Raw genomic sequence first — 576,716 nt, forward strand, 5'->3', positions numbered from 1 at the left:
ATTCAGCTTTATTTTTATCTCTGCTTTCACCTCTTTTAAAAAGAATAAAATGTGTTACGGGTAATGAGATCTTTAGTTTATGAATGAAATCAGTTAATGGATTACTTGTATGAAAAGCTTAGTTATATAATATACATGATATATAATGTTGAGAAACGTATTTATGCATTTACTCTACACACGTGTATTTGAATTAGTTTTATTTATCGATTAGTTTGAAGAAGTTTAACGTCTTTTAGTGTTTTCATAGACAGATTTGATCACTGTCGTGTGATAGCTTTCTGTAACTTCCTCTGACTTTCTACCAGTCTACATCCATTTTAATACTCCTTTCCACAAGAAAACCAATCAAATATTTCACAAAACAAGACATCTGTTTTGGAAAAAGCCAGGTGGAAAATGTGAGCTGAGGATGAGCTGAGCCCTGGAGCGCTGATCCAGGATCAGGAGGGACAGACTCTGTGTAATTATGTGGCTGTGTTAGTATTTAAGGCTCTGTGTGTTATACAGAGAAAACGGTTTGGTAATCCAATCAAATCAATGTGGAAAACTCTTCATTTGTATAGAACAATATATTAAATTGATTTAATATTTATTATAAAATATCATGTTACAATTATATTTTTCTCTGTAGATTTCTGTTGAAATGTAAAATGACGCATATACCATGATATTCAAATGATCATGAAATATGATATAATAACGAGATTATATCATGTTTCCATGAAAAGATCGACCGGAAAATCAACTCATACTCTGCGGCTGAACGTCCACTAAACGCGTTTGTTTTGCCGCTGACGGGTTTTCACTTAAACTCACTAATTTCTGTCATCCATCACTAGGCGTCGCTGTGGGTTTCTTTGCACGTTGTTGCCAGGAGCCAAATCTCGCACAAAACCGCGTGGTTTACAAATCCCGTTCCTCTTTCAACTAGCCTCCAAGATGGTAGGTGCTATCATGTATCCCTGTGCGTTGAAATTGGGTTAAATCTGTTCCCATCCTTGTTTAGTCGTACAGCAAAATATCATCCGATGGCAGTTTACAGTACACCCATCTCCTACAATCACTTACCGGACGTTTTTGTCGTGATACGTTTACATTATGGGCATTTGTGAGCGTTTCACTGTGTGGCTCTCCCGGGCCCACGGCTGTGGTAGTCAGCCAGCATATTCTGCCTGTAGTTACTCATGTGTTAACCGTGTACACAAAAACGTTGTCTTCATAAATGTGGCAGCGGTTACAATGCAAAAGTACCTGAACGTCCATTCTGCTGTGTGAGGTAAATGTTGAAAGTGTGCCGGTAAATGCAGTTTAATTAGCATTAGCTTCATGCGATGCTAGGCAGCATGAAGGCAGTGGGTTATTAAGCGGTGTCGTTAAACTTGTAGTGTTACTTCGTTTTACGACTAATCAGTCTGAGAATATCGGTTTTACTTTGCTTGCTGATGTGTTCAAAGTCGGTATGCTGCCACGGTTGTCCAAGTAACGTTAGCGGTAATTTAGCTAGCTAGCTAGCTAGCTCCATTGGAAATGATAGGACCATGATTGTTGAAGGTTGGTAGTTAATCTAACTAATATCAATCCTATCTTGACAGCCTACCAAGAAAACCAAGACCAGGAAGCTCCGAGGACACGTCAGCCACGGACATGGTCGCATTGGTAAGTTTTCAATGTTGTCTCAAAGGTGGTCTTTGCAGATGTGGACTATCCTGCCACTGTGTGTACGTGTTTAACGTTTAACTTGTCCACCCTACAGGCAAGCACAGAAAGCATCCTGGAGGCCGTGGTAATGCTGGTGGTATGCATCACCACAGGATCAACTTTGACAAATAGTAAGTGCTGCATAACATGATGAGATTCTGTTGATGTGTGGATGTTAAGGGGGTCCAGACAGCACGTCAAGGGGCTGGTATTTACCTGTTTTTAGACTTGTGTATGTGCGTAAAATGTGCATGCACATTCCTGTTTACAAATGTTCTGACAAGTGCAATGCCAGGTGTCAGTTTAGTTTGGGGGAAATGGGCCTAATAGCAGTATTTCAATTGTAAGTTTATCCGCAATATTTTCTGACATTGTACATGTGGAAGCTCATCTGTTGTCTTTTTGGATTTGTGTTATTGTATTTTATTGCTGTGTTTTTGAGTCAGTTAATGTTGTAGAGACTAGAGTCTCATCTTGACACATATCATTGTCTTGGTGTGCTAGAGTCCTCTTAGAGTGAAGACTGGTCCTATTCACCGACTGGCTCTTTGTAGGCCAGTCAGCCACATGGGCAGTTACAATCTATTCCTTGGTCTTCATCTGCTGTCATTAGACTGATGCTGCTGTCACGTCAAAGTAGTTTATAAATACGATGCACACTTTGGAAAGTAACATGGTTCTTTCTAAACTGGGCATGTGTTTAGTTTGTTTTGAACATTGTGCAACTATGCTCATCAGTTTGTACTATGTTTGTAATACCGGTGTAATATGGCAGTAAATGTCCAAAAGTGGGCATGCACTATTCAGGTTATCAGCAATTGACCTGTTGTCTGTCCTTCCTGTGTGTCTCCTCAGCCATCCTGGGTACTTTGGTAAGGTGGGTATGAGACACTACCACCTGAAGAGGAACACAACCCACTGCCCTACCATTAACCTGGACAAGCTGTGGACGCTGGTGAGCGAGCAGACCAGGCTCAACTATGGCAAGAAGCCTGAAGGACCTGCCCCCATCATCGATGCTGTGCGCGCTGTAAGTATTGGCCGACATTTTCATTACAGACTAAATGTTTTGTCCCCAGCCCTTCATAGCTATTAAAACATTAGCGGAGAGAGTTGGAGTCTGAAGAGACACCCCACAGTGGTAACTGAGCAAAGCCCCGTCAAAGCAGGGTCGTCTTTTGTGTATTTGACAAGCTTGGTAAATATGTTTAATAAAGCTGTTATCTTGTTGAAGTTGTGTTTTAATTTTTATGGATGATGCTCCTCTGGTCCTACTCTTTGAGCTAAGCTAGGCTTAACATATCAAATACCTTTCTCTCCTGGATGCACTGTCAGTGTTTGCAGCTCTGACGTGTGGCAAGTTTACTTAATTCAAGTGAATTCTTCAAGTTTTGATACACAAAGGCGTGCCTGACACAAAGTGAAGTTGTGCCAAAGTTTAATGCTGAAATTTAAAAAATCTGCACAAGTCCGAACCTTTGACTTGATATTTGATTAACTGGAATTTTCATCATTAATTCTGTTGTCGGTGTGTTGCAAGCTACAATGAATTGCTAACGAATGCTAACAGGAGAATAGGGTAATATCTCACCAACATATTCGGTGTCTGAAAAGGAATTGCTGAACTTTGTGTGGACGATTATAAAATAAAGTGTAATGTAAAATGTACTTAGGGCTGTGCTGAACAACCAGTGTTAATAGGAGAATCTCATAAGTGTATTTTGTATGTAGCAATGTACGTATATTGTTGCCTCTTAGTTTTATTAGCGCCGCTGTTAATGTGCTGATGGACATTTTATGCATTTTGTTGAAGACAGTAGACTTTCTTTTGAGCAGATTGGTTTTACAAAGAATGTTTTAATTCAAAGTAATGTTGTGAGCTTATAACTGCTCAGTCATTTCCTGTAGAGCATTACTGAATATTGCAGCTTGAGCAACTGTTGGAAATAGTTTGGCAGCGTTTTGTCAGATAAAATGGTCTTGCAGATGTGGTCAGTGGTTATCTGTGTGACTAATATTGTGCTCTTTATTTCTGCAGGGTTACTACAAAGTTCTGGGCAAAGGCAAGCTGCCCAAGCAGCCTGTGATCGTCAAGGCCAAGTTCTTTAGCCGGCGGGCTGAGGAGAAGATCAAGGCAGTGGGAGGAGCCTGTGTGCTGATGGCATAATGCTCCTGTCAGTGTGTTTTTGCAAAAATAAACTGTATAAATGGGAACTACATGTTTGTCATGTCTGATTGAAATGCCTCCATATACATTTTGAGCTTTTGCTCTGAAAATGTTTCAATTAAGTGCAAATTTGATGCCGAGTAAGGTTTAAATCACTATTACAATGTGGTTAAAATTCTTTGTGCAACTGCGAGAAGCATAACATGAAGTCATCCAACCACATGAGACGTAATGTCATGGGCAAACTTAAATCTCTGTGGGTACTGAGTTACCTCAGGGTTACTGCAGGCCTCTAAACATGAATTTGATAATGGCTGAACATTGAAACCTGCTAATAGAAGAACTGAGCAACCAGTTTTTATTAAGGGTTAGATTTTAATTTAAATCCTAAAGTTTAAAATGGAAAATGATAAACTGGCTGGTTTACTTTACAGATTTAGAGAGACTATTGTCATGACTGCAGTTCGGAGAAAAATTAAACATCTCCACGTGACTCTGGGTGTTTGGGGGGGGGGCGGGGTTTAACATGCGGGATTTCCTGTGCGGTCATTTGAAGCAGCTCGGCTCCGGCTGTGTAACAAGCTGCACGAGGGAAACGTGAGGACTACGTGCAAACCGAGAGGAGAAGCGCCGGTTTCCCCTGAAAACTCGTCTTTATGTGTTTGTTTACGTGCTGAGCCGCTCAGCTGTCCGCGCGTCGAGCAGGTAAACAAGTAAATAATCTCGACACTCCAGATTTGTTGACACAGCACGTAGAAAAGTGATCATGACGGCGTGACGTTTGACGTCCCGGTGTCCGTTCGGCCGAGCCGGTGGAGCCGACGGTTGACTTCCAGGTTTCAAAGACCGATAACGGACGAACCTCCCGTTCTGTAGTCTGGTTCAGTGTTGGGCGTTAATCCTCACGCATGCGCTGTTCGCCTCCATCCACTCGTACACTGTACGACGTGTGTACTTGTGAGCTTGTTGGTGTTTTAAAGCATTAGAGAAGCTCTCTGTAGACAGAGTTGTGAAGTAAACCATCATCTTTAGGAGGTATAGTTAATATTTCACTGACATTATACTGGATTGAAATTGTATTGGTATCGAATTAGACTTGCAACATTTTTATTTTCTAAATAAAATGATTTATGGGTTCTATAAAATGTCCATAAATAGTGAAAAATGTCCATCTAATTTCCCAGAGCCCAAGGCGATGCCTTCAAAATGCTTGTTTTGTCCTTCAGATACTCAGTTTGATGTTATATAAGAACAGCAAATAATCGTTCGGCAGTAATCGTTTCCGCTCTATATCAAATCAAGTGTAAAGACAAGTCAAAGACAAGTGTATTTGGATTAAAATTATTAAAAGACTGGCTCAGGGCTCTGTGCTTGTTCCTCCTCTCAGGTGAAGGACACCTGAGTTTAACTCCACTTGTTCATGGCAAGCCAAGCCTGGCTGGAGTCTTCTCTGCGGCGCTCTGCCAGTCTGGGCCTGGAGGTGCTAGAGCGGGCCTCCAGGCGGAGTGTAGACTGGACGAGCCCTGGAGCATCCCAGACCTCCACTACTACAGATGAAGACCCACAAATCCCTGTCAAGGTGCCTGCACGTTTTCTGTACTTCAACCCCTTCATCAATTACAGTTGGATCTTGTGTCTCACGTCTGCTCGTCTTCTCTCAGTTCTCATGCTCTTGTCATTTTCCAGAGAACTCGCACAGAGCTCGATGACGTCTTTGCAACCATCGCAGAGTTCATGGCACAGACGACCTATCAGTGCAAGGTCAGTGATTATTAACCTCCCCCCCAGTGCTTTCAGCTGCAGACCTGGAGACTAAACTGTGAATATTCTCTGTGCTGCAGAGGTTTTATGAGTCTGGCTGTTGCACTGAGCCCACTGACGCCGAGAGGAAGCATGTGTCCAGGTTCCACAAGCGGTCAGCTGTTGGGACGACAACACCTGCACTGTCAACCAGAAAACATGTAAGGGCTCCATACAACAGCTTTCATCTGTCAAAACAGATTTTTGATCATTGGGAAGCAGAAAAGCTCTTAGAAGCAAACTCAAAGGAGCAGATCCATGTCAATTTAAAAGGTTGCTATGGCGAATGTGTTAGCAAACAATTGCCCATAGCTGACACATCCTATTGCCTATGCCACTGTTTCTTTTAGACTTATTTTGGACCTCCAAGTCTTGAGAAAAATATCTGGATTTTAGCTTCTTTTTTACCACTTGCCACTTGTTTACTTCAGCTCTGCCACTGTTTTGCACCAGGGAGTTGGAAACACTTGGCTTGTGTGCATCAAATGACTGCATAAGGTCTGTGAGAAGTTAATCATACAGAGCAGCAAACAAACACCAGGAGCCGAAGGCTGCAAAAAGCTGACGAGGGTTGATTTTCAGTGGGAATGCCAAAACTAGCTGCACTTCTACATAAGCAAACCTCCTTTAATATTAACTATATACTATCAATAATGCATCCAACTAATTTTTTTAAGTAAAACGAGAATCAAAGTGGAACAGTGATTCTCACAATTACCCGGACATACTGAGTGAATTCAATTAGTCCACAACATCTTTGTGGTGCTTTTTGACTTGAATCTTATGGGATTGCAGATTTCTTGGAGCCGTCATCTGTGAAGTTCCTCTGTTGGCCATTAGGGGGACCGGCTTCACTCCTCAGCCGTGTGTGTGTGTTGCTGTTTGGAACAAAAAGATAAAATAATTCATCTTTTCAAATTCATTGTCCTCAGGGTCGTGTGTCAGCAGCAGGTGAAGATTTCTACGTCGAGGTTTCACCGGGGACGTACGCCATCAGCGCCAGCATGCCGGAGTCGCAGCAGCAGACTCAGCTGGTCAGCGTCAAAGCTGGAGAGAGCGTCAACCTCACCTTTGACCTCTGACACGTCACCTGACCGACCCAGTCACCTGTAACCTTCAGTATCAAAACTGACCAATGCTAATGCTGCTTATGTTGCATGTTTTTACACTTATTTCTGCATTTAGAGTTTACTTTTTTTTGGCTGCTATTGAAATGTTTTATTTGCTGCATATTGAGAAGCCATATTTTTATTGCATTTTACTTGAGTATTTTTATGATGTGGATTGTGTGTCCAAAGTCTGTCCTAGAACATCATGTAATTCATAATACTTTCACCTGCACTAATGCCACACCAGTGTATTCAAATTAAAAAGTATTTTTCTATCAGTGTCTGTTTCAAGGTATGTGCTGAGGTTTGATCTGTAGACTGACACGTTATGTGTAAACAGTAGCCGGTGGTCGAGGTTTAAAGTTGGTCGTTCCAAAAACATCTCTGATGTTCGCTCTTCTTCCTTTAGCACCAGGAAGTGACTGAAACAGCGAGCTGTGATTGGGCGAGTCACTGATCTGCGGGACAGGAAAGCTGAACCGTACGGGCTGTGATGTCCTCCTTGGCACTGCGCTCCCTGCAGATACATACAGAAATATATCAACATGACCAGATCTCATGGGGGGGCTGCTGCTCTGTCACTTAGCATGTGATAAGTTTAGCTATGATTTCGAACAGGCTCCAGACAAACCGGAACTGGACCTGATTGCTCTGTCTAAACGAGCACAGGTGCAGCTAAACCTCCCAGCACACTGGGACAAGATGTGTCTGATGACTTACCAGTATGCCCTGAGGCAGTGGAATCATCACTGTTAGCATTTTATCTGTGTTGCTGTTGATGATGATGTCTGCACGATTATTGAGATTCTCAGCCTGGACAGAAGTTTCAGGGCTTGGAGCAACATTGATAAAGACCAGCATTTAGTTCCAGCTCTAAATCCCATTAAGTGAGACACTGTTTACTTAACTTCATCTCGACAGGACAGCTCTACTTGCATTTCACTCTTCATTCAACATCTTACTATAAAAAAAAACTCCCCAAAAAGTTATGTCTGCTGTGGAAGAATGGCGCCCTCTTCCTGTTTTGTGGTGTAAAGCAATCAAGCAGATTTCCCACCAAACCAGTCATGATTGCTGAATGGTGAATGGACTGTACATCTATCATCCATCGTTTTTAGAAATTCATCAAATTAAGTTACATTTAATGTTTTCACTTTTATTTCAATCAAGTTTGGTTGTTTTGGGTTTAAGACCAGGACGCATCAGTTTAGTGGGTTTCCCACCTGGTTGTCTGTGCTGTGGCTCTGGCCCAGTTCGTCTCCAGTACCTCCAGGGAGGACGCTGTTGTTTACTCCCCAGCTTCACTGCAGGAAGAAACGTTGCTCTGGTCTCATCCTCAGAAAGAGATGAAGAGGAGGAGGAGGGCACCTCAAGGTCATTTATATCTTTGAGGTCCACCTGGTTATCTTGTTTTGCCCTCTCAAATGCATCTGTTCTTCCACAGCTGGTCCTACAACTGGGTGGAAATGAGCATGGTCGGCGGTTTGTGGCTGAACAGCAGGAAGAAGAAGAGGGACACCAGTCGCTGCAGAGCAGCTGGGGAGTGCAGGAGGAGCTGCGAGCACAAAGCCAGTCGCAGCAACGACTGGGGACCGATGTTGGGATTTGGAGCTCCCTGACTATTCTGTCGTGTTGAGAAGCTGAAATGGGCAAAACCAGGCTGCCAGGAACCAGAGACACACAGCTGTTCCACATCAGCACCCGGAGGCTCGTAACACCATCCACTGTAATGTCAAACAAGAGTGAGACAGAGCGATTCACTGGGAGGGGCAGACATTCAGTCACTGCTTATTTCTTTCTTTCTCACTGGAATTTGACATCAGAGGCTGAGGTGTCCTGGATTTTGGACTTTAATCCACACAACTGAACACTGCTGTAAAAACGTAAACTCAAACACTATAATACCTCCGGCCATCACTCTCCCCGGCCCGTATCTCCTCAGATCTGGTTCCCATGGCGACAGGACAGCATCACCAGGTACCAGACAACGCGCGCAAGCTCTGGTGTGGTTCACCACCATGTCGAGGGAGCAAACCAGCTGCCTGTGGGAGGAGACGACCCCCAAACTGCCGCTGCTTCCTGGATGGTCGAACTCGACAACCCAAACTCCTCGACGGCTCTGAGTTTTGACACGTGGGAAGAAGACAAGAAGATGTCAACAAACGCAGTGATGTGTCTCCTTTTACTGGTCAGAATGTGCAGCCGTCTGTAGTGATCTGGACACACTGAGTTGTTGAGTTGACTCCAGCACACTCCAGGATTTGAGACTATGAGATTGGACAAGTTGAATAATAAAGTCATTAAATAATTGGTCTCAAATCCTAAACAAAATACTCCTCGGTTGCTTTGGCTGTAGGTTTATCAGTGCTGTGTGGCATTCTCCTAAAATGATGTGACTATGTATAAAAAGGTGTATAATTTGTTCACTATTTGACCTCAAACACCCTTAAAGCTTAAAGTCAGCACTTACAATAAACCTCACGGTCATTGTTTCATTTCAAACCCACTGTGCTGGAGTAGAGCTAAAAGCTAATCATGTGTTGCTGTCCAAATACCTGCCTGTGGGTGATAACTTATGTATACGCAGTGTATTTTCACCTGTACTTGCTGTATTACAGTGCCCATGTAGTAGAGGCCATCCACCTCCCTCCTGGCCAGCACTCGGCATCCTGGGAAGAACTCTGGACTCTGGGTTGGACCAGACAACATGCAACCCTGACTGCACCTGGGGTGGCCACAGGAGTGTCATTTTATTCACAGCTCCCTGCAGTATCTTAGATTCACGAGCCTGTGTGTGTGTTTCTGTTTTAAAGGTCACGTGAATGCATGTCAGCTGTAACACTGTTTGTACTGCATTGTCGACAAACTGAGTGACCATGTAAACCAACCTGAGCTCAGGTGATGACGCGTTGTGTGGGATGAAGACCGTAGTGGACGGACAGCAACACTTAACTGGAGAGACTGTTGACGCTGATGATTGGTTCAGTGGAACCACCTGACAACACACAGTCACTGCCAAATGAAGCCATTTTGATTGTAGATGTGACGCGTTGGCGTTACGGTAATTTGTAATTCTACAAAAATGTCATGTTCTTCTCTAAGTAATAAAAATTTCAACAACATATAAGATAGTTCTGTTTTAGTTCAACTGTTAACTAAACATTTTTTTCTTTAATTGGCTTTAAATACCTAAACACCCCTTTAATGTACTGTGGGACCTGGCCAAGGTCTACTTGTACCCACTAAGTTCGGCCATACCGTCTCCAGAACTCCATCCATCCCAACTGGAATCACATAACAGCTCCCTCTAGTGGCGTGGGACAGACACTGCAGGTAGTCTTGAGCGTTGCTGTCCGGCTGAACACCTGAGTCCTGCAGGTAGAAGACGTTGACAGGCCTCCCAGCTGCCAGGGCGGGCAGGGCTGTCAGCACAGCCTCCGGCTGGTCGGGGAGCTCCGTGCAGAGCAGGTGGATGGCGTGACAGGCGGGGTCGGGGAGGGCCGTGCCCAGGGCGGCCAGGAGATCCCTGCCGGGGCCGCAGCTGATGGAGTGAATCCAGGACAGGGCCATGTACACTGTGTCAGCAGCACAGGGGAGCATGTGGTGGGACCAGCAGCTTAACTGCAAAGTACAACCAGAAAATCACATCAAGCAACAGTCCTGTTTTAAAATGTAATATTCTCCCAGTTAAATAAGACATTTGATATAATAATCATATTAAAAAACGATTATTTATTATTATTTAGACTAAATCATTCAGTCAGTCAGTCCAGAGCATCTTATCACAACATCAGAACTTTCCAGTGGTGGAAGTACATTTACTGCACTGTGCAATTCTGAGGTACTTGTACTTGTACTTTACTTGTACTTGGGAAATGTTGTACTGTTTAGTCCGCTACATTTGTCTGACAGCTTCAGTTACTAGTTGTTTTGCAGATTTAGATTATTAATACAAAACATTACATTAACAAATGAAATATACTATGTCATATAGATTAAGCTACTCAGCAGTCTATAAATTAATTCAAATAACCACCTTTACTAGCTGCAACATTAAAATGATGAATTAATCTAGCAATGATTATAATCCAATAATATATACATTATTCTGAAATGGGCCATTCTGCATAATGAGTACTTTTACTTTTTGTACTTTAAGTACTTTAACTCTACCTTTCATCAAGTTGTACTGTCAGACTGGTCCAGCTGTGTGGACTCGAGTCACATGACTTAGACCCGAGTCATTAATCTGACGACTTGACAAAATCCAGACTTAAATCTTGACTCTTACTTTAACATCAGTGACTTCAAATCGACTTTTTTACTTGAGTGAATTGATATCCTCCCACAAGGTATCTCAAAAACTAAAGGCTGGGTTTCCATGAGATTTACTGTATATGTTCATGTTCCTACAGAGAATTAATCCTATGTTTGACCTTTTCTAAGGCAACATTATTATTGCTCTAGAATCCTCTTAATGCTCCCCAGAGGGTGAACCCTTTTCTTTCTGGACGCTCCGTGACCTTTCTTCTTTGCCAACATAAGGCCAAAATGTCAACTTCTCACGGACTTTACATCCACACAAAACGATAAACACTTTAATGACCCCATAACCAGCCTGTAGTGTCACCCACAGGAAAAACAACGTGCTTTAAGGATCGATAAATTGCTCGTGAAGAACATTTCAACCTCTGGAGTGACTGTGGAGAGCTTTCTGAGGTGTGAGAGCCTTTCCGTGTGCGATGCCGGTGTTGTAATGACACGTCAGTATCACCTCACCTTGCCTGAGTAAGTCATGATGTTGAAGAGCGAGTCCCTGAGCGAAGCCTTTGTCAGCAGCGTCTGGATCAGCAGGCGTTTCACTGACCCCAGAGCAGCTCTCACGCTCTCTGAACTGTCCACGACAAAAGTGATGTTGCACCTCTGTTTGCCCAGAAACAGTGGAACCAGCGCAGCCTCAGAGGCCACCGTCTGCCTGGAAGTCATCCCTGAACCACAACAACGTCAAGAAATGACAAGTTTCTTTTATGCTCAGTGTTTTTTTGCATAATTTGATAGTTGAGAGTAATTCTACAAATATCAAACACAGCTTCTTTCTGCTGCTGTTTTATTACATTAATCTCACTTTCAAATTATTTTTCAACAGTCTGCTATCAAATGTTTATCCATGAATACGAAACACACGTTTAGAACTTATCCTCCTCCATCTGATCAAAACAGGAAACAATTACTGTGTTTATGTTCAGTACAGGAAGACTCTTAAAGTGAAAACACAGATAAAGTGAGTTGATACTTAACCTGCAGTTTCTCTGTTGATCACAGTCGGCTGCAGACGACAGCTTCGGCTTGGCCTCTCTGTTGATGTTGGTCTCCATGGAGAAATGTTCACGGCTGAGTCATTCTTCTTCATGGCCACTGGAGGGGCTGTTCACCTGCCAATCAGCTGACTGGGGAGCGTTACCAAACACTGCTGCCATGGCACAGTTGCTCTGGTTCAGTCATAGGTCAGCTGAGCAATTAAAGCTGCTCTCCATCCCATCCTGAACAGGCAGGAGTGAGAAGCGACGCTGTCCTCTGCTGGTGTGTCAGGGTTTACTTCTTATTAACAGTTTTAATTATGTCAGACTACCTTTGGCTGCCCTACTTTACATAAATGGCTCTCAGATAAAATAGCACACGGACTAGTTATACATTTCCTGTGAGAAAGGATGCAAAAAACACAGAAAAACTTTCACATCATTTGGGATTTTATTTGATATTCAGTGCTGCACAGTCCCGTGATAAAAGATATCACAAGTGTCACTATCATTTCGTAAACATTAAAAGGCAGTGACCTCAATGCAAACACATGTTTTGGACTAGAAAATACATTTACAACATTATAAAATACAGTAGATAAACAGTTGGTCTGTATGCAACAGACTGTGCTAAGCTTGTCGACTACACTCCATGTGAAATAAAATCCCTCCAAGCTTTGTTCTCCAAGCTTGATTTCCTGCTATAAATGTAGAATACTACTACTAATTTGTAGGATACAAGAGCTATAAATCACAATTCTATCAGAATCTTAAAGCACTACAAGTTCTGTTCATAATTTGTTGTCTAACTGCACAATACATACTACTGTAGTCACAGTTAAAACACACTCCAGGCTACAAGAAAGCTATTCACAGCCAGAGCTACATGAGGAACTGATTGTGGGAGCAGCTGCTGTGTAAACCGCTGCAGTCAGTGTGGATTATCTGACTCATGAATGCAGCCAACAAACAGGCAGAGAGAAAGTGAGAATTCATGGAGGTGAGACATGTGAAGTTCCCCCGATGAGGCATCTAGTTGTAAGAGTAAATAATTCTATTGCTTTTGGTCACTGTGTGCGTGTTGGGAGGTCAGTTTCACAGGAAGGCGGAGGAGCTGATGTGCAAAAAGAAGAGAAGAAGAAGAAGAAGCAGAAAGGACTTTGTGAGATTTGGTCAAATATTGATTCATTCACATACATGTGTTTGCTGGAACATTTCCAAATGAAAACAAATCTATCTTGATGTAATATTTCGCTCTATTCCTGCTTCACTTTGTGTTTTTCCTCTCAACAACTCTCACAGAACTGGGATGCGTTTAGTGTGATACGTTTTTGAACTGGTTTGCAGCATTTCTGTGGATGAACAGCACGGCGTGTTCACTCCCAACACGACATGAAATGCACAACTATCACAAAACATTTGTGCATGAAGCAAATTTGGCCACACAATAACATTTATCCCACTTGCTAACAATGACTGAGGGTCCGAGTATGAAATATAATTCAAGGTATATCTAAAAGAGGACATCACTGTCAACAAACGCTCTGTTGAAGGTAATAAAATCTTACCTTTCATTGAACGGCTTTTTGCTGAACTGAACCTGCTCCCTCACGTTCGTCCCAAACACCAACATCTGCTTTTCAGTGTCAATTACACACTGCAAAAAGAGAAAAAAGAAAAAAGATGGTACACCAACACATCACACATGTAGGTCACAACAGGGCCTTTCCTCTGGCAGCGTCCACAGACGGACGTCGGGACAGACATTTTGTCTATTAGTTACTCTATGAAACTGTGAGCCTTGTATCTTTATTATTAATGATTATATTTAAATGTTCCTCCTAAAGGAAGTAGACGACTTACCTTGAGTGACTTTAATGTCTTGTTGCCCAGGGACATCAGTGGTCTGTTACTTTCTGCAAATAAATGTAATTGGCAGACATTATAACATAATAACTTGTGTCTTACAGTCTGTGTAATCTTTAACCTCACTCTTCTTCTTACCTACTATGACGAAGGAGCACATTATTCTGAGTTGGCCGATGGTGAGACGGAGCTCTTTGATGTGTCCGTCGATACAAAGCTTCCTCTGAAATGGAAAGCCATCCGTCTCCATTTTGTTCTCCTCAACCAGTTCTTTCAAACTATGAGAGAGACAAAAATAATGTACTTATCGAATACTGAAGGTGACCTGATGTATTGTCTGTCAATTGGACAGATAATGAGTGTCTCACCCTGATCTCTCCACAGTCAGTGAGGACATCAGGTTCAGTTTGCAGCCGGTGTCAATCAGCACATTCACCTGCTGTCCTAAACACTGCAGACACACAGAGAAGGTGGCGTTTTATAAAAAAAACAAAAAAAACAAAATGCTTTATTCTGATATTCTGTATACTGATTACAATGTTTGATGAAGTCATCGTAATGGAATCTATTTTTAAAGGAATCTACATATGTTTAGGTACTTTGACCAACTTCCACTCACCGTGCAGGGCACATAGATGAAATCTTCCTCCTCTTCTTCCTCGTCCTCATGTGAATTTAAATGGCTACGACTCAGAAGGACGCCTCTGTTGTTTGGCGTCACTCCACACATGTTCATCCGTCCCTGGGACAACTTGGCCTCCAGCAGGCGCTTCTGGAGAATGTGATGCGGCTGCTGCAAAAACAACAACAACAACAAAAAAAACAAAATCAACACAGTTAGAAAACGTGGCCAAGTTCTCGTCTCGTTCCTGTGAAGCTGGAGCTCAAAAACAAATCAATAATCTGTAATACTAATAAAACTACAATGTAAGAACCTAAGTGACAGTCAGTAATGTAAACAGAAAGGATAAATATTCATTTCTAGAAACATTTAGCAAGCTGGCAATACTTACGGTCAATTTCTTAGAGTTTATTTTTGATATTTTTTATTTATAGGTGTAAAAACATTAAGTAAAGCAAGTAAGTATGTAAAGTTTAATCACGGAGCACATTTAAACACAGCTTAAGCTGGCCAAAGTGTTATACTAAAATGAATAAATACACTCACAGAGACACATCAGGCTATCCTTACAGCCTCCTTATCTATATATATAATACAGGCCACATCACTCCTTATATGGACTATAATTTAAAGTAAATTGTGAATATGTCTGTGACTGTAGCACTGTGTAATACGAGGCCTATCCTGAGAGGCACACCCCCTGTTTAGATGTCCCGAGCTTCTTCAGTCCATCCAAAGGCAGCAGATCAGCCGAGTCTTTATGGAGGAACTGGATCGCCTGTTTCAGCCTCCTCTGCTGCCTCAGAGCCGCAGCATCCAGGACCCCCGAGTCCCCCCGGTTCTCCGTCCGCATCCCTGTGAACATGACGGCGGGTGTCTGAGTCAAGCCGAGGCGGTGTGAGTCTGCCCACAGCGGAGGCTAATGAGGAATCCCCGATGATGAGTTCAGGCTAGGAGAGACGAGGAGACACCCCCATCACTTCAGGAGGTAGTCAAGTCCGGCAGGTGAACGACACGACTTCTGGTCAAAACCTTCAAAGTAAAACGATACAGCCAAAGTACAACAAACACGTTTTCCCAACTGAAAACTGAATTTCTGTCAAATGAAACCTTCACAGATTATCAGCCAAGAAAAACACCAAAATGTTATAAAGGAGATTCCTTTATTACAAAAAGACAAAACAGCTGAGTCATGGTGGCTTGGAAAGTTTCATATCTGCACAATTATTCCTCTGGTCCATATTAGGCAGCAGGTTTTCAATCTTTGCCTGACTAACTGACTTTGTACAGTCGCCCCCAGAAAACAGGAAGTGGCACAGTTGCTTTCTTTTTTTTTGGGGGGGGGGGGGGGGGGGGTAATTACACGCTCAAGTTGTTTTGCAGTTCCTTTTCATACAAATGCAGTTAAAAGTGCTTTACAGTGGAATAAAAAAGACTGTACTAAAACCAGCACTGAGACAAAAATAAAAACAATAGAACAATGATAATTAAGATGGAAATAAATTACTTAATAAGAAGCTTAAACCTAACAAAAACTTTGAAAATATAGGATATAATCCGCTCCATATTTTTAACTGAATGCAGTCCCACCAGTGATTTTACAGGTGGGCCTGAAAGACTTGTTATATTGCCTTGTTTTTGTGGGACTATATAATCTACACTGTAGCCGTATAAACAATAGTATTCAATGGGAGCTTTTACTTTGATGGTATCATCCTGTCCTTGTGTCTCTTGGCAGCTTCAACCTGGAAACTGGAACAAATACGTCACTTTATTGAATCGTGACTACTTCAGGAAAAAAAAAATGTTTTGAAAGTGAGACTCCTAAATCTTCCTGTATTTGAAATGTGATGCTTTAAGAACTGTATGTAAGTTGGACACTTTCAGAAAACAGACAGGACAAATGATTTGTGTAAATTAAGTCAGAGGCTAATTATGAATATAGTTTTTATTTGGGAATAACATAATGAAATCAGTCCGTGAAATCCGACAGCGAAGCGATCTCACATAGGCCGAAAAGGGGAAATTTATATTTCATATTTTTATAGCTACACAACACAAACACAGCACATAATCAATAAACAGAATACAAATGAATATAGGCCAACATGAAATATAATGGAAATATTCTACTAATGAGAAAGGATTGCTCCTCTAAATCCATATTCCTGCATTATTACACACCAGATTTAAAGGCCCTGCACTGGTTTCCAGTTAGTCAGTTACTTCAAGGATTAAAATAAAAGTCCTATAATTGTCTAAATGTATTCAAGGACTTTCCCATAATATTGGGCAAATATGTGTTAATAGAGTCTCTGATCTGTAGTCTCTGGACCCAAACTGTGAAGGTCTGAATCTGAGGACAGCTGCAACAAATGAGGCTTTTAAGATGCATCTTTTTAACCTGATTTTACTACACTACTGCCATGTTTTATTATGTACACTCCTACAATCATGTTATTATTATTATTATTTTGCTGTTGTATTCCCTCATGTTTCAGGATGTATTTTAAATCTTAACCCTTATTAACAATTGAACTCTTTTCTTTTCCATCATTTTTCTCTAGAAGCAATTTGAGCTGCATTTTTTTTTTTCATGAAAGGTGCTATATAGAAGAAGATTGTCATTATTTTTATTACATACTTACCAGTGTTTATTCACTGTATAGCCCAGTTATTCTCAATACCAATGTAGCCTACAGCATATCACCAGGATCTGGCCTAGTTTTACTTTATGTCACTGTGTAGTTCAATATTTTATGTTTTTCTTGGTATATTTCTTATCTACCTCTTTGGTGGTTCTTATGTTGTTTGTTTTGTGATCTGGCTGCTGCCTCTACTACTGCTGATAGATCTATCTATCATTCTATCTATCAGATCTATCTATCTATCTATCTACCCACGTTTTGCATCTATCCATGAGTTGAAATTCTGTGTTGAACGACTTCGACGATGCTGTGGGTTTGTTTTTTCAGATGTGTTACTCGGTGTAGTCTGTACTGTCAGATGTCAGCTGGACATTTCATCCCTCCGAGCCTCTTCTTCACTGCATTGCCCAGATTCCCCCTTTTTTTCCCACACGACCTTGTTTTCAACATGGATGCCGAAAAATATCCCCACACATCGCTGTTTATGTTGCTGAAGAACAAATCTAACCACATCCTGTGGCACAGCGTGGCTCGGAATCCACGGTCTCGGTTGACTGTCGTCTTATGTTGAAGTTTAAATATTTATTTTCTTCGACGACGCAGCGCATTTTCAGTGAAAAGCCCGAGACAATACGAAAATTGACGCGGAATGGCGTCTGCCAGGGGCCCGGGAAGCTGAATAACAGCAACGCAGGCTCGAATAGGAAATGGTGGGCACACAAGATGACGAATAGGAGTGGGAGCCGTGGTCTCTCTAACCAATCAGCGTGTCCGAATTGTGAATAGGCGGTGCCTCGCTTGGAGGATTATACTGTCTTACATGTTCACGGTGTGTGGACATCGCGAAGCGTTTCCTGCACTGGTGCATGGTGGTCGAACAGGAGGAATTGTTGGAAATTTTTCGGAGGTTAGTATATAAATTGGTTTTTACCCAGTATGCATTATTCCCACAGCCATCTCTGCGAGAAGGAGTGACAGGCTGCGGCAGGGAATCAAAAGAAGAATACTGAAAATACTGTTTTACCATAAAATAAAATTGACATCGACCGAGTCAAAATGCTTATGTTATCATTAATTAGCTCATGGATTCCCCGTTCTTGTTTCCTAACTGCGTTGCTAGTTAGACGAGCGAGGCTGGAAGCTCCGTGGAGACAGCTAGCTAGCCCACGAGCTGTCACAGAGTCAGCTTAGACTTCAGATACCAACTTCAGATAGCTGTACTCTCAAGATAATACTCCAAATCTCCAAGAAACAGTTTGCTAATAACCGCTGTAAAGTCGTGACAGCACCGGTTGGCGTAGTTAGCAGCGCTGTTAGCATGGTGGCTAAGCACACCACTCCGTTATGACACATCGCTTCGGCTGAGGTGTTGGTCCTTCTAAACATGCTGTCAGTGTGCTAACTGGGCAGCATTAGCCGTACAACAGAGCCGGTTCACCACAGTTGTTAGATAATGTTTCATTACATAGTGACAAATGTGGCAAGTCATAGTTGTGCTACATCGTAGTTGGCTAGCTAGCCCCAAATGCTATATTCAAATCAACAAGCGCCAAAAGCAGAACATCGGTGACAGTAGAAATATGAGCCCGTTCAAGAAGTGAGCACTCATTAGCTTAAAATGTAAATTATAGCTCACAGCTACTTAAATACCTCCTCAAATGTTCGAGTTTATAGTGGGAACGTAGTTTTGTAAGCAACACTGACAATTATTTCTGTAATAAATGCAGCTAACTCTTATGTGTCAAATGAGGTACACAAGGTTGGATTCCGTACTGGCAACAGTCCTGGGGTCCCCAGACCTCCAGGTGCCCCCAAACTAGGTTTAGTGTGTGAAGTGGTTTGTTATATATTATATAATAGAAAATGTGTCTGTGAATATGCACCACAAAAGCACAGTTTCTGACACGATGAGGCCTTTAAGTGGGTTATGTTTTATTACTTGAACTCGACTTGAAGTGGTTACCTAGTTTTAAGCCCTTTTGCTATTTAATTTCTGTGCTTATATGTTGCCTTTTCCATATTGAATGCGTTTACCTCAAAGCATTTCTTGGCTCTTTTATTTCAGCAGAGGAAAACTGTACACATTGCACATGTGGGAGGACCACGGGTTGATATATATGATATTGTATGTTGACTGGAACTTGGGAGTAATATTACGTATGTTGGCTTCACCCCTTCATCCTCAGTGCTTGTGTCAGTGTGTCTCTTTGTTGACTGACCTGTGGACACCAGTATGAAAAGTTTTTAACATGTCTTTTGCATGTGTCACTCCAGCAGCTGAAGCATGCTCTTGGCCCAGATAAACCGGGACTCCCAGGGAATGGCAGAGTTTCACGATGCAGACGGGCAGCCGGTCACTCTCTGTCTGACAGAGGCTGTGACTGTGGCAGGTGAGCTCCTAAACTTGAACGTTCATTGTTATAATTCAATTTGGAGTCAACATAAGACTAGAATACAGCTTGAAGTGGACTGCTGGCCACATTACTTTATTTCATTTTATGTTTTTTTATCATGTGTGATAATGTTGGCTGCTGAGTAAATAAGACGAAAGGTATTGATGCCATGCAGGAAAAATGAAGTGTCACACCACAAAAAGAAGTACAAGAACAGATAAATACTATAGATAACTAGAATACTGTATACAATATGAGCATCTAGTGTAAACCGTGGTGCATGAAAATAGATATAAAAGAATAGAGTTGAAGACACAATTAGCTTTAAATAAAAGAGTATATTCCAACGAGTGAGTGCTCCATCCAGAGAAAGTTGTGCTTACCAGTATCAGATCTTCATCCTCTCTTGTCCCCCAGCTGCCTCAACATGATCTTCTTACAGTCAGGGTATTTTCATTGTCAAATCATTTCCCAGATGGTGATCAAATGGAGAGCATGGACACAGTGAGCCTTCAGGCTGTTACTCTTGCAGATGGATCCACTGCATACATCCAGCACGACTCCAAAGCTTCCTTTTCAGATGGACAGATCATGGACGGCCAGGTGATCCAGCTGGAGGACGGCTCTGCTGCCTACGTTCAGCATGTGTCGATGCCTAAAGGAGGTAAATCCCTGCAGGACAGAGCGAACGGTATTTGTGTTATTCTCTGTTGTACTGCCACAGGGACATGTGGAACGATGGGAAGCAAGAATTTATTTGTATTTCATGTGGATGATATAATGTTGTTTTATAGAACAAGGAAACAGAGAGATATTCAGAAACTCAAACTAAGCAAAGGTTTCTGTTGTTGAGGTCGTTGTGGCTAATGTATTTTTTCCTCTGTTGTAGGAGGGGACAGTTTACAGCTTGAAGACGGACAGGCAGTTCAGCTAGAAGATGGAACAACAGCCTACATTCACACGCCCAAAGGTACAAAATGTTTAATACCGAAGAGCTTGATTTTTTTCTGAGAATTTCCTTTTCATCTCCTTCTTCAGTTGAGACGAGTATCTCAATTTCAAAGTGTCTCGTTTCAGTAATTTTATTTAATTACATATCCATTGTTATGTTTCATCAGTGTGTTTATATTCAGTTCATTCTACAAGTCCTTTGTGATGAAGGGTTCAGAGTTTTTATTCTTATTTACAGTTTAACACAAAAGACATTACTTAAAGTAACAACTCAACTCAAAACAAGGTGAAAGGGGGAAGAAGAGAAGTAAAAGTAACGAAAGAGGAAAAAAAGATGAAGAAGAGTTGTAATTTAATGTTTACTTACTTTGATTCAGTCTGCTTCTTTTCTCCCATAATGCCCCTTTGCAATCTCTTGAGAAGTAGAAGTAGTAGTAGTAGTAGTGTACCAGTAACGTGTTACTTTGAATCAAAGGTTATCTACTCAGTCAGTTTGTGGACATTGGAATGTGTTTATGAACATGTTACACACTTTCCTTTAAACGCAGACACTACAGTGTCTTGTGGCTTCATTCAGCTCAGATCTGTTTCTCCGAGTGTAGAAAGTCGTCTTTGGGTTTTGGTGTCAGTCCATGAGAAATGCCACAGTGTTTAGAAATATGCTCCATGTGTGTCTATTTATTCATGGGATTTAAAAAAAAGTCAAACTGATTTAACAAATAGACGTAGGAATGTAATAATTTGCAAGCCTCTTAATATTTGATAACTCTTATAGTTAAGAAACAGTAAGTTTGACTTCACTCATATAGGAAACCATCCGTCCTCCCTGAACCAGCAACCATCTCAGTTTTCATACTGGACCTGAGCCCAGTTTCTCTGGCGCTCCACATGAACATCCTTCTCCATGTTTCTGTACAGATGCATATGACCAGAGCGGCCTGCAGGAGGTGCAGCTGGAGGACGGCAGCACCGCCTACATCCAGCACACGGTGCACATGCCCCAGTCCAACACCATCCTGGCCATCCAGGCTGACGGCACCATCGCAGACCTGCAGGCTGAGGCCACAGCCATTGACCCGGAGACCATCAGCGTGCTGGAACAGTACACCACCAAGGTAAACATACTTCAACATTGTACTGGTGTGGCTCTAGTCTGGCAAACTTGACACAGAATCAGCGTTTATAATTTTGCTTATATCTCCCCATAATGTTTTGATTCACTTGTTTTCAGATTTTAATATTATTTGTTTTGTATAATCTATTGATGCTAAACTGCACTGCAAATAATACTGGAACCATTTTTAGTGCTTTTTTACTTGTCATATATATAGATCTGTTTAAATGTCAGCGGTGTTATATTTAATACCTCCAGATTTCTATATGTTTTACTATATTTTCTGCACTGACATTGTTTACTCTTTAATTTTGTCTTGTAATGTTGTGATGTTCCATTCACAGCTTTTGCATCACACAGTGTGTTTATTAATGCAGTCTGTCTAGACAGTATATTGGGAAGCATGTGCTAATATAGATCGTATTGACATTTACTTCAAGTGTAGATTAGATTTTGAAACATTCTCATGTTTTATCTTGTGTAGCATTTTTGCAGATGTGGATAACATACCAGTGTGTGTTTTTTTTTTCTTTACATTTCCTTGATTGTGAATGTTAATAGGAAGTGTCCTTTCTCCCTCCTGTCAGGTGGAGAATATAGAGAACCCCTTGGGGTCCTTCGGCAGAGTGGAAGCAGACAATGGCGTCCACATGCGGGTAGAGTATCGTCTCTGGAGTGTTTTTTTCCCACAACGTTTCATCCTTCGTCCAGGATTAACAGTTGACTCTACTTCATTTTCATTTTCGTTTTATTTCAGATTGTGTTACAGGGTCAAGACAACAGGCAAGGAAGGGGCTCAAATGTAGGCGAGAAGTCTTTCCGCTGTGAATACGAGGGCTGTGGAAAGCTCTACACCACTGCCCACCATCTCAAGGTAAGTGTGGGTGTTCTGTGGTTATGTGTGCACGTATATGTGTTCATGAAATAAAAGTTTTGCTTGTGCCTACTCAAGTGTGGGATTGTTTTAAAGAAAATATTTCCCTTTACAGCATCTTCCTGTGATGTTGTTAGCTACTTGTTTTGCTTTTTCACTGCTACACGGTTTTGTTTGTGTGTCCTGCAGGTACACGAGCGCTCCCACACAGGAGACAAACCGTACGTCTGCGACTATCCTGGCTGTGGGAAGAAGTTTGCAACAGGTAGCTGTGGAGAATTATTTCTCACAGAGCTGTCAGATAGGAGATATTTTTATTTATTTATGCGTAGTTCAGAGTAGAAAGAGATACAGCCTACATCAGAACATTTTGGTAGATTACTGTGGAATTCTATATTGATTGCTGTAATGCTTTAATGAATGCTTTTTATGCATCTACAGAAATGAAGGAATAAGGGCTTAACTGAATGTCACTGACTCTTCATTTCTGTCTTTATGGCGATTTAAGGGTATGGACTGAAGAGTCACTCACGCACACACACGGGGGAGAAGCCATATAGATGTCAAGAGTTGAACTGCTGCAAGTCCTTTAAAACCTCCGGAGACCTTCAAAAGCACACAAGGACTCATACAGGTACACAATCACTCTGTTGTGTCATATGCCCGAAGAGGTGTGTAAGTATCTTATATATGTGTAGCTGGTTTGTTACTGCTGGGAGATGAAATGATAGCTGCTACTTGTGTTTGCTACGGTTCGTACGTGAACCGTACGTGAACCGTACGTGATTGAGTCTTTGCAGCTCAAAATATATTATTTTGGCAGCACAGGTTTTTGAAACAACACAGCTTGGGGTGCAGTGCTTCCATCCTTAACTGGCTGAACAAATAGTAACATTTTGTCAGCAGACTCATGTGTGGAGCTGCATCTTTCCATAGAGTCACCAAAGTACTGGAGGGGTTTTCAGGCACGTTGTTATCATGAGAAACAAGACACAGAGGGGCTGCTGTTTGTTTTTGAAAAACATGATTTTTTGCTGTTTTTAATTTCATTGGTCATTTAAAGAGTGAAATGATCAAATAGAGAGACATACCGTATTTTACACGTTAGATTATTTTAAAATCAACTCACAAACAAATCCAAATTGATTCACTTTCCTTGTTTTTTACACATGGAACTGAATTGAGACTCAATGTTTAATCAAAATTCCCATCCATTTCAAACACCAAAAATATCAACAGACCCATACTGTAAGTTTTGGAAAAAAGTAAAGAGATTTAAAACATGAATGATGGGTGTAACCCCCTTTTTAACCCTGATATTCCATTTCCTGTCTGCAGGAGAGAAGCCTTTCAAATGCCCGGTCGAAGGCTGCGGCAGGTCGTTTACCACCTCCAACATCCGCAAAGTTCACATCCGAACACACACCGGGGAGCGGCCGTACTACTGCTCTGAGCCAAGCTGTGGACGGTCATTCGCTAGTGCCACCAACTACAAGAACCATATGAGGATACACACTGGTGAGTTCTGCCTCACAGCCTGGCAATTAATTTGGTTTGTACCCACTAAAGTAATGAGTCATGAAAGTGTAGTTTGGTGTGCTACTCACGCACAACTGACCACCTGTACTGAGCCTTAAGTCAAGCACGTAGTAATTCTTGAGTTCTTGTATAACTGTGTGAATAGTTTTCAGAAAGGAATACTGATTATACAATAAGATCATTATTAGGTATTTAAGTGTATGATTTCTTTACAAGAAGGAATTGCTCACGAGTACTTGAGCGTTTTCACAGCTTCAAATATTAAAGATGACATTAAAACCTTGTTTCTCCGTTGTCGTCTTGTCCAGGAGAGAAACCATATGTGTGTACAGTGCCTGGCTGTGAAAAGCGCTTCACAGAATACTCCAGCCTTTACAAACACCACGTGGTTCATACACCCTGCAAACCTTACAACTGCAACCATTGTGGGAAAACCTACAAGCAGATCTCAACACTCGCCATGCACAAACGCACAGCCCACAACGACACAGAGCCCATCGAGGAGGAGCAGGAGGCCTACTTTGAACCGCCAACAGGTCGGTGTGAATGTAATGCTGTAGAGAAATTCTAAGCAGTTTTTGATGAAGGTCTGTGAGCTGTAGATCAAACTTGAATACAAAGCTGCAACGATTAGTCGATGGACAGAAAATAAATCGGCAACAATTTTGATAATCGATTCAGTCATTTTTCAAACAAAAATGCAAAACATTCTGTGGTTGCAGCTTCTCTTTGTCATATATGATAGTAAACTGATTATATTATACACTGTTGGTCAACTAAAACAACCAATTTGAATACATGAACTTGGGCTGCATGAAATTCTAAGCAATTTTGATTGATAACTCACAAAAATTCAGTGGTTCCAGCTTTTCAAATGTGACTATGTGATGCTTTAGTTTGTCATATCTGATATAACATAACTGAATATCTTTGTGTTTTGGACTGATGGTCGAATAAAAATTTAGTTGAAAATGAGAAGGTATAAAAATATCCCAACAATTATAACACTAGAACATATTAATCAGAAATGGGTGTATATGAAAGAAAAATATGAAACTAAAGTAACAAGAAATTTACACAGAATGAAAGATAAATTAAATAGAAAATATAAAAACACAGAATAGCATTATCTCAAATACTGTCAAAACAAAAATCTTTGAATCTCCACTCAGATGCCATTGATGACCCCAACGTCAGCTACACGGCCGCGGTGGTTGAGGCAGATGACTCCGGCTCAGAGCAGATTCCTGTGGAGAGCTCGGACATGGTTGGTCAGCAGCACGTTGCCTTGGTAACGCAGGAGGACGGAACACAACAGCAGGTAATGGAATGCAATGACAGTTCCAAAGGCTAAATCGATTGGGGTCACCGCTGACGTGACCTTTGCCCCCTGCTGGCCAAGACCTCGAACAGGCTCCTTACTGCTGTGTGCTGTGCTGCTCCTCACAGACTGGAGGCTTTTAAACCTCTGCTTGTCCAGAAGTTCAATTAAGTCAGTGGAAGAAAAAACATAAAAGTGTGTGGACAAATTTGTAATAACAACTCTACCAATAACAATAAGGGCCAGATGTGAGGACACCTAAAAAGAAACAAAAAGTCATCATAAGGTTGTTTAAATATTTTCTCTTAAAGGCTGTATTGCTGTGATCCAGATTTCCAGAGCTACTTATCTACTTTAGTTCAGTGAAGTAATAATAATGCTAATTAACTTTTATCTTTAAACTTACAAAGTGCTTGACACGGTAAGAAATGGCAAACGATAAAAGCAGGATAATGCAAATAAAAACAATGAGATCATCAAAGATTGAAGTTAAAAGCCGTGTATGTCCCTCGAGCTGTTCAATCATATCCATGTTACAAATGACTGCTTCTCAAACATTTGTAGTGTGTAAACATCTTCTGAAAGCAGTTAGTCATCCCCAACGTGATATTTGATTTTGTCAATATCACTCACTATAGTGACGTTTCATCACAAGCCCACTAGCTCTACGCCGTCCCACGTTGGACAGTTTTCCAACACAGTGGTTTCTTGTGTCTTTTATTATGTATTTTGGTGGTCAAACAACAAGGGAATTAAGGCAGGGTGAATATGAAGCTATTACTAAAGATATTTAAAGAAAAAGTGTTGTTCCGCATTATATTGATGTCATATTGTGTCAATGATTTACTGTGAAACTGAATGGTCCTCACTCTGCATTGTGTCTCACATCAGGTCAGTATCTCTGAAGCAGACTTACAAGCTATGGGTGGCACAATCACCATGGTAACCCAAGAAGGCACAACCATAACCATCCCAGCCCACGAGCTGGCAACGCAAGGTGCTCACTCGGTTACCATGGTAACAACAGACGGCTCAGATGAACAGGTAAACAATGGCCTGAGTTCTGTGTCGACTGTACAACAGTGTTTTTTTGTATAGAGGGCTGTAAAACCAGTTCTCTTCTGGACCTCCATGATGGCACCAGATGTGGCCACACATTGATTTGTGTACAATGTCTCTGTCTCCCTCAGGTGGCCATCATGACACCCGACATGGCCTCGTTCCAAACCGTGGAGGAGGCAGCCTACGCCCAAGAACAGGATGACATTCATCCTGTCACATTACTGGCCACATCCAACGGCACTCACATTGCTGTGCAGGTTGGTAGACCAACACCATGGTAGTGAACAGACTGGTGGGGCGAGTTCCAATCTGTGAATTTGTCTACTTTACGAAGAAGATTGGATATATCTGCCACTCCATGTGAAATGGATAATTTGGGAATGCAAGTTCAGAAATAGAGGCAATACTAGACTTGGTATTGATCCTGGTATTGGTATTGATTGAGTCTGTTGCATTTCTGCATTGGTCACACTCATTACTCTGCTTATATGATACTGACAGAAGTTTCAGTCAGGAGGGTACTTCAGTTAGCCCTCCCCTGATCCCACCCTGTTCCCACCCTGTTAAGCTATTTGCTTAAACGCTTAACTAAAAATCATTGGTAGGTGGGGTTCAGCTCTCAGGGGGTGTAGGTGTGTTTACCATCCTCCTGCTGGTGCATTTGATTTGGGATTAAACTAAACAACAACAACAACAAGATGTGAGTTTACGTGTAATCCAATTTACAGCTCTGGTTTTGTGTCCTAAATGTTTTATTGTTGTTGTATTTGCCTTGACACCAGTATAAAAGATTATCACCAAAAACAGAACAGGAAATTAGTGGGATTTACCATAAGTAGAGTCGGTGTTGACCAGGTAATTATGTAATGACAAACATTGATTCACTACATCATAAAAAGGCGACAATCTTTCATCTATTCAAAAATGAATGTGTTTTAACTAACACAGTATACTATTAAATTCAATTTAAATACTATATTAATTATTCAGGCCTAAAACCCCTGAGGGGCTACGATCGCATCAAAGCTTGCAGGTCAGATGACCAACTTTAACTTATCCTGAAAAACACTGTTTTCATTCATCTCCCTCTGCTCTCTCTGTCATGTTAATTACAGAGCAAACACTCTTTTTCCACCTCTACCACCACGTGACAGTCATCAATGACTGCTTCAGCAGCCTTTAACACAGTCAGTCACAGTCAGAGGGGGTATTGTCTTTTGAAGAGGGTGGCAGAGTAAACAGCCTACATCAGTACTAGTGATCGATTCACAGTGGTTATCAGTGTGTCAATCAATGTATAAATTATGCACATTGTTTTCCTTTTCTCTGTAGCTCAGTGATCAGCCTTCGCTGGAGGAAGCCATCAGAATAGCATCAAGAATACAGCAAGGAGAGTCGCCGGGCCTTGATGATTGATGGCTTCATTATGGACTATGATTTAGGATCAAAACCATCGCAATTGGAATATATCCACGAGATCACGAGTCTTCCTCCATGTTTTTTTGTTTTTTTTTTCCACAAAAGAACTTAGCTTTTATGTGTACATAGGATTTTGATAACTGGAGTTCTGCTATGCTATTTTGTCCCTCAACCAAAAAGATGGGAGAGGGGAAAAGTGCTTTATAATGTTTATGGTGCACAGTGCAGTGTACAGCTAATGCTATTTTTAATAAAAGAAAGAAGAAAAAAAAAAAAGATTGCGTGTTTAATTGACTGTACTTGATTTTGAACTGTTAAACTTTGTTCAGCTTCACTTTTGCTCAGCTGTAAAGGTAAAAATACCTCCAGCACATACAGAAATGTGATTAGTTAGATAGATAGATTTGAGACAAAAACAAATAATTATACATACAAGTAATTATGCACAATAAGGAATGACAAACATGTCTAACAAACAACAAAAACACAAACAGAAAGTGTGTCAAGGCCTGTTCGGTAGATGATGAGCATTGTGAAAACACTACCTCACAGATGTAGATGTGCAGATTTAGATGTGTGTTATCAGCTGTCAGCCTTATCAAACATATCTGATAAGAGACAATATACAAGGCACTGTGCAACTTGTGAGTTTCTCACCATTGAAGCTAGTGAAGTGTGTTTATGCAACTACTGTGCTTAAGTACAGTTTTGGGGTACTTTGCACTTAAGTGTTTTCATATTATGCATCATAGATTCACTTTGGTAAATGTTGTACTTTTTTTACTCCACTATAGTTACTGGTTTGTTTGCAGACTAATATTTTACATACAAGATATGATCATCTTATGAAACAGGATGCAGTGTTATTGGTTAAAGTAACCAACAATAAGGGGCAACCAGCTGCATCATGCTGATGGATAAAACATACTATAACACAGCAAGTGACGCTCTTAAAGGGGGTTTTCTGCATTATGCGTCAATTTTGTCAAAAAACTACATTTTTCTAACGATACTTATTTACACTTTTTTTTAAAACTTGAGTTTGTTTATATGGTGGTATTGCTGCGTCATCCACCTGAAAATGGTTAAACAGAGTTGTTCAGAGGTTTTTATCTTGTTGAAATTAAAATTGATAGTAAGGTCCTGTTGTTTTCAAGGAGAAAAGGTAAGAAAAGTGCGGTTTCGATGGTTGATTTTGAGGTTTTTATTGCGGTAAGATAATAAGCTCGTTTTGTCTCGTATAAACTGAGCGGAACGCGGTTTATGCTCCGTCTTGACTTTGATCTGTTTATATCGCGGCTTCTTTGATCATGCCGTCTAAGTAATGGACGCATTGTCTCGAGGTTAATGTCATTGTGTGACTCCGGCCACTAGAAAGGCACGCGTTCGCGCCAGATTGTTGCTCCGCTATCGATGACGCAACGCCTCCCGAAACCTCTCTGGAACGCCCATCTTTCAAAAATTCGAGACGCGCTCTGATTGGCTACGCGGGGCCTCGTGACCAACGGTCGCGGGAAGTCCTTCGCCACGCGCGTGATAGGAAGAGGACTGCTCTTGACTCATTCAAACTTTTTTTTTTTTGTAAACATTGGTACGCTTTTATTGCGGAAAGACGTGTTTCTGTGTCGGTGAGCAGTCAGCGAGGTAGTGACGGATACCGATACTCGACTGGACCCGGTAGTTGTAGTGTTTGTTTTTACTTTGAGACCAACTTCGGACGCTGTTCTTACGGTGAACACTAGCTTACTAGTTCGGGGCCATTTCTCCGCGTTGGATGGGCGTGTTGGAGTTAGCAAACAAGCTCACTTTTTCTGGGATGTTAACGGACCTTTAAGCGTCTCAAGGTAGTTTTTGAACCAATACCTTTTATTTCAAGGTAGTTAAAAGTCGACTATCTTTGTGTTTTTGGGGTTTCTTTCGGCGAGAAACGCCACCTCAACAGTAGCGGGGGTCCAACCGCGTGATTTTCTCGTCGACGAAGCCGGGGTTTAAATCCTGAAAATGTCGAGCTACAGTCGCCATCGGCACGGATCCCCCTCCCCGAAATCTCGACCAATTCGTCAGAAATTACAGTTTACGTCCAGCGATGGGGAAGACGACCCCATTGAGGACGTTAACAACAGCACCGGAGGAGAGTCTGGCTTCACGGAGATGGACTCCCCGATGCCAGTGCGACGGGACGCCGTCGACAAACGGCTGGAAGGAAGCAGCAGCCCCCTGAACCAGTCCGGCGGGGACGACGACGTGGAGCTGTGGGACGAGGAGAGTTTTGGTTCCCCGTCTCACCTGCGGTCACCGAGCAGTGTTATCTTTGCCAACTGCTCGCCGTCACCGAGGAAAACTTCTCGGATGTACGGAGGGTCACCGGAGCGGTCCTACGTCCAGGACGACGGGGAAGGATCCAGCTCCCCGATCCCAGACTGCCCCGACACACCTCCACATAAAACCTTCAGAAAACTCAGACTTTTTGACACCCCGCACACGCCAAAGGTTAGTATTTGTTGATCAACGTTGATAAAAGTTTATTTGACATCAGTGGCAGAATTCACAGGTTTAAACTTCAGGTATCGGCTCACGTGATCTTGCAAAAACACCTCAGAGTATTCATTTTTATTAAATAAGTATCTTGAGCTGTTTGCACTTCTGAAACACTGTTTTTGCTGCTTGTTTGGTGTTGAACTGAAAAGAAAATCCGCAACACGGAGCTTATACAAACAAATCAGTTCATTTTCTTTGAGTTGCAGGAGATGGTTGTGCTGTGTCAGTTAACCACGGTGACCCACTTAATGTACAACTGTACTGTTGCATAATGGTCTCACTGTAGTCAGACAGACAGATGATTTGTTTTATGTCTGGGCATGTCTGTTATTAGTGATTACTACATTACACAGCATTGCCTTTCAAGCACCCACTTTTAAACTTGTATTTCACAAACTGTATTTCAGAATTAGTGAAATACAATTAGGCTTATTTGAAACTTGTCTCTTAATATCTAAATATTTACATGCTGCTGCTCTCAGGAGTTAACACTGAATTTGTCTTTTTCAGAGTTTGTTGTCCAGAGCCAGGAGCTCCGGCTCAGGATCCTCCAGCAGGAGAGTTGCCCTGTTCAAGAATGTGGAGCCTTCAGGAAAGTCAATCACAGACAGCAGCAGGAGACAGCAAACCCCTCTGGTCAACTTTAACCCCTTCACCCCCGACTCCCTCCTCATCCAGTCTGCCACACAGCAGAGAAACAACAGGAAGCGAGCACACTGGAATGAGTACGTTGCACATATGTTTTCTGTTTTCTCAGAGATGCCTTTGTCTTCAGAGAGGGATCAGTACCAAAACTCTGTTGTACCTAAAAGACCTGCGGATTGTAGTGCTTTTCCAAAGTGGCTGGGGGAGTTGGCAAGCTGTAGTCAATATTTTGGTTACATATTTCCCACCCTGGTCAGTTTGCATATAATAACCTTTCAACAGTTGTTAATCGCACTAAGCAGATTGGCGCTGAACAACTTCACCTGTTATCTTGAACACAGATCCAAACCCATTGTTAGAATAACCAGATACGTTAAAGCCGTTGACTAAGGCCATGGGGTTTGGCTGGAAACCAAGACCTCATGGTTACCAGTGAACTCTTGCCATGTGCTTGTGAAGCCCCCGGTGCTGCCCCCTGCTGTACAGAATGCTAACCTACATCCTCCATTGTCTTTCATCTTTCAGCTCTTGTGGAGAAGACATGGAGGCAAGTGACGGCGAGGGAGAGGAGGAGGTCTTGCCCCCATCCAAGGTAAATACATTTTCATGTGATTTGCATTATTTGCATATAGTGATACACATACATTTACAGTTAGGAAAATAGTTTTTCTCTCGTTATTAGACACTCGTTACCTTTTGCAGAAAGTTTAACCTCAAACTCTGTTTTAGGGCTGCAAATATTATATTATATAAATTAGTTAATCTGTGGATTGATCATATTGTCTATAAAATGTCAAGAAAATCTTGAATTTGGGTTTTGGATTGCTGGTTGGACAAAAACAACAAAGATATTCAGTTTACATCACTATAAAAGAGGGGAGAAGCAGTACATCTTGACAGGAAATATATAAATATTTGGTGTTTTGCTTAATGAATTTCATACAATGAATTTCCCTGTAAAGAGGTTTTAATGTTAAACACACCATCAAAGCACAAGCTGATTCTTTTAGTAAACGCCGTAACAAATTAGTTGCATACATGCATATTTTTAAAGAGTCAGTAGAGGTATTGCACATCAGTTAATTGTAAGTACAAAATGTATTATACCAAGTCACGACTCTACACCATGTTATATGCAGATTGATTAAAACCAGTTCTCTGAGGAAACCTCTTGGTTTCAGTGACTACTCTAAATGTCTGTTGTGAAACAACTTGAACGTAAATTTCAATGTTTATAATAAATGTGTTGTGAAACTCTTCTTCTGCCCTTCAGAGGATCACCATGATGGAAAGCAACATGATGTCCAGGTACACCTCAGAGTTCCTCGAGCTGGAGAAGATCGGCTGCGGGGAGTTTGGTGCCGTGTTCAAGTGTGTGAAGAGACTCGACGGCTGCATCTACGCCATCAAGAGATCGAAGAAACCTCTGGCAGGATCAGTAGACGAGTACGTTGAGTTCATAAGAATCTGAAAAACTCTTACAAAGGATCACGGTCTTATTTTGGGGACTCGTGCTTACTTTTTACTTTTTGTCAGACGTAATGCTTTAAACTTCCAGCATTTAAATGTTGTAGTGCCAGTCATTTATTTTGTAATAGAGGTCACAGTTGAGAGTTGAGAGTTGGAAAGTCTTGAGGCCCTTTTTTCTTTAATTTTAACTACAAACCTGCATGTCTTAATAAAACCGACCTGTTCCCCTCCTCCACAGACAGAACGCCTTACGGGAGGTGTATGCCCACGCTGTGCTCGGCCAGCATCCTCACGTGGTGCGTTATTACTCGGCCTGGGCCGAGGACGACCACATGCTCATCCAGAACGAGTACTGCAACGGCGGCACGCTGTCGGACGTCATCGCGGAGAACTACAGACGGCTCAGTTACCTGTCGGAGCTGGAGCTGAAAGATCTGCTGCTGCAAGTCACGCGAGGACTCAAGTACATCCACTCGACTTCTCTGGTGCACATGGACATCAAGCCTAGTGAGTACTTGGATGGTCAAACGATACTAATTGTCAGGAGGAGAAACTGGTGCAAAGTTTTGAAGATTACTTTATTGCCACTGACAGATGAAATTATACAGATAACGCGTTGGAAAGTAGATCTTTGAATATTTTCTACAGCAGGCGTTTGAGTGTTAAGAATGAATGTTTTCTGGTCAGAAACTAATGGAAATGTTAACGTCTTTGTCCCAGGCAACATCTTTATTTCACGGAAGTCTGTAGCCAGCTGTGATGAATGTGATGAGGATGACGGGCTGACCACCAGTGCCGTCTACAAAATAGGTAAGCTGCCTCCTCTGTTCTTGTGTAAGAACTGCCGGCATTTGAGCGTTTTGTTCCCTTTGTTTTTTCTTTTTGAAACTGTACTCGGCTTCATGGCTTAAATCTCTACTGTATGTGTTCCCTCTCCAGGCGATCTTGGTCATGTGACAAGAGTGAACAATCCACAAGTGGAGGAGGGTGACAGCAGATATCTGGCCAATGAAGTTTTACAAGAGGTTTGTCATCTTGCTGAAAAAACACGTCTGCTTTTGAGTAACTAGAGCTTCACATGGGGTTTTAATATTCCTCCCGTTTGTTCTGATTCTCTTTGTAGGACTACAGTAACTTGACGAAGGCGGACATCTTTGCTCTGGCTCTGACCGTCGTCAGCGCCTCGGGGGCGGAGCCTCTTCCCACCAACGGAGACAAATGGCACGAGATCCGACAGGGAAAACTCCCCGCCATCCCGCAAGTCCTGTCTCCAGAGTTTCTCAGTCTGCTCAAGGTAACAGTCAACAACGTGTCTTTCTGTGAGGACCAGAGTCTGTTCATAATTATGTCTGAATTCATTTGAATGTTTTAGATCAAGGCCCTAAAGAAAACGCTTGCAATGATTTCTATTTCACTCCTTGTCCTGCGGCTGTTTTGGTGGAGAGATCTAGAGCTCATTTTCGTTTATTTTTGCTGTAAAATTGTTATGTAATTTAATTTGAACAAAATTAGAGACATTATTAGTGCTAAGCCGATGAGTTGACCAACATGAAATGAATTTAGATAAAGATGGCTTTCTTTTGTACTTCTGATCACGTCCTTTTCCAGCAGCCTTTTCTTTTTTTTTTGGCCTAATCTCGTGTTTCCTCTTTCAGCTGATGATCCACCCCGATCAGAGTAGACGGCCATCAACTTCTGAGCTCATCAAACACCCGGTGCTCCTCACTGCTGCCAGAATGAGTGCAGACCAGCTCAGAGTGGAGCTCAACGCAGAGAAGTTCAAGAACGCACTGCTCCAGAAGTACGTTTACAACAGCTCAGGATAAAAAAACTATTGAAGCCGGCGTCCCTCGTTAGTGGTCAGGACGATGTGCAGTAGACTCTGAGAACACGTTAAAGTGTTTGGACAACATTGGTTTTGTGATGAAATGTGTCAGTTTTCAATTTAGAGCTGAAACAATTAATTTAGTCGACCGACAGAAATAATCTGCAATTGTTTTCGTTCAACAGATAATTAATCAGCAACTAGTTCAGTATTATTTGTATATATATATATATATATATATATATATTTTTTTTTTTTAAAACAAAAATGGGGAAGATTTTTTGTCTTAAAATGAACATGTTTGATTGACAAAACAAGACATTTATCTTCTGACGTTTTAGAGACCGAACGATTGATCAAGAAAATCATCAGAAGATTAATCGTTAATTAAAACAATTGTTAGTTGGTGCCCTCATTTTCTTAATTTTTTTTAATGCAATAATAATATAAATATCTTTTGGTTTTCTTGCATTTTATAGATCTAACATTTGATAGAAAAAATAATCTGGAGATTAGCACTGCAGCGTTTCAGTAGAAGGAAAATGAAATTGTGTTTGCAGCTTCTCCAGTGTGAATATTTGTTAATATATTTTAGTACTTCTATTAATTGAAGCCGACTGCAGATGAATCTGTAATGAATATTCAGTCAGAGAAACTGGCCCTGGCCTCCTGGTCTCGTTGATGCCTAACGGACTCTTCTGTATCTTCCTCAGGGAGCTGAAGAAGGCCCAGATGGCTCGAGCGGCAGCAGAGGAGAAGGTTTTGTCCACCGACAGGATCCTGACCCGCTCCACAGTCCAGTCGAACCCCAGAACCTCCAGACTCATCGGCAAGAAGATGAACCGGTCGGTCAGCCTCACAATCTACTGAGACTTTAATCCACCCTGACAGGAAGTGAAACACGAAGGCTCATGGACCTTTTTTTAAAGAGACCCGTTGAGACGAAGCGGTCTCTCGTTTGTTTTCGAGGAGAACCCTGTCGGTCGTGGCGTTGGGCTCCTCCGCCCAGTCAAAGGTGTAGACCGTTGCCACGCCGAACGTGAACTCATCTCGATAGACTCTCATTGCCAACATAGTTCAGCCATTTTTTTCCGATGGACTTTATTCTTTGGAGAAACCTCATTCCTCGAAGGTAGTTGTTGTACCTTTTACACTCTGTCATTCCTTAAGTTTGCATAGACGTCTGGCTCTCTCTCCGTTTCTGTCCTCGCACTTCCCTCGACAAAGCAGCGGATCGAAGCCGCAGTGAAGCTCTCTTCAGTGTGAATGTACTTGCCGTAGCCGTGCGCACCTTACTGCCTGTCAAATGCCTGATGCTGGGTACCAGAGGGTCCGAGAACCGGCGATTTCTGTGTTTGTAATAGAGCACTTTGGAGGCAACACGTGGAACTTGCCACACTTTTTTTTTTTTTTTTTTTTTTTAAAGAAAGAAGAAATAAAGAAACCTGCTGCTATTGATGTTTTGTGTGTATCATCAGGGTTTGGCCAGTTTCAGGTTGGATCGTTCTGGAGGTCATTGGCTCTTATTTTCAAGTAGCAGGAGTCCGTTTCCCCCCCTCCCTCCCCCGTTTAATGTCTGTTTCGTGTTTCTGGTCGGATGGAAAATGGATCATGCCATTTGAGGAAAGTCATCCAGTTGGTTTTAAGTACCAAAACCAGTGAAGTCATTATCTGAGGTTGGAACTGATCCATAGTTTTCCAGCTGTCCCTGTTGATCGGTGCTGCCAACCCTGCCTGTAGCATTAGAACAATCACTGTCCTGTTCTTTGGATTCTCATGTGTTCTGTTATTATAATTTTTCATCCCTGAGGCTCGTCTTCAATTACCGTTTAGAAAAGTATTCTTCATCTTCTTGTTCTTGTAACCTCTTAACACAAAAACCTTCTGTTGTTGTAACCTGTACATATGTTCTTTTAATAAATTCTCACCATCTACGCGTTGTGTTCTGTTTGGTGTGACCGAGCAGGAACTTCCCTTCACAAACACAGTAAATCTGCCACGTATGTGCCGTCAGCACACTCGATTTATTAATGAGCAGTCGTAATAATGATGGATGTAATTTATTAAGCAGAAGTGCCAAACAGACTCTGGTTCCAGCTTCTCAAATGAGGATTTTCCTCCTCAGATCACTTTTATAAGTTTTTTATTTTTAGTATTTGAGTATTTTTTTTTAAATCGCAATTTCCTCAATTACCTCTTTTATCGACTGGCAGATTAAGAGATTCCTAAAGAAAATAACTGATAGAATCGATCAATGATGATGATTTATTTTTATTAATACAAATAATACATGAATGACTTACTGAGAAACAGAGTTTATGTTTGTAGAACTTGAGATCATCAGTGAAACTGAATCAGTCCAATAAAACAAAAAAGGAGCTGATGCTGTTTTGAAAACTCAAGTTTCTTTTTTTGGCACAAAGAAGTAGAAAAACTCTTGAAAGGAAGTACTCTTTCAACGTGTATTTTGTTGTTTTCCTTCAGTACGGAGGGAGATCACAGTTCAGTGCTATCAGTATATATATATATATATAATATTTTGTATTAATAATCTGAATCTGAAAAGTAACTAAATTTATCAAATATATTGTAGTGGAGCAAAAACTACAATATTTCCCTCTGACATTACTCAAGTAAAATACAAGTACCTCAAAACTGTACTTAAGTACAGTACTTCAGTATGAATAAGTGAATCCAGCTTCTACCTGGAGCCACCTGGAGCCACCTGGAACCACCTGGAGCCACCTGAGAAGTATTTCTCCTCTCACGTCATGAGCCTGAAAATGGATCCCATGAAAATAAATCTGGAATAAAGAAATACTGTGTTTATCAGGTACCCTCAGTACTCTGATGTAGTCCGGCACGACACACCTGCAGTCCTCATTAAGGTGATGACGTTCAGGTTGTGTTGGGGGGGGGGCATTACAATGATACTTCACTTGTGTATTTGTACTTTTGAGCTCGGGGTGCAGTTAAACCTCAGCTTTGGTGTGTGTGTGTGTGTGTGTGTGTGTGTGTGTGTGTCTTCCTCTCGCTGAGCGGTGCTGCAGCTCTTCATAAGCTCTTCATAATCACGCAAAACACGCAGCGCAAAGTGTCTGTCAGCGCGTCATGTGACTGTTGCCCGTCGTGTCCGACAGAGACAGTTCAGACAGTCAGACAGAGACGGAGGACGGAGACAGACGCGCCGCCGGAGACCAGAGACACGTTGAAGTTGACCGTCATGGCCCTGCGGGACGAGCTCCTGAAGTCCATCTGGCACGCGTTCACGGCCCTGGATGTGGACAAAAGCGGGAAAGTCTCCAAATCTCAGCTGAAGGTAAGGACGCGCCTCGCCTCTCCGGGACCCGGAGCAGGAAGGTGTCCCGCTGCAGTCCCCGCGTGTCGTGTCCGTGGGCGACCTTTAGAAACGTTCAGGCGGTTTAAGGTGAACTTTTCCTTCGTGCGGTTCTGCGAGCGGCGGGGACGCACCTGCAGAGGCAAAACCAGGTTCAGGAGAGTCCGCAGGAGGGTTGAAGTCTCCGCCTGCATCATTAATGTGGCTCAAAGACTTTATCAACGTGTCGGAGGAGGAAGTATTCAGGTGCTTTACTACAGTACAAGTACTAATACCTCACCGTGCTGCATTGAAAATGTTACCTCAGTAAAAGTACAGGAAAATATGCTTAAAGTGTAAAAGTACTCAGTTGTATATTATATTATGAGATAATTATTAATTATAAAGCAGGATTTTACTGAAGAGGAGCGAAAGCTTTTATAACTGTTCTGCTTCGGACTGATGATTATTTTCATTAATCGATTGATTGTTTGGTTTGTAAAAAAAAACTCTTACGGTGCTTGTTCTGTCCAACCAACAGCCCAAAGCTCAAATATTAAGAGCTTAAACCATGAAGTGTTGCCAATTAATCAACTAATCAGTTTCAGTTGTACATTTTCACGTTTTGTGTGCAAAAATATGTTGTAAAGTAACTGTAAAAACTTTCCCTCTGAAGTATAAAGTGCCATGAGAAGAAAATACTCAAGTACCTCAAATTTGTACTTAAGTACAGTACTAGTAAATGTAGTTGAACACTGGGCTCATCAGAGATCATTATTATGCTAATAAAACAATATTCAGCCCTGCGACGTGCTGATTATTCAGTATTTCACCTTTTGTGGCCGTTAGAGGGGAAACTGCTGAAATCAGGATTGTTGACGCGTTGGGAAAATCACAGCCAGTAAAAGTCAAGTTAATTTTAGTTTTAGTTTCCTGCGGACTCAACATGTATACAACGTGAGGACACACCCACATGCTTCCAGCGCCGGTCCAACACTGTCCAGCAGGTTTTATACAACAACAACAGAGGTCACACGCTTTGAGGTCAGCGGCCTCCGAGTCTGGAGAGTTTTAGTGGTATTATTTCTGTTTCCTTCGTAGACCAGAATATAACGCAGGCGTGTAGTCAGGTTTAATGTCTTCTTCTGCCAACAGTCCGCTCTACGTCCACCCATGTCCACCCATGTCCACCCCAGTCGTTCCTGACGTTCACACAGAAATCCACCCAAATATCTGAGGGGTCGTGTTGTCTTTTAAACACCTGTCTGACGTAGTTACAGGAGTGGGTGGATATTTCATGTATTTATGTACTTGTTTTTACTGAGCAACATGCTGACATGCAGCAACGTCAACACCGGGATTTTAGTTTCTGTAAAACATCTGTCGTCTCGAGTAGTTTTCTCTTTACTTCTCCAGAGACATGATGATGATGATGATGATGATGATGGTGGAACTCCTCACTGCCTGTAAATGAACTTCGGTGATGACGTAAAACTTTACAGATGAGGTTCCAGCGTCTCAAATGTGAAATATTTCCAGCTTTTATTTGTCTCATATGACAGTGAACTTAAATCTTTGGCTTTTCGACTGTCGGACAAAACAAAGCATCGGTTTTTAGGACATTTTGAAAAGTACTCGGGCGACATCATGCAGGTGTGTCAGCTGTAACAGGAAACCTGCTTTACAAACTTCCTTGACGAGAGCATGAAATGGACATTTACCAAGCAGGGAGGTTCTGACATAAGTTGCCACTGAGTTGCATTATGGGAAGTGTAGGATCCAGTATTTTCACATACTCTTACAAAATCATTCGTTCCTCAAATATGACTCTTGTTATTGTTCTCAAGTACCTCGATGCTGCTTCACGTTATTTAAGTCTTTAAGCTAAAACTTTGCAGATGAGATCCTTTTGTTTCATATCCATTAATTGAACTCAGTTTGTCAGTCAGCCTTACAATCAATGATTAACAGCAGATTCTTCCCATCATTCCAGGTTCTGTCCCACAACTTATGTACCGTGATGAAGATCCCGCACGACCCCGTGGCGCTGGAGGAGCACTTTAAGGACGACGACGAGGGTCCCGTCTCCACCCAGGGATACATGCCGTACCTGAACAAGTTCATCCTGGACAAGGTCAGCCAACACTGAGTCTCGCTGGAATAACACTCGTGTGGTAGTGAAACCTTTTAAGATGAGGAGATGCTTCTCTGTGAGGAGTTAGCATGTCCCCCCCCCCCGGCGCTATCCTCAGGGATGGGTCAAACGCAGTGGACACATTTCCCCAATCCCCATAGAGTATTAATCAACGCCACCGAAACTGGAGGTACAAGGTCTGCGCTCCTCAGTGACGGTGTATTATAACAGACAGGAAACAATAACAGTTTTGACATCTGAGGTTTCTTTTAGGCCACCTGAGTCAGCAGTCTGCGCTGTAAGAGACTCATGACACATTATCAGCAGCACTTTCCTAATTTCCACTTTTCGAGCTTTTGTCCGTCCGCCCACGTTCTTTACAGTTTCAGTGTGAGTTGCTCACTAACGTCTTTCTGAAATGTGTTCTGCAGTGACTTCCAGGTGAGGACCGTGTGATTATAACGGTCTCCTAGTCTGACTCGCCAATGAATGAGTTGGATAAGACTGTTTCAGTCGCCATTCTCCTCCCCTTCAGCTATCTGCGCGTCGCTACGTGAAGTAACTACATCAACAACCTCGGAGCTAGCAGCCTACCTAAAGGACTGGCTTCACCTCCAAAACCACTTCATCATCTACTGAACCACATACATTACGCTTGAACAACTGGCTGTTTATTTGTCCTTTCATATTAATTCTATGTGTAATGTTGTTGTCTGGTGACTCAGGCGTCTTCGTGTGAGACGCTGGAGACGGACGATTCGAGTCCACATTGTTTATTGAGCTGCTGAGCCATCAGTCATCGCACTGTGCTGGGCTCAGGCAGCAACACAGAAGCAGTTATTGAACACTTGAGTCGCTTCATTCAGCTCCCTGTCCCGTCCCTCTGTGATGATGTCATAACGGGTCACAGGAGATCGTTCGGCCGGGCGTCGTGACAAGTGAAAAGGGCTTTCCCTCCCCAGGAGACGTCCCTCGGGCTGTTTGGAATTCTTCTCGCATGATGTCATAACGACGGCTGGCTGCTGAATGGCCGTTGCCATGGCAACTTGTTGGGAATTCTGCGGTGTCACGGGTAGACTCTCCCGAAGGCTCTGCAACTTTTGACCTCTGATTATATTTATGTCTTTCGTCCAGCCGTTTGGACAACGGTCTTTACATTTAAAATGGAATAGTGTACATAATGATTTAAAAAAACAAAAAAGGCTTTTAAATTTGACTTTTTGTTTTTCCGTTTACTTGTGTGCCTGCCTTTTCTGCTCGTCTCAAGCAGCGTGCCTCCTGAAAATTAAATAAAGTCAGAGCAGAAACAGGAGCTCTGATTGGCCACACTCTCTCCTACACGTATCCGGTGGCCAATCAGAGCTCCTCTTTCTACATGTCTTTAAATTAATCACAAAATGGAACTAAAATTTTAACGACATCGTGTTGCAGTCCTGTAGTCTTTGTGAGAAACCTGTTACTCAATAATCCTCGGAGATCCTGACAGTGGATTGTGTGAATTTGTGTTGAGAGGACGTTCTCGTGGTCAGCTGTGAAACTCTTCTCATCAAGACTGCAACACTCAGCAACTTCTGAGCAACTCTGGGGTTTCTTCCTTATCTTCAAAGTTGCCTCATGAGTTTCTTGTTCCGGCTGTTCAGACAGTAAATAGATTCAAAGAAAGTTGTACAACGTGTTTAACAGCCAACAGCGTTGCATCAGTTCAGTCTGCGTGACGCAGCCACACACACTTCAGCAGCCGGTGGCCTCGTTTTCCTTTTACGTCGCTTTAAGGTTGTTAAATCGTCTCGTTCCAGAAAAAAAAATCAGGAAGAGCGACATGACGTCATGTGCAGACATTAATAACCCCTCCAACACACACACACACACACACACACACACACTACCATCCCACCCACTGAAGTGGAGGTGACCAGGCCGCTGGAGAGCGAGGGCGTCGGTCAGTACATTCAACCTTGTTCACTCCTGAGGAAACTCCACCCGGTCACACAAGGAAACTGTGCATGTGTGTGTGTGTGTGTGTGTGTGTGTTGTGACCAGAAACCAGTGGTGGAAAGTACATTACTCAAGTACTGTACTTAAGTACAATTTTGAGGTACTTCAGTATTTCCAGTTTCTGTTACTTTATACTTTATTTAATTTTTAGATTCAGATTAATAATTCAAAACATAATCAACAAATAAATGATGATGTATTATACTTTATTATATAATTCACAAGCAACAGCATTATGTAAAGTCATTAAAATAAGATCCACCTTTACACATTAATGCAGTACAGAACAGGGATCCTATTTTACACATGAATGGAGCCGCAAGTCTAGAAAAACTGAAATCCTTAAAAAGAAAAAGAGAACAAAACAAAACCTGATTCACACTCAGACCGTCACAGATGTTGAGTTTAGAGACTCGACTGAAGACGGTTTCTGTTTGATTCGGCAGCAGAGACGCTGAAGCTCAGGACACGTTGCTGGAGTCGACTGGAACAAGAGATCCTCTGTGACCCTGAAACACTGTGTGTGTGTGTGTGTGTGTGTGTGTGTGTGTGTGTGTGTGTGTGTGTGTGTGTGTGTGTGTGTGTGTGTGTGTGTGTGTGTGTGTGTGTGTGTGTGTGTGTGTGTGTGTGTGTGTGTGTGTGTGTGTGTGTGTGTGTGTGTGTGTGTGTGTGTGTGTGTTCAGAGAGGCAGAAACCATCACAATGACCAGCTGCAGACCTGCTCTGCTCAAACATCACCTCTGTGTATTTCTGGCAGAGCTTCTGATATTTTTTGTCATTTTAGCTTCAACTCCAGTTTTAAAGCGTCTCTTCAGCAGAATTACAAAACAACAACACACACTGAGTCGCCAGTTTACTATCTACATCTAAAACTAATTCAGTCTTGAGGGCACATAAGCAAAGTCTGCCTTTCTAACAGGCGGTTAACGATGTGAAACGTTCAGTTTGGTTCAGTTTAGGCACCAAAAGTTTTCTAACCCTAACCACCACTGAAAACAATAAGCCTGAATGGTGATCTCCTGGATCTGCTGTGTTTGACCCGTCCACCTCACAGATTCACGTCACCTGACTTCATAAACTTCTCTCATGTGCCACATTTTGTCAGAGCAGTGTGGCCATGCGAGGCCTGTTTGCTGCTCTTTTAGTTGTATTTTATTTCAGCAGTCCTGCGTCCTGTTCTGTATCTTCAGTAAACTATTGCAGTCTAATACAACAGTCCTGCATGAAATCCTCCCTCCATGACGGTTTGTGTTACACTGACAGGTGTTTCTAATGATATATATGACGACATGTTAGTATTTTAATATTAAAATATCATCATGCATCTCGAACATGTCAACTTGAACAACATCTTCAGCTTTGTGAGAATGCGTTCATCAGATAATCAAATGTTTACGTAACATAAGGAGGAGGAGGATTTTCTCAGGTCACTGGACAGTGAAGTTTTTTGGTGAAACCTTCGTTGAAGTTGAACGAACTCCTCCAACACCTGCAGGTTGTTTTGGTAGTTTTGTGCTTTGGAGCATTACAAACTTCTCATTTCTGCTTTTTGAATGACTTTCATTTGAAATCATGTCGTAATCTTCTGAACACTCGACCGTCTCCGTCATCGCCGCTGAGCATTTCATTTGGTAACAAGCCGCTCGGTGGAGTTTCTGTGTTCTGAGTTTGTAAAAGATTGTTGGGATGCAGGAGATAAGACCGGAGTCTGGATCCTGAATCCTAATGAACATGTGGCAGCGGAGAAGGGGGGTGGGGGGTGGGGGGTGGGGGGGGGGGGGGCAGCAGCGCTGACAAGGTTCTCATTGTTCAAGTGTAGAGAGATGGAGAGAGAGACAGACAGACAGAGAGACAGACAGAGAGAGAGAGGGACAGAGAGAGAGACAGAGAGCGAGAGAGAGAGACAGAGAGCGAGAGAGAGACAGGGAGAGAGACAGAGAGGGACAGAGACAGAGAGACAGACAGAGAGAGAGACAGAGAGCGAGAGAGAGACGGAGAGAGAGAGAGACAGACAGACAGAGAGAGAGAGGGACAGAGAGAGAGAGAGAGAGAGAGGGACAGAGAGAGAGAGAGAGAGGGACAGGGAGAGGGACAGGGAGAGAGAGAGAGAGGGACAGGGAGAGGGACAGGGAGAGAGAGAGAGAGAGAGAGAGAGAGGGACAGACGGAGAGAGACGGAGACAGAGAGACGGAGACAGAGAGAGGGACAGGGACAGAGAGAGAGAGACAGACGGGGAGAGAGAGAGACAGAGAGCCACGATGACAAAGAAAAACAAGACGAGCGTGAAACAACAGGCGTTTCATAACAAACTTTCACAACTTCACGATGTCCCTCCCCGTCTGTCAGTCTGCGCTGACTCATGCAAAACCACAGGGTCCAGCCTTCGTCATCCTCATCCTCACATGAGAGACACACTCGTGCTGCTGAGGACCGTCAGGACAGACCAGACCGGGCCTCGAGAGGCGTCCACAGCCTGAGATGTGATGACAGAAGTTATGACGGGAGGAGCGCGCCTCCTTCTTAAAGAGACACTCCGCCCAGAATCTATTTTCAGAGTCAAACACCACCTGTAGGTCGGGCAGAGTCTCAAGAAACAAAACCAGCAGCTGTGGTCAGCTTGAATTAATGTCACTTCAAAGTTTGTCTTTCCAACTATGAGAAATACGGTTAGACTGAAATGTTGATCCTTCAGGACCAGAAGAGAAAGTTTGAGCGTCTTCAGAGATCCGTCCCGCACAATGACGAACTTCCTCCAAGAGTCCGAAGTCTGCTGAGCATCGAATGACGCTACTGGTGTTAATAATGTCTCTACACAGCTGCCACCGAGTCCTTCATAATGAGTACATACGCAGACTGTGTGGCCAGGTCAAACGCTTAGACCGCGAAGACTCGAGTCGAGTCTCGAATCATAACCCGAGTCCACGTCTCACGACTCCAGTACACAGTGCACACACAGTACACACACAGTACACACACAGTACACACACAGTACACACACAGTACACACACAGTGCACACACAGTGCACACACAGTGCACACACAGTACACGCGACCTGCTGTACTTGTGGAGTGATTTGAGAACCCGACACTGCTACTGAAATAAATTGTATGTCTTGAAGCCGAACTACAGAACAAAACAAACAACAACAAAAAAAAGATGAATAATTGAAACTACAAACTTTTTACAGCTAACCTTCTGTTTCTGTTTCAGAGAGTTTGGGTTGAGAATCACTTTAACATCCAGCACAGGTTTCCACTCAGCCTCAATCAGCACAATAGAGAGTTACATCAGATCCTGTTTAGCTTTAGAAAAGTTCATCCAACTGCAGTCATTCACTCGGGCTGAATGTCTCTCTCTCTCTCTCTCTCTCACAACACAGAAAATGAAAATAATTAAACAGCCGTGAGAGAATTCAGTATAATTTGTTTTCAAGCTTTGCGTTGACGTGACGTCGCAGGTCAGAGCCGCCGTGGTACGTTAGGAGACGTAGTGTAACGTGACACGTTGCAAACAGATATTAAGCCTGAGACGCTGTGAATCGTCGTGTAAATGTGAGACCTTTAGATTCAGACTCGTAGAATCAACATGAGGGCTTCGAGGTTTTGGAAAACGTCTGGATTTCCTTGAGTGTAGCATCCAAATTCATCAGCTGTCGTAATGATTTTTAGTAACAAAGTGAGACCATTTCTGTTTTTCTTATTTAAATTTCACTGAACAAGAGTTGGAAATTCATTGAAAAACCTCTTTTATTTGATGTTTAATGAAGTGTGAGAACCCCGAGGTTATAATAATAATAATAATAATAATAATAATAAGTGTCCCTGTTGTGAACTCCTGACACCTTAAATAAACAGGTAATTTATTAGTTGATTTCTCTGGTATTGGTGTTATTGCTGCTCACATACTGGACTCATCTGTAGCTGTTTGTCATTATCTTGAACGTGCAGAACATGTTGTGGTTCCACATCGCTGGCTGCTCAAACCACAGCTGCAACGACCGCACTGTATTTCTCACATAGTTCAGATTCTAATCAGCCAAACTTCGACTGCACGTGTGATGCTTCGTGTTCAGGTCAGGGTTCAGTCGGAGACGGCGCTGGACTTGTTTTGGGGGGGGGTTTGCTGGTGGCTTGTTTGACGGGAGATGTTCCTCTGATCCACGCGGCTGCGCGGCCGGTCGGCCTGCCAGGAGTCTCCATGGAGACGCCACGGTTCACCGGCTCGAGGAGAACGTTTCCCCTCCGCAGCACCGATTGTACCTTTTCAAGAGCTTTCCTCACACTTTGCTCTGGAATTTGAACCCTCGACATTCTCATTCTTTTCTGAAAGAGGCCGCTTTGCTTTCACGTTTGTTTTGACAGTTTAGCACCGAGAGTCGTCTCTCTGGGAGAAAAAATATACTGTCAACGTATATAAAGTGTGTGTGTGTGTGGTCTTTACTGGTGGCTCAGCATGTTAAGTTACACACTGTGTATTCAGGATATTGCGTGTTGGAGACTTGAGACTTTGTGTTCACCATCACCACCTTCCTCTCAACTAACATCCTAATTTGGCCTCACTTTCAAATACACCTCCCTTTACAAGAGCCAAGCCTTTCATTAGGAATAATGGGTTGCCAGGTTGTGAAGAATCCCTTTCTACTTGGTAATAATAGTTAGATCCTCTGCAGCCTTTTCCAGAAGTGTCAGTCTAATCAGTCAGAGGGATTTTTCACAACCTGGCAACCCAAAGGTTCTTGCTCAGAGGGTTTTATCTATATTAACAAACTGCACGGCCTCCTAGAAAAACAAGCTGTTTTTCTTCCTTGGTGTCGGACATGAACTCATGACTCAGCTGCCGTTCTGCTCTGCCACAGGTGACGGATAACTTCGACCGTCAGGACTTCAACAAAATGTGCTGGACGTTGTGCTTCAGGAAAAACCTGGATCAAACGCAGCTATTAATCTCCAACAACGACGCCTTCAAGATCTGGTGCATCTTCAACTTCCTGTCTGAGGACAGATACCCGCTGATCATGGTCACCGAGGAGGTGAGTGTTCACTACAGGACGGGGTTTGTTCTCATTACTTTGTGACTAAAACATAAACATATATCTGTGAACGACTGAGCACGTCGCTGGTGGCCCCCTCAACACACATGGCACCTGAAGACTTGATTCAGGCCCCGAAATCTCAGCTTCAAATCACATTCATACATGTGTCAAAACAATTGCATACTTTCAAATATTCCGTTTTTGATTTTAGAGCAGGAAAGCTGACAGCTGATCTTCAGAATCAGAATCAGGTTTTTTTTGGCAAGTAGGTTTTCACATACAAGGAATTTGCTTTGTTAAGTACTACAAAAGTTAATTATTCTAAATAGAAAATACAAAAAGGTTTTAGGTCCATAGTTGAGGGTCCTAACTGATCCACTATCAACTGGGTACTGCGTGCTGACTGATGTAGATTTAATACAGCAGTAACTGTCTACTAGATCTTCACTTCATCCAAAATGGTTGGTTAGTAAATAAAGGAAGTTATTGATGTAAATGTTCTTAATAGAATCAAATTAGCCAGCATTTAACTTCCCACTCCTGTAACGCTTCATTTAAATGGGCTCTTGTTCATTTCAGGCTCATACAGGTCAGACTTGAACTCTAAAACTGGCTCTCAGTTGTGACCTGCTTCACTGCTGCAGCCGGTTGAAAACGTCTGTTGCTCAACAGCAGAAAAGGAAGTTTCCAGCTTCCTGTTCGCTGGAAGATTTATTGTTGGGTACAACAAACATCGGAGCTGAATCACAGGAAGATTGTTTGCAAAAGAAATGTACACTTACAGTTGTGTTCAAAATAATAGCAGTCCCACATCACTAGCAAGATAAATCAGTTTTTGTTAAAATTTCAACTTCTACACTGCAAGTAAGTTTCTAGAAGGTTTAGTAAAGGTATAGAAAACCAACAGACCCAACAGGCATGGCATGCATGCTGCTGATTCTGTGAAACTGAATCATTAACTGAAAGGGGCGTGTTCAAAAAAATAGCAGTGATTGATAATGTGAAAAAAACAGGTGTTAAACAGGTGGCCCTCATTTAAGGATCAAGGCAACTGACGCTGCATATGCTGGCTGTGCATTTGTCCTTGAAAAACAGAGTAAAATGGGTCGTTCAAGACGCTGTTCAGAAGGAGAGCGTTCTTTGATTAAGGAATTAATCAAAGAAGGGAAAACCTATAAAGAAGTGCAGAAAATGATAGGCTGTTCAGCTAAAATGATATCAAGCGCTTTAAAATGGCAGCCAAAACCAGAAAGGCGAGGAAGAAAAAGAAAAACGACTGTTCAAATGGATCGGAGAATAACCAGAATGGCAAAGGCTCAGCCAATGATCAGCTCCAGGAGGATCAGAGAAGATCTAAGGTTGCCTGTGAGTACTGTAACAATCAGACGACGTCTATGTGAAGCCAAGCTACCAGCAAGAAGCCCCCACAAAGTCCCATTGTTAAAAAAAAGACGTGCTGAAGCGGTTACAATTTGCCAAAGAGCACATTGACTGGCCTAAAAAGAAATGGCGTAATATTTTGTGGACTGATGAGAGTAAGATTGTTCTTTTTGGGTCTAAGGGCCACAGACAGTTTGTCAGACGTCCTGCAAACACTGAATTCAAGCCACAGCACACAGTGAAGACGGTGAAGCATGGTGGTGCAAGCATCATGATATGGGGATGTTTCTCCTACTATGGTGTTGGTCCTATTTATCGCATACCAGGGATCATGGATCAGTCTGAGTACATCAGAATACTGGAAGAAGTCATGTTGCCGTATGCTGAAGAGGAAATGCCCTTGAAATGGGTGTTTCAACAAGACAATGACCCCAAACACACCAGCAAGCGAGCAAAATCATGGTTCCAGACAAACCGCATTCAAGTAATGGAGTGGCCAGCACAATCCCCGGACCTTAATCCCATAGAAGACTTGTGGGCTGACATGAAAAATGCTGTTCATGAGGCAAAACCAAGAAATTCAGAGGAATTGTGGAACGTAGTACAATCGTCCTGGGCTGCAATACCTGTTGACCGGTGCCAGAAGTCGGTCGACTCCATGCACCACAGATGTGAAGCAGTTATCAGAAACCGTGGTTATGCAACTAAATATTAGTTTATGATTCTCAGGAAAGTTGAATCTTCAAGCATTTCTTAGTTTATACAGTACATTTGAGTTTGTAAAGACAGATGTCAACACTGCTATTTTTTTGAACATTATATTTCTTGACTTTCTGTAAAATATTATCAAATTCAATTACTTTTTCCAATTTTCTTGCTTTGAAATAGAAAGTGCTGTGTCCCCAGTGCATTTGTGTTCATTAAAATACAATTTATTTGAGGGATTTTGACGTTTACTCACCTTTTTAATCACACTGCTATTATTTTGGACACAACTGTATGTGCTGCAGTCAAAACTACACGGTCACATGTTGAAATGAAAAAAGTAGGAACAAATCTGTGTGTGTTTTGTTTTTGTCACTAACATGTGCTCGTGTGTGTGTGTGTGTGTGTGTGTGTGTGTGTGTGTGTGTGTAACCTTGTATGTGCCTCCACACACAGATTGAGTACTTCCTGCATAAGCTGACGGAGGCGATGGGGGGCAGCTGGGTGGAGGAGCGTTTCGAGGACTACAAGCTGCAGCTGAACTCGAAGCAGCAGAGTCTGAACGCCTGGCAGCTCATCAGCCTGGTGGGCTCGGGTCACTTCAGTAAGGGCTTGGACCGCCAAGCGCTCTCCATGGGAATCACCGAGGTCTACCAGGAGCTCATCCTGGACGTGCTCAAACAGGTGGGCGGCACACCTGCACAGACAGAACCACGATGACACAGCTTCGTCCCTTTAGTTACTCCGCCAGTCGAGCTCTCCGTTCTCCGATAACGGGGGCAGAGTTGCTAAGAATCTGAACTAAGCAGTTTGTAATATAAACGAAATAAGGAAGCGAGAGCTGGTGGTCTTGTGGGGCAGGGCTGCATATTTTCATGTGAAAGCATGTGTGAATGTGCTCCTGAGGTCATGCAAAGTTCAGCATCACACAGAGAATCCAGTCTGTGAATTATCCTGTTATAATGAAAGTCCGTAATGTCAGAGTGGTTGTTGGTGCTTCTGTCTGTCTGCAGGGCTACATGATGAAGAAAGGTCACAAGAGGAAGAACTGGACGGAGCGCTGGTTCATGCTGAAGCCAAACTCCATCTCCTACTACGTCGGCGAGGACCTGGCCGAACAGAAAGGAGACATCTTACTGGATGGAGGCTGCACCGTGGAGGCAAGAACCTGCTGGTTTTTACTAAAACCTTCATACTGACCACTTTGATATCTGCATCTCATACACAGATCTCAGCTTGAAGTCCATGGCTGCTGCTCAAATCATCAAATCACGTGTGTTTACATCAGTACAGTGACGTTAGCTAACCAGATATAATGATTAGCTATTAATGATCAAGTTTTGTGCAATTGAATATTGTGTTAGCTCACATTAGTGTTTTCATCAGCTGGTTTAATCCGCGTCTGTTGTTTTCGCCGCAGCCTCTACAAGATAAAGAGGGAAAGAAGTGCCTCTTCCTCATCAAGTCGTCACAAAAAAGCTTTGAAATCAGCGCGTCGGACAAGAAGAAGAAGCAGGAGTGGATCCAGGGTGAGTCGTGACGTCACAGGCACTTTTAATATTTCATTAAACGATTTAATTCTGTAGCTGTAAGCCTCAACATGGCGACTCAGTGGGTTTGATCTCACTCATAATGTGTCTCACTTTTCGTAAAGAAAGATCATTCGGAGATTCAGAGAACGTTTTAATTTTCTCCGTAAATGTTGCTGACGAGAGTTTTTCATTTGAGTTGTGTCAAGTTAGGATAGACAGAGGACTTCATTCATCTTCATCTTCTCTTTCTTCATTACACGGTTCCTATTAGGACACACACTCACAATTGTTCTCTCGATGAGTCGTTTATTCTATAGAGAGTCAGAAAATAACAGAACACAAAGTGACGTCCGAAAACCCAAAGATATTCAGTTTACTCTCATAGATGACAAAGAAAGAAAGAACAGCAGCAAATATTCACATGTGAGAAGCTGGAAGCCGAAAAATGACCTGAAATCAACTAATTGATGATGAAAATAGTTCTTTTTCTGTTGGTTGACCAGCTTATCATTTCAGCTCTGATACGAAGGCTATTGATCAACAGATTTTTGCTTTTTTTTTCTCTGCTGCCTTTTCTTCCTTTTGTTGCTGTTTGGGTGAAATCCCAACATGGTTTTTCCATCTCCTCCACGTTTCCCTCGCAGCCATTCAGACCTGTGTGAGCCTGCTGCGTCAGGGCCGGCCGGCGCCGCACCGCGAGGCTCGGCAGAAGCGGCGGGAGCTGCGACTGAAGCAGCAGGCCGAACAGGAGGAGCTGGAGCTGAGGATGAGGGAGCTGCAGACGGCCAATGAGGCGAAACAGCTCGAACTGGAGAACATGAGGAAGGTGAGGAGAAAACGCAGACACATTAAATGTTCCCCTGTGAATCCAGTCTGGTCAGGAAACGTCTGGTGCATTACCAGTTCCTTTTTTAGTATCCTGAATTTAAAATAGCTCCGTGTGGAAGTGTGTCTTTGACATGAGGAGGAGTGATTCAACATGATGTGGGAGTGCAAGGTGTGAATATTAGACACATCATCCTCGTCTCACATCGCTCTACTTAAATCCTACTCGTTGATATAAGTTGCACTTTCTTTTTCTGTGGGCCAAAAAATGTGCATCAGTTGTGGAGGTCCTTTTTCTATTATTAAAATGTTAAATAACTTTTTATATAACAAAAAAAAACAGATTAACAGAAACACACACAAAGATAAAGTGCTCCTAAAATCTTTATCTGTTAACAAACATTATCTGTAGGCGTAACTGCACTGTCCACCTGAAACTGTTTAAATAAGTGTCCAGCAGAAGAAAAGAAAAAGGACAGAGCTGTCCGGGGAAGTCATTCACTGGAATTCGCCAGTGAATGAAACCGGAGGGATTTCCCCAGATTAAAGAAAGGCAATTATCCAAAGCACACAACTCCATTTTAAATAACGGGAAGGAGGGGAGGCCTTCCCTTTCCAGGGTCAAGCATGAAGTCCCCCGGAGGAGGAAGACGTGTTGTTTCCAAGCAGCACAGACAGTTTGTCTTTGTGGGTATCGAAGACATGTTGTCACTCTGATTGCTGACTCAGCTGTTTGGATACAAACTGTCTGTTCTTCATCAGGAAAGATTTCCTCAGCTGGAACGTGAACTCACAGGATCTCCAGTCATCCACTGTACTCAGGGGTTCTTATGTTCTCTACTCATCCATCACATCTTGACACAAGAACCTCAAACTGTGAAGAGGAGTTCTGTCTGCACTCTGAAGATCAATCGTCACAAAGACAGAAACCCCCCCCCTCCCATTCATTTGCATGAGGACTCAACTTTTCTCTGCAACACAATGCTGCCAAACCTCCCGGCTAGATTACTGGTTTACCTTGTGAAAAGATCAAACCATGATAAACCTTCCCTTCTTATAGTATCATAAAGTACTCTGATAAGCGTTAACAAACTCATGGAATCACGTCGTGTATGAAATCCTTTGCTTCCGCTGAGCTTGTTCATTCTGACATCAGAAGCAGGAACTATATTTCCTAGAAGTAAACTGTAAATAGATATTTTGCCGATCAGACGTATAATTACAGTCAGTCTCAACAACATTCCTCAGGGAAAACGTCACAGCTGAACACAACACAAACTGAGAGTAACACATATTATCTGTGGAGCTCTTATGAATGACAAAGTGTGATTTTTCTATGCCGGTTTCAGTCACACACACACACACACACACACTGCTGCTGCTGCATTTCACACAACAATTAAAGTAGGTCACCTAAAAGCTCTGGTGGGTCTCCTGTGAAACTCACTGCCGGCTCATGAATACCAATAATAGACAAGCTCCACCCTGCTGCCTGATGAATAGTCTGTCGCTCCCTGCAAACAGAGGAATGTGTATTGAACCAGAGGAGCGGCATTAAAGCCTCCATTAAACATGTTTTTCCAGTAAATCTCCCTAAACCTGACTCACACTGACTGACTGACGGGTCGTGTGAACGTTCAGTGATTATGTGGATTCCCTAAATGCTGATGACGACTGGCTGTTTCCTGTTAATACAGTAAATGATTGTGAGGTTAACAGGAAGTGTCAGCTTTTTCACAGTAAGTACACAGCTGATGTCATACAGTCAGTTGAAACTTTCTATAGCTGTTATGACATCAATCCCTTCAAAGTAAAACTATTTTAAACACAAAAGCATTGTTTATTTTCAGTACCTGTGCGATTTAATGCACAAATCCTACGTTTAGGAAGATAATAATGTTCGCGGTCAGAGGTGTTCATTCAAAATGTCTTTGTTGGATTGTATTATATTGAAATGCGTTTCTTCATAACATTAGAAGCACCTCAATATAATGCAGTTCAGTTCAATGCTGCTCTCACGGTGTCAATCGAAACGTAACATTATTATTATTTGTGAATGTAGAATTTACGGCGGAAGTGTTCCTAATAAAGTGGTCACTGAGAGTATTTACACTATATCAGAGTTTGTCAGGTAAAGAACGACGAAGCGTAAAACTGTGTAGACTAAAACTACAAAAGGAAAACCTCAAAGTTTCCATCTCCACTTTAATAATATCACTCACGTCTACCACATGTGGACCTGGTCTGAGGTTTGCCTCACGTGCACGTTCTCACCACATGTTCTTCTTTTATACACAACAGTTTGTGTGTGGGGAAATCGTGTATGCATTGTTTTTGTGTGTGTGTGTGTGTGTGTGTGTGTGCATTACACGTCTAATCTAAGAAATACTGTAACATAAACTAGTTTGATGGACTTGTTGTTACAGTAACTGTTGGGCAGAAGAATTAAACTTTATAGCAACTATGGACACTGAAAGAGAAATCTTTTCAGAGGATCTGAACTGAAAACACACTTAACATAATTCAGCTGACATGGTTTTCAGTACAGTGTAGCACAAGGTGTGTTGCAGCCATCAGCAGGGTTGTGACAATTAGTGAGATGCAGCAACAGTCAGTCAGACCAGGTCACATCGTGGTTGTGTAACGCAACGCGCAGTAGAGGACAACAGTTTGTCTTTGTCTGCTCTCCCATGAATGCACAACAATCTGCCATTGAGGTGAAAGTCCTGTCTCACATAGATGGTTGCATGAATGCACAATGAACACAAACACTTATATATATATGGCCACACACAGAGAGAGAGAGACTGCAGGGTCATCTGCAGTGATCACACACACACACACACACACACAGATACACAATAGGCACTCACACTATGCTGCTATAAGTCGTAGACTGTCGCAGTCTTGAGACAGTTCACAGCTGGGTGACACAAGTCAACATGAGGAGGTTACTGCTCAACCACCCGCACAACTTAATGAACTTAAAGATGAATTTCTCCTGTTGGATCTGCTTTAATGTAAAACAACAGAGACATGAAAAGCTTTTAACTTCTGGATAAAACCAGTTGTAAAAAAAAAAAAAGGAAAATGTGAAATAACTGAAAGCCACTCAGAGACCACAAACTTCTGCTAAAACAGAATTTCGTAACTCGCTGCTAAACCTCATTTCCGGCTCTCTCATTTTAAGGATTGTTTAATTGATGAAAGCAATCAACAACAACAAAAGAACACCACCACCATCACGGTACACAGGAAGACAGACTGAGTTCACACTTTACGATTTCAAATATAGCTTGGTGAGTGAGGTAGAGGCTGTGACACATTGTGTTTTCACTCTGAAGGTTGGTATAGAAACGTCACGCGAGATTTTTAGATTTCGCTTAGTCGAGTCAAAATCGCGTTGTATTTCCTCCTTTACATTTACACTCAATAAAGCCTGGCCTTCACTGTCGGCCCATTTGTTTGTGTTTTAGTCAATTATTTAAGGCTACCTTAACGAGCTGTTACTCAGGTTTTTAAAGATGCCGGTTTTAAGAACCCTACTCTGAAGTGCGATCGCTCCCAGTTCTTGCAGTGTGGAAACGCCTGTTCACTTCTGTTTATATGCTCCAGGCCTCTGCTTGCTTCGTGGCCTTCAAACTAAAAGGACCCCTGATAGGACCATGGCCTCCATTTAAACTCCCTGTAACAGCAGTTTAGATGTTATTCTCTTTCACCTGAATATTTGACCTCTTTGTTGTTCTTCTGGCCAGGCTCTGGATGAGGCGGCAGCTGATGCAACAGAAGAAGAACGAAGGCGTCTTCAGACACAAACTGAACTCCAGGACCGCTACAGGATGGACCTGGAGAGAGAGAAAAACGTACGTCACTCCTCCTCATCTTCCACTGAGCCGCTACGTCAGAACAAGTGGTGGAGCAACTTAAATACAACTTCCTCTTTTTGGTGTACTGTAGGCTGAAGTTTAATTTAACATTCATCTACAGGTGTGAAATGTAAGAAAGATACTCAGCTTGAGATACACTTAAAGTTAAGACACACTACGGCTCAGAGTGAAGCTGAAACACAATATGTGGTGAAGACGTTTCTATGCAGCTCAGTTCATATTGACATGGATGCTGTTTGACTGTCATTGTAACGCAGACTTGTTACTATAAGGTATATTTGGTAAAGTAGCCACAAAAAGGCATCTATAATGTGCTTCACTGCCTCTGGTGATTACATCTCCACATGCTCCAGTAGATCTTTACCAAAGAGACAACTTTTTTATTACTTTAATGAATTTAATGAATGAACAATTCAACCAATCCTCAACACACATTTATACATTAAATCTAAATGACAGAGCTTGTGTATAATCTCAGTGCAATACTCTCTAAAAACACATCATCCTTAAACCATTCATCATAGAGATGAAACAAGCAATTCTTTGGTTAATTATTTTTATGATTAAGGAATCACCAACAGTCCAAAACCCAAATATATTCAATTTACAGTGAAATAAAAGCAAAAAGGCAACAAATCCATTTTTGGCAGCTAGAATTAGCCAATGTTGGTCGTTTTTGCTTGATGAACTGAACTGAAATGATGAACTGATGAGTTTATGTTCATCGCCTAATGATCTCTGTGCTAATTCAAAAACACCTTAGCATGAAATCTAATTCTAGATTCAGGTGAGAAGCATTGTGTGTATTTAGAGCACCAGAACACATACACTACCTGACATAGTTTGGGCTGAAATAGTCACTTTGAGGGGAAGCTGGTGGACGAGGCGGTCTTTGAAACCTCCTTTAGGACCACTTCAACTGTTCAACAGGAGTGTTGATATGGACTTCCAGATAAAGCATTTCTCTGTGTTTCCTGGTTCAACAGGTACGGCAGCAGATGGAGAAGCAGGTGGCCCAGAAGTCCACTGAGCTGGAGCAGTACCTGCAGAGGGTTCGGGAGCTGGAGGACATGTACGGTCAACTGGAGGACGCCCTGGAGGACGAGAGGCGCGCCAGACAGGACGAGGAGGCCGTCCGCAAGCTGCAGGCACGGTCAGTCAACAAAGAAACGCTCTTTATCATCAAAGAGGTCTGTTGGAGAAGTGGCTGTGCACAAACATATTCAGCGAAGGAAAAAGTTAGGCTGGCGAAGTGAACTCAGTAATCTTAGAGCTGGAACTTTCTTAGTCTTAGTCTCTACAGAGAAAAGTCAAACATGTTAACCTGAGTACTAGTCTTCTGTCAGCGTAAGAAACCAGCAGGTTAATATAACAAAGCCACTAATATTAATGTGAATATTTTAATACAAGCAACAGAACAAACTAACTAAGGAGTCTAAACAAGAACCCAAACTAAATCACGGAGCGACGGGGACAGTGCTGGTGGTTTTCACTCCATTTCAACTCGGCACACAAACCTGCACATAACTCGTATACAGGAAGTAAATAAAATACCACGTGGCAACACAGCGAGGGAAATAATACAGACTAAGAAACGTCACATGTCAAGTTGAACACTTGTCAAAACCAGCACCAGAAGATGCATCACATCATCAGTGGTGGAAAGTTTATTTACATTTATTCAGGTACTGAAGCACAAAGGTATTTGTACTTCAAGTATTTCCATTTTCTGCCACTTTAATCTTCTACTCCACTATTAGCCACACATTTACCAGCTACAATATTAAAGTGATGAACACATCAATGCATCAATAATCATAATCCAATAACATAACAAAACATTTTTCTGAAATGGGCAATTCTGCAAAATGGGTACTTTTACTTGTGGTACTTCACATATCATTTGATGCTTTTGTACTTTGCACTTAATTTTAAACGCACTTACAAGTTTTACTTGTAATGATGTAATGTAACAGTATTTCTACACAGTGGTATTGCTACTTGTACTAATGTAAAAGGTCTGAGTATTTCTTCCACCACTGCATGTCCTCGGACGAGTTTAACAAAACCACACACACGTTTCAACTGGGATTAGATAAATATCACATTTTGCGGATGTATCGAGCTGCAAGAAGCCTTCTGTTATGAACTATTCGACGTCGTCCACCTCCGATATGAGACAGTTATCTACGCAGTGAATATGAGGCAAAATAAAATGTCTAATGGGAATCCTTTAACATAAAACCAGCTGCAGCCACATGGGCCGAGTCTGCTCCTCCACAGCCAGACAATCAGCTTCTACTTCCCTCTCTCCACCATGTTTCCTCCCTCGTCCTTCCTTCCTCTCTGCTGACATTTACTTTCCACCTCACGTTTGACTAACCAGTAGTGAGCATATCAGCACCATTGTATTGACCGCTGTGCTTAAATTAAACCACAGTGTCAAAAAGACAGCCATCAGTAATGTGGCTCCATTTACACTTATATATAACGTATATAGTGTGAAAAGCAGTTTACAGATTTCTGGGTTTGGTTAGGTTAGCAACATTTCCCCCCCTCTAATAGTTATTCATACTTGACAACCTAAAGGATGTGTTTAAAATGTGTAACAGTGGAAGTTTTACCAACTCACCGACTGCCTTTTGAAGTAGAAATCTTTGGCTGCTTTTTATACAAAGCATTTTTCCATAAAGAATATAAACAATACAAATAACAGTTATCCAGAAGTGCAATCTATAGTTACAATTACTTAAACCATAATCTTAAACAATCCATAACTGCTCAATAGCACCACCTGCTGACACGCCACAACCACCATCATTACTACACTTGATGGTGGGTGGGTGGGTGTACAGCAGCTAATGACAGAATTCTTATACTCACCCATGTTACTGTCTGCGTGGAGCAGGTTGCTGGAGGAGGAGGCCACAAAGAGGGCAGAGTTGGAGGAGTTCCACCTGCGGCAGCAACTTGCCATCTCGAAGACGGAGGCTGAGAAACAGGAGCTGGAGAGGGAACGTCTGGCCAAGGAGAGCGCCCTGCAGGCAGCCATGAAGCAACTGGACCAGCTGGAGCAAGAGAGGCAGGGGGCGCTGGAGCAGTACCAGGTCAGCTGAGGGCAGTCGTAGTGGTGGTGGTGGTAGTACACTGTCACAGTGTGGCTCAGTAGCAGCCTGCAGACGCCTCAGTGCAGCAGGGCTGGTTAATCCATCAGTTATTTGAACAAATAGTCGTGTAGAGTATAAAAGGCCCAACAGCATGAGAATTGTTGGTTAAAGGAACACGGCCTCATTATCACCACCAAAATCTCAGGAAGTTTCCTCTCAGCTCACTGTTGATGTTGGGAACTCGACAAAACCAGGGAGTGTATCCTCAACAGAGAACATGGTACAAATACCACATAAAGTGAAAAAATATATATTTATAAACACTATTTTCCACTAATGACAAACCCAAAATGCACCACACTCACAAGGCCCATCCTAAAATAGATTACAAGGCTTGTGACAAAAGATCAATGATTTCTTTAAACATTAAATTTTTATTTTTAAAAGAAAATGTTAAAATTTGTGCTTTTGTAGTTATATAAAGACTTATCTTACGGATAACATATTGCTATAAAGAATGTGACAGTGATAACAGGTATCCACAGAAACTCCCCATCACTGCTGTTATTAGGAATGTAAATAATTAAGAACTACTGAAGGTAAAGCAACATATTATGACATAACTTTGTGACTTTATATTCAGATCAATAAATCTGTGTACATTTACTAAAGACAATTTCAGTTCTCAGTAAAGTACGTATGTACGTATAAGTATGTGACTGCTGGATGGGAGGAGACTATTTAGACATGACAGAAAAGCATGCAAGGAAGTTAATACTAATTACATGTTGATACAGTTTTCCAAAAAGTGCTGTTCTTAACTGTTCTGTGTGTTTTGTCTCTTGTGTTTCCAGACGGTGATGAAGAAACTGGAAGATGCAACCAACAACACCAAGACCTGGAAGCACAAAGTGGCTGAACACGAGGGCATGTTAAGGCTCATTCAACCAGGTAACAACAGCACACTGACTAACTAACTAACACACTGTTCCATCTTTGAGTGCTGGAGTCTGTTCAAAGGACTGTTTGAGGGGTAAGACGTAGTTTTAGGATTGAGGTTAGAGTCAGGATTAAATTAAAATTATAATCCTTGAGCTTTTCATTGCATCAAACCCAGTTTTTGATGCCAGTATGTTTTTAGCCATTTAATATCTATAGCCCTTTTCAGACACACACTTTGGACAGATGAAGCCAGCCATATTATATACTCAATGTCTAAAAAGGCTTTAATAGTAGTTATTGTTACACATTGGGAGGGACTCAAATTGCAAGTAATGCAGAGGATAACAGCCAGTGCCAGATCAGGGCCCAGACAGGAGCTACAGCCACTTCCTGTGACCACAGCATAGTGGGTGTGCTCTTTGCTACACCTGGCTGTGGGTTGGACGCTGACACACTGATTGTGGTTAAAGCTATAACTGTGATTTCGACTTGCTCGCTAACGTACTCCTCAAGATAGTAACACTGGCTAAAAAGCGTTGTTAAAGCCAGACACTCCCACCAGGATTTGAACCTGATTCTTCTATCGGATAGATGTGTTACATACACCACAGGAGTTCAGATGTAGCTTTACACCACGCTCAGCCAGCTCGCCCCCTTTACATCCATTAAAAACTTGTGTCACAGCCACAGCGCTAATGAAAGCAGCAACGTCCAAAATAGATCTCAGAGTCTTGTCATGTCAGGTTAGAGAAGGACCAAAGAATTCAGCTGAGCTCAACTTTCAAATCCAAGCAGATACAGACCATCTAGTTTTGAGCAGTTTTTATACACTTTGTGCAGTTTTGGAAAAATCACCTATATTCAAGGCAGTGACAAACTGTTATTTTTATTATCGATTAATCTGCTGATTGGTCTATAAAATGTCTTCAAATGTCTTGTTTTGTTTTGTCCGAAGAATACTCAGAAATCTTATGATAATCAGTTTACAATTATATAAAAAAGGAAATCCAGTAAACCTTCATAAGTGAGAAGCTGGAACTAGAAAAAAAATGGTAGTTGCCAATTCAATTTCTGAGCTCCAGCTGTATTAGCAGCTCGTGTTTTATTTTTTCTAGCAGAGCGTTCAGACAGATTTCCATCCGGTCTGATTTAGGTCGGGCCAATCACAACGTTCATCTAATAAGGGGCAGGTTTACGCATCGTCGAGGCATTTTCGTAAACAACAAAGATGGCTGACGCTGCTGTGCTGGGTGTGTCGTTCAGAATCCGCTATCGTGTCAGTATCAAAAGAGCTGGACGGTAGTTCACGTTACGTACAAATGGTGTTATGTCGTGCCTATGTCGTGCCAAACTTCTGTGTATTATGTTGAACTAGAAGCCATATGAATTGGATGTTGGAACTAGCTACCTGGCCTAGCAGCATACCGCTACGTCACGTTTCGTTGCTTTGATTGGTTGTAGCGTCCAGAGGCAAAAGGAGAAACAAACAGCTCTAGTATGTCACAATAACATGCGAGACATCTTACCACTGCACTGCTTTAAATGAACAGGGGAAGAAAAACAAAGAATACTGTACTGACAGCACATGAACCAGTGAACTGTATTTGGCATCACTGCACTGTTACTGAGGGTTGACAGCTGCTTGCTAAGTGACTGAAAAGTCTAGCTGTGTACTAGCTCTCACTGAAAACAACAGACATGGAGGACCTTCGACCTCGAATTAAAGTGCTGCGTCAGTGAGACACAGTTTTAAAAGAAATGTCTGACTTTTACTACACTGTTAATTGTTAAAAACATTGCAAAAGAATACAATACTATATATAAAATACTGTAAATATCCATCATTAGGTACAGTACACCAGTGTAATGTTTGCTACATGCATACTATTAAAAGGTGACACACATTTAGTCTGAGAGTTTCAGAGCACCACATCGTATCTGCTTGAATTGTTTTCTCCCCTAAAGCTACAAGCTGACTCCTGCCATGGATAAATCTAATGGCGCCTTCGTCCTACTAATTTCCCAATAGAGTTCATTAGTGAAATTAGTGGAGAGGAGAAACGACTTGGCTCGTTGTAAACCTGAGACTCTCTTGTCATACTCTCTCAGCCAACTATGTCCAGTCTGCTCCCTCAAAGCAGATTACAGCCAAACAAAGACGTAAAAAAAAAAAGCTGGAGGGAGAAAACATAACAATGAGATATCTAAATTCCACAGATACTTTCGGCTGGAGGCTTCATATTAAGAATGTTGTTTACTACAAAGTAAGATGACAACTTTATTAGACATGTCTGTCTGTCCAAACTCTTTTGGCGAAAGAAGAATTTAAAATGGCTGCTTTTCATCTGATGAGTAAAATGATGCTTAGTTGAAACCTAAGAGGCTAAAGTGCAGTTATGAATTATCTTAAATGTACAGTAATTGCAGCATTAATGAATGACATGTCAATATAACACGCTATAATAGCGCTCACCTTTGTTCCTCAGCCACATGTGTATGTTTACATCTGGTTTAATGATTAAGAGTCTGACCTTTATTTAGCAACTACAGCATTTTGGATTAAAAAAATATTAAGCAAACTGGTATTCCATTGAAATCAAATGAGTGATATGTACCCCGAAAAGTATGTTTAGGTGTCTAACTTAAGTCTAACTTAAAGTTATATTTAAGGTGCAAATATTTGCTCATAAGGCGAATAACTGAAGGTTGTAGTCCACCTTGAATTAAATATTCGTACCTCTACGGTGAAAAGTCTCTTGGTTTTGTTTCCCTCCAGGTTCCAAGGGACATCAGCGGATCACCAACTGGGGCCCAGCAGCCTTTTCTGATGCAGAGCTCAGTCTGAGGGAGAAGAAATGGCAGGAGATGAAGAACAAGGCGACCTAGGCCCAGTAGAGAGCCCCTGTAAGCCCTGAACCTTAACCATGTCTACGAGTCAGAAGAGAAGACAGGAGAGGGCTGCTGGTAACTGGACTTTCAGTGGGATCCAAGTGCGAGAGAGATTTACCAGGATAATATGAGGCATTTTATATTAAGAGGGCATTAAGTAATCAATGACCCTTTTATGAATCGTTAGTGTTGCTCAGTGGGAACCAACACGGATATGGTTTACTTTTGAACAAGTCATTGTTAACCAAATTAGATTAAAGGAGACTCAAGTCACATTTTCACATTATGAGGATCAAGATTGATGGTGTGTTTTAAAGTCTAAGGAACAGGGAGCTTTCTTTCCAAAACGGTGTACAGGATGTAAAATTAGTTGTAAAAGCAAAAGAGCTCACTTGGCAAGGTTGGGTCATTAATATTCATCTTTAACCCTAACAACCACCACAGGTCAGTATATTACAGTCAGTGTAGGCTACAGAGCAGGAAAATAACTTTAAAAAGTGCCTTGGATATCTTAATTTTTCAATTCAACATTGATCCAACAGTGTTAGCTGAATTTTAAAGGAGGACTATCTACTTCAGACCATGGCTAAAATTCTACCAAGCTAACAATATACATAATTTAAACCTGCTGATTTTATGATTCTTAAGCTTCTTAAAAGTCGTGAGTGGAAAAGAGTCTGCCTTTTATCTTTATCTTCCATTTTGTCATGACTGTCAATTTTCATCTAATGAATGCACTACTTTTGACTTTTGAGTCTGACTTGTCCAACGCAAACTGCTTGAGTGTGTTTTAGGTTCAGGCTGTTGTAAAGTTTAGAGACGGTGAAACGCACCTATCAAGTTGTAAGATCTACTACTCTCTTTCCTGTGACCGTTTTCCTCTTAACTCTTTGGGACCATTTCAAAGTGAAAATATAAGGTTTTTGTACATATTTTAACAATGGGTTTTTGTTTTCTGTACTAAAGTTAAGCTGGCAGCATCAGTAGCACCTGAGGATGACGAGTTTAAAGTAAAGTCAATTATGTTTAACAAAGTTGTCTTCTAAAAAAAAAAAAAAAACGCTTGAATTGAGATACCATGTACGATTCACTAAATATTTTATCGTTCTCATCAAAGTGTTTTTTTTCCCCGTCCGGTTTGTCTGAGCTAGATTTATATCTAAAGAACTGGCACCTAAACATTTCCTGCTTGTAAACACTGTCAGAAGCAGGGCATCGTGCCACAGTCTTACTCCAAATGAGAATGCTAACTGCAGAAACATTTGTACTGTGTTGTTGTACTGTCACCATCAGTGCCTTTGATGCCGTCATGAATTTTATGTTTTTATATATATATATATGTAAAAAGCTGAAGACTGAACTATGTAATAAAACATATGTTGAATAACTGGCATACTGTATTGACTGTATGTTTGTTATCATTTAAATCAGACAAAACAGCAGAAATGTAAAAGTTACACAAACTACATACAGTCCTACACACAACCATACATGTCTACTCACAGTCAGCTGCACTTTTACCAACATGTTCAAACCTTTGGAGCCATTTGACTAAATGGCCGTAACCTCATATGTTCACCAGATGGTGCTAGAGGGCCACATAATCATATCACTACAGAAAGAGGTTACAGGAGTAGGCTGCAGTACTTCTGATGGCAGAAGACAAACAACAGAGACATGAGGAGCCACACTTCCTTTCAAACTGTAGTAAATGTGTTGACTGTAGATCATCTGGGGACAGAATAGTTATAGAAAAAATGGTGACTTCATTTCCATGACTTCACTGTCTAGACCTTCTGTTTTCCAAAAATAAAGCCCATCGCTGTCTTCTGTCTCCTGTCTGGCTACGCATGATACGGACAATATCATAATTGTAATAATGAGTAATTAAATCGTCATCCTCCTTTTGTAATGTCTGGTATTTAGCTAATTGATCTGGGGGCGAGCAGGAATTTGGGAGGGGTATTTGTATTGTATGAAGTGTATTTTATGCGCAGTGTTTTTAATGTTAGATTTATTCTTTTACTACTATGGACTAGGGCAATAATTCAATATCCTCATGTAATGTATCTACTATCAGTTTAATCATATTATGACGATTACCGCCAGGTATCATTTGAAAAGCTTTTACGAGTGCTGACGTGATACCAGAGTAGAAAAAAAATATTTTTTCCACACCTTATCTTATGAAAAATGTGTATTGTAAAAAAAAATATGTTTATATTAAGACGCCAAAATTCTCAAATGCTAAATTATGCCGAACATGAACTTCTCTTAAATAAATCGGTAAAGTTCTGATTTAAATCAGCGATTGTCTGATGAGCGATTACATAAACAAGATGCTGAAGTGGCAATGAATCAATTAGATGTTTATCGCCAACTATTTTTATAATCCATTAAATCATTTATCAAACAAAAAAACATTAAAACATTCTCTGGTTCCGGCTTCTCAAATGTGAGGATGTGAATATCTTCTGGACATCACCAGTGATATGAGAAATTGTGATGGCCGCTTTTCACCGTTTTATTGTGTAGACGTAATTATTGATACAAATAATAGTTAAGATTATTTAATAATGAAAATAACTATTAAACAAGATTAAAATTCTAACCACACTTTAGATGAAAGCTTTTGATACTTTGATCTAAAGCACCAAAACATTGAGGTTTGATACCTAATGACAATATAACATGTCAGTGTTTTAATGTTGATGTCAAGACCTACCTGATCAGGATCTAAATAACAAACATGTACTGGTTTGCTTACTGCTTAGAGGACCAACTGGGAGGTTAATTGCATCACATACAAACTGAGCAGGTACTTTATCAGATGACCCAACGAAGTTGCCCCATGCAGATGAACTCAAACTGAGAATTAACTGGAGGTTCTGTTTGACCAAAACCTGATTGTCACGCAGTGCTTCACTGTGGTCAATCTGCAGGTCAGGAACTTTTCATCCTTCAGCAACCTGACGATGAGCATTTAATCCTGACAAGATTCAATATGCGTCTTCTGACTGCCAGAAAAGAAAAACAGTATCTGAACGTTATGCAAAACAGACCACCTTGTAAAATCTGCACCCCCCGCCCCTCAAAAGATCCCCAACTAAGTTAATTCACTCCATCCTCCCTCCGTATCGTGCAACAGTCGTTAATTTGAGTGAGACGGGACAGACCAAACAAACACACACAAAATACGTTCCCAAAATCTGCGGCCCAGATGCGCTCGGCACATACCGCAGCTGCACTAACATTGCTTTATGCAACAAGATGGCCTGTCATTAACGCCAAGTGCCGCGCCGGATGCGCTCCGTCAACCCCCCCCCCGCCTCCCAGCTCCCCCCACAACCCCCAGCAGCGTCTGTATCCCATCATCCCTCTCTCTTTTAAACATCCTCACACTCATCAGCCTGAGGTTATGAGGCCTGTGGCACGCGTGCCGCATTCCTGGGAGGTGATGCGAAACAGAAATGCATTAAATTCCCGATCTGGAATCCATCGCAGGGGGTGTTTGTGTGTGTGAGTGAGTGAGAGAGAGAGAGAGAGAGGGCAAGTGGGGGGGGGGTCGGGCTGGAAAATAAAGACAAGACGGGGTTAAGGGGTCTCACTGCCCCCTCGAGTACCAGAGCATCTGAATTTACAAAGTGTCGGAGGCGTCTGAGGAACTCAAAATATATAGGGTTTGAAAGTTTTAGGATTTCTGGGTATTTACAGGGAATGAGGTTCTCGGGAGCCCCGGGGCCTGTGGAGGTTTACGGAGCAGAGGGCTACTCTTGGGACAGTAAAATAAAATGCCTGCAAAACATTTAACTTCCTTCGCAGTATCGCATATGACAATTAATGGACCCCAGGGGTGTGATACGGCCGTATTAAGAGTTCAGGGAAGCATCTGGAGAGAGTAGACAAAAATAGCATATCACTGCATCTTCACCTTACAGATCTCTATGGAAGATTAAAAGGTCCCCGGAGAATTCCTGTAAGGGTCAACGATGCAAACAGATGTCCTCCTCCGCCTCATAAAAATGAAAAACACAGAAAGTGTGTCCAGAAAGTGAGGGATTGACAGCTGCATTCCACTTCATACCAACTACAGTGACTATTACTGTAGAGAGTGTCTCTGACTCACTGATGGAATTTAATCTTCAACCTCATTTCACCTGCACGTCGTCCCACTTGTCCACCAGCACATGTTTCTCCGCATCGTCCCTCCGGACATTTCACAACATCACATTAGAGTTGGATTTGTGTAATGTGGGACTTTCACCAATGACTCAAGGTTTTAGTTTAGAGATTTCGTGAGGTTCAAGGGTGCAAGGAGACGGAATTTGGGACAAAGGATCTGGCTCCAATCAGCGCATCTGACTGAGGTTGACTCTGCACCCACAGGAAGGCCGAGCCCGAGGCCATAGCGGGGAAATCAAACCCATCTTTCTCAATTGTTCATTCCAGATATAAATATCTTTTGACAATACAAGAGCCAAGCTAAAGGTGAGCCGTGTGCCACTCTGACCTCTCATTGGTATTTTTACCCTCATAGGTCAGACGTCAATGCGGATACAAGTACATGCACGCACACACTAATACACACGCCTACATGCATGCATAATGTCCACACCTGGATGCACACAAATGCACAGACATCTCAGTGCACACATGCAGTCGCACTCACTACACACCTGAATGCAGACACACATAAATCACCCAAATGTATGAACGCTGCATGCACACATCCACGTACCCAAAAACTCATACACGCAGTAAAGCACATAACTTAACACCTATAAATGTGCTACAGTCACACACAGATGTGCAGAAACAGATGCATGCACGCACAGACAAATCTTTTTCTTTTTTTTTTAAATTCAGCCTGATATGAACTGTAATAAGGCGGCAGTGAGGTGACTGGATGTCTATGTGATCCGACTATCTGTGAGGAATGCTTTACGTGACAAGACAGAAAGACTTCAAAAGCCAATGTCTCATCCTCTTCCTCCCCCATGAACACAAAAGAATGTGTGGCAAGGCGCAAATATAAAACACAAGTGTTTCTGTGAAAAAAAAAAAAAACACAAAAAGAAAAAACCCTGCAACCCCCATGGACTGAGCAGCACTGCTGCCAGCACATGAAGTTACTCCTTTTTCAGTTGAAACCGTCTGACTCATCATGACTGAGCCAAGTTTTGAGCTGGCCTCCTACCAGAGCATTGTTTACCAGCATCCTACTTAACTGCACAGAGTAAATGAAATCAAGCTAAAAATACCCGAGCGCAGCAGGCTTAAAGGAAGCAAGTAAAGGAGTCAGCAGAGCTCTTCTTTACCGGGTGAAAGGCCAAGCGCTTGATGAGGCGATGCCAAGGGTAGAATTACCTGCACGCTCCTGTATCACCATCCCTTCCCTAAATACACACCCTTTTCTCTTCCTCCAGGATAAGTGTGTCATCAAGGTACAACTACAGCTGCTATTTATGACCGCAGAGCAACACAACCTGCTTTGTTCTCCTGTCAGAAGAAGACATATGGCTCAAAGGAGGGAAAGACACCTCATCTTAACTGTCATGATCCTCCTGAAATAAAGACCGGCCTGGAGTTTCTTCACTCCTCCACCTCCATACCACCCCCCTTACTGGCTTTTGCAAATTACCACAATTTATACTGAACATCCAGTCAATGAGACTTCCCAAAAAAATGATGTCATAATTCTTTAGAAAATGCCAGAATGTAATTTTGGTAAAGAGACTCACCAACTGGCAATGTTACCTCCTTTTTAGATGTCTGAATAAGATCTCAAATCACTTTTAGATAAAAGTCACAACAGCAGTTTTATTAGCTTGAGCCGAGTAACATTTCCATAACTTTTGAAGTATATTGACAACAGAATTCTGTCCTCCCTCGCGCACAAATCTAATTCTGCTCTTATAAATCTGCACCTGTGTTCTCCCAAAGGTTGACTTGCAGACTGAGTAGCATTCAAATTTGTTTTGTGGTCAATACACTTCCAACATGGCACAAGTCTGAGTCGGATGTCATCAGATTACCATAAAGGCTACAGCAGCACAAGGTTAAATTTGGGCAGAGAGAAATGGAACGACTCCTCGTTAGCCTTATAAAGAGCACTGTAACACATTTTTCATCTCGTATGTACAAATGAAAATAAGAGCAGTTTAATCAACCACAAAACCGACGGAGCCAATTTTAAGTTGTTTTTAAGATTCTTCTCATGTGGGATCAGTTTATAATGTTTTCCCCCCTCATGTTGCAACCAGAGATTAACAATAAATACATCAACCACAATAATAATTAGACCAGCACTGGACCGCATGGATGGATGAATATCACTTTCCTTACAGCATGTAAAACATTAGAAATTAAACCAGAGTCCCAGCTCAACGTCTCGTCTCTGAATGCTTGTGTACTTTCAGAGTAGAGCTGCAACAATTAGTCGACAAATCAATAAAACTAATCTGCAACTATTGTGATAATCAATTGTCATTTTTCAAGCAAAAATGCAAAGAAAATGATGGCTTGATTCTCAAATGCGAGAATTAGCTGCTTTTCTTGGTCTTACATTATTGTTGATTGAATGTTTTGGGGGTTTTGGACATCTGAAGAAGTCACCTTGGGCTCTACGATACTGTGATGGGCATTTTTCACTGTTTTTCCTGTGTTTTATAGACCAAATGATTAACAGAGAAAATAACTGGCAGATTAATTGATGACAATAATCATTAGTAGACATTATAAAATAGGCAGCAGAGTTCACTATCTAATGATGTTAAATGATGAGAAAATCTATATCTCTAATTAAGGCATCAATAACAAAATAAGTTAATATCATAACTTTATAAGTCACCAACGCCGCTCCCTCTCATATACCAGGTGCCAAACATCCTGCAAACATTGAGGCTCTTTCCTTAAACCTCACGTCATGTTTGTTTTTACGTAATTGACAAACATGTCTGAATGACAAAAATTCCTCACTTCAACAGATCGATGAAGCCAGCAATGCTACATATTCCATGTCTGAAAAGGGCTTAAACCCTCAGAACCTCTAAACCAAGAGGGGTGAGGTACGAGGTAGTCATAAATTCCCCAAATAGTCATAAATTCCCCAAGTTACTCAATCCATCCCTCCACTTAATTTGAAAGTGATGAAACATGTCTAAAACTATAAAGTGGTAATGAGGACAATGTGACAGTAATCCTTTGGCTTCAAAACTGCAGATAAACTCTTCAATTCTAATGAAGTGTTATACAATCATTTAGCTCACTAGAGTCCCAGGGTCACATTTCAAAGGGTCTGAACCACTCAGTGGGGAGACCGGGGTGAGTGATGGCCGGTGATACTCGCCAGATTTTGTTTTTTGATCCACAATCAACGCAAGCATTGGACAAAGACTGAGGCCCTTCAGCATGCGATGCCTCCGTGACAGCAGATGACTCATGGCAGCAGAATGTGATGGAGCAGGAAACATCACTCGCAATTACACTGTTAACTTCACAGGAATAACAATAGTAAACATGCTATTTTCGAAACACGTTTATGGGCCACTTGAGGGACATCCATCTGTTGGAACTGGAGAAGACAATGTGGAATAAAGCCCCAAAACATCTTTGAAATGTGATCTACGTTTGCTCTGCCTGTTGCCTTAGTACAAAAATAAAAAGGATTAACAACGACCAATATATCCTCGCAGTTATACTGTGCATGTAGTGTGTGTGTATCTGAAACGTTACATAACGTTAAAAAGGTTAAATTAAGAGTAGTTGCAATAACAAAATACAACAATATAATAAGTAAAACGGGTGAAAAACCACAAATCATAGAGGATAGAAAAGCAGTTCCGTCGCAGGAAGGTTGCCAGTTAAAATCCCGACACCAGCAGGAAGAAATGTACTCACACACCACCTGCTGTCAATGTGCCATCAAAGAAGATATGTGAAGCTGCTCAGTGGTCATCAGTGGAGTACTGGTTGTACTGGACAGCTCATCAGAATCAGCCAACGCACCCTGTTGCACTCGCTGTTGCTGCATAAAATATCAGATATCTGTTTTACCCCATAATTATACTTTTAAAGCCAATCTGTTGCATAAGCATCTTTTGCATGTAATTGTTTGCTAGCGTGACTCACTCAGAAGTGTTTTGAAACCAAATAAAAGCACAACACCCACAGTGAGAACAGACTGGAGAGGGAGATTTCTATTAATATTCAAAGGAGTACAAAGTCAAGTATTTACTGGCCAATAGTACAAAATGAACGATATATCTGTGGGTGGTTGACAGTGTTGTTGATCAATATCGATGACGTCTCTGCCAGGTGCTGAGACTTCTGGCTTTCAAAATCTATTTTCCATCCTGCACCCCACCCACTGGAATTTCAAGACTCTCCAAATCGATCCCTGACGTATTTGCACTTTCAACGCAACAATGAAAACACAAGTGAGAAACTAAACCCCACCAGGCACGACGGCTACAACACGCAAATATGTGTCAGTCGCAGGTCAAAAAGTCAACTTTGCATGCTCATATACTCCCCTCTTCTCCTCCTCAGTTGAAGTAATTGGCAATTTGATTTGAAAATGTGACTTAATGTGTCATTGGGTTGTGAAAGCTGTGTCTAATGACTATTCACAAATACAAAACTGTGCTGGACTCTTGATACACTTCATACTAATCACTAATAATAAAACCTAGAAGGAAACGACGCCGACTACATCGGCACTCACAGGAATGTGTGTGTTTGTGGACATTTTAAACTAAATTCTCTGCTTTAAATACGTCTCACTTCACTTCAATGACCACATGACCTGCAATTAATAAAAACTGGATGCAACTAAACAATAGTAACCCGTTGAGAAATCAACAAATGAATCCATAACAATTTTAAGTCTATTCTAAGTCAATTAACTCACAGTTTTTCAAGTTTCTTTATTATCCCCGAGCAACAATTTGTCGTACAGCTAACAGTTATCACATAACCATCAGACAAACAATAGACTATAAAATATACAATACAATATACAAATATACAATATAAAAATCCCATTGAGTTATACATTTAATTTATAATACAAATGCAAATGATAACTCAGATTTATTTAGCTATGCTAGCGGCATGGCGCAATAAATTGCAATATCGGTCCTCCACTTTGGTCCAAACTGATATATCTCAACACCTATTGGATGGATTGCCAAGAGTTTTTGTACAGACATTCATGGTCTCCAGAGGACGACTCCTGCTGACTTTGGTGATCCTCTAACTTTAAATTTTGCGCCACCATGAGGTTGACACTTTTGTTATTCATCATGTCATGTCAGTCATTTTGTTTGTAAAATTTGGTACAGACGTTCACGCTCCCCAGAGGATGAATTGCGATAACTTTAATCCCCTGACCTTTCACCTAGCGCTAATTGCTAATTGTTAGCATGCTAACATTTACCTCAAAGCACTACTGTGGTTAAGTATAGCCTCACAGAGTTGCTGGCATGTCTGTAGCCTCTTAGTCTTGTTAACACTTTTTTAATTAATTATTTAACTATAGTTATAGTTATATTAATTAGAGTAATTAAGTTAATTCTTGGGTAACTTCTTGAAAATTAAGACAAATGAAACATTTGATGATGAGCCTCGTTAAAAACAACATTTTACTACTTTGTGAAATTTCTTAAGTTATCTGAACATGTTAAACTGAAACTGTGGGCACAATAAACCTCCGAAATCATAATCATTTGTTATCTGTGTTTCTGTGTAATTCATGACACACGGAGGAGCAGCCACTCTTTTGGGAAATATTGACAGTGCTTTAAAGTGAGACATATAAAAGCCTGTTACAACATCAGATTAACCAACATCTGTGGCTTAACAGTGTGTTGAGATTTCTGGCCTTCAAAAGTCACTTTGTGGTTAGTTTAGGAAGAAATCTTGCCTCCACCCCCACCAATAATCAGACACTCACATTTTTAACTGCCTAATAATGGAAAACTGTGCTATGACAGAGCTACTGGCAAATCCTTTCAGCCTTGAATGATCATTGGCATCAATTTCAAAATGCACACTTTGTATGTCATCTTGTGGAGATTCACCTCTGAGAGGCTGCGAGAGAATATCTGACTGCCATAAGCGCACCAGATGGGTACCACAGGAAGCATACACTCAGCAGTACGAGGCCAAATGGCAGAGAGAAGTAACTAACAAATCAGAAATTCAATACCCAGAAACAATTTAGCAAGACATCTTTGGTACACCGCAGAGTTAAATGAGGCAAAAGACGTTAACTTCTGAGTCCAGCTTTCTCTGTAAAGAGCGGACACTCTGCTGTTTATGTGACAGTTTGGATTTAAAGTTTAAAGTTTGGCATTTGGACACTCGTCTCTACCACAGCTCAGTTTGTGGGGAAGGATAAGACAAGACAGATTTATCTTTAGATAAAAATCTAGAGCAGCTTTAAAGTATCAGAGTCAAATACCAATCTAATTCAGTAATTGCTCTCATGAAACAGTAAAAAAAAACTAAAAAAAAACTGCTGGTAGATTCTCCAAGTTTCTGAACTGGAGAGACGAACACCATTCTTCCAAACGACAGTCCCTCACTTTGTGGTTTGCGTAGATGGCCTGTAGTCGCCTGACAAATCAAGAGCTTCACCTTCGTCACAGTCGTGTACAATGTCCACATCACAGCTGACAGATCTGAACCTCACTAAAGAACAGCTCCCCAAAATACTCAAACTCCTTTACTTAAGTTTCAAAATGTCCCAAATCCATCACTTTAACAGTGGATGAAGCCAGCAATGTTTCAGATTCCATTATTCTCATTCAAGGCAATTTATCATAAACAACACGCTGTGGCCACACTGCAGGCTCAAGACCACCATCCGCCACATTACACACATGTTCTGCAGGGTCATGGATGGAAAGATGAACTCAGTCACAACAATACTGCCACATGGTGTAAATCTGAGATGCACAGTAATAAGCCAGCCTCTCACTAGGCAGGAACAGCAACATTCAGATGAGACTTTGAGAAAACGTGAGGATTGACTGTTGGGGGCAGAAATCTTTAGCAACTGATTCAAAACGGATTCTTGGTGTCACGTTTTGATTCAGAAATGATTCAAAACAATTCTTGATTCAGTAAAAAGAAAGGGGGGCACAGTACTCTGTGTGCCAAACCACTGACTCCGGTCCTTTGCCCACTGAGTTGCAGTTAAGCTAACTGGTCTTGAAGAGGGTCGGTGTCTGACTAACAGAAATGTGTGTGTATGCAGCTTTTCACTGAAGTTCTGTTTTCCAAGTTATTTATTTCAGTTAACTGCATTAACTTGGAAGAATCTTACAGTCTTATTCCTCTATGAAAATAATGAAAGTGTCATTTATTGACCCACTTTCCAAAGTTGTTGTTAACATTGTATGTCCAGCAGTAGAGAACAGCCTCACTGCTGCAACTGGGGTAATCATTAAAAAAGCCTATCACACAGATCTTTTTTTCAGATTTTTGATTGAATGAATGTGCGTACCAAATGTCATGGCAAAATATTAAACATGTACTGTAGATGAACTAACCCAGAGCTGCCATGTATGCTTGTTACACCTCCTCCTCACCTTTTGAGAAGATGATTATTTATTAAATTGGAGTCTGGAGTGCCTTGGAAGCCGAATGGTCACAGAGCATCCCCCATGGCCGTCGCAACATCGCCCGTTTGACCTGGCAATCTTTGTTGCACGTCATACCCACTCTCTCTGGAGTTTAATCCAACTGAGACTGCACTGTCATCTGCAGGCTCTATACTGTGGTCACTCTCCATTGCTCTCACCATGTCTTGTCTATTCATGTGCTACATGTGTATATAATAATAATAATGCTTTAGTTGTGTAGCACCTTTCATACATACAATGAAACAATATATGGTCTACATGTGTTGTACCGCTGCATACCTGCATCTTTCTGACAGAGTGACTGCTGAGCTGTGGCAGTGCACCGACACCACTGGTGACATCCGCCACAGCAAGATCATATTGTTTATTGGCAATTGAATACAATGACGGTGAGTCAATCTGCAAATGCAGACGACTGCCCGAGCCTAGTAAACAAACAGCTAGAGTTCAGATCGTTCTGTTATTTCTCTCTAACCACATCAGTCAGGAACACGAGGAACGTGGGCAAATTGATATTTTCCACCTGCAAATGTAAATATCTGATCCTGTATTTTTCCACACAAAACACATAGCCTACTGTGATTTTCCGTTGTTTGTAGAGGAGCTACGAGGAATGCTTGGGCCTCTCATTTAGACAAATGCATATCACTCAGTGTATTTCCAGGGAGTATTCTCTTTCAGACCCATGAAGAGCACCATGGTATTATATACCAGAAGAGCAGAGTGTTAATCAAATTCCTATAATTCCTGGCTTTCATAAAATACAAGTAATAAAAACACAGAATGAAATGTGGAACTATAAATAGACACTGAATATCTAATAATATCACATAATGGGTGTCTGCCAATGTTGAGCTCACACTGTGCTCTACCGACCCCTGACTGCGGAAATCAATCCCAGCTTCATCCCTCCCGTAACCAAACACCATATTGTCTTGATTTCTTGTATATGTCATGTAACGTAAAAGCTATTCTTACAGCAACAATTCAAGGGGGGAAAAAAAGGATCTTGGTCCACCGATATGGAGTCATCAAAGCCATAGGTGGCCAGATTGATTTTGATCATGAGTTCACTGTTTTGGAATAATGAGATTCTGCAGCACGAGGCGCACGATGCAAAACAGATACTGGGCAAGTCATTTAAGAACGGGAAAGGATCGTGTTAAAACAGATCACTGAATCACCTTTTTGGCCCAAGCAGTGTGCCGTGTTGTTGCCATGACGACACTGTGTTTATCTATTCAAGGTATCCAAATGCATTACTCATGTGCTTCTATAGACCCATCAAACCTTTACCTGCCACAGGCTTTTGTACAGTCAAATCAAAACAGCCCTGACAATTTATTACAGAAACCTACAGACATGATGAGGATGATGATCGCTGGGGTGGTAGTGGTGGTAATGCGGGCTGGGATTGCATAAGCTGTACGCAAGTCAACACAAGTTAGAGGCAAAAGAACAAACTGGGAAGGTCAACCATTACTTTTTAAGTGAGCCCCTTAAATAAATAAATGAATATAAATAGCAGGCGGTGTGTACATATCTATTAGTAAATGAACGATTAACATAGTGTAAAGCATCAGTCCACTCCTGACACTTACTAGCTTTCCCCAGAGTATTCAAACATATCTCAGTCTTTCTCAGCAAATGGAGTTTGGTGCTCAGTTGTCATGGAGACAGCTCAGTTGCTCTTCTCGCTCAACAGTGAGTCAACTGTTTAACCAGACTTAACTATGCCTAAGATGTCCCAATAAACCATATGAATACCAGGCAGCCAGTAAGAGGTACATGGTATTTAATGTAACCAATCCCAATCCAGTCACCACATCATACAGGGAACAAGCAGAACAGAGTGTAAAGAGGAAATAACACTACAAAAATGCACCACAACAGATCGGCCCAGTCCTCTACTGCTGCCAACTGAGTAACCGGCCGTTAAGAACTATAGCATTTATGAGAGAGATCATAGTGTTAATATTGATGGATTCAAAATGTGCACACTCGCCTGCGAGTTCACACCACATAGGCTTCCATTAACTGTTTAACATGTCTTATACTGAATCAAGATGCCATTCCAGTTCATTAAAATGCTAACATTATAAGCTCAACTTTTTTTTCATACTTTACCAGACTTTCTGAGCTGCTCTCAAGTTGATTATTCGACTGACAGTAAATTAATTGCTAACAATTTAGATAATTACCATTTAATCATTTTGCTGGTTTTAGGATTTGCAGCTTTTCTGTTTTATATAATTGTAAATTGATATCTTTGGGTCCAGATTTCTCACCATTTTCTGACATTGCATTGTAGCCCGACTCATAACTGTAAATATCTTGAATACAACACATCAATCTGACAGTTCAACCTGCAGGTCCAGGGGCTGGTTTCACAAAGATAGACTTTAACTTCAGCTTAGATCTAATTAATAGTCAGACCATGACTTGCCATGACTTCTGGGTAAATCAAACCAAAAGATATGGCTCACCCAGCATGTCAACCTGCTTTGTTTTGTTCACTCTAGCAGAAAATGTTTAGAAAAGTTACAAGGGCATTTTACTGGTAGACTATAACATTACAACTAACTTCCTGTAGGATAAAATCTGACTGCAGTACAGACCTGTGGCAGAGCTGAGAAGCTGTGGTTTCTTAAAGCTCAGTACTTCTGCTAACTCGTCGGTTGGTCTCCTCACTGCTGTATACTTCCAACAGGCTCCCTAAAAACGTTTTTCCTTCTCATTAATTGCCCCACCGCATTGTTAACAAACCACATAATGGAGTTTTCTTCTCTTTTGGCGTTGGGTGCCACTGGTCAGCAGGTGTCACTGGTTGTTACCATGGAAACAAGGCTCTACATTCTGATTTAGCCTGGGTTGGGCTGGCTACCGTTATTACCTTTGTCTTTGTTTTTTCCAACTTGCATTAGACTAATTCAAGAGCAAAATTATCTAAAATCTTTGTGGGCAGAGATGAGATCAACCTCAACTCCTGAGATGAACTTCGAGGCCAACTGGAGCATTGATTCTTAAATAAATGTATTTTTATTAAAATCATTAAAAGTTTGAGAGTACTTTGGACACGATGTTCTTCAGGTTCATACTCAAACTTTACATGAAATTTAATGTTCATTTTCAATACATTTCTAAAATATTGAGTTTTTTGCACTTTCGATGCCTTTCACTTTCTCTCTGTGAAAATTGCTCTGTAGCTAACAAGGAAGACCTTAATGCAAGTTCATCTTTACACATGCACACACCTCCCTTGTTTAAAATGTTTGGAAGTATCTACAGGTGGGTGCAAGTAGCACTCAGAGTGAGTAAACTGCACAAGTTCAGTAAAAAGCACATGTTCCTTCCTTAAATGTTCACAGTGCATGCAGTTGCCGTAACAACACAGTGCTAATTTAAATATACTTAGCCATCTGTGATCTTAAATCGCTCAGACTGAAACAGAGCCATCTAAAAAACATCTCCTTTAGAATTTATTAAGCTATAAACAACATTTACACCCAACTTAACTGCCTTAAAGCCTGAATGGCCAATGAACGCACACTTATAACCCCCAAAACAACCAGTTCCGAGACAAACATTAAAAGAAAAGACCCTTAAGAAAATATGTAAATGGCCTCGGTGCACATAAGTCTTCCATTTGCACAGTCAAAAATAACCCTTTCAAAGAGAAAAAAAAACATTTGGTCAATTTATAAAACCCTGAAATGCACAAAACCAATTCTTTCAACTCTTTTTTGAAGAGAGGGGGTGTATTAAATTAGAATTAAGATTTACACAAACTAGTCACTGCATTTTTGTGATTGCTGACTCAATTATAATCTCTATCTGCCTGTTTTTGGTTTGACGGTCTACATGTGGGGTGGACGGGGTTGACATGCACTGTCCCACAGTCCCTCCCACTGGGTCTGGCATTCAGGTACAGCTCCCTCCCTCCCTCTATAAAGCCTCTCATGTTAGCAGTGTAAACTTCAGACTTCAACTCATGTTAAACTCTTTACAGCCTTGGAGAAAAAAAAAACACCCAACTCTCTGTACTAAACAGTACACAACACACTTGGATGTGCATCATAAACTCTCTACATCACGTTACAAGCTAGAGCCTGAGGTAAGTGACTTTTTCCACAATTTATTAAAAGATTGCTTAAGAATTCTTCAGGAAGTTAAGAATGTAAATTGATGTCCTGCCAAATCTGGGGTAGGGTGTGCTGATGACTGGATGTTTCTTCAATGATCTTACAAATCCATTAATACTGATTTGTAATTGACAAACTAACAGACTGTGACTCTTAACCACCCTGTTGTTGTGCAGCTACCTTTTCAATGCTGTCTTACACTAATCAATCAGTTCAGAGCTAACCTCCTAAATGTCATTTATTCAGCTTTACCACTGAACAGCTCCCAGCCAAAATGAGATTAGCCCTGCACACCGTCATCTGCTGCTGTGTTTTCACCACTGTCCTGCCACTGGTAAAAGGTGCCACCGGGGAGCACAACACCATTCTGAAAAAAAGGTGAGCTGCCTGATCAACCATCACTGTGAGAACATGGTGTTCATTCTACAGTAAAAGCCTCATCTTTGTCCTTTTAACATTCAAATCAGGTGCCTGCCCTTAATGACACAAGAGACATTTATATGGAGTTAATGAGAACAAGTGAAGGAAATATCCCAGTTAAGTCAGAAAACTTCACTTTTAATATAGCCTGAGAGGGATTTTTGAGGCTGATACTGATATATATTTGAAAGTTTTAAAAATCTGATAACTATATCTGCGCCAATGCCTAAGCACATAGAAATAATTTTGATAAGGCTGCCCTAAGTTGGTACCTATGTAATAAAGACACTGTCTCTAAAATACCTCAAATATGTCTGGCATTTCTGTTCTTCAATTTGTTGTTATTCATTAGACATACATGTCGATACAGCTATATCTGTGATAACCTAATATCGGCCTAGAGATTTATTGGTCCGGCAATGTATTTCTCGTCAAAAATCTACATTGGCTTCAAATGAAATCATCTCATATTTTGGATGCGTTATGTGCCATCATCCCTTTATGTTTCTGTGATCACAACCTCTTCTGTCCTTTGCGGCAGGTTCAGAGTTTGGCTGCAGAGCCATATGAAGAGAGACCTGCGCAACAGCTTAGTGACAGGCAATGAGCGGTACTCTGACGTCCATGTTGGACCGCAGCATGACGGGAATGCAAAAATTGTCTCACCACCATCAAGGTAACAAGAAAAGCTGCATTTTGAGGGTATTTTTGGCCTCCTTTGATATGAGACAGTGTAGAGATAGATGGGAAACAAGGGGAGACAGAAAAAGTATGAAATGCAGCTACCAGGAGACCCCCAAAGCACTGCATTTATTAAGTGTTTGAAGGTGCAGCAGAAGCTGTTACATATTGCAGGAGTTAAAATTCCAAATGAAATATAAACCATGTGAGAAAAGATGTTATTATCTATATATCTACATATCAAAAAGGTGGGTAACTGAAGACTGGATGACCCTCTATTGCACTGATAAATGTACATGAATTTAGATAAATCTTGAAGACAATTTGGTTTAAACCCTGTCAGCATATCATGTGCTACAGGTCAGATGTAACAACCCTGGACAGCAGTCTGAAGAGCATAAATGTGTCTTTTCCTTTTCCAGCTTTGGGATACATCAGATATCAGCAAATATCAGACCCAGGAGGTCAACGTCATCCATCTGCTTCCTTGTGACGTGTGCAGTCCACGACCTGGTCGAAAAACTGATCAAGAATAACAAACACAGAGTGGCCACTGCTCCTGCGGACAAGATTGGCTCTAAAGGTTACGGACGCCGCCGCCGCTCACTGCAGGACGTCACTCAGCTTGCCCTCCGGACCAGAGGACAAAGACGGAGCACTGAAGCTGGTCAGCGAGTCCGCAGACACAAAAGCACAGACACAGTGGCCTAAGACAGGCATGGAAAGGCAAAGGAGAATCCTTGCTGGGGTTATTTGCTCACAACAGATGAAGATAAGTCCCCTCACAGGTTTTATTCCACAGATTTACAGCTAGATATGCAGAAAGAACGGCTGCTACATCTGTGCAGTTCATCAGAGGAAGATTTGCTCAGGTCACTAGATTCTGAATAGATACTGTTTGTGGAGGCTTTAGGTGCAGGTCTCACTGTGTGTGTCTGAAGTGTGTGATTTATGGATGAATTCAAGTCAGACCTGTGCGACTTGACAAGAATGTCTGTCTCTTCTTCAGCTTCCAAAGTGAGCTTGGCAGCTGAGATAGAAGACAATTCCTGAGGATCTTCTCTGACATACTGATGAACTGAGGAGGAACTGAGGCTGCGACGGGGGAGGATTTTATCTCAAGAAACGGACATTACTGGACCCCAAACTGCAACAAGCAGGATCCTTTCACTAGTGAACTGAAAGTGCTGAACTGCTTGCGAAGTGCAATTTATACAATATGTACTAGGCCTATACATAGTTAAAATTATGTAATTATCAGCTTGTATATTAGGATATATAAAGCTACCTTATATTTAAGCATTCAATACAACTATAATTTTATACAGCCAAAATAAACATGTCTCTTTTTGGATTTTAACTTCAATGAAGTATGTATCTTAAATGTAAATAATTATCTTCTCCTGTATTTTTCACGTGAATTAATCACGTCACTGAGTTATGTGTTATACCAATTGCCTTAACATCATTGTGATGATTATACCTTATTGGAAATGAATCATATTGGAGATGTCTTTAAGTTGCCATGTATGCCTTTGACCATCCAAACAACTGCGAAGAAGTCATCTGGATTTTGGCTGGACTTTGGATGCTGTGGAAAGTGACGGAGAGTCTCTTTTTGAAGGAGAAGGACTGATGAGTTAATAAAAGGGTTGTGCTGCCATCTAGCTTTACAGGAGGCAACATGTAACAAAAGCAGGCCAAGCTGTTCAAAATGAATGCAGCTTCAACAAAGCACTTACAGTGGTTATGCTAAATGTTTCATCTTAAAAGCCTGAGTTTTGAAATGGAATAAATCCTACTTAAATTACCTGACCTGGTATTAACATGATTAATGTCTGTTGTGGTGAACATGGCAGGAATTGTAAGAGTTTTCAACTGGCTGCGGCGTTTTGGTTTTTGAAATAAATGAATGAATGCAACAATGAAAAGAACTTGAAGCATCTTGGACGTTATTTGGTGACCTAATATCAAATATTCTACTTGTGCGCTAGTGTTAGTACGCTCAGGCAAGGCAACACAGTATATGCGCTTTAGCATTTTACGAGGGTATTTGTAGTAAAATATGATTCCATCCTGAGTTTTACAAAGTCCAAAATATGTGAACCAGTGGTGTACATTCCACTGTAACAATAACACATGGTTTATCAGCTGCACGGTCTCAAAGAAACACATGTGCTGAAATTAAATTTGTCTTGGGTTCCTAAAATTGTGTAATCACAGCATTTCAACAAAATGAATTATCTTTTGGCAAAGATAATCCAAGTTTTGATGAACAGAGAGAAAAAAGCGGTGTGTTCCACTACAAATGAAGACTAGATGGACATTAAAATCACTAAGCAAAGTGGTCACACTGTCCTGAAATTATCATAAATCTGGTTATTTTCATTAAAACATTAAACCCTCCCTATTGGAATAAGTAGAATATTATATAAAATGTATGGTTGAAGTCTCTATGACACTCCATGAAATTCAAAACTCTATTTAAATCAATAACTTTTTTTACAATTTCTTCAAATGAGAATCAATGTTTTCGTGAATTGCTTGTATTTATAATAAAATGTAATTTTCTGTGATAATTTTCTTGTCTTTGCATCCATAAAATGCAAATTTAATGTCACCTTTTTGATAACATTAAAATGAATGTAGCGCTCTTCAGAACTATTTGGGTCAACTGAACAATTCACCATACACCTATAATCTACAAAGCCCCATTTAATGCAACACATTCAATCAACATCAACACTTGCTTAGTTCTTTCTGCCAAGTGGGAGACATTATAGTCTTCGGAAATTCCTGATATCACCTGTTCATAATTAGGAGGTACACCGATAAACTGACCGTGGCGATACATCAGCTTGTATATCAGAGATATTAGCTTATTGCACATATATCGATTTCAGTGTTTACGTTGGCCAACAAGTAACAAAAAACTGCAGAACAGAAATGCCAAACTAGGTTTGAGGTAGTTTAGAAACTGTCTCCAGATATAGTTTGTCCACCAGAGAGCACTGACAGGGTGACTGTCTTGACAAATGTCAAATATCAGTGTTGGCCTCAAAAATCCAGTATCAGACGGGTTATACTCATAATTACAACTAAAATTGTGACTTAATGCTGTTGCTGCTCATATGTGAGGTCTGCATGACATGTACTGAACACCCACAGAAATCCCTGCTTTCTAGACCACAAGGCAAATGTAATAACTAGTCTCTTAAAATATTATAAAAACTACTATAATATTAAATATTCTGGAAAAGTAAAAGGCATAAGCAAACAGAATTCAAACTCTGATCCAGCCATCCAGGGGCCATGACAGGGACTCCAGTGAAGTCTTTTCCTCTACTGTCCAGATGGTGGTGTAGTAAGCCTCACTGCACCACTCTGGAACCACCTGAGCCCCAGCTTGCATAGGATACTGTAGGCAGCCCACCCACAAATTTGTTCCACTGATGCTCATTAGCACTTTTTTCTCTCTAAATGAAAAGCACTGTACGAGAATAGTAATTTGTGCTATAAGTAGATAAGAATTCAAAAGGTTATTGAGACTGAGGTGGGATTTACCTTGTCAACACTACTGTATAGTTCAGATAAAGAAAGGGGACTATACAATAAAGGTAACTTTATTAGTTACTTTAAGTTATTAATCACGAATTGTTTATCATCACTGATGTAACCGGCATCATTGGGTTTTTTGGGTCTTTCAACATCTAACACCCTCGCCCAGGCGACCCAGACGGGGTGACCCTGTGTCAGGGTCACTTGTCAGCAGCACAAAGGTCAAGGCAAACTGAATTAAACTTCCTCCCTCTTTAAATTGGTAGAGGAAGAAATGGCTAATGCACATTTCTTGTGCAATCATATCCTGTAAAAAGTGACACTGATATTTTGCCTCCACATTGAACTGCACATACGTCCTGGATAAACAAGGAGGGGCGTGGTCTAAAGATAGTTTCCATGCTCTTGAAAAAGTGGCAGAAGTACTTGTGCAAGCATATGCTTCCTCCAACACTTCCTTTACTCACTGAGCAACACTGATGCCGATCACTTCCTCAAACTCATTCTGAGCGCTGTTACTTGATGCATTTAAATTGTGCACCAGTTACAATTGTTCAGCCTGGCAGTGAAAGAGTAAATCGGCTGAGCCACTGCATGCTAGAAGAGGACAAGACTTGTGTTCTGTCCCTTGACATCTAATAAGGTCCAACATACGTGCACAACCCAGCAAACTGTAAGTACACTGCTGTCACAGCGATTCTTTGTACCAGACTTTTTAACTTTTGTTTAGCTCTTCTGTCATCACATCTTATCATTTTCATAACTCTCGCATTCTTTCCAGCACTTGATTTACTTTCTATGGTGGTATCTGGTGACTGAAATACCTGAACTGTATTTTGCCTCGGAGGTTAATACAGATAAAATATTATAATTATACGTAGAAATTTTCCAGATTGGAAAGCATCTAGGAGATATTAGAATAGGATAATTTTTCGGACTACTCAGTCTACAGAGTTAAAGTCTGCTGCCTCACGCTGCCACACACTTCCTGCATAATCCAAAAACAAGTCTGGTCAGTTAGAGTAGAGAATGTAAATTTCTCACAGGTATGAATGTGTCTATCGGCTGTGATGGGCAGGCGACTTAAATATTACAAGCAATATATGCTGAGAGAAGTGAGCAACAACTCTGAGATGCAGACTGTTTGTTGGCAGATAAGTTAAACAATTAGATTACAGTTTGGGAAACAGTTTAGGTATGGTAAAATGAGAGGAGAATAGATGAGAGCGCTCCATCTTGTCTCTAGAAATGAACGTTATATTAATTTGCGCTACGGACGCTTCATATCCAGGTCAATTCACACACCTGTGAGTAAAACATATAAACGAGAAACTTAGAACAATGAAGCAACAATGCTGATCACGGATTCAGGATTATCATTCGCCAAAGGGAAAACAGTCCCGAATTAATAATTATGTTTAACCAAAAGTCTTGCTTAAGAGAACTACAGCCTCTTCTGTTATCTTTGTGCATTTTAAGAATGTGAAAAAAGTGTCACAGTCATCCTTACTGTGCCAAATTTGAACAAAAAAAAACAAGGAAGCATCTTGCAACAACCATGTCACTGATCTGAGTGAAAACACACACAACAAATAGCCATACACTCATCTGAACAGTTCAACTGTGGTATAATACACAGTACGACGCAAGTACACTCGGCATGGCGAGCTAAGTTACGACCATTTGTCATATTTTACATTGTGTCTGTCTTAAGATGCCTTCTAGCTGCGTCCAACTGCATTCCATTATCAGGCCAGAACTTGCATTGCAGGTATTGCTCCAGAAATGCAACAAGCCTCAACACGGCAAAAAGTCCAGTTGTACACGTGAAGAGTGGGCTGAGACAGATATTTATTAGACTGAATGCTGCCCTACTGGATGGAGAAGTCATCACAGAAACTGGTCTACCTATCATGACTGCTTGTGTTGCCTGTGTCTTCAAGTATCTTCATGTTTACATTACATGTCTGTGACATGTTGTGACTCAGTTCAAGGCTGAAGACGTGCAGATCTCGAAGGGTGGCAGCAGTTCTGCTACACAAGTTAATCTTCTAAACCCTAATAATACCTCAGGTGCCACTGCTGCTTAGGAAGATTTGACTATCTAAATATACACCTGTTAGCATTGATGTTGTCAGTGCGGAGCCTTCACTCATTCAAAAGAGCAGCATTACCCAACGTTGCCATGTTTGGCGTTGTGTATTCTTCTGACAGAAAAAAACAACAGGAAATTCCAAAACCAACAGAGCGTTTGATGTGAAACTTTCTCAACTAACTGCCAGACTGGGTTTCTCTTTTCTACTTCTTTTACTCTCACAAGTGTCGGTCACCTCAGTTCAGTTGCACACTTTATTAATTGGGCAACGAACAACAGCCACTGTTTAGTCACAATCAAGTCGCACTAGTGGACCAGGGGTAAAAAGTTCTCCAACACAGTCTTGATGTCCACCCAAACCCAAACTGAGCCCTCAGACTGTGTAAAGTTAAATGCAAGGCTTCTAATTCATATGTAGGTCAACCATATTGCACGTTTGTTACTCACTTTCTGAATAACAGCTAAGGAAACAAACATTCCTGGGACGTACCTATAAACTTGTTCTTTCAAGGCCGGCTCCATAATGATAATATTTCAGATTTTTCCTGGGCATTTGAAAGCAAAGCCTGCAGCACGGATTGCAGTTTTGGTCCTATGTGTCCACCTTGTGTCTCATATAATAAACTTTTTTGTTATTTTAATGTGACCCAACACTGAGATTATATCTTGTTTCAAATAAATAAATAAATATTTCGTCAGTTTTAAAAATGCTAGAGGTGGCTACAAAATTCCTTAAAGATATTGCATTTAAAAAATAAACATACATTCTCTCATTACATAGGAATAATTCTAAAAACTAAAAGGTTCCCATATGAATCAAACTTTTGAAACTGAATATAAGAATAGATGACTTGGATAAACGAGCTTAAATGGACACTTTTCCTCTAATTGTCGATGCAGTGCAGAAAAAAAACTTCTGCTGCTGACCTACTGAGAGTGATGTGTGTGATGTATGTGTGTCGTGAGGAGACCTGAACTGCACTGTAATTTCTTCAACTCCACTGACCCTCCAGCAGGTCTATCATTACAAACACATCTTGCGTGGGAAAGTGCTGCGTAAAGCCTCAGAAACATGGCAGTTACGTTAGCATTTTGGCAACCTATCACCACTGCAACACCAAACATCTCTCTCTTTCACTTCCCACCTGCACAGAATAAATCTGTTATTTTAGAACACTTGGCTGCATTCTGCTCCTCCTTTGTAATCAAATGTTTTGCTCGATCTGAATCAACAACCGCAGCACCAGCCAAACTTGACCTAAATAAAGAGCTGAGAATTCACCACCTTTTTGAAGCTGATCTCTAGTCTGTTCCTCTACCCTCAGTGAGACAGTGTCTTGTTCTGTGACGGTTTCCCTTTTAGTGTACTTCCTGAGAAGCTAAACTGGTTTTTCTGTCTATCCAGTATCATGTTTTAGCTTTTCAGAAAAAGAAAAGAAAGGAATCCTCAAACAAAAGCTAGTGAAATGGAAGTTGAGCCAGATGTGGTGCAGGACCTGGTCAACACACTGTACCACTTTGGCACCACTTATTTACCACCTTACTTTGGTTCTGTAGACTTGAAACAGCTCACTCAGAATTCACCTCTGAGTTACTTCTCCACCACTGATCTGTGGATTGGTTCATTGTTAATTAAAGGTTTGTTTCTCTTGGGTTAATACAGATCAAAATGAGGAGAAGGGACACACCCCTTCATAAGCAGCAGTCTACACCCTGCTTTGGGAAAGGTGAGTAAATACTTCAGTGTAGTATGCACACAGTATACACTGGCAGATACACATTCACACAAAACAAACAACGGTCTCACGAAGGGAACACAAGCACAGTTCTCCCTTCCACTCATTAAAACATGCACTTATGCCACAGTTCACCAAGCATCTGTGAACAGTGTCGGTAAATCAATGTGACAAACAAATCCAAATCCAACTCTATCAAGGAAGAAGTAAACCATGTAGGACATTTCTACTAGGCTTCCAAACTAGTTGTGATGTCACAAATCATGCTTGTAGGCCCGCCCCTTAAAATCTGATTTTCAATGCACAAAGAAACTTCCCACTTTCAGCAGATGATGTGACAACAGCCTTCTGGTGCACATACATCATTCTGCACAGTGAAGCTCAAACAACCAACAGTCGGAACTAGAAGAATATATATAAGAACATATTTTTGAGTGCAGAGGGACTTAAACGTTGAACTAATTTGTTTACATGGCTTTCTGTTATCTTTCTGCAGTAAACACACCGCCTGTAGCAGCATAAACACTTGCATGCTAGCCTAACCATGGAGGATTGTTGGGATTATTTGCTTTTGGTAAATAATGGATTCTTAAAAAATTTGTATATCCAAATAATTCCCCCAGGACAAAACTGTTTACATTCAGTAAATGCATGGCCAGTGGCCAAAGATATACTTAACTCTGTCATCTGGGAAAAATCAAGAGTTCTTCAAATGTACTTTCCCAGGGCTTTAATCTTACCTTAGAGCCCCTAGTATCTCACTCCCTCCTTATTGCCCCCATCTCACAGATAGCCACTCACATGTTAGCAGCCAGTTGTGACATACCAGCTTGGATTAGAGCCCCTGTTGCCATGACGCTCTCAACCCCCTAAAATAGAGATAGAGAGGGACACTCAAGACAGCAACAACTAGCAGCTGCATTATACATACAGGCACCGCACCACATAAACTACAGAGCAAAGTCTGGTTGAGGCAGTCGGGAGTGGAAACCTAGAAGAGACACATCGTAGATACAGACACCAGAGCTGAGCAGACACAGCCCGACAGCGTGAAGAGGTTTCAGCAACACTTTAAAGTGTTCTCTGAGACCCGACAGCAAGTGGCAGACATTTGAAAACAGTGGAGCCACCAGCTAAGAGCTAGGGAGTCCAGAAGAGACAGAAGCAAACACATGAAAGCTGAAACACTTGACTCAACAGGCAGAGACTGAAAGAGCCAAACATGGCCAAAATCACAGCCGAAGGTAAGAGACAGACAGAGCTTCCTCTGCTGATTATGGAGCCGTGCAGTGACACTGAGATGCACTGTGATGACAATTACCAGTTATTAAGAGGTTCATTCAACGTCTAAGGCCTGAGATTTGATGGACGAATCACTTTCTAAATCAAAAAATTCTGATTCAAAAGGTGACAGCTGAAACAAAGGGGTGTATATACTATGAAAAGTGAGCGTTATGAATTACTGAAGCATTTTATTAATCTAAGACATTTTGTGATATGTTAGGACACATAAAAAAAAAGGTATTTTCTTCCAAAAAAACAGATCAGAATAGTCATTAAAATTGTATTACATATGTTAAAAGACCCTCCCAACATACCCAGACTGCTTTGTGTAGGTCAGGTTTCTATAATAGGGGGATGTAGGTCAAGGTCATCATAGAGGCTGCTCAGCTGTTCCAGAAGGGAGAGTGTACACATGCCAAGAGGCTCGTCAGGACGGCTTCCGAAATGTGCTAGCCAAGGAGCAGGCTGAAAACTGTGCCAATGTGAGGGCAAACGTTAATGGTGCCATCTGTGAAGGCGCCAAGATCACTCAAAGTTTTTTAGACGGATAGAATTGCATGTAAACTACTTAGGACGGCGAGTGCTGCAGCAGAGACGTTTGCTATTTGATACAACGGAACTGCATATGCTGTCTTCTGGTTGTTGACTCAAATACCTCCACAGAGATTGATGCTGGAACTGGCCAAGTGACCTACACTGACTGCAACATTAATATTATTAGTAACAGTGATGAAATGGTGATCAGAATAGCCAGGAACCACAACTACTGACGGGATGTTGGATAGCAACAGTAGTTTTCACACCGGGGGGGGATTAAGCAAGCAGGCAAAGCTCTGCTGTCCTTCATCTGATCTGACCAAAATATGAATTGACAGGTCACAGTTTAAAAATAGGACCCTACTTCATGTCATGGGGAAGTGAATCAGGTCAATAAAAGTCAACATTATTGTTTTCCTAACCAAAGGTCTAGGGAACCAAAACGATGGTATGCTAAAAATGCGGGCCAGACATTCCTTTTCCATTTACAGCAAAAACCAGGAAAATCTGAATCATGGGAGCCATCAGGATACTTATCTGCAGATTCTTTGGGAATGTTTACTTACTTTACTGCCTCTAAGTTGGTTTACAGTTTCGGCAAAAACGCTAACTCGTGAAGTGAGTTACAGTAGTCAGCAATGCAGATAAATTACAAACCTAAACTCCATGATAATGTCATGCTATTAAAACTAGACTGACTTAAAACATGTTTCACATCAAACTAAACAGCCGCAGCCAACAAACATCTTACTTGATCTGTTGTTTTCGGTTTCCTCAGTGTTGCATACCATTCCCAGTTCTGAGTATTCCCAGAGAGGGTGACCCTTAGTCCCCCGGGGGTTGAGAGGTCACACTGCCAGTCCAGGACACCCGGGACAGTGATTAACTGTGTTTACTGTAACTTGCCTGACACATTGGCAGAACACGTTGCCACCACTGAAACACAAGTCAGCCACTCAAGACATGTTTACTGGTGTGATTTAAGACGAGTCGCTGCAAAACGTGCCAAGTTCATCCCTTAACCCCATCCACCCCCTAACTCAATTTTACATTCGTAGGTCTCATGTTTATCTTGCTGGTATTTGTATTCACAGCCACCACTAAGATAATGTTATTTCTCCTCCTTGCTGCTGCCATACTTCATCACATTTATGACATGAAATATAACATGTTAGCAAGTTGTTCAGGTTCTAAAACCATGTCATTACATCGAGCCATAATCTCAGAGTCAAGTACACAAACCACAACATAAAACTACTCCAATAACTGCTGCTGATGACGTAGTAATAGTGACCACAATTATTCCACAATGGAACAAGTCATGTCTGTGATTTAATCTTTGCCCAGCACCAGTGAAAGAGTTTGTCCTTTCCATTGAATAACATAAAGTAGGTGAAGTGGATCAGCAGCAGAATTGACATGACAACTGTAAGGAGAAGATTCATAATCACAATTGTCATTTGACATAACCCAGCATTCACTGTAGGCTTATATGAAATGAAGCTCTGAGCCCAGAACCAATCATTTGTTATCCTTGTTAATATCATTGCAAATTATGAGTTATAATACACACTTTCTTCCGAGATACTTTTTCAAATCCGACCTTTCTTACAAAAACAGCATTCACTAAAACTCAAATCTTTCTCAACTCCCTCAGATATGCCACGGCTTTTCCCAAGAATATCATTGAGTGATGTGGATGAGAAGGTGCGTCTGCTAGCAGAGAAGGTGTACGCCTCTGCCCTGAAAGAGGAAGACAACAAGGATGCTCTAGCACTGTTTACCGTCCCAGAGGACTGTCCCATCGGTCTGCATGAGGACAGGGAGCGGGCGCTGCAGAAGGAGCTGGCCGAGCAGCATTCCCAAGAGTCTGCTAAGAGGTAGGAAATGGAAATATGTTTGATCAAATATTCCTTCTTCTGCACAGCTTTTGCATCTCCAGTTTGTCAGGAGGGTAATGCTTGTCCTCTCTTGTGTGTCACTAGGAAGAAGAATTTCAAGTTGAAGCGTTCACAGTCAGTAGCTTTGCAGATACCCAGTGGTGACTGGGCCACGTCTGTGGTTTCCCCAATGCTCTCCCCAACCACACCTGAACCTTGTCTTCCAGAGACCTTTCCTGACTTCCAGAGAGTAACCATCAGTGGGGATTACTGTGCAGGGGTAAACAAGATTAACACCACAGCATGTTGATTGCTTAACTACACATACAATTCTAAAAAGGGCATTTAAACTTTTCCGACCTTTCCAGATCACAGTTGAGGACTATGAGCAGGCAGCCAAAAGTCTCCTTAGGGCTCTGTTCATCAGAGAGAAATATTCCAGACTGGCCTACCATCACTTCCCCAGGACCACTGCCCGGTTCCTTCGCAACGCTGAAAATGAGAAGTGGCAGGAGGAGGATGAGGTCTTGCCAGGTAGGGGCATTTAGAGAACTTCCTCTTTTCCTAATTGGAAACTGTACGGGTTAATACTCCAATTAATACTCCTGTAATGTTTTATATAGTCTCAAACAACTACCATTACATCCTTCTTTGGGCAAGGAACAAAATGTGGAGGACTGGTGGTACAGGAGTTAACTGAGTGATGTGTGATGAAAAGGATGGAATATTGGCTTGGCTGTCAGCAAGCCACGGTTAGCCGACATAATGAAGAAGGTCTGTGTGTGGATGGCACTCTCACATCCAAGGTCAGCAAAACAATTCAGACTGAGAGCAGAAACCAGCAGAGAAAACTAAACAGACTGTGTGAACCAAGGTCAGTTGAACTATTGACTACAGATAGGGACATATAGTAGGTTTATTAGAGGGTTAGAAGAAATAGTTTACAAAGAACATTATTTTTAGAGTTGGGATTCATAGACAAAGTGCTGCAAGACACTCTGGAAAGCCAACTCCTTTTTTAACAGAGAATAAAGAGGAACTGCTTTACTCCTCAGCTCTAACACTAGCAAGAAGTGAAACCACAGCAAGTGTAGTTTGTTTAGTTTGTAATCTTCCCTCAGTGGCAAAGGCACCGACACAATTTAAAAGCGTATGTCTCACAGACAAGGAACCCCATTAAGAACATCACTCAGATAAACTTTAATGCTGCTTGAGGAGTTTAAGGTGGCAAAACTGGTTTCACGTAACATCGCAAACCTGACTGGAATAGTGAATTCTACAATTCAAAAAAAACAGTGACTTTTTGGCATTGATGTCCTAAAGTCACAGGCTGTTATCTATATATACACATCATTGCACAGTTGTGAATAATCAACAGTTGAGCCCTCATGACAAACATCTCAGTCATATGGATATAGTCAAATGTCACAAAACTTATGAAATGTGCAAAATATAATGACCTGTGAATATCAATGGCTTCCATTTTAATTGTGTTACTTGTATCTGTAATGACTGAATGGGCTACAATATTGTTTAAAATTGTCTTTTAACAATTTTATCATAGTCAAATACTTACGATACACAATTTATAATCATGATAATGTCTTTGAATATTTCGCATGATGTTATGATACTGTTTTTGTCCGTATGACTGTGATTATTCCTCATTTGCCGTTTTACTCCCATCATCTGTAGACATCTGGCCTTTCCCTCACGAAGGGGAAGACCCATACTCCATGGAGGGTATTCCTGAGGACCTGAACTACGAGCTGCAGATGAAGGATGGCATAGTTCACGTTTACGATAATGCAGAGGCCCTGAAACAACAGCTGCCTCGCCCGCTCCCTTACCCCGACCTTGAGACCTTTGCCATAGACCTGAGCCACGTCCTCGCAATGATAGCTGACGGCCCAACGTGAGTACCCAAACATTCTGAATATTCTTAACAACAAAAGGTCAAACAGTAGTTCTCCCTTCCTGAACTGTGGGGACTGTATACCAGGGGCAGAAGATTAGTGAGCAGAGTGGTGCTGAAAAGTCATTTTATAAATGACGTATCTTACATTTTCCTGCATGAAATGTTTGGCTGATCTTATATTGTGTTGCCTCACAGGAAAACCTACTGTCACAGACGGTTGAACTTCTTGGCCTCTAAATTCTACCTTCATGAAATGATGAATGAAATGGCAGAGCTAAAAGAGCTGAAATGTGTTCCACACAGAGACTTCTACAACGTCAGAAAGGTTGGCTGGTATTTTTCCATCTAGCTCAGTATATAAACAATTAATAACTTAGTAGAACTCTGTTTTAAACTTTATGTAATACAATTCATCTGGCCGACACTGCTTCAGCCTGAGCCCTTAGGCTGAAGGGCTGTACAGCAGAAGTTATTTCTAACTGAGTGCCCTCAGTCTAAATAAACTTAAGTTTATGGCTCTACTGTAACTCGTCCAATAAAATCATGCACATTGTCACTGTTTTCTTTGTGTCAAACACAGGTGGACACACATATACACGCTGCTGCTTGCATGAACCAGAAGCATCTGCTGAAATTTATAAAGACTACATACCAGACGGAGGAAGATCGCGTGGTCTTGGAGAAGGACAGTCAGAAGATCACACTGAAGGATGTCTTCAACAACCTTCACATGGACCCCTACGACCTCACCGTAGACTCTCTAGACGTGCACGCTGTAAGAACAAATTCACAACTGTCAAAGTTCTTTAAAAGGTGAAACTATTCCAGTACCATTATCAGGTTTACCTTGTATATTTTAGCCTTGAGGCAAATAAACAAGGTAATCACATAATAACTCCATGTGCCTGCCAAGAATTAATTTGTCAAATAGCTACAGATCATTTCACTAACCTGTGCTTATTGACACAAGGATGCAATCAAGGGTGTTCATGCATTTCATATGGTGTTACGCAATCATTTTCTACGTTCCACGCAAGGTCCTCTTAATGTTTAATCTGAAAATAATCGATGTAGTCACTTTGTTGGAATGAGACTGTGCTCATCAGTGCATGAGATTCACTCTCTCTCACGATTTACTCTCCTAGGGAAGACAAACATTTCATCGGTTTGACAAGTTCAACTCCAAATACAACCCTGTGGGAGCCAGCGAACTGCGAGAGATTTACTTGAAAACAGACAACTACATCAAAGGAGAATACTTTGCACGTCTCATCAAGGTGTAGTATGAGTTAAAGCACTAATATGACTTATAGAACCTGCACACCGGTGTTTTACTTCATCTGGTCTAATTAGATTTCTGCTCAGGTTCAAATTGGATGTTGAGACATCAACAAACTCCCTGAACCAGTGAGAATGATAATGAAGGTCAGATATCGATGAAGTACAGTCATCAAAAGAGGTCTAAAAGGCTTTTTTCCTCTGGAGACATTTTGATAAGTCACAGTACGAAAAGCCCACTTGTAAATAATGAAATGAATGATGGCTGAATTCCATTTAGCTGCTTCAGTTTCAGGGTCCTGGTATTGTGCATGCTGGCAAACTGTCATGCCTCACTGGGACACTTGAATGGAGTAATCATGATTTTCCTTTCAAAATGTCTGCTGTGAAAACGACCTGTAAGACAAAATATGTGAACATACTTCTATGGCTGTACCAAGTTGAAGTTGAAGTATAATTCAATTGTCATTTAACTATAACAAATTACAGCTGAGATACAGCTGCACAAAATAAATCATCAAGACATTGAAAATATCAATAGCACAGGGTGTACGTAAAAAACTGATTGCAAGAAACCATCTCGACACAGTGTGTAGGGCCTTTAAATAAAGTTAAATAGAATTTCTATTTCACCTACTAAACATGTGTATCTTTGTGTATAGAGGTTTATCTTCTGCGTATTGTGGAGATATACACTTGAATCATCTGTCATAATTGGTTTGGGGGAGGTTGTAGATGCCTTGCACCCACTGGTGGTGGACTACTGAACTGTGACAAGAGAACATCAAGTTTCTTTCATGTCCATAATGTTTCTTTGGAGCATAAAGTACACTTGCTTTGTTGGTATTTAGAAAAGGCGCGGATGTGACAGAATTATCTGTTATCTGTCCAGTGAGGAAATACAGTCACTTCTGCTTTATCAAGAAACATCACAAACTTCCTGTGGTTTGGCGTCTGTTTCAGGAAGTGGCCAAAGATCTGGAGGAGAGTAAGTACCAGCATGCTGAGCCCCGTCTGTCGATTTACGGCCGCTCTGCCAGCGAGTGGGAGAGCTTAGCAACCTGGTTCATCCAGCATAAGATCCACTCACCCAACATGAGATGGATGATCCAAGTTCCCAGGATCTAGTAAGTGCTCAGTGAGAGCAGGCACATTATCAACAAGATAAACGCGGCTCTATTAACACAAAAGGGCCTGGTCCACTTAAATGTGCTGGGACTTTAAAAAGCAACATGACACTGTTAAACTGTTAGTTATTGAAGCCATGACAGTAAGCCATATATAAAGTTACTAATAAACCAACGACTAATCTTCACAATTGTTATATTGCTTCCTCTTTTGAATAATGAGAAATTCAGGTGGTTTATTTACGATTAACATTTTTAAATTAAAGCCATCATATCCAATTTTGCATTTTTTCGACTCAGAAGATTCATTAAGAAATCAGTGAGTAGATCAATTCCAATGTCAGTGTTGCCAAAACTTTGGCTGTAAACGTGTAAATAAGCAAACAATTGCTTAAACATTTGTGTTGTTTGTATGGGAAGTTGCGCTCATTTGATTCATTTTGTCTTGCAGTGACATTTTCAAGTCCAAGAAATTAGTACCACACTACGCCAAGATGCTGGAGAACATTTTCCTCCCCCTCTTTGAGGCTACTGTCAATCCACAAAAGCACAAAGCAATACATGTATTCCTAAAATACGTAAGTACTTTTATGAAGGGTGGAATCTGTGACAAACTGGAAACTTTTAAAGTGAAAAGGCAGCCACATCTGTCAGTTTCGTCCAGATTATTCAGTGATTATTTAGTGACTCTTTGGGAACAGACCTGTGTTGTCTCGTAGGTGACAGGATTTGACAGCGTGGATGATGAGTCCAAACACAGCGACCACTTGTTCTCTTACAAAAGCCCAAAGCCAGAGGCGTGGACCACAGATGACAACCCTCCCTACACCTACTACCTGTTCTACATGTATGCCAACATCATGGTGCTCAACAACCTGCGCAAGTAAGTCCTGCATGTTTGTGATGCAACAATCCTGCAAAAGAAGAGGATTTATGACATCGAACGCCAATCCAATTAACACCTCAGAGTCATCTTACTCGCCAGGTGCAAGAAAGTCTTCATGGTAATGATTTCAGAGGCCAGAATCCTGTCCATCTTTGTGTTTTCCAGGCACACATGGGTGGGGAATGGGTGATGTTTTGACCTGGAATAAAAAGATGAAGCCATTGAAATGATCTTTTTAAATAAGCTGTGACATCTGCCTATGCTGTCTGCAGTGCAGACACAGCATCAGGCTATTACTGCTCCACCAGAGAGCCCAAACAATACAAATTGTTGTACACAAAAAGGTCACATCTACATGAAGAAATAACTGAATACCTCATGTTACACAAATCTCTCAGAGGTGGAAGTACCAACGATAATACATGATTTAGTCAGAGTTACATAAGCGTTAGGCCTACTGGTGCTCTACGCTTGATGGAAACACACAGTAATGCACATTTCATTTTGCCAACACTTTGGAAACAGTTGCGCATAATATCCTAATTTTCTCCCTCCATAGGGAGCGAGGACTGAACACCTTCCAGTTTCGTCCCCACTGTGGCGAGGCCGGCTCCATCACCCACCTGGTTTCCGCCTTCCTCACGGCTGACAACATCTCCCATGGACTCAACCTCAAGAAGGTGCAGTCCTGAATTCATACTAGGCTTTGATACTCAATGTGATAGCTCAAAGTGCCAATAGATATTTTGTACTAATAAGATGACCTATTGTTTTACTGCCAACAACACAGAAGATACTAAGTAGTAAAGTGCTAACAAGCAAGTTTTCATTTTTACACTTCAACTCAGAGGCAAGCACTGCTTTTGGCAAATTTCCCCAGTAGCCCCTCAAATTGATTTATAGCATTACTTTGGTGTCTAACCCTCCTCACCCCCAGAGTCCAGTGTTGCAGTACCTGTACTACCTGGCCCAGGTCCCGATCGCCATGTCCCCACTGAGCAACAACAGCCTGTTCCTGCAGTACTCCAAGAACCCTCTACGAGAGTTTCTACAGAAAGGCCTGTGTGTGTCACTGTCCACTGATGACCCCATGCAGTTCCACTACACCAAGGTCAGAACCACAGGAACGAGAATCATATGACAATTCATTTTCCAAACCATCACAATCTAATAATCACTAGTAATCACTAATTACAGCAGAAATAAGAATTTGTCGTGGTAACACAAGTCCAGGAGACATCTGGGCAAGTAATCGAGTAACAGGACTTTAGTTACTTTACGCTTAATTTTAATAAATTAATCTGCCGATTATTTCATCAATTCATCAATTTATCGTTTGGTCTATGAAATGTCAAAAAAAAGCGAAAACATGGCAATCACAATTTATCAGAGCCTAAAGTGACGTCTTCAAATGTCTTGTTTTATCTGGCCAAAGACATTCAGTTTACTAACAAAGAGAAGCAGCAAATCCTCCCATTTGAGCCGCTGGAACCTGAAAATATTTTTGCTTGATAAATGACAAATAATCGAACATCAAAATAGTTACAATGTACATTATACCTTTATATAGTTTCTTGGTACCAATTTATCCTAAATGCTCCTTTTAACCCCTTCAGGAGGCCTTGATGGAGGAGTATGCCATTGCAGCCCAGCTGTGGAAGCTGAGCACCTGTGATTTGTGTGAGATAGCCAGAAACAGTGTGTTGCAGAGCGGACTCTCACATCAGGTAAAGTCCAACTTCTTTTGCTCAATCAGACGAAGCCAAAGACATTGTTACACTCCTTTCTACATATTTTCCCATCACCATCCTTGTTATTTCCATTACAGTTGGCTGTTTTATGGGGCAGGCTGCCCCCTCCCCCCCCAAAAAACAGCCCAATTCTGCTGGGCTCGAATTTCATGTCGTCAGTTGAAGAACTTTTGGCAGCTGTAGAAAACTTTTCCCTGAATGAGCAAATTACTAGTCAAACTACACTGCATACATTAGATCAGCCGCACCTGTATTATAGTGAGAAGCACTTCCTCTTTATGGCGGTCCATTAAATCCATGTCGAGGTCACTGAACCCCTACCTGCTCTGTACAGAAAGAGCCTGCCTCATACTTAAAAGATATACTGCAATATATACATCTTTTTTTTTTTTTTTTTTTACTTTTCACCCACAGGAGAAGAAACATTTCATTGGTTGCAACTACCTCGAGGATGGACCAGAGGGCAACGACATTCGGCGGACAAATGTGGCACAAATCCGCATGGCCTACCGCCATGAGACACTGTGCAATGAGCTCAGTTTTCTAGTGGATGCAGTGAAGACGGAGGTTGGCACTAGCCAAGATGAGTGATTGACCATGGCAGCACAAACTGTGCCTGAACATGTCCTCAGGGGAGAAGGGGCATAGGTTAGGCAGCACATGCATTTTTTTCTTCTTTTTTTTTTTACATATTCTTACAAAACTTCTTGAACCAGATTTTTAAAAAAGGGGGTTCTTACTATTGTGTTGACCTTGGTGCAGAAATCTGGCACGGCCTACTTCACATAGGTAGAAAACTTTTTTAGGATTGAGGTTTATTTTCCTTTGATAGGTATGAAGTGTATGTAGATTTGGTTTTATGAAAGGGCATTAGAAAATTGTTTATATTACTTACTGCTTGGTGAATTATTTCTGTCATTACATATATGCATGGCACAAAGGCCTAGACGATAGGTGCAGGTAAAATGAAGTGTAGAAAAAGAAATGGTCTGAACTGCCATTTCGCACTGAATTCAGGCATCAGTCATGAAGTCAGTCAGAAGTGAATGAGAGGATAGGCAAATATTCACAAAGCCAGGTGCAAGTGTGACCGAGCACAGCGAAATCATTATCAAAAACCCTGTTAGACTCACAACAGAGAAAAGACTAACTAATAAGAATTATTTTCTTTTATATTTGTTATTCATATGTAAATAAAGACTTATAATGTTTTTGCATATCTTTTTTCCAACATGTGTATGTCCATGAGGTTACATTTCATATACATTTAGTCTGAAAGTTAGCAGAACTTCTCAAAAGCTAAAAAAAACAAAACAAGCCTTCGTACTTGGAGATGGCTAATACCTCATGTCCGTGTAGCTGGTGTTGACACACCTTTGCTGACTGTAGCTTCAGCTTTACTTTACATGGCCAACCTGACACCAGTTCAATGGGGGTTTTGAACTGACACTAACGGTACTACAGCAAACGGCTAGCATTGTTTAGCTAGCTACTCCTTGTTATCCCGTGCGATTCAAACGTTGACCTACTGAAAACACCACACGCTCGGCGGGCAGAAACATTTAACAGTAGCTAGGTGGTGATCTAACACCTGTTAACTGTTAGCTACCGATCAATTAGTTAACGACCCTGGCCGGGAAAAGCGACACAATCACAAGACACAATCCCGCCATGACGACGACAGCGGTCAGTTAGCAGTTAGCTTAGCCTTAAAGAGATGCATAAGTAAACTCACCCCATTTTACTTATTTAACGGCCATAAAGTTCGCTTATAGAAAAATACATACTCACCGGAGGGATGGTGGACTTCACAGCGTCCGATCAGGAGGTAAAAAGTCGACCGTGTTAGGTGGGGGTAACGGGCCCACGACACTGAAGAAGCGGATCAAGGGTGGCGCATTAATTCTTCCTCCACCGCCGACTACAGTGCTGCTCACTGCTGCCTCTGACGGCCGTAAGGTGTATTGCAACAACCTACGCTTAACGTATTATTATAATATAATTTTATATTTGGAAAATTATTGTTGTTTTTTTCAATAGCTTCCATGTAACGTGACCCAGTGACTCCAAATCCATAGAGTCACTGGGCTACGTTACATGGAAGCTCCTGAAAACACTATTATTTTCTTTTAAATAACTTTTGTTAAATAAATGACTTAATAATTACACATTAATCAAAATAAGTGTGCTAAGTGTGATCAATTTAGTATAATTGTTTAATCATAATTTTCACAAAATGGCCAAGTCAGCATGAATGTATTGATGGTCCCCCAAAAAGCTCCCTAACAGGCAGGATGAGAAACCATAAACAAAGGTGGAGGTCCACATTTTATTCAGTGATGTGCTTTACACAGTACTGGGCTCAAATGATGTATGAAATGAACACATAAAAATGAAAGAAAACAATATAGTACATAGCTTTAATGTTGCATCACTGATGACTGACAGCATTTAAATTTTTATTGCTTAATATTTTCTTTGCCTGTTTAAATGAGATGGATAAAAGGATTTTCATGAGCAGCAACACAACTTGTTTTTAAATAAATTCAAGAGACAAAAGACACTGTGAAGTGATTTCAACCTTCTTTCAATCCAACATAACATGAAGTCATAAAGTGCAAAAAGTGAGTATGTCTTTATTAAGGATAATACAGTATTTTTAATTTGCCTCCTTCCAGTCAGCAAATCTACATACATTGTGTTTCTGTAGGATCAGATGCTTTATAGTAATCTATAACCAAATTCAATTCATTTTCTCATTCTTTATATATTACAACTTTGTTTTATACATTTTGAATGGACCACGCAGCAAGGCGGTCAGTAGTTCACACTCCCGTTAAACTCCCGTTAAATTTAGAGACGAAAGGATTCCAGTGTCAGACAATATTTTCCTCCACAGAGATAAAATCACCTGTTGTTGTTGTTGTAGTGCACAAACACCAAGAAAACTACAGTGAGTTTTTAAAGTGCGATTTGTCAGCATCAACAACCAAAAATGATTTTTGGTCAAATTAAAATTCACGTCTATGACATGAACAGAAATCAAATATCAAACCAGGAAATGAAAAGGCCTCTATCAGGTTAGTCGTGAATGATTGTGGAGTTACTGTCTCATACTTGGAAAAAACTGTTAAACGTGCTTAACTTGCGGAGTGTCACATAACAAAATGCTAAATTAGCAATACCATATCACTACAACTTTAAACAACGCATTATATTTCAGTAAAATAGAAATGTATCACTGTAATGAGAATTAAGGTCGGTGCATTTTCACATTAAATTAAACACTTCAGCATGGATCCAGTCCTCATAAATCACAACCACATCCTCTTAAACTACAAAATGCTGAAAACGGGCCAGATATACTTATTCAAAATAAAACTATTTTGTGGTTTTAAATTAAACTCTAATTCTACAAGAGCTCTTTTAAAACGGAAAAGCTGCCTATTTCAATAAATCTTGAAAAAGCAGAGCAGAGCAAAGACAAGACTGGTCATTTGGAGAATGTAAACTACAGAACTTTTACAGCAATCAGATTAAAATAACCTTGATAAAATTATGGTAAATTAATATATATATATATATATATATATATATATATATATATATATATAAGTAAAAAGATGAGCACAGCATAGATGACAAATAGTGGTTATTTCCAACAGTGAAGAAGACACCACAGCAAGCCAAGTCATTAAGATCATATAAAACTAATTAGTCCTGTACACCCAAAAGACTGTCAGTCACTATGACAGGTTCTGAACTGGATCACAACCTCAGTTCATAACAGGTTCATATAACAGGGCTCATAAGGCATGTGGGATATAAACATGCAGGGTTACATTGCACAGACTACAGAACAGCTTTACAGGTGGAAAATAAATCTGGTTTCATAGTTTGACCAGAAACTCTGTGTCTTTGATTTGCACTTAAAGCAAACTTTCACTTTCACTGTCATGTCTGTTAAACATAAGGCTACAGCCAACAGGCTGTTAGCTCAGCTTAGCGCATAGCTAAAGTTAGTAGCTAAAGCTTGTTCGTACATTTTGGTTGCGGAGGGGTTAAACAAACAAGATCAAATGTGAGCTTTAGAGGTGCTGGTAGGATGATTCTGTTACCTTTGGACCAAGCCAGGCTAGCTGTTTCCTCCTGCTTCCAGTCTTTGTGCTAAGCTAACCGGCTGTTGGCTGTAGCCTTATAACTCACAGACAGACAGGAGTGGTATCGATCTTCTCGTCTAACTCTCTCCCAGAAAAGGAATAAGCATATATTCCAAAACTTTTTCAAACAATCAATCTAATCAACCCTCTCTGAATATGAGGCAGACCTTGTTTCGCCTCCTTTGTCTCATTCATATTAACATGAAAGACAACTTGAACTTGGATCAGGAGTCCTATTATAAAGTGCAGGGGTTCTTCTCCCATGTTGGTTAAATTAACCCAGAAATTAGTGTAAGACTTATGCTTTTGGTTATTCTGTGTGTTAAATTAATAGATTATAATTTATTATAACATATTACAAATACTGAATTTTCACTTCAGACAACGTATTATGACACACAGTTCCCATAAAGCACCACACCTACAATACTTGGGTTACAAAGAGTATCCTGGGATTTTTTTAGGACTTAAAGGAGACAAGGTTTCATTTTCCAAAGCTGTCACTAAGAACATCTGCATTGTTAGCTTTTTAGGAAAAAAGAAAACCTCCTCCTCAGTGAAAGTGACATTTTGTGTTGCAACATATAAAGTCTACTTGGTACGGGTGGATTTCATCTACAGTAGTTGGCTCAGTGTGCTGTGTATTAAGGCCTGTGTGGGTGGCCCGCCTCATCAGCCAAGTTGAGGATGTAGCCAGCTATGTCATCCTCTGTGGGGAAATCAGACATTACCCACAATTCATTGGCAGCAGTCACTTGCAGGCGGCATATCGGACAGTTTCGGCTCTGCCCGCTCCTGCGGAAACAGAAGACACCGTCAGTGTTTGTTCATCTCTAAAACCTTTCTGTGTCAATGATAAATGATTTTCAAAGCAGTCGAAGAATTATTGAAATCATCTTACCATTTATCAATGCACTTCTGACAGAAGCTGTGTGCGCAGGGCAGAATGAGGTCGGCCTTTCCGTCCATGCAGATACAGCACTCCTCTTCATCAGTCAGCTGCTTCACTCTGCAAACAGACAAGAGCTCAAGTTTTAACTGTTTTCTGAGGAGGAAGGTGATTCTAAAAATCTTATTTTGGAAAGAGATGCCTGCTGTTGGATGAATCAAAGAATACGCCTGAGAAAAATATCAGTGTTGTAAAATGTAATGTAAAAATGATTCCCTCAGCCTACCACAGCTCCTCCTATGGATGGGAATTCATCCAGGGGGGAAAAGCAGTCATTTTACAGCTAAATAAGTTGTAAAATCCATCCTTTAAGCAGCCTGTGGGACATTTAAGAACCCTTTTTGGCCACAAAACACCAATATTCATATATTATCACCCCTATAAAGTTGTTTCAGTAAATGTGTTTGCAAATAATTTCCTAGTTACAAATCCAGCAGACATAAAACATCATTAGCATTCATTTGGAGTCGTGTTTCTGCCACCTGATGAATGTAAGTCCAATATTCACTCTCCTATTAGCTCTGTTTTTTGTCTCTGAAAACTCCTGATGGAAATGTGGCGACCATTAATCACAGGTTCGATCCCCAGCTCCTCCTGTCCACAAGAGTCCTTGGGCAAGACACTGAACCCCAAATGACTCCCTATGGTCAGGCCACAAGTGCGTGTTTGAATGGGTGAATGAGAGGCAAACTGTAAAGTGTAAATGCAGCCTGTTACCATTTACCAAATATCTCTCTTCACACTATGTTCACCAGCTAGAGGCTAACTATGTCACATTAAGGTAAATACCGTATTAGTAACAGGGTCTTTGACTCTTTGACAGACCACTTCATGTGCACCTACCTGCCCATCCACATGCTGGCCTGGCAGGAGTCTGTGGAGGGGAGCTGGGCGGACGGGCCCTCGTTGGCGCCCTCTGCAGACAGCACCTCAGCCGCCTGGCTGGTGATGTCACGGTACAGCTGGATGAACTGGTACAGGTTCATGATGCGTGATGCTTCCACCATACCGTTCTCCTTGTTGATCTGGGAGGAGGCAAAGGCGGTCACATGACTCATAAGACACACTGGTGAAGTATGCTGAATGTTTGTTCGCATGCAGTCACAATCCTACACTGTTCTGAAATAGTTGGCTTTAGTTCGTGCTGCACAAACTCAACACTGTTCACATTAAAATTAAACTGCAGAATAACTCAACCACAATGGAGTACAGGTGGAATACTGAGGGACCAATATGCAATATTTCGGCCTGCAATAACTTCATACCCCCTTGTCCTCCATGAAGAAAAATACTGAATCACAACTCCCACGTACAGTAAAGTATTAGACAGGGCTGCTTATCTTTGGATTCAAGGTACCCTCAAGACTTTGGTTATATCTTTTAGCAGACATGTGCACTCACATTTTTACAGGCAAAGCCTACCAGGTTTATTGCTGTATTTCCCTGTATGCACTATTTATTTCATATATTCCTTTTTTTAACAGCATGTTTTGAGACTGAGCTACAACCTCTCAGATAATACACAACAGGCAAGAGAAGGCCCATGTAATATAAAAATGAAACTACACCCAAACGATGATGTCACTGAGACAAGATAAGATGAACAAAGTCCAAGTCGGCAGCCAAGCTCAAAACAAACAAAATACTGTATTGAAAAAGCTGCGTGTCTCGGTCAGAGTCTGTGTCTCCTTGCTGATAAAACTTTGGTCCCTGTTGTAAATGAATAAGTGGTGAAGATGAAGGAGCTACACAGAGAGGGACAGTTAAAGAAGAACAAGCACCAGTGAAACAATTAACACTCACAAATGTGTTAATTAGGCATGGAGACGGTTAATAAACTGCTGTAGGTGTCCTAGTGGGGATGCAGCTGACAGCGTGTCATGTCTGACGTGACGTGTACAGAAACTTGCAGCAGGTGACTGATGTGAGTTTAGGTGCGACTTACATAAGTCATCTAAATGGGTTTTTATTATTTTATGAATCTTCCTCAGCTGCCTGTACCACCACAGTGTCACTTCTGACCAAACAGTACAGATTTGGTTCGAAACCAATTTCCATTTACTGTTCGTCTCTAAAAAAGGCCAACATCTGCATGGCACATCTGTATCTCCAAACTGATAAACTGGAGTAACCATAATAAAGAGAAACATATAAACCCAATATTATCCCAGACCACACTTACACAAACACAAAAACACAACGTAAGGGCTACATTTTTTCCACCCGCAACTGTCTTTTCTCTCTCAAACACTAAATCAAAGGTGTGGGCAGATGCTCTTGTTGGCATGTGATGTGTGTGGTCTCACCTTGGTACAGAGGACCCTGACAGCCACCTTCCACAAGGCTGTGGCATCGGATCCTGGCTGCACTTCAAACAGCAGATGCTTCTGCTGTCCAGTAGCTAGCTTGGCCGTCCTGGGAGAGATCCAGCAGAAGAGAGAGGGTGCTTTCAATTCAATAAACCATTCTGCATCGTTTTACTGATGTCGTGCTACAGCAGTAAACAGTACAGCGTATGAACACAGCTACACATGCAAAAACACACAAAGTAATGTCCAATGTTTGCTACATTTGGCTGGGAGTTTCACCTAAATCTAAAGTGTATTCCTGGCCATGTTGAATGGTGGCCAAGACTGCTGTATGTTGTTTACTGTGTGCACTCTGCAGTTTAGGTGCTGTTCACTCCCTCAGAACGCTCTGCTGTGAACTGGTTCAGATCGGATATCCCTAAACGTAATAATATACTGCATAGCCACATTATGCGGCATAAATTACTTTTCTACTTATCAAATGATATCTAAATGTATAGATGAATAAAACTTCTACACAAATAGTCGTTTCATACAATTATTCTGAGTTTCTTTTTCTCACAACTGAGAATAACTCACTTCAGTCACGTTATGCTGCCTCTCAGTTACTGTCTCTGAGAGCGAGTAAGATAAAATTAAATTGGCAGCAGCAGGGTCTTATGCCTGGGGAGTAAGATGGGCCAAATCCTAGATGGCACAATAGTACTGAAGCTAGCTGTGGAGAGATTAGCTCTCAGTCCAAATAGTCGACCTTTGAAGCCAAAAATCCAAAGCAGGTATCAGGTGTTCAAGTCAAAATTCCTCCAAAGCAAACCTGTTCATTCCACTGCGCCCCCCCACCTCATTAAAGCTGGAAAACAGCTGTATGTTTGTACAACTGAACATCTACCATTCCCGTTATTTGTTCAATTGAGTTTGACTTACACGTCGTTAAGTTCAGCCACTCTTGCCAGAAACTCCTCGTAGGTTAGATAGCCGCTGTCACGTACCAGTCCAGCGTGTTTCACCAGCTTCTCAGGCAGACGGGTCATCACCGCCTGACCCGAGAGCTGCTGGCCCATCCTGGTAGCAGCAGCACTTATGAAACAGCACTGGCAGAAGGTTGCACCTCATTCAGTTCTGCAGAGCCTGGTGGCAAATGAACAGTTAAATGTCTTTTTTCATTTGTTCATTTACATGTGTCTATATTTCTTTCTCAGGGACAATTTAGAATTTACTCATTCCTTATTCTGTTTGAATCACTGGAAACTGGAGGTCGGGAACCAGGCTAGGAACAATCTCGTTTAGTTTAACACTGTTGTTGTGTCTTGTAGAAATGGCCTAAATGCCACTAGAGGTCATGAAGGCCACTCTCACATTTGCTTTAATTCACTTTTAAAGTCCTGACAGAAGAGGCTAATGAACAGCAAGCATGAGATACAGTATTCAAATTAGAAATATTTAAAGGGTCAATATGTAGTGATGGTTTGTGATTTTTGAGATTTGAAACTGAAAGTGTAAACATAATATTAACAGATTAGCTGACTTCAATTAGTATTTAATTAACATAGTAAACTGGAAACCAAAACCAATTCAGATGGAAATGAATAAACTGAAGTTACATTACATCACACAGAGCAATTATGTTGCCTAATACCTTGATAATACAATATATGACCAAAGGCATGGGGACACCCATATGTGATTGTTGAACATGTCCCATAACCATGGGCATTAACATGCTACTTTACCGGCCTCCGCTCTTCTGGGAAGGCCTTTTCTTTGAGATGTTGAAACATGGCTGCAGGGATTTTCTCCCATTCAGCCTGAGGAGCATTAGTGAGCGTTGGCCGCTGGTGTTGGGCAATAAGACCTGGTTGCAGTCTACGTTCCCAAAAGTGTTAGGTGGAGTTGAGATCAGGTCTCTGTGTGTCTTCCACACCGAACTGGGAAAACCAGTTCTTTATGGACCTGGTTTTGTGCACGGGCATTATCATGTCAATGGTCAGTATGCACTCTGACGAATATGATTCAGTCCATCTGAACCTGCTAGTTCTTAAAGTGCAATCACACTGAATTAAGGAATGGTTGCATTGAACCTGTGCTAAACTGAGGTAGCTAACTAAAGTGAAAGTCACATCAGCTAACAACAGAAATACATCCTGCAGCAGCGCAACGTTACAGTTGAGCCCACACAACATTTATATAGCAATGGAATATCAACTCGCATTAAAATAAACACCATGATTTCGAATTGAATCGTTGTTGGAAACTCAGACAAACGACCATATGAATAACGCACTGGCAGGAACTGCACCTTGACTGTATTAGCTAAATTAGCATTATGTGATAGCGTCCAACTGATCAGTAAGCTAACGGTGCGGACGTTACATATTTTACGTGTCACGGTGGTGAATGGCAGCAATATTCTCCTTTAAAAAACAATCATTTTAGATTTAATCCACAAATGATCCTCAATTCAAACACGACCTGCTAATCTTAAGTAACAGCGTCATACTTCTTAACGGCATTTTGCTAACGAGGAGCAGCATTACTTTGCACGTAACGAACCATTCAAGAAGCCATGGGTGAAAAAGCCAAACCCTCTCTAAAGATAAGAAACATAAATATGATCGTCTGTGGCGATACGACAAAAGAAAGATTATTTTCTCACCAAACACTCAACATCAGAGGAGTTGACGTCCAAACTTCAACACTAGCTTCGCCGTTAGTTTCTGTTTGTGTTGACACAACACGGGCGCCGTTTGATGACGTCACAGTGGGTCGCAGTTTCACTCAAACGTCATTTTACGACCGTTTCTGGAGGAAAATACAATCTGAATTCACTAAACTTAAGTTTTGTAAAAAGAAAAAAAAAAGATTTGATTATAATTAATTATTATTATTATAATTTCTTGTACATCATTGAAACTTGTCTGAAACACATCAAAAATGTTCTACTTAAGGAAACACAAAGTCTCAGCATTTGGAATTAGTATTTATTATTGTTTTTAAACTTTCTTTATTGTTATTATTGAATTTTTGTCAACAAAGATGTTCCAAGATGCCCCAAACTGAATGTGAAATTAACAACATTAAAAACAGATAATGAATCAATGTGAAAAAGACTCTTTTTTTCATTGAATTTACCACTATTTTGGATATGACTTGGCTATATGGCCAGCTTAATTGAGATTTTTTCAAAATGTCACCATAATTAGATGGAAAATGGTCCAGTTCAGCCAGATTTGATCTTTATCTTTATCTTTACATTGAACCTAAAACCTAAAATTGATAAGCAACTAGTCCAGATTTCATCTTTATCTATATCTGAATATAAACAGATGTTTGTTTGTTTTTTCAAATCCAATCAATCAATCCAACCAACTAATCTACAAGCCATCAATAGAAACAAGACACCAGAATATAGATAGTTTCATTTCAGTCCACAAAGTCTCAGCTCTGTTGCGATTGTTTAATCTCTGAGATAAAACTGCCATCATATCAAATAGAAACACACTAAAAGAATGAGAAGACAAATCACTATTTTCAAAAATAATTGTTTTGTGATGGTTGTTTTTCTTCTTGCCATGACACTCTCTGACTGGAGAGCACATAGTTCACCATCCTTTTCTTTTTAAACTGCAGAGGGAAGATGATGGGAGATTGATTCAGATTACATAAGGCTGCAGGAGGTCGAGGAGGCAGCAGGTGGTAAAAAAAACAAGAGGAGGTAGAGAATATAATGAGTAGAGAAATAGGAGGAGGGAAATTGGTTTGGACTGGAAGGCAGGGGGCCCACCTAGGGACAGATATAAAAAGGATAATATGAGATTCAGGAGGAAGACATCAGAGAGTAGAAAAGACAGAAACACAGAAATGTGTTTGGACTGAAATGTGAAGGAAAATCCGGGAAGACGGCCGCTGAAAACAAGGCTCAGGATGTAAAAGAAGAAAAGCACCAGATGAACTTCGTTAACCCAGTGAAGTCTCATTATAACAGAGTTAGAGAAGTTCACCCAACTTTCTTTCACCTGAAAACTAATTTTGGGTTTGGCTCCATCTGTTGCCAGGCCATCTGTTTTATTCTGGCAACACCTGAAGGGGACTCATACAGAGAAGAGGCTGCAGCATAAAGGACACCTGTAACTCTCTGACACCTGAGGAGAAGATGGACACAATCTTTCCAGATTCATATTCTTCATCTATGTTTGTTTAGTTACCTGACATTGTGTATTACTGTTTATCTGCATACACATCTGTTGCATCTTGGTTCATCCTGGAGGAAGATTCTGATCCTCTGTTGCTCTTCCTCAATTTTCTTTCTGTTTTTTCATTAAAGGTTTTGTTGGGGGGAGTTTTCCTTTTCCTAATCGAGGGTTGAAGATAGAGGGTGTTGTAGCTGTACAGATTGCAACACCCTTTGAGAAACATTTGTGATTTTGGGCTTCATAAAGAAAATTGACTTGACACATGTTTACTCTTATGAGTTTAGAGACAGACAGAGAGAAAGACTTTAAGTGAAAGTACTCATTTCATGTCATTTAAATTAAGTCATGCATCTATATGTAATTGCTGCCAAAAAAATTGTAATAACCCGTATAAATGTAATACTAAGTCTTATTATTTAAAAGAAATATAAACATTGTCCATATGTAAAATCATATTATTACATTAACTGCAATACAATATAATATGATGTAATAATAAAATGGACTTATGGTACATTATGTACCATAAATTACAAGTAAACTACAAGCCTTATAAAGTGAATATTAGCAGGTGTTTAATAATGTGATTTTATAATAAAATTTTCAGACAATTTTTAACAATTTATTTCAGGGTTTTTTTCACACTTTCAAACCAAAAATTGTGACATTTCATTACGTTTAGACAAGTTATTGTTACTCTTAGTTAAATTAATGATTAATAACTTTCTGTTGTTTTTATAATTAACCAGCAGATGGCAGCAAGGGACAGCAAACAAAATTATAGAATTATAATACATCCATGGTCCATACTAATTCTGTATATAAAAAATATCAGCAGATGTGGCCTGATACATACAAAGCAGAGCTTTCTGCAGTAAGTTCAAGTCAATAGGATCCAGAAGTCATTTCATGTAAAAAAAAATTCAGCATTTGTTGACGTGCCAAGCTGCAAACTCCAGGTCCGCTTTAGAAAATAATAAAGCCATTTCCAATTAAATGATCTCCACTCTTCCAGGAATCAAGTAATTATTACCAATATATTCTCAATTGTAGAAGAAACCAGTCATTTTACACATTTGGCTGATTTTGTTCTTTCTTGATTCAAGAAATTCACGACTCACACTGAAGAAGGACTTGACTTTTTTTTTTTTAGCATATTCTCACATTTTCAGCTGGGAGATGCAATTACCTACTTTTATATCATTATCAGCTCCTCAGGCTTGTTCTGATAGCTCTACCTCAGCCACTCTCAAGTCCTGACAGAATTACACACTAATGAGGCATTAAAACTTTCTCTCCTTGATTTCTTCCCTTCATATTCGTTTGATTCGTGTTTAATTTTAGATGTAAAGAGCTGATATTTAGTGCAGCACTGAACCCGTCCTCCATCCACTGAGTCTGGGTACACAACTTCCTATTACCATTTAGTTTCACTTCATTATTTCACTACTTTCACTACTTCGTCTGTAACCAGTCTATAAAAATGTCTGAAAACACACATTTACAAGAGACAAGTTCAACATTTTGAAGCTCAGATTCTGTGGGATGTCCCTTTAGGTGCTATGACAAAAGAAAACAGGAAAGCAGTCAAGTATGAACAATTTTATATACAGATTTTCAGTTTAGGAAAAGGAACATAAGTATAAAGGCTCTATACTGTACAGGTCGTTTTAATACATCACATTGAAAACATACAGTAGATCTCTGAACAACCCAAGAAAATATGGATTGCTTTGAATCCCAGACACACACATTTCCCAGAAGTAGTCCGAAATGGACTCATAGCAACTTCATTTGAAATTAAAACTGTACATACAGATGATCATTTAAAAACCTCCTCTGTTACTTGTTAAACTGACCTACAGGTTGTGTGGTCCATAAACTGATAGTTCTTATGATGAGCCATTCTTTCTGACTGGCAGTGACGACTATTCGTACACACTCGATGTCAAAGCCGATCTTGTGGTCCACATTGTCGACCTCAATGCTTCCGCCTTTGAACTCTCCTAATGTGATGTAGGACGTGCACTGCCTTCCCTGTTTAGTTTCCACAGACTTCTGTCCTACTTCCAGAGCTCCGTGATGAAGAATGTCATTTTGTCTGTCCTCTGTGCCCGTCACAATTTTAATTCTGCTGATTTTAGTTGATTTGTTAAAGATTATGACAAAGAAATCTCCAGTGCACGGAGGCTTCCCCCAGAAATACTCGTCAACGATACTGCTGTACGCCTTGGTGGCGTCGTAGTTCTCAAAGACGTTGATGTTTGTGTAAAGGTTGGCAGGAGGGTTGTCAGGAATGTCTATGGAGTCTTCCTCGAAGTCGTCGTCCTTCAGCTTGTTCTCTGCTCCTTTGTAAGAGGAGTAGTAGCCCATGTGCTGGAACAGCGAGGGCTTGAAGCGGATCACGTCCTTCTGGGCCAGCAGACCTCTGAAGTGGATGAGGAGCCAGTCGCAGGGCATTTCCTGGTAGAACATGAGGAGGAAATGAGCCAGACGGGGCAGGTCTTTGGAGTGGTACAGCTTCCCGATGTAGCCCAGCTTGGAGAACTCCAGCATCACCCAGTAGGAACCTTCTCTGGAGGTGATCACCTTCTTCAGCGCCGTCAGGAAGTTCCTGGAGCAGCGCACGTCGTCCTCTAACATCATGTAGAAGTGAGAGAGGTTTGTGCAGAAGTTGAGGAGGAAAGCGTAGTCCACGTTCTGCTTGGAACGGAACCGGACCCGGTCCTCCGGGTCGTTGTAGTTCCTTTTCAACCCATCTAAAGATGGATAGTACTCCTCAGGGGCCTGGATCACCAGGAGGCGTCCAGCTATGATGTGGTGAGCAAACTTCCTGGTGATTTCCTGCACCAGGTTCTCACACCAGACGAGGTCAAAGTCTGCCAGGTGGACCACAACCACAATCTCTTTCAGTTCCTCGTAACTGGACTGATCAAAGATGGATTTGATCGTCTCCAGAAGGTAGTTCCCCTTTTTCCTCTTGACAGATGACAAACCGATGGTAAGGTACTCTGTGAACAGAAATCACTTCAGTCACTTCATTATGGAACAAGATCCTGAAAAACTTCTTGTCGGTGATTAAATATGTTCGGACTTTAACATGAAAGTAGCATCATCTTGGTAGAAACACCTACTTTTGCGTGGCAAAGGGATTCCTGCAAGGTAGCGATACGTCACATTAATAGTTCCAGAGAAATTAGACAGATCTCTGAACGTGTGAACGTATCTCTCAGAGTTCGCAGGATGCATCAGCGTCTCTCCCAGCTGTGTTTTCTCAGCCTCCTAAAATGACGAATACAAGAACACATCGAGTAAAAGACACAAGTGGACAGAAGCATTCAAAGACCATCGTCACAATGTTTTGGAGACAGAGAAATCTTACCAGCACGTATCCATCATCCATGTAAAGATTGAAGAAGAGCAGAAAGGTGATGAGGAAGCCGAGGAAGGGGAACATGGATCGTTTCCTGAAACACCTCATCTTGTCCACGGACTTCCACATGAGCCTCGAGATCACGCTTCTCACTGCAGGAGATCACAGATAAAACAGAAAGTTGTGAACAAAGGCGCGTGAGAGCGTGTTCGCATGACGAGCTACATACTCTCTTATTTAATCCATGTGGACTTTTGGGTTGTGACATTGATATTAAAGATTAGTCGAAGGCTTCTGTGAACGGAATAACAAAGAGCTGCTTTCATCAAAAAGAATCAGGACTGCCTCATTTCACAGAGCAGAAGGGATATTTTACTGAAACAAAAAGTGCTAAAAGATGCCATTCAAGTATCATAGCGCTGGAACAATTAGTTGATGAATGAATTAGTCAGGAAACAAATTAACAACATATTAGGTTACAGATTCATGATTTATGTAATTTAACAAGGAAAAAAAAAGCCAAAAATTCACTGGTTTCAGCTCCTCAAATGTGAGAGTTTGCAGCTTTTCTCTTCTTTTATATTGATGCAACTGACTTTCTCAAGCTTGTTTTATGCTTTTATTAGACAGTTTTCAGTTGAGATGGAGACAAGAAACATGGGGAGAGAAAGAGGGTATGACATGCAACAACGGTCCCCAGTTATGTGGTACTTTATAGGCTAACGTATTAGCAACCTATTGCCTAGCATCCAGCAGATAAGGACAATGACGCTTATTGGGAGTCGGGTTTCTGGCCATGCGATGAATGTAAGTTCAATATTCGTCGACTCCGGAGGGAAATATGTGGCTCTTCAGCTCCTCAATGCTCCGCTACGTTCACCAGTTAGTCGCTAACTTTGCCGGTCTGTCGTTTTGCAGCGTTCAGTGTGTTTATCGGAGCCTTTTTGCTGTAAACAGGGTTGATGAGAGCTGTGAGACTGAACCGTAATACCAAAACAATGAGCTGAAAGATGCTAAAACGTCCCTGAGAGCCGAAAGGAACTGGAGAGTCGGAAGATAATTCTCTGCGGGGTTGTCACTCTGAGCCATTCCCTTCACTTGATCCTTTGTTAATATAAAAAATATTGATTAGTGCAGCTTTAATTAAAATTTGCAGCCCTGAGGTATCAATCATAAAGCTGGACGGATATCCATCTTTAATTGGGTTATGATGAGGTACTCGGCATGACAGATGTGGCCCGACGGCGCTGACACAGAGATAATACAGAAGGCTGATTTCAAGGTATATCATCGGATTAAGTAAAATGGATCTAATAATGGATCATTTTCGCTAATCTAACCGCTCGCATGGCGAAACGTCAGTCATCCGTTCGGTTCGTACGAGCCAGATGATGTTTCAAAACTGTGACATTTGACAGAAAACAAATGCCCCGTCGCTGTGATGTTTACTCGTATTGTTGACAGTCTTTGAACCAAAAAAGAATTGCACTGCTCACTATCTGTCCTATTTGGCACCTCATCTAAAAAAACTACTGATCCCATGACACCCTCCCTAATTCTGATATTGCGTAACACAAAAACGCAGCCTTCGATGTGAGAAGCCGTGAGCTCCCCGGTGACAGGGACAATTTCGGCCTGTGCGCCTGCCGCTGGGCCCAATAACTCAATAAACAACTTATTATTCGTTGTGTTATTCATTGCTTGAGTTCCATTTTAGGGGGGAAAATCATCTGCCATCTGCCAGAGAAGTGAGCCATTTTGTGTCTCTGTCACAAAAAAGCTCCACGGTTGCACCTGAGAGATGCAGCGAAGAGTAAGTGGAAACACAATGACAGCTGGGAGTCAATATTATGAAAGTCCTCACAAAAAAGCACCTACACACACACACACACACACACTCGCACACACACACTCGCACACACTATTATTAGAGATAGCCGCCTGCAAAATCAGATACTGAGACGACGAGAGAATATCTAACAAGGCGAAATAATGGCCACATGCTTTCTCTGCGAGAGAAAATGCTGCTCAGAAATTAGATTTTTGTTTGCTTTCTCTGAGTGAATCTAAACAACAAACAAGCCTCCCATAGGTCACGTACATTTATATGGAAATGAAGGTACGTCTATGAATAAATAAGCACCATTTGTTGGGTCTATTTGCTTTTGTTTACAATGCTTCTCTGCCAAGTTGTTTTTTGTTTTTTATTTTTTTTTCCCCTCAGCAAAATTATCAGCGCGTGTGCCCGGTGAGCTCATTTCTACGACTGAAGTCATTTCAGATTAGAGCCAGTCAAATAACAACAGGTGGAGAGGAATACCAATGAGTCCCAGCATTAAAAAGCGTTGCATGTCCCATAGGAGCGTTTATCTTTACGAGTGCACATTAACAGCAGGCTCTCCAGAACAGACAATGAGCGGAGATTTGTCCTGTCCACCAAGCTTTTGTTTAATAACTGTAAACTCCACAGAAAAAAAAAAGGGGGAATTACAACAGTACTTAGTATTAGTACCAGCCTGGCTGCTCTCTTGGATTACAGGTAAATCTTCTGGATGAAACGTTAAGTTCATCGGATGATTCAAAGTAATTTCTCAGTCCATTAATGTTTTCAGGATCTATATCTAAACAGCTTGAAGGCAAATTATGCTTATTGGCACAGGCGAAATTTAAAACAGGAGTACTGTACGACTCTCTTAAACTGCACATTAAGGCTGCCAGCAGCGCTCTGTTTATCCTGCAGTCGTGACTCAATATGGAATTAACCCAGTCTGTCCTGACATACCTTAACCATTGTTTACTTGCCATAACCACTTCTTTTCCCAATCCCTATCTTTCCTTAACTTTGCCTCTAACGCGGTCGCCATCTGCAGATATTTTAGAAATCAAGAATTTTCAAAAGGGCAAATGGAAATGTCCTCTGAAGTGGTGGAACCCACAACCTGGCAACCACCAATCACACGTTTTAATTCCCTCATGAAACAGAAGCAACATAATTACTTCCTGCCTCACTCAACTACATAAAAGTACATCAAATAACATCATTGCAGTCAACAACTTCCCTGTTTTCTGTGATTCAACTTTAACAAGCCGCTGGGAGTCTGGGGCACATTGTTCAGGAAATGAACTACTTTGTTCTGTTTGTTCTGTCACAAGCTGAGTAGTTCTACCTTCGATGAGTAAACTGATCTTCATATGTAAAATCAGCGGCTCTTCCGGGGTTTTGCAGCATCATCCGATATCGACGTTTTCAGCTCATATAAACCACAATGTGATGCAACAACGACAGAAAGCACAGCTGAAACGTGGTTCAAACAAACAGAGCAACCTCAGGTGTGCCGGTGTGATTCTGCACATTCATGCATTTTGTTTTCAACATCCCTGTCAGTTCATATTGGAGACAGATCCTGAAACGAAGTTCAACAGCAAAGAAATGTCTGATTTGAGCAGTAATTTGGAAAGTTGGCAGCCTGCAGCCTGAATGAAAGTTAGAGGAGACTCGTGGCTGCAGGGTTTCAGAGTCAATAACGACACCGTCTGTGAAAGTCTGATTGTGCAAAATGAATGAGTAATGCTTTGAATTCAACCACTTCCATCAAGGTGCCCTTCAGCAAGGCACTTAATCCCCATTTGCGTCAGCAGCAGCAGCAGCAGCAGCAAAGTCTCCACCAGTACGGTGACTGTGGTGGTTGTACTGGGAGGCTCCCAAGTGTAACTGCATGAAATGCTGAAACAGTCTGCTCTCTCAGCAAAAACCTTCCCTGCATGAATTAAGAAATAAAAAAGATGGATGGGACACTTGTTGCTGCAGAGACAAAGCGCCGTGAGACTCCACAGCGATGCGTCTACGTGACAGCTGGCTCACATCATCGACTCAACGAACATGATTTGAAGTAGTTAAAGCGTTTACTGTAGTTTGACCATGAGGTGACTGTTTTTATGAGCTGCTTCTGCTGTGAGCTCTGTGCAGACAGAAGACATGCTAATCTGAGTACAAGAGGACGGCTTTAAATACTAATGGAGGAGGGAATGCACCAAACCACATTGGGAGGTGGTTGTAAACTCACGTGTCCGTAATCCAGTTTGTATTTTAGTGTAAAGAGCCGCTTAAAGTAAAGAAAAATATAAAACTGACGTTGTAGTTGTGTGTTTCCATGATTTCATCCGTATGAGGGACAGAATTCAGAAAGACTAGATGATGAACAGTGTTGACGAAACAATGTTTTAAATGACAAATTCTACAATTTGTTAAAGAAAGCATGATGAGATAAGAATCTTCATCACTCATCACACTCATTTATAATCCGATGTTTGTATTTCTTACAGGATAAGGCTGGCGTTGTTTTATATTTTTCTAATCGTCAACAAATAAAAAAAGTGTTAGTTCGTCCTTTAATAGTTTCCGACTAGCCTACGTGGCTCTCAGCTCCAAGCCCATATGTTTCTATTGGAGACAAAATATATAGTTAGATTTTTTAAAAAAAAGGCTAAATCATTTCCTGAAACAGCTGGCCACTGCAGATCTTAGTGAACGTGTTGTTGGGGACTATTTTCAGCTGTGGATTAATACACATTCGGTGCTCTTGTGAGTATTTGGCAGCAGGACGGTGTGTGTGGGATTCAGTCAAAACAAACTGGCACAGAGGCATAAAATGTTGCATATCAGCCTTTGGACACATAAACAATACTTGTTAGTAGGATCAAGTCATCATTATTTCTGGTCTGTTCGTGGGATTTGTTTTACTATGCGAGGCAGCTGGAGATCGCTGGAGAATCCATCTTGCCAGGCTTCAAGATATGCGCTTGTGGCTGAACCACAGTGGCTCGGACCAATGAGGAGCTACTGGCAGCTACAGGCCTGGTTTAGGTGTGACGACGGCGTGAAGCGAGGGCCTTTTCTGCGTACCTTGTCCTCACGAAGACGGCAAGTATCGTCCACCGACATGCTAACAACATAGCGAGCTACGCTGACTACTTTCTAGCTTCCAAAGTTCCTCAGACTGCAGCTTGTTGTTGTGTTTCCTCTTTGGCGCGATCTGATTGGTTGAAGATAGATGGTTCATCCAATCATGACTCATCAGTGCCAGCCCTTTTCCAAACAGGATGACTTCTCAGAGGGTTCAGTGTAACAAACCACCTGTCTCGTCATGTTAAGAACAATATAGAATATTTCCAGCCGTATCTTTTAACATTTTAAAGTAACTTTATTTGTGCTGTAATAAACTCTGTTTTTATAATGTTGTTTTACACTTTATTCATGTTGCTAAATGATTTGCTTCTGTTTAATCAGTTTATTCAGTGTGGACAGACTGAAATTGAAGGGCTCCTCTCACTGTATCACCCTGTGTAAATAAAAGCAGACTGAATGAGTGATGTTCCTTCAAATGTCTTGAAAGTTCAAAGTGCGCTGCAACCTGAACAATAATAAAGCCTCTGCAGTAAAATCCTTTCAGTTTGGTTTTAGAGTAGATCACTGTGGCGCTGAGATGTGCTCGGGAATCTGTGCCAAGAGCTTTTAATGGGTTTTTTTTTTAAATCCCCTCTAGTTTATGAACTTCACACAGTCTTGTGGAACTCTGTGAATATAAATTAATATACAATGCGCGTCTTAGACACTATATCCAGCTATTATTCTCCATCTCCATCCTGCCTCAGCGGGCCTCGGGCAGAGAGCTAATGTGGGTCAAAGCACTGACTGCTGAGGAGAGCCCATCCTCATTACAGTCGCCACCACTGGGACTGCAAAAGCCTTTCATGTTCGTCTTTGACCTGAAAGGTAAATACACTCCAGATTTACATGTACTGCAGGCCTGCTGCACACAAGTGCCACGCTTCAGAAGTAGTCGGTAATTATGTCTGCTTAAGGTTAAAGCCTCCTTTAATCATGAATATTGTGCAGCTGCACTTTGCAGGCAACCATGATCATTGATTACAGAGATGTGATTATTTTAAACAATGGTAATGATAATGTGAAAAGGTTTCTGGGACTGACGCAGCAGGAGCATGTTGTAACCGTTTTCAGGGTTAAGATGCAAGAAATGTTTTAAAAAAAGCATCAAAATCAATGCAGCAGAACGAGAGATACCGTCTTTTTTATTCATCACATTCTTCTTCCTGGTCAACACCTGGTGCCTACATTACCCACGATGCAACTTAACCACCGACATTACAAAAGAGACGTCGTAAAACTACAAACGAGGTCAATTATGACTGTTTCTATTCTGATTCTTTGATCCAGGGAGGTTTTATATTTGTAAAACTTTGCTTGAGAAATAAACCCAGAGGCCAGAAGCTTTTCAGGTCTCATAACCTCTGGACTTCTTTCTGACTCCAGACCTGTCAAACCTGTAGTCTTCAGCCCCCAACTGACGCTGACTCAAGTGACATCTTCCATTATAATGGAATCATAAACAAAACAGTTTCCACTTACCAGTTGCATCTGTTCGTGATTTTGTTTGTAATTTGAAACATAAGTTTTATCTGAGCTTTGATGGTTGGAATTTAATGTCATGTTTGAATGTTTTGTTTTGTTTTACTGGTGTGTAGTCATGTGTTTTCATTCATAATGTTTTTCACTCTTGTTTGATCTTGTTTTTGCTTTTCCATCTGTGACAAATAATCTGGACATTCATGTCCCCCCCCACGACACATTTTAATCATTTGTTGATCTCTTAATTAGTCTTCCAGCGCCGTCATCGCGTCAAAATAATTCTAATCTGTAAACACTTTGCTTTATGGCTAAATACCTCCCATCAGCCTCAGCTGTACTTTGTGTTTAGCGCTAACTATCAAATGTTAGCATGCTAACACGCTAAACTAAGATGGTGAACAGGGTAAACATTATAACTAACTGCATGTTAGCTTTGTCATTGTGAGCATGTTAGCATGCAGATGTTTAGCATTTAGCTCAAAGCACCAAGTACAGCCTCACAGAGCTGCTTGCTGTAGACTCGTAGTTCCCACCAAACTTCTGAGTGTAAATACAAGCAGGTAAGACAAACGTCAGTATTAGGTTGTATTTCATAAGCAGTGTTGAATTTAATTTAATTATTTAGACGAGACACAAAACTTCATATGAAGCTCATGTGACACAATCAGAAGCTCCAGAACAGCCACTAAATGGACCTTTTGGTGAAATTGTTTTCAAGGTCAAGAAAGAACTTTGAACCTCTGCCTACATGAATACACACAGCTTGACTGCACATAGAGAAAAGAAGGACATCAGGCCGACGGTGGAAGATATACTGTTCATTAATTTAGCAGGAAACCCACTCAGCCTGTTTTTACATCCAGAGTTTGAAATTCAGCGTCGGTCTGCACGCCAACACGGCTCCGCCTTTGGCTCGTTTCCCAACCGTTTCTAAGCTTCCTGTAATATGAATATGTAGGATTGTTACGGTCACAGCAAATCCATATGCAACGCAGAATAATAATGAAGAGAAAATGCTTTCAAAAACTGCAATTAATCTCTTAGAATATGGCTACTCAGGGCCCCTAATGAGATGCCATTTTAATAAGCCTGTGTGCTGAACAACAAAGCCATTTGGTAAACACTGTTGTTCATTTGCCTGTTGACATCCAGGCAGTGCGTGAATCCACATGGACCCTGAACCTGTCTTTGTGTGTGTGTGTGTGTGTGTGTGTGTGTGTGTGTGTGATGGGAACGTTTTGAATATTTTTCAGCGATTTTATTTGAACAAGCTTTTTAAATGTATTCAGTTTTACTGAACTGAACATGACAATAATATTCACACCACTGAGTGATGCAGGCCTTGTTTAACCTTGAATCTTTGAAGAGTCTGTTTACACTGAAGTCACCACGATTTTATTAATCTAATAAAAGAGAAGGGGATTAAACTGAGCAGACTCTGACTTATGGTATGATTTATAGGACACTGGCTAAACAATATGAGTTAGTAATGTGAAACTAAATTATAGGCTTTAACTATGATTTGATTTGATTTGATTTAGAGATATTATCAAAGCGCGTAGAAACACGTGACTCACTGAATAATGAAGTGAAAGAAAATGGCGATTCAGTCTTAGTATCTGGCTTGCTGTCATGAAAGCACCTGAAAACATGCTTTCAAGTCATTCTCGAAACAGTGAACCTGCATTAACTGGGAGTAACTGACGCTTTACGGCCATATAAAGTTTTTATGGGGAATGTGTTAGCAAACAATAGCTTATTTACACACCCAGCAGACATGAAGTGACACCATCATTTATTTGGAGTCGTGCTTCTGGCAATCTGACGTATATCCACGTCCAATATTTGTCCTACTTTTAGCTCCATTGTTATTCTCCACCAACCTCTAAGGGAAAAACTCCACTATGTTCACTAGCTAACCGCTAACTTTGCCTGCTTTGACTCTGCAAAAAAACTGCAAAAAGAAGTGAGATTGTATAGAAGTCTATGAGAAAATGACCCTACTTCTCACTTGATTTATTACCTCCGTAAACATTTTCCTAACGAGTTTATGATCTCAGTCGCTAGTTTCAAGTCTTCTTTAGTACAGCTTGATGTTCATTTTGTAAATTATGGTCCCATTTAGAGGAAAATAGACGATAAAGCAGGATAAGCTTTAGGGCGGGGCTACCTTGTGATTGACAAGTTGCTACCAAGGCGACCTGTCAATCAGGATAGTGGGGTTCAGTTGCACTAAAAGACACCAGGAGCTTCAGGTTCTCAGATCCCCAGCTCCACCCTCTCGTCCAAATATGGTCACTTCTGGTTCCAAAAAAAACCCAAGATGGCAACGGCCAAAATGCCAAACTCGAGGCTTCAAAAGGCTAGTCCACTATCAATATCAACATCAATAATATTTGACTAACAAAAGAACAATCAAAGTAAAAATCTGGGAAGAAAACCATCCGTCGCTAAAAATGAACCAGTTTAAAATTCTAACTCTCAGCTAGTCTGTTTCATCACCGTCTCATCTCCATGGCAACATAAGCAACAACTCAACAACTGTCACATTCTGACTCTTTCATTGTCACGTCCTGATTGGATCATCAGCCACTTCAAACCAAGAGCACAGACTGAATGCAAATACAGAAATATCCAGTATTGTTCTAACTCCTGGTATATAATATATAACATCGTTTATGTTGTATAGTATTGTATGTAATAATGTGTTCCTCTGCTGCTCAATAAGTCACACGAGTTCTCATCGTCTTTTCAGGTGAAAGAAAAAAAAAGACACTTGAGTAAAACCTTAAAACCCCAATTTTAACAGCCACATATCAAAGCTGAGGTAGGATTTGATGTACTTTAATAAGGGTTGCTGCGAGTGATTGAGGCACTGAAATGCAATCTCCTGGCCAGAATTAAAGTTGATGCATGGATCCAGACTCAGAGGAAAATGTTAATAGAGTTCAGAGGGAGCGGGCTGTGGAATCATCAGCGAGTAAACAGCATTTCTTCCAGAAGAAAGCAAATCTTTTTGCTTCCAGCTGGGAGTTTTACCAACTGCATCTCTGCCTGGTTCGATGTGTTTACTTATTCATCAAGGTGGCGGGGGGGGGGGGGCGGCTAGTTTCTCAGACTCCAGCAGTTACCCTCTTCCTGCTGTTGGACAAGAGGGGCAGACCCGATTAAAAATGCATGGGAACAGGCGCGGCAGCAAGTCCTGTGCCAAATATTCATGCACCCATGATGCATGTTTGTTTGTTCGTCAGCGTGCAGAACTGATGTGACTCTCTCAGCAGAGAGGGGATTGAAGTCGACGTAGCATTTCGCCTTTGTTGCAGAGGTTCTCCAAAAACAATGTTTGTAAAAAAGAGGAGCAGTGGTTTTGCATGTTTTAGCCAATTCACTACAAATCATGTAGCTGCTTTGGTAAACTGTTTTTATTCATTTTGCACAGGCAGGACCAGGTGGGTTCAAAGGCGCAGAAGAAAATTAACCTGCACAACATTCGTCAAAAGGAATGAGGAGCAAAATGAACCTGTGCTCCACCTAGACCCCCATTCACAGGGCATCCAGTAGACCTGTGAACCAGACTGAGGTGGTTTAAAAAGAGTACTTATACCATTTCAGTAAAATGAGACGCCTTTCCCAGCAGATCGCCTACGATATATTTGTAGTTGACATAGCTGCTGTTTTTCTTTCTAACCATTCTTCTGTGTTTCCAAAATTTGAGTGTTGTTTTCTTACAGTTTCAGGCATCCATAGGTTTCCATTTATATCCATGTGATTTGAAAATCAGTTATCATTCGTCACTTAATCTGCGTCACATTGACAGAAATGATGTTGCGATAGTTTTCTGATGTGGAAATAAACAGAAATCAGTGAAGAGAAATCATTAGTTTCCAGAAACTAAAACTGTATTGTGTGCAATCTGAAATGACAACTGAGACGTTGAGAAGGAGCTTAAAGTTGCGTACACGTTGGTGCGGTCCTTTACGGGATGATGAAACGAGTATTCCCCTCCTCATTAACACTGTTAAAGCGGAAGAAACCAGCGGTTCAGTGAAGAGAGGGAAGAAAACCGCTAATTGAAGCCATGAGTTTTTTCAGTGACAGCAGTGATTTCTTTTGTAGCCGAGGGAGGACAAGGAATCACAGCAGGGAGGCAGTGATGCAAGTTTCAGTTGTAACGTTTGATACCAGCGAAAACACAGCGATCAAAACAAGACTTGACACCCCACATGAAACAAACGCTCTGCTGGAGGGGCCTGATTTGTATAAGTAAGTGGAAAATGACATCATATTGGTTGGAAACTGCAGCAAGTTCTTAACACAAATGCTCTTTTTCAGCAGCTACAATCCATAAGAGCCGTAACCATACTCCTCTGTTAGCCTCTGAGCTTCTCCACCAAAACTGTGGTAAAGAGCCTTTAAAGGTTCGATCCAGCTTGTTGAATTTGCTTCCAGGTTTATGAGCGCCTACAGCAATTATCAGCGACACTTTCCTGCTTATTTTGGAGCTGATTCATGTAACTCAGCATCGATCCGACCCGCAGCTCATGAAACTTCTTCACACAGAAACATTGCCTGCTAGATGTCTTGTGGGAGAATCGTCTGGTGATCAGGTAATGATTTGGCTCACAGGAGTAAACAGAAGAAGAAGAAGTGGGTACCTGACGTGGAGCGAGACCTCACCAGCAGAACATCTGTGTTAAGAGTAAAAAATCTAAATCCAAAGTCTTTCAAATGTGTGAACGCTGACCATGAAATGACTTTCATACATTTAAAGCTTCGTTTCTCTTCACTGTCTTTTACATAAACGCGTTGGTAAGCACTCAGATCTTTAACCTTAGTAACAGTACAGAAATATTCGCATCAGACTTTACTTATAGGACCAAAAATAAAAGTACTCATCGTGGATTATGTCCCATTTCAGAATAACGTATATTATGCCACTGAATTATAATTATTGGTGCATTAATGAGTACATCATGTTAACGGTGCAGCTGGTAAAGGGGGGGCTCATTTTAATTATTAAATAAATGTAGTGAATTGTACTGGAGTAGAAGTATAAAGAAGCATAACATGGAAATACTCAAGTAAAGTACAAATACCTCAAAACTGTACTTAAGTACAGCACTTGAGACCAACAACAGGCTTTGGCGATAGTGGTTGTTTTTTAAAACTTGATTTGAAAATGTCGCTTACTATAAAATCATACTCGTCAATATGGTTTCTATAAGTACGAGTGTGTTCTGATTCATTTCATGCAGTTTTTCAATTAAACGGTGTTTAGATACGATATGAGATACTTCAGTGCCACCGTACATGTAGGACAGGACAAGGCTACACATGGCAAGGCAGCACAAAATAAGAGCACAGCAGCTTCATAAATACAGGTCAGCGTTCAATAATCACTGTTTCAGACTGACGATCAAAGATTTCACCACTCATGATTTTCCACTTTCGTCTTCCCAAAATCTCGTAGATTTAGAAGTGATTCACGCAGTCCGAGAAGACCCCAAAGCAGCGGTTTGGTTGGGGATTTCATTCAGCCTCTTGTCAGTAACTCGACAGTATTGATCAAATCATCATAAAGATGAAATATTCATAGATCGTCTGGAAAGTGTTTACACCAGTGATGTGAAGTTACTGCAAGCAGAGGTTGTTAGCGTCTGTTTGCACTGCCACGGGCTAAAGCACATTTCACACTCATTATTTTTACATCCTTATATAATATTTCAAAGAAATCATTTGCAGCAACTTCGACTTGTTTTATTTATTGCCAACAAACGGCAACATCATTCAAAACATCTGCTTCTAAACTCGCAGCAAAACACAGATACAAGTGGAGTTCAGACAGGAGGAGAAGAGGTTCAAGAGGAATCCATCAGTCTGACACACATCACACTGATTACAACACTTCAAAAAAACACCGGTGTGTTTGATTGTGAGCACAACACGGCTGACAATATGTTAAATGTAAGGCTTTAAAGTTCGAGCAGAAATGAAAATATGAGACACAGTTTGAAAAAGTTTTTAACTGCTTTGTTATTCAAGTGCTGAATTTATTAAAAGGTACTCACAAGCTGAAAGTCTGCTGTTAACACTGATGCAGAAAGATGCTTGACTGTCACAGTATTCGACCTCTTGTGGTCAAACATCTTGTCTGTTTATCACGTGGAGTCCAGGATCAGAGGTGGGGCATGATGACTGAAGCCGGCCTTACACCAAACGACTTTTCAAACAATTTCACTGTCGCAGACAAATTTCCGGTGAATCCCAGAATAAAATCACGAGAGTTTTGCTGGAGTCGGCGCGCTCCCGTCGATTCAACATCTCGATTGTTTGATGCAAGGTGGTCTTAAGATTGACTGGGGATCCTGCAGGGTCACTATTTACAAGACTACAACTAGATTCCTACATGTACATATACACTGAAATATTCTTTCATTTTATATGTCATATAAAATGTTGTCTCAGAGTTCACATAATGCATATATTAGGGTTATTGCATATGTACATAGAAACTGAGTACATTTAGCTGATAATTAGCCTGATCAGCCACCGTCAGTAATGAACACACAATTAATCAAACCAATAACTAACAGCGGCAAGAGTCAGACAACCTAGTTACCGAGTGTTTCTGTAGTGGTGACAAAATGTTTAAAAATACGCATATTAGCAGTTTGCATTAAACTAAAGCTCCCTGCGCTCTCTGGGGAAAATATTACGCCAAACTCATTTTAAGAAATATAACATTTTTTGACAATTACTGATTTGGGTGAGAAGCCGTGTGCAGTGGGGTGGGTGGGGGGGGGGGGGGGGGTGTTGGTGAGGGGGGTCATTTTGAGAAACATTGAAACACCTTGGAAACGTTAATAACCTTTGATAACGTTGATAAATTTGATTTCTTCTTGTGTTGACGACCAGCAACTGCAGACTGCTCAAAGGCACATCAGAACCTTTCAAAGTAAGAGAGTGTTTCTGTGTTTCATTTTGTCCCATTTCTCTCTGCTGTTTCACACAAAGGTTTCAGGTCCATTAAGTTTTACGGTCGCAGGTTTCACTCGGCGTGCTCTGACAGACGGTAAAAGGTTGTTTATATGTTAGAGACACACAGTCCAGAAGTGGAAGAAACACTCAAATCCTTTTCTTGAGAGAAGGAAGTCCTGCATCTGTTTCTTTCATGTTATCCAATGTCAAAAATAAAAATAAAAGATAGTGAAGAATCCTGCCGGAGTGTTAAATGAATATGTACATGATGCAATGAAACACTGACAATACCCAAAACTGGAGGAAAAGCTTAACGCTGGGGAAACAGCTAGCTCAAATGTGGCCTTGGCCTTCGAGTGGCCATGCCGGGGCATTTCACATACCAACACTTACTGGTGGAAATGTAGCGTTACTCAAGGTAGCAACACACAATAGAGGAGCAGAGGAAGAAGATCCCAAATCATGTAAAACAATTCAAACCTACTACGCTAGCGGTACGTACCGATGTGGTCAAAATGTAGCATGTAGTATGCAAGAATCTCCAGTCTGCATGGGACCAGTGCACCTCACCTACTGCGTCCCACAATGCAAAGCGTTGCCGGTGGATTGCCATTAACGTTACGTAAACTTTCACTTATTTCACCTCAGCAGTCACCAAAATCTGTCAACTTTTTATTGAGACTGCGATGAACAATGAATGATAACCGTCGTCCCTGAAGCATTTGGTTTAGTTCCTGTCTGTATCTATCTGTTAACCGACATGAGACCGACACCTTGTTGGCGACACAAGAACAGGACGGGAGTGGGCTGGCCTGAACACACGGCAAGTCAGCGACCGCGCGGGGGGGATGACCGAAGCAGGCCGAGCTCACCCGGGTTCACTCGTGGCCTGCATCGTGTCTCTCAGGCTTTCAGTGTTGTGGCCTGTCAGTAGCTGTTAGCCAGAGATTTAAACCAGCAACCCTCTACTTTCAGACCTAATTCTGCCAACACATGTTCCTGCATTTCCCTTTTTGCTGCCAAAGGATTGACACGCTGCTGATCTACCTGGGTGGAAATGTGTTTGTGAGGCCAGTTATGGAAGCACTCTGACTCATTAATCATTCATCGGGCAGAGGAGCGTCTGCTGAGAGCGGATTCTTGGCATTTAGACGGGAGGGAGACTACAGTAAACACATTTTCTGAGTGCTGCTCTGTGGTCTACATATAATCAATTCTCCTGTTATTGCGTTTCACTTGCTGTGGGGCAATAGGGCGAAGGGATATGATATCACCCAGGACTTGCCAATAATAAAATTCTATTAGCAAGAAAGCACCAGGGGGGTAGTGGGAAGTGTCAAGCTAGTCTGAACCACATTTTCAATAACAAACAGCCCTCCTGTGAGAAGTCAACAATGCCCCAAGGTGAGACGCGTGCTATTTGTCACTCTGGACACATGACATTGTGCATAAATGCAAGATATGTGCTTTCCGCCCGCAGGGGGGAACTGAGATTTCACATCTGAAATGAAACTACCTGAGAGGGAGATACAGACGTCGTTAAGTATTCCCAAATACTTTCCCTCTGCTCTGCAAGAACAGTTGAAGCAGACAGCAGTGAAAAGGGCGCAGTCACTAGTTTGGGAGGTACATATGTCGGAGGCAGGGAGATTTGCCGGAGAGATTCGATGGAATATGGGGGAGAAGGTGTTGGTCTCCATGGCGACGAGTGTAATGGAAACATCAGTGCGAGCTCTGTGGCAGAGTGGCACCGAGACGCCCAGAATCTCTGTGACTCTGAAACGAAACACAGCTCGCCGTAAAATCATCCCACGGCTCAGCTCCACGGAGGAGGAGGAGGAGGAGGAGGAGGAGGAGGGAGAGGAGGGAGAGGTGTCACAAAGCTCTGCTCTGAAGCTCACTCAGTCGCTTAAGATTTTTCCCTATTTCCCCCCCCCCCCTCACAAGAGGATGATACAGAGATATGATAATTAAGAAAAGCAGAGATTCACACTACTGAACGTGTCCCAATTCAGATTTTCTTTCCCCCTAATTGGTGTTAGAGAAAGTGATGATTTGATTTCAGCTTGTGAACAACACGGCGATGTAGAAAGAGGCACGTCGTCTAGCTGTGACATGTAGATGAAGGTTCAGATGAGAGAAGTCTGGTCAAAAGAAAATGTCTCTCTCACGATGTATGTCCTTAATATGAAGAAACAGTTGAACTGTTTAATCTGCTTTAAAAAAACAACAACAACTTGAGTCTTATTTTCGCAGCTCTGGCCATCATTTCTATTGGGTATAATGTGGCACTCCCCAAAGTAATGGCTGAAATCTGAGAGAGGGAAGGAGGCCCACTGAGACTGTATATGCACAGCAGTGGGTTTAAACACAGAAGGGACTTGGTTAAGGTTGGAGAAAGATCATAGTCATTATTAAAAGAAACCAGCGCTTTGACCAGACAGGTTGTAAACAAGCCAACAGTTCAGTTCAGATTATTTAAACCACGTTATTTGGAGGTAAAACTGAAAGTAAATGTCAGTAATAATAATACCTCATTGCACAAGACAACTGTCTGCGTGCACAGCTACACTAAGTAGTTCCAAGATGAACCAGGAAGTTGGTCTGTAAACTGTGATGGATGTAATGATAAAAGTTATAATTTTACTGTTAATTTTGAGTGCCTGATCAGCCGGCTGCTTGTGTTTCTTGTCCTGTCAGATCTCAGTCCACCTGTTGAGCACAACGTTCTTATTACCTTAGTTACTGCACACGTCACCTTAATAGTTTATGTTGTGTTATTGAGCTATTAAGTACAATATACTGTTATTACTTTAAACAGGGAACTTAAAGGTTCACACGTAAACAACATTAGCTTAAGTGCTACAAATGATAATGAAATAATGGCTGTTGGAGTGATAATAAAACTTATTTCTGCAATATTTCAAATGAATAAAGTGGAGTTATTCCTTTCAATGGTTGTCGCTGTGATAACTTCCCAGAGTTGAAATATCCTGTCTCCATAAACCACTGTGCAGTATTTTGGTATTTGATAAAACTACGAATGAATGAAACCAGCCTTCTTGCATCGTATTGAATGGCTGCATTTATTTACTTTTATCCAAAGATGCTTTACAATTTTTGCCTCTCGCTCAAACACTGATGGCAGCGAGCTACTATGCAAAGTGCTGGAAGTTATTTGGGGTTCAGAGTCTTGCCCAAGGACACTTCAACATGTGGACAGAAGGAGCCGGGGATCGAACCGGACCCCTCCAGCAGTATGTCATCTTCTTGGTGCTACGCCCAAACCAACGCGGCCTCTTGCATATTAAACGCAGTGCTTAACAACGTCTAATTCACGATGGAGGAAAACAGTTTTCATATCATTTGTCCACAAAGTGTCGTCTGCACTTCAGAGCTCATGTTCATTTCACTCTGTTATTCATCCATCTTTCACTCGACATGCCGTCATAATTTTGGTTATCGCCGACGTGGGGCGTAAATTTGGCAGCGGTGGAAGCGCGGAGGCTTTCCTCACCCTCTGAACGCTTCCTGACATTGCTGTCAGCTCATATTGATGTGAGATTATTTTATTACATCCAAACAGAGACGGTGAACAGTGATTCAAAAATTCTGAAAGGAGCAGAAATTTGGAACCGAGCCCGAAAGCCCATGTTGTGAATGTAGCCCGAGAGCGCAGAGCAATAAAACCATCATTATTCAGGTGCCTGCCAAGAGCGTACCAGAGAAGCTGCTACTATAAGATGAACATAATAGGATGCTAATAAATCCTCTGGAGATCACAGCGAGTTCAAAATAATGTTTCCCAGAATGCTCATCAATCAGACAGGAGACTTGCTCTTGGAAGGCGTCCTGTTTCAGCACGGCTTCGCTTCGTCTAGTGTACAACCCACACCCGTGTTTTTCTCTAATATCTCAGTTTGATGTAAATAACCGTCATTCGATGATTAATGCTACAATATCTTCCCGCCTCACTGTTCACTGTTGTCTCCAGCTCGTCACTGTCTGATCAGACTGTCCTGTTTCCTCCTGTCTTGTCCTGTCTTTGTCTTGTTGTGCCTGAGAGGTTTAGGTTCGTATACTCGGTGCTATTCTTGTGCCTCTTTAATGGGTCACTTTAATGCCGTTTAATGCAGTTTTTAGCCAAACTAGCAGCGTGGCTCTAGGGACGACAATGTTGATCAATTCAGTGTACAGACATTCATGATCCCCAGGAGATGAATCCTAACAACTTTGGCGATCCCCTGGCTTTTCCTCTAGCGCCACCATGAGGTTGACACTTATGTTTGTGAGTGAAATATCTTGATACCTGCAAAACTAAAGACATTCCCATGAGCCTCAGCTGTCCTTTGTGTTTAATTAGCAAATGTTAGCATGCTAACACTCTAAACTAAGATGGTGAAGATGGTAAAACATTATTCCTGCTAAACTTCAACATTTTAGCACAAGAATGAACTAATGCTCAGTTTAAGTGGTTACTTTATGAAACCATTACATGTCTCCGTGTGGAAATCATGACATCCACCAGAGGGTTTCATACTGTCATCATGAGGCCTTCTCATCATGCTGACATGAAAATCATCAGTGAACAAGGGATTCTACTGAATACCACAGGTAAGAAGCCCTGTCTTAGATTATTATAATTTACTTCCAGATGTCAGAAACTGTCACAAATAGGATTGGATAATATTAGATTAGATAGAATTGGAGTGGACTGGATTGGATTAGATTGGACCGAACTAAAATAAGATTAAATTGGATTTGAAAATAATAAAGAAAATGATTTAAACCAAAAGGAAAAGGATAAAATAAAAACTTGTTTCACAGACAAAAATAACAAGACATGTTAAAACAAACACTGTAAAAACATCACAAAATATACAAGGCACTGGCTGAATTCAGATTTCTAAATTAATAGCTGGATAATGTAAAACATCAGAAATGAATTGATAACGTATCAGTATTGAGGTAGTATTAAATTATCTGTAATGTACTGCATGAACAGTGTAACATTTTAATTTGTACGACTTATCACATTATCTGTGCATTAATACATTAATAATCTTTTACATTAATCAACATTAATACATTAGCTGCTGTAAGTATCCCTTCTCCAGAATGTAAGTTATGGCATTAAAGAATGTCATCTACATTAAAAGGGCATTTTTCTGGATGGGCTTTTGTTTTTGTGTTCTTAAGAGGATTACCTGAGGACAGTGCTCAGTCTCACAGTTTATCATTCAGCCTTTTAAAGCTGCAAGAAAACATTTTTCATTTTGTTTGTTGGATTTCTGTCTTGGCTGAGAGCAGCAGCAGCAGCAGCAGCAGCAGCAGCAGCAGCAGCTCTGAGCCTGTTTTTCTTTACTGTTTTGATGAGAAGAGAATGTGAGAAAGACCTCTACACCAACCTCTGCTTCATCAATTAAGATTTTTTAAGCCATCTGAAGTCACTCACATTTACAATCTGAGGACCATATGCCTGCCTGGAAGAATAATGTGAGGCTGACTCTGCCAGGGCTTTACTCCGACTACCACTGCAGGAAGTGTAAACAATCTTCCCTCTGCTCACCAGATCAATTCTAATTTTGTTCCAGAAGTCAATATGCTTCTCACATCCCTCTTTTTCTTCAGCTACTGTATTTATCGGACCTTTGCTTGCATGCAGAAGGTGAAATCAAATCTCCTTTTCTGACTGAGATCATAATGTATGATGTACACTGTTTCACAAAAGCAGTTTTTCACTTGGAGCTGACACCTTTGTTGTTTAAAGACACGTTTGCACTTGTCGCGTCCACTGTGATACATTTCCTCTCATCTTTAACTGGGGCGTTAACACACTCTGATTTGTCCCTTTTCAGTAGCCCTTACTTTGACAAACACCGCTGTAGATTACAGAGAATCTCATAAGAAGAAAACCTGAAGTTTCGCACTACATTCACAAATCCCAGTCATAGAGTGCGTTTCCATCTACCTGAGACGAAACATGAAACACCACATCTGAGTGGAGCGATGAGGAGATTGTAACCTTCCTCAAATTTGCGGTTTGACTGGCGCTCTTTAAATAATGTCATCTTGTTGCACCCTCTTCTTCTGAAGTAGTTAAATGGCATTTTCTTTTGATGATTGAAGTTAAAATTTGCACCACATTTGGAGGGAAACCTGGCTACAGACACCAGCGAACATGATCTATTTTGGCATTTCTTGTGCTCTTTTTCAAGCTTTTTTTTTTTCTAAGATTGAAAATGTCCACCTGTGCTGCAGTCAGTGCTGCCTCCCCTCTGTTGGTCTGGGTAAGAACAGACAGTCATGTGCTACCTCTGATTGGAGGTCTCAAAATGTTGCAGTGGAAAATCAATCCAAAAATGTACATGAATACATTTTCAAAAAGAGGCTCTTGATTCGAGAGAGACCTGAGAATAATTATACTGGATCCAAAATGGTGCAAAATGTATTCAGAGCTGATAGCAAGTCTGCATGGATCCACCTGGGTACGAGACATACTGGAAGACAGACATGAGACCTGCAGAAACAGAACGGGACCCTACCTGGACCCAATTAGACTTATTATAATTTGGACCCAGTTTGACTCAGGTCCCACCAACATACATTAAACATACCACACAGCAACACAATCAAACAGAATCCCCTGCCCGATAGACATACGAGAGACCTCTCTGCTAGGAACTGAAGCAGGGGTCTTTGCAACAGTAGGAAAGTGTTTTGTTCCAGCGCCACCCGTCCTCGACGAAACAAAGCTGTTAATTTTGTCATTTATTTGCCCACAAACTGAAAAAGTCAACAGGAGCATGTGAACATTGTTAAAATAGAGTACCTACTCTGGATTGATAACAGCAACATCACATTGTTTTGGAAGAGCCCTTTTGTCCAAAGTTACTTACAATAAGTGCATTGAACTTGCGTAGGAACAAGAGCTAGAGCACATCAAACATTTATAGTACAACAAGCCAGCAGTAGAAAATACCTAATAAGTAATATGTATGTAGCAACTAATAATACTAAATGGGTTGAAAATTACTACAAAGCACCAATAATGGACAATTGTTTGATCTGTAACATATAAAGTGTACTTATATTAATGTATTTCCTATTTATTAACTGGTTCTGGTCTTAAAATATTGCTTTGATGGTCACATGTCAACATTTTCTTAGTTCTGTTTTCAGGGGGACCTTGGCTTAAAGACAACTGGATCCCCACCAACAGATCTGGCAAAAGGAAAAATTATTTTAAAGAACAATTCCCATCGTAATCTCCTTAAAGTCTGCTGGGAGGTTCATTTCCTCCACATTCAAGTTGTTCCAAAAAATGAGGTGAGCCAGAGACTGGTAGAAAATAACACTCAGATGCTTTTTGTTGCATGTTGCCGCCTTCCACGATGATCAAAAGGTTCTGTCAGGAAAACTATGAAACTGGGTCCTCCAAAGGTGGGGACGCCTGGCAAGCCTGCCGCCTTCAGAGGAGACAGGCTCAGCTTATTAAGACTTGAGGAGCTGTCTACTGTATGTAGCTGCCTGCTGGGACACTTTAAACATAGCAGCGGCTCATACTTTGCATCATCTTACAGAGAATAACTCAAAGAGACGTTAAACAAAGCTTACAAAAAGTCACTGAGCAATTACCAAACCTACAGTCCCTGTCAATTTAAGTATAATCTACTTTATATTATGCATGCTGGCTGACGCTGACAGAAGAAAACTGTCTGCTGCTGGAATACGTCTGCTTGAAACTGATGTTTGCTTTTATGTTTCACCTTTTTTTTCTACAGTTTTGTTGAGTGTATTTATGCAGGTGAGTGGTAGGAAATCTCAGCATATTTATTTTTCAAAGGCTGCTGGGAGGAACGTCATCACCACACTGAAACTGCACAAGGCAAAATGTAGAACAAAATCTAAAAATGCTGCTGTCTCTTTAGTCTGAATTACAAAGTGGGTCTGGAATAATGCAGATTGTCCCACCTACTCACTGATAAAAAATCGTTTGCCCAAATGAAATGATGGTATCAGGAAAAGTCACTGAGTCAATTGTCTCCAAAATCAGCTTGAAACTACAGAGTGAAATCCAAATGATCTCCAGAAAGTGAGCACTTAATCCACAGAAAGCTTCCCCTTTGACCTTTTTCATCCCTCATCTCTTGGAATAAAACACTTGTTGAACGTGATGGATCACTGCAACGACGTGATGGCACCATGACAACGAAGCTCCCCTAACCTTAATGAAGCAGTCCTTTTAACCTTTTAACCCAAACCAAGTCATTTTTGTGCATAAACCTAACCAAACCTTAACTATAAGCATTTAATTCATTTCACAAATGATGTCGTCCTGCTGATCCTGTGTCAGATTCCATGTATCATTCAAGAGGGCATTGACCAACAAGGTATTTTGCTGTGTAATTTGGAGGACTTGTTGGTTTTTCTGTGATGCTGTGATGACTAATGGACTAAACGCCTGGTTTCTGTTATTTAAATGCCAATAAGCCATGATAGTGTGACAGTGAGCCAGCATGCACAATGCCAGGTCGAGTTCAACTTAAGTGAACTTTGACCAACAGCAGTCGTCTTGACCTTTGACCTTTAAGGAGACGGCGAGTCCAAAATGAGGGAAGCTATTGTCGCTTATTAACTGGTTGGCAGACAGTCGAAACAAGAGTTGAGGGAACAAATAAGTCTTTTGAATAAAATAAAGTTTGTTATGTTATTCTTCCATTAGCGACCGACCCAAGCTAACATGCTAACGCGTTTCCTAACTGACCTTTAGCAAGCTCGTTAATTCGAGGGCTTTGCTGTCCGTCTTGAACAACTTTTCATTGAACAAAAGAGAAGCAAACAGATCAGTAGAGAGAAAATAGAGAGAAGCTCCAGAAGCTGTTGTGACTGACCAGCGCTAGCCTTGACCATCACATCCTATTACAGACATTTCATTGGTATTAAAGGAAATGCACTCATCTGGTTAAAGTCCTGTTTATCAGATCAATCTCACTTTGTACATGATCGTGATGAATCCTCCATGAATGCCAAAGTTGGTCACAGAGTTCCACTCTTCTGTACTTGGACCAATTCTATTCACCTTGTATATGCTTCCTTTAGGCAACGTTACTAGAAAACACTATGCAGATGATACCCAATTATATCCATCGATCACACCAATCAGTTAGCTAAACTTCAAGCATGCCTTAAGGACATAAAAACCTGGATGACCTGCAAGTTTCTGATGTTAAACTCAGACCAAATTGGCCCCAAACACCTCCAAAACACATTATCTAAAGATATAGTTACCCTAGATGGCATTGCCCTGGCCTCCAGTGCCACAGTAAGGAATCTCAGGGTTATCTTTGATCAGGACATGTCCTTTAACTCTCACATAAAACAAACTTCTAGGAGTACCTTTTTTCATCTACGTAACACTGCAAAAATCAGGCACATCCTGTCTCGAGCAGATGCAGAAGAACTAGTCCATGCATTTATTACTTCGAGGCTGGCTCAGTATTCCAACGGAAAACAAAAGCACGATGATACTGTACCACAACCACAGCAGGACCTGCACTGCTACAGCGCAGTACAACTGCAGGGTAGAAATGGAAAAGAAGAAAATTGAATTTGAGAGCTCACTAGCAGGCAGGCAGGAGTCTGTGATGAAATCCTCTCTGGGATTTGCAAAACGAGGTAAAAGCGAGGTCTGAATGTCAAACGCTTATCTGATCCAATCACTGATGGGCTTCAGTTTGTGTCAAAGAAGAGGAGCATATCCCCGTTAATTAGTGAAATAATCTCTGATCTGAGTCGCCGTCGTGAGCGCAGCACTCAGCATGTGTTGGGAATTTGACTCGTGTGCTCTTCATGGTTGATATGAATGAAGGATTGATAAGCTCCCATCTGATTGTCCTTCTGGCTCCAAATTGATGACACACTTAGTGATTAGTGAACTGGTAAATGGCTAATTTGGTTATTGCTCATCATGTTCCATAATATCACTGCTTACTATTAATTTAGAGTTTGTGTTGGTACTGTTCACAAGTAGACATCATTTTGTCGGGATTCTTTTCTGGCAGCTACGTACGTCTTCTTGAATTAAAATTACAATGATGATGATTATCGTGATTATTAGTATTATTATTGGTGGTAGAATCAGAATCAGAAATACTATCATACTAATAGTAGTATGATAGTATAAATTTACAGCTATAGTTACTAATTATATTACATATTAAAATTTGACATACAAAACATGTGATCGTCTTATAAAATGTGTTGCATTGTTATTGATTCAATTTCTCATAAGTATATTAAGTAGTTAAATTAGCTTCATATTGACTGGCTACAACATTAAGATGCTGCTTATGATCCTAATATAACACAGACAGGTTTTTACTTTTACTTTTGAGACTTTTTACTTTTGTTGCTAATAGTTAATATAGGAGTTTTTTTTTAACTCTTTTGTCAGCCTAAATTCTTTTTTAATTGTCAACCCCATGCAAAGATTTTATTTATTTCACATATTGCATTCACTAACGAATGCGTATCTCATAATTACAAGAAAAGAATCTTATAAATATCAGATACGTTTCCTGTAATTATGACATCCGGATCTCGTAATTATATCATTCCCTACTCTGCCATGCATTGTGCCAGAAGTCTTTTTATAACAAGATGTTATTTTTTATAAATCACCAAAAAGCCGAGAGTCTAATGAATCAATACATACACTCTCAATCACATGCTCATATTTATGTTTTCATAGAAGCTGCAATCCATTAAAGTGTACATGTGTGAGCTGCGGGTGGTAAAAGGTTAAATAAAAGACTGAATATTTCTGACCAATAGTATTATTGTGGTATTAGTATATTGCCAGTTGTGTTTAAGTGCTACAACACGTTGTTTAGACAAGAAAATGACAGTAATGACTAATGTTTTTAAGGTTATATTGGGAGCTTTTTTTTGGTTTGTTGTTGGGATTTCATACAAAACCAATTATCAATGAAGACATTGCAGATTGTTGAACAATCCCTTCTGCTCCTCCATTAAAATAAAACAGCCTTCCCCTATGCAACCAAAATCTTATTAGTTTGTGCTATTAAACGATCCCTCCCTGTGCTTTTCCCACATCCTGTTTCAACAGCATCACAGTCAGAAAGCAGGATGCTCTGAAAAACATTTCATTCTGACTTTAAACATTTGCAGAATTAAAAAAACATCTCTTCATGTGTTTCAACACAACAGTCACTTGAGTTTGAGCAGCTGCTGAACGTCAGATGGACGTCAGAAGTGTTTTCTCTGACGGTGGTGCTCGTCCACTGGTCCTCCTCCGGCCTCACATGACTTTGTCATAATTACTTTTGCCAACAGAGGTGAAAGCGGATATTTGAATCATTAGACACGGACACTCAGCTCACCTCTTCTCATGTCTGATATCATCATATATCATCATTTGATACCGTCTCTAAAAGTTAACCTTCAGCGTGGAGGTGGATCACACCATGAGAAACGGCCGCTTCTTCTTCGTCTTCTTATCCAAACACCAGGAATATCAATTATAACAATATAATAACTGATTATTATTTGATAATATCACACAATTCTAAGTAGACTTCTTTTTGGGACCAGATTAGCGCTGTCAAGTGCAAACCCAAAGAGCTGCCTTTGCTGTCTGTTAAGCAGCTTAGCATTATGACATCTCTGCTAAAGGATAAAGTTGCTGTTTTTCAACCCAGATCTTGTAGGAATAACGTTTCCACTGATTTATAACTCAAAACAACATCCCAGAGAGTTTAAACCCCTCTGCTGTGAGATGAGAAATGAGATTGTCGTTTAGGCCTTTAAAAAAAAAAACAGGAATCTGAAAGCACACTCAGACTCAAAAAATGTCTATATATTCTAGACATAAAAAGAGGGTTGCAAACCACCATTTCTATCAGGTTTTATTGATTTGACTATTCTGGGCTACATCTGTGCCAGCAGCAGACAATTCTGAAAAAAAGAATAAATAAAAACACTCAATAACCTGATAGGGAGTATAGTTTGTGATGTTTTCTTCGATAGAGGAAATAAAGACATGTCTCATTGCACAGTGAGCTTCCTGTTTTGGAGAACAGATCTTATTGTAGGTTTTGAAGGCCTTATGATTGGCCCCATTTGGACTGTTTTTTACCAGAGTGAGAAGCTGCAGCGTTTTTCTCACTTTAACAAGGTTTAGATGTCCTCTCAATAAAAAGGGAGACATTGACCATCATGTGTCTGTTCCTCTCTGCATATACATCAGCTCTTTGCAGCCTCAAACACCTTCAACACCACTGTCTCTTTTATATTAATCCTTTTGGTCTTTAAGATCAAATAGAAAACGACCAGAAATCATCAAAATATTTGTCCAAATCATTGAGCATCACTGATGAGATAAACACACACAATCCAGATCAGACCAGAATTAATTCTGTCTGCAAAACAAACTTGAAAACTAGATTATTTGAAGTTTTTTTTTTAACAAAAAAAGCAAACTCAATTATGACAAATGAGATCATACAAGTCGTAATACTCATACAAATGATCTAGACTGATGTCATAGTTTTTTTTTCTCTCTTTAAACTGTCACTCTTGTCTTTTACTTTGACATAAACTGTTAAAATGTCCTTGAACAAATATCTTAATAACAGTTCTGAGTACTTTGAGAGGGCGTATTTCAGCCGAGATGCACTTGATGACGACCTTGATGACATGAAATGGCTGCATGGCTGTCTCTGTGGACTAAAACATCCACGGAGAATACGACTAAAATTGAGCAAAAATGTAGGAATGGACTTGGTTATTAAAATGCAACAAAAAGCTCGAGTCGGTTTGAACAAATATAAAAGTCAACCTGCTGCGGAGATTCACCCTGCCTCAGACCTGTGAGCTTGGCACCCTGACCCGATAGCTTCAATGTGATTCATGCCTTCAGATATGTATTTACAGAAGCATGAGTGTTCCCTTTGAGGACAGGCCGGTCGGCGATGTCTTGCTCTGCCCATTGAGCTACACAGCTCCAGCAGTTTTTGGCGTCGACAAGAGAAATCGAGAGGATTATGTGCTCCGCCTGCCAACACAGTCTTTTGATCAGAGGCCAGGTAATATCAGACAATCTACATTAATCCTACCATCTCTATCTCCTCTTCGTTCCTGTTCTCTTCTCGGCCTCCCTTCTCACCGGGTTGTTATCAGTCTGAGGGATAATTAAGCCTTGTGGGACTGCTGTAGGCTTTCCTCCTCTAAGTTGTCAAAAGTTAGAGGGAGGCAGATCAAAAGCCTTTGAAACACAAGAGAAAATAAAGAGCTCATCTACCAGAGACAACAGACGTATCGCTGAAGATGCTTCCCTTTGACTCTCATCTTCCATTTCAAGACTCTGGGCAGAGTTTGAAATCACATCCTTCTAAACAAACGTACGACTAACTGTAAGACACATTAGAGTTTGACTGATTGATGATTACTCGATTAATCCACTACTTAATCACAGATGATGAATCAGGAAGAATTTTGATGATTAATCGTTGAAGTCATTCATCTTGCAAAAAAAAGCAAAACCGTGGCTTCTTAATTAATTACTGTAAATTTAACATTTTGGCTCTGGAAACCATTTTCCCACTATTTTCTGACATGATACAGACTAAACAGCTCATAAATTATTAAGTTAAGTAGAAGTAGTTGCCGTCCTCCTTCATTCAGTATCTATATAGTTGATCCCATAAATCAGAGCTTGGATTTACAGCATCAGACAGAAATAACAAGTTTTATTACGAATGGATCCATGAAAAATAGCGACAGAAAAACGTGACAAGCGAGGATGAGATTGACACAGCTATACAGGCTGTTGTAATTTACAGAAATAACAACTCTTAAATCTTAAGTAGTAAATTAGTTGCTCCTATTAACCGCTAACGCAGCTTTTATGTAAACTGAAAACAACGGGCTAACATGAATTCATTCATCATTTTCAATCTCTGCAAGGAGGACTACATCATCTGCGTAGAAGACATCCGATCAGCGTGGGAGAGAGCTCTGTCTCTCTGAGGTTCAATTTAATCAGTCTTTCGGTGCGCGGGGTCTCTGCCTTGTCGACTCTAGTCCTTCACCAAACCCATAACGTTTTCCCCGTCCTCATGCTGCATGCCGGAGATGATAACAGATACGTCGAGGTCAAAACGAGTGCTCGCTTTATCTTTCCCCCGATCAATCATAGCTTCCATTTGTTCAATTCTTGCCATCACGTGGCTCTAGATCCAAGTTATCACCCAAGTGATCCAAGTGTGACTCATTGCAGTGTTTTAAATAGTTTTGGAACAACTATGGAGCTCTATGGCACATAAATATTAATGCAGAATCAGTCTCTTTCTGCTTCCCTCCTTCTGGGGAGGTCAGAGGTCAAGATCAGACCCTGAAGCGATCTTGTAGAGATTCAGAGTCTTGCTAAATGGCACTTCAACACAGCCGATGTCTGCCAAGATAGCTTTTACTCTCAGACCACATGTCACCGCCAATGCAACGTCACATTTTCCCCCTCTCAGGGTCAATTCAAGTTCACTGATGTTAAGACTTCTGCCTTCCATCGCAGTGAAAAGAGCCAGAGATGTTTATCCAAAGAGTGCCGGTGTTTTCTTCCTGCTCAGAAACACCGTTTGGAACGTGAACACATGCCGTCCTGAGCCAGGAGCAGCTGTTTGGATGAATCTTTAATGCGCACGTACGTTGGGGTCCCTCCGCAGCAGATCAGTGTACCAAACCACGGGAAACTTTTTAATTGTTAAGCTCGCTGTCATTTAGAAAGAGCAAGTTCTTCTGAGTAATAACTTAACATCAGTGATTGGTCTAATTTTCCAAGAAACTCTGGGATGTCTGTGACTTTTGTTGTCTGTAGTTCACCTTCCTTTTGGAAAGTGATGTATGAGCAAAATGGGGTTTACATTTTTAAGCATTTGTTCCCTTTTAAATCAGAATCACGTGTAAAGCAAAAGGAAGCCCAACAGAGGTGCTATCAGTCAGTCGAACGAATTAATGAATCTCTGCTGCTCTTCCTTAACAGCTACTCTGATGTCTTCAACGCAAAGGGTGTTCAAAGACTTTGCATACAATTAACAGTGAGAACTGTCACATTCGGATGAAATGACGACACAGACTGTTCAGTGGCGCTACTGTTGTTCTGGTGACAACAGTCGCATTTGTGGCAACAATTAAAATGTGCGATCACAACTAATTTCACGACAATGTGAGAAAACATTTCTGAACACTGAAACACAGAAATAATCCTGGAAAACAAAGTATGACCGTTTTAAACTCTTACCTGCCTGCTGATGTGGGCAGGTTGTTTGCTGTCTGTGGGAGGGTTTCTTCTGTTCGCTCTGTGGGCTGGCATGGATCCTTAATGTGCATAAAATGACACAACAGCCTGAAAAGAAAAAGACACAGACAGAGAAACAAAAACAATACACGGTGACGCATTTTGTTTTATAACTCGAAAGACTGTAATGTATTTTCACCCACACACCCTCTAATGAACTGGCTGGCCATTTGAAACAGAGGACTACATGTTCAGTCAGACTCTCACAAACACAGCGTCCTCTAATGAAAATGCTCTTTTCCAAAACACTACATCTGTGATGCCACAGAAAAAAACAGGCTCATTATCGACCGTCTCTCAGAGTCGTCCTGTTAATTCCAAATTTGAGCTACTTCCTATCATCTGAAATCAGTGTGTACAAAATGTTATAATATCATGTGCCTTACAAATATACTGAAAAACTGCACCGCCTACTAAACTCCAGGCCAATATGCAATTTTGCATTTTAACTTACATTACAAATACATAAGTTTTTTATTCTTTATTGCACTCTAGCATTTCCCTGCACATATTGGACTAACATTTGACAAATAAAAACTTTGATTTGATTTACTTTGGTGCTGTCAATCACGGATACAATATAAAGTTAAATAATATTGTATGCTTATGCTTTAGAAATCTCTCATTTATTAAGCCGCATAAGAAAAACAGCTGCACAGTAAGTACAGTAAGTACCCAAAAATACTCATGTGACAAGTATTCTCTTTTTGTAAGTTTGTAAGTTTGAGAAATTCTAAAAATAAAAGAGGAAATAACAAGTCGCTCAGGAAGTGTCGACACCAAGCAACCCGCGGCGGATCTCAGACTCATTCCTCAGACGCAGCATCTGTTTGTGGCACCGAAGCCACGCTTGGATTTCAACTTGGATTTGATGTAACTAACATGTTGTGCTGTGTGTTCTGTTCGCTCTCAGCGCAAGATGCTAAGTTGCAGGAGTGAGAGAGAGAGAGTCTTCTTCTTGCGAGGCTGCAGCCTTGATTAAAAAAGATATTCTGGTGCGAGCAGATGGCCGCGTAGACTTTGCTTGCTTGTTTAAAAGTAGGCAGTCCACCCACCTTCCACATTTTTCACACTTTACTTTGTCGAAGGGAAAGCTGAAAAAGGGGACAGACTATTGAAGACCAAAATATGAAAACACACTCTCCATTGTTCCATTGTGGATGGATATTTTTCAGTTGTTCTTGTTAAATAGAAATTAACCTTCGAATGTTGTTTTTATGTTTTGTTAGTGATAAGAAACCTCACTAACTTGGAGGTACATACTGGTTTTGCCAGATGGATTTCTTGATATTAAATGACTCAGACCTGAATCATGATTTGTCTGGAGGTTTACTGACAAAATATTTGAACAGTACACAATGTCTCTAAGAGGAGAGATAAGAAGATATCTTACTCATTTATTTTTGCTAAAGAAACATGAGATTTGCTCGCTGACAAGGTTTTTTTTTTCCCAACACAGAAGGGTAACAACACCGAACAGAAGCTGTAGGGAGCTGATCGAGCTGACTCAGATCCTGCGTCCCATTCGTGGTTAAGTTTAGGCAACAAGAACTCTTTGGTTTGGAAAAGATTGTGATTGTGGTTAAATATTGAAAAGGTCGACGCGTCCCGCCTCGTGCTTCAAGTCAGTTTTGACATTTTTAATATTGAACATCGACTTGTTTTTGCTGACCTCCAGTGGTTTAACTTCTAACTAACCTTTCTGCAGTGATGCAGAAGTGTACCGCAGGGTGTGTCAGTACACCGTGACGTCACAGGCGGGTGTGGCTGCAGGTGCAACAAAGCACACCTCTGACCGCACAGAGCAGAAAGACCCAACTTTATAATGACATTGACAAAGAAACTGTGCTTGACACGGATTGGTCACGGCACCCGATCCCATTTAGGAAGGTCAGCAACGTGTCCGGCATGTCAGATCTGTGCGTCCTGAGTGGTAATAAACATCATTTCTAGGATGTCAAGATTTGAAAATACACAGGCAAGAATCCTGAAGCACAAAACAAATCTTGAGAGCATGTAAGGCCAGACTGAAATCTTTATTTCTCCAATTAGGTTTTGTGCTTGCTCGATAGTTCTGACATTAACAAAACGACACTGACGCGTGAGTCCGCCTGCTTAGGCACAAGCTGTTAAACACGTTTACTGGCTGTATCGCTCCGCCCTCACATTGTTTCTGACTGTTTATTGATCCTCGAGTGTGAAATATTTCTCCCAGCTGCGATACTGAAACTTTAATACAGTGTCTTGAATTTAAAGGAAGGCGGTTAAAGGCAGCTCACACAGAGCAAAGAAGAACAGCAGCAAAGTGAATCTAAAAACATCCTCTTCCCACGAAGCACACGAATGAGGTCAGTCCAGGTGAAAGCCATGTTCCTTTATTGATTCCCCCGTATCAAATCTATACCAATCACAACAGAGGGGATGCAGGTAAAGAGAATCAGACAAATCAATGAAAAGCAGGGATGAATGAGGAGAATGAGGCTTAAGATCAATATGAGAGATGACCCTAATATTTTCTACATTCAATCAAGGCCTACGTGGAGGACTATCTCGCGGGCCAGCCAGCAAAGATAAAAATATCCTCTGGAGTTGTCCTTTACGGAGGGAGAGTGATGGAGGTCCTCGCTGACGGTAAATCCAGCCCGCAATAAATGTAATTTCTAATTTTAAGAGGTCCATTAATTCTTGTCCAGCACCTCTGCCAGTAGTAGTTTTGATGGGGGTCATGAAGAGAACTAACATTAATACCAACTGCCATATCACACCTAGATGTGGCTGGCGGCTGCGTCCCGTTTGACAGTGTCCTCTTGGAAATAACATATGATGCCATTAGGTGCCATTATAGGTCAAACCCCACACAAACACACCCGGGCTGACGGGGAGCAACAGTAAATCACTCTAATCCAGCCGCGAGATGAAGGCAGGTTATTCCCACATCGCTGAGGGGACGGGGATTTGTGTCACAAGCTGAGCTGCAGTTTACCAGCTTGAGTCATGATGAAAGCTGTGATAGAGCTCAGCTGTCACTCAGGAGGGCTGAGCCACAAATCTCTGATCACCTGCCTTCTACACCCCCCCCCCCATTTCCCAAAAAAAAAACCACCACACGCCTCAGTCAGCGTGGACGTGATGGGATGCCTGGGGAAAAGATCCAGCTCTTGTGCCAAAATGTGGTTCTTCCACCAGATTCTGGATGCACATATTTGACCTCAGCTGTGTTACGAAACCAAAACAAAAACACACACACAAATAAAAAAATGCAGAACAATCCGACAAGCAGCCAGGGCTTATTTGTGCAGGATTATCTTTTCTCTTTCTCTGCTCCCGTATAGATCGGGATCATCACCGCCGATGCTGTTACCCTCCTGGTCCCTCAAGCAGAGATTTGACTCATCTCCCTCTCATCCTCTTCCAACCCTCAGCCACACTGAGCCCGCCTGTCAATACACAGACACTAAACGCTGCTCTGACTGTCAGAGAGAAGCTGCAGCACGCCTTTCACACTTCACACAGCCTGCACGAGCACAAACTATCCATCCGCTGAGAGGAGGAACGTGGAGAACCGAGTCAGAGGAAGGAGACGGAGAGGACCACCGAACAAACTCTGCAGAAGTTGTTTGCGTCTCACAGAAGACGGGAAAGTAAAGAGCAGATAAAAGGAGGAAACTGTGAAAATTACACCCATGCAGAGACGCAGAGCGAGCTTACCTGCCCACGGCGCAGACACACAAACAGATCTGTGGCTCTCCGATCTGCCGCTCGACTCACCTAAATCACTTCCATGACTCACGCAGAGGGAAGATAACCGGCTCTCAGCAAAAGTGGAGTAAACACTCGTTGCAAAGGCAGGCAGGGCGCTCGCTCCCGCTGCAGCGCTTCTATCTCTCATCCTCGTCTCTCCTCCTCTGTCTCTTCTTTAGCTTTGATCTCTCTCTCTCTCTCTCTCTCTCTCTCTCCCCCCCCCCTCTTTATCCAGTGGTGCCCCCCTCTCCCCTCTCCTCTCTCTCCATCTCTGCCACCCCCTCACTCTCCACCACAAGGTGTCACAAACAGAGTGTGTCTGCACCCACTGCCTCTTATTGGCTCTCACTTGTCTCCCTTCCTCTCTCTACCCCCCCGACCCCCCCTCTCTGTCTCTGCTTTGCTTTAAAGAGACAATGCATCACACCACTGATGCACAACTCACAGTATGTCCACACTTAACCAGCTAAATAAAAAAAAACACAACTAATATGAAAATGGCTAAACCTGTTCTTCCTATCTCAGGTCACAAACAACAAAACAGTAGATCACAACATCTGGATAAGTACATGTACTTAAGTACACATTTAACATACTTGTACTTTACTTGAGTATTTCCATTCTATGCTGCTTTATACTTCTACTCGTCTACATTTCAGAGAGAAGTATTGCACTACAATTATTTGACACATCCAAAATGATATGCTTACATGATATGATGCAGTACTATACTACTAATCTGCTCAGTAGTATACGAAGTATCTAGAATTGGTACCACATTGGCTTAAAAGTATTACAGAGTAATATAGTATTGTATGATAATATGACACTGTGAAAGGAGCCATTCTGCATAATGACTACTTTTACTTTTGACACTTTAAGTACATTTTGCTCTGTACTTTTACCTCAGTAACATTTTGAAATCAGGGTATTTTTAACTGTATTATCTCTATTTTTGAGTACTTTTTTCCATCACTGCTCACCTGTATTGTGTTTTCATACAGCTGACAATTGAATGAGCATAAAGTAGTGATTTGACTGCAGATCATATTTGCCACCTGTTACCACGTATTTTGATATATTTCATTCATCAAAACCAACGACATGTCTGCGACAAAGACGAGTGGCACCAACACATTTATCAGCAATTTATAATCGACAATCACCGACTGACAAAACACACATACAGGTTAACACCATCCACAGTGAAACGTGAGGCGCCGACTCTGGAGACCGATTTCCAATTCCAATTTGTTTTTTTAAGGTGTGAAAAACTTTGGCTTAAGGGATCAGGATGCTTCAAACAAAGTGCTTGTCAGATCTGATGTCAGCTTTGGGAGGACTGCTCTCACGCAGTGATTGGTCAGGTGTTCAGAGGTCAGAGAGTAGGTGGGATTAAAACACAACTACTTCTGTCACTTTTTGAGTGTAACACCATGAATGCTTTTGAAGCACTTTTCATTTTTTGTCAGACGACACGTTGAATTAACTAGTTTGTTTCAAGTATACAGCAGCCTTAACTCCAATAGCAAGGAGATGGAAGAGGAGGAGGAAGATTTAACCCTAAAACGTAGTTGAGAGTAGCTCTTCTAGAAGGAATTTCAGAAGGTTTCTGGGAATTTCTTGTTACAAATCCCACTAGCGGCAGCCATGAAGCATTAAATTAGGTGTTTAAAACCTCCCTCGCATCTCAAACAACATATGGATTCAAAAAGTCTGGAACTTGAGATAAGATGGAGCAAACAACACACACAAAGGCTCCACAAGCCCGAAATTATAAAGTCGTCTAGTGACCCTATTAATGAGGTTATTTAATCAGTTTTAACGGACGCTTCTTCTCCTTTAGCCGTCAGACACACACCACACATACATACTGATGTCAGCCTACATGTACATTTGTGAATTAAATTTTTTATCTCCATAACGAGAAAAACATTTAAAAAGTAAAGGATGTGGTTTCTGTATAAGATTCAGAAATCAAAATGGAAAAACGATGTAAGTTTAAAAAGCTGCCCTCACCAAGACGATCTGAGGACTGTGAATTTTCAGCGGATGTAGCCTTTAATGATCAGTTCAAACTGGGTCTGCGCCGAAAGAGGGCCAGGAGTCAAGTTGCCAATTTGCAATTATAATTAGCCTTCAAGCCCCTTAAAATGTAGATTACATATATTCTCCATGCCGCCATGTCTTCGTGTGATATTCGTCCTAATTCGGCATGAAAAACAGATTAATGGCAGAATCACAGAAGTGCTCGTGTCGGAGGCGTGAAGTGCTGCTCGGTGTTGTCGTGCTCGGGCATCTGAAAATGCGCTGCAGCTGTTTTAAAATGCGAGCGCTCCTAAATCATTTAGATCCCACCATGTAACACCACGCACCGACACAGGGTCCCTGCTGTTACAATACTCCTGTAAGCATTAGCCTAATTCAAGTGCAGCAGCTTGGATATGAACAGGAAATTAAAGAGGTGGAACATCTGCCCTGCTCTTACTGGGAGTGTCTGTCGTAATCAGGAGTCGCTCTTATTGTCCTTCTTGTTAGTTTTTATTTATGGGTTTTACGTGACTCTCTCTCTCTCTCTGCTGGTCTGTTTATTCGCCTTGAGAACACACAATTAAACTTGGTTGAGATTTGGTGCACAGATTTCCCAGGTGGAGATCCAGAGTCTGATCTGGGATTCATACCATAACATGATCTTTATCTTTTAGTCTTGAGCTGCATTCAGGCACCGGTGGGAAGATTCAACCTGCAGAACTTCATTGTCATGATGAATGAGGTCTTTGGGGAGTTAAAGAGAGACAGATAGTGGTGGTGTTGCATGTCCTACCACGTTTATTGCATGCGTTTACATTGTTTTGCCGTGTGTTTTTAATGTATTTCCTCCTTTCTCTTAATTACCTAAAGACACTTAGAATTAGCTTGATAGATTAGTTGATAACTCTGAGTCACTTTTAGTCACATTATTTTCTTGTATTCTTCTATCTAGAAACCGTCCTTGGCGATGCATTCAAGGACACACAGCCAATGAAACCTTAAAGATAAATAATAACAAAATGTAGATGCTGTGAAAAGCCGAGTGTGCATTTGGTTGTTTCCTAGATACCAGTACAAACAATGCTGTTCTTGAAGATGCAGACAGGGAGAGTTTTTAGAGCATCCTTTCTTGCAACCGCAACACAATTACTATGCAGTAGAAATGTGAAGCTTTGACAAAAAATAAACCTGATAAATGTTCACTCAGGTGGTTTATGTATCTAAAGCACAGCTAGTTCACTGCTAGTTGATTTTCATAGTGTTGTGAAATGGGCTGAGGCCTGTGTCTGCCTGGGAGAGATAAAAATCAATGAACAAAGGGACAGTATGGAAGAAATATCAGCGGTGATGTAAAGTGAATGAAATTTGTGGTTAATGGGCTTAAATGTGCAAAACCTCTTTATGGCTCTTTAACACATTATTAAACTGTAGTTTTTAACGGTGATCGGATGTTACTCAGAACCTTTAAAGTAACAACGCAATCTTATTATGTTTTAAAGATATGAGATTGTTATAAATCAGACTCCTATATGACATTCTTAATAATTAATGGACATCACACAAGCCTTAATGGTCTGGTATGTTTCAAATACAAATGTTAAATTGTGATATCTCTAATGACTCCTCATGCACAAAATATATTATATATATATATATATATATATATATGCTAACTTGTCCAATGTCTGATGTCTTGTTGCCAGATGGTCTGCTTTGCATGGCTCAGGTATGTATGAGTGTATTTATTAGTATTTTATTAACAAAGTGGTATTATTATATTTTTTACAAGTGAGTCTTATGACTTTGTGCTGCATGGCTTACGTGTTCAGTGTGTGATATTACCATTTTACTGACTCTATTTCACTTTAAGATATATTATTGGTTGTTAACATTTTATTTGATCTATGTCTTATTGCTTAATGCTGCGGTGCATGAATAATGTATGCACAATGAGCAGTATTGCTGATTTGTGTTCTGTTGCATGGCTACAAATACTGAACGGTGGATGTCGTCTTTATATTAGTGCATCAATGTTTTGCTGCTTCCTGTTATTCTGCATGATATGTTCACTATCATGAGTATGCTAACTTTGTTGCTGCTGTTGCTACATTTGAACGTCTCACTGTTGTATGTCTGTATTCCTTAAAGAGGACCTATTATATCTGTCATATATATAACGTAACAATGTCGGATATTCATACTAAACGTTGCCAAATAATGAGGTAAATGTATGTTAAAGTAATGCTGCAGACTCCTCTGAACGCTACGTTCAATAAGAACTTCCGGAACTCGGCCGGCCAATCAGAAGAAAGTGGGCTTTTAGGGAGGGGGGCCTTAAAGAGACAGGAGCTCAAACAGAGGGCGGACTGGGCTGCATGAAGGGCCAGCAGAAGATAAATGAGGACTTTTTTGAACTGTGAATCATGCAAAGCTACTCTAGCGGAATCACAAAATGAAAATACGGAGCTGGAAATGAGCATAATAGATCCCCTTTAACTTCACTGGTTTCAGAACATCTTGCCAAAGGACTGCAGTTGAAAACGACCCAGCTGGCTAACACTGTCCTCATAAATAAAGAAAATGAAATGACAAGATACGGTGCTGCTTGGTACAAGGAACTAACATCGCTGTGAGGGAAATAATGCAGAGTCAACATGGTGATTATATCAGGAGCCTAAAGCGACTGTCAATGTTCAGTCCACTCAAACAGAAAACAGGCGTCAGTGCCCGGCAGACCCATCAATGCCTCGATATTCTCCACACGCCTGATTAAAGCCATTATTTACTGTATTTTGTCTTGGGAACTTAGCTGTTGGTTCTAATTTCAACAATCTTCTCGTGGGAGTGACTTCATTAAGGGAAAAAGTTCCCCGTCAGCTTCTCTGAGCGGCAAACAACCTGGAACCATTAGCAGCCATGATGATGAGTGACAGTCAGCTGACTATTGATACAACAAGGGAACGCAATTACACATCAGTAGCCTGGTGTGTACTTTAGATATTCATGTGTGCTTCGGAGACAAGCTAAGCTAATGCATGAATAGATGAATAAATCAATTAAAAATTGATGAGGTGATGCAAAGTCCTGCTCAAAGACATCCACGGGTGACTGGTCTCTTGGCGTTGCGCTGCATGACCTTCTTCTGTCTGAAATATGAATATGGATCTCCTGCCTGAGAAATCAGCGCTGAATGTGTCAGAACAAGTCTTAATTAACTGTTTTAAAAGTTCAAGTTGCTCTGAGATCATTTGAGGTCGGCAGATGACACTTTAGACTATCGCAAATACAGGAGTAAGAGAGGAGGGCGAGGAGAGAGAAAGAGATTGAATTTTCTCAAGAAGTATGACACAGCCTCGTTTTGTCTCGCTGATAACGGATGCAAATGACTATTTCCTCCATCTGGAACGCATTAAAGAGAAGATCTTATCATATTTAGCTGCCAAACAAAGTTAGAACTATGACAACTTGGTGCATGGCAAGCCTCGCAGCCAGATAGAGAATGAGTAACAGCCACAGTTACAAACACACAAGTGACAAAGGCTAATCTAACGTTTTTGTCTGAGTCACGTCATCACTGAGGGAGTTTTTAAACCTCTTTTCTAAAGCACTTTGTTCCCAGTGTGCTCTCTTTCTTTCACATACGAAAATAGCCAGTTGTGGAAAGAAAGTGCATTTATTCAGGCACGGCACTTTCACCATTCTGAGGTACTTTCACTTTATTTGAGTATTTCTATTTTATGCTACTGTAAGCGACGTGGGTGTGTGAGAAGGAATAAATCAGTCCAACACGTTCTGGGTTTTCCTCAATAAGGAGGACAGTGAAGTCTGAACGCAGATCAGTTAAGCCATTACGCTCCTTCTCGTCCCCGCAAACTTTCTACTTCTAAGCCGCCTAGCTGAAAATACCTGATCCTGGAACAGCAGCTTAACATTACTGTAAACACTAAACACGAGTAAACAAGCAATTCAATGAGAACAATTGCACAAATTGTGTTTACGTCACACAACTATGCCTCTACATTTATCTGACAGCTGAAGTTACTGGTCACTTTTCAGTGAGGCATGTACAACACAGCACACTGTTGAAGATTAAAGCAGTGGTTCCCAACCTCTCTGCCGTGTGACCACCTGCCAAACAAAAAAGTGTCTGGTTGGGGCTCCTTGTCAGGCTTCAGACGTCTATGAGCTGTTGGCAGATTCTCCAAAGAGATATTTCCCATCTAAATGTCTCAGATGGTTTCATTTAAATATTTAAGAGGTAAAACTCTCCAATACCTCATTAATTAGAGAACGCTCCAAAAAGAAATATAGATTTGCGTGGCAGAGCTTGCTGACCAGCTACAACACTAACAGCTGCTGCTTACACGTCGTTGCATCAGTATTAACCATCTACTGATGTTGTATAAAGTAATACATCAGGGCCAATGTTTTGCTTTCAATATTTTAAGTATGTTTTGCAGATAATACTTTTACTTTAGCAGGATTTCAAGTACTTTCACATTGTGATATTGGTGAAGTAAATGTTCTGAGTTCTTCTTCCACCTCTGAAATCAGCATTCATTCCTGATGCAATGAATGATTAATACGGCACCTTGAGCTTTGCAATGAGAGTGATTATTGTGAGCGGTAAAAAAAATAAGTCAATACTTTCCCTCATCTCCTCCATACATCACGAGATTTCCAATCACACAGGGAACGTATTGGATCATAGCGGCAGCGCTGAGATTTTCCCTTCATCTCCGGCGGCCGGCAGCACTTTACATCACCACCACGGCCGAACTTGAACTCCATCCATTAGCTTGTCAGAAACTTTGAATTGGAATTGATCCCCCCTCGCCGTAATTATTCATCTGTCTCGGTTATTTATTGTTGTGACAATAGATATCGGTTGTTGGTTTGATTTTTGGGTGCAGAATTAGAATTCAGACAAAGGTGTGAATGGCCCCTGAAACAGCCGGGGGAAAAGTCAGCTGGTTAAAATGAATGGTCAAAATTTACATCAGTGATTTACTGTGTCTGGTTTGCATTGCCCCCCAAAACCAAACATATTCACAATGTCCAAGGCGTTATTAGATTTGTAGTCATGTGTCGTTGTTGCAGCTAACAAAGACAGCTTAGGTAAAATGACAAGGACGTGACAACTGAGTTCTATAAGGCGACACGTTTTTGAAATGATTTCCTGAAGGAGTTTTGGTTCTTTATGTGATTGACGGGTGATTGACAGGGAATATAATGCACTGCTGATTATGAAAGCACTCACTAAAAACACCTAAAAAAGTCCAACTAAACCAAAACAGCAGTTAGATGTTTACTACGATGGATCATGTCACTCAGGGGAAGTACGAGTCCTGCTTCTGGACGGAGGACAGCGTCACTTTAATACTGCATGCTAAGAATGTAAAACAGGGGTGTAATCTAAAAGACTGGCACAAAAGCAAACAAGGACGTGTGGAGGTGAAGCAGCCGACACAGTTCAGCAGCACCGCGGAGGAGGAAGAGATGTGAATGATCCTGCGTGAATGATGTCTGCAGACAACACCACAGCAGGTATCCTAACCTATCTGCCTCCCATCAGACCCGGCGGGAGTCCCTGACTGAATGAATGGATGGATTAAATGAATGAACGAGAATGCGAGTGAGTTGCTTTTTGGATCCAAGAGGTGCTTCGGCATCCAAAACACACAGGGATGGTATTTTAAAATGTTGGCAACCTCAGGGCTCGCTTCCTCTCTCCCACGTTAGCGAACAGGCTGTATTGACAGCACAAGCTCTTGATTACTGGTGCAATAGAGGCAACCCAAAAACACAATTGGAGGTCTGTGAAAAAGACAGTCCAGACAAATTTTAGGAGGCTGTTAAAAGCCAACAAAGCCATACGAGGGCTAAATCTAAAGCCCCTTTCAGATGTCGGCCTCATGTCTGAATAAACAACCTGGTCAAGGATACATAACCTCCAGTTTTCCATTTTAAATGTGGGCAATATAAGTAAAGCAGGAAGATAATTACTTTCTACTCACAGCTTGCAGGAAATATTTATAGTTTAATGTTCTATAAGACTGAATGTAAATTATGGTAAGCAAATAGCACTGTAAACTGCATTAGTAGTTGTAAACTGTAACCTCCCTTTTGTAGTTAGGTAGTAAAGTAAAGGAGAATAACTAAAATGTAAGTTTGTTTGATTTAAAATACAGTTTTGTTGTTTGCAGTTTGGCTTTCTTTACACCAGTGGTTCCCAATCTGAGGGTCAGGAAACCCCGGGGAGTCACAAGATAAGTCTGAGGGTTCACGAGATAATTACCTTTATTGGGATTGTAATGGGATACATATACACACTGTTTTAAGGCAAAAAGTTTGTGCAATCTGATCTTTTTGCAGAGCGGATCGGACTGTATGTGAAAAACACCGGTTTCAAGGCTGTTAAAGATTTCTAGATATTGATGTTGAGGTGAAGTACTCTTGCTTCAGGGGCTAAAGCTGGTCAAGACCATTTCAAATAACTTACTTTGTATTTACACAGCTAACTCTTCTCAAAATGTAGTCAATTAAACTGCTGTTTGTATGTTTAATTATACATCACTGGAGCTACATTTGATGTCTTAACAGCAGTTTCTAAACTAGGAAGCAGTTCTGAGATGTTGAGCATCTAAGATCTGCTTACCAGCTGGCAAAGCTGTTTCTCTGTGTACGTTATTTATCTTTTTGAAATATTTAATCCCCAGTAGTTGCTTTTAAAAACAAATACATAACGGCAGATGATCATAAACTGATATTTAAACATCATGAATAGCTCCGTTTTGATTAAAAGGTCAGATCTGTAATTTCAAGTTATAAGTTATAAGTTATTTCAAGTAATGGATAACACTCTGTTACAATGCTCCCCTCTCTAAACTGCCAATTGCTGTATTTTCTAACTGCCTGCACCGTAATTACATGCTTGAAAGGCGTGAAGGGTATCCATTAATGTCAGCCTTGTCGGCGTAAAAGGTGAATGCAGAGTTGCAACGAGCTAAAGGGAAACTCTGTCACCCAATCAGCTGTCGAGGCTCCTGCTGTGCTCCCGCTCCGTCCCCACAGAGACGAGGTCTGAATATTTCATAACCGATCATTTGAAGGGTTCCAAGAGCTCCCAGTGTGACTAAATATTCAGTGAACTGCTACTCACATTTTAACCTGGTGGAACGGGATGAAAGGCAGCGGCGTGGACGAGACGAGGGCCGCTCCTCTTCACCTGGAGGACCGGCCACAATTCCCTCTCTGCTGATTCTCTGGGTCAGATTTTCTGAAATGAGATAAATTATTCAGTAATGAATTTAAATCTGCTTTAATAGATGTTAATAGTGATGGTCAACATTACACCAGAGTTTCTAAATCCCCGGGGAGGGAGCCCAAGGTGCACCAGATGTGGAGAAGGGTGTGCAGAAGATTCAAGATGATTTATTTGTTTAAATACTAAAACACCAGGCAACAGTTTTGATCATCAATTAATCATTGAAGTAATTTATTAAGCAGAAATTCAAAACAGTCTCAGCCTCTCAAATGTGAGGATTTGGTGCTTTTTTTCTGTTGTGTTTCCTGGGCTCAGGGAAACAGTGTATAGTGGCAACGTTCGGACATTTTGGACACTGTTTAAGTTTTTTATGCCTTTATTAGAGTGTCTACAGTAGAGACCTGACAGGAAACAAGGGAGAGAGAAATAGGGAACGACATTCAACAAAGGTTCTCAGTCGGACACAAACCACAAACCTTAACTCCGAAGACTTCAAGGCTAATACGGTCCCAACAACCTTCACCAATAAGGTACGGCAGCCTGTATGTGGCCTGAGAGGCAAAACCTAGGGCAATAAAAAGTCTACAAAGCACTCTCCACACCACTCGCTGCTGCTTGTTAAGCTCAGTGCGTTGAGCGCATAGTGATAACTGGAGGCGACTCAGATGAGTGTATCAACTCCTCTCTGGACTATGATGGCCGGACAGTTAGAGGACAATGTTCAGATAAACTGAGGGGGACATCCCTCCAATCCCCTGGTGGACATGACAGCCTTGCTTCTTTAGCATTACGATTTAAAATTACTATAAAAAAAAAAACGAAGGCCAGAGAAGGTGGAGAAACCCTGCATCAAACTACAGTTTATGCGTAACTAAGATCAACACCCAGCTAGAACGTTTGGGTTCAAGCCCTCTGATGTGTCCAGAGACTCCAGGCGCTTTTGTCGGTCATCAATCAGTAACCCTGACTGTAATATAGTAAATGAATAGTCGACTTGTGTAGCATCCAGCTTGGTGCACTTCCAGAGCATCTGACACTCCAGTCATACTTGACTCAAGCGTAATAACCTTAATCAAATAGAAAAATATCATGTTTTCTCACCGTAATACCAGCGTTCTGTTTGTCGAGTGAGTCATTTACTTGAGGCTTTCCTCATAAAGTGAAAAGATGACAAACTCAAACTGGCTGCTGATGAATTTAGGCTCACCGTGGCTCATCCTAGTCTGCTTTTATGCATTATTGTGCATTATTATTCCATTTGCAGTTTGGTATGTACACTTTTGACATCACCTTTCTACGTTTTCAGACGTTCAAATCTGTTCTCCGGCAGCCATTGTTTTCCATTCATTTTAGTATGGTGTTGAAATCAGCAATCACTGTGGACTATGATGTTAAATGTGATGGCTGACTCGAGTCGAGGCCGGCTGTCTGAAAAGCGGGAAAAAATAATTAGAAATGTCAAGTTTACATTGTTGTGTTTGATTTAAACTGATTTTCACACAAAAGGTATGTTTCTGATGAGTCTTGCGACAGTGACAGCTCAAAAAATATTTCCAGTAAGTGACAAGAAAAATGGAGAGAAAAGGCAAATGAGCAGAAAGTTTTTTGAAAGAATAAAAAGCAATCACGATCCCTTATTATAATAATTTAAAGGGCAAGGCTGGCTATAATTTAGTTATTGTTAAGAAATGCCATGTGAAGACAGAAACCACCACTGCATTATGTCTCTTAATACTTAGTTTCATCTTTTAAAAAAGGCAAAATTATTTACTAAAACAGTTTTTAGCAAACAAACTAGTTCATTTTTGGGGACTATTTCCAGCTGCTGTCTTGTGAGTATTTCCAGCTGCAGCGAATGTGGGATTGATTTCAAAATAAACTAAAGTGGAGCTCTACGGCACAGAGGAATACGTTATAACAGGCTGAATACAGACAATAACTGGTGATAAGATACGATACGGTCATTTTGTGAGATTTGTTGACAAGACGACATATATAGAAAATCACAAGACATCCGCCAAGTACACAATCTGTAGTAAATAATGTGAAAAAAGAAACCCTCTGTTAAGGCCCCTGAAAGTGTCCTGGACAGACAAACTCTCTCTGGTCCACTTTCAAATGGAGACGGCAGAAATCATTTTACTGTCCAGCGATGTTTGAAATAAACAGCTGCAGATGAGACAACGAGGTGTAGGGGAGAAGATAATAATGATTTTCTGTTTTTTAATGGTTTGGCTGTTTGTCCACGTTTAGGAAACAGCCAAACACAGAGGACATTTCACTTCAGGCCTGACGCGTTCACTGAGTTCTGCTCTGTTCTGGTCAAACCTCAACGGTCCTCCAGAGCCTTTTAACCGACACACACCAACCAAATCTGCCCACACTGTGTTACTGGAACAATGCATTTGGCTCAACCTCTTATCTGGTAATCAATGTGAAGAGACCACTCAACATAATTGATATAGGATGTGATGATGTTTGTTTTTTTTCCACACACACACAAAGCTGGAGCACCCAGCGAAGTGGAGACTGAAGAGGAGGGCGTTCTTGAAGAGGATACACTTTCATTTGCATATGAATAACAGCGGATAATGAATTCCTCCTACTTGTTATTGTTCGAAGCAGTACATGTGTTCCTTCTTAAATGAAGCCGTAATGAACAGTGTGGTGCTCACTGCCATTGTTTGAGATGCATCACCATTGCACAACACTGAGGACCTATTCTACTATTTCTGAGTAAATCTTACATATGATATGATGTGACACATACAACTTTAGTGGCACTGCTGTGTTTTAAACGGGATAACTGCGTCATTCTGTATTGAACGTTGTTTGTATTTATCATCTAAAGCACCCAGTGAGATGAGAAACAGAGACGAAAACATGCTGTAAACAAGAAGCCACATTTGTAACCGACAGCTGTATGTCGAACAGCAAAACATCAGCGCTTGGGGACCTTGAATGAAAACGTCCTACAATGAGTAACACTAAGATTTTGCTGAGAGAGAGCAGAACTCCCAGCGGCTTGTTTGACTCAAATATAACAGAGCAGTGATGGACGCGGCTCCTGTCTCACCGGGTTTCCGCCACTCACTCTCTCAGTCTATGAATTATGGATGAAATATTTAGTCTTCACAAAAAACGTCGTTTGGAAAAGACACACGACACACACACACAATCAAGTGCCATTACCGTGGTGTAAAGGCCTTAGTGTGGCCCAACCACAGACTGTACAACAGAAGTGGACGTAGCCAACGTGACCCACGTCACCCATTGGTTTGTGGACTACTGTTTTGAAGCCTCAAGTTTTGCATCATGGAGTCAGAAGTGATGATATTTGGACGAGAGGGTGGAGCCGGGGACGACATGCACGCCCATTTATACCGACAACCTGACCGCACCTGGCTCCGTGCTAAGTAGCTGCTAACATCTGCCGACTCCTAGAGTGTCTTTTAATACGTCGGAACGCCTCTATCCTGATTGACAATCACAAGGTAGCCACGCCTTAAAGCATACCCAGCTTCATCGCCCGTTTTACTCTAAAGGTGACAATAATTTACAAAATGAACGTCATGCTGTGTAGAAGAAGATTTGAAACTAGCGACTGAGACCATAAACCCATGAGGAAAAATGAAAAAGTCGGGTCATTTTCTCATAGACTTCTATACAATTGGACCAACCAACGGAGTCGTCACCTGCTGGCCATTAGACAGAATGCAGGTTTAAGGCACTTCCGCACTGGGTTTCACCTGTCTGACCCGGATAGTTTCACAATATCTGAAACCTTTCCAGCAGTGGACTACAATCCAACAATCATGCCCACGTTACGCAGCGATCACCCAGCTATGTGGAGAAGAAAGAGAGTGCAACGCTACGAATGCTTTCAACAAGAGACTGTTGAGCATTGAGCATTTGAAACAGTTATAAACACTTTTGCCTTAGCGTGATAAAGTGCGTAATGGAAATTGTTTGCACGTCTGGATCACATCTCTAACCACACATATTGCTTGGCTGCAGCTTCTCACGAGGTTGACTCTGACTCTGATACTCAAAAGCCAGTGCATCCAAAGTTCAAGTACCTTCGGTTTCGACGTCGTGACCGCTGAGACGTAAAGAAACGTTAAGTAATTTACGGCACCACACGGCCCCTTCCCCTCCTCACATTATGAGCCAATGTCACCCCTCTTCCATTCAGAGCAGGCGATCCAAACTGATGCTGTAATGAGCTGCTGTTTGTTTGGCTACAGGCCGCCTCAGATGAGACACGATGCTGTCACTCAGACTTCGTGGCAGCAGCCCCGGTGGCACTGAATCACCATCTGAGTCTCTCACCGTCCCACATTTGATCAAAGGCAACTTCTCAGACAATTTCAATGTTATCTCTGGCCCTTATCCTGGATTTATTTCTTCTTTTTATTAGTGTTGTTAAAGCTTTATTTACCCAGACAAGTCCAGAACATGTTCTTATTTACACCATGACTGGGGAAGTTAACTGTGGGGGAGGATGTGTTACACATTATTCAGTTGCCAACAGCCACATCTACATCGATTATGTGCCGCTGGCCGCTTTGCTGCAGCAGTTGGGGTTTAAGTGCCATGCTCAAGGGCGCATAAATCATAGTTTCTGACACTCAACCAGAGTGACTGGAGCCATGCAGCGAGTGTTTAAAGGGCCCTATTGGTACATCTTTTTCTAAGGAACAAAAAGTCTTGGAATTGGCCCATGAACATTGAAAGTCCCACATTTAGTCTTGAAACTAGGAAACCTGCTGGCACGTAAAGCAAAAACATGTTTTTGTGGCTTCTGTATAATTAAACAGCTCATTTGTGCCTTCATTTCAACATTTCTACAAAAATATTTTGGCAAAAAAACCCTTCATTGTTATGACATCAAAGTTTTAGATTTCTCCTAATTCATGACGACAGAACATTTAACTGTCATCACATCAACACCTGTGTGGTAAACATAGCAATCTGAAAGGTAACAGATGTTTACTTAAAGCTTAGATTATATTATATTGAGTATTTTTATATCTCAAGTGCAGCTTTGTGACTTTCCCTGTTTCTTATGGCACAGATAACGTAAGTTCAAAGGTCCCTTTAGTCGTTTTCTGAGCTTTCAGCAACATCTCACAGTCTTCATTTGGCGACTGAACAAAAATCGTGTGGGACCACCGGAATAAACAAAGGTCAAAGGTCTTTAGAGGCCATTTTTGCGAGCAATTATAAAGATGAATATTAAATAATAAGGAACGTTACAGCCGAGCACAGCCACAGCTGTTCCTCCTGGTGAAAGCCTACATCTTTAATATTCCTCATTACACCGTACATATGTGACGTGGAGACCAAACAGCATCTGACTGAATGTGTTCATTCCAGATTGAGATACTGTTGCCCTCCTGAACACGACGAGAGCGGCGGCGTTTCAGTGGAAGGACACGTCACTCCCGGCCTGCTGTAGTGGCTCGGTGTCCTTGACAGCACGACTGTGCAATGAAGCAACAAAGTGCTTTATTAGATGTCCCCTGATAGATCTGGTCTGAGGTAGAATTCATGTCTCCAGTAAGAAGGATAACGTTTGGCTGCAACTCAAGAGGGAGGGTCCACCGGGTATCTATCACTGGAGGTGACTTGGTGTCAAATAAAAAAGCAGTGCTTGGTAATTTTACAGGATAAAAGTCAATACAGGCAATCATCTAAGGGACGCCTCTCGCCCCTCCTGAAGCTACTCGCCGATACAGTGAGTACACCGGCACAACAGTCTCCCAGGAGGGAGAGGGGTTGGATTTGGCTCATGTACAGTTAAGAATGTAGTGAGATTCAAAGAATCAAGTTAAAGGAATAGTTCAACATTTGAGATTTTAGATCTACTTTCTGTTCTGGAAGACTCTAACGTTCTTCATGCTCGTTTACTTAATTGGAAGTCCTCGTCGATCCTTGACCTAAAGCAGTCTGAGTGAGCAGATTCCTTTTGAAACTATTTCTTGACCAGAACAGAAACTTCCTGGCGTCACCGTTGGTTGCCTGGCAACTGCTCCCGTCATGCACATAACCCCCACCAGTTAAAAAAAAGTTGTTTTTACTCTTCTATTTTTGTACAGGTGTTAATTGGTGAGCTGTAGAGGTGCTGGTAGGTGGATTTTGATACCTTTGGACAGAGTCAGGCTAGCTGTTTCGCCCTGCTTCCAGTCTTTATGCTAAGCTAAGCTAACCGGCTGTTGACTGTAGCTTTGTGAGAGTGGCATCAGTCATCTCAACAGGATGTCGACCTATTCCTTTAAAATATGTTGACGGCAACTAACAATCTGGGGAATTACGGGTAAACAGGTTAATTCGCATCCAAGTAGGGCTGCTACTAACAATTATTTTCATAACTGATTTACATGAAGATTATGATTAATTAATCAATTAATCATTTGATCTATAAATTAAATATGTTTAATTAATACGTTTTTAAAAATCACCACCATCACAACGTCCTATCCATTCAAATCACTTACACACATCACAGCATACGGTCACATATAATCAATCAATCTGCTGATTGCTTAATTAATGCTTAATTTGATCATTTGTATTTTAGTGTCTTGTTTCGTCCAACCAAACGTTTCAAAACACAAATATATTCAGTTTACCATCATTAAAAAAAACAAAGAAAAGCAGCAAGTCTTCACTTTGGAGAAGCTGGAATCAGTCAATGTTTTCTGAATCACTTATCAAAATTGTCGCTGATTCATTTTCTGTTTATTGACTTATCAAATAATTGACTAATGGTTTCAGCTCTGATCACATAAGATAAAGAAAAACTAATATGGAACTAATATTAATAATGATTCATTGATATAAAAATAGTTGCTCAGTTGTTTCGGCTACAGATCCAAGCAACTTCAAATTCACACTATGAATATGAATTTGTTCTCTCGTGTGAGCTCAGACAAACTGAACTAAAACATAATGATATCGAATGTTTTTCACATTTCAGTGATGTGTCGTCTGGAAACTCAAACTTCTCCTCTTATCGCAGCAAAACAACCAGCGCTGGTTCGAGTTTCACCATAAAGATGACAAGGATAAGAAGCCCAGACTTACTTTCATGTTTCCAATTTTTGAGTGGGCAAAACAGGAAGGAAAAAGGGAGCAAACCAGCCTTTGATTTATATTCAAATGAGAAGTATACAGGGGAAATTGGATTTCTCTTTCATTTCAGAGAATGAATTTCCTGGTGGCAGATCGTATTGTATCATCTCGTGGTGTTAATATCCAGCTCTGAGCGTCAGGAGTTATTCTTCATTACAAAGACTCGGAGGAACTTTTACACCTCCTCGCCACAGAATGCAATGACAATTTCCATTTCTGTTCCAATGTTCAAACAATACCCTCAAGGCCATTTAAGACATTTTTCACCCATTTTAATTTACACATGAAAGGCGATAGCATATCAAAGGAGTTCTGCTTTAAAATTCAAAAGAAAACTTGTCTCTGCCTTGTGTCCCTTATGTCAACGAACCCGGCTAATTCTGCACCTCAAAGCAAGCCAGCCGGAGGAGGATCCTTTTGTAGGTGTAATTGAGTTCGGCGTGTTTATACACCGATGAAAAATTCAACAACGTACACAACCAGTCTAATCAGACTGGCTCATGGGAAAAAAAACACCATCCACCGCTGAATCCAGAGAGGAGCCACTGGCCATTAACAGTAAGCCCTTTCTGGGCAAAATCCTTTAATGCCTAAATTCTGATTTGGTCTTTGAGTTTTGATACGTACATATTCTAATCCCCAAGGAGTACATCCAGCCTCCGGTTTCCTGTGATGTTGCTAATGTGACACAAGAAACACCGACTGGAAAGAGGGAATTCTGAGAAAAACTGAGCTTGACAAAGCAGCGATTCCCAAAGGGGGCTTTGAGGACCGGCCAAGGGTGCTGCAAGATTAGTTAGCTTCCATGTTTTATTGTGCGTTTTTAAGCAAAGTCAGGTGACATTTACAGTAACTACATCTTGTGTTTAGTTCTCAAACATATCAGAAAAGAAGAAATTGGTTATGAATATAAAAATGGCCAAATTAAAAACCTTGTTATATTTGTATTTTTTTGAGCCATAGCTGATGACATGACAGTCACAGCAAGAAATGCAGAGCTGCAACTAACGATTATTTTGATTATGGATTAATATGCCGATTATTTTATCAATTATACATGTCTATGAAATGTAGAAAAAGTTGTTAAAAATGCCCATCAAAACTTCCCACAGCCCAAAGTAACGTTCTTAAACTGTTCGGTTTGTTTGACCAAGATTCCAAAAACCAAACGTATTTCATTTATTATCATACGTGATGAAGACAAGCAACAAATCCTCACATACGGGAAGTTGGAACCAGCAAATATCTGGCACATGTGCATTAAAGAAATGACTGAAACGATTAATCGATTATCAGAAACCAAATCTGAGCTGGTCACAAAAATGTACATATTGGACTGTATACGGAAAGCTACTTTCAGCCTCACGGACGGGTTGTGGCTACGATATACATCACCGTCCAACTGTCCAACCAGTGTGGTACAGGGTTGGGGGGGGGGGGGGGGGGGGGCACTATGAAGTTTGGGCACCGCTGTGATCTCTTTAGTGGTGGAGGGTCGCAGATGTGAAGAAAGTTAGATGCTCAGATGAGATGAGGCTTTCTGAAGCTCCAGTAGAAGTAATGGAAACAGTTCGGTCAGTCAGGTAGTGTCCCTGTTTTACATGTTTAAGGTTTTATATCATGTGTGTGAGCAGTAACAGCCCTCCTGCCGAAGGGTCTTTCAGCATGACACTCAGGTTCTTACATACTCTCTATAACAGATCTGTTTTGGGACTTTTACACTTAAAATGCGTGTCAAGAGGCCACAGAGTGTGTCGAGTTATCTCTAGCACCACCTAGTGGACTTCATCGAGCCCATACTGAAACTCTGCTGCAACAACAACACAATTTTCTCTTTTGTGTGTCTTATTTTTTTTATTTATTGCCGCACTGCAAACTGACAACGATAAGTAGTAACAATAAGTAGTTGAAGTGTTTTCTCACCCAAATGATAAAAGAAACTTAACTTCAGTGGCAGGTGTGTTAGATTTTACTTGCCCAGGTTTTGAGATTTAAAGGCGAATTCAATTTGGTTTGTGGTGCTCACAGCATTGAAAAATCATTACAATCAACAATTCAGTAACATGTGTTCCAGAAACAATATCCTGGCTGCTTTTCTACCTAACAAATCGTCTCTGTTAAGTCTACATTATATGAATTATGGCAGCGTGTTTTGTGGATTATCTCAAGTAACGATGTTGCTGTTGATTCATTTAATTCTTTATTGCTGTAAGCATCAGAAATAAAACTTCAGTCACCTCCATTGAATTGTGGTGCATAAATAGATACCTCTAAAAAGGTAAGAGAGAAAATGTTTATCTTTCATCGTTTGGGTGAACTGACCCTTTAAGTTGATAGAGACAGATGAAGTAGTGACGTTAACCAAAGATTTGACCAACTGTTTCTAAAGTGCCACTTTTTATTCAACAGCTTGTGAATCTTTGGTACGTGTGAAGTTTGGCTATCAGCGTGACAAGCTAACAAACAAACAAAGTTAATGCTGAAATTGCAGTGCAGTGATCTGAGAAACTGGTTTGGTCAGAGATCTGAATCCATCTTCTGTACATCCTCTGAAGAGTCAGGGTCTCTGTTCACCGATCATGCAAATAGGCTTCACACAACCGCTTGAGCAAAAGTATATGAATAAATTAAAAGTTCTCTCGTCACAAAACTGAAGTTCACATGTTGATGAGAATATTGAGGCTTTCCTCTGTCCATGAAGAGGTTTCTCGTTTTACTTCCAATGTAAAAGCACATCCAATGGCAATAATCCGTCTTGGTTCTCTCTGCGAGTCTCTTCATCCTGACATCCCAAAATGAAACGCCGATATTCAAAAGTAGTCAATCTGCATACAAGCAGTTCATGGAAACTGATCTCCAAACATGAGCAAGGCATATGGCGTGGGAGCGAGATGAATATCAGGATGACAAACAAAAAAAGAATAATATTTGTAATGCGAAGTGCAAGATCCAAAATGAATCCACTGCAAGTTGTTGTGCGGCTGTACGTAAATCTCCAGAGCAGCAGGACGTTTGAGTCTCTACCACCTGCAACACATCTGCAGGACAAGTTTTTGAGCATATGGACTCAATCATAAGTGTTTGTTCCTCCCTGCCTTTAGATTAGTAAGGAAAGAATGTGACTGGAAGATTGCCAGTTTGAAGGGAACGGAATAAGTAATAATCTCCAGGCCCTCTGCAGTTGAGCTACATGTGATCGCACCACTTTGCAAGTTGCTGCAGCAGAGCTGCTCAGCGGCCAGCAGCAGCAGAAGGTTGTGGTTAAACTCAGGTATGAATGTGTAGTAAGTACCATGTTGCTGATTAAGTAAAAGGACAAAAAGAACTGATCATGACCTTTTCCCACACATTTATACCACAGCTCTACCTCTACTTTGAAAACAAAAAACTTTTAATGGGTTCAGACTTTTTGTACTCATGTAAAGACTTAGTATCCACAGCTGGACAGACCTGCACTTCCTCCCGGACAGAAGCCTGGATGGAGACTCAGTTAAGAAGCAGCTGTGTTGGCTTTCAGGAGGCTACTTGGTGGCAGAATCCCCATCAGACCTCATGCTGAAGGGCTCCAGCCGCTCGCTCTCAGGCAGCATGTTGTTGAGGCGCTCCATCAGCGGCACCGTCTGGTCGATGCCCATCTGGATGCGTCTCAGGATCATGGACATCTCGTTGACTTTCTGGATCTGCTCGGCGTACTTGGCGTAGCGTTTCTGGCGCTCCTGCATTATGCTGAACAAGGTTTCCACCGACAAGTCCATCTGGAGAGAAACAGTCGGGAGAGAGAAAGAGGGATCGTCTTTGAATCATCTCAAAGTAAAACAGAAGAAAGAAACTTGGAAGATTTATTAAATTCTGCTTCACCAACAGTAGAACAAATAGAAAATGTGCAGTACCGGCACAAGGTGGCAAATGTAACTGAGATTGAAACGTAAACATTATGTACACTACAAACTGTCTAATAAATATGTTTTGGCACATCCTTTCTCAGGTTTTGCATGTAGTCACAATCACTTAGACTCTGTGAAGTCCTGCACGTGTGTCAGCTTTTTTTCATCTTTGGAATATGGCAGCAACTAATTATTATTTTCATTATTCATCATTCCATTAATGATTTTTTCTCAATGAATTAATCGTTCAGTCTAAAGTGCTAAAAAATATATATAACAAAAGCGTATCATTTTCTGTGCCAATGTCTTCACATGAATTGTTTTGTCCGACCAATCCAAAGATAATCCATTTACAGTGATATAAATCAGAGAAAAAATTCTCAACTTCTCACATTTGAGAACTGAAACCAACATCATGTTTGCTGTTTTTGCTCGATAAATGACACTTTATTGGTTGTAAATTGATTTTCTGTCAAGTGACTAATCATTTCAGCACTACTTTGCAAATAAAATCTAAACTTGTCTAACCACTCGCTGTGGAAACTGTGTGCTTATGCTAGTGGTTAATACATCACTTAACCACGTTGGCATAAACCCTCTACATTCAAAAGGGAACACAATAGTTAATATTGTTGTTTTGGGACTGAAAAATAAAACACCTTGTGTGCTAAATGGCTCATGCTGTATTATAGTATTCTTACCTCTTTGATCCTCTTGACCAGGGCGTTCTGGTCGAAGGCCACGGCCTCTGCACACTGGTGGAGGTGGTCCTGGTATCGGATGCAAAGCTGCAGAACCTGGGCAGCATCCAGCCTTTCCAGACACACACTGCTGGGTGACGTCTGGCCACTTAGCACTCCTGTGGAGAGCGGAGAGCAAAGGACGTACACGGACGTGTTGGAACAGAGTAACACTTGACAACAGCGTAACACTTTGTAATTATTGTAATTAGCTATACACAGGATCTGACAGAACTAACCCCTCCTGCTATTTCTGGACTGCGCCTACACAGGAAACTTGGCTGATTAGCCACCTTCTAACACAGTGCTAATGGGTTGCAGTGACGATTGGCTTCACAAGGCAGAATCTGAAAATGGACTCTCTGAAACTCTCAATATTTTCATGTGAAAAGGGACATATCAAAGATCCACACACTCTACTGATAGCTCACAATAAATCTAATTTAACAGAACAACATTTCGATATCAAACAAACCTTCAATCTGCCAGTCAATACTTAATATTTGCAGTGATCATAGAGGAGACACTGTGAAATTATATTTAATTTATTGGAAGCTCTCAGTGCAGTGTGCAGATCTATTGTCTGACTTCTACTTTCAGTTTGTTTGTGTACGCTCTACACTCTTGTTTGTGTGAAACCTAAATGAAATCTATTCCATCTGGCGCCTAAAAACCAGTGTTGGTGATAAAGACACATTTCCACACATTTCTGCGGCTTTTTCACAGAATATCTGCCAGAGAATATGAGATTTCTGCTGTGGGTGAGCGCTTGTCCACTTAAGTGTGAAAATTATATTAGACTGCATTAATTTTAGCACGGTGTACCTAATGAACGATCTAAAGATGACACTAAAAGACTTAAAAGTTACCTTTTAAAAGGGGCTGAAAGGTGGGTATCTCCTGAAGCTTGATGACATCTGGGTCGTTGTGGATATTTCGCATCGCCTGGGTCCCCTGAGCCACAACAACAATATCATCCATCTTTGCTTTCTGCTTTGCTGGGGAGGGCACCACTGCAATGACAACATTCCTGTTAGTATCAACAGCCAGTAGTGACTTCACATCCCCTCACCTTGTTACACCCACATCACAGACTGTTGTAAGTATGTTTTTTAAGATTTATAAATACTAAGGTTCACACTGATCCATGTAAGCAGCCTTCACATAAACATCTGCTTTGTTTTTTCAATATATCCTTTATTAAAGTAAAAAAAAAAAAGTCATAAGGTTAAAAATACTGCATCCAAAATTTGACCTATTATCAGCAGAATATACAGAAGGAATCAAAAGTAAAAGTATTAAGCAGAATGTCCCATTTCAGAGTCAATGTATTAATTACTCTTTATGCATTAACATATTAATGTTGTACTTAGTCAAGGAGGTAAACTGCGTTATATAATGTTGTATAGTTTAATCGACAAAAATCAATCATATTTTATAGGATTACAATATATTATTATAAAGAAAATATCAGGTATCTGTGAGTCAATACAATATTCCACTTTGAGATATAGTGAAACAGAAGTATACAGAATAAACTGGGAATACTCAAGTACTTTCTTTCCATCACTGTCAGTGACCATGCAGTGGTGCAGTGTCTCTGACTTTATAGCAAGCTAGTATTCCACTCTACCTTGGTTTACTTCTACAGAAACCGATCAAAATTACAAAATAGTGTATTTTCTTTTAAGCTCCAGGAGCCAGTCTCACCCGTTGAGCTGTAATCGGAGTGTTTGTGCTCCGCGTCTCCACTCTGTTCGGCTCCCATGGTGCTAGCTAACGTTTGGCTAGCAAGCTAGCGGTTAGCTTTCATCAACGTTTCCAGAAACTGACGATAACCCGAATACTTTAAGATCAATAACCGTCTGCAGACAATTCACACGGCGTCCAAACACACCCGGACAGACAACGAGACGAGCACGTCAGGCAGGAGAGCAACTGAAGGTCGCGGTAGTTTGCGTTGCGATTTCAAGCTAGCTATGTTAGCTTGAAACTGTTCCTGCTACCGTTTACTAGCTAACCGGTTACCAGACGTTCCTCTGAAGCGCAGTGAGTCCCGACTTCTATCTTGGTGGTGAGTTACACGCACGTAGTTTTAAGGAATTAACCGACGTTCACATTACAGGACACAACAGAAATTAGTGACTGTGCACTCCAGTTCGCGACTAGGCAACACTTCCGTAAATATTGATCACGAGGTCTGCCTCTTGATTGTATCCAGACCACAACATGGCCGCCCCCTACTGCTGCTGAGGTATAAAAACTACAGACATTACAGACACCAACTCTCACCATTATTACAGCTATTGTTGTATTTTTGTTAATAACACATACTAACAATATTAATAACTATTACTTGTACTAACACTATTAATATGGACACTCAAACTACTTGCGTATGGCTTTGAAATAGGTACAACTTACATTTTTGTAGTGTAACTGTGGCTTTGAAATAGGTACAACTTACATTTTTGTAGAGTAACTGTGTCCCTGTGTGGCCAATTCAGACATCCACATAATAAAACAGGTATACAAACACATCATTAACTCTGTAGATTTAATGACCAGAACACAAGTCACGCTTAAAAGCATAACTGGAATACAAACAAGTACAAAAACATACCAACATTTATCACTGTGGAACAACATGAAACATCCTGGAGACATGAACAAAAGCCACAACATTTTAAAAACATCAACGGGGATCTCTTTTAATGCTGTTGCCATCTAACCATCTGAATTTCGTAATTTGCAGGCGTGACGCAGCAGTTTTAAGTCTGTCTTTGTGGGTCTTGTTTTTAACCAAATTTGAAATCATTTTCACATGTAAGTAGATATAAACACAGAACCAGCTCCTAAACTGTCTCACTAATCCAGTCAAGTGCAAAATACTTGGAGGCTTGACCCCAGGAAACCACTTACATGAATTACAAAAACCTGTTTATAATATCAATTTAGTAAAACAGCCTAAAATGGAACATAGAAATCACCATTTGGTGTTTAAAACAACTACTTTGCCTGTAGAGCTAGTCAAAAAATGAAAACACTGAGAATCACTGATATGGCCAATATAGAAAATGTGCAAGAGACACACCAGGTCCTACATAGGTCCTGTCTTCTCCTTGTCCGCCATTGTCCCATTGTCCTCTTCAACCAGAGGGTAGGGTCGCAGGTCCAGGGTCAGAATGTGGCTGAACATGCATTGATCAAACTGTGAAGAAGAGAATATGTCAGTGACTGCATTGTCATGACATAGAGAAATCAAGAGTTCTTCTCATGACATGTTATAAAGCTCTGTTACATCTGAGTAGACTCCCAGCAAAGCGTCGGCCTTAGAGAAAAACTCCTCCTTCAGGGAGATGACAATGATCTGCATGTTCTCCCTGGACTCCTCTCGGATGAAACTGGTCACCTGGATACAAACAAAAAACCCATACAAGGTATGCACAAATATAATTAAAAGCGAAATAAAATTGATCTCTCACAGGTAAAATCGTGGACGCAGCTGGAATCTTACCTTGCCAATGTTAGTGTTGTCCAGGGCTGCATCCACCTCGTCCAGGATGAAGAAGGGAGCAGGGCGGAAGCTGAGAGAAATAACACAAAAAATACCAGCGTGCCAAACAGCACAGACACAGCGAACCAGCAATGTGGGTCAAATGTCACAGCCATTAAAATTGATGCAGCAAGTATTAGATAATGTGGGAGAAGAGCTTCAGAAGGAAGTAGCAGTAAAAAAATGGCAATAAAAGTATTTAATTAAAGAAGGAACAATAAGTTTCTGTAAGAAAGAAGCAGCGACGATGGACGGGATTCAAGCAGATGTCAAGTGTCTCTACAGAAGATAGTTCTTCATGTAAAGTTGATGATGTGAAAGGCGAGAGGATCAACGGGCTCTCCAAATTACATGCCTGTACTTCATTAGTCCATCAGTTTAAAAACTCACGGTCATTACAAGCTAAGTACCCCCAGCCAACTGTTTATTCCCCCTCCCCGAGAAGAAATTCTAGTTTGTGAAAGATATTTCATGGTGTGTCAACAGCTGTGATGCAACTGTTTTTTTTATATTTGGGTTTGTCTTTTATAGCTGTGGAGGGTAATTATCCAGCTGTCCAGCTAAATTAATGTAGAACAAACACTGATTTTGTTAAATGATTTTGGGATGGTGGCACATCAAATCTGTCGTTAAAGATGCATTATGTTATTCTACTCGTCATCATGTGAAATCTTTTATTATATCCTAATGTCGGTAACCTCCACTGTTACACTTTTTAAATTTAAATTATTATAATCTGATGTACTGTAATGTAAAGTAACCCAGTCTGTTTCAGGGTTTGATTGTGAGCGCAGTGTTACCTGTGGATGGCAAACACCAGGGCCAGGGCGGCGATGGCCTTCTCGCCACCGGACAGATTGTCCATGGACATGAAGCGTTTCCCCGGCGCCACGCAGTTGTAGTTGATGCCGCCGAGGTACGGCTCGTCTGGATTCTCTGCACTCAGAATGGCCTGGAGCATATAGCAGTCTATTTTAATTTAATTTATTGGATCTTGTCATTTAAGGCATCTTGTTTGTAACACCCTCTGCAATGGTGGCAGAAGTGCCTTCATTGGGGAACCACAATGGGGTTAGTTAAATGTATATATACACCAATTATAAACAGCTCATTGTACAGAAACTCACCCCTGAAGTGCACACAAATCCTACTGGTTGGTTATTAGGCTAATAATGTTTAAGTCCACAGTAATGACTGTAGTGGAGGGAAGAAACTCAACTGTAGATAAACACAATAGAAGCAGAGAAACTTGTGAGTGTGTTTCTGTGGTTGAGGCTTTGTTACCTCACCTGGGCGCTGCTGTTCCTGCATATTCTTTTATAGATCTGATCGATTACAACAGACACATGTTCAAAGCACTGGCTGAAGAGGTGGAAGCGCTGGGCTTTGACTTGCTCAAACTCCTGACTACATTTTCTGGCTGCTCTGGTGCTGGCATCAAAGGCTGAGCGAGGGACAGGAAATCATACTACAATTAATTTTTAATACAACATTAAACTACAGGCAAAAATCCCATGTAGGAATGTAACACTAAACAATTTCAACATATATTTATATATGTATAGATATAAATACAACAAAACACCTTCTGTCACTCCCTGTAACTTGTCCTTCACCTCCCTCATCTTCTCCAGAGCCTTCAGGTTGGGGGCAGTGGTGCGATGCAGCACTCCCTCCACAGAGGACACTGACTCCTTCAGCCTCTCTAAGGAGGCCTCCACCTCCTCCTCTGCCTGCAGACGCTGTACACACACAATGCTAATGCATGTTGTACTGTACAAATGTTTTGTGATACACATCTGTTCATACGAATGAGCAAATTGATGAGGCTTGATGTCTCACCCTGATTTCTGCCTCCAGGCCAGAGTAGTCGATGACCAGTTGTGCCTCTCTCTCGTAGATGTCCATGGTAGCTGAGGTGCTTTCAGATTCTGTGTCCAGCTGCCCGGACCAGAAGAATCAGTCACAAGGCAACACTGACACCAAAAGGGCTTCTTCTTTAGTTTCTCAAAATTCAGTAGGTTTCTCAGTATTCATTATCCAGTGTGAGGGTTTTCTACAGCTTTTTATTTTATTTTATTGCATTCATATATTTCTTTCCCAAAATATGATATGATGCGATATCCAATACCTTTCTGGAACGTTGTTGAAATGTCAATTCCGAAGAGACAAAGAACAGCCAGCCGTCAAAAGAGACTTCTCTATGTCCTACCTGCACCTCACTGATTTCATTCAGGCTCCCTGACAGCAGAGTGATGGGCAGACTCTGGATCTTGCAGCCCAGCAGTAAGTTGTGTCTGGCCAAGCGTCTCTGCTCCAAGGCCGTCTCTGCAGACATCACCTCTCTCTGAACATTCACCAACTCTCTGAGACAAAGACAGACAGAAAAAGGTGCCAATCCAAAATTTGGCACATCTTGTTGTATTTTATAGTTTTTGTGATAAGACGTTCAGACAGTGGAAGCAGTGTTGGCAGTAATAATAGCACAACAACACAGTAACAGTGGCTGGAGTATTAGTGGAAGTGTTACTTGTTGATCACTTGAAGGCTCTGGGTTTTCTGGTCCAGCTCAGCTTTGGCAGCGGCCACCTGGCTCTTCTTGGACAGCAGCTGGTTCTTCAGCTCCAGCAGTTTGTTCTGACCCTCTTCCACCGCCGCCAGCAGCTTCTCCTCATCCTGAGCGGAAATGGAAACATCAGTCTGAAAAACTCTGCAATCACTGAAAGGTTAAATTTCACATCAGCCACGGTGTGCCCAGAAATAGCCCTTAACACAGACTTATTCTTAAATCTCATTTGAAAAGAATTAATATTCCAGGAGGAGGTGGGTGCCATGTTTGTTAGTAAGTAAACCTGTCGTTCCGGACACCTTTTATCTTTTATTGCTGAACTACATCAGCAATAACACAGAATGAATGCCTAAGATGACTACCTTCCTCTGCTCGGCCATGAGTCTCTCCTCCTTGTCGATGGTTTCCTCCATTTTGTGGAGCTTCTTCTTCTGCTGCCCAAGTTGGTTTTGTTCGTACTCCAGCTGTGCATTCAAGCGAGCGCACTGACTCTCAAACTCCAGCCTGAAACGAGAGACATGTCAAGGTGTTTATGCTGTAAAACACCTGAGAACTTACCATGCATACAAATACCACCACTGTAGTACAAACACAAATCATGTAATTACACACGACTCCAGAATATTCTGAAACTGATGCAAGATAAGAAGATACTGGTGTGTGGTTGTCGTACCGCTTCTTGTCGAGCTCTGTCTGCTGTTTCAGATGCTCCTGCTCGTACTCTCTGATGCTGTCCACACCGATCTCAGCACAGAAGTCAGAAAACACCAAGTCCTCCATCTAAATACACAGAGCATCTACACTGTTCAGCACACGCAACCAGCTATTAGACAATGGGCTTATGACACGTAATATAGCACTGAGATTATGAAGATGCACCAACCAGTTCAATCAAGCCAATTAACTGAAATAGCAATGGAAGTTCAGCAAAAGCTAAAAATATGAATTTGCTGTTAACCTCAGCATGAGGGTCAAAACTGCAGTCAAAGCCAGCGAGCTGAAACAGGTTGAAGACGGTGTGCAGACAGCAGTACCTGATCGATCTGGTCTCTGATCTTCCTCATCTCTGCATCCTTTTCCTCAACACTCTCCTGCTGCATCTGGATCTGAGAGTCCAGGTTTGCTAATTCACTCTCCATACGAGAAATCTCCTGAAAACAAACAACACATCATGACGAGACAGACATTAATCTCTGCACCTGTGTCCCCATGACACAATTTATCCTTGTACATCTAATATGCTTTGGGATTTAAATGATAGTGATGCAGGGGCTCTGATTTACACATACACATATAGTAGAGCCATGTAAAAGAACACAGTCCCAATTATATTATATTTGAGAAAGTTTTGGGGCCCTACCGCTCGGCATTTAAGGAGGTTTTTCTTCCGAATGTTTTCCAGCTCAGTTTTGGAGTATTTGAGGCGGGTGTGGGCACCCTGAGCCTGAGCAATGATCTGTTTCAGGTCTGACTCCTTCCGCCTCAGCCTCATCAAATCCTGTCACAGGACCAAAACACAGAGTGACAGTTAATTAAGAATAAATTATGCAATCTTAAATTATAATTTCAGCCCATTTGTGTGTCTCTGCCTCGACAAAATTATGCAGCAATAAATAAACAAACACTATGTGTGTGACGAGACATAATGTATGTTAAAAACACAAACATGTAGACAGGGCAAGAAATTTACAAAATTAATTTAAGTAAAATCATATACTTTGGTCGAGACTTTTAAGACCCTGATTCTCCAGAATGTTTGACATTTTGTGTGTTGACTCACTCGCAACTGTATTTTTTTTTTAAACATAATTTTTTTTTGGGCATTTTGCCTTTAATAGATATTGACCCAGAGAGACAGGAAAGTTGGGAGATCGAGAGGGGATGACATGCAGCAAAGGGCTCTGGGTCGAACCCGGGCCGCTGCAGTAAAGACTCAGCCTTAATGGTACGTGCTCTACCAGGTTAGCCACCTGGGCGCCCCCAACTCACTCGCAGCTCTGCCGTCAGCTGGTCCTTGCGTTCCTTCAGCCGCATCATGTCCTTCTCGTCCCAACAACGAGCTTTGTTCCGCAGGTCACTGGAGCCTCCAGAGATCACACCTGACTTTGCAAACAGCGTCCCGTCCAGAGAAACTGTCTACAAAAAAACACATCTGATTACATGTCTGCTGGCAGTGAAGGCCAACGTGTAGATGAGGGCTGTAGGTGGGAATACTAAATGGGCCTGTCTGGCCTAGAGGATGTATAGTGTTGCCTATTTTAGGTGACATTCTTCCTTACAGTTTGGTTTACCCCCAACATGCAAACTGACTTCAGTCAGTGAGGGCCAGAGTTTTACTTTCCCTTTTAGGAAACTGTACGCAACACTTTCCCCTCTAAACAATCCTTACTCTTTGTAATTAGAAAATGTAGTACTCATTCTTCTTTGTCATATGCACAACAATTACTGTGAAGTCAAGTCAATTTTATTTATATAGCCAAACATCACAAATCACAAATTTGCCTCAGGGGGATTTACAATCTGTACAGCATACAACACCCTCTGTCCTTAGACCCTCGATTTGGATAAAGAAAAATAGAAGAAACCTCAGGAAGAGCAACAGAGGACAGACATGCAGTAGATGTTGTGTATGTGTACAAAATTATAGATTGTAACACATATGAAGAATATGGATCTCGGAGGACATTGAGCAACTTCAGGTGCCGCAGTTAGGTGAAGCAGTCATTGGTAATGAAGTTCTCCAACAGCGCTCATAAAATAAAATGAAAAATTACGAACATTAAAATCTAATTAGAATCTAAGACAAAGACATAAAAGTTTACCTTTATGCGCTCGTGCTTGCCAAAGGCCACACTTCTTGCTTCTTTGATGGTTTCACACACCAACGCGTTGCCACAGACAAACTGCACCACTTTCCTCAGCTGGGCAGCACCTGCGGCAGCGTTAACTTGTACGACATCGACCACCATCTTGGCTCCGGGCACTTCCCTCAGTCGCTCATTCAGAGGACTCACCTGCACAATCAGTAGCGATGGTTATCCTCGAAGCTACATATTCATCTGTGTGCGCTACTTTAATCGACAAAGAAATTATTCTACATACTGAAAAACACTGGCAACTTCACCCTCTTTCGTTTTGCATTTTCAATCATCCAAAAAAAGTCTTGGCTTATCTTTAGTTTCAACTCACATCCAAGTAGTCGATGGGCAGGAAGGTCTCAGGTTCGGCTCGCTCCTCCTTGATGAAACTGATACAGTCACGGGCCACTTTCTCTGAGGCCACTACAATGGCATTCATGTAGCGGCCAAACACCTTGGTGACAGCCAGCTGGTACTTCTTATGGATGGGGCTGCACAAGTCAGACAGACGACCATACTGGGACAGGAAAGAAAAATACAGAAACAAGAGGTTTCATTAATCATTTCTGCACATCAAGTGACAGGCTTGTGGATGGATGCATATTTACAAAAAAATATGGTCTAGAGTAAGTATCAGTATATTAAGACAGACATGGGACCATGTACTAAAGTGGTTTATCGCTGCAGTATATTTTACTGATGCTTGAAGGAAAAGGATTTCCTCTGATTTGTAGGGATTATATGTAAGGATTAATTATCATCTTCCAGAAAACTAAAAGTAGCATGAGGGGTGTTGAATGATGTTACTGTCAGAGCACCACGGCGCTCTCCAAGGTGCTGCTGCTGTGCGCGGGAACTTCCAGTCAATAGCTTACTTTGTCTTCTCATTGACTTCACCTGTTTCTTAACAAAAATCTATAGCATATAACCCCTGTTAGGGTTTCCTGGCTGAGTTTGCTTTTCATGTGTGTTATACCAGAGAAGAGTTATCTTAGTTCCGTTAGTTTTCAGCGTCATAGATTGACGGTCGCCAGGTGAGATTAGTTAAATGGTTGTAGTGTTTTTTGTTTGGCACAATAAAGACAATAAACTCTTCATCTTCAGTCTCCTGTCTCTCACTGCATTTGGGTCCTCACTGCATTCTTACAGTTATCCCCACTCATTTTGCCTGTCTGTCTCTTACCACAGTTTCAGGATAGAGTCTGCGGAGCCTCTCCAGCAGCTCTTTGCGCTGCAGCTGGCGTCTGCTCTCCTGGCTGTCCAGACGGGCGTTCCCCAGCTCCTCCAGCACCTGGCCCAGCTCCTGGTTCACCTCCTCACTGCGCTGACGGCCACGCTGAAGCTCTGCGCTCAGGCTCTCCTCCCGCTGACGGTACTCTTCAAGGGACGACCTGAAATATACAGTAACTCCATTAAGTATGATCAGTTTCCATCTGTGATGTTACATCCTGATTTCAAACTATATTATTTGGAATTACATTGCACAGCCATGTGGAATAAGGTGTGACATACTTGCAGGTCTTGGTGTACTCCTCTAGCTTCTCTGCTCTGCTTGTCAAATCGTCCAGCTGAGTCTGGTTGTTCCTGATGGCCACCTACAACAGATGATGTTCCAAGAGCTCGTACTGATGAAGCTAGTGTAGTATCACCAGAATCTTCAGCTCCCTTCAGCTTTACGCCCAACTTTATAGCCAGTTTCAGCTCACAGTTAAGCAGTCTGGCCAACATTTTTTTTTGTAAAGTGTATTTGGATTCAGCGAGAAACCTCTAAAAGCCTACTCAGATAAAGTTAGTTAATTAATCACAGATTCAACAGCGTGAAACTCAATAAACTATTAGATACACGTGTCTTTCAGCAGACCGTTCGATCCACGGCCATTAATTTAAAAGCCAAAAGGTGCCACTGACAGTACCTCCACTTCCTTCTTTCTGCGCTGGTCGAAAGCCATTTTCTCGTAGTCCGCTCTCACCTCCCAGTGCAGTTTCTCAGCCTGCTGGCTGAGGACAGCCCCCTGCTTTCGGGCCAGTTCCTTCAGCTCTTTGTATCGCTCAAGCTGTATCAGAAATACATGCAAAAACATGCTGAGGGTGTTATGACAATGTCACTTTATATGTCTCTTGTGATTTCGAGGTATCTGCAGTTTGGTAATATGGTTGTTAATAACAATTCATAACCACAACCACGATAAACATTGACTTTTAGTGTTGTCTGATTCATGAGCGTTGGCCACGCAGTGACATGTACAAATTTGCCTCAGCTTGTATTCAGTTGCAAGATATGCATGAGTAGTTAAATTCGATTAAGATAAAACATTTCACATTGATCAGAACAAAACCCCCAGATCTCTAATATACATTTGGACTGGATAATCTGCACTAAAATGTGGTTTACAAGAAAGTGATCAGTGTAGCTGTGCCAAGGAGATTAATGGCGTTATTCCTACTCATTATGCATATTTGTGTAACTTTACAAATACAGTTGCCTTGCCTTTCCATGACATTTGTTAGCGGCAGCCATTTTACTCACAGAAGGAGGTGCCGTTGTTTGCCACACACTCACCTGATCCTCATCCAGCTCGATGTCTCTCCCCCGGGAGGTTTCCTTCTCCCGTGCCTGCTTCTCGTAGTTCTTCCAGGTCCTCTCCAGTTCAGTGATCTCCTGCCGTCCCTCTGCCAGCTCCTGCTCTTTATTAGCCATCAGCCTCTGACTCTTCCTCACTGCATCACGGACCTCCTCAGCCTTTTTCATGTGATGGGAGGTGTTTACCTTGGCTTTGATGTACTGGGACCGACACTGGGAGAGGACATGCTCCTGCGCGCTGAGTGACAGAGTAAGGTCTACGTTAATTCTAGTTAATGGCAGACTTGCTGGCACAGACCACCTATATATTTATATTATTTACCGGTTCCATTTGAGCTAAATAGCTGCTATCATCTGACATCCCTACATGGAAAAACAGGAGGGCTGGTGAGGGAGAAATGAAATGGCTTTTTACTGCTCCATTAACTATATTTTCGTTCATTTTCTGATATACTATTTTTTCACACTTATAATTCTTAAATCATACTGATATACATACTGATACTGAGCAAATATACTGTTTCACATTCTATTAAAACTGCCCCTAAAAACTAAATCCACAAACACACCGGATTTCCTTCTCTATGTGCTGCTGCTCTCTGGTGAGGCGTCCATGTTCCTTCTTGTAGGTTTTGACCGTGAGCTCAGCATTTGCCAGTATATTGTTCTTAGCAGCTGCAGCCTGCTGTTTCTCCCTCAGGGTGAAGCTGAGGGCGCTGATGCTCTTCTCATTGTGGTAGAGCTCAGCCAGGCACAGCTGCAGGCGGTTTTGGTGAAGGTCGTCCACCAGCGCCTGGTACCTCTGGGCCTAGAAAAAGTGGGAAGCAGGGCTACCAGTCAATGGATGGACAGGAAAGTTTAAGAGAAACTATGTCCCCTAAACTACAGTCCAGTTGATGCTAAACAGTCCATGATGCCATTCCTGTGAGTACACATACATCAATAATTTATGACACCATAAACTTAATTCTGCTGCTCTGCAGAGCAAAATTCAAATAAACCAAGAGAGCAAAGTTGGATTTTCAGTGTAGCTGTCACAGCACAGGGTAAACGATTGATTTCTATGATTTTGTGACCTTGGCCAATCTCTGGCATGTGTTACAGATGTGTTCCCAGTGCTGTTCGTCCCTTTTCCTCTTCTGTCCTCTCTAGCTCTGCCCAAATGTGCTGCATCTTGATTGCTCACTGAGGTGTACCTGGCCTGGGAATGAAGTGTGCCAGCATCAGAAGAGAGAGACTTCTGGTCATGCTGCCTCTCAGTCTGGGATTTTGAGTGGCTTTTGTGTTTGTTTTGATTTTGTGTTTTTTGGTTGAATGTCTTTATATTAACAAATCCCATGGCTTTGGTTGTTTTATTTGTATTCATAAAGTGTTAAATATGCACTATTATAGCTGTATTTTACAATACTAGCCTGAGAAATACAGCCATCAATTCAGGACAGGAGGGTTTCATATCCATCATAACATGCTACTTTACATTCACATTGCATCACAGTTTGATCACCTGTGCTTAGGATGCAGACCTCACTTCCCCAGCATTTTATCACAATGCAGGCACAGCTACATCAGAAATTGTGGCTTGGTTCATTGAGCTCAAAATCCAATCTGAGAGCAGTTAAAGTGTCAGTAATGCTTGTTGGATGGTCCAACAGTGTGTGAAACCCCTTCCTGTCACACCGGGCTGCGTCTGGCAATTTTTATAACCTTATGAAACCGAATATGACAATCACATCCACTTCATGCAGGGTTTAAACTTCTCTTTAGAGCCCTCTTTTTTCATGTTTCACACAACTACTTCCATCACTTTTTGTGTGTACAAGAAGGTCCAACACTATGAATGCCTTTGACGAAAGATGTGTGCCTTATCCCCAGCGATGATCAGGTCTCTCCTCTATGTATGTCAGAACAGCTACAGACACTTTTGCCTTCATGCGTGGTCGGACCAAAGCATACTTTAACCTTTACACCTGTCAGTCAGTGTCTATCTCCAGTAAAAGCCACATTTTATTCCGTCATAAGTTTTGCTTTTTGTGGAAGCCTTTTTTGTTGTTGCTTTTATGTTTTCAGGAAGCAAGTTAGCGCCCCTGAGTCGGGAAGCAGCAACAGCAGCATTAGTGATAGTACTTTAGGTTGGAAAAACAATATAAGCCACCTGCTCTCCGCCAGATGTTTAATTTTCCTGTGGGTGGTTATAAATGTAGCTGGCAGGTAGAGTTTGGGGATTAGGGGGTGAACAAGCCACCATAGCTGGGTGGACAGAAAGATTATATGTCTGTTTTTGTGTGACTTTACCTCTATTTTTTCCTGGGACACCTGTTTCCTCTCGACAGTAGCAGATTTCTTCTTGTTGAAGTGAAACTGTGTGTCGTCTTTGGCTTTCAGCAGGGCCTCTTTCTTCTTATTATACTCTGCAGCATACTCTCGCGACTGACTGATGCACTCGAACATCTTGGTCCTCTCCTTTGGGTCCTTCAAAGCTATGGACTCCACTGCCCCCTGGTGAGGAGCAGGATGAGTAACAGACTTGTTTGTAAGGCATTATTACTACCAGCCATCGTCGTGGCTCAGCAGTGTGCTGCAGGACAGATTTTAAAATAAGTCCCTACATGACTCAGTTACAGAAATGTTATTAAAAATAGCAAATGAGTGTGTTTGGGATCGCACACGATTGATACAACCTCACAGGCTTAATAAACTTCATCATTTAATTTCAAATAGAAAGAATGGCATGTATATTCTCTAATGTGCAGTAATATATCTATTGTGCTGTCCTGTTATCGCCCTACATTGTATTTGTAGGGTTTATTCCCCAAATCAAGTGTGTTTTTTGTATTACATATTGAGTCACAGCACTTAACATGTATTTAGCGACAGAGGTCCTCACAGCATGAACATTGTCACAACAGAAAAACACAAATATAAATGAATGTCTGATCACAAATATTCTACGCTTCAGAATGTTTTTATGTGTATCTACACCAATGTCCTCAAGACAGTCCCATATACAGGAACTCTGATACTGATGTGTACCTGGAACACCAGACAGTTCTGAGCTTTGGTCACAATGCCAATCTTCTCCAGCTCCACCGTATATTTGGCCAGAGTGACAAGTACACCGTTGAGGCGATACTCAGAGGATTCACCTAAAAAATACAATGAATGGCAGTTATGACAGCAGCAGATATCTCAACACCTGAGAATAAAACTACTGTGCTTGTTTTTACTTGATACTGCAACGAAAATGTGTTTTTTTTTCTTTCTTTTACAACTTCAAGATCTTTAAACAAGTAGAATTAAAAATGCAAGCAATTTAGTTGTCTGGAGTTAAAACGAGAGGCTTTTTTTGACAACTTTACTCCCCTTCTCTTGCCCTCCATTGAAACAGTTCCTCAGTTAATTAGTTGTAAATAACATGTGCCGACTGAGAAAGCTAAATCCATTAAACTGACCTGAGATGCTCCGGCAGAAGACGGTCTCATGGTCTTCGTCGTCGCAGTACCGTATGGCGACGCGGGCGGTGTCGACCACCGGCTGCCCGATGTGGGCTCCGTGTATCAGGTCCCTGAGGTGCTTCACTCGGAGACTGGCAGCCCGCTCCCCCATGGCAAAACTCAGGGCGTCCATCACATTGGACTTGCCTAGTGTGGTTTTTACATCTTCAGCATATCTCTGATTAACTCTTGATTAAAGCAAGGGGTTTCAGGCGTTGCCTTTAACATTTAAGCTAGCTAGCTAAGCTAATGCTAATCAAAGGAGCAGCGTTGTACCGTTACCTTCACCATTAACTAGTTAATTGTGGGAATCATTCCCTGAGATATTTTTTTTTCACACAAAAGAATGATGCCCTGTGGTTTTAATTAACTCCAACATTACATCCAGTGAGTTATATATTCTTAAAAAAAAAGGGATATCGACCTAGCAAAACTGTCCGAGCGAGTTAGCTTAATATTAATTCAACTAACATTACAGTTAAGCTAGTAGCATTGACAGCTAGCGTTAGCTCGCTAGAGAGCTCAGCAAAGTTGACCGTAAAAGTTCACTTACCAGAGCCATTTGTGCCAATTATACAATTAAATCGCATAAACGGACCGATAACTTTCTTCCCTCGCCATGACTTAAAGTTTTCAATATCTATTTGTTTTAGATACCCCATTTTAATCGGACTTTCTATGACGAAACAAGCAGCTAATTAATGTGTCTGAGGGAAGTCATCTAACCGAAGTAGGCAGGATGCCGAGAGGCGGGAAGCACAAACAACACTTTTTTCCCCCTTTTGAGGCACAAAATACATTTTGGCCACACATAAAATAACCCCAAACAATGTAATTGTAAAATTAAATGCAATTTGTTTTAAACAAGGTCAATGTGTGTGTAAAACTAAACCTCAAACATATGTAATAGACCTTCATCCTTTTTGGCAATGAGAATAAATACTTTGTGTTTTGAGAATCAGCCATTGTATTACAGTGAAAACATGTAATAATAATAATAATAATAATAATAATAACTGCAGCCTGACTATTTAACCAACTATGGTTTTTCACTAATGTGGCTTAAAAAAGCCCAAACTACAAGGCTTTTAAAAACACAACTTTGCTCACATGGATAAAAAGACTCAAATGTTTTTATCCAAATATTAAATTAAGTCCTGAATCTAAAAAGGTTTGGGCCTATTTCGAGGCCAGGTCCATTTCATTTATTTGGTACTTTTTTTAAAACCAAAAACCTGAGCAAGTACTGAGTTAAAATCAGAAATACATGATCTCAAACGTTTCAATGGATTATTTAAATTGAATGAGTGATAAGTTAGAAACCAAAAAGTCAAGTATCTAATAGAGTATTTCTCTACATTTATCGAGTCAAGTCTCAGTACGTAAAACTGGGGCTGGTGTCAGGCAATTGAACACAGAAAGACCAGAAGGAGAGCTGAAACACAGACAAATCCATGACTTTATTGGTCAATAATGACGTTAGATGTCGTACATCAGCAACTCGATGGGAAAGTTCTTCTTCAAATCAAAAGTTCAAGTGAGTCAAGTGATTTAAAAAAGTTAATCCTCCCTCCACGGGTTAGAGCAATCAGTAAGGATGGTCACGGACATACTCTATGATGTGTTTCAGGGCGAGCCAGGTCTCGGAGGCGGTGGGGATGATTTGATTGGCTGGCAGGATGAAACCATAGCGACCAGTGTCCCTCAGCTCGAAGGCAAAGGAGTACTTGATGCCCAGGTTGTAAGACCAGTCAATGCTGCCGCCACTGGCTTGATCTGAGAGGAGATGATACACGAAACACCAGTAGTGAGTTTTAAAAATCAGACAACAATATATATCGACTGGTATTCAATGTTTTACACCAACACCTCAAATGATTATCTACATTATTATTATATTATGATCAAAATATATACTGAGCAGTTGGAAATAAACTCGTCAGTGCTCTCAGGTGGACAAATAATGTAAGGGTGGCTTTTCCTGTTTCTAAATTACCTCAAACAGGCCTTTGGCACATCTCTCCTCTGATCTCATATTAGGCTACTTATTTATACGCAGATACCAATAAATCTACAATGATAGCTAATATCAGTAATAGTAGCTATATGAGTAGTCTTACTGGTATTTTAGAGGAATTGCCATTAATAAATCCTTTTTTTAAAAGTTAATATATTTATTGCGCCCACTGCATTTACTAACTCTACTTAAGCTGTAGCTGTATCAGCTCATTATTATTTATCAAGGTCCATGGTTCAGTTTTATTGTCATTATACAACACAGGATTGCACAATGAAATGCAGCTGTAGCCTCCTCCATGCTACACACACAGAAAATGTATAGACAAATATTAAAATATGTCAAATTAGATAAGAATAAAACAATAAAATGGGCAATAAAATAGAACAAAGAATATAAAAAGTAGCACTAAAGGAAAAAAATCAAGTAGAAATGAATTATATTTACAAGGAAGACATATATCTCCGTATTTACATACATTTATGTGTATACATATTACCACTACACATTTCTGCAGGTTGTCATGACAAAAAGGAAGAAGAAAGTTACTCACAGATGATTTTGCAGATGCTTCCAACCTTGTATCTGGTGCCATAGAGGGAAGTGAGTTTCTGCACTGCGGCTCTGCCAACAGAGTCCTATAGGGGACAACAAACAGGACAGAATACTGTAGTTAGCAGCAGTGTACAGATAATACTGGTGCAGAAGAGAAAGAAGAAAGTCTCTTAGTTACATGTGAGTAACTACAGGACTCTTGGTCCATTACGCAGTTTTTCTGTGTTAATATGCACGATAGTATAAACCTGAAGCAGTGTATTCCTGAAAAAGAGGATTCCCGTCGGAGTTAATGGAGATAATTTGTCATATGTAGTAGTGTTGAATTAATAATTGGTCGATTCATCAATCCTGGAGCAAATAATTTGAATTTCCAGCAATAAAACTTTAATTAGACAAGAAAATTGTCTAACTAAGGTTGTTAAAGTAGTGTGCGGTCCAAAGGCAGGATATTGCTTTTTTTAATCATTGAAGTTATTGAAGGATAACAGACGTTTTCAAATCAGGTACCTGAATCTTTTGTCCTCCTGAGAAAACAGACGTTTATAAAGAGAAAATGTAGCTGCCTCTCTCTGTGTGAGATTTAATTTGCCATGTGCCTGCTCACGATTTGCTAAACATTTAGCTTCCTTACCAGCTCAGCCTGATGGGGCACGCTCCTGCAGGAGTAGCCGTAGGGGTACATGAGCAGCTGGGAGTAGGCGTGGACAGAGATGAAGGACTTGAAGTTGCCGTGGCTCCTGATCAGGTTCACCACGTTCTTCACCTCGATCTCAGAGTGAGCCGAGTGGCCGTGGTAGGAATCGGAGCAGGGGTTCTTACTGGCGCCGGGGCCTGGGGGGGGACACGATGAGACATCATAACATAATACTCACAAAAACTCAGCAGCCAGTTTATTAGGTACAACCATCTCAAACATTTTAATGACAAAATTAGTTTTCAGGAGCTTGTGGAGCTGTTGATGTTACATCTGTTCCTCCTACTTCACCTGCCTCCCCCTCTGCCTCCCATCCTGTGCCTTCCTGAGTGGAGACAGGTGTGCTGGAGGCAGAGCTCATCAGCTGCAACCTGTTCCATAATCAAGACCTCTACTAATACCAGTTAGTTAGTTTTTCAGTCAGTCTTGCTCCCCTGCTCTGCTCGACTCCCCTGGATCCCACTCTGGACCCGCCCTCCTTGGCTCCAACCTGTCCCTGCCTCAGCCTGGGATCACCTCAGCCATAGGCCCTATAGCCCCAGCCCGGATTCCCAGCCCGGATTCCCAGCCCAAGCTTCCTTACTGCTTAAATTATTATCAGGTTTTCCTCATACCTGTCTCTTCATCTGAGTGTGCACTTGGGTTCACTAGTCCAGCCCCAGTTAACAGTTGGACTGCGTTGTACCTCATTGTGAGGTGGACGAGATGTTGGAAACACTCCCCAGAATAAAGCATCACAATTCAAAAGCACCACAAACTGCAGCCTCCAAAATGACCATATAGTTAAATCAAAAGTGTCGTATTAGACGAGGTGTACCTAATAAACTGGCAGCTGAGTGAATATTCACACGCTGTGTTCAAAACTAACATTTTGTTTCATCTGCCAACATCTGGAAAACCAACATGATAATCTGAAATATCCTTTATCAATAATGAATAATATCCATTATCAATACATTTTCTTTAATACGTGTTTCTCATGTTAGTAATGTTATTTATCTGCTTGTGAACAGGCAAAGACCAACGATTTTGTAAAGCTGAGACGTTCACATGTCACCCCCCCCAAAAAAAAATGTGGCAGGTAATTTCTACATCTGTATCTGCAAAAGTCCCGTCTGTCTAATCTAGTACAAAAACAAACTTTCTGTACTGACCACCGAAGCCCGCGTCCCAGTTCCTGTTGGGGTCGACTCCACGGCACACGGAGCCTGAGTTCCTGGAGCGGGTCTTACGCCACATACGGTCCTGAACATCACACAGTTTCAGTCAGTCGAGCACGGGCTCATATCCACCATGTTTCCCTCTCAAATATCCACCTTACATGTAAAATGTGTTTTGCTACACACAACATGAAAATAACAACAAGAGCAAAGGTGTAGCAGGTTCGTCCTACTTGTTTCCACTGAATGACAGTGACGTACGTTGGTGTGGGTGTAAGCGTAGCCGTCGGGGTTGGCCAGGAGCAGCATGTAAATGTCCATGGTGTTCAGAAGGGAGGTCAGGGAGGCGTCGGTACCATAATCAGTGGCAATCTAAGCAAGAACACAAGGCATTGACTTTGTAGAAAGGAATAAAAAGAAAGCTTTCATATCTTACGTGTACACGAGATAGTTTTATCTAACAATGTCTGCAACAACAGAAGGAAACTCTCAGATTATTTACAAGAAAGGAAGCAATGTGAGGCTCAATGCACTTAAAACATTTTGTTGAGAAAGAAGAACAGACGAACTTACAACAAAAGTACATTGTACATACTGTTACGGCTGCAACTAAAGATTTTCATTGTCTATCAGTCTGCTGACTTTTTTTGATTGATCAAAACTGTAAAATGTCAGAAGATGGTGAACAAAAAAACCCATAGATACTCAATTTACAGTGTACAGTACTCATTTGAGAGTTTGGAACCAGAGAAAGTTCATATTTTTACTTGAAAAATGACTGAAACGAGTAACGAATTGGCGAAATTTTCTGTTAATCGACTAATAATTTTGACTTTCTTTATCACACTGAGACTTTCCTCTAAGGTCTTTTTCTTCTGACAGTTTTCTGCAGCCTCTAACACGTTTCAACTCGACCACGTCCACATGTTGTACCTTGTTGGCTGTCCACACGCCGGTAGCCTGAGACACCCATTCTCTGGAGTGGATTCCCGTGTCGATCCAGATAGCAGGACGCTTGTTTCCCCCGGTGCTGAACTGACAACACAATGAAAACTCACGCTGTTATAAAAATATAGCAGTACAGCATAGTGTAGGTGTGATGCTGTCAAACAATGCAGGCAAAAGGTTTTATCCATCCTTTGAAGGTTCTTTACACCTCAAAGGAGAAAGTTAATGGGACAATAACATATGAGTTGTTAATGTCATAAATACTCATTTGTGAAGCTGTACTGGACATTTACACACATCTAGACAACAGGACCACACAGGCAGGTGCTCACACATGTAATGTATGACGTGTGTCCTACCTTGAGCACATACATGGGCCTGTTCTCGTAAGATCTCCCAATGTCCTGCTTGGTGACCAGGTTCGGGTGCTGAGCCACCAGAGTGTCCATCCAGCTGTAGATCTGTACGGGAGACAAGTCAGGCTTTACAATACAGACACAAGGTGGAGATTCTGATGCTAAACAGCTGCAACAACTCTACACAAGGCTGACTAATAAACAATGAATTAACTAGTTCAAGAAAGGTCTTTATTTACATTAGACTCGACTGCAGATAGAGAAGTAGAAGAAATAAATAGGCTATTTCTGATCATTAAAAACCATAATATGTGTAAATCTGTCTGGTCTATTTCTTCATTTGTCGTCCTGACGTGACTTGACATGATGCGGACATCGATCTCAGCATAAAACAAAAACAAATACACTTTCTATTCAAACACTTAGCTGTTAACAGACTAATAAATGTGTGTGTGTCCGTGAGAAAAGACCAGAAATAATAAGTGTGATTTAGCTCTGAGGTACTGAACCCTGCAGCATTAAGAAGCAGCTCTGTGATACTGTGAGATTTTATGATACAGGAAGTTTATTGTAAATATTCACTGAAGTTTCAAGTCTTAATTTACCCAGAATTCATCAAATAAGTGATCTAAGTCTGATATGAAGCTCAGGTGAGCTCTAATAGCTCTAATAAGGTGTTTGTAGAGGGTCTGTGTGTCGCATACTGTCTCCAGAGGATGATAAGCTCCAAAGTTGAAGCTCCTGGTGCTGCGCTCCTTCATCTGGTTCACCTCCATCTCTGCTTTCTCCTCATCGAGAAGCTCCTGAAAAATAAAACCTCAGTCACAGGTAGTTCAGCTCTTCTGGCCGAGTCCGCGTTAGTAAAGGATTACATACCTGAAGGTTGTTAATGACGACAGAATAGGGGATGTCGTGGGCACTGAGGTACTCCGTCACAGAGCTCAAACTGGAGCGGGGCACTCGGATGTCGACAGGGAGCTCAGCGGAGACCGGGTGGAGCCAGAAGTCCAGCTGGGATCAGACAGGAAAACCTGAACACTCGTAACACTAAGAAGGTGTACTGATCTTTAAAACGGTATTATTGTCGTGTCTCGTATCCTCAAACAGATCCAGTAAGTATGAACACGTCACTGTTTACGTATTATTGAACCACAGTGACCTCTTCACCACATCTGTATCAGTACGTATCCTGAGATCCTCGGTGCCTGCTTTGTACTACTGTTTCTGACTCTGAAGTATTATTACTCTACAGTAATGTTGACACCCAGATGTGTTCTAGACCCCCAGATGTGCTCTCTGTGTTTCTTCCAACGTTCTTGTACTCAAATGGCCAATAAAGCTACTTGAACTTGACCGTCCTTTTGCAGTCTTTATTTACAGAAGTCCTTGAGTCAATTACCAGAAAATTAAATCCCAGTATGAATCGAAATGATTAATCTCATCGGAGTTCAACTAAAACAAACATTTCCTAAAAGGAGGCTCTGTTGCTATAAAACCTCTCACATTTATTTACTTACTTTATTCATCATTTGCTTCTAAATCTGCATTAATTGACGTCTTAGAGGAGCCGCAAAAGATTCAATAAATACAATAATAATACTAATCTCTGGATTTTTTTTTTTCTGTATTAAAGAGGGCGGCACAAAACAGCAGCAGAGAGTGGAGATGACTCCGTTAACCTTCAACCTTCACAAACTCTCGGGGGGGTTATTTCAGGTTGAACTTTTGTACTTCTTGGAAGTTCATGAGAAACTGTTTGGCACGAGCAGCTGAGAAAACTTGTAGGTGTTTGTACTGTAAATCCAATGTGGTGTTCGTGTGTGTGTGTGTGTGTGTGTGTGTGTGTGTGTGTGTGTGTGTGTGTGTGTGTACCTCCCACTCCTGCTGAGTCTCCAGAGCCTGCAGGAGTTGGATCTGTTCCTCAGACTGCACATTGACCCTGATGACCTGATCTCTGGAGGAAATTAATTTCAGTCTCTGAATATAATTATTTACATTCTCAGTGTCTAGTTGATGCTCTTATTCCTGGCGGTCCACTCCTACAGTGAGTTCAGCAGCAGAGGAAGATTTAATTCACTGATTACCAATTAAACAAGTAATTAATCGTACGGAACAGCTAGTGCTCAGACCCACGACTCCCACTCCATTTTCTGTAATTATGATTTAATCTTTCTCTAAACAAAAAGCCTCATCATGTTCTGCCCACTGAATACCAACATACTTTTTCTGCTTGGACGGTTATTTGACATGCTGAATGTGAAGCATCTAAGTGACGAAAACCCACTTAATCAAGCCTCTAAATACTTTTATTTAATAACAAAGACTGCATCTTCTTTTTCTAAACTAAATGGCAGACTGAGTTAATGGACTCTGGTATATTAATTATTTAGAAAATGTACTTAATAATTCCAGAAACGCATTATGTTCTATTTAACCACATTTTCTCATTACATTTCTGTGGAGCAGAAAAGTCTTCACCCGGCAAGTTTTGTTAGTTTTATTTATGACTATTGGAGATGGAGTGCCCGTTATCATATCAATAACATATTGGTATTCTTGATATGAGTAAGAAGAGAAAGAAAAGGTTAATAATTAGATCACAAACAGTCTGCAGAGTAAAAACTTTAAATGTCACTGTCCATATAAAATAAGGATTTGGGCGACTTCTGTTTGTCAGACCAAACGCCAGAATGAAACCACAGTAAACATCTCTTCCTGCAGATGAACTCACCCAGTGAAGACCCTCTCAGCTTTGGCCGCAGCCACAAGCACCAGCAGCAGCCAGAGGCCTCTCATCTCGTCGGTTTCGGGGGCCGCAAGTGAGTCAGGCACCAGGTTTTCTAGCCTCTTAACATCACCAGGTGACAGGTGGACTGTTCCCAAACAGGAGAGTTGCCTCACTCTGCTGATAACCGCTCAGCTCTCTCTCGTCTGGAAAAAAAAGTTATTTTGAGTGACAAACTTGCTGACTGAGCTTTGTTTTATCTGTGCAGTGCTCAGCTGCAGATAGTGATAGTTTCCCTCGATTCTTTTCCTTCATCTAATGAACTCTGCTACAATAAACTGGATCTCACTGCACACTATAGTCACCGTTTGTGCAGGGCTTTAGTGGTAAAGGTGATGCAGACATTTTGGATTAAATTTCACACACGTAAACTGCATAATCTTACAGGCTGTTAGGGTGCAAAAACATCCTGGGTTAGATTTGAACGCATCACAGTTTGTGTGCCTTTATAGCATAAATGAATTCAGCAAGATTTAAAACTGTAAGTCTGATTAGAAGATATGTATGGTTCAGATTTCAGGGGCGGTTTAGACGAGGCCCCCTTATTGTCAAAGAAGCCAAACCTTCACATTACAAGACACAATGATATTTCAAACAATAGTGTAGCTCTAACTTTGTGCCAACAGTTTGGGTAAGGCCCTCTTCTGTTTTGAGATGACAAGGCCTCCAAGCACAAAACCAGGTTTTCCTAGTTTGGTTTGGAAGAACTTGGCTGGTCTGCACAGAGCCCTGACCTCAACCCCGTCCAACACCTTTGGGGTGAACTGGATCGCCAACCTGAATGGGAGCAAATCCCTGCAGCCGGGTTCCAGCATCTGGAGGAGGTTTGTTACAGCAGCAGATTAACACACATGAGACGTTCAGATGTCCACTTACCTTTCTGTGTGCATGCTGTAAATCAGCGAAGAGATTCACAAACACCTGCACGTGGCCACAGCATCCAGTAGATGGCAGTGCGCTACCAAACGTCTATGACAGGGTGCCATACAGTAATAACACACCCCATTTATGGCTACAGTGAGTGACATCAGATTAAGTAGGCTGGAATTACCCAGAATCTTAAATTATTGATCACATTCAGTGAGGTTTTGTGTCTTGATCAGTGTCATTATTAGAGTTGGTGAGTACGAGTGAGTGGGGAGCTTCTTACGATACTATACATTTTGTGACTAGAGCTGAAATTATTGATCAATTAATGATTTAGTCCATCAACAGAAAATTAAGCAGCAACTATTTTGATAACTGATTAATCATTTGAGTCACTTATCAAGCAAAGATATCCATGTTACTTCAGAACTACAGGTCAGTCAGTCCAAACACAGCGTATCGTACTTGAACACCCAGTCACCCATAAATATATATAGTATATCACGTAGTTCTTGATGTATTAACCAAGTGACCATTACACCAACTCCTACTTGATAATGTAATAAAAGGGAGTGTGATAAGGCCCCAATCTACGGCCGCCTCTCAGTGGTGCAAACACAATCATATTTTATTACTGTTAGCAGAGGATTTGGGTTTTGTGTTAAGTCATTCATCCTGATATCCGCTGGTTGATATCAGAATGTGCATCACACAGCCCCCCCCCTGCTCCCATCAGCTGCTGTGACATCCCCGCCAAACCCTCCCTCCTCTCAGAATTAATAAAAAGAGGTTTTTAACGTGTCACTTCCCTTCCTTTTCACTCCCAAACAATCCCATGAGACAAAGTACGAGGAGGAGGAGGGGGAGGAGGGGGAGGGGGGGGGGGTTAATAGGCGTGGGAGGCTACAGGGGACATGGGAGTTGAGCTGGGGCTTTCCGTCTTTCTCAATGTGAAAATTATTTATTGCTATTCCTGCTGTGTGTTTCTAAAAGTTTAATGTCTCCATGAAAAGTGGCTTTACATGCACATGTGGCTGTAGTGTGTGTGTGTGTGTGTGTGTGTGTGTGTTTTCCCGCTCCTTTCTCCCCTGTCACTTGCCTCTAAAAGCTATATGAACAAGGCACCCCCGACTAGCTTGTTCCACATGACTTCCTCTGCTACACTATAAATAGATCCATTTACATTGCATTTCATGGCTGAGCTCTCTCTCAATATTTCAGAGGCCCACCAGTAAATTGACCATTAATCATTTATTACTCACTTGTTCATCTCATTTTGCACATAGCATATAGGCTTAGATAGAACAGGGGCATTTTACAAAACACAAATCAGTCTTTTGGATCTGTATTTTTGGATGTTTGTCTGCATATAAAAACCGCAGTACGAGAGAGAGAGAGAAAAGATGACTTTGCACTCTTTTCATTTCAGTGTGTGTGATGAGACTGAGTCCGTTGGTCACCCGAGTACATCTGGTGGTCAGATGACAGAGGCAAGAAGAAGTCGGTCACCTGTGACTTCCTTTTGTGAGGACAAATCTTTCCTCTGACTCGATTACACTGTTCGATATCAGCCTGCGTGTTCCTTTTATGACGGGGTGCTGTAATTTGATTTGATGGTGTTCCAGCTTTCCCTCATCCGGCTTCGTCTACAAAGGACTCACTTTCAACAGCAGGTGTGAACAAGATATAATGAGAGCAGGGTGAGAGTGAGAAAGTGACAGATTCTCTGCTGGTGAACAGTCAGACCTGATTTAAAATGCATCGTGACATGCGGCTGAACTTTCTGATCTATTTAGCCCACAAATGCTCTCCCGGCCTCGTGTACCGAATACTAAATAATCCCCGACACTGTTGAGGGTAGAAAGATGCCCTTTAAATTCTGTGGGATTGATGCATAATGTTGATATTTAATAGTTTACAAATTGCGTCAGTGCTGCCAATATCATGTATATCAACACTAATAAGTAAAATACACACTGACACATTCACATCTCAATACTTGTTAACAGCAGCAAACCTCTGTTGAATGTATAAAACATTTTCATCATGCCGCCTTGTTGACAGTATTTCACATTGACTTTGTTAAAAATATGCATTCAGGCGTTCACACTGATCTGTACAAAGATGATATAAGCTCTGAAATAGAGCCGCGTCTCTAGAAAATCCTCCTTGGCGCTGTCACATTTACATTCTCCATTTCTGCTGAACTGAGTCTTGATGGAGTCGTACGTCTGCGCGACATCACAGATGCGGACACTGGAGAGGCTCGGCTTGTTTCTCACTACATGAGAACCAGCAGTGAACGTTAACTGTCCCAAGGCGCATATTTCAATGCAGAAAATTCAGCGTTTTTCCTCTTTAATGTTGTTACTTCTGCATACTCAATGACATGTCTCCCCGAAGACTAGCCTAACTCATTACCTTTCCCCTCCCTGTCAACCACCCGAGCTAACAGCGAGCTGACAAACTGTCCTCTGGGCTGTTTAACTCTGTCAAGTTTCCAGCACACATTAAGTCTTGTTTTTGCAAAACCAGCCACACTGTTTGACAGAAATGCCTACAACACACCCAGCATCGAAACCTTTTAACGCTCATCCTCTTTTATCATAACACAGACTTCTCGGTCTTGATTGGATGATGGACTACTTCACTCTGGGTCTGACTCTGCGTTATTGCATCACGCCTTGAGATTTGTTTATTACATAACAGTCTAAAAAAAGACCACAACATCCCAGGAAGGCCTCAGCTTGCGTAAAAATAGAAAGGCAGGCACAAAACGATCTGGTTATATTTAGCAACAGCCCTCCCGTCCCAGTCTAAGAATAGCAGGAGAGATGTTTCATATTCATCCTAAGACTCTGCCTTGTACTCTCCAGGACGTTTCCATCTCTGTGCTTTCTGAGTCGAGTGGACAGACACTGCCTTCTGCAGGGTTGGTGTGTGTTTGTGTGCTGGCTGCGGGCTTTTTGAGGTCGATGTCATCAAAATTTTACACACTATTCCTTATTCCATTACTCATCACCACCTATTTCAGCATGTGGGCATCTCGTAGTTGATGAGCTTATAAGGGGGAGCGAGGGAAATAAAACGGCAGCTCCCCACATCGGCTCAAGTGATATTAGATTCATGCTGAGCTTGTTCGAGTCTGCTTTATTGCTTTAGAGTCTCAGTGCTGAATGCAGGTGGTCCCTGCAGTGAGGAAAGCTAGATTCCCAGAGAGGTGCATATTAAAATGTTAATTTTTTTGTGTCAGATAAGATGAAGCAGGGTCTGATGGAGCGGTGTAAATAAGAACTGATCTGTTTTATGAGAAACTACATCTCTGAAAGGTATTTTCTGCCTTTATTTAGTTGTGGGTCATTATAAAGTTTCCTCTTACATACATAACTCGACTTCTGAGCCTTTAGTGTCCTAACAGGCCTCTTTAGGTCTTTGAACTGTTCCTGAGTCCACGTTAAAAACTAAAGGTGATCAAGGTTTTGCTGCTGTCCACGTAGCATCTGATCTCTGCTGTTAAATCTTGTGTTAAAACCCATTTTTATAGAATAGCTTTTCTACACAACTAATACTTCTTCCTTTCTTTTATTGTGCGATGGCCTTTTACATGGATAACTTCTGTATTTATGTACGTTTTATTCATTTGTTGTTGTGTTATTCTATTCAGCGCACATCGTTATACGCATATTTGTGCGAAAGGTGAAAATTATTATTATCATGTCACTGAGTCATAATGCAGTTTTAGCATCACTCTGCAGTAAATGTTTTGGTTGGTATAACATTAACCTCCCATGCTTTTTGGGGGGTGTGTGTGTGTGTGTGTGTGTGTGTGTGTGTGGGGGGGGGGGGGGGGGTCCAATTAAAGTTTCTGATTATAGCTTCAAGTGGGAGGCAACCATAATAATATAATAACTCAACATGAAGTCATATGCAGATAAACACACAGAGCAGATAGCAAAGAGCGCTCATTAAAATCTTGGACAGGACTGGAACGAGGAAGAGAGAAAAGTCTACCGGCTGTAATTAGCACACTGTCACTTGTTACAAAGCAGCCCACGCTCTTTGCATGTCAGATCACTTCCCAACGCCATCAACCGATTGTTTTGCTGCTATTCTGAAAGTGTGTAACAACTGTGCCACATAATAAAGCCTCAAATGTAATAGAGAAACACTGGACAGTGTATTTATAAACACAGGAGGCTACTACACTCACACACACACACACACACACACACACATAAAACATCTTTTTTTCCTTTTACACGGATTATAAATTTGATTTCCTGCACCGTGGAGCAGATGGTACCACGATGTTCTGTTATTTCTGTTCTAGAAAGGCCATGTGCTTTCTTGACTCTCCTGAAGCTCCACACAGCACTAAATAATGAAGCAGAGATTGCATAAAATGTGATCGTACAAAGAATGTCAGTGCCATATGATATAAAAAGTAAAAGTGCTTTGAGGAATCCTTCAACCGTAAACTCCAGATGGCTCAATGTGACAGCACAACACCAACATCTGACTGTGTGGAAACTTCATAAAACCCACACCCCTTTGGATAAACTATAAAATCCATTTGAGTCCGAAAACAAACCCATTCTTATTAGTTCCTGAACACCACCAACAGTCGAGAGACACTTTCAAACTGAACCCTGTGTACTTCTCCAGCAGCCAGAGGTAATTAAATTGATGTTTCATCCAGCAGAGTTGTTGCCTGTTATTCATATCAGCCTAAATGCACTAAGTGCACGGCTGGATTTACACTCAAGATTTAGATGAATGAAAACACAAAGATTCAGGATGCACTTTGTGAAGACGTGTTCTTTAGAGGTCTTGAAAGCTGTATTCAAATTACTGCAGAAAACAGCTTTTTAATGCGCCTCCTCCTCCATTATTATATACGCAGTGTGTTGCAATGGTCCTGGGCCGATTCCAAAGCTCCAATTTGTTGAACTTTGACCCGGTCTGTGCAGAGCTTCGTGAGCGCAGCCAATGACTAATGATTAAAGATGGAGGACAAATCAATAACGGTAAATGGACTGCATTTATATAGCAAGAAACAATATATATTTAGACTATATAGTGCTGTTCTACCATAGCTGATTATAGCTCTTTACAATTTTGCCTCTCATTCAACTGTTCACACACTCACACACACCGATGCTCCGCCTACATGCGAGGTGCTGGCCTGCCCATCGGGAATAACTCGGGGTTCAGCGTGGACGCTTTGACCTTCAGGTCAAATCGATGCATGGACAGCCGGGGATCGAACCGCCTACCGCCAACCGCCTACCGCCTACCTGCTCGACCTCCTGAGCCACAACGGCAACAACAACAACAACTCATGCAACTAAAAACATTTGCAGCCTTCAGATTAAGTTACAAGGTTAGTTACAAAAACAGCGTTTGAGTCTCTAAAGTGATCGAAATACTTTTTGTAAGTTCATATTACAGCTGAAGGCCTTTGACTAACATTAAGTTTTTGATAAGTTCCCACAGACTCCCTGTACGAGTCCTGTGTGGAGCAAAGCCGAGACTATGAGAATACAGCTTAACGCGGCATTGAGGCAATTCTCCAACTTGTGAACAATTTACCAGGTTAATGGAAATAACCTCTATAATGTCCAATAGGTTGTATTGCTCAGTGATGAACCACATATCAGGGCTGCTAACATGAATAAACAGTGCAGCTAGTGGCGACGAGGACCACCTGAATGCACGAATTAAAGGATGAGGCCGGTGATATTCTACATTATTCTTCTAACAAACCAGTACTCTCTGTGTATCTATACCATGAACACACACTGTCGTTTATTTTGAGTCAATCCCACACACACACACACAACTCCTCCTGTATGAGTAGCGAGTATGACAGCTGTACGACAGCTGGAAATGGCCGCATACAGGTGTTTTAGGAAATTTGTGAAATGACTTTAAGATGAAACTGTATACTTGTGAGCTGTTTTTAAAAATGTCCATACTCAGCAGGACATAAGTCCACAGACAGACACAAGTAAGGCAGCATTGAGAGACGGACGACCTGACGTTGTTTATTTTGGTCTTTTCATGGCGTTTGCTGACGGTAAGAAAAATACAAAATAACACATTATGATGTATATTTTACAATACTGAAGCTGCGCGAGACCAACGCAATTCAGACGTTCCTCAGCCACATTCGGAGGAGGAGTCTTTGAAATGGGACAGCCTGTCACCCCGTTGTAATGTATTACATCTTGAGATGCACACTTTAAAGGTGCAATGGCGTGAAGAACATCTATTCCAGTACGCTGGCTCTGTTTGAACAGATCTTATTGGCATCGCCAACCAGGACAGGTGCCTGTCAACATGGAGAGCGTCCGTAACAAGAGAAAATGTTGTTTTACAGCAGCCCGCCGTACAAATGGACGTTAGTGATATAACACTATGATAAGGATTCATTTGTTGAGTTTTATTTTGTAGTGTAGTAACATCCAGCGATACACCAAAAACAACAAAAAGAAGGTTTGATATGAATATTTATTTAAAGACTTCAATTCTTACAGAAATAGTCATTTTGAATCAATCTTTAGTGGCTTCCATATTTCCTATTAGAACAGTAAAACCTGTGCTGTCTTGCAATATCACTAACCTCAAGAACTGATTTTAAGTAAATATTATGCATCAATGAACAAATCATCTTTGATTGGTCTCTTAGTGTAATCACAAGCATCATGCAGAAGCCACGAATCACTCCTTCGAGATCCGAAATGAAGGCTGATGAAAAATAACAGTTGGATTAATGACTTGAATCGTTTCAGTTCATGATAAAATACAGATCTGTAATAACTTTAAAGCTGAATGAGGCTGAACAACGTTATCACCAGCTGAGAGATTCTGTCCCTCTGCTGAGAGCGAGACAGCCCAGTTTTTTTTTTGTTTGTTGTTTGTTTTAATTTCCCCTCTTGTTCACGTCAACAGCTGGGTTTGAGAGAACAACGCTGAGATGAGTCTGTTGAGTGGCTGTGCATGAACGTACCAAAATAAGAGGAAAGAAAAGAAATACAAACCAGAGAAGAAGAAGAAGAAGAAGAATCAAAAGAAACATCTGAAGGCATTGCACAATTCCAAGATTGATCAGTGAGATTTTTAAGGCAAAAAAGTTTAAAATACTCCAAAATAACACGTAAAGATGTCATAGTACAACAATGTTTTTGTTTTTTTTTCAAACTCGACTGGTGCATCTCTGTCATAAAAAAATCTACACATGCAAACTTAATGCATGCTATAAAAAAAACCCATCAGAATAAAACAGGATATTCATCACAAGCATTCGATTAAACCACTTTGTTAATATTAAGGTACAGTAAACAACTTTCATGTCGTATGTGTGAAGATTACGCGGGCGTTCGTGTGGCCTGGCATGCTGACATGGTGCCGCCTTGGCAGAGTGACATGGATGCAATGATGAGCGGTGGGAGGCAGCGAGGTGTAAGCCGACTTCATTAAAGCTCGTATGTCCACCGATAGCGCAAGGGTTTGTTTATTTTCCGCCTTGTAGTCTCCTACACAAATAAATGCTTTTGATTGTCACTCCTACACCAACACAGCCTCAGAGGAACAGTGATTTCACACATTGCAGCCGCACGTGACGAACCCATCAGGATATGTTAAGACTTCTGGATTCCTCTGCAAACAGCGTTCAGTTTTTCGTCCTGAGGGCAAATGCATGCATGCCAAAGAAAATAACTGCATGCTGTCATATCTATACATCATAGAATAACACGGTATGATGTAGCTTCCTCCCCTGAACAGCGATTGTCCAATCATAGCTTAGCAGCCATAACTAGGTACGTCAGGCCTGTCGAGCGTCTGCAGTAAGAGCGACACTCGACATTTAATGAGTTTGGAGGAGGGGTGTCTTTTTTTTTAAGCTTTTCCAAAAACAAAAATCAGGAGCAAAAGTGTAAAGAAACGTGTGAATGTTGTGTTTATCTGAGCTGCAATCTTTAGCAAGTCCAGCTAACTAACTCACAACTTCCAGTGCAGCAGTAACCGAGCATTACTTACTGTATATGGCCAATAAGTACATTATTAAGTAACGACATTAGTTTATGGGGTTACCCGAGACAGCGACACGCCTGGTTAGCCTTTAGGATGACGACTTATTTCTAACGTCACTCCTGTTATGTTGAAAGTGATGAAAACAAACTGTTTGAATATACAAACAACTGTGTGAGCTGAGCAGCCAAGCAGGGTTACGTTAGCTATTAGCATTAACTAGCTCTACACTGCCTGGATCGTCAGCTGGTGAGGATGCTAACTTCTCGCATGGGACCTGTTAGCTTTCAGAGTCTTTTAGCATCATATCATGGATGTAGCCATCAAGACCCCTTTAACAAGATTCTTCTTTTAAAACAAGTCAGCTGGAAACATTAAAAGGTTGGACGGAGAATGCCTTTTTAAGATAACTCATGGAGCTGACGTTAGCTTAATTAGCTAGCCACAGCTACAGCCAATTAGCAGCAGCAGCTGATAATATCTGCTAGCGACAGTTAGGCTTAGCAGTTTGTGATAATACTGTCTATTATCTCGGCTAATAATGTTATTGGTCCCATTTGTCTGATTGAAAATTTGCGCAACATTTCAATGATCTCTTTTGAGTATTTCCACTTTTTTCTCATGCAACTCTGCGCAAAGAAAATGAAGGATTTTTAGTTTTTAGATGACCCACTTGGAGTTGCCTCCGAGTTCTTGATCCTGGACTTAAACATGTGGTGACAGGACAGAAAAGCTTTTACAGGTGTCGATACGGAGGTAAATATCAAGTCTCTGAAACAACTGTTTCTCTGAGAAAACAAGCAGGAAGCTCTTAATCTTCACTCAACCTTCGCCTTGTTATGTAAGTGCCATGCATGTTTCATATACAAATACATGTACTGGATGTACAGTATATATGAGGGTGTGGGTGTGAGATGAAGTTGACATCTTGTCGTGATAAATAAATGAAAGGCCCTGCCTTGTGTTTCAGGAGGAGAGTCACAGAGTCCCGGCAGTTTGCTGCAAGTCAACTCTCCAGAAAACATACATACATACACTATATACAGAATATATATACATATACATATAAAAAAACTGTTCCTGCCTGATCTGGTCTGATCTGGTTCAGTCTGGTGTTGCTCCAATCCAATACCAGACTTGAGACCAGTGCTACATTGTGCAATTCGACATCCCCGCTGTCGTACGGGGTCCCCGCAATGAAACACCACAACACACTGAGGGACCCTATTCAGTCAAACTGAATAACCAGTTTTTCTGGAATGAGTCTCAGCCAATGAGACGCTACACTTAACAATATGTCGAATTTGGCAGAAAGATGTTGCTACGGAGTGTACTTGATCACCAGGTCTACTTTTAAACATCTTGCACACATGAAACATACATTATTATCTAACCACTCGCTTATAAAAAAATACAGGCCTGTCGTTCATGATTTAAATATGAATAACTTATGTATAAACATGAATAAGGCCTGTTAGTCATGATTTAAATATGATTACAGGCCTCGGTATAAAATGTAATACTTATGTCAGCAGTAAAGAAGCAGCATTACACATCCAGTATATTGACCAATACACAAAAAAGGCAAACATTTATACAGTGTATAAACGTCTAAGAAAATGTTTTGCAAGCAGTTTATAAGTAGACGTTCATCAGCCAAGAAGTATATGATGATTTTGAGGCGTAAGTTTAGAAAAATGTTGTAAACCTTCTCTTACATTGATTCCTTGACTGAATAGGGCCCTAAAAAGTACTGATAGCATCTACAGTTTGTAGTACACACACACAGAGTAAGATTTATATTTTTACATGAGTTGAAGGGGGTCGCTGGATACGGTGGCTGTAGATTTTCTGAGTTTGTGCTTTGCTTAAAGTCACACTGTAAAGTTTTCATTTACACATTACTGGATAAAACTGCAGGGTTGCATTTGAGTTTCACCCTAAAACTTGGCTAAAAGTGACAGTGCAATTACCTGTTCTGGGTTCGACCATATTTTTAAAGGAATACTGCCCTGAAAAACTAGGTTTTGAAATTTCAAACACTCACCACCTGTAGGCTCTGGAAAGTTTGTAGCTTGCTCTTTTGCTTAAGACAGCAGCTGTTCACAGCAGTTACAGTGGATTCCAATGGTGACCCATTTTCAAGACGGAAAGAAAACACCAAGTCGCGTTGTTGCAGTTAGACAGATGTAAACAGCTAACCATGCTAGCAACAAACGGAAGCTGTGTTTAGCAATATTTAGGTGTAAATAGTCGTTGGATGACTGATGAAGAAGTGTATTATGCTGAAGGAAAGTTTCTATTAACATTTCTTTACTTTTTCTTTTCTGCATGAAACTGGGTTGTTATTAAACTGATTATCAGACTGCATAAACGTTTGGTTTTCACTTCCATTGTAACTGAGAAGAGCTGCTGTCATCCCTGAAGTAGCAAACTACAAAGTATTCAGATCCACCTTTCAGGCCTTCAGGAGGTGAGACTTTGATACTGAAAACATTGTTTTTTCTGGTGACTATTTCTTTAAATCTTAATGATTAGCTACACGCTACCAAACCTTAAGGGTTACTGATTATTACTGGCTTTTACTTGTACTGTTACAATGCTATTGGACAACATGGAACTAAAAACCGTGCTCACAGTCACGACTGTGATCCGTATGGGTAGCTGCTAAAAGAAAAGCATCTTTGCATTTTGGTCTGTTTCCTGTGCACATATTTCACAGTGTGCTGCTATCACAAACGTGTGAGTCACCTGATCTGATAGCTACCAAAGTGCGATAATTCTTAACCTACAGTTTGGCAAATATTTTATGAATGCTTAGTGAGAAAGGTGAACTCTGCAGACGTACCAAAAATCACTGACACACCAACGCTTTGTTGTTTAAACAACATTTCTTTTGGCAATACGAAACAAAGTGAGAGGTAGAGAGACCTAAAACAAAACAAAAAATGCTTCTGAAGTAAAATGTTATTCCATGAAAATAAAGAGACTCTAAAACGTAACACACAGTCAGGTTCGGTAGTGAGATGTGTGTTTTTGACTTCTGGGCTTGGAGATCCACATTTCCAGAACCCACGGAGGACACGGTGCCTGTGAATGTTATCTGACAAAAGAGTAAGGCTGGTTCAAGTCCCTGCTGCATTTCATTTGACCGGACTCCCAGGGAGCACAGCTTCCTTTTGAGTCAAGGCAGGTGGACGGAGCAGAAGGTGGGAGCATGGGAAGATTTCAGGTAGGTGATGGGGTTGCTCTTAATGGAACATGGCGGTAGTGGTGGTGAGGGGGGTTGGGTGGGAGGGACAAAGCCCTGAGTGCAAGACAACAGTGCATGCTTCTCTTAAACTAGCACATGCTCCATTTATTAAAAGAAAAAAACAAACAAACACACTCTGTAATGAAGAATGTGGCACCAGGGCCTAAACGTTTTTTGTACAAAGTCACGACCTCCAGTTTCTGCAGCCGAAAAACAGGAATCTGAAAGATTTTCACATTGATCGGTATAAATTTCCTCCTGAAAAAGATTCTCCACTCCAAGTCCTCAATTTTGTAAACATTTATATATCAAGAGACATGATTTTGTGAAAGATAGAGGAAGTGGAAATAGAAATAGCAAACAGATGAAGTGTTTCAAAAAAGGGCCTCTGAGTTTGGACCCTTTCAGTCTGACAGTTTCTGTCCTGTTCACTCTTCCTTCTGCAGGTAGGTGATCTCAGACTCCCACCACGACCATTCAGAAACCCCCACCTGCATCCACTAAAGGGAAAAGTCCCTTCTTCTGAAAAGTGGAAGCGTCCCTCTCTGGGTTATCTGCGTCACGCTCACGGCTCATGGCCAAACGTTCCTGAAAGTGCAGCATGAGAGAGCGGACGAGGTTCACCGTGTGCTCAAAAGCTTCCAGTGAAGAGCAGGAAGAAGAAGAAGCAGAGAGAGTAGAGGAGAGACCAGTAGAGACCAGTAGAGACCAGTAGAGACGGCTCGCCGGCCTTGGAGGGAGGCCTTTGGCTGTTAGATTCGGCTTACCCGTCTGGCGAGGAGGGGGTGGATAGCTGGTGGTGGACAGGGGGTGTAAGGAGGCGGCAAGGGGCCCGGTTTGATCCCTCTGGTCCTCATGTAGGACAGGAACTGGTCTGGGATTTCGGCGAGCACTTCCTTAGCCAGGCGAGCCATGCTGAGGATGTGGTTTCCCCGCCGGTCAATGTAGTCTCTGAAAGGAACGAACTGTGGAGAAGAGAGGAAACAAGGAGAGGAAACAAGGAGAGGAAACAAGGAGAGGAGAGGAAACAAGGAGAGGAGACAAGGAGAGAAGAGAAGAGGAAACAAGGAGAGGAAACAAGGAGAGGAGAGGAGAGGAAACAAGGAGGGGAAACAAGGAGAGGAGAGAAGAGGAAACAAGGAGGGGAGAGGAGAGGAAACAAGGAGAGGAGAGGAAACAAGGAGAGGAAACAAGGAGAGAAGAGAAGAGGAAACAAGGAGAGGAAACAAGGAGAGGAGAGGAGAGGAAACAAGGAGAGAAGAGAAGAGGAAACAAGGAGAGGAAACAAGGAGAGGAGAGGAGAGGAAACAAGGAGAGAAGAGAAGAGGAAAGAAGGAGAGGAGGGGAAACAAGGAGAGAAGAGAAGAGGACACAAGGAGAGGAGAGGAGAGGAAACAAGGAGAGGAGAGAAGAGAAGAGGAAACAAGGAGAGAAGTGAAGAGGAAACAAGGAGAAGAGAGGAAACAAGGAGAGGAGAGAAGAAAAGAGGAAACAAGGAGAGAAGTGAAGAGGACACAAGGAGAGGAGAGGAAACAAGGAGAGGAGAGGAGAGGAAACAAGGAGAAGAGAGGAAACAAGGAGAGGAGAGAAGAAAAGAGGAAACAAGGAGAGAAGTGAAGAGGAAACAAGGAGAGGAGAGGAAACAGGGAGAGAAGAGGAGAGGAAACGAGGAGAGGAGAGGAGGGAGAAGATATGGTTAGATAAAATGTCAGGTAAGACAAAGTGAAAGAGAAGAACAGAATCAAAAGGACACAGAGAAAAGGATGGATATAGTTTAGAGGAGCGAGACAGAAAAATGGCAGACTGAGAACAAGAGCACAGCAGAGGGTCAAGCACCGTGACCTTTTCCCATTAATCATAAATCCCACATTTCTCTGAAGACGTTGTGCTGAGCGAACAGTCTCACAGCCAGTCGGCCATGTCTGCGGGAATATTCTGTACCTGAACGATGTCCCTCTCGGCATATCGTCCTTGAGATGAGATCCTCTCCTCGTCCCCGTCCAGCTCGATCATTTCTGAGGAGGTGAAGCACATCAGTCACGCCCTGTCGGGAGACTCGAACCGCCATGTCAAAGCTGCGCCGAGCAAAACACGACACGCACTCTGTGTGTTTTAATCTGCTGAAGCCATTAGCGTGCCACTGGGTTACATTTCCTTGGAGTGTTGGTAATGCCAAACGTGGCATGAGTACACAGAATTTGCGTCGCTGAGCGTGAAGCCATCGGGCTGTAAGTTGCACACAACAGTGCACACGCAGTAACATGCTAGAATATGTGTAAGCACAGCCAGCGATGTGCACCACGGGGGACATCATGCAACCCTGCACACTGACTTCATAAGCGTGATAATCGTTGAATCCCGTTGACTTTAAATTGCTCGTCGTGAGCGAGCTTGTTTTTACAGAGGACTGCTCCGTGAACTGTAAACATGACAACGCAGGATGGAGGTGAGAAATGTGGCCATCGTCCATTGGAAAAAAAAAAAATTAGAAAAAAGAAAAGGAAGAAACGCACCACCTCTGGTCTGACAAATGAGAATTTTCACATCCACTTAACCTCAGATTCAGGGGGGGGAGGGGGGGGGATTAAGGGGAGGGAGAATGGAGGAGAGAAGAAAAGAAGAGCTGCACAAGGACGAGCTGAACCGTGTGGGAAGCGAGATAGGAAGAAGAATGAAGGATTACGGCATGCAAATAAACACACAAGTATGCACACACACACACATGCACATGAGCTTCACCCTGCTTACCGTCAAATTCCGCTGGTCCAACCCCAACTATTATAATTGACATGGGCAGAGACGCCGCCTGTAAAGGGTGGAAGGAGACAAAATAAGCTCATCAAAAGCAGAGGAAGAGGCAACGTTCGTTCTTTTTTCACCATTTGCTATCTTAAACGCCGCAGGCTGTCAGTGGAATACCCCCGCGAATTACTAACTGTAAGCTAACAGTCCATAGAAAGGAAGCTCAATAGCAAAATTCAATGCCATTGTTAAGACAGACGGTGGTTCATCCAATTCCATCTGCCCTCTGCAGCCAGCTTCATAAAGCCTCTCGTCCGGCCAGTTCTGGAGTTTTTCTAATTTCATGCATCTACAACTTTGTCTAAATCTCCCAAAGCTTGACAGCTTAAAAATTACTCCCATTTACATCTTCCTCTGCCCTGAGCTGCAGCTGAACTGCTGCCCTGCATCGCAATATTGTTTATTAAATCTGAGCCGAGTGGGACAGCAAAGTACAGTTCCAGTGTTGAATGATGAATGAAGGTTTTCCAGTGTTTATTAGATTGGTTATTAGATGGATGCCCAAATTGCTTGAGATATGAGGGGCATGGATCCTTGGGCGGGCTAGTAAATAATTACTCTCAAATCTCACTTCACAATAACATTACATCACATGGGGGGGTGTGTGTGTGGGGGGGGGTGGGGGGTGTATAAAATCATTACCCACATTAGCTCTGGCCACTCTGATTAGAAAGCAGCGTTATTAGAGCTGAACGTGGCAGGATTGGAGGGCGCAGGGGGAGGGTGACCAGGCCGACCCTCCTCCTCCTCCTCCTCCTCCTCACTCCCCTTCATTAGTGAAGGCGAGTGAAGGAGAGAGATGGAAGTACTAAAAGAGAAAGACAGCAGCTGGACATATTGTTTGTTGGTTTGTTGGTTATTAGCATCTCCATTAGTGGCTTCATCAGTGCTGGACCTCCCGGGGTCCTCACATGTTGTACAGTCAATTAACTGAATGAACATGAGCATACAATACGTGGACTGCTGCTGTCCATTACACTGTAAATTACATGTGTTAACCCATTGTGAGTTTACTGGTTTCTAAGATGTTTTGTGATGCCTTGGCAACACAGAGTCTCCTGTCTTCACAATAAAACACACAGTTCAAAGATGGAGTTTAGAACTGGTACTGTACATTGACGATGGACTCCTTGGTCTGCGCCATGTCCGTGATGACGCCGTCGGAGATGATGAGCAGGATGAAGTACTGTGAGCCGTCTGTCACTGCTGACGCATACCTGGCATGGAGAGAGACGGGGGGGGTTAAAGGTCAAATGAGCAAAAATAAAAGAGGCAGACAGAAAGAATGCACTTCTTTTATCTTTTTAACATTAAAATGAACATTGTGACTTTTCTTTCTTCATCTATATTTATTTCAAAAGGGCACTCTACTGATTTAACACATCAAGACCAGTTTACTGATCATGGGGAGAACCTCTCAGCCTATGAAACGTCTTCTGTGGCTCTGGAAGAGCTTTGCTTGGTTTGAGCAGAAAGCCTGACTTACAAACTGGAGGCACAGAGTTTAAAGACATTCAGGGAGGATCTAACAGAAATATGGAAGTACAAAATACTCGCTGGAGTAGCCCTACGTGTAAAACACACCCGTGTCAAACATCATTAGTTGCTGCTGCAATTACCTTATTACATAATATCCCATATTAGGCTATAACCCCTCAGAGATCAATAAAAACAATCTTATTTCATTGAGGTCAAATTACAGAATAAGAATCAGTGCTTTGTCATGTAAAATGTAAAATTTGTATTTTTCTAGTTATTGAGTGTGAAAATTATTTTGTAAGGTTTTTGGTATTAAAAGCATTTAGTACATAGTTTTGTGTCTTTTATTTTAACAAAAGATGTGGTTTCCATTGAATCCGTCTTTATTTAATCAGGAGGTCTCTTGAGATACATTATGGTGCCTGGGCTACGAAAAGAGGGGGGGGGGGGGGTTTGGTGACACCTGGAAGTTGCACATCCATATTTTTCTCATATGTTTATAATCTATCTATAATTTTGTCATTTTACTATGTTTATCTAGTAACGACATCTATTGTATGTCTGTCCGTCCTGGGAGGGTGATCCCTCCTCTGTTGCTCTTTCTGAGGTTTCTCCCATTTTTTGGGGGAGTTTCTATTCATCCAAATTGAGGGTCTAAGGACAGAGGGTGTAAAGAGTATAAAGTCCCATTTGTCATTTGTGATATTGGGCAATATAAATCACATTTACTGGACTTGAGTGAGACCTGGTTAAACGACAGCATTAATGAGTTCAAATGGGTACACAAACAATTTACTATTATACAGAATATACTGATATATAATATTAAGATATTATAATAATGCACTGATGCTTTAAATAGACTTAAATTGATACACTGGTCTATTTTTTAGCTCTAAGCTAACGTGTGTGGCAGTTTTCTGTTATATAAACCAGGGTGTTTGAAGTGATGTCACGGGACAATATTTTGAGAGTACATGTTAAACAACACTCTTATGCACAAACAGTCAGACAATAATGAATTTGATGTGACTTGGTGTCACTTTTTTTTTTTTTAGTGATGTCTTCCTGGGTCTTAGTCAGATGCTCCGCAGAAGTGAGCGCTGAACAATGCAGCTATTCTCAGGCTGAGTGGGCGAACGGCACTCAGAGAGAGAGAGAGCGAGAGAGAGAGAGAGGGAGACAGACAGAGAGAGAGAGAGACAGAGAGAGAGAGGGAGAGAGAGAGCGAGGGAGAGAGAGAGAGGGAGACAGAGAGACAGAGAGAGAGAGACAGAGAGAGAGAGACAGAGAGAGAGAGAGAGGGAGACAGAGAGAGAGAGAGAGGGAGAGAGAGAGCGAGAGAGAGAGCGAGGGAGAGAGAGAGAGGGAGACAGAGAGACAGAGAGAGAGAGACAGAGAGAGAGAGGGAGAGGGAGAGAGAGAGAGAGGGAGACAGAGACAGAGACGGGGGGGTGGGAGAGAGAGACAGAGACAGAGAGAGGGGGGTGGGAGAGAGAGACAGAGACAGAGAGAGGGGGGGTGGGAGAGAGAGACAGAGACAGAGGGGGGGTGGGAGAGAGAGACAGAGACAGAGAGACAGAGACAGAGAGAGGGGGGTGGGAGAGAGAGACAGAGAGACAGGGAGACAGAGACAGAGAGGGGGGTGGGAGAGAGAGACAGAGACAGAGAGACAGAGACAGAGAGAGGGGGGTGGGAGAGAGAGACAGAGAGACAGGGAGACAGAGACAGAGAGGGGGGTGGGAGAGAGAGACAGAGACAGGGGGGGGTGGGAGAGAGACAGGGAGAGAGAGAGACAGAGACAGAGAGAGGGGGGGTGGGAGAGAGAGACACAGAGACAGAGACACAGAGAGAGGGGGGGTGGGTGGGAGAGAGACAGAGAGAGAGACAGAGAGAGGGGGGTGGGAGAGAGAGACAGAGACAGAGAGAGAGAGAGAGAGACAGAGAGAGAGAGACAGAGAGAGGGGGGTGGGAGAGAGAGACAGAGACAGAGAGAGAGAGAGAGAGACAGAGAGAGGGGGGTGGGAGAGAGAGACAGAGAGAGAGACAGAGACAGAGAGACAGAGGGGGGGGGGGAGGATTTGAAGGCTGAAGATTAAAGGAGGGACTGACTTGTTACAGTCAGTCTTGAGGATTATGAGACATCATCTGACAATAAGAAACGTCAGGTGGAAGTCGGGAAACACTGGACTACAAAACAGCACGTGACTCTTTATCAGTGGTTATTCGTGTACGTTGGGCAAACGGTGCTGACAGTTTCTGGTAGCATCTACTCGAGATGTATATTGTTTGTTTTAAATATTTCATACAGTGGAAGAGCAGCTTTTTGCATTTCTAATTTGTTGCTCCAATAAAGATTTAACTGCACTAGAGGGCCCATACGGCTCTCGTTTATTACTGAAGCACATCTTCTACTTGTGTCTATAGGGATTCATTTACTGTGTTTGTGAAATGGTGGGAGGTGTGACATCTTCTGTTATTCACTGCTTCCTCTACTGTGCATGGGGATGTTTTTGACTTCCTTGGTGCCTTCTCCTGCACCCTAAAGGACTGCTGTGGTTGTTGCACGTGTCCAAACCACCACAGCAAGAATTGATTCCTCTTAGGTGACGGAGCTATTAGCACGTTTATTTTAATCTCCTCCCGGTGCTTCACAGATCGCCGTGCAGCAGCCCACACGCACGGCTGGAATTTCACCGAAACCAACTGATGTTGCAGGAATTTCTTCAGCAGAACTGTACACTTCGTGGTGGCATTGTACTCATGACATCTGCATGCGTGTCAGCCTACATGTTCCACGTCCCTGGCTGTGATTACAGTGGACCTACCTGGCCACATGGTTAATAACAGGGGAGAAGTGGGTGGGTCCGTAGAGACGCACAGATTTGAGACTCTGGTAATAGGCCTCCATCACCCCCTCGATACCGTTGCAGTATGGGTTCTGTGGATTTCCATTCTGCACAAAAACAGAAAGAGATAAAACGTTAGTATGCGTGGGAGAAAATGACTATAATGTATGTGTAAAACTGCTGAACCACTGTTAAAACATAAAGGGGCACTGCAAACAAAGGTTGAGACTGTCCAGTGGCAAAGATTAGAAGACCTTGTGGTGTCTGGCTTTCTTGAGATATGCTTGATTAGATTTATATTTAGAGAAGAAGACATGATAGCTAAAGAGAACCATAAACTTCCCTCTTTATGACCTTGCGTGGACTCGGCTTCCCGGTGCCAGTTCTTAAGACAACTGAAGCTCACCAGAGTATCTTTTATTCATCAGTAAGTACAGAATAACATTCGATGTTAGATGTCAGTTTTGTATATAATTAAGAAATGAAGATATTTCTTATGAACAAAAGGTCCTTAAAAGTTTTTAGTATCCCATAATGTGATTTAAATTAAACTGTATTAAAGTATATCTTTTTAATTGGGGCTGTGTAGGCTTGCATCAGATGTCTCTTAACAGCTGCTGCAACACAATTCAAGTGATTGCACACAGAAAACTCTAGTCTTTTTTTAACCTCACTTTGTCTCATTATTCCAAGCTGAGGACACAGACAGTAACGTCTTCTTCTTGTGTGCTAAGACAAATTAAAAGACAGTGCTCTGATTCTGTTGTCTGAGTTTGCTTTTATGTCCTTTCAGGAACTCATTTATAAAGATTACACATTCGTCTTTCTTCGTCAGGATGATGCTGTTGGTCTGGAGTATCTTCAGCCACTTTCCTGCTGTAGGTGTTCACTGAGGCACCGTCATCGATTTAATGTCAGCCAGCTAATATTGTGAAAAATGTGTTAAATATATTCAAGGGCAATTAGAATAACTTGCTTACATTACGTCTTTGCATACACCTGGGACCTTCACATATTTTAACACTATGCATCAAAGTTACGGTGAAATTGAATATAGTTTGTTTTGATATTCACAGACAGTGTAGCTGAAAGGAATAATAATAACAGCGCCACCGTGAAGGAGGAAAAAATAAAAACGTATTTTTTTATTAGTTTTTATATCCCTTTATGGTAAAAAAGGATGGGGTGGAATTACATTTTATTGTCAAAACAGGCATGTTTTGGCTGCAAATTGCAGGATAACAGGATTACATGCATATTCAGAGACATCAAAAATGGCCACCGCAGGGCCAAAACATCAATAATACTTCAATATTATCAAAAAATATTACCTAGTGTAAGAGGCACTAGAAGGTTGCAAGCCCTTAAGGATGTAATCTTACATTAAACATATTACACATATTTTAGGGACATGTCAACAGTTTAATTCATCTGTCGCAGCATTTCAGTAAAGAATATCCTAAGGCAAGACATTCCACTTTTTTAATTCTGCATGAAGAATGGATACCAGGAAAATGATTTTGGTACAATCCATTGTGGTTTTCACTAGTGGTTATAAGAAGACCAAACATAATGATAATTTGTCCTCCACTGCCTCCTAAAGTAAATTCTTGTTTTAAGATGTTGAACCAAAGTTATTGCAGTGTTTTTGTATCTCTGCAGTCCCCACGTCCTTTGAAAAATATTAAAATTGATGTCTGGTTGACTGGGTTTAAGATGTCTAAAAGAAACTCACAAAGAAGCAAACAATACATTATTTAAGCTACCCATATGTTCAGGGCTTTCTAATTATCTCAGTATGAAACCATCTTGACTGACTCTGCTTGGTTGCCCACGAGTACGAACAGTGCACATGAGACTGCTTTGCTTTGTAAATGGAGCTTGCATAATTACGCTGGATTCAGTGGTGGCTTTCTCCCACTGCAGCTACACAGCTGCAGCCTTCCTCTTTAAGAGCTGACTAAGTTAAGTCTTTAATGGTTAGATTAATGCATATGTGCCTTGTCTCAAGGTCTGGTGCCTCTGGGGAGGCTGTTACCCAACGCTGAGCAGCTGTAATGGCTGTAAACGCCTCTGGAGCAACATCTGGAAGAGACAGTAGACCAGGGACAGGATTATGGGTGGCTGAGGAGTGGTCAGGTCATGGATTGATGGATGGATGGATGGAGGATGAGAGAGTTAAAAAGATGCATGGCTGAATGTTGATAGTGTTTAATTGAGGGCACAGATAATCCAGATTATTTATATTTAATGGGTACTCTGTGCATGATTTCGATGTGTTAGAGTTATTAAATGATTGTCAAACCTTGGTATCATTCCTTAATCTCTGTCCCTTCAGTAGGACTTAGACTGGCAGTATATACAGAAAACAAAACAACACTTGGTGTGTTTACACAGCTAAAAAGGCTTGTTTACAGCCCAAAACTAACCAGCTCATTTGGCTTCCATCAGCACTGTGTGCGCAGGCTGGTTGACTGAGTATATTCATGTTTTTGGACAGCAGCATTCACCACCCACCAATACACTGTTGCCTGTAATTGATCATCTGTGTATGAAAGTGCGTGGTTGCATGCTGGTTTTTTTTTTTTTTTACATAGTTCTGGTATAACTTTGTTTATATCTTTCTTTGAGAAACATGCAAGTTTTTCTTTGCTCTCGCTGTGACAGACGAGCTCCTCCGGCTGGTATGAAAGCCCTTAAAAGTTTGTTGTTTTTTATACTGCCAGTCTGAATCTTAATTGTTGTTCAGAATTAGCACCACATTTCAAGTCCAACTGCTTCATGTCTCAAAGAAAATCTTTATTTCCAAAGATTTTGTCTCTGATTAGATGGATGGTACCGGCATTTATTCCCGTTTCCCAGAGAATAAATCAAACTTTAGATCGGGTCAGAATTTTGTTCATTCATGGTTCCCAGACAAGGTATATCATAACTTTGGTGGTCTTTGTGTCTTTTCATCTTTTGCCATCATCAAGTCTAATTTTTAATTTAGTTAGCCTACATTCTTTAATAACCTGCAAAACTGATGACATTCCCATCAGCTTCACCTGTACTTTGTGTTCAGTGCTAATGAGCAAACGTTAGCATGCTAACACACTAAACTAGAATGGTGACCATGGTAAGCATTAACCCTGCTAAATGGAAGACTTGTGTATGTATATACACAGGTGGATGTTTGGATGATGCAAAAGATAGGAGAAAGTCGTCTCCTCACCAGGGCAAACTCGTGCGAGACCCGTCCGTCTGGGGGAAGCTTGGCACCAAAGCCCAGTGCAGGAAACATCTTGTCGCTGTCGTAGTCCTGGATGATCTCCCCGACAGCCCGCAGCGCCATGGCGTAGTCATTCAGCTGGTATGGGCTCATGTAATGGAGCGAGGTGGGCTGGGACGGGTTGCCTGGGACCCGAATGGTTCAACACAATAAAACACACATCAGCATCAGACTATAATTATGCCTGCTCCCCCTGGGCTGTGAGTCATATTAAAATAAAAAGGAGGGGAGTGGGTGGAAGGGGGTTAAAAGGCAGACTAGAGATTTAGTTACACAAACATTTCTCCAAGGCATAGCTGCACTGGAGGCAGAAATAATCTTACTGGCTGCTTCAAACCTCACTGGGTAGTGTGAGGAACCACAACTTTAGCCACTATACTAATAAGATGATGAGCTACAGTGACCCGCTGACTCTCCAAGATCTTCTGTCCCACTCTCATCAAGGAATGACATCAGCAGACATGTGATTACTAAGAAATAATGCAGGGTCGTCTGGTTACAACTTTTTGATTTGCTGTCCATAAATGCAAAAAGCTGCTTGTGACAATTAAAAATATAAACAAAGAATGCTAGAAATGCTAAAAACACCAACAGGGAAATTGGAGAACAGATAAAGATAAATACATGAAAGTAAATCCACACACAGTAACCACAATTCCACATTTTGCCTCCTGTCAACATCATGGCAAGACCAAAACCTAACAATGTTTTAATTCGCCTCTAAATACTTTCTGACTTCTGTACTGTCGGTAGCATTCAGCCCCAAGCCCATTGGTTCTTTCTGAAGACGTGAATCTTTAAAAATGGGTCCGAAATACAGTATGTAGTTTCATTTTTTAAAAAAGGGCTCAGTAATTTCCTAAAACAGCTGGACACGGTAGTTTAGACTATTTTCAGCTGCAGATTAATACACATTTGGTGCTCTAATGAGTATTTCTGGCAGAAGGAATCAAAGTAAATTACAGCTCTCATGTTGATCATGATGAAGGAACACGTCGCCCTGTGCAACAGTGAGGCTCATCGATGTGTTTCTAATGGTCTTCTAAACAACAATAGAGGAATAACAGGTATAAGATAGATCAGGTGTTGGATATGTAGACTATAGGATTGTTGGTTTTGGTCTTTTCATAAAAGAAAACATAGAATATCACCAGCCTTTGACTTTAATATGTAATGAATGTGTATGGACTGCTTTGTGCAATACTTATATAAACTTTGACAAAACTTCTGTAAGTCGTTTTGTAAATATGAGCAACTGGGGCTTAAAGAAAAACATCAGCAGGGTCCCAATTGCCAACAAAAAACAAAAATAATGTAATTAAATGCATAATATCAATGTTATTTCAGCCAAGACGGGAGAGTGGGAAACTGATTTGATGGCAGTAAAGAAAGCCATACATTTCTCCTGTGACATAATGATGTCTCCAAAATTGCATTGCACATATTAACTTACTGAATCACCTCTTAGTAAAATGAGAACATCACTCATCTGTGACAAGGTCTTCCGCGTTGAAATGCTCATTTTGTTATTTTTGTCACTGACAAATGTACAGCAGTCTACCTGTGGGGCTTCATAAACACTGACTTCATGGTGACAACAAAGTGAACTGGAAATGTAATTTCACAGATGTAGGTGTCTACACTGAGGCACAAACTGTACAGATTGTAAAGAACATGAAACTGATTTCAGATGTTTACACTAATAGATGTTTAATAATCGTTCAAACTTTCAGCTGCTTCGCCTTTTTATGTCTCTAGCTGAGTAAAGGAGGCGAAGTGTCATTAGAATCAGTAAATTAAATTTGACTGATAAGGAATCACTTAAGAGTTGCCATCAAATAGTGTGTTAACCAGCAAAGTTTTATCTGTTCGACACACACACTTAAGAGATTTCACTGATAAGAGCAAAGCTCTGAAACACTTACCGTTTGATGCTGTGAAATCAATTGCCACTGTGAAATTAATCTGAGTCCTACAAGAGAAAATAAATCACGTGAGGAGTAAAGTGGAATCATCAATCATGCTAGATTATACCACAGCAAGTTTCAAAAGCATGCAGCAGCGAGCAATTAAGCAGCGGGTTATCAGCATCTGTCTGTTTTAATATTGGAGCTAAGAGATAAACACGATGCAGTAATCCTCTCAGCTGAGTTTACACTTCATCACAACTGCAAGTGACTCTGGATTCAATGATGAGAGTGATGCTGGTGCTTAATCTCTGCAGAATCATACGCTGCCATTTGTTGTGAACTTACCCGCCTCGGATGTAGTCCAGGAAGGAGAGCTCGGTGTCCACCAGGCAGGACAGGAGGGTGACCTGTCCGTCAGAATCAGTGTAGGAATTAGACTTTTACTCACTTTTACAGTGTGAGAGAGTAGAGAGTTCATGTAGCACCTGGTTCTCAGATTAAACCGGTCATAAGATCATACAATGAGGTCAGACCGGTTAGGTAGACCTCTTACGTCTTTAACATGCGGTTCTGTGTCTTAAAAGATTAAACTGTCTTGGCCCAAAGGCAAAAGCACAAAGCCCATTATCGATGGAAGTTACCAATACCAGTATTAACCAGTACTCCTAAACTGGAGTACTACCTGGCAATTTGATGAAACAGATGCAACAAATGCAAGATAAGACCACACGATCATGTAGTAAAGCAGGACATTTTTGCATTTGAACAGTGCAAATTAGACCCTGGAGGTCTGGGGTCCCAGGGCAGTTGGTAATCCAGCCATTTGAGAGTCCAACCTGCACTGGTTAGTATGGATGTATGTGTGGTACCAACTCTGATCTTGTCATAAAGATTTACATTCACAGGAAGATCTCCGTAGGAAGATATATTCTAGTATGAAAGGCAACGACAAATTAAAGAGTAAATAAAGCAAAAGGTGGCACCTCTACTCCTACACCTCTACACCTGTCTTTGTGACATCACTGTCACTTCCTGTTGGTACAGTAAACGATGTCAGAGGTTGAAAAAAAAAATACTCACCGTTCCTGAGTTTTGGTACTTTTTCTTCTTCTTGCCTTTTTTCTTTGGATTGAGCACCTGTGGAGAAAACATGAGCTTTTGTTTAATTTCCCTGTTCACATTATTTTATTTCACTCCAAAAGAAGTCAGACTGAACTGAAATCCTTACAAACGTCTCTCATGTCCTTTAATTTAGATGTTTTTATAACGCATGTCCTGGTCATGAGGATATCCAGAGTTTTGAGTTCTTGTTTGGTTTGATTGGCAGGTATTTCAACCTATTACACTCAGACCTTCTAAAATGTATAATTCCCTCATTTTAAAATGTATAACTCCCTCATGTCACGCTAGTGGTAGTGGTACAATTAAAGCAAAAACCAAAAGGGAACAGGAGCTGGAGATGGAGTTAAATAGCACGTGGTGGGAGTGCATACTTCCACATCTTAAGGTATTGCATAGGGCTCATCTTTCAAAATCTAGGCTTTCTGGGACGTATCCAGACGTTGTAGATAAAAGAAAAAAAAGAAAGACAAAAAAAGACCTCACTCAACATGAGCTCCAACAAATCTTTTTACACTTTGTCTAAACTTAAAGTCACCAGAGCCAGATGTGACGCTGATGTCACAGATGGGACCTCAGATGTGTAAAGGTCAGCATTTTGGCCTTAATAAGAGGTTGAGGAGGACTGGAGAACAACAAAAGGCAGAGGCGACTTGAGTCTGACGAGTTGACATCACCCGTATGGAGAGAGAACTCCATGCTCGTCCTGTGCTTCATCAGCACCTTCACTTTGACCTTGACCTTCAGTGATTTATGGTTTGCTCACTCACCGCTGGTGTTGAATTTAATGGACCGGTCAGTGAACTGCATCCAGCATTAGAGAAGAAGAATCTTAACAGCATATACTGCATGTGCATTATTATATAGTTCAAGTAGAGCATAGCATACTGTTAAATAATCGCTAAAGTCGATGTGTAATTGCTGACGTATTCCTCCATGTCAGTGTGTGCAGGGCAAGTGTAATGACGTCATATGACCATAATGACCAGATCTTGGTAATGTTATGAAAATCAAAGCAGTGTAGAAGCAATAGATCCGTCCTTTGCCAAGCTCCGATATATATGCATTTTTCCACTTTGAGTCTTACTCAAGGTGTATGCTGCTTGTCATGCGTCTCTAAGGCTCCATGACACAGAAAGAGGAGGAGAGAGACGTTATGTTCATATTATTGTGACGTTGATCTTGTGCTCATGCATTATTTATTCACGGTTTATTTAATAGGGACAGATGCAGTGTACGCAGACAAATTGCAAACAGCTAACCGACGCAAGTATCATCGTGTTTATAGCAGATGTTAATTTGCAACACCTGTCCCTGGAAGGTCTTTTATATGCACTGGACTGTGGGGGCAGTGCATGCTAAAGTGCTATGCTAAAAGTTCAAATTATTAAACTTTGAACCCACGCTGCGCTGTCCTTTCTCAGCTCAGTCTGTCGCTGTGTGGTAGGGCTGGTGCTGCAATTAATGACGGAGGAGAATTTAATAATGTGTGTATTTTAATCTTCCAGAACTACACAATAACAAATAATCACATATTAAGATAAAACCTTGCTTGCAGTAAACACTGTTTGAGTGTCTGCAGTTATCTAAAGGAAGCTTTAGCAAATTCTGGTGAATTATCTATCTATATAATCTACTACTTCTTCCTGCTCTAATCTTCTCCGTTACTTCCACCATATCTGGCTAATCAGGAATACCTGTTCCTGTGTTCCTTGAGCCAGCTGAGTTTATTATAGCCAAAGTCTTCCTCAGTTGCTAACCCCCATAAATATTGTTAAGCACTTCAGGTTGGTCTCTCCTTAATAAGCTGCTGTTAGTAACATTGGCGCTGTTGTTGTTTGGGTCTACAGCTCAGCTCTCCTCAGAACACAACCCTCAAGAATTCTGTAGAAGTTGACAACTGATGTTTTTCACATCATGCTCTGCGTCAAATAATGCTGCCACACTGCGGCTCTCCCCTGCACGAACCAATTTGAGTGTTTGTGAGGACATTTTTGGAAAGCGAGGATATTTTGTCTGGTTCCTCACTTCTTCAAAGGGCCGTCTGAGGGCTAAGACCTGGTTTTAGGGTTATGATTTGAATTAGGGTCAGGTTAGGTTAAGGACTAAGTAGAGACAGTGAGAGAGGAGTGACTGTACTGGCTGTCTACATCCATGACTGTCTGTCTGTCTGTCTCTGTCAATGTGTGTGTGTGTGTGTGAAGAATATCACCTCATAGATGTGGAACTGTGACTGGCTTCTGGACATTTCTCTGTAGCTGGTGCTGAAGTCGCCGATAAAGTCGTGGCTGTAAAAAACAAACACATTTTAGTGAGTATTATAGTGAGAAGCACTGTAATGAAGCAGTGTCAGAAAAGAGCCCGTAATAACTATAATACGGCTCGAGAAGTACAGATTTGATTCATTTCTTTGCAGTGTGTTCACATTGTCTGTAAAGTACAGGGGAAATCAGGAGTATCACTAACAAACTCCTTAGTAAGCTCCTTAGGCGTGGGCGTTGCAACCAATTTCATAATTTCATGGATATAATCAGCACAGTTAGAATCAGGGTCAGAAATATATGGGAGCTCAGGGCAAAATGCCCTTGAAATGTCAAAAACTGCATGTGAAATTAACAATAGAGGGGCAAACTGTGCCGCTGAATACTGGGAATTCACAAGATAAACACTGTCTTTATCGCCGACTGGCTCTATAAAGTTATCTGTCAACAGTATTAATACTTAATGTATATTTAAAGCAGTAGGGAGTGTTGTCAGATGTAGAGCTCTACAGTATCTACTCACACAGTGAAAAACAAGAGGCTGGATAAGGACAAACATTTTGGAGTGTGATCTGTGACTATAATCCCAGATGCCCTTCCCTACTTTGCACATATGCTCTTATATTTTCAGGGCAGTTTTTTATTTTTCAGGAGCATAAACTGTCAGTGTCATCAGGCGAAATAGTATCTTTATATCTTAGAGTGGCATTTAGGATTAATAAATAAAGAAATAATAGAGAATATATAGCTCATAGGTAATTACTACATTTACTCTGCTCGAGGGCCTTGTTGCAAATGTATGTGGGGTTTCTTTCACAGCAGGACGTCGATAAAAGGATAATACTGTATAGATGGATGGAGCATCATAACATGCAATTATCACTTGAGTTTAACAGAAATTAAATAAAGAGTTCCCTCACCCTCCATCTCTGTCCCAGTCATACACCTCCACCTTAATGCTCCTGTAGGGAAAGAGAAGGAGAGGAAAATCCCATTAAAAAAACCAATTAGCTCCACTGATTTACAGTCGTTCTGCTTAAAAAGCTGGGAACTGGTCCGTGGAAGGCCGGGGTCCTGAGTGGACGAGCCTACGTAACGCAGAGAGGGGGAGTTACAAAGCAGGTCTTTGTGTTATCAGTGAACCCCGGTGTAAGCCCGAGAAATAAGAAAGAAAAAGAAAGTATAAAAAGATCAAAATAAATAAGAACGAGAAAGCACACCCGACCAGCAAGGCTGCCCTGTCCTCCAAATCTGTATTGTCGTGTTTATGACCTGCGAGTGTTTCTGTCATTAGAGAACTTGTATGATATAAGAATAATAATAAGTAGAAGAAGCAAGCGTTTATCAGCGCTAGATATTACCAAAGAGCATAATCTTACTGATGGCACCCTTAAAAATGCATTTTCCACGTTTCTCCCGCGTCCCTGTGTCGTTCTGCTATTCCAAATATATGTCTACATAGTATTAAACATTATTATAAGCACTGTCAGTGAAACGTCTGTGCCTGTGGGGATTCCTATGGTCTCCTACTGTACCTGTCATAGTCTCCGTTACACAGCGCCCTGACAGGAATCTTAAAAGCCTGCCACACCGGATCCAAAGTATTCTTCACCACTTCTGTTTTGTGGCAGATGGTGTACCTGTGAGACGAAGACAGACGTTAACAGATGACAAATTTACCTGAAAGTCCAACTCAAACCACATTTAGTAGTTAGTTCACTGTTTGCAGTCAAAAATCAACATCTTTTTTTAAATGTACTGTTAATAGTTCTTTATTATTAAAAGGAGGAAACTCAGAGATGCTCTTCTTCCTCTCAGTCGGCTGGAGGGCGTGTTGTTGTTGTTGTTGTTGTTGTCGTTGATGTTGTTGTTGATTGACAGCAGCTGGCGGACTGCCACAGAGTGACATTTGCTCGTCCATGCAAAATAAAGCTTTTCTCTATCTCTCTATATTCTGTGCACACACACCCCCCCCCCCCCCCACCCCGACATTTTGTTCAATAAAGTTATTGAAGAGACAAAATAAAGCTCTCTGAGCTAACGAGCGCGCTAACGGTAAGTTAAACTTAGCATTTTATTCAAAAGACGTATTTGTACCATTGACTCCTGTCTTCTAACTGTCTGCGAGCCATTGCTCTTTTACTCTGACAGAGGAGGTGAAATAAAAGTGAATGGTGCAACACACTGGACTCTCCGGCTCTCCATCCCCTCAAACACTGTCAAGGCGGCTCACTAACGGTCAATGACGCAAATTCGCAGGTCAATGTTCACCAAAGTTGGACTGCCTATGATAAAACGCTGGTGTTATTTCCCCTATGATCTGATAGGCTGTAGTCCCCCTCCATCTAGGGGGGAAAATAGGGGGAACCGTCATGAAACCAAAAGACATTTTCTCAAAGGAGAACCCAGGACAAGTGGTTTACAAAGCAGATATGTGCTGGAGCAGACAGAGAAAGAATTTCATTTCAGTTGGACTTCAAGGATAAAAACACCTTCTCTCTTTGTTATGAAGGGGGAGTGTAATCTTTAAAGTATCTCATGAAGCATGATCTTCAGCTGAAATAACTTCCTGTTCTTTTCTATGTGGCACCTAGTCTGGCTCTTTGTAGCCACATCGTGCTGCTGTTATACCCAGAGGCTGAACATTTAGGCTGCATCAGTAAATACCCAGCTGCACAACAAGAGAATGTGTGTCTTCACTAAGACGCTGAAGTCGACTTGAATAAAAGCATCTGCGGGGCAAAGGAACTGCGACCTCCACACACGGTTTTCACTTAACTCCATCTTATCCATCGCTTTCTGCCTTTATTTTCCTCTTGTCAACTCTGTCCTATTATCTCTGCTTATTCCTCCTCCTGCTGCTTTGTCCTGTTAACGATTGGACGGCATTACTCACATATACAGCACAGAGACTTACGTAACATCACATAGGCAGTTTAGACCTTATATCCTCTGTATGGGGGCTTTTTGGAGCATGAAAAATCAGAGTCTATATGCATTTCAGGCGTCTTTACATGACGTGTATACGTGTCTTTGTGTGTAGAACTGAGATAGCCGCTTTTGTTAATTCAGTAAATTGATGTCCACAGACATGACGGGAAGCTGCTCGTCAACTTACGATCCATCTTCGTTACTGCGGTAAAAAACGAGGAAAGGATCCGATTTTCCAAAGAAGTCCTTCTTATCCAGCTTGTTGCCACAAAACTGCAGCATCACCGACTCCTGAAGAGGACAGAATAACCAAAACATAAACGTTACACAGCCTCAGGTCTTAAAAAATGACACACAGTGTGACCAATTGCTATCACAACAAGTAATATTATTCATTAAAAGGATGATGAAGCGTGATACACCACTTCTCTGTGCCACGTCTGTCAGTTTACACCTTACATACGGCAGTTATATCATGTAGGACTGGTACAATTTCAATATTACTTCTATGTTCATGAAAAGGATGGAACAAGTTCTGGGAGCTGAGTCTTAAAGGCCTAGAAGATTAAATCAAGATTATCAGGCTTAATTTCAGCCTCGAACACTCTTGACACTATTATTACCATGATAACATCTCAAATCTACAATGAATGATGTGCAGGGGTTATGTTTCAATAACGTGTTTGTAATTTAAGTTTTTTTTGTACATTGAATTTCACTGTTTTCTAGTTCTTAATTGAGCTATTTGCTTTGCTTTGCTTGTTTCATTTAGCTCTATGTATAGACACAGTGTGTTGATAGATGTGTGTGTAGATGGAAAGCACAAAACTGTGTGATGTATATTGTATATTGCCAGCAGAGAAATTGGCGTCTCTGGTTTTCTCTCTTGTGTTGGTGCGAAAAAGGACAGCTTTGATGTTTTGACCTAATAATAAAAAGAAATCTGCTATCCTACTTCACTGTAGCTCACTAGAAACATCTTGTTGTGAAGTGATGTATCTACAGGTGGCAAAAACACCACGGAACAACAGAACTTTTTCAGAAATCGCTGTTTTTTTTCCTGCGTCCAAATGTTTGAGGTGATTTTTTTTCCCGCCCTTTGGAAGAAAGAGGAATTCAAAAAGACAGAGTCACATTCTGGCTCATCACAAAGGCCACATGACAACAACAGTGTCAAACTGTCCGCTGTGTCTTGAACTGAAAACCAGTCCGCTTACACTGGCTGACAACTGCCATCATGAACAAAAGTGTTTTTTTTCTTTTGTGCCTACAGAAATAAAAACCAAACCTCCGAGTTACTACAAATCTGTTAAAGTGAACATAACTTGTTAGAATAAAGCACAGTATCTACGCTGTGATGGTGCTGGATGCTTCTTCTGGCTTGCAGCAGTACTTTTTAAAAAAATATGCTTTTAGATAATAAACCTATGTTTCCGGTGTTATAGCAACACTAGTGTCAAAGAAATAATGTCTTTTAGGCATTCTTAAAGCAAAACAGCACACTGCTAAAATGCACTGAAGGAAGGCGTAAAACTGTTGCTGTATTATACAACAGTCCTGCAACAATTGCTACCTTCATTAAGGAAGGAATCGTTGATATAACTTTATGCTGATTTTAGAGGCAGTTTGTGGTGCTGTTGAATGTATTGAGTTATACTGGGAGGTGTGTGTAATATTCTGTCCGTCCTCCTTCACTTAAATGGGGTGAAAGACGGATTTATTGCAGGGCCGTCGTATTAGACTGCATTAGTTTGAGCTTAGTTTTAACAATCTGTCAACTGAGTGTATGTAATGTACTTGTGTGTGCGTGCATCTGTGTTTGTATTAGGCTTGTCACTTTCTGAGATATAAGAACCAGAAAGTTGGATTAATTAGAGGAAAGTATCTGAAAAGTGTGAAAGTTCTACTTCAAATTAATCAACAGGGGAACCACACGGACTCTTACCCTGCAGTTGCTCAGCTCTTCTGCTCTCACTATGATGGTGCCACATTTCTTCCCCGGGATCCCACTAGAAAAAAAACAAAACATTCACATCAAATTCAAGCAGCCTCAAGCAACTGGATTGTGGCAGGTGGGTTGAAACCACGGAGTAAATCTGTCTGGCTAAGACAGATATAAGAGAGTAACTGCATTTTGTTGTATAATAAATATATTACGTAACTAATATATTCTAATCAATACTCATAAAGCATCTGTGTTTGTTGTTTCTTTTCCTCATTTAGTATTTATCCATCACACATCATAGTTTCATGCAAACTGAAGTATTCATGACAATAATAATCAAGCTCTGTGAGATTATTCTGCAGTAAAATAACTGTTAAATGGTCAAACTGGAGACCCCTGCAGACCCGGAATCAGAGTCTCTCTCACATTCATTGCCTGATTGCCTAATTAAATATGAATTAATGCTGAATGGAAACCCTTCAAAAAAGAGAACATCAGAATAATGTAACCACATTCAGTGACATTTCAGCAGCAATGTTTGTTTACATCCTGAGCTGGCGAAGCGGAACATTCAGCCAATGAAGCCAAGGGAGACTGACCACTAAAAATAGACCCAATGAATGCCACAGACCCGGGGCCTGATTCAGAACGAGGAAGGGGAGAGATAATTTCATTTGGCTAAGTACCGTCCAGTAATGGCAGAGCGTACAACAACACACGTGGAGAAACTGAAGGCAAATTGAAGCAAGGCTTTGATACCCCATCCACCGCCCCCACCCCCACCCCCGTCACCTGAGACACACCGCCGTCCTTTGATGCAAGGGGGAAGCATTCAGTGAAATTAATTCACTGTACGAACACAGAGGCTGCTCAGTAAGGGGGCAGATGGAAAGATGGCAGAGAGAGAGAGAGGGAACACGGCAGAGATGGACAGAGTCATAGAGGCTGAAAACATTAGTTTCCACTGAAATGGCTTTTTAGACGCTGTGACACACGTTTGTGCTGATAATCAATATCTTATATTTTTCTAATAAAGCCGGTGTATCTTATATTCTACACTGATAAAAGTAGAAACAACCCCTCCTCCAAAACTGCACCTTACTCTGAATAACAGAGATGTTTTAAATGTTTTTATCTGCATCTGGATTTGCAAATCTTCACATGAATTGTTGTTTATTGCCTAGTTTGGTTTGTTTATGTTTGTTATGAAGCAGCAAGCGGATTTGCTATTACTGACTGCTCCCTCTGTCTGTACGATGGTGAGCGCTTCAGGCATCAATCGACAAATGATGGGTCATGGTAGCTGTTAAGACACACACAATATACTGTGATTCGATTCTGCTCAGAAACCTCTGCTGCACATCATTAACCCACTCTTTCTCTTCCTGTCACCTCTCTCTCGTACACTTTCTAAGAGAGGTATAAAATGCCTAAAGACATGCTTAAAAGTCAATTTAAGGGAGCAGTGTGCCGTTCATGAACTGAGACAGACAGTGAGAGCGTGGAGGTCTGCAGGAGACGTGTCCTGTCGCAAAACTGCAATTTATGTTACCTATTTTTTCCTTTTGAACCATAACAACAATCTTTCCCTCACATTAACCATAATATGATGTGTAAATGTCGTAGAAATAGAAGAAAATGTTGCCTGTTGTCATTGTAACTGTCAAACATAATTTGAAGTTTTGGGACAATCGTTCAATATCGATGTCCTGTCTGGCAGTAAGGCTGTAATAGACAATCTTAAGGTACATGAGGCGTGTTCTTCATTCAAATAAGAGCAATAGTTCATGAGAAAATAGCAAAAGGGCTCAATCTCACAATGGTAATAAAGCCTTTATTTAAAGTCCGATTTTCACCTGGATATAGATCTGCCAAAAGCTAACACATTATTTACGGGCAACAAAACAAAGGCAGATTTCTGTGACACAGACTGAGCTGTGAAGTTAATATAAATAAACACCTCAAACACAAAATGTGACAAAATCTTTTGTTATGAGCTTATTGTCTTCTCAGTCATCTCAGTTGTTGTTGTGATCCTCCTCCGCTCCACTCTGCAGTGTGATGCTTTTGACTTAAGATGTTTTTTTTGTGTGTGTGTGTGTGTGTTTCACTTCAAGGCAGCGGAGTACAAACACACACACACAGTCGTACAAACTTAATAATGAAGGATATCTAAAAATATCTTCACGCATCTAAAAAAGTGATAAAAATAAAACATGCAGGTACAGTATGCATGGGAACACACACACACACACACACACACACAAACACACACAGATCTGAGTGAATGACTGCAGGCAGAGGTGATTACATAACTCGGCGACAGCAACACATTCTTACATCATATTTCTTGTGTGTCATTCTTCAGCAGCCTCATTCAGCTGCAACTGCTCCTTGATTCTGCCACACACACACACACACACACACACACACACGCATACACACACACACATCTTGACAGAGACAGACAGTCATGGGTGTAGACGCCAGTACAGTCACTTCTCTCACACAATTCCTCTCTCTCTCTTACACACTCTCTCACACACACACACACACACACACTGGTCCAGCGTGTGTCAGGGGACGAGGCGAGGGTCAGACTACTGATGGCTCGTTGCCTCAGGAGGAAAACAGAAGCAACAACAAATTGTTCTCTTCAGTAAGCTCAAGAAGCTGCTGCTGTGTGTTGGAGGACGGTTACAGTGCAGCGGAGATCGAGTAACACTCTCCAGCTCACTTTATCAACAGAACTGTACTTTTGTATATTTCTTGCGAGTTAATTCCACTGGTGCGGATCACGTTTGTGAAGTTTTATTCTTTACAAAACTTTTATGGGTTCCTTTTTGTTTTGGGATGATGAGAATGCACTGATTACAGTTTACTATTACATCTTAATCTAATTTCTATTATTGGTGTTAATTAGTCTTGAATTGTTTATCTTTGTATTGAATTATTAGTCTGATTAGTTTCTCCGTCACCTGTAAAATCTGTTTACTTTTTACTTGATAGTTATATGCAACAGATACTTACATACAATAAATACACACACTTGAGACTTAATAATATGTGTGTGATGGTATGTTGATCCACTGACATGTTTTCTTAACGGAGTTTCAGTTCTTGTACCAACATGTCTCATTTAAAAACTGATTTTTCTATAAAAACAACTCACTATTGAATCCAGTCTTATCACAGACAACTATTAAAAATCAGGTCACACTTCCTTCACTTCAGCCACGTAGGCGATCATGCTAACCACTCAGTTCTTCCTCTGTTTATGCCAAAGAAACTGCTGTTTTTAAGAAGATCTTTCTGTAATTTTTGTCAATATTAGACAGTTGATATTAGAGAGCGATTGGAAACTAAGACCAACCACTAAAAGAGCAGCAAACGTGCAATCATGAACTATGTGGCTATATGTTTAACCACTATTTTGTTACACTAATCAGCGATAGAGAGCAAAAATCAGACATTTATTCATATGAAAATGTCCCTGATTATTTCTTTAGGCCTCAGCTGAGGCTTCAGTTCAGTTTAGGCTTCTTCAGAAAACGAGCTGGGAGCTCACCACTGACATCTTCCCTTTGGGTGTACTGTCCCTTTTCACTACACGCTGTTTACCATCTCAACATGTTTACAGTGTGTCATTAGGCCCGCTGCTGTTTAACTATTCATCTCATTTGGCTGATGGAGACAGTGTACGCTTTCATCAACGTCTTGGCTCATTTTCATGCCCCTGCTTCGCTTCACTTCAAAGACAAACAGTTGCAAGTGATCTTAAAATAATGTGCTGATTTTCAATTCACGCCACTGAATGTAACAGAATCTAAAATCAAAACATGAGCCCAAACAGCTTTTTGTGGCTCCTAATGATAGTGGCTCTCTGATTAGAGCAATGCAACACAAGCCTTTTACCCCTTCTCCTTCAATTAGAATAGCAGTGTGTTGGTGCATGTGTGTGCATGGTAACGTGTACTACTTACATCAAAGGTTTTTCCAAGCGGCTTCCCAGGGAGCCGACTATCTCACCTAGCGTACAGAACGCCTGGCCAAGAAAGTCCTGCATGTGTGAAAAACATACAAACAAGTAAACACATGAAACCGAAATAAAGACATTCATTTTAGTTTGAAGAGAAGGGCTGTGAGCTGCAGAGAGAAACATTCATTCACATGATCTTCACCATGCTAAAGCTAACATTTGATTATTTTCTTTATCATATAGGATAAACTGAATACACTGAATGCAACATAAACTGAACATCAATTGGGCTTTGAGAAATTATAATGGGTATTTTTATATATTTATAAACAAAACGGCTTATTGATTCATTGAGAATCTAATCAGCAGATTAACCTGTATTGAAAATAAGCGTTTGCTGCAGCCCTCCTGCCACTTTTCATCACAACATCTTTGTCAATTTGGTATTGAAAGGCATCCTTTCTCTTTTCCGTGTACATTGGGCACATTGACACCTCAGCCCGGCGTGCAGAGGATCCTGTGTCCTTGTTGGTCACTGTAGGGTGACCATAAGAGAGGACTCGGTTTGTTGAGGAGGAGCCTTTGGCCAGCAAGAAGAGCAAAGCAGAGAGGAGAGGCGGGGGAAAAAAGTCTGTTTACAACAGGCAAGGAATGATTGTTCACGCACTGATACTGAGGCCTCCCCTACCAGATTGTGTATGCATGTGTGCGTGACCAAGTGTGCATGTACATGTGTGTGCGTGTGTGTGTGTGTAAAAGTGCTTGACAGATGAGCCGTGTTGAGTCCGGCGGGCAGAAAGCTGCTCCAAATATCTTTGCCGGTGCTGAGCAAATTTCTCCCCCAGCCGAGGTCTCGAAACAAAAAGAGATGACAAAAACGCTCTGGCCTTTCCATAAGAAGTGTGCCGCTAGCTAGCAGCCCCAGCTCAGCGCCTGCTACGCCTCAGAAGTCTAAGGCTAGAGGCTGAGGCGCCTCTTAGTAACAGGCTCAGTGGTGGCAAGAAAAAAGAGATCACAGCTGAAGTCCTACATTCCTTCTTGAAGTCCCTCTGCTCATTAAGCCTCTAATAAACATATTTCTGTCAATCATGACGATTGGCCATGATGATGATGATTAAAACACTCATGCTTTTAACCCCCTAAAATAAAGCAGTTTCTGCCTCTTCGCCTGATTACAGGATGCATATAGCATATTTGCTTCTCAGATTGTTTCCAACTATTCAGCGTTTCCAAAGGAAACAAAGCAAACGACTACAGACAAAAAACAGAAAAAATAACATATGTGGATCATCTCAGGACCCCTAACGTTTATCTTCAGGTTCCTTGGATGGGTCCTGAACCCCAGGTTGGGAATCACTGTCCACTGGTGCAGTCAGGCAAGTGTTTTTTTGGCCCACAACTTTGAACAGTCTCATTTAATAAGAGGAACAAATGTTTGCAGTAAAATCCTGACGGCTCTCAAACAGTCGTGGGGGAACACACAGTTAACTTAATTACTGTCTGCAAACAAAGAGGCTGTCTCCCTGCCTGGATTCATTTGCTAATCATCGAGTTTAAAATGATGAATAAAGACTTTGAAATGAGATTACTGTTTGTAAGAAGGATATTATACCACAAAACTAAACAAGAGTAAAATAAAGAACTGTGCACAGAGCCGAGACAAGCATCTGCCCGAATGAAAAAGCAACATCCACTTCATCTACTAGTAAACAGGATACCCAGCCCTTAATTAGATTTTACTGTATGCACATCTTCCCCTGCAGCCATATCTGCTCAAGGTATGCAAACCATATGGCAGAGGAAAAACATCTGCTGTGATGGGAGGAAGGATGCATCCTCAAACGCTGCCACCGAAGCTGCCAAGAGAGATACTGTACTTGTGTGCAAATTTTTTTTCTTCTTCTTCCATTTTCTGTTATTTAAAGCCATGCGACTGGGGATGGACTGTGCTCAGACAATGGAGCCATCACTGTGTGCCAGATCTCCAATCCCACACATCCACAGCGACGACAGGACGCATCCAAGCGTCCTCAGCCTTCATGCTGAGAGTGAGTCGCTACGCTCACATTGCTCAGCCCTCTCAGTAGAGGCCTGGGGGCACGCTGGGGTTGGGGCTGAGGAAAAGAACTCCGCCTGCAGTTGGCAATGAGTATGAAGCTGGGTAATAGGAAGGGGGCTGGGGGTGGAGATGGAGCCTGGGATATAGACAGAACTGGAGCAGGGTGCTGCTGAAGCTTCTGTTTGAACTGGAAGTGAAGGATGGGCTGTAGAGCAGTGAAATCTGAAGTTACAGGTTTTAAATCAAGATGGATGTAGAGTTTGACCAAGAAAGGCAGGCTGAGTAGTGTTTGTGAGAAACTTTAAGCTGCAATCCATCATCAGCAGTGGCAGGAGGGCAAAACTGCACTCTCAAGAGAAAGAGCATAAGCAACCCAACAACAGACATCTGATAAGGAATGACAAAGCTGATAAAATATCATCTCTCCATTAGAGCCGTTAGCTGACAGTCATCTCCAACATTTCTGTGTTTTAGACGCATAAACAGCCTGTGGAATTGTAGATTTTCCTCCTTCTTTTAAAATGTATTGATGTTATTTATTTTCACAGAATATATGTATATATCATTTTCAACACAGGGTAAGACATGTGTAGAGCATTTGTTATTCTCCTTCTGTAAAGCCCACAGCTGTCAATAGAAAAAGACAAATAAAAAAACAAACATCATAATTCATTAATCATTTACTACGTAACGTGCAAACATTTGTGAACCAGAAAACCATGTTGTCTCCTGGAAATTACATTCATATATTATTGATTTGCAACAGCAAATCTGCTTTTTTTATCAACATAATGAGGAAATGTTGTTAATGGATGTACAGAATGTATTTCGTACATGTACAACGTATTTCATTTGTTTTCCTACATTCTTCGCATCTCATCTTAAAAAAGTATAACTTGTGTTTTTTCAGGGCACTTGGTTCAGGTTTGGGAAAGATTGTGGTCTCGGTTAAATATTGAAGAAAATAACAGTGACTTGAAGCACAAGATAGAACATTTAACATTTCATTAACATTTAACCAAGACAACAATCTTTACAATTAAATATCTATTTCACTTCACAGAGATTTCCCTTAGACCTAACAAGCATAAACAACAAGCACCCAAAGATATTATATTTAAGAAGGAGTCAACAAAATGACAACATATCATTAGAAGTGATGTTCATTTGTATAGTTATTATATTTATTTTATTTATTTATTTATTTTTATACTTATTTTTGTAAAAGTCTTGCCAGCATGTGCAGGCACAGCCTTTCTACAAGCAAACCACTACACCTCCACACCTGTCATTATGGTAACTGTGGAGTAATTGTAAGTGATTCTGAGCCTCATGTTTCATACCTTATTGTCTTGCACTAGCTCTGCTAATAAACTCAAAAAGCAAGCAGGTCAGAGACATTTCTCAGAGACAGAAACTGTGGCTAAAACCCTCTGAATGTCTTTTCTTTACGAGAGTTTAAATGCCAACACGATTGCTTTGTTCCTCTTGTGCCGCTCATTCCGATTCAAATCAGGCTGCTATTGTACTGGAAGGGTAAACATTTGGCTGTATAATATTTCCATGAATGCATCACTGATTGTTGAACAGCTGAGGTGAAGGAGACACTCACGTGTTTAGAGAGGTTGTCGCTCTTGCAGTCTAAATCATACCTGCAGAGAAGAGAAGAGGTGACACATCAGAGCGGGGGCCGTGATAAGCTGAAGGTTTGAGCAGCAGGTCTGTGACTGAAAGGCCGCCAGAAGACAAATTAGCAGTCTATGACAAAAGCTTCTCTCCCTCATCACTTACCATTAATGCAAGGCACTTCTCCGCTAATCACTGCAAAGAAGCTGTTCAGGTTTAAAGTAGGCTTGTGATTACGGCACCAAAAGCTTTACTGATCCGATTTCATGCACGAGGGTGCAGCGATACCAGCGGCCTCAGAATCGTTAATGGCTGAAAATCTTAACACTCAACCCAGCAAATACTCCATTTTCTAACTTTAAGTATTGTTTTAGTAGCAGTTGTTTTGGAGTCAACATTTCATACACAGTGGCATTACCAGACTGTTTACATCCAAGGGGAAAAAGGGACGAGAGCGCACTGATTGATTTGCAGCTCAAAATGTCCATTTTGACACCGAAACATATGTTCGAACGATTAAAAACTGCAAATGAATCAGTCAATCAGCTGTCCTCGATCTGAGAAGCACCTGATTCAGCTGCATATTGCGTCGAAGATGCACGGAGAACCATGTTTCAACTGGGAGGTTTGAATAAAAGGTATGAAAAGAATTAGACATATGTGTGTACATTAGCAATGTCTAAGCATGTCTATTGCAGTATTCTTTGCACTGCTACGTAGCACTACTTGTAGCACAGCACCACCACACCACAGCCCTGAGTTTTCAGTGACAGTTCCACGTGCATAAACACAGAGGTGTGTTCATCTATTTTCATACATAACACCTATATGTTATGTTCATGTCTGCTTGTCTTCGTTGAGCTGTGTCGTCTAAGAGATCTGACTGTACGTTTGTTCTCAGCGCAGTGTGTCAGTACATTGAACGCTGCTGACAAGCGGAGTCAAATCCCTCGTACATGTCAACACACTTGGCCAATTAAGCTGATTCGGATTCTCATGCTGACAGGACAGTTGGCAGATTTCCTGGATGCCACTTTTGATGAAACTTCAGAGAGTAATGCATCTCAGTGCTCCATTCCAGCATTTAAATGACATTTGGCCAAAGCAGAGTGATATATAGGGTTTGATCGCTTGAATGTCTTTGCCTAAGCTTAGAGGAATGATGCATCTCATCACTGCCGTCGCACATTTTGAAACACTGATCGCTCTAACAGAGCTTTCAACATTTGACATTGCCATTATTTCCGTTTGGGAGTAGTTTCTTCCGGTAGATCGTCTCAGCCGGCAGCCACGAAACTGGCTGCAATGGCTGCAATGTCAAAAGTGCGTCCACAGGAAGTGCTTGTTTCTGCCACTGACAGGCTCAGATTGTTATTGTAATTGTCTGACAACATTATGGAGAGGATCCCTACAGTGTTAAAGAGTAGGATGACTTACTGACTCCTGACTTATGTTTCCTCTCGCGAGATTTCAGAGGGAGACTTCTGGTTTCTGGTTACACAAAAAGGGTCTTTAACAAAAAGGTCTATGTCTGTAGGGATCCTTTCCACAATGTTGTCAGAATAACAATCTGAGCCTCTCAGTGGCAAAAACAAACAGTTTCAGTGGACATACCTCTTTAAGTTCCCCTTTAAAGCATACAAAATGATCTCTTGTTGTCCACCAAGCTTATAGTTGCCAATTTGAAAAAATAGATATTGGATAAGTAATGGATTTTGTGGGTTTTGTGTGTATATACATATATATATATGTATGACTTCCACCTGCTGGGCTTACAAAATACTTTTAGGATTCAACAATCAGAGCTTCTCCCTGGCTGACGGACTTGTCCACTCCCTATCCAGGAACATTCATCCAAAACCATAAGTAACAGCCAAGTTGTGCAAGACCATGTGATCCACTCGCCTCTCCGGAGAGCAATTTATCCAGCTTTATTTACTCCCTATAACCCGTCCCACCCACCCACACACACACACACACCTCCAAACACACACATAAGAGTGTTTGCACTCCCGGCGCCTCGTGAGTGCACATTTGCTTTGTGTGACTGGATGTGTGTGTGTTAATGTGTGTGTGCGTGTTTATGTGGATGACATCACTCTGCATCGGCACTGGGCCAGACAGGATCTCTCTTGGTCCTGTGCTGTCTGTCTTGCGGTGGTGGTGGTGGTGGGGGGGGCTGCTCAGAGCTCCGTTTGAACTGAGCAGGGATGACTAACGATGGCACACAAACAAACGGGGCCGGCAAACAACAGACGACAGCACACTGACACTTGAGCTCGGTTTCCTAACAGCTTCATGAAACCTTCATAGACCTTCGTACTGACTGATTCAAGATGCTACACAAATGATTTATTAGCACATATTCGGTGCTGTAATGGGTCCTGACACATTATCCTGAACATGGCATTTTACCAAAAATACGGCTATAAAAGGAAGGAAACATCTGCCAAATTAATGTAACGACTATTTAGGGACATGAAAATAATGTGTATTGTTGATACATAAAGTTGATTAGTTTAGTTTATAAGTCTTTTAATAATTTTCAGATCTCACTTTCATACAAAACAATAGTCAGATTTCCGACACTTCAAATTTAAATGAACCATTTGTTGCTTGTCTGTCATCACAGGATGGCTGGGTACTGGTTTTGGTTGTTATTGAATCCTCGTCCTATTTGTGGTATATTTATTATGGCGAGGAGAGAAACCACAATTTTATTTACTTTTATTTTCAGCAGATTTTGATTGCAATAGAGAAATTTTAGTCATAAACGAAGAGGTATTTTGTGATTCCTTCGGGTTTAAAGAAAAACTTGTTTCTACTTGATTTTTAACATCAAATTACTTTTACTGCAATAACGGTGAATTTTTATACTTGCATGCAGGAAACTTGGTTTCTTCTGTTACATAAAATTATTTCAGTGTAGTGATAATATTTGAATGTAAAACTACAGTCTTCTGACCTCTCTTGCCACACTGTTAAGTGCCAGCTCCAGTCCACCATGATGTAGACACTGTAGAGTACATAACCAGCATTATTTTGTTTCCACAAATTGATATGTAAAAATGAAAAGCATGCTTCTTATAAATTCAAGGTTCTTATGAATTTGAAATCAGCTCAAGTACAAGATTGACCTTTGATTAGCTATACTCTATAAGAAATATCTTCTAAGTGAATACAGCTACTGTATAGCTGTCTTTTATTCCTTTTCGGAGGGTATTTCACTTCATTTTTGGAGGTCTGATCCAATTTGCCACACTTGATTAGACAACTGTCCACCGGGGGGGTTTCCACTGGCTTCAGTGAGCTTCTCAAGTTTCAATTCCATAAAAAGGCAAGGAGGGAGCACTGAACATGGCCAGCAGTGAGATGAGGGAGAACAGGATTTCCAGGCACAGACAGCAGCAGAGGAAGCAAAGTGTGTCGTGGCTTTGGGGTCTTCGGGTAAAGAGAGCGTGGGATGGTTCAGCAGCAGCTATACTGGCAGTTTGCGGGGAGCTTGGTGCTATCTGGCTGTATGGATGTCCTGAAGGGATGTGAGGCGCTGAGTGGAAGTGAGGGAGGTGGAGGTAATGAAGGGCTGCAGGAGCTACAGTAAAAAGACTTCCAGACTTCCAGACCTCAGGACAGAAGCTGATGAGTGCGGGAGTAACTGCTGGTTCTGTAATGAGGAATCTGAGAAATGTGTGCGTGCGTGTGTGTGTGTGTGTGTGCATGCATGTTACAGCTCAACATGAATGCAAAAGAAGTAGCAATGTGTAAATGTATGTCTGTGTGAGAAAGCGTGTGTGTGTTTTGGGGATTTTTTTCTTGTTCTGAGGGCAGGCATGTGTGTGTGTGTGTGTATGTGTGTGTGTGTGTGTGTGTGTGTGTGTGTGTGTGTGTGGGCTGGGGCAAGCCATGTCCTCGCTGCAAGTGATAGTAGTAGCCATCAGCCCAGAAGACAGTAACAGTGGCCCTGATGCTCACCCACTCACAACGAGCCCTGCAGGGAGTCAGCCAGGCTGCGCACACACACACACACACACATTCACACTCACAGACACACACTCCATCATCCTCCAACCCTCTCTCTCCAATGTTTGTCAGCCTTTAACATCTTGCATGATACTGGCAAAGTCTGCACTACGTTCCTCTAGTATACAGGAACGGTGGTAAAACACACACACACACACACACACACACACAAACAAACTCACACATAATAAATATCACACCAATTATTCATACTTGCCTTGCCAAGCACAAAAGCTGAACAGGCATGCTCACATACACATAAATGAAAATGCACACATACGCACGCTCTTAAAAAACAAATGCCCAAACACACATATGCTCAGATTCATACACACACACACACACACACACACACACACACACAAATATCCCTCTATACACACACAGTGTCCTTCCATAAAGAGTACAAACAAAAACCTGAACACACACGCTTACAAGTCTAAACGTACACACACACATACTTTATCTGACCCAGCCTGTATATACAACCTTAAATACAATGCACTGCTTGCACACACACTGTCACACACATGCGCAACCAGCAGCTAGCGTCTCTCCTTGACCTTCACTGTGCCCTCCCGCAGCTTGTAAGCAGCATGTGGCCCTGCTGACAGGTCAACAAGTAAACAAACAAAAGAGCCGTTCCATATTTCATGAGCTATCATGGGAAAATACAGTGAATATATGTGAGGCTGAAACACAATAGAGAAAAATCCAGATTACCATAATTACTTGGACAGCTCGACTTTTAGGGCTACGTGAGGAAATCTAACTTTTAACAGCACCGTGACTCAAAATACAGCTGTATCTGCTGCAGACCAGAGAACATGCTTCTCTGTCATACACCAGAATGCATTGGGAGAGTTGTCAGTCTCAACACACCAGAACTTAATGAACCAATGAGGACAATTTTCTAACTGTCAATCACGTCACACGCACGGCTCACTCACTTTCTAACCAATAAGCCAAATTAGCACTGTTGCAAATTTAGCAACCAGCTTGATTACACAAATCTTCTGATCGCTTCAGTGACTTCATGTCAAAAAACAGCTTAGCAGCAACTTCACATTATTACCTCCACCGCATGAGCTGTATTTTTGGTGTTGTTGATTTAACTCAACACATTTATGAGTAAACATTTAATGTTCATGTCTTTACAAAAAATTAATTCACTCTCCACACAAAATGTCTTTGACAGCTCCCTCAAAGAGCGGAGTCTTTTCCACCAAATCTAACTGTATAACCATTTGCTATAAATGTTAAATTCCTCAACATGTTTTTGACTAAATTATGATCTTTAAAAGTTAATAGGTCAAAAGCGCAGCAGGACTGTCAAAAGTCATTACTGTGTCACAAATTTCAGTTCACTGGATTGAGGAGGGCCAAAACTTTTCAGGAAGTCGTTTTGAGGGCTAGAAAGTTTAGAAACATCCAACTCTTGATATCTATACACTTTTTAAAAGAACCTCATGCAACACAACCTAATACAACTGGGAAGCTTTAATATTAATAAAAATACACATTGCAAATTGTGTTTACAAATGATACTACAAAGTAAAACGCATGAAGGGAGAGAACATGATGGGGCCTCAAAATGAGCTCTGAGGGACCCCAGAGGTGTTTGTTGTCGGCTGTGGTAGCTGAGGAATCTGCTGTTTTAACAGAGCAGGTTCAATTTGAGCGGTAAGGTCTGAGAAAACCCCTGTGCTGACCCAGAGATACCCACCCTGTGCTTAAGGCAGTCAATTAAAATTGTATGATCAACTGTGTCAAAAGCCGCACTTAGGTCTAAAAGGATTAAGACCGAGCAATCTCCTGCATCTGCTGTCGAAAGGAGGTCATTTGTTACTTTCATAAGAGCGTTTTGTCAGCACTGCAGAGCATCCTAAAACATTACAATTCATCAAAAATACTGTTGAAAACAATTAAATACATTTTTTTTTCCAAAAATGTAATAAAATTGACTGAGGCAGGAGTTCAGAGTCTTGATCGCTCATCATTAATTGACTTTTGCAGGATTTGAAATTGTTAGCTTGTTGATCCTGTTAATATTCTACTGTGAGGACTGACTCGTTTTTTCAATGGATGTCGAGATGAAATGACCAATCCTGAAATCATCACAAAATCCCACCTGGTCCTGTTTTGTCTGAAAGCATTGTATGAATGAGATGAATTCACATGGAAATGCTGGTGAAAAAAAAGTGGCATGAAAACTTGTCTTTTATTTAAAAGGGAGAAGACTTACATCTCCCTCTGCGCAGACCATGAATATTTCAGTCTTAGCTCAACTTTGCTCCACACAGAGCAGCACTCTCACCCACGCCTGCACAACACACACAAATATACAAAAACCAACACACACACACACACCAACATGCATAAGTCAATTGTTACTCACAGGTCAAAGCGTAGATTCTGCCTCTCCTCAAAGAAATAGTCCAGGATGAATTTGCGGACAAAGTCAGGGTTGAGGGTGTTGTCTATGACTTCTGTCCTGCCAAACTAGAAGAGGGATGAAAAATAGAGTTGAGTCAAGTCTTATAATGAAGAACAGAGTCTGAAAAGACAAGCAAGAGTCTGAGATGTCCAAAAATGAATTGCCACTGTATAGAGGATAAACCTCTTTGAAATCGGTAACAACAGGGCCTTCCCCCAGTGCCAGCCTCAGGCCAAACTTTGACATGCTCACATAGTTACTTACTTGAAGAGTAAGTAGGCCAATCTGAGTGACTGATATTGGCTAAGCATGCCACTGGGATATTGGGACTTAGTGGGTCCCAAATCCAAAATGGACCCATGTAATATTTAGCCAAAGGTTGCATAGATTTTTCAAATTGTCAACAAATGAAATCTATTGTGAACGAGACCCGAGGATCGAGAATTCCCGAAGATTACAATAAATATACAATTAACATAATTTGGACAACTCAGGGCCCGGGTTGGGTCTCATTTACCAGGAAGTGAGAGGACTTGCAAAGACCTCTAGAATACACTCAATCTATTTTTGTCACACAACATTTTAACATCCCTAAAACTCATTGTGTTCCTTCAATATGACTTGCTGAAATGCTGCATTGCTGCCATTTAAGCTCTCTGGAAGCATTCCCTGGTTATAAATTATTTCTCCACCCATGTACTCACCTCTCTCCATTCCCTGTTGGCTATTCCTTGAGTGTACAGCACACAAACTGTTGAATTAGAAACAGAGGAGGGGACAGACACAAGAGAGGGTTGGATTGATTGAAGAGTATTTAACAGTGAACAAACAATGCTGAGCAGTCAGCTGAGAGCGTGTTCTTTCCTCGGACCCCAACATGAGAGGAAAACTCCCTAATTAAATGTCACTAGAACTTTGCCTTGCAGCATGATGATATTTCAGAGAGGGGGAAGACGAGGGAGGGAGGGGGAGGATGGGGATGGGGTTAGTGAGTGTTTGAGTGGGTGGAGGAAAGTCCTCCTTATTGACATTCGGGCATCTCCGAGTGTCTTGGAGTCTTGGAGTGTTTTTTGACGACAGACCACTGGTGAAAACACAGCGAGGCAATCAGCTGGCACTAAAATGACATTTCATTTGCATTCTTGCAGCCTTTACTGTATTCACACACATCTGTCACATGGCAGCGACTCACAACTCTGAAAACCCCTGGGACCCAACACTTGGAAATCAGTTTTAACTGTTCAAATGTTTATATAATGAAAAGGTGAGTATGGTGGAAGTGTAATGCATGAACCATTTGCGTTACCATGATTAAAGTTTCGTTGTGTTTCTTATTTCTTCTGCTGATTCAGATCTATCTTGCAAAAGAGATCTTGATCTAAAAGAGATTATCTGATTAAATAAAGGTTACATACTTGTGCCTGTTATAATAATAGTAATAATCATAATCGCATATTTCCCCTTCATTCTAAACACTGTTTGAAACATATTTCTCCATGTGTGCATATGTAAATGAAACATCCAAACTTATATTTACAAAGGAAGCTTGCACCTTACAAATTGGTTCTTCAGTAGAGATTAGCTGTTACCAACTACTAGCGAGCGAAATATCATTAGCATAATTGGACATTTCCCACTCACTTTAAACAGCATAAATACTACTAACTCTGAAACTCTGTCTCCACGTATGCTTATATACACAAAACAAAGTAATACCTACATTTAAAAAAGATTAACAAGTGTAATATAAATATAAACTGTAACTGCAGTTAATGTTATGTTACAGTTTGTGATGCTACAATGACTTCCTGTTTAGGATGGCGCTGCAGATTTACTCATTACTAGTCTTTAATAGCTAAGACATTTCTGATGTCTTTATGGTGCAACCTGATTTAGTTAATCACTACTTTGAAACTAACAAGTAATTGCTAAGACATTAAGACACTAACTCAGCAATGGATTTACAAATAGTTGGGGCAATTCAATCCAGTTTGAAACAAATGTAGTAATGAAGACAGCAATCTGCACTTCATCTATCAAATAATTCTCTCTTACTGATTTTTACTCTTTATAAACACTGATATCTACACTAACACACCTAAAACACACCTCAAACTGCTCTGTCTTGTAAGGTTGCTGTGTACTGCTGTAACCTGAGCACCATCCTTTGGGAATAATCTTTAAAACACACCTCATGAGGAAGGCAGAGCAACCTGTTTCCAACCCATTCCACCTGAGCAACAATGATCGCTAACTCTAAAAGGCCACAACAACAACCTCTGTCTGTCCTTGTCCTATCTGGTCGCACGAAAGCACTAAAAAAGAAAAAAAAACAACAGACATGAGCCTGTTAGCTTGTGTTGAGTGCTAAGCAACCACTAAGACGGTCTGCCTGGCTGGTAGACCATCCATGGGGACCCACGGCATGGTTGGGGATCTGGTTGGGGAGCTGGTTGGGGAGCTCAGTGGTTACAGACACTTCTGTAAGTTACAAGTTTGATTCCTTCAACAATTTATTTGGCCAAGCATCACTTAACCATTCTTGTAATCTAAACTCATAGTTGTCGTTTTGCTGTTATCAATGTAAGTCTGCCAGAGGCAGACACAGGGAGGAAGAAGGGGAAAACATGCAAGAAAAGTTGCCTAGCAACCTGCGCCTGGCCGAGAAAGACAACACACCCAAAAGCCACCAAATTATATTCGTAGACTGCTGTTTTTGTATGGATTAAACCAGATATAATATGATATGGTATGCAGATGTTGCTACCTTTGGACAGAGCCAGACTAGCTGTTTCCCCCTGTTGTGCTAAGCTTATGGGTTAATTAGCTGCTGGCAGTAACTTCATATTTATCGTAAGTGGTATCAATCTTCTCCTCTAACTCTCTGCAGGAAAGTAAATAAGTGTAATTCCCCAAATGTCAACCTATTCCTTTAACTTAAATGAACTGAAGCAGCTACACTTTGTGCATTTGATGAATTGGACTCACTGGGGTTCAGGTAAAGCCCTTTCTCTCGAATCATCAACCCATATTTGTTGTAGCCTGTGAGTGGCAGGTAAAGCCATAAACCTCCATGTTAATCATATCTACAGTACTGTCTGTGTCGTAACAGTGGTAGTGTAATAGTCATTTGTCTGAGGGAATCTTGGTGTGTATTGGGACAGTGGTGAGAACTGATGAGGGAATCAGTCACCACTAAAATGACATCTGAATTCTAGCAGACTTTACTGTTTTCACACACATCTGTCACATGGCAGGAGGTCTCCCTGTTCACCTTATAAAGAATTTATAAAGACTTGTATGTGGAAGTCTTTATGAAGATTCATAAAACTGTATTGTCAGCAAGGTTTCCACTAAACCTAAAACCTAAACCCAACTACAATGTCTAATTTATGGTTACATTACCTTTACATTGCAACAAAAAAAGCTAATTGAAGCCAAAAGATGAGACTATTTAAATGTAGCGTAAAAACTCAAAAGGTCTTGTCAGCAGGGACGCCCATAGAAAAAACACACATGGGCAATCAGACACTCAAGACACTAAGTAAAAAAAATTTGAGTTGATCTTGTGACTTGTGTGATCTGATTATGAAAGCAAGACCTTCCACTGAGGTGGCATGCATTATCATTAATTACAGAATTAATTGTAAATTTATGCCTGAGTTAATATATGAGCTACCAGCAACTGATGAAATGACACGACTGATTTAATCATGGATTGATTAAGAGTTGTGACGGTGAGGCCTATCTGATGAATTCCACTTTCCCCCCCCAAAAACTGACATTTCATCTTTTAGAGCGAAGCTTACGTTGAACTCAGATATTATTACAAACATTTTGTAGAAAACCGGTGTTTTTTCCCGCCTCGCAGCCGTATTGAAAATGTCACACTGTTTTGGAGCGCCAACACAAAGAACAAATGCCCTAATTACCCTACATCTGGTGCGGCGGCAGAAATGCTCAGAGTTGCCGTGTTTTGGCAGACTGTCAGTCTGGATGTTGTATATGTTGCATTGTGGATGGTGTGCAGTGAGCCGGGGCTCAGCTGGTAGAATATACAGTCATCCTTTAATCTTGCAATGAAGCATGGGATGACACATGGTCTCTGCGTTATTGTGCGGGGGGGAAAGCGATACATCAATCACACGCCCGTAAATAGCAATGCATCCTCGCCATCCTTACCGGCGCACTTTGAGCTCCTCCTGTTTATCATGCTGATGATGAGGCAAGGAGCTCAACAATAGCACCGCTAACACCATCGCTGTATTGAATGTAGGAGATACCGGCAGTGCATACTTTCATACTGTTCCTGTCTGCTAAATGCCCTTTCCCAATCTGCTGAAGCACACTGATCAAACCACATCCACATTCCTGCACCACAGGAACAACGGCTAAAATACACACACACACATAAACACACAAACATGCACAAAACAGAAAAACTGGATTGTTGTCCAGCTTTATAAGCTAATATGAATATGGTGCGTGAGCCTGCCTGAGGCCCTGGATGTGTGCACTTTTTTGTGTGTGTGTGTGGCTCTGCTGAGGCGGTCTAATGCTGTGTGACTGGACCAGTGCTGTCAGCAGAGCAGAGACATGGACGCAGCACAAGTGCCTCCTTGCATAAATGTTGGGGTGGGCAGGGATGCTCGTCCTCCTCTCCTACCGTCTGACACTTAAAGGTCCAATCCGCGATTCGGGGAGCTCATCAATTATGGGTTCACACACACCGACCAACACTAAAAACACCATTGGATTCACTGTGCGGCACCCAGGTGGCAAAGTGCTGAATATTTAGGGAATGAAACAAGGTGATGCAGAAAAGAATGCATGCTAACCAAACGCTGGATAAATAGACAGTAAAAAAAAAAGATACATTTTTCAACTACACCATTTCATCATAACTGAGACTATTTTCCTCCCATCATGTTTATTTTTAGAGGGCTTTTAACAGACAGGACTGTCACAGTCTGTTACAGAAAACAAAGCAGGCACGACAGGTGAAAACAGCAAGGAACTACTTTACAATCTTCAAGCTTGTGTGCGCACGTGTGCACGTGTGCATGAGTATGAGACATTTAGTCAGGCTCGGTTTCACTTTCTGCAATTGTGCCGATAAGTTACCAGAGTTTTGGTAATGATAACTCATCAATACCATTCTCAATGTTTGCTAATGTAAGGAATGTAAATCTATCTATCACAGAATCATTCATTCTTGCTGCGATTTGGCCAAGAGATAATCACACCAGTCATCGACCAATCATAGCTTGCCATCTTTCACGACTGCCGTCACATGCAGACTGTAGGTGGTCGGGACGTCACTGTTCCACCCGACAGCATCAACAGTGAAAGCTTACGTGTGTAATGTTTTACGAATGTAATGTGAACCAGAGTCCATCTCACTTTGAAGGCGGCCGCTGTCTTCTTCCTTCCCAGTTGGCAGAAAGAATAGACTGTATATAAAGATGGCCGATGTGTCTCCACCACACACTGTATATAAAGATGGACGACGTGTCTCCATCATAGACTGTATATAAAGATGGATGACACGTCTCCATCATAGACTGTATGTAAAGATGGACGACACTTCTCCATCATAGACTGTATATAAAGATGGACGACGTGTCTCCATCATAGACTGTATATAAAGATGGACGACACGTCTCCAACATAGACTGTATATAAAGATGGACGACACGTCTCTATCATAGACTGTATATAAAGATGGACGACGCATCTCCACCATAGACTGTATATAAAGATGGATGACACGTCTCCATCATAGACTGTATGTAAAGATGGACGACACTTCTCCATCATAGACTGTATGTAAAGATGGACGACGCGTCTCCACCATAGACTGTATATAAAGATGGACGACGCGTCTCCATCATAGACTGTATGTAAAGATGGACGACACGTCTCCATCATAGACTGTATATAAAGATGGACGACACGTCTCCATCATAGACTGTATGTAAAGATGGACGACGCATCTCCACCATAGACTGTATATAAAGATGGACGACGCATCTCCACCATAGACTGTATATAAAGATGGACGACACGTCTCCATCATAGACTGTATGTAAAGATGGACGACACTTCTCCATCATAGACTGTATGTAAAGATGGACGACGCGTCTCCACCATAGACTGTATATAAAGATGGACGACGCGTCTCCACCATAGACTGTATGTAAAGATGGACGACGCATCTCCACCATAGACTGTATATAAAGATGGACGACGCGTCTCCATCATAGACTGTATGTAAAGATGGACGACGCATCTCCACCATAGACTGTATATAAAGATGGACGACACGTCTCCACCACACACTGTATATAAAGATGGACGACGCATCTCCACCATAGACTGTATATAAAGATGGACGACACGTCTCCACCACACACTGTATATAAAGATGGACGACACGTCTCCATCATAGACTGTATATAAAGATGGCCGACGTGTCTCCAACATAGACTGTATATAAAGATGGATGACGTGTCTCCATCATAGACTGTATATAAAGATGGACGACACGTCTCCACCATAGACTGTATATAAAGATGGACGACACGTCTCCATCATAGACTGTATGTAAAGATGGACGACGCATCTCCACCATAGACTGTATATAAAGATGGACGACGCATCTCCACCATAGACTGTATATAAAGATGGATGACACGTCTCCATCATAGACTGTATGTAAAGATGGACGACACTTCTCCATCATAGACTGTATGTAAAGATGGACGACGCGTCTCCACCATAGACTGTATATAAAGATGGACGACGCGTCTCCATCATAGACTGTATGTAAAGATGGACGACGCATCTCCACCATAGACTGTATATAAAGATGGACGACGCGTCTCCATCATAGACTGTATGTAAAGATGGACGACGCATCTCCACCATAGACTGTATATAAAGATGGACGACACGTCTCCATCATAGACTGTATGTAAAGATGGACGACGCATCTCCACCATAGACTGTATATAAAGATGGACGACACGTCTCCACTTCCTCCCACTTTACAAAAATGAAGCCAAACTCTCCCGGATACGGCTGCTGCCATCTTGAGCTGGTGACATAATTTGCAGCCAGAGTCTGTGCAGTGCTGATCGGCGAGTGGAGCCGTGGTATCGAGGTCCCGCCTATACAGCCCTCCAACCCAATCGGGAGCACACAATCACAGTCAATCACAGCTGTCAATCATGACGTTTCACCCCCTTTTTATAGCATCAAATAACTAATTAAAAACACTTGAACAAACATCAGCGTGATAAGAACTACCTGAAAAGACGTGTACTTTGATTTTGTAGCTTGGCCCATGTCCCATCCGCTAACATGGAGGGGGCGGGGCTTATGACCTATACTGCAGCCAGCCACCAGGGGGCGATCAAGACATTTTGGCTTCACTTTTGGGGAGCTGTCACGTCATCCATCTTTATATACAGTTTATGGTAGAAAGACATTGAGTTTCTGGCTGATCAGCAAACAGGGTGACATTGCACCCACGCGTGTGATTAGACATTAAATACCAGTTTTTGGTATTTGATTGTTTTCGATATGCAGTGCAAAGGATGCATTTCATTCTGTATCAAAAGAGAATCACGGGTTGACACCCAGCCCTAGTGTTTACATAGCTAAATACAAAACCATTCTCTAAAAGCAGAACTCAGCTTACAAGGAAAAACATCTTAAATGCAACACTTTAAGTTTCTCTATCAAGGCAAATTATTGTTGAATTGTAGACTGGGCCTTTAAAAACCACTGGACCAGTTGCCAAATTGAACCCCTGCTGTCAAGGGAGTGAGGATGTGTGTATGTGTGAATGTGTGTGTGAGTGTCCTTTAATCTGCAGGAGGGAAGTGGCTGGTTTGTGTGTGAGGATGATCTGGTTCCCCTCACTCACGTTGGGAGCAGAGAACAGTGACGAATACGACCCCTGACATATGCAAATGTCTACTGATTCACACAGGCGAGGCAGAGCGAGAGTGTGTGAGAGTGTGTGTGTGTGTGTGTGTGTCCATGTGTAGAGCATGCAAGCCTGTGTTTGTACAGTTACATCTGCCTGCATGTGGTGGATGTTTGTCTGTGGATATTTCTGTTTGTCTGCAGAATTTAATGTGCACGTGTCTGTGTGTGTGTTTGTGTGTGTGTGTGTGTGTGTGTGTGTGCATATGTATGTGTGTTTGCCCTGCTGGGAGCTGGTGTGTGTGTTCATGTGTGTGTGGTGTGTTTGATGGGAGACAAGCTTACTTGGATCAGACTTGGAGAACGTGTCTCTGTCCAGCAGGTTTCTGAAAAACAAGAAAACAAAGAGACACATTGACATAAAAATGAATCGCACAGCTCTCCCACTTCAACAGAGAAAGTGGAACTACAAAGTTATTACATCACTAAACCTGGCCTAATTAGCTCCCTCACTGACCCCGACAACTTGCTTAACCATAATCCTCCTCTGACTTGATTAACAAAAGCCATTTCATCCAGACACTGAGGCAGCCACATTAAACAGACTATAAAATCGAGCATAAAGTGGAGCCCATTTATATTTCAAACATACAGAGAAAACAGCAGAAGAGAGGACCTATTTTTCACTTTTTTGCACTCCCTGGGTGCCAGCAACAACAGCGGAGGCTGCCATCAAATTTACATGACACTCCAGTCTTTGCTCTTTGCATGGGGAGGGATAAATGCACGGAAGAGTCCCATCACAGAGCAGATGCTCGGATCCACTGAGGTACTCCACGGTTAAACAGCTCTGAAGGAATTAAATATGCACACAAAGACGACAAGTCACATCTGCCTGAGACCCGAGAAGAAAGAAGCCGAGGAGCAGCTCTGGCTCAGGAAAGGGAAACCCGTCCTGTTACATCAGTGGTGGGCCTTTGTGGTTTTAACTGTGTCATTTGCTTACTGTGTCCAGGTCTCAGGAGGAGGTAGAGAGGACAGGGATGAGGCTGACAACACCCAAAGGGGCTGAAGTGAACCCTTCACTCACTCAGCTTGTACTTCTGCCAAATCCTACATTAAAACCCCATAAAGCTTTCATAGAGCTAACCCAGGAAGACCAAATAATATGAGTGCATTGGCCATCAGCAGGAAGTCCAACGGGACACATTACACTAAAATCTACTGTTGTGGAGCCACTGAAAGTATTTTACACCACATCAAAAGGTAATACATTTATAACTACACTCTGTTAAAAGACATTTTAAATCAGAAAACTGATTCAGTCGACACAATCACGGGAAAATCCAAACCATTTCAAGAAAACCACAAACTAGCTGTTGTATTTGATCGTGTTTTACAGGTATTCATACTGTGTCCATCCCAGTATGTCTGTGTTTACATTCCTTAAATTCAAACCTACTGTCCTAACTTCACCAATTTAAGGAATATTCCTAAAGAAATAAAACATTTCTTAACTGATGTAAATGAACCAGATATTTCCTCCCGTATGTTTCTCTCTCCAAAACCCCCAGCTACTACAGTACCATGAAGACGTGTATTATTTCCTGTAAAGACATATGCAAAAACACAAATAAAACCTTTACAAAACCAAATTAAAATACAATATAATAATTATATACATAATTATAGTGAGGACACTCTCACGTGTCTCTAACATTTTAATAGGATAAGGACGGTCCTCACCCAACTTGAGGAAGACTGAAATGGGTTAAAATGTTGTTTTTTGGAAGAGTGTGATGATTGGGACAGAAGTTATGAATGAAGTGTGTGGATCACAGCGTGCATGCAGATGGAAAGCAAAGAAATGAATTATGCTGCAGGAGAGGTCTGACAAGTTTCTATGGATATTTGATGCCTTTTTTTCCCACTGTTTCCACTGTCACACTTCGATTGACTTACACGAATTTAAGTTGAACTTAGCCTCCATGAAGTTCACGCTTCATGAAGTAAGAGCCACAACAAACGTTTCCCAGCCACTTTCCAAGCCTACAGGGTGTGATTTTGATTCTTAAAAAGGGAGGTTTTGTGCTGCAATAATCGCAGCAGTATGACTTCGTCCATATTGTGCTCTGCTGACAGACAAAGAGAGAGACGGAGGGGGAGAGTGGGGAGGGGGGCTCCTGCTATCATGCTAGCTGCGGGGCGAGCGTTCTGTCGCTCGTTCTGTCGCTCGTCCTGTCCTGTATGACAAGCAGCGAGTGTCTTGAAGCCGTTGATGGCTAGTGATGTATCTAGATCAGGCACTCGTGTTGTGCTGATCCCAGCCTGGCCCAGATGGTAAAACGGCACACTCTACTGCCTCACTGTCAGGGCACTCCCACCGGCTTTTCCCCCGCCTTTGAGACCTTAAATAAATGATAATAAGCGATGGAATCGGGCCTAGTCATATCAGGGCTGTGTTTATGACTGGCGGAAAGTCTGAGAGATTGTGTAGGAGTGAGAAGTGGCCGACTTCACCTGCCAACTGGGATAAATGTCCAATAAAAAGCAGTACTGTACTCTGTTGGCTCCCAGAGGAGTAAGAGTGGAGCCAGGGAACGAGATCCAGTGAAGGAAAGAAGAAGAAAAAAAAAGTGTAAGGAGTGTATGAAAGACAGGCGAAACTGTAAGTGTGTGAGCGCTGGCAGAACTGCACACGCTCATATGGATATGTTAACCTCCTTCTGATTCATGTGCACCCTAGGGCTTCCACCTGGCCCTGATAGAGACGGGCAACTCTTTAAAAAGCCCTTTCCACCGCGGGGAGCCTGGGAAACGTCTGGGCGGTCCGAGCAGAGTGCCTCATCGTTCATCAAACATTTACGAGAGCGTTCCCTCCTCGACACCAGAATTACATTTGAAATCCCTCCAGTTACATCACAGCCACCTAAACAAGGCAGCTGGAGCTTTAAATACCTGTACGTAAGGAAGGGAGGGGGGGACTTCTGTCGGCGAGAGCAATTGAGATGAAATTTTCCAAGATGTTTTCTTGAAAAAAAAAGAAAAAGGAACATTGCTTGCCTTCAGAGGTTTGGAGCCAGAAGTAATAAGAGGATCAAATAGGATATCATCACAACAGGATGAATTTTCCAGCAAACATAAGAAAAAGAGAAGGTGATGCGTTCAAAGCACAGATAATACACATGTACTGCACCATTTGCCTTGTTCTCACACCGATCCACCCCAACCTCTGATTGTCAAACAGGACACATAATCCAGAGGGGTTTCCCATATTGTATTAAAGGTTTTAAAAGAGCCCTCACTTAAGTATCAAATGCTCTCAAGCTTGAAGACAGTTCTATACTTCCTTAATATAGCCTTAACATTTAAGTGGAGAAGCATGTTTCCATTTCAAGATAAAGAAGTAAAAGCTACTGTAAGCCCCTTTGCAATGTGACAAGAATGGTTGTTTTGGGCTAATCTATGATTAGAAATGACCTAAAACCCATAGATTATAAAGGGAATCTAACCACAGGCAGCTTTGGGTTTCCATTCATCCCAAATACAATATGAAAATGCACAAAGGTCCACTTTCTATCCTTCTGAACATTCAACCATTCATTCAGCCATCATCCTTCAAATATTCAATGCTCATATATGAAAATACATGATCATACTTGTAGGTTGGTGGCGACCAGAAATAGAGGTAAAAGAAGAGTGGATGTTGGATTTATATCAGGTGACTCAAACTTGACTTCAAATGAACGTTAATGTTACTCCAAGTCTGCTGGACGTGTAAATAGGCAACTCCATCAATTAATACTGTTATAAGAAATCTTAACAATGATAATACATTTCTGTGGTTTAATAGATTGAAAACACCCACCGAATTATTAATGCGCAGCAAGGATTCCCTCACTAATACCAAATACAACAATTAAGCTTTTGTTTTTAATTCCAAATGCTCCTTCAGGCCTTTGATTGTCCCCCATTTTTATTTTCACACTAAATTGGATCATATACTTGAGTATATATCAGTCTTGTGAAACAGCCGTCAATTTCCAACCATTTAGCTCCCTCCCACTAACCTAACACGTGCTATGAGATGGATGTGAGTGCTGACATTTTTAGCCTGGGTGGCCCCGGTAGGATTGGAAGCATTAACCATGGCAGCATTAGTCCCAGTCTCGGCTCAACAGACTCCACAGGAGCACGAGAAGCAGGGAAAGCTTCTCAGTAAGAAAACCTCCTCGACTTCTTGTTTCTTAAAGTCAGAGAGGCCCAGATAGCAGCGTGGGCGGTCACTCCCATCTGATAACCTCATGTAAGTCCACAAGCTTGACATTTAGCCCTCCAGCCAATGTGCAGGTTTGCTTACTGTTGGTGCAGTTGCAGTCCGTGGAGCTATATACTAGCTAATAAAGAGGGCCCATCAGTGAAAGAAGGCACAGTAATGAACAGCACAAGCTCGTCCTGCTGGGAGGATAACACCGGATCAATAAGGTCGATTGAGTCTGAAGAAAACTCTGAGCTGAGCTGATCAATCCACCAGCACCTGAGACACTCTCAACGATTTTCTCAGATTCTCAGTGTGGATTTGTATGTGTGCTCAGGGGAAAGTGATGTGCATCTAAAAATGAACTAAAGGAATCCTACTCCACTAAGAGAAAGTCACAACATCAGCAGTCAGCATGTACATTTGAGAACAGAAATACTGTAGAATAATGGAACAACATGACTGTGTGACCCTATCAACATCAGGCATCAGCCTTCCTCCTCCATTGTGACTATCAACATTTTAGATTAAGAATTTAGCTTTTCGGCACTATTGTACTACTTGATTTCTTGTTTAGTCCCTCTGAAAATGTTTTCCTGATGGTCATCTAAATACCTCCAGTACGCTACTTACGCTCATCTGAACGCTGCATGATTTCTAACACAAATTGCAAAGTTAACTTAAACTTTGTCCCTTCTGAGATCTGAAAGTATTGACTACTGCAATTACACGACAAGAGGGCAGTATAGATAGTATGTGTAATTTTATATTGAGATATCGATAATATTGTGATTTAGTCTCAATTCAGAAACTGTGTTCTGGATGAAATAACCACACTTCAAAATAAATACCTGACAAATTAAGGTATTTTATCATACCAATGCACAAATAAAAAATAAATCCAATATTGCTCATTGGTTTGCAATATTACCCAAAATTACCTGATAATACCCAGAGATTATGAAGGGAGAGCTACCAAAGGACATGCTGCACAAGTTTATATTTTCTCACAATATATTTAAATATTCCCATGCCCAAAACTATTCCCACTTCAGCTAAGAGCAAGTGACATTCACATGATCTGAACATGGTGCTTACGCGGGTCATGGCGTACTCAAATGGTTGCCTGTAAAGTAAATTCAATAAACACACGGTATGAGTTTGGCCCGGACAATGTACACTTCAGTATCTGTGTTGGTTCATCCTTCATCCATCACAGTCATCATCTCAGAGGACTTCAGGTTTTCTTTTCTTAATTTTAGTGGTCTAATCAGAGACTCATTTATGTACCCTGGAAGATTAAGATTAACCCAGCGCCTGGTAAACACCAGCACTACTCTGTTTTAACAAATACTGATCAAAGATTGAGCACAGTCATTATATACATCTAAATTAAAATGTGGCTACATTAGGTTTCACCGTTTATACATAAGTATAAATAAGTGTACATGTCTTATGGAGTTGATGCATATCTTACATGTATTCATCATATTTACCTGTCAATATAACATATTCCCTAAAATCCTCCAAGGGAGCTCAGATAAAGCTTTTCAAAGATTACACAGACTTTTGTGACTGCTTGTTCCATAATTTTGAACAACCTACTATGAGGATATATCACACTTTCACATCACTTCGAGTGAAATATTCAAGCCAAAGGTGCCATTTTTTTTAGGCTGCACAATAACTACTAGATGTTACTTTCATCATTTTATTCACATCTGCTTGTAAGTCAGTATCTCATACTTTGGAAAACTCTGGAAACCGACAAGGATTTTAAATAAACGCATGTGGCTTAAAACACAAAATTAGTTAACATTTTTAATAACAGACCTGTCAAATAGCAGATAAGGCTAAAACTGCACATGTATTGGTAAAAGTCAAGACAGAGCATCTAGTATCACAGTCAATGTTGTTCTGCAGAGAAAATATCATCACCTGACCAGGTACTGTGAATATGAATGTATGGCATTCCTGATCAACACTTCTCATTGTAAAAAAATAGAGAGCAACTGCAGCCATTGTCTAACCTCACACCCTCATACAGATAACAAGGTTACATGCTGTATATCAACTATAAAGCATTACAAATAGCAACTATTTCAATGCGGTAGGTAACACTGTGATGTGTTTACAGCTTGCTCATTATTCTAAGCTCAAAGCAAACTAACCACGTTAAAATCACATATTGTGCTCAGTAGAAAGGCAACACACAACGCAACTAATCAACAGAACGTCTTCAAATCTGTCCACAGCAATCACAGAGATGGAGGAAAGTGGCTGTACGAAAGATGAAAGCAGAGGAGCAGAGGGGGCAGGAGGTGAGGTGGTTAGTAATGTGATGGAGCCGTGTCGGCTCTCTGAGGTAACCAGGTGGATCTACGGTTGCTGCCTGGTGCCTTAATTAGACCAAATGACTCCTTCAAAACCTCATAAATGCAGCCACTCAGCATGACCCCCACTGGGCCTCCTGCGGTGTGGGTGCGCCACATGAGACCGACCTGATCTGTTGGTTTTATGCTCTTTGCTCTGGTCCACCGAAATGGTGGAGGATTTGTAAAACCGAGGACCAATACACAGGAGGGGAACAGAGGAGTTTCCTGCGTTTGAACTTTGAGTTTATGTTAGCTGTCAACAGATCTACCTGGTAACTAATTAAAAAAAAAATGGAACCGAGTGGAAATGTATGAAACAATAGGTATGAAAAATGAAAAGATAAAGAATAATAAATCAACGGAAAACAGTGATAAATTACATGAAACACACTCTACCTGGAGGAATTTCTGCACCTAATTATAACAGTGTACACAGCCACAGAGCGCCTCGCTGCTCTGAATTTACTCTCCCTCAGTTTTTAATAATAATTTTGGTCTTGTGTGTATTTGACTATGACTCAAGAGTCAATCATTAACTGAAAGCAGCAATCTAAGAATCTGAGGGAAAACAAAAATCTTTGAGAATACTATTTAAAGAACTTTTGTATGTGTAAAATGTTCTTCTGGTCACCCTGTAGTTATAAGAAATTTCGGTGTATGATGAACATATCATGAATACATGAATACATGAATATGTTTGTGCCAAGTTGTTACCTGGGAACGTTTCTTCTGGTGCAAAGTTTTTTGTTATGTAATCTGTGTAATTTCTGCTTAATGTTACAGATGCATGAGGTACCTCTGCTGTGGTAATATGCTGCTTGTTTCTTTTTCACAGAATGCACTAATGGATCTATCAAGATGAATACGAATATGGGGGAGTTGGCACTATACAAATATTCTTGTCAAATAATAACGTTGTTTCTATATATGAAACTGTTGTCTGTTACATCCATCTTCCATGTCCTTTGGGTTAAAATCAGAACGTGTGTCCACATTTTAATACAGTTAGTTTTGATGGTGCATTGTGATTAGCTGACAGGCTAATGAACCTCAGATAGGAAACACAAATTGACATGCATCAGTTTTCTACTGTGCAAGTATGTTTTAATCTACTAGTTTAAAACAGGTTTTCAAGGGCCCCCCCTCAGACAAATTGCCCCTCCCCTTGAACTACAGTTCCCATAATTTGAGGCTTTGGAAATGTAAAGTATAATGTTGCCTTAGAGTCGGTTAGCTGTGGGCTTCAACCCCATTTTTTCAGTCTATATTTGTTTACATGTTGGCGGATTGGCACCATTAAAAATAGGCTAAATTAGCTATTAGCAGTTTGCAATGCACTCATGGATGTACAGACAACTGTCACAGGATTACTTTGATACTGAATAAAACTTAAAAAACGTGGTAATCCCCAGGCAAGTTCTGACGTTATTGATGGAGTCTGCGTGTTCAGATTAGATTTTTGACTCTGGTCTGCTGACCTTGTTGTTAAGTGAGCTTAATCAGCGGCCCAAACTACAACAGCTCACTTCCTGCTATTTTTAAAACACCAGCACGCCCCCCTCTGACTCTCCCGTGTCACCCTGGGGAGGCGCGCCGCACAGTTAGAAAACCTCAGGTGTAAAATGAATGGATAAGCCTCTGATCAGCCATACTGGTGTTCAATTAAAGATGAGTTTACATTGTTGGCAGAAAGTAGCACCAGCGGGACTCAACCAGCTGTCAGACAGACACAACTCTGCAGAATCTGCAGCGTGAGCACCAACCTCAGCTGCTGTAAGAGCTTTTCAGATAATGTATTAGAGGGAAGGGAAATCATAGCTGTTAACAGACACAGATCAGACAAGTACCTACACAAGCAGAGGGACCCTGTGACCCCGAAGAGGAGAAGCGATTTAGAAAACGGACGGATAGATTAGATACAGCTGATGGGTGGATTTAGGATTGTTCAGTAAAATATAAATCTAAACTGTAAAAGACTAAAACACACATTCCCCAGTCTTGACAATCTAACAATCTATCAGACGCTTGCAGACCTGAGGCAGTGTGGCAGGTTTGCGATCAAGTAACGTCCATTCATAACATAGCAGTGCATTTAACATCTGCCTTCTCTGCAGAAGCCACTAGAACAAATCAGGTGTTGCCTGGTTTGTTGTTGGGGAAGCGTAATACCAAATGCGCAATCCTGCAGGGAACAGGGGATCATGCCCCGCCCCCCCAACATATTTGTAATGACCAGTCTTCAAAAGCTAATTTTCTCCCCTCAATATTCAGTGACAAACTGCCTCTAAAACACAATGGAGGGTCACTGAACTCCTCCTGTTTCATGTCGGTTTACACGTCAACCAGCAACAGCGAACGCAGCAGCTGTGTGCTCGGCGCGTCGGTGCGTGCCGATCTGTATCCTCTGCATGTGATGCATCGTTGATCACTCACAGGTCAACTACACAGGTAAAACACGTCTGTTTAAATCACAGCATCACCGATGCACATGTTAAAAATAAACCAGGGTGCTAATGCTGTTGTTGGTAGACACATCTGGTCGGGTGTTTTTCAGTGTAGCAGACTAGAGGATGACCTGAGTTTCTCTGTCACTTGTCTTTTGAAAACTGGATCTGCAGTTGATTTTCGGTCATATTCTCAATGTCCCGAGGTCTAATCAGTGGTGGCAGCGAGATGCACTGTTGTTGTTTTTGATACCAACACTACAGTCGGTGTCGCCAAAGTCAGAAATATTGAAGCTCTACACAAAGAGGCTTTAAACTAATTTCAGAATTTTCCAAATAAATGAATTGCAGCTATCATTAAAAGAAATTCAAATTGGAAAATGAAGTTGGGATGATCTCTGTTTCCTAGCAACAAAAATTCAGTAAGAGAATTAGGGAAAACTAAGTTTTTGTGTCTCAATGGGAAACAGAAACAACAGAAGCGTCTTGTGACCGCTAATCAACTTCAGTATAGAGCTGAAACGATTAGTTGATTAATCATCTGGTTGATCGCCAGAAAACGAATTAACAACAAATTTGATAAATAATAATCGATGTAATTTCTCAAGCAAAATTGCAAAACATTTCCTTGTTCCAGCTCCTCAAATTTGATTTTCTCACTTTTTTTATGACACTGAATTAAATATTTCTGCATCTTGGACTATTGGTCGGACAAACAAATCCACTCCCAGCGCTCTGTAAACGCTGACCTCTGTGGACTTCTGATTGGCATTTCTGACCTTTTATGGACAAACAATACATTAATCGACAACAGGGCCTTTTTTTTTTAGCATTCAAACACTGAAGGCTATCTAACTACTTCCTTATCTTGTTCAAATGTATGTGTCTGATAAACCTGTTCCGTGTACAGTACTGAAACATAAGAAACATGCGCACAGGATTCCTTCTCTGTTCCAACAAGTCTTTCTGTCTCTTTCTTCACCTTCCTTGTGGAAAGTGCAACATCGGCTGTGACACATCGACCGGCCTCTCAGCAGGTCAGCGTCTGGCTTCAATACAGCCACATCACAACACGTCAATTCTTCGACGGGATACACTTCCTACCTTTTGTGCCCAAAGGTCACGGCTATCTCTCCGCTGTGGACCACTCAGATCAGATGACAGCCACACCGACATCTTTGCGCACACACATTCTCTGAGGACCGACGGTCCGCAGGGCTCGTTTGATCCTGCAGCTCTAGAGGCCTGCCTGGCTCGCTGTTTACTGTTTACTGTCCCTGCACAGAACTAAGCTCCATCTGTGTGTGATCAAGGCCTTGCGATCAGGAGTGATAGGCACTCATCAGTCAAACGGCTGTGTGCTGTTGAAGCAGACTGGGGGATTTTCCTCTCACTGATGCACAGTATTGGACTTGAGTTAATCAATCTGTCAGTTCTTCTGCTTGACTACACGCGTGATGAGTGCGGCGATGGTTTGGATTTATTGAGTGAAGGAGGGCTTTCACTGAAGGATGGGATCTATCTAGACTGAATGCTTCAGTAGCTTGGCCGACACGCAGGGACACCAAAGTGGGAAAATCACACCACCCACCATTTCAGGGCTGGTAAATTTTGTGTTGGTGAGGCTGCTGCAGCTCGGCAGCTAAAAAACAATCAATAGTTGCCTTGTGTTTAAAAATAATCAAACTAAATGGTTAAGTTCTACTCGTGAATGGGAGCACCGGTACTGTACAATTTCCCCCCGGGGATCAATAAAGTATTTCTGATTCTGATTCTGATTCTGGTAATGGATGTGTCTGTCAAACACGACAGCGCTGATATTCAGAATAAATGTTTCAACTAGCATTCAGTGAAACCTTTACTAAGAACTTTATCAAAGCTATGCAGATTAGAGCCACGACAATTAGTCAATTAACAGAAAATCAACAGAAGAAAACAATTTTGATAATTGATTCATTGTTTATTTTAAAGTTCCAGCTTCTAGAATGTGAGATTTTGCTTACATTATAGTGGTGTACTGACACAAGCTGGAGTACACTTCTACATCACAGCTGGGGTAGAGCCAAAACAAGAGTTCTCCAGTGACTTAGCATTGCACATGCATAAAGTTGGGGGACGCGCTGGAGACAGATTAAAATAAGAGACCAAGATATCCTGTCCCTTAGTCCCTAGTGGGTTATACTCAAAAATACTGTCACTGTCTGATAAACACTCAAGACTTTCCACACCTCCAGTTTGTAACACAGGCTTTCTAATTAAGTAACCTCTTAGCCTAGAAAACAATATTTTCTCAGACTTGACAAAGCACCTCAAGAGCCACTGAAGACCTCAACTGTTATCACGGGATGACAGATGACTCCTCATGACTAGTAAACTGATTTTGAGGTGTAAAATCAATGGAGTTCCCCTTTCCCAGAGTCACTGGGCCAGATGAGAGATTTCTGGTTTGCAGATCATATGATCCACCCACATTGTTGTCTCGACCTCAGCTGTGTTGAGATGATAGACTGTATATAAGATGGACAACATGACAGCTTCCCAAAAGTTAAGCCACATCATGTCGATCGCCTCGTGGTGGCTGGCTGCAGTGTAGGTCATAAGCCCCGCCCCCCTGGGGGTGAAACTAAAAAGTCTAAGTAAACATTTATTCATTTTAGGTAGTTCTTATCACGCACATTATAAGTTGTCGCACAATTCTCACTTTCAAGGATCCAAAAAGCTAATTACAGATCATCACTTCTCCACAACTGTAGTCCTCTCTTTTGTGAGAAGTGACTTTAATATTTTTGTCCATCACTGGTCACGTGTTATCTCTGACAGAAACAATGCATAATTTAACGGTCCTACGACTCAGAACTCCTTTACAGTCATTAAAGAAATGTCCCCTAACCCCAACCCATCCATTTTCTATACCTACACGTTCACAGGGGCCAGAGCTTATGTAATATGTTTGCATGTATAACAAAAGCATTTTGAGAAAAAATAAATGACTCATTACTCTTAACAGAAGAGCTTTTCTTTCATGATGCCATCATTTCAAAAGAACAATTATTTTGTCCAGATGGTGGCTTCCTCACCTCGAATCGTCTTCACGGGCTCTGATCTCAAAATTTAAGGTTAAGGTCATTACCAAGCTGACTTCTTCTGTGGAGCCATTATCAGGCTTTTATCTCAGACATAAAACAACAGCAGCAGCAGCTGAATGATTTTAGGTCTGTGGAAAAATAATTCAGTCTTTGTTCTTCTGTTCATTATGTGTCTCAAAACAGGTTTACAAGACTTACTTTTATAGTAAAATAATATTTTAAAGCATAACCTCACCCTAAACCTATGGAGCTGGATGACAGTGAAACAGATATCTCAATATTTTTGACTACAGTTAAATATAATGATATCAAACTTTAATCATTATATTACTAATGATAGTTTAGGGCTGACTGGTGCTTTTGTCTTCAAGCAACAATGCCAACAATTAGCTTGTTCCAGGTTTTCATATGTGAAGATGTGCAGCTTTTCTCTATTTTATATGAAACTAAATATCTTTGGATGTTGGACTGCTGGTCAGACAAAACAAGCAATTTAAAGAGGTCACCTTGAGTTTTGAGGACCTGTGATGTACATTTTACGGACAAAAAGATAAATCAAATAAGCTGGAAACAATTGAAGAGATTCGAAAATGATTGTTGATAGTGTGGATATGATAACCAAACAGGTGGAGGCAGAACAGAGCAGTGAACACTTCACTGTAAAGCAGCATTTACCAGAAAAGATATACTCCCAAAGATATTCAGTTTATATTTCCTAGGAATGAAATTGAAGTCTCAGCTTTGAAGCCAACACTGTTAAGAAAACCTTAAATAGCAATACAATTCCATAACAACAAACTCCATCTACTGATGAAGATCATGAGATACAATTGAAAGCTTCAGAACAGCTGCAACATGGACCTTGCAGTGAGATTGTTTTGTGAACTGTTTCCAGGTGACTAATTAACATTCAACAAAGATTCGCCATCATAGAAATCAAACAAACCAAAATAAAAGCACATTGCCTAAACAACATTTGGCATTTTTGCTTGAAAAATGACTTTAACAAATAACCAGTTATCACAAGAGTTGCAGTTTAATTTCCCGTCAATAATCAATCAACTGTGGTTTGATGAAAACGATGAGAGTCCCTTCACAGTTACAAGATTTCAACCCAACTGAACACCTTGGAGCTTTGTGTTAAACAGCGCTCTCCATCATCATCATCATCATCATCAAAACACCAAATGAGGAGGAATGCTCTTCATCCCTCCAGAGACTTGGAAGATCAATGCTTGACTCTACTGACGTAGAGCTAAGAACTAATTCATCAGATAATCTATTAATCGATTAGGTCGTTTCTTTTCTCTGGTTCCAGCTTCTCACTTGTAACAATGTGCTGCTTTTCTTTTTCTTTTTATTAATTAATTAATCCTATTCAAGACAATAACCTGCAGATGAATTGATAATAAAAAAACAATTGTTAGTTGCAGCCTTACACTGAGGCTGTTCTGACAGCTTGTCTGGATAAACGCCTTACAAAGACACTTTATGTTGGTTTTTACCTTAATTTGTCACCTATCTGTATATTACCCAGCTCTATGCATGTAAAGAAGACATACAATATATAAATAGATAGATAGATAGAAGTTGCAACTACAATTATTGTTTGTATCTGCTGATTATTTTGCCTTTAATAGATTAATCAGTCTATGAATTGTCAGAAAAACGGTAAATCTTTACATTTGAGAAGCTGCAAGCAGAGATTATTGGTGTCTTTAATTGAAAACTTGACTAATCAATTAATCAACCAAGTGTCTCAGCTCTAATATAGATAGATAGATAGATAGATAGATAGATAGATCCAGATAAATTAGGATGAGTAAATATATAGAATATATTCAGTTAAATAATCAAGACATGATTACGAGACGAGGTGACTACTGTAGGTGAGTCTCATGGCCAGTTGCAGCATCCAGAAATGACTCCCTCCCTCCCAGCCCCTCACTTTCTATCTCCATCTACAGTACACAACTCTACTATCACTGCTACAGTAAGAAAGCAGCGGAGAGGATGGTGATTCAGTAGTAAAACTGCCACAGTCTGAACCAAACACAGGGTTGATGCATGCTTCACCCAGCCTCTAAGCTCAAAATCCTTAGAAAAAAACATGAATTTGTGTAATATTACATTATAGCCAGGAACGATAACTGGCTATTAGCTGTGATAAACACGTAAAATGCCACAGGTCTGTATGTGGAGGCTGTGTCAGAGCTCGGAGATGTGACAGTACAGTAAAGACATGTCAACTCTGACCTCCATCTGGCGATCATCCAAAGGCAAACTGCTGCAAATAGACGCACAAGATTCAGTTGCATTTCCCTCCAACTCCACGTTTAAGTCCCTCTATTATCATTCAACACAAGTCTGATCCTCAAAATGACATTTGAGGTTAAAATCGGTGATAATAAACTGTAATTCTGCTATAAAACCGAGCGTGAACGGAGTTTCTGGTGCGTTTACCGACAGTTACTACCGACAGTTAAGTGTCAAATATCAGACTGTTGAAGAATTTCACACATGTAAACACGTCCTTTGTGTCTTAACAGCAGCGTGGCTGTGTGGGGAAACCAGCAGCAGTTAGTACTCACCTACAAGAAACCGTGAGTTCAACTTTGGTGGCAGGTATCGCAGCGGTGAAAGGGTCTGCGTCCCCAATACACGCCATATTCATCGAGCTGCCGCTTGGTCGATCACAAACCGCCCCGTATCCAGCGCCTTAACGGCGGCATGAGAGGAACCGAGAGAAGAGAAATGGGGGAAATAAACAAGAAGCCTTTGCAACGAGAAGAAAACAAGCCGTTTGTTTCTGGAAGCGCGAAGCACCGGAGAGAGACACGCGGACGCGGAGCTGCAGCGCGCCGGAGTCGCGTCTCAGTGCGTCTCGGTGCTCCGGAGGAGAGAGGACGGTGTGAAGGGGAGGGTGGACACACACACACACACAGTGACACACACACACACACACACAGTGACACACACACACACACACACTGAAAGTGTACAGTATTTATCAACATGTCAGGACCAAATAGCTTGACAAAGATAAAAAAAAACTATTATTTCTACTTTCTCTTAAAATGAAGGTGAAGATTAAAATTAAAATCAGGTTTAGTTCAGGTTCAGTTCGGTTTGGGTTTCGATGATTATTTTTGGGGGGATAAGGGATTAAAATGGTCGAGTGTAGTTTGGTTTAGGGCTGTGTGAAGCCAACTGAAACTCTGAGTCTCTAACAGTTAGCCTACTATCGGCACAGTTTAGCTCCATGTATTAGCATACACGGGAGGTAGAGTTAACCATCACTTCTATAAAAGATATCGCCATGTTTGAAAACCCCAGAAGGTGTTTAAAAACTTACCACTGCTCTGACGGTATTTTCAGAATCCTCAAAGACTCTTCAGATCCATCTGGATGAAAAATATTTCGTCCTTTACACGACAAAAAAAAAGATTTTTAACTCGATCCAGGTATCCGGCGGGCGGCCATCTTTGTTTTGTATAGGAAACAGGCAAGACTTGGGAAACTGGTTAAAAATATTCTTTATCATTCAGTTGACAGAATGTTTTTCAGGAAATACTGGCAGAACAAGATTTGTTTGTAAATGGGTTTTTAAAACATGGCTGGTTAATTGTCTTTTAGAGAGTTAAGCTAGCTACACGAGAGGCACAAACTGCCACTGTGGGGCTAGCTAAGTGTAGCTAAGCACAGTTGGTACTTTTAGCTAAATGCTAATGTCAGCATGCTAACAAGTTCACAGCAACAAGGCTAACATACTGATGTTTAGCAGGTATAATATTTAGGCTTCTGTCTTAGTTTAGCATGTTAACATGCTAACATTTGCACTAAACACAAAGTACTAGCTAGTTAAGGCTGATGGGAATGTCAGTTTTTTTTATTATTATTACAATTTATCCTCTGGGGGACATGAATATCTGTAGCAAATTTCACGACAGTCTATCTATTGTCTGTCGAGACATTTCACTCACCCAATCACAAATTTCAACCTGCTGGTGGCGCTAGAGGAAAGGTCAGGGGATCAGTAGGCTTCATACTCCATGAATGTCTGTACAAAGTTTCATGGCAATCCGTCCAGTAGTTGTTGAGATAATTGTGTCTGGACCAAAGTGGTGGACCGGCTGACCGTCCACAGAGCCACGCTGAAAAAAACAGTCCCAAGTCCAAAACAACACTTAAATATCAGGACTCTGAAAAACATATAGATTTAAAAGTAAAACCTAGTTATCAGGAAAACTGAGAATACTGCGAAAAATGGCATACATCTGATACTATGTCTTAATTATTAGAAGATAAGGATTTCGGAGGGGAAAGTCTCTGAGATTCATGCATTTTAAAACTCACATTTAGGACTGTGTTGGAACAACAACTTCCTACTTTACTTCTTCCTTTTAACACAAATGAGACTTTGTTGTTTTTGTCTTTTAATTCAGCGGGATATGGGGGGTGAAGAGGCCCTGTGTTGTTGCAATTAAATTATCTTTCCCCAGCAGTAGTTTGACAATTACTGTTCAAATAATGAGCTGTTTTGTTATTTAATTACTTGTTGAGCTTCTTTGATCATGTGGATGAGGTTGAATTATCAAAAATTTCCTTACAACCATCCTTTAAACTATTAAATTAATTGAGCTGAAAAATGGCAAAGAAAACAGAAAGTCATCTTTCCGTCCATCAAAGTATCATTCACAGGAGAGCCAACCGAGTTATCCTTGTAGGTGGGAAAAAATGCAATTATCAGTGTTTGGAGTATAACTGGAAAGTAATAAACCTAACAGTGTGACTCAAATATACTAATATAAGTTAAGGAACAATGTTAATTTTGAAATGATTAAAGACGTGCAGTGTCTCCGAATGAGACTGAAACAAAGCAAAAGTAATTATGGATTAATTATGGATTATTACTATTCTGTGTACCTGCAATTTGTACAACACACTTTATTCTCCGGCTCCTTCTTTCAATCATCAACTGTCAGGTAAAAAGGTGTGTCACCTGAGCTGAGGCCAGTGTCAAACCTGAAAGGGTTTGGCTGAGTTGATAACTTTGTGTCAACACTGAAGCCAGATGACAAAGACCACCTGAGCAAAACAAACTCAATTAAGCAGAACGGCATGACACTGAGAGCTAAAAATGGGAATATGTGTGTCAGCTCCAGTTAGTCTGAAGAAATAGACAGAAAGTTCATTCTGCAGGTCAAACACCTGTTAGATCTGCCAAATAAAGAGCCATGTGTTTTCATGTGGGGGCGATGTGGGTATCACTGACATGCATGCTCCAGCCCACCCAGTGATCAATATGTAGCTTCTTATGGAGCAGTGGTTCCCAACCTTTTGGTCTTATGACACCTTAAAATGAAGCAGCTGCTACATATGACCTCTCATCACATGTTGCATCATGTCAGTAAGTGATTTTCCCTCCTCCAATTGTTTTATTTGAATAATTCTCAGAGATGCAAAGAGGTAAAACAATCTGATATTACCCCAAAACCAAGAGTCTACAGATATGCCAGCAGCTCTGTGAGGCTGTACCAAGGCAGAGTGGTGCTTGAAGCTAAATGCTATGTCAGCATGCTAACATGCTCACAATGACAATGCTATCAAACAAGGCAGTAGTTCTGAAGGTATTTGGTCTTAAACCAAAGTGAAGATTTTGACCTGATGATGGTGTTACATGAAAATTCAGGGGATCACGAAGGTTATTACAAATTACGCTGAGGGGACCATGAATGTGTGTGCCGAATTTCATGACAGTCTGCACAAAAGCCAAATATGTCAACCTCATGGTGGCGCTAGAGGAAAAGTCAATGGATCACCAAAGTCTTTGGGCTTCACCCTCCAGGGACCGTGTATGTCTGTACAAAATTTAACAACAATTCATACAGTTGTTGTTTAGTTATTTCAGTCTGGACCAAAGTGGTGGAGGGAGTCATGCTGCTCGAAAGGCCAGTCAAGTTCCTCTAAACTGAGAAAACCATTTCTTTAAGGACCTGTCTTTGTGCACGGGGGTCTTGTCTTGTTGTAGCATGAAAGAACTGTTGCTACAAAGTTGGAAGTACACTATTGCCTAAAACAACATTATATCCTGTAGCATTAAGACTTCCCTTAATTGGAGCTAAGGGGACAAAACCATAAAAAGGTTGGTGGACAGTGGTGTCCTGTGCAGCCTCCACAAGTTTCTCTCCGTCCTGTATCGAATGTTTTTGTCACCACAGTCTTTCTGCATATTAGTATTTCACCCGTTTCCCAGTCACATTTTGGATGAAGGAACTGAGTGTGACTTCCACAATTTCAGTGTAATTTTCTGGCTAAAATGATGCCCTAGTTACACTACAGCCCCCTCATCTCTACCTGCATTCAGCACCTGGCAACTTGTACAACATAAAAACAATCACAAGATTATCTGACTCACATTTTCCTTGAAGACATTAGAAAAAAAAAAGAAAATGGACGACCACTACGAATTCAATTCAGTTTTGTCTTCTGGTGGTGTTGCTGTCATTCGGCTACATTTGAGACTTGTATCCTTGTAAAACACAGAGAGAATGAGCATCAAGAGTGTTGGAAGCACCTTGCTTGCGAAAATTAACATATCTGCTGAATCTGCTTCATGCCAGGAAAACAGCAGACATTTGAAATCCCTATCAAGTGCGAAAACTCTCAGCTTCACACATTTAATGTGACTGTTTTTGACAGGTACACTGTGTTCTGGATTAAGTCTGTTGAGCTTTTAAGAAACTAAAGTTAACAATCATCAGCATACAAACATTTTTTATTTGTGATTTTAAAAAACAGCCACGGCTGTATTGGCTGTATATCCAGTGCCAACAGAAAGGGAGATAAGGGACAAGCTTGGCAAACGCCATGCTCCAAAATGGAGGAGAAAATATAGAGATTTGTTTGTGAAATCTTGAGCCAAACTATACATTTTATAAAAGATTATTTTGGTACATCAGGGTGGAACTTCAGTTTCACCAACATGTCTATGATGAAAATCAGGGTTCACTATGGTGTGAACACAGTGTTACAAATTACCTAGCAGCATAGCTCTTCGTGGCAATGATGGTCGGTCAGTCCGTCCAGACTGAAATATCCCAACAGCCTCTGGATTGATTGTCATGAAATGTTGTACAGACACTCGTGGTTCCCAGACGATGTATTCCTTGTTCGATGTATCATCTGACTTTTCTGCTAGCACCACCATGAGCTTGAGTGAGTTCTGAATGAAATGTCTCGCCAACTATTGGACGGATTGCCGTGAAATTTGGTACAGACCTTCAAGGTGAATTGTAACAACTTCGGTGATCCCATGACTTTGATTTATGTCGCGTTAGCATTGTCATATATAATGTTATTTAACCAGGAAAGGGCCTGTGAAGATATAAGCACACTACGGTGCATGAGGCTGGAGACTCTCTTGTTTCAGTCTCTTTTGTTATGCTGGGAGCGAAGCTATGGGGTTATATGACGGGTCTAAATCATCTCAGCCTTCATTCAGTACAAGTGCAATCTTAGCTCCATACAGCAGCTGTGGGAGCGATCCAGTGAAGTGTTGAGTTAGATCATTTGTAATAAGAAAGTGGCTGCAGAGAAGGCTTTGTCCAACTCCTTGGTGTCGTTATGTGACAAATGAGCTTTATTACTGAGAAAGTATTTCATCACTCTTGTACTTCCTCCAAGGTAATTTGATATTAATCATTTTTTAAATTCTTTTTATTTGTCTTTGTAGGTCCATATTGGCCATATAATCATGGACCATTTCACGTTTAAACTTTGATTAAGACCGTTTTTAAGATTCATTCTTTCATATTGCGTCTGAAGCTTCAGTTGAGGAAGTAGTTTGACTTTAATCAAAACACTTGCATGACTTGAATTTGGGTTTAATGCCTTAAACTGTAAAATAGTTTTAGCTTTAAGCTGCCAGTGTATCTGGGCTGACAGAATTGTATTATATTCATGCCTCAGTGCCACAAATAGATTTCAAATTATCAGAGTGTGAAGCTGCTCTGACTGCTCATAATTACTGTCTCTTCAATCTCCCTTTCTCTTAATTTGCCAGAGAGAGACATAGTCTTGCTGTGATAGATGTATGAAGTTTTTCTAAAATGCATTAACCTCCTAAACCCTGTCTGACTCACTGGTGGATCCATTATTAAAAACTCATGTTGTGCAGCTGAGCAGTGTTCAGACCCACTGAACATTATTTTAAACTGGAGATAAGATCCCAAACTTATCAAAGATACTAAGATATCAAGCTAAAATTTTGGGAAATGTGTATAGAATTATATTTTTAGTTGATGCAGTGGTGTCAAAATACAGTATATACATTAGGGTTGCAACTAGAAATTGTTTTCATGATCGATTACTCTGAAGAAAATGCCAAACACAATTTCCTAGAGCCCACGGTGATGTCATCAAATCTCTTGTTTTTTCCAACCAGCTGTCCAAAACCCAAAGACACTCAATTTGCTGTAATGTAAGATGAGATAAAGCAGAAAATTCTCCCATTTGAGAAGCTGAAACTATCAAATGTTTGGCAGTTTTGCTTCAAAAACGACTTAAAAGATGGATTGACTGTCAAAATAGCTGCTACCACTACATTTTCTGATGATTGAGTAATTGATTGATTGACTTATCTTTGCAGCTATATGCAATGTCCTCCATGTGAGGTGATGTTTGAGGCTTTCAGACCCAAAACAATAATAATAATATGTTTGTTTGTAGTCAAATTAAAGGGTTTTCTGCCACATTAATGAAAGTCATGAATGAAAGGAACCCACCATCAGTATAAATATCACCTGGTGTGATTTGACATTGTTCAGTGTAAAAGGGTCTTTCAAATCTAGTTTGTGCTGAGGCAGGTCAAAATCTCTCGGGGGGGGGGGGATCTGCTCAGCAAAGAGCAGCAGGGATGGAGTGAAAATGTGCACATCTCTGCATCTTGTGAAACAGCTGGTGGTGCTGTTTTTAAATGAGGATTAATAGACTTACATCAAAGAAAGAGGCCACTGACCAATGAACACATGCGATGTTTGTGAAAAAGTCAGCAAGAGCAGCAGGAAAATGTCGACGGCTTTGTTAAACAAGAGGTGCGTTTGTGCACGGTGGAGATGATTTAAAGACTGCAGACTCCCGGGACAAAGTGAAAAGTACTTCTGAAGTGTTCTGGGTCAAATTCAACCCAACATAACCTCAGTGACATCCACACACACTCAACACTTTCATTTTCACATCAGGTGGCCGGTGATTGTGGCTGCCTGTCAGACAGTCCTGCAGATTTATGATGGCAGATCCTGATGGCCTCCCGAGTCCCTCATTAGGCATCTGAACAAAGTCTCTGCATCTGTGTTAGATCACTGTGGTACAATATAACTTGTAAGATGTTGATCAAGTCTGTCATTCTTATTTATGCATCCCAAAATCTGTGAATCTGTTGTATGTTATGAACTGCAGGGAACGTACGGCGCACTTGGGATGGTCAGATCAATAACTCATTAATACTCATATTTAAACACCAGTCATTTCGCATCACCTCCTATTAAAAGTATTGATTACAGATGTTTGTTAATGCGATCGGTTCCCCTGATGGAAAGTGCACTTTCTGCTCTTCAATAGCGTATGTTTGCGCAAATGAACAAAGCAAACATGGCAGCTAGAAGGGAATCAATTCACGTGCGTCTGTAAAGTGATGACCTACTTTTTCCAGGCGATATGAAGAAGAACAAGCGTGAAAGTTCAGATTTGTTTTTGTTTTAATTTATTTTGTAATGAAGTTATGGTGGCTACCTTAGTGTCGTATGTTTATTTAAATCAGACTAACCTGTACATGTTCTAATAATTTCAAAAGAATGATTGATCATGATCATCCAAAAAAAATTCCCCATAATTAACACTTAATTACATATGTATTAATTAACACACACGATGCATGTTGTATTTTACTGCTGTAGTTATTTATGGTCATTTTAACTTCTTTCTTTCTGCCAGACAAACGTAGTGCAGTAGAAAGTACAATATTTCCATCTGAGACGTAGTGGAGTACAAAGTACAAGTAACTCAAATTTATACTTAAGTACAGTACTTGGGTAAATGTACTCAGCTGCTTTCCACCACTGATGAAATGCAGACAGTGACTAAGGTTACACATTTGTTTTGATTTTTGAGCCTTGAAGTCCTCCCTGTTGTCAGTAAGGCAAAGCCTTCCGGGCCCCGGACCCTCAGCATTTTGGTGAGTTCATGTGGGGATTGTCAGTGGAGGAATCATATTTCCCTTAACAGCCAAATGCCTAAAATGTCAGTGAAAGTATTTTTGGACGTTGACAGCTCTGACACCGTCCCTGGTCAGTCCTGGAGCTGCTGCTGCCGCCATCTTGTGGCCAATTTTTCACCACTTTTGTCTCTTACATCTGGATACATCATCTACAAAACTGATGTTTTCCCTGATGTAAGTGTTTATTAATGTATTTGTCGACAACAACAACTCCTGTGGGAGGCTGGTATATAAACAAGTAATCAACAACAATAAAAACTGTTTTAGAAGTTGTAATTATCGACACATGTCCTTATTATCGTGTGTTATAAAACATTTAATAATTCTTTATCAATGCTAAATAGGAGGAGTTAAGAGTAAAGAGTAGAGCTGCATGTCTGAAGGAAATCCAACAGACAGAAATACAAAAGTGAAACCACTTTTCTAAGTCAGATTTGTAAAAACGGACACAATTTAACTGTAGATATTTGAACAAGTAACCTGCAGATATATTAACAGCACTAATAAGTCTCTAAATGACTGATGGAACCAGGACAAAACGCAGTTTTTGGTTGGTTGTTTTTGACAGATGACATTTATTTTCACCAGGCATCTGACATTAGAATCGCTACAGAGTCTGTCATTTGAGAATGGCTACTAAAACTCCAGAGGGGGAACGCCCAGGATATGTGGGACAGGGACAGCATAACAAACAAAACAGAGAAAAATAAACTAACCGTAGGCCACTAAACATAACCTGCCACCTCACTGGAGGAAAAGCTCCTCCTGCCGACCCTGGTCCTCTCGGCTCTCGTGCGAGACTGCGTTCGGATCGGTGGTCCCACAAAACTAACATTCAGTCAGATTTTTTTTTTTTTAAATACATTTGTTTACATACATTAGATATGTACTCCAATAATGCCTACAACTGCTGTTTCACCAAACATTCAAAAAGTGACGGCACACAATCGCGACAGACAGATCAGTTACATCAGAGAGACCGCGGGTGTCTCCAGGAAGGCCCCACGAGGATCTGAACTGGGAGACAGACGTCGGTCGACATGGTTGGGCTCACAACAATGGCAGCGTCTGAAGGCCTCTCCTCTCCAAAAACAGAAAGATACTATTACATATATATACATACACGTTGCTCGGTGCTGAGCGGACCTCACCCGGAGTCCATGACAAGAAGCCCTCTTATAGGGTTGATGAAGGTGAGCACACGACTTAGCAGCATAGGAGTTAGACGACGACTCAGTAGTGTGGGTTCAGCAAGTGCTAACTGCAACATGTGAAGAGTGAACATACGTTATTTTTACATACGATGAAACAACATGGACAAGTGTAGAATATCCTCAAACACTGAACCTGCTCACATTTAAGAAGGATTAAGTGTATCTCAAAAGACTAACTGTGTTGGTTTTCACAAGTGCTCAAGAGTTAAAGGGATAGTTTGACATTTTGGGAAACACACTTATTTGCTTTCTGCCAGAGAGTTAGATGAGAAGATCGATACCAGCTATAGCCAGTTAGCTTAGCTTAGCATAAAGACTGGAAGCAAGGGGAAACAGCTAGCCTGGTTCTGACTGAAGGAAACTAAATCTGACTAGCTGCACCTCTGGGGCTCACTAACTAACACGTTATATCTGTTGAGTTGGGAAAGTAAGTTACTGAGCCCAGCCAAGAAATATTCTGGCACATAACCCCCCTGTAAAAGCACAAATTGTCCCTTGTACCTTTTGGTACGGATTAAACAAACAAGACATAACATGTTAGTTAGAGAACTCTAGAGGTGCTGCCAGTCAGATCTGGTTCCTGTTGGACAGAGCCAGGCTAGCTGTTTCCCCCCCCCGTTTTCCAGTCTTTATGCTAAGCTAAGCTAACCAGCTGCTGGCTGTAGTCTTATACTCAACAGACAGATGTGTATCATCAAACTCACATTTCCCAAAATGTCAGACTTTTGCTTTAAGTGTTACTGTGAAGCGCGTTCTGTTCACGAGTGCAGTGCAGAACAGCAAAGACGACGAAGTTTGCACAATTGTGGTCGCTGATCTTAAAAACAGCTGCAGAAATTGAGGAGGGGTGAGCACAAAGGTCGTTCCCCTTAAAAGGAAAGTTAAGGGGAACAGTGATTTGTCTTTTTCACATACAGTAAAGCCACTTTTGTTATGGGGTGGGGGGGTGGGGGCATTGGTTCTGCTTCGAGTGCAACAATCCCAAGAAACCGGAGAACTGGGTTGCGAAGACCAGCTACCAACCCGTCATTTCTGCCACCTTTTTCTCCTCTAACACTCAACTTCCTGTCTATTATTCCCCAATCTAACAAAGCACACTGAGTGTCTGCAGGTGTACTTCATCCTGACACAGCGCTCAACAGAGCTGAGCAGCAGAGATATTTTCTATGAGTGCGTTTGCCGAGCTCAACTCTTAAATAAACGTCTTGTGAGTAGAAGTTCGTGGGATCCACAGTGACGTATCGTCTACAGCGCAAAAGAGAGAAAGATGAGTTTATGCTGCAAAGAGTCATTAACAATATGGTGAACTAAAACTGACCTGCACGACCCTCTGAGCATCCCGAGTCTAAGAATCAGTGTGCTAGTTTAATGTTGGGATGAGATTACTTTCCTGTTGGCTCAGTCACAAAGGTTACATGGCATGGAAGGTTTGTGTTTTAGGAGTCAGCATCGGGCGTGAGAGGTTAGGGGTGCAAAGTGCAGGAGCATCCAAAGATGGTGTTAGTGTCCTTCCAGAGTTAAACCCGGCAGGTGGCGCTGCGTTCAGTTACTGGCCACCTCGTCGGCATTGTCGGTCGCCTCTAAGGTGTTGTCCAGTCCACCACGTGCACGCCAGATCTTCACAGTCCGGTCACTGGAAGACAGGAAAGGAAATTATAATCCAGATGGTTTGATGCGAAGTAATCTTGCAGACCCTAGTCGACTTAAATGGATGTATTTTATTACAGAACTGGTACCAGGAAGGCGACTCCACACGCACCAAGAACAGGATAGTGTTCGCTCGCCTCAGAACTGCAATAATCACGTGACTAATGACACGTGAAGCAGGTCGCGTATCCTAAAACTAACTGAGAGCCTAAAGGCATAGAAAGTGTGTGTTTGGTGCGTGAGACTCACTCGGAGGCGGTGAACAGGTGGCTGCTGTTGGTGGAGATGCTGTTGATGGGGCTCTCGTGACCCTTCAGCTCCCCCAGAGTCCCCAGTGTGTCCGTGTGCCACAGCTTGAGCACCCCACCTCTGCAGCCGCTCAGCAGGGCCGGGGAACCGGGGACGACACCAAGCGCGCAAACCCAGTCGCGGTGGGCGTTCGGGACTTGCTGTTGGAGAGATGGATTGAAGGTTAACTCATAAGGGGTCCGGCACTCTCATAGTGGGACAGAATACAACAACTGAATTCTTTTGATCATGTTCACAATCAAACATCAGTAAACCTTCCTCGCCTGACTCAACCTTCACTCCAGAACTGTGCATCCCTTCTCATCAGTCATACATCTACCATCTCACTCATCCAGTACCTGCAGCAGGTCTTTGCGGTCCAGGTCCCACTTCTTGATGCCGTTGTCTCGAGAGCCGCTGAAGAAAATGTCCCCCTGGACCACCAGAGACTCGATGCCGTCATAATGGGGAGGCTCGAAGTTGTGTGTTGGGCTGATGCTCCCCAGAGAGCCTTCGGTCACGTCAAACAGCTGCAACAGCCAGAACGCTGCATGTTAAAGGCGTGTTACCGCAGTCCTCGCATCGTATTCCTGAACGCTTGAATCACGCCATAATCACGTCTAAGACAGGGAACATTGTGCTAATCCCAGCGCATGTGGCGGGGGGTAAATAAATACAGGACATAGAGAGGTGACGGATCACTGGAAACACACCTTGATGTAGTGGTCCTTGGACCCGGTGATCACCAGGTCCTGGTTGTTTGCAGACCGATCCACAGTCAGACACATCACTGGTCCGAGGTGACCAGTAAGTTTCCCCGTGGATGCAAATCTAACATAGAGACAAATATAAATAAATAGGGGTGAAATGGGAGGAAATCGTGTCAAAATGAATGGCATTAAATATCATTATAATTTTTAGTCTTTATGGCACACTGGTTATGGTGCCAACACTGATTTCCAGACTGACGGTTATCAGACGTTTATTATTTTCTAAGAGGAACAAAGAGGAAATTCATCAAAACGTATACGAGCTGGCTATCAGTGACGGACGACAGCTCGGGATCAGAAAGCCGTCAGGTTCCAGAGTGAATCGGACCGATGTGCAGCGAAAAGAAACTGGGCTCTGAATGAACTCACGGTGTGTGTTACGCATCTGAAAGTGATGCAGCGGAAGGAGAAGGAGCAAAGAACGCCAGCATTGTTTCATGTAAGACTGGATTTACTTAATACTTCCGACATGTAAACATTATTCTTTATATTTTGACTGAAAAAGAAAAACAATATTGAATAGAAAATGAGGTGACTGCTGATGTTACACAGTAACTCTCAAATAACATAAACACATACTTATTATACAACAGATGAATTGAGTAAATGGTAAAGTCAGTTTTCTTACTTTTTTATCAACATTTAGCATCTTAGCATTAATCTCAAAGTACATTCGAGGCTGACAGGAATTTCATTATTAAGTTTTAGAGGCATCCTGTCATAAATCCGAAATGTTGGACAAGTACCTGAAGCTTTTGGTGGCGCTACACACACATATATTTCATTTTTATAGATCAAAGTGTTACAACAGACTGACTCCCTGAAACCAAACAGAGAGGCTAAAAAAACAATAAAAACACAAAAACTCAATTCAATTCCAGCGATCAATACGCAGTATCACCATCTGAACTGCTTCTGACTCATTAAATCTTAAATTTGCTCCTTCCCCCCCCTTTACCTTCGCAGGTCCCAGACTCTGACGGAGTTCCCAGCGGCGGCGTACAGGACCGTCCCATTGGGGTTGAGAGCGATCTGGTTGATCTGGTTCTCTCCTGCTGGGATGGTGACCGTCCGGCTGGTGTTAGACGCACAGACCTCCCCAACATTAACCTGACCAGAGGACCTGAAGACACGTGGATGAGACGTGTGTGAATCTGCATCAAGTAATTAATTGCTTAAGAAGATCTTGATGAAATAATAAGACTGTTTCAGACTGCAGCCTAAAATCTGTTTGAGACGCTCACGTTAGTGTTCGGATGCACTTGGCCGAGTCCCGGATGTCCCAGACTTTGATGGACGAGGTGGAGACGGTAAAGACCAAACTGGAGCTGTAGCGGACCGACACCACGTTGTTGGGGTGACCGGCCAGGGACATTATCTCCTGACCCGTCACCAGGTTCCACACCTTACAGGTCCGATCTGCAGGAGGACACGTGGTCTGTCATCTCCATCACATTATTAGAAACACTGAGAAGACGAGGTCAACACTGTGGCGACAGAGTACAGCTCAAGATCAAGGCTGATATAATATATAAAGATAACGAAACCAAACACGGTTTTAGTTATTTTATCAGGTTAGAAAAAAGGAGAAGCTCTGGGGGGATAAATGAGGACTTCTGGTTTATTGCCAATATATTTACCTCCATTTATTATCCCAAAAAGCTCCTCCACCATAAGAGTTTCACTGTATGTACTATGTCATTTTATTTCACTGCCTCATTTATTCACATACTGTGCACATGACAATCTTCATTAATCCCTGTCAGGTTTTATTTGCTGTTATATAACAGCATGTCAAAGTGTAATAAATCACCAGCGCTGTAACAAGCAGACATGTGAGGACTACTGATGAGAGAGGAATGAGAGTGAAGAGGTGAAGGATGGAGGGAGGGAGGGAGGGAGGATTGTGGGTATCAACCTTTGGATCCGGTGAAGAGGAGGTCATCAGTGCAGTCGACACAGAGAACAGCTTTACTGTGTCCCTCCGCCACGTGGACGCACTGTAACGTCCCTGACCGACTGCTCTTCGTGGCTGGCACCGGGTTAATGACGCCCCTGGAAAACACACACACATCACTATCAGTAGGTGCAGCATGGACGCAACACTGTCTGATAACCAGAGTGCAGCACAGATCTAAATCACACCCACACCACCAGAGTCATGCACAGCATGCAGCTCTCGTGGCTGATGAGCACGATGCTGCAAACCAAAAATAGAAAGAGATGACAGCAACAGTCCAAAGAAGAAAAAAAAAAGAAGAGGAGACAGCTGTGAGCAGAGTCACCGTTATTGTGTTGAAGAAAAGAAAAGCCAAGAATCCAAAAATACCCCTATGCACCATCAGGAGCTCCTCTTTTCCAGCCCACAATAGACAGAAAACACCAGAGGAGACAAAGACAGACGATCATTGGAAACCAGTGATTGTCGGATCATCGGGGGACCACAAGTCCAACAGCGTCGCAGAAACCCAGATCGATCACTAATAGGCTGGTCGTGTCGACAAATTGGCATCTGATAGTGTAATCGTTGAATCACTGCTCTCTAACAGTCGTAGCCATCAGTATCAGAGGAGCAGCAGGTTGAGCCGACGGTGCGCCGCAGATCCAGGCGTCGATATTCAGGAGTTGTGAATGAATGAGCTTTAAAAGGCCCGTTGTGTGAAGAACAAAAGGCTGACTGAAATGAAAAAAGACTAATGAAAAGAGGATTATTGAGGGTTCAGGCTCAATAGCAGTAATAAGCTTAACAAGATGACACTGTTTGGGTTTATTGTAATTATCTAAGGATCCCAGAAAGGATATCCAATCACACTCTCTGCAGGTCTCTGCAGGTCTCTGCAGGTCACGATGAGAAAAGGATGGACCCCACACCCCGTGCGTCTGTGTTTTCAGATTCACCTTTGCCAAACATCCCGAAGGTGACATTTTTAGTGAAACCGCACGACAAATAAAAAAACTAAAAGTTGTACTTGGGTGGATCGGAGAGAGGAGGGGAAACAGAACGGAGGATGCGGTTGGAGGACAGGTGGAGGCATCCATCCGTCCTGGAGGGGAAGAGACCTGATTAGCTACTGACTTGAACACTAATTACTTCCTATTCTTACCAAGTTCCTTCATTTTACTAACTTATCATTGTGTATCTGGTAAATGAATTAATTCTAGAGTGAAACTATGAACTCATGAGTGAGTGTGTCACTGCTTCTATAGAAGGAGCATAAAGGACCACACCAGATATTCTCTACCTTCCATGCATTCATTGCTTTAGGTCACAGCACAGTTTAATTTTTTCTGTCAAACGCAAACCCAAAGTGCACTATATTTACCATTAATTTAGCAATATAGTGTCCTAACTAAGTTAAGAATATATGCACTTAGAGCTGCAACGTTTAATTGATTAGACGATCGAGAGAAAATTAGTTGCCAACTATTTTGAGAATCAATAAATCATTTTTCAAGCAAAAATGTAAAATGGTTGCCGGTTCCAGCTTCTTAAAATTGAGGATCTGCTGCTTTTCTTAGTCGTTTATGATAGTAAATGAAGAGTCTTTGGGTTTTGGGCTGTTGGTGGGACAAAAGAAGCAATTTGAAGGCATCGCTTTAGTCTATAAAATGTCCAAACAATTAATCAATTTATCGTGACATCGGCAGATGAATTGGTAATGAAAAGAATCGTTAACTGCACCCCTAGTGCCCTCAAAAATAAATAGCATTCACGGCTTACACATTACTTTTTGCTAGAACTCCCACAGTGTATTTAAAATAAATGTGATAGTCATGTAAATTACAATTATGCAACGCTGTACCTCTCGGTGATAAAGTGTCTACTAGTAAACTACCGAGTGTTTATTCTGTTCAGTGATTTCAGACACCGTAATGCATTTGCAAGTAGAGACATCTTATTTTGAAAACACTTCCTTGATGTGTTTTACGAAGCTCCTACATTCTGCATTGAGCAGCTGGTGTGTTGTCAGGAAATCAAATCCAGCAGGCAAACAACAAGCAAATGAAAAGAGCAGGACGATTTGATTTAGCCGTTTCTTGGATTAAAAACGCTCGAGCGCACCAATAAGGAACACAGTCCCTGCTCACACTCGCATTACTATGCAACAATGTCACCGGAAGACGACGAAGAAAACAAGACGTTTACTTTGATGGATTACCTGCGACTCTCCATTATATTCAAAACAACTGGAATGACATGGAAGGTGGAAAACAAACAGTATGCTTTGCACAAGTAATGTGCATTATTGGCCGAAACACTACGAATACCAACACCACTAGTATGGTCTCGAATGGTTGTACTGACACAATGTGCACTGTAGATTTCCAAAACTAAACAACTTAGACTCAATCAAAATGATAATAACACTACCTCAAGAAAGCTAGTTTTTATTATACACTCCAAAATCAAAGTGTGTGTGTGCTGCTACATGTGTACACGCATGCTGCGTTTGACAAACTGACAGATTTTAGCATCCCTCCCCAGCTCTAATCTGACTCTCTGGCAGGCTTGTGTCGATTTTACTTATCTCTTGCTTCTTACTTATCCTGCAGGACGTTCGCAGCGCGCCCCAGATACCCTGTCATACGGCTAAACGCGGCGGTGTGGTTACTGGGACGAGCGGTAGGGGAGAGAGGAAGTGGTGGGCTGCTCTTCAGGCTCCTGATGACTGGGCTGTGAAGGAAGACAGTAGGGCTGCCAATTAAGCTGCAGCATAATTAAAGTGTGTGCTAAGCTGTTTACACACTTCTGGCAGGAGTGTGGGAGGACTGCATGAGGACAGAAGGGAGACGCATATGCTGCATTCACGTCATATGGGAGCAACTGCCAGGACAGCTTGACAGGAAAGTGTTCACGTGTTCAGGCTCATCTGAAGCCATAAAGAAGACATTACTGAGGTTTCCTGTTCAGTGTGGTTTACTGGGTTTTTGGGTATTTCAGGTCATTCTATCATTCTGTTAAGATATGGTCCATACATGAAAGTCTGCCTCACACGAGCTCCACAAATCAAATCGCCTGACATGTCCCAGGGATTTAGTGAAAATCATTAAGTCGGTTCAAGTCAACTTTATGTATAAAGCCCAGAATCACAAATCAAAAGGCTCTACAATCTCCCCAACATACCACACCCTCTGTCCTCAGACCCCTCGACCCTCCAGAGAAAGAAATCTGGAGCAAAAACAATATTTGGTATGAAAACAATATTAAGACGAAAATAAAACTAGTACATTGCACCTAATATCAAAGTATCTTCTATCAGTAGCTTAAATCTAAGTAAAGCAAAGCGAGCATGAGGCTGTAACGCATACATGCAAAAATGAAGAGACTACCTCGATTCTTATCCTTTAAGAAATGTCACGTCTAGCCTGACGGTGGTGGCAGAGTAAATGCTGTGTTGTAGCCTAAAGGGTTCCTTTAAGTTCCTCTGGGTTGTCGCCAAAACACACACCATGTACTTGCAGTGTCCTTGGTTCAGTTCAGCTCAGGGACTCTGCATGTTATTTCCTTCTCTTTCCTTAAGATTCCTGTCCGTCTCTACTATCTGAAATTAATAAAGGTTTATCCTCTGAATCTATGCAATTAACCACAATCTGAGTTTTCAAGTCGTGTTAACCAGCAGAAATCTGAGATTAACAGCGTTTTTTTCTCTGTCTTTGCCATATGACACAAATGCAGCAATATTCAGAACTCAGATCGACCTCACACTGACCCGACGTGTTGGCGTGCAGAATGTGAAAGACTTCTCTCACACTAACATAACATTCAGTTATCTACTGTATGAAGTTATCTACTGTGTTCCACGACTGTACATTCTGAGACGGGATGTCAGGGTCTAGAAACGTTTTCAACGTGAAAATACAAGTTGACGTCACACAAAGCCAATTTTACAAAGAACTGTTCACTCAGCACAGTCAGTCTGACTCACAAGAGTTCACGGATGAGACAAAGACAGGGAAAGGACAGCGATTTCCTCAATAAGTAGGATCACACGTAGATCAGCAGTGACAAAAGAAAACATCGCCATTATGGCTCAATAAAGAGACATAATATCCAAGTTAGGTAGGAACAATATAACTTTAAATACAGCAGCAGGTCAAAGGTTATCACACCAGGCACAGAGCATTTCTGATTTAGTTGATTTAGAGACCACATGCTTCTCTAAAGCAGGAAACCGAGAGAAGGAATATTAGTAGAGTTGAAGTGAAGTTATTTTGCTTTTTTCGGGCTTTGCAGCCACAGTGTCGGCATCAAGCTCTTACTGTTTAATCTCCTTGACCTTTGCCCTGTCGGCTGCTGCTTGTGCCTTGTCATAGGTCTTCTTGCGAGAGAGCGGGGAAGGCTCCGGAGCTCGCTTTTCCACCCCTGAACCTCTGGAGCCAGAACTGATCGTTCAGTTTCATACAGTTATCCAGAAACGACACAAAAGAATAATAATAAAACATCAGAAGGACGTGAGACCAACATAAAACAATGGCAGCAATGAAGAGATGAGCATGCAGTACACACAGAAACACAGTTACCTGATATTTAAACTCCCAAAACACTGGTGGTTCTTCGCCAAGCTCATGTTCAACTACTGAGGACACTGAGCAGATTTTGTGCTACACTAAAATATAATTCTATTACTTTATTTTGCTGATGGATCACTGTCAGCCAAGGCTCTTTTTTTTTTTTTACATACAAGTCAATGTGCACTTTGAAGCATGACCTTTCAAAGCAGCCTGGTTAGTATTTTGCTTTCAGTGAGTAACTAAGCTGTAATGAGGACTCTGAAAGGTGTAATAAATAAGCCATACAAATGTTAATATTGGCTCCTCTATACATGCTTTTACCTCAAAAGGACTCATCAGTTGGCGGAGGAGATTGCCATTTGATGCAAGGATGCTCATGAATAATGTGAAAATTAAATGAAGCAGAGGATGTGGCGGCAACAACAAACATGCAGGGAGGAAGGAAGGAAGTAGTAATCACTGTGTTAGCTAAAGAGTGCCGGGCCTGGACTTACATGCTGCCCATTTTAGAGGAAAAGCCGGGGGAGAGAGCTGTGTAGTCCCTGACTGATGAGCCTGACGAGTCCACGTCTCCGCCCCCATCCGGTGTTTCAGCTAACGGGAGCATCGGACTGGAGAAGTCTGCGGTGGGTGCGTCGGGGGCGGAGTCGCTGTTTGCGTACAGCAGCTCCATCTGAGTGGTGGTCCTCCTGCGAGCCTGAACAGCACAGACAAGAGAAAATCAAGACAGGAAGTAATTGGGGGAATACTAGTGTGGGCAGAAGTGAGGCATAAACACAAATACTGTAATACCTTATTTCTTGTTTTGGTGTCTCCACAGAGTTTCATGAGATCTGATGCCAAGGTGCTAAAGGAAATATATATATATGTATTAATAAACATATAGATAAACACACAGTACATATAACAACACATCACATAACACAAAACATAAATACATAACATGAACACATTATAAATCCAACATAACATCAACATATAAGATAAACACAATCAAACATAAAATAAGGTAACATGAAACATAAACGTCGACGTAAATGGAAAATCCAAATAACATTAACATAAAGTACGATATATTAAAATAACATAATGTTACATAACATTAACACAAACCTAAGAAAGACATAACATATAAACATAAAACACAACATTAAAAAATACGTAAAGATAACTTACGTTGCATTGCACTGCATTACGATAACATAACGTAAAGCACGACACAACACAACCCAAAATAAAATAACCTTACTTTCCCTCTGCAGAAGGACTCTGGGCAGACTCATCACTGCTGCTATCGTCCCCATTTTCTGTCAAATGAGATCAATTAATAATATTAGAGTCGAGAGAAACCCCTCCTGACTGCCTGCTTATGACTTTCTAAAATGGTTCTTAGTAAGTACACCTCGCCTCGGACTAAATCATTTATCCTTTGCTCACTTTCACTAAAGGGTGAAGCTATTTTCTCAACTTTTTTATTATTTTTTTTTTTAAATAGCTGCGCAAAATGGACGTAGAAAAGATGAACAAGTGAAGCAGATGAGGGCGATGTCAGCACAGCGCCATGCTGTTTTATCGACAAACAGAAATCTGGTCCTCACTGAGCTCAATGGGATCAGATGGATCAAAAAAAAAGGAGTGAGAGGTCAGAGGTCAGAGAGCAGTCAGGTGGGGAGGGTTATAAAGAGAGATGTGGGGGCGAGTCGGGGCGAAGGTAAAAGACCCGATATGAGACAACAAGGTGGAGGAGGGTGGAGAATCATTAGTCCGTTGCTCCCGATGGGGTCAGCTGACCTACAGGGTCTGACAGAGCTAAAATATCCATGTCGTATGGTTCCTGTGGAAGGGTCTGGGGTTAGCAGGGTGCTAAAGCATGGAGGCTGTAGCACACGGTGAGCTAGGAGGAGGAGGAGGAGGAGGAGGAAGAGTGTATCCAGATGAGGGGGAGGGAAGGGAGAGGTCAGCAGACAGATGGAGGGAAGCCTGGTTGCATTGCACCTCATGCACCTGTTCATGTTATGTTCAGTTAGTTTTCAAAGTGCAAAGGGGAGGAACCATGCATTCATAACACAGACAAGAGTCTAATATGGGTTCACTTACCAGCCGGGATGTTACCTAGCTCTGTAAAAACATAAGAAAACAAAAAAAAGAAAACGTGGGGGAACAGAAAAAAGGCAATGCACAAATCAAAAACACAGTCCCCCGAACTTCTAAAAACAAACAAACGAAAAGGAAATAAAGTGCAGCTACTGTAAACAGAGCGTCCTACTGAGCAGAGGCTGGAAAAAGACATTCACAACACAAAGTTTGTTGCTGTGAAATGAAATCAACTCCATGACCTACAAAACATTTGTAGGAATTTGTATTACAGTAATATGATCTTTAACAGTAGAATCACGTATCAGTTGTGTAATAAATCAAGCCAGCTTCTATTCAGCAGAAGGCAACAGGCAGGAGCAGGTCAACAGACCCAATCATGCAACTGACCAGAGACCCGGCCCACTTCCTGAAAGGCCAAATGCTTTGTAACGGACGCGTGTTCAGTGGCAAATTTACATTTATTAACAGATTTGACTCATCATCGTCCCCAGAATGAAATCGGTTGTACTGTGACCTGATATTAATGACACTTCCAGGAGGTGGACTGGGTTGAACTACGCGTCTGGTCCGTGTTTTGGGTCCTCATCTCCACTTCTATCTCGACCCAAAAAGAACGCCGCCGTTACCTTGGAGAGCGTTCCCCAGCAGGGCATCCAGCTCCGGGTTGAACTCGGCCTTCTCCTTCAGCATGTGGAAGAGCAGCTGGTTCTGTGTGGCGCTGGTGATCTCCGTCTGCTTCAGCCTGCCCTCCATCACCTTCACCTGAGACTCCCTCTGGGCTGCCTGGAGACCCTGAAGAGGTCAAAGCGCAGACATGTTTACAGAAGTATTCGCTGTCCTTCTCAAATTTACACCCCCATTTCACCACACGGTCAAATAACTGCATGTGTAAATATGTAGTAATGGATCTGAAGTGAGACGAGGCTTTTTATCAGGGACCAAAGTACCCAAGAATCCTTGACCTTCTTATTCATGTTGTAAAACAGCCATAAACACAGACAGTGGTGATATTTTAAAGGGGACCTATTATGCTTTTCCTTATTTTCTGTCATATATGATGTTACAATGTCAGATGTTCCCATTAAACGTTGCCGAAGTTTCAAATAATGAGGTAAACGTATGTCGAAGTAATCCCTGTGACTTTAGACTGCTCTGAACGCTGCGTTTCCAACGGCTGAGCTAACGGCAGCTACAATTAGCAGCAGTTAGCGGTTACTTTAAAGCTTTCTGTTCATCAGGAAACTATGAAAATCCCAGCGAGGACATCAGAGGGAAAACCAGAAAACATTTGGATCGAGTTTCACCAAAATCAGTGAATAAAGTTGTGTTTTTGTACAGTAATTAATCAGCGAGGCACGACCACCAAAAACACCAACAGGTCCCCTTTAATTGTACCGATGTGATTATCCCTGATGGACACTATTATCGGGGCTGGTACCTTGTTGATAGCCATCGACATGAAGTGATCCAACAGAAAACGAGCTTCTGACAGAGTACAGGAACCGACAACAGCGGAGATGTCCACTGTGTCGCCTTCCTCCTGGAAAAAACACAAACCAGCGTGAATTCATACATCTTTGACTAAAATAATAATAAGACCTAAAAAGATCTGATTCTCTGAAATGCTCTATTTCTTAAATATCTCCTAAGAACACCTTCCTTTAACTTTAAGGCTACCAAATGTTTTCAGCCGGTCTCACCTTGGTTTCCTCCATCTGCATGATGTTGGCCTGACAGTCTGCGATGCTGTCATTGATGTAGTCAATGTTGGCCGTCAACGCATCCACCTCCTCGTTCAGGGGAAGCACCGCCTTCTCCGCCTCTGGCCCCTCCCTGACCAGCCGGTCCCTCTTCCTGATGACCTTCTCTTTGCGCTTGGTCAGCTCCTCTCGTTGCTTTGAACACAAAACAGACTCGTCAGAAAATCGACAGAACCGAGTTATTTCTAAATGTGTAAATGTAAGCGGGAAAAAGGCCAAGGTAAACAGGAAGTAACAGACTCCCTGATCCCAAAGTTATGCCACTGATGATGATGTAGCAGTGATTAAAGCCTCCTCCAAGGTCAGGATTTATAACCCCTCACTTCTCACTGGATAAACAGCATAGGCTGGAAATATGACATGATGAATATGACATTTAAACATGTCAACAGCCCCCTCAGACATCTGCTAGATGCTTCTCATGCTTCTCTGATGCCAGACGATGTTGATTCAGCAGAGAATTTATACAAGTATATATTATATATATAGCATTTGTCTGTACAGTCTTAACAGAAACAAATCAAATGTAATGTTTTGTGTACTACTATTTGAGAAGGTTTTGCACTTTGTAAGTCCATTTGTTGCCCTTTCTGGTAATGCAAGAGTCATTATTTACAGGAGAGTCACATTTATTACAGCCTCATACATGTTTCCTGTGACGAGACGTTCAGCGCCTTGCTTGAGGGCGCTTGACAGTATCGATGTTACCCTTTTCCCTTTGGTGTTTCGAGCTGATAACATCCTGCTCGTTATCCTTCTTCAGTTCTGTAATCGACAGATCACGACTGCTGCAGCTTTACCTTCAGGAGGCGGTTCATGTCGGCCTCCATGTTGGAGATGGTCATCCTCTGCATGATGACGTCAGAGATCCGCCGCTCCAGAGACTGCCATTTATTGCGTGCGACTCTTGTGGAGTAAATGCCGACTGTACGCCTGTAGGAAGACCTGCACTCACACACACACACACACATACACGGCGTCAGTCAATAATGTGATTGATTCATCAAAAGGATGAAATACTAAGCACATTCAGGGGTGATGTAAAAGAGCTAAATGTAACAGAGCGGGTTAACTAGGAGTCTGCATTGAATTCTGTGCAAAGAGAGATTTATGTCACATTTGAGGGATTTAGAGGATTTTCTTTTCCAGGGGTGACTTACGATGGTGTAGATGTTAAATGTCTCACCTCCATGGACAGTATTTTAATGTTAATGCCTATTTTAAAAGTAGCAGCCTTCCTTATCTGGAAACATTAACGTGCACTGAACACCCCTTTGAGCGCACACAGACTCACCGAGTGCCGTTGGGAGCAGCGTTGCCGGAGGAGTACATCCGTCCAGATGGAGGTCTGTGGGGGGAGTCCTGCACTGCTTCTGGGAGATTCACTTTCCTGACGACCTTACCTGAGGTGGGCCTGGCTTGCCTCCTCAGAGCGGTCACCTGACACACGTTGCAAACAGAGAAGTGAGGACAGGCGAACACTAAAAGCACACCACATATTTCTGCATCTATAATGCATCACAAGTATTTCTGCATATATTATGTATAGGTACAATCCACACTGTGTAAAAACATGTTCACCTCCTCAGTCTTTCTCCTCAGAATAAGCTCCTGCTGCCTTTTCTGAGCCTCCAGTAACTTTAGTTGGTGCTGTAACAAAAGCACAAACAGTGAAATGATGATACTGGACCTCGTGGCACCGACTGAAGAGGACATCGCCGTCACTGACCTCCTGCTTGCGCTGGTCTTTCTTTAAGGAGGCAATTTCTCGGTTTCTGCGAGACTCGTTCATCCTGTTCTTCTCCTGCTGGTCCTTCATCTGCTTCATGAGACGGACCTGGAACATCGAAAATACTCACATTATACACACACATATATATGGAGAAAGTGAGAAATTACTCGGTTGTGAATGTTCTCATATGATTTGTGAAATCTTTTTGATTGATGGAGCAACTGCTTGTTGACTACTGTCTGCAACGAGTCTACTGCACATTTTCACCCATTTCTGTTTTTAAAACAAAGCGTGCTGAAGATGGACATGTGCAGGAAGTTACAGTTAGGAGACAAACATGTTTCTGATGCAACTCAATGGAAGCAAATTATTCAAAGCCCCCTTAACTCTAGAGAACAAAGAACACAACAGGAAACAGGAAAGAAAAGACGACACTGCAGTACAGTCACGATCAACCTCAACGCGGACAACAACTGTAAGCAGTCACACCTTCGTCTTCTTCATTTCGGCCACGTCCATCTGAAGCTTCTTCAGCTGTTTCTCGTACTGCGATTGGTTCTTCAGCAGGCGGGCGTGCTCCTTCTGAGCCGAGTGGAGCTTCTGAAGCTCCTTGTTCATGACGCTCAGCTTCTTCTCATACTCGGCCTTGATCTTGCGAGCCTTGTCCTCCGTGCCGCTTTCTACTGATGCTGAAAGCATAAAAACAATCGCTTTTATTTGGAAGAGTTTCATACATAGCGCCCACATGGTGTTGCAGATACACACAGATTTTCTCTAATGGTTTATACAGTCAGAAATCTTGATCTTCAGCTGTCAAAAAGCCTCTTTTTTTTATTAGACAAGCTAAAATCGGCACCAGGCAACGCTTTGATCCATTAGTGCTGATAAACATAAATGTAACTGTCATCGTCGGAGCGAGTTCACAACTGACTTTAAAGGATTCTCTGAAGCTCTTAAAGTGTTTTCATTACTAAAGAACAAAAACTGAAATGAGCTATAACTTCTTCCAAACACAAGTAAGAACTTAAATATACTCCGCTTTAAGACTGAAATGACCTGATCGAAAGGCACAACTGCCTGAGTGATGTACAGTCTATTAGCAGAGTGCGATGCTCTTCCCACTGAGCGCTACATGACTCCCCCCCCTCTGGCATCTTGTCTTACTCATGTTATGGAGGACGCGGTCCCTCTCCAGCTGGGTGTCCCTGATCTTGCACTGCAGCATCATCAGCTTCTGTTCGTACTGCTGTTTGAGCGTGTGCAGACGCCGCTGGCTGTTCTCCAGCTCGTCGATCAGCTTCTGCTTGATGGCGATCTCACAGGTGATGTTGGCCAGATCGGCCTGGAAGTTCTCTGTTGGACGCACGTGATCAGGTTAAGTCTTCCCGTCCACAGTCACAAATCAACAGCATCTTTTGTTTTTGGTGTTAAAAGATGCTTTTACAGCATTATTTTCTCTTCTAAATCTTTTCTTTTGTTCAATGAATCACTTCTGTTTTGTTTTTTTTAGTAAAGTACCAAAAGTTTGCTATCAACGTGAGATTGTTTTCTGCAAATTAAACGCCAACCATATGAAGTGCCCCCTTTGGCAAGACAACAGTTAACAATTCTCAGCAATCCTTATATTATCAGCCTTGACTCAGCAGTCAGTGAGGAGATTATTGTGTTGCTCGCCTCAGTGCTTTTCATTGTTGAGTTTGGAACAAATTCATTTCAGTTCGTAAACATCTCACCGCCATTTAAAAAATGAATTGCTTTACTTTTGCCCATTACGTCGGCATTATGTTGCTTCCCTTGTGTTTCTGGGTTGTAACTCCATCTATACAACAACACAGTGGCCTCCTCAGCAAGGCACCTGACCCCCAGTATACCAAAGCAGAGTTGCACCGTAGTTACTTTAGTACTTGAGGGATATTACATCTGTATCATCTTACAGTACTTTATAATATAAATGTTACAGCCACAGTCTTCATCGCTCCTTATGAGGGACAGCATCTTTAACACATCTTGGGTGGTTGTGAATGTGATTGAACAGCTCCCCCTTGTGGAGAATCAGCAGCTCCTTAAGGTGAATGAGTGAGATAAGACTGGACTCTGTCCCTCGTACCCTTTTCATCCGACTCAGAGTCAGAATCGTCTGAGCTCTCCTCCACATCCATCTCCTCTTCATCCTCCTCCTCCTCTTCTTCTCCTTCCTCGTGGTCGCTGCCTTCCTGGACCTCCTGCAAGATAACAAACTTAATACCTGAAGGCGCTCTTCGACGCACTTCAGCGTGAACGCGAAACGAGAGGCAGCCGTACCATCTCTGCGTCCTCATTGGCTCGCTCCGTCATCTCCTTCTCGGTGCCCTTTTCTTGCTCGTTGTCAGGAACTTCCTCCTTGTTGACGCTGAAAGATTCAGACGTGGTTAAGAGTCAAAGGCGTCATTTATCCTCTGTGACTGTGCCATGAACGTTTACTGAGCCGAACACACGGCGCGCACATGGCACACCTCCACAGGTACTGTAACACACGTAATCAAGAAGCATATTTCTAACAAAACTGTGGGCGATAAAGACATTTCATTCTTTTAGTCGGCACAGCTTAAGTTCTGTAAATTGCATAATGCATAGCACAGTTCTCATCAAGGAATTACACTGTCTTTTTGGAAAACAAGCTTTTTGATGGACTTCACTGTGTAGCAATATGTCTATTTATCCATGTTATATGTTTGACACGTTTTATGAGAAAATGCCCTGTTTACATGTACTATAAAACATACACAGAGAGCCTTAAGCATTATCTCATGGCATGAGGAGCTATAAAGCTGAACACAGAGATGACGCTGCTCCGTTTTCATGAGCTTGTTTGTGGAAAAGACAGTGTATTTTTTAAAATTTATTTATTTATTTTTTAAAACAAAAAGGAGGGAGGCATCTCAGAGTCGGAACAAAACCAGCCAAAGTAAAAAACCATGGGAGGAATATGCAGCGCAACATAAATGTCCGCGAAGCAGATCTGTTGGATAAATACTTTATCCACAGAGGGTTAGCGATGATTAGGTGACGTTTGTGACTGTCAACACACCGACAGTCACAAAATCAAACCAAAACGGAAGAAGACACACATGTTGCTCATGTGTGCTCGACCTTAAGGACCTTCCAACACATTTAGGAAATTTCAAACCTTCAACATTAATAATCTGAATAGAAAAATGTTTTCATAAAAGCACGAGTGTTATGAGCCTTGACCGTGTTGTGTTGAAAATCTCTCATAACAGACACTTTGAAGTTCAGGAGAGTCTTTAATACCTATTCAGTGAAAACATAAAAAAAGATGCGATAGAAAGCACGGACGTAGCGTGACGGGTCAAGGAATGAGCTAAGGGGTTCACACAGAAGATCTCGAAGAGAGATAAGAGCTGATTATATAGTAAAATGGTGCTTTATGGAAGGGAAGTCTATGGTAGCGTGCTTCACTCCAGGTGGGGGAATACCCGCCCAAAATAAACAAAAAGTAAAATGAAATGCTGAATTAGGGGAAGCAAAGGATGGGAATGGCAACAGGAGGGTGGAAGCTCTGACAAACCTGGCGTCCTCAACCTCCTCCACCACCACCACCTCCTCCCTTTCCACCCTCTCTCTCTCCTCCAACAGCTGCTGGAGTCTTCAGGGAGGGGTGAAGTGTCAAACGAGAGAAGGAAGCAAGAGATGAACGAAGGAAGGAAGAATGGAGGGAAGAATGGTCAGAGGAAGCTCTGCACTGAAAATCCCACCTTTATCCCCCCCTAAAGTGGCCCACAGCAGAACCCGGACCCCCTGATCAGCCTCTAACGCTGTAGATTTCTCCTCCGGAGTTACTCCTCGCAGTGAAAGTCCTACGTTTCTCAGCACAAGAATACTGTCCTAATATTAATCCACATGACTAACTATTATTAACTGTTTCATGCCTATAAATGAAGTCAATAAAACTGCACAGAGTCTCTGTTTACAAATCAAACAGGCTTTTAAACTTACAAACTCTTGTCCTGTTGCCATATTTCTTCTTTTTGAAACAAGTCAAAGTGACTTCTGGGTGAAGCGCTCAGTGATGTGCCTTTGAAAATGTTTTAATGGTTTCGGATAAAATCACAAATGTCTGCACACCAGCAACAAACAGCCAATCCTAGACCACTGACACAGTAACCGTCTACCACAGTCTTATTACCTTTTCTTTTTCTTTTTTTCACGTTTCTTCAGTTTCTCCAGGTCTTTCTTGGCGAGTTCGATGATGTCGGAAGTCTCCTTCTCGGGGGCCAGCCCCGTGGAGGAGAAGGAGCCGGGCCCTCCGTAGAACGACTGACGGTTGGAGGCGCGAGACAGATTCTTCCTCAGATGCTCGTTCACAGCCTCGCTTTCCAGGAGTTTGGCTCTGAGGGTGAAATCCATTTTTAAAATATGAATAATATACCATCTTTTGTCATTTTAAGTGTCGTTATGTGAACTAAATCTTAAGGAGGAGGCCCAAAGCATATTTCAAAAATGTTGTCTCTCTATTATTTCCATGTCTCCTCACTCTTACACTTACACTTGAATGTCTCTCATTTAGGTAAATATTTCCGACTTTTAGAGACCAAAAATCCTCAATACGCATGCATGGAGGGCTGACAGGGAAATGTGTATCATCATACACTTAAAGAGTAATTTGAAAGGTGGAGCACTGATCAATAAGGGGGCAGAGTACACAACTGTATATTCAGTATATTAGGCAAAATAGACAAGAGACAAACAAACAAAAAAAACAGCAGCAACTGTGTTCCAGTTCCAGACAACATACTACATCTATGAATGTTGTGTATGCAGTGCATTCACACCGGAAAAGTAGAGCAAAGATGATGAAAAGCACACAAACTCTTTAGATTTTTAAGTGTCCTGTTGATGGACACTATTGTCCCACAATGCAATGCAAAACAGGAATAAAGCGTATTGCAAAAAGATGGTGAGCCAGCTCTGGGAAAATATCAGACCGGCCCCGATGAAGGCCACAAGCTGAAACGCGTTGGTCTGACATTGAAGTTGTTCTTTATACTACTAAGTGTTGTTGACGTCTTCAGAAGAAAAATGCCCACAAAGTGTTAAATCTTTGGAAAAAATGTTCGGCATTCGTGATAGATTTACATCCATCAGCAGGTATTTTATTATTTTCTGTTCGTAAAAAAACTTTTGTGCACAAACTAACAAAACAAAAAAACGATTCAGTATTCAGTATTATATAGAAGGAGTATGTAGACTGGCATCGGGGCACACGTACATGATCTACAGTCAGACTTGTTTACCTGAGGTCCTCGATCTCTTTGATGTAACTCTGAATCATGTTTCCAATTTCTTCAGTTCCGCCTTCACCTGGAAGAGAATCAAGACGACTTTAGATGAGAAAGAGAAGAAAGGCTTTTCTAACCAAAGTGAATGTTAAATAGACTGAATTCTGTGACTCTGCAATGAGCAGAATGGATCACTTCCCACCAGAGATGGAGAAAAAAACGATGAGAAAATAACCCCAATCCTCAAAAGACTTTGAGTCTGCAGGTTCCGGCCTACCTGCCCTGGCGAGGGCCTGGTTGGCCTGGTCACTGAGCAGCTGGGTGAGCCGCGCCCTCTGGGCATCGATGGTCTCCTGCATGGCCTTCACTCTCACCCTCAGGTTGCTGTTCTCCGTCTGCAGCATGGAGTTCTCGTGGAACATGTCGCTGAAGCTCTCCACACCGTCCTCACCCGCCATGCGTTTACCCTGCAGGGGGGAGGAGGAGGAGGAGGAGGAGGAGGAGGCAACACAGAGGACAGCTTGTTACTCTCCAGAATGAAATATACACCCTTACATTTACAGCTCTTCCTCTCTCCTTACCGTCTTGTACTCCATCAGCTCCATCTGCAGTCGAGCGATCTCCGTCCTCAGAGCGCTGATCTGCTGGCTGGCCTTGTCCTGGTTCACCATCACCTTGTTCTTGATGTTCCGGGCTCGGTTGGCGTACTTTAACGTGTTCAGCGTCTCCATGAAGTCGCGGTCGGATGGGCTGATGCACGCGATCATCACTGTTTGGCTGAGACGAGGAGGAGGAGGCGGATATTTACTAATGTGCAGGGACCAGAATGCTTTGCTCCAGGAAACACTGCACGTTTTTTGCAATGTGGAAACATCAGTGATAATATTTTGATTCCAGTTTACGACAGTCTTAAAAGGTTTCTTCCTGTTCCTCGCCAAACAATTTATATCAATAGTTGCGTGTGCTTTAGTACTAAGAACTGCTATCAGGGTCAGGTACTTATTACGTCATTTATGATGAGTGCAACAGTCTAATAAACATCTCAAACTTTCTATTGAAGATCTTCGTATGTTCCTTTATTCTGCAATTCATTTTTTGCATTAATATCTTTATGACAAATTGTGGGGTTAAACTTTTGTTTTCCTTTGACGGCCAAGACTCCACAAGACCCCTCTGAGTCCATGAAGTTGACTAACAGGAAAATGACACAGATGGAGGAGAAAAGGTGAAATCAGTTGTCCACCAACCTGTTTCCTCCTAATGAGTCCTGCAGAAGTCGGGTGAGTTTGGAGTCTCTGTAAGGCACATGTGAGGCCCGCTTGCCTCGGTCACCCAAAGCACTGATTACATTCCCCAGAGCGAGCTGCAGCAACAGAGAGGATTTCAAGGTGATGCAGCAGTTTACTATGTACAGTTTGAAACTAGAATTCATATAGGTCTCAATACATCTCAATCAAACATGAACGCTGTTTATTCCACGACTTTTCTTTTGGATCAATAACCAAATGAGGGCCTTTTGATTATTCTCATCTGTTAAGTCTTAAAGGCTCTCAGTCTGGTGGAAGCAAATGCAGAAAATTGTGTGATCCACTTCTAAAGTGGGTCCGTGGTCGTTTCTGCCTTTACCACTAAATTCATCAATGGTGCTGATTTTCTCCATTTTGGAAAACACATCTCAGAATACTCCAGAAAGCTAATGAAGAAGAGGAAACCCTGCAATGACAGGGATAATGTCAAATTAAATCCTACAAATGATACCAAATACTTAGGACGCTGCAGCGGAGGTTTTATTTAGTCTTTCTGCAGTCAACATGTTCAAAGTCATTCAGACTGAAGCTCCTGCCTGTTGTTGGGTACAATAGTAGAGATCCTGTTTCATTCAGTAAATCATGCCACTCGTAGCTTTAATGATAAGATGTTTACATGCGTTTGTCCTTCTTCTGTGCTTTTCCTGTTGCACAGTTGATGACCTGGAGCGCTTTGAGTGCAGATGGACGTTCATGAAATTCCACCACTAGATGGCAGTGAAGTCCAGAAGATCAGTATCTCTGGCTTCTCTGCATCACTGAGTGACTTTACAAACCCAGCTGGAGTGATGCACAGGAAGGAGAAGCTCACCAGTCCACAGTTGATGGAGATGCCCTCTTTGGCTCGATCGCCCGTCGCTCCGGTTCTCTTCAGCCTCTCGGAGCCGGCCAGGTCCACAAAGTGAAACTTTGCCGTCAGCGTCTCATACTCGTCCATCTCCGAGTTTCCGTTGGAGACTCGGTTATCAGTCTCAGTTTCTTGCTGAGTGACAATGACACACACAAACTCTTGTTAGTTACTCAGCGCTGCGATATCGCAGCAGTATCCTGACCGTCTATGTTCCAGTAACGGTGTCGTCTTCACGTTGTGAAGAATTACTGATAAAATATCTAAAAATATACTAAATTTAAACGTAGAAGTTCACTTTTAATCCCTCTGTAGCAGAAGCGCTGTATGTGTCGTATTTGTAAGTGACGCTGAGAATGCACTAACATTGTCGGAGGCACAGACGCGAACTTGGCACAGGTGGATGGTGAAGATGGCGTGCGATCGAGAGCTCTGGACGTTCATCTGAGTGCTGGCTGTGGTGCGAGACAGAGCCCCCAGCTTCAGGCACTGGATCATCTGAACAGGCAGAGAGAGAAACACTTTGATACAGCTGGGAACAAACACAACAAATCAGCCAGGAATTAATAATATATGATTAATAAATGAATGGAAGTGTATTTGTGGTGGCAAAGACACACACACACACACACACTCTGTTACCTCAGCCTCGGAGGACACGGTCCGTGTGGTCACTCCTACTGTGTAGATCCCTCCGGTGGCGTCCTCGTGGATCTTGATGTGAGATTTCTGCTTCATGTCTCGTGTGGAGTCGAACAGGTCCAGGACTTCCTCATTGTAAAGCTACAGGGAGCCAAAATAACACACACAAAATATACAACCAGGCAGATACGTCACGTTAAATCAAGGATTAAATCATCAGAATTTCACAGAATATCTGAAGGTTTCAAATTCAAAATGTTTCAGAACTTGGTAATACTACTTTGACTTGCATTTAGGACCAATACAAGAACCAAAATAAAGAAGCGAGACCAACAGCTGCAGCTTATTGTTGACTAAAAACGGTTGGTTTTTATGTAGGTTTCAGTCAAAACAAAAAAGAAATGAACTGCCATGTAAAAAAGGTGAACTTTAAAGAGCATGAATAGTAACTGTTGGGAGACTCATGTCTGAAACGATCTGCCTCGTGTTTGATTTCTGTGCACGTCCATATTTCTCGGCTCTAATCCACCTCTCCAGTTCCAGGTCTTCTCTAGGAATTTGAACACTGTCGCAGTCTGATGGACCGGCACAACTGTCCACTCACATCATTCCTGTTCACTCTTAAATGAGACACCACCCCCACCCCCTCCTAACCCTCCCCCGATGACAGCTGCTGCACTTCAATTGTTAGAGACGGATATTTTCAAATGATGGAGCGCTGGTGTCTAAGCTTGTTAAACGAGCAGTGTCAACGATACGAGCCTGACCCATGACGTCTCTGTAAAGCCTGACCCAATGCTAAACAAAGACTACATTTTGTTTGCTTATCTAGTTTATCATTTCCATCTTATAAAAACAATGTTTATGAAGCGGTGATGCTGGACGTGTACCTCGAGGAACTGGGCGTTGATCTTGAACTCAGGTACGGGGAGCCCCTGCTCCTGGGCCGCCTGACGCCGCTCCTCGATGCCCTTGAAGAGGTGGTGGACGGCGCGGGGGATGATACCGAGCTCCTCGTCTAAGATGTTGACGTCAAAGCCCGTCCCCATGGTGTAGGTCTTCCCTGAACCCGTCTGGACGGGTAGGAGGAAAAATATAATATAAATACAAACAAAAGAACTAAACACAAGTCGTTCATGAAATGTAAAAACTCTGCTGCCTTAAAGGGGAACTCGAGAGCCATGTAGACTCCTGATTTACCTGCTTTTACTTTGCGTTGCCGTTCTATTTCTGACTTCCTTTGACTCCTTCTTTTGACATTCACTAGAGATAGACAGGAACTCATTGCATTTACCTGGGGGCTTTGCACGCAGTTGGAGAGCGAGTTTTTCCAGTCCAGAAAAAAAGGTGACTTCTGTCTCTTTAAAAAAAGCATGCCGTCTCAATCTGGTCAGCTGAGTCTGTTGTTCATTTACCTGCAATTTTTCTTTGCTCTTCAATTTGTCATTTATCATGTTTTAAGACACTGAAAACACATGCTAGCGTTTAGCATGTTATGTTTAGCATTACAGAACACACAGATACCAAAGTCCTTATGGCGAGGCATAACATTTACTCTCCACATCATTACTGTCCGTTTATATCTGCAACCCAACCAGGCAGAGTTCTTGTGATGCAGCCGAGTGGGTCGGTCTAAATCTAGATTAGTCCCTGTAAAGCCACCGAGGCAAGCAGGTCTGATCCGGGCCAAAACCGACCGCAGTCTGTGTGAATGTGCTTTCAGAAGTAGGCCAGAAGCAGTTACCGGGGAGATGTGGGTCAACACGGACACGCATTAAAGATGTATAGCTGTCTAAAAAGGTGTGCGTTCACTTGACTTCACTTTGAATCGTGCGAGCGCCGTACAGCAGGAGCTCTGTCGCCACGGCAACCTGAGCAGTGGGGGAGGTAAAGGGGAGCAGTGGGGTTGTGAGGCCCAAACTTGCATGTTATTTCCATGTGGTGAACTTGGTGATGGAGGCCGAGAGGAAAAGGGAAGCGGAAAGGGCAGCGAGAGAGGCGTAGAGCTGCAACTAATGATTATTATCAGGGTCAATTAATCTGCAGAGTTTTATCTAAATTAATCTATTAAATGTCTGAAGATTGAAAAACACCCATAAGAATTTCCCAAAGCCCAGGGTGACACTTTCAGCTTGTTTTCCCTCATAAAGCAGCGCTCCTCTGCAAGTTTTCCACACCCCCAACCCCGACAACTGACAAAGTACCCCTGGGCTGCAAGTACCGCTTGTTGGGATTCACTGCTCTATTGTAATTCTACAGATGCTGCTTCTGTGTACTCTCACTGCATGTTTATTCATCATGGAGGACGGATCCCCCTCTGCTGCTCTCCCAGAGGCCTCTCTTTCCTTTCATTGCTGGAGTATTTTTACTTATCCAAGGATATAGAGGGTGTTTTAGTGTGAAGCCCTCCCAAATAAAATTGTGATTTGGGGCAAAATAAATACAATCAACAAACTGTCATATTGTCATACACATTAAAGAAAACATTCTAATTATAAAAGGTACAGTTTGGGGAAATGCACTTATTTGCTTTCCTGCTGACAGAAGATCAATACCACTCTTATATCTGTTATTATGATGTAAAGCTGGAGCCAGCAGCCAGTTAGCTTAGCTCAGCATAGAGACTGGAAACAAGGGGAAAGAGCTAGCCTGGCTCTGTCTTAACACAATACATGTTAGCCAGGCTAGCTCTTTCCCCCTCCGTCTTTATGGCCTGGCTGTACCTTCCTTCCGAAATGTCTCCTCTGGTCTTTTTTTTATCCAAATGTCAACACTCTCCACCTCCACACAAACGCACAGAGCCCATTTCCCTACATGCACCCGGCTATAAAGCAGCATCAGCACTGCAGCTGTGATACGGAGGACAAAGACTCGCCTGTCCGTATGCAAACACGGTGGCGTTGTAGCCCTCGAAGCAGCCCTCGATCAGCTTCTCGGTGCAGTTGGTGTAGATGTCGTCCTGCTGGGAGTCCATGTCGAACATGTAGTCGTAGGTGAAGGCTTTGTCTTTCCCCAGGATCACCTGAGGCTCCCCGGGCATCACGTATGTACAGATGTGACATCCCTCTATCTTCTCCCGGGCCAGCTGAGGACGAATCCTACAGCAAAGAAAAACAGAGAGCTTGTTGAGGAACACAATGACGAGGTACACTCCCTGACCACTTTATAAGGTACACCTATATACATACATATGAAACATTTCCAAAGCGTCAGACAGAAGGGTTACTTCAACTATTTGTTCATTACTGATAATTTGAAACATTTAAAAACACCCTTTTGTTATAAAACACCACTACTGCCCCCTTTAAAAAGGTTCCTTAACTCATTTGCGAGAGCTTATGTTAATATGTTATATGTTAATTCAATCTGGGCAAGAAGAATGCAGCCTAAAGTAGGAGACACTGTTGGCATCACACAGCCCACAACCACTGAGCCAAATAACCATCTTTTATTTGTCTATATGCAATTTAATTATAAATAATTCAACAAAATAAAAAAGGAGAACATTGACAAAAACTTTAGTTCATACGCTGAATGCATAATCAAACTAAAAGAAAACTACAGAAGCAACTGTGCAGCATTATGACATTATTGCTCATTTACATACAACAAAGGGCTTTTAAAACACATTAAAAAATAACAGGGGGTTTGGTGGGGAATATAAACAGGTCTTACCAACAACATTACAGTCTAGTTTTGAACAATTCACACAGAGCAGGTAGAGTGTCTCCTTTTTATGCTCAAGGGCACATTAACAGGATGCACAGCTACTGCAGCTGCTGCTGAGTGCAGTGGTTACTGTGGGGATCAAACCTGTGAATCACAGTCTTTCTCACCACGCTGCTGAATGAGTTCAGTAAGCAATCATGGAGCTGCTTCAGTACGCAGTGAGCTGGAGACACAGTTTGTTCACGCATGGTGATTATAACGCTGCATTAGCAAATGTTTGGCACCCGGCCATTAGGGACACATTCAACAAGCCTCCTGTGGACGTAAAGAGCTCCACAAAGTCTTATTTCTCTGCTTCTTGTGTCACAGGCAAATGTCACTGTGACCATCTTGAATCACAGCAACACACTGAACGTGTTTTGTCATTTCATACGTTTTCATCTGCCGCAGATGTGAGGGGGGGTCAACATCCTACTCTGACCCAGTACTTTGTCCCATAAAACCTGCCAGCTGGGTTAATATGTTCTGCTTTAGTCTCACAAAGCTGAAACGCTGAACGTCAGTAATCCTGAATGTTGGCCAACTGAAATCTGGTCGGGATGAACTAGTTTAATGTGCAAGTGAGAGAGGAGGACGAGGGGACGAGAGAGACGGGGAGACAGTGAAAACCTGAGACGAGTGTCCAACTTCACCGTCCGATCCTCTCTTAACTCTTAAAACTCAAAACTCGACTCAACTCGTTTTCATTTGACACTATTTTGTTGTTTAAATTAATGATTTCAAGCAAACTGATTTATTGAAGTTTGATAGGTTTGACTGATGTAAAGCATAACATCATTTTTTAACGTGTCATCTTGTGATATACACTTATATTGGAAAACTATTTGTAATGATATTATTATTATTTACCCCGAGCGAAAAGTCTCTTTATAGCAGAAAAACACCTCCATCATTTCTTATGCAGGTAGATTGAGAAGCTCAGCGTCTGCACTCTGTTCTTACATTCAAGACGTTTATTGAGTCATTTCATCAAAGTGATGTTTCAGGCCACTCAGACGTTCCTCAGAGTTATTTAGAGACGGAAAATGTCTGCAGGGACCGAATCGTTACTTTGATGTACCGTGCTTCATCACACAAACACACTCTAACGTCGCGGTTCTCAATCCTGAACCTAAAGTACCACGACTTTGCTGTTGTACCATCTCATCAGGAACCGATTCATGCAACCCAACGACAACTCGCTCTGTCCTCTCAAACTCTCCTCATGAGTTCAGCTCATAAACAAGCTCGGAAGAAAAGCACCTGACAGCGGGCCCTGCCGGTCTCCCTGTCCTGAGTGGATAAGGGCCTCATTGTGCCTCCAAGTTCAGGGCAGAACAATGCTGTGAGGGGAGTACAGTGCGGCCATTGTGTCCGTCTGCGTGACACTGGATCGCAGCGCTGACAGCGACGACCAGGCTGCAGGATTACACGTCTGGACGGAGGCGAGGGAGGAGAGGTAATGTCCTGCCTGGAGGTCATGACGGGTCCGCAAATAACTACATACACACAGACGGAAGATACCGCCTTAAAAACCTGTCGTATCTGCTGTTATATTCACTTCCAGGCTGCCGTATCTCTGAAACTCGACTCCTCGTAATGTTGGTCATCGAGGAATTTAGGTTCATTCTTCCGTTGCACTCGTATCATTACACTTTCATGTGAAGGTTTTCCCCGGGCCGGCCTAAAAAGCTGCATGGGAAAATATAAACATATGAGCATAACAAATCATGTGAGACAAGGAGAAGAAGAGACGGAGCCAACTCAGCACGCCAAGAAGCTGCTTCAGTATTAATGGACACCGACAGTCCCCGGGGGTAGTTTTGCTTGGGTTAGCTAGTTTTAACCAACGTTAGAAGTCGAGTTTGGAAGAAAATAAGCTTTAGGTTTAAGTAAATTAGGTGCACGGCTCACCAAAGTCACGTTATATGACTTAGAAGTCTTAAGTCTAGGCATGTCAATCACCATCTTTTTATATTTATGATACTAATCTGGTTAAAACCTGGTTTCCCACAGTGTTTTATACCTCACCTGAATCAAATATCCCCTCTACTAATATTGTTAATATAAATTACATTATATAAAAAAAAGAAAAAAAAGGCAAATATTAAATTGATCATGAGAGAAGATGTGTTACCCCCTCAGTTTAACAGTTTCCTGTCGGGGAAACTCCGGACCTTTCTGTGATTAACAACACACAGCAGTCCTGAGCTTCCTCAGGATACAAACCCTCTTTGAACGAGAGTACACGGAGAAACAAAACAAATCTCCTCTGTAATCCTTCTCGGCTCGTGTTCTATTGTTTGGACCTCACGGCGCCGTTTAATGAACAATAAACGTGATCCCAGTCAGAAAATCAATTAGCTTCCATGTCAAATTCACCATTTTCAACCAAATTCCATGTTTCCTCGGCCTGTGAGAGACTTCTAGAAATCTAATCCTTTCCAGCAACCACAAGGGGGGGGTCTTTGTTTCAGACAATTTAGCTCACTAATTGGGTGTGTAATCCTGTCTGTTTCAACACTTTCCCACAGTACTTTCACACCCGGGACTCAGGCGGCGTTTCCCAAATTTATTCTCTTTTCATCTGCATGTAAACAATGAGACTTCCTGCTGGTGCCATCAGGTTTTTGGAGGAGATTTAGCTTAAAGAAAATAAGAGCTGGCAATTACATGGCCGACTTTCAGATGTACTGTGTTGTATCAGCGTGGTATAAACATATATTGTTTTACAAAATGTGGTAATTTAAACAAAGAGAGACACATTTGAGGAAAATCTGAAGAATATTCCTGCCAAAACACTACATAAGGCCTCATGGCCAGCTCATTAGCGGGAAGTAAGTAGATATTTTGTAAAAATACAAGTGAGTAATACTATGTTCAAAGGGGAAATGGATGTCAATGTGGTCCAATCTGTAAAATGCACAGTAAACTGAGCCACGCTGTATCGACACCAGCCATAAAAAACAGTTGTGGTGACTCGTCTATTTTAGGGCCGATGGATTTGGAGCGTTAGTGGGGGAGTCGAGGTCAGAGTTCAGATGAGGGTCAGGGTCGGGGGTCACGACGTCTCTGTGGCACAGACCTGATGTCTGGCTATCGGTTAGCCAGTAGAGTCAAGATACAAAACGCAGAGGGTCCGAAACAACTAACACAGACATTTGACGCTTTATATTTAACCAGTTTGGGTTCAAGTCTGTCCAGAAACGTCCGTCAAAACACGGCTGTTTACTTCCTAAAACTTCCTGTTCCCGTTCACTGCTTCTTTCTGAGCTGTTGGTTCAGCTGTGAACACCGGAGCACGCCCAAACCTGCCACCACGCCCCCCCCGCCCCCCCAACTCCTCCAACCTCCTCACTGCTCTCAATAAATCATTACGGGTGCCGCACATCAGTGCATGGGAGGGGTGAAGGATGAAGAGGTGTGTGCTTCACCTACAGCTGTCAGCAAATTACTAAAATAAAAAAGATGGAATCCATGCAGACAGAAAAAAAGTATTTCAAGAAACTATTAGCAGTCAGGAAACTCTGGAAACCCAGATATCTTTAGGATTGTGTCAAGCCTGTCATTACTTTAGAGGTATTTGTATTTCTTCTGCTTTTTTTTATGGCACAATTCTGCTTCTGTGAACATTAAATGTTTAAGGAAAATGAATTAAATCATCATACGCATGAAATACCATCACAGTACTATGATAGACACTAACTTCATGAAGGCGTAGTTTTTTCACAGTACTGCAGAGAGCCTGAATACTGCGGAGATACAGAGAAGAAAAGATTCACAGCAACCTTTGTTCGTGCACTCGCAGCCAAAAAAAAAATCAAAGCCACGCACACAAAAGCTCCACTCCCAGAGGTCTCTGCAGACCGGAGAGTAGACAGGCCTGATCTTTATGTGGAGGTTTGCTGAGAGCAGCGGTGCGGCTGCTCGGGATGATGTCACCTGCCCGCTCGACTTCAGGCGTTAACGTCTCGCCGTCCTTCACAGAGGAGACAAGGTGTGAAGGTCAGAGAGGAAGAGCATATGCAGAAGAAAGACAAGGTAATAAAGAGAGAAAGTGCGTGATAGGGCAGCTGATCGCTCTCTTCGTCCGTTTCCTTTCTCACCACCAGAAAACAATGTTTAACAAGGCATCATGTGCCAGAAGGGGTGGGGTTAACACATCAGGACGATTCAGAACTGGTCAGGTGAGTCGCAAATTACAGGAACGTGTTCTTAATTGCCTTTGCAGCTCTTTGCTGTTGGTTGTCTTAATCTTCCTGTCAATCACTGTCCTACAATGGCAAACCAATCTGTCCTTGGGGCCGTGGGTCAGACCACTTAAAGTACTTGAAAATACAACTTGCGTGTAAGGCGACATCACAAAAGGACTTTCACACACCACAGGAGGTCCAAAACCAGAGAAATGACACTGACCACATCACTGTTTGTGAAGGACAGTCTGCCATATGAAACTACTGAAAAAGCTGCATTAACTGGAGGAGCAGTACCTCCAACTTGTAGTCAGACAGTATTTCTCAGGCAAAAATCTTTACAGCACGCTGTGCTTCCAGTACAGTATGTGGGTAACATTACTCCATTTCACTTTTATATCCAGCACTGTCACATTGAGGCTTCTGTGGATGTATACAAGTCTACTGTTTATTAAACTACTTTTCCTGGTGAATAAAACATTTTCTATAATTAATAAATGAAAAATGTTTCACTGCAGTTCGTTACTATCTTTGTCATTCATTTTAAACACTGCATTTACACACAACACAAACTAATGAGGAACTGTTACCATCATACTTTAACTGCACTACAATGTACTATACTCTACTCCTACTGCCATCCTACAAAGACACTGCATGCTGGCAGCGGTTGCATATTACACATACATGAAGAAATCAGCTCTGCAGAATGGGGATTAGTGCGACAGAGCTGAGCTGGGGGTGTATGTCAAAGGGGGGGGGGCGTGTGCAGGTTTAAAGAGAAGGACTTAACACTGTGGGAGCTGGATGATATCTGGGGAACTGTGAAATACTTAAAGCCTGTGTGTATTTTGAGGCGAGTGAGGCAGCACATTAATACACAGAAGTGGATATGAATATACAGTCCTGGTTTTCACAGCGTGTTTGCTGACTACTGCAGATTGGCTACAGCCTCAAACTAAACTGCCTGGCAGGAAAAATTAAAAAAGAAACGAAAAAGAAAGAAAGACCCATCAGCAAGATCCTCTGCAGCTTTGGTGGATGCTTTAAAAAGAAGAAAGGGGCCTTTCAGTACAATGAGGAGGTACATTTTTAGTATCAAAAACCCTCCTAGAAGTGGTTTCATGCTCTGCCCATTCAGCCAGACAGGACCACCTACTGCACCAGACAAAGAGCTCAGAGCACCGTCTACTTTCACCGACCACCAGGCCACAGAAGAGCCGCACGAAAACCACGAGCACAATGCGATCTGTGCCACGGTCAAACACAAATCCATCACGGACTAAAGCTTTAACTTTCATATCTGTGGAGATCCGATACGCCCTTAATACTGTACTAATATGTCTTTATGTCTGTGCCGCACTGAAACAGCCTGTGCTCTGCGTGACATAAAGGATGGGGTTGCCATGGTGACCGATAATGGAAGCCAAGAATTAAAGTCATAATCCGATCCCAGCAGGATATTTCGCTGGTCTGGCCGACTAAAAGACGCCAGGAGGAGGGGCAGAGACAAACTCGCTCAGCATCCTGCCACCCGTCAAAGACTTCAGGAGGAGGTTCATTCACTGCCAACATTTTCTCTGTGCCTCCGTCCTCGTGACTGAAGCAGGAGCATCATATAATTATTCTTTACCCACAGGGATAATTTCACCTCTTTTCACCAGGCTTTGGTTGTTAATTTCACAAAGCCTCAAACGCAGTCTGGGTTAAAAATCCAACTGGTGTTTAGAGGATATGAAATATTAATTAGCCCAAAGTGGAGTCGGAAGAGAGAGTTAGCCTCAGGTCAAGTTCCAAGACCTTCTTCAGCGCCGCTGCTGCATTCATTAAATCCAGTTTTGTAAAAAGGGACATCAGTGAGTCAGTAGCTGTAATTCAGCACAGCGACTACATTTTAAGTCAAACTTCATTATTACTTATTAAATTACAAACCATTTTCAAATAACAAGTGCTAAAAATAAGACATTTTTATGGAAGCTGACAAATGCGTAGCTCAAAATCAGTTGTGCAGGTATCATACAAAACCTTCAATCCCTCAATTCAGACAGGAAAGACACACAAACTGTCAAACATCTGAATTTAATTCTAATCACTTCAACACAAACAAAGGTTGTTTTGACAACAGACTTCTAAATCTGACATGAGTGCACAGCCTCATCCTTAAACAGGTAACAGCTCGTTCTACTCTGAGGAGACTAAACTCAAATCCTTCCTGCAAAGCTTAAGAGATGAAACCAGAACATTCCTGCACAGAAATACAATATTAGAGAAAAAGAGTTTAACATTTACACCCTTATTACCAGACACCCCAACTGACAACTCAAGAGAAGAGGGATATTTTATATTATGTATTTTATATCCTCATATCAAACCTCACTAGCAAGCTTCCCCTGAACAGAGCTGAAGCCACTAAAATGAGGACTTGAGACTTGACTCGGACTTGACGGCTGCGAGACTGGACTTAATAAAAAGGCTTTACTTCCTGACCTGCAGGTACAGTCGCGGAATAATAAATAAATCCAACTGCGACGAGTATGAAGTTATCAAGCCAAGTAACAAAAACAGCATCAACACAGCTTTGAAAGGAAAATGTGTACCGATGTGTCATTTAATGGTCTTGTGAAAGACCTGAATCTTGACCTGCAATTCGCTTAGTAAAGACGTACGACTTGACTTGCTGTCAAGGACCTGAGACACAAAATTTACTGACAGTAAGTAAATAAAAATGGCCTCCAATAGATCTTTACTTATTCTTTAATCAGATATTTCCTGATTTAAATCAATACAGACTGTATCTTATATGAATCATACAGCTGCTGATGTTTCGACAACATTTAAGAAAAACAAATGTTTATATTCATCGACATGAGATAGAAATGTGTTTGTTTTACTGTTATTTAACAAAGCTGTAACCACAGGTCTCCTCGGCTCAGTTGTCCACCTCCTGATTACTAACCAGAGCAATGTGCAGCTCATTTTGAAAATGGTTTTACCTCCAGGAACTCGTCGCGAGGTGTGTTACAGAGCAACAGCACAGACGACAAGTTCATCACGTATTTTCACGCGAGGCCAGAGCTGGCACAAACAAGACACCCAGGCCACTGCCAGGCCACAACGCCTGCGTTTTATAATCTGCACACCAGGTTCATGGAGGCCGACTCTTCCCCGCCGCTGACCTGAGTTCATCTTCGTCTAATAAAGCTTTGGGTATGCACGGAGATCCCGCTGATCCCGCTGATCCTCCAGCTTGTGAGCCTTTTGGAAAATGTGCCTTTCAAAAACAAACAAGGCTGCGCCAAGTCCCCGTGGCACGCTGATAACGGCTTTGCTGCTTCCTGCAGGTCAAGGGTCAGGGAGCAGACCACCCCATCATCATCATCAGGGGCGGGGAGGGGAGGGAAAGGTTAGGCAACAGGAGGTGTCAGCAAGGGATCATCTGTAGCTGTCAACATGATGAGGAAAAACTGGCAGGCGCGCTGGGGTCAGCGTTGCAGGGAACACGACCCCTTTATTCCTCTAAACGGCACAATTTTCAAAACACGGCTGTCAGGTGGAGAAAAATATCTTTTGGTGGGAAACAGCGGATTGTGCTTCTAAACATCCAACGCCACTCGTATCTAATTCTTAATAATGCCAGCTCGTGGCATGTTGTCATTAGCACTGGCTGCTCTGTTAAATTAGCCTGACGATAACTAGCTAACCACCAGAAAGCAGCTGTTAATTCAGGTTAACTGTATAACACTTGCTCACTTCCACAACTAAAAAGGTTCATTTTCTTAAAAGAGAAACTTGATTTACATAGTATTTGTTTTATTTTCAGATATAGAGTCATACTGACCGTCCAAATACAAATGAGCCAGGATGTAAATTAAAGCCAATTGGATTTGTTACTTGAAAGTTTGCAGATATTTGCGACAAAGAGTCAAATCATACTGTTTCTCTGCAGTTCGCTGTGAAATGTCCCAGCTGCAGAATAATTAAATATCAGAAACATCTTTATTATCACAAACCCGTCTTCTCAGGCTGTTTGATTTTGCATAAAGATATTTAACTATACGGACGTGGAGACGGGTAGCGTACAAATACCGGCTAGCAGAGAAGACACGTTTACACGAAGGCATCCAGGTCTGATATTGGTCTTGATATATGTGTTTGTTGAACAAAAAAGTATGATTTTTAAACATATTGTAAAAGTATATTTTCATAAAATGCATAGCCAGCACTGCAGTCCAAAACTAGAGCTGGTCTTCACGTGACATTAGGTCAGGTGTTTCAGGTGTATGACGTCCTCTAGTAGCAGTAACACGTCCGTCTGTTACCTATATATCAGGTTAGCAATCAGCTAACTGTATCATTCAGTACCAATATTCAATACAGGGATAGCTACAGAAACACAGTCTACATTAAATTACTTTTTTTTATTAGTTAGCCCACACTAAAGAGATGACAGTAAATGAGTGGCGAGAGAGACGGGAAGCCGGATGGGAACTGGGGACGTTGAGGTTCATGGTCAGACCCTTAAAACACTTCTTGAGCATTTAAAAGCCTAAAGAACAAGCAACAGACCAGATGGGTCGGGTAAGTTTTGGTGTCACAAATCGTTAAAATGCTGTTGAAGAAGTAGAAGCTTTCCCAAACTCACAAAAATGATTGTTTTTTGGAAAGGAGAAATATTAAAGATGTAAAATAAATTGCACAAATTTTACTGCAAATACAAAAACCCATTTCAGTCACTCCTTGATTCGGCTGCAAATACCACACACCTGTTTTTCAGTCAAACACCACTGATATCATCGAATTTACCAAAGAAAAATAATAACGGTGTGTAAAATTCCACTTCACTGCCCGCATGGCAGAGTCAGGATTGGACTGCAGTGTCATTCAACCATGTGGTGTTGACACAGGAGTCCCATCTCTGTGTCAACCACAGGCCAGCAACACAAAAGCAAGTGTATGTGTGGGACACATCAGCCTGCCGCCATGTGCAGCTTTCAAGGCAGCCAGATAGCAGATAATAGGTTAGGTAAACATGGCGTTGGAGGTCGAGTGGAAGTCAGTTTGGCTCCACAGTTAACTATTTGCATCTCTGTCAGATACATGATTCTATTTTTTTGCCATTACTTGCCGGCGGCTGGCCAATCAACACTGCGACGTTTAACAAAGACACCACCCACGTTGAGTGTTCACACCTGCAGCAAAATTCAAATTACCAACACCTCATGAATATGCAGATTCAGACAGCTGCTACATGACGCCAGCAGGTGGTGGAGGTTCATTTGCATATGCTGCCTTCAGCACCGTTTTTTAATCCACGCCTGCTTTTTAGGTGCAAGACCGTCGGACACAGGAAGGAAGACGTCCGACGACCTCACTGTACGACAGGTGTGACAGGTGTGTGTTGTGTTGTTGCCACACAGATCTCAAAATGTTGTCCTCCACAAATGATGCAGGTCAGTTAGTGTTGAGATGCATCACCCCTTCAAGTTTCATCAATATCAAAACAAGGGCCACCTGTCAAGCGGCGATTATTTCACATCGTTTTGTCTATCATGTCAGAAAGGTTCAGGGTGACATCTTCAAATGCCTTACTTTGTCCAAAACACAAAGATATACAGTTTACTCTCATATTAGGACAACAAACACACCACAAATCCTCAGATATGACAAAAAGTAACTGAAACAATTAACCAATTAACAAAATAGTTGCCAATTAATCAGCTGTCGATTGACTAACTGATTAATCATCTAATCATTGTCGTTACTAAAACGATGAAAGTAAATTTTCATCTGTCCATCCAGCGTGTAATGTTTTATACATTACAACATAATGCCAGTAAGGCTCATTTCTCCACGTTTCATTAAAGCTGAGCCAGTGGTATCTAAGATGAGCACTGAAACAAGAAGAAGAAGAATTGACAGAAAAGTAATCAGTAACACTTTTGTATATTTATTAAGCAAAAAATGCTAAATATTTGCTCATGAACTGTATGAATTTTTTCCACTTTTCTCTGTATCCTCATCACTGTAAATGTTTGGGTTTTGGACTGTTGATCAGTAATAACTGTTGTTGCTGCCCCATCGGAGAGGTTACATGAGAGTACAACCTTTTTATTATACCACCTCCATTAGGCCAATCCAACATTTTTAATAACCTGACAGTTTAAAGATGAACAACCCAAATCAGGCCAGTGACGTCGGAGATATCACAGATATAACCTCAAATATCACAGCCTGATTCATGAAGACCAGCTCACTTTACAGAGAAAATACATCCCCACCTATTAACTGCAGAGACAGCCTCTTGACATAAATAACAAGGTGGCAGCTCACAATGCAAACAGAGCTATTTGTGCCCGTCTGAGGCCTATTTGTGATGTTCTGCTGGCAGTTTGATGATGGAAGTTAAGTTACACATCCACATCCTATTTGTGGCACCAGTTCCACATTTAGACGTCACCCATTTTAGCTGAGCCCTTAACTGGACTGATCTGTACAGTGAGGAAAAAGGCTGACAACACAGACGGAGTGAAAAGAAAATGACACAAAACAAAAAAAAAGAAGGAAGTGCAGCGGAGGAAAAACAAAGGCAGCAGCAGAGAGAACAACATATTTGCATGGGTGTGGTGTCCATGTAAGGTACTCTATAATTACATCCACTTTATTCTGCATGGCCAGCTTGTTTCATAAGGAGGGGGTGGGGTTGGGGGGTCCAGTCCTTGTCATAAACGTGTCCACATGTTGTGCGTGCGGCTCCACAGTTGAAGGCTCTCTGCATCGCTGCAGATACGCCTGGAAGAAATGCGCTGACTCCTGAGAGGTTGCGGTATAGATAACTGAGGTCTTTCAGCAGCGCTGCGGCCAGTTCGGGAGTCTATTTTGGGGCAAGTTGAGTTTAAGTGTAGGCTATGCTTAGTGTCGTCCTGGAAGGGAAGAGCCTGCTGTCTAGAAAGAGGGTCATGACGGCCGAACACTGGAAATGTTTCAGATTACTGAGTTACTGAGTGCAGGGCACAAAGTCAGTTACTGAAGATCATCTGAATATCTGATAATAGAAGGACGTCTACAGTCCTGCCGCAGAACTTTATTTGGGGTGTTTGTAGGGCTGCAACTAATGATTACATTCATTATGAAAAATCTATCAATTCTTTTTTGGATTAATAGTTTAATCTGTAAAAAGTTGCCCCGGAGACCCCGGCAACTGCTTGTTTTGTCTGACCAACAGTCTAAAGCCCAAACATGTCCCATTTACAAAGATATAAAACACAAAAAAGTGGCAACTTTTCACATTTGAGAAGCAGAAAATGCTACGCATCTTTAAGTGACGTTGAGTTTGTAAATGCAGAGATTAGAGCTGAAGCAAGTAACTCGCTCACAGGAAATCAATATCTTTGGGTTTTGGACTGATGGTTGGGAAAACAGCCTCAAGCTCAGCACATTGTACAGACTAACTTGTGAGATTAGTTAACTGTTGCATTAACTGTCAGTCTATCACAACTCTAACGGCGTCACTATAAAATAATACTGTCCGGCAGCCTGAGTGAACTACTTACAGCACCATAAAGCACAAAGTGGTGGAAGGTCAGTTTATCTTAAACTGTAATGAGCCGAGTCTATTCGAAGCCGGCCTCTGCTGAGCTCCGGCTCCCTTGTTGGAAACACACACTCCTCCTTAAACCAGTGCTGCAGGCAAAGTAGGTGTTATTCATAGCTTCCGTCTGGGTAACTTGGCTAACACTTTAACACTTTGGCTAACGCTTAAAAAGACAAGTGGCATGTGCAGAGAAGAAATACAGCACGATGCGAGCTCCCCTCGGGCCATTTCTCTAATAAAAGAATGTGGATGCGAGCACGAAGACAGTCAAGACCAACAAAGTACAAAGACTAACCCAGACTCCCCGGAGGCAGCGTGGAGGATTTTAACAGAAGAAAATCCACTATTATTGACAACGCAGTGGAGCTAAGCCTTACCTTTCACAGTTTGGACTGATGTTTTAAATAATCTGGGTTGGTGAGGTTGTCAATCCACATAAAAACAACCTTGAACAGTTGTTCCTGCTATCTATTGCAACTGATCCCCTTCCATCAACACTCTGTACCCAGAGAGGCTGTCATTCAAGGCCTCAAGATGGCTGCCTGTGCTGTTCAATGACGCGACACCAAACAACATCAGACTGATCAACCTCAAATTAGACAGGAGTCATCGATTGTTAGGAGGCAGCCCCACAATACAGTAATCTGTCAGTCGGTCTTCAAGAGCAGTAAAAGGTTTTAAAGAACTGCATCATTTTCTTGTCTACATGCTCAACTTTGAGGGATCTTTTTTTTCATTTTACCACGTGCAGGATACATTTGTTATCGATTAATCTGCCAATTATTGTCTCTACTTATAAATTTCCTGAATCCGAAAGGTGTCTTTAAAATTGCTTGTCTTGGACAGAATCCAGATATTCCCTTTACTGTCACACAAGACAAGAAGAAAAGCAGTCATGAAACAGTTATTGTGTGTATTGTGTTTCATATGGACTGGCAGAGTGCACGCCCCCAGCCATACCATCAGCAGGTGTTTAACACAAAGTATTTAGCTTAAAGAAGCTCCCAGTGTGATGGGTATAAATATTACACCAGGCTAATAGTTACAACAATGTGAGGACATAGAGAACAGCCCGAGACCAGGACCGTGGGTCAGCGGCTAACTCCTGACAGACTGGCTTGGCTCAGTGGATGAGAACAAAGCACGAGGTCTGGAGAGGCTTTAGACCCGACGGGGCTTTTGTGTTTGCGTGGCGATGCCATGGGTAACGAACACGCATCTGAACGTCACATATCTGAGCTCCCGCTGGTCCCCTGCCAGTCCTCTGCTGGCTCTGCCCATGTTACTGGTGCTTTCTGCTCAAACGGTAATAGAATAGTATCCTACTCTTATATCTGATCCTTATATCTGCTTTAAAATACACAATTCATGACTTCTTTGGGGTGGGGGTGGCAGGGGGGTCCTCTCTAAACCCCCCCCCCCCAGCTATCGTCAGCTGTTGTCTCTCGTCATGCGAGTTAAAGCCTGATCTGGTCATTAAGTAATAGTAGATATCTGCTCTAATCGTGCAGCTCATTTTAACAAGCTTTTTCTACCACATGCTACAAACTGGGGCTTAGACTCAGCCACTTATACCAGTTGCCGCATGCCTCCGTGTCATTACATTAAAGTACGCCTGTAACTTAAGCCTTAAGAGGTTTAGGGACCTATTTAATTTCATTATCGTCATTGTTGCGCCCTTCAGCTGAGCATCAACAACCAACAGTGTCCTTACAGGGGAAGAGAGACAGAAAGAGACTACTTCGCGTTATTGAGCGGTTAAGGATCTAGGCAGCAGCAGCTACACTGCAGCACACAGTCACTCCCCCACGCTTTGATCACCGCTTCGCAAAATAAATGATAGCAGCTTTCTGTTTGTTGTTCTGCAGTAATCGCCCCAGCAGGCAGGTTCAACAAGTCCGCAGCTCCACCTGAGCCCTTCCCCTCAATGTACACCTCTCGTTTAAGACAAACTATTGTGACGTCTCGCACTGTGCAAATAAGCCGACTACAGTACAATCTATCCACCGCAGCCAGGGGGGGGGGGGGGGGGGGGTGGGGGTGAACTCACATACTATGGACTCAACTGCACGTTGAAAGCTAATGTTTTGAGCTTTGTGTTTCTTTGTGGATGTTTGAAAGAACAGGACCGCCTCTGTTGAGATAAGTTAACGACTTAAACCTCAAGTGGACCCCTCGGGCCTTATGCAACCCTGTTTGAGGTAGTACGCAATCTGGGATCAAGCAATATGGATTCAAATGCACTGGTCACCAAGATAAGCTCAACACACACACACACACACACACACACACACCTTCTCCTGCGTAGTGAGGAGTGAGCACACCCAAATACACTGGAGCTAGCTGGATTTGCAGCAGCTGGGAGAACGAACTGGTTGAGCACGTGCACGGTGAGACTTGTCAACAGTCTTGACAAACTATTTTGCCAGTTGGCAGCAGTTACAACATGCCGCTGCAAAGCCATCACTAGGCCTGGGTGTCATAAGAGCGGTGGGGGGAGGGGGGGCAGATGTGTAAACACCATCGTACTAATTACAACGCTGGTTTTACAGGCATCATTATATCCTGAATGCTTCAAAATGGTAGATTATTAGTAGAGGTCTAAAGCCTAAAATGGCCCAAAATGTTTTATTAAGACAGATGAACTTTTCTGGGTATGTTTTAGAAAAAGAACTGGTTTCACACACGACTAAAATCAGGGCTGTAATTTTAGCTCCTGGAACCAGAACACAAGACACTTTTACTGTAATTTGCATGCTCGTAGAAAGACTCTTTATAAACACTTATACTTATATCCACTTTAAACGAGCATGTATTTTTGTTTTTAGTTAGTGGCCATAATTTGTTTTGCAATTTACCGTCAAGGCAAACATCCTGCACCAGAAATAGAGTAGAAAACTGGCTAATATGTCAATTATGTTGCTTCACACTGACATTAGGAGTTATGACATTTGAGACTCTGTATTAGACTGGCGTTCATTCAGCTCTATGGTCTGTTTTGAGGCTATAGTTCATGGTCTTGTTGATCCAGATCCAGTAAAACAACACCACAGCAGTCTCAGCGTCGGGCAATTGTATTGTATAGTGCTACATCAGTACAGGTGTTGTTATTGCTCTGGTTGTTTTTCTACCCTCACTTTGGTTTTACTCACTTTCCCTCAACCTGCATGTTCTACTCTGCTCCGGCTTCAAGCAGCCTGGTGATTTCACACAACTTTCCTAAAAAAAAAAATACACTGACATTATTTCATTTTCATTAAAACATGGCATTTACTAATAAAATCTTTACTCGCTTGAACATTTTCCTCTGCTGGATGAATGTCTTAGCATGATGCCACATCAACTAATGTCAGAAGCAACATATTTGGGGACAAAACAAACCCACCAACAGCATCAAGATGTGGATCTTCCCCTCCCAAACTGAACATGGAATCAGGAAGCTCTGCACAAACATCCTCCACACACACACACACACACACACACACACACACACACACACACACACAATGATGATGCACTTTTGCGAGCAAGTAACAACAAAGCATGGACATTGCATGGAAAACACACGGACACAGAGGAAAGGGAAGCATCCAACAATACAGCCATTATCTATCATTTCATAACGATCAGACGGCCTCTGAAAGGCCTCGGATTAGAGCCACAGGAGAGAGAGACACTGGTCTCCCAGTAAGCCACTGTCACTGTGCCACCTCACCAGCTGGGTGGGAGCGGCCTGCTTCAGCACAACAGCACATGAAGTGTATGTGCTTGAGAGGGAAAGGAGCCCGATTCTGTCTGGAAACAGGTCTGAATAGACTGAATCACTGGAGCCTTGACTGGGCTGCTGAAACACAGTGCAAACAAAGAGCAGACTTGACAGGAGCTGCGCTGAACGCTCCACTGTCCTCCCCTTCAAACCTGGCTGTCACTGAAGCTCTGCTTTCATCGATTAACTGTCTCTCTGCTGGAGGCTTTGAGGAGAGGCCAGGCTTCTGGAGACACACAGGCTGTTTGTCTCCCCCCCCCACCCCCCCCTCTGAAAGCTCAGCAGCTACAATAGATGATATCATCCCTCCTCGTGCATGCCAGAGTGTGTCCCATGTGTGTGCACCTGTGCAACGGGTGTGATGCTGCTACGTCCCGGTCACAGGAAACACACCGTGCATCATCACACTGTGGGGAAACTGTGAACCCCCAGCGGAGGTGAACCACAAACACAACCGACAATCTGTGCTGGAAAGCCGGCAGCAGCATCAAGAGATCCCCGGCTGGAACTGGGTCACCGTGCTTAAAATGAAATGAGGCTGATCATTTATAGATACTGTGTGTGTGTGTGTGTGTGTGTGTGTGTGTGTGTGTGTGACAAACGCTGCTGTTGAGCTGCAGGTGTTTGCTAGGCCCGCGGCACTGACTGACAGGTGGCACCGGGCAATTAAGACACAGCTACGCATTTACCCGGTGATGGAAAACTAAAAGACGTTTTAGTGACTTACCTCAGTGCCACGCGGACTGAGCTTTCGTCCTGTCCCGTCGTCATGATTCCTCGCACAATAATCGATAGAAGAAAAAGAACAAAAAGCGGTATTGATCTGTGTTGGCCGCTTGCCCTGGAAAAAAAAAAAAAAAAAAAAAACAGCGACAAAAAAGTGCGCACTCCTCCGGCAGGAGAAGCGGACCGAGCAACGGGGCTGCTCACCTCGACTTCAGCGCCGCCATTTCAAAACAAACACAGAAATGATCTTTACGGCGTTTTTCACCATGATATCAGCGAGGAGGTGAGGCGGCGTGTCCGCATGTCGCGTCTACCTGCGCCGCATCTCTGCGCAGTTCGGCCTGGATGCTTCAGCTCCGGCTCGAGCCCTCATGCAGACTGCCGCCGCCGCCGCTAGGTGAGCCATTGCCGTGCGCGCGTACACACACACACACACGCGCACACAAGTAAAGATACATTCACGCGCAGCCGTGCCTCTCCGCTTCGTTTACGCACCGGGGAGGGAGCCGCAATGCGTCAGCAAGCCACGCCCTCTCCGGGGAAAACGGCTGCGGGGTGACGTCATGACAAGGGTGTTATGCACATTTTCGTATGAAAGTCAGAAACACGGAGTTAAAGGAATAATCACGTGATTTAGGTTTCTCTATATTCAGGTAAATTCCACATGATATAAATCAAAATGTTCAAATTCTTCCCAGCAGTGACCAGTAAAAAGGTCACGAGTGTTTAAAACAAATGTAAAGTCTGCGTTACACATTTTATTTAGGCCTGTTTGTTTAGATGTTCAATATTTTGAACGATTTATTATTACTTTAATATTGTTAAAACTGTATTATGTTTGGTCAGTTTGGTAGCTAGATTGTTTTTCTTAAACAAAAGTACATCCAGACATTTGACAACAGAATCTTTCACGAAAGGTCATGTTTTTAATTAATATTAATGTTTTGTCATCAAATTGTCAAACTTAATTAATGTTTTTTTTTTTTTAAATCTGTCTAGATTAATTCATTTGATTTATTTTGTAAGATGTCATGAAGGCACACAACCACATCCTGACATTTGTATAATGCTTCCATGATGAAGTGGTATCTCTCAAACTGGGCCTTCTAGCACTGAATGGCTAAAGAAGAATAAGATAACATATCACCAAAATGTATATTTGTTATTATAAAAAGCAAAACTTCAAACTGAATACACTTTTTATTTTTATTTAATATGTTAAATACTAAGAGTGATTAAAAATAAGAAATCTTCTACTGTACAAACATTATGTTAATACTTTTTTAAGATTCTGTTTTTGCAGTGATTTCTTTTGTGGTGATCATTCAACACATAAAACTATTTCCAGTGTTTATGTTTTGGTAAGTACATTAAAGCCTGTTGTACTCTACTGTAGTTATAGCAAATGGTTCAAACAATTACATTTACAATATGTACAGAGACATTGCTTACAACATGTTAAAATGAAAAAAAAGTTTTTGTATCTGAAGTCCATGTGAAACATTAAAAAGTGGATTCAATGCTTGTGAGACACATACCTGCAGGTTTGAAGGCAATGGCCTGTATAAATGATGCTCGTTCACTAGTTACTCACTTAAGTGAACTTTTAGCGCCACCCTGTGGCTACGAGCCATCATGTGTGAGGAGGAGGAGAGTGATGGGACAGTGGGGACAACACGTCCAGAACAGAGAACATAACTGAAGTTGTTTAAGGATGCTGACACAGAATGTCTTCTTGATTACACACAGGGATTCAAGGACAGGATATAGTTAGTAGCTGTTTGTGAGACTAATGGAGCTAGATAAGCAGGGACGACAGCTGGACGGCTGAGGAAACTGCCTCATCAAGCCAGTGGGGCCAACTAATGTAGTTAAGCAGCTAAAATATAGACATAAGGCCGGGTCAAGCCACAGAGTGTCTGCTGTTTGCCTGGGTGAGAGAAGGATTTAATGTCCACTGCAGGGCCTAATGGCAGGTAAATATATCATTTAACATGAATACTGGGCATCTATAGGAATGCTTACCAAACCTTTGTCACATTTTACTGTGTTTTGTCGACACAAGTCCAGTGTCTTGTTGCTCTGATTACACAGAAATACCTTAATGCAGCTGAAATGATGAGGTGTATTTTACACTCAAGCTAACCTGAACGTAATTGATATCTACCAGGACAAAACTGCTGGACATGACTCATCAACAAATCTGCAAGCATCAATATAAAATGGATGATTTTGATATCTGGTCATGGACTTAAAAATATTGTCTTAAAAGAAGTGACAGGTTGCAATCATGAAAATTGGCAAACTGACATTTTTTGAGTTTTAAGGTTTATAATTTATTTTGTAATTATTTATTTTCCATTCTTTCTCTGTGTGAGTGTGTAATTATCTCTTCGAGTGTGTCATGTACTATGTACGTCACATATCTTAGATGTAAGTCAGACGTTTTTGCGTCTTCTGTATATCGTCTGTACTGTTGGAGCTGTTTGTGTTCACGTATTAAAAAAACAACAAAGCCACAGCTAAAGCTAATGGAGCAAAACAAAGCAAAGCTACACATTTAGAGTTTTGTTTGTGTGTAAAAGCCTCCAGCACTCCACCCTACCACTTCCTGCTGGGCAATAATACCATAAATACAGGAGTCCCTTTACAAGCCTATCAAGTTACCAGGGCGGGAAGGCCTAGCAAACTGCAGGCTCACTAATGACTGGACACGTCAGTATTATAGTGAAGCCAAGCCAAAGACTGCAGGCTGGCTGCTCTACAGAGACTGGAAACCTGACAAATGTTTAGAAAAACTGTTGTTGTTGAAATGTATATCCACATTAGCGGAACGTCACTCCCATTCACTGCTAACCTGCACTGAGTGGATCAGGGCCTCCATGTGGTCAGAAATACCACTCAGCTTGTTACTTGATAACTTGTTGGCCCAGCGGTAGACCTGCTGCTGTTAACGCTGCAAATCATGTAGACTCTCCTTAGTTAAAGCTCTCTTTGAACACACAGGTGACACGGTGGTTGGACAAATTGGCTTGAACGATAAAACAACATTGAAATGGGCCGGTTCACACAAATTATACATAAAAATCATTCAACTCTGGTGGTTTCTAGCCATGCAGATAAGTTTTGGTTTTACTTTTCCAGGTTTGGAGATATTGCTTCTGAGATTTCCGCCTCCAGCCCAGAACAGTGGAGGTGAAGAGAATTTAATTTGTGGAGAATTGAAAAATTACTTTTTTTATTGGGACAATTACTCCAGAATGATTCACTATTTACGACAAGGCTTGTGGGTTATCATGTGACAGGGACACTGATGCCGGAAAAAGACATTGCTGCTGAAAAATGCAACTTTTCAACGCTGTGAGCATTATAAATAAAACATTCACTGTGTTGCATTAGGGGTAGAGGCAGAGATGTCAGAAGATGGATACCTCAAAACCAGGGCGACTAATTTTTCCAAGGACAAGTATCATAAATTTGCTAGTTGCAGCTTCTCAAACATGCATCCTTGGTCTATATTATAATGTGCATCTTCCTTTGTGACATTTCTTAAAACTCTTCTTTATTCCTTGGCTTTAACTCAGTATGAAGGTTATTATCCTTCTGTCTTTAACTGGTTTTTATTGTGTTGTTTTATAGTTTTCTTTGATTGTACAACACTTTGGTCAACTATTGTTCTTTTTCAATGTGCTTTATAAATAAATTGGACTGGATTATCAAGATAAATTGCAAATTATTGATCATTAAAAGCCATGTTTTTCGTACTTTGGGTGAACTGACCCTTTAAACCCTGCTAAAGATTGCCTTACTCTGAAAGGTAAACACACACACACACAGTACATCTACTGATGACCTAGATGTAAACACTGCATCAAACACAGCCTTAAAGTTTTGCATAATAAATACTGACCACACTGATGGATTTATTTCCCAAAGATCATATTGATGAACAGAACACACCTCCACCACCAATCAGGTTAAACTGATCTACGGCCTATGAACTAATACACTCATCATTACTGCCCCCCTGAGGATGAATTAAGTCTGTTGTACAAAATGGCAGTGTCAGTATTTTTCTGTCCCTTTTCCAATACAAAGTGCAATAATTCTCACACAGGCTGCTAATCAACCAGATTTACAAGAATAGTGGCTGGTTTATATCACTGCTATCATATTGCTCATGGTTTTCATAACAAATATGACACGAGAGAGGATTGCAGATCTGTAACCACAAAATATGTAGTTTTGTTGGTTTAACTTTGTGTTTTTGTGCAATTTCCAAACATTTCACTCATCAGAAAACTGTTCAGTATATTCAGTAAGACATCCCCAGATCTTTGTCGCAATCCTACATTACAAGACACGGAATGAAGATTGTTTTTAAATAAAACATTTACAAGGAACACAACAGTTGCACAGAAACGGCAATATCAAAAACTGGCACATGTCAAAGAGTGCAAACTGGACGCCCTGTATGAAGTTGTTCAGGGCTACTTGGTCACCGTTATCTGAGCTGCGGAAACAAGGACATGAATGGACATTAAAAAGGCATATTTATCGCTGTTGTAGCATGGCAGACAAGTTATTTGTGTACTTACAGTTATATAAGCTATGGCATTGTCTGACCCCACCGCTCCATAGTGTGCTGGGCTGAATTCCAAACCTTGCTAGAAAATTGAAGATTTCAGCAACTTGTTCTGTCAACTATAAAATTATATTATATTGTTAAAAAAAAAAAAAAAAGACACCTTTTTGGTTTTTAAAGTGCTGTGCAGACTGTGCAGACATTAGCAGCAACACACAATCAACTATTTCGTTTACACCGGCACAGATTAAAAGATTAAACCCACGTTAGTGATTTTAACAGGAATGTGTTTTGAAAGAGTTCTACAGAATGTACACATCTGTATACAGATGTGCAAATGTACAAATAAGCCAGAAATCTATGATTGTGTTTGAAAGTGTCTCTTCTCCACGTTGTGGATCTGAAATCTTCATGAATTTAAAAACTACAGACCATTAAGGCTTGTAAACACATTGCTGGTATATGAATTTTGAAATCTGAGAGGTGCCTACAAAAGATGGAATCATGCAAAGATTTCTTTACACTATCTGGAAAGATAAATTGTCTTAACGCTACAGAAAGGCAGAGGAAACGGTGAGTCAGCAACCAGGTCACCTGGTTTCTGAACTCACGGAAAACACAAAGTTTCTAAAATGCTATTTACTGCGAAAACAAAAATCCCCAAAGTTCATCTTTAATGTCTTTAAATCGGTTTGTTAAACAGAGTACCATAATCTGTTTCAGTTTCAGATTTGTGATATTATTATTATTTTTTATTTTAACTTTCCTGGGATATTAATTATCCCAGCAACACTGTTCTAATGAACCCTGCTCCCCCCCCCCTCAATCCTGCAAAGTCTTGCTCCAGTGTTCCCTGTTATGATGACAGAGGGGATGATGGGAAACAAGAAGAATGCACAAAACAAAAAAATAAAAAGCAGACCACCGGCAGATAGAAAAAACAGATGATTGAAAGAGTCTCCTGAGCGAGGGGAAGGAGCCAGTTAGAGTCAATCACTGATCGCAGCCACCAGAGGGCGACAAGACTCCCTTTCCTCCCCGCACCAGCACACCAAAGGACAGAGGAAATGTTCCCAGTCTACTCTACATCGGAGGCATCGTTGTCAGAGAGGAGGTAGTTGCTGCCTTTTACCCGGATGTACTGGACGTGGCGATTGTCATTGGGTGAGGAGGATCCGCAGGAGCAGAGCTGACCGGTGAACAGGCTCTCGATTTCCTCCAGCTGCAGGCCCTGAGTCTCGGGGAGGCAGCCCTGGACGAAGAGGAGACCCAACACCACCAGGCCTGTGTACATGAAGAACGCCCCTGGAAGAGAGATTCACATGTGCACTGTTGGGTTCTGAGCTGTGGCTGACTGATCTACATACGTACTCAATATATTATATATATTTACTTTAAAACAGAATTTCCCCTGAGGGGTTTAATGAATTAATTCTTCTTCTTCGTCTTATAATATGTTTCAATGTACTCACAAGAATAATCCTGTCAATTATAATGAAATTGAACAATGAACTCTGTCAAAGTTACCTAACGATTGCTTAGGGTTGTTCATTATTATCATATTACATCATTTATTATCAAATAATTAATAACTGTTTTGACATGCTCATGCCTTCTTTGGGCAAATAAATATGCGACAAGGACACTTTGACAGAATGAATGGTAGTTAATGGACAAACATTTGTCTTTGGCCTGAGGACTTCACAGTCACCTTGAGTCACCGACAGAATTATTGTATTCAACAGTTGAATCATAGTGTACGTACAGTAGATGGACTGATGCAAACCAGGACTTTTAACAAAACTCAGCTGAAGTTCATCTCATCTCCCTCACCAGTGTTGGGCGTGGTCACTATAAACACCATCTTGTTTATAGCAACATAACATAAGTATATGTTATATAAGGAGTAAAAAAAAACAACATTTTAGGATGACTCCCTCTGAAGTGGCAGGAACATATTCTTAAATCTATTTAAAAATTTTTTTAGAGATATATCTGATAAAAGGGCTGAAAAGGAGAGAATGAGTTTGAAATAGGAACAATACATTAAAGGTTAAAACAGTTTAAATTTAAAAACTATCTATCAACTTCCTGATAAGAGTCTTACCGTAATAAGTGAGAAACTCAGCGATATGAAGGAAGGTCAGAGACACCAGGACGTTGAAGATCCAGTTGACCCCGGCTGAACAGGCGTTGCCGGTGCTGCGGGCCCACAGAGGGTAGATCTCCGAGTTCACCGTCCAAGGCATGGGGCCCATCCCTGACACACAGAGGCATGCTTTAATATTCACGAGGATAATATGCACCGCATCATTTCCTGATTGGGAACGTAGAAACACATTTGGTATTTGGTATTTTTCATGATCATGCACACAGCAATTGTTGGTTTAGGCATCTGTTAGTTAGCAGGAAGATTTATTGCCATGTTTAGGGTACAGTATAGACAAAGCAACCCCTTTAATCTGGCAACGGTTTCCTGTTGCAGGAAGTCGTTGCAGACCTGGAGCGAAGAATGCAAGGTAGAGGATGAGGCCCATCAGGACGATCCAGGAGTAGGATGTTGGACAGTAGTTGTAGGCCCAGATTGGGCTGTCAGCTGCCTCCGTCTGGTTGGAACACCTGGATGAAAGAAACATTGAAACCTAAACCAACATTTCTCCACAGGTTTTGCCTCAATTCAACCTTGATGAACCAGCAAAAGAAATCTGTGTGCTGTGTAATGAAAATACAGAAGCATCTTCTTTTCAAATGACAAAGAGGACGTTAAGTCCTTTAGCTTCAACTTTAAGGATCCTGAAAGTGAGAGCTTTTGCCCATCATTGCTTTCAATAATGCAAATCAATCTAACTGCAGTGCAGATCAAAGGTGCCTTTATTGTAGATTTTAAAGAGGCAAACATAAGATGATGACGACGATGATGATGATAGCCACATGATACGGCTGTCTGGAGTTGTTACACTCATGAATCCATCTCTACTATCTGTCAACATCTCATTTATCCTCTGTCACACAAGCACACAGAAAATCAGTGTCTGACCTTCCCCAGGAGGAGTGATCCGTGGACACCTGATTGACAGGAACACAGGAGGAGTCGTACACTCTGGTGCCGTTTTCACGGTAACAAAATCCACAATCCGGATCCAACATGCAGAATTCACAGGACCTGGAGGGCAGAGCTGAATGTAAAACCTCTCACACACTAATACATCCGTGGCCACACAGGGCTGAGCAACAGACAGACACACATACCACAATGAGTTAGATTAACACTCAAGGACCTTCGGGTGTCAAAGTTAGCTGAATTTAAGTGCTGTTTCTGTGTGTTAATCATATCAGTAGCTCAAAAAAGCCCTTTGAATATTCCAATATTTATAAAATATAAACGGAAATATGCTTTTTGACACTCCCACTGGGGATTTTGTGATTCAGGAGGTTTATCGAGGAGCAGCTTTAAGTGTAACTTCCCAATTTGCCTGTTGTGCAAACAAGTATCACTATGATGTTTAAGTCATTGTGGGAACTCGTGAGACATCAGGTGTTAAAATCTACTTTTCCTCAAGTCCCCTAATGAACATGTGTTTTCTAGGTGCCCTGACTGTCTGTATTCGGCTCTGCAGTGTGTGTAGGCGGGGAGAGAGTGACGGTGATAAACAGTTTCTCCCTTTATGGTTGGTGGTGAGGATTAAAATGCAGTGTGCTCTCTCACCGGTACAGTCTGCAGGTTGAGTTCTGAGAGTCGACCGGGTGGAGGGTGACGGGTGGAGAACTCTGGGCAGATAGCAAGAACCCGACTGCCAACAGAGTCAGACTCAAAGCAGTACCTGCATTAGAGAAAAAGTGTGAATAAATAAATCCTGCACAAAGATAAAGGCTAATCTAATCTAACAGCTACATAAGGCTTCAACTAGAGAAAGTTATTGTATCCTACAAACCTTCCAGGTCCATCGTATGTCCCTCTGAGTACGATCAATAACTAAATGCCATCGTAACATGACTCAAAACTATAAAAGAAACATTATTATTCTATTTTCTCATTGATTTGTGTTTTAATTAACTAATGATTGAGCTAAAAAAATCTTTTCATGTTAATAAAAATAGTCAATGCCAATTACAAGTCGTCTTAAAAGAAGTTTTGATGTTATGTAAATTTGAGAAATATCTTATTGTTTGTCATAAATTAGTCAATTTGTGAAATCGAGTAATGACTGTAGCGCTGTCCACATCACAAACCTAAAAGACTGCCCAGGGTCAGCTTCCTGCGGCCCACTCGCTCCACAAGCCAGACTCCAACCAAGGTGAACACGAAGTTGGTAGCAGAAGTTGCAGCAGCCAGCCAGATTGCCTGTTTATCATCTCGCACCCCAGCCATCTGCAGAATGGTGGCACTGTAGTACCTGAAGGGTGAAGAGGTTCACTGAACACCCAATTTACATTTCAACCTCCAGCTAAATCCCAGCAGTTACAGTTAACAGTGGGTGATGTTGTCAGGCAGTCAGGGAGATAAGCGGAAGCTATTACAAGATAAATAAATGACCTACATGACGGTGTTTATCCCAGACAGCTGCTGGAACATCTGGAGGCCGCAGCCAATGATGAGAGCCCTGCGAGTCGGACCGTGGCGAAGGATCCGCAAAATAACGAGGCCTCCTGAAGAACAAACATGTTTGGCTATCAATGTCACTTTGTACAAAAGACGAGAGCGTCACATCTAGACAAAACTCATCTTTTATGTTTTTCTATCGTCACAGAAATCTTTCACCTCCACCCGCCTCTTTCTCCTCTTCCTCGATGCTGGTTCTGATGGTGTCGTACTCCTCGTCAACGCTCTGGCCTCCTCTGATCCGACTGAGAACTTGACGGGCCTCTTGGCTCCGGCCCTTTTGGAGAAGCCAACGGGGGCTCTCCGGCAGGAAGAAGAAGCCGACGAACTGCAGCAGGGCAGGGAGGACGGACAGACCCAGCATGTACCTGCAGTATGGAGAGAACGAGGAGGAGTGAAGCGGAGGAGAAGTGCTGAAAGAGACGTCTGGTTCGCTGATTCTCAAGTTGGTGTCTGAAGACTCTCGCAGCAAAAACACACAAGTGAGGATGTCCAGAGCTGATCAACAGGAAATCTGAGCCAATATATTATATTATCAGACCTTTTTAAAGCCTAATCCATTCCTGATTTTGCTTCGCATGGGTGCTCCAGCTGTCAGAATTGCCTCTGAAACACTAAAGCCATACGGTGCTGTGAGCGAGGGCGCAAAACCAGAGCCGACCAATACAGTGTTTTCTTGAGGCGGGCACCAATATTGATTATTTTAAAAAGTTCAAGTATAAACAATATATCAGCTAATATTAGCTTTTTGGGGGAATTTAAAGAGTTTGTGACCAACATATCTCATGGTTGAAAAATGTGACTGGACAAACTATTTAACTGCGACATTGATTCTGTACTGCAGTTTCTTGTCACTATTTGCATATAGTTTATTGCACTATATGTAGCAATATACCTGGGATAAGATAATATTGGCAATGCTGATGCATCAGTCAGGCTCTTCACAAAACAATACACAGCAGATAGCAAACACTTTCAACAGATACGCTCCTTTTTTAATCAATACACAAGTTGCACAACGACTCACGCTAATCCCATCCGAGGTGTATCTTTACACTTCAAGCCTTAACTTCAGTGAATGTGTGTTGGCTTCATATTCATATTAAATATTTAAGCCGTAAAGAAAAAAGGTGCTACAGCCCAATAGGCCCTAAACACGCCCCTGCTGTAGGGTAAAGAAAACTAAAGTAAACCTCTGTCATGGAAAGGTACACGCAAACCAGCACATACCTCCAGCCGTCGTGGCTCAGGTAGCTGAAAGCTCCATCAACCACACTGGCAATGAACTGGCCACCAGTAATAAAGAGGGAGTTGACTGTGACCAGCTGACCTCTCTGGTGAGGGGGGGAAACCTCTGCGAGGTATACAGGAACTGTCATAGAGGCAATGCCTGATGGGAAAAAAAGAGAAAGGGTTTCATTTTGACGTACACACAAATATATCCCACACACGTCTGTACCTTCTGTCCCAAAATCTTGAGGCAGTTCCAGTTGTATTGTGTTACATGATCCACAGCCCTATGCTTCATTCAGGCAAATACAAGCCAATAGTAGTACTGGAAAAGCAGGTCAGGTGGGGTGGGGTGACTGTGTATCTGCCTTTGGACTGTCCATTGTTCATTCAAACAACACGCCATGGGAGACAAAGGACATCAAGGCCATCCTGAGTGCAAAGAAGGGGGCTTTCAGAGCTGGCAACAAGGAGGAGGTGAGAACGAAACTCCAGCAGAACAACAGCAGAGGATCTGGAGTGGACTGAGGACCATCACTGGTTTCAGGCCAACCAACAGCAGAGGAGTTGAAGGCAGTGTGGACCGGGCCAACGAACTGAATCTGTCCCCCCCCCCACCCCCGACTCTTCTTCACATTGACAATAAACTGGACTGGGCGAAGAACACTAACGCCCTCTACAAGAAGGGCCAGAGCCGTCTCTATTTTCTGAGGCAACTGAGGTCCTTCAACATCTGCCGGACTACGCTGAGGATGTTCTATGAGTCTGCGGTAGCCAGTGCTATCCTCTATGCTGTTGCATGCTGGGGCTGCAGGCTGAGGGTGGCGGACCCCAACAGACTCAATAAACTGATCCGCAAGACCAGTGACGTTGTTGGCAGAGAGGAGGATGCTGTCCAAGCTGCGGGTCATCTTAGACAATGTCTCACATCCTCTCCATGACGTACTGGTCAGACACAAGAGCAGCTTCCTCCCAAACGTACAACAGAGCGCCACAGGAAATCATTCCTGCCTGTGGCCATCGAACTGTTCAACTCCTCCCTCTGAGTGTCACTGACACTCAGAAGAAACAGACTGGAAATCTGGACCTATTTCACCTGCCATATACTACCTCATTATTTATTCATTAAATGTCACTGTACATGTATATTCATATCCAACAGTGCAATACATAAATACATACATATATATTGTTATTGTATATATTTTTTACTTTTATTTTTCACTTAAATATTGTAAATGTGTATATTTTTTATTTCTTATATCTTATTTTTGTACATACTCTCATTTCTAAATTTATGCTACTTTCTACTCTTGAATGGGCTACTGTAAATTTCCCCCCAGGGATCAATAAAGTATTTCTGATTCTGATTAACTACTTACATACAGGTTAAAATCTATAGTTTGTGGCTGCTGATCTGAATTCCTCTGCAAACTGTAAAAAGAAAAAAAGTGAACAAAACAACTTTTTTGATAGCTAAGAATGGGGAATTTAAACACATTTGACAAAATATGCAAAAGTTAAATAACCTAAACAAACTATAGTCTAAAGTTAGAACGTTTCCAGATTGAAATGAATCTGTAAACAAGCTTCAGTACCAGTACTCAACACTTTTCAATCATCTATGCTATGATGCTATCACCTCATTTTACCTGGACAGATTTCCAAACACCAACTCACCTATGCCCAATCCAACTGTGATTCTGCCCACAAGAAGGACCACCTTGTCCGGGGCTAAACTCAAGATGATGCCACCAATGCTGAAGATGAAACTGGCCAAAAGGATGCAGATCCTGCGCCCCAGCCTCCCATTCAAGGAGCCTCCGCACAGGGCAGCGAGCGCCGCAGCCCCAACAGTACTGGAAACCAGCAGCTCCTGCCACAGCGTGTTCAGGTTCATCTCCTTCTTCAGGAGCAGCATAGCCCCGGAGACCACCCCAGTGTCATACCCGAAGAGAAATCCTCCCAGGGCAGAGACAGACACCAACACATAGATGAACCCCGGTGGGGAGGGATCTTGGTCCAGGAGATCCCCACCTGTAGCAGAGTCAGATGGAGGTCCAATGAGACTCTGCTCTCCATCATCCACTGCTTTCTGCCTCCTGCTGCCCATAAGGTTGCTCATGTGCTTCAAGCTGTGCTCATCGTGGCTGCTGGACAGAAGGGACACCGGGGGTTAGTTTCACGTAACAACCTGCTTCTTGTAGCGGTTACTCCTTTACTGAGAAGGTGCTGTCGTTTGTCCTTGCCCGCAAAACACATCAGAGTTGAGAAAAAGTGGACCCAAACAAAAGGAGATCATTAATTAATTAATTGAATTCCAGGCGTCCCGGTAATCTCTGACCTCAGTGTGTTTTCTGGTCCAGCTCCAAAGAAGAAACAGCTAACTATACTTGCTAACTTAGCTAACAATCACGTTTCGTGTTCAGCCCCTGAGGTTATCGGTGCGCACGGTTTCCGTTAGTACAGCAGATTTCAGGCTCATGTCACGTGAGAAATGTGCCTAAACGGTGAACTTAAACGGCTTCACGCTGACTTCATGCGACTGTTTACCGCTGACGGTGCCGCAGCTCCGCAGCTCTGCGTGCGGCCATGTTTGTTTTACGTGACGTCACATGACTGCACAGTCGAAGAAGAAAGAAGAAGAAAGTTGTTTCAGGACTTGTAATGTAAACTAATGAGCCACAACCACGCGTATCCGATGTAAGACGTGTCATACGCATCCAAATAATTTCTGAGTTATTGGAGAAATAGATCTTATGAGCATCTAACTTATTGCTTGTTTATTTTAGGGACAAACTGACAATTTCTCGAGAACGCAGCGCCAAACTCCGTTCATCATTTTAGTGAATTCTTGTTCAGCTCGGCCGACCAATTTATCTCCCAATCGTTTGTTTTTCATTTTACTCATTTTAACCTGGCTACTAGCATAATTAAATATGTTTCAAGTTTTCAGTCAGTTTCATTGTTGACCCAGCAAACGTCCACGGTAACGCTGGCAACGTTGGAGGGCCAAAGTAGGCCTGTAAATAAACTGGAACAACTCGTCTCTTGAACTGAGCGCCAAACTCCGTTCAAAATATAGCAATTTAGTGAATCGTCGCCTTTCGGTACACGTTAAAATAAAACGTCAGGCATGGATTGGGTTTTCTCAATCAATTGGGCATATCTGGTAAAGACCTATAACTGCTGGACTATGTTTACAGGATATGATTGGTTCACATTATTGTCCACAGTAGGTTGCCAGTTTAGGTATAAACAGCGGGTGGTGAGATTATAGATGATCTGTATATGAATGTATTGGAGCTGTAGGTGTTGCTTTATTTACTGATACAGACTCAAATTGCAGCTATAAAACCACACGCTGAATTTTAAAGGTAAAAAACAGATTATGTCACACAAGCTCAAACCATTATTCTAATTCAGTCATTAAATATCGGCCCATAAAATCTGCAAGTTATGGGCGAGTAAACCGATAAGCCACAGTTTATTCACTTATCAGCTGACAGGTATGCTGGAGCTACACGCTGCAACATAAAATATCACTCACGGTCACGGCAGATTAATTATAAAGCGTCAGCATCACTCAAATACCCTGTCTGAACTAAACAGATGTTATCAAACTCTACCTTTGCAAAGCTTATTCTGGAGCTGCAGCTGGTGTCCTCTTCAACAGACGGGAAGTCTGCCTGATGGTCCCGGATCATATGATATTGACGCAGGGAAGGAGGAACACGCCCATTTACATTGTAATGTCAGTTTCGGCTGCATGTCTGTGTTGTTTACCTTATCAGCCCTGTCAAACAGCAGGAATTTGCATTGCTCGAAATAGATTAGTAGGCTGGACTGTAGGCTACAGCATGAGCAAACTATCACAACATATCTTCATATCAGCTGACCGATGAATTTGGGTTTTACTTAACAAGTTAAGGGCATAATTCCCCTCTTTTTTTTATCAGGAGATTGGTTGAGCTGTTTGTCTGTTTATTAGATTATTTTGTCAAAGGCAAGTGAGGGTTATTTTGTTATGACAAATGCAGCAGGACTTCATTCCACATATTAATATTAAGAAACAGCAAATGAGATATTAATTTATATTATATATATATATATATATATATAAATTCAATAGAGAAAATCGTTTTCAGTCTCTATCTTTCACTTTTTTTAGTCTAAATCTGACACAGTTACTAAATTGGACACATGGTAATAATATTATTATTACAGAATGAGGAATGAGGTGTGGCAGTGTAATAGCAAAACTACCCTCACGCTGACGGTGTAAATAACGTAGTTACACTGGTAAACGCGCAGTAAAAAAACAAGACGATGGTGGGGATAGAAGAACATAAAAGTTGAGATTTTGTTGAATTAATCTCAGCCTCGCGTGACGTAATGTACGCCGTAATTTGGATATATCTTCCAAGAAGTTGTCGAAAGTTTTCAAATTCCTCAACAGGGTAAGTATTTTTGTAAATTCGAACACGAACATTATAATGGACGGATTTTTAAATGAAATACGGCGCAAATCAGTGCCAAGTCCATCTCACTGATTTATACGTCGGTAAATCAATAAGTGACACCAGACACCGGGGTGGGAGGCAGTTTAAGAAGTGCCAGTTGATCATTTACAGTCAATCTAATTTGAGTTAGCTATACAGGCTAATAAACTTTACCGACAGTTTGGCTGAAACGCGGTCTGTGTGCGCGGCAGATGAGTTGATCCTCCGCGCTGCTCGGTGACCGTGTCCGGCTTCCTCTTAAACAAACCGGGGAGTTTTTCTTGCCGCAGTCATATGATGTGACTGTAAGGAAGGAGGAACACGCCTGTCAGGCTTCACCCCCCCCCCCCCCACCTCCACAGACAAAACAGAAAGTGTCCAACTCCACAAAGAGGAAGACGTTTGTGTGAGAGGAAAGTTAGCCGCGGACGGTGATGTCAACGTCGGAACCGAAACTTCGCGACGCTGTCAGCTTCCTCAGTCGTGACAGCCACTTAGCTGTGTTGTAGCTAGTGTGATATGATGTAACATAGCTAATATTTAATAATGTGATGTAACGATATGATCAGCTACAGCGTTACCCGTTTCTCCCCCTGCTACTGTGGCAGTGCTGCAGCAGTGCGTCCGCCGCCCGAAGCCGTTTGTCGGATCCGAGGGACCGCACGTTACTAACTGACCTAAATGCACGTGAACTCGTCAGCTGGGAAACAGTATTTTAAAAGACCATGGTTAACAAAGAGGAATTGGAAGAAAGGTTGAAGAAACTCCTGGTGAGGCTGAAAACCCCGCAAGAGGACAGACAGATCTCCACACTGATACAAATCATCCAGGATCTACTTTTCCTGGCGCACACCGACGATGGTAGGAAACACATTTCTTCCTGCATGTGCATCATGCTGCTGTTCATCTACAGGCACGGTTTCCTCTGGCCTCGCTGTCTGACTTCTCTGAAGTATAAATAGTAATAACACCTCTGCATTCACAATCTCACTTAAAAGAACAGAAGTATTTTCAGCAAAATGTAGCTACTTAAAATACAAAAAGTACTCATTATGCAGAGAAATAAATGTTATATTAGTATATGATATATTATTGGATTATTATTTGTGATGCATTAACATGTAAGCATCATTTTAACGTTGCAGTTGGTGGAGCTTATTTTATAATCATATACTGCAGGGTGCAGTAGTTTTGATCTATAACAATGCATCATATTTCACAAACTGTATGAAACATAAACATGTATTTGTAAATAAGATGTTGATCTCCAAGGTAACCAGTAATGATAGTTAGATAGATAACGACTATAGATATAGTGGAGCAAATGCAAAAAGTAAAGTACCTCAAAAACACTGTCAAATGTACTTTGTTATTGTACTTTCCACCACTGCTTGTGAGTGACTTGGTTTCACTTAATTACTGATTTGTTTAGTCTTAAGAAAGTCTTACCTGTCAGTTTGGGACATGAACTCTTTCAATTTTGTGCAGTTTTATACTCGGGTACTTTTACCTTTACTGCTCTACACTCAACACATAATAGTAGTTTGCAGATAAAGATGTGACACATAGGGGAAACGGATCCCTCAGTCCAACAGAGCCACATCTGGTTTTCAATATTAAGATGGTGGTGAAGCATAGTTTAGTACCCAATATCTGTTAGCCAAGGAGCATTTTCATATTGTGGTAGAGCTTTATCTGAATACTTCCTCTATCACTGTCCTTTTCTTTCACTTGTCGATTCAATTTCACATCATTTTATGTCTTTATATGTTCTTATCAGTGTGTTTCCATAATTCCTGAATTGTTCATTTTAACAATCGTACAAAAGACAACTGCTCTCTTATCATGGGATCCTTGTTATTGTGAGACTATTCTCCACGGCCTCTCCTAGGTGCATTTAAAAATAGAAATGACTGTTAAAGACCCCGTCTCTTCATTCAAAGCTAACGTGTCACATCATGTCTTCTTCTTTGTTGCAGCAGCTGAACTGTTTGAAGACAAAGATGTCCATGTCCCCCTCACGCTGGTGCTGTCGTCCAACATCAGCAGCCGAGGAGTCCAGCAGGTACTGCAAGACATCAGAAACCTCACAAGCCTTTGAACGTGTGGTTGATTTTTCCTTTTTGCATCAGCAGAGTGTTAATCTTTCACAACAAAATCTTGAACTTTGTCGGCCTAAACAGAGAGAACAAACTCCGTGCGGTGGCTTTGAACACAGCTTATTTATAATAATGGCAAATGTCTGAGCATCAGTTTTTAAGGTGCCGAAACAGAATAGTGTGCCATCTTAAGCTAGACACACAGATGTTGAAGTGTGTACAACAGCATCACCAGCTGGGACAGTTTCTGCTCTGTGGACTGTAGTGCTCCGCAGCTGACATGCCTGTGCCTGGTCCCGCATGTTTATGGCGTCTCGTGACTGCTGTACACTGCAGCTTATCAAAGGTGAGATTGTAGCGTGGCTCAAACTGAAAGTCACATTGGGAGATTCGCGTACGGGCTCAGTCATAACAGACTCATTTCTCCTTAAGAGCTGTAGGCAGCTGTGTGATTTCTCATATCATTTAAAGCCCATACATGTAGGATTTTGTCTCAAGCATATAACACTTCAGATGGGGACAATTTCTTCCCCCTTCATCTATCTAATATTATTATTTTAGTTTTATGTTGATTGTTTGACTTGCCTATTCACTTCTAGCCTAAGTGTGTGTGTGTGTGTGTGTGTGTGTGTAATCCTCTGGCGACAGGTGGGTTGGTCATTGCTGTGTCGGCTGATTGAAATATGCCCCAGTACTCTGGACCAGCTGACCAGACCTCTGCAGGCAGCCAAAGACTGGGAGGTACTGGGAGTGCACCAGTAAGTAAAGACATTTATTATTATTATTATTATTATTGGATGCGGTAGCTGCTACTTTTAGTTGTGCAGGATTGAATTCATATTTTCTATATCATATCACACCAACAGAGTCGATCAGATTACTTAGCATTCATGTTCAAACATCAATTGTGGTTCTCAGATGTTCAAGGTCCAAATGATACTGATTTTAAGTTTTCGGTTCCCGTTCATTCTAAGTAACCGGCTGTGGTCATGTTAGAGTCACTTTTACCCGCCATTTTGTGACCTTTTCACTTCCTTTGCATTGCTGTCTAAAACGTTCTCCAAATCATTTCATATTCCACCAGGCTGTTTGATTTTCTCTTCGGTTGAGAACACAAGCGTGCGAAGACAATATGAGGTTATAGAAAATACTAATAATAATACATGCAGGCCTGTAAATCATCATCTAGTTTAAAACTATTATTAAAATATGCACTATTAACCAACTTTCTTTACGCATGCTGACAGTAAAATGATTTAATTGACTCAAGTCTCAGTCTTGCATCCCTTTGCCTTGTTTTGCCTGCACTGATGTGTTTTCCAGGCAGATCCTGAAGGTACTATCTCAGTACAGAACAGACTGCAGAGTGACCATGGTTGGACTCAGAGCCCTGGCTCTTCTGCTCAGATCAGGTACACGACTTGACAGGAGATATAGCTACAATACATCAGGGCTCTAAATATATCTGTGTATATCACAGTATTTTCCAGTATTTTACCCTTTCAAAGGCTGCTCCAATAAAACTCATTGTCTTTTTGTAGTTTATTTTTAGAGCCACATTTAAATCTCTGTCCTTAAATAACGTCCTTTGTTACGATCATTTCTAATCTATTGTGTAATGACCTATATGCCATCATGAAAGGCAGAGGTCAAACTAAAGACGTGCATCACATGGTCTGTAAACTGCCTTGATTTGTCTGTGAAAGTACAAGGTCAGTCTCTGCACTGCCATGGACAATAATTAAGACTCCCTGCTTCTGACTGAGGAGAAGTTTTTAAGAAAATATGAATGTAATCCCAAAAAGAAAAAGTCACATCTGCATTTCTTTTAAGAGATATTCACTCCTTATCACATGACAAATTGTGAAACTTAAATTTTGGAGACAACATAGGTGACAGTGAGTCATCAGTGAATATATTGTGTTTTAAAAATTAATAATTAATTCATGGCCCGAAAAGTTCTCAGTTAAGTATTGCTTTAGCTTTTTCTCAAACTCCTGTTTAACATATTGATCTTTTTGAACTTTAAAATGAGTTTAAAATGTTCAGAATTGAACCCCATTAAGGTGTCTGACTTGTTTTGTTTTTTAATGCTTGTTTAATTCACGGTCACGTAGACATGATTCCTCTGCTGGTGCTGGAGGAGGAGGAGGATGTGTTTGGCCTGGTGGTGCAGGCGATGAAGACGTTTCATACCAGTGAAGAGGTGCAGCTCCAAGGCTGTGGAGCTCTGCAGTTCCTCCTGGAGACAGGTGAGCAGACACACTCCCTTGTCTGTTTTAGATGACTCTTAAATTAGAACAAACAGTGACAATTGTCTGACATTTAAACTGCTAAATATATTATCCAAGCTACTACACTAAGTCTATAGCCATGCTTGGAGTCCTGTGAGGCTGCAATGCTCATTACATGGAGCGTAGCTTTAATAATACGTGTATACAAGTAACTGAATAATTTATTTTTATTCTATTCTAATTTTAAATATTTGCATATACGTACGTCGTGCAGTCCTGTGTTGTAGAATGACAAATAAATGTATCTTGCACTTTGAATTTGTGGGGAAAAACATATGAAGTTTGGCCTGGGGGTGTTTCCAGAGGAAAGGCCATGTTGTTACCTAAATAAAAAAAAGAGTTTTTCATCTGTACGTCGGCCATTGTGGGACATTTTGTCAGGTTCAGCTCCGCATCATCAGAGTTGACTCAACTGTCATTTGTCTAAGCTGTGCTTCACCAACCTCGCTGCACTTAGCCTAATGCTGACATTAGCATCCATCTCAGAGCACAGGTAACGTTAGCATACTAACCTGCTAATATGCTAACATAACAGGTTAACATGCTCACAATAATCAGTGTAACTTTTAGCATGTTAGCTAATGTTTGTACTTTGTGTTGACATTTTGCTAGATGCTTTTGTGCAGTAGCTGAATATCTTGTTTGTTTCTGTGTTTCCAGTAAGTGAAGACCACCTCGTGGAGTTTGTGGAGAACCAGGATCATGTTGTGGTTCTGGCGGCTCTACAGAGGTTCCCTGACAGCCCTGAGGTGCTCCTGCAGGTCATGAAGGTGCTGCTCCCCCTGGCTCGTCCCGGTAAGACCTCATTACACCCCAATAATGCTTACGAGGTCTGAGAAAGAAAAGAACTGGAGTACTAACTTTACTACTGGATTAGTTAAGAAGACTAAAGGTTTCCGAACCATACATTGATCTCAGATTGATCTCTCAACAAGGACCAGAGGCAAATTAAAGGGTAAAGTTTTGGTCTGTTGAGGGACAGATTCAGGGTTGTTGTCTTTATGTGGAGAGGTTTAGGAATGTGTGCTTTCACTCTACTAATTATTGATGTGTTACACCGCATGTTGATCATGAAGGAAGCGCGTTAAACATCAACCCTTTTCTGTCTTTATTTCACACGGTCTATTTCTGGCCTCACCACCGGACCATGATGTCACTGTAACGCTTTTTAAATAGCCTCGCTGTAAATCAGATTATACCACAAACGCCAGTAAACACGTGTGACGTCGTGCTGCCACGTCAGGGCAGCTGTTAGTGGAACAGGAGAGTGGTGTTTGTTGAAAATAGTCAAATCTTCATGGAAATTCCCTCATGGTGAGGAACACAGCAACTCCTTGAGTGAGACTCTGTGTATTTGCTATTCAAATGCATAGTTATGTAATAGATCATTTGGTTGGAGTCCTCCAACAGTTCCATGAAAAATGTATTTTTAATTTCTGGAACAGCAAATGCAATTATCAGACTGCGAATCAATTTCCGCCGTCATTGGAGTGGATGATCTGATGGGAGTTTTTACGACACCGCGGGCTATGGAGCGCTGCATGAGTCAGCATTTTTACACTTCCTGTTCCCTCGTCTGGAAGTCAGTGGGTTTTTGTTTAGATGCCTGAAATAAGGTCTGTGGTTAACACGAGCTTAAGGGGCTTTCACGTTATGTTCTACAACATTAAACATGTCAGTAAACGCTCCACTCGGGAACTTTGAAGGTTTTACGTGTCTTAAAAAAAGGCGGTTGCTAACAAGCGGCTAAATGAGACTACAGAGGTTGTGGCGGGTAGTTCGTTTGTAGCCTAACGTTAGCTTTTTACTTCTGGCGATTCCATTTATGCTTCAAAAATCATAAAAGTGGTTTTCATTAGTGAAAATTATCTTGCTGAACAAAACGTGTACGTATCATAAACTTGTGTTTTCCACAGAGTTTATTTTCTTGCAATAATCCCGTTGGCTTTTAGTGGAGGGAACCAGGGCGATGCTAACTTCTTCTTCCTTCTTTTCCCCTTTTTAACTTAAACATGACATTATCATTTTTTAGTATTGCTTCCATTTGGTTATTAAAGATCAAAGTATGTACTGAGCAGGATATTTTAAAGTTGTAGTATAAACTTGCTACGTGCTCTTTAGAGGACAAATTGTTTTTAAATGACCTCAAACTTTCATTTCTGCGCTTCAGTATCTTTACTTGTCTGCAGTCATATTTGCAGATACAGATGTATCTGTCATAACCTAAAAATATCGCCTAAGCTGATGTTATAACCAGGCTATTTTCTATTTAAAACACCTTTTTAAAAAGTTTTGCTTTTTGATATATTCTGGTAAAAATGAACATCTCTGGGACTACAGTCTTTAATACTATACATTATATATATATCATCCCCTATTAAAAGCTTGTCACGCAACAGACATCACACCATACATTTCCTCTGAAAAACTATGGCAGCTTACATGTTACTTTTATTTCCGTTAAACGATTTCTGCATGAAAAGTGGAGCTGGGCGTGAAAAAAAGTGGAAAAGTGGACGTGACAAAGTTTCGGTCATGAACATGTTTTCCATCTGTGTTTTTCACAGATGTACGATTTGTCACGGTCACGGGGGGATTCCAGGCTGGTTTGGAGATACCACTCTCTTTTATTTGCGGAGGACTTTTTTGACCTCCTTCTTGTCTTTCCTGTATTTACCATTTCTCCTTTCTTTTGTTGACCATAGTGATTTTGCTAACATCAGTTCTTTTTTTTTTTAATCAAAAATGTTGTGACTGCTTATCAGTACCTGCCATAGTCTTGCTAAGACTCCATAGACTGATTCTTATTTTGTACTAAAATCCAACCAAAACAAGAAGGTTGTAATGAACTCAGGTTGTTCTGAGTTTATTAGCTTTTCTCTTCCAGGCAGTAACGTGGAGATGTTGATGTCGGGAGGCGCTCGGTGCTACAGCATGATCATCGCCGCCATGGACGCCTTCCCTGAGGTGGAGGAGCTGCAGGAGACGGCCTGCTGCCTGTTCAGGAGGTTTACCTCAGGTCAGATTTAGCTTCTCATGGTTGGCTTGTTATTTGAAATGTTGTGGGTTTGGTGGCCAGTCAAATTCTTTTTTTGTTGTTTTCGTAAAAGTTTTATATATATTCAGAATATTAGTAATAAACGTGTACATACACAGTTAGCTGAATACTTTGCAGGATAAAATATGTCTTATTGTTATATTATATTTCTGCAGGAGCCAATGTCAACATTTAAAAACTCTCAGATGCACTGTCAATGAATAACTTTGGAGTATCAGTCGGTTTGTGAAATCAATGAATCCTCACTATCAGTTCCCTGATAAGCGAATGTGTTTGCCAGTTGACAGATTAAGATTGAAGAGGTCATTAGAGGCATCGGTTTAATCCACGGCGCGCGTGTTTTGTGTCGTCTTGTAGAGAGTTACTACAACATCCTGGTGCTGAACGGTGTCCAGAGGGTCGCAGTGAGAGCCTGTCAGACTTTCCCCAACAACGCCAGGCTGCAGGCCGCCGCTCTCTCCTGCCTGGCTGACCTCAGTGAGGACGCACACTCTGACACACATGCTATATTTATAACTCCTTTATTTACGTCCACACAGACGGATTAGTGACAACAGAACAATGCCTTGACGCTTCTACACGAGAAGGTCAATTATATTAGGGTATAAAAACAGCACATTCTTTATATATTGTGACTATGTTGACTGGTTTCCTCAAGTCGTCAGTCATGTGCCAGCTTGTGTTTTCCAGGGTGCAATAGACAGATATGTTATCTGTAGGTCTTAAAAACTGTTTCAAGTCAGTTACCACATATCAGTTTTCTGCCACCTATCTTAACTGTAACCTTATTGCCTTGTTATATTCCAATAAAAAGAGAATCTGTCTCTGTAAGAACAGAGCACCTCCTGTAGCTGATGAATATAATCTAAATGTTAGTTGTATGGTACAGTAATGACACCATATTGTTTCCCAGCTGCAACCATCGTGCAGAACAAAGCGGTGGCCGAGCAGGGTCTGGAGGAGGGAGAGGCGGAGGAGAACAGGGGTAGGGAGGAGGTGGAGGACATGGGCCTGGGCTGGATGGAGGCCTGCTGTATGGCACTGGAGCTCCACGCTGCTGAGCCAGCTGTTCAGGTCAGCCCAACTCCTTCCTCGAGCTACCGAAAATATTTGATTCAGAATCATTTTAAATATCAAAGTCTCCAACTTGTGTGAATCATTTCCGCTGCCTCAGGAAGCCGCAAGTTGGGCCATTCACAATCTGTTACTGCACGGAGCTGGAGTGAACCATTCAGAAGAGGAGCAGGATGAGAGGTGAAACCACGAAATACCACCAACACATCGTACAGATGTTTAACACTGTTTGGTATTTGCTTGCAATGTCTGTAAGCACATATGCCAGTTTTTGAAAGGTTAGAAATCTGTCGTCACATATGGAGACAATCTTCGCAATCAAGGAAAAAGCCAAATAAGGAAAGCCCAAAAGAAATGACAAATTATCTGCGACCTCTAGTAGAATCAAGAAAATGCCGGAAAACAATTTAGTGCTGTGCATGAAGGATCAGTTGAATATTTACGATTGTAGAGACGGTTTTGGTGAGTTTTATCTTGTTTTTGTCGAGTTGGAATGAAGTGTGTTTTACAGTAACCTGCAAGGTAAAATTTGTGTTTTTGTCAATGGAGTCTGGAGGCTTTGAGGAAAGCAATATAATGGCAGTTTCTGGTTAGGGGAAAGGTGTGGCTGACACGCCCATTGGTTTTGGTCTGAGATGCTGGTCCTCTAGTGCTACATCTAGTGGTTCTGAATATCATATATAGTAACTTCAAGAAATATGTAAGAAATGTCTGATGAGAGACATTTGTTGGAAACAACTGTGTGGTTGTTTTCAGGACTCCTGTTCACAGACAGTTAATGGTGGCCATGCTGCTCCACTCCTCCTCTCCCAGTGTGTTTGAAGCTGCTACCAGTGCAATTGCCACACTCATCACACACAACGGTGAGTCTTCAACACACTAAAGCCGCTATTGATCGATATTTTTATCATAACAATGCGTCAAATGATAATGTGAAACGGCTTGATTGTAGTGATGAACCTTCAAGGAATTATCACCTGAATCTGCAGCTCCTCTCAGCTTTATGGAGCTTAATAGTGAGTTTTGGCTCTTTGTTTAGCTGTCCGGTCCATAAATGTACTGTTTTGGTTCACTCTCACCGCTCTCCAGCTGTAGCAGGCAGCTGTTTTCAGCAAAAAACTCTAAAAATCCAGTTGGTAGAGACCAAAGAGTAATACACGAGTAATTACTATGTAATATGATCAAAGCTAGAGTGCAGTATGGATGATGCCACCTTCATCATCATCAATAACACAGAAAATACTGGAGAGTTAATTCTTAAAGTTTCAGTGGAGCTGATGTTGTAAACCCCACCCATCTAACAGTCTGTACAGGTTCAACTATTTATGAATACTGTTTTGTTGGCTCATCCAGTGAATGGCTGCTCTGCTCTGCTTGCAGGTAAAATGCGCTCTCTGCTGCTGTCCAGTGGCCTCCACGTCAACCTGGTGGAGATGATGAAGAGACATTCAGCCTCAGCTGAAGTTTCCATCAGCGCCTGCAGACTGCTCAACCTGCTCTTCCAGGGAAGGTGGGCACAAACACAGTTTCCAGCCACAATATCTCCTCCAAATGTTGAAAAACAATGACATTCCCATTTAATTTGGGAGTGAAACTTGTCTCTCTGTAGGACAGCCAGTTTAGATGAGTTGAACATGGCCATGAGTCAGATCCTCTGCACCATGAAGATCCACAACTTCCAGCCAGAGGTTCAGCTGGAGGCTCTGCAGGCTAGCCTGGTCTTCCTCTGCCCAGGTACGCTCATTCTTCATTTTGCTAGCACATAAATAATGTGTTTTTTTTCTGTTACTCCAAGGTGACTATTTCTGCTCACGCTAAATACCTTTGTTTCTTCAGAAAAAACGGACAAAAAAAGTTTTACTAATTAATATTTTCTATATTAACACTTAATCAAATGACTGTAATGTGAAATGAGTTCCTTGTAGTGATGAACCCTCAGCAACTTTGCAGCCCTGCGGAGCTTTTTAGCCTCTTTTCACTCACTGCTTTGAACCAGAGATCAGTCTCACCTCGTTTTCAGCAGCAGCAGGCAGCAATTTTCAGAAAATAAGCTCTGATAAACCCGCTGTGTGATGTTTGTTGCTGGGCAGGTAGTTTACAGACACAGCTGGCGAAGAAAGTGGAACATCTAGCAGCTAAAGAAACCGATACCAACCAAAACAGCCAAAGGAAGAGTGAATATTGGACTTGGATTCATTAGGTGGTCCAAATGAGTGCTAGTGCTGCTCCTCAATGATATGCAATTACAATATATATTATATTCTATATGTTCAATCTGTTGTGTAAATCTGCAACTCCCAAGTGGCCAAAAGAAATCTATTAATGCATCTGTAATAAAATGCATTAAATTGGAATCGAAACAACTCTAAATACAGAAGGTCAGGAATAAAAGTGTCCATGTACACAGAAGGATACACTTGATTTTCTGATGCTCACTCAGACCGGACAGTAGTTTCTCTCGCTGCGTGTTTTCTTTGTTCAGCAGGCGAATGCGTAGCTGGTTCAGCCTGTTTTGTTTTAATTTCTATCAAAATAAGGTTATAGTGTGCTCCTCTCTGCTCCCAGCACTGCACTTGTAACACTAATTAGATTAGTGATTGACAACAGCGGCTTTGTCTGTGTTTGTGTGTGTGTGTGTGTGTGTGTGTGTGTGTGTGTCTGTGTGTGTGTGTTTGCTTGCCTCTTTGTCTTCACTTGTTTCCTTGTTTCCTTTGTGTGTGTGTGTGTTTGGGTTCCCAGACAGGAGTTTAAGGGAGCACGGCGTCTCGGTCGCAGATCCTGACATGGCCGACGTGTCGCTGAAAGTCCTGAAAAACCAGTGTGTGGTGGAAGGAGCTCACACCCTCTACCTGGAGGTTCTCAACAGGGTATGAACAAACTTTGCAACCCCAGAATATCTCTCTAATACTCTCTACATTTTGTTTTTTTTAGTATTTCTACAGTTCCATATGTTTTTCCCCTTGTTTTTAAATCACAAAGAAACAGGAGGGATTTTGTTTTGCACATAAAAGAGACTCAGTGTACAAATGCTCAGCCAGCACATATAGTTCTCATTCTTCACATAAATTAAACAACAGTTCCTCCATTCATTGTGGAAATTATACAGTAGGTCGTCCTGCAACCAGAACATTGGAAGGATGTAATTACATTTCTACGAAGAATTTTGTTCTATGAATGAACGCATGTTTTTCCCCCCCCTATGTTCAGGGTTCATACAAAGTCTTGAAAGTTTGGAAAATGCTTATTTTTAACCGTTTTTTAAGTTTAGGAATATGCTTGAATTTGAATATGCTCCCTGAAAAATGCTTGATTTTTCAACATAATCTGGTGTTTTATCGACAGCAAGCATTAAATAATCATGATCGAAACAATTTATTTAACAATTTATATGACTTAATTAGGTACACACCAGCAAATACTAATGCAGTCCAGTCAGCCCTGCAATAAATCCTACCTGCATCAACGTGCATTATACTAAGAGGTGTTCCCAGTATGTTGTCCACCCCATTGATATCGACGCGATTGTGGTAATATTGATCGAGATGTTGAAGCTTGTATGTTCTGTAACTGTTTGTTATTTAGATGCAGACGCAGTATAAATGTGATATTCAGAGCTGCTTGTGTGTGTGTGTGCAGTTCATCAGCAGCTCCATCATACAGAAGTGTGGTCTGAAGGTGCTGTCTGCTCTGGCCGACTGCTCCGGTGCAGTGGACCTGCTCTGCCAACAGGGGGCGATAGACACAGTGCTGCACACACTACAGATGTTCCCACAGGAGCGAGGTACACCATCTTTAATAGCCTGAATGAACCCAAATTAGATTACGGTTAGTTTTATCATCAAGAGGAAGGGTTAGGGTTACATAAACCTTGTCATAACACTGGTTAGCAACACAAACTTGAATCTACAGTGGTTGGATAGTGGAACATTTAAAATATCATGATTTCGTTATAAAAGGTGAATTAATCGTGCTCTCACTAACTTCCCAACTTCTCCCAGAGATACACTACTGGGGTCTGACCCTGCTCAACTACCTCGTATCCAAGAAGAAGCTGTCGAGGATGATCGTGCCCGTTCTGGCCTCGGTCGTGGTCGCCTCTCTCATCCAGTACAGGGAAGACTCTGAGATGCTCCTGAAGGTGACCCGAGATAAAGTGTGCTCCGTGAAAATCATCGACTTCTGCGGTGGATTTATTTTTATCGGGAAAAGTCTTGTCGTTTGTCATTTCAAGTTTTACTTTGAAATTTCATTCAAGAATTAGCAGTTAGATGATTCGACGCCGCAACTCTCCACTGAAACTCATAGAAATGAAATTATTCAGTGTTAGCTGCTCTTTGTGACCAACTACAACATTTAAACTGCTAAACTATGTGTCGTGTATACATACATCGAGTACTTATCTTACAATTTTACACTGATTCTCGGAATTAAAAGCCAATAGTGTCTGTTTGAATATTACACATGCTCCCTACTTTTCACATTGACAGTTGTCGTCCAACCAGCAGCTGTCTGCGGTCTGACGCTAAATGTTGATGTGATTGATGGCTTGTAGCCTGGACACAGAGAGGGGGGTGTTGTACGCTCTACAGATTTTAAAGCAACTTTGAGGCAAATTCGTATATATTTAGATTTTGGGCTGTATGTAAAATTACTGATTTATAGTTTTGCTTTTCTAAACTCACGATCTGTCTGTGGTCGGGCATCCTGCAGTGTTTTCAGGTGGCGTTGAGGATGCTGGATGCCTGTTCAGGAGCTGCTGCTGAACTGCAGAGAGAAGACTTTGACAGACAGATCTTCCAACACCTCAGAGAGGAGACTCCTGACCAGAGCAGCAACCCGGTGAGTTAGACGGACAAACAAATAAAAAAGAAAATTATTGACCTGCTGCATCAAAATGCCCTTTGTAACAGCATGGAGATATCAGGAGTTTCGCTCTCACTGATACTGTGTATCAGCAGGAAGTCCTGTTGAACACACAGGCCTTACTGTACACACACAGGAACATACAGTACATACCAGACATGCTTGAATACTGTTCAGATTAAGCATGTTGGTCACTTGTCTACTTGTCTTGTAAAGTTCTTACAAATGCCTTTCTAGGAAGATAATCCTTTTAGCCGTAATGTAATAAACAAATTTGTTCACTTTTGCCTTCTTTGCCTTCGTCGTCTCCCTCTCTGTCTGCTGTCAGCTGCGTAAGTCGGTGTGCCTGGCTCTGTCGAAGATGTGGTGCGACTCAGAGCTGCACTACAGCATGCTGGAAAAGGCCTGCGAGGACGGAGACGCCACATTGGCCGAGTGTCTGATCGAGCTGGGCGCCGACATCAATAGGAAGACCAAAACAGAATCTCTCGTCTACCAGGTCAGGGTCAGGGAAAATACCCAGTACTTCATGTCAGTAGGGCGTGTTTGATTTGTTGCCTTTTACCAGCAAAGGGAACGTATGTTTTCGCTCTTCTTAGCCTTTGTTCTTTTAGCGTTTTATCTGGGATGGCAGCGTTGGTTGGTCCACCACTTTGGTCCAGACTGAAACTGTGTCTGAAACTGTTGGACAGATTGCCATGAAATGTGCTAATAACTTCCCCTGACTTTTCATCTAGTGTCACCGGCTGGTCAAATGTTTCTATTTACCGCACTGCTAACGCGGATGCTGACATTAGCAATTAGCTTATTACATGTTGCACTGCTGAAACTATTAAAAGATAATTGAATCAGTTTTATCAAGTAGAAACATTTTCTGGTTTCTGCTTCTCCAATGTGAAGATGTGCTGCCTTTCTCTATTTCATCTCATTATAAATTTAATAGTAAATTTAATATGTTTTTACTTTTGTTCATGAGATGCTATTTAGATTTTAAAAACATCACTTTAAGCACTGTTAAACCTAATGAGCATTTGCCAATAGTTTATAGACTAACGCTGGGATTAGTGCCAATATGATACAACTTTACCTAAATCAAATAGTTTAAAATTGGCAAAATTCAGATTTGAATCGGAGGTTTGATGGCAGCTTTTGGTACTTGACAGTTTTTCTGTGCTGATGACACATTTCAAACTGCACCAAAATCAAATTCAGTTTCAATTCTCAGCCCTACTAATAAATAGATGAATCAATAATTAGAATAACCATCAGTTCAGTCTTGGTCACGGCCTCTGTGCTGTCTCTTTCAGGTGTGTGAGCGAGGCGGACCTCTGGAGCTGGTGGAGCTTCTGCTCAGCCGAGGAGTCCACGAGCAGCACCTCCGCAGGGCTCTGGCTGTGAGCGTGAAGAGGGGCGACGGACCCACGGTCATTCAGCTGCTGGGCCGTCTGGGCCTGGACCTCAACAACAGCGCCCTCTGCCTCGGGGGCTTCAGGCTGGGCCGCCTGGATGCTGCCTGGCTCAGCCCCCTACTGGCTGAAAGAGGCAGAACACACAGCCTCCGTCACAACAACAGTGAGGAAGAGTTGCTTTTCTGTTTTTTTATTACTCTGTTAATTGATTATTCTCTATCTAGACTCAGCAATAATAAAATAATTGACAGATGGAATTGATATTTCTTCTTCTCTTAATGTCTTTGTACCGTGTTCTGTCTTTGAGGTAAAGGTATGAGTTTGGCGAGGTACATTAAGTCTTTCCAGAGGTCCAAGAGCAGCAGCGGTCCTTCCAGATCTCTGGCCGACCCCTGTCTGACCTCAGGATACATTTCGGAAGAGAGCGACGACTCCAGCTTCAGCTTCGTCTCCATGGACGACAGCTTGTTTTACAACGACGACATGGAGAGTGACGGTAGAGTTTCAGAGACGTTGGACCCTGCGTAGACATCAACACATCCATGTTAATTTCAGAAGAAAAGTAGCTGTTTGAGCTATATACATTAATATGATCCACTGTGGAGTTCCAGCACAGGCAGCAAATGTCTTCAGACTTGAACTTTATTAGATTTATACGCCTGAATCGCAAACAAACAATGTCGTTCTGCTACAGACTGAACTTCTCTTGTGCTCCAGCAGTTGAAGCAGTAACATCTCTTCGCTCTAACGTTGTCTTCTCAGAGAAGATCATACGTATCTCCACTTCCTGCATTTTTGCACTTCATTGATTAACATTATGTCATCCATCTTAACTCTTTACACTCGGAGAGGTCACGTTGATTGGTTACAGATATTTCTTCGGTGGTGCTTCATCAGTAACTCATTTGTTCATTTGGCGTGTGCACATTTAAAATCTGATGTGTCATCTCACGGTGACTGCAGCTTTGAAAGAACACATTTATTAATTGGAAATAACAATAAAGACTTTAAGTTGATCGTCAAATATATCTGCCTGAAAAAGGCCAACAGTGAAAAATCCCAGAACACAAATGACATGAAATAGGGAACTGCAACAAATCTTGTTCAACATTTGTGAACTTAAGTGCAAGTATAACACAGGAGCTGGTTTCTGGTAATTAAATGTTGTTTACCCCCCAATGATAATGTCCTCACCTCTCATTATGTACTTTTCCTTTGTGCAGGGAGTGATTCACTGTCGGGGGTCCTGTCTCGAAAGACTCACAATAATTCGACAGAAGAGTTGAGGGGGGGGTCCTTCAAAAGGAAGCAGGGGCGTCGCAGACATGCCAGTGCAGAGGTAAAACCTCGTCAGTAACATTTAGAATATTATATGCTCAGAATAGTTTCCACTGGACTTGTGCAGCCTCTTTCTTAGTAATACTGTAGACTGTAACCCAAAGGTTACCTGTTCCCTCGCTGTTGGTTCTTCTCTCTGGAGTCTGTGTTCTTTTTGTCCTCCTCCAGAGTGGTCCAACTGAGACTGAACACAGTGAGCACATACACAGGAGATATGGAAGGACTGGCTCGAACCCAAAAGGTATCTCCATCAGACTCAGTTCACTTTAAATGTATTCTCATTCTGTCGTTTGCTTTTCTATTTGACAAGACTGAACCTGGACCTGGATCTTCTTGTGATAGACAGCCATAGCACACATGTGCTGACTAACAGACAAAAAAAAGTTTGGTGTGTTATAAAACATGCATCTATCCATAATTACACATCAGTTTAAGGTGTTTTTTTTGTTTCTTTAAAGGTTTGTCAGAGCAGCAGTGTCTTGTTGTTGAACGTCTTTCAGCAGAGGCTCATACATCGCGCTCCACACATCATGTTGTTGGTGTGAACGCTCTTGACTTGACAGTCTTTCCATCAGATCGTAGCTAATGATTTTCCCCCCTCCCCCGCAGTACTTGGATCTGGTGAGAGCTCTGCTGGTCTGCCCAAAGACAGGGAGAGGATCCACCTGCTGGACCTGTCAGGGAACGAGCTGGCCTCTCTGTCCTGTCTGATGGACGATGTCCTGGTCCAGCAGCAGCTGGGGCATCTCCTCCGCCTGGACCTGAGCCACAACAGTCTGCTGGAGTTTCCCTCAGCTCTGTGTCAGGTACTGCATCAGGTCTGTGCTGAATCACCAAGAGGTCAACTGTCCGCTGAAGCTCTTCCTTTTTTTGTTTTTGATTTGGCGCAGAGTTTGAAGAGTCTGACTCGACTGGACCTGCAGGGCAACCAGCTCCAGTCGCTGCCGGTAGAGCTGCTGTCCCTGCTCTCACTGAGCATGCTGAACGTCTCTCGCAACTGTGTCGGCCCCCTCCTGACCTTTGACCCCGCGGTCACCTGCCCATCGCTGCGGCAGCTCAATCTGTCCTTCAACAAAATCACCACGTTCCCTCACGAGCTGGGCCGGGCCGTGGACCGGCTGGAGGAGCTGGTTATGGAAGGGTAGGCTGCTGGTTTGAATACTCAGATGAGCAGGGGGGGGTGTTGCTGAGGAGTTCTTTCAGATGTCGACACGGCTTTATGTCACTCAAGTGTAGTGTTTTTTTCTGTTTTGGCACTAGGTATTAAAGTCTGAGAGGAAACTGTTTTCATTTCTCTTCAGTTAGGAAGTGAATGCAGTCGCATTAATGTCACTTTCATTGTTTTGATGTGTTGGTTTCTACGAAAACAACAGATCCACGTAATAACATTTCTCTGGACTTCTGCATCCCAGAAAGAAGGAAATGTTGAAAATTATGAAATTTGATTTCAACAATTTATTGCAAGGCAGAGAGCCGGGAACGTCTCCAGTGATTATGGGGCTATACAATGACTTCTATTGTGTATAAGGGAATTTAAATCGTGGCCTCTGACCTGAACTACCGTATCAGTACAACAGTATTATTACATTATTGGCTGCTCATAGTAAACACAATTTAATTTTCCTTATTCAGATTCTCAGATACCTTTCTTAACAGATGACTGCTGTGCGGTGCAAGTGACCGGAGGGATTACTAGAAAGCACTTAATGTAGAAAATGCCCCATTTCAGAATTCCTAGATTTTATTAGATCAGCACCAAAATCTTGGGCCATGGCCTAACTTTCCAACAGATTTTGTTGAAGACAGTAAACATGTTTTTGAGATGTTCAGCTTCCAAACAAGTAGCATTGAAAACATAATCATTCCCAAAGTCATACAAATTTTGCCCTTTTGTATTCTTCCTCAACAAAAACATGACCATGTATCGTGCATCCATATGTGTAATTGCAGAATGATGAAGACAAAACTGTTCTCTTCTTTCTCTTTTCAGTAACAGTATAACTGAGCTTTGTGTGCCTCCGTGTCTGCCGGAGATCAAGCTGCTGGATGTGAGTAAGAACAGCGTGGAGAATATTTCTCCAGACTTCCTGACCGGCTGCCCCAAACTGGAAACTTTCAATGTCTCCGTGAACAAAATCGGTGAGTACTATCAACTCATTATTAGATGCAAACATCTGCCATTGAAAGCATTGTGGCTCCAAAACACATTAGAATTAGACTGTTGGCATAGCTGTGAAGGCATTTTAAATTTGAGGGGGGGAAGAAGCTTTAATTAGGAGATTGGAGTTATTCAGTGTTGAATGTTTTTCTCCTTCATTATGTAAATATACCTCTCGCGATGAACAGTTGTTTGTGATGTGGAGACACAAAAAGATCCTGACTGTCGTCTCCAGGTGTCCTGTCACATCTCCCGTCAAAGATCACGACACTGAAACTAGCAAACAACAGCTTCACTCACGTCCCTGAGGCTATACTCAATCTCCCAAAGTAAGTTTTTAACATTTAAATATTTCTAATGTGTCTTACTCTCAAAGCCGGATTTTTAGCTGTGAAATAAAGATTTCATGTCACAGTACAAACACTTGATTCTCATACCTGTATTTGTCCAGTTTGCGGTCAGTGGACATGAGATCCAACAACATTGCTGCTCTTCCTGGCCCGGGATTCTGGGAGTCCAGCAACCTCAGAGAGCTGATGTTCAGTCAGAACTGTATCAGAGCTCTGGATCTGAGCGGGCCGATCTACAAATGGACCAGACTGGAGAAACTCCACCTGAGTGACAACAAGCTCACGGAGGTAAAGAATAGTTCAGCTTCCTAAACGCTTCTAACACCATGACTGTACACTAATGAATGTTGTGAAAGTGTGTATCCACACACACTTTGAATAGATACCTCTGATGGTTGTGTCGTCTCTGCTCAGATCCCTCCACAGATCGGGCTGTTGGAGGGCCTGACCTCCCTGGATGTGAGTCGTAACGCCAACCTGCGCTCCTTCCCCGATGAGATGGGGAAACTGAGCAGACTGTGGGACCTGCCGCTGGACGGCCTTCGACTCCAGCTGGACCTCAAACTCATCGGCAGCAAGACCAAAGACATTGTCAGGTGAGAGGCTTCACAAACCTGAGGTGCGTTTTGTATAGATGTTGATATTAAAGGCTCTTTGAATGTCACCCACGGTTTATGATCACTCAGTCTTGAATTTGTAGAGGAAGAATGAAATGAATAAGCCATACCGCCCCTCCTCCCTATCTCCCAGGTTCCTGCAGCAGCGGCTGAAGAAGGCAGTGCCGTACCACCGGATGAAGCTCATCGTGGTGGGGAATGCGGGCAGCGGGAAGACCACCCTGATCCAGCAGCTGATGAAGCTGAAGCGCTCCCAGTTGAACTCGAAGCGGACCGCTGTTGGCATTGACGTCCGGGACTGGACCATCAGGGAACGGGACAAGAAGAAAATGGTGCTGAACGTCTGGGACTTCTCAGGTTGGCCAACATATGAACTCAAAGCAAGATTATTGTAGAGGAGATACATAATTCTTATGTCTTAAGTCGTGCGTGTTGCAAGACAGAGATTAAAATGTGTCACATGTGAGAGAGGTATGTGGGTATCCTATTCTGCTGCTGTGATGTAGTTTCACTCCCTGCTTCTTTACCCCGCAGGTGGAGAGGAGTTCAGCGGCTCTCACCCTCACTTCCTGACTTCCAGAGCTCTCTACCTGGTGGTGTACAACCTCAGCAAAGGAGCCAGTCAGGTGGACGCCCTCAAACCCTGGCTCTTCAACATCAAAGTGAGTCGTAAACCAAAGAGTCGCGCAGTTCTGATGAAGAACTGTTGAGATCAGAGTCTCTCTTAAGCCACTGAGCCAAGAGATACTGTAAGTTGTTATAGAGGATACAGGATTTGACGAAGAGCATGAAATTATGTTCATTCTTGGGATATATGTGTATATACATGTTCTGTGTAGTTTTAAGTCAGCTGTCACATAGTATGTGTTTTGTTGGGCTCTGTTGTTGTCTATTAACATATATTACACTAAATACTGAACACAATGGAAAAGTATCCACCTTACAAAGTTATTTTGTCTCCAATTGAATTAATTTTGATGTCAAATTAATGTCACTTTTTTCAAAAACAAGTAAAAATCAATTAGTCTGTAGCATCAAATCAATCATGTAGCATCTCCTAATGGCAACAGTGTTTTAAAGAGAAGAGTGTTTTGGAACTCGCAGCTAACTTTGAAATATAAATGAAGTCCATGTGTAGATATATTCCCACCTTTTGAAAAGTCCTGGCGCTGCTCTTTGCTTCAGGCCGTCGCTCCTCTGTCTCCGGTCATCCTGGTGGGAACCCACACAGACGTGAGCGAGGACCTGCAACTTCAGGCCTGCCTGAACAAGATCAGAGAGGAGCTGCTGAACCACCAGGGCTTCCCCGCCATCAGGGACTACCACATGGTCTCCGTCTGCGAGGACTCGGACGCCATGACGAAGCTCCGCAAGGCCATCGCCAGGGAAGTCACCAGCTTCAAGGTAAAAGGACACAAACAGCAAATGAAACCTTTCCTCTCCTCTGTCCTCGCCTTCTCATCTCTTCTTCCCTCTCACAGATCCAGGGCCAGCCTGTGATGGGCCAGCTGGTTCCAGACAGCTACGTGGAGCTGGAGCGCCGGGTTCTGCAGGAGAGAACCAGGGTTCCCCCAGAGTTCCCCGTTCTCAGGCACCAGACGCTGCTGCAGCTGATCCTGGAGAGTCAGCTGCAGCTGGAGGAAGCTGAGCTGCCCCACGCCGTCCACTTCCTCAGCGAAGCCGGTCAGTCGGGGTCTGGGCCGCTTTAAAGAACATCACACAGGCCTTAAACTCTTTTGAAACACACGGATGACCTTGATTGAAATGTCATGATTAAAGTTTTAAAGATTGTCTCAAGGATCAACAATATATCTGACCAAGCCTGGCTGGTTTCTTTCCCGCCTCTTGTCTCTGAAGGGGTTTTACTGCACTTTGATGATCCTGCACTTCAGCTCCAAGAGCTCTACTTCATCGACCCTCAGTGGCTGTGCAACATCATCTCCCAGGTAACCTCACCTGAACACACAGCCACACGTGCTTTGTGTCTTTAGATAATCCTAAATTCAGAGATGCAGTCAGCCACGTCGCTGAGAACTGATGACCTCCAAAATGGCGGCCACATAAAAGCCCTGTTTTAACACTCACATGCAGGTACATGACTGTTGAAGAATGTGTCAGATGTGTCAGGTGCACAGATGTTGGTCTTGTCTGTTCTCTGTTTAGAAACTCACATTAAAGAGATGCGGCTTGTGGGAGCATCCTAAAGGAGTTGTTCAGCGCTCAGTGGTGGAAAAGTTTCTGTTTGAGACCAAATGTTTCCCCAAGAGCCACCTGACACAGTTCTTCAAACTGCTGGAGAAGTTTCAGATCGCTCTCCCCTTCGGCGAGGACCAGCTGCTGGTACCCAGCAGGTGTGTTTACATTTGTGTTTGTGTTTTTGGGTTGTGCCACTGTAGAAAGAACAAATAAATATTTCATCTCTTCCTTTGCAGTTTGTCCAAACACAGACCGGTGATAGAGCTGCCTCACTGTGAGAACTCAGAGGTGATTGTGCGTCTGTACGAGATGCCGTACTTCCCCATGGATTACTGGTCTCGGCAGATCAGCCGCTTACTGGAGTTTTCTTCCTACCTGCTGTGTGGAAGAGGTGAATTCAGAGTGCAGTGGACGCAGTGGAGTGCAGTGGACGCAGTGCAGGACGCAACAGGGGTGCTGCTCTGCAGATACAAACTCAAAGAAAGAACCCAGTGAGTTATAAAATGAATTTTCTTGCTGTGTGTTATCCAGAAAAAGTCATGCGACCCAACCGGATCTACTGGAGGAGAGGCGTCTACCTGAGCTGGTCCCCAGACGCCTACTGTCTGGTGGAGGCCGCCTCAGTGGAGGAGAACCCCTCCAGCTTCGTCAGGGTAACTGTGCCCTCTTCACACAAAGGTGCCGCTGTTTTACAAAAGTCTTGCTGGAGACTAAATATCTAGAAATTATTATGTTTAAATGACGTGAAAAGAGTTTAAAGGGAACAACAGACTATGAAGCTCTTTCAGCTTTAATCATATTACAGACAACTGGCAAACTATTTGCAAATGAGTCTTGAAAAATGATTTCCGGAGTTACACTGTGTAGTGAATCATTTCGATGTGTGCAGATTAACAGAGAGTTATACATTATGTCAAGTGTGTTGATAATGCTGCACAATGCTGCGCTGTCACAGAAGAAGCTGCTATACTGTTGCACCCTCACAGGTGTATTGTTAAACGTTTAGTCCCCCCTCCCCCCCAGGCCGGGTGCTGCTGGGTCAGGTGGTGGATCACATCGACTCGCTGCTGGAGGAGTGGTTTCCCGGCCTGCTGAACACTGACGTGCACGGCAGTGGCGAGGCTCTGCTGAAGAAGTGGGCTCTCTACAGCTTTGAGGACGGGCAGGAGTGGAGCAAGATTCTGCTGGAGGACCTCTTTACCTACTTTGACAACGGTACATAAATCACACCAAATAAAAGGACTTGTTGTGTCAGTATGAATTCAAGAATGTTCCTTTTTGATCCATAAAAAATGCGTACAAAACACATTGTGCACCTCACTTTAATCATGATCATAGATTTCCTGCTGGTGAACCCGGAGGACCCCCGCTGCACTCTTCCCATCTCTCAGATCGCTCCTGACTTGGTGCTGAGCGACCAGCCTGCAGGAACAATACTGGACAGCGAAGAGCTGGTTGTGGACATGTCTAAAGAGAACCGACTGGGTACGCCTGTCTCACTTCCACACAGAATTATTTCTGGTTTCCTCTCCTGTTATATGCTTGTGTTGGTCAAAAATGTACCTATTTATGTTTTTTTATAATGCCTTAAAGATGTTAAATAAAACACATGGATATATATTTTGTTTACAGGGGACGGTGGCTTTGGGACTGTCTATCGAGGTGTCTACAAAAATGAAGAAGTAGCTGTTAAAATATTCAACAAGCATGCATCTGAGCTTTACATCTACAGACTACTCAGACAGGTACCACTGAAAATCTATAATAAGAAACTATAAGGCCGCTATGGTTGCTGTGTCCTGGACACTACACTGAACTTTCATCCATTGATATAATCTCTGTGTTCCCTGTACCAACCTGTAGCCTACAGCCACCATCTTCACTTCTTTTTCTCCAGGAGTTGGCAGTGTTGGGTCGCCTCTGTCACCCCAGCCTGGTAGGTCTGCTGGCAGCCGGCACAGCTTCTCAGGTCCTGGTGATGGAGCTGGCTCTGCGAGGCTCACTGGACTCCCTGTTTGAACATGAGAACGGCAGCCTCAACCGAAAGCTCCAGCACAGAATCGCCCTGCAGGTGGCCGAGGGACTCAGGTAGAGAGTTAGTGGTGGTTGCGTTACATTCCTTGTGTATTGGAAAGTTAGCTCACAAAGGTTTAGGGATAACTAACAAGTTTTGTAAAGTCTTAGGTAGTCCACATTACAATACCATACTGTGTAATTTCACATAATATGTGTTGTAACATCATTAATAAACAGATCTGCAAAATCAGATTCAAACATTGGAAAACTTTGTTAATCTGTGTGATCAGGTATCTCCACTCAGCCATGATCATCTATCGGGATCTGAAGCCCCACAACGTCCTTCTGTTCAACCTGAAGGCCGACTCCGAGATCATCGCCAAGGTTACAGACTACGGCATCGCTCAGTACTGCTGCAGCATGGGAGTGAGGAGCTCAGAGGGCACTCCAGGTTAGACACCTCATGCGTCCTTTTTTACATTTAAGGTCGTCCTGCTTATTGAATATCTGAAGATGTCATTCTGTCATTCTGCTCTGATTGATCAGTTAAACACATATTTGTTCCTGTAATTGGACAGCGTTTAAATCCCAGTGTAAGTTTATGTCACTGAAGTCTGGACATGTATGGACAACGTCCACGTCTGTATGCGTCGCTTTTAAAATTGATTACTGTAAATGTGGCAGGTTTCCGAGCGCCAGAGGTGGCCCGAGGTAATGTGATCTATAACCAGCAGGCTGACGTGTTCTCGTTCGGCCTGCTGCTCTACGACCTCCTGACCTGCGGTGAGCGCATCTCTGACGGCATGAAGTTCCCCAGTGAGTTCGATGAGGTCGCAGTGCAGGGAAAACTGCCAGGTAAAATCTCTGTAGCCTCAAATCAGCTGTTAGTCTGAACTGATGCTGATGCTCACAATGTTTCTGTAGGAGGTGATTCTTTCAGGACAGTCTTTCCCAACCACTGTTTCAACGCTTCATTCGTAATTGACTCGTATTTTAAACAAATGTTGTTCGTTCTTATGTGATGATGTGATGATGCATCATTACATTCAGCAAATAACACACTGAATTCTGGATTGATCCATCCTGAAACTGCAGGGCCGAGATGGCATCACTAGAGGACAAATCATAAATATAAGAGGACCATATTGATTACAGTAAATGGTGAACGGCTTATAATTGAAATTGCTGTGTTAACAAATGTCGTCATGTAAACAAACGTACTGTATTTATAATATCTGTACGAACATTTTCTGGTTTTATCTAAGAAAAATGACCATGAATGCCGTAGACGTGGTCCCTTGTCAGACACCGTTTACTGACGTGTTCACTGTCTCGCACACAGATCCAGTGAAACACTACGGCTGTTCACCTTGGCCGGACTTCCAGACGCTGATGAAGGACTGTTTGCGAGAGAGTCCTCAGGGTCGACCCACTTCCGCTCAGGTCAGGACCTGAAGGCCGTGTAGCCGTGTTTAGAGGGTGCTGCTGCTTTCGTTTTTACTGAGAAAGTTGGAGAAGGCAGATCAGTGTGTCTTAGATCAGAGACAAGCTGTAGTGGAGCGCCCCCTAGTGGTATTATTAAAAATGCTGGCAGGCAGCAATGCAGCAATACAGATAGTGGCTTTAACTGTATGTTTCATGCTTTCGGATTTAACACCGTTAACGAGCATATGTGTCCTCTGTAATGTGTGCAGGTGTTTGATCGGCTGAATTCAGGGGAGATGCTGTGTCTGATGAGGGAGCTGGTGGTTCCCCGGGTGTTCAGCGCCGAGTGCTTCACAGTTAGCTGTGGCAGCGGTGACGGCTCCTCGAGCAGCCACAGAGCCTGGCTGGGTGGAGGCAGCAGCACCCAGAGACTGGGCTCCATCACGGCCGTGGACCTGGACACCAACACAGCCGCTACACAGGTTGTTAATCAGGACCGAGTATTTCCTTGAGTTCACGTTTGGTTTGGTTTTATTTTCAATGATAAGCAAAACAGAGCTTTTTAATGAAAACTAAAGCAGCTCTTTTATTCATTCACCTTCTCAGGTGTTTATAGTTAAAATCATATCTTAATATTAGCATCAGTCCAGACTGCAACTTGTCATAGATTCATTTTGTTATGCTTGGCCCTGTTAGTATGAGGGAGTATCAGTACCAGTATCAGTAGCTGTGAATCAGCATGGCACCAACCTTTCTAGGTTTACTGGTCTCACTGGTACATCAGTGATGCACTGATAGGTATTTGATCCCCAGTAGGATCAGTCATGGTAAAGGTTTACGTTGTCATGGTGTTTGTGGGAAACCACCTGCGGACTTTCCACAGTTTATTCTTACTGACTGTTCAACTCTTTGAGTGTGTTGTTATTGCGACATATTTGTCCTTTTAGATCAGCTTCATATTTACAAGTTGGTTTTCTTCCTCCTGCAGGAGATCGACACCAGCCCCGTCTTGTGTCTGGTGACCGTCCAAATCCCGAACGAGGCCTGCGATTGGCTGGTGGCAGGCACTCAATCTGGCTCCTTAGTGGTCATCAGCACTCAGGACACGTCGACTCGGCACCACCTGCAGAGTGTCTCCGACGCCGTCACCTCACTGTACTTCCATGTGCACCCTCGTCGCACGTAAGTGTCTGTAAAAACACTAAAAAGTGACGCTACGCTCTCAGTGCTCAGTGCTTTGTGAGGTTCGTGGTAATCTGCTGGTAACGTTTCAACACAAGTTTTGACCAGAACAAGTCAGGGGTCATAAAAACATTCAGACTCTACAAACCATGAATATCAGTGGTGCTCGAGGAGATTATAAATCAGACAGTTTGCTGAGTATTTAGGTGATCAACCTCTGAGGATTGTGAACATCAAGGACTATCAAAACCCAGAACCAAAGAACTGATTTTACTGATTTACCCTGTTGGCTGTTTATGGCTTCTTGTGTTTTATATATTTAGGGAAATTACGTTAAATTGTCGCTACTGTCACCACAGTTTAGATCTTCTAGAAGGCCTGCAAATGACTTACAGTATTACAGTATGTGCACATGTAAAACAAGATAGTTATGATGAATCTAAACCTTTTTTTAAAATGGTGCCTTTTGATGTTTTTTTTCTTTCTTCTTTTCAGCCAAAGAAAGAACTACTTGCTGGTTGGGACAGCTGATGGAATTCTCACTGTTTATGAGGACTCTGTACTTCAGGTAAATATCAGATATTGAATAAAAGATCCAGCGTGTTTGCTCTCAAAAGATGAGCTGATGAGATGTTACCGTATCCAGCCGCAGTTTGGACCTTCATTTTCTTCTTCTTCTTCTCCTCCTTCCAGCGGGACAACGGGCAGCCGGTTAAAACTCTCACTGTGGGAAACGTCAGCACGCCTGTCATGTGTCTGGGCCAGTCGGTGCATTCGCTGGACAGCAGGTCTGTGTGGGCCGGCTGCGGGACCAAGATCCTCTCCTTCACGGCCGACTACGACGTCTGCAAGACCATTGACACAAGACCAAACCTCATCTTCCAGTGAGTCCAGGTCATGTAGGGAAATGAAAGGCAGCTGGGAGTTGAAAGTTTAGGAAAACATTTTTGGAAAGAGAAGGTTTTTGGTTCAAATCAGCTCAAACTGTTGCTGCGTGTTGAGCTGGGTGGTCTGCATGTTTGACAAGATGATAAAAAATGTTTGTAGAATTAGATTATAGCCTGAGACTAAAGTTAAAATCAGTCATTATGCCATTGTCATTGGTAACAATATAGTTATATGTGTGTGTGTGTGTGTGTGTGTGTGTGTGTGGCCTTCAGGCAGCAGCGGTCGCTGGGTGGTGAAGCGTGTGTGTCTCGAATGGTTGTGGATAAACACGTTTACCTGAGCAAAGCCGGGACACCAACCGTGGAGGTTTGGGATAAGAGGAGCGAGAGGATGGTGGACTGCATCGACTGTGCTCAGATCATCAGGTACACATCGACTGTCTGCTGTTACAGCCTTCCAGAATGTGACATTTTGGAGATTCAGGTGTTTTTATTGTTTGTTTATGCCTCCTCTCCCCGCAGACACGACTCCGGCTGCAGAGGCAGGCCGGGCAGCGAGGCGGAGCCGCCCACCGAGGCAGCTCCCTCCTGGGCCAGAGTGAAGGCCCTGCTGGTGCAGAGCGCTGCAGCTCTCTGGATCGGCACTAGAGGGGGCCACCTGCTGCTGCTGGAGCTCTCCAAGCACCAGACGCTGCAGGTCATCGGCCCCCGCTGCACTTCCATCCGCTGCATCGCCTCTGCACTCATTGGTGGGTGCTTAACTTTTATTCATTTATTTAATTATTATGCATTTAGTTTCTTGTCTTGCCAGCATGGTGCCACATAGACAGGTCATCTCAGGACATGTTGTCCTGGTGTCTGTGTGAGGACACAAACTGGCGTGCACCACAGGCACCACATATATACTACATGATCTCCTTGGATTTTGGACCATGCTCCATGTTGCCTAAATTTGCATATTAATAAGGAAAAAGTATTTTGTTGAAACTATAACATCTCCCTCTCTGTGTAAGGAGTCCACACTGACTCCTATTACATAATATATATTAATATAGAGGGATTTTGTTACCTAATATAATCCTTACCCTTGTGGTTGAACTCATTAGCATGAGTGTTAATGGTGATAATCACAGGACATTAGGCAGCTCAGGTTCCTCATGATAACTTCAGACTTTGGGGAAACGTTTTGTTCCACAGCTTCAAGATGAATTTATTAATCCAACAAGAATCTGAAAAAATAGGTTGTGTCTTATTTTCTAGTGGGTTCATACAGAAGCAGCAGATTGTTTCTCTTCTTTAAATACTTGAGCCTAGAGTAAATTAAAGACATATAGTACATAATGCAGCAGTGCCAACACTTAGAGATGGAAGGACGCTGAATCTGTGAAAAACAACAACATAATATTACAGCTGGGTTTCTTTCATAGTGATTCGTGGCCTTTCAGGGCTGCTCAGTGTGTGCCATCAACTTGTCATTATTTTCTTGTTTTTTTGTCAGTCTCTGTCTTGCCGCTAGTAATTACAGATCATTTCTTCCTGAATAGAAACAGTAAACTGGAAGAATGTGGTCCTGGTTTTGGGCAGAAGAGTCCCACAAGACAAGAATAATCAGTCTGGTGAGTCCGGTGGTTTGTCCCGTACTTTGTGTGAGTTTCTCTACGTCGGTCTAAAGTGTGAGTTTGTCTCTGCTCTCAGAAGAGGAGTCGGTGCTGATGGTGTGGAACAGCTCGCTGCCGATGGAGGTCAAAGACCTGAACAAACACTGCGAGAAAAGGGAGCAGATCGCAGCCAAAATGAGAGAGCAGCTCCATCGTGACTGAGCCCACTCGTTCGCATGTATGTGTTTTATTCTCTTCACAACCTGCCTTTTAATGCATGTCTGTTTTTTGTTTCATTTAATGCTATTTAATGATGCTGTACAATAAAGCTCTAATGTTAAAAGCAGCTGTTTGGAGAGTGACGGAGTCCTACGTGAACTATTTTCTGCCAAAGTTAGAAGAGTTCTGGTTATTTCACTTTCGCTTTTAGTTCAGATTTCTGTTCTTTTCTCTGTGCTCTAGACATGAGAGGGGCTCAGTGGGAAATACATGATGTCACGTACGTCTCTGCACCAATCAGGATTCAGTAATATTTGAGTCAAAATGTGATGACAGTAGATTGGTTCTTTGATCAAACCACGCCCACACAGACCATCTTCATGTATTATTCATTATCTTTAAATTAGATTTTTGCTCATTTGTTCATGACTATGTAATGTTACAGAAAAATATTTTAGAAATTAGAACTTGAAACTTTAAGGAGCAGCAGTAGTCGTTATTTCACCCTCGTTCCAGCTGATACACATCAAGGGGACACCTCCACTCCCTTCAGCTCGTTTCACTGGTTACATATTAACTGCCGTTTCGACTCCTTTCATTGCTCTTCGACTCATTTCATTCCTTTTATTTTATCTCCTGTTATCTACTCTCCTTCAGCTGCTTCTTCCTTCACAGCTTTGACAGAAGTCCTTTTCTTGCACTCTACACTTTGTAGATCAATATTAGTGTTTATTTTAATTAAGTTATATTGTGATATGATCATATCGTGTTCTCGTTGTACCACTTTCTGTTGTTCTGGTTAATGATTCTGAAACAAGCTATACATAAAAACTTACAAAAGTAGTAATTGAAATAGTTTTTTGACACAAATAAAGAGTTTGTACTTATGTAATACAGAAAAGTGGAACATGGTTAATTGCTCTGAACATCATTTTGTTTATTTTATGTGTGACTTTGCATACATTTTCCACATTTTTGTACATATGATAATGATTTCAACCACATTGCCCAGCCCTAACCAGTAGTAGTAGTAGTAGTAGTAGTAGTAGTAGCAGTAGTAGTAGTAGTAGTAGTAGTAGTAGTAGTGGCAGTAATAATAATAATTTTAATATTTCTTTTTTTTAAATTTTTTTACAGAACGTTTGTCGAAAAGGGATCAACTCTCCAGTGGATCTTCATGTCAGCTGTCCACATCGAAGGGGAAGTTTTACCTCATTTTCTGACAGCCAAACAAACCCGGGCACTGACCCTGGACCCAAGACCAAGACCTAATGAGGGGAGCACATTGCAGGGAATCAATCAAAAAGAATTAGATTTAAGAAATATGAAATAATGTGCCATGTTTTGCCAGATGAAGACAACCTCTCATTTGTGAAGAGAGACGTTTTTTCTAAAAGGGACACAGGTGGTCTAATTTGAGTTCTTATCAGGGCTGAGAGCAGCGCAGATGTCCAGGAAGACCTCCTGCTCCCAGTGAATAGAGGGTTTGTTTACCTGTAGTATGACTGTAAAACAAAAACTGAAACTGGAAAGAAAGCCAAAGGAAAGAAAAAAGCCTCTTAAAGTGTATATTTGATTATTTATTCTCATGTCTGTGTGTGTGTGTGTGTGTTTACCTGTTCACTCCACATCAGTAAACAGGACGTGGGACTTCTCAAATGCTGCCTGCTCTGTACACATTTTTTATGTCCTGTTACCTAAAGTCAAACACGACAAGTCAGTAAATACTATTTCATATACTGGGATGGCTCTCTGTTTATTTTGTTGAGTATTATTCACAAAAAGAACATGGGGGACAGGAGACGGGGTCGATCAAGTTTAATGTAGAAGTACTTAAATTCAATTTTTGTGTGTTTAATTTACAGATTACAAATACAAATTACTGATTTTTTTTCTGCTCCTTCATTCTTTCCAGAGTACATTTCTTTACATGAAGTGTTTTGTATTTGTGGTTGGATATTGTACGTTTGATATTGTGGCATTTACATCAAGATATTTCTCATATTTCGGAGGAACAACGTCATACATATTGTGAACAGCCTGAAAAAGTGCCATTCAACGAGACAAAAGACAAACAAAACATCAGTTTGAGGGTATGGACCATACTTAATCTTTAATCTTGACAGGGAAAAAGACATTGCATTTGAAGCCATTTCATGGAAAAATTATGTACAAGGAGGACTCAGTCCTCACAAACATTGACTGCACATTAGTATAAAACAAAGACACAAAGAGTTAAGGATTTGAAGTACTTCTGAACCTTAAAAACATGGTGTTCTGATATCCAAACTATCAAGATAAATATATTTATAATATTTATATTATATTTACAGAATACCTTAAATATACAACGTCCATCATGTATTCTATAAACAAATATAAATTACTTAGGCACACTTTTGTCTCAAACAATCATGGGAGTGGTTTTCAAAGGCCATCCTCTCACTGTTTGAACTAGGTTAACCGGAACTTTCAAGAAAAATCTGAAAAATCAGTCTTGCATCGTTACATCATCCAGAGCGGCTACACTGCTGCTAACCTCAGTACTTGTTGGCCAGCCGATGGGTGGGGGGGGGTCATAATGTACAAAACCATATTTTACAGCAGGACTTGAAGCTGGCTTGATTTACACTGCCCACAGACACAGGAGCAGTCCCAAGATGACCTCTTGAACCCCTAACCCGCTCCTTTGCAGACTCCTCTTTGCAGATTCTTGTTCAAGTAGGCCTGGTGGAGCGTCCACCTTATTGCTTACACCTATTCTCTCCTGCAGCATCTGCAAGGAGGAGGGAGCAAAGGCCAGAGGGAGCAGGGGCTAGAGATGAGTTTGAGACGCAGCCAAACAAATGGGTGAAGTGTTGGACATGGTTGACGTTTATTCCCACACCTTTTCTTTTGAAGGTAGACAGTCATATAAGGTTCAGAGACGACAAATAAGAGAGCAGCTACTTATCTACAAAGAATATACAGTACAAGTGAAATATACATTGATGATACGGCCAACTAAACGCACGCAGAGGGGTGGAGGGGAGGAGTGGCCAGCCGGCAGGGCTTGCTATACAGTCAGTCTATAAGTCCGACTCGGGCATGTCCGGCATATCGGCCATCAAGTAACCAATACCGTAACGGCCGTTGGGTGCGGTGTCCGCATCGGGACCCCCACTGCCGCTCTGCTTGCGGTAGATGCTGTTGCCGGGCATCGGCGAGGGCGCCTCGCTGGGCGACTTGCCATGGATCAGGCTGGTGTCGTCATCCTCTCCCGGCCGGGCGCTCTCCTTGATGATGCGGCCCTTTTTGTAGGAGACGGTGGAAAGGCCGCTGGTGTTCTCGTCGATGATGTTGAAGTAGCGCAGGGCAAAGACCACGGGCACGGGCATGATGGCCATCACCACCAGGGAGATGCAGACTACGATGCCCCATGGAGGGAAGTGCGTGGTATGCTCTTTGGCCTGAGGGGGACAGACGTGAAAAAAACAGACAGTTGGTGAAATGTCATGTTTGAATGACCTAGTTCTGAGTTTAAATGGCAGGAACAATGGCCCAATGACCGCGTTTCCCTCAAATAATAGTTTAGCAGAGGTAGTAAGCCACCAAGGACGTGACACCCTTCATCTCCTGATCAATTTATTCAACAGACAACAGCCGCATTCATTAAATATATGGAATTTACTGTGTAAAATGGCACCTCTGCTCTTTTCCCTGAAGGCTAATGTTCTGTTTCCTAAGTGTAAACAGTCTCTGAATTAGGCCTCGGTTATAAGATATTGCTCTATAAAAATTAGAAATTAGATTAATCAATCAACAGAAAATGTATTTATCGAGGAAAAATCCTTCCGCTTCTCACCGCTTTTCTCTGTTTTTATGTCATTGTAAATGAATTATCTTTGGGTCGTAGATGAGATGTCAACTTGGGCTCTGGGAAACAGTGATGAGCATTTTTATAGATTGATTCATCTATTAATCCTTTTCTTATTAGTTGCAGCTCTCACCGCTTAATTTCAGGTGTTTACTCGAATGCAGTAAGAGTCCGCACTGATGATGACCAATCATTCTGCTCACTCAGGTAAGTTAAAGCCATCTCACGGTGAGGCTTCGTTCGGCGGCAGGTGAACCTAATTAGCTGCTTTGGTGAGCTGAGACGTGTTAACCTCACTGGACAAACTAAGGAGTACATGCGGGGACACTTTGTCCCATTTGGCCTTTGCTCTACTTACTGGAGCGTTTAAAATGACTAGTTTTCTCTTGATGTGATCAAACAGGTGCTTGAATGTCTCTGTGGTGGACTCCACATCCTGTTGATTGTCAGAGGGTTAAAGGATGCCTGAGCATTTGTTTATCAGTGAAAACTTTGCCTCCCCCCCCCGCCTGTTTTCAGCTACCGCCTCATTTGCTTTGAAAGCTTTAATTTGCTTTTTACTTGTTCCAGGTTTTTAACAAGTGGGAGAACTTCCACCCCCATTGATCCCTGGTCCCAGGAGAAACGAGCGGGAGACGTTGACTCACCTCTTCCTGGATCCAGGCACTGTAGCTGGGCGGCGTCATGATCAGCTGGATGAAGCTGGAGCACAGGAGGACCATCAGCAGGATGGGCGTGATGTACTTCCACATGTAGTAGTAGAAACGGTACGGCGTGAAGCCCAGCATGTCCTTCAGGTCTTCAAAGAATCTGAGAGTGGCGGCGAGGCGGGGAGGGAAAACAGAGCGACGCAGCAGGAGGTGAGAAGAATTCACAATAGTTTCATATAAACCTAATGGCCTTTATATGCTGTTTACATGCTGCTTTTATGGCCCCTTTTAAATTGTTTCATTCAGACAATATACCCATTCAGTGGTTCCAGAAATAGTGGCATTTGGCAGCCAAATTATTTGTGTTAACCACCTAAAATCACAACTTTCGGTAGCAGCTTGTTCTTATAGGAATTACTCACAGCATGTAGAATATATATAGAAAAGTGGAAAAAAGCCTGCCATGAGTGCAGACTGTAACCTTTAAAGGTTACGCAAGTCTTTATACAAGGCACAAGCACAGCTATATCTCTTATTTTGTGAAAGTAAACTTTGTGTAAAAATATACATATATGAATATAGACCTATAGGTTTTTATGTTTGACAAAAATATTTGAAACAAAACTGCCAAAAATGCAGAATGCAGTTTTTTCCATTTCTTTTTCCAAATAATCAAAATATATCTCAAACTATTCACATGTTTTATTTGACACGACATTCCACTTATAAACTTGATTTGATGTGATAGATGTTTTTTTATCATTAGTTTAAAGACTTAAATAGCCATTAAAAGTTTAGATTCTGCACGTGTGATGTATAATCTATGTATTTTTTACAAGTTATAGGTGATGAGTAATTCATAAAAAGTTTAGACAATATGCAGATGATGATGTTGTGTACTTACTTATCAATCCCGTAGACCCAAGCGATTGCCACGTTCTCCAGAACGACCACTATGAGCAGAGGCAAAGTAGCCGAGTAGTCGTCGAACATGGCCACAAAGTAGTTCCCTGAGCGCTGGACAAACAGGAGACCAATGCAGAAGGCCAACACGCAGCATCCCACTGCAGGAGAGGAGCAGGTTGTTGGTTACTGTACATACTGAGAGATATGTTATAATACACACATTCAGTGTTAAATAAGGTGGGGCTGTCATTATTCCAACTTTGTGTAAGAAAATGTATTAAAGGTATTAACCTTTGAGTGCATACATATAGGTTTCATATGAAAACAGCATCTCTATACATCTTTATGTCTAGTAAACACAGTAGGTGTGGTGGCGTTTTACAGTGTCCCGTGAATTACTGTCATTATCCCCCCACTGACTGCCAAACTCAAATAAGAGGAGATAAACTGAGCTAAAATGGAGTATGTTTAAGTAGAGCGGCACCCATTCAAAGCCGCATGAGTCAAACGACTGGCGGGATGGCCTACATCTGTTCACTGCAGGGTGTAGCCGCTACTGAGTCACGAGTATCATTAATCAAACCTGTTATGTTGTTGCTTCTGGTGGAGCTTTTCTGTAATCATTTCATGGAATATTTCTTTCAATCCACTCCTCTCTCTCCGGGAATAGCTCCATTTTGGGTACTTTTGGGGATTTCTTTTTTTGGTCTCTGCATGCAGCGTAAAAGTATGTTGAATGGTAGGTTAGACTGCCTTAACTTTAGTTCCTGGATGTCTATGGAGTCAAGGAGCAGCTGCTCGCAATAATAGAGAAATACTCAATCCACATGCTGAGGGTTTAAGACTTATTATACTTATAGTTGTCACTCCTTCCTTTGGTATTCATCTGCCATGGCAGTGCTGGAAATGGATTGGAAGTTTTATGTACTGTAATGTAATTTCTTTGTTAATTTGAAAATGTATGAATATAAATTATTATTCGACAACTCATCCATCTTCTGAGAAGTTGAAGAGTCTAATTCCTATTTGAGTTGCATCAGATTCCATAGACATCCAGGGGTTAAGCTAAACTAAGCTAACCTCAACTTTCAACATAACGCACAAGAAGTCACACAGGTCGTTTTGCAATCCTGCATCCGCCCACTTTTGCAAGATTTCCTACCATTTCAGCCTCCATATATCCTGCAACCTCGACATTTGTTGGGACCTGCACGACCCACAGAATCACAATCCCTTCACAGAACTCTACAAAATACCTTTAAATTGCAGGCTAGACTTTATCTAAGTATAAAAGGGTTAGGGTTCATTTAAACTGTATTTCAGAGCGCTTCTGTCACCTTTTTTAGAAAGAATGAGTATATTTGATTATTAATCCTTGCATGAGTTAAAGGCGAGGCAGTTGGAGGTCTCTCTAACCTGTAAGAAATTCCTTGCGGACTTTGAAAGTGTCTATCAGCGGAGTGAGGATGCCCTCGATGGTGCCGAACATGCTGCCCAGGCCGAGGTTAACCAGCATGAGGAAGAACATGACGGACCAGAAGGGCGAGGCTGGGAAGTGGGTCATGGCCTCTGTGAAAGCAATGAAGGCCAAGCCTGTGCCTTGGACCGCCTGTTGGGGGAGAGAAGAAGAAGAGGTCAAAAATCAGAGGCCAGGGCATTTATTTTAGTCTTATTGAGGCGGCCTTTCTTGAGATAACATTCAAACTTTTAGGGACCTTATGACCTTTTATTTATAATTCTCCTGTTTTGTAAGTATAATGAAAACTCAACTGTCTCATCTGTGGCAGGACTATGGGCTGTTCAACATTTTGGGAAATATTATTTGCTTTTTTGCTGAGAGTTAGATGAGAAGATCAATACAACTTGAATGCCTGTACAGTCAATGTGAAGCTACGGCAAGCAGTTGATTAGCTTAGCTTTTGGTGACGACAAGACTCACTACACCTGGCCAAGAAATAGTCTGGCACAAACCCCCCGTGTGACCACAACGTGTTGTTTTTACACTTTACAAATGATATAGCTTAGCTGCTTCCCCCAGTTTCGAGCCTTTGAGCTAAGCTACAGTAAGCTAAGCTAACTGACTGCTAGCACTGGCTTCATATTTAGGGTGTAGATAAGAGAGTGGTATCAATCTCTTCTCTCTCTCTTCTTGAGCGTATTTCCCAAAATGTCTAACTATTCTTTTGATGCTGTAGAAAAATACATGATTGAATTTTAAGATGAGCCATTTTAATTTCAAAGAATTTGATTTGCTCTAACTTTGGGAATTCACTGCATTAGGCTATAAGAAGATCTAAAATGCTCAAAATGTTTGATTGTGTGACTTTGTACTGCATGCCATAATTTCCATATAGACAGTCTAACCCAAGCTAAAATCAATAATAATGGTCATGCCAATGTTTTGGTTGGGCTCTCACAGTTTAAATTATTATTTGCTGGTTGAGCCCATAACTTTCTTTGTTTTTGCATGTACCTTATTGAGCTCGTCCTCGATGCTGCAGGATTCCAGTCCCAGTCCCTGGTACTCGTCCTCCTTCACCCCTTTGATGATCTCTATCATCTGATGGTAGTCCTCAGCACTGACCTGACTAACCTGAGTGAGGTTGATGTGGTGGGGGATCAGGCTTTCTTCAATGCCATTCCCCAACAACGCCACAATCTTGTTGGTGTTCCTAAAAAAAACAGGCAGAAGTTATTGAACTTAATGGTTTTAAGTAAGTTTAAATTCATTGTTCGCTAAGCCCCGTCCCTCTTAGTAACTGAACAAGAGTTGAGTCTCCAGCTGACTCATTTAAAAAAGAAAATCTAACCTTTAACCCTACAAACTCTGTGTAACTGTGTAAATTGATGCCTTACGGCTGTAGCTAGGATGCTAGTTAGCAGTACATGCTAACAATTACAGCATTTAATACATTCCTTATAGTTTTGTTCTTTTGTTTCTGGAAAGGCTAAAACAAAACCAAAAAAAAAAATAAATCCCACTCTTTTAATGTGAGTAAACATCCAAAGCTTGACAGACCTGCCGCTGTGCCTAGTTACGGTTGCTAAGCTCTTGAGCAATCACTGTTCGAGGGCGGGGTTTAGCAAACTTCATACTTCTACTTTAGAGACAACATGTTCGGAGACTGTAAAGTTGTCTGAATGATATTCTGCAATGGATTTTCTTTTTTTCTCAACTGTTTCTCCAAACTGACTTCAGCTCTTTGATGGTCTTCAGGAAACGCAGCTGCGGCCTATAAATATCTAAACGTCAGAGGAAGCTTGTACTCACAGTGCCACGCATTTGCTGTTCATTATGTTGGCTTTGAAGCCCAGCACTGCAAACACCACCAGGGTGGCCAGCACGGAGGTGAAGAAATTGATAAAAGACACCAAGACGGCGTCGAAGTGGCAGTTGTTGTCCCGCTTGTTGTAGCTGGAGAAGGCGATGACGCCGCCGAAGCCGAGGCCCAGGGCGAAGAAGACCTGCGTGGCCGCCTCTCGCCACACCTTGGCCTCCAACATGATCTCCAACTGAAAACATAACACAGGCAGATTTTGCTCAGTTTGGTGATTTCTTGAAGTAAAATCACAAAGTCTTTACCACACAGACTAAACACTACCAACACTATACCACATGACAAGAAAATCCTTAATTTAAGGTGGCCCAAAGTCCCAAAGGATGATATTTGTGTCTTGTATGCACAAGATAATTTCAAACATGAAGAAAAAAAAAAAGTCAGGACTTTGGTTGGTTACATAAAGCCTCAGTAACTCCTGTTTCCATGGTGACATGATTCCACAGCCTGAGGTGCCATTGGCCGGTTGCTGCTGAATAACCGGCCTATTACAGTGCAGATTTCATTTTTGAGTACAGACACCTTTTTTTTTTTTAAACAGTGAGTGGATTCAGTCTAACAGTGGCTGGCTGATAATACAAGAAGCCTTGATGTACACTCCTAATGTTCAGCAGGGGACATTGAGATTAGGAAATAACAATATCATAACAGTATATCTACATTTCTAACAAATGTTGCTCAGTCAAGTAGAGCAGAGACGATTAATCAATGAGACAATCAACAGAAAACGAATAGGCAAGTATTTTGAAAATCAATTTCGCAAGTAAAAATGACAAACCTCCAGCTTTACAAAATGTGAGCATTTGATGCTTTTCTCTGTCATGTATGACAGTAAACTTAACATGTTTAGGTTTCGGGCTGTTTGTCGGACAAAACGAGATATTTACATACCTTTGGTGTGAACATGTGTCGAATCCCGTCCACGGAGCCCTTCAGGAGCAGAGCGCGAACCAGGAAGCAGATCAGCACCACGTACGGGAACAGTGAGCTGAAGTACATCACCTGCAAGCAGACAAAACATGTTGAACAGCACCAGCCTTTTGCAGTCAGCCTGTGCTTTTAACAAAGTCACTGTATATTTTAAGATGTCTTTTCCCTCCTCTGAGCGTGGCACACTGTGTCTCGGAAGACATGTCTGTCAGGAGCAAATGATGCATAATTAACAGCAATTAGAGGTGAAACTTAAAGCAATAAGGACAAAATGTGTTTCCAACCATCACAAGATGCTAAAAATCAAACTGAGCTGCATTTAAATTCAGTTTGTTGTTGATGCCAATGACCTAGTTTGAAGATAAGTCAGAATATGTTTTACCCAGTCTAGTACAGACTTAAGTAGACCACTTTTGATGTGCATTATGTCCAGTTATCTTACTGAGTAGCATTCAGAAATCTTGGCTATGAGTACGTGTGTCTTTAGAAAACTGTAAAAAAGAAATGTGACCTCGTGACCATTTGACAGTAACATCAAATTGTGCAGAAAAGAGAGTGAAACCTGAGCACTTCTGTCTGGTGCTGCAGGTGTCAATGAGTTTTATAATCTTTGTCGAGGATCTCGGTTTTGCAGCTGGGAGAAGAGTGCGGGGCACATTTTTAAAACTTTTGTGTGTGTTTGACAATGACGATAACTTTTCAAGCGGTGATGACTTAATGTGCCGTGAAAGTTGTGTAGCCAACGTCAGCAGGGTCCCAGGCCAGAACTGGTAGCTGCTGAGCCTGTGCAAGACCCTTTGTCCAATTATAGCACTAATTAGACGGTGGGCCTCTTGTCTTTTTCCCCTTTCTCTGTGTAGACTAGGTGATACTTAAAGACTGAGAGGCCTGACTCAGCCGCTTCACTGCGACACGTCGGTTTACAGGACTGGCAGCGGGGTGTGGGTGCAGGCACTGGGAGGTGGTTTGGGGTTGAGTCACGAGCACAGTTAGTGATTCAGAGACATTGCGTCTCCTACATGGTGGTCCATATGTAGCTCTGAAGGAGACAGCGTAATGTTTGTCTTAAAGGGGAAAGGGATATTTCATCCTAAGGCAGGATTCATATTTGAAAGTTCAGTCAAGGATTGCGAAGTTGAAAGATTTTCTCCCGGTGACTAATCAGTTTCTAATGTGTGATTCTCCTAATCCTTGAGGGGTTTTTTTTATGTAATCCTGAGACTCTGAAATGTTTGTCCCCTAGCTTTGTTCTCTGATAAGTTGTTCTTCCTTTCATAATCAAAAAAAAGTTTCAAAGTTTGGTTTATTGGTTTTCGACAGCACAGATACATAAAGTTGATTTCATGTTAAGTGTGAAGTTGTATTGAACTGGACGTCATATATATATATAACCAACATGTATCACTGAATATGAAGTCAAATGTCATAATCGGAATACATTTCTTCTCTTAGTTTTTCACTTTTCTCAGCTGCAGCTCTTCTTCTGATTAAAGCTCCCAGCATCGAGCTCTTGTTTAAGAACACAGTCGTGGCCTTGGTCAGCACAAAGCCAAACAGGCTGCTATTTTGTGTGATAAGCAGATATCTGCTCCTTTGTAACCTCAGTCTTGTGTTCTATCAAAAAAAGGGACTTTTATTATGAAAGATTGTGTGTCGTGGCAGATAGCATGTGCTTCTTGCAAAAGGTCATGCTCTGAAAACTGATACGAAAAGTTAGATTTCCCATGATGACGGACAGACGTGTAATTGTTTCGGCTCTTCATACGCAACGTGTCAGTAATCTAAAGGCTATTTTACATCTAAAAGATTGCACATTTTATTATTCTGCATATAATTGGTTTAGCCTGAATGGTGTTTTGCAACTTTCAAATACTTTTGATGAATTCTTTTACCAAATCCATGACAAGCCCGCTCTCTCCCCCATGAAGTAATAATGCCCCCCCCCCCCTTTTTTTTTTGCCACACTCTTGACAATCAAGCCAAGCCAAAAGAGCGCGTATAACCATGGTAACCAAAACGGTCTGATCCCTTTCACGCCCACCCACACACACAAATGGGAGAGAAATGCAGATCGCAGTAGGGATATTCCTTGGAAAAGGCTTTTGTGAACATGGGTGGAGAGGGCATTAATATTCTTTTGTACCACACAGCGCTGATTAAACTTCAAAGGCACTTCGAGCTGGCCCCTTCGGGGGAAAGTTTTATGCCCACTTCTAGTCTGGCCAACTCAAAAGGCCATCTAGACACACCAGGTAGCTGGAGGACGACCATCTGGCTCAAACTGTACAACTAAGCAGCAACTTGGTCGGTTCTGTTTGGCTGTTTACAAAAATAAGGAGTTATTCCAATATCTACTTTTTTGTTTAAGCAGTACATTTTATTTTCATGATGGAAGTGGAGGGACTTGAACATAATTTATGCTAATACAACCCCCTCTGATAGAGCGGCGGTCCTGATAGGGATTGTGATGTGATTATCAGTGACATTTCTTGCCAGGCAGCAGGCTGTGGCAGACGGTGGAAATGAGACCGTCTAGCACTGCAGAACCACCCTGGCACAGTCCGAGATTAAAGCACCTCTGTTGTTGAAGGCATCCATCTTGTTTTGTCTGCGGCTGTTGTAGTGAATGCGCCGCGTAAGGCGAGGGCTCAGTGGAGCCATGCAAACAACAGACAGCTGTTGGGATAAGACCGGAGCTAAGGACAATGTCTGGATCAAAGGTGGGAAGAAGAACCTATAGTTACAGTCTAATAATAGGGCTGTACGTACTATCCTGTTACTTTCTGCAAAGCTAAAACTACTAGATACTTTTCACTTAAGATAGTGTTTAATAACCTGAAGACCCTATCCTTAAAGCAGCAACATTTCACTGGGTTAAAAAGCTATTATGGCTGACGTTACGTTAGCAAACAACTGCCAACTTTACTTCCAGCAACATGAGCATCCTATTGGAATCATGTATCTGGCCACCTGATAAATGTGAGTTAAATTTACTCTCTTTTCAGCTCTGCTTTCGTCTCCACGATCTCCAAGTTGATGAAAGCTGTTGTGGCTGAATCGTAAATGTGCCGTAAAACCGAAATAATGAGCTAAAAGAGGCTAAATCGCCCTGTTGAGCCTCAGAGTTGGGTGTTAATTCTCCGTGATTTTGGCAGTATTACAAAGACTCACTTCACTGAGTTAAGTTCATTTAAATCCTGTAAGACCTTACTGTACTGCAGTGATCACTGAAATATACTGTATTAATTTTGACCCCACACTTTGTTGTAACCCAGCTCAGGCCTGACATAAGAAGTGGGGATAATACCAAAATCAAATGACTTCCCCATAAAAGCTCATTCTGGGAAGATTAAAAAGTGCGACCATTTTCCCAATTAACGCAAGTTTGACTGTGACCTTGGAAGTGCACCGGCTAATGCTTGTCATATGATATGAGAAAGCGTGGAATGATAAAGATCACCTGTAAAAAAAAGAAAGAAAGAGGAGGAGCGGGGTGAGTTTGCCAACAAACGGCAACCTTTAGCCAAGGCGCTAATCCTTCCGGATGCTAGTCACGCTACTGTCAGCTTTGCTAAACTAAGCTAAAGTAAGCTGAGCCTGAAATCCCACACAAGATCACATGAGCTCTCGGGGTCACATCTGAGACGGTATCATTAGAAAAATTTGTCAATTCACATTACAGTAGTCACTTGGCAGTGTCTTCAGACCGGGCATCAATACATTTTGCACTCTACAAACCTCGACCTTAAAGTGAGCTAATTACGTGCGAGAGGATTTTCCAAAACACTTGCAAGAAATGGCCTTTTGTTTCTGTCACTGCTCCCCATTTTCCAGGGTACAAGAGTTATATTTGAGTAGTTATCTAGGCCAAGCTGCCAGGGCTCGCAGGGCAGCTGTAGTCTCCTCTTCTGCCTCATTCCCTGCTTGTTCAAATATCTTTTCTCCGACTATTTTAGCTAGTGCTAACAAAGAACAAAATCCTCCTTACCTTCCCAGAAGACTGGATTCCCTTGATCATGGCGAGGCAAACCATGGACCAGGCGATCAGCAGGCACACGGTCATCTTCCAGTTGAGTCCTCCACCCTCAGAGATGCTGTCAGAGATGTCCAGGGCCTGGCGGTACCAGTAGTAGGTGGTGGCCGAGCTCTTCTCACACTCCGGCACCACATCTATGGACAAAACGGTAGAAGTTACAGCTCAGCCTTCTTAAGGGAGTTTAAAGTTAGACTGTAGACCAATGAATCGGTCAGTGAATCTGGTCTTAATACGTCTGACTGTGTCTCACATGTACTGGTCTTGTTCTTGATGAGTGGACACTCGTGCCACGGCAGAGGTTGCTGGAAGGACTGGGAGAAATAGAAGAGACTCCAGCTGATGATGACATTGTAGTAGAGAGCCACGAAGAAGCACACCTACAGGCAAGAGAGGCGAGTTATCTTCAGGCACACAAAACATATTACATATATTCAAAATCATATATGATACCAGATCTGCATATACTGAGACTTTATTATATTCTGTCACAGAAAACCCTTGAATACTAAAGAACTGTCTCTTCCCTTTCTGCACTTTGTGTTATTTCTTTATATAAACAAACAGCTAGTGCTGCTGCCAGAAACATCAACTACATTTCATTCAATAAAGATTAATGAGACACCATAGATGCCAGAGGTGGTTTCAGGTTTTTTAGGCATTATTTTTTAACATACAGTAAATGTTCCATGCTGTTGCCAAATCTTCATACTCGTGCAACGCTTTTACTTTAATGTATGTGTCATAAAAGACTTCACGCGGGCGTCAGACTCACCACACAGCTGGCGAAGCCGATGCCCCCCAGCCGAGGGCTGATGTAGTTCCACACCCCGATGCTGCCCCTGCGGATCCGCTGTCCCACGGCGAGCTCCAGGAAGAACAGCGGGATGCCAATCAATATCAGCAGGATGAGATAGGGCACCAGGTACGCTCCTGCCAGTCAAAACCAACAGAGAGCAAGTTAGACGAGGGACACACACACACACACACAAGTGCCATCAGATAACTGATGACGTTTCACTTCCTGAAAGCAGCCCACAAGCACATGGCTTGTCTATCTGCCACATGCTATATACAAACTCACACACACAAACACAGCGGCCCCGTAAACTTTAAGTATACTTCAACATAATGTCCACCTGATGGTGACACATTTGCCTAAAAGCCATAAAAACACACAGCAGCCTCTTTAACAGTGTCTGTCTCATTATCTCCCTGACACACACACACACACACACATACACACACACAAAAAAATACTATACACACATCTGCTGAGCTGCATTTGTGTGTCTCCACCTAATACACCCCCCATGGTGTGTGGTGCAATCAAATAATCCTGGAAACCAGGAAAGATACCGAGGTCTAAAATTACCTAAATTACAGTGAGCGTACTTTGAGGCACATTGCAACGACGGCATTCCTCCCTAGAATTAAGGTTTGAATGACTAACATTAAGACGGCCTGTAATAGGGTGGTGCAATAAAACCAGGGGGGCACATCTCTTGTGACAGTCAGAGTACTCTGCCGGGCACATGATAGTTGGAAGAGAATCAGAGAACCTAAAACTCTTTGTTGAGAGTGGCTTTTATTTTATTTTCCTCACGTGAAATGAAAGTTCCTGTGTGTGTGTGCTGAAAGTTTTGGGACCCACAACCACGGAGATCTGTTAGAAACCATTGCATCATCACGAAACTGCATGGCCACTGATGGAAAAAACATACGTCTATGAAGGATATCTGAAAAAATCCCCCCCCTTTTTTGTTTTTTTTTACTTTTTTCCCCTCCTCTCACGGGCTAAACCACAACATGAAATGTTAGCATGAGTAGAGCAGTGAGTAGACGCACTGTAATGTTTGCTGTGAGTCATTGATGACAGCGTCAAAACGTCCGGGTGTATTGTTTTTAAGATTAGTTTCATCCCTGTTTCAACAGCGTTTATTGTTTCATCTGGCAGGACGTTCATTCACATCCTTCCCTGAGTCCTTTTGGCTTAGATGGGAGTGGTCACAGACAGGAAGTACATGTGTGTGCGTCTATCTGTTGTTTTAAGCGTGTGTGTTTGTGTATGTACAGTATACTAACTGGTTTCTAATATTAAAACATCTAATTCTGGTTCACTGAGTACACAGTTCGTTCTGGGAAGAGGCTTTGACATCAGTCAGCATCAAAAACCCCTCTGGTTTCCATTGTCTCTTAAAACCTTCGACAGCCTCCCTTGGACGTTCGAACACTTTGATGGCACTTTGAGAAAGCAAACAGCCTGATGAGAGTGCATTTCATCTTTGCTTAAAATAGTTTCCCAGTTCTCTTCACTTACGGCACATGAAGGGGAAGTATCTGGTTTAACCGGTCCAGTCGTTGTGCAGAGACGAGTGAAGGTTCTGTGTTTCTTTAGCAACAAGGGCGTGAATCGTATGCATAAGAGTAACAAGAAATATTATAACTTGAAATATTTGAGTTAGGAGGAATGAAGTGAGAAACAACAACACAGGACGGTGCACAGGTGTTTCTCACCAGGTGTGTTATCGGGCTACACTGTCTCTGTTTCTGAAAACATTTGACACAGCAGCTTTTGGCTTGAAAGTAATTGCCGGGAAGTCCCAGATGAAAGCTCAGGTGTTGACAGTCAGCACATGTGCAATAAAAATGATGCCACTGGTTGGACCACATTCTCTAAATGGCTAAGCATGTACAGTTAGCCCCGCTAGCGGCTCTGTGAGGCTGTACGTAGGCACACCAGTGCTTTGAGCTAAATGCTAATATTTGCTAATTAGCACTAAACGCAAAGTACAGCAGATGCTGATGGCAATGTCACTAGTTCAGCAGCCAACTTTTATCTAAGCCAAACAGAGTTAAGTAAACAATACTATATATCTAACCAGAGCTTTCTCTCTTTTTTATCCAAAATTTGAACATGGGAAAATATCAAATACTCAACTTGTGACGGCCCTGAACATGAACTGCTGTGGACACATTCCAGTCGGTACATAAAAGGTACTGAGCTTCAAAAAGCGATTGTTGATTGATCAATTCCTTGACCAGCAGAAAATAATTCGGCAACTATTATATTTATGATTGATAAATTGTTTTGGTCATTTTTTAACCAGAAGTGTTGATTATTTGTGGCTCCAACTTCTCAAACGTGACGATTTGGTGTTTTTCTTTGCCAGCTGCTGTATGAAAGTTATCTGAGTATCTTTGTTTGTTTGTTTTGTTTTTTTTAGCACTATCTGATATTTTATAGATGGAACGATTAATTGAAGAAATAACTTAAAATAATTGTTAGACTGCAGCACTCGACACAAAAGGCTCCTCTGTACTGGCCACACAGCCATAACAGGAAACGTATAGTAAGCAGATGAAAGGCAATGATGTACATACACATGTAAGAACATGGCACATGATACACGTGGTTTCCTGGCGTGGGAGGATAAAAGATGAAGATAAAGCACACACACACACACACACACACACACACACACAGACACACACACACACCTACCATGTTTTAATCTAATCACAGCTGAACACAGCAGGCTGAGCAGAGCTGTTTAACACAGACCTGAAACATGACAGGATCTACAGAGGTCTGAACTCCCCCTGCAGACACACACACACACACACACACACACACACACACACACACACACACACACACTAACAGATACCAACAGATGGATCTTAAGCAAATGAAGTACGTGTTACGAAGTACGAAGTGCGCTCATCAGAGTGATGATTCAGTGCATGGACACACACACACACACACACACACCTCACCTTTTTTTCACTATTACGCTATTGTGGTAAAGCCCACATAAACTTGACTTGGACTGAGAGTTCATATCCTGTCTGGACAACCTGTCTGAGACGGTTTCATTTAATCAGCTTTCTTGAGGCAGTCGGTGGCTTTACATAATCTCCAGGTGGGAAGTGCAACACCTTATCACCTTCCCTATGATACGTAGTATAAACCCTGCAGCGAGTCCTCATCGCAACACTCTGTGGGGAGAGGGCTCATTTCAGGGAATTGTGGGAAATGTGGTTCTGATTGCAGCAGGGTTGACCGTTGCTATTATTAGACCACGAGAGCTGGAGAGAATTGTCTCCTGCTTGTTGACAGCAGTGTCGTGAGGATATATATTTGGTTTAGCTGTTTGTTAGCGTTGCGGACTGCACACCCACGGAGACACAGGTGGTCACGTGACTCTCATGTCGATCCTGAAGGTCACTGAGCAGTCTGGTTTTGACAGACGAGACTCTGTTCTCCATCTTTCTTAAACACACAGGGAGTACTGAACGCATTGCACGTTATGCATTACCTGCATCTGTTTGGTGCATGTTGATTCTAGACATGCATTTCAGGACTAATCACGAGGAGCCTTTTTAGCGTCCAAGAGTTGTAACCGTATGATGATTTTGTTTAAGTTTGGCTGATATCTCTTATTTCTTAGCATTTAATACAGGACCCTGCAGCCGTACTGTCAGCACAGTGTAAATACAGCGTCATAATAAAAGCTACATGATGCAAGCTGTGTTCAAAAACTGAAAAAAGCAAAAAGAGGAAGACTATACTTCTGGTAAATGAGAGAATAGAACTCCAACTCCAGGCACATTTCTGTGTTTACAATATACATATAAAAGAAAAAGCAATCCGGCTCTATTCCTGTGAATCACATCAGTAGTTCTTTAGTCCTCACTTGTCCTCCGTAATAACATATACAGCTCACAGACGTGCAGAGCGGATCTCTACACTCAGAAACCAGAAGTATAGTCGTCTTCTTTGTACTTGTTTCAGTGTTTCATCTCAGCTCCCACCCATGAGATCCTGATGCTTCGTGCTTAGTTGGACGACTGTCATGTCTGCATGTCAGTATGTGTGAAATGCTCGCTGTTACTTCCTGTTAGTTACAACTTGAATCTTATTCTCGTAGCTCTGGACATCACGTCTGGTCTGACAAGTTTTAGACAAATCTCCAGGTTAGTAAAGTTTAAGACCCACGTTGTAATACCCAGAATTGTCCTTTAACTCATATGCACAGTTGAAGCATAGTGATGTGCAACTGTGAGCACAATCCTTCACAGATTCATAAATGTCATTGTGTATTAATGCATTTCAATGAAATATACAACAATCAGTTGTTTTAGTTATTTTTTTAAGTTAGTAAATAATATTACCCATCAATACGGGAATCATTTCTTATGACTATGTGTTTCCTCCTGTGTGTGAAATGCCCACAGATACTGACGGTAACTCACCCCCTCCGTTCTTCTGACACAGGTAGGGGAACCTCCAGACGTTGCCCAGGCCTACAGAGAAGCCAACCTGGGCCAGGATGTACTGGAGCTTGCTGTTCCAGGCCGGGCGTTCCTCCTCCTCGCCGTCTGAGCCCCCTTCTTCCACATCGCACTCTTTCCCTTCCCCTTCATGGTTGTTGACGATCAGCGAGCTCTTCTTGAAGGAATCGTCGCAGGCGTCCTCGTTGGAAAGCAGGTCTTTGACAGACTCTGTGACATCGTCGTCAAGCTCTCTCTTGACGGCCTTGCTGTTTTTGGGCATTTGATAAAGCAAACAAGGGGCGAAGGGTGGAACGTCTTTTTGGTTGGTGGGCTGGAAGGGCAGGGCCGGCGTCTGTGAAAAGTCACTTTTTGAACTTTGACTGTGCAAAGAGTTTAAAGTAGTTTGGGTTCAAGGGCCCGTGGGGTTTGAGACAGTTTGTGGAGGTTGAGTGACCAGGAAGTGGTTTATTTCTTCATTATCACCAAATGTCTGTGGGGCAAAACAGGAAATATTGCAGTGAGCAAACAGCCAATAAAAAGTGAAAATTCTGAAGGAGGTTGTTTCAGTGCTTCGTCATTGAGAAAACACATTTGTTGAGCTGCTGCTACGCGTCTAGACATCAGTTCAGTTTGGAGTCTCTACTTTCAGCCTCTAATTTCCCATCATGAAATTACTATCTGTCTGGTTTTACCCTGAATTAACTTTGCATAACCAAAACCTGCTAACTTTGGCAAACGAAGACAGTAAAACTCACACTCTAAGCTTTTACACCAGACAAATGAAAAAGTAAAGTGTGGTGAAGAAAGGAACAGGAACAGGAACTTGACTGAACAAACCAAACAGCAAAGTGCTTCAGTCTGATTTTAATCCTACTTTTGGTTCTATAGAAAATAATTAATACCTTTACACTCCCTTCTTATTCCACGCCATCTTATGTGACTGGGAAAAAGTCCACACAGAGAGTTATTGCTTCATCCCCCGGGATGCTGTTATTTCTCACGTGGAAATCACATGGCTGGTCTCTACGAATGGGGATGATTTTATTGTAAGTCATTGTTCTGGAAAAAAGGCCTGGGAGCATTCGCCTGGTTGTGGCCGGTGACTGGGACGGTGACGGGTCGAGGTACGGATGCTATCGTGTTTCCATCCTCCTAAATAATTGAAGGGAGGTGGCCATTTGCATACGAACCCAAACACTCTGCAGCTCTCGGGATTTGGGGAAAGCCCTCAAATATGAAAAGATATCAACTTCCAAAATAAAACCAGTCTGAGCAGACAGGTTCCCTCACTAAGAGGCTGGAGGAAACACAGGAATATATGTGTTTCTTTTTGTCCTGTATTTATTCACATTTAATGCCACTTACTATGATTTTTACTATAAATAGCTGACAGGGGTGTGGACACTCTAACCACCAAAAGGCGGGTTAAGATGCGCAACATCCCTGTTTTAAATGTTTAGCATCCTAGGGCGTCTTACTTTTGCATTTTACATTTTTTTTTTTTTTACATTAAATATTATTATAAAAACGCACCACCGGCGCATGATATCCCGGAAACATGCCTCCCGCCTTCCACCACGCAGAAGATTAAGTGATTAATAGATTCCCTTTACCGCTTCCAGATTAGCCTGGTTTGCATGAGGCAAAGGCCGTCGTTTCATAATCCAGTGAACGCAACACAGCAGCCAAAAGGACCGCTGATGCTGAGTAACCTTCACTGCAGTTATTATGGAGGCTGTAATAGGAAATGGCCTCACGGTTATTGGGTGGGAATGAGGGTATTGGGCTGCGTTCAGGCTGAGGAGCGCTGAACGCACAAAGACAAAAAGGCTTTTTCCTTTCTCTCTCTCTCTCTCTCTCTCTCTCTCTCTCTCTCTCTGTCTCTCTCTCTCTCTCTGCACATGACTCAGGGACGGTGAGTCAAGGCGGGCCGACGGTTTACAATGAGAAAAATGCGGATGGAGGAAGGTATTAAAACAAATTCACCCAACAAGTCACACCGGTGCCATGTGGCTCGTTGTTCTGCCCGGGCACAATTTGTTCTCTCAGGAATGCGCATAAATTATTGTCCTCCCTCCCGCCCAGCCTTCATGACATCCATGTGAAGTGTTTCATCATTCACTGGCCAGCTACATCCTGCGCACTGGTACCTCAGTCAGCCACACACACACACACACACACACACACACACACAGCATGCCATGCCTTTATCATTAGCCTAATAACGCCCATTAGAGGCTGCTGTGGTTGGTACTCACCAGTGTGGAATAACAGGCGTCCTTTACTGAAATGATGCGTCTCAAGGAATGAAATTATGAGAGCACATGCACGGCGAAGACATTATCACTTGTTTCTATGTGAACCAGTAGGGCCGGTGTGCTGGATCAGCCTGTGTGCAGTGACATCTCTAGCTCTCAGCCAGAGACACGGCGCGCTCAGGAGGGGCGCCCCGCCTCGGACCCGCCTATGACACGTTACTTCTCCACCTTTATTAAAACTATATATGACCGCATACAAGTTATACCTCTCTGCTTTATGACACCGCACATTATACATCCACCTTTATTAAGATTTAAGGTGAAACTCGCGTCTTTGTTTTGTGTGACCCCCCTGTGGCTGCACTTGGTACGCTCCACTACTAGAAGACGAAAGGGGCCGGCTCATGGATGAATGCAATGTGCCTCTGTTTATAAACGCTGGATATTTATTGTTTTGTCACATTTGTGCATCTTACCGATTTATGCTCATACGGTTCTTTCATGTCGGGGGTCAGACGGTCTTTAGGCTTTTAACACGTGAAAAGAGGTTTTGGGTCAAGGTCGGCATTTCTGCGCGTCATCCACAAAGCAACCCGAAGAGGCTGAAGCAGAAAAAAAGAAATTCACATGTGGCCTAGACGGGACAGAAATGTCTGAATCAATCAACAAATAAATAAATAAAAGAATAAGAGAAATATTCCTTCATGCAGTTTGTCTCAGACACGGTCCATTATGTCAGAGAACATTTGATATGAACTTTGAATGATAAATATTGTCACACAATGAAAAGCTTGTGCTCTCTGGACAACGCAGCATACACATTATACCAACACACAGTGCTACTATAAATGTAGATAAGTGGAGATAAAACAATATACAGTTTTAAAAAGCATCAGCATAACTGAGATAACTGATTGGCTTAATGGTGTGAATATGATAGAATCAATGGGGGGGACTATGGGGACACCTTCTCACTGTTACAATGAGCACAACTCAGATATACAGATGACCTGAACATCAAGGTACAAGTTCCTCCACCAGCTGGATTCTGTGAAAGTACTCCACCGTCAGTTTTCTTCTCTTTGGGGATGTGAAACATTTGCTAAGTTGTGCACAGACACAGCTTTGGTTAAGGTTAGAGTTTAGGGCCAAGACACATCTACGCGGTAAGTGTTTGAGAGAGTATTTGGTCAGATTCAGGACACTTGAGATGAAACCACACAGTGAAATGGTCGAAAAACTGAAACTGTCTCGTGGGAGGGAGCCGTACGAGTGCGAGTCCTAACTTGACGAAATGTCGTAAATGACACAGTCAAAGATGAATCACATGTAAGGTGACATAACCTGAATTTCCTCAATCATCTGAGAGACTACAGGTGTACCGTTGTTTTCTTCTATGGAAAGCTGTGCTTGATTTTTCTATTCATTCACTGAGATGTAATTCGTGCACATGTGTGTTGGAAAGGAGTCTCTGTCCTGAGTTGCCCCGGTGCAGAGTTTCAGGTGCATCGAGGACATCATCACAGAAATCTCTCGGCAGTCGTCAGGAGGTCTTTGCCGGGCCAAAATGTGTGTGTGACAGAGTGTGTGTATTTGATGCTCACACAAATCCCATTACTTCCAGTTCATAGCCCTTATCTCTGCTCTTTACAACTCTCCTCCGTTGCAGGATGAAGAGAATCTCAGACACTGTGTCATAAATCTCCTGTGCTCCTGACATGAACACATGCCGTCGTCCTCATTGTACAAAGTGTCCAGGTTATTGCCCGCTCGCTGCAGTTTTCCCTCCCTGCAGGAGCTCAGTGAGAGCGGCCTAAGTAGCAGACTTATTGATTGCTGCTAATAGCCTCCACCTCATCAGCAGGGCAGCACAGAAACCCGGAGAGCAGTGAAAGGAAACCGATGCTCATGTTAATTCTATTAGTGCATGTATATTTTGTTTGGCTGACCTCTTAGACATTATTTAGATACCTGCCACCACCCGTTCAAATACCAAGAGAGGTATCATCATTGCATAATCGCCATCTGCTCAGAGAGAAGCACTGTGGATTGGGATGGAAACCTGTATAAGATAAATAAGAGATAACAAGAATCTGAAGCCACACAACTCTCTGACACTGTTCTTAAGCACAGCATTGCTTTGAGCTAAATGCTAACATCAGCTAACATGCTGACGTAGCAGGTATAATGTCTGCTATTTCACCATCTTAGTTTAGTTTGTGAGCATGCTAATGTAAAGTACCACTGAGGAAGTGTCATAGGTCTGGACCCGATGATGGCACCAGATGAAAAGTCCTCCTGAGGGGGGCATGAACGTGTGAAGCAAATTTCAGGGATATTTCACTCTCGACAACAAATGCTGACCTCATGGCGCGAGAGGAAAGGTGAGGGGATCACCAAAGTCAGCTGGGTGCGACCTCTGGGGACCAGGAACGTCTGTACAAAGGAGGGGGACCAACTGACAGTACTTTTGCAAACACTAATTCACCGAATGACTCTTTCTATATGACAGAGAAGGAAAAAAATACACGTTTCAGTGAAAACAAACCACCACGATATCATGAGGTAAGGAAATGGGAAATGAAAGAGGATGTTGGTCTACGGCTCAGTCACAGCAGAGACGCCTAACTGGTACCTCTGCTGCTGGTTCAACAGCCAGCGGACCGTCCTCTCCGTGCACTCGCTGAAGATGCAGAGGACAAGTCAAACAGAACACACAGAACTAGCGGCTGAGGCTGAACAACAAAGCTGTCGAGCTTAGGTTAACCCACTGGGAATTTGGATGCAGTGGATTTATGGCATTATGTGTTATGGTGATAGTGAGTGATTCAGGGTTTTTTTGTGGTCAGGGATTTTGTCAAGTCATTAAGAAGCGCCTGAGAAAAGCAGCCAGCGGCTTTGGCTAATAGGATAGCAGTAGCTCGAGGTGATTATGAACATTTCTTGACGGCAGAACAGTTTACAGCTCAATCTACGGAGCCAAGGAAGAACCATTTCTCAGTGAGGCCTGAAAGTCTCGTGTCCTGGTGTCCTGCAGGTCAGTCGCTCTCAACCTTTCTCTTAAGGGACTCCCACTGTATATACACTGACAACCCCCCCCCCCCCCCCCCCCCCCATCGCCCACATTCAATTACAAAAAAAAAGGGAAAAAACAGCCTACTTCTTATAAATATCTTTATGTATATTTAATTATATTCAATGCATTAAAAACAGCAGAACAGAACCATTAACTATACAATGAACCTAAATAGTGAACTTAATACCTGCAGGAAGTTAAAACTAGCAATTTGTATAAACTTCTGAACAGACTATTTCCTGTGGATATTGCAATGTATCAGACGATTTTTCCTTATATTTTTAGGAATGCAATTCTATGTCTGTATTTTTATTACTGTCTATTAATTTCGTTATCATACATTCGTTTTAATAGTCCAAGCGGCCTGGCTAAATAATGATATAGACTAAAATAACCCTTACATTTGGTTGTCTTTTTCACAGAAATTAATTAAATGCATGTATATTATATTTTTATAAATTCTTACACCCTGAAAATCAAGACGGCTTAACTCCAGTATCAGCTGGGACTCAATGTACTGCAGACAACGTAGCTAATAAGTGTCACCGATAAGAAAGGTGATAATAGTGTGCTGTTCTCTGGTGTCTGATCAGTGAAAGCTGCCAGTGTAAAAAAGTTGACAGCACTTGTATGTATTATACTGCATCGTCATATCCTGTCATCATCTTGAATGAACAGCTGAGGATACAGGACTCATTTTGCAGAAGTAGTTACTGATCTCTCCTTAATCGCTGGGCTCGTAATTAATCTCTCTTTCACTGTGTTTCTGTCATCTGTAGACCAACCGCACGAACCATTCACCGATGTTGTATTTAAAATCAGTGAGCTGAAAGGTCTCCTGTTCTAGTTTTCTGAAGGGCACACGCTTACAGATTTGATAAGAGCCTTTATCACAACGCGGCAAGCTGAAATTGTGTCAGAGATGTTCCTGCCGGTATAAGAGTATAACGATGTGTGTGTTTCTGTGCGTCTTTGCATCAATAGATGATATCAGCTCATTCTTCAAGGAATCAATGATGTCACTGTCTGGCTGGAAGAATGCCTCCTTCTTCATGGAGTGTGATGATACGCACATGAGAGGAGGATGATGAAAGCCTCCTATCCCTTAAGGTCGTTGCGATAGCTTCATTCATTCATTATGCGTTTACGTCGCAGTCTGAAACCTCTTTGTGATCTTACCTAACTTTTATTATTATGTCATCACATACAGCTTTAACATCCCATCATCCTATCACACGTGGCATGGCTTAGTTCCCGTCGACTGGCGCAAAATGGCCACTAGTTACAAAGACAAAGCAAAAACTGGTATGGTAGCCAGACTTCACTGTGTTCTTAAGGTAGGTGCAATGTGTGGCGTACACCAAGAGAATGGTACAGACCTGAATGCTTGGCCCCCGTCCACATGACAGCATGGATCAGAATTATGTGGATCCTGTGGATTTCATACAGCCACCAGATCTCAACCCAACTGAACATCTGTCAGGCAGCGATCTCCACCACCATCATCAAAACATCACTGGACAACTAACACACTTTGTTATGGTTCTTCCTTTGTCACCGTCTGTATTTATATCATATTGTACACACAAGTTATAAATATACATTGCATTTAATTGTCATTTTTCATTCACTTGGTATGTTCTTTGTAACATTTTCATGATGTCTTTGTTGCCCCCCCCCCCCCCATGCTGGGACCCTTTCTCTGACTCATCTCCAGTATTGTCTCGTCATGTTTTGTATTAGAATCCATTTTCAGTCATTTTCCAGCTGGTTAAACCATTTATAACACAGCTGTCTCAGATGGGGCTTGTGCATCAGTGGGTCATCTGGGTGACACCTCAGTGGATGACTGTGTCATTATAAGCCCATAAATCGTGTTACACACCAATAAGGACAAATGCTGGCGATGAGAAGTAGAAATCTTATTTTTTTTCCTCACGTCCTTATTATGTGGAACAAACTAGGCTTGTAAAAAATGTCAGTTAGGTGGAGCTTTGTCCCTTGTTTTGAAATAGGAATAAAACAGGTGATTCATATATATGGACTGTTGGACCCCAGGTACTGGGTGTTCTCCATTCTGTGCTGCTGTTTTGATTTTCTGATGGTAAACACACAGCCGCTCACAGATGGCGGCTTACACGGCTACCTGTTGAATTCTTCATGAACTCACCCTGACTTTGGTAACATGATGCCATCTGGCCGTCACGAGTTTACCCCTCCCAGACCTCTGATGGAAAGTTAAGGCGTATTGGTTTTCACCGTGTCACAGAGACGCAAGTTCTCGGCCAATGAATGAACGGAATCACTCAGAGCTGGCATGAATGAGCGAGTGAATGATTTGATGCTGCTCCTGATTCTTCACGCTCGCCGACAGTGAATGCTCTCACGTCATCCAAACATTATCCTTGTAGGATAAATGTTTATCGCATTAAGACGGAAACTGAGAAACAGTTGCCAGTTCATTCAACAGTCTGATACAACAGTCGTGCAATAAATTCCTCCCTTCATGAAGGTGTTGATTCGACTGTAGGCTTCAGCTTGTGGTTCTGTTGAATTGCATCATGTTAAAAGACAGGTGTTTCTATCATTTTGTCCACACTATTTATATCAATGAGGCTGGGCTAAATAACAGAAACACCCTCCAAAATCTGACCTATATTGTCAACGGTTACCAACTAACTATACAACTATCCCTTTGAATAGCCAGTGATGGATGTTTGTTGAGGGGTATTTTATTACGTGTGACGGCAGTATTAAGTGAAGACTGACATGCATGGATGTAAAATCAAGTCAAGTAAAACAGTGGAAGATGAACTTCTAACTTTCAGGAACCAGCAAACCAAAAACCTTTTGAGTTTTAGTATTTATATTTAGATTGACTATTTATAACATCACAGTTACACACTAAACTCTTCAACTTACAAACCTTGAGTGCGACTGTCTTGAAAAGCTCAGTTTTTCACCCAGGGGAAACAAAGTGTGTTTCATGTGCTGTCTGGGAGCTGCTTTGAAAGGCAGAAAAGGCAGCTCCAACCTGCTCTGATAAAACAAAAGACAACAGTTAATAGTGAGGCAACCGTGAAGTTCACCCCAGCAGCCTTGATGCACTTTTCTCTAGTGAAGACCAGAGTCAAAATGAGACGACGAGGCCATGGGAAGTGCTGATGGCGAAATAAGACTGGAAACACTGCGTGGTGATTAATGCTATCTTCTCCCACCATGTTGTGTCTTGTCTTGAGTCAAGGTGTCCTAGTCCTTAGCTGTGGGTTACTAGAGGACGTTTTTTTGTTTCCAAGCTGTTCCTTTTCTTTTGTAGAACAACTGACCACAGAGCTGTAGGTAACGTCCTGCCACCTCACGTGCCATACAGTAGGAGCAGCTGTTGGTACTGGTCCTGGCACAGGTGGCGTTCTGGTGCTCTCATCTTTTGTTACAGCTCTACTCCTGCTAAGACCTGTGTGTCCCTGTGCTCTTATGTCATATATATGGGAGCTGTCATTATCTCTGCACCAGAACAATATTATTATTATTACAGGTTGCTTTGGCTGGGAACTGCCAATCATTCAATCACTGCGTCCAGGACAGTGGCGGCGTTCTATCTTACTTTGCGTACTTTAATGGTAGCCATGGATCTGAATAGTTTGTTTTCAATATTGTCTGATTCAGTGTCAGTTTATCTACAATGCTACACTGCCATACTGTAGGACATTATTACTGTGGCAAAAACGTTTGATCACCACTTGAATGTTGATGCCATCGCATACTGATTCCAGTATGAAATTACCCCAAATTCTATAATCCTGTTAGTCATGCAGAGAGTACAGTTACAAGGTATTTCAGTCACTGCCATGTTTGCAAAACACCATAGTACTAACATTACCATGCCTAAACTGAAATGCCAAGGCACCTCCACACACTCAAACACTTAGAGGTGGGCGACATGGGCAAAGTTGATATTTGACATTATTTTGATATCAGCATGTTAACTTGGACAGCACAGTTCTTTGTTTCTCCCTGTGGCTGCATGATTTTCCTCCCTCAGTCCAAAACCATGCAGGTTAGGTGAAGTGGAGACTCTAAATTGTGCATAGATGGTATTGTGACTGTGAACAGGGCCTAGTAGTCTGGCTGTGTGTGTCAGTCCTGTGAAGATTTACCCTGCCTCGTGCCCATTGTGGGCTGGTGAGGGCTCCAGTCTCCTGCAGCCCTGCAAAGGATAAACAAGTAAAGGTGATGGATGGATTCATAAATGAATGACACTGTGTGTATTAAATGAAATCAGATGCTATCCACATATATCATATTGTATCCACATTGTTTTTCAGGACAAAATTATGTAATTTTCTTTTATATTTCACGCTCTGACAGATTTGAGTCAAATTTTATTTAGACATAATAAATGTGAGCCGCAATATCTTGAGATTATATGCTCATATAGATGAACGATAATACGATAATATTGAATTATTGCTCAGCCCTACAGGCACTCGCACACAATATGACAGGGAGTGACATCCAAGTCCACTAGGACATTCACCACACACACACACACACACACACACACACACACACAACAACATAATGGCAGTAATGTGGCTCACGCTCACCTCTGGTGCTCGGTGGCTGGAGATGGAGATGCTTTTTCAAAGAGAGGATTAACTGCAGTAAAGCCTCCTCTCACACTAGGAACTGTCCTGTGACACAAGGCCAAGACAAAGTCATGGGACCCAACAGAGTACATCACAGCACCAACACCAGACCTGGGCCAAGTGCTCTCCTCACGGTTTGTTTTATCCCTCTTAGGCACCACGTGGGTGGCTGTTTCCATGCACGACAGCGTGATGAATCACGATAAATTATTAGATGCCAGTGTGACAGTGATTTGAATATTGTAAATTCCATCCATTCGGGACTTCAGAGATGTGTAAGCAGGTGAAACCCACTCCAACTTTTGTTATAGTCACACTTAAGACAGCATTCAAGATTGTGGATTGAAAAACCCTCCTATGCAGCATATGGAAACTTTTCCAATATGATAAACTAAAAAAATGTTGATTATCAAGCTGAAAACAAGGCTGTAAGTTCCTGAAAAGCTGCTCACATCCACCCATTAATGCTGATATTGAAACAAAAACTCCTGACGTTTTATTTCTGACGTTTTGGCACTCTTACAAATAGCTGCACTGTTCGAAATTCAATAGTTCCTCTGCCTGTACAAAGATGAACTTTCTACATACTATATATTACGATGTACTACACACAGTGATCAGCTTCATCTAGAAAAGAAGAAATTTAATTTCATGTAATCTTCCTGTGTTTTGTTTTGTTAAAAGGCAAATGTTGCATGAAATGTTCTGAGACAGCCAGCAGTGACCGTCCTCCGCAGTTTGTCTCTGACACACAGTGGATGTCTTTACGCAGACAAAATACTGAGTTAAGCTTGAGATATTCTCTGTACATGTACCGTGTTCCATCCCTTAGCGAATCAAATAAAAGAGCTCACATTCAGTTTTTGCCCCCGGTTGTCACTCTGACCATTGATAGTCCTGCAGGGAAATGCTGTTCTCAGCATGTGACTGTTAGATATTTGCAAAGAAGACATGTGCAAATGTTTGGATTTGACCTTGAAAACATTTTGTTCTAATACCACAAACAGAGTTAACAAAGCAAATAAAAGTGAAGAAATGATGAATAAACACCAGCGGACCCGTTACTGTAACTCATTGAACCTGGAGCAGAATACTCCCAGCCCCCGGCTTGTTAGGGGGAATTCTGATTACAGTAATCCCCCAGTCATTTGAAGCAGATTTAGGTGTACTAAGGTCACACTGGCAGCGAATGATAACTTTGAAAGGCAATCCAAGTCTGTGTCCAAGTCCAACCGATTCACTGCTGTTGTCATCTCACTGAAGGAGAGATAATCTCGGTTAGCAGGGTGTTGAGGATGAACCGGTTGAACTTAAGCCAATGTCCTGGATATATAGCTTATAGAAATTTGTGAAAAACCAACATCAGATATTGGTTGCACGAGCAAGAATTTGATTTGACAGCAGATAACTACAAGAATGCAACATAAGAGTGATTAGAGTGAGGCTTACGATGGCATTCGCGCAGGATTAGCTCTCTTAAACATTACCCCTCTCACGTGCACCTAATATGTTTAAACTTCCATCAGGTCTACATACAAGTCTCTACATACTCTCAGAAGCCTATAATCTGGCTCAGTGCATTGAGAAGAATCATCCATTTTCCAGCATCGGGGTTTGAAATGTCAACTCGAGTTCATGTATGGAAAATGTTTTATGTCTGGACGGTATTTTCATTTTAGGCTCCTGTGATTGATTAAATCCACGATGACTAAATATGCTGAATGGATTAAAGGTCTACATATGAGAGAAATGAACATTTAACAGCACAAAAGCACAATTTAGTCAATCATATCATGCATTGTTAACATCTCATAACCTGCGCATTCAAAATGGGCAGTGAGAGAAAGTTAAACGGCAGTTAGAGGTGGTGGTAATTTTTCCCTCCAATCCCTTCTTTCGTCAAAGCCCCCAGATGGAAATGATAGGCTTGATATGCCCAATGGCTGCCAAGATAATGGCAACAGACGAGTAACAGAAAACCCTTGACAGTGTAAACACACGGATGCTATCCAAACCGCTGCTGCGTTTGGGCCGGGGCCGCCATTGACTGGCGTAATCTGCTGTATAAATCTGCAGCTTGGCCCTGTCTGGCTGCTGTCTGGGTTCCGTGCACTTGGACAAAAGCGACGGACACCTTGCCCACTGACAAAGGGCCTGGCCCTAATCGGAGTGGACAAGGCTTGCTGATGGAGCCTTTTTGAGCAATTGAACTTGGTCAATGAATCTTAGAGGACCTAATGAAACATAAGGGACAGGCAGTTTGACTCCAACAACGGGGGCAGCACCAAAGTGTCCTGTTTCTGCCTGTCAGCCTCAGGACTGAAGTTGTGCTTTGACCCATAATGACCTTTATGAAAGCACGTCTGTGCCGGACCTGTGAAGATTCTGACGGTGTTGACCTTGTAGGCCACATAAGTGTTGTAGATGTGGTGGTGCCTTTCATTGTTGTTGTGGAATTCAGGGCTTTGAAGGAAAAATTAGTCTGATCTGGCGCCATTCTGTTGTTTTGTTTTTGTCCTGGAACGTCACGAGAAAGGAGAACAGGCCTTAGTGTGTCTCCGGAGCAAACAGTTTGGAATGGAAGACATGCTGTTCTTCTTTGAAACTTTGAGGAAGGAGACTGGGTTCCTTTTAGAAAGCCCTTGGGAATGTGTATGGGAAAACCTGTGTGGGCCACTGGAATCTCCTCAAAGAGAAGGAGTACAGCACGAGTGCAGAGACTTCACCACGGGAGAGAGGAACTGGTCTTTGTGATCAGAAATGCCATGGAAAAAGTGTGCATTGTTCACAGCCTAACACTTTTTTTGTTCTTCTGGTCCTGTGATTCACCTACAAGGTCTTAGGCTCGCCGACCCCTTGTAGCTGGCTGCCCAAAATGCCCACACAAGTCCATGACACTACATTTTGCTTTCACTACGCAGTGCTGCAACCAAACAGCTCTGCTGTTCTCAGATTGCTTATTGTGTCGATGTATAACACTGGTTGGCAAGTGTGGAAATTTTTTAAATGTTCAGTAAAGTAGAGTAATGACATACAATATTTGTATATTACTCATTGCTGAATGAATCCTGGTCAATAAAGGATGTTTACCAAGAACCTACAGTACGCACTTATTTCCCTTTTTGTTAAATCAACAATGAACAAACACCAATACAGAAAACAACACAAACAATACTGACTGTAGAAGATAATTTCAAATATTTGACAATGATAATAGTGATAAGTATAAGTAAAGACGATATTGAAAGAAATAATAACGTACATAGGGACATATTATAAAGAAACATTTTCTCTTTGCCTTTTGCACGGTTTGTCCCTAGCGAGGCGACGTAGTTCACAGCGTTGTTTCCATGGAGACTGAAGCGTCTCCTGGACGCGAAAGGATCTTTCCGACTTGTTTTGGATGCTAGCAAATGTTTCATTGGCTCTGACGTGCTAAACAGCGTATTACTCAGATAAACGCCGGGGGCGGCTACTGTCGATGATAATAACAACAATGGCGGAAACTGAATGTCAAAGTTAAGAGCGAAAACGAGTCGCTGAGTTTGAGAAGCATGACGGACGCTAATGAGATGTGCGACACAATCATGCGGGAGCTGAGTAATGTGGCCATCTCTGATACTGATGAGAGTATGGAGGAGCAGGGAAGTCTTTTACTTCATGAGGAGGAGGTGAGTAGTCTCCTGCTGAGGCCAGAACACTCCAATAAGATGATTAAATGAACATTTGTTCACGTTAATTGGACAGGTGTTGTTGGCAGCAAGCTAAATGTAGCTAGTTAGCTGGTAGCAGCTATTACTTGCTATCAACTATTTTATGTCAGCTTGAGTGTTGGATTTTAGCATTTGTTTTTACATATTTCTGTATGTTTTATGTGTTTTATTCTGTTTTATGTGCAAGCCTTTGTGTGTTCTGTGTCTTCACCTGACTCCAAGTCAAATGTGCCCTGAGGACAATAAAGTCAAAGGTGAAAGTTGAAACTTCTCCACATGGCAGCTGTCAGTCAGGGCTGGCACTTGCCAGGCCTTCTGTACAGTATGTATTTGTATAAATGCATCGCAAAAACATCAAGAAGATTAATTTGGAAGCCATATATTAAAACACACACAAGTGAGGAGTAACCCCCGGGGTGTTAAACAGGGTAAGAGACATAGGTAATGGATTATGGACAACCCATCAGCTGACCTACCTCAAGTCTAATTACTGTATTCATCATTTGTCTCATATAACCAGTCGGTCTCCACGAGCTTAGTAAAAGACATGTTTAGGTAGATATGAATTTAAACATTAACCATGACCTTTTTGTGATGAGACCAAGCTAACAAGAGCCACCTCTTTGACAACAGGACTTGGATGATGTTCCACCGTTTCTGCTCAGCTACTTTGAAACCTCGAGAAGCAAAGCAGCAGTTTGTGAGAAGCTCATCCTGGAAGAACTTGAAGGTATGACAGCTTGTTAAATAGCAAACACATCATGCAATGTCATGAGACAGTGGTTCTCTCTGGTGAACAAGGTAATGGAATTAGCTCTTGTGTTTCAAAAATGGCTGCTAAATTAGTAGTTATTACTATCTAACCTGGCACTGATCAGTGAACTATTCTGTACATCTAGATATTTCCAATAAAAAGACCTCCAAATGATGGCTGAGTTTGTTTCCCTTGATGATGGATGATATTTGTGTTTTCTTTGAATTGGATCTCAGACTTCTCTGCATCACATCACACTGAGGACATGATGAAGTTGCCTATTGACCTTGATAAGGACATGATGAAACTGAATGAGCAGGTATGTGTCTGTCTTTACAATCTAGTCCCAAGTCTCTTATTGTATGACACGCCCAAAATACAATCCACAAGTTCTGGCAAACTACTCTTAATGTACGTTTTGCCTGATACAGGTCACCTGTGACACAGAAAATGAGGAGAACAACACTTCCTCTGACACCCGCCTTCTTCCTGCACCCACAGAGACAGAAGCACTTTTCACTCACAATGTGTCAGTGTGTCCCAACAATGAAGGTACAGTACATGTTTAGAAAAATGAAGTGAAAGAAAATGCTTGAGGCAGAGCTGTGTAAAGCCCACAGGGTGAGTCTCAAACTCAAAACTACATCTACTGAAATTTTGTACACAAGGGTGAAGCCTGGCTTTATATAAGCCACACTAGAGGGTGATAAAAGTTATTTTTAGATAAGATAATTATCTTTTTCATGTGCATATTTCAGGTGAAAGCAGCACATTTTGGGCAACACTTGTGAATAACACTTACTTGTGAATAAAAAGCACGATTCCTGAAGAAGATTATTGTTTTGTATCTGAGTGACAGTGACAGTATGTCTGAGTGACAGTAGTTAACTGCTCAGGTGTGACAGACGCTGATGCTAAATCACATCTCTTATCTCTCTGTTCCTGTTTCATCACGTATTTGAGGCCTTGAGGCTGAAGGTCTGATAATGCACTCCAACTTCTTTGGTGATAGAACAGTTGCCCACAAGAGGTCGCTGTTGTCCTATTTTTTGTTCTCATCAATGGCTCTAGTGTGGTACAGTGATGATGGAGATGTACACAATCCCACCTTTTGAACAAACAATAGAGTGGAGAGTTACACTTTACAAGTGCAGGCCTTAAGTGTGTACTTTCCGTAAATCCTGTTAATGGTTATAATAACATACAGTATATTACTGACCTGCCCAGGCTGCCCGAATCATTCATGTGAGATGATTTGTATTTGTATTCTTCTTTATGCATCACTTTTGAGGCAGTTTGTTTTCACTGTAGTGTACAATGGAGAGTAACAGGGAAGGCATAGAAGGGGATGACATGCTCAATGGGAGCCAGATTTGAACCTACAATGGCACAAGTGCATGTGTTTCCTCCTTCCTTGCTGAAACTTAAATTTAACTTTTTGTATTTGTCACAGATGAAGCTGGAACACATGAGTATATGGAGAGTGAGCAGCGTTTGGCTTTCGAGGTGAGGACCCTTGAGATCGCACTGAATGAAGAGGAGAGAAAGAAAAGCCGTGAATACGAAGCCGAGCGAGAGAAGCGACGCTGTGAGGAGATGAAGAAGGAGGAACAAAAGAGACAAATAGAAAGGGACTTCCAGAAGGAGCTGAAGAAGATAATGGAGGCAGAAAGGGTGAGGCAACTGCTGCCTTGCTCATGTGCTCTTGAGAAGGACACTGCCTCTGGAATTTACATAAAAACAATAAGATGGACAGTTTGTAAATAAATAGATAGCAAGTTGTCAGCCAGTGAGACACATATGTGACGATTTGAAGACAATAACAAAGAGAAAATGCAGAATCTGTGTAGTGTAAAATGTCATTTACACCATTATCATGTTTAGATTTTGATTGTTTCTCTCTGTATCCAGCTCCATCAGAAGGAACTTGAGTTGATGCAGAAGAGAGCTCAGGAAAAACTTGAGCAGGAGTTTCTGCTACAGCAGGTAGGCCTGAAACCTCTTGTTACATGTTCCACCAGATATTCACCCTGCAGAGGCTACCACTGGGTGGAGGCACTCTCCCTGGTTAATAATTAAGCTCTGAGACTTCTAAGTTGATAATCTGAATTCATCATTATTTCAACAACTTGGAATCAGAGCAGGGAGATTATGTAGAAACACACTGACCTCAAATACCTGATCGTTATAATCTACACTTAGTGGTCATAGTTCAGTATTCCTCTTTAGGTGTTTAGGCTTTGGGTTGTTTGCAGTTTATGTGGATTGTTTTATGTGCAATGAAATGTTTCTAACAAAATGGTGAATATCTTTACCAATTAGGAACTGATCAGAAACTTACAGAGACGAGTGGAGGAAGAGAGGAGGACGAGGGAAGAGGAGCAGAAGAGAATGAAGGAGGTGGAGGACAAAAGGAAAAGGGAAGAGGAGAAAATTAAGATAGAGGCAGAGAGGAAAAGAATGGAGGAAGAGACAAGGAGGAAGAAAGAGGAAGAGAGAAAAATAGAAGACATGAAACTTAAAAAAGAGGAGGAGGAAAAGAGGAAAATGGAGAGGGAGGAAAAGAGGAAGAGAGACGAGGAAAGAAACAAGACAGAGTTGGAGAAGAAGAAGCTGGAAGATGAGATGAGAATGATGAAGGAGGAAGAAGAGAGGAAAAAGAAAGAAGAGGTAGAGAGGATAAAGAGGGAGGAAGAGGAGGAAATAAAAAAGACAGAAGAGGCAAAGAAGAAGATGGAGAAAGAGGAGATAGAAATGGAAGAAGAAATAAGCTTGAGGAAGGAGGAGGAGGGGAAAAAGAGGGAAGAGGAAAATATGAGAATAGAGGAAGAGGGGAGAATAACAAAGGAGATAGAGGAGAGGAAGACGCAGACGGAGGTGAGAAAAAAGAAAGAAGAGGAGGAGGCTGATGATAGAAAAAAGATGTATGAAGATCTGAGGAAGATGGATGAAAGAGAACATGGAAATGAAGAACTTGAGAGGAAAAAGAAGGAGGAGGCGAGGAAGAGGGAGAAGGAAAGAAAAAAGATGGAGGAAGAGAAGAAGGAGGTGGTAAGAATAAAGATGGAGGAGAAGAAGGAGGTGAAGGAGGTGGTAAGAATAAAGATGGAGGAGAAGAAGGAGGTGAAGGAGGCTAAGGAAGTGGTAAGAATAAAGATGGAGGAGAAGAAGGAGGTGAAGGAGGCTAAGGAAGTGGTAAGAATAAAGATGGAGGAGAAGAAGGAGGTGAAGGAAGTGGTAAGAATAAAGATGGAGGAGAAGAAGGAGGTGAAGGAAGTGGTAAGAATAAAGATGGAGGAGAAGAAGGAGGTGAAGGAAGTAGTAAGAATAAAGATGGAGGAGGTGAAGGAGGTGGTAATAAAAAAGATGGAGGAGGTGAAGGAGGTGGTAATAAAAAAGATGGAGGAGGTGAAGGAAAATAGAAAAGTGAAAGAAGAACTGAGACCCATCGAAGAGGACGAGAAGAGGAAAAAGGACAATGAAAGGAAAACAAAAGAGGAAGAACAGAGGAGGAGGCAGAAGGAAGAGATGAGGAGACAGAGGGACGAAGAGTGGACTTCCTCAAGCCCTGGTCCTTTACACAGTGAGTCTACAATCTGTCCCACCAGTACTGAAACCATACCACAACAGCATGACCTCGACAAGATCATCAGTCAGACCTCCGTAGATAAAACTGTGGACTGTGAAAGGTCTTCCACTGCGTCTGCTGTTTCACCCGAGTGCCTCCCAGAGCACACCGAGCAGAAGAGGCTGGCGTGGATGAAGGACTGCATCCCCTGGTCTAAACTCTCCCTCCAGAACAGGAGGAAGCAGAAAGGATCCGTCCAGCGTCGGAGAGGACCGAGGAGGACCGCCGAGGCCGTGGGTCTGCCACCTCTCTGCCCAGACTCTCTGCTTCAGTCCGCAGGCTGGAAATCCCTGCAGGAGGTAACCTTTTTGTCTCAGCCGTGATACAGACACATGAAGCTGTTTTAACACTGACATGTAAGCTTGGGGGATTTGGCCCCAAGTGTCAATACTTCATATTCTGTGCCAGTTGTCTCTGGTCAGTTTCATGCTGAAAAATATTCTTTCAGTATTGAATTCTTGTCACTGACACACGGAACTAAACTCTCATTTAAAACTCAGGCGACTGAAATCCTTTTAGGTGGGTTAGTAGAAATTCATCCACCAGAGCTATCTAATAGCATGCAAAGCATAATAATAACATATCACTGTGCCATGTGACACATGCCAGCTTAAACTCTCAAAATCCAGGAAAACACCTGAGCCCTGAAGCATCTTTGTCTCGTTTCAGGTGACCACGGTGACCCTGGAGGACTTGCCCGGCTGTAGCTTATCCACTCTTGCTCAGTGTATTCAACTCCGGTCCCTCACCCTCAGACGTTGTGGCCTTAAATCCCTGGACGGCATCAACCAGTTACCACAGCTCTGCTACATCGATGTCCAGGTGGATACTCAGTCAATATATAATGAGTTTATTGTCTTAATGCCACATTTTTCAAGGGACTTTACAGGAAGCAATCCAAGATCTTTACGTAGTTCTATTTTGTGCTGTTGGATGATGCAGACTGGTGCAACTCTCTTTTTCTTTTGAAATTTGACTGTGAGAAAAAACTCAGGAAGATTTTGTTGTTTCCTAAGATCTTCATTTGTTTCATCACAGGAAAATGACATCTTATTTGTCAACTGTGAAAATATGACCAGTTTACGAGTTCTTCAGCTCAGCCACAACAAGCTGACGTCGATCCACGGTTTAACTGGTGCTGAAAATGTGGACGTTCTAGACCTCTCACACAACTCCATCACCCGCATTGGTGAGAACTGGAGAATTCATTATATACCTTTTGATTGTGTCACATGTGAGGTCTCCAACTGTTTGTAATTTCATTGATTATTTTCATGTGTGTATGTAGCAGCTTGAGATGATTTGTGATGAACTCCTGGCAAGTCTGTAATACTCCACAAGAGGGCAGCATCTCTCTTCTTTTCACTTCTCTTCTTTTCAGCCCTGGAAGTCATAAAAAGATATTAGCTTTAACTTATTGAATTGTACGTTCGGCTACTGTAACATTTTGTTGTGAGTCACCTCTAAAACTGAATTATGAACTCATACCATGTTCACGGGAGGGGGCTTTTTGGTTGTCAAATTAAGTCTTTAGACATACTTATGGTTTGTTTACTGCTTATATGCAGACTTCTCCAATCTGAATAAGTGGCTTCTCGTCTCCGTCTCATCCCTAGCTGGTCTGGAGTCTATGAGGAGACTGCAGAGGTTGTCAGTGGATCACAACCAGCTGATCAGCACCAAAGGACTGAGGGACGTATACACGCTCCTCCACCTGAGCTGCTCACACAACCACCTGGCAAGTGTGGAGGGTCTGGAGAACAGTGCTCTGCTCAACACACTGGACCTGAGAGCCAACAGCCTCACTGAGGTAAACTGGTTCTGATGTCACTGTGTGTTGCTGAGTGTTTGTGACATCTGTATAGAAACTGAGTTTGATGTTTGAGGGGGGTGAGGGGCTTCTAACTCAACAGGTGTTATTGAAATAGGCCCATATCATTCTGTTTTCATCTTGTAGGGATGTAAATCATTTGTATGTAGGATGTATGGATTTCCTATAGCAGTAAAATCAGCAAAGAAGAACTGATTCGCTGAAACGATCTATGTAGAAAACAAAGATGGAAAACTCTTCTTTTCTGTTTCTAACCAGATGTTTTTTTTTTTTCATTTTCTTATCAAGATGCAGAAACAAAGGCATGACATAACATTCACTTATTGCTTTTATGATCACAAACCCAAAGTCTGAATTCTGACAGAGATAAGTGTCTGAGGCAAGCCATCATGATTAAAAAAAAACAAACATCTGGTATGGGTGTCTTCAAAATAAAAGCTTGAAAGTGTTACAAATACATGAGCTGATTTATTTAACAACTCAAGAGAAGAAGCCAATTTCTGGGCTCACATTATAATCTTGAACAGATCATGGCTGAGCTGATTATCTTGACAAAACCACAGGCTGCTGTTTGACAGTACAAATTGCACCAAATACCCCTGTGACTCAACTTAATGACCTCTTTGGGAACCTTTTTCGAAGTTTACTCCACCTGTGGAAACATAACAAAACCAAAATCTAAAACAAAAAAAATGATATTGAAAATCTTTCTCTGCAGCCCTGCACAGAATAACAAGTTTAAATGGATGGAAATAAAGGGACATCATATTTTCCTTCAGTCCAACAACACTGCCCCTGTGGGTGCATGTGATATAACAAGCAATATTGTACAAGACGTTGCAATGGCACACTCCATTTTCCCACATAAGGTACAGCAACAGAACAGTGTTTCTCTTTGCAGACAGTGGAAATTTGCAGGTTGAACAAAGGTGAAGCATGAAGTGCGTTCTTGACTCTCACTAATTGATGTTATTAGTTACATTACAGTTACTATAGTCAAAATGTCCTCCATGAGAATGCTGTATAAGCAGCAGTTGGAGTATGTTCAATTACTGAATCTTCTCTTTCTTTGGGAGAGTAACTCGCTGGTAATTGCATACAAACAACAGTAATCTGTATGATGATGTAAACAGCTTTAGTATTTCCTTTGATCGCAGCAGAGCTTAACTTAACAGACACTGATGACTGTAAACACAGCAGGACTAAAACAACTGACAATGATGGACGGGGTCATTTAGACGTCACTGGACCAGCAGCAGCAGCGTAACGTTAGTCTAACCCCACAGTGTGACCAGTGTTAACTGACAACTTCACCCTGTTTGTCCGTCAGCCCCCCAGTCTGAACAACCAGGTCCTCCTCAGAGAGCTGCATCTAGACGACAACAGCATTTCCTCCCTGGAGGCCCTCAGCGCTTGCTGGCTTCCCCTCATGCAGCATCTCTCTGTGGCCCACAACAGGTATATTCCTCTCGTCCTACCTGATATCTCTGATATATCTTTAGTAATTTGATAGAAAAAGTCTTTGTGTTTCCTAGAATTACCCAGCTGCCCTCCATGTCTGAGTCTGTGTCCCTCGCAAATCTGGATCTCGGATTCAACTGCATGTCAGGTAACATGTTGATGTTAAACAGACTATATGAATCCCATTTCCTCATCATAAAGGCATACCAACCTCTACTGTACATGTTCTGTGTAGTTCCATCTTCTTTTGTACTGACTTTATCTAATGAGTTTATATTTTGTTTATTTTAATTTGCTGCCTTGTGTGAAGCATTTGTAACTTAAAAGTGCTCTTACTACTATTATGTGACACTCAGCCATTTTCAGAGCTCAGCTCATTGCATCTGCATGCTCACAGGCCTTCTTCATCTCCAGTCCCTCACTCCCACTCAGCCACAGATTGATTTCACTTCACAGAGGAAGTTACGACAGCTATAAATTCACATGCACCAAACCTTTAGGCCTAAACACGTATGATTCCATCTATTTTACATGACGCGGCTGCATTCATATTGGCTCTTTGCCAACTGTCCGAGCACAGTGTCTGAGTCCATGGAAATAAGATGCATACAGCAAGTTCACAAGTCTCTGGAACACGTCTCTATTTATTTCATCCAGTTGATGTAGCTCTGCATAACTACACTGGTGAAAGTGAGGAATAGGCCGTAAAACTGACGTTGACAAGGCAAAGTTATTTTTCCACTTCTCTCTCTCAGAGCTCCAGAACGTGTGCGAGAGTCTGGAGGGATGTCAGCTGCTGCGAGAGGTCCACCTCACAGGGAATCCTCTCCAGCAGGAGAGTGGCTGGAGGTAAGGCGAGGGCTGGATGGAGGAGTTAAAGCAAATTACATGGGCTACTGTTTTCCACAGTAGGATCTAAATACATTGTTTTCTAATCTGCGTGCATCTGCGTGTAGGACGAATCAGCCAGTGCTGTTGTATTACGATGATATGAATGTTGATATGAGTACTCTCTAATTGTCAGGATGGTGGTTCACCTCTGACTTTAGCACCATCTCCTCTGCAGTACCTGCTACACAGTTTCAAATCAAGATAGTATAATTAGAAATTTCCGTAGTTCTTCCTGGAAATTATTTGGACAAAAGTTTCAGTTTCGGCTTCCTTTGCTCTGAAATATCACTCGCTGTGATGGATGTTCAAAGGAACATACCAGTGAAAAGCCAGTATTTCTCTATCACAAACTCAGTCTATTGGCTCAGGTAGTCTAAACATTCCAGCAGAACACAGGCCTTCCTGTCCACTTCCCAGGATTAGCACTGTGATTCGCGTCCGCTATTAGATTACTGCAACGTGCCACCGACATCTGTGTGTACGTACGTCACACTAAGTGCTCGTAATTCCCAAAATATTGATACAACAGAAAAATCAATTATCTTTTCAGTGTCAATTTGCTCATTCACTTATCCCGCCTAAATATTTTACCGATGTTAAGACAGTTGCAGTGAGTTTATGTGAAAAATATGCAATGACCACTTTATATTCTTCATTAGCCATGTCATGACGTCAGCTGTTACAGGTTCGCAAAGTTGTTTGGCTCCTCAGAGCTACTCACACCCATTTAGTTACAGCAAAATGTCCACAATATTAAAACTGAACTCTCCAAACAGCCCTGAATGTTTCAGTTTAAAAAATATATTTTATGGGTTGTTTAACTAACTGCATTTACACTGTTGTATTGAGGGGGTTTCATCCGTCATTTTTTGGACCTTAAATCATCAACACCATAACTGAGAAGAGTTGGATGTCAGTTGCTAAAACATTCCTGGTCATTTGGTTCAAAAACAGTTTGAACATAACATTTCTATTCTTCATTTCTTGTTTAGTGGGTTATTTTCTGTCCAAAAAACCCCTAAAAACATGGGTTACTTGTGGATATTTTACCCGTCTTAAGCCTTAACTGAAACATTACCTTAATATTTCATTGAACTTTACTTAACCTCCAATGCCAACAGTGGAATTAACCCTCTGTATTTCCACACTCATGCCCTGGCCTTTTCATCTCGAGCCAGTGATAACACCGACTAAATTAAAGCACCAAAAGGCAAGCGCGAAGAGTTACACTCTCTGTAGGCAGCCCCTGATCCAGGAGACGTGAAAGAAGAAAACACTGGGCCTGATTAATCAGGGCCACTCTAAGAGCATGTGTTTTAGAGGAAGTCTTCACTAAATGAAATACGGACGTTCAGGCAGGAGATGGAGGATGAAGGAATGTGAGCCAAAAACAGTGTTTCCCTCAGAAAGGAGGATGAAATTTATATCAATTTAGGAAAGGTTCAGGTTAGAGTCCAAGTCTAGTCAATGTAGATACAGCTGTAAGTAGAGAAAGAGATTCACATCATCTAAACTGTGAAGTTTGTATCTTCTTTTGAAAAACAATGAGATTCTTTTATTTGGCTAAATTTAACCCATTTTGACAAAGTTTACTCTAGAGAGAAAACTGTGTACATCACAGAGAGAGTCGTCTTTCTGAAACCAGCTAAACTCAGTCGCCCCAATTCTTTAATGAGAGTCATCCATTGTAAACATCCACAACTGATGGCATCTAATTATTCAGTACATAGGTCTACTCTGCGCTCTCCCAAGTGTGTCTAAGTGGCGTCCATTCCTGAATTGAATTACATTCCCCACCTCAATGAGCTCATGTAACGATCAAAAGGTCCTATTTGGGTTTGGAGCTTCATTTGAAGACAGCCAGCCAGACAACATGCCCGAAGGGTTGGAATCTAATCCCGATCTGTTTCGGAGAGACCAAGTGGGCCACATCAAAACCGTATCCCTCTGACAGTACGCAGACCCCGTCCTTTGCGGTCATGTCTTTGTTTCAGGGTGGCAGTGTGGTCGGGAAACCTCCGCATGCCATCATAATACAGTAAGAACAATTTATACGGGGTTAAATCCTCTACGAGGGTCTGAAGAAAAGCATTCACTGCTTCATCTTTATTAGTTGTACAATCAGTGGTTATGGTACATAGACTGCGGGGATCAATTGATTATTATAGTAAAATGGAGCTGTGTAATAATAATCCAGCAACATCTGCGCTGGAACATCTCTTAGAGCCATGGATTGGTAAAATAGCTTCACAAAAACACACATTATGGTTCGCCCTCAACACGTTTTATCCTCCTCTGGTGACAAGGTTTAAGAGCATATGCTGCTCTGGGAATCAATTTTGAAAAATCCAGTTGTTCGAACTGTTTTAAAAAATCAGCTTTGTAGCCTGAAGGCTTGTATTTTTTTTTACGGATTTTATTGTTGCTGTTCCCTTGTGTCCTGTAGAGTTTCCAGCTCCTCATTTTCCCACTGAACACAGACCACATTTGGCCTCCGCTGGTGGATGCTCTGAGTCTGTTTCTCTGGCAGATAGTTGGGATTCCTCTGGTTGTACATCCTTAGCCTCAGGCAGCGGTTACCTCTCCCCCAGACTCACAGCCATTCAGGGCTCCCCTCCAGTTTGAAGGCTGATACAACCTAATGAACAAGTTTTTATCCAAAGTGGCTGTGTGACTACACTTTTAAAAAAAACATTACAAAGTCAACAACTACATTAACTATCTTAAAATGTATTCAGATTGTAATGCCAGGTCACAGTGTGCGTCATTTATACCAGTGGATAAGTACAGCAAATTCACTAAATCGCTGTAAATGGATTAGTTAGTCCAGAGGACAAGATGTACAGTGTTCTCAGCATACAGAACAGCATGTACGATGAGTGGCCTCGGTGGAAACTGTCTTCTCAAACTCTACCTGTGAAGCTAAACAGAGAGTGGCTGCTCTGAAACTGTCTTCTCACTGGGCTCTACAGCTTTGAATATGGGTTTACAATGAGACAATGGTACCGCTTGGTGAAAGCCTCATGTCTTATTGCTTATCCCTGACAGAACCTCTCTCTCTAACTTGAGTCTCAATTAGAAAATGTCTCCGCCGCATCTGAAATTTCAGCCTCTTTTTTTTTTGTGTTCCGTTCATGTCGCTCTCAAAGTCCTTCATCGTCTTTGAATATACTGTTGTTTATACAAACTGAAGGACTCACCAAGTTGTTTGTGTTCACTGCAGTGGTGAAGAGTGCATTCAAAATGCTGTACTGTCATGTAGAACAATAGCAGCTACAGTATAGTTATGTGAAAAGGTCTTTGTAGGTGAGAGATTTAAATATAGTGGGAAGCTTAGTTCTTTTTTTTACCTAAATTGTCAAATACATGCAAATACATGTGCTCTTCACTAATATGAACCACATTGGTCTTGTGTGTTGGTTATAAATCAGTTCTAAAATAATTATAAATATACAAAAATATAATTCTTGACTGAAAATGATGTTTTCTATTTATTACATTAAAACAATATCTTTTTCCCGTTTGCTCTCCTTTTCAGATCCACTCTGCAGAGAGCAGTGCCTGGCCTGAGGGCCATCGATGACCAGGAGACAGACTCTTTTCTATCGCCCCCTGCTGTTCAGCGGGTCAGCTTCCTGCTGTTCTGTCAGGCTCAGCTTCAGCAGACTCATGATTTACAGCAGCAGCACAGCAGGGAGCGCAGGTAAGAGACAAATGACTGCTTGTGTAGATGCACTGTCAGTGTGCTGTGTGTGTAGTGTGGATGAGTGCAGGTCTTACCAGTCGTCAGAGAAAACGGTCGGATAGAAATTTACTGTTAATCCTTTCTAGAGCTGTCATAGACCCATCAAGGAAAAAAAAAATCATTTTCATCATGATCATTTTCTCTTACAATGACACCAGGGATCAACTATATGTACTGCTGATTTTCCACCCTTACATCAGCTGTGTTGGTAAACTGAAATGTCGAGACGAACTTGGAATCAGCTCATGGGAAGGAAAGACATTCTCAGCTCAGATTTATTCATTCAAATTCAGGTGTATTAGATGTCCTAATAGAAACAAGTAAAGTGTAAAAAATAAAAAAATGTAGCATGTTCTCTCTCCCTTTTATCTAACGCGTCACTATCCTCTGTGTCAAGTAATTATTGATTACCAAATCACCTAAAAATATCTCAGGAAATCACAATTTCTCTTTTTAAAGTTTTCCTCAATAAAAACAAGCCAATCAGTCCTGTATGTTTGGACCATAGTTCTGATAAAGTAGTAAGAAAAAAAAAAAGTAAGAGAGATAAAACCCTGAAGGGACACACTTGAAAAGATGAAATCAAATGGCAAAGAATAAAATGAACAGGATAAGACGATAGAAATAACTGCAAACCTATTTACAAGAGGTCGTATGACACCTGACGGCTTGCGCTTGATCAGCCGACAGACATGAAGCAGTCAGGAATGTTAGCTATCCTCTTGTTATGTCTGATACGTAGGGCGTAGTGAGCCTAAAGACAACGTCCATCTATTTTCACAAGTCCTTCGATGTCACTGGCCTCCGTACACATTGACACTCCTGTGCAAGACGGACCACCAACACTTAAAACGGTGGTCAACTTTCTGCTTATCTTCATGACCCTTCCAAATTACACAGCACAAAAGATGAGACGTGGCAGCGGCTACCCGTACGGGTCAGACCGAGGACTCCTATGGCTTGGGGGCTAGCGTGGCGCTCCCTTTGCTTCACCCCTCACTGTGTGCCCTCTACACCCCTGGCCTCTGGACAATGAGCCATTCTGGGGGCTTTGCAAGGACCAACACAGCCATTTAACCCCTGGCCTGACCTCGTGTCTGACTGAGGTTTAGAGGAGGTGAGAAGAGTGCCACACGCCAGTCCACTGGTGACTGTAAGGTGGGAAACCATGGGGTTTATCAGGGGTATGGTTTCACAACATTTCTCCACAGGGTGTAGGGTGGAGGCTGAGTCCTCTGTTCCTCACAGAATGCCTCTATTTTCTACTTACAACTGACTTTTTATGAATTCGGGATAGAAACTAAAATCTCTTTCTCTTCATACAAACGCCGAAGTTTGAGAAAAACAAACGTCCAGGAAAATCCAGGAAAAAGTTCAGTTGTTTTTTTGGAAAGAAATCTTGCTGTTTCTTACTTTTTCTTCTCCTGACGAAGTTCTATATTCTCCTTGCATACATCCCTTGCTACTGAACAGTGCAACAGCCTATTAGAGACAAGCTGGAGGGTTAAGGCAATAGAATAGGATGACTATTTAATGTTCTCCTCGGGCAATTGGCCTCACTGTCAATATTCAACAAAACATTGCTATACATGCATACAGAAAATATAGATGTATATAGATATAGATGCTGCGTTCTGGTTTAAGCTTTGTCTTGACTGAGCTTGTCTTCAGTTTCTTCTTGCTCTTCACCAGTTAATGCTGCAAGCTCCCATGTGACACAATCCCAAATGTCCTGAAATATGATTGAAAAGACCAGTAACCAGTGTTGATTTTGGTATCTACACACAGGGTTGCAGACAGATGCAGGCTAGTAATACCTCTGAAAAACATTTTATACTGCAGCGTAACCGTGTAAAACGTTTTTGTTCCCGCTCATTCCTGCTCGCTTATATCAGTGGTATACATGTTGATGGTGACCCTGGAGTGAACCAGCAGGTATGGGGGGGAGGGGGTCAGTGGGGTCACAATCCTCTTGGACCTCCCGACTCCTCTCTCTCTTGTCCCACTGAGAATGAAGAGCTCTGTCTTTATGGAGAAGAAGCTGGACTACCTAAGGCTACTGGCCCTCCAGACTGGCTGTGCCCCCTCAGGGCTGAAGACAGGGAGGGGAGCAGAGCCAAGCATTGCTAATAGATTCATTAAGTTTCCATTGAGGTGGCTTTGTAGTCAGTTTATCCCCTGAATGAAAGAGACATTATATGGTATTAGGGCACACACAGAGCACACACACACACACACACACACACACACACACACACACACACACACACTCAGATGAAGTGGTCAGTAATAAGAACTAAATGTCAGTATATGACAATCCATTTATTTACTATTAGATGTTTCTGTGTTGCAGCAGAATGGATTGAATTTCTCAAAGAAATGAAGCGTGCTGGATTAAGCTTCTCCAAAACTAAAATGCTCAAAACTAAGTTACTCACGTGAATTGCAGACCTTTTTGTTGGAATTGCAACTGCTTTGTTTCAATGATTCAATTTCAGAATTCAAGCTGATATATTCTCCGGTGTGGTTTCTTGATTATAGCTATGATTTTCTTTAAAAAGTGAAAATCTGTTGTAGAAACAAAAACATTCATTTTCTTACTTTTCATACTCATGAGTCAGTCACACCAATCGCTCCACCACAGGAATTAATTCAAAATCTAATTCAAACTAACATGCTCATCCTTACATTTAATAAAAGCTTTTAAACTGGAAAACTGCTGCTCCTGCAATAAATCTACTGTTACATTTATGCAGCATTGGTGAAATCATCAAGTTTAGCACACTGACACTAAACGTATAACATTTAATCAGTGCTGCCATTTAGTTGTCAGATTTCCTGACTAAAAAGGAGTCCAGTCCCCATGAGTCACTGCAGTGGTCCACTGAGGAGGTCTGTTTTTTATTTGTGGGCACTGGAGTTAGGATGTAACTGTAATTTTCTGAAATATGTGTGAGTGTGAGTTTGTCCTCAGTGATACTGGAGCCATCGCTCACCTACAGTACATGCAGACCTACGACAGTGTGTTTTTGTGTGCTAATGTTCACAGTGATGCCTGGTCTTCACTGGAAGCTGTAAAGACCTCCTGCCGACACTTCACTGAGGCTCTGCGGCTGGCGGAGGACCAGAGATTTGCCCATGAATATGGGGACACCACCGTGGCTGACAAACACAGGGCTGCAGGCCCAACAACACTTGAGGAAACGCTTGTCATGGACAGAACCAATGTTGACGAGCGTACTGAGCGTCCAGAAATCCGAGAGTCCAATGGAAAAGTTCCACCAGTTATTCCAAACAGGGACAATATCGGACGCAGCTCTCGGACTTCTGAGGAGAAGTCATCTGCAAAGAGTCGGCATGACACATTCAACACTGTTACAATGGGTCCAAAGACAGGACCGGCAGTTAGCAAAGCTAACTCTGGCACTGTTCACTCCTTGGCAACAAAGGGAAAAACTCTTTCCTCCAACCTTGAAGTGGCACCTGCGTCCAACCATCAAGACCAGGACCTCCAAAAGTAATTCACCAAAGGTTCTGAGTCAGTAGTGTCCACTTGTGTGCATCAGTTTCATCCAACTGTAAGCTGTCGACAACAGATCAGTGAGATCAGCTGATGAAGTGTTTGTAATGAAAGCCTTCAGAAATTCTTCCGTGGTACACTCGTGGACACTGCTGGCTTAAAGCAAACACCCATTTTTTAATAAAATTCTTTTTATAGCAGCTCAGCATTTTATTAGTTTCTGTTGCAGAGCATTTGTCATCATTGGAGCCTCCTTTATGTGATTTATAGCAGAAGATGTTGAACATCTTATTCATTTTAACACGCAGCTTCATCATTAACGCTGCGCTATCTTTGGGAGGACAATAGATCTTTCATATGAAGGGTGGCTCTGGACAGGCTTCAACTCTCCAGAGTCCTGCTTTCCAGATGTCTGCTCAGAAATAATTCATGTTTTGAAAGACGAAGGTGCTATGACATCATGTATATCCCTCACTTTGTGTGTGTGTGTGTTTGTCTGCGTGTGTGTCCTTTCTGGAGCAGCACAGCAGCAGTCGTGATTCAGCAGCTGTGGAGGAAATACAGACAGAAATGTGGGAACATCAGCAGCCCCTCCACTGCTGAGGAGGGAGGAGGAAGAGGAGGAGATGGAAAGCCAGAGTCGGGGCCTTCCTATACTAACGGGAGCCAAGATTATGCAGCAACGGTCATCCAGGTAAAACTGTTGGAATTTCATTTGGACCTTTTTGTTTGACTTACTGTACAGGAGGTTATTCCAATGGGGGGAGTCAGTTTTCCAACTGTTTGCTGCCTTTGTTACACAGAAAGCACCCCCCCCGTAGCTTACATCCCCCACCAAACCAGTTTCCCTCTGATGTTATTTTGAAGAACTTCCTTATGTGCAGTACGGCAGCTATGTCAGAAAACAACTATCCAGCCGGAGGAGAGTATGTAAATGATGTGCTCAATGCAAGCTACCCACAGAGCATGAGGAGCCAGAGACTGCCCACTACTTTCAGAATATCTGACCCGATATTTAATCAATCAACCTATTTTTATATTTATTTATTACTCCAGTGGAGTCTATCTATTACATCAGTGTGGTCATGGATGCATTGAAAATCTAAAGATGTCTGCATTAGAGCAGCAACTAACGAGTATTGTCAATATAGATAATTGGTAAACTATATTTTTGGTTTATTGATTTATCATTGAGTCTATAAAATGAAAAGAGTAACCATCACAATTTCCCATAGCTTAAGTTGATGTCTTCAGATTGCTTGTTTTGTCCACCCAAGAGTCTAAAACCTAAAGATATTCAGTTTACAATGATGTAAAACAGCATTTAAGAAGCTGGAATCAGCAACTGTTTGGCATTTTTACCAAGTCTTGGCATAGAGACTGAACCTGAACCTGTCGATGTGGAATTAAGGACCTTACTGCTACAACTAGAATTTTCCAGTCATGTGGCTGAAGGCTGGAGCCGCTTTCATACAGTGGATATCTGAAAATGTCCATATTCACCCTTGAGCATCCATCTTCAGGCCTCATACGTGCTATAGAGGCTTATTCGGCTAATCCCCTGCACATAGGTGGAGGCTGCTGTTCTGAAAAACATGCTACTCAACACTTCTCCCAAATCCCCTCTCAACACAGAAAGTGTTTGATGGGTCCTTTAGGGCTCTCTAAGGTAGGAGGTGGGGGTGATGGTGTAGTAGAATAGTGTGTGTGCATGTTGGGGAAGGGGGGGGGGGTACAGAGTGATTAATCAGATTCCAAAGAAGTGCGGTAGTAAGAGTTGTAGGATTCCTGCTCGGCTCAACTTGAAGTGAAGTGTGCCCCCCCAAGCCCATTGGGAATTGGAGGATTTAGAGGCACACTGGAGCTCCATTTGTCTCGGAACAGCCCGGAGTCACGCAGAGTTCAGACAGCAGAACACTCAGCAATTAAAAGAGAGGTTAACATGTTTTATCTCCCTAATGGGATAACACACAATATTTACGTTTGCCTCGTGATTCATGAAGGGGTTTCTACCATTTCTTCTTCGGGTACCTCCAGGCCTTTTGGAGGGGCTTCGCTCTGAGGAGGAGGCTCGCATCTGCTCTGGCTGCTGTCACATGCCTGGACACCGGAGAGGACGACACCTTCGAGGAGGTGGACGTGGATGAATTTGTCTTTGATGAGGTATGCACACAAGGTCATGTGTTCTTCACTTTCATGGTTGAGTAATTCCCCACCCCACGCCCTATCAGACACACAGACCTGCACAGAGGAAGATAAAGAAATGCGTAAATGCATACATATACTTTACCACACGCAATCCTGCACACATGCAAGTCTGAGATACATACACAGACACAGAAACATGCACACGCATGCACAAAAACCTGCACATGGGCCTGAAAAAGACACAAAAATATACATACAAGTTTACAAAAACCTGCGGACACACACACAAAAACAGAGAAACATACAAAGACACACAATAATGCACAGACACTAACCTGTACATACATACACACACACATCTGGATACTCCCTTCACTGTTATATATTATATACACTATAATGTCATCATACACAGCATTACATGTTTGGTTCTGAAGACACTTTTCGTTGTTGTTTCTTACCTGTATCTATGTTTTTATTGTATCTGTATGTTTTTATTTTCAAAAAGGCAGCGCTGGAGAAACACTGGACATTGCCGCTCTCTGAGGACTCACCTCCCGGACGTTACCCCGAGTCAGAGCAGCCACTGTCTCTGAAGGTAAAGCAACCGAGACGTTCTGTATATTCTTCAAACCTGGTGAGTTTTTTTTTCTTGCCCTGTCCCTTTCTCATCTTGGTTATCGCCCCCTCCAGGATTTGTCTCACTCTCCCTGACTGATCTTTAAATTTATTCTCTTGAAAAACAAGATTATTTCCTGGAGGTCTGAAGGTTGCTCTGCATCAGCAGATGTCATTTTTCACGCTGGCGGACTGTCGTCCTGTTTTTTTCCCTTCATTTACCTCTCGTTGGATCTTTTCTTTGGAGCGTGCTCAGCGCTGTACATCATGGTAGCCGGTTTAGTCCAGCTGATGTGGTGCAGCTGCTGTCGTGGCCGGCCTCAGTGTGTTGACACTGAGGTACACATCAAAGGCAGGGATGAACAATTTAGCGCTTCCACAAAGACAAAATGGGATCTGGAGAGTAATGAAGCTGTTAGTTTGACTTACATATGAACATTCCTCGAGTGTTAAAACTCGCTCTGGTTAAAAGTGTGAAAATAAAACATGCACTTGAGTTAAATGTGACTGACATTATTGTGTACATTATATTTCATTTGCCCTGAAGTGCAGTGAGGATGGTATGTGGTCGAGACAGAGCTTAAAGTCTATTTTTCCATTGAGAGCTCCAGCATCACAACCTTCTGAACACAACTCAGATAAGGATTCAGTTTTTACTCAGATGATGAAGATGTTAAAATTGAAAATCTAAATCTAAAGCACCACTCCAGTAAATGAAAACCTTTGAAGTTAATATAAAGAACGGCTGCTGTATATTCTTTTGTCTAAAAAGCAAGATATTAAAAATCTACTCAAATAAAGTGATATGAGCTTCACATTATTGCTGACACTGATTCATGTATGTATTTCAGCCTCCTGGGCCCTTTTCTGAACCCTCCCAGTACATGCTCCCACCACCGCTTGTATGGAGGTCAAAACAGGCCTGGGTGGCTGGAGAACAGGTGGACTCTGCTTCTCCAGTGAGCTCCATCAGGTAGGACATCCCACAGCCTAGTTACTGGCTGTCATTTACTTGTTGGGATTAAAGCTGTCGGTCATAATCCTCTTAATTCCTGTTTCACCCCGTTTATATAAACATTGTATATTGGTGTGTTTGTTTTGCATAAATCACGATAAGGCCGCTGAATATAGAGGATAGCAAGGCATCATAACTGGGTTCCTGATATTCTCATTGCACATTCATATACATCAAACCCCCTGCAAATGACTGAGAATGGCATTACATTCAAGATTGTTTATTCACATTGTTTATTCTTCAGTATGTTTGTGCTGTGGACAATGAAATAGAATGTACAATAAACACAATTTAAAAAAATATATTATCCACAGTATATTATATAATGCAATACACAACACTGCACAACAAGCTGTAAGCTGCTGTTACAGGTAAATATTTAATAGTATGTAAAATCAAAATACATTGTAGAATCAATCCTGATATGCTTTTGTTGAACTGGGATATAAATTGACAGTCTGACGAAGTTTTGAAATGAGAATCATGACGAGCCTCGTTTAAATCAGGTCCATATCCAACATACTTTGAAAACAATGTTGAAACAACAATTCACTCTTACATAATGCAGCCTTAAAGCAAAACACTCCAGTTGTACAAGTGGGCCTGCTCAACAGTAGAAGACTGTACTGCAAACAATGGGATACAATATGTTCTGATCTCTTCTGATAATAAACTCGTGTGAACGTATACTTTCCTGCATATCACGTTTTGGGGACAATAATCTATTTATGATTTCAGAAGCAAATCTCCTCCCTCAACCTCGGTGGTCAGTGGTCTCTCCGAAAGATCCGAAAAGATTCTGGAAGAATGGTAAATCATTATGTTATCATATACTCAGTCTTCATGATGAGGTTTTGATTGTCTGTGTGTGTTTTGTTATGTTATTATGTGGGATTTTCTGTGGGACACTTCTGTCTTTGTTGTCTCTAGGGGCTTCACCCACAGCCACACAGCTCTTCTAATGCTCAAGAGAGCCCAGAGGATGAAGTCAAAGCAACAGCACAAGAAACATAAGGGTGAGAGTGTGTAGAATTATGGAGGTAAAAATATATATTTGAGCTTTTAAGTGTATGTGCCTTGTTTCTGGTGTGTGGGAAAAGGTTAAAGGTAAATCATTTTCATACATTATTGTCATCAAAATGCAGAAATATGTAGAATATAAAGTTATAAAGTTAGATATGGTCTCGTGGTTTCCTTCTTAAATATCCCTCACAGCATAGAAGGAACTGCCATGAGGACATCAGTCCGTTTTCTAAAAGGGAAAAAATCCACACAAATTTTTGCTTCTTTTCATTCTTGTCTTTGTTTCTTCAACTGTGCTTCAACAGCAGCGAACCTTTCCACCCCGCGTACGTTAACGAGCCATAACAGACAGCAGGAGCCAGGGCCTGTCGCCTCTTATTGGGCCTTATTTGAGAGCCTGCAAAGGAAATAACGATTGCCAAGAAACCTCTTGACAAGTCATCCCGTGATGATTTTCATTACGATTCATTGTAGTGGTTGAGTGCGGCTGCAGTGAAAGGTGACCTCACCTCTGCTGTGCTCCAAGAAACAGTAGTCCTGCCACGGTTATCATGCCATGGTCATGTAGAGGGAGGCTGCTCTTTGATCAGAATTGCAAATGCATGATTCCAATAGCAGGGCTCCTGTCATCTTGCTCCACCGACACACAGGTCTATGTCTGCACTAACTCCTAATGGCATCTGCCTCAGTGGAACCAGAACACTGTTCTAATATTTTCCGAATGTTAAGTCCTGGTTTTCTGCTTCTGGTTTTAGGCCTGCCTTGTCCTTCTTTGACCCTGTCTCTTACTCTCCCAGATCCCTCTGTCCGCCTCGCCTTGTTCAGAAACTGCAGTTACCAGCTGGATCCAGTGGAGGCACGGAACAGGCGAGCACAACCCAACAGAAATTATATAAAAGGTACGCTCCACCAGTAACCTGTAAATACGACTGCGCAGACCCGAGCTGTAGACTTCAGAATTCAAACTTTACGGAAAATACTGACTCATTACAAAATGTATTATTATTATTTTCATAGTTTTGGCAATTATTTCTATCAGTTAGAATAACGTGGACTCACGAAAAACACACAGTGACATCACTACAGTCCGGAGGTCCGTCATGTTTCTGGACAAGAACAATTAGCAGTCAGTGATTGGACTTGGTGAATACAATTGTTTTTATCATTAAGAGAAATTATTGCCAAACGAGCACATTTCTCTTTAAATTTAGGTGCACCCGCAGGTATAAGCTACTTCGCTGGTCACAACATTTTCAAAAAACCCAACCTCGTGCCTGTTAGTTCTTTGTATAAGTGGTTTCACAAACAAGCCAAACAGGTTTTAACTTATCACAGATGACATTCGGGCTTCCTTAAAACAAAAAAATTCTTATTGTTATGGATAGTAAAACAATCTTCAAAGAGTTTACAGGTTGCCTGTGTAGTAAAGTAGTTTGATAGTCTGAGAAGAGGTACATTTCCCCCTCCATCTTTTTCTGCTGTGGCCTCCTGCCCTGCCCTGAGGTGGAGAGATGATTTGACATTGTGACGTCCACAGCCAGACTTAAAAGGGAGGGAAGAGCTGGAGGGAGGGCAGGAGGGAGGACGGGGGAAGTCGGCTTTTATCACGAGGGCCTGTCTCCAGCTTTCCTCTACACCCCACCCCCACCCACCAGGGTCAAGGCCTCACATCCAAAGAGCACGACGCTCGCGGTCATCCAGCAGTCAGAGGGACGCTGTAACAACAGTGTTTGCCAACAGGCAGTGAAGTGACTGGTCTCTCTCTCTGGTCCAAGTCCAATAATGCCATAAGCATGAAATACCCCTGAATTAGCTGTGGAGAAATACAATATGTTTGCTTGTCATTTCATGTTACAGTTTGAAAAAAAATAGAACAAATCGTACCTTCAACTCTGGGATGTTTTTCGTTCCCCTTTATTTCTTTTGGGTGGATCGCTTTAGTAATTTGTTTGTAGAATAATTGTGAAGGAGCACCCTTGTTTCCCTTAAAACAGATTCATTGCTGTGCAGCCAAAGATCAAGCAACAACTTATTTCAATGTTTTCAAAGATTCTGAAGATTTTATTTTGCAGCCAGTAAATTGCCAAACTTAGAAGGAACTCATCAGACAATGACAAACTTACCGTTAGCATTTGGTCGATTGGCAGTTGATTGAAGATTTTTTTTTGTCTGATACTTTATTTGTTAACATGAAAAACTTGAGTATGACATCATAATGTTATCAGGTGTTTATTTTGAATTGCAGATGCATTGTGTCCTCTTTCCAACACTGTGATTACTGACACTGGAGTCGTGCAGTATAGCCGGGGATAAGCTCTCAGCCAACTGGCAGTCGAGGACCGGTTCCGTCCATGTGACCTATTACATTACAACAATATTTCCAATTCTGTTTTTTTTCCAGTATCCTTATCTCTCCTCTCCACCCTTGTCTTGATAATTGATCAAACAGGACTGGTGTTCTCGAGCAAAGAAGTGAAGCAGCTACATCAGCTGATAAAGTAACGGGGGTCACTGGTTTGGACATCACACTTCCCTCTTTCCTTAATACCCCGTGTCCTCAGTTGGTTTTCTGATCCGACAGAGAGGGATCCTTTAAAATGCGTAACCCTAACCAGCTCTGTTCTGGAGGAGACAACTCCTGCTGACTTTTTACAGCGTGACCGTGAGGCAGTGGCGGCGGCCTTTTCAGAAGTGGTGTGTCGGGAACTGGCTCATGGTGCTGTGATCCAGGGTCTCTGTAAATGGGCCCAAGCCAGCCTCCCCTATTGCTCCCCTGATCCTGACCTGTGGAAGGCACCCCCTCCTCCGGATCCATCCCCAGTGCCCGGGGCCTAGCCAGCCCAGCCCGGCCCAGCCAGCGCTCCCCGACAGGGGCTAACGTTTCAGGCTTTGAGTCAAGCCCCTTCTGGAGGTGATTAGCCCCAAACCCATGACAGATTCTTTCCAAGATATCCAACGCGGCGTGTTTATTTTATCCGGGCTCTTTGTGTGGATGTGCTGGACATGAGTAACCCACTTGAAATGGGTATCGGCTTACATACCCGGAGAGGGAGATAGAGAGGGAGAGAATGGAGCAGAGCCACAAGACATTTTATTTTAAAGGCAAAGAATATAGAAATACACTTCCCTTTTTTTTTTTTTAGATGATTTAGTGTCTGTGTGCTGCAGATGTTGAAGATGTTGTATGCCTCCAAGCGTTTCTCCTTGTTTCTCCTCTTACTTTCCACCAACGCCCCAACCCCCCAGCCCAGCACACACACTCTTCCAACCTCCTTCTTCCATCCAAACTGAGATCCAATCCCACCAAACATCCGTCCTCATGTCAGAGGGACGCAAGGGTATATATTTTTATTTCAGCCTGGAACCCCTACCTCCCGAGCACTTAACTCGATTTCACACTTCAAGTCATCTACAAAGTCCAACTGAAACGCAATCATCTTGTTTATCATCCATCATCCAAAATAACTTAATGTCAGACTCTTTACCACCATTCATATGCATTCAATTTCTCCCCCGTAATCTCTGAGCTTCTATTTACGTCAGGCAGTGGAGCTCTCTCTGCGTAGTGTATGTTTGAGATGCACTGGCACACTTCAGGAGGAAACATGTAGAGCCAATGTACAGTGGGGCAACAGTCTGAGTCACTCGCGGAGACGGACACCCAACTAAAAACACTGACATTGGATCCTCAAATTTCAGACACGCTCTGATTCTTCTTCCTCTCTACAAATGCCATGAAAACAGGCTTCTCAAAACAGAATCCAAAACAAGGTAAGGGTTAGCCTCAGCATAGCTGTTTTGAAGTCATATGGCATGTTTCACGTTCTTTAGGGCAGGTCTAGTATAAATCTTCATGAGTGACTAGCAAGCCAAGAGGCAGGTCTGTCAAGTCTCTGAATGCTAACCACTGACTTGACACAGCATTGACAGATTGACAAAAGGTTGTGAAAATGTCTGCGTCTAACGAATAAAAGATCATATCAGTGGATCACAACAACACAATGTTTTCAACTCATTTCATGGCACCGTTATGGTTATTAGGGTCTGTGCTAGTCCTCCTGATCCATTGCCTGACCCTGTGTTGGTTGAAGGGGATGAGGCTCTGAAGTGCCATCATCGTGTCTCTCCTTCAGCTTCGGGCCGAAGCCTCCACCCTCCTCCTCCCCAACTCTCTGACTTCTCCCCTCCTCAGTAGAGACGAGATCGCTTAATGCGCTTAAGAGCCCCTCTTAACAGGCGTGACTCCTACAGGCCCCCTCCTGATGTCCTGGAGGAGTACTGGAGGGGGATTCAGGAGGTTGGAGGGGGTCAGGAGGGGGCTTTAGTGGAGGGTTCAGAGGGGAAAAGGGAGAGTAGACTATCTCCATGCCACTGGAATGCAACATAGAACTTTCTTTATGGTGCTCATCTTGTATCACTGTGTACACACTGTGTTTCCTACACTGTCCATTCACCTCCAGGGATTTCAAATTCATTGTCAGTCTTCTTACCAACTTTTACTGTATCCATATAAGATCCTATGATGTGAATGACATACATAATAGCTGTGAACAGGCAGTACAGCGCCTGTGTTTGGATCATACAGTGCTATAATAAGTAGAGTATATTAGCAAATTGCTGTTGCTGTTTGAAAAACACATTTCTCTGAGGGTTTCTCTGGACTGCCTGTGCCCCGTCTCTCTGTGTATTTTCAGCTTTGAGAAGTGCTGATGGCCATTTCCTGGCCTTTGCTGCCCCGGGGGGAAGCATCTATCACTTGACATTTTTAGTGGGGCTTCTCAATTAACCCATGAAAACTGTAAAGCTTTTTCTCTCTTTTTTTACAGCTCAGCAAAAGCAAGTAAATGGCTTAAATAAATGCATCATTAGTTCCAGCATTGGGCTGTCAAAATTCATTATCAGTTTACACCCATCCACGGCAGCATTACTGTCAGCGCAACATAAATGTTTACTTTGAATTACGACCTTATTATGGGATTTCAGCATAACTCGTAAATCTGCCGCCTTTCAGATTTCTTTCTTTAACAAACTGTTGGAACATTGCTCGGATTCAATTTTACAAAGGACCACAAGCCCCAACAATGGAGCAGATCCTCTCCTGTTGCATCTTCCAGCAACTTTAACGTTATTATAGTAATGCCCCTGACTCCTCCAAACAAATACACCACCTTAAGCCCAAAAATAAACGCTGGGAGCTTTGACCACCGATCTCTCCCACCGCTGGGAACCTGGCCAGCTGTAATTACAGTGAAACTTGTCAAACGTTGCTACAGATCAGGCGCAAGAGCTGTTTATTGGTTAGCTTGTACTTTGGTTAACACAACTCCCTCACTGCAGTATTGATTACGCCTCTTGTCATTTAGAAACACGCCACCTTCACCCCAACTTTTGCTGATTAAGCAGCTCACTCATTCTTTGCTACCATTGTCATCAAGAATGTTATTCAACTGACGAGAGAAAACAAAATCGGCTGTGACGTTTGTTTGATGTTTTCTGTCGAGTGTAGTTCACGAGGCCGAGCTGGACCTTCAGCAGCCAGAGAAGACGGCGCGAGTGAAGCAGGAACCAGCTCAGCAGTGGCTGCACACCCAGGCTGCTGTCTCTGACAGGGACTCTGAGAGGTGAGGCTCCTGAGGCGGGTCAGAAGGTGGTGTGCAAACAACTTTAGCTAGAATTGTTTTAAAGGGACGCTTTGCTAAAATTACGGAAACATTTATTTTCTAATTTATCCCTGGTAATATCTAACCATGCACAGAGTTTTGCTTTTATCTGTTCAGGTTTTGAAATATCTGTTGTGAGTTCACAGGGAGGTTTGTGGATTATCCAGCACAACCTGGACATTGTTTCTGGAAAAAACATTTTTATTATTATTTATTAAAATCTCAGAGACAGATATCTCAAAACTGCTAGAAGCCACTAGCGGTAATATATTTTTCGTGATTTGGGTAAACTGATCGATTAACCGAATTACACCTACTACAATACATTGTTTCTTAAATATCCCCTCAGACATTTATATATTTTTATAATATATAAAACATATAAACACACACACATATATATTATTATTTATTTATTTTTCTGCTTGGAATAATAATTTGTGTGTTTTATCCACAAAAAAGTTAAATTACCTCTTCTTTTATTTTTTTATATATAAATTCTTAAAATGACAATTCCTCCTTTTCCGTCATTGAATATTCCAAAATCTATGAATATGCAAACATTTTCATTTCAAAATTTTAGATACTGCCCACAAGACATCGCCTACTTCATTAAAAAGTCTGTTCTTAGTGTGTTGAGATGATATGGAGGCTTCAAGTTTCCACATCACACTTGTGTAAGATGCATATTGGATCGAGGGGATAGAGAAGAGATAGAGCTTCACTCCAGTATAACCAGTGCACATTGAAACATACCAGCAGAGTGTCTGTAACAGAGGCAGTGAGCGTCTAGGCCCCGTGCTGCCCCTCACCTAACAAATAGACTATAAGATTATCATACATGGCATCTGTGTTTATTGTATGATATGTCAGAGATAATTGCATAGAACTGAAGAGGGGAAACTGCTGAATTGACTCAAAATACGCAGAGAGCTAACAGTCCAAATGTTTGGGCCTTTTTTTTTTTGTCGTCTTATCCTCAGCGTGCATTTCTTACCGGAGATCAGCTCAGACATTCTGAATGGAGGCAGAGTGCAGCTCGTGGTGAGTACACTCCCCTCTCGTTTCCCCTCACTTCATAGAATGACAGCGAATCCTGATTTGAATCTTTTCTGGGGGGCGGGGGGCAGTTGCATGCATGTGAAGGTATGCAGTATTTACGTTCAGCAGTCAGAGTCATGTCCCGCGCTGTAGGTTCCCTCCCCTGGAGCCTGTCTCATCAGCTTGGATTTAAAGGAGGCAGGGGGGGGAGGTGAGTCCGAGGTTTAGCTCCACAGTGACTCTTTCAATTGGATCAACTGGCTGCAATTTCTTCATTTTACTTGCAGAAATCCCAGTGTCACTTTGGAGCAGTTTGCCTGGACCCGAGAACGATACTGATGCTCGTGAGGTCTTTGAAGTCGGAAACTGCAGGTCTCGCTGTGCCGTTATAGAGCAGTTTGAGTTATGATCACTGGCAAGAGGAGCCGCCCCCCTCCTCCTGTTTCTTAGATATGTTCAGACTGCAGAGCCGCTAGCTGTTGAATGTTTTTCAAAATGCTGGACTGCTTGCGTGAGACGTGTCATGTTGAGCCTCATTTATGTGTGTGTGTGTGTTTGTGTGTGTGTGTGTGTGTGTGGCATGTGCAGGCGGACCCAGGATACACAGAGCGTCCACATCACGCCAGTGGATTGTGGGCCAGCAACAGTTTATCTGCCCAGCCTTGCAAAGAGAACAATTATCCTCGCAGAAACTCTTTGGGTCATGCAAGTGAGTCTTGTGAACTTCACAGCAGTTTTTCTCCCCAAAATCATTCTGTTACTGGGGATTTTTATCTGAGTCAGAAATTCATAAAATGTTCTGGAACAAAAGACTCAACTATCCTATAAGTAAATGAATTAATAATTTGTGTCACTGTCTCTGTTTCTAACCTTCTCTCACAATAACTGGTAATCCAGATAAATGTTGATAGAGACATTTATTGCTAAATTTAAAGGTTATTTAGAGAACTATCCCTAGTCCCTAGTATAACATATCCAGTATATATTATGCAAATGTATTATTTATGGGAGCTGACAAAATAAACATATATCTTTGCTTTTGCAATGACAGAAAATTGAACAGTAACATAAAAATACTCAATAATAATTACAAAGACCAGCAAAAACACCAACTTTATACAAAACTGAGCTTGCTGACACGTTCATCAGTGCTCCTGTATTTTTGTATTGATGGGCAGGTATTGAAACCCGAGAAATCATAGATTATGATTATATGCACATCTTTGTGTGTACATGTGTGTGCACATACCTGTACATTCAGCACATGTGTGTACAGATGTTTCTGTGTTTGCACACTTGCACCCATTGGTCTTGGGTCACATAGGCCTGAGTGCGCCAAGCCAGGGATAAAGGCTGCTGCTTATTCAGCCCAGACTGAGTCCACCGGTCGGCTGCTGCGGGAGGGGAGGGGAGCCGCAAGGTCGGGCCGGGGACAGAGTGCCGTGAATTTCTCCTCTGACAGGAAACGGGCAGAAAGAAAAAAAACAAAAACAGTCCTCTCAGTGAAGAATGACTGGCCCTTCTGTCAGGAGAAGTGGGGCTCAGGGGTCTGAGTGACAAAGATGCTACTGACAGGCTGCAAGCAGATGACCACATTAAACAAGCCCAGGAATCCAAGTAAAGGAGAGCCCTGTCCCCGTTAACGAAGCCAAATTGGATTCCGATGATGATTTCAAAATGATATCCACGAGGTGCAGCAGCAGCAGGAGCGAGTGTCGTCGTGCTCAGCAAGCAGACTGTTGTTCTCCTCAGGAGCACAGCCGGGAGAAAGAAAGCCTCTTTGTCTAAACTGATGAAAACACCACTTACATCCAAATTGTCTGGGGCAAATTGAAATATGAATGTATGTGTAAGGCAAGAGCATTTCTCAAAAAGCCAATTAGATATTTCATAAACTTGGAAAGGGCATCTAATGGTGTCTGTGCTACATCAACAGAAACTCATCGTTGTAAGTAAATGGGCTCCTTGGAATCAGGAAAATAGAAAATGCAGCCTCTCTGACAAAAATGTCAGTAAAAGACTAAAAAAACAACTTTATTTATCAAAAAGTTGTACATCCTTTGCCTCTGAAGGGACATACATACATCAAAGTAAAAGTTTAAGGTGAGGAGGTTCACTTAGTTTGCCATAGCAGTAAAGACTACATAAATACTCTATAACCTATTGCAATGCGATACTCGCCACTTGCTGGGACAGTGCCATAAAATGCGTTTCCAGGCTCACAAAATATTTTCATTACGTGTGCAGAGGAAACCACTTAAGTTGCATATCTGCTCCCTCAATTTTGTCCCGTTCAACTCTAATAGAAGTAAAATGATGGAAAACAATTAGTTTGGTCACAGCGGTCGGGTCGAATGTGTCGGCCATTCGTTTGTCTCCGTACATTTAACAGCATGACTGCACAACTTGTGTTGAAATGAGCCACATGTGTGTTCTGTTTTTGATTTAGAACAGATAATTGGACAGAAAGTCTTTAATAAACTAAATTCAGCCACCAAAGCTGGCCTAAAATGTCTGAAAATAAACACAAAAGGCTGTTTTGATTCATCTTTAAACTGCATCACACAAACCACGAGGAGCACAGCGTTGCAGCGGACGCGAGTTAAATCAAAAACTAAAGAGGTGCGATTAGGTATGACTTGTGAATGGATGGATATTCTATACAGTGTGCCAGCTGTGCAGACATTTGGAGCTGGGTCAGTACCTGCGATGCGTCCCGGCCCCCCCCCCCCCACCTCCTCCAGAGCCCTCCCCGCTGTTTGGCTCCCTGTGTGGGGCGGCCGTGGAGACCGCGGGCCCGGGCTCTACACGTGGAATGCATCATGCCCGGTAGAAGCGCTGCCTTTGTTCTGTGTGTTTGAAAAGCTTTGTGCTGATCCTCAGGTGAAATGGAAGGAGCTCCTGAGAGACGGAGCACACAAACACCCAGATTTAATATAGTGTCGTGTCGAGTCTCCTGAGACACAGTAAGAGGAGGTGCCAGTATAAAAGCCTTGTTGTCATTTAATATAAAACCTGTTCCTCATTCATTACAGCTTTAACATGTGACTTTTTTTAGATACTTCATTCATTTGGTCGGTTTAAGCAACAATCTGTGATAGCTGTTCGTTTGAAGTCAATAGAAAAGCGTGAGGATTTAGTGACCCAACATGAAACAATGTTCTTCAGCATTCAACAACTGAAGCTTTGAGAAATGCTAATATTGATTGGCTGGTCAGCAAATAATGAGAGCAACTATAAGAGCAATTTACGTGTTTCATTCAGAGGTGGTCTGGTGGATTGCATATATTAAATGCAACTTAGCTCAACATGTTCGCGGTAGAAAGTGGACAAATTCCATGAAAGACGACATGAAACCACAGTTTGACCTGGTCCCTCCAGGGAAAAATCCTCAGGTGTGCAAGGATTGATTTTTATTTTATTTTTAATGACAGCTGCAGATGTTTTGGAAAGCATAGGCAGCCCTTCCTTTGGAAACCTATTGTATGATATTGATTATTGATAATCCATGTTGTCAAGGACCAGAAAATGAGCTGAGCAGACGGACCTGTTCAGTGAAATCGTGACTGCGCTTAGCATCAAACATGTCATTCAAAAAGCCGTTTACCATTTGAAGTCTATGATGGAATGATTTCACACTGCTCGATTTACGTACGAGATACTGACACATTTTCCTTTTCTGTCTCCAGGAAAAGAGGTTCCATCTCCCAAGCGAGTCGCGTCTGCTCCGTCCAAAAGGGAGCGCATCTCCTTCCGAGACAACCCCGTCCAGCTGAGCGGCGGCTGGGGAGGGGGCAAGAGGAGGGACAAAGTGTGAAAGTAAAACACAAACTCTTCTACAACCACGTCACCTTTTTTTTTGTTGTTGCTGTCCCAACACTCAGAGCAGCATGAAGGCAGATACATCTTGTATTTTCCTTCTTCTTCTTCCCTATAAAGGATGTAAATGTTAATCTAGTTCAGGACAGCACACCCCTCCTTCGGATGCAACATAATGCCAACAACCTGTAAACCAAGAGATCACAAGGCTATTTGTTTTCCATCCATGAAGAAGAATTTCTTTGTTTTTATTCATAATGATGTTTGTCGCCTGCGCTGAACCCCCCCTGAAAACTCGAGCTCTCTCTCCTGAAAACTAATTAAGACCAATAGGACCAGCCCAAATATCTTCAGGCTGTCCCATTGTGTTGATTCTGCTCACGTGTCACTGCCAGGACGTGATCACAGCCAACCAGCAGCAAAACACACGGAGCAAAATCACAAACCTTCAGAAAACGGGATTCATGTTTCTTAGGGATGCTGAACTGTTCTGGTTCTGTGCTCATTTACTCTCTTGACAAAACATATAGTAATTCTAGTTTGTAGCCATGGGAAGAGACTTGCTTTTTCCACCTCTCCTGTGCTCTCTTAAGAGATTTAAGTGCGATTTCTCGATTCTGTGGCTATATTTAGCTCCTGCTTGAAATGACTGCTTTTATGAGCCGAGCACAAACATTGGTGTTAGAATTAGAACGATGTTTTCTTTATTTTCAGTCGTGGATTATAATGGCTTTGTCTGTGTATTTGAATTTGGAGAGCTAAGGCGTCCGTCCGCAAACACTGCCCCACCGGAGGCGGGGAACCTCAGGCCTGGAGGTTCCTCGCTGGTCCGCCGCCTGGAAATGATAACTTAATGAATGTCAAAACAAATAGTCAGAGCTGCAGAGTGGCTCCCTGGCAGGAAATGCACGTCTGTCTATTTATTTTCCTTCTATCTTTCACTTACACATGTCTGGAGGGTGTGTTTTGACTGTACACGAGCTGGTGTATGCCAGAGATGTGGTGGTCCTGCCCGTTCGGGGGGGGGGGGGGGGGGGGGGCTGCTGTGAAACCCAAGAGCACTATGGTCCTTCAGGGGGATACTGATTCTTCAGGCTCTCTGGGGGACATTGCACAGCTGTGATACGGGAGATTTTTATGGCACATACAACACGAACAGACAGGTGACATGAAAGTGCAGTCTAACACAGAGTTGCTCCGGCTTCCAGAGTTCTGCTTCTGAAATCATATTGTTAAACCATCGTCCACCAGTCTTCATTAGATTTGTTTACTTTTGGGTTATGGGTAAATTATATGTAACCTAAGACATCCAAAATCCATTGCCTGTTGAAATGAGTGCTCCACCACACATTTAGATAAGATGAAGAATGTCCCTCTCAGCCCAGACTGCCCTGCCAGTCTGACCTCAAGTCAGCAAATGTTGTCAGATGGAGTCTGGCAGAGAGAGAGCTTTTCTATCCGAATCCCTCAGAGCGCCAATGTATTTATATTTTATATATTGTACATTTTTGCAGACCCTTTTTGAATGCATCCTGAACAGCTTTAGATTTTTGGACATTTCTTTTGTGAACAATTCCAGCCAGCTCTTTGGTTTTCATTCATTTCCGTATGTTTGAAGGTGAATTGGCAGGAAAACTATCTTGAGTTGTGTAATTAATCACAGTGAACATCAAGTCTGCGTTCATTGTTTTTTGTCAATGAGTTTTATTAAGAGCGTTCTGATTGATCTTTACCTCATGTATCAATGAATGGAAGCCAGTTTCTGCCTGGAAAGATAATAACATTTCAAAAATACAGCAGCGGGGCTTGCAAAATGATTATTTGTGATGTAACGTATCAAACACAGAAGTATCCTGAGGAACATTGTGATGAAACACGGTGCAGGACACACTATAGACACTCTACAGTACATGTGTGTGCAGGCAGCACGACATACTAACTGCAATGTGGGAGTAAAGCTGATTTGAAGGTCCAGTAATGTGCTATTACATTTATAATTCAAGTAAATAGTAAACCCTAAAAAGACAAATGAAGTGATCAGGATTGGAGGGAAATCCTTAAGACAGAAAATACTGATAAAGAAAAATGACACAAGAGATGCTCTTTTCTTATTTAATATAAAACAATAAAGACACAATTAGCCAGCCCCTTTAGCCAAAGTAAAGAAATGGGAAATGAATATATAAACTCTCCTGGAAATGTGAAGCAAATTTATAAATAAAATTGGGAATAAACTCAAACACAAGCAGAAACTATTCCACACTGGATCCTGGTTAAAGTCAGAGCTAATCTCTTCCCTGAACGACAGCTGCTGGTTTATAATGTCACTCAGATGAAAACAGGTCGGAGTCTCTCTCTTCACGCTGATGTTCCAGGCAGCCTCGAGAGAATTATGATTATTCACCCATTTGTAAAGTGAGATTAAGATTAACAGAATCACTTGAATTTGTCAGATGTTGGAGAGCTTTTTATACATAGAGGACATTTATAAAAGTGAGTACATACATGTCTGCACACACATGCAGAATTTATACACATCATAAAATGTATAAAATTTACATTTACGTTATGAATTGTACCATAAAATGCATTTTTGATATAATGTTTTATGACAATCCATCCTTTTAATTGTGTTTTCATAATAAAGTGTGAGGATGTGATATAATTACATGATATTGTTTTGTATTGCAGTGAGAGCTGAGATTATGGGGAGAAAATGCTTGAAATGAAAATTATTTTAGCCTCCATGTTTGTCTAGTTTTCTTTTTGCTACTGGATTCAATAATTATTATAAAACAAATTGTTTTTACCTCAACTGTGTGCGGCCCTGCAGCAACACGTACTTTATGTGTTTGTGTGGCTCTTCATAAATGTTATTTTGACAAATTTGATCTTTTTAAATGAAATGAATATTAAAATGAAAAATATCAAAGCTAATTATGCTATTATTAGTTCTATATTTTAGGTTAGACCTAAATCTGTTGTGTATTTTCAAATGCTAAATATTAAGAAAACGGTCATTTAAAATGTGATAATGTGTGGGCTCACACTCTTGGTTGTTGCATTCTGTATTAATATTAATTTTGAATTGTTAAAGTGGTTAAATGAGATAAATCTTCTTCTGATTATTGTATTGATTTTAAGTTACTTGTATGGCAGCATCTGGATTTAGTCTGGCCGACCTTGCCGGTGGGTTAGTTCTGCTTTCAGTCACAGGTGACTTGTATAACATGTCGACATGAACCCAGATGACTTAGTCAAGTGACTGGAAACTAAAGTTGGTCAGTGCTCAGGAATGCCCGACTCCTGGAAAAACAAAAGACAAACAAACAAAACGAACAAACTTTTGAAGCACGAACGCGCCGCTTTCACTTTTTGATATTCAGCTTTATGAGCCGAATGTTCTGCAGGCTGAAATTACATTCATATGCTCCACAAAATGTGTGCTTTTGGGGAAAATAAACTCTGGTCGTTTTGTGTTTCGTGGCGAGCCAAAGTCTGAAGACATTTCAATAGATTGAATTAGACCCAAGGGTGGCTTTAGGCATCATGATGTCATGTTTCTGCCTTCTGAAGTGGCACGTTTTGGCTTCTCCGGCCCTGGTTTGGTTTTGTTGGACCGTGATCAGTCACATGAAGACTGAAATGAATGATAATTAGTTCAGTTCAATCATATTTGGACCATGATGAGTGCTACTTAATGCTATAACAAACTGGCAGCATATTAAAAAGCTGTTATTGAAAGTGAAGGTGTGGACCTTTCCAGGTGGCTCACATGACATATTGGCTGCAGCACTTAAAGAGTTAGTCTGAGTGACCAAACCCTCCACCTCTACAAACCCATGCAGCATCTATTGTGGCAGGAAGACCCACCAAACCACAGTGAACTTTTCACATTTTCTTCTCAGCATGAGCCAGTGTGCCAGGTCATCTTACCGCCCCCCCCCCCACTACTTAAGAGCACCTCTATTTATTTTTATTTTTTCTCCTGTGGCACCGTGAAGCTCCAGGTAACTGCCACTGACCCCAGAGCGAACCAAAGCTATAGCATGGTGTGCGTTGCAGGTGGTGTGGCCCTGGGTGGAGAGGTGGGAGATGGGCTTTGGTTAGTGGTAACATAATTCCTCCAGTAAGAAGAAATAGAAGAACCGCTCTTCCTGAGTGTGTGTGTGTGTGTGTGTGTGTGTGTGTGTGTGTGTGTGTGTGTGTGTGTGTGTGTGTGTGTGTGTGTGTGTGTGTGTGCTGCTGGGTTCAATGAAACTCAACTTTCCCGCACGAGGAGGATGTTTGGTCTTTAATTTAAGCAAGAAAAGGTCAACACTTCATTTACAGGACTTTTGGATGTCAAATATTAATTCTAATTTGACGTTATTGGTACAGTATTTTCACAGAGGAGAAAGGACCACAGTGCAGAGAGATACAGTGAAGGGCGGTGGTGCTGTTGAAGTTAACAGACTTTTAGGATTTAAATAATAATAACTGCAAAGTATCGAACATCAGTGAAAAATAAAAAGTCAAAATACAGAAGTGAACATTTTGAAGCTCTCGGGGTGTAATCACGCGCTGGACATTTGAGAAAAAATAGATCTCCGTTTGAAACCTCTTGTCCTCGTGAGTCAAAATGTCACCATTTGAAAAATAAAAAATCCTGGAAAGTTAAAAGTCTCAAGTGTCACAATGCGCGTAACTATTAAATTGTGTAGCTAATTTAAGATGACCATTTCTTACAAAATAAAAGGGATTTGACCTTATTGTCTACAGTGTGCGCCAAACACCGCGTGCTTTTATTGAACTAACAAAAAACAAATTAAACGTTCAAATGTGTTTTATTTTCTTGTAAATGTTAATTATTGATTTAACGCCTTTAAAGACTTCGGCAGGGCCTAATTATTGAAAGTAAAAGGCTATAAATCAGTTTGATATAATAGTAATAATAATAATAATAATAATAATAATTCAGATAAAGGAAACAGGTGTGTATTTCCCATTCACCTTTTAAAGCACATTTTACAGCGTTTTGCTGTTGACTTCAGTTCAGTTTAAACTGCCCCGAAAACGAAATGACCGACCAGCAGCGAGCTTGAGAGTCCGGAGAGTCGCATTAAACATCTGCAGTCGCAACTTGAAGCTGCAGAGAAATGATCGGATGTCTAAACATGTTGTGGATCTGAGCCACTTCTGATGGTCCCCTCTCAGAGTGGATCTAGAATCTCTTCAGGCTGCCCGGTTTGGATTCAGGTCGTGGGAGGAGTTGGGTGCTGCTTCATATGCGGAGAGGAGGGGGGCTCTTTAAGGATCTCCTTGTCTTTGGGGCTATAAAGACGTTGTGCCTTCAAGACAGAGCAAATTAACTGCATTGGCGAATTATTGCATTACGAGGCATCGCTCGGCTCATCGGTGCGCGACGGAGATTAGTGTCGTTTTCTTATGGTGACATTTGATTAAAGCGCGCGGATTCCGGTTGAGATGATGGAGTACATGGAGGACAAGTTTGCGATGAAAAGCCAAGCGATGAAGGCCAGCGATTACTACATGGACCAAGTCATGGAGAGCCTGGACAGCGCGCAGTACTTCACCAAGTCTTCCCCGAAGTGCGTGCCGGCCTTCGGGCTTCAGAGCGGCGAGCACCGCTCGTCGCCCTGCGGAGACCAGAACGGTGCGTGGAAACAGATTACAGCTTTTTGTGCATCAACGCCGCATCTTTACTGGAGTTTGTCCTCATTTCAAGAGACTAAACCCTTTTAACGCCCAAGCGTTTCTGTTTTCTTGTCCAGAACTTTTCTGTGTCATTTAAGGCGTTTGTCTCATTAGATGATTTATTTTTTGGTTTTCGCATTTTTTTAAATTTAGAAAATCTTTGTTGGTACTTACAAAGAAAATCCACGTATATTATGAAACATTTAAAGGATCAAAGTTGACCCATAATTTAGTTTTTAGAGAACTGCTGACAGTAAGAAGTCATTTGTATCGTCCAGATCTATTTTTATGCACTTTTATAGCGAGTGTAAAAATGTATTATTAATTTATCACTTTCATTCCAGCCAATTACGGTGTGCCAAAAACAGACGACGACACTTTGCACTCGGATCTCGGGAGGTCGATGGACAGTTGTTGCACTCTTCGGGCGTCTCCGGTGACAACCGGGCAGGAGAAAACGGATTTGGACGACATGGGGGACAAGTGCGACAGTAACGTGTCCAGCAGCAAGAAGAGGAGACACCGGACGACCTTCACCAGCGCGCAGCTGGAGGAGCTGGAGAAAGTCTTTCAGAAGACTCACTATCCAGATGTTTACGTGAGGGAACAGCTGGCCATGAGGACGGAATTAACAGAGGCCAGAGTGCAGGTGCGGTTCATCACCGGACTCTTATTTTGTTAACTTTCACTTCTGCAGAAAATAAACCCTAAAATAAAGAAAGAAGAGCTTCGAGAAATATGGAGCTGTGCGTTAAAAAAAACCCCAATAATCATGAATGTAGCTCAAATAAATACTCAAAACAAAAATATGTTCAGCAATTAAAAATTGAACACAGCCTTTTCTTTTATTTATTTATTTATTTATTTATTTCACCGAACCAGCTCAGAAGAATTCACTGAAAGTTTTTCAACAGATTCTTTTGCCAGAAATTGTTTGAACTTCTTTTCGCGAGCACACGCCACGTGATCTCGTGTCGTCATCCTTGTGTTGTGTGATTTAGTTTGGTGTCATTTTGTTTCCCGTGTGATCTCCATCAGGTGTGGTTTCAGAACAGAAGAGCCAAGTGGAGGAAAAGGGAGCGCTACGGGCAGATCCAACAGGCCAAAACCCACTTTGCAGCCACGTACGATTTATCGGTGTTACCGAGGACCGACAGCTACACACAGGCGAGTGATGCCCCGCGTTTCTGTCGTCGGATGAACCTCTGATGGGAGGTTTGATGTATTATATGTAATGTTTGTGCGGGACGCCGGTGGTGCGTAATTTCGCGGCCTGTGAGCGTCCTTCTTCTTTTTGTTCCTCTCTTCTTCTAAAATATAAAATCCGTGTGAGTCACAACAAATTCATGCTTTCATCTGCAAAACATCAGTGCATGTCGCTGCAGCTGTGTAAATGACGTATGATGAGAGCCGTCTTCAGATAAGAAGCCGAGCACTGATTGGAGCCTCTGCGGGGGTGTCATGGCTGAATTAATGGCCGTGTATCAGATTTCATGTTAGCTGAACATTCGTCTTGCGGTCCGGACAAAGGTCAGGTACAAGATGAGGTGAGAGGAGACGCGGGATGTCAGTTTGTCCTCTCTATCAGAGGCTGAGATTAGGCCTCCAAGTGCGTTTCTTCAGAGGGAGGCCTGCAGGCGGCAGCTCCTCGGAGGGGGGTGTGTGTTGATAGTTTAAGCTCACAGAAAGCAGCTTATGTGTTGAATTCAAAGAGGTAGAACTGTTAAAAGAAAAAAGAAAAAGCAGCAGGAAAAGTCAGAGTCATCGCTCTGCTATGCCCTGGCCCAAGACCAGGTCAGAATTCTGTTGGACTGTCTCCTGTTTTCTTCGCACATGTTTCTGATGGATGCCCCTGGATAGCAGCCATGCCCTCTCTTACAGCGGATCCAGATTACTGCCATTAAACGGACCGTCCTGCATGTAATCGTGCTGGCAGTGGGTGTTTCTGTCTCCCTAAACACAGTGGACATGGATTGCATTCTTGTGGGCTTTAAAGAGTTTTGTTTTGTTGACTTTGGGCGAAGAAGGAGGTCCTGCTTATCGATGGCACATGTTGTCAGGAACACGTTGGGCCGAGCTACAACCACCCTCTCATGCTCTGCAGGAAGTTTATCGAGCTGTCAGAGTGGGCTTGTACTCCTTTGTGATATTTATTGACTGTTTTTACTGTGAGTTATTTCAGCACAAGCTGCTGTCCGAGAGCCGGTTGGTTTGCAGTTTTCTGGGGATGCTGCAGGTATATTTGTTTGTTGATGTAAACATGCAACTCTTTTGGCACATTTATTTGTTTTTACTTCACCACTTCTTGAAATATCACGTGGAATTTATGTTGTGTGGAAGAAAGCTGTAGTGGCACATTTCACTGACTTCATTTTGACCAAATACAATTAAGGAGCAAATGAATTTGCATGCTAATCACATGCTACTTACTTCCACTCGCTTGTCTTCTCAGTTTGACTGAAATGTTGGCAAATGAGACCGAACGAACTGCCTCAGAGTGAAAGAAGTCATTTGAATGTGATCGAGCTGTCAGTTCATGTCAGGACGGACGCGATGTTCTGTAAACTGGAGCTCCTTCCCTAAAGACATCAGCCACGTGGTGTTTACTGTATGCTGAGCAGATCTGATAAAATGTGACCAGAGGCTCAATGCTCCTTTTCATGATACACTTTTAAATTACGTGAACTCCAAAATCACAAGACGCCCCGTGTCTTTGGAATTGTTTGGATCTGTGTGCATTCAGACGAGGTTTGGCCCACCGACCCTTAAAGGGCCACTTCATCCTCCCCCAAAAACATTTTTTTTCCACTTGATTCAAATTTTCTCACTTCTCTTTGTCCAGATTTTGAGATATCCGTCTCAGATTTAAGCCTCGACCCCAATACATTGGAGGTGAAAGAAATAAAAAAAATTTCGGCGCTCAAAGCACGAGATAATCTGGATAAATAATAGAAAGTAGCTCCAGTGGACGGACAGATACGGTTACATGGTGACTGAAGCGCTGGGCGACATGTTTGAATTTTGATGGGCAGATACATTATCTTAGTGTTATTTTGTAATGTGGGTGAAACAACCCTCTGCAGTTTTCACTGAGTAAAACCATTGAACATAATATTACTTTAACAGCTGGATTGTATTTACATCTCATCACTGACCAAACTTCCTGTTTCAGATCAGGAGCTGCGGCGGTGTTTCTGCTGAGACGTAGCTCCTAAATTTCTGCTTTTTATTTTGTGTGCAGTTTGCAGGACGTACACGTTCCTGTAAACCACATCTATACTGTGTGACAAAATAATCTTAACTCCAAAAGCACACTTACTAGCTTTTTCTGAGCTTTCATCCGCATCTCACGGCCTTCATCGGCAGATGGAATGGTTCAAGTGTTTATGCTGTACATGTCTGTGTAAATTAGAAAATGTATTCATACATGCTGCTTCACAAAAATATCTGTGCAGTTGAAGTTTTTATCTACGTGCCCCCACTGGATCCTGATTCTCCCCAGTATCTAAAACCTTCTTTCACCCAACAGATTCCTAACAACCTGTGGCCGAGTCCTGCTCCTGGTGGCTCTGTGGTCTCCTCCTGCATGCTGCCCCGAGGCTCCCCTCCCTGTGTCACTTCCTACTCGCACTCCCCTCGTTCGGCTGCCGGGGCCGCGGACCACGGCTACGTGGGCTTCCCCAATCAGCAGAACCAGTTCGGCCACGTCTCTCTCAACAACTTCTTCAGTGCAGACTCCCTCCTCACGCCGGCCGCCAACGGCCACCACGCCTTCGAGACCAAGCCCGAGTTCGAGAGGCGCTCGTCCAGCATCGCCGTGCTGCGCATGAAGGCCAAGGAGCACGCGGCCAACATCTCGTGGGCCATGTGATCAGGGTTCCTGTGCATGTCTGGAAAGTCTGGATGATGTATGGAAAGATTAATTTTAGAATTTCCAGTTTTTACAAAGTGTTGGATTTTCCCAAAGAGTCTGAAATCACATTCAAAACAAGCTGTTTGTCACTCGCAGTACAGATCTAACATTCGTTTGTCGTCGACAGACTAGTCACTTGTTTGTTCTTGTGAATGAAAATCAGCTGTGGAGTGATATGGTCAGTTTCTCAATCATGCTGCCCCGCTATTTACATCTGCACCACATGTTCCTCTGACCCAAACTTTATCAGCTGAGTCAAGAAAATGGGGTCTGGATGAAATCCGTAAATGGAAAATGTGTCGGGGTTTGTGGTTTTCTGCATTTTCTAAAAGCTGCAGGTCAATAAGCTCAAGCTCGTAACAAACAGCCATAAAGTTTTGTGACAGACAATCAGCTGTGTTTCTGGTCTGAGGCGGACTGGTACTATCATTAAAATACTTAGTCAAGAGCTCACAGACCCTTCTTCTGAAAGGTGGAGCCGGTCCAGACCGTCATGTGGCTTAACTCAAGCAATACATTCAGACTTTCAGGGTAACGTCCATGTGAATAAGCTTTCTTTGTAGTTTTTTAATGGGTCGGGAAGTCCTCGGTGTTTCCTCTTTATCGAGACTTAACAAAGTGTGAACTCCGGGCTCCGGTGGGATTCGATCCCAGTGTGGGTACACGTGGATCCAGAGGGAGGGGTCCCAAACCACTATAGCTTTTCTAAGCACTGTGAATAAGTCTTCTTTACCTGCGCCGCTCATCTTCCTCCCTCGTTACGGCTCCGGGCTGAAGATGAGCAGCGCGGAGACAAACGGACTCGACGTGCTGACGTGTCTGTGTGCTTTGCAGCAAAGCTCTGTAACCTCTGTCGTCGGCCTCCGCTCTGTGTCACAGGTACACGACGCAGGCGGAGGAGGCAGGTTTTAAAATGGTTTGTGTTGTAAATTTATCTGGTGGAAGCATAATAAATGAATGTCACGTGAGTCCAGCATGACTGCACTTTTCTTTTTAATTACAGTGTTTTGTTTTTGTTGAAAAAAAACGAAACCAACACGAATTGATCCGTGATCATGAAATATTGTCTGTGTATCTGAAGACTGAAGTGTCTTTTTCCTCCTCAATCGTCCAAAAACTATTAAAAACACATCAGTGAGCCACGCTGTTGCACGGGGCGACATGTTCCTTCGTTGCCATGGAAACGGGGACAGCACTTTACTTTGAATTGATCCCACATACACCACCCTGACGTTAATGCCCACTAGAGCACCACATGTGTATTAATCCGCGGGTGAAAATAGTCCCCAAACAAAAACTCCATTTACTGTCTTTGAGTATCGTTTGCTAAAACCTGCAGCGGCCGGCTGTTCACGGAAGTTAACTTGAAAATGAAACTTTCTTTATGTGACCTGTTTTTAAAGATTTACATCTTCAGTAGGAATCAACGGGCTCGGTCACGTGTGCCACAGACAGCAGCCAGTAATTAGAGGTGGACTAATACTCTGTTGGTTTTGGTCTTTTAGTGGAAAAGACAATAAGAAAAATGAAAACTAATACCGGCTTTATTCTTCTTTTACTATTAAAATCACACAGTTCTAAGCGTTTATTGACGTTATATGTTCTAAATTATACATTTTAACTGAAAACATCGAGGTTAGGGTTAGAACTGAACTAAGCAGTGGCTCATAACTACACTCCAGAAACGAACAACTTTTTATTATTATTTATTAAACGGTTTTATTAATTGAATTGGTAATTATTGTTAAGTCTTTGAAATGTCAGAAAATACTGAAGGATATCCATCGTAAGTTCTTGGCGTTGAATGTGAGGTATTGAAATTGATCGCTTTGTCCAACCTACTGTCCAAAACCCCCAAACTTTCAATAAATGATTTCTGAGTTATGATATAAAACACAGAAAAACATAAATCCTGAAACCGGCACGATTAATGCGATTAATCAAAATTGCTGATTTATCATCTGTTGGTTGAGTAACTGATTAATCAACAAATCATTTCAGCACTATACTGCTGCATTTTAAAGAATAAGGCTGTTATTTTATAGTTTTATAGGTTTACTGTCAGCAACCACAAGACCAAAAGGTGCTCAGCCTCGAGCCTATTGGTTCCTACTGAAGATGGAAAACAAATATTTCATTTTATTTTTAAAAAAAAGTGCATTTGTTGGGGACTATTTTCTGTGGGATCCATTAAAAAATAAACTGCAGTCCTCACGTTCATGACGGAACATGTCCAACAGTCCAACAGTGGGACTCCATGTGTTTTTAATAGTTTTTAAACTAAAATGGAGGTCCGCGGCACAGAGGAATAAGATAAATCAGGCTTTAGGTACAAAGACGATACTTGTTAGAAGGACAATTCATTGTTCGACAACAAGAAAAATATATAATATAACCAACCTTGTCCTTTAAGTCCCTCCAAAATGAATCCTCACCTTTGTAGATTGGAAGCAGGCACGACAGCTCATTAAACACAGTTAATCTCTTCATTCATCAATAGTAGCCGTTTCCATGAGGCCCTCCTTAATACATGCAGGACTTGTTCTTTAATCTATCGCGCTGTCATGTAATTGGGAGCACGTCTTCTTCTTTCTCCTCTGTTTCCTTACTGACATCATCCCTTTGTTTTGCGCTGAGATCACAGTCGGCGGTGGATAGCGTCTCGGGGAAACCCTTTCTATAGGAACGGTAGGCTTGGTTCAATTAGGACCGTAACTTGTGTCAGATGCTTTGGGTTTGGAACCAAGTTTGTTTCCTTGGGGTACTTCCTGGTTACTGCCATTCAAAAGTCCAAACCCAAGTACGTTATCTGCACGCATCATAACACGGAGGCTTTGATCCTGACGTGTCCATGGAAACAGTGTTGGATGTGTTCCCTGATGTTGCAGTGAGGTGTTTCTTTTTTGGGGGCCTCTGTTGATCCACCAGCCCTCTGCATTGTGTATGCACTTTGTTTCCACCAAGTTCCCATTAAGTGCAGTGCAAACAGCTGACTGTTCAAAGCATCTTGTATGCGCAGAAACCCTAAGATCTGTGCGCCTTTGCTGGAATAATATCACATGACTCTAATTATAAGTGTGTTTTGTGGTAATTGGATTAAATAAAAATGTTATCTAGAAACGTGAGCACAATATGAACTATATAAAATAATAAAGGTCTTGGGACTTCTTGGCCCACCTTTGCCCTGTTGGTAATCCAGTCTTTAAACACGACGTCAGAGTTGACTTGAAGCAATAAAATATTCATTCTGGTGTACATGATCTTGTTTAACGTTGCAAATAACGTGAGAAAAATCTATACCGCATAATATTCTTTACACACAAATTAGTTTATTCAGTGCTTTTGAACATTTCACCCCAAAAATCTTGGATTTGTGTGAGCAATTTTCTGTTGACTGTTCCTGAATCCAGTAGCGTGATGTAGGACTTGATTCTGGTCTCTGCTTTCCTTCCGTTTTCTGTTGACTGTTCCTTCCTTCATTCAAACACATAAAACCACCTACATTTAGGTTTTTCTGACAAGCGAACTCTCGTGGTCATGAGAATAATGACCAAACCTCTTAGGGTGGGGTGTCAAGGTGAAGAAATCGTCTGACTTTGACAACAGAGACCATAGTTTGCATTTTGACTCTCAACAGTTAACATTGGTTTTGTTTGTAGTTTTAGTTGGCTAGACTTAACGGCATGTTGACCATAGAGAAACACCGATATTAGGCTAATTGCTTTTGTCGCAGCCGTTTGGGTTGTTTTGGAAGGCGGAAGACCTTTACAGACACCGAATTAGACTAAAGCTCAGAGAAGAAGACGTGACAACAAGGAAAGTGACTTAGCAAATGAAGTCTAGTCGAACGTTTATACTTGCCAACCATCCACTAGTTACAGCCTTCAGCTGTACGCTGTAGGTTAGCTCAAGCGGCATGGTCGTGGATTTGTGGCCCCCCCCCCCACTGAGGTTTACCTCATCCAGTGACATGACGTCTTCCTCCTCCGCCTCTGATAAACATGCCTGTAACTGAAACTCTAATATGCTCTTTCATATCCGTCATCTTTTTTTCCACCATCTCTGCGTCCCCGCCGCCCTCCCCTCCCCGTCATCTTCATCTCTCCGCACGGCAGTGATCATCACACTGAGACTGATGGTGGTGCAACCAGGCCTACACTTTACAAGTGTGTGTGTGTGTGTGTTTGATACAGAGAGAGAGAGAGAGAGAGTGGGCGAGAGAGAGCTCCTGCAGACCAGATCCATCAACAGCTCCAATGGGTTTGACCCTCTCAGGTTAACCGCAGCCATTAATATAAGAGCTTCCCTCCCCTGCCTCCCTACTTCCCGCAGTACCTCACGTGGGGGAGGACAGGCCTGTGTGTGCGTGTGTGTGTGTGTGTGAAAATAGAAACACACACACATGGCTGTTGACATGAAGAAATAGAGCCAGATCAAACGTTCTGGCAGCAGGCGGCTGAGAAATGGAGTCGGCGGTCACGTATGTTCCACAGCAGAGATCTACACTCGCTGTCTGCCCACTGTTGTTATTCTAATCACTCAACACTGATGTTCTACTTCTTCTTCTTCTTCTTCTTCTTCTCTGGAATGGATAGATCAGCTCACCACCGGTCCATCTTCTTTTCCTCTATGAGGACAGTTATTTCTCATAAGCCCTCTCCCTGGCTCGGTGAAATATTCTTAGACCGATCTGTGTTTCTTTGGAGGTCATTTAATATAAGACTTTCTTGTCAGAGTGTGGCAGAGGCAAGCTTCACGAATCATGGATACTATTTTACATCAATGAAACAGAGATGAGGACTTGATGTTAACAGTTTTGACCTGCAACAATAAAATATGAATTAGTCAGCAGCAGACAGACCTTGTGCATTCAGATATTAGGCCTCTGACTCATAGATTGGCTGAAGTAAGAAAATCAATGACTGTAATAAAACAAAGAACTTCATGTTTTGGAGAACATTTACTCGCCTCACTGCAGCTCAAGTTTCTGATTTTAATTACAGATGATAGGACTGTTGTTTTTCTTTTTGCATCATTTGCAACATTATTCATGAAGAAGCAAGCTGCTCAACCTTTTGCATTTTCTGAAAGTTGTGTTAAAATACATTAAAGGGACTCGCTCTCCGCTGTGTAAAAAAAACTCTTTTAAAGAAGGTTTGAAAGGAAAATGTCCGACTCCAATAAAACTACTGTTGTGTGTTCAGAGACACAAAATACTTGCAGCTTTCTCACGAGGGCTTCAAACTTGACTTGAAACTACCTCAAAGGACGACTCTGAAATATAACTGTGCAGTTCTGTTGTCCATTGGTGTGACTTTGCAGAGCAGGAGAAGGGGATTCTCAGTTCTGCAAGCCAGCAGTGAAACATTTGCTAATTGAAATTAAAAGTCCAAAGATACTTTTCCCTTTATAGCCCTCTAGTGGTTTTCCTCGGTGCAGGCAGAGTGTATATAAATATGTTTATTTTGTCAATAATGACGATGTGATGTTGATGTCATTCTGCAGAGTACAGTGTGTTTTATCACTCGCACAAAACACACACATTGGGCTTCTCTCCATTTAATGTATTTGATGTCATGTGTGTTTTTATTTCCACGGGCTGATTGTAGTCACCAAATCTCACCACGAGAAGTCCCACTCAAAGATGTCTTCACTTTAAAAGGGCCCACATTACAATACACATGTCCAGGTTTTTAAACTGCAAACCATTTGTATGCTTTAATGTGCAAAAATAACCTTGTTTCACATCTTTTTTCTGATGGGGGTTTGAAAGTTAAACACTGGCTTGTACAGGACGTCGGAAATGTTCCAAAATCTAAAACCGCCATCAGCTGGCAGTGGCTCGGCCTTCCCAGTGCTACAACCTCGTGCCCCTTTTTGTTCCTTTGTCTTACCGTATGTCCTGTTGTTCTGACATTGTTGTCCAAGTCCCTCAAAAATGTGCCTCAAAAGTGCCTAATATCTCGGAGGAATCAGGGTGTGCAGCCAAAAATGCCTTTCAGGAGGTCCCTTATTCTCAGCGCGGGGAGGAAGTGGTCCACAACAGGCCCGAGGCGGCTTACAAGAGGCTATTAGAGGCCTGCGGCGGGATGCCTCACAAATCCAATTAGGAAGAGCTGGGACTGGATCTGGACTCTCTTCTGCTGCCTGTCAGTCAGAGCAGGAGAGAGCAGGTGTCCAGTTACCAGAGAGTATAATGAGTGTGTGTGTGTGTGTGTCTTCTGTCTGGAGTGTATTAATGTGCATTGTGTGTGTACCCAAACACATGCAGGGCTTGTGCTAGCGGTGTGACTGTGGGAAAGCTGCAGGCCGGGTCCCTTGGTAAATGTAGTCCAATCCACCGTAACCAATGGAGAATCTAACTGACTCTTACCTAATCACTGATGTCATCTCCCTGCTGAGGTTTGACTGACATCACTTGGAGGCTGCCACTCTCGAGTAGTGTTGTCAGGGACAAACTGCCGCTGTCACTGATCTATTAACTATGTGACAGCCTCGTTTTCTGAAACTTTGACTCACAGCGGTTCTTCCCACCTATCGGTCGCACAGTGAGGTCGCTTCGGAGTTCGGAGCCCAAATATGCTCTCAAGGGAAGATGGTGGCTCTTTAATTCACCTTTTGGGACATTTTGAAACTCTGGAGGTCGCCACGTTTTCTTTGAGTAGCTATTAAAGTGCGCAGTGTCACTGCTGACAGGTTGTAAGCAGGCTGAAGACAGAAGGCACAGAACGTCTAAGCTGTGATGTTACCTCTTGTCTCCTCCCACAAGTGGTCAAAAGATATTCTCCTCAACTCGTAATTCACTACATGCTTTGGTGATGTCACTTCGAGGCACGGGTCTCGCTATTTTCTTTTTACTGTTTCTCCCATTGCAGTTGAAGTGTATTTGTAATCAAGCTGCACTGATGGAAACGCAGCTCCTGCTGAAGTGAAATGAACTGACTCTCCATCCTTGAAATGGGATTTCATTATCAGTCCTCTTTGACGGAGCATTTTATCTGAGTCAAACACTCTCTCTCTCTCTGTCTTTGTAATACTCATGATACTCATCTCCCACTCCCTCTCTGGGTGCTGCAGACAGTTGTGGATATTAATATAGGCTATGCAGGTTGGTCAGTATGTGATCTGAGGCCCCATGCAGCTGTCCCGGACTAGGTTTTAAGACAGGAGGAAAAGTATGTCGAATATAGAGCCAACTCTGTGCATTCAGTCGTTAACTGGAGCTGGTTCAATCGGCTGATATCGCAGCTGTGTTGTTTGGGGGCAACAGCTCCTGGTGGGGTTTCTCCACGTCAAAAAGGTCCCTGGTGAATCACCAATAGTGACCTCTATGGATCAGTGTCCACCTTCCCTGGAACAGGGAGACCGGGGCCCTCTATCTGAAACCACCTTTAGTCATTCCTTTTTTGTAGGAACAAATAATGCCAATGTTTTTAAATGTATTGCTGATAGTTTTTTATTATCAAAAGGAAGGAAAAAGGTCAGAAATGCTCCTTTTTGTTTCCGCGGCGTGTCTGTTCTTGATTGACAGCAGCTGGCGAGCTGACCCCCGACAGTGGACAGACAGCGTGTTGTTAGCAGTGGTGTTGAAGAGTACGGACCACACCAGCCAGTTATCTATCGGGCCTGCAAACTGACTTTGAATGTTTATTTGTTTGATGTGTGTTCATGTTTGTAAGTTAGATATAAGGAAAGCTAATGTAGCAGGTTGCTGTCTGGCTGTAACAGTCTGCCTATGATAGAACGGGGACATAAGAGCTTTATGCTAATATTGTTTAAAATGAAGCAATCTGATTGGCTATATGCAAACAAGTCAGATTCAGTTAGATTAGATAGGGAACTAAGGAGCGCCACTATGAAACCCAAAGAATATGAAAAATGTTTCAGATTTTTTTTCTCAAAGGAGAACACAGGACAAGTGGTTTACAGAGCAAATACTGAATGCATGTATGCAAGCTGTAGCAGACAAAAAACAGAAAGTGTATAGTGACAGAAAACCTTTGCCAAATTAAACATTTATGCACCTAATATTGAAAAGGAAAACACAAACATGCACCGCACACTCCCACAGTGAGTCATCTATCAGTGGAAAAGCACCATGTTGCCTCTGACAGATGCGTCACTCATGAATAGTCAAATGAGGCAGAACCCCTGCAGAATAATGATGTTTACACAGGCGGGAATCAGCCAACAATTAACAACAAACAAACAGAGTCATCAGACAGCACCGATGTGACTGACGCGATGGTTAGTTTGACCTTGCCTGTGGACGGGCCGTGAACTGGCTGCGTTTTGAGTAACCACATCCTTTCAGCTCTGTTAACATCTCTGTTCATTTCTGCAGCACATGAGAAGATTTCAGTGTTTGAAGATGTGTTCAGAGCTACGTGTTAAAGTTCAGGTTTGGTGAGTTAAACAAACTGACGATATTTTTCCTTTGACATTTATCTAAATTGAGTTTTATGTCCACTTTAGGACCATGAAATTATTTAATGTTATAAAAAGAAAATTTGATTCCCGGTTTGTTTGTAAATGTCATCGACAACTGAATACATATAATATGTCAAACAAAACGGTCATAAAAGACAGTTTGGACAAAAGAATCCACCGAGCAAAGCATCATCCATCTGTAATATGCAGGACTTTTACTGGATGGTAACTCCGTACTGCGTAGGGGACAGTTTCATTAACTGTTGATTCCTCATTTCCTCTGTACTTTCGTGTAAGAGTCCATGTCCATCGTCAGAATTTCTTTTGGACAAATTGCCTCTCAGCAAATGCTTGTTGGGTTGGACTTCTTCAGGAGAAAGGCACCAAACTGCCACCCAGCAGCTTTAAAGTTTTGAAGGACTCACGCTGTTCAGAGGTGATGAAGGAGCCTGTATTGATGTTCCAGGTGTCCTCAGGCTGCTGTCGGGCTCAAGCGTCCCAGCAGGGTGGAGCTGTACAGGGGACACGATTAGGGTTAGTTGTAATGAGTCTGCCTAGGAACAGATGAGTCATTACTGCTGGTGTTGGGACAGTCCCTCCCTCAGCTCCGTCTTGCAGTGTGATTTCAGGTTTATCTGGAAATGATCGCTGGTATCTCAGAGTCTAAATACTATAATAATAATAAAATATTAACCTTTATAATTTAACTGGAAATATGAAAATACATGCATTATGGTAATGACATCTGAAAATGATCACCTTTAATGACAATTTGAGGTTTCATTGAGAGATTGTTCTGGGAGATGAGATTGTTTTTTAATCAAATGTAATGATTATAATGATGACAGTTCACTAATAGTGTCCCTTTAATGTTGATTCAGTGGTCTGTAAGACTTTATGAGGAAGATTTTCAAATTCAAAAAGTTTTAATGACGTTCGTTTTATGCTACTAATTTACAAAAGTATTTCAACAGTTAGGGTTATATCTGCCCCTTTTGATGGCTGCTGCTGCTGCATGGCGGCCAAAGCAAACTGCAGCGTGGCTTCCCAGCAGCCCCGCAGTGGCCCATATATCTGACATGACTGTGTTTGGCTTACACCTCCAGGTAGTTCATACACGCCATAAATATAGACGGGAGCACATGCACATTGGCCGGGGGAGGAACGGGTCCTTGGATGAAAGTATAATTTCATTTCTGACTCGTAAGGAAAAAGTAAATCACGGGTTTGCTCGCTTTAAGATAAGAAAATGGGGATATCGTTCACATGTGTACATCAGCACTAATTAGACATGAATCTGTCGGCTATTAAAATATGAATATGGAGTTGAATTCTGTGTAATCTGGTAAAAATGATGGTTTAATAGATTTGAGAGATTTGAAAAATAGGGAATTCTGCATGAGTCCACTGGATGGCAGCACAGGATCAGTACCATTTGCTTCAGTGATAAATATACAGACACACACTGTGTATATTAGAAAACAGTGAAGATACAGTTCTAACCCAGTTTACCTTTAACCTTCATCTACAACATCTGGCCAAAAGTCTGTGGACACTCCTGTCTATGTTGAGGGAACTCTAAATGCTACAGCACATTATTTTACACAGCAATGTGCCAAACGAGGAATGGTTTTCCCCAGTTTGCTGAGGAGGAGCTTGACTGGCCTGCACACAGCCCTGATCTCAATCCCACACAACACCTTTGGGATGAACTGGATCGCAGCGACCAACCTCACTGATGCTCTTGTGGCTGAAATGAGGGCAAATTCCTGCAGCCGTGTTCCAAAACTCTGGTGGACATGATGTGCATCAATCACATGCCACTGTGTCCACATAGTTTTGGCAGTAGAGTGCACATGAAGTCCTTCTACAGAGGAACGGAAATCTCAAATGAAAAAGTGCTGAACACTTGGATCATCGCGCCATCTGCTGGTTAGAGAGCGACACTGTCTTCAGGAAAAGTCCATTTTCTATCAAACTTAAACGCACAGTATTTAATTTCTGCCATCTTAATCAAAACAATATCAAAGTAGTTTGATGAGGTTGTGAAGTAGCGTGGGATCATGGGAGTCTTGATCGTTGAAATCATGTTCACAGACGAGGAATTGCATTTATTTAAGTTTGTATAAAATGTATATTCATGTACAATAGCAGCAAGTAGCTAACTTACCATTAGATGAGTCGACTACTAATACAGCTAACGGCACTGCAGCTAATGTTATATGGCGTTTAACACACTCATAAAGTTATTTTTAATATGATTGTTAACAGGGTTAAATGTGACATATTATACCTTTAAAACAACTTTGCATTCACAATCAAACCCTTAAATAAAAACTACAAAAGCCTGCCTATGTATGGATCATACACTCTTAACTAATGTGCTGTGTGTGTGTGTGTGTGTGCGTGTGTGACACCTACATAACAAAGGTGATAATTAACAATTATCACTTGCTTTAACACTTTTTATTGAAGCCACATGGGGCCCCTGTTTTTTGGGATGGCGATATGTTGCTAAGAGAGCAGTGTTGTTGCAGTGTGCGCAATCCTCATCTGTATTATATTGTTGGGGGTTTGCTAGCGTTAGCTTCTAGCCTGTTTCTGTAAACAAATGTATATTTAGTAAAACTACGAGCCTGCAGACAACACATACAATATTATCAACAGGCTGTTCTTTATGTTCGTGACAGCTGCCTGCATGTTGAACTATTTTTTCTGCACCAGATTAACAGGTTCACTGTACAGCCAGCGATCACATCAGGTTGAATGATATTTAGATGGCACTTAAAGTAATTTTGTTTTTTGAGGGTAAAAGTTACACCAGTGTAAACTTACTGCAGCGGGATGTTTGGGATTTGCTATGTTTGTATGAAGTTAGGACCTGAATATTAATTGATCACTAAAGCCTTTTCCGTGTTGTATTTGGAGTTCACTTTGCGTTCTTTAAAGCCAGAAAACTCAGAGTAAATTAAAGTAAATCAGATTTTTGTCCTTGTTTTTCCAACACGAGCACAACAAGCGCAGCCGTGGTGCCCAGGCGCCCTGTGGCTGTTGAGTTTCAGGATGGACTCGACAGGGCCGCTGTCCTTTCTCTTCTGTCAGAGTGATATTTCTCTTAAAGCACGGCACAAGTGGCTCTAAAACCACTTAAAGGCAATGGGGAGGCACCAGGTGGGACTGAGCGCCGCACTCACCTCACCTTTTTCATCAGTGAAGATGGAAGATGGCAGAGCGCTGGCGTTATGATGAGGCACTTAGCCCGGGGAACCAAAAGCATAAAAGGAAAGATGAATGCACTTCATACCCAACACTTGGAGACAGGAAAGAGTGGCACTGACGGCTGGATGGTGGTACGGTATACAAGGCAGAGGAGGTATTGATCAGCCGTGTAGTGTGTGTTTTTATGTATACACTTCAGCCCTGCTGAACATATCACACTGCCTTTAAAGATGCACTGAGTTCCTCGCAGACTTGAGCCAAAAATCAGACATGCTTTCAGGAGAATACATGATTTATCCATGTTGGACAATTCCCTTCTGCACAGGTCATGGTTAGCTACAGACAGGAAGCTTGGGGGCTGGCAGGGATTCAGTGTCTTGTTCAAGGACACTTCAGAGGTTCTCCCTTCAACGTAATACATCTGTCAGTTTAGACAATCGGAGGAAAATCTCACTTCACTCACAACCAGCTGAATGTGTTTTCTGTGAGCATGATAATCACTCTCAGGTCAGACTGTCAGCAACATCCGACACAGACGGACATTGACAACATGTACAGCTGTGTGACAAGTGACGGGACAAACGTGAAGAAACGAGTGTAGAATAATCATAAACACCTAATGAGGGAATATTTTGAAAAGAATCTCAGCCAAGGAGCCTTACAGCTGTTCTGGAGGCTCATGGCACATCAACAAGACTCTGTTGTTTTTTCCTTTAATTTGCCACCCGTCTGCACAGCGTATACTTTATATGTGTAAATGAACACTGGAATGACAACGTACACAATCTGATACGCTCTGTTGTGGTAAACTGCACCTCAAGGTTCACGATAAAATGAGGCATCTTTGAAATCCTGTTGCCCAGTCAGTATTCTTATATTAAGAATGGATGTGGAAGGTGCTCGTAGAGATAAACACACAGAGAATTATTACCTGACTCCCCCCTCAGCTCCACGGAGTCTTTTAGTCTATTTTGGTTTTATGGCCCACAACTCTCATCAGCTCTGTTAGTCACAGCAGGCAGCGTCTTTTAACAAAGCTGTGATAAACCCACTGCACACTACCTGCCCAGACCAGAGGGCAGACAGACAAAGTTAGCAACTAGCGGCTGAACATAGTGAAGCATTTAGCAGCTAAAGAGATGAGCCTGATATTTCCCTCTTTCCAAAAACAGCTAAAATGAGAGTGAATACTGGACTTACGGACGTCGTCAGTGTTTCTCTGTGTCTGCTGAATGTGAAAGCAGCAGTCGTTTGCTAACACATTCGCCACAACAACTTTATGAGGTGAGAATATGTCAATTGTATACAGTAACATGTCAATATTGTGTTTACGGTTTGTTTCGCTGCCCTCGAGTGGATAAAAAAAAACCCTAAATTAAAGCAAAAGAAGACAGCTATGCATTTACATTTGGCTTTTTCATACTTAAGTATACATATTCTGACACTAAATCAGATGACAGAGCGTACAGCGGGGTTTGTTTGACATGTTTTTATTGATCCATGTTACAGCTTTCTTAATGAGAGGCTGTTCAGAGGATCTGGACCCCGACAGTTTCAGTGTTCTGCTCTTCACCTCGCTGAGCTTTGCATATAGATAGATGTTTGAGTAAAACTGCTTGCTGAAGACGAAAATTAAATCTTTCATATAATGCAGAAGGAGAGGGAAGCACATATGTAACCCTCAAAACCAAGTCCGAGGCGAGGTTGTGATTTACGACAAAGATGCTCACTAATTCTGTCATTACCCAAAAAAGTTTGTTAAAATGTTTTAAATAAATCAGGATATGTATGATTCAGAAATATTCAGTTAGAAAGGGGCCACAGGACAGTTGGGTCGTCTTACTGAGATGAAAATGAGGTCTGAAGAAGGTGTGACACTTCCATCACTCTGAGGAGAGAAAACCAGGTCTTCCACACACCCCTCATCCTGTTGCCTTGTTAAACGTGTGAAAGTCTCACCCGGCGTGAAGCCACCAGTCGCAGTCTGACATCTGACACACATGCTGGAGCTGTGTACATGTGCGTTTCTAGTCTTGACCGTCTGGATTTACTTAAAGGGTGTAAAATAGCAATTTGCCATCAATTAATCATTAACAGCATTCATTTTAAAGCATTAGAGGAATAGCCATAAATAAAGAAGCCTAATGACGTCGGCCTGCATGTTCACCACCAGTTTGGACACAGCAGTGGGATGTTGCTCCTTTAAAGCAGACGAGTTTCAAGTGATGGCAGATAGTTGTGTAAGGAGGATGTAAAAAAACCCCAAGTTTACCAACGTAAAAACAAAGTTGCAGGTCCCATTCAAAAAAAACTGAAAGATTTAAAAGTGAGAACAATAAACATGCATCAGGAAACAGAAAACATAATGTTAGGAGGTGTGAGACTGAAGCTTCTCCAGCTTTGTGTGATTCTCTGATTATATACCAGAACATAATATGTCGTGAACAGTGTTAGTGTTAGTGTTAATATCCACTTTTGGGCCCATTTCCGGGACAAACACTTTTAAACTCAGTTGCAGCTAATCTCCCTCTCCTCCTCTTCCTCACGCAGCGCTCTGTCTTGAGGCCGTTCCCACCGGACAAACAACAGCGTTGGTTGAGACAGAGGAGCTCAGGTGCTACCGACAGTCAGCAGCGGTTTCTACTGACCATGGCCGCTACTAACCAAGTAGTTTTAGTTGCCTTGATTTCTGTCCAGGTAGCCAGCTGGGGGTGCCTGATTTAAGGGCACATCTGATCTCCCTGTTGAGAAGAGAGAAAGACTCATTTCTATCACACGAAGGAACATTTCCTAGATTTCCATTATGCGAGCAGCCAACAGTGAAGATATAATATCTAGGAAAATAACAAATAGAGCTGCGTTCAGGAGGGTTATTTATGGTGTGACATATTTGACTGAATCACTTTGTTACATCACTTCTGTTCTGTTGAAGAATTTAGTTTTCACGCTTGTAGCTGCGATGTACAGCAAAATAGGTTAAGATGAATCATCGACGTACATTTCTTGGATGAGCGGCTCCTTCATAATGCGTCTTCAGCCCAGATGAACAAAGGGGGAGGAACACATTACTGAGCGCTGGAGAAGAATAAAAATAACTTCAAGCAAAATGATGTGATGAAGACAAATACTCAATGAATACTCAAATAAAAAGTTAGAAGGTCAAATATGTTGCGTTTCCGTTTGTTTCTTCGCAGCATAGAGGTGACATTGGCTGTGTAACACAGAAACTGTGTGAAAAACAAAATAACAAATGTCATAACCAAACAAGACAGTGGCTGGTTGTCCCCAAAGTATGGACGGATGGACAGACAGACAGATGAAGTTCGATCCACAGCAGTGTCGAAACCGTTGCTTGATTGGTTGATTAGTTGAATATTAATTGCCGACAGTCGTGTTGAAAAGAATTTGACTGAATATCTTTGGGTTTTGGACTGTTGGCCGAGCTTCATCTACGTTTTACAGACCAAATTATTAACTAATCAAAATAAATAAGTCTTAATCCATAGTACGTTCCCACCGCACTCACCAGCAAAACAACAGAAGTGGTTGTTTCTCTTATGTAAACATTTTCCCGACAGTGTGAATTGTTGGAACAATTTCAACTTGTGTGGATGCGTCTTCGCCTCATTTCTTGCTGCTCGCGTGTTTGCAGAAGCAGAGCAACAATACGTGTCGAGTGGATGGTTGGGTCAAAGCATTTTGTTGTTGAGGGAGATAACAAATGATCTAATTTGTCATTTTGATATAATGACTTGTTGCCCTATAATGGGGGACGGACAGGAGCAGCACTTAGTACCTGTGTGGAGGACGACCCTGAAGTGCACTGAAGAACACGTCTTTATCTGTGAAACACTCCCAGTGGGTACTGTGGTCCGCAGCAGGGTGGTGTCAGGGTGTCACCTCATAGTACCATATGGATGCTAACGTGACTGTAGCGCTTATGGACGCTGTGTTCCTGCAATAGGAAGTAAAGGATCTGTCCTCCGGGCTGTATCTTATGTCACACAACAATAGTCTACATTCCTTATTACATTTACTGGGATGCTCATTTTGCAACATGTAGCCTACATCTGCGCCCTATCATGTTGCAGGACAGAATGCTTCACACAGTAGACTCAGGTTTTGTCCGGCGCTGATGGGCAAATCTCTTTATGTCAAGCAGCTCACGATAACCGAAGCTCGTTTCTGTTGTGTGGCACGCAGACGTATTCCTAAACCTGCCTGCGTCTTAAATCAGTTCGGTCAAAGCAGACTGACACCAGCAACAGTGACAGTCAAACAGTTCGAAGATTCATGAAACAAATGACTTTTTAAAAGCAGCCTCTGGGAGCTTACAGCATAACAAGTGTCATTTTTTCTTAAAACTAATAAAGGCTGCAGTCTGTCCGGTTAGAGATGGAAGCTTGAGGTCTTGTGGCGTCGTATTCTGTTTCCAGCCGGAGCAGAAAGATGGATCCGTTTCCCCAGTTGGAGCTGTGCCTGGCAGCCGCGGTGAATTAGTTTGTCTTTGTGCCATGTGACAGTACATACTGTGATTCCACGTATAAAAAGTGCTCAATAGGATGGGTGCTGGATAAAAAACACACATCTAACAAAGTTTATTAACTGCGATCTTTTCAGCTCTTCCTCAGACTTCTGAGTAGACTGAGGAAGGAAATGTTTCAACTGATGTTTCTATCCCAATACTACATATGACAGGCATTTACTGGACTATGACTTATTTCAACATTGGATAGAAGTGTATTGTTAGGAGTTAAGTTTAGTGTCCACTCTTATATGAGAAATAACACGGCCAGTTATTTATTTTTTTTATATAAACTCCAGCTGCAAATGTCTCAGAGCTCCAGCAAACCGCCTCATTACTGATCCCAAGTTGTCAAGAAGTCACAAATCATCACGGCCTGCTTCTGTGCTGCAGCAGAGACTAGGTGGTAGGATAGGTGTTGAAGTTGTAATAGGTGGGATCCTTGTCTCACAGGATCGGTTTTAAAACAACAACACAAACATGCTGCAGTGACCAGACCTTAATCCAATCCAGAAACTGTGTCGGGACCTGAAAATTGCTGTTTAGTCGAAAGACGGCAAAGAAGAATGAGGAAGAACTGCACTTTTCAGATGTGCAACACTGATCTGTCCACAGAATTAAGGCGTTTTTTCACCAGTTTGATGCTGACTTGTAGTCACATATTACACATATTGAAATGCGCTTTGGTTTATGTACAGTTGATTCCATTATCATGTTATTTATTGATAGTTTGCCTTGTCTTGTATCTATTATACTTTACCAGCATGCATTCGTTCTTTCAACAGCCACGCAGAGTCTGCTAACTGCCGGAGGTGCCTGTTCTAAATATTGACTTAAATTGGGGGGAACACTTGCAATCAATACATTTGCATTTAATGCTTAATTTTTTATAGAATTATAGGTTTGTTTTTTCATTAAATACAAAACTCTAATCACAACAAATGTGATTCAGAGTTGGTACATATGAAGTGAATACTTTTTATAGGCAGTGTACATTTTATTTCCTTTATTTATATAAATAAAGTAAATCCCATGCTCTGTAATCCAGCGCACAGTTCCCCCAAACAAATCAGTGGAAGAGTGCCAGACAGTTTTTTTTCCCAGGAAAGACAGACTACAAATGTAATTTATGTTTTCATGAGCGCAGAAGGTTGAATACTAATAGAGTTACACTCGAATCTGTTTTTATTGCTCTACTATAATTTTATCACGTGCACTTCATCATTTTCCTTCTCTTTTAGATGTATTTTAAAATGTTACTGTTGTTTAAGCTGCCGTCGGTTGTTTTCTCTTGAGCTGCTCTGCTACTGGAGACTCACTTCAGATACCAACATATTGTGGTGGATTATCATTTTGTTAAACAAAGATTATTTCTTGAAACTGGTTCACACGCACCGGTCTCTGCCAGGCCTGCTGGGCCTCAGCTGGAGCGCCGGTCTCCAGAGGATCCTCCTCTGCATGGACGTGGACCCACAGCAGCAGAAAGCAGCCCATTAAGATTCAACATGAGATTCACAGACGACCGGTCAGCTCTTCCAATAATGTCAACACATTATTGATCATTAGCAATGCAGTAGTATAAAGCGTTTAGGGGAAAAAAGCACGTAGATGGGGTCGATTTGAGATTCATTCAGTATGCATTTGGCAAAAGAAAGCCATCATCCCCTCAGGGTTAATTCTTCTGGACTTTTTGATCTATTAAAACAAGGAGAATACTTCTTCACACACATCAGTTATTTATAGGCCAGAGCTACTATATGTTTGTGCATGTAGGTAGGAAATGAGGGAGGGAAAACCCTGTTATGACTAAAAATGTGTTTTTTCCCATGATTCATGGCAGCGAGGCTTCCCTTTCGTTTACTTTTGCATTTTGGATTAAAGGTCTTTTGGGATTAAGGTGGATCTTAAATCGAGACAATCAGCAGTGTCATGCAAGAAACGTGAGACCGACGTGGCTGCAGGTTGCCCATCGACTAGCATGCAACATTCGACCTCTGAACTTTGACATTCGATCCAATAAGGTGGATGTGTGTACTGTGTGTGCATGTGTCTCTGCCTGAGAAATGACAAAGCCTATACAGGATTAAACCCCAAACACAGCTTTAATCCAAGTCATTTTGTGGTGGAAGAGCAAAGACGAGCAAGGCAAGTTGAGGCAATTATAGCGTAAAATGGTTCTGTAGCCCTGAGGCAAGCTAAACTGGCTCAATCTAGCTCTGGGATTTACATTCTATTAAACCACAATTAAAGATGAACACATAATATTATGCTCAAGTAGAACTTTCTAATGTTACAGAGCGGATAACATTACAAAAAGAGCAGCCAAGGAAATGTCAGCAGAGACGACGACTTGATCATAAAGGAGATAGACAAGAGAGCGCTGAGCACGTACAGCAGGATCACAAACGCTGACAGAAAACATGCAGAAAGCTGCAAAAAGTACGTACAATGATGTTACACTACTGACTCGAACCTCTTAAACTGTGTTGGCTCAGGAAAATGTTTTGATTTCCACAAACATACACACGATACAAACAAAATGGCTCATGAATGCAATTGTTTTGGCAGCCGAGTGTCAGATGTTGGAACTTGGAGCACTTTTAGATCCACTACAAAGAGTAAAGGCAACCACGGATGGATGGATGGAAATGAATCTAGTTAGAGTTTTGCTTTACGCTTCAGGAACTAATTTACATGTCTTTGTGGTTTACTTATCTGTGACATGCACAAGAACAAACTGACTCAGTAATGACAGTTACACAAAATAAAGCTACTGGTCTTACCCATGGACGTATTAAGAGAGCTGGATACGACCACGGTGCTGCAACTAAAACTCCCCTGCAGTCCAAAAACCTTTTTCTCCTGAGACCGCCATTAAAAAAGAGGTCACCTCCTCCTGCAAACAAGGTCAATTATTACTCTTTGTATTATTATTGTATTCATTCATGAGAGTTTTACACTTGTTTTAAACTATCCCAGAGCCTAAAAAAAAGCAATTTTAAAGTGCATGATGTCATCCCAATGTGCAGCGGGCCGCATGACATGAAGCAAACTAAGGGTGTGTTTTATTTCTTATAAATTTAACTTTTCTTTTGTAAGAGGAGGAAAGTGTTAACTCCTCAAAATTAAAGCACATTTAATAGAACAACAAAATGGCTAATTTTAGCATATTCGCACACATCACGAACGCATAAATGCGGTAGCTTTGGTGGCACCAGTAGGAAATGAACCTCTAATCCCGGTGGTGTTAATGCCACGCTGTACAAAAAAGTCCTTCCAGAGAAAAAGACATCAGCAGCCATTGAACTTGAAGCCACGGGATAGATACGAGCAGCAGTCAATAGGCTATTATGTGACTCTGAGATAAGGTTAATGCCCTGGAGAGATCAGGAGGCAGGCCCTCACCGTGCGCCTCACAAAAGGTCAAACATATTCACCGTCTCCTCTCTGAAATTTTATTCACACACAGGGCACCCCCACAGGTTTGATGGGACTTGGCACTGTGGCCACGACTTGGCTTATGTAAGCTTTTGAAATAGATTTAGCTGCCGCAACTGTAAGAAGGCCCAGGGGGAATGTGTGGGTATAAACACTTGAACACTCTCCCACCACATTCAGTGCTCCTTTTCAGTTTGTAAGGAATGAGCTTAGTCGCCACAGGAAGGGTTGAGTGAGCTCTTCAAAACCCACTAAATGCTCTCACGCTGCAGAGAAGAAGAGAAAAAAAAAACAACCACATAGACGTACTGAGTAGGTCTGCAGTGTATTCAAGGACAGGCTGTCCTTGATGCCATCTCAAAAACTAGAAATATTCTCTTCATGCAGTCGAGCAAAATGTTCTGTCACAGAGGAGGTCCTTCTGAAGCAGATAACATCTTTGTCACTAAAAAGCACAGTTAAGATAACTAGAATGAGATAATATTTAGCCTGGGAAATGGTCAGAGGTAAATACTTTAAAGGTCTGTGGAATCTAAGGTATGCAGGAACCGGTACTAGATGTGTTACCAGAAACCTCAAGTGAGAAGTGAGAGATTAGATGTCCTTCTTTGGAGTTCACTGTTCCCGTTTGTCAACACCGGAGAGAACAGTAATTGACTTTTAAATGGCGTGCACAGAATGTGTTACTCAAACAGTGCGACTGAGAGCGGCTGAGGTACAGCACAGTGCCGTGATTGTGTTGTTCATTTGGACAATCTCACCGCTCTGATAGTGTTTATCTCAAAGTCAAATGCGGAGCCGCCCAATAACTAAATCGGAATTAAAGCAAAGTGAAGAAAGGAAAGCAAAGCAAAAGTCAAGATCTCACGAGAGAAAGTCTTCTGCTTGTTGTTATATACATCTTAAAACTCTGGGGACTCGACAGCAAGTTGAGATTAGATCACAAGATAATACCTAGAGAGAAGAACTGATTTATAACTGAGGAGACAGTTGGGATGTTGCATGCCAAACAGGGAAATAAAAAACATGATGTGCATCAACATGTCAGGTAGTATAGTACGTTAAAGTTTGCCTCCATCGTACAGGTCAAAGAGTCAAAGCTGAAAAAGCCCGTTAAAAGAAATCTCCCAGGCTACCTCAGGGAACGGTGTTTGATACACTCAAAGCATCCAACTATTACCGTGGCTGTGTTGCCTTTCGTGATCTGAGTGGCTTTGCAGTGATCCTTGAAAAGCTCCATTCTTGTGTGAGGCCGGCCCCCCCGAGGTAACGAGTTTCTGCTTGTGGTCTTGCGTGCGTAGAAAAGAGGACCAGTATCATTTAAATGAACAAAGATAACAGCGATTCACACTGCAGCTCGATGTGTCCAATTTGTAAACTTTCTCCCTCTCATGTGACTCTGATGTTGTTGATGTCATGTTTGAGAACAGCTAAGAGCATTGAGTCACATTTTTCTTTTAATATCTGGCCTTGGCCACATGGATTTGCTGCTCTAAAGAAGGGATCTGTTCTCTAAAATTGGCAAAATCAACAATTTTCACAGAAGAAATGGAACAAACATCACCAAGTATGACTAAAATATGTAGAACATATAATCAATTAAAATATACTCAAAATATGGAAGATCTCTGCGTACATAATTGCAACAAATTCAAATATATTATATATATATATATACATATTATATATATATATATATATATATATATATATATATATATTTAAGTGCTAAAAATGTCTAATTAACGGCGTAAGACATTTGTGAAGTTAGCTAGCTAGCCTCTGTGTTAAAAGTGTGTGAGACTCAGAGACTGGCCGGTACACGCTCTGCTCCTGTTCAGATATCAAACTGCGGCACAAAAAGAGAAACCAGCCTCCCGGTCGTCGCTGTCCGCCCGACGCAGAGCCGAGGGGTTGATGGAACCGGCCAGTCACAGCGAAGTGTGGCTGAGCGCGGTTACGGCTGCATGTTGTGGCCACGGTGGCCGAGTCGTGGACGGAGAGGGACCTTTTAGATGTACCTGCTGTCTGCGGTGGACGTCACTGTTTGCGATGATTCATAGACCCACTTTGTTCAGATAAAGATCACAGGGAACATGATTCACAGATGCAGTCGCTGTCATGAGTACAGCAGAGCAGAGAAGTCACACAGCCATTTGTCTGGATCACACAAATGAAATAACATTTCGCTGCATTGGCGTTGCTTTGTTCCAACTCTGAGAAGCTCTAATCTAAATCTTTATATTAACAATGGATTCAGTTACTACGTGAAATGTGAAAGGAGCCCACAGACAATTATCACCCGACTGCGGTTATTTTATCGTCTTTTAGCTCACGGTTTTGGTTTTCCTAGCGCTCTCGCTGTTTGCAGCAGCAGAGAAAAAGCTCTGATGAACACACTGAGCACAACCTGCTCAGCACCAAACTGCCAAAGTTAGTGATGAGCTGGTGAACTTAGTGGAGCATGTAGCTGCTAAATGGGCAACTGTTTTCCCCATATCAGTTGATCAGTTTATCAGTTGATCAGTAGAAGGAAGTATGTCACTGTTGTCTTTACAGATACCTTTTTGACACCTGTGCTCCCAGGTGGCCTTCGGGTTTCCGCTTCAAATACCCACCAGCCAAAACAAACAGATATAAACCCAAAATACAGCCTTGTTCTGCTTTCTATCTAATTGCCTTGTGTGATATTGTGTGTTATTACTGTTTTTACTGCTGCCCCCTCTGGGGGACAAATAAAGTTGTACTTGACTTGATGTGTTATTGTTACGAAAATTTGGTAAATAATAAAAGAAAAAGTCCTTTCAACGTGATCGGCGAGACCATCTGCGGGTTTGAAGTCCGTGGAGTATATTACCAGGCGACGCATGCAGCCTGCCCATCAACACAACTGAATGGTTCTCACTGCATGACAGTTCTGACAACCATGAAAATGAATTTTTGTTTTGTCCATCTGCTCCATGCTATTTTGTTTGCACTATGTCTGTGTCAAACAACCCAATTATTCTATTTATTTGTGGCCCATAACGGTCTCATCAGAGGCTCTTGACGTCGGCCGCTGGTGATCACTTTTGCTGAGAGCTCACTGACGCAGAGCAACTCCTTGTCGGATTCATCAGCTATAATGAACACTGGCTGGTCTGGAGGGTGACTTTAGACGTCGGTTCACCAAGAGATGATACATACAGCGCATTTTCACCATATTTCCTATCTCCTCATCCACAGCCACATATACATCTTAACATCATTTGAGCCCTGAGAGGCTGATAGCGGCAGCCTTCCCACTGAAGTTGAATATCTGAATATGTTTACATCTCAAACAGCAGATTTATAATGCCACCTGCAAATCCAGGGAGACTGAAATTGGAAAAATAAAGAATTCATTTAAAGGATAAGCTTGGTGATATTCCATATTTTTTTTTTTATTGTCAAAAAAGGCCACAAAAGAGATAAAACCAACAAAGTATTGCTTGTGTTCTTCTGTGCTGCAGACCTCTATTAAACTATTAAAAACACACAAATGAGCCACTATGATCGATTTTGCTCAAGCCCACAAACGCTCACATAGAGCACCAAATGTGTATCAATGCGACGTTAAAAATAGTCCCAGTCAAATGCACCATTTACTCCTGTTTGAGTGACAAAAGCTATTTTAGGAAATTACTGGGCCTTTTGTTAAAATGAAACTTTATCCTAGTGACTTGATTTTAAAGATTTATTTGGGGAAATCAGAAAATGAGAGGGACGGACTGTTGGTTTGGATCTTTTCATGGAAGCGAACACACGTCACTGCCAGCCTTATCCTTTAAATGCAAATTACTTTAACCAGTAAGAATGATCCAGTTGTTTCATTCTATTAGTTTTGTATGTATTGTTAAAAATGACTCTCCCTCAACATGCAGGAGCCGTTGGGAGGATAGATAATAGTGCATTAGAAAAAAAAAGCCAGATTTAGTGGTTCCCTCCCCACCGGAGCAGACAGGCTAAAATGTATGCCAGCATGAAAAGTAAAATATAAATGTGGCCATTGTTGCACAGCTGCGTTAACGGCGCTTTCACTCTGTGACAGATTTATGGAGCTGCTTTATAAACCTCTTGGAAATCATTCAGGAGCAGCTTTTGAAACCTGATGGCAGAGATAGAGAGAGAGAGAGAGAGGTTTATATCTCATCTCAGGATCCTCTGGCTGACCTCTTTGTTTTCACAACATCTAAATTGCATCTTAAAGACTCGTTGCTGGAGCCAGAAAAAGTTCATATCCAACTGCAGTGGAATTTGTGCCTTGCAGAGAGAGTAGCTGGGTTAGCAGCAGTTACATTAAGTTGCCTTTGAAAAGGAAAGTCTTTTACACTGTGAGTTCATTTTTTAAACCTTTATTACTGAATTGAAATCCCCACATGTACCCTCTTACGACCCTGAGTCCTAATTTGTATTTGAGTGTGATTGTGTGATTTTCCCCCCCCCGATTCTCAGCAGGTGCCGGGGATTCGTGACGCACGGGAGACAAGAAAACACTTGTGAATTAGGGCAACCTCATCAGGACAGCAGCCTCGGCGAGAGACGCAACCTTTTGTTCATTTAAATATACAACAGTCTGCTCTGGCAAACACTTTTAAATTAACAGGACGTGTGTGTTTGCAGGTTTAATTTCCTTTACTACAAATAATGTTCTATAATCTACGTTTTTCCTGACCATTTTTGATTGCATGCTATACCATTTTGACAGTTCCAAACAAAACAGTTCGTCTTCAATAGTTTCTGTACATTATTAAAATCTGCTCATGTTGAAACTTGTATACGTTGTGTAATAAATCACAGTGAACATCAAGTCTGCAGTAATTCATGTCAATGTGACATTATAGTTGCACAATAAAGCAGACTAAGTGCAGACTGCACCTTGTTACCTCTTAACAATAATGTCATTTTGACCAAAATTACACAACTGAAGCAAGGGTCTGCTAATAATTAATAATAACAGTAGATTTCATCTGCTTCAGAGATTAATGGAAATTACTGAATGCCTAAAGTGGTTAGCTGTATGTATGTATGTGTGATTTGTAGAAAATAAAATGGTGCCACAGAGAACTAACATCTTCACCACTGAACACCACCTGCATCACACTACTCGCAAATAATAATAATAATAAAACGAGCTAATCTGTCGGAGACACTGACAGATACTTAAAACTGATAACTAGGGTGTTATTAGTAAAATGCTGTCGTCACAACTGTTCACAATGACGACGTTAACATGCTAATGTTTACCAAGGAGCGTTTACAGTGGTCACCATTTAAGTTTAGCGTGTTAGCATGCTAGCACCTTTTAATTAGCTTGCAAACTAAACAGTAACAGCTGAGGCTGATGCATGTATTTTATCATGAAGCAAATATTGGACAAATGAAACTTTTGACCTGCTGATGGCGCTAGATTCATTGCAAGAGATCACTAAAGTCACAGAAGACCAAAAGACTAAAGACGAAACGGTCTCTAAAAGGACATGTTTAGACTCAACATGTGTGACACACAGGCTGCTGTAACCAAACTGTGAATTAACAGCCTTTCAGTCTTGACACACACTGAAAATTACAACATAATCACATAAAGTGTTTCCTCCCCTGCCTTTACTACTCAGCAAACAATTACATGAATTAGCAGAAACGCTTTGCATAACGCACATCTGTGTGCTTTAATTAATCTAATATCTGTCACAACACATTGTCTGATTTCTGCTCTGATTCACTCTCAGCTTTCATGAGTGTGGACGGAAACCTGGAGCTCTTTGTTGAAAACCCTCCATCCGGTTTGAGTTGTCCCGTTAGATCGATCTAAATAATTAGGCTTTGATTAGAGACTCATCCTTCACTGAGCTCTGGCACCAAGTCAATCTCCGCTTTTATTTCTCATAACAGCAGAAAAAAAAAAGTTGTGTTTACCTTGACTTTCATTGGCACCCACAGTGGAAGCAGATACCATCTGTGGCCAAAAACATGATAATTTGCCTTTCTGATGAAAAGTGGCACGAGTAACGATCACTGAGGGAAAAAAACGGCTGAAATTAGTCCTGCAATAAACTGTGTGAATAAGGGCATGAGGGAGCCAACATAGCTGGATTACCTTTCAAAGCAGGTCCAAACACCTCTAGAACATTTTAAAGACTTTGTTGGGGTAGCTGGACCTCTCATGTATCAGCTGTGAATTTAGGATAAAGGTCTCACTGAAATAACGGGTGTACTATTAAACTCACAAAGTGGTCTTGTGTGATTAATAATGATTATACAAACCCAACTGCTTTATGGGCTACGCAGGTTAGGACTCAAGTGATTTAATGCTTGGACAACTTCGAGTTACCTCTGAAAGAAATGTGCAGTCACGCATACCTGAAGGTGGCACTGAAGCTTAAACAAACACCCGCGTTAATTGTTTGCTCTGCGCTCATCAGCCGTATTGCTTACAGGTGAGTCAGGAGTCTTTTGATTAGATTTAACGTGGAGGTTGTTGTTGGAAGTCAGTCACGTTTCAGCAAATCTTGACATGACATGCACAGAGTTTACTGTCCAGCGGGGCAGAGCCTTTGATATTTACATGTCCTGATTGCTTCCCAGTGCTCTGAAAGTTTTTGAGGTCAGAACCAAAGCAGAAGGAAAATGATTATAATTTGTCCGGAGGAAAGAAAACCAGTCTGTCGAACTGTTTTTTCGTGGTCCGACCTTGAGCCTTTGTTCGTAAAACAAAAGAGGGCAGTTTGGCTAACAGCTCAGGAAATGTAAAGAGCATGAAAACACATACTATTACAGTGCCATTTCTGCTGAGTGCTCACAGTGTTGCGCTTTGAGTCACAGTCGTGCTCAGCAGCAAATTACAGGCTTTCAGTTTCTGAAACAAACACCCGCTGACCACAGATATGTGTACAATAATACATTGATCGCACACCACGTCCACAACGATGCAAACACGGGCGGGCTGAGCGGTTTTTGACACGTGTTTTCAAGCAGCCAGAGCGCCAATCGGTGATTTATAGGCTCTCTGGAAGCCTTTTGGTTTGATCGAACATTCGGTATCTGGCAAAAGTTGACAAACCGCACGTCAGTCAGAGGTGAGATAAACCTTTAGAGGCCTGAAAGCCGCTGCGAGGAAGAGCGTAGTGAAGAAATTCCCTCTTGGCTGGCATCAGTGATAAATGACTCGTTCAACTCCCCAAAGGCAAGTCAGAATCCTTGAATATGTCTGGACCTGTACACCAGTTGTGTGATCTGGGCCGATTCCCAGCTGATACACAACGCATGTTCATGTGGTGAAGCACACTCTGTTCCATGTGCTTCATAGGCAATGCCCAATTCACACGTTCACGCAGCGCTAACATATTTTCTGCTTCTCAGACTTTATCATTCGCAGAGGATGGAGTCGAACAAAAGACAAAGCCAAAACTAATTTGTCACCATAACACCGAGTTAATCCCACCACTTAGTATCAATTTTCTCCTACAAGAACTGCATGCGCTTTCTCAGGTTGCTAATAAGGTGGAAGTAATGAGCTCCTGGATACCGTTTTAGCGTGCCAGTCGTGCGTTATGAAGACACACTGCATCAAGCCTTCATATCCGCGAGTAACGCAAAGAGTCACTGCGGTCGAGAACTCCACTTGCAGACGCAATTTTAAAACTTTTTTTTTTATTGCACAGTCGACTAATTAGAAAGACGCGCTGTTCTCTGAGCGTGATCAGATGCGTCGGGAGAAAGATCGCTCTCGGTGCCTTTCAGTGGAGTTAAGAGATACTCACAGTGCCACAGCGGGGTGACGATCATTCGTATGATCATCCTGATGAAATCTCTAGTGAAAAGTCTAGAAAATAAAGACATTTAAGGCTGTTTAACATGAACAGTGAAGGTGCAGGAAACAGCTTCATGTAGAGGTACAGCAACAATATATTTAGACTATTTTCCTGTCACAATCACATGCACTAATACCGTACTAATCTCGACATAAACTACTGAGAAAACAATCTTGCCACGTGGTCCATTCAGCAGCTATTCTGAAGCTTTGGGTAATACCACATGATCTTCATCAGCAGATGGAGTTTGCCCACTTTGTCATGGAATTGTAAATGCTCAAATTAGCTTTTTTTTCTTTTTTTTCTGGGCACTTTAAAACTCCTCATCTTTGGCTCATAGGTTGAGACTGCAGTTAAGAAAACAGCGGCTGTTGACATCTCCACTAAAGAGACAATTTTAAAACTTATATTGCACAAGTGGCTAATCAGAAATATGCACTGTTTACCAAATTTGACTTAAGATGTCTAGATACCCTTTGACCTGCAGATCACCAAATCAATTGTGTGTTTCTCCAAAGATTAAATACTCTTTTTTTAAGGTGATCCTTGGGATGTTTCACCACCTTCCACTGTCTCCACATCATATGTGCACAAAAATCAAGCACATTTACACTTAACTGTGTCACACGACCACACAAAAAAACACTTGAATTAGTACGTAGTAATGATTCGGGTCACAGCTTTAGACTGAACATTGTTGTGGTTGTTGTGAGTCAAGCCTAGCAAACTGTATCAAACACCATTATGAAGGTAGGTGTTGAACTAATCCTTTGCTCAATGCAGCCAAGGGAAAAAGTCGTGCTCTCCGTCTTTCTATCTAAAGGCTCTCATGCAAATCTCAGGGTGTTTTGGCCAAACGTTGTTGCAGAAAGCTACAAACCCATTAATTCCTGTAGTAGACTTGCTGTGGGAAGGTGGGATCTCGGTGCAGAGTGTGTAAAATGAGGCCTGTGTCTTATTATGTGCGATAGAGTTTCTCACCTCTTACTGCCATTCAATAGGATTAGAAGGAGAACCGGTCGGTGGTTACTTGTTTGGCCGTCCCCCTGTGGAGCCAATTCTCGCTCTCCCAAGACGTATGGCCACTCCAAAGCCTCAGGCTGAAATATAATCTTAAGCACTGCACAGCAAATCACATGGGCTCTCTGGGAAACAATACACCCAGGTTCTGTATGGTGGGGAGGGGCGAATGCTCATAAGATAAAGTGGATGGTATGAAGTGTAATGGATATGTGCAAGGTTTTGACAATTTCAGGATTGAAACAATATATCTACTGCGTCATATTGGCCTCGAAATGAGAGGAAGGATCGTATACTCATGGATCAAGTGGAGTTTGTTTGTTATCAAACAGGCTAATATCTTTCTGCAAATACTCCTGAAAGCAGCTCCCTCTGACAGCAACCCTTAAAAAATGTATGTAGTTTCAGACCAGTATGATCCAGTGAATCTGTCTGTGGATAACTGGTGTTGACTTTCTTTGACAGTTCTTTTAAATTCGTAGTTTAGAGAGTTGTTTGTTTACTCATAGCCGGCGTGACTCAACTGTTCTAAGGGTAGGCAGCAACTTCAAACAAATAAGCAAAGTACTCAACCAAATAAACTTTAATGATTTTCAGTTTTTAAAGCCATACTAGTTAGTCTCACATAGCCAGACCTGCAGTATCTCATCCACACCTTGGAGAAAGGTCTGGCTCAACCCCACGTCGTCGTTCTGAGACAGGAGGGAAAAAAACGCTTTGGCTTGTTTGTCTTTAAAGGAGGAGGAGCTCACCGGCAGTTCCACAGTTAGCGGAAGGGGAGGAGAATGACGGCTCAAATAGTCGCTAGACTTATCCTGACTTATCCTTCATCCTGGGGGTCGGACTAGCAAAGGCTGGTCAGAGCCTCTTATCTTCTTTCTATCAGTGCCGTTGTCTGATTTTATGTTTCCATATAAAAAGTTTATGCTAACTAGCCTCATTTTTAATTGAAATTCAACTGCTGGAGGATGTAACCAATGACGGTTTTATTTATGGGCTTTTGTCAGTGGGACGTTTGATCTGGAGGTAGCTCTTCCTGGCCTGGACCGTATTTTAAAGGGGGGTTAAACTAATATTCCACTTTAGTTTAAAGGAGTACTAATCTAGGAGCTTAAATTTAGATTGTGCAAAGAAAAAGGAAAGCTGTTTTTTAATTCTACAAACACTAATGACGATGATGCTTTTTTAAATTTGATCAGTAATGCACATCCAAAACAATCACAATATCTGGGAACACATTTTCCTCCTTCTTCCGTTAGACTGGATCTTTTCTTTGTTCTTTATTGGTGGCGTCACATTTATCGTTATCTGTTGAAACGCTTAGAGGTGCCCAACAGGTACAAGCACTGAGCAGCTTATTTATTTTACAAATCACCACCCAAAGGAAGGCTGCTACCCTCTGAGATGAGCAGAGTTTGTTTTTATGGTCTACTATCTTACACCTAGACATCACAGGGAAAGCTACAGAAAGGAGAGATAAGTAAGAACAAAGCCAGCTGTCCCATGGTGTCAAAACAAGACCTCCCGTTTCACCCCTATAGACGCCGCGGCCTTGAACCTGATACCAGATACGCTTCAGTCTCACTGAGATTAGGAACAGAGACTTCTTTAGACAAAACTATCACACGACCTGCTTTGGCACCAGGCGGGGCCTTCAGGCCAGTTGAGGATGTGTTTCTGTGGAGTTTGTTAATATCTGGGCAAGCGTCTCTGCATTCCAGAGATGTTGGAAATTTTGGAAATTCCGAGTTCTCTCAAGGAAAAAGTAAATGAAACGGCCTTAATGCTGAGTTTTCCCAAATGCAGCTCTCTGACTTTATGTCAGCGTGGTGGCATACATCGTAAACATGATAATAAACACAACAAATTGTACTACAGTTCTTAAAATACAAGTTTGTGACATAAATTGGGCTGTCTACCCTTTAGTAAACCTTCTCTTGTGGGTTTTTTTTAATCTCCTCTGTACTCACCTGTTCTCTGCAGGTTCACAATATGATTTATTTTTCATACAGACAACAAGTTTGCTGGAATGCAGTTTCAAAATTGGGTGGGGCAATTAGGCCAACGTCATTTTCACAAACCGTCCACCGGTCCATCCACTGTGTCAATACAATAAGAAGTGCACTAGTTTAGTTCTTCCTTTATGTCTGAGAAGAAAAAAACATTTTGTATGTTGCAGTTTAATGTTCTACAATCTTAAACAAAAAAATAGGAGGATGTAAATGTGTGACTTAAGGTGACATGTCGCCCCAAAAGGCATAAAAACAACAGTGTATTGTCAGAGACAGAGGGGTTTTTGCCATCTCACAACACTGCAGTGATCATATCCACCAGAAACAAACACACTGCTCTTTAATCTCTTATCAAGAAACGCCTGCATTTATTTAAATACTGACATCTGTCAACAAGTGACAATATTCAGACATGTGCTGTTTGTGCTTGAAAACCAAGTATCACTGACAAATCATGGTTGAGTTGTGGGGAAAGGAGAGCGAAGGTGCAACAGACGGGAACCAATTTGATCTAAAAATACCTTTCTAAAAAAATGTTGTATGTGAAGAACAACATGTGCCTCCACTGCTGATTCACTCCTCCCGCAGCTTTAATTAACTTAGTGTGGAGGTTTACCTGAACTCTGAAGGGTGTGGCCGAACAGCCAATCAGCGATGAGCGCTATAAAAGACACCCATGACCAACTTACTACAAACAGTTAGCTGGACTGGGCTTTAATGTGTTGATTTAACCCCTTGCACCTCATTTTAATATTTCACATCATGTGGTTTGCAAGTGATGAATAAAAATCATTGAGTCACTTGTGGGGTCATTCATTATAAACTCAAACATCCATCAAACCCACAGAACTGTATTTTACGTTCTAGTGGAGCTCCCAAAGTTTCCAAGAAGACCAAATATGTGTATAAAATGATGCCAAGACATCAGCACATTCCATTTGATGGTTTGGTGCAACCACAAAGAGTCTTTTGTGTTTTTTGGAGCGAGATACAGAATATTTATAAAACGCTTTTTTTTTTTTTCAAAAGCTGACAATCTTAAAGCTATTTAAGGGCAAAACGGGGAAAACCAAATGTTGAAGGGTTTAACCATCTACACCTTCATCATGTCTTTACTTCTTTAAATCTACCGCCGCCTCCAGTCGATTAAGAGTTTATACAAGATGAATTTCCATGAAGCATATTCACCCACTTACTGTACAGTATGTGTACTGGAGAGGTAATCAACAATGTGAATGTGATTTTGTAGTGTGTAATGCCTGGCGTGGGCACGCTCTTGCATTCTTCATGTGATGAATCAAGCTGCTGATTGGCCAGACCTCTGGAGGATGTGTTTAGGATGTAGATTTCTAACAAAGTGTGGAGTTCAAATGGAAACATACTGACATCAAAATGCCATATTGCTTTTCAGTATATTCAGTTTGGTGGAAAATTGTGGAGCCAGCTTATTCATTTAAATTCATTCATTCATTCAATTCATTTCAAGGGAAGACTTAGAGTGACGTCGGCGGCTTTCTTTTTCATATCGCAAACGTGTAATATGAAATAAATCTGAATACATTTCCACATAATGGGCTGTGCAGCTACAACAAATGGCTCATTTTGAATACAATTTTTTTATTTTTCATTATTTAGGCTGAAGAATATAAAATGCACAAAACAATACATATCCCTAACCTGAAGAATACAGCATTACAACTTCCTTTGCCCCCCACCCCTACATCAAGGGCCCACTGACACCAAGATAAATCTCTGCAATAATTGGATTTCCTCGCAGAGGCAAAGAAAATGGGACTTAGCTTTTACAGAGTTGAATTTTTGTGAACCCTGAAACACTGAATTTGGCTGTTTTGACGAATTGCAAAGTGTCTGTTAAGTGGAATTGGGCAGCGAGTCTAAAACGAAGTTGTCCTATTAGCTTTGTCGCAGCATTACATTTCATATTAAAACAGGCATTGCAGCTTGTTGTGAGACAGGAGTCGGCCAAACTGTTGACAACTTGTCCAACTGCCAATCAGTGTTGCCAACTTTTGCAAAATGAATGGTAAAGTAGCTAAACGCCTGCTAGAAAAGTCGCTAGATGTTGCTAGAGCATCGTCATTCCGCAACTATCTGCATGTAAACAAGATTTTTAAAAAAAAATGAAGTAAAAGAAAAAGAAAGCCGCCAAATCTAATGAAAGTCGTTAAGTTGGAAACGCTGCTGCCAGTTAGCCATCTTTTGCTGTGCCATCTGCTGTCATGGACATTAAAGTACATCATTTAACAAGAAAACAAGATTAAGTAAAAAAAAACAAAAAAACCTTGTGGATAGTGGGACCCAAATAAAAATCTCAAATTTTAATCCCATCACAGACAAATTTGCATTAACTACTAAGACACCAAACTCATTCCTGCAGCATCTCTACAAAGCTGGTTTGTTTTATAGTGTTAACGAAATGCCTAAGATGGAAATACAGGGATATATTAAAGCACAGAATCCTGTCACAGCAATGAAGGATGGTGTTGAAATTACAGTTTAATGTGAGGCCAGTTTGCGGGTGTGGGTTAGCTACCAGTGAAGAACAATGGAGGGTGTTTCCTGCTGGAATCAAAGCACCTCTGCTACCAGCTTCCTCTCATTACTGAGGAGTGTGTCTGCAGCGTTTGTGTGTGTGAAATAGACTGAAGAGGACTACAGTCGCCACACTTTAATATTGCCTAACGCAGCAGAGAGGTGCTTCACTCTGCCACAGCGGTTACATGCAGTGGGCGTACGCACGTAAGAGGCAGCAGGGCCGTCTCGGCATTCAGATGCTTCCACATAATGGCTGCTAGGGGACGTGAACCTATCAGCTCGCTCCCTGCCTTTGTGCGTAAATCAACAGGTGCTCCCTACGTCTGTCCTGACATCATGTCCCAAAGCGCAGCGGCATCAGGCTGCGCTCCAGCCAAAGACAGCAGAGCAAAGACAATGTGAGAGTGAGAGGTGAAAACACGTGTGTCGGACAGTCTCATTAGCAATATGATTTCACAGGCAGAGTGCCATCATTGTATGAGTCAGTTGAAACGGAAAGCATGTCGAGCTCCTCCTTATTTTCACGGTTTGTCCGATATTAATAGTCTCAAGACATTTTAGAAAAGCAAACACAAATCTGGTTTGCTAATTTCACTGGTAAGAGATCAAGTTCCTCTATTAACTGTCTGAGAACAGCAGACGTACAGGGGACGCGCCCATCCAGCCCAGTTATTAGACCGCTCCGCTCAGGACTGCTCTTCGTTTATCTAAATCGGCTTGTGCACACAACGATGCTGACTCCAAACTATCTGAACAAAAGAAGAAAAAAAAACAAGAAAAAGAACAAAGTTCAACAAGTTTGTTAGACTTAAAGGATATATACAAAGTGTTTCGGTGTGACAATAATTAATGTAAATATAACTCGTTGCTCCTGCACCGTGAATCGTCAGCATACGTCCTGTCCACCGAAACACATGTTTTATTAATTTGATTCACTAGATTTTATTTTCTCCCACTCCTCTTACATACTTTACCAAATTTGATAGACTGCAGTTTTCAATGAGCCCCCAAAACGTTTCTGTTGCTGTGGCCTCTTTGACATTAACTACCATTACTCCAGAAAGCATTAAGCAGGTGCCACATTGGTGTCTCTTGTTTAATTCTGTTTTAGTGACAAAGCAAAATGTTTATGTACATTAAAATAATAAAAGAAATGCAGTGTTATTGATTTCATGCATCTCTGTATGTCTGATATTTACCCACAGTGTTATATTGAAGGTAACTTTACACATTTCTAAAGCAACACAACATGCTCAAGACATGCACACAGAGGTAAAAGGGAAACCAAACTTCTCAGCGTATGTCGAGGCTTCTCTGCCAGAAAGTTTCTTTAAGATTAATCTGTTGACTTGTCACGTTATCAGAGTGGGCGACTGCATTCCAGTTTTAATTCTTCTCTCTCTCACTGTGTCAAGCAGGTTTCAGGGGACTATGAGGACATTTTTCTGGCAACAGGAAAGGGTAACGTTTTAAACCTTTTGTTCACCGGCAGGCAGCTGGCTCATATTGTTCTACTGTCAAGGGGGTTTGGCAATGTCAGTCCAATGTTTAAATTCTCCCTTTGTGTTCAGTACAGGGCGGCAGAGGAAGTGTTTGCGTCTCTTGGACAGTTAGCTTTGTCTACCATAGATGGTTTTTCTCACTTTTCCGGATCTGTTTATCCAACGTCTCTAACCCTCTCTGACACTGTTCTGGTGTTGATGCTTCTAAAGTTATATCAAATCTATAATGCACTACTCAGAAAGGCCATCGAGACTCATATTTGCAGACACATTAATACAAATGAAGCTTTTGTGGAGAAGGAGCTCTTGAATTATATGTATGAAAGAGATAAAAATCAATGGGTGCAGTAATTGCTGTTTACTGTTAGCAGCGACCAATTTCGCGGAGCAGTCAACTTTTGCGATAATGCCTCATGAAAGTAGCCCACTTGTTTGTTTACTGTCGGCAGGGGGTATTCATCTCCACTGTGAAATGGCTTCAGCAATGGGATCATTAAGATGAGAGGTTTTGACTGAAGTCCAAGAGGAGGGGAGGGACAGACAAGAAAGACGGTCCCGCAGGGGTTGATGTTTACGACATACCACGTCTCCCTGGAGGGAGTTAATGTGACGGTCAGAGCTAATGGAAACACAGCGGACATCACTGCTTTTAAAAGGGGGGGGGGGGAAACACATTCCTGCGGAGAATTTCAGTAAGACAGTTATGATTTTTGTCATGGTCATGAAAAGGGTCATGGAAGTCCTTCAACACAATCATGCGGTTGGTGCTTAAAATGTCGCTTGAAGTCTATAAAGTATTTTCGTATTGAATGTCCCTTCTAAATTTGGTATGGTGGTAATGGTAACCTGACACATGGTCTGTTTTATTCTGTGACATTTTTGTTATAATCTTTCATTGCTTTTGTGTTTTCTTATTATTAATTATGTTTTGTATTATTAATTATGACATGTTCCAAAGTAATGACGCTCCAGCTCAGAATGAACCTGCATCAGAGGAGTTCTGACCGTGCTAAGGGTTAGGGGTTAACCTAACCCTGGTGTGGCTTCATGGATGTTGGTCTGTCGGTTGGTTGGACGGTCTGTTGGTCTGAATATGTCAACGACTATTGGATCGACTATTATCCAGAGGATGTAAACTATTGACTTTGTGATCTCCTGACTTTTCCCTCTTGTGCCACCAATAAAATTCCTTTTGTGGTTTTGAGTGAAATATCTAAACAAATACTGGATGGATTGCCATTAGATTTGGTGCAGGATGAATTATAATCTCTGAGATCCCCAGACTTTTCATTTGGCGCCATCGTCAAATGATTTTGTTTGTCCAATGCTTTGGTCAGTAGTGCTAATTAGCAAATGTTAGCATGCTAACATGCTAAACTAAGACGGTGAACAGGTAAACATTATACCTGCTAAACGTCAGCATGTTAGCATTGTCATTATGAGCATAGTAAGTACAGCCTCACACAGCAGCTAGCATGGCTGTAGACTCAGTCTTGTTTTTCAGGTAACATTGTGATTCTAATGTAAATGTATCATGAACTTTCTCTGGATGAAGTCATCGTACTACATAAAGAAATTAAACAGCAGCCCAAAAAAATGAATTTGTAAAACAGCCTAAATCCATGTCCCACTACTTTTAGCTTGGACTCCACCCTAAGCCGATTATCTCTGACATGCAATCTTCCAGCTTTTCAAAGTTGAACTTGTTCTTCTGAGGTAATTTAATTCCCTGTTATTCTAAGGTAATGCGCAGTTCGGTCCATTGTGTCAAAGAAAAATGTCACAAGCCTGTTGCAGGAAATGCCTGACTGAAATAGATGAACATAAAGGGGGATTTTAAAGTGTTCCATTTCCTCCATCACCAAATACAGTCAACGTGAAGCTTCTGTAAATCCCCCTGAAACGATCACCTTCTGCTGTGAGACGCGAGCACAGCTGGAAGCATGCCAGCTGGAGAGACAGAGGATGTAAGTCAGGAATGTGAAGGGCAAAGATCATCAGCAAATTATCATAACTGCAAACACAATGGATGTTTTTTTTTTTTGTGGACATACGGGTAATTTTTCTTTTAACGCCGTTTTTTTTAATTTGAGTTTCAGAAACTTTCAACCCTTTCCTGTAATCAGCCGTGAAATGGTTACTTTTACTGTATCTGTCGTAAATAGCAAAAAGTTGAGGTTGCCTACATTAGGAGCTGTTTTTTTATTTAATGCCTGTGAAAAACATTGTTAATAAAGTGTGTGTGTAAATGACTAACTGGGTGAGATCTTTTTCCCCATTGTCTTGATCAATGCGTCTTTCAATAGGACCTCTGATGCACAATTACTTAGTAATTTATTATACCACAACAGCATTACAGAAATGAGTTATTTGGCCTGATTTAAATGTTTTAGTTGTTATTATAACATCACGACACTGACACCACTGACAAAAACCAACAGAAACCTAATGCCAAACCCAACAACAACCGTCAACCCACAAACAAACCATTGCTTTCCTTTTTGTATCGACAGCAAAGCAGCACTTTATCAATAACATCGGCATTTACTCTTTTATTTGAAGATGTACATACTATAGTTTGGACAGACTGCAGGAGAGATGAGGTGACCTGACCTGGATGACGTCATGTGAGACCAGTTTAAAGGTTAACCAACCGTTCTTCCTGCTGGTGTCCACACAGTCTGATATTTGCTTTTTCTCTTCACTAGACACACAGATGGAGATAATTCCTTCATAGAAAACTTATTTTTATTGTCAGATTAGACTGTTTTCATATCAGTGGTGCATTAGAATAACCTCCACTTCCTGTCAATCACCTGACACCCACAGGAAGAAAATCCAATGTTTCGATATGCAGCATATTTTTTCTCTCTAGCTTGGCGAGGTAAAACAATTGCAGCGAAAGCCCATTTTCATAAATGAGTTTGCAGAGCAAAAGGTAAACATGAAGCTTCAACAGTACACTCTGTGCTCAGCACATTAAAGCCCTGATGCAAGGAAAGCTCAAATATGGAGTTCAATGCCTCCAAATGGCTTCACATTTACATTTTTTAAGCAGTTTAGCTAAAGTGAAAGGCAGTGTGTGGACTCTGTGATAAAATGGCAAATATTCATTCTGGAAAAATAGCCATTAGGTACATACAGGTGAGTGTGTTGTGTTGCTGATCATTTTCAAAGACTGCAGCATATCTCAGGTATGTTTTTAATAAACATTAACATTAATAAACACTCTCATAACTAACATAATGAAATACATTTTGGGAACTAAGTCAACTTGCTTTGTTGAGCTCGGTGTATCCTCATCCTCAGTTTAGTTTAGGGTGGGTCATGCCCTCAGAAATGAGTCTTGTACCTTGAGACACTTGAGAGGCTATTGTGTCCGTTGAGTGAAAGTTTGTAGTGTGTGTGTGTGTGTGTGTGTGTGTGTGTGTGAGGGAGAGAGCAGCATATCAATGTTCCACAGTAAATTTCAAAATAAGATTAAGAGATATACTTTATTTATCCCACAGCGGGGAAATCTACAAGTCACAGCAGCAAAGACAGAAAGGTGCAGAAACACACAGCAGACAAGCACTGTGTCAATAAAAACAAAACAATATACATATAATAAATACAGATATAAAACATATGGGGAACAAATTAAACAACTGTTAAACAGTCTTATAGCAGTATCTGCTGTATGTCTGTATCTCATGTGTGGAAAGGTTTTCTACGGTTTAACAGAATAAAAGACAGAGAGTCTTTTATACTACTACACCCCTCTGAAGTGTCTGTGACTGTTGAAACGGCTGATTTAAAACGCCCCCTCCAGACAACATATAGCCAGGCTCCATTGTGAGCATTGACCTCTTTCTCTGCACAAACACACCACTTCCCTCACTTCCTGTGCCGCCTGCTACCAGTCTCAAGGAGTGCGCCCACCATGTCAGGTTTTGTTGTTCTCATAATTATCATCACGTAGTGTGTTTCCCAGAAGGTTATACTGTATTCAAATGAGTGCTCCAGTATTTTAAATTTATTTCAAGCTATCGAGGTAAAAGAGTGAAAACTATTTGTTTGAATTAGTTTGAAGTAATAGATAAAACTTTACTACTTTCTGACATTTTCCCACAGATTGTGCACATCTCAAAGACAATAACAAACCATAAAAATGACTATGTGCAAATACTCGTGAGCCCAGGTCTGTTGCCAACTCATTTGGTATCTTTCACGTTCCTCCCGCGAGGCTGTAACTGCTGCCCTGAAAGCCCATTCTGACAGGAAACATTGCAGGAAGTCACTACCCATGAGTGCACAGGAGCAACTGGAAAGAGACCCCAGCCCGCCAGGCCAGACCCTGCTCCGTCATACGTCCAGAGGAATGCAGCCTCTCTTTGTGTCAGAGTCAACGCAACGTCGAGCTCCGCTGAAGATCCAGTGCAGCCTCTCTGGTTTGTTTCGCAGACTCTGCTTCTCTGTCCCTTCACCTTGACAGGCAGATTTTCTGGACTTATTTGAAATAAAGATGAATTCCAGCACGTTCCCTTTAGAAAATGTCTTTATAATAAACACGACGGTGTTATTGTAAGTTTGACAGCGTGGAGAAACGCTGGCTGCAGTGCATGTAACAGGAAACAAGGTTAGTGAGGTTTTTCCACGGGGACTTTTGCACCTCTTTAAAATACAAAGACAGGGTCAAGTGCCAAGGAGCTGAGTGTGCTTTCAGTTACCATGGCAACGAGCGGTGAAAGACACAGCTGCTGTGGGTTGCGGGTTGTAAAAAGGGGGTGTTGTTTCTGTTTTTTGTGTTTGCTTGTGAGTGTACTGGACTGCCTGTGTGCGTGTGAAGTACATGTGCACGAGTTTGTGTACAGCACGCTACCGTAAGTGCAGGTTTGTTGGGTGTGTTCGCGACAATGACAGGACCCCTCTTTGGAAATTAGCCCCAAATCATATTAATCTCTCAAACAGACCGGGGTCTTCAAAGAGCCAGCTCTGGAGGGGAAGTGCGTCTAGATTAGTGCTGTCATCTAGCCTCGATATGGCACAGGATACAAGAGAGCCTCTTGCCCACCATCAAAGGCACAGCAGATCTAACACAGAGCATGTCGGCCTTCAGTAGTCTGCCACTTCAAACCTTCTCTGAGCAGAGCTTTCTCTTCAAAGTCTCCTTTCTCCTGAGAGATGCTACGAGAGAAATATCTCGGTGTCGCTACGTTCAAGACAAGCAATGCTCGCAGCTTTTTTAAGTTGCTCTTAAGATGTTTTGTTTCTCATTTCCTAGAATATGAAACGATTGTCTTTGCATGCGCGTGTCACTGTAGGAACGTAGAAGATGTGCAGGGGAGGAACAAGTGAAATTCCACCAGGGCTGAAATTATAAGGAAACATTGGGAATTGGCTGATCTGAACATTATGTCTCCAATTTCCCACCAAACATGAACTTAATATAACTTTGAATATGTTGTGCCTTCTGACTTGGCTGTTCCATGAGGACAATTTGGTTTGGAGACAAAGGTTGATGTAAAAATCATTAAGCTCTTAAACATAAACACGAGTAATTACATTTTCTGATACCTTACTCCCAGAAATATAAACATTTTTCTACAGATCCCTTTTTTAAATGTTCTCTGCCATTACCAGCCGTACAAGAGCTTTGTCTAAATAAAATAGTTTAAATTTGTATTTAAATCAGGAACTGAGCAAAGAATAAACAAGATTACAAATCTGAGCAAACATTCAATGCTATCCTTCAATGCTTCGATGCAATGGACATATTTTATTTGGGGCCAAAAAAGTGTTGAGCTTTGATAACTAAGTCACACAGTCACACATCCATGCAGCCGTAACTAGTTTAGTCCAACGGCAAGTGAAAAACTGTCAATGGTTTGCAGAAGACGTCAAGAAATGAATGAAGCTCAAGGTCCCTTTGTTATAATTGTGCTTCTAAAAAAAGTTCCACGTACCTATAGAGTTTATTCGCCTTTTGTGGATGTGCTTTTTAAATGTATATCGAGGAGACAGACCAGACTTACTGCAGTGATCTTATTAGCTAGATTAACCTGACTGCACTGACTCAAATTTAAATTGCCAAATGATGCTATAATAAAAACGCTAATTGGATTAAAAACTAGAGTAGACTCATCACAGCGGCTTCCATAAGAGGAATTCATTTGAGAGGAAAATAGGCTGTTGCTCTTGGAGTTTTATATTCCCTATGGAGAACAAAATCCAATTTCCACCAGAGAGCAGAATGTACGTCACGGAAACCAGAACATACAACAGATATCATGTGTAATCTAAATGCATGTAGCAGTTTTTTCTTTCTGCTCTTTTGGACTGTGACCCCTGGTGAATTTAACATCTTCCTCAACACGGCAAGGTCACTACTCACCATCTGATTACGCTCCGTAAAACCGTAAACCGCATGAAAACAGACCTAATCAAGAATGAAGGTGCGGCTGGAGAAAACCACAGAGGAAGTGTTGAGGAGTGTAGAGGTCACGCTGCGGGTTTGTGAAGAGGTGAAGAGACAAAAATGAATTCCATGTTTACTTAAGTACCTAATCAGAGCACCACAGTCAGGCAATCAGAGAGAGATGGGTGGCAACGCTCACATACCACCATCTTCATGCAGCCTGCTGAGTATGAAATGGACTTGGAAAAAAAGCACCTTTTGTGTTTCATGGAAATGAAAGGTGGACCGCTGTGTGGATCGTCAACTTCCTTCTTTGTGTTGACGCTACCTTTTTGTGCTGAAATAAAAAAACAGAATCTTCTTTAATATGATGAGGCAGTTAGTTAAGATGATCCATTCGAGACAGGAACTCCTCATATCCTGTTTGTGACAACGGCTTTGCATTTATTTTATGGAACCTCCAGAGCCACACAGGACACGTGCTGACTGCTCCTTATGGCAAATAAACTGACTTAGATTTGTTTAAAATCGGCGTTCTCCATTAAGGAATTCTGAACGCTGACTGTATGAGTCATACCTGTCGGTGTAACGTGATGGAGAGGCAGTTTTATTTTTGCCTGCGATGGATGTGGACAATCATGAGACGCGTTCATGCTGGCTGAGTGCTTTTTTCCCCTTTTTTTTGACTGTGCACCACTCAGGCGCCCTGGAAAATACATGTTGGTCTTTTTTTCATTGACCATTGCTTTTATAGCTAAATGTCTTACCTAAATAGTCATAGCGTAGCATAGTGACCTTTTAAAGCAATGAGGCTAAATGATTAACCTATAAACTTGGAAGAGATGGTGCCATCAATTCAAATGACTCACTGTACTGGTACTGCAGTGGAAGCTCTACGATAGAGTCATAACTTTTTTAACTTTGTCTCAAAGACATGTTTTTATATATTTATATAAAGAAATACTTCAAACTTCAGTCTGTGCATAAGTATCTTCCCTTGCTTCGCTACCTCCTCTCTCTCTGTCTGAACAGACGGAGTTCATCTTCCCAGTCTGTCTCTGTCTCCATCTGACTGTCTGTGTCTCCACCTTCATCTAATGAAAGGCTGTGTGGTGACAGGAGCATCAGAGAACACCTGTAGACGAGCAAACAGCCTCAGCCAGGACAGCAGTGCTAATAAAGAGGGAAAATTAACATCCATGCCAAAATAAAATGTGTTTACTGAAGCTGGCAGGGAGGGAGGTGGTGGTGGTGGTGCTGGTGGTGGTGCAAAGATTAAAGAGCGAGCATCTGAAGTGTGTGTTTGCACGGAACACATTCATTTTTGTACTGAATTTAATTTGAATTGGTGAATACATTATATTATGTACAATAATGCAAGAAACCACAAACCTGGATCATATTTCTAAACTTTCCCGTATTTAAAACAGCAGCCAGCAGTGTTCTCTCTCTCACACACACACACACACACACACACACACACACACACACACACACACACACACACACACTCGCTCTCTTGTTGCTGCCTGGCAGCAGGGACAGTTTATTGCTCCTTGGGCTCTTTTATCAAATGATTCATGCCTCTTGGATGGGGTGGCACTTCAAATGTGCTTTGATTGAGGCAATTAAGCCTAAAGCCCTTGAACTACTTTGACAAGTCCTGACTCGTCCAGCTTCAACGCAAATATGACCGAGATTGGCTGACGGAACAGTTGCAGGGCCGCTGCATGAACATCATTAATATCACGGTTAATTTTGAGGCTTTTTTTGTCCCATTTCATCTGAACTTGCTGCCGACAAATTCAGTAGCGCGTGAGTCTGAGTTTTGTAAATGTTGGGAGATAAAAGTTACATTAATTGATGGCAACAAGTACTAGAAAGATTGATTTTTGCTTTCGGCACAATCGGAGAGTAATTGCACATAATCACATGAAGTTTACTGCGGGGCGTGTTGTGGGAACACCACCAAACACAGACGCAGCGCAGGCTTTTGGCACATGAACAAGGTGATGTATGTTTCTCCTGAAAAACATAACGTGTGAAGACAAAAAGGAGGCGCTTGCATGCTTCTTGGGAACCATTCGAATCCATTACAAGACACTGGATACAGGATTCAGGGTGGCGGTTCATTTGAACAATTACTTACTGGACTCCGAAAACCCCCCAGACAAAATGAGTTGTCTTGTCTCAGTCATCCATAAACCTTTTCATTGGACAGTGGTCACTGGTTTCCCAAATGTCATAGGAAGAAGCCCCAAAAACAGTGCAGTAATATCAGGTGTTAAATACGCATTTTTTCCACTTGAGTGTAGAGGAGTACTAGGTATATATTTAGAATATATAAATACAAGTTTGCCTTTTTTCTCTCCTCAATTTCCCTCTCAATACTTTAGATAATAAATATATTCTTAAATAAAATGACTCTAAATATAGTTTGTTACATCTTTAAACCAACTGGTTGTTCTAAGACATAACATTCACAGGGTCAGACAAAATATTTACTCTTCAGTGCTGATAAAAAACAAAAGATGGTGCTATCTAAAGGCTGCAATTAGGTCTCGTCCCTCGCTGATGGTGAAAACTGCCCTGTCAGATCAAACATAGTCGCCTTCACGTCACGTCTTCTGACTCTTATCTCGCTGCTTCCTACAGAGGTCTGTACAAAAAGATAGGTGTACAGAAAAGGTTGGGAAAATAACACAGCGTTAGTTACATTTATCAATCTCTCTGAGGCAAGCAATACTGTAACATACTGTCATATATTTATCTCTGCATATTTCAGCTTTTCATCTTCAGCATTTGGAACTACAGCTGATAACAAATGATGGTTTACTCAAGCTGGCCAGTCGTCGCAACTGGGAGGGCTGAACAAATAACAGGTTTGCAGTCAGCCTAATTGTCATTTTGGTCCGTGTAATTATTGTTGTGGGCAAACACACACTCGCGAGCTGGCAAGTCTTTGAATTGCTGATCTGCTGTAGAGAGAAGTGGTAAACATTACCTGAGCCGGCATCCTCCCTAAAACTAGGAACTACCCATTCAGTATTTATTTCTTTGCACTATTTGTTTTGTTTACAATTTCCAGAAACACTTGACATCTATGCACACATTGTATGTTGTGTACCATTGTTGCTTTTTTATATATATTTATATATCCACCTACTTGTACGTATTTAATTGTTGTATGTTCATGTTATAACTATCTTCGTTCAGTATTGTTATTTTTAGCTGAATCTCTATTTCTATTTGTATTTGAACTGAACATTAACTGGGGTCAAATTCTCTCTATGTGTACACATACTGGGCTAATGACGCTGAAGAAAAAGTAATGATTTTATTGGCGTTGCAAATACTGTATATTATTTTGGAGACAAAGTATGTTTGAAATAGTCTGGGCCGTAAATTTAAACTTCTTTTAAAGGCTGTAACACCGACTGGTGGAGAATTTTATTGTCCCGTCTTAGTGTAAGTGCTATTTCTGAGGCTTTTACAATCTGCCAAGGATTGGAAATATACACCCTGTGCTTTGTTAAACTTCTTTTGGTGCCTCAGCTGTCTCAACAGCAACCAATATGAGAAGGTACAGGGAGGTCCTTATTCTTGAAAAACCCGGGCCAAAATCATTTCATTTCATTATTTACTGCCTTTCGAGAACGGCAGGTGCCTCAACATGTCTGCCAATAAAATAATGAGGTGAACTGAGTTTGTCTCTGGGTTTTAAGGCTTCCCTGCCCCCACTCTCCTGGTGGAAACACTAACACTCTATTGTAGTGGTCCGCTTTAATAAATATTCTTCTGCAAACACAAAAAGAATACAAAGCCAAGTACTAAATCAGTTTTACATGCTGTTAATCAAGGGAGCCTTGAGGGGCTTTTGAAGATGGAAAAAAATTGGACAAAACTCTCAGAACAATATTAAAAGCCTTTCTTTAGTTGGAAAAATATAACTGGTTTAAAGCTCTGACTGGTTACTCACATAGAGTACACTGGGTACTCTATGTGAGTGCCAGAAGAAAGTTTCTTAAATATATTGTTGTTGAATTATTATAATAGTTCAACTTGTAGCACCAGATGAGTGTTAAACTTTAACAGTCTGCATCCAGTGGGTGTCTTTTTGAACAACAGACTCAGTTATTCAACATTCCTTCCCTTAAAACTTCCACCAACTCAAGACAAGTCTGATTTGCATTAGAATATAAATTCCACGAAATGCCCTCTTACACCAGCAGGGTTTGTGTGTGCCTGCTGGTGAAACAGAACATGCTATAAGCACCTTAATAAACCCCCGTTCCATCAACAAGTGTGAGGCACCGGTGCAAGATTGTTAACATTGTAAGATCTCTGGCCTTTCATGCTTGGTGGAGTTACTTAGTGGCTTGAAGCGGTGAAGGAGGAGGAGGTGGGGTGGGGGGGGGTAAGCAATTAGTGTGTGAAATAGATATCCAGCTAGCCCCGCTCTGCCCCGAGTACAAAGTGTTAGTCTGTCAGCAGTACCTTGACAAGAGGAGAGTGCTCGCTGTTGTTTGTGCTTGCCTGGCGACCATCTTGTCTGATTATACGCTGCAGTGACTGGAAGGCTGCTCTGTACTCGCTGTGTCATTTCTCTCCGGTGACTCAGAGCTTTGAGTATTCTATAAAAGTCAATTCTGTGTTTTTTGGCACCTCCAGTTGTTGTTTTCCTTGTGGTTTTAGCATTAACACCTTGAGGAGCAGCGGCACCGCCGTATTTAACAACTTGAATCATCAATGCTTGGCACCAAAGAACTCAACAGCCGAGTGATTAGTCTTTGTGACATTTACAGTATTAGTGTTTATTATGGAAGTTGAAATGTACATTTTACTTCATCATGGCTTTTGTTTTCAAGCATGGTTTATACACATAGAGTCCAGATATTTGTGTTATTGTGGCCCTGAACATGATGTGTTGATGGAGATTATTGCATCAGAGGGGAAACAGTCATCATAAAATCTCATCTGTAAAATACAATTACATGATAAATAAATATTTGTTTATCTCAGTTTTATCAAATTGTGCCTGTGTCATAAGAACAATCATTTATAGTTGTGGCAGCAGTATATTTACAGTGTAGTTGAGAGGAATGTTAAATTCTTAATAATTCTACATCCAAAACAGTTAGCTATTTGTTTTAATATAAAACATTGTTAATAGACGTGTGTACAAAGAAGTGCAGCTTCATAAATAGCTCGAACTTATAACTTCAAGACGGGAAAGAAGCATAAATTCACCATTATTAAGAAATGAAACAAACAAAAAAAAGAAACTAAGCCTGGTACACCTTAGACGAGGTTGTGCTAAGGAGATAGTCTTTGCTTCTTCAGGGGGCAAAAATGTACACTTAAGAGTTGTGAAACCCGGCCGTCATGAACAGTGATGGACTGTAGTTGGTGCATACATAGCTCCCTGTTTTGTGTCTTGCATGTGTTATCATCATCATCTGAGTCACGGACGAAAGCATCCGTTTGCCTTTCAGAAACCAGCAGAAAAGAAAAAAATCTAATTCTCTGTTTTTGATTGTGGAAATACCTCAAAGTCGTAGTAAAAGTGCAAAAAACATTATTGTTGTTGATCAATCCGTTGACTACTAACGGATTCATCTTTCAGATTTCAGAAAATATGTCCAAGGTAACATCTTCACGTCTAAAGCCAAAAGATGTTCATACTCTCACATATGACAAAGGAAAGCAGCAAAATCTACATCTTTTAATAATTTAAATCAAAATAATAGCTGATTATTTTGTGTCAATCAGCTAATTGTTTCAGCTCCAGCTAAATGACCTTAATGCTTCATAAAAGATCTCCAGGCATTTATCTTTCAGAAAAACCGATGCTTTGGTCTGTGACTCAAATGTAATGATAACACATGACGGGCACAAGCATTAGACCGCAGGGTCAACTGGGTTGTTCAAACGTCTGTGTCCAGTGGGGGAGGGAAGTCGAGACATGGTGACAGGGAGTCTTGACTGTGTGTGGAGCTAATCCCAGTGTCTGAGTCTGTGTCTGTAACGTCTAGAGGGGACAGGCTGTGTTTGAGTTTCACTGTCTGTGAGACGCTGCACTGAATCTCACTTTTCAGAGGGACAGGTCTGGACTTCTCCTCTTCCCCCTCGTCCCCAATTTGCAGTGAGCTCAGCTGAGAAGCCAGCTGCCAGCACTCCTGATCTTTAGAGACCAGCGTAGTGCCATAGTGCTTCAGCTGCTTGTCTATTTCTGCAGCCTGGTTGTGAAGGGACACGCCAGTGAAGAGGCTGTGCTTCAGTTCATCCTGCAGCCTCTCGAGTTCAGCAGTGTAGACCGATTCCTCTGTCTCCAAGGGGATCCAGGAAGCAGCCGCGGCTCCTTCCTGCTCGCTGTCCTCATATTGGCTCAGAGGGAAGTTGGCCCTCCTCAGCTCAGCGTCAATATCCCGGGACAGCTGGAGGATGAGCTCCTGGTGCCTCTGAACCTGCAGCTCAAGCTGTTCGACTCCATCGCTGGTGTACAGGTACTCCTGCAGCTGCTCGTCACTGTGCGCCTCCAAACTCTGAAAACAAGCCTGAGCCAGTGAATTCTCAGACTCCGCTTCCTTCTGCGCTTGCAGCTCAAACCGCTCGATCTCCAAATCCAGCCCCCGCATGCTTTGGATCTGCTCCCGGATAGTGTGGTCCTGGTTGAGAATAAGCTGCACCATCCCGTCGATCTCGTCGGCACCCTGGGAGCTCTTGCTCTCCTTGTGAAGCTTTTCTAGCTTCCGGAAAGCTTTCTTCACCATTCGCTTTTGCCTCTCCGCCGGCAGAGACTGGGTGTACTGAGTGCGACCGTGCTCCCATCGCTTTGGCTTGGCGCCCTTGGACTTTCCACCCTTCTTGGTGGGCTGAGGCACAAAATCGCTGGTTTTGACTAGAATAAACTGGATGGAGGTTCTCTGGTCACCCCAGGCATACCAGAGTCTCAGGATTCTGGTGAGAGGAGGCAAGGCCCTCTCAAAGCCCTTCCACCGCTCAACGAGACAGAAGTCTTTGGGTTCCCCGTGCAGGAGCCGCTTGCTCTCTGGGATCGACTTGTGATCATCCAGCAACGCCTGTATCAGATCTGCACATGTTGTGTGCTTCGTTACTCCACAGACAACTTTCTCCTCGTTGCAGACAGTAACCTGAATCTCCTTTCCAACCACAGGCTCGGCATCTTTCGTCCTAGAAAAGAGACATAAACACAAGGCTTAATCTACAGGTTCTCACTTTGTTTCTCATTAAGTAACTTAAAAGTGATTAAAACCTTTTGTGCCACACAGTCTGACAGTGTTAACATCATAGAGCAGATTATACAGAACACTAAGTAAAATGTTCAAACCAAAGACTCCATGGTTTTAATCATTAATCATCATTTTATACACATTTTACCCAAATTCATAATTGTATATTTGGTTTGTAATTACAGGGCCACTGTGGTGCCGCTGCTTGTTAGGTTGTTAAAACAATGATGATGATCAACAAAAGATATCCACCACACAATTAAACAGTTTTGAATTTGCTTTTTAAAAAAATTCTTTGAGCAGTTTTCGTCACATTAGTGATGTGGCTCCACGAATGGCAAGGACATTCTGTACTGACATTAATGGTCCCCAAAGTGTAAGGCCTACTGACTTTGGTAATGCCCTGGCTTTACCTCCAGTCCCACCATGAGGTTGATATTTGTACCAAATTTCATGACAATCCATTCAACAGTTGTCAAGACATTTCACTCAGAAACACAGACATTCATGTTCCCCTTTGAATGAGCTGTAATAACTTTGTTAACCTTGTGACCTTTCATCTAGCGCCATCATCAGGTCCAAATTTCAAGTTGTCCAATACAGGTACTTTGGCTATGTGGTTACTTTGGTTGATCATTAAACTGACATTTCCATCAGCCTGAGCTGTACCTAGCATGCCAACAAGTTAAACGAAGACGGTGAACATGGCAAATGTTACACCTGCTAAACATCAGCATGTTAGCATAGTCACTGCAAGCATGTTAGCATGCTGACATTAGCATTTATCTGAAAGCACAACTGTACCTAGATATCTCACTGAGGCAGTCAGAGTGCACCACACACATGCTCTCCCACTCATGCCTTTCAAGTCCTTCCACTATTCTACGTAGACTATTTTTGTAATAGATCCTACTTTGATGGTTTTCCATTAGGTCAATGAGCAGAAAACTACATTCGCTCATTTTGTGCTCCCTGTCTTGATTCTATTAGACTGTTACTCATCGTCTTTCTCATCAGGGATGATCACTTAATGGTCCAGTTCTGAGCTATTTAACCCCAAGGCCCTCATTACCTTTTCATCTGGACCGTAAAACTTGCTCAAAAATTGACCTCTGATGGGCAGACGATATCCATTTTTTACATGCTTAATGGACCACCGGTAATATCAAGGTCATTAAATGATGTGCACCGGCAACGCAGACATCCACAACATTAACAAGTAATCAAATAAGTAGATAACATAGCCAGACATTTCAATTTGATTTCAAGATAAAGAATGATGTATCATGTTATCATTTATATGAAAGATAAAATGTTAGGAATATTCTGCAATTCATGTGATAAATTGGGTTAACTCTGATGTACTGTGGTAGACTGCCAAGTTTCTGTCAGCGAATTACTCAAAATAAGTTAAAGCCTACTCTGAAAGCAAAAATAAGCAACACATAACACTTCTCTAACTGTACAGACAGTTCAATCTCAACAAAACCTGAGAAAGATGATCCATATAATATCACAAGAGACAAAACCTGGAGCTCCTCCTCTAACACTGAACTGCAGACTGACTTTTGGGAATCGTAGGAATGTTGGCCTCTGGTTTTACAACCAAACAGGCAATACTTCATTAAACTGTTAACAGTAATAAATCAGAACATCGTGCTTGTAATCCTGGTTAATGTCAAGTTTCGCCTACAGTCCACCACTGCATTTCAGATAGCAAACTCTGACGACATCACTGAGGGATCTTAGCTGTAGCTCAGCAAGAGGCTTGTTCATGTTATCTGACATACGAGGACAGAAGCCACGAAGCCAAAATGGTGTTTAACTGCATACAATTTTTAAAGGATTTTTAATTTCCCATTAAGTATTTTGTTTCAGTTTGTATTTCATAAAGAGGATGAGCCTTATCTTCAGTATATTCACACACAAATGAAGCAAACTTTGTGATTAAAATCAAATACTGTCGGTGTTCAGCCTGGCTATCAAATGTTAGCTGTTGTTCTTCGCCTCGGTATGTAGTAACGGTTTCAGATCTGAACCTTGCATCATGTAGCTGCTGTCTTTATCTGTGGAGATAACCTTGGCTGACTGTAGCCGACATTAACCAACGATCGTCACCAGGGAGGGTGGACAAAAACACACATCCTGAAGATGATACAGATACTACTCGCCCGCACGCCGACACAAGCCAGTGAGATGTATTATGATTTATTCAAACAGGATAACTTAGATGCTGCATTATCTCACAGTTTGCTGATCTTACAGACTGATACCGCTGTGTTTTGGTTCCCACACGGCATGAAAACACACAACTGGAACATTGTGTAAACTGGCGGTGAATAAGGTCTCAGGAATGCGATACGTATGCAACAATGCGAGAGGCTGGTTAATGGTTATGGAGACCCTTGGAGACGAGCGGGGCAAAGCAAATACCTGAGCTATGCGCCGGCCAAACAAATCCAGCACGCCTCTGGCAATCAAAGACAACAACCACGCCGACTTTGACCTCAGAGTTTCCACCACCTACTCAGGAAGCCCCCAAACGCTACTGCTGCACAGGAGAGAAAGCATTGGGTGGACACAGTAAAAGACCACACCTGTGCAATATAATGCAATCAGACACAACAGCTGTACAACACATAACGTGTTTACAGAGAGAAGCAAAATCATAGTGGATCTATTAAAGTCTGACTTTTCTCCATATTTCTTTTGTGAAATACCACCTTCAGCACCACCTTGGCATGCAACATTTCAAGGCTGCGTTCACACACACACACAATAAAGGATCCGGAAACTTCTCTCACCACCTGAAAGCTGTGATGAGGGATCAAAAGTGGAAATGGCTTCGTTTTTAAGGTGTCACAAGCCAAAAAGTTTGGGAACCACTGTTGTAATGCACTGAAATATATGGATGGATGGATGAAAGAATAGAAGGGAAAGAAGAATGTGATCAGTGCACCGTAACTGTACTAAACCTTCCCACTAACACTGGCCTGAACATGCGACAAACGTGTCTATGGTCATATCTCAACATACAGGTGAATAAACACGCTGTTCAGACAATTGGGTATTTCAGAGAGGCTGACCCAAGCCCTCAGCTGTGCAGGAAAAGGGTACAGCAAGGCAGGGAAACACCTGTATTTGTCCTGGGCCACAATCACCAACGCTCAGACCACATCCTGCCACCACAGTTCAATGAACAGAGGGAGGAAGGGAAAAGATGGATTCCACAGCGGTCACTGTGGTCTGTTTTTAACTCCACTCTAATGTGAAGAAAGTGTTGACAAATCTATGACTGCAGCACCATTATCCATACTACAACAGTCAGTAATAAAACCTCTGATGTTCAGCAGTGTTAAAAATGAAGCTTATGTCCATGTAATCCAATGTAATGTAATAAATAATGAAATCTGTAAACATACAACAGAGACTGAGCTGCTTTAGAGACAGATACACTGTCGAATTAGCCTTCAATGGGATATAAATAAAGAATAAATATTAAATAGCATTAAAAAAGGAGATTTATTTATGTATTCATGACCATGACTTTCATGGTAGTCACCAGGTCAACCAGCTTACCAATATAACTACAGGCTAATTTGGGTAGGTAGAGAGGCAGCTCCCTAAATGCCAGTTTAGATTGAATTTTTGAGGTGGTTCCAAGAAGCTTCATAATATTGCTTCAGTCTTTACTGGTAACCAGGTAAACTAGCACCTGTGACGACCCTGATAGATTTCTGATTACTGACTTTTTGAAGCTTGGAGTTTTTCTGGAAAATGTAAGTTTAGGCCTTGTTGTACCTGTAGGACGAGATAACAGCTGACTGTGATAGGCTGAGACACATGTCAATCAAGAACCACAACCTGCAGGTTACTTTTTCTCTGAGCCTCAGCACCGGCCTCCTTGACAAATTAAAAAAAAAGATACTGGAATATTTTTCATTTTGAGCTGTTAAAAGTCAAATTAAGACTCCTTAAGACTACAACTGCATCACTGTAACCTCATGAAACAGTAAGGGGGGGGGGGGGTTGATTAATAAATTGATACCACCAGTCTGTTTGTCTCTGGGCGCATCATAACCCTGAACCCTCTCTAGTTAACTCGATGTCAGGACAAACACAAACACTGCACGCACCACTGGGCTGATTGCATCGTAGCTACTACGCTCGTAAGGGCTGTCACTTTGGGTGCCATTTGATATTCATAGCTTGGGATTAAGCTGCGGTTCCAGACACAACACATGAGGGTGCCCTCATAGACCACAGCTTTGCCATTAATGACAAAGCTGACACTGATATAGTGATGAACTCAAACCATCTGATTGGAAACGTGCCAATAGAATCAGGACGTATGATGGTGAATACAAATATTTAGATATAAAGTTCTTGTCACAGCGAGGATGAACGCTGAATAACACAGGACGGGTTAGACTTTTCAACATTTCACACTTGAGCGAGCCCAAGAAACCTGAGCGGACCCGCCTGACCTCAGTTTGAACTTAAAGGCTGAAAGACCCAGTGAGACGTCAGACATGTGGGATCAAACCGCATTTAAACTCTATGAATTTTCAAGTTCCTGCGTGGGACGATTACGTTACAGCTCCACCGTGGTGGCGTGGCTCTCTTCCTCTTTGTAACACTCATAATGACACCCTTGTAGACAGATTAACAATTCCCTCCGTGCCATAAATTTGCAAACTACAAGTTACGACAGAGGACTGCACGCTGGTGGTTCGTCAACACGTCATAACAAATGACAGAATTATAGCTCTCCATTGTCTCAGCGTGTTTTCTCAGATCAATAGTGATGTGATAAGATGATGCCGATATTTCCAACAGAAACAAAGCTGTGATGGCATATCAGCAAATATATCCTGTAGCCACTGCTGTCAACAGATTCTGATTTTCTTGCTTTTACAACAACAGTACTGAAATCCGCAGATTCCTGATGGGAACTCTATTAAAGAGTCGGTTCGCCTAAAGACATAAAACATATCTTTTCATTTACCTTTAGTGGTAACCATGCAGATCATTTTGGTTTTACTGCCAACATTTCTGCCGCCACCCCAAAACAACGAAAGCCATCTGGAATTTGTTTGTGGTTCTCACAGAAATGAAAACTTACATTTAGAAAAGCCTGAGAGTCCACTGCCGTGCTGGTGGCTCTGTGAGGCTGCACTGAGGACAAGTGGTGCTTTGAGCCGGATGCTAACGTCAGCATGCTCACAATGACAATGCTAATAAGCTGAAGTTTACCCTTAGTTTACGTTAGCATGCCTAAATGAGCTAATGAGCACTAAACACAGAGTACAGCTGAGGCTGATGAAGACTATAAAGACTATAGAAGCAACATCTCTCTCTGGAAACAGGGTCTTTGTTACTCTGGATGATCCAGACCTCACTGGGAGCCTTCACTGAACTACTTTCTACTGAAGAAATAACAATGCACACCACCAAAGCTAAGTGAGAAAATGATGTTCTTTTGAAATTTGAGTGAACCGAAACCCTTTTAAAATCAATCGAAGGAAATCTGTCTGCTGTGGGACCGGACGCATCACATCACAGACACGTGACCTTTGCATTGTTATTATTATCGTCCCATATAGCAAATGTCAATAACATCAGGTAATGATGAAAACATTGCCGTAGCATTTTCTGTGCTAATTAAAGCAGCTCGGTTTTCAGGCTGCCCACCATACAGATCTGAGTTTAAGAGCGTATGAAACCACAGAAGGCCAACATACAAGTATGAAGTACATACATGTTGCTTTCTGGGTTGTATTACAGAAGAAAGATGCACAGACTCGGGGTGCTGGACAGGGGAAGCTTCCTCTCGCTCTTATCTGAAAGAGGATGAGGGATCGGCGAGGAAATAACATCACTTTTCTATCTGGATGTGTTGATCTCCGGGACGACTCCCGCTCTGATAGGCATCTGTGAGCAGAGACACAACACGCCCCTTCCCCTCTCTTCCCTTCCTCTGTCAAACCACCCACCCTTATTTTTCTTCCCCCCAGCAGGTCTGTGAATCACCAAATAAGCTTTTGCTCAGTGAAAATAAATGACTTATTCTCTTTCAACACAACAGATTCAGTTCTTTTGTGCGCTGCTGCCTGCTAATTGGTGCTAAAAAAACAATTTCAGCTGCTAATTGATCCTGTGCACAATGCTGTCATGCTGCAATTGTGGCTAAGAGCGTGATTAAGTGGAAGTGGTCACTACATTGCTTTGGTCGCATATGTCACTGACTGGCAACCGTTAAAGTTCAAACCCTTTGAGGCCTGAATGTGCTGTATCACCAGTTTGACGCACAGGACTCCCTGATGACGCACTGCGATCCTTTGATGGTAAAGAGCAATAAAGCAAATGTTGTCAACTGTAATCATCACCACATTTTAGTTTTAGTCTAAAAAGTTTTGATGTTTCAACTGACTGCAACTCCACATTATCTTCAACATGAAGGCTCAATGTCTCAGCGTCGGTCTCTGAAATCAAGCGTTTGACATATCTACACATCTAAACACTCGAGGTAATTATAGGTGCCGCAGTGGTAATTACTACACAATATGAAAATAAAAGATATCCACTGGAGACAGCCTCAGTCAGACTGTTTGAAGTGAGCAAAGATAATTAATCTCAGCTCTGTGTGTGATGTGAAAATACATCCATCCTGCTGCTGGTGCCACTGTCAAAGAGTTTTCAACAGTAATTTAGTATAAAAGGCTCGATTTCTGAATTTAATCCAAACACTTTCCGCAAAGTTTGGTGGTAAACAAGAGTATTTAATAAGTAAAGCTAATGAAAATAGTTCTTTAGCCACAATTAAAACCCTCCTGATCCTGGTCTTGGCAACATGAATCCTGTCTGCACCCTGCAAGGGATTGGATCATGACCTAGATACTCTAAAAGAGAAACTCTGTTTACCAACTCTGCACAACAAAAGCCTGCAGTCAACAATCCAAATAGCATTTCGGCACCAATAACGAAGGACATCTTGTGGCTCAGAAAATCTAATTTTCCCACCTTTTCAAAGCTCAGGCTGGATCCCAGCTGCAGCAAGAGGCACATCAAAAGGCCGAGCTCGCCACTCAAGGAAATTGCTGAAGCAAGTTACACAAGTGTTGACGACAGGACCTCGCTCAACCTGGAGAGTGTTTTTTTTTTGACTCCGGTGTCCCAGATGAGACGTGTATTAATAATAACATCTTTGCAGTAATTACAGAGCACAAGAAGGTGAAAGCTCTTATACGTTGATGTGCGGTGCAGTGTACTTTGACAGGAATGAAAGAGCCACTATCGAAGGGCAAATTGTGCTCAAACTTTCCATAACGGGGAATAATAACTCGCACCAACAGGCAAGAAAATACTTTGTGCACCAGTTTCATTTTGTGAGTGTCACATTATGTGGCCAAAAAAAAGTGTTAAAGGTTACTCCCCCCTCCTCCTCCAGATGCACACACACACACACACACACACACACACACACAATACTGCCTTGAATATTGACAGATGTTCCTCTGCATCAATAATATTCCCACATATTACCTCTATAATGGCAACACACTTTACAAGCTTTAGGGTTTTCTCATGCTGGCTGATGTTGGTTTAAAACAACAATGGAAGTGTGCTAGATGGTTATTAATAATCCTGATAAAAACAAACATAAAATCCTAAATATTCCTTTATGAAGCTTCTGTTGTGTCCCTGTGGTTCTTAATGGTATTTAACGGTGCCTTTATGTTACTCTAAGGTATATTTTAATGTCCCACGGTATGTTGCTATAAATTCTCTTACTTATTTACTTTAATATTACTGGCCAATACAAAACTGCATTAATAATTTAGCCTACTTTGCCTCTTGTGCAGCTCACCCAACAATGCCATGCGCACTGCGTCGTGCGTAATTCTCTCTCCGCAACAGTTCGCCACACGGAGCTTTCAGAGACCCGAAGTCGAAAAAACAACAAAACACACTCAACAGAATTCCGATGAAGAAATCTCACTCATCAAATTACCTGTTTTTCAGTCGCGCTTTCAGGAAGTTTTTCCCAAACGGAGCCATGACTCAGGATTAAGGATTAAGACCAGCGATCCGAAATTCGTTAAAGTCCCAGCATGGCAGGACGCCGGACACTTTGTGGAGTGTTTGAGAAAAGTTTAGGGGTGTCCCGACGGCAACTCTGTCCGCCCCATCCGAAAAGCGGAGGGAGGTGTTTCCCAGACTACGCTGAGATTTGTTGGTGGAACTCTGCCCCCCTCCACCTGCAGGAGCAACCTGAGAAACTACAGAGAAGGAAATGCTGGCGGTAATTCAAACAAAGTTCGTGTTCAGTGACAAACATTAGGGATTAAAAAGCAACATAAAGTCACATTAAACTGACTTTTAAGTGGAAAATTCATATGAGAATATGAGATTATGATGCAAGAAAGAGCAGAAATCCGGAATATTACTAGCCCACAGTATGTGGAAGTAATGTAATTTAATAAGTACCATATGCACAAATATCATAAAAAAACATATTACAGAATATAGGTAACATTGGTCATTACATACAGTAAACACATTCAGCTCATTAGGGTCCAGTGAGCTGCAGCAGGACATGCAGAAGAAAGCTGAACCTCTTGGGGTTTGCTAACTGGCTCTCCCTGCTGGATTCAAATGACAAAGATGAAATTCAGACATGAGAGGAATGCAGCCTGTTTTAACTCCAGTCTGAATGTTTTTCATGCCTTGAATATCTTTTGCAGAACACGTATGTTTTGAAGTTGTTCCAAGTGGGATGTTTGCTCTGTATTAAAAGGATATGAGTCTCTGCAGGGACCAATTAGTGTGGACAAGTGAAACTAAGGCTGATTTACGATGTATTGACACAACTATATTTACTTTGTGGCTTGAAATCAAAGTGGATTTTATGTGATAGAAGTGTTTTACATCAGAAATATCCAGCCACCTTTTTATATTTACGATTCAAGGCTTCCAAGGTTCGGATGCCAGATTACTTTTGTTTCGTGTTGAATGAACAACAGTTGGACGTGTTTGCAATTAGAACAATTAAATGCTGAAATGCAGCGGTCCATTAGTTAATTATGTATGGCCCTACAAAGCCAAAAAGCGGTCATTTTATAAACAGTGAAATGAGGAAATGACTAAATTATATCCTGGCAAAGTTTACTGCTGGAAGGAGTGTTGTTAATGTATAATTTCAGAACATTCATGTGATTCAGTTTTTGTTGATATGAAGACCAAAACCATCACAATAGCACCTGAAGCTGGAAACCGACAGCAGAATATGTGGGAAGTCTCTGACATTGTGTGTAGGCGTTGCAAAATCTTCATCCCTTGTTTGTTTTATGTTTCACTGTGAACGCACATCAGATATCTTTCTGTTCCAGTGTGGAAATATTCAAAATTCAGAAAATCATATAAGAGGAGAGGACCTAAAATTGATCTTTGTGGGACTCCGCGGTAAAGTACTAAACCTTTAAAATGGAACAATGAAGATTGTTTTCCTAACTGCTGTTTCCAAAGTCAAGAACATAGAAGAGGTGTTTCAAAGTGCTCCGACTTTGTGACAACTGAGCATCTCAGACAATATGATTCAAAATCCCAGAATAAGTACCAAGTGGACCTTGTGGTGAGGTTTCTCAAGTCTCATGCTTTATAAAAGAAACAGTATTTAAGAGTGTCAATAATATATTAAGTCTATGTCAAGGAGGATTTTAATAAAGAAAAAATTGTTAGATTAACATAGACAGTGCATCATTTCTAATGTACTGAGAAGCTTTAGTATCGATTCACTTCTACTTTCCAGATGTTAAATCTGTCTATTTATGAGCCACGTCTTCAGCAGACACAGAGTCTAGACAATCACCTGTTGGTTTGAAAGGAGACATCATTTGCTAAAATAGATGTGTTGGAGCACAGCTTCTCCCAAGAGTGACACAAAGAGTGAATCTTTGTCATACACCCCCCCCCACCCTCCCACCCTCCCACACTACCCCTGCATCCAGTCTCGGGGAGACAGAGGCAAAACAAACCTCAGACTGTGTGCATTCATGAGCTGAAATAACCAAACCTTGACGCAAAAACCTCTCGCCTTGTGATGCCAAAGTGGCGTCTGATGAAACAATGACGAAGTGACAGGAGGGAAGACAGTATGACGGGAGGGATGGGTGGATGGATGGATGAAGGGGGACTGTGTCAGTGGGTGGGAGGGTGGGGGTGGAGATGAGGAGGAGGGGGGGGGGGACTGATCCTCTGACATCACATTGGCTCTTATAAACTGAGGGAATGGAGCCCACTGCACTTCACAACCAACCAGAAAACTGCAAGGAAGGGAAAGCGTGTTTGGAGCTGGAAGAGAAGAAGAGGAACAAGAAGAAGAAGAAGAAGAAGAAGAAGAAGAGGAAGCAGCAGCATCGCCTACAAATTCCCTCTCCAGCCTCTTTAGCTGTCTGACCCTTAACCTTATGGACTAGATTCCTCCTCAGGTGAATTCTTCGGTGTGGGATCCTTTTTTTTTTGGTTTTGTTTTTGTGTGTTTTCTCATCAAGATGCAGGCACAGCTGGCGTGTATGCTTCTCCTCTGTCTCACGTGTGGTGGACTTTGCACAGGTAAGCACCGGGGCTCTTTCAACAGGCTTTGCATTTATGCATCGTGTTATGATTTCAGGATTTATCATCAAGAAAACAGGGAAAAAGCCATGATGCTCAAACAAAGTCCGGCCATTTGCCTCTCACATATCTTAGCGAGAGGCAAATGCAACAGGTGCATCATGTTGGTGATGTTTTATTGACAAACCGAATGTTATAAATCATAGAAATATTTCTCATTTTACAATAAGAATTAGCACTTCGAAGCTTCTTATTTCTTTTTTCATGTATTTTTCCTGAGTTTGGGTTTCCGGATTAAATGCTGAAATACCCCGACTACCAAAATGATCTATTTCTCAGGTAGTTATTCAACATTTCCTGGTCCCATAATTTAATAAAATGTTGTAGATCTTCAGGAGGCTAATGACTTTGAAGTTAATTTATTCAAGTAAAAATATATATTTCAGACTTTTAAGACTTTTCTTTTATTTTCTACACATACGTATTGACACACACTCCTTTTCCTCAATGATCCAATGTAATAACGCCTCATTTAAATGTTTTAGAACCAAGCTGAACTCACAAAAAATACAAAAAAAAGGAGCCTCTAAATAAACCACAGCAGAGTAATCCATATTATTTATTTATTCTACACTGAACTGAGTCTAAATCTGCGGGGAATTAGAGTTCAAAGTCACTTTTGGTCCAGTGAGCCAATGAGCAGTCGATCTGTAAGATGTTTGAATCAGGATCTGTCTCATTTGAATCCTTCTTTGTTTATCTTTTTTTTAAATTTTTTTTTATTAAATCAATAACAGATATTGGAAAAGCTTTATTGGGAAATGGGAGTTCTGTAAATCAAAAGTCTGTCACCTGTAAAATAGTTAAAGGAGTCTACGAACACATAAGAGTGTGGGCTGAGTTTTGGCTCAGCTTACAGTCAGATGTAAAGCTTCACTACACTCACAAACAAGATATACTAGAGAAATTAGAGAAATTGATAAAGAGCATTCTATACTTCCATATCTAATTGACATTTATGATGCAGCAATCACTGAGCGTTCATTCAACTCTTGATTAGATTTGGTTGAAGGTTATAATCCTGTTTCTCCTCTAACTGCCAGACGTCGACCAGGATCAGCGAGCGCTAGAAGAGGAGCTACTCAGCAGCCTCTTCACTTCTAAGGTACGGGGTTCCTCTTTGTTTCACCTGTGACATCAGAGACTGAGTGTCCCCCCCCCCCCCACTTTACCTGGTCAGTTGGTGACCCTTCACATCCCTCCAGCTGACCCAACGCGCAGGCTGCCCAGGTGTTCTTTCATGAAATCTGAAGATCCATGCTTCAGTCACAGCCTCACCTTTTGGTTGTGTTCATGCTGAGCGGGAGATAAATCATTTACTATAGGACTATTTTAACACAATTCAAATGTGCAGCGCAAAATAAATACAATCAACACACGTCCCCCTTTTGAGATGAAAAGCAAATAAGAGCTGAGGGAAGTTACTCTGGTGATTTTGAACACATTCATCGGGTGGTGTGAGCTCAAGGCGAGGAGGGCAGAGCCTAATGGGATTCAGATGGACCTGACAGCATCATAACGACACATCTTCCACCTCTCTCTCTCGCTCTCTGATAGATAACCGTGGTGCTCGTGCAGAGACGTGACAGTGACAAATCAGCCATGTGATTCAGAGCTGCTGATGCTCGGAAGGTTGCTCACGGGTGATGATTGTAATAATAACTTGCCAGATGACTGATAGAGTGCTCAAGAAGAGTTCAGTATTGTACAAGATACTTTTTTTTCTTTTAAGGCTACAACTAATTTGATTGACCTGCTTGTTACCTGATTAGACGCAGGAGGTATATATTCATCTCTGGCTCTTATTTCTCCATCGAACATGATCGCATTATTCCGCAGCCTGGTTTCATCTGTTAGTCTGGCCGATTTGACATTAACCCTTGCTCTCCCCGTCATTAGCTGCTCACAGCGTTGGAATGTAGATGGAGCTTTTGCAGTCATTTTAAGTTGCTCGTTGTGAAGACGCTGCGGAAATGTTCTGATATGCCACGTAATAAAATTGTTAAACAGTGCAGAACATACACTAAAGTATGACTCTGGAGTTTTGGCTGTAGCAGCTTAATGTTGGCGGTTCAGTTACTAAGCCAGTCACTGACAGGAAATTCAATCGTCACAGAGACGAGGCTGATTTGTTAATATCAGGGGGCCCACTGGGGATGGTTAGAATACTGGACCCCTGCATTAACTCATTCATCCCACCCCTCAAACGCATTGATTCACTAGTAAGATCCTGATGAAGCTACAAAAGAAACAATCCTTCATGTGACCTTTCAGCACAATTAAAACTCCCACTCACTTAATTTAAAACCAAATGAACTACTGAAATCCTGGATGCATGAGTGATATATAAATGCCAGTAGCTGCTTATGTTTGGTCCCTGGTCTGTTGTTCTTCTGACGTCTCTACAGCTTTCATTACATGCCCCCCCCCCCCTCCGCCAGACAAAAGGAACTTTTTCTCGTATTTGTCGTCGCTCCTGTCTTTACAACATCAGAGGAGACTGTATTCCTCTGCTGCTCACAAACGATGTGAGCAAAGTGAGTCTCGGAGACCTTGTGGCCATTTACAATAACTTTAGAAGCGACAATTTCCCCTCACCCTCTGAATCTCTCCATCATCCTCACTGACACCCAGAGGTCTTTTGCGGCAATGTGTGTAAGCTCGCCGGCCCACGCACTGGGGGGGCCTTGGGGCCCTCCGCCATCTTAAAGTACTCAAACACAACAAACTGCAGCTAGATGAGGTTGGATGTGACTGAAGTATCTCTCTGGGCGTCTGGTGCTTAAGAATGTTTAAGAAACAGCACACATGCTGTTTTTCTTAACATGTGGCAGTCTGCATCAGTGTGTAAGCCTCAAATGCAGCGTCCTCGGTGCCTCTTAAAGAGAATTGCTAAAGCTTTTACCGCTTCAACTGTAAAAACACAGCGAATAAAATTGTTGTTGAGTGTGGAAAACCTCCAAAACAGCATTTAAGACAACAGCACTTCAGGGAAACAAATGAAATGCATTGTGGTGGATTAGCTCATTAAGGCGGGCTGATCCACTGCATCTGTTCATAAAGTATAAGCTATGAAAGGACGAAAATTCAAATCATTACTCTTGAAATATAAAAGATACAAAACAAAAATCTAAATAAATACAATATTTTGAGGGTAGCAAATACTACATGGCTACATAGTGAAAGAAGTCTCAATGAAAATTTGTCTGAAATACTCACAATCTGTACATATGGGGGTGAACTAAATTTTGCAGTACAATAATACCACAAACTACAAAATCCTTATTCCTCAGTAGCTTCTTCAGTATAATTTCTATCACAGTCGCAACCAAACATGAGCATAATAATAAGCTACACATATGTACCAGTTATAGCAGGGATACTGGATTGCATTGCATTCAGTTGTATATTGAAAAAATGCAATAAATAGAAACATAGACAATAAATTCAAAATGTTCCTTGTGGTCTAAATATCAGTGTGTTTTCATCCTCTGGGGTTTCTCTCCCTCTGGGCTCAACGCAGTTTTCACTTCACCTCAGTTCACAACGTTAATTGAAACGTTCATTAAATCATCTCTTCACATCTGGGATCTAATTTATTGGCAAGTTTTGAATTTGGAAAAATAATTATTACCTGAATTCAATTTGAAACATAATAACTATGAAACAAGCTAACCCCCTCCACCCCCCCCCCCCCCGCCTCCTTGCTTTGCAGATGAAGCAGAATAAGCAGAGTGCCCCCTACTGGCGTGTGTCGCTGGCCAACCTGTGCAGAATGGTGAGCAGCCTGCGGCAGGAGGCGTGGAGCGGCGAGGAGGAGGAGGAGGAGGGCGAGCTGAGGGGCCACCAGCTGCTGGAGGAGCTGTACAACCTGCAACACATCTGCCGGGCGCTGCAGAGCCGGGAGGAGAGGGTGAGACGCACAAACACACGCAGACAGACAGACAGACAGACAGACAGACAGCGGTGCAAGACGTAGTCATCCACTTGTAAGATGTGTGTATTATTGTGTGTTTACGCTGTCAGTAGTTCTTTAGATTTGTTTTCCTGCCTGTCGCTATACAAAGATCTTCAACACCACAATGGAAAATTAGCTGTGTTTTGGTCGACTTTATTCTCTCATCCTTGACAGTGTGTGGTGTGTGTTTATGTGAGACATGTATACTTGCATTTGTATGTATTACCTTTCAAATAAGAGCCGACTACTACTAGCAAAATGCAGTAAAATGTAGTCAAGTATCATAAGTTAAAAGTACTCGTTGGTGATTTCCTTCAGAGGTTTAAATTGTTGTGTTTATTTGGAGATAAAACGTTTTTCATCTTTGATCAATCATTTCCCTCCATGCTCTCAGGTTAGTTGACTGATTACATGCTGCTCTATCAATTAAGTTAAAACAAGGCTATACTTTATAGCGCCTGAAGGTTTTTTTTTATAGTTCTCTTTTTATCCAACAGCAGCAACATTTCATGAGCACATCTCTGCACAGATATAAAAGAAAAAAGTAAAAAACATTTCCCTTTGAAATCATTTTAGAAGGAGATGAGTTTCTGGTTGAAATGTGATGGAGAATAAACTGTAGAGCAGCTAAATACCAGTACCACTGAGTTGTAGTTTTGGTAATTATTTATGCTAAAAAACAAAACAAAAATAAGCCAGTAAAGCCATGCTGACTGACATGAAATGCTAAATGTGCACATACATACAGGCTTACTCTAAATCACATCCCACGAACACAGAGCCCATCCTTCCTCTCTCACAGCAAACACACCTCATTAATGCCCCCTCCCTCTCTCTCTCTCCCCCCTCTCTTTCACTCTCAGCTCCTTACAGCCTTTCGCTCTTTTTCTTAATCTTAACACAACGACTGCAGATTAGCACCTGTTTTGCTACGCATGGCAGCACAGAGCACAAGCACGTGTTTAATCACAGCTACACCGGCGTAGCCGCCCATTATCCTGCCACTCGACAACAAAACATGTGTTTTGCCTGCCATTTCCTCCCCGCCGCCTGACACTCACTCGTCTCTCTCTGCCCCCAACAGCTACTCCACGACTCTCTAGAATATTTAGAGGAGAACAGTGACACTCCACTGAAACGAAAATCACCCTACATCCTGAAGAGACAAGCGGCGCACACCACCAAGTCCCGGAGGCCGTACATCTTAAAACGAAGTACATTTTACTGACAACCATCCCAGAGGCCGAGGTGACGTTTTAGGGGACCAGACCGTATACTTTCTGTGAAGACGTGATTGTGTTTTTTTCTCTCTTCTTGTAGCTGCAATGTTTTTTCTTTTCCCGTCGACGTTTTTATCCAGTCAGACCCTTCGATTGTATGTCCAGCATTGAGGCCTGCCTGTATTCTGCTCTTTTCAAGTATAGGTCCTGAAAATAAAATCCTGAGCATCAAGCAAATTGTGTATCTCTGAGAAACTATATTTATTTACTCTATTTCTTCACTGCACACTAAGTCTATTTTGTTTCAGGACATTATTAAAGGATTCATGATACAAAACTAGTGTGATGTGACTATCTTTTCTTTCATGAAACTGCTTCTGTGAGCTGGACCGCCTCTCACCCTCTTCATGCTTACTATAGGGCTGCATCACGGGGTCAATCCCACATACACCGTCCGCCTACCAGGAAGATTCTCTAGGGCCCCAAATGTATATTAATCCGCTGCCAAAAATAGTCCCCAACAGATGCACTATTTACTCCTGTTTGAGTATCGTTTGCTAAAAACAACAACGACCAGAAGTTTTAGAAAATTGCTGCTATTTTTAAAAAATGTGAGTCATTTGTAAAGATTTAGGTCTTCAGTAAAAACTATAGGGCTTGGAGCCGAACGTCACAGACAGCGTACAGAAGCGAGAGAGTATTGAGATGGACTTAACACATTGTTGGTTTTCGGCTTGAAATTGAATTTGCTGACAATAAGAGAAATATAAAATAACATCAGCGTTATTCTTTAAAATATAGATTCTAAATTGAAATGATCAAATCTGAATTATTGTAATTTTCCTGCCAAATCTGTAAAATAAGGCAACAAAAAAAAAAGGCCAGTGGATGCTGCCAGTCTGATGATCCTTGATGTTGAAATTCATCACATGGCAACTTATATCTGCACAGCACACATTGGGTCAGCGTGTGCTCTTACTGGTATATGCTGTGTTGAACATTTCATAAAAGGCACCAAGGCTCTTCGACTTCAGCAGATAAAACGGCGGCGAATGAGAGTCTTGGCCTTAATAAATGGCAGTTTCATCTCCAAATCAAAGTGCTTTAGTTTCCTCCTTTGAAACTCTGCTCTTAACCCTGACAGTCAAAGTTGAAGATGAAGTGCAGCACGCAGAGAAACACGGCTTTGACCGGCCTCATTCTGTTTCTCCAGAGAGGGTTAGCTGCAGGTAAAACACGAATACTCCGTCCCAGCAGCAACTCTGCTACATGTGTAGTTTTGCTCGACAAATTCACGCTGGCACCTGCCCTGTTTACCCTGTTAGCCACTGAGCAAGGTGAAGTTAAAAAAGCATTTCCCTCAGTAGACACTTGACTGTGTTTAATTAAAACAATAGATCCTTTTCGATTGTGTCTGTGTGTGCAGCCCACTCATCTAACAAGCTGATTGGTGCCATAGGATTCGTCTTTTGTTCTACCTATAAAGCTACAGTTACACTTGTCAAGATGTGTTCAGTGATAAATCAGCTGGCACAAAAACTGGATTTCACTCATGCTGCCATCAGCCAATGAGCCTCACAGTGGCAGGTTTAAATATCAGATCTCTGTGATGTACAGTATTTGTTAAGGTGGTAACAAAATGCTGAATCCAAATACTTATATTAGGTATTGCATACAAAATCTTAAATACCGTAATCATCTTTTAGTGTATGCACAGAGGCCCTTAAAAATGAAATTGGGGTCCCTTGAATCAAAGATGGATGCCTCAGGTTTTCCTCATTTTGTCAGATTCAGGTATACTTTAAAGCACCTTAAACATGATGCAAGAGCAGACGCTTTGCTTTGTGCTTTTAAAGCTCAAAGTCAGTCGTATTACCGACTAAAGTTACTATTATACATTCATCTCAAAGGGCCAGTGCACCCAATACATTTTCTCAGTGGTACTGAGCCATGCTGATAATGTGGGTCTTACTGGAGCACTGAGGTTTTACATCTCCAGAAACAATGTTCCAGTAATAATCCACAGACCTCGCTATGATCCGACTTCAGTGGGACTATTTCTTCAGTATAAAGGTTACAATGGAAACTTCAATTTTCAATTCTTTGAGAGCCAAAAGAAAATTACATTCACCTCCATTGTCCTACTGTGACAGAGACAGAAACAGCAGCAGGTGAAACTTCATCTAACAGCAGATACCTCTGGATTTGAGGTGAATGAACCCTTTAATATGAAAGGTTTAAGGGGCTTTCTTGGTGCTGTCCAAATGAATCAATTCTATTGTTGAATATGACGAAGAACATTACCTTTAGTGGTTGAGTGGAAGAAAGTGTGTAATTCAGGCACGCAATAAGCAATATTCAGGTCAACGAGTGTTGACACACATGAATGAAATCTCATTTAATCCAGTTTTCACAGACTGATTGCAAACTCAAAAGACACTGATGGATAAAATGATCTGCAGCCATCACTGTTCTAGCTTTGTATCCACTCCAGGAAGATAAGCGGATGAGGGGCTGCGGTTTCAGCTTTCTCAACATTTACTGCCTTTGAGTCAGACGCTTGTAACTACAGTAAACGCTCCAGTGAGCTTCAGTTTAACTTGTATGTGTCAAATTGTTCATGTGTAGCAGGAAAAGGGCAAACTTTGCATAAATAAAGGTAAAAAAAAAAACACAAAAAACACACCACCACAGGCAGCCTCCATTATTATTCCTCTCATATCAGTGACCACCAGCAGTGTATGTTTCCATCACAGGCAGCGGATGGCAGTGTTGTTTAACTATGGCCTGATTTACAGCGTGAATGAGTGCAAAGTGTCCCAGAAACACAAGTATCCCTTCAGGCAGAGGAACGGCTTATTGAAAGAACGAAACAGGCAGACTGAATCCACTGAATCATACAACATCATTTGGAAAGTAACAGCAGAAAGTGTGATAGACTTTTAAATAATTTTAGATACTCTTGTTCACTGTGAAATGATAGTCTTTGTATATATATATATATATATATATATACATATATATATATATGTATATATACTGTGACAAGACATAAAACAACAATTCAATTCTATACCTTTTCTTTTTCAGCAACTTCCTGCTTCAAACTGAACCAAACTTGCCTCTAGAAGAAGAGCAGAGCAACAACAACAACAACAACAACAACAGTCCTTGCTCAAAGGCAATTTGGCAGTGATCAGTAAGGAAAGGCAGCCCTCATCCAGTTCTGTCCAGACAGATCAGGGTTTGGACCAGGAACCAAAACTAAATTCCTTCAAAGCGACACAGCTCTTAACTCATCGCATCCTGCTAGTAAAAACAAAACCTCCATCTGCAGTTTGATAGTTTTGACTAATATTCTTTGTGCACATCCAATTAGAGACCAAGCAGCTTTGTTAATGGAGCGAATTTAATTGTGGATAATGCATATTTCTGCAGGTGTGCAGTTACATCCATACATAAAGGGAGACCATCAGAGATGCTTTCTGGAAGCATTGCACTTCCTCTTAACATCATGTAGCAAAAGTAATTTCACAAAATGTGAAAAACAGGTTATTTCCCAGCTCACAGGTAACCACCCAGAGGCACCACAATTCAAGTTATATTTGAAAAACTTAAAAAACCTCATGGTCTTTGAATAAAGGTGAACAGAAAATCTCACCTCAACACAATGAAACAGCAACAGCAGACGGAGAATGTGTTATTTCATTCTCTATCCAGGGAGTTACTCTTCATAAAGTCATTTTGCCTTTTCTCACCTACAAATGAAAACCTACATATGACTTCACAATAAAAGGACTGAATCACAGTCGGGACAACAGATCCCCGCGGCTGCAAATGGTGGGGGTCTCTTGAACACTTATGTGTGCGTGGTTAGATAAGAAATTATCCTGCCATGTGGTGAAATACTACTTTAATAAAAGTTTAACACTTCTCTAAAGGTTGGCTATCGTTTCCCTAACTCTAAATCTAACCCTCCTTTTGTTCAGGGGTACACATGTAGGACACACACCAGCAGGTGGCAGTACAGCACAACACTAATCCAGACTTTGGGTGACAGGAGTAAAAAGAAATGTCTTCCAAGAATAACCTTTAGATTTTCCTCCACCAAAATAAATCTAAAACTTCTCTCTGTATTGCGCCTGAATAATATGCAGTCAGAAAATTGGTCCCGGCCTTAATTCTAATAGGCAATGCTGTATTCCTCTCTCAGTGTTTTCCACGACCGGTTCATTTTAATCACATTCTGCAACCTGGTATACTCAAAGTGCCTGCTACCATTGACACTGACGGGCTGTCTGGATTAATTACCATGTCAAGCACGCTTAAATGCGATGCTGGCGATGACCATCCTCTAACTCTGAAAGGTCATAGGCGTCATCCCCACAACAGCCAGCTTGTGCTCATAAATAACCACGTATTTACAGTTGTTTTGATAGTAAATAAAGTCTGTTAGTTAATGAAGGAATTAACCTCAAGTCTTCAACTGTCACAATACTGATCCCTGATTGGACAGCACCTTCTCTGATTTCAAAATGACTAATTATGTACAGATGAAAACAACAATAAGGGTGGCCTTCACCACCAACATTCAAAAACAAGATCGGAACCTGCTTTCACTCTCAAGTTGATCGTCTGATCTATAAACACGCAGAAAGCCAGCAAAATAGCGACCAATAAATTGCCTCTGAAATGGCCACAAGTGTGGATGAGTGATGGAGCTGAACAGGTTGACTTACATTTTAGCCTAGAAATATAAAAATTCTAATGTTTTATCTTTGTATCAAAATCATTATAGAAAGATATTTAAAATGTATGTAAATATAAAAACAAATACAGATTGGGCCTTTGAATATATTTGACCATATGTCAACACGGAGCTCCAATGAATGGACCGATTTATATTTGGAAAATGACAAAGAAGAGTATATGAGTATTATTCTCTTGTTGGAACGCTTTCCCTTTGCAGAGGATTGGCCAAACATATGTGAGGACACAACTCTGGCTTCACAACAAGCCTCACATCGGAGGAGTGCAATTTATCATTATCTCAACATCAGAACAGATCTGTCAGTTTTTGCAAATTTGCAGGCCGCCTCAGCAGATGTCTATCAATATAACGACTCTCGTGACCCTGAAAAAGTTCAGGCTTAGTACGCCTCCCACATCCACGGGACAAATTACACCCTGCGTGAATTAATTCAACTCCATTAAAAACCTTCATCGACATCTGCCGTTGCAGCGATGCTCGGGCCGCTTGTCTTGGCCTTTCTCCAGCCGGACGCCTCCTCAATTTTACTTCAATTTGGAGCTGGTGGAGTTTGAAACTTCACAGTGGGATGCATATGAGTGTCTTCACTCCTGCCAAAGGAAAGTCATTCTCTCATCTGGACAGCGTTGCAAATTGTGTGAAAAAAAAAAAAAGCCAGTCCGATCAAGATAATGGCTTGTGAAGGAATGAGATTAGCTCCCTTTGTGAGGAATCTGATTGTGTGGATGGGACAGTGGCATAACAAGTGTGACCTTGTTGCAGGGGCCAGCTGAGAAAGTAATTAGTCCTCACATATGGGCAGCATTACCAAAGCCCTCAGCAATGGCAGTGAAGGGAGAAGCCATGTCGGAGCTGTTTATTGTCACAGGTAAGGCTGTCAATGTCAGTTGTGAATAATGGCCCCCGGTTAAGAGTTAGACAGCAGATAGAGACAAACTGCAAAAAAGAAGAGACTCACTCAGGTTTTAATTCCAAAATGAGACGAACACTTAGTGATGCCTGTTGATAGCGTCATTGTTTGCCATCCGAATTATCAGCTGACTATGTTGTCAGCTAAAATGAGATCTGATACCCTGGTTTCATACCTCTGAATAAATGACAAAACTGCAGATGTGAGTGGTGATTCAAAGAGGTTGTGTTTTTGCTCTGATGACCGGCTTTCCAGTCAGAGCCTTTGAGGGTGGGCCTACAGATGGTGACATTCAGTTTGGTTACTGTTCTTAATCACTGCTCATGATATATAAAATAAATAATAAATGAAACTTGAAACCCCCCCTTTGTTGTGAGCTCGGTTGGGTCAGGATGTTACAATCTTGCTCCTTTGTGCCTGTTCCTCATAAGAAAACATTAGACACATGCAAAAAATAGCCAACACAGAATGGGAACAGCACATCTTTCTATAATACTTAAGTTGCTGTGTGGTAGATTACACATTAATGTGGGAATATGCTTCAAACCTGATCCTTGTACTGACAGGACCCACATCATGTTTGATGCCATATGCCAAAACAACATTTTAATCACATGGATACAAAACAGTTGACACGCCGTAGGCCTGGACTGTTCAGGTCCCCTGGAGTTCTGGAGCCGCGGGGCAGTTGCTTTGGCTGGTTGGTAATCCATCCTTGCTGTAAGAATAATACACTACCTGGGCCAAGCAGGTACAATCTTCAATAAATCTTCTTAATTATTTGCCCGGAGTTAATTAAACACAGTGTCTCCTTTGTTTTCTTTAATTGTCAATATCGGAACAGTGATAACGCCCTCAGAGACATCTTGATAGAGCAAAACAATGCACTTGGTTGGGGAAACTCATGTTGCATCAGGACACCGTGTCATGAGTTATTGCTCATTAAACAAGCAAATTGTCATTGTATACACTTGATGACCGCCATTCTCTGTACACTGACACGAGTTATGCTAACTGTTCGCTGGCTGACACGACTTCATTGTTGACTGGAAATGACATCAGAGATACCTGACATGTCAGCCACTATTGAAGATGGCAAAATCAATCTTCCCCCCACAGAAAACAGCTAACAAGAAGGCAGCACCAGACTGGATCAATGACCGAAACTGCCATTCACTGTGAATGTCAGGCTGGACATTTGCTTAGCAGCAGCAGAATGGTACAGTCATTTTGGCATCTGAGATGTTAAGCAAATAAAGCAATGATCAGATACCATCTCATCTTTTTTTATGGGAGAAACTTGAGATTTTGGAGGAAGGGTCTGATATTATGTGACAAAGAGACCAACCAGCCCCGTAACAGCACTGCTGGCATTCCACTGGAGTTTGTCAGGTCTCATTTATATCTTTCTGAAACTGCTGACAAAACACATGTTTACATGTACACACACGCGTACACATGAATCAATGGCTCTGCCTGCGCAAACACGGCACGCATGTACACCTCCATTGTGTGGAGAGGCATGTAAAGCGAGGCTGATTCCCACAGACAGATCCCCCATTCTGTGGCATGCCCTGACATTATAAACAGGCTTCATGAAGAAGACGAGCATCAGTAATTGTTGCGAGGGATGGAGGCACAAGCAGTCGGTGCAGCGGGCCTTCAACTGGCTGATTGTGTCTCTTTGCCTGCCTGTGATAATTAAAATGACTCAACCTCCCCCCCGTTCCAGTCACAGTGGTGGCATCGCAAAGCGAGCAGCAGAGCTGTTATTGCTTGTCCTTCAGCTGAAAGGATCGCGTTGGCCAGAGAGCTGAGAGCTTTTGTTCTGAAAGCTGAAAAATCTGGTGTCCAGCCTGGGCGGTTTTTAGCAATGCGCCCTGGGAAATGAGTTATCTAAGCGGCGCATGCAAGAAACCCTGACATTAATCTTTAATTAAGGCCTTTACAATTTCGGACGACATGCCCGGGAGTAAGAGAGTTACTGTAGGGGATAGATATGAACAGTGGGCAGTGGGGAGGCCCAGGCAACATATTATATCTCGTGGTGAGCTCATTTTGTCTCATCAAAGTCAAGGATCCATTGATCTGCCAAGACGTTGCCTAGCTTTTCTTTTCAGCTGGATCACGAGGCACACTGTACGGTAAGCATGGCATTGAGACAGTCCTGTTTTTATCTTTTCCTTTTTGGGAAAATAGATAACAATCCCTTGAGGTAATGGTAGAGTAACATGTGCAGTGTGGTTGCTTTGTTTTGTATATGATGATCCAGATTGCTAGACTGTATTCCACAGTTCTTGATGAGAGTCTGTCTTCGGATAACTGTTTGCATGAACACATCAAGGTGACTGCTTCTGCTTCACACATTGTTTTTTCCCCTCTTTCTTTTTTGTTTTTTTGGTGACTGGTTGTGGATCTCTTGTTGAAAGAGCCAAGTGATAAACCTGATGGTTGAACCAGCATCCCACTGAAGCTTTTCTTGTTTTGTGACAGCTGCTGCCTTTGTGATGTTCCACAAAAAGCCCCTAAGACACAACCTGTTTCATTCTGGCTGAAGATTCACATGAAAAAAGACAAGTCTCCTATGAAACAAAATGGGACTTAGGTAATTGTTTTGATTACTCCTTTCCCTGTTCCCCGTAGGATGGAGGCATTACAAAGCTGAAAGACGAGGTTTAGGGAGGAAGGGACTGAGGAAAAGTGGCAGCACATCTCCCTGTGGCAAGATTTGTTCACTGGCAACAATGAGAGACAGATGGAACGGTGGTGGTGGTGGTAGCAGGAGAGAGGGGGGTGGGAGGTGGGGATGGGTCACACCTTTGTGAGGCAAAGCAATTGGGAGCGATTAAACCCTCATTCGCCGCAGGGACTATCCACTCTGAGGAAGGAGCTGGCTCCAACAGCGCCTGCAGCACTGTTCCTTTTATCTCCACTCCTCATGAAGACCCTGTAAACGCCATGGGAGTAGTTAATGTGAAGCACACAGTGTTCTGCTGGGCTGGTTCACTGTTAATGCTCAACATCACGACAGCAAATGAAAATGAAAAGAATTCTGAGGTTGTCTGCACCACTGCAATGGATCATCTATGCAATGAGAGTGCGGCTTAACCCGTGTAATTACACTCACGACCTACACAGTTATACTTCGTCCCTTTTTACCACATCCAACGGCTCCGACCTCCATTCTGCACATGTGCGGACTCCGCTTTACATAGTATTGATTTGCCACCACCTGGAAACAGACGATGATTGAATGCTTGACGCGCTTTCATCCTCGCCCTCGGCCATTTTCATCCCAGATTTGGCAGATAAGAATACATCCTTTTCCTTTCCCATCATGAAACTGGTTCAATACCCAGCGGCTCCGGCTGGCTCCGGCCTCTTGGTATCCACCGTAACTGGCTGCTCATCAGCCCGAGAGCACCTGAACGCTGAGGGGCCCCTACATCACCAGCAGACAGACAATCACAAGTTCCTCGCCAGGTTATTACGAGTCATTCATCACCTGCGCCTGCTTCGTGTTTCCCTGCCTTCAGCTTCGCTTCAACTTCAATACTTTTAAATCCCTATACTTACCCATTTGTCTGTTCATTGCACTTCTTTTCAGATTTTCCAACATGTCTTTTATCTCCCCACCTCCATTTCCCCAGCTTAGCCCCACCTCAGCCTGTGCACCTGGCTGTGCTGGAAACACACAGCAAAAAATGTGCTAATCAAAAGCTATTGACGGACTTTGATGCTGCGCTGGTGTGCGTTTCTTTGCGCCTGCACCTTGAGAGAAGAAGCGGCCAAACAAAATCAAACGGGCTGTGGTCATTGTTCCTTTGATTTGCTGCGCATATTGCTGCTAATAGACGGAAGGTGAATGTGAGGCGAAATTGAAATCCCACCTCGGGGGCAGATTCCCAGAGACGTGAGAGAGATCCACACAATCCCTATCAGCCCGGTATCATGTGGGGTTTGCCCTCCTATGCAGGTACGTGCTGGCAGCACCATGGCAACCACAGCAATCGATTGGCCGATGTCTCCCCCTGTGCACAGTGCAGGTCTTATTATGTGGGATATTGGTTTTTTTACTTGCCGCCCTGGCCCCTTCATAAGGCGCATTAGCTGTGGTTTCTCAGGTACCCGGCCGTCGTGTACGCTTACCTTCCATTTGGTTCTGGATGACTTTGAAGGACAGGAGATGGAGAGAGGCGGCGACGACTGTGACAAAACGCTCTCAGTCTCTGAAATGGTGTTGGTACTATGAAAGCCTGAAGGTGTTAAATTGAGTATGAGACTCGGCTCCATTATCAAAGTAGCCTTTATCAAACCTGCCGTGAAACCTCTCATAACTGTGATTCTGTTTACAGATCCTATAGTGTTTTTCTAAGTGTTTACATATTCATTTCATTTTGTTCTGTATTTTGTATTTCTTTAATGTGCTGGCATCGTTGTGAACATGCAAGAATGAAATAGCTCATTTTAGTTTGATGAAAGTGTTGAAATTTTTGTGATACAAGTTTTGCTCGTCAACAACGAGCTGGAATCATTGAAATACCATTGGGAATGATTTCCATCTAACTCTTTGCAAATGAAACTAATAAAAATCTCTCCTAACTCCAGGCCTTTTTTTGACAGGCTTCTGGCTTAATTGCTACATGCCTTAGCTAGACACGCCATTTATTTGTGTGTGGAAGTTCATTCTTGAGTCTTGGGAGTAAAACAAAGACAAAGACTTGTGAGCTTTTAATTTTTGACTGGGAGGGCGTGAAAGTCATCAGCCAGGAGTGAGAGGATGGACGGAGGCCGCTCATATCCAATGCAACTTCCACAGTTAAACGTACAGACCGTTAGAGCGGTTGATGTGGTAGAAGTGGAGATTATTTAGTTATATTATTACTACATGTTGTAGGGCACCTTTTATTACAAAAGGGTTTCATGTAATTTTGAGTTGTTTTTGTCAAAAGGTTTCCAACACGCAACAAATATCTGTATATGAACGGAGATGAACGGGTTACAGAGATATAAGACCATGTTGATGTAACATTATACTCCTTAGTATGGTCTTTGTGTGGTGGCAAATTTAATGATAAAAAGTCATTGAGTTAGCTGTACTGCGCCTGAGCCCCGTTTTGTTATTTATCTATTTTTTGCCTGAATTCGTCTACATTTTTAGTAAATCTGCAGTGGAAAGTCACGATGTGCCTCCTTTGCAATTCAAACATGAACGTACAGACATCAATCAACTCGATTACTTCAGATACTTTTGAAAAATGTGATGTTTGTGAGGCAAGATCTGAAGTCAGAAGGAGCGCTTTGTTCATACTTCCTAAATGGATTTATGGATGTTTATCCTCCGTGGACATTGGAGAGACTGCTATCACTGTAAAGAGTAAGTTTCACTGAATTCAGCATACATGCTCATGACATCTTAGCAATCACTAATTTATGACTGTGTGATTTTTTGACGCAAAATGCTCTGGGCACTGGAGGTTAAACAAGCACTTACCATACTGGTGCCAGTACTCAGGCAATAAGAAATATTCAGTAACTTGCATTAAATAACCTGTTTTATCAGCTGCACTCCTCTAGAATTCATTTGTGTCTGTTGTCCTCGTCAGCCATGTTCCCAGGTGTCTGACAGTCTGCTTTATATAAGAAAATGTATAACCCTTCTTCACAAATACACAAAGAGCATGGAGCTTTTAACAGAACAGTATCCCCCTCAAGCACCATCTCCACACCTTCATTAAGAATGCAGTTAAAAAAAAAGAAGCAGAAAGCATATGAATATTTAAATGAATAATGTATGTTTTTTGCTTTTGGCTACTGCGAGATCTGAGTCAAACAGGCTTGATCTCGCTGCAAGTTTCAAGGAACTGCAAATGTCAGTTACTTCTTCTTTTTTTTTCTTTAAATCTAAAATGTACGCCATAACTGTACGTTCTACTTTTATTTATAAACATATTTAACAGTGAAACAAAACATGTTCAGGCACAGACAGAGGGACGACATTTCTGATTCAGGGTCATGTAAATAGTGTTTTGCTTTCCTCAAGGCATTCAAACCAATATTCAAGCCCCGACACTGCAGACACATATTCAATAATTTGAGCTCTTGCACACAGCTCTGTCTCAGCAGTCAGACCACCACAAAGTTGGCATTCATTCATTTAATCTAGTTTCATTTTGAATACAATATATACAGTACAACATTTGAAATGATACGTGTAAAAAAATATATGTCATCTTACAATACAGTACCATTTAGAGAACCATGGAAAGTAAAACAGACACAGAAACAACATCTTAAACACACTCGCTCCACTTAACAATATACAGCACATGTGAACTCCGAACCTGTTGTAAGGTAGTATCGGTAGGCTTCTACATACAAACCCAGTACAATTTCATTAGCAGAAGCTGAACAATAATTCATAGATCCTGGTGTACAAAAGGAGTTGTTTTATCCACTGAAAATGCTTTTGTTCATGCACTTTGTACATGCTACACTGGAAGACAGCTCACATTTCAAATAACTCAGGATCCACACATCATATTCACATTCATCACTTGCTTGGAGCTTTGGGGAATGGACAAGCTCAGCCAATATAATCAAACAAACTTAGACAGTTACCTGCCTGCAAGTGACTACAAACCTCCGCCCTTTTCCTCACACAGATCTGCCGACGCAGTTAGCGCTTAATTCTTGATAAATAGACAGGGTCGATGGACATTTGCTATCTGCGAGGACTCAACAGGAGTTTCTTTCCCCAGTATTAAGTAAAAATGTTCAGAAGGACTCATCCTGTGCACACTGTTCACTCAAGGCCCTAGTACGGATTGAGGTTTCCAAACATGCTGCCGATAGCAAAGAATGCTGTGCGCAGCAGTTTGCTGACATCCAGTTGAGGAATTTATGCAGCTTTTGTTGTTATCCCCAAGATGTAAATCTGTCCATAAATCTGCAGCGTGCAGCTAGTTTTGGCTGGCATCTTATTTCAAATAAAGATCAGACAGCAATTTCTCCTCCAGAAACATCAGCCTCACAACACGGCTGTTCTACTTGGGCATGACGCGTATCAAAGCCATCCATTACACTTGTAAAACAGCTAACTGCCCTGCAGTGACATCATGTGTTTATAGCTCATAAGCAGGTAATTCTGGGTTGAATTGGCACCATGGTGTGCGTCATAAAGAATACTACACACGCAGCACAAAGCAGACTGTGTTTCCGAGCATCATCCATTCAAACGAGATCCCCTCCAAGGAGCTGATCCATGCAGGTCACGGAATCATTCACCAAAATGAATGGCGACATTTCAAGGGAAATGCTGAGGAAAAACAATAAGCCATATTGTGAGGTGGTGGGCATTCTAATTTCATTTCAGATAGCACATGGGGGATTTGCTGAGGAAGGATTTCGAGGTGTCGGTACAAGCCAATCTGCGAAAGGTCTCGATCTGTGACACTGAACAAGACCTTGAGGGAAAACACGGAACAGGTGGCTATTGCAACAGCGGAACAAAGCTTTACAAAACTGTCGCGGCATGCTTAATGACGATCTGCTTCCACCTCATGTTCCTAAAGAACGTCAGTGTTATGTAAACATTTACCTCTTTATTGCATTGTTGAGTGATTTCTTGACGCCATTTCAATGTAGAAACGAATCTGTCACTGAACATTGCTCACCGACAGATCACAATTACACGAACATGGAAAATGACACGGTTGTTTTCAAAGCACTCGTACCGAATTGCTTTGAGCATCGCGGTGATGATGAGTTAACATGTTGCAGCGTTCATTTTTAGCTGCTAAACAACGTGAAGCAAGGTGGGGGAATTTTAGAAGGATCTTCAAAGGAAAGCCAAGCAAGTTTCCCCAAAGCAGCAGCAGACTGTATGAACCGAGAGCAAAGATCACAACGAGGCAACCGTGTAGGAGCAGAAACATTGGAGCTGTGAGAGCGCAACATTGGGGAAAGAACGAATTGAGATCCTATAGCTTCAGGGGAGATGTTGTTTTGCTGGTGTAGAGAGTGAGGCAAACACAGACCAATTTACTGGGGGAAAATTGTGCTGTGGTGGAGAAAAAAAAAAGAGACCTAAGAGCAGACCTGGCCCATTCTTCACTGTGCAATCTAATCTCAGCTGTTGGAGAAGATGGGTGAAAACAAACATTGTTCTCCTGTCAGCAAGCCTGACGGAACATACAGTGCTAGTAGAAGAGCTCAGCCCACTCACACACCTGCCTCAAACACAATGAAGAAGATGATTAAACTGAGAAAGAATATTTAAAACTGAAAAGGTTTTAGGTGTGACATGATGAATATTCAAGGCAACAATGGCCTCTGATACTTTCCCGGTGGGTTTTCATGGAGGAAATTAATTAAGGATCAAATGGTGACATTCTCCGAGGATCCCAGGACTACACTCAGCATCAGTTATGAAAAACTGCTGAAGACACAGTAGCTTCAATTTGATGGTATTTTCAATGAGAATGTGTTTCTAAAAGATTACTTACGCTTCATAACTGCTATCCTTTTCCCCCCATTGATAAATAATTAGTGGTGCATGATGATACTTAGAAAAGCAACAGTGGTCAATTGTACTAAAATGATGACAACTGTGGTCAATCAGGTGCTAACTGTGAAAGTGAAATTTGTCTTCGTTCCTCACTTGAAGCACTTTTCTGAAGAGCCTGCATCATCCACTAATGATTTACAAATATGTCGTGACGGTAGGGCTGGGCGATACAGTCGAAATGAATATCATGATATCACAACATGGCAGATGTATGCAAAAACACATTTAAAATCATACAATTGAGGTAATGAAATGTGTTCGACAGACAAAAACTCTTTAAATTTATAAAACAAAAACCTTCAGTAACTTGAATTACATCTTGTAACATTAAAGAGTAAGACTTTCGTGATTCTATATATTTGTTATTGTCTACAAATCCCATGAAAAAATGTGGTTATCTCTCTGTTCTTTCTGAGATCCTTACTCTGTCTGTGCCTCTCAGCTCCAAGCCCATTCATTCCTACTGAAAACGTAAATCTTTAAAATATAGTTTGACTTTTTGGAAAGGCTCTGTAATTTCCTAAAGCAGTTGTAGCTTTTAGTTAGTTACTCAAACAGGAGCAAAAGGCATTTTCAGGGGCTATTTTCAGCTGCGTATTAATACACAATTGTTTGAATTTACAGCAGCAGGACGATGAATGAGGGGTTGACTCCAAATCAACTGCAACTGTTTATTGTAATGAAGTAACCCAATGAAACGGCTCACTGATTTGAATAGTTTTTGGACAACAATGGAGGTCTATGACACAGAGGAATAAGATATTTCAGACTTTGTCAACACCTGTTATTAGGATTAATTAATTGTTGGTTTTGGTCTTTTAATAGGATTTGTAGACAGTAAATTTAGAATATTGTCAGCCTTATCCTGTACAGAAGAACGAAACAATAACAAATTGATTATGTCATTGTAATACAATATCACTTTAAGCTGGTAAAACATAATACTGAATTATCGCCCAGCCCTATGTTAAGGATAGCTATCAAAAGCTGAAATAAATAAAGTCTTATGGAACATTTAAGGAAACATATGTTCACAAATACTCTGAGGTCAGTTGAACAGTCCTTAAGAATGACTGGGAAGATGCTCCGCTAAGGTTACAACTTGCAGGTATAAAAAACTATATATTGATTTGGCAATCAAAATGAGTATAATAAATACATACAAAATGGATAAATAAACCTGGAAATACATACATTAGTAAATGATAATAATAAAAACCTTTGCCTCTATGACATACTAAGAGTCTTTATGTATAGTCCTCATTGGCTGGGGGGTTGTGTAGTCCATAAACTTATACTTCTAATAATGAGCCATTCTTTCTGACTGGCTGTCACCACAATGCGCACACACTCAATGTCAAAGGCAATTTTGTGGTCTACATCTTGAACCTCAATGTTGCCATTTTTAAACTCCCCTAACGTGATATAAGAGGAACACTGTTTCCCTTTTTTGGTCCCAACTAGTTTCTCTCCTACTTCCAAAGCTCCGTGGTGAAGAATGTCATTCTGACGGTCGTCAGAACCAGTAGCAATCTTAATCTTACTAATTTTGGTAGATTTGTTAAAGACTATGACAAAGAAGTCTCCTGTGGAAGGAGGCTTTCCCCAAAAGTATTCGTCCACGGTGCTGTACGCCTTGGTGGCGTCGTAGTTCTCAAAGACGTTGATGTTTGTGTAAAGGTTGGCAGGAGGGTTGTCAGGAATGTCTATGGAGTCTTCCTCGAAGTCGTCGTCCTTCAGCTTGTTCTCTGCTCCTTTGTAAGAGGAGTAGTAGCCCATGTGCTGGAACAGCGAGGGCTTGAAGCGGATCACGTCCTTCTGGGCCAGCAGACCTCTGAAGTGGATGAGCAGCCAGTCGCAGGGCATTTCCTGGTAGAACATGAGGAGGAAATGAGCCAGACGGGGCAGGTCTTTGGAGTGGTACAGCTTCCCGATGTAGCCCAGCTTGGAGAACTCCAGCATCACCCAGTAGGAACCTTCTCTGGAGGTGATCACCTTCTTCAGCGCCGTCAGGAAGTTCCTGGAGCAGCGCACGTCGTCCTCTAACATCATGTAGAAGTGAGAGAGGTTTGTGCAGAAGTTGAGGAGGAAAGCGTAGTCCACGTTCTGCTTGGAGCGGAACCGGACCCGGTCCTCCGGGTCGTTGTAGTTCCTTTTCAACCCATCTAAAGATGGATAGTACTCCTCAGGGGCCTGGATCACCAGGAGGCGTCCAGCTATGATGTGGTGAGCAAACTTCCTGGTGATTTCCTGCACCAGGTTCTCACACCAGACGAGGTCAAAGTCTGCCAGGTGGACCACAACCACAATCTCTTTCAGTTCCTCGTAACTGGACTGATCAAAGATGGATTTGATTGTTTCCAGAAGGTAGTTTCCTCTTTTTCTTTTGACTGATGACAGTCCAATGGTAAGATACTCTGTGAACAGAAATGACCATTTCATATGATCATAATGTAAACAGAAATGCTCACAAACGCCCAATTTTAAGTATATTACATAGACATGCAATGACGGGTTGGAGAAGATGAATGATTTCAATCTCAAGACTGTTCCCCAGAAAATAAATTCACACTTTAGCTGTAATTTAGGGCGTGGATGTTCTTTCTTCACCTTGAGAATAGTAGTTTGACAATATAATCTTAACTTCAGGTCCAAATACTCACTTTTTTGGGACTTTCAACCACATCTCGCAGTCTTCTTGAGCTGATCTTACATACATAACATACTGTTATCAAGTGACCAAAGTCCCATACCTAGGTCACATGATGACGCCTGAGCAAAGTCTACCCTCTACTGAAGACTGTGAGATGCAGTTAAAAGCTCTGGAAACAGCCAGTGAGTTAAGATTACATTACGTCAAAACTGTAATATAACAATAAAGTCTGAATACCACAAAATGATGAATGTGAGGAATTGCTGTAAATAGTCCTGGTAAACATTTTGTGGCTCAGACCTCCGATTAGAGCTTTGTGTTCATTGTTGGTGAAAGAGTCAAAAACGTTAGGTGACTAAATCAGGGTATGGTTGAGAAGAGCAGTGTGTTTAATTTTGAGGTAAAAAAAGTATCTGGAGCCGTTGCATTAAATTGCTGTGCTTTAAATCCCCACGTCACAGATGTTAAGTTTTATCTCAACTCACGAGTTACTGTAACTCCCCAAAAGCTCATGAAAATAGTGTCGGTGTAAATTCTTCTTTAAACAAACGCTAAACTTACTCTTGCGGTTCAGCGGGGTTCCAGCGAGATAACGATATGTGACATTAATGGTTCCAGAGAAATTACTGAGGTCTCTGAAGGTGTGAACGTATCGCTCTGAGTTTGGAGGGTGGGCGGATGTTTCCCTAAGCTGCCTTTTATCCCCTTCCTGGAACACAACATGAAAAACACAACATTACTTTACATTCACATTCACAGTATGAATAATAGAGAAAAGAAACACGTCATAACTAATGCAGAAAAGGGACAGACGTCATCTTGAAAATTTCAATTTATACTGTTAATTATTCAAATAAGAGGTAAACCAGACTTTTATTGTCTTAAACTTGTCTCTAACATCCTGTACAACCTTTGAACAATATGTGTTTTGATGTGGCTAAGCTAACCCTCGGCGTTTGGAGACAAAGGGAATCTTAAAACCTCTCCAGGCAGTTTGCATAGCCGAGCAAATGGACTTGAGAAGAGCACCAGAGAGCTGAACTATCTCTTAATAATTTAAATAACAAACACTAATAATGTACTGTGATCACCAAGTCTTGATGGCATCATGAATAAGAAATAAATCATCTGGATGATTTCAACTTGGGTCCATGTTATGAAAATTTAAACACGTTTCCTTTAGAAACAAGCAATTATGAAAGGGACAACATGGGCGGAGCGAACAAATACAAGAACGCTTGTCGGGGGTTCAAAAGGATAGTTGGTCAAATTTGTTGCTCAGACATTAAGAAGGAACACAAATACTAAGTGAGTACTTAATCTAAATTTCTAATTCGGGAAATGCCTGCTAAAGACATACACAACACAAATGTACTAACCAGCACGTAGCCATCTTCAATGTAGAGGTTCAGGAAGAGGAGGAAGGTGATGAGGAAGCCAAGGAAGGGAATAGTGGAGCGTTTCCTCAGACACCTCATCTTGTCCAGGGATTTCCACACCAGCCTCATGCTGTACACACTCCCACTGGGATCTGCAGGAGAAGAACACGAGAAACGGCGCGTTGGACCGGCTTGCTTTGAATGTCGTTATCAAGCATCAACAGATTGTGGGGGAATTAATTTTAGGACCATATGACCATGTATGACGTGATTATCTTCCTCTAGCATCGTAATTATTCTTCAGCAGACTAATGATGTGTGATAGAAAGGCAAATCACATGAGAGAAACGAAAGGCACTGTAGGACATCAAGGATAATGACAAGCCCAACAATGGATTACTGATATGAACTAATAACAATGAAAATATACACCAATTGGTAGATGAATGTATTCAATGCATCCACATCCCCCAACCTACTGGTATATTTAGCTGTTCAGTGATGACAGCCAGCATTTCAATACATTCTTATGGTCAAAAAGAGATGCTTCTGTCTGCTCTTATCAGCGAGCTTACTCCTCTTTGTTTTGAAAATGTGACTTTTTCTATTTATAGATTACAGGCCACCATCACTGAACAGAAAGGTCAATTCAATTTTCAGTTCCGTTCACTTTATTTCAGGTTTGTGGCCCAAAGAAGAAAAAGATACCAGAGATAACAGGTTAAAGATGAGAGGAAAAAGAGACCCAAAGGTATCCCACTTACAGTTACATAGAAAAAAAGCAAGCTGGAACCTGTTTGGCATTTTTGCTTGTTGATCGATTATCACATTATCAATAAATGTTTTGTCACTTAAATGTTTCTTTCTTTCTCACACAGTCTTGCAAAAACTCACAAAGGTGATATTTGCAGGCTCAATTAACATTAACATTACATTTCCCTTCCTACCGGCTGTCAGAAGATAAGGCCAGAAACCCGGCGTCAAACAGTAAATTGATTTATTGATTGATTTACAAGTGTTAATAAATGATGTGTGAAGTGTTTTTCTGTCTCCAACACAGAGAAAACAAAGGAATCACAAAGTCTATCCGATGTCGACAGCTAAACTTGTAAATCTGCGGAGCTTATGAGCAGCAATGAAAGCTACACCATACGCAGCTTTCAGCTAGAACAGAATGATCAGGCTCAGGCACAACAGGATTGGCAACTCCTCATAGCTACAACTGAGACTGACGGAGAGAGAAAAACACCATAAACAGCAGCAGCAGAAGTAACAGCCTACAGATGTAACAATGGCGTTGGTCTTTTCTTTGCCAGCAATTAGGCATCAGCGTGTGCTTTTGTTCCACTGCTGCAAAACCCCAGAGAAGCCTAATAGAATACAAATTACCTCTAAGCTCAGTTCAATGACCATACACACATCGATCACTCGCACCAGGAGTCGGCTTCACCTGGGATTCGGCTAGTCAATACCTCTTTGTGCACACTTGAAAACTGAATTTAACATATCCATCCGCTGAGGCCTGTTCTGTTTCAGTTCATTGTGGTTTAATGGGGCTGCCAATTATGAGCAATTACAATATTTAGAAATGATTTTCTGTTTGCACAGTAACAAATCAAATAAGCACAACTACCTACACTATATGAACAAATCTGCTGTAGTTGTGAACTGCTTAATGGCAGCAATTTTCTGCTCTTTCCTAATAAGCAGTTACGGTTCGATTTTTTTTCACAAAACTTAAACTTGCTGAAAATCTATGAATGAACCAAACAACAAAAACCATTAAATAAGTTACCAACACACAGACTCTTTTGACCAATGTATAAGCACTATTTCAGTGTTCAGCAGTTCGTTTTTATTTCATTTTTTATTATGGAAATGATAGCGCACTGTATAAAAAGAGACCTATTTACTTTTTGTATTTAGTTACAGTTTTCTTTTGTAAGCAGCTAATGTTGGGATTATTTTTGATAAATTATCGGGTAAATGTTGAGGTAATTTGGGTGTAATTTCAAAGAAATTACAAATACGTTATTATCTAATTATCACCTACTTATCATGAAATTTGCGGAGCTGTAAAATGAAGCGTTACCATTTTATATCCACTACGTCAATTATAAATTCAAAGAAATAGTATTTAAGGCATGTGCCACATGTCTGTTTGTGATGTAGGTGTGAAATAAAGATTTTTTTAACATGATATCTAAACTAAAAGGTGCAGCTGCTTCCCAAATTTTAAATCTTGGCAGCACAGAATTCAGTTAAGTCAGTATGAAGTGTTTATAACAGCCTGCACCTTTTCAACGGATTCTCTGAAAATGTGTGTATAACAAGCCAACTCACACACACAAAAAGAAAAAAATATCATCCGTAGCACAATACTACAAACAAACAAACAGCTGCTGTGCCTTCCATTTCTTAACTTCTTGTTACCCTCTGCCTAACAAGAACCTTCACATTTAATAGTCTGACAGATTGAGGAATGAACCGCAACCTGTTACGTCGAACTTTGGGACGTCTATTAGATGGCAAAAACTGATATTCCCCAAATAAAACGTGAGAATCTGATGCAGTGCTACCAGCTAGAGTCAACATTTGAATAGTATCTGCAGTTTCAAAATGTTATGGTGTCCCACCCATATTTAATCATATTTGTAAGAATAGACAGTCTTTGAGAGCTTTGTGTTACCAACAATGTGTCCACACAGACAGAAAGACAGGAATGCCCTGAATACCATGGCATGACACACAAATTCAGTTACTCTAACTGTGTAACACTATTGCTAAAGCAGAATATGCTGCGTTGTCTCCCATTATATGGGTGGCTTGTCTCCAGTAAATTGCAGAGTTCTGCAGGAGAAAGCTGAGTGCAGCATGACGATGAGAAGAATCATTAGGGCCACTTTGGAGGAATCTCAGCTGATGGTTACAAGTACAGGAGTCCTCCTGACACCACGGCCGAGGAAACTCTTGCCTCTCAGCGCCTGCCTCATCTTCTTTTGAGAGAACTCAGCAGCAGCTCCTTCCTTTTGTCACAAACACACGCTATGTTGAGACACCTGACCTACAATAAAGCTAAATAGTATTCTTTGCACGATCCAGTGGGAAGCAAACAATTATACAACGTTTCTGCTTTGTTTTGGAAGGAAGTTGATCTCTCAGAGTGGAGTTTTGAGTGTCTATTCTGATGATACGAGACAAAGGGAGGCGCCTCTCTTCTTTCAATAATTCAGTATGGGCTCAGAGCAGGAAGAGCATGAGATGCTCATGCTGCCAAAAGCACAGCTGGGAAACATGCTCGCTTCTCCTACTCCAGATTTAACAGACTGAGATGCACGGCAGAACACCTAAAACATCACCGTCCCTATTTCCAGCCGACTGTATATTCTTGGAACATGCCAGGACGTGGAAAAGGTATGTGTGGCTATATGGAGGACGGCAGCGTGAATTCCCCCCGAGCATCCATTACGACGAGGGAGGCATGTGTGTGTTGTTGTGTTCATTCTTGTGGCATGAATCCAGAGTGGAACTGCAGCAGTGAAATGGACTAAGTGTGTTTTAATGGGTGTGTCATCCTGGCAGTCACACACTCCCTCAGATGTCCCCAGCACCATTTCAGGACACAGCACACTTCCAGCAGGCCGGGGCTGTTAAATATCCATTATGCACTGTGTGTGTGTGTGTGAACTGGACCAAATAAACCACAACACTGCCTCTCTGCTCGCTTACATCCAGCAGCGCGCTGTGCACTTAACTTGTATCAGCTGTCTGTCCCCAACTCCTTTTGAAAACTGTGCTCTCAGTAAGAGGTTAAATCCTGTTAGATTGACATAAAGGGAATGTGGCTGGCAGCAAAACTGTGACAAAATGCAGAGTGTACAAGCCGTAAGGACCTCGTAAAATCAATTTGATTTTCATTCTTGTGGCGTGAAAAATGTGAAATTTTTGTATTCTTGTATTTTAATTCAATGGGCTCTGCTATTTGTTGTCATTTACACTTTTATTTATTTATTCATTCATTTATCAATTTATTTATCTTTTACCATTTTGGCTGTAACAAGCAGTCACACCCTGCCAGGAGACAGGATTCCTTGTGATTGTTGCTGCAGTTGCTCCTGGAAGAGATAAGATAGAAAATACGCCCAGAAAGCCTTCAAACATCCTCTAAGGAAACTATCACCTGGTTGTATCACACCATGACTGGTGCACTGGGGTTTGGAAATGGCTCTCAGCTGGAGATCTTATGCCCGTCAGTCCTTGACGTCACAGCAGGCTGAGAGTTATTATGTTGCTGTGCAGAAAGATGACCACACGAGGGAGTGAAAAGGAGAAACGAGGGAATTGGAAAATTACGTGAAGAGCTCTGTTTAAACAAGGACCATGATGAAAATGAAAAATGTATGTTCAGGATGTAGAAAGTATAATTTCATACTCACACTATAACCTATTTTTAGGGCTGCAATTAATTACTATTTTCAATATCATCCTATAAATTATATATTTTTATTTAATCATTTAATCTTTAAAATATCCAACAATAGCGACACGTTCCCAGAGCCCCAAGTGGTGTCTTCACACTGCTCGTTTTGCCTGACCAACAGTCCAAAACCAAAAGATATTTCATTTACCATCATAAAAAACACAGAAAATCAGCAAAATCACATATTTGATGAATAAATAATGGCATCATCTACGATCATTTCCACACTAGATACAGTACAGTATCTTTGAGAAAGTAGGACTACGTTTTTATACGTCTTGTTAGCAATATTCCATTTTTTTTCCTGTGTTCCAGGCAAAAAGTACCTTGGCAAGCTATCTCTGGATTCATCCTCAATGTCCTCCATGCTTCTCTGGCAGCCGATATGAGATGACTGATCCAGGAATTGTCTTCCTTTCCCCTGCTACACCCTCTACCTCTAAATGTGAAATCTGACGGAGGCAGACTTCAAATGGAAAACAAGGAGCTCCCCAGTGAGGAGAAGGCAATTATGGTCTGGCCTGATGTGCAACCTAATGCCAAGAATTCTATATCTCACCAAAAAAACAGAACAAAACAAAACAAAAGGCCTTCCATTCCCTCTCCATTCGTAATGGCTTGATTGCTGCCGAGTGGAAGCGGTCCTCCTGCATGCCAACGATACCACTTTTTGTTTTCGAGAGCTGTGAAAGGGGAGCGAAGAGCAGAGTAAATGGAAAAAAAGGTATAAGATTGCGCAGAGCGGCACTGACATGCCACAAACATGAGTCGAGCTCCACAGTAATTTCACATCCCATCTTTCCAAGGTTGTTTCTTTAAAGTCATTTCCACAAAAGTGAAACCACAATGTCAGGATGCCTTTGAGAACATGTGGCTTGGCTGAGGAGTAACACCTGCAAACCTGAATCTGGAAAAAAAAAAAAATGTTTGTGTACAGTATCAGCATAATGAATTCATTCCTTTGAATGCCGGCAGGGAACTGAGTAAGGCAGAATAATGAAGATGAGATTTGAAAATACAATATTCTCCTCTGGGAGTCTCAGGTACACACAACATTGAGTCCCTCCATGTGTTATTCAGAAATCAAAACAACAAACACTTTTCTTGCCGGCTTGAATCAACTCTCAACTTTCGGTTTAGGCCACGCAGTTTTTGAAACGTGAAGCTGCGTTTCTGTAATGGGAAAACCTAGATGGGAAAGTCATTGTGTATAAGAAAAGGGGAAAAGATTAATAAAATGGGTAGCAGAAAGCAATTCTCCCACATTTCATCTTGTTATCTGTTTTACATTATTTCCCCTGGGTATCCTGCACCTTGCAGATATACAGCTCTGCACAAATAATCAATTAAGCCTGCAGATTTGCGGGGATTCAGCAGTTGCTTTGTGTCAGGCCTTCAGCCACTTTCAATGGATTTTCTGTCTCGATAAAAAGCTGAGAGTAACAAAGGCTTTTGTTGATAACAAAATTGTGGCGCAGGGTGGAATAATAAATCCCTTTATTATGAAATGGCTGTTTTGTTAATAATTCAAATTGGTCAAACAGTTTACCAATTACTACATTCTTACAGCCTGCTAGACAAAGGAATCTGTCATCTACAAAGACTTAGCGACCCTTGTCAGACACCCACGCCCCTCATAGAAACACGGAAATTATCTTAATTATCGGGATGCAGTGGGGAATTGTCAATGAGGGTGTTATCAACGGCTGTGACAAATTAAAGCCTGAAAGCTGTGTTACTGGGAGATCCACCATGTAATTCCTGTAAGCCATGTGTGTCACAACAGCCAATCATGTTTGAGGTTGATGACCTGTCATCTCCACAAAGGTAATCTTGCAAAGGGAAACATCGTGTTATTCGAGACGACGACAAAAACTTATTTTGCTCTGTTTTTTTTCCGTTGTGTCTGTAAGCTGCCGAGTGGTTTTCTGATCATAAAATGGTCCCAGACGTGGTGTGCTTCACCAATCCCAGCTGCATCTAACTCTGGAGGCCAGACGGTTGAGCCAAAGACCCAAACAGATGTACCACCCCACGACAGCACCCTCCCCCATCGCCTCCCTGCGCTGGGCCTGTCACCGCTGTCAGCAGCTTGAGCTCACTCACTCTAATGGGAGAAGGAGGTGTTGTGGAGGCGGCGGTAAAGGGGAGAGTGTGTGTGTGTGTGTGTGTGTCGAATGTGATGCGTTCCCCACGGACACACTGTCCAATCGCAGCACATCCCCCCACCACCACCACCACTGCCACCACCAACCGCCACTGCAACCACCGCAGAGGCCCTCAAGGGAGAAACAAGCAGCCCAGTGACAACGGCACTTCCAGCTGTTCTCCCATAAGGAAACGATGTGCAAGACAAGCCTTGGAGCACAAAAAAACCCAAATGGTCTCAGCCAGTCAGCCTGTCAGGCTCTCTAATACAAGAATACGTATAAACGCCGCCAAACAGCCTTTTCTAGTCCGGACAGTCCTGATGTCCTTGCCTTTATAAGCTCACACAGTACAGTGAGAGGACAGCGCCTTGTTCTTGTTCCAGGATGTGTTGGAGACATCTACAAAGCCTTTCAATTCATCAGCATTAAGACTCCAGAACAGCACTAGCACAGGTGGTGCAAGCTACTGGAGTACATTATCATGAAATATTGAGCATGTGCCACCCGTTGATGCTACCTTCAGAGCAATCAAGCATCAAAACATTTAGAACAAACGGCTGTGGCCCTTTCTCTACCGCAGCACAATCGTCCAGATCGTCCAGCTCGGTCCGTAATTGAAATGCAATTGTGAAGAGCTTCCTCAGAGCGGTCCATATTTTTGTCCCCTATTTGATTTCGACTTACTCGGCCGGAGAGAGAAAAAGGTCTCATGTCATTTATAGCTGTGAATGGACTCCTGCCATCTCTGCACAGCCTATACTTCGCGCCAGTGATATGAAAAGGAGACTGCGTTTATCGTGAAACACAAACTGAGTGCAATCAAAGAGCTTAATGTGCTGATGATGTGGCGACATATACAGCGGAGAACTGCTGAGAGGCTCTCGGACTCACTGCCGTGATGGAAAGAGTCCCTGACAGTCTCGACCTGAAAGAGATTGAGGATGTGGTTGCTACTCAAGCTTTCAGAGCGTTGTCGGGATGTTTACGTTTATATGAAAGCCTTCTTTTTGCCGTTCCATCTGCGGCGAGCCTAATGAGGACGGGAGGCGTGAGAAATGACTCACATGTGACCGAGCCTCTCCACGGCCCTTCTAAGCAGTTAGCACTTTGACCTAGATTAGCGCTCTGCCAGGGGTGCGCTTGGGAGGGATGGCATAGGAGGACTGCGATACCGTCTGCTTATTTCCACTAGAAAACACGCTTGACACGCGTACACCCCAGGTACACATGCCGACACACGCATATGGTCTTCATTTCTTCCCCGTCCCTTGTGTGAGGTTGTGAAGATGCGGCCAGTGATATCAATTATTACGTACATCTGAGACACAATATGATTAGTATTTGAATATTGTGAAGTGCTCTCCAGGGCAAAGATATTCAATTAGTTCTTTGTTATATCACATTCGGCTAATAGACTGTGCGTCTCCCCGACTTCAAACTCCCCGACTGCCCTTTGTGCATGACGTCATGTGTCATAAACATATGCTGCTGCTGCCCTGAAGCCATTTTCTACATTAAAAGCACAGACCCACGTGAATTAGCAGACAACAGCCTGTCATCATGTCTACTCCATGAGAGAGGATGAAAAAGAGGGGGGGGGGGGGGGGGGGGGGGGGGGGGAGAGAGAAAAGGCCGCAAAGAAATCCCCTCTCCCTCTCCTCTCTCTCTCTCTGTCCCCATTTGTGAGACAGGAAAAAGGAAGAGGAGACTTGGCTCTGCCTTTAAAAGCACTTAAAAAGCCAAGGTCACCTCCTGGTCAAATCTGTGAAATGAGAAAATGGCTGAAGGGGCAAAAGGCCGGTGGCAGATAACATGAGAATGCACTATCTCCTCCCTACACATTTAGTACAGGGGAGGACGGGGCACTGGCAGGCTTCTCAAAAGGCTCTGTGTTGAAATGAGGACTGGAGACACAATAAGATGGCCCACTTTCACCCAGTATGGCAGCGCATACATTGAAGTGCTCTTAGGGAATGAGCTTTTTGGTCAAGCAGAGAGTGAACGGCCAAAGAGCTGAATGTGAGCTCACACAACTGGGTTTTGCATTTAATCACGGTGGGTGAAAGTAGATTTAAAGGTGCAGCCGCCATTTTAGTCAAGAATCATTAGCGTCAGAGGAAAAAAATTGCACCCTAAAACTGAATTGACATTGTGCTAATCCAGCGATATGCGTGAATCAATATCTAAAAACACTGACAACTATCTCCCTTAGGGGGAAATCAGAGTAGTAAAACTTGAATTGATGTTATCAGGTGGCGGTTTTTGGAGGTGGTCCACTGATACTGAATGATCTCTTTCGATGATATATAACACCCAAAATTAAACGATGGGCTTGCAGCTGTGACTCATATGCTATGACCCAATGAGACCATCATTTATAAGCCCTGTCTGCGCGCAGGACTAGCGTCACCTGGGGTCCCACTGTGATTTGTAATAACTGCAGATGGAGTAAAAAATTCAACCATATATCACTTGGTAAAAGTCATCTAAAATTGGTCCCATCTAGTGTGCCAGTAATTTAAAGTCAGTTGTTGTGGTTTTTACACCAAGCTGAATGAGAGAACATTGGAATTAAATTCAACAGGTGACCAGAAAACTGTCTTAAATGAGATGACATCTGCTGGATGTGAACGTTGGCAACTGTTAGTTAGCCGCAGCAACTTTATAGGGCAACAGCATGTTTGTTAGCTTGTTTTGGATTAATACCACTTCCATTTGCAATAAGATACACAGTACTAGTCAGGTGAGAATGAGGCTGTAGTGTCTATGGACCGACTGCAGGATTGGTTCATGGATGGTGATTATCACAGCTCAACTGTGATCTTCTGAAATTCAACTTTAAACTGGATGAAAACTTCCTTTAAGGTTTTAAAGTCGCACATAGATACTTTTGAAATCAGAAACAAAATCAGTTGGAATAAAAACATCATGCTTGACTAAAAAAAGTAGTTCATAAAACAAAATTCAACATTTGAACAAAATTGCCCCCAATCTTTAGCAGCTGTTATGTGATAGTAGTAACAATCATTACCGACTGCATCTTGTATTGATTCAGGAGGTAAACATTCATTCATGGAAACAAAAGAAACCAGGCTGCATTACTGAGTTTCGTAGTGTTTACAATTTAAATCAAGAAATCCGTAATTTCAAAAGCAACCTTCGCAATCTTAGAGATCACAAATTCTTTCCTCTTAAACGCAGGAGAATGAGCAACAAGCAGAAAGCGATACCTCAGTGGAGGAGCCCATGTTTCCTGCCGGCCTCACCAGCCTTGAATAGTGGAGTACTTCTGGAGGCGGCTGTCCGCTGAAACATTGACTACCTATCCCAGTGCTAGACTGATGGGAGAATATCTTATATCCCTGCATCCTCGGAACTCTCCCAAGTCTCCAGCATGAATATTTGATGAGAGATGTGTGGGACGGCCAATCACTAAAAGACATTTATCTCCAATACCCCTGACTGGGCAGCCCTCTCTGAGCCTCTCCTTTGGCAATCAAAAACAAACGTTTCATGGATGAAAAGGCCCTTTCGAGAGAATCATTGATACCACTGTAATGTATGTATGGAAGATTAGCTCGGCTACATGCTGAGAATGTATTAGCATTCAAAATCTGATACAAACATGACACATTATGTTTTTTAAATCTTACATTTATATTTTCTGCTACCACCACCGACAAAATGGTAAAATGCAGCCTGTTTTTTGTGCATCTCGCCTGCCTGTATTTGTTGTGTCTGGCCTCCCATGAGTCTCCAAGAGCACGCGGTCTATATTAATTAGTTATTCTGGGACTTAAGTCTGTACTTATTCAACCTTAACGACCCTGTTTGCACCACAGCAACATTACAGTGTTCAGCAAATTCCTGCGGTCATTGCTCAGCCCTCCAGTTTTCCATCATCAGCCTATTATTTTATAACCTTGATTATGCAAAACACTGTGGCATTTGTGATGACAGAAATGAGCTCCCAGGTCCTCATAAAAACCCTACTCCAATTCTATACCCTTTTAATGCTCCTGCAATTGAGCAATTTCTTCAGCGTAGTTCAACTATTACAGCTCCTTCTCTTCTATGTCCAACTAATAAGACTGGAGCAGTATCAAAATAATGTTGAATTTCTGCTTTTGGAGGCACCTGTCCAAGCACATTAAATTGCAGAGTTACCTTCTATCAGTCAGCCACTCTATCAACGCCTTGCAGATGTATTACAGTCATTTTGTGTTATGGGGCGTCTTTATTGCACCGTCAACCTGAAGCTGCTCAATGGCCAACAGTAAAGGACAGTGGCTGTACTGGGCCTCAACCAGGTGCCCTGTGTGATGCAAAATGATGCTGATTATTTGATTATGGTTACATAATACCACAAAGGCTTTCAGTCAGTGTGTCTATACAGCTCTTCTCTGTCACTTGTATTTGTAACTGTGGTGGCAGTTTATTGCTATAATCAGATAGAACTAAATGAGGCACCGAACCAACTGTAACACAATTACACTTTAATTAACGAGTGTTTTACTGTTCAGTGACATTTATCCTCAGAGCTGCTGAGAATGTCTCCACAAAGATGACATTGGCTAATTTCCCAGGTCTGATTCTTTCGTTTTGTCATCCAGAAAATCAATTAGAATCAAGTTGAGGGCAAAACGTGTCCTACGGTCAAGAAAGGATGTAACATTCTCATATATACATGTATATATTTTGTAGTATTATTATGTATAATGACTGTTACATGCTAGCGTGACAACGTCAATTAGGCCACTTAACAGTTAAATGTAGACATGTTTATAATTACCCTTTTTTTTCTTCTGATGATGGATCCTTCATTAACCCTGCTGAGGTTAATGAAGGATCTATCTGTGTGAAATTGTGTCTCTTGTTTTTTGGATGTGAAGTCAAAGGGACTATTTCTTTTGAATAGCGGTTGTCTGCAATTACTCTTTAGGTGGATCTGCTGCTGTCAGTTTGAGATGCTGACAAAGGATGCCCTTTGCCTTTGAAGTGCTTCATCTTGCCTCAGGTAAAATAGTCCATAACTTGGCAAAAAGGAAAACTTTTTGTTTGGTTCCCAGCCCGAGGCAGGCTTTCAACCAAGTGGGCTCCTCTGATGTTGAAATATACACATTACACATTCAAAATAGTATGTCAAAGAAAAAAAAGGAGAATCATCCCCACTCATTTCATGAAAGTGCAACTAGACCACTCTGTTAAGAGAGTATGCTGCACATTTCCTCCTGCCTTTTGAAATAGCAAATCAGAATCCAGTAAAAGCTTGTCTGTGTGCATTATTAATGTCGCTACAGTGAAAGACTATGCCTTGCATCCAAATCTTCACCTGGCAGCATGGCCAACAAAAACACGCACACATTCTGCTCATCATTTTGAGTGTTAATAATAAATACTATTAAAAGCACGTTAGACCTAATACTAATTAAGCACATTAACTACAACGTCTTCGCTGACGGTGAGAGTCGTGTTTTCAGCAGGTCTCCACATATATTCCGCAGACACAGCCGTTCTGTTTCACCTCTAGAGCAGAGGCTCTTGTGTTTATTATTCAGCGTAAGTCGGCACAGCAGCCCGACTCCACCTTTGGCTCATTTCCGAACAATTTTCAAGCTTCCTGTAAAATGAATATGCATTGCCTTTGCAGTGAATCCATTTGCAAGACAGAATGATAATGAAGAGAAAGTGCTTTCAAAAAACCCAATTAATCTCATGTAAAACGGCTGCTCAATGCTTCTAATGAGATGCCATTTTAATAAGCGGGTATGTTGTACAACAAAGCCATTTGGTACACATTATTGTTTATTTGTTTGATGACATGCAAGCAATGGAACAGATTGGATTTTGTGAAAAATAAAAACTCTTATCAATGTTTAATGTAAGGAAAATGTGCCTTTTAACACAGAGGTTATTGTTATACAGTCAGAAGTGCACAGAGATAATTCACATTTATGTTTTTTGTTTTCAGGAGTTGCATAAACATTAAACAGCTTCTTGAAAGTAACCTTGAGCAGTGAGCTATCTCAGGTCCATGCAAAGAATATTACACAAACTCAAGAAAATCAAGTTTGTCTCCATAGAAGGAAGCTGCTCTAAAATTGACACAAATTTAGATGGAAAATATTTATGGGAACCTCATAAACAGAAGCTCAGTGCAGACACAACCTAATTTCTTTTTTATTGCACCATGAAATACTCCGGCTGCTGCTTGGACACATCGAAAGGAGAAACAGAATGTGTTCGGACTACGAGCCAGGCGGTGTCAAAGCTCAGTGAAAACTGTTGAGAGATGGATCAAATTTGAGGGGTAATCGGTAGCTTGTAAACAACGCTGCTTTCAGAAGAAAACAAATCTTCTTGTTATCGACTCAAAGCCTGCCGACTGCATCTCTGCCTGGTTGAATGTGTTTACTTATTCATCAAGGTAGAGAGGGCCAGCTTCTTTCTCCAACTCTGGGTCCCAGCAGCTATCCTTTTCCTGCTGTCGGACAAGAGGGGCAGACCTGATTAAAGATGCATGGTGACCAGAGAGTTGAGCTTAAAAATCTCCATGCTTTATATTTGACGTGGGCAGTGCCATGTCAAATATTCATGACCCCCAACGGTGTGTGCAGTCTTGGAGTTAATGTAGCTTTTTCCGCCCATGTCTGTATGTGCATCTGTGTTTGGCAGTGTATGTGCAGCATCCTCATCCGCCATGCAGAAAGAAGAGGGAGGATGGGTGGGAGGCAGGTTTAAGAGGCAATGGGGGTTGTCTTCACATTATCTTAGCATGAAGGTTGCCCTACAAAAAGGAAAAGTGAGGCAAAGATCTCATTCAGTGTTACCGGATGGTTAGGTACCCCATGTTGTGCTGTCTGACCTGTGCTCTCTACAGATTGCTTGGTATTCAGGGAGACACACGCAGAATAAAAGATAATAACAGCGTACTGGGCGAAGTGTGCATTGAAATGAATAGACGGAGACCAACAGGGCCTCTGCGTTTTAATAGTATTCATGAACGATACAACCATACAAATCTGTAGGATGCCTTTTAGTTTAGCAAAATGGGTTTTACGGTCAGATTGAATCTCAGACCAGCTGGTAACACTGCCCTGTTTCTGCTATACTGCCTTTAACACCCAGTCCTGGGCAGCTAACAGTGGGAGATTGTGTTTATACTGGGAACAAGCCAAGCCATGTCTGTCAAATTGAAGATGGCCTCATTTATTTTTTGCATCTTGCTGTCTAGAAAATTAGTATTGAATGTAAGAGCAATCTGTTTGGTTCAGACTGTTGACAACTTCAGAACATGACTTTTCTTACAGCCACTGCATCCAGCTGCTGATGGGGAGTAAAGAGTCCCAGTGTGTTAGCTATAGCTACTTTATGTTGAATATAAAGTGTAAAGAACCAGGACAGAGTTAACGGTTTTTTTTGGGGGGGGGGGGACAACGTTGATGAAGCTGGGCAGTTTCCATTTACTCCTAGTCTTTGTGTTAAACTAGCTACATCCCAAACGTACAGTATCTCTGTATTGAATGCAGACAGATGGAATTAACTATTTTAAAGCCTGCTTTAAAAGTTGCTAGATGACATCACATATATACATACATGTGTGGTGTCACAACATAACAATTTGCATGTACATAAAATTTTCAAACTAAGCTTAACCGACTCTAACTAGCTTCATCTTCAGCTATTTGTAATATTCAGGCTACTATTATCTCATCAATATGAATCTAATCTACCTGAAATTCCAGTACGCAAGGTTGCTGAAGGGGTTTTAAAAGTCACTCATAGAGAGAAACTGATCTTTCCTATATCATTTCATTCATCCTAACACTATAATATCCAAGATGGTGCACAAAACATTAGACAATTATTTCAGTTTTAGTTGCAGAAAAAGTAGCAGTTCTGTTTTTCTATGTTTCTATAACGCAGTAAAGAAATGTATATATATATATATGTATATGCCATGTTTCATATGGAGATTAGATATTTGCTTTTATACTGAGGGCATCTATTCCATTCATTTCCATTCTGTCACTGATAGTCACAGAAACAGTGATTTATTCTTGGTCCTTTGCCAGCATTGTGATATATTTATATTTGGTTTTAAGAGAGTCAAAGCGTTCCAGTCCGGCTAATAAGCCATCAAAGAGAGTCTAAAAATATCCAGTAAGCCTCTTCTCTCTGCTCCATTCATGACTCAAAAGGAAATATGACAAATGGCAGTCAAATCTCACTGTAACAGCTTTAAGTAGCTTCTACACTGACACTATGCATCAACCCACAGTCAAATCACTGTACTCACTTCCTTGATCTTCTGACTCTGCGACCACTTCACTCTCAATGGCCATCAGAAGAAAAACGGTGCTGTTGTCTTTGCAGCTGGACTTGACTGTCCATAAAATATATGATTTGTAAAGATAAAAAAAAAAAAGGAGTGATGCTAAATGTGTTAGGCGTGTCATTGAGCGTCCTTTCATATTCTCTCCCCTGCAGTGGTGCCGTGGTGCTCATTTTCTCACCTTGTTTTATTCTCGGCTCAGATTGCAGATGCATGGGCGATTATTGCCTTGTGTTCAGGAAGAGCGACAATGGGCGCTGAGCCATGGCCCGCTCGGTCTCTCGTTTATGTCTCACTGGCTGTACTGGCTGAAATACACCCCAAAGGAACCATGTCCATGATGGACGTTGTCACTGTTCATGGAAGGCTCCAGTACATTTTAGAAAAGATTCATAACAACTCGGCAAAAAGATGCAAACAAATGATGTTTTCACACAATATCGAGAGCATGAGGATGAAAGAAAATGGATAACAATGTTTATAACAGTGTGCTAAACATTGTCCTTTGCCGTTTCAACCGACCTGCCAGAGCTGAAATGAGGCATTACCTTAGTTTTCAAAAAGCCATTTTCATTATTATGCCCCACTTATCAAACTGGGACAGAATATCTCTCTCGTACTGTACGGTCACCACTCCTGTGAAATCATAAAGCAGAAAATCACCATCCATCTGACATTTTTCGCTGGGGAAATAGTGGCGATAACTCCTGACTGAGTTGGCATTTGGAAGTTGGACGTTTGCGCCTCGGGGAGAGGACAGGAGTTGTGGGTTGAGAGTCGAGAGGGAGCGGAGAACAAGTTTTTTTTCTCTTGTGGAGAGGATCCGCTTTATCAGTCACAGCTGCTGTGTGGCTGGCCCTGGTGGGCACAGACGTTTGGTGAAACCCCTACATTTCACTCTACACACTGCACGGTGGGGAGTCTCTCAAAATAGAAGACAATAATATGCATGGTGGGATCTTCAAGGAGGAAATGTAACACACCATATGGGAGCCGGAGCATGCAAAATATTGCTTTAGACACAGTTGTCTGATGCCGTTGATAGCTTTCATTCCCGACTCTGACAGCAGCAAAGCAAGGATTTCTTTGAATACATCAATTCTGGGTATATACACATACAGCTTTGTGAAGGGTGGGACTAGATGACAGAAAATAATGTGTCTTCCAGATCCTCCCATTATTCAAAATAGAGCTCAAATCTTTCCCAACAATACAGATGTAAACCTCTGAATTTTCACAGCTTTAAAATAAATGATCACTCAGTTGTTGTATGAAACGCTCATTCAATGATTTTGACGTTACATACGCTCAGTTGAGCGAACAATGCTTGAAATGAATAACATAGAGAGCCAGCATCAGGATGACGACAGCAAATCGACCTGACTTTTAAACATGTGAACGTTTGATGAGAAACTTAACAAGGCGTGCTTGATTGTTTTACCTGTAATCGGAGGTAATTAAATGGAAATACAGTATGTCACACATCTGTTTACCATAATCCAATGCATTGTAGTGACTGAGAACGAGATTGATTAGCCAATAAACTCTTCTGTGAACAAGCATGAGTCAAGTAATCATTAGCAGAAACAGTAGCAGTAAAATAACGTTATTACACTTCATCACTGATTACTCTGAGGCCCTGTTTACACCTGGCATTAACATGCATCCTGGGTGATCCGATCACAAGTGGACAGCTCCAAGTACGTCAGTTCACACCAGCCATTAGAATGCGTCTCCACATGCGTCTCCAGTGACCACTTATGATCGCATCTCACTTCCCTGCTCTATATGCACATAAACATGTACATCATTTCTCTTTGCAAAGACCCAATGCGTTGTTGTTTTTAACCTGAATTTGATGAATTTACTGTGTCAGACCACATTTGAGACAAATTAGTTTGGAGGGAAAAAGTCTTTCTGGGGGCCGTTTCTCACTGATTACTGTACAAAACACAACTTTATTCGCTGATTTTGGTGAAACTGGATCATATTTTATGGTGGTTTTCCCTCTGATGTCCTCCGGCTGCTCTGCCTCAACTCTCTATGATTTACAGAGTTTCCTTATGGACAGATAGCTTTACTTGTTAAAGTAATTGCTAACTGTAGATGCTGTCGGACGGATGCATAGTAATGCCTGCATACGTTTTTACCGCATGCGCCAGGCGAGCAATTATTGGACTGAATAGGAGCCATCTTTGGGTCTGGTATCCAGTTCTCATTATACATCAATGATGCCATTAGCTAGCCGTCTGGACTGGTGATCAGATCATCCAAGATGCATGTTAATGCCAGTTGTAAACAGGGCCTAAGTAACACGTCCTTTGACCAGTTCTTTGTCCCACTCCAAAGGGTTGCAAGATAAATCTTGTGGTCGCAAGATGTTTAGCAAAATAGTCAAGCAGAAAAAAGCATTTATGCTCCACACATTTAGACCTGGTCATAAACTACTGAGCCATAAAGGTTGGGAACCACTGGCTTAAACCGGTGGACGTTTCCATGTTATGTATCTACTTCTACTGAACAATTAATCAAAACATATCGAAATCGCAATATGGCCAAATGCAATATCCAAATTGCAGGAGCAGCAGTTTTTTGATAAAGGTGAAATGTGTCACAACATGCCATTATAAATGAAGCATTGTGGTGCTGCAGAGATGTCCCCGCCCACAAATCATATTCTCCAGACATAAGGGAACATGCTTGTTCGGTACAGACCCAACCAAAAATCACATCATCAACATTTTTATATTTTTTTCAGCAAAAAAATGAAATGCAAAAATTATTCTTCCCACTGAAATTGTGAGTCATATCTCAATCGTAATAACAAAATAATCGCAATATGATTTTTCTGGCATATCGTTCAGCCCTAACTTCAATTCCTAAAATTAAACCCTATTGTTGATTTTTCTTCCTTCTACATACGTTGAAACGTTTGCAGTGAATATTTAAAATCAATTTACTAGCTAGGTATTAACTAGCAGGATACCTTTTCTTTCAGCCCAACCTTTATATATTAATAGTCACAATCTGAAAAATGTCATTCCACACTTAACTAACTGAATTATTCAGTCATGTTCCCCTTGACATCTGATGTAATTCATTCTCTCTCTATTTTGTGCACCCTCTCCCTTCAGACGTTAAATTAGATTAACATCTGAGCTTTGGGTAGGCTAAAGAAATGGACATTGATCCACTTAACCCTGTCCACTCCCCCATCTATTACACAGCCCCCTTCTCTCTCAAACCACTCTTTCCAGTAATTATCATGAACCAAACCTTGTCTTTGGTGTGATTGAGGCTTGTCTCCATCAGAGAAATTAGCCGACATTCATCACAACCTCAGCGCACAGGCAGAAAAACAAGACGAGTGTTTTCCTTGGTGATATGTAGAAATTATAGTCTTGTCAACAGAAAGGCAGACTGTTCAATTAGACACTGGGCTCCCTCCTGCAGGCGAGCAGCGCAGCAATGATCCAATCAGGAGGAGAGCTGGCTGGTTAATATGGCTTGTCACGTCTGAGCTCCCTTATCTCTGGGTAATGCCGCTCAATGCCAAAGGGGCCTTGCAGCCAACTCATTCCAATTGATTTAGAGAGCATCAAGAACCCGCCCCTTTTACAAAAGGGAATACCAACCTGAGTTGAGGTACTCGATGGTAGAGAGGTGGCTTTTATCCAGCCCACATGCTTTAAACTGTCGGCATCGCTTTGAGACTCTAACTGCTGACATTTAACAAAGACAACAATGTGACCTCCGGGGCGCCATTCAGAGCATAAAGGTCAAAAGCTGGACTTGGGCTCCCACAAGCTGGGAGAGAGCTGTATCAACCGCGAATGCTATTTGTTAAATGTTGACGCTACTTATGCAATTACAGCCTTTGTTCTCCCTCTACCACCGTGGCATCGACACAGAGGCGGCACGGGGAAAGCTAGAGATAAAGAGGCAATCTTAATATGAAAGATGAAAATGTAAAATGCTCATAAATCATGAAGCATTCGTTCAGATGCCTTGTCGCCCACCTGTTCTTGAATTCAAACTACAATTATTATGCTTTTACACAAACGCGGTGACATTTACGTTCTGTCTTTGTCTTTATAACGTGTTTACGAAGAGACCACACTGCAGAAAAACAGAGCACCTGGAACCTTGAACTGTACCTGTGGCTCCGTCAGGCATGAATAAACCGTGCAGCGCTATCGTGATGAAGGAGTCGGCATCTCCCGCTCATAGATACACAGGGTCTGATGCTCTGTCTATTGAGCCAGTGTCCCAACATTGACTGCCGGTTGTAATTCTCTCAAGAGATTGGAGCTGACAATCTTCGGCTTGCCAGGCACAAAATCCTGTTTATCTGTCAAGACGAGCGGCTGTAGCCCACCATTCTCTCCCAGCTCTGCCTGTAAGCTCTCTGGGCAGACAAAGTCTTAGACAACATGAAGACAGAAAGACAGACCTGATAGCAAAACTGGCTGGGCCATCAACACTACTGACACCAAGAAGTTCGGACAGTTGTGGCTTACCCGGGACTGCAGAGGCTCACACTCAGAAGACTAGATTTGATTTGACTTTCATGTTCTTTTGGAAGAAGTGCTCGAGGTTAACTCAGACTTCCTTTGTCTCCAATAAATTGAGGTACTCCAAACTTATCAAGCTGTAGTCTAAGAAAGTTTTGTCTTGTCACTTTCTTAGACCTACGATTGTTCCAAATAAATAAAGACAGATTTCTTTTTCAGCGGTTGGGAATTGATTTTAACATTATCTTATCTGAACATTGGAAGGGTGCATGCAGTTTTTAGAGGCTCTAAAGAATCAAAGTGTGTTGACAAGAAGTCTTGAAACTGCTTCAGAGATCAGTGTTTCTGGTGGAGTGGCTTACACACAGCTCGTTCATGTAAGAAGGACTCAAGACAGAGGGATTACAGAGCATAAAACATGGCCGAAGAGGACAAATGTGTAACTCAGAGAGAGATGGCAGCTGTGGCAGGCTTGTGAGCCAAGGTGCCAGTAGAGAGTGAGAGGGGAGTGTTGATGGACTTGCTGGGTGGAAAGGAGTGATGTGAGGGTAAGGTCGGGCAGATGGTGGCCGATAATGAGGGTGTAGAGGTGTAGGGAGTGGGGGGGGGGGGAGTCATGCTGCTCTCAGGCTAGGGCTCGGCAGCAAAGCTCGGGACTGACTTCAGGACCAGAGAGACTGCGAGAAGTGTGGGAGGTATAGGGAAGAAAGCAAGAATAGGCCCTGTGATGAGGGTGAGCCCAGTAGCTCTGTGCAACCTTTAACAAGCACACCCATCATCCCCATGATGTCTGCACTCGATGCACCAAATGTGAGACATTTTTTAGCATTCACTCTCTTGAAATTCTCCAGCTCCTTTGGGTACATTCACTCCTGGAATATTTTTCCAATGTCTTGACCTTGTCTTCATTAGTGGGTTGACATTAATGCATAATTAATAAGAAACAAATGAGTCTATGCTAATAAAACAGCTAGAAGTGTCACAAGGAGAGTGCAAATTTTTGTGGTCTTGGGTCTGGCTGGGGGGGGGACAACATCTTCTTTCCTGCCCACATACACTATCAGATAATTTGGGGGAAAATACAGCTGAATTGTGCTATCTGGAACAGCAGGACAAGGAGTGCGAACAGACAGAGATAACAATGAGAGGAACATGCTAGAGGAAATGGTTCAAGGTGGTTGCAACGTTTTCCCTATAAAATAATCAGACTTTAGTCCTCAGAAGCAGTTTGTTACGCCACAATCGTCTAATCACTGCACATCTAAAGCCCCTTAGCCCCCTAAAAATGTGAGTGCAAAAAAAAAAAAAAAGGGAAGTCAGAAAATCAAATAAAGTAATGAAAGTATGCGTCCTAATCCGGCTTAGATGTCATAATTTGTGTTGGCAGAAAAATGCGTGCCTTAGCAGTTTCACATTAACATTCTGATAGGATTTCCTATTGGTGTTGACAGTGCTCTGTGCTAATTCTTCAAAAAAAAAAAGAGCATATACGTTTTTCTCTGATTAGGCTTCATATTTGTGAAAAGAGAAATCTGTGCTTTAGTCCCCTCCTCCCACCCCTCTTTCTGTCTCATTTGGTCGTGATGACACTTGACAAGCCTCGCTGATTTTTTCATTAACAGCTCATATCGTCACCAAAGCGTTGGTGGTACACAGGAAATGAGAGCTCATATCAATATTCCGGATGACATCTCACACACAATGCATCTCAAGTAGACCCTGACTCTGCCGCGAGGTCCCCAGAGGTGAGCCATTGATCAGCCTGCATTATCATTATCGATCTACAAGCCGAATCATGGTGGGATCAAAATCAGCCACTACTTAACTCTGTCTCCTCACTCTTAACATCTGAGTTCCCATACTTGCAAGAGATGGTGTGAGCTGCCACAGACCATCATAAGATTCAACGTTTTCATCGTCTGAGGCGTTTCATCGTATCTACTGTGATCTCATCATCGTTCGCAACAGAAAATGTAATTACAAGACTCATCAATGTGGTGCTTGATTTGGTTTTCCTTCAGTGTAAGGGAAAGGTAACAGGATTGTTGATCTTCATTTATGACACAGCATCTGATATACAGGCATGCTCCTGGGGCTTCTGAGTCAATACCGGTATCAGTTTAAAACCTTTCATTAAGGTAGGTATAACACTTCAGTGGCTACCTTATTTTCTCCTTTATCTTGGAGGCTTGGAAGGAGGAAAATAAAGCACAAGCGAAAGCCTTGGCTCCATACGGGATAAAATCTATTCTCTATTATTGCACTGCCGTTGCTTGAGGGCCGTCAAGCTAAAGGTAATGGCATTGCCTGTGATAAATTTATGGCTGAGCTGCTCCATGTTCCATGAGGGATATAACGGGCTGGGAATTGTCCAGATTGTTGAAGTCACAACTAAAATGACAAATGACCCTCCAGTGACAAATCAACAGCGTCATTTACAATGTCATTCAAATGACTAAGTGTGCTCTAATGGCAGTGAAATGCATTATATATTTACACAATGCTGCATGAAGAGACGTACAGCGAGCTGTCAAACATCCAGAATGATTGTAAGGAAGAAGAACACTGGGCGGTGCAGAGCTGATTTGGCTGATAGCAACAGGAAAGCACTCGACGGGCAGTGGAACAGCTGGTTCACAGACCTGACAGGTGAGAGAGGTCCTGAGGCCTTGCTACGGGCTGCATGTGGACCATCTGAGGACGTTGGTCTGCATCCTGTTCATTACATCAGCGCTCAACGAATCGGACACCCTGACTTTTCTCTGCTCGGCCGAATCCATTTTCATCCATTTGTTCTCTCCTTCTCGCCAACCCAGACAGCGAGACTGCTCCGTGCCAATTAATCAATACTCACGGCTGAAGCAAGTTGGCAGTGTTTCAGCGGAGCTAAGCTAATAGGGCACTAAAATGGCTCTGCATTTCCATCTTTTATAGGGCATAAGACCGTCTATTAAAACAGGACATAGCTCCTCCAGGACCTAACTTTTGTCATCACGTACTAAATAATAATTGGTTTACCAAAGGTTAATTGCTCAATAGATACTAGGCCATTGGAATTTAATTGTGCTGTTAAATGTCTTAGTTGTAGCCCATCCTTTTATAATAGCTCATTTGACTTGGAATGAATGGAAAAACTGTTTGGATCCCAGATGACTACTAAAAGTTGCTAACTGTTGCAAAGAGTCTGTTCAGATCTGACATAGTGTGTATCAGTTGTTGATTCTCTAAATAATAATTTGAGTTTCTTCAGCTGAAAACTCTCAAAGCACTAACTATCTTTCATTTTCTTAATTAAGCACTTTCCATGATTTTGTTTTCTACCCCTCCAGATTTTCGTCGAAGTATTGGTGGATATACACAAGTCAGCAAGATCAGCTGCACGTGGGAGCTGTCGCTCCCTCAGCAGATAATGGGAACATTAAAATGCCAATCTGGGACTTTGTGAGTCCATCAGTTCTGCATATTAATTCTTATATTCCTCAACAGTACCAGTATGGGTGGTACGGTAGATGGAAAATATGCTCTCTGCAATCATTTTTTTCAATCCAAAGTCATCTAATACAAATCTATGAGAGCTCTATCTCTGCAATGTTTGCAAACTAGAAGAAAATATATAATCTAACTGTAAGTTCAATGACAGATAAAGACCTCCCCCTCTTAATGTTTTAATCTTTTAATGAATTCATCCACAAGCCACTACTTAACTTTGAGAGCGAAAGACATTCTCCTTCTGTTTGTTGTTGCTAGATTAAGTATCAGGTGTGTAACATTGAACTGTGCACACCAAAAGATAAAAAGGTAGGAGAGATACCGTTGCATATTTAGGAATATTTGCCATTTGAAAAATGTGTCTTCAACTACTGGAGCAGTGCCAGGGGAACAGTTTCAAGGCACATCCTGTCAAGAACACAACCTAATGGAGGCTTTATAAATTATGAGGACAACATCCATTCCTGCTATCAGCTCATTTCAAAGTGAAGGCTGGTGAGGCAGAGCTGTATCAAATGAACCTGGAGCAGACGTCTCATTGCTGTTTATCAAACATCCCCTGGCAGGTCTGCTGGAATAGCAGACTATCAAGTCAACTAAAACATAATTACTGTGTTTATGTACTTCCTCTGCCCTGCCTCCAAGGGCAGATGTGACCCAATTATGACAGCTGAGTGACAACCGACTCTTTGCTGTTTTGCTGATGCCTGCAATAACCAACTAAATACGTTAAGTAAGTCAACTAATGTTAATTAAGTAATGATGAGTATAAATTGGTCATTTTGTGGCCAATGGGAGGCCAAAGCTCTGACATATTAGTGCCTTGTAAAGTTGTAAAACTAACTGTATCATCACATTGGAGGCTGTTTTCTGCCCACCTCATGAATGTAGAGCCTGTATTCACACTACTTTTAGCTATGTTTTGGTCACCACCTCCTGAGAAACTATCGGGGTGTTTAACTGCTAGCTGTCAGACCTCTTCTTCAGGTAATTGCTAATATGTCTGGCTGGCTGCTGTTTGGTGCTGGGCAGGTTTCATACAGCAGGGGTTTGTTGTTGTTGTTGTTGTTGTTGTTGTGAAAACGGCCGTACAGCCAAAACAATGGGTGATGATTCTTTGAGGGTTTCTCACTAGTCATTTTATTCAATGTGAATGTAACAAACATCGATTGATGTTGCTTTAAATAACAAGTACTACATTTATTTTCTAATTAATTAATTAAATGGGTTACTTCACGGACCACAAAAATGTAACGCACTGCAGTAATGCCTTTTCCCAAAACAGTCATTTCTTACACATTGCAATGATCAGAGGCGCAGTCGTACCCAGCACATCCTCTGAGTGCAGGTTGCCACTAGCACTCATGGTGATTTTCTTTATGTTGCAGATGTATTCTGCTCTTAGTGACATGTGTCATGATTTTCCTTTGTTCTCTGTACTGTATTGCTTGTGGTGTTTCGATGATAAAAGCAATTTCCTCTATGGTATCAACAGTCTTACAAGAGTGATAACCGGTGCTTTTTTCAGCTGTATACTGTTTTGTATTACTCTGGGTGATACAAAGGTTTTCCCTCAAAGAAACTCCTCCCAAGCAAGCGGTGAAGCCAAGACTTCTGTCTACATACCCTCTAACGTGTCGTAGAAGCAAAGCGGCCCCCTGAGGCCATGCACATGATTGGGGCTGGTGAAATTAGATTAAAAAATCAGCTTCCCACTGTGTTTGTTGTGAGAGATCCTGCTGCCAAACGTTTGACAAGAATGTCACACGGAAAGCCGCCGCCACTCCGGCAAAGCTGCCAGCCCTGGCATCTGACCCCTCGGCGCGTCCGAGCAGCTACAAGTGCTTTCCATCTCCTCTGACTGCTCAACCTGTCAATCTGCCTATTCAAAGGTTTCCCCTTTCCCCGGGAAAAGCTCATTTTCCCTTCCCCTTGGCCCAGTCAGTAAGTGTCACTTCAGTTTAGATTTCACTGCCTCCCTGCAGCCTTGCACTAAAGCTCCCGTGGAGGGATTTCTGTCTGCTGTTGTGGACCTGCTGTCCAATTAAAACTGTAGGGTACAGCGGATTAAAAAACACGGAGTAGCTGGGCCTACGTCTCTGTCCTACATCAACACACAGCAGTAAAACTGACTTCACATTGAGACTTTGTAAACGTCTACTTCAAGCAAACACGCCGAAAATAATATTTAGACAAAGCAGAAAACAAAAAGCTCAGAGCAAACATGTATCCCCGATCAGCCATGTGGACAGACTTTCATGGTGTGTTTTTCTTCTCAGTTTTAAATGCTCAATACTCGGATGTCCTCTGGTGAGCGGCCTGTTTACAAGAATCCCGTTAGGCCTGTGGTCTGCCACATCACGGAGGGGTTGAATCTTAATACAGCCTGATGCTTGTCTAGCTTCCAATCTGCTACAGATTGCGGGCCTGTCTGTGAGAGTAATGAGAGACCGGTTCTGCCACAGAGATTTCCTCAAAGACTGGATTAGGAATTCACAGTAGCCACAGCCTCGGCACAGACGGCAACCCCCTTTTCTCTGCAAATCAATTCTAATTTTGCTCTCCATGTCGATATCCTGCTCATTGCTCTCTTCCATTCAGGCTAACTTGCCGTTTCCCATCATCCAGCCTTTCAGCTATGTTACTTTGGTTAACTTGCTGACAACCTTGGTGGTTATTAAGAGGTGGGATGGCATGTGGCTACGTTAAGCAAGCGCGTGTGTAACAATTTATTCAACAAACATCCAATCGAATCGCTAACGAGTGGGAATCTCTTTAAAGCTTTTAAGGATTGGGTTGGGTTGTACATTCTTTGTCTTACACACAATTAAAACATTTTTGTTTTTGAAGAAAGTCCCTCAAGGCTTTTGTATACCTGCCACCCTTCTCCAACGGATGTCTTACGGTGTATTGCATTTTTTCTTAACCTTTGCATCAGTTGTCAGGTTACCAATGTCAGTGAGTGAGAGCACATTATTGCAGAAGAGAAATTGCCTGAGGCAAAATGTTAAAACAGGGTCACAGGCTAGCTTTCCCCTGGGCTCCCTGTCATACTTTGATTTTGTTTTTGACGTAACAAGTATGTTTCAGGTGAGGGTGAAACGTATGCGGAGAACCCTCTCACCATGAGAAATGATTATTTAGAATGTAACGGCATCAATAAATTAACTGCAGATATTTTACGTGACCTTGGAAAAATAACCCCACAATTTTGAGTCGTATTTTTTGGCAGAAATAATGAGTGAGGTACAGATTCAAAGATCAATTAAATTAAATCGATTTTCAACTTCTGAATACAATAACTTGAGACATGACGGCAAGCGCTTATCTTCCAACAGTGGATCAAATCATTGTGCCTCATACTTTCAAAGCTTCTCCATTTGTTTTGCATTACAGTCCATCATTCATTGGAAATGGAAGACAGCATACACATAAATATTTTGTCACACATAGGAAGACAGATAGATGCAGGAGCATTAAATAGCTAGTTGCATGTATGTAAGTAAAGTTTATTTATAGAGCACATTTAATTAATCTCACCAAAGTGCTATGCAGGACATTAATACACACAAAGACAAACATAGCAATGGCAACAATAAGGGCAAGTAGACATGGATATACACACTGAGGATGCACTAACCCCATCAGCCTAACCTCAAAAACCACAGCAAGACTGCAACCAGCCTTTCAACAACTCTTAATACTTCACCTTGTCCTCTCAGTAATTCAGTAATTGTAATTGGTGTAGGATGAAAGGATGTGGGACACTTTTGGGAGCGACATTGGTGCAAAAAGAGCCGGCCAAAGTATCCCTGAAAAGGGTGGATATGCCTGCTAACGAATGGCAGAATGTAGCTATCAACCCCATAATCACAAAAGTGTCCTCAACAAAGCCAGCCAATGCTTTTTTGTCATTTCCTGTAGGTTATGAGTAGCCGAGTAGAAAATTGTCTGGCACGGGCTCACAGTTACGTATCTGCTTCTGTATCACCTCTGCCCGATTATTTTGTTTGCTGAAGCCCATTTCTGGGCCTCTGACTCACCAGGTTACATCAAATTTTCCGGATGGTAGCTTTTATCACAGTAACACTAATCACTCCTCCTTCCTCATGCTACAGTAACGTGACACTAAAGAGACGTGACATAACAGGTGGGAAGTCTCAAAATGGATGTGAAACAAAATGGAAAGAGGGACAAAAATCAACCAGTGACATTATGTTTAAGTTAGATTCGCTTAATAATATCACATCCTTGACCTGTTGTGGCTTGTAGAGCGTCTTCATGGGCAAGATAACCATTTTAAAAGGTGGACATGCAATAACATCTCCAATAATGCTGGAAAATATCACTTCTGTCTTCCGTCTGTCAGCACCCAGCAGGTGACTAAAACGAGTAACCTTTGCCAAAAGACACGATTTTCTTGAAGAAGAGCAGAACAATGGGCACACACTGGTTCCCAAATGTTTTGTCTCAGGAATACCTAATGCACTGCTTTTCTGGAGAGAGGCCAGATAATAAAGCTCAGTCAGGATCAGTGAAGCCGGTCTCCACTGACTCTACCCTCATTGTTGGATGCCTCGTTCCCTGGGAGTCGCTGTGCGTTATCAGTGATCATCAAAGGCGCTGTCAGGAAAGTGTGGAACTGGGGCTTCCACAGGCTGTCCAAGACGCTAGATACATCCAAATGAGACAGGCTTATTAATTCTTCAAAAGCCACACGGCTTCCTTTTCCCCAAGACTCATTTTGGTACATTTAAGGATGATAAAAGCTCAGCCAGGGAGCTCACCCGCCTCTTTCCGCTGTCTCCCTTTTTCTTTCTCACACATACATCATACATAATGCAGGCACATGCGTTCAGTTGATCTCAAGAAGATATGACTTCTTGCTTTAAAATAGCTGTCATGTCTCAAAGTCTTTTGTAGGAACGGAAATAAGGACATTTCAGGGACAAAAAATCGGAGTTAAAAGCACACACACAGTGAAACCTGTGTCTTGCAGCTATTTCTTTCTGCACGTAGACACTATATATCTTCTTCATGGCTGAGCTTCCTGCTTTTTTTCTGCTGTCAGCGGCCAAATAGTGGAGTCAGACAGCTCTCAGTAATAAATGTGTTTATGATATAACCATATGTCAAGAGGACCAATGCTGAAAAAGTCCATGTGTGCTCAGCAAAACCCATTCTCAGAAACAGAAAGTTTAAAGGAAAAAACTTTACTGTTGTTGAGTTTCTTCTGACTCGGTTGCTATTGAGCAGAAAAGTTGACATGTGAAGGAGACAAAGTCGTTAATTCTGCAAAATGAAGCAGCCACTTTCTCCCCAAATAATGTAAGAACCATTTCACTCAAAGAAAATGGAATCTCCAACAATGAGAGCTGTTTTAATGGGGGGGGGGGACAGAAAAGGATAAAGCCTTGAAATTCATTACAACTTTTTTGCATTTTCTCGCTATTGCTGCTCATTGGATTATATGTGGAACATCAAAAGCTTTAATTATCTTAATTACTCCTACATTTGCAAGCAGGGAAGCTCCTTGAAACCAAAGGAAAATGCAAGTGTTTCTGTGGCAAAACTAGTCGTTAAAATGCACATAATTTGAATGTTATATGAGAACCTTAATTGGTGAATTCATGGTTATCAAGGGGCCTCCTTCATTACAATTCAAGAGGCTCCTTCATGGTGGCCATATTTTCATAATGAATGTGATTCTTTTCCTCCCTCAGTGCAATAACTAATTGCACAGACCTGCTGATTGCCCCCCCCCCCCCCCACCTACACACCAAAAATTAATATAGCAAGTTTTGTGTTTAAAACTGAATATGAATATGAGAAAACTCCTTTCTGTTCACTTGTGACACTGATAATGTGGGTGGACAATACTTAACCACACCAATAACTCCATACTAATCTGATTATAGCAATATTTCATCTGTACAGGTTATATTATGACCTTTCCATAACCATAACTTGGCCAAAACATTCCATAAAACACTTAAAGAGTAAAGCATAGAATAAACTAGTAAAGGATGCATTTTCCTCCCTTAGAATTTCATAAAATAAGAAAGTGTAACAAGAGTTTAAAGACAATCATTCTTTTCCATTCAGGCAGGTATTTGGAGCAGACCTGGCGAGCCCACCAGCGAGCTCACACCATTTTCTTTTGGAGTAAGACAAAAATGATGTTTTCATTTTTCTTTTAGAAGAAACACGGTTCACACGTCTGCTTTCTTTCACGTGGCGATTGGACATGAAAGTTCTCATGGCGTCTGTCTCGCTGATCATAATACTGTAAAGCAGCAAAAATAAAATCTATTTTGATAAAATATTTAAACAACTTAAAAGCAGAAAAGCAGTGTCTCGCTGCGCTCTCCGGTTGAACGGTTCAAGTCTGTTTCACCTGTAACCAAATCCAACAGTGATGTCATGGTGTACTGACACACCCTAGAGTGCACTCTTACATCACAACAGCAAGGTCAGATATTAAAGCACTGGAGTTTAGCAAAAAGAAGATTTTCAGCTGGTGTTTAGTTGCTTTTTGTTTATGCCAACTGATATTGGATATTTTATTATATAGTATAAAGGAGGACCTTTAGATTCCACTCATTTCCAGGATTTGTTCAGTGTAGAGAGCGTTGGACACTGCTAACCGTGTTATTTATACACATAAAGACATTGACTAATCACTGGATTTGCATGAGCGTAGAATATACTTTGCAGCAGAATTTGGTAAGACTAAGGCCATCTTAGTGAATCAGGGCATTAGTTTGATTATCTTAATTACAGTGAAGCTATAAACCGCAGCTAACGCAGTAAGTTGACCAAAATGTTTTAGTGTGTCTGTTTACACAAACGGCAACGAAAGAGATGCTGTGGCTAAATCACTGCATCATGTTCTTGGTATGTATATTCTAAATGGCAAATTAATGCAAACCCTAAGAAAGTAAGCATTATATATACAGCTGGATATTTTGCATGCATTTACATTCAAATGAATGCAAATGTAGCCACGGCTAAAAAGGTCTATGAACACAAGACAGCCTTAGCGAGTGCCATGCCCTCTTGTCTCAGGAGTGCGTTGGATAATGTGGCGGGGCTCACCCTGAGGTGCAGGGATCTCACTGCAGGGCCAGATGACACTTGTGCAGGTCGACTCTTTCGGGCACAAAGCCCAGTTGACTTGTTCAGCAGAGCTAAGCCAGTAGCGACTGCCAGGGGGTTAGAGGTTAGCGTAAGCCGCTCTGGGTCACCGCAGCCCACTGACTGTGAACAGCAGGGTCATTTGTGGGGCTGCAGGACCCCTCTGCCAGGTAAGGCACTCGAACACAAACATAACGCAAACATGACAAGGAGAGGAGAAAAACAGGAAAACCTGTTCATGAGGATTATGGTTGCAATTTTATCGAAGTCACACAGCTTAAACATTCAAGGAGATCTTCAAAAGCACAATGTGGTTGTGTACTTAAAGGGGACGTATTATGCTTTTCTGTACTTTCTGTCGTATATATAATGTTAGAATGTCAGATGTTCATTTTAAATGTGGCCAAAGTTTCACGTATTAAAGTTACGTATGTAGAAGTATCCCTGCGAGGGAAAAGCTCAGACTGCTAAAGACTTCTTTATACAGTCATCTGCTCCAGGCACAGCACAGCCAAAAGTGTGTCAAACTACAGTCTTCTTGGTAAATGTATGTACACGTTCTCACAAAACAATCTACTTGAGTAGTATTATACATTGAATGTACTCCAGCATACAAACAATACAGGGAGATACTATACAGGTAAATAACATTTACCACTAAGTTACCATTATTTCTACTTCGCTCTGCATTTTAGCCCATTTCCCACATGACACCTATTAACAAGGGCATATATTAATTTTTTTTAATATACGGCTTCTGATCGAAAGACTAAATCCACGTTATGTCACACAATAAGCAGGTAAGGAGGGTAATATTTACTAAACAGAGAGTCCTGCTGATGCTGTCCACTCTCATATTCTGGATCGGATTCGGGCTCCAACATGGACGGATGGATTTGAGAAGTTTCCACTAAAGAACGGGAAACTTACTCAGTAGGTCTAAAGTTTGCTTTCGGAACCGAGGCAGACTTCCGGGAAGTTGACCAATCGGAAGGAAGTGGGCTTTTAGGGGGGGCTTTAAAGAGACAGGAGGTAAAACGGTTGAACTGAGGGGCTGCATAAAGGGCCAGTATAAAATAAATAAGCTTAACTTTTTTTAACAACTCTAGTGGAGTCCCAAAATAAAAATACAGAGCTGGAAATTAGCATAACAGGTCCCTGTTAATGTGGCCAACGCCATAGTTTGCCTTTTTTCCTGCATCAGCTGCTGTTCAAGAGGCATGATGACCCATTTCACAAATGAATGCTTTGTTTGTTAGAATATTTTCCAATCAAAAGCACACATACTTTTATCACTAGTAAAAATAGATGTGAAAATGTAACACAGTGGAAATATTATTATTATTATTATCATTATGGCAACATTGTATGAGCTGTCCATTAATATATGTATTTGTTTTGCTCAGGCACTTCATCAACTGACATCCTATGACCACTGTAGCAGAGACATGTCATGCATGTCATTTTCACATCTACCCAGTGACTTGAAAAATACATTATAAAATAATGTCGACCAAACACATGTTTGCCGACATATTAATGAAGCCCCATTCGCCACGAGAGACAGCACAGCCATACCGATACATCTCTTTAGCCCCGAGCATGCTAACAGCAGTGTCAATTTCTTGACTGAGCCCCTGAAGGCAGAAGATACTTCAGTTTGAGGGGGGGGGGGGGTTAGAGGGTGGAGGGCTCCTCCCTCAACGCCGCTTCTCTGCACGAAAAGATAATTGTCTCCTCCTTACCCAGAGAGATAGGTGTATTTCCATGACCTATACTAGGTACTCTTCCCCTCTCTTGTGCAGCCTGAGATGTCACAGTAGTTTGCCATAATTACTTTTGCTGATAGAGGTGAGAGAGGACATTTGCATCAGATGAGGTGCCCAGCGGTTGGGTCTCCCCACTCGCCATATGCAGCTTTTAATGTCACCGTAATCTCTAAAGGTTAGCATTGGCAGCACCACTCTATATCTCCACAATTAGCTGAATCAGTGGTTTGGAAATAGGTTTGACATTGAGAACACACACTGTTACACGTCACCGAAAAACACAAAAAATGCACACATACAAACAGAAAGAAAACTCCTTGAAAGAGAGATGCTGTGCATCTTTACTCGATCTGATTTATTTTTCTTGTACTCCCACACTAAGACTTGGGAGAAGATTGGCAAAGTCAGGCTGTGATTTCTCTCCTCTTGCATATTACACAAAAGAAAGATTTAGATTTATTGTAGATTTAGAATAACAAATGATTAAGTATTTAATATTCAGCCTGATAATGAAGTACAACAGTAGACCGAAAATATAATTGTGCTGGTTTGGCTGTTTTCAAAATGACACATTCACAGTTGCTAGTACCAAAAGTATAAAGAAAGAAACCACTTGCAAACCTCTGAAGGCTGCAATTTAGATACATCCTTGGACTTAACAGTTGTACACTGATGCTGCAGAGGTGTACATTCAAGAAGAAAGCCTGCATCTCTATGTCTTTGTGCCATCGTCTTTATTCCTCCCAGTCTCCCACTCTGAGAGAACGATTCTGCCTTCCACAGTCTCTAAATCCCACACCTCCCAGAGCACACACGTCTGTTCATCACACTTTCTCCATTCTCTTCTTGTTTTTTTGTTTCTGGGATTCTGGTGACATTTTCAAAGTGCCAGATCCTTGCCTTGAGACATTGTGCATGTGCCCACACCTCTCCGCCCCCCAAAATACACACACACACACACACACACACACACACACACATGGAAAGCAGAGACACACACACACTCCTTGCCTGGAGCCAGGCCCCTCTGTGCTCGTCTACCTCAGAGAAGCTGGAGCTTGGCATAGAGCGGAGGCTCCGGTGGATTCTGTGCTCCGCCTGCCAATGCTGCTCTTTTGATCTGCAGCCAGCTGATGACAGATCTACATTAAGCTCATAGTCTTCTCTCTTTCGCTCGGCTTCTCCTCTCCTCTTCCCTGACACTGGGGCAAAATGGTACTGTAAGTCCACCAGCATTGGAAGGAATCGGCATCCCGTGGGGTCTGCACTGTGAGTCTCCTCTCACACCAAAATTCGAGAAATATAGAATGCTGAGTGGGTTTCCAGCTTGCAGAAAAATACCATGTGGGTGTAAGCCAAAGATAGTGCCATATCAACAATCCAGGGGAAGGCTTCACACGTCTCTCATGTGTACCTCCAAGTTTTGAAGGAAAAATCCACCCTTTAATAAGCTCACACTCGGAGACATTGTCAATGTTTTATGTTATTTAGTGTTGTAGAGTTTTAGTGATGTTTGAGTTGCACCTTAAACGTTTTCTTCTACTTCTGTTTTAGTTACAAATTCTTAAAATGATCTTACATAACCTCAAGAAAAGAAAGGGCATCTCTTCCAGTTGAGAAAAAGTGAAGTAAGAGAGTAAAACCCAAGCGGGCCTGGTTGTTCAGACTTTGAGACACTCAACAAAGGACTATGAGGCTTCAGTTGGTGCAAAAGTGTACGTTTCTACATTGTGTATGATGGATTTCTCTCTGTGTGAATGTTGAATGTGGGTGATGAGTCCAGACAGAAGCCCTCCCCGCTCAGGGTGAACGTGTCAGACTGACAGTAGACGATATTTCACTCTATTCGCTCTACCAGGCATAAGAAAACACATTATTACAATGTTTTAGAGTGCATTTTCTTTTAACTGAAAAAAATTAAACCTCTTTAAGATTTGGAGGCAATTTTGGTTTGGGCACCCCCCTGGTACAGTTCAAAATGAATTAGAAAATGAAAAGCTTTACAATCATGACGGGGTTCTGACGAGTCTCGTCTTGTCCTGTGACTGAATTTTGGAAAAAGTGCAAGAATGCAATTCAAGATGCGTAAAAAGCAGAGAGATCGTACGTAATAGCTATCAATCAGAAACCCTCAAATAATACACCACTGCACAGCATGAAAAACAACATATTCTGTTCAGCATCTGCTGCTCAGAAACCACGACCGGTTCCTAGCTGACCAACCATCATCAGCAGACTGGTTTATCAAGTTGCTCGCGTAGAAGACTACCGTAATGTTTGTATTATGACACATTTATCCGACTGATAAGCGCCTGTGAAAAATAGTGCACTATAGCAGAGAGTGAGAGCAATTACATAGGATGCATGGCTAACAGCTGCTGATGAACGAGGAGTGACGGGCAGTGATGGAGCCTCACCATTAGAAAAACACAGCCAGCTGTTATTTCTAAAGGGGATCATCTGCTTATTACTGCGATATCCAGTAGGAATAGCTCGCCATCGCATTATTTAGCATGGCAGGCGGTTATTTAAGCGAGGTGCGACTTTGTGCTGATAGGTGAAAACACTGTCTCTTCCATGTTGGCCGCTGCTGTTTCCGATATTTTCTTTTTCCCCCCCAGACGTGATTGAGAGTACAATTTTGAAGAGGAGGGAAAACAGCAGATAGTATTGGAGCTCGCCGTATTGTTTGTGTTTGTCATTACAGAGCTGTCCTTTGATTCAGTGGGGGCAATACTTTTGTGCTGGCTGTAAATTGGCAATCAGCCTGTCATATTACCATTCAAATGGTCACTGTAAAGCTCCTGTGAGGAGGAGCTGTCTCAGAGGAGGAGAGAGCGCTGTTATGTTGAACTATTAAAGATCATTTACTGTGTTTTTGTGGGTCATGGAGAATATAATAGTGCACAAAGACACATACACAGTGATTTCAGCTGTATCTGTATGCCTAATCCATTTGCGTGCTGCACAGGTGCAGATATTTAATGAAACTTTCTTTTGCAACAATACCTCAGCCCTCCCCAGACACTGGAGCAAAATGAAGAAAGAAGGGATCTGCATACATGAGAGACAGCGAAAATGAGACGGAACAAATGTCAGAGTAAACACAAGAGTCAAGAGTGCATGTGGACATGAGAGGGAGACAGAATGATGGCAGCGACACGCTCGCCGTGAATGTGTACCTCATGTCGAACACACACACAAAGCAGCCTCTGCATTCAGTGGCTGCACGGCTGTCAGGAACTGGCATCCATTATCGCGACATCTATCGCAAAATATCGTACCAATGTCAGCTCAGATTAATGCACACCTTCAAGCCTTCTGCGATTGTGGCGCTTCACAATTCAACAGTCATGTTTATTTAGGCAAAATGTCAAAACAAAGTGGAAATTACTAACTTGACATCCACTTCCACTGATACGGTTTGCTTTGGATCAGATTCATTGTGTATTGGGAAGTGAATTGTTTCTTAATGGGTCTGTTTTGGCAAAGTTTTACAAAAACGACTCTCAGCTGATCATCAGTCTATTTTCTTGCCTGCAGAATTTATTTACACTCCTACTCCCAGTTTTCAGGGATGTGTCATTTGCTTTTTGGTGCCTTTTTTTATGCGACAAACGTGTTAATTTCCTGCCCTCGTACGGTAGCCTGCACTGTATGAAATGTTCTTTCAAACCCAGCTCCTTTCGGCTTCCCTGATTTGAAATCTAAGCACACGGCCTTGCTCTGAGCCATGCTGTCCTGTAGAAGAAACAGCTGTTTGCATGAATCTTTAATGTATGCCCACACTGGCGTGCCATTGAAGCAGATGAGAATGTAGAGGATCACCTCGATCCCTGATTTAAGCTGTTTCAAGTCCCCGCCGTTTGAGAATGTCAAACGCCTCATTCACTGGAGTGCACCACTTAAAAATGTTACAGGTTACAGAAACGAAAACAGCTACAGCTGTTTAGCCAAGTTGCTTAATCCGCATGGAATTTAAGGGGGAAAGGAAACTAGTGAAAGTATAGAAGCTGCTTTTCAAAATGTAGAAACACAAGGCATTGCAAAACCTTTGTCTATTATGGGAATGAACTTATCGTCACAATATTAGCACCAATATTGTTGCAATATCTCCTAAAACACATCATCTGCTCCCTTTAATGAAATAAAAATACTAATCAAACAGACTTAAGACCATCTATAGGTGTGCTTACAGACAACAGGACAAACAAACAAGCCCGACTCAAGATAGAAATAAGTGCACAGAAATGCATAAATCACATGTGAAATAATCAAACTGATTTTCAGTGGACTGAAATTGTGGTCCAACAAACAACTGCAATTTACTTGGAATCAGCAATTTGGACAAGTGAATTTTGTAAAACAATAACATGATATAATCATATAATCACAATACGATGCCATTAAACGCAGCACTACCACATTACAAGATAATAATGACCAATTGCCAAAAATAATAATTAATCTAGTTGCCGCCGGAGCGATTGTCAATGTGAAAGTGGCATTATCTGTTATCCCCTTCTCTTACAAACAAACACACATTGAAATGTGATAGTGGTGAGTTTACAGCTGCAGTGATAGCCCATATCTCAGAGCTACCCTCTGATATTGAGGTGACGAATTGATTTCACCTGTGCACTAACCAATAATCAGAGAGGCTGGCTGAGCAATTGAAATGCTACAGCATATTGAAAAAGAGTCAGACACACACACACACACACATTCTGCTTTGTAGTCTTAATTTAGAAGGAAATTTGAGGCCCCCCTGGGTTTTTGCGTCTCACCTAAAGAGTAAGTATTTTCTTTTCTTCTCACCTCGTTCCAGCACTTTTATATTTGTCTGGAAAAAGCACTTCAGTGAAATAAGCTAAAAAGTAAACACCATAAGCTGGATATGCTGCCTTGCACAGGAGAGCAATGCTGCTGTCAATATGGTGGCGGGTTTACAATTGTTGTGCTTGGCGACGGCTGTCTGTATCACACAAGTGTGAAAAGCAATAACACCACCAAAGTGCAACTGTTGGCGGTCAATATTTTCTCTCCCTGATAAACCCTCTGGGCAGGAGCGTTCCTTCGTCTAGCCAACACAAACACAGCTTTGCAGTTTCAATCTGTCACAGTGTGTGAATATGGAGCCAGAAAGAAAAAAAAGAAAAAACATAAACCCTTGTCTTGCCACTCTGCATTCTCAGTTTCACAGAGGAATCATCCAAATATGAAGTTTAAGGATTGCCTGAGATAAAGTCAGTGTCAGCAGGGTTAAAAACAACTCCCTGCTAAAAGCAAATTAGTCTTCATGGCTGCTGCGCAGCGACTTTGATTCGTTTTACCTTTTCTAATGTCACTTCTCTGCAGGAGAACGTAATGGTAAAAGCATTCAGAGGCAGCTACTGTGAACTAGATTTAAAAGTATAATGCACAAAACACATTTTTCTGATGCAAAAACAAACAGAAAAGAGAAGAAACGATTACCTTGTAAAAGTCAGACGTGTTTGTGGGAGAAAGTCTGCAGGTGGACCTGGACGGGACACATGAACACGTCTGCCTCGGCTGTATCTGGGAAACAAAGACACCCAACACGCCAAGGTTATTTCACAGCTGGGAGGCTTTTCAGTGTAACATGTGATGATCACACACATCATTGACGGCACCTAACTGTAGGCACACATCAATGTATCGGACTGTGAGCGATCCGCATAGATCATATTGATGCAAACACAAGGCTGCGTGGGAAACACCAGATTTACAAAGTTTGCGCTCCTACTGTGCTAAGTTATAGCACCCACACTCATACACACCCACAGATATGCACATTCACACAAACACACAGTCAACAAGCCTCCAATTCCCACAGCAGCTGTGGGCTCGGCAGACTCTGCTACCCAGTGGCTTACTTTTGAAGATGAATCTCCAGAGCCCCCTAAGGAAAACAGCGCTTTGCCAGGGATGTCCAGGAACGTTAACTGTCGCTGTCTCTCTCCACGCTCAGACACTGACGGCTGTGATGGGAAGGCACAGCGCTCCCGCACTGAGGCAGGGTAATTGGCTAGAGATGATGGGCCATAAACATACATCACAGGGGCGGCGAAGCGCCAAGCAGACAGCTAACTAAGGCTCTCTTTCTACAGCGCGGCTCTTGTTTGTCGTACGCACACACACACACACTGCTCATTGTCTTCCCTTCCCTGGGTTTTCACACTCTTTGAACACATGGGCTGGCCATTATTATTATTATTATTATTATTATTATTACAACAGAGAGAGAAAAACCCCACCTCTCCCTTCATTCAATCTATCACCATAAAACCACGACGGCTCACTCTGTATAATTCCGTGCGGACCTTTTCGCCATTTCCTTGGCGTCATGACCATAACCCAGAGGGTGCTCTCTCCTGCCATTATCATCCACTGATATATAATAGGCACTACCCATTTAAATTGCATCATCACCATAACAGATAGGATGCCCTCTCTCTCACCATTACTACCAGCACACAGTGGTGGATAATAGGCTATCCGTTCCTGCAGTGCTATCGCCACGGTGCAGACTTTCCTTCCATTACCATAACACTTCTGTCATAATAAGCAGGGAGAGCCTTCCAGTCATGACCACAGTTCTCCGAGAGGAGGTCAGTTGTGTCAGTCTGTTCGCTCACACGCTGGTAATTGGGAGAAATAAGGCAGGGCGAGGAAATAGCACTGGTGCTTCCCTTTCTTCTCAGTGGTTTGCTGCGCGAGGCAGCATTTAGTCATGATCCAGTAGTGCTGCTGAGCCATTTGACGTGTTTAAAAAAGCAAGGAAATAATAAGAGATTTGGGAAACAGTGCCAGTTAATTTGGCTCACACAGTTGCAGCTGTTTGCACCAACTCATGATGCTGTATCATAATGGATATTTCCTCAGATACAGCGTGCCCTATTCTGCATTCTCTAATACCGTGACGTGGGATGAGGGTCTCATCAATAAAATCCACCTCATTCATCTAATCCTCTCTCTTTTTCTGGGTTTTCCAGATTTAGTTTGACAGGTCTTGCATGACTGCTTTTTTTTTTTTTCTTTCAGAGAAAACGCCAACCTAAAGACCCCTTCACTCTCTCAGCAGACTGGAACTTCAAGGGGAAGAGTAAAACCGATGGCAGGGAGAGGGAGGGACAAGGGGGGGGGGGGTCCAGGCAATGCGCTCATTATTCAGGGAGACACTCGAGGCCACAGGAAATAGCACACTTCATTTTTCTTGTCAAACTCCGGCTGGCTTAATGGCGTGTTCACAGCAAGTGGTGAGACAAAGGGATGGCGTGGCCGGGTCGGGACGTGGAAGGAGTGCCGATCAAGATGGAGGCCGTCATCGCAGCGGCAGCTACCCTACATTCTTCTCAAAAGTAGACCACCTGAGTGGCTAAAGCTGCTGAATGTGTTACAGCGGCAAATAAATATGTCTCATCTTTCAGAGAGCAAGTATCGGAGGGCTAGCTTTCATAGAGGAAAATGAAATATGGTCTCAATTATACTCTAACTGTAGAGAGGCACAGATGTTCCTATTGTTCCTCCCATTCCACATCCTCCTAAACCTTCCCTCATTATTGCCTTCATTACCAGTGCCATCGATATGGCAGGCGGCTGCCAGAAAACCTGGATGTATCCACAACTCATCATCCAAACACTAATTAATCATCCGCCCAGCAATTACACACCTTCCACCATACCTTCCATTGATTTCAAACACAGTGGCGGTTTTTCTATTTCCTTTGTACACCAGAAGCTCCTGCGACTAAGGCTATAGCGAGCTGCAGGCCATGCAAAGCAATCTCCCCCTGCTCTATATATCCGCTGGACTGGAACTGTGTTTTGATCAGAGAGATGATGGGGCAGGTGTTTTTGTACAGCTTCATGTCAGCGAGAAGCATCATTCCATTGCATTCCAATCTCCTGGCATGGCAGCGGGCTGTGGTGTCAGACAGCCTCTTTTCTTCGACTCCTAATTGGGGTAATTTATTGTCCTAACAGGCAGAGCAGCTGTGGCTTTACAGCGTAGCACCAATTAAATCCAGATGCTGGAATGAAAAGATGGGGCTGAACGTGACTTGGGGACCAATCACTAATATTAACTCAGATCTCTGCGAGATGAATGTGACAAGCTGTGATGAGAGATGCTTCGCTATCCCACTGATATTGAAAATATGCATTTGTGATGAGGATTCATGAAAACAGTCACAACCAGATCTCAGGCAGACGTTATGCATCATTTGTAATAATGGATGCAATTATCTGCTAGATTAAACACTGAAACAATAATCTGCGGGGACACCTGACAGCCTGTCAGTGGTGCTAAACCTGCGACTGCAATGTAATCCACAATTAAGCTTCCGGACTCTTGTTCTAGTTTCACTGTTGTTAAAGAAGTTTTTCCCAACAAAATGGCTCCGACAGAGGATCAGGTGAATATGAGCAGACGATCTGGGGAATATGGGGAGCAACTGAAAGAAATCAGGTCGCTGTGAAGATTTCTCCAGGGCAGGGCTAACCCCGCCATACTGTGCTTGGCCCGCCTGCCTCTTCAGTCCGGGCTCTTTAGACGAAGAGCCCCGGGGACAGACACAAATGTGAGTAACACGGAGGATGGAGGCAGCGCGAGGTCGCCACCTCGGAGCTGCAGCTCACAGAGAAACCGTAGATACACAGCGACTCCTTTGGCTTAAAATTCAAAGGGAAAAGAGAGGGAGTAATGAGACTACCCTGACGCCGTTCTCCTTTTTTGTTCATTCGTCTTCTCTGTGATGTTTTAATGAAGTGTTTGTCTGCTCTGCCACTATTTACTCTAAATGGAAGGTGTTGATGTAATGTGCATAGCCTGTGACAAGTTAAACATCCTAATGACTTATATATTGTTGTCATTTTTTCCCCATGCCACGACACGTTGCTTTGATTCTACTGTTAGTGTCTATTTTATTTCAATTCAGTAAGTGCTGTTAATGTGTAGCGACTGAAAGGATGGCAGTGAATACTAAGTACAGTACCGTCGACACGGCTGCTTTAAGACAGAATACGCTAAATCTGTACAAGCCAACACAAAATCTGTATAAGTGAGAGAGAAGAAGAAAAGTGCATCTGCTTCTTTACTTGTTATTGTACTTAAAAATCCTTTTATACTAACAGAGCTGCACCAAAACAAATGTGGAACACCTCAGTTTGGCAAATGGATGAGTTTGGTGATTAAGCATGAATCAATTTATAGTCAGTTGAAGACAGATAATGCTCACATTTGTGCACGTATGAAGAAAAGCAGATGAGAAGCAGACTTGAAGGCTACAAAGTAAAGCAGCATTGTGCCAAAGGCTTAACAAATATTGTCAATGAAATGTCCTGTTTTTAAGGCTTTTTACTGCATACTGTAGATTTAAAAATATGACTTTTATTACACAATTTATTGCACTATATATAAATGTTTAGCTTGCCACCAGCAAGCTAAAAATATGTTATGATTGGGAAAAATGGTCAAATATTGCTGTTGGAGCCATTCATTCATTTTGCATTGTTTAATGTACCTGTGTTAAACTGTCTATCTTTCACCACAGAGGATTCAAACACAAACATTTATCACTTTTGATTGGTTAATACTGACAGGAAGTAAGTAGATGAAGCTTTCGAGTTTTGAGAGCACACTAGTCTTTAATATTGTCTCCCAAATGTTCAAGTTTTGAGTAAAATGTTGAACCAGAGAACATGGACGACAGCGTTTTACTGATGCTGGATTTATTCAGTATCACATTTTTGAGAAAATAGACTGAGCCCATGCTCACAGTCAGGTAAGGTAAATCTACATTAGTAGCAGATCAACAAGAACCTTTAAGAATGACACTAAATTTAAAAAGTACATTATCCAAATTCATGCTCCAAATGCCCCTCTCTGTTTCAAATGCAGAGTTTCAACTTTTCACGAATGGACGCGACTGTGATCGCTGATAAAGTCCAACATTACAACGCAGATTACACTACAACTATTCAAGAGAGTGCAACAACACGACACTGTAAACAAAGTGCTTATATGATACATACCTTCTGCTAGACACGTGACACCGAATCTTACATATAATGAGGAGGTAAAGAAAGGTTGTGTGATGAAGTTTTGACACGGCAGCAGTGGGGTCGCACCACTGAAGCTCTCAACACCTTGCTTGAATGATCCCTCCTCTCGAGATGAAAGATGGAAGGCGTTCATGGACTTGTACATCTCTGTAACGCCTTCCTCTATTAGAATTCACTCTCAGCAGGAAGATCTTCAGAATCCAATTACTTTCTTTATCGTGCAACTGACTTCCAACTCTTAAGATAATATAAAATACCTGTTTGCTGTAGCCTTGACAACAGTGGCTCCGCTCCGTCTTCGCTGTAACCTCTCCCCCCCCCCCCTCACTCTCTCAGAAGGAGTCGAACTCTGTTTGAGAGCAAAGAGCCGTAAGCTGTCCGACTGGATGGCAGGAAACCTCTGTGCTTTATGAGGATAAAGAGCTCTGACCCAATTAGCTGTCTTTGTTAAATAAAACTCCACTGGCCCTCATTTAAACCGCCACACCCCCCCTACCCCTCCTCCCCTGCTTGTGTTTTTACAGTACAAAGTGATTACAGATTTAATTAGCTGAGGACCTCGCTTCAGGGAGACTCCTAAATCCATATTGATATTTCTGCAGAGTTTGGAGATAGAGGCCTCAGCTCTGTAATGGTGACTTACGATGGAAAATATAATGAAAAGATGATTTGCAACTTTTACCCGCTCCTGTTTACTTTTTCCCCTGAGGCTAATCATTCTGTTGCAGGATGATGCTGAGAATCATGCACAGAGCAAGGAGCTGATCAATGCCGTCTCACTGCTCGAGCCTTGGATGTAAACAGGTCTGCTGTCAACATAGCAGCTTTTCTGGTTTTGACATGAGGATGTTCTACCACTAAGCTGCTGAAATGTATTAACTGTATGCACGCCTTAATTCCATATTTTAATAAAATGCTTGGTTGCGCTTAAAATTTAACAAAACCGCCAACGTTACTTGTCTGTAGAGGAGGTGAGTTGCAGTGTCCTGCATGAAAGTCATCCAGAAACAAACACATCCACGGAAGGCAATCGTCCAATATTGACGTCATTCCTATCGATGGGCTTATATTGCTGCATGTGAAGTAAAAAATATGACATGCCATGAGAATAAACATGCAAGGATGAAATTCTTCCTATAATAAACGACTTTTTGTGATGTATCTTGAATTTCTGGACCTGTTTTGAGTTTTGATTGTGTCCTTTTTTTGTTTTTTACTTTGTTGTGAAGATATTTTCCGTGCCGTTACGCAGAATTCAAAAGTAATGTTTTTGTGTTGAGGAATTCTTTCTAAAGCCAACATTATGTCCCAATGTTCAAATATAAACAAGGAGTTGTAATACACCAGATTGCAATGCAGCCACAAGCAACAACGCATTCTTAGTAGGAAGTCTTGTCACAAGAACACTATTATCATAATATTCTCTTAATGCACCCAGCTGGATTTCATGTTCAATTCCAGCTGAGTTCTCTGAGGGATGTCGAGTGGCATACTGGAAGATGTAGGACATATATAGAACCCAAGGTTGAATTTTCCTTTCATTTTAAAGTTAGAATGAGTGTTCCCATTATAACAGCATGTGGAGGATCTTAAAGAGCGTACTGTAAAGCGCCAGTTTTAGCATGAAAGCCTTCAACAGAATGGTAATAAAAGCTCAAATGAAAGCTTTTCAGCCAACATGTTCCTGTGGATATGCAGTTTTTTTCATTTTTCTTTTTTTAACATCACATCTCTTAGGTATGAAAATGTGAAAGCCGTGTGCTGTGGGTTTCTTTTCATCATCACAGTACTGAGCATACAGTGCGGTGCTGAACGGCAGACCGCAGGAGCTGTGAGGTAACGTGCTGCAGCCAGAGAGGAAATGAAATTGAGGGTGGAGAGTTTGGAGGTGTCAGAGCGGCTCGTCAAACTCCCTGCACGTACTATGAATATTTCACTCCTGACACACAGCAGCTTCCCGGCTGCACCCCTGGAGACAGACGAAGACAAAGAAACAGAGATAAATAGATTCTGTAGGTAGATGGATAGGTAGATAGATATATAGATAGATAGGTAGATAGATAGATAGAGTGATAGATCACCCCGCTCTAGCCTCCCACCCCCTTTACCCCCCATGGATGCCTGTCTCAGGCTTCATCTCCTAGCCCTAAATTTCACGAGGCAGGGCTGACAGGAAGAGCTCTCCACAGCTGACAGCACTGCCTTCCCGCACCAACAGGGGCTGTCTGAGAGCTCACCCACATCACACCAGCAGGTAACGCCCAGGACAGGCCCAAAGACACACGCTCACAACAGACTGCTTTCAAACACAGAAAACACCCACTCATGCAAATGACGTGCACAGATGGAGAGCGTACACCAGGTAGGGAAACTGCTGTTTTGGCGCAGAGGTAAGACAACGAAGAACAAATAAGAAAAAGACTCTACAGCCATGGCGGCTCAGTGAGGCTGTACTTAAGTGCAGCGGTGCCTTGAGTTAAGCGCTTACATCAGAATGCTAACGCGCTGATGTTTAGCAGGTATTTGTTCTTTAAACAAAGAGAAAATTACATTTTTTGGCAAATTTCATGGCAATCCATTGAATAGTTGTTGAGATATTTCAGTCTGGAACAAAGTGGCGGACCAACAGACCAACATTACGATCCTTTGAGCCACGCCACTAGTCATCACCTATTCTTATAGTTTTTCTGGACAGCTTTGTAGATGCTTGTTTACTGGCCCATGCTGCTGGCAGAGAAGAAGAGAAGGTTATCCATCACAGAAAAAACTAGCTACCGCATTTGACTGGGAGCTGGTGTTGGTTTCCTATTCAGCTGAGAAAAACATACACAATGTGCACCGGTCCAAGCCACAACCTGCCTCTGCTCAGTAAAACCCTCAACTACTGAGATAATCATGCTCCAGTAATCGGATAACTCCGCCTCTCCGGGGAGAAGCAATCACAAAGCAAATGCTGTACCTATTGCATTTTTTATCATTTCAAGCAGCACATTTTGGAGCAACAAAAAAAACAACTTTGGATTCATCTTTTTACTTCTCTGAACAGAATGTCTCGATAACTTATTACAAAAGCATTTCTGAAGCAAAGTCAACAAATACTCTCTTTTGTGAACGTGATCCTCAAGGACGGTTCATTTCCGGCTTAAGACAGAGCTCTTGGAATTCAACTTTCCCCTTGGGGAACTTTGAATCCTATTTTATGTTAACAAATATATAATGGGCTTTCTTTAATTTTTGTGTCTGCGTATTCTCCTCGCCGCCAACACTATTGTACATACTGGAGCGATTAAAATGCAAGCCAGCGCCAAACTGTCGAGGCATGTGTTGCAATAGATAAATGGTTTTATTTTGGCAGCTTCATGTTAGGCGCTATGTTATGATTTAAAGATGGCCATGTTGTACTGATCAATATGTCCACATCAGATGAGCCGGGGTTTACAGGGGCAGCGGAGGGAGGAGGACTACTAAAGCGGTAAATCTGACCAGAAGCACTTACTTCCACTGCGTATCCTATAGGCCATCATTGGTGGGTGTGCTCACACATCAAAGTGGCAGGGGTCTTCCAGGCTAAAAAGGAATAAGAAACAAAGGACCATTAAATCACAGTAAGAGACCCTGCTTCGAGCAACACACACACGAACACACACACTTAAACACTGAAGTATAAGGACTGTGAAGAGAGATTAGGACCCAAAGAGAAAGATAGAGAGAGGAGGAGAGGTAGAGAAAGGGGGCGCGACATTGATTTTCCCCCTCTGAAGTGCCAGTTCATCATTCTGTGAGACACACTCTATCGATCCCCCGCCTTTAGTTTGTTTGTAATTTTGGGGGCTCAAAACTGTTCACAAAGATAGATCCTCTTATATGCCACTTGCCTCCGAGATGAAGAATGAAGGGATCAGAGTGTGTGTGGAGATGACCTCATTTTGCTAGGTGTTCCTCGCTCAGTTGCTTTTTTTTGTGGCCCTGTTTAAAAAGGGAGCTTTGGGGTGGGCAGATGTGGGGGGAATCAAGTCAAATGTATGTTTATCATAATAAAACAAAGCCATGTCTTGCCATAAGTCACCCTTTCTGCTTGTTTGCCACATTAATAGTCCAAAACACTATTTCATGAATGTTAAGTGTGTCTGCATTAGTAGATTTTCAGGGAAAAATCCTGGTTTTATAACTTTAAATCCCAAACTGTGGCTCCACTGGAGGAGAGCGCCCCATCCCTCCTAAATAATCTCAGCAATGTTAGATCTTTTGCCTTTCTTCTTCTCTTCCATATCCTCTGGTATAAAGTAAACACAGACTTGAGCATGCCGTATGCAGTTTACTAAAATCACATTACATAACTTTTGGACATGGAAGTTCATCCTTCAAGCAATTACCTCCTGCTGCCATTTGGAGCTGGAGCCAATGTGCTAAGTTGCCAAATGCAGTTTTAACTCAAAACCTCTAATGCCCCTCAAAAAGCTCTTTGCTGGATAATTTCATGTTATTTGCCACGGCTGGAAAACAGTTAAATTTGACTTTTTCGAGCAAATAATCTTCTTTGTGATCTCAAGCGTGCAATCCTAAGTGGAGCTTTTGTAAAGGATGCAACTCTGAAATCTTCAGAAAAAGCTTGTTGGTTTTACAACCTGTATCTTATTTTTGTAGCTTTAGCCATTGCTTATGACAACATTTCTCTTACTATGTTGCACACTCAAAATTGAAATTCCTCATTGTGTAGAAAAACCGAGCACACGCTTCTACAGTAAGTACGGTCGGTCAAAACATAGAGTTCGGGGTGTAACTGTTATTTCTTGCCTTTGTTGTCTCTTCTGGTGTAACCTCAGAGTTTGTTTGTTCATCTTCCTTTACTGTTTAGTCCGACCCATGTCACTGCATTCCCAGATCTAAGTAAGGAAGTTTTATCAAACTACAACTAAAAGTTGTGGGTTGTAGGGTGGATTATACAGGTTTCAATGGGATAAATACTTCTCCCTTGGAGCGAGTAGAAAAGCTTTTCACTGCCAACATTATGTTGGTAGGAGCATTTTCATCGCAGCCTGTTTTCTACTGTAACCTCCATAGCTTCCAGGAAAATGTTCAACCTGAGAGACAACCACCCACATACGGCCTTACCTTAACATCTCATCTACATTTTATCATCCCCCCTGCTCCCCCTCATGCTCAGAGCAACGGAAAGTCACCACCTCAGAATACCTTCAGAGATACCAAGAGAATACATGAAGGTTCATTATACTGTAGCATACAATACAGCGACTCCAGGAGAACATATTTTAACCAGGGTTGAACAAAAAACAAACTGAAATCACAAAAAAAACAAAAAAAACATCTTCATGTTCAAAATCAAGTTAAATTTTGGGGGAGTTTTGTTATTAATTTCTAATCACTGTGCCAACACATTCCCCACTTTCACTATGAAATTATTCAATAAAAACTACAAAAAATGCTTGAATATTATGCAGCAGCCAATATTTTATTCATGGCGTTTTGAGGTGACTGCGTATTGACACTTCCATGTTGAAGCTGTTAAAAATAACAGCCCACTGCCTTGCCCCTTGACATATAGCTGAAAATATGGGGTTATTAATAGTATACAAATACTAATATACAAATACCACTGAAGTAATAATACCAGGAAAGGTTCAAGCTTACAAATAGATACATCCAATACGTACAATGCAATACAGCAGTCAATTCAATAATTAAGAACCTCATCTACTGAAATGTACAATTTCATGCAGTTGGTCAGAATTTGAAAGAAATGATCAGTACCAGAATCAAACTGCTGATGCTGATCATAAGCTCTTCATAGTGGCTGACTTCCACTATAGATTTATCTAACCAAACACTACAGCAGCTGATCTCATCCAGATCTGCACACATTCAACAAGAGATGGGTGACTAATCAATCATGGTGCGTAGTGATTGGTTGCAACATAAGCCTGCAGATTCATGGGATTTAGTGGCACATGTTTGAGAGCTACTGTTGAAACAGAAGAAAACAAATCCATCTGGTGGTTTCTATTGTGCAATGCTCCCATTCTCTGCTCCGTTATCTAGATGCGGCATGTAGGTTAAGATTGAGTCAACATATCCCCACAAACTACAGGCTGCAATGTCAAAGCTTTTGTCTCTGTCATAGCCTCAGTCTCTCTCTACAGGAGCTTCCAAAAAGTCCTTGCAAATGGGCTCATCAGAAAATTAAAATAATATACCCATGAAAGGATTATCTGTCAAACACAGAGGATCAGTGCCAATTGTACGGAGCCCTGAGATGCCATGTGGATATTGAGGCGAATGATTCTGACACTTTCACTGTAACGAGCCTCCATCCTCACAGTTAATAGCAACGAAATGACTGACAGCCTCAACACTCTGGGTGGAGGTCATCCATGTGAACTGAGTGTCGCATCCTCCAGATGCTCTTGCCATATTTGCTGCCTACAGGCAGTCTATCTGGGGTACTTCTTCATTTCCTTACTCCCCAGGTTTTTAAAATGTCATTTATGTCTAATGGCCGTGCTCATTAGCTGCATCTGAAAAACACACTCTGGTCATTACCAGCTACATTTGCAGTCAGGCTTCATGCCGAATTCTCTTGTTTGAGTCATCCGTCACAGCCCCGTTCCTTGGCAGTTGGCACCACAAATGACGCAAAGCGCAAATCTTCTAATTATCTGCAACTATCTTTATCTGCTTACACTGCTAGTGAATGTGTTTTGACAAGGCTGCTTTATCAGTGTAGCGAGAAACCCAATCTGAAACAACATCCATCATGTTGAGGCCGCCAAGGCCACTTGGGGGACTTCACAGGCAGTAGTGCGCTAAGAATTGCACTTTACCTTGGTGCGATCCTCTTGTGTGTGGGGAAAGTGGGAGAGGGGAGGGTTGTGCATGACTGGGACTGCGATGGAGACAATAGCACTCAACCCTCTTTCATTATTTACTCGTACCACTGTCGGATATGGACAAACGTAACAAGAAAACGTTGGGATGCTGGGGGAAAACGTCCAAAGGAACCCCTCAGAGTCAAGAAGATCAGAAGTTCATTCAAACACCAAGAGATCCACTTTTGTCGCTGTCAGGTCTTCTTGGAACACGAGCACAGCTTGCCATTTCTACCCCAATACTACAAAACAAATAACGGTTTTGGAATCACAGCGTCACACTTTTTGCATATTTCTTTGGAGGAGCGTTGTGTGGGTGTGCAACAGCCTGTCCAAGTAAGAAATAGAGAGCGAGGGAGAGTGGGTGGGGGAGCGTGCTGGCTATCCTTTGTCAACTGCTCAGTGCCATTTAATGGCCTGTAAACCCCTTTGCTGGAGAAAGAACAGGCAATTAGCATACTGAGTGGATTACAAGATTGCTCTGACTCTTGGATTAATGTGTGCACTTAATCTTCTCTTTGCTAAGCGATTCTTGGATATACAGCTATTCAAGTGGAACAAATTTCTCCACCTTCCAAAACACAACATGAAAGGAGATTTCTTCCATGATGGCAACAAAATTGAAGTACAGTTACTTTATGTATTGTCGGGCTGAATTGTCCAAGGTCAACACGATTTTAAAAAAATGTTGGTCATTCTTGATTACTCAAACTTACAAACCCAAAGTGTAACAAGCGACATATATCGACATTGGCGGGCAAGAGTGGGGATGCTCTGGGCCTCCACAGGACACGTTTGTACCCTAATGGGACGCTCCTGTGCTTAGCTTTTGCCCTGATGTCACATCGGAGGGAAGACACCAGGTAGACAATGAAATACGATCCAGTCGCATCAAAAGTTGAGCCTGGTTCAACTTTTTTGGCAGACAACCAGGTGTTGGGACCCCTACTGTGTCATTTTTTTCATGCAGGGCTAAAGTGGCCCAAGTGGCCCCCAAGTGCCTGGCTGGTCTGGCTGAGTGCCCCAAGTTTCCCCTGTGTGCCCACCTCCACTGACTTCAAAACCATTTCAACCAACGTCATGAAAATTTTAAAAAATTCTTTATGAAATAAAACGTGACTCATCAGGGGAAATGAGCAGAATTTCCATTTCTCAGAGCAAATATATTCAGTGAGTGTGGCTATTGTTTTGGCCTTCATTTACAAGTTAAATCAACTAAATCAAGACGGCATGTGTCACAATCTGGGTGGCTTACCACCACTTAAAACATTTTCCTGGAGCACATCCTGCTTTTGGTTCACTTGGTATGAACTTAAGGCGGTGCAGGGCTGTGCAGACCACTGAGTACCAATGGATGCGTTGGCTGGCCATCAACTTACTTAGAATCTTCTTTTTTGTGTCCTTGAACATAAAAGTAATTTGCCAAGTCCCTGACGCACAACTATATCACACACCACACCATCTCCTTGACTGCTATTCCCTGTACTCTATATGATAAACTTTGGGCTGCACTACATATCTCCACACACTCATCTGCTTCATCTGCTATCGCTGCCATCGTTCCTGAATTCGCTGGCTTTGATATGATCTTTAATCCACAGCTCCCCACCTCACCCCTGAATCTTTCACCCAGAGTGTCAGCCCAGAAATGAAAAGAGCTGATAACTTTGCACAACTATTGCTCAGTGCCAAGGCACGGTGTCTTAAAACGGCAACCTCAGCTTCATATAGCCGACATTCAGGAACACATACAAAGATGCGCACGCTGTGGCAGATAAAATAGTGTCAAAACCAGATATTCACTCATTCACATCAGACATTCACTGGAAAAACGTCCATACACTTCCAAATACTGATGCTTACTTCTAATATCTTGCAGGTGGTACCCATATGCCAATGAACCATCATGTTGTAAACAATAAAAAAAAAAAAAAGCTTAAGGCAGCAGAATTTGTGTGAAAACGGGCTCAGGAGCAATAACAGAATGCATCGCTCCCTCCCTCTAAATATCAACACAGATTACCATCTTCGCAGCACTTCTCTCTCTCCATCCTCACAGATAAAAGGCTTTCATGATGCACTCCTTGACAAAAACTGAAGTGCTGATTCACTGCATTGTGTCAAAAGTGAACAGATGGTTGAGGCATACCTATGTTGTCCATTGAGATGAGCGCTCACTGTTCCAAAAGCTACACCGTCATTTTTGGTGGCTAAACGCTGTAGAAACAGAGTGAGTATTGGAACGAGGAAGAGAAAGAAAGCCTAGATCCCTGGACACATTAAGAATGCGTTTTCTCCTTAGAAATCAATAATGTCTCATTGCCTTGAAGATCTCTAGGAATGCCATCGCTTTCAATTTATTCATTCATTCTTCTCAATGAACACTCTGCAGTGATCCATTGTTTTCCATCCCATCAGCCCTCCTTCTCCCTCCTGGTCAACCTCCTGGGAGGTTCTTTTAACTTGTTAAGATCTCTTCCCTGCTCCTTTAACAATGGCATTTGTCTGAAAATAAGTGTATAGAGCGAGCCCTGCAGACTGGGAACCCGGAGTTTGTCTGTGTTTTATTGCATCACAAGCAATGAGCTTAGACGTGTTTATTTTTTCCTGATCAGGCCACGATTTGATATGCAGCGCTGCATGATTATTGTCACCACGCACATCCTGAGTCTGCCTTTATGAAAGCACCCAGTTGAGATGAGGAATCATTTCAACCCAAAACCTGCTGGTGTTTACCTCCAAGGTGCTCTGTGACTCAGCGGGGTTCAAAGCAGCACCTATTGCACAGCACACTCCCCTTAATTATCAACATTAGCCATGGACCGTGGGAGCATAGAGGCTCTCAGACAGCTGCCACCAGTCCCTTGTCTCTTTCCAAACAGTGAATGGAGGACATGAAACATACTCAGACATCACAGACAGCAGCAAACCCCCAGCTGTGGGGTAAGCAGTCGAAAAAAAGATGGCAGATTGCAGAAGTAACCTTAGGGAATAAATGGTTGTTGCCAGATGTAGTTTTAAGAATTGGCTGTGATAATATTTCCATCTTGGCGTGCCTGTCAAATACAGCTGACTGGTTCTTCGGTCTGAGTCACCTCACTAGTTTAGTGAGATCCATCTGTCTGCAAAGTAAAGATTCTTTCATACATTTTGCGACAAATATTTTCTGATGACCAACACATCTGCTTGTGCCTCTATAGAACTTTACAGAAATCTTAATTATGCTTTTTTTCTCCATTGCATGTGAAGGTGTACGGGCGGATGCATGTGTGATGGTGCACGGTCTCAAGAAGCATGTAAGAGTGTGTATGCACACTCGAATCACTTCTGCTGAGGGTAACAATAAAACACAGCTCAATGTGAAGCCCTCACTCAGCAACTTTAGTGCTGGCGCCGCGAACAAAGAGGTCAAAGCTTACAGTAATTTTTGTTCTCTCCACATCAATATATGATGCTTCACTGGGGGCAATGAGAACCTGTCCAGAGTTATAAAAGGGATCTGTTTGTACGAGGTGACCAAGCACACACTCACATGCACGTCAGACACCTTTCCACCCTCCAACAACGTAGGGCGTGAAGCGGCGAGGCTCAATTCTACAAAACCACTGAAGTCAGCTCTGGTTTATTACAGCTAATGTACCATCTGCTTCCCAGGGCGACTGCTCATTAAATATGGAGGAGATAAATAACATATCTCACATCTGCAGCACTGAACCTAAATTTGACCAGTGCTGTTAAAGGGGGGGGACTGAGACAGGCCTGACAGCTCCTTCCTCACATGAGACAGTCTGAGCAAAATGGTGAAAAATGCAAGCAGAAGTTCTTTAAAAGATTTCTCCAGACAGCCTTGACAGATATTTTGCATCTAAAGATGTCACATTTATGTTCCGAACTAAGATTCAATCAATCAAGAAGTTTCACTCGCAACCACAAATCGATGCTTCCTCCAAGTATCCAGCTTTGCTTTCACATTTTCACATTTTGAACGATGAGATCTTGTAAAATACAGTCGAGCCAAAAATGAGTGTGTCTCCTCAACAGATCTACATTAATACCAGATGCTTGTTTTTAAACAACAGAGCAATGTGGGGGTGGAGACTTGGTCAGCCGGCTTCAGTTTTATAGTGTTTCATTGTAAAATGGTCCATATAGTCCCTAAGAATTGTTGAAGATCACTTTTTCTGGGAGCCGGAGGAAACACACTCACCACCTTTTATAAACTCGCCAGTAGTGCAAAGTAATCTCTTTTGTTATCTATTTCCCCAGATAATTAAATTCTCTATTACTGTCACTGTGTAATACAAGGACATATGTGCGTGGGTGTGTAGATGTGTAAGTACGAAAGCAAAATAAATAGCTACTCCCTTGATGCTGCTTAATTTTAGTGAGCCACTCAGGCTTTATATAAGCACCTATTCACCAACCACCACCACATATACTGTTTATTGTAAGATAAGCGGTGAGTTTTTGGTCATAATTTAATATCTCAAATATTTTAGCTGAAGTTAATCGCAATTCTCAACCCTGGCTCGACTCTTTCAAAATTAAAGGATAAATAATTCAACACGAGCTGCCAGAGAAAACAGATTAGTTTTAAATATACTCTGGACTGCAGTGTTCTGGTCCTTCTGAAAGACGATAAACATATTTTAAGTTCGGTCCCTCAACTGTGGAACTGAGGAACGGGTCTTTCATCTACTTTTGAGGGTTGTGCAGGTGTTACTGGCTGTATTTGTTCATTTGGATTGGGCTGAGTTTACACTAAATTATATACAATTCCTTCAATTTCATTTTATTATCTTTTTTTGGCTATTGAATATAATTCACTTGCAGTTGCAGAATCTTATGAAACAATTACTGTTGAAGTGCTTTTGAGCAAAGCAGTAAAACCAACAAAGCTGCTCCACTGCAGCGGTGACGGCTCTTTGCCCCGAAGCGTGAAAAAGAAATAATTTCTCGGCCAACCTTCCCAGTTAAATACAGGCTAAGAAGGGAGTGTAATTGCCCAGTATAATGCACAGGAAAATGCCTCAGCATAAAATGGATAGCGAGTCCTTATTGCACTGAAAGTCTTGTCAGTCTATGACAATACACTGTGCTGAGTTTCTAACCACATTCAGTACAGCATGTGCTCCACATTACAGTATGAAATCTAATTAATCAGTAATGAAGCAACTTGTAGCCCTGCACATTTCTACCAGATGTAGCTTCTTATAAAGCCAAGAAGCAAACTTAGCTCACGTACAACAGAGCTGTGCGTCCTACTTCTACAGGGATTAAAGACACATTTCCCCTGAAATCTCACGTTAATGCAGACTATGAAGTATGTCAAGAAAGAATTGCAGTATCCCTTTAGCCCTCGTGGTCAAGCTCTCGTGTTTTCATAAAGAAATTACATGTCACAACATGCCCAAGACATTAGTAAATTCTTCTGTTTCTTCTCTGAGGCGTTTCCTCTCTGCGATGCCAAAGAGAAGACTGAGAGCTGAAAAGAGCTCCCCCGAGCTTCGTTTCTTCTCTCCACCACTGGACACATTGGAGAGCTCTTTGCAGATGAACACATGCTGCGCAGCCTCCTCATGAAAACACTACAGGCTACATTTGGGGAGGCACACTGTACAGGCGGGAGGCTTTACTGAAAGCTCAAACAGCAAAGGCTGCTGAAGTCAGCTTCTGGCACGACGAGACGAAGCTGACAACTCGTTATACATGAGGCTTTCACTGCCAGTGCCCTGCTACTCTCTCCATATCTTCCTTTGTCTTTGCACTTCTATTTCTCAGAGGCACAGCGTGCCGTATTTTCTTAAATGTTTGCTTATATAATTCCCGAGAGCTAAGTAATGAATTTCATTAAGATTTGTATAAATACATATACTGTTTTGAGGCCTGGTCCCTTAAGAAAAAGACCAATTTTTTTGATGATGTGCCACCTTAGTGTAAGTCATGTGCTACCCTCCTCCAGCTTTGTTGTGACTTTCAAACGCACTATGCAACCGTGACAACCCCTTGGCCCACCAACAGCTCCAGAGCTGGGTGACCCTAATTACAGTGTTGGCTTTGCTGCCAAACCATCTCATTGGAAACCAGCCACAGCTTTGGCGACCCCGACATACGACCCGTTCCCAATGGAAAGCAATTTAATGCTTGGCTGCTCAAAGAACAAAATATATGCAGCACAAGAAATCCCTTAGATAAATTAGAGCGGGCAAGCGGACTCTGTAAGAGCCTTATCTGATGCCTGATGAGCCACCTGTCACCTCAGAGGTAACATGAAACCACAAAGTGGCAGGAAGCAGTTGAATTCTGTCACCAAGCAGCAGGTACAGAGCTTCCCGTGGAGGGAGACTGCTGGGAGAAGAACCTGCAGTCCATTGGTGTGTTTCAATAGCAGGGCTATTGACAAAGAGTGGAGAACTCTACTGTACAGTGAAGTTCTAACATACTCAACCTCATCCCATTTAGGATTGTTCATCTTTTTACTGTTGGCCCTTTCAACCAAATAGTCCCAGGAACTACAGCGCCACAGGAAGTTGGGAAACGCCAGAAAGACAAGAATCCTGTCTTCAAAGGAGCAAATGAGTGTTTTGTTTATTTTTCTTACTTCAGTATTTAACCATGGGGCAGAAATCAGCTGTGGGACCCAGATGACACACCGACACACTTCCCCCATCCCATATTGCCCAGAAACCAACCAGTGTTCCCACAGTAGAATGCCTGCCCCTTGTTTGCTGTGCATTAATTAGTTAGTGATCAGTTAAACACACATTTAGAATATGATCCACGTAGCATACATCAACTATAATATATAATATAATAAAGGTATTAAAACTAGAATTTGCCCCCGCCCAAGATATGTCCTTTCAGTAAAACGTAACATGCAAGATGACCTTAGGGACATTAAAAGTTCGGTTTTTATTGTATTTTATCAAAAATATTGCAATTATGAAAATAACAAAAAATAACTGCCTTTGGGGCCCCTTAGGGTCAGGGGCCCGAAGGCAGTTGGTCACTGTTCCCAATTAGTAAGCCGGCCTTCTATTAGGATTGAAAGAGCTAAATTCATTGTTTAACAGCTCAGCTCTGTATCTATTTGTTTCTTTGTTTTAGTAGGTAATTTTAGGAAATTGCGAAAATCTGAACAGTGAGTTGTGTTAACAGTTGCTATGTTGAACTTTAAGAAGATCATCCTTGGGAACAGAAAGTGTGGGGAGTCTACACCGCATGTTACCTTCAACAGCAAGTTTTGCAGTTGAAATGCACATAAAGTTCCTGTTGCATAAAGAGACGATATGTCTATGCGGCTTCTAGCAGAACTTTGGCTTGTGCTGCCCGTGTGCTGAAATAGAATAAGTTAATGCATGTTTCTCCCCAGTAATTAGTATAGAAGTGCTATCAGAAAAATGTCCTCTGAAGTACACTAAGGATGGTTGAGGAGCAAATCAGCCTGGGTTGAGAGGTGCTTGGCTTGAGCTAAGACCATGATGACCTTTAGATTGAAACAATGTCCCGGGGAGTCAAACCCATTAAGCACAGTAACTGTACTGGAGTGAGCCCGGCACCGAGAATCCATCTCCTTAGATTAGCTGACAGCAAACAGGCCACCGACTGGAGCCTGCCTCAGTGAAGTGACGCCTGTGATGCCTTGAAGCAGCCTCCACAATGTAATCCCATTTGCCCTCCAAAGACTGGAGTTGTGCCTCTTGGACCCCCTTTTTAAACTCAAAAATACAAGGAACACACACATCTTCCCGTCAACCAGGGTGGTGCAGAAACAACAGGGAAATTGGAAAGGACAAAATTGAACCAACAATTACACAACAAAAGCCTTTTTTTTAAAAGTCTGACACATTCTTTTCATATCTGATTTGCAGTTGCAGATTTGCATAAACAAGAAGCATTTTTTAGTCAATCTAAAATCAGTTGAATTACAAGGACATCTGTCAGCCATGTAATTATTTTTCAGAAATGATTATGACATGAATTATGTGTATTCTTTTTTTATTTGCATATCTGTGACTTGGCTGCTGCATAGTTTCTGGTGAACATCAGGGCAAAACCTTCAGAGCTACAGTTTGTATCATGTACTGTCCCTAATGTTAGGCAGAAGAAAATGTATATAGAACGTATAAATAAAGTAAAAATGTTTAAGCAACTACAACATGGTTAAGTTTAGGGGAAGAGTATTGTCATGGGTCGAGTAAACCAATGTTGAATGGACATTAATTGGGGTGTCCACTTTTTACATCTGTCCATTCCAACCTCCTCCCTCACAGTTATTTGGCAGTATAAAAATCACGTTAATTCCTGCTTTGCTGCTGAGCGTAACCATAGCCTGGTTTAATATTCTTTAATAAATAACCAATACTATCATTTTTCTGTAGCGCACAGTCATTATTTAGTGAACACAGCTGCAAGAGGCCTGATTTTATATCATAATTCTGGTATAATGAGCAATAAATATGTCCACCTTCGACCACCACATTCGTAAGGTTGGGGGAACTCGTGCCCAGCAGCCTGAGGCTGGTGTTTCCAACTTGTACTTGCTGAGGATCAATACCAATATGGGTATCTGTTCTTTTACATTCTGTGGTGCCAGAAATTGGAATAATTTACTATTGCACATTTAATAGAAAAGTTGGAAGTGCAAGCTTAAGCTTGGGTTAAAATTTGCACGTTATTCTTTATATAAGTTGATTTCAATTATTCATTTTGACTTGTGTTTTTAAATGTATGTATTAATTTGTTTGAATAAGGATGTTGTTCAGTCACCTGGACTCCTGCGTCTTTGCTATCTTTACATCAAGGACCACAATGGGGTGGGCTGTGTCAGCCTTAGTCTCACATAACCAGACCTACAGTATCTCGGGACGGGCTGACCGCTCATCATTCTGGAATAAAGGAAACACTGCTCTGGCAATGTCGCAATAATCACAATCGTCCTGTGTGGCACTAAACCAAAAACAAAAACAAAGCCCAAGCATTCTAAATGATGACTATAGTATGTTTTAAAAAAAAAAAAAAACATTTGCATGCATTTGGAAGTAAAAGTGTCAGCAAATAAAACCACATGGAATCACTGAAACGCAGCAAATGGCCTCCTCCCTGCCCCAAAGCAATCACACAGACAGCAGCTCCAGTATTTTGCTTTGATGGTGGCACTGTGTCTGTAAATGATACCAAGCAATACCCAGTGCTTCTGTTTGTTGTTGAGCAGTCGTGGCCCGGGTTTGTCTCTAAGTGCTGAGTATATTTACCCTCTATCCAGTGCTATGCTTTGTTGCACTCTGTGAAACAAGGTAGAATTCAATTACATGGTGGCCGAGGCTCTGACAAGAGCTCACTCTTGTTTCACATCACCCCACAGGTGGATATGGGGATGAGGAGAAGTGGCGCTCCAGTCAGCACACTGTGGACCACCAGAGGGCAATGAGGCGTGAGGAGGCACTCAGAAGGTGGGGGTCAGTGGCACGGATAGACGTGCCGGAGCCGAAGTTCCGCTCATCAAATAAGAGCATCAGCCTGGTTCAGTTAAGAGAACTTTATTTTGAAACTCCTAACAGACACAGATAAGGCTGTGTAAAAAAAGCAACTTACAGAAATAAGATGGTGGAATCTGCATGTTTTGGTTTCTGTATACACTAAATGTGACGTTTGAATGAACAGAGGCAAAAAAACAACAACATCTGTTTCAAGGCCTCCAATCAGGTCAATGTCTTCATTATACTGGCCTGTTTAGTTTCTTTTTCAAAAATTCTACAGTCCGTGAGCGCTTTGGGGAACTGTGAGTCACAAGATGTGTACACTGCAGCCGTCACACTGATGGCCCTCTCCAAGGACCCCGCCCGTGCCCAGTGCAGATGAACAGACTCCAATAAAACAAACACCATCAATCATCATGATTGTCACACTTTTCATTGAGTTCATAATTTCCCTGTGAAAATGACTGTGGATCCATAACTGCAGAGACAATTTAAAGCAGTAATCAACCATGTTATGAGTCCACATTGATAATGAATGGGTGACGATGGCAGTAGGGGGGGGGGGGGGTATCACGGGAGTGGTATAAACCTTGTTTGTGAGGCCCCATGTATTTCACCTTATTCCTCTCAATAACGTGATGTGTTTGTCTGTATTCCTCGGGGCTGCACTGTCTTCGGTGATTGAATGCCGCCCTGTCCTGGAGGAGGCCAGATCATTTAACTGCTATTCTCTTCAGCTCCCTATGGGAACTCTTTTTTTGTGTGCGTGTCCTGTCTGCCTCGTTGTGTATACAGCGTAAATTATATTTATGGGTAAAGCCTACAGTGGGATGTTGTGATGATAACACAAACATACCACAAGCTGCAGAGTGACAGTGAGAAATATGGCAGGGAATTAAGTCACGATTGTAGTGTTAAGAGGGTCGTGTCGACACGGGAGCTGAGTTTCGTCAAAGCTGATGAGAAATTGTGCAGGAAAAAAAGTAAGATACTGAACTAAACGTGACCAATACGCGGCAATTACTACAGGGACTGAAGGAGAGAAGAATTTCAAATTGCGAAAAGGCTCCTGCGCTCCATTTTTACTTCACCCTAACCCAACATTAACATTTCTTTTCTTGAATCATTAATTTATGTCCAATGTTTCAGTTCATGTGTTAATTCATCAGTTTGTGCTGTTGGTGGTGATCATCGGCTCAATTAGTGATAGTAAACACAGGTGTGCGTGACTGGGCAGTGAGTGACTGGGCGCTGTCAAGGTGTGAAGGGGGGATAACACTGTCACAGTTGGCGTGCATGGGCGTCCACAGATGGATTTTCAGCAGTAGAATTAATGCTTTTTTTTTTGTTCTTCTGTATTCTTTGAAAGTCTAGCTCACCCTGTGTTACCTGAGCAGATGGTAGGATCCGGTTAGGTGAGGCTGAGAAGGTAAAATGATCTCTACGTACCAGGAGAGCAGGTCTCAGCCTGCTGTGAGCCTGTGGTCCTTAGCTTTTGATTTCTTTTGTTGTTGTTTTGTTTTTGCTCCTTTTGTCCTTTTCAACATTAAGTTGATTTTGTCTAACTCCCTGGGGTTTGTGTTTCCTTATTTCATTAACAGTTTTCTTCATAAACACCGTCCCCTTTTGCCTGGACTTTTGCCCGTTATGTTTTCCAGTGCCAACTAACATCTACTGCCCTTTAGTTTAGAGACAGCTTTTGGATTACACACACAAAACATTCATACATCATTGAAGGACAATTCAAATATGAACTAAATAACAAAAACAAAATAAGTAAGCATTAGTAAGTTTCCTCAATTTGAAAATGTCACCTTGGGTTCTGGGAACTTGTGATGAATATTTTTCACTATTGTCTGATATTTTACAGGCAAAACAATCGTTGATAAATCAACAATGAAAATAACCAAGAGAATTATTTCAGATTTGACAAAAGCCAGATGTGTTAAGAAAGGCTGGATTTTCACTACCTTTGATGTTATTGCAGGCTACACACAACACTCAAGGTCTAAGAGAGCACAACATACACGAAACATACATCACAATGCAGGGACTGCTATATTTTATGTTACCTCGTGGCACTGACTCTCAGACTGTTACAATATTGTGCCTGTAGGACAGCAGTGACTTATGTAGCCTCTGCAGTGAGTTATGAAGCCAAATACACACATTTCTCCCACCTTGGAAAAGTGGAAAGAGAATTTCAAGTTCATCCAGCCTGAGCAGACACAACCGGATTTCTGCTTGTTTTTCTGACTCACATATGTTTTTCCTTTGGACTAGTTTCAACCAATATTTGTGAACATGAGTAACTCTCCCTAAGCTGGGTAACAAAATAACCAAGACTGTACTATGTGATGTCATCAAAAGGCATAGCCCACAGCTCTACCACTGACTATAGTTTGGAGACCCAGCATTTGCATGAGCTTTTAACACCAACTGAGGTGTTTTTTTTCTTTTTCAAAGGATTTCAACTAAAAGAAAAAACTAAAAAGGAGGCAATCAGAATGCAGGGAGCACAATCCAAGAGCAGCGGCTCACAGGCTAAGTATCAATTTGTGCTATGTTACCATAGAAAACCCATCCAAAATGTGGCACATCGGGCCGAGGCTGAATTGAAATCATCAGCTCCGTGCATCGCCACTGCCATTTTGGTTTTTCAGAGTGATTGCCACATTCAGAGTCACCTTTTAAAATCTTTTTTATTCACATTGGAGCTCTCTCAGGGACTCGCATGCACGCCATACTGGCGTAGGTCATTGGGAAAACACTCGGGTTCCAATAATTCAATGGCAAATGCATTCTGTTTTAGCACATAAAAATCCTCAGACCCTAACACTGTTTCCTGCACATTATGGACACACACCTCTGTGTTTAGCCTATCCTCTTCCCTTCCAATCTCCTCCCCGTCTCTTCTTTTTATTCATCCATTGGTGCTTGGCTCTGGTCACTGCATATCAGGCCTGGGCACAGGCTAATCGTGTGTCCCACAGGCTCAGTAGGACTCCAGCAATCTGAGGGCAGCACATTACCCCAGACATACTTTAGTGTGGCACAGCAGCCTGAATGCCATGTCCGCAGAGAGAGAGAGAGAGAGAGAGAGAAACCACTGGCGTTTGGCCCATCGTCTGCTTTCAGCAGGTTTTTGGCTCTGTGAAATCATTTTGCACCACTAATGATGTCCTTTCGCAAGCCACGATCCATCCAAGATCTTTGGGGTAGCCATAGGGAGCATGTACGGGTAGAGGTTGTGAAAAACCTGCTTGCTAAAGAATAAGTCTACAATTTTCTTTTGGAGCTGTGGTAAAGATTCCAGCAAGAGAACGCTCAATTCAGACATGACTGTGCACTAAAAACACAAACGTGTAGAAGCAGGACTGCATTAAAGTTTGATGAACTCGGTCATGAAATATGAAAGCGCTGATAAAGTGGATGTTAATAGGTTGCCTATGGGTGGACCAAGCCTGTAAGTGAGGTGAACCTCCCTCCTGCAGAAACGACTTATTAAAAACCCAAGTGTGCCTGCATGTGTGGGTGTGTAAATGCTGAAGCTTCTCATGAAACAAAACAGGATTATTACAGTTTGCACAGAATGCAACAGATGGGTTAGTAAAAATGGATAGTCATTATCCACTTACCTATTAGAGTGCTTTTCTTTTTAATTAAAGTTTTATATTCAATAAGGTGCTCCAAATCCACACAACACTGCTAAACAAGGATGCCACAGATGCAAAAATACACAATTCTAATCTTATATTCACAACTAAAATTTCATCAATAACGTTTACTAAAGACTTTTTCTGAAGTGGGTATTTTTGTGCATCTACAATGAAGTAGACTTGGATCATGTTAAATGTAGGAACCGTCCACGGTGCTTACCTTGAACTCTCAAAGCTGTTTTTCGCTCTGAATCTTCTAATTGTGTCGGGGACATAAGGGACGAATATTTCTGATCTAGGCTACAAAGAACGCTGGGATATCTGGGTGAGGGCGAATCTGAGCTGACATTAGGACGGCTTTGTCTCCATATGGAGTCCATCCAACTGATTCCTACTGGTGAAACCATTAGTTTATTAGAAGATAAGTTGATTTGATTTGATAATCTATTTGTCATTGATCAAGCGAAAATGTCTAACATTTACTGGTTTACTGGTTCTGTGTGTTTCTTTGTTTCATATAATATAATATCAGATTTTGGATTTGGCAAAACAAGCCATCTGAAGACACCATGTTGGACTCTGGGACCTGGTGTTGGCCACTGTTCACTGCTTTCTGACATTTTATAGACTAATGAATCGATGATGAAAATAATCGTCAACTTAAGTTCCTACTGTTCCTCCCTAAAGCAACTGTAGTTTAGAGTCCCACATCCCAGAACTGCTGTCCAGTCATTTTGACAAGTGAGCATGAAGAGAACTGGATCAGCCCACTACCCTGATCCACTTCCAGCCACTCTCTATGCCTCTAATCTTGTGCAGGGACGCAAGGGGCTGTAGCCTATCCTAGCATACGCTGTAGCAGGTCACACCCTGGACAGGCTGGCAGTCCATCACACAACTGACAGACAGACAGACAGACAGACAGACAGACAACACATTCATTCCAATTCACTGTCTCCAGTTCTGCACCCAGAGGAAAGGCATATGGACAAGGAGAGGTCATGCAAACTCCACAAAGGAAGAACCCAGACCGCCAGCTGGTGTGAAACGAGAGGTTCAAAGTTTAACCACTGAGCCGGTGTGCTGCACGTATTTATTTATTTTCTTGGGGGGGGGGGGGGGGGGGGGTAGAATATTTATAATCCTGTTAGGAGCATATGTTCCCATTATTTTAAGAAATCAATTCTGTTATTACAGCACCAACATTTTTTAATGATTCAATCAATACTATTACTGGTGCTTGAACAGGAATTAGAATGTAATATTATTAAAGTCGGTCTGACTTGAAAATAAAGACATTGTTTGGTGTAATATTGGATCCCACTTTGAGCGCAGAGATTGTGAGAGATGAATAACATGTTTGTGCTGCTCTTTTGAGAGTGACAAGAGAAAGGCGGAACTTGAAAAGAGGCTGGGGGTGCTAATGAGCCTTATTTTAAGAACACAACACAGCCATGAATATTTAACAGCTTGTCTCCTTGATGAAGCACCAAAATAAAAAGTCTGACGAATTAACCATTCTGAGTGAAAAATGCTCCGTGTGAAGCTGCTGCCGCCAAGATGCCTCTGTACAATATTATTTTACAATAGTTATGCTTGCTATAAAACAAAACCTCTACATTTTTGTAATATTGCGAGAGTGATTTTGAATTGAGCCTATTTTGAATATGGCAAAAGCTGCAGTACACACATACATACGCATACTCTGACATCCTGATTGCCCAAGTAATTCATGCATTGGTAAAACAGCTTTCAATGTCAGTAAAAACAAAACAAATCATTCCTTTAAACCAGTGTGCTTTAAATAAGTCAACCATCAACCTGATTGCCATCTTCATTTCTCCATCATTGCAAATGGCACTTCATTATTCATGAACACAACACAAATAAACTTTCTCCACACGGCTAAAGAGGACAAGTTTCAAGGTAGTCGGGAAGAGATCCTGCAAGTCCCACGGACTCACTTTGTTACTAGGCAACAGCAAGGGCACTGGTCCTTTTTCAGGAAAACAACTTCACTGTCCAAGATAAATAAAGATAGAAGGAACACACCATGAACCTCTTGAGCGGGGTTAAGTCGCTGGGAATAACACTCCGCAAACATCAAGTGGTGCAGCTGCAAAGGCCAAAGAGTTGTTTGTGTTTGGTAATTAGACTCTTTACTCTCAGGACGTAAAGAAACCTACAGCATATCTAGTGGAGGCTTTACAGCGTGACAAGAGGCTCATTTGACTCTTAAGAATATCTAAAGAAGATAAACTTGTGATTAGATTTTGTGTTGTTTAAAGAAAAACATGAATTTCTGTTTTTGTGAAATAATTATAAATGTTATATCAAAAGATGGAATATGTATGCAAATGCTGTGTGTGGCTTTGTCCTTCGTTTTCATGAGGAAAATGTGTGCAAACATGCTTCGCACAGATCAAAAGGCTACCAGGCTAATAACAACAGTAACGGGACTCCTTATCAAAGAAGGCTGGCTTTATCTCGTTAAAGCAGGCGAGAAAAGGGGGGAAAAAAAGCTCTAGTTCCAAAGGGAAATGAAACAGTTTTGCCCGTATTTGCTTTGTTATTTAGCTAGAACAGCTCAAATTAATTACTCTCATCTTCCTCACTCTATTCATTATTCTAGATGTAAACACATTAGTCAAATGAAATGTCTCTGAGCACACCTGGCTTTCTTATCTTCCGTGCAGTAGACGACAGGGTGGTTCAGCTTTCCGACGTGCTGCAAGCAGAGTATTAAAGAAACCCAGTGCCATTTATGGGATATGGTACCTGCCGCCTCTCCTACCGATAGCTGCCTCCCAGGAAGCCTTAATGTATGAGATTTGTCAGTGTCAATTTCCCAGCTAATCTCTCTGGTCCACCTCGCTGCTGCCTCTGCCTCCCATTCATTCTGCTGCTCTGTCTCTACCTGCTCACACTATCCCACGTAGGATACAAAGGCGACGGGAAGGCGAGGGATAGGAAATACATCTGTGGTAGCTGATGCTGCAGTGAGACCCTGCATGTGCAACAGAGTTGAAACACATCCAAGGAAAACTGTGCTGGCTTCATCCAAACGTATTCAGGCCACCGGTCAACAACGGCACAAGGTCTGACTTTTCCCTCGTGACGCACCCTGAAATAAAACAGCTTTTGAAGTCAGACCATAACAATGGAATTCATTAACGATCTCCTATTGATTATTATGATAAATACTAGAGCACATGAATGTACTAAATCTTTAACTGAAAAATATCCAGCCTTTTAAAAGGAGCAGACGGGTTTTTATAGATGTGTTGAGAAAATACAAATGAGATGCTGATTGTGCATTTCCTCTCAAACTATCAACGTTTAACTTGCGTTTGCATACTGATATTTTTTTTAAATAGATTTTCACCAGAATTCATTTTGTTTTAATCCTGCTGTGTTCATGGGTGGGAAGCCGGTGAGGGATCATGTCAGTGCATCAATGACTCAGTAGGAATTCCTTCATATGAAAATGCTCGTGTTGTTTTCAATAATTTTCAAAGGATTTATATATTTTTCAATAAATCCTTAGATTTAGATTCCTGAAATAAGGTCTGTGGTTAACACAAGCTCAAGAGAGTTTCACGTTTTTGTTCTACAACATAAAATACGTCGAAGGTTTTACGTGTCTTAAAGAAGGCGGTTGCTAACAAGCGGCTAAATGAGACTACAGAGGTTGTCGCGGACATTAAACGTCTTCATTCCGAACACGGAAAGTCATCAACTCACTCGTCCGCCTTCACAGCCTCGTTGTGTTTATACTCTATATCTATCTGTCTATATATCTCTATCTATCTATATTCTCTTAAAAGTCAAGCTTAGTGGTGGTGAGGCTATAGCCTATAACATTATAACATATATATATATATATATAGTGCTTAACAAATGTATTAGACCACCTGTCATAAAAATGAGAAAACACAAATATTTTAGAAATCTGTCAAAAACTAAAAATTGTATTGTTATTTATTAGGCAAATAACAAACTGGAACAACTAAATAGTCCTTATTCACATATATTAACCAAAAATCTTAATATTTTGTATGACAAAATGGCCCTGATAACAGCTTGTATTCTTTGCAACCACAAAACAAATGTTTCTGTTCAGGAATGCAAGTAAATAACTGTAATCTGGCATCTCAATCAAAAAATAATAATGTGCTTTACTATTTTTTTCTGCTTTTTTTGTAAAACAGTAAATTTGAGAATTCATGGATAACAACAATAATTATATTTTAGCATTAAAGATATCATTTTGATTAAAGAGCTTGGCTTGCACATACTGGTGGATTAACCATTACAGAAACATCAAATATTGTTGGTCATCAGCAATACTGTTCATTTAGGGCAGCGGTGGCCAACACCTTACACTGGGTGGGGGTCTAATACATTTGTTAAGCACTGTATATATATATATATATATATATATATATATATTAGCTTTTTCCATTTACTCTTCAAAAATCATAAAGGATCAAAACCTTTGTACTTGTGATGAAAATGTGACATATAATGTGTTGAACTGCAGCTCACCCCAAACACTCGGAGCTCAGAGTGAGCTGCAGTCAACCAGGTTCAGCCACGGTGACATTCAACACTCTGAGACTCAAACACAAAGGAGGGATAAACTGCTAATCAATAGAGAAAGAAAAGCTTTTTGTTACAAATTCATTACTCTGACTTCTGAATAGCTAACGTGTTATTTTAACAGTGTCAGAAAACAGCATAACTCAAGAAAAGAGGAAATATTTATTTCAGCACCAGACTAG

General features: G+C 41.8%; 22 protein-coding genes and 1 non-coding gene across 25 annotated transcripts; 12 read left to right on the top strand and 11 right to left on the bottom strand.

The window, feature by feature from the left end:
* Positions 1-908: 908 nt before the first annotated feature.
* rpl27a (ribosomal protein L27a) lies at positions 909-3,915 on the top strand. The gene is made up of 5 exons (XM_070907277.1): positions 909-945; positions 1,596-1,659; positions 1,757-1,832; positions 2,557-2,731; positions 3,740-3,915. Exons 1-5 carry the CDS (start codon positions 943-945, stop codon positions 3,866-3,868), a joined length of 447 nt encoding a protein of 148 aa, XP_070763378.1. The 5' UTR covers positions 909-942; the 3' UTR covers positions 3,869-3,915.
* On the top strand, positions 2,156-2,284 carry LOC139287202 (small nucleolar RNA SNORA3/SNORA45 family). Its single transcript, XR_011597407.1, has one exon. It is a non-coding gene; the product is annotated as a small nucleolar RNA SNORA3/SNORA45 family (small nucleolar RNA).
* Positions 3,916-4,483: 568 nt separating the features above from the next.
* akip1 (A kinase (PRKA) interacting protein 1) lies at positions 4,484-6,807 on the top strand. Its single transcript, XM_070908044.1, has 5 exons — positions 4,484-4,573; positions 5,256-5,447; positions 5,555-5,629; positions 5,710-5,829; positions 6,601-6,807. The coding sequence occupies exons 2-5, from the start codon at positions 5,289-5,291 to the stop codon at positions 6,748-6,750; spliced, it is 504 nt and encodes a 167-aa protein (XP_070764145.1). The 5' UTR covers positions 4,484-4,573; positions 5,256-5,288; the 3' UTR covers positions 6,751-6,807.
* Positions 6,808-19,472: 12,665 nt separating this feature from the next.
* znf143b (zinc finger protein 143b) lies at positions 19,473-28,138 on the top strand. Its single transcript, XM_070907291.1, has 14 exons — positions 19,473-19,600; positions 20,079-20,267; positions 20,493-20,573; positions 21,473-21,669; positions 22,256-22,324; positions 22,426-22,542; positions 22,732-22,807; positions 23,051-23,176; positions 23,881-24,060; positions 24,390-24,617; positions 25,254-25,402; positions 26,294-26,446; positions 26,593-26,721; positions 27,797-28,138. Exons 1-14 carry the CDS (start codon positions 19,495-19,497, stop codon positions 27,878-27,880), a joined length of 1,884 nt encoding a protein of 627 aa, XP_070763392.1. The 5' UTR covers positions 19,473-19,494; the 3' UTR covers positions 27,881-28,138.
* Positions 28,139-29,884: 1,746 nt separating this feature from the next.
* Positions 29,885-35,261, top strand: wee1 (WEE1 G2 checkpoint kinase). The gene is made up of 10 exons (XM_070907661.1): positions 29,885-30,373; positions 30,932-31,146; positions 31,592-31,658; positions 32,340-32,512; positions 32,775-33,043; positions 33,257-33,346; positions 33,476-33,561; positions 33,660-33,830; positions 34,192-34,337; positions 35,075-35,261. Exons 1-10 carry the CDS (start codon positions 29,885-29,887, stop codon positions 35,229-35,231), a joined length of 1,863 nt encoding a protein of 620 aa, XP_070763762.1. The 3' UTR covers positions 35,232-35,261.
* A 2,279-nt stretch (positions 35,262-37,540) lies between these two features.
* swap70b (switching B cell complex subunit SWAP70b) lies at positions 37,541-63,498 on the top strand. Of its 2 annotated transcripts, XM_070907101.1 has the most exons (12): positions 37,541-37,680; positions 39,671-39,811; positions 46,664-46,837; positions 49,382-49,609; positions 49,939-50,085; positions 50,346-50,454; positions 51,102-51,283; positions 55,038-55,145; positions 56,156-56,322; positions 58,078-58,276; positions 59,131-59,227; positions 61,995-63,498. In XM_070907101.1, exons 1-12 carry the CDS (start codon positions 37,585-37,587, stop codon positions 62,102-62,104), a joined length of 1,758 nt encoding a protein of 585 aa, XP_070763202.1. In that variant the 5' UTR covers positions 37,541-37,584; the 3' UTR covers positions 62,105-63,498. The 2 variants fall into 2 exon arrangements, with proteins under 2 accessions (XP_070763202.1, XP_070763203.1); XM_070907102.1 differs by lacking the exon at positions 46,664-46,837.
* A 14,676-nt stretch (positions 63,499-78,174) lies between these two features.
* admb (adrenomedullin b) lies at positions 78,175-80,054 on the top strand. The gene is made up of 4 exons (XM_070906941.1): positions 78,175-78,278; positions 78,862-78,996; positions 79,424-79,668; positions 80,011-80,054. Exons 1-4 carry the CDS (start codon positions 78,175-78,177, stop codon positions 80,052-80,054), a joined length of 528 nt encoding a protein of 175 aa, XP_070763042.1.
* Positions 80,055-83,039: 2,985 nt separating this feature from the next.
* ampd3b (adenosine monophosphate deaminase 3b) lies at positions 83,040-98,262 on the top strand. The gene is made up of 16 exons (XM_070906869.1): positions 83,040-83,232; positions 86,318-86,381; positions 89,869-90,091; positions 90,197-90,371; positions 90,460-90,625; positions 91,787-92,006; positions 92,205-92,334; positions 92,590-92,784; positions 93,155-93,286; positions 94,251-94,414; positions 94,866-94,992; positions 95,134-95,297; positions 95,860-95,980; positions 96,238-96,411; positions 96,917-97,027; positions 97,466-98,262. The coding sequence occupies exons 2-16, from the start codon at positions 86,324-86,326 to the stop codon at positions 97,640-97,642; spliced, it is 2,337 nt and encodes a 778-aa protein (XP_070762970.1). The 5' UTR covers positions 83,040-83,232; positions 86,318-86,323; the 3' UTR covers positions 97,643-98,262.
* A 2,424-nt stretch (positions 98,263-100,686) lies between these two features.
* On the bottom strand, positions 100,687-107,176 carry rnf141 (ring finger protein 141). Its single transcript, XM_070907732.1, has 6 exons — positions 107,123-107,176; positions 105,394-105,597; positions 104,467-104,575; positions 103,004-103,185; positions 102,113-102,220; positions 100,687-102,006 (listed from the first exon to the last, which is right to left on the bottom strand). Exons 2-6 carry the CDS (start codon positions 105,528-105,530, stop codon positions 101,856-101,858), a joined length of 687 nt encoding a protein of 228 aa, XP_070763833.1. The 5' UTR covers positions 105,531-105,597; positions 107,123-107,176; the 3' UTR covers positions 100,687-101,855.
* A 3,325-nt stretch (positions 107,177-110,501) lies between these two features.
* LOC139286210 (alpha-1,3-mannosyl-glycoprotein 4-beta-N-acetylglucosaminyltransferase C-like) lies at positions 110,502-140,983 on the bottom strand. Its single transcript, XM_070906942.1, has 5 exons — positions 140,961-140,983; positions 140,761-140,861; positions 112,042-112,184; positions 111,794-111,941; positions 110,502-111,670 (listed from the first exon to the last, which is right to left on the bottom strand). Exons 1-5 carry the CDS (start codon positions 140,981-140,983, stop codon positions 110,502-110,504), a joined length of 1,584 nt encoding a protein of 527 aa, XP_070763043.1.
* Positions 140,984-164,481: 23,498 nt separating this feature from the next.
* Positions 164,482-167,499, bottom strand: borcs5 (BLOC-1 related complex subunit 5). 2 transcript variants are annotated; one of them, XM_070907973.1, is made up of 4 exons: positions 167,324-167,499; positions 166,483-166,626; positions 165,575-165,732; positions 164,482-164,744 (listed from the first exon to the last, which is right to left on the bottom strand). In XM_070907973.1, the coding sequence occupies exons 1-4, from the start codon at positions 167,379-167,381 to the stop codon at positions 164,511-164,513; spliced, it is 594 nt and encodes a 197-aa protein (XP_070764074.1). In that variant the 5' UTR covers positions 167,382-167,499; the 3' UTR covers positions 164,482-164,510. The 2 variants fall into 2 exon arrangements, with proteins under 2 accessions (XP_070764074.1, XP_070764075.1); XM_070907974.1 differs by lacking the exon at positions 166,483-166,626.
* Positions 167,500-168,713: 1,214 nt separating this feature from the next.
* Positions 168,714-181,330, bottom strand: smc1b (structural maintenance of chromosomes 1B). The gene is made up of 25 exons (XM_070907467.1): positions 181,222-181,330; positions 180,627-180,815; positions 180,208-180,320; positions 179,470-179,673; positions 177,747-177,985; positions 177,157-177,415; positions 176,510-176,650; positions 176,109-176,191; positions 175,780-175,987; positions 174,928-175,113; positions 174,561-174,752; positions 173,728-173,874; positions 173,099-173,236; positions 172,773-172,889; positions 172,412-172,518; positions 172,101-172,242; positions 171,700-171,845; positions 171,382-171,535; positions 171,012-171,110; positions 170,755-170,911; positions 170,459-170,613; positions 169,970-170,121; positions 169,131-169,200; positions 168,915-169,025; positions 168,714-168,824 (listed from the first exon to the last, which is right to left on the bottom strand). The coding sequence occupies exons 1-25, from the start codon at positions 181,328-181,330 to the stop codon at positions 168,714-168,716; spliced, it is 3,729 nt and encodes a 1,242-aa protein (XP_070763568.1).
* Positions 181,331-182,256: 926 nt separating this feature from the next.
* Positions 182,257-189,197, bottom strand: cpa4 (carboxypeptidase A4). The gene is made up of 11 exons (XM_070906890.1): positions 189,133-189,197; positions 188,274-188,355; positions 187,278-187,412; positions 187,106-187,204; positions 186,405-186,506; positions 186,031-186,132; positions 185,359-185,469; positions 185,092-185,182; positions 183,875-184,074; positions 183,239-183,323; positions 182,257-182,444 (listed from the first exon to the last, which is right to left on the bottom strand). Exons 1-11 carry the CDS (start codon positions 189,195-189,197, stop codon positions 182,257-182,259), a joined length of 1,260 nt encoding a protein of 419 aa, XP_070762991.1.
* Positions 189,198-202,092: 12,895 nt separating this feature from the next.
* Positions 202,093-258,800, bottom strand: LOC139286049 (copine-8-like). Its single transcript, XM_070906711.1, has 20 exons — positions 258,718-258,800; positions 244,309-244,349; positions 236,733-236,779; positions 235,990-236,093; positions 229,558-229,597; positions 225,891-225,967; positions 221,908-221,971; positions 220,150-220,253; positions 218,567-218,671; positions 217,952-217,993; positions 216,983-217,058; positions 214,732-214,788; positions 213,997-214,058; positions 213,667-213,713; positions 211,685-211,866; positions 208,450-208,577; positions 205,257-205,359; positions 204,089-204,146; positions 203,282-203,355; positions 202,093-202,305 (listed from the first exon to the last, which is right to left on the bottom strand). Exons 1-20 carry the CDS (start codon positions 258,798-258,800, stop codon positions 202,093-202,095), a joined length of 1,707 nt encoding a protein of 568 aa, XP_070762812.1.
* Positions 258,801-269,071: 10,271 nt separating this feature from the next.
* Positions 269,072-310,888, bottom strand: kif21a (kinesin family member 21A). Its single transcript, XM_070906943.1, has 36 exons — positions 310,797-310,888; positions 293,374-293,659; positions 291,389-291,571; positions 290,499-290,639; positions 290,223-290,354; positions 289,821-289,991; positions 288,950-289,065; positions 288,284-288,479; positions 287,980-288,169; positions 287,718-287,784; positions 286,610-286,813; positions 285,992-286,069; positions 284,725-284,812; positions 284,531-284,645; positions 283,588-283,776; positions 282,913-283,112; positions 282,421-282,528; positions 282,273-282,341; positions 281,986-282,131; positions 281,492-281,636; positions 280,632-280,826; positions 280,370-280,471; positions 279,558-279,723; positions 278,932-278,952; positions 278,084-278,141; positions 277,627-277,681; positions 277,329-277,531; positions 276,583-276,705; positions 273,291-273,365; positions 272,240-272,376; positions 271,566-271,740; positions 271,280-271,444; positions 270,265-270,382; positions 269,911-270,081; positions 269,513-269,712; positions 269,072-269,249 (listed from the first exon to the last, which is right to left on the bottom strand). The coding sequence occupies exons 1-36, from the start codon at positions 310,886-310,888 to the stop codon at positions 269,159-269,161; spliced, it is 4,971 nt and encodes a 1,656-aa protein (XP_070763044.1). The 3' UTR covers positions 269,072-269,158.
* A 3,497-nt stretch (positions 310,889-314,385) lies between these two features.
* Positions 314,386-324,548, bottom strand: LOC139286475 (proton myo-inositol cotransporter-like). The gene is made up of 13 exons (XM_070907278.1): positions 324,527-324,548; positions 322,578-323,047; positions 320,898-321,057; positions 319,827-320,035; positions 319,606-319,714; positions 319,298-319,461; positions 318,774-318,888; positions 318,105-318,230; positions 317,568-317,686; positions 317,175-317,327; positions 316,200-316,372; positions 315,081-315,149; positions 314,386-314,995 (listed from the first exon to the last, which is right to left on the bottom strand). The coding sequence occupies exons 2-13, from the start codon at positions 323,020-323,022 to the stop codon at positions 314,987-314,989; spliced, it is 1,851 nt and encodes a 616-aa protein (XP_070763379.1). The 5' UTR covers positions 323,023-323,047; positions 324,527-324,548; the 3' UTR covers positions 314,386-314,986.
* A 1,576-nt stretch (positions 324,549-326,124) lies between these two features.
* lrrk2 (leucine-rich repeat kinase 2) lies at positions 326,125-355,921 on the top strand. The gene is given in 52 exon segments (XM_070908107.1): positions 326,125-326,260; positions 327,379-327,464; positions 328,147-328,256; positions 328,822-328,910; positions 329,616-329,750; positions 330,453-330,587; positions 332,680-332,811; positions 333,208-333,327; positions 333,764-333,924; positions 334,025-334,104; positions 334,681-334,787; positions 335,305-335,434; positions 335,534-335,658; positions 336,664-336,791; positions 337,561-337,705; positions 337,923-338,062; positions 338,635-338,763; positions 339,116-339,286; positions 340,095-340,359; positions 340,504-340,692; positions 341,420-341,535; positions 341,703-341,775; positions 342,144-342,340; positions 342,425-342,675; positions 343,525-343,673; positions 343,928-344,021; positions 344,144-344,330; positions 344,457-344,638; positions 344,793-345,016; positions 345,194-345,321; positions 345,845-346,063; positions 346,141-346,342; positions 346,517-346,605; positions 346,823-347,010; positions 347,092-347,246; positions 347,387-347,533; positions 347,879-348,070; positions 348,194-348,340; positions 348,488-348,600; positions 348,753-348,943; positions 349,162-349,322; positions 349,556-349,726; positions 350,214-350,314; positions 350,566-350,778; positions 351,285-351,484; positions 351,980-352,046; positions 352,172-352,362; positions 352,639-352,804; positions 352,925-353,114; positions 353,910-353,981; positions 354,064-354,201; positions 355,320-355,921. Coding segments are annotated over 51 exon segments (7,611 nt in total). The 3' UTR covers positions 354,186-354,201; positions 355,320-355,921.
* Positions 355,922-356,297: 376 nt separating this feature from the next.
* Positions 356,298-373,455, bottom strand: slc6a15 (solute carrier family 6 member 15). Its single transcript, XM_070908108.1, has 11 exons — positions 373,155-373,455; positions 368,671-368,828; positions 368,149-368,275; positions 367,851-368,032; positions 363,824-363,934; positions 362,866-363,107; positions 362,068-362,266; positions 361,011-361,203; positions 359,593-359,752; positions 358,686-358,848; positions 356,298-357,631 (listed from the first exon to the last, which is right to left on the bottom strand). The coding sequence occupies exons 1-11, from the start codon at positions 373,453-373,455 to the stop codon at positions 357,251-357,253; spliced, it is 2,217 nt and encodes a 738-aa protein (XP_070764209.1). The 3' UTR covers positions 356,298-357,250.
* Positions 373,456-386,712: 13,257 nt separating this feature from the next.
* Positions 386,713-418,023, top strand: lrriq1 (leucine-rich repeats and IQ motif containing 1). The gene is made up of 26 exons (XM_070908101.1): positions 386,713-386,829; positions 387,505-387,601; positions 387,862-387,944; positions 388,057-388,177; positions 389,079-389,299; positions 389,537-389,611; positions 389,948-391,552; positions 391,923-392,075; positions 392,292-392,442; positions 392,870-393,063; positions 394,415-394,542; positions 394,620-394,693; positions 395,301-395,394; positions 398,975-399,139; positions 402,231-402,698; positions 403,224-403,395; positions 404,739-404,864; positions 405,358-405,447; positions 406,319-406,440; positions 407,221-407,292; positions 407,413-407,498; positions 408,303-408,404; positions 413,012-413,126; positions 414,149-414,209; positions 414,795-414,915; positions 417,896-418,023. The coding sequence occupies exons 1-26, from the start codon at positions 386,713-386,715 to the stop codon at positions 418,021-418,023; spliced, it is 4,941 nt and encodes a 1,646-aa protein (XP_070764202.1).
* Positions 418,024-423,491: 5,468 nt separating this feature from the next.
* alx1 (ALX homeobox 1) lies at positions 423,492-427,593 on the top strand. The gene is made up of 4 exons (XM_070908134.1): positions 423,492-423,681; positions 424,067-424,371; positions 424,761-424,889; positions 427,252-427,593. Exons 1-4 carry the CDS (start codon positions 423,492-423,494, stop codon positions 427,591-427,593), a joined length of 966 nt encoding a protein of 321 aa, XP_070764235.1.
* Positions 427,594-473,350: 45,757 nt separating this feature from the next.
* rassf9 (Ras association domain family member 9) lies at positions 473,351-483,943 on the bottom strand. The gene is made up of 2 exons (XM_070907673.1): positions 483,831-483,943; positions 473,351-475,757 (listed from the first exon to the last, which is right to left on the bottom strand). Exons 1-2 carry the CDS (start codon positions 483,875-483,877, stop codon positions 474,491-474,493), a joined length of 1,314 nt encoding a protein of 437 aa, XP_070763774.1. The 5' UTR covers positions 483,878-483,943; the 3' UTR covers positions 473,351-474,490.
* A 2,420-nt stretch (positions 483,944-486,363) lies between these two features.
* nts (neurotensin) lies at positions 486,364-491,676 on the top strand. The gene is made up of 4 exons (XM_070908126.1): positions 486,364-486,430; positions 487,534-487,595; positions 490,206-490,403; positions 491,533-491,676. The coding sequence occupies exons 1-4, from the start codon at positions 486,370-486,372 to the stop codon at positions 491,674-491,676; spliced, it is 465 nt and encodes a 154-aa protein (XP_070764227.1). The 5' UTR covers positions 486,364-486,369.
* A 15,502-nt stretch (positions 491,677-507,178) lies between these two features.
* mgat4c (mgat4 family member C) lies at positions 507,179-514,781 on the bottom strand. The gene is made up of 4 exons (XM_070907864.1): positions 514,757-514,781; positions 509,951-510,102; positions 509,133-509,280; positions 507,179-508,335 (listed from the first exon to the last, which is right to left on the bottom strand). Exons 1-4 carry the CDS (start codon positions 514,779-514,781, stop codon positions 507,179-507,181), a joined length of 1,482 nt encoding a protein of 493 aa, XP_070763965.1.
* Positions 514,782-576,716: the final 61,935 nt, after the last annotated feature.

The sequence above is a fragment of the Enoplosus armatus genome, chromosome 6, assembly GCF_043641665.1.
Source record: "Enoplosus armatus isolate fEnoArm2 chromosome 6, fEnoArm2.hap1, whole genome shotgun sequence".
Classification (NCBI taxonomy): Eukaryota; Metazoa; Chordata; class Actinopteri; order Centrarchiformes; family Enoplosidae; genus Enoplosus; species Enoplosus armatus.

What these genes read in the sequence shown, in the direction of transcription:
- rpl27a (XM_070907277.1), top strand. An exon ending in CCACGGACATGGTCGCATTG is followed by an intron (nt 1,660 to 1,756) that starts GTAAGTTTTCAA and finishes TCCACCCTACAG; the next exon opens with GCAAGCACAGAAAGCATCCT. An exon ending in TCATCGATGCTGTGCGCGCT is followed by an intron (nt 2,732 to 3,739) that starts GTAAGTATTGGC and finishes TTATTTCTGCAG; the next exon opens with GGTTACTACAAAGTTCTGGG.
- akip1 (XM_070908044.1), top strand. Translation starts at nt 5,289, where the DNA reads ATGGCAAGCCAAGCCTGGCTGGAGTCTTCTCTGCGGCGCTCTGCCAGT. An exon ending in AGACGACCTATCAGTGCAAG is followed by an intron (nt 5,630 to 5,709) that starts GTCAGTGATTAT and finishes TCTGTGCTGCAG; the next exon opens with AGGTTTTATGAGTCTGGCTG. An exon ending in CACTGTCAACCAGAAAACAT is followed by an intron (nt 5,830 to 6,600) that starts GTAAGGGCTCCA and finishes CATTGTCCTCAG; the next exon opens with GGTCGTGTGTCAGCAGCAGG.
- znf143b (XM_070907291.1), top strand. Translation starts at nt 19,495, where the DNA reads ATGCTCTTGGCCCAGATAAACCGGGACTCCCAGGGAATGGCAGAGTTT. An exon ending in CTACATTCACACGCCCAAAG is followed by an intron (nt 20,574 to 21,472) that starts GTACAAAATGTT and finishes GTTTCTGTACAG; the next exon opens with ATGCATATGACCAGAGCGGC. An exon ending in CCACTGCCCACCATCTCAAG is followed by an intron (nt 22,543 to 22,731) that starts GTAAGTGTGGGT and finishes TGTGTCCTGCAG; the next exon opens with GTACACGAGCGCTCCCACAC.
- wee1 (XM_070907661.1), top strand. Translation starts at nt 29,885, where the DNA reads ATGTCGAGCTACAGTCGCCATCGGCACGGATCCCCCTCCCCGAAATCT. An exon ending in AAGCGAGCACACTGGAATGA is followed by an intron (nt 31,147 to 31,591) that starts GTACGTTGCACA and finishes TTCATCTTTCAG; the next exon opens with CTCTTGTGGAGAAGACATGG. An exon ending in CCAATGAAGTTTTACAAGAG is followed by an intron (nt 33,562 to 33,659) that starts GTTTGTCATCTT and finishes TTCTCTTTGTAG; the next exon opens with GACTACAGTAACTTGACGAA.
- swap70b (XM_070907101.1), top strand. Translation starts at nt 37,585, where the DNA reads ATGGCCCTGCGGGACGAGCTCCTGAAGTCCATCTGGCACGCGTTCACG. An exon ending in GTCCGCAAGCTGCAGGCACG is followed by an intron (nt 56,323 to 58,077) that starts GTCAGTCAACAA and finishes TGCGTGGAGCAG; the next exon opens with GTTGCTGGAGGAGGAGGCCA. An exon ending in GTTAAGGCTCATTCAACCAG is followed by an intron (nt 59,228 to 61,994) that starts GTAACAACAGCA and finishes GTTTCCCTCCAG; the next exon opens with GTTCCAAGGGACATCAGCGG.
- admb (XM_070906941.1), top strand. Translation starts at nt 78,175, where the DNA reads ATGAGATTAGCCCTGCACACCGTCATCTGCTGCTGTGTTTTCACCACT. An exon ending in ATTGTCTCACCACCATCAAG is followed by an intron (nt 78,997 to 79,423) that starts GTAACAAGAAAA and finishes TTCCTTTTCCAG; the next exon opens with CTTTGGGATACATCAGATAT. An exon ending in AAGACGGAGCACTGAAGCTG is followed by an intron (nt 79,669 to 80,010) that starts GTCAGCGAGTCC and finishes TCTCTTCTTCAG; the next exon opens with CTTCCAAAGTGAGCTTGGCA.
- ampd3b (XM_070906869.1), top strand. Translation starts at nt 86,324, where the DNA reads ATGAGGAGAAGGGACACACCCCTTCATAAGCAGCAGTCTACACCCTGC. An exon ending in ACTCTCTAGACGTGCACGCT is followed by an intron (nt 92,785 to 93,154) that starts GTAAGAACAAAT and finishes TTACTCTCCTAG; the next exon opens with GGAAGACAAACATTTCATCG. An exon ending in TACATGTATTCCTAAAATAC is followed by an intron (nt 94,993 to 95,133) that starts GTAAGTACTTTT and finishes GTTGTCTCGTAG; the next exon opens with GTGACAGGATTTGACAGCGT.
- rnf141 (XM_070907732.1), bottom strand. Translation starts at nt 105,530, where the DNA reads ATGGGCCAGCAGCTCTCGGGTCAGGCGGTGATGACCCGTCTGCCTGAG. An exon ending in GTGGCTGAACTTAACGACGT is followed by an intron (nt 104,576 to 105,393) that starts GTAAGTCAAACT and finishes GATCTCTCCCAG; the next exon opens with GACGGCCAAGCTAGCTACTG. An exon ending in CAGAAGTGCATTGATAAATG is followed by an intron (nt 102,007 to 102,112) that starts GTAAGATGATTT and finishes CTGTTTCCGCAG; the next exon opens with GAGCGGGCAGAGCCGAAACT.
- LOC139286210 (XM_070906942.1), bottom strand. Translation starts at nt 140,983, where the DNA reads ATGGCCAGCCAGTTCATTAGAGG. An exon ending in GCCAGCCAGTTCATTAGAGG is followed by an intron (nt 140,862 to 140,960) that starts GTGTGTGGGTGA and finishes TTTTCTTTTCAG; the next exon opens with GCTGTTGTGTCATTTTATGC. An exon ending in AATCCCTTTGCCACGCAAAA is followed by an intron (nt 111,671 to 111,793) that starts GTAGGTGTTTCT and finishes TTCTGTTCACAG; the next exon opens with AGTACCTTACCATCGGTTTG.
- borcs5 (XM_070907973.1), bottom strand. Translation starts at nt 167,381, where the DNA reads ATGGGAGCCGAACAGAGTGGAGACGCGGAGCACAAACACTCCGATTAC. An exon ending in CTCCGATTACAGCTCAACGG is followed by an intron (nt 166,627 to 167,323) that starts GTGAGACTGGCT and finishes TTGTCATTGCAG; the next exon opens with TGGTGCCCTCCCCAGCAAAG. An exon ending in TGGTCAAGAGGATCAAAGAG is followed by an intron (nt 164,745 to 165,574) that starts GTAAGAATACTA and finishes GTTTCTCTCCAG; the next exon opens with ATGGACTTGTCGGTGGAAAC.
- smc1b (XM_070907467.1), bottom strand. Translation starts at nt 181,330, where the DNA reads ATGGGGTATCTAAAACAAATAGATATTGAAAACTTTAAGTCATGGCGA. An exon ending in AATTGGCACAAATGGCTCTG is followed by an intron (nt 180,816 to 181,221) that starts GTAAGTGAACTT and finishes AAACCACACTAG; the next exon opens with GCAAGTCCAATGTGATGGAC. An exon ending in CTTCTGCCGGAGCATCTCAG is followed by an intron (nt 180,321 to 180,626) that starts GTCAGTTTAATG and finishes TGTATTTTTTAG; the next exon opens with GTGAATCCTCTGAGTATCGC.
- cpa4 (XM_070906890.1), bottom strand. Translation starts at nt 189,197, where the DNA reads ATGAGAGGCCTCTGGCTGCTGCTGGTGCTTGTGGCTGCGGCCAAAGCT. An exon ending in GCTGAGAGGGTCTTCACTGG is followed by an intron (nt 188,356 to 189,132) that starts GTGAGTTCATCT and finishes AATTTCCTCCAG; the next exon opens with AGATCAGGTCATCAGGGTCA. An exon ending in GGCCCATGTATGTGCTCAAG is followed by an intron (nt 186,133 to 186,404) that starts GTAGGACACACG and finishes TTGTGTTGTCAG; the next exon opens with TTCAGCACCGGGGGAAACAA.
- LOC139286049 (XM_070906711.1), bottom strand. Translation starts at nt 258,800, where the DNA reads ATGAATATGGCGTGTATTGGGGACGCAGACCCTTTCACCGCTGCGATA. An exon ending in CAGAATCTACGCTTTGACCT is followed by an intron (nt 229,598 to 235,989) that starts GTGAGTAACAAT and finishes TCTTCTCTGCAG; the next exon opens with GTATGATTTAGACTGCAAGA. An exon ending in GCGACAACCTCTCTAAACAC is followed by an intron (nt 225,968 to 229,557) that starts GTGAGTGTCTCC and finishes TCACACATGCAG; the next exon opens with GACTTTCTTGGCCAGGCGTT.
- kif21a (XM_070906943.1), bottom strand. Translation starts at nt 310,888, where the DNA reads ATGGCTCACCTAGCGGCGGCGGCGGCAGTCTGCATGAGGGCTCGAGCC. An exon ending in CCGCGTCCTCCATAACATGA is followed by an intron (nt 283,113 to 283,587) that starts GTAAGACAAGAT and finishes TTATGCTTTCAG; the next exon opens with CATCAGTAGAAAGCGGCACG. An exon ending in GCTGGGGAACGCTCTCCAAG is followed by an intron (nt 278,953 to 279,557) that starts GTAACGGCGGCG and finishes ATGTTTTTACAG; the next exon opens with AGCTAGGTAACATCCCGGCT.
- LOC139286475 (XM_070907278.1), bottom strand. Translation starts at nt 323,022, where the DNA reads ATGAGCAACCTTATGGGCAGCAGGAGGCAGAAAGCAGTGGATGATGGA. An exon ending in CACAGTTGGATTGGGCATAG is followed by an intron (nt 321,058 to 322,577) that starts GTGAGTTGGTGT and finishes TTTTCCCATCAG; the next exon opens with GCATTGCCTCTATGACAGTT. An exon ending in TCTGGGATAAACACCGTCAT is followed by an intron (nt 319,462 to 319,605) that starts GTAGGTCATTTA and finishes TTCACCCTTCAG; the next exon opens with GTACTACAGTGCCACCATTC.
- slc6a15 (XM_070908108.1), bottom strand. Translation starts at nt 373,455, where the DNA reads ATGCCCAAAAACAGCAAGGCCGTCAAGAGAGAGCTTGACGACGATGTC. An exon ending in GAATCCAGTCTTCTGGGAAG is followed by an intron (nt 363,935 to 367,850) that starts GTAAGGAGGATT and finishes GTCTGCTTGCAG; the next exon opens with GTGATGTACTTCAGCTCACT. An exon ending in GACACATGTTCACACCAAAG is followed by an intron (nt 363,108 to 363,823) that starts GTATGTAAATAT and finishes TTATGTTTTCAG; the next exon opens with TTGGAGATCATGTTGGAGGC.
- lrriq1 (XM_070908101.1), top strand. Translation starts at nt 386,713, where the DNA reads ATGACGGACGCTAATGAGATGTGCGACACAATCATGCGGGAGCTGAGT. An exon ending in TCTGCTACATCGATGTCCAG is followed by an intron (nt 392,076 to 392,291) that starts GTGGATACTCAG and finishes GTTTCATCACAG; the next exon opens with GAAAATGACATCTTATTTGT. An exon ending in GAGGCAGAGTGCAGCTCGTG is followed by an intron (nt 414,210 to 414,794) that starts GTGAGTACACTC and finishes TGGCATGTGCAG; the next exon opens with GCGGACCCAGGATACACAGA.
- alx1 (XM_070908134.1), top strand. Translation starts at nt 423,492, where the DNA reads ATGATGGAGTACATGGAGGACAAGTTTGCGATGAAAAGCCAAGCGATG. An exon ending in GCCCTGCGGAGACCAGAACG is followed by an intron (nt 423,682 to 424,066) that starts GTGCGTGGAAAC and finishes CTTTCATTCCAG; the next exon opens with CCAATTACGGTGTGCCAAAA. An exon ending in TAACAGAGGCCAGAGTGCAG is followed by an intron (nt 424,372 to 424,760) that starts GTGCGGTTCATC and finishes GATCTCCATCAG; the next exon opens with GTGTGGTTTCAGAACAGAAG.
- rassf9 (XM_070907673.1), bottom strand. Translation starts at nt 483,877, where the DNA reads ATGGCTCCGTTTGGGAAAAACTTCCTGAAAGCGCGACTGAAAAACAG. An exon ending in AAAGCGCGACTGAAAAACAG is followed by an intron (nt 475,758 to 483,830) that starts GTAATTTGATGA and finishes TCTCTTTTCTAG; the next exon opens with GACGAAAGATGCCGAGCCTG.
- nts (XM_070908126.1), top strand. Translation starts at nt 486,370, where the DNA reads ATGCAGGCACAGCTGGCGTGTATGCTTCTCCTCTGTCTCACGTGTGGT. An exon ending in GTGTGGTGGACTTTGCACAG is followed by an intron (nt 486,431 to 487,533) that starts GTAAGCACCGGG and finishes TCTAACTGCCAG; the next exon opens with ACGTCGACCAGGATCAGCGA. An exon ending in TGCAGAGCCGGGAGGAGAGG is followed by an intron (nt 490,404 to 491,532) that starts GTGAGACGCACA and finishes TGCCCCCAACAG; the next exon opens with CTACTCCACGACTCTCTAGA.
- mgat4c (XM_070907864.1), bottom strand. Translation starts at nt 514,781, where the DNA reads ATGAATCCAGAGATAGCTTGCCAAG. An exon ending in TCCAGAGATAGCTTGCCAAG is followed by an intron (nt 510,103 to 514,756) that starts GTACTTTTTGCC and finishes CTTCTCCTGCAG; the next exon opens with ATCCCAGTGGGAGTGTGTAC. An exon ending in TTGAAGATGGCTACGTGCTG is followed by an intron (nt 509,281 to 509,950) that starts GTTAGTACATTT and finishes GTTGTGTTCCAG; the next exon opens with GAAGGGGATAAAAGGCAGCT.